Source organism: Tauraco erythrolophus, chromosome Z, assembly GCF_009769465.1.
Source record: "Tauraco erythrolophus isolate bTauEry1 chromosome Z, bTauEry1.pri, whole genome shotgun sequence".
Lineage (NCBI taxonomy): Eukaryota > Metazoa > Chordata > Aves > Musophagiformes > Musophagidae > Tauraco > Tauraco erythrolophus.
The window spans coordinates 10,828,676-11,400,598 of NC_141496.1; the positions used below are offsets into that span (position 1 = coordinate 10,828,676).

The 571,923-nt window shown below is 48.3% G+C and overlaps 14 protein-coding genes across 20 annotated transcripts; 4 read left to right on the forward strand and 10 right to left on the reverse strand.

The window, feature by feature from the left end:
- Nucleotides 1–270: 270 nt before the first annotated feature.
- KIF24 (kinesin family member 24) lies at nucleotides 271–25,315 on the reverse strand. Its single transcript, XM_086629709.1, has 12 exons — nucleotides 24,702–25,315; nucleotides 21,112–21,301; nucleotides 19,136–19,233; nucleotides 16,846–17,061; nucleotides 15,077–15,164; nucleotides 13,275–13,396; nucleotides 11,693–11,798; nucleotides 7,796–7,867; nucleotides 7,027–7,136; nucleotides 3,672–6,110; nucleotides 2,678–2,771; nucleotides 271–411 (listed from the first exon to the last, which is right to left on the reverse strand). The coding sequence occupies exons 1-12, from the start codon at nucleotides 25,313–25,315 to the stop codon at nucleotides 271–273; spliced, it is 4,290 nt and encodes a 1,429-aa protein (XP_086485835.1).
- Nucleotides 25,316–33,183: 7,868 nt separating this feature from the next.
- Nucleotides 33,184–37,444, forward strand: NUDT2 (nudix hydrolase 2). Its single transcript, XM_009988282.2, has 2 exons — nucleotides 33,184–33,319; nucleotides 36,974–37,444. Exons 1-2 carry the CDS (start codon nucleotides 33,187–33,189, stop codon nucleotides 37,285–37,287), a joined length of 447 nt encoding a protein of 148 aa, XP_009986584.1. The 5' UTR covers nucleotides 33,184–33,186; the 3' UTR covers nucleotides 37,288–37,444.
- Nucleotides 37,445–41,293: 3,849 nt separating this feature from the next.
- LOC147526318 (uncharacterized) lies at nucleotides 41,294–57,064 on the reverse strand. Its single transcript, XM_086629948.1, has 6 exons — nucleotides 57,010–57,064; nucleotides 45,822–46,292; nucleotides 42,998–43,138; nucleotides 42,508–42,576; nucleotides 41,862–41,952; nucleotides 41,294–41,501 (listed from the first exon to the last, which is right to left on the reverse strand). Exons 1-6 carry the CDS (start codon nucleotides 57,062–57,064, stop codon nucleotides 41,294–41,296), a joined length of 1,035 nt encoding a protein of 344 aa, XP_086486074.1.
- A 10,477-nt stretch (nucleotides 57,065–67,541) lies between these two features.
- On the forward strand, nucleotides 67,542–69,709 carry LOC104372374 (alpha-galactosidase MYORG). Its single transcript, XM_086629789.1, has one exon. It carries the CDS (start codon nucleotides 67,613–67,615, stop codon nucleotides 69,707–69,709), a length of 2,097 nt encoding a protein of 698 aa, XP_086485915.1. The 5' UTR covers nucleotides 67,542–67,612.
- Nucleotides 69,710–78,706: 8,997 nt separating this feature from the next.
- Nucleotides 78,707–80,743, reverse strand: LOC147526319 (alpha-galactosidase MYORG-like). Its single transcript, XM_086629791.1, has one exon. The coding sequence runs from the start codon at nucleotides 80,741–80,743 to the stop codon at nucleotides 78,707–78,709; it is 2,037 nt and encodes a 678-aa protein (XP_086485917.1).
- An 8,742-nt stretch (nucleotides 80,744–89,485) lies between these two features.
- SPMIP6 (sperm microtubule inner protein 6) lies at nucleotides 89,486–94,101 on the reverse strand. The gene is made up of 7 exons (XM_086629224.1): nucleotides 93,967–94,101; nucleotides 92,635–92,779; nucleotides 92,050–92,162; nucleotides 91,864–91,948; nucleotides 91,565–91,751; nucleotides 90,777–90,866; nucleotides 89,486–89,588 (listed from the first exon to the last, which is right to left on the reverse strand). Exons 1-7 carry the CDS (start codon nucleotides 94,099–94,101, stop codon nucleotides 89,486–89,488), a joined length of 858 nt encoding a protein of 285 aa, XP_086485350.1.
- A 10,244-nt stretch (nucleotides 94,102–104,345) lies between these two features.
- On the reverse strand, nucleotides 104,346–209,135 carry FAM219A (family with sequence similarity 219 member A). Of its 4 annotated transcripts, none has more exons than XM_086629263.1 (6): nucleotides 209,011–209,135; nucleotides 142,596–142,652; nucleotides 110,622–110,719; nucleotides 106,670–106,750; nucleotides 106,295–106,349; nucleotides 104,346–105,101 (listed from the first exon to the last, which is right to left on the reverse strand). In XM_086629263.1, exons 1-6 carry the CDS (start codon nucleotides 209,068–209,070, stop codon nucleotides 104,946–104,948), a joined length of 507 nt encoding a protein of 168 aa, XP_086485389.1. In that variant the 5' UTR covers nucleotides 209,071–209,135; the 3' UTR covers nucleotides 104,346–104,945. The 4 variants fall into 4 exon arrangements, with proteins under 4 accessions (XP_086485389.1, XP_086485388.1, XP_086485387.1 ...); XM_086629262.1 differs by having other exon boundaries at nucleotides 104,346–105,104; XM_086629261.1 differs by having other exon boundaries at nucleotides 110,622–110,724; nucleotides 142,553–142,652.
- Nucleotides 209,136–209,606: 471 nt separating this feature from the next.
- DNAI1 (dynein axonemal intermediate chain 1) lies at nucleotides 209,607–384,143 on the forward strand. The gene is made up of 21 exons (XM_086629225.1): nucleotides 209,607–209,639; nucleotides 227,240–227,308; nucleotides 229,352–229,450; nucleotides 230,381–230,461; nucleotides 232,049–232,175; nucleotides 233,871–233,950; nucleotides 234,786–234,935; nucleotides 237,962–238,021; nucleotides 240,372–240,506; nucleotides 241,377–241,379; nucleotides 250,915–250,999; nucleotides 251,952–252,069; nucleotides 254,158–254,201; nucleotides 290,691–290,938; nucleotides 311,762–311,851; nucleotides 317,812–317,899; nucleotides 320,225–320,304; nucleotides 329,261–329,409; nucleotides 330,280–330,379; nucleotides 348,802–348,987; nucleotides 384,039–384,143. The coding sequence occupies exons 1-21, from the start codon at nucleotides 209,607–209,609 to the stop codon at nucleotides 384,141–384,143; spliced, it is 2,130 nt and encodes a 709-aa protein (XP_086485351.1).
- Nucleotides 384,144–386,673: 2,530 nt separating this feature from the next.
- ENHO (energy homeostasis associated) lies at nucleotides 386,674–386,859 on the reverse strand. Its single transcript, XM_009989002.1, has one exon. It carries the CDS (start codon nucleotides 386,857–386,859, stop codon nucleotides 386,674–386,676), a length of 186 nt encoding a protein of 61 aa, XP_009987304.1.
- A 4,032-nt stretch (nucleotides 386,860–390,891) lies between these two features.
- RPP25L (ribonuclease P/MRP subunit p25 like) lies at nucleotides 390,892–393,751 on the reverse strand. Its single transcript, XM_086629521.1, has 2 exons — nucleotides 393,712–393,751; nucleotides 390,892–392,264 (listed from the first exon to the last, which is right to left on the reverse strand). The coding sequence occupies exon 2, from the start codon at nucleotides 392,261–392,263 to the stop codon at nucleotides 391,703–391,705; it is 561 nt and encodes a 186-aa protein (XP_086485647.1). The 5' UTR covers nucleotide 392,264; nucleotides 393,712–393,751; the 3' UTR covers nucleotides 390,892–391,702.
- A 1,052-nt stretch (nucleotides 393,752–394,803) lies between these two features.
- DCTN3 (dynactin subunit 3) lies at nucleotides 394,804–400,788 on the reverse strand. Of its 3 annotated transcripts, none has more exons than XM_086629460.1 (7): nucleotides 400,690–400,788; nucleotides 400,485–400,569; nucleotides 399,449–399,535; nucleotides 397,406–397,489; nucleotides 396,671–396,729; nucleotides 395,863–395,921; nucleotides 394,804–395,188 (listed from the first exon to the last, which is right to left on the reverse strand). In XM_086629460.1, the coding sequence occupies exons 1-7, from the start codon at nucleotides 400,786–400,788 to the stop codon at nucleotides 395,089–395,091; spliced, it is 573 nt and encodes a 190-aa protein (XP_086485586.1). In that variant the 3' UTR covers nucleotides 394,804–395,088. The 3 variants fall into 3 exon arrangements, with proteins under 3 accessions (XP_086485586.1, XP_086485587.1, XP_086485588.1); XM_086629461.1 differs by lacking the exon at nucleotides 395,863–395,921 and adding an exon at nucleotides 395,256–395,270 and having other exon boundaries at nucleotides 396,666–396,729; XM_086629462.1 differs by lacking the exon at nucleotides 397,406–397,489.
- A 5,495-nt stretch (nucleotides 400,789–406,283) lies between these two features.
- Nucleotides 406,284–425,243, reverse strand: ARID3C (AT-rich interaction domain 3C). 2 transcript variants are annotated; one of them, XM_086629678.1, is made up of 8 exons: nucleotides 425,205–425,243; nucleotides 424,132–424,487; nucleotides 412,495–412,567; nucleotides 408,546–408,729; nucleotides 408,077–408,321; nucleotides 407,493–407,762; nucleotides 407,226–407,315; nucleotides 406,284–406,426 (listed from the first exon to the last, which is right to left on the reverse strand). In XM_086629678.1, the coding sequence occupies exons 2-8, from the start codon at nucleotides 424,429–424,431 to the stop codon at nucleotides 406,284–406,286; spliced, it is 1,305 nt and encodes a 434-aa protein (XP_086485804.1). In that variant the 5' UTR covers nucleotides 424,432–424,487; nucleotides 425,205–425,243. The 2 variants fall into 2 exon arrangements, with proteins under 2 accessions (XP_086485804.1, XP_086485805.1); XM_086629679.1 differs by lacking the exon at nucleotides 425,205–425,243 and having other exon boundaries at nucleotides 424,132–424,242; nucleotides 424,294–424,431.
- A 7,461-nt stretch (nucleotides 425,244–432,704) lies between these two features.
- Nucleotides 432,705–435,137, reverse strand: SIGMAR1 (sigma non-opioid intracellular receptor 1). Its single transcript, XM_086629592.1, has 4 exons — nucleotides 434,990–435,137; nucleotides 433,962–434,162; nucleotides 433,350–433,442; nucleotides 432,705–433,044 (listed from the first exon to the last, which is right to left on the reverse strand). The coding sequence occupies exons 1-4, from the start codon at nucleotides 435,135–435,137 to the stop codon at nucleotides 432,818–432,820; spliced, it is 669 nt and encodes a 222-aa protein (XP_086485718.1). The 3' UTR covers nucleotides 432,705–432,817.
- A 198-nt stretch (nucleotides 435,138–435,335) lies between these two features.
- On the forward strand, nucleotides 435,336–438,556 carry GALT (galactose-1-phosphate uridylyltransferase). The gene is made up of 11 exons (XM_086629393.1): nucleotides 435,336–435,393; nucleotides 435,671–435,840; nucleotides 435,918–435,993; nucleotides 436,124–436,172; nucleotides 436,407–436,536; nucleotides 436,814–436,870; nucleotides 437,171–437,293; nucleotides 437,447–437,579; nucleotides 438,070–438,153; nucleotides 438,245–438,399; nucleotides 438,479–438,556. The coding sequence occupies exons 1-11, from the start codon at nucleotides 435,336–435,338 to the stop codon at nucleotides 438,542–438,544; spliced, it is 1,101 nt and encodes a 366-aa protein (XP_086485519.1). The 3' UTR covers nucleotides 438,545–438,556.
- Nucleotides 438,557–571,923: the final 133,367 nt, after the last annotated feature.

Below are 571,923 nucleotides of genomic sequence, written 5' to 3' on the forward strand. Positions count from 1 at the left end.
TGCTGTGAATACCGTGGACAGGACTGCCTGCTTCTTGGTGAGATGTTTAAAGGCTGCTGAATTGTTACTCTTAAGAATGTGCCTTGCTGGTGTTAAGGAAATACAAAAGCTTGTGGTGCCAAGTAGTCGTCTTGTTTACTCTGAGTTCTCTCCATCCGTAGCTAAAATACACACTAACCACAAACATCAAACCAAAAGCTATCCCCTAACAACTGGCAAAACGCTGGCTGCTTCCGCAGCTGTTCTTGCGCACATGTAAGCGAAGAAGGTCTAAACTGGTGGAGGTGTTTGCAGAGATGTGTCAGTGCCAGGAGGGGCTAAATAGAGCTGAAGCTGGGCTCGCATTGTTTGGATACACTTCGACTTCAGTGCCAAGACTTCATCCAGCTTGGTCACAAAATTCTGAAAATCCTGGTGAGGAAGGCAAAAGGAAAGTTTAGGGAACAACAGTAGCAGCAGGTTGGAGAAAAATCAGCAAACTTTGCGTTACAGCAGTACATAAAAGCATGTTTTCCATTCTGCAGTGTAGCAGATTAAATTAGTATTTCCTTATTCAAGTCGTGACCCTCACAGACAAAGGTCAGTGCCTCTCAGTACTGAGGTTAACTTACTCCAGAAGTTTTATCTGTCGATGAAATCACAGTTAACACAATGGTTTAAAAATAAAAATGTACAAAGCTCCTGTTACCACCCTTCTACATCAGTTAGCTTTTCAGAGATTTGGTATATGGACTGGTTATCCGATGTGCAGTTTCGCAATGTGTTCCTGACACCTCTTGTGTTAGATCTAGCAATCAGGAAAACAGTGAGTTGGGCCGCTCCTTGATCAGGCGTAATAGCCCAGTCTTGGGAGATGGAAGGCATTTCCTCACACCAGGTCACAGGGCCAGGCCAGCTCCTGCATGGCTACAGGTCTGCTAGATCTGACATGGGAAGTATCAGCAGTGTGCGTAGCCTCGGGCAAGGGGAACTCTGCTTCCCATAGCATCCTGCCACTCGGGCAGAAATGGTATGAAACTGATCAAAACTGAAACAGAGGCAGCTGTTCTTAAGCAGGGCTCCTATTAATGCAGGAGCACTCGGCCTTGCTCCACTCTCCGGCTGGGAGCAGAGTTTCGTGCCTCTGCTCACCGGTCTAAGAAGCCGGGAGGTGTCAGCCTCCCCAGGGCTGGGGACTTCAGCTGCTGCCGCACGAAAATCAGTCATTCAAAAGCTGATTTGGCAGGACTCCAGCGGTCTCCTGTACTGCATCTTTGTCCTGCAGGGACATTGGGACTGTAACAAAGGTCAGCCCAGCTGCCACGGCATGTTTTTCTTCAGCACTTTAAATACCGCTTGGTTCGGTATGTGGCCAGTCTTGGCAGAAGTCTCTCCTGCAGCCACAGTTTCATGGCTGGAGGAGTTGCAACCATCTGAAAGCAGAAGGAAAGAAACTGATGTGGGAAGCCCAATCTGAGTTCCTTGCCCAAAGAAAGGTCATGCTGTGAAATAACACTCCAGGATGTAAGTTATTCACACACTGCTGTGAGGCCTGGCAAGCTTGTCATAATTCTGCTAGCCAGAAAATGATTGCTTTCTGCAAGGGGCAAATAAATGGGGCTTGGGGGGAGGGCTGGTGTCCAATGACCAACAGACTGAGGAAAAACAATCTCAAAAGATGTAAAAAAAAAAAAAAAAAAAAAAAGAGAGAGAGAGAGATTGCTTTGTATCACTGCGTTCTCTGCCACAAAACTAATACAGTTTATGGCTCCTGTGCTGCTTTCTGAACATGTTATCTGGTAACGCATCACTGGCAGCTGGAAGTCACAGCAAATAAGCAACGTGGTGGCTCCATTCTGGAATCCCTGAGGCAAGAGTCCCAGTAGCTGTACTTCAGATCTGAACCATGATAGGAATTGAATCAGTTTGGTAATATAACACAGTAATGGAGCTTGGCTTTACTGATAACTGGGAAGGCAGGAAGTTCTCACTGTGAAATGTTAATAATATGGGTGAGAGATGAGACTTCTCACACAGCTGTGACATGCATCTGTCTGGACGCAGGAGAAAACAGAAAACTGGGGTTGCCTGGCTAGCCGTGGGACCATGCAGGTGCCAGTCTTCAGGTCTAGCCTACAAGGACAAGCCAAGACACACTTAGTGACAAAAGTCAAGAGCCTGTGAGGCACACGTCACAGGGTCAGAGCATCGGAGTGAGCGGGGCCAGGGGCTGGCAAACCTGCAGCGTGGTGGGCAAGGGACTCCCAGAAGGAAGAGGCAGTGTGGCACTACACCACCACCAGCAACATCCCAGTGTCATGCTGTAGGGGCGTGCCGTTTGCTGTGGTAGTGACTTACTTACTCCAGCCTGTAAGGAGAAGAATGTCCAAGGGAAAGACATCCTGTTTGGTACAGTCTGGTAACCGTGATGCACAGTAAGAGAAAGATGTTTTATCAGAGACAAGTGGTTCAGAGTTGGCCCATCAGCCTCCTTCTCCCCCAGGGACCTGGCAGTGTGGAGACTGGCAAAGACACAACAGGTACTGAAAACGAGCAGCCTCTCCTAGGACACAGGGAGGCATCAGAGAAGGAGAGGAACAACTGACAAGGAATAGCACATCACTAATTTGACTTAATAATCTCTAAAATTAATTATGCAGGTTCAACGGGCACTGAAATCATTGTCTGAAACACTTACTGTTGCTGACATCTGATTTATCAAGCACTCTTCCTTGAAGCACAAGGATGCCATTTCATCCAGCTGCTGCCGATGGGCCCGAATTACAGCCTGTCTGATGAACACAAAATACACCACTGGTTACACAGGCTGTAATTACTGCTGGCCCCAGTAAACCTTTAAGAAGCAGGAATACCCCAGAGGAAGTCTTGCTGTCCTGTGGTCCCTGGCACTCAGAAAGTGCACACCAGTGCTCCTGGGAGAGCAGTGGACTGCACTGGTTTGGGGTTAAAGATGACCCTGATGACTGAGGATTGCTCAGAAAGGAGCAACCGCAGCCTCTCATTAGCATAGGCAGCACGGGGGCTCATACTGCTTTTTACCACAGGGGAATCTAGGAGGAAAAAAATTGTCTAATTAATTGGTGAAATGGCTTTCAACCATGAAATTGTAAGTAATTTTGGTGAAAAACAGGCAGAGTGGGAGGGTGTGCTGCTGTTCATTCTCCTGACCAGAAACATATTTTCAGCCACATGAATGCAGTCTGGCCCTTGGAGCTGAGAGTGGCAGCTCACAGTGCTTTGAAGTTCCACATCTACGTCTTCAGTGAACACTCAGCTGCACCAGCTGTTTTTCTTTCCACAGGGACGGAACAGCTATCACCTGATTCTTGATGGGAGGTTTTGACATATTTTAGGAATATAGGAAGCCAGTTAGTTACTAAGAATTGCACTTTGTATTATAATATTAATTCCTCTAGCCTTATCCTAGGAAGCTCTAATAGAGTAATTGGCTTCCGGTGAGATTTTAAAATATCACTAAATAACAAGCAATCATATGTTTGTAAGAGAATGACTGTAAATTATCATTAATCTTATTAAGTAATTATTTCATAGATTGATTTCCCACCTGTTTTTAAAGTACATATGAGTATGAAATACAGATAAAGGCAAGTGTATCACATGTCTAGAATTTCTAAGCTCCATGACAAACTTCAGTGACAAACAAGACTTACTGGGCTTTTTCTAAGGCTTCCCTCTGCCATTTTCCTGTGTCTGATGAAGCACTTGGAGAGCTGCTGCTGGACACGCCTGAGGGGCTCTTTGTGTTTGCCAATGGCTTGTTATCTTTGGTTGCAAATCCTGAATTTGCAGTAGAACTTTCTTGTGTCCATATACTCTGCATTAACTTGTCTTTTAGCAACCCTCTTTCCTCATTGCTGAACAATGACTTGGCCGGGTCTTCAGAATGACTGAAGTCCTCGTTCCTCAGTCCTGACTTGGGCTGCAATGGCAGGCTGCTTTCTTCAGAGGATGGGACTGTGTAATCCGTGTGTCCCACACTGAGGAAGCATGATGCACCTGAAAAATAGATCTTTTCAGGTATAGCAGCTTTTATTTCCTGAGCCACAGGCTCAACACTGGGGCCTTGATTTAAGTTAGATTTTCCGGAATTACCAGTATCATCTTGAACATCAGCACCACACTGTCTGCCACCTGAGTATTCTTGGCATGTTGAGTTACTGAGGAACAAACCACCCTCCTTTTCTCCTCTGGTGCCCGCGGATTCAGCTGCAGATGCTTCTGTCAGGTCATGTCCAACAAATAAACCATGAACGGCTCCTTGCTGTGATGAAGGCGAGCCCAGGAGGCAGCAGCATGCCTTCACATCACAGCAGGCAGGTGAAAGCCACTTGTCCTCTGTTTGTGGGGAACGCAGCAGGGCGCAGTGTCTTCCACCACGACGTGCTTGCTCCCCTAGCTCCAGCATGCTGTCTGTCAGAGCTCTGCTCCTCGTACACTGCCAGCCCTCTTCCTCAGACCTGTTCTGGGAGCCGTCTGTGTTCCTGCCCGACATCTGCTTCAGACAGGGGTACTTCTCTTGGTCAGAAGACACTTCCTCTGTATCCGTTGTTTCCTCATAGGCAAGAAGGGATACCGTGAGAGGGGCCGTTAGCTCAGAAGTGAATTCTGAGGAGCAACTGGAAGATCCATAATGGTTAACTTCACCTTTTCGAGCTTTCCATTTTACATCTCCTGCAAGGGCAGCCTGTCTATCCAAAGTGGATTCTTCCTTCTCTTCGTGCTGGACGTTGATCTCCTTGCACTCTGCAGCTCCTGGTTTCAGTACAGGAGAAACACTGGAGTTTGAAGCATCCTTTTCTGAAGTAAAGGTGGCGTCACTGGAGTAAACTAGACATCTCGGTTTGGATTTGTACTGTTTGTGATCAGCTAGGAAATCTTTGCCATTTTTCCATTTACAGGCAGGATCTTCCTGCAGGCAGTAAGGTTTTTCTGCAGTATTGCTTGGAGAGGACTCCATGGTTAAGTCATAGCTCCAGTCTGATGGAGTTTTTCGGCAGCTTGCATTTTTAATGGGTTCTTCTGTCTTTGGGCTGCCCTCATGACTATCCCAGCTGTCATCTAGTTCATGTTCTTGCATGGGTGTTGCATATTTGAAAAATAAATCCTGTCGCTTTGGACTTTTTTGATCTTCTTCAGTTCCTTGTTCTCTTTGATGAAGGAAAAATGAATGTTGGCTGCATTTGTTGGTGTTTCTCCTTTTCACGCTCTTTTGACTACAGACAGGTGAGAAAGAATCTTCACTGAAATCACTGTCATCCAGATCTTCCAGCTGCATCCCTTCTTTGCTCTGTACTTCTGTGGGAGCAAGGCTTAGCTCCTGCTTCACTTGAATCTCCTGGGGCTTGTATGGCATTAAAAACCTCTCGAGAGGTTGGTAGTTCAGTTTTTGCTGTAGAATAGGTGGCTGCTGAAACTGCTGGTGATAAAGACGTAAATGCTCTTCCCTTTCCTTCTGAAATGGAGGCAGATTTGTCCAGGTTTCAACACACTGTTTAGCAAAGGTGTTTCCCCATTCCTGTCTGCCATCAGAAGCCAGATTTCCATCTCCAAAGGAAAAATCATCTCTAGAAACAAGCTGTTTCTGAACAGGCGGCACTGTCTGGACTTTCAGGCACTGGACAGGTGGTCTGTCTTGCGTATACTTGTCTCTCTGGCCACTCTCTCTTGTTTCTGCTGTGGCAGCATTTTTGATGATGAAATCCTTCGCAGTGGGGTTCTTTTCGGAATCGGGGGACAGCTCATCAGCTTTCTTCTTCAGGGGATGTGCTATCCGTAGGACTCCCTTAACTGGGCTAGTGTGGTGGAACCACAGTGAGCTGGGAGTTCCTTTGTGGGCATGTCCTTTGCTGGTTCCCCTGGGGGTAGAGGTAAAAGGGACACTCGGTGGCTGGAGTGCTGCAGGACAAGTCTTTGTTTTTGTAGCACTTGAGGGATGCTGGAGGCCTAGCTTCACTTTCTTTGGAGAGCTCTTTTCCCCAGGTGGCAAAGAGGGAGAGTTTTGGACACGTTTTGGAGATACATTTCCAGCTGTCCGATGCCTGCTTGTCACAGGGGTAGAACATTTAATCCCTTTCTTCAGCTCTTTGACCCTGTAAATGAGGCTGGCTTTAGAAGATGTCATGCTTTCAGATAAATTAATAACAGTGTCTTCAGAACAAACTAATGCTTTCATACGTTAAGGCTAAACACTGAATTCGATTTCTGTTTTAATTGTCAGTGATCCACTGAGACATCAAAACCCCTCTGCCAAAAAGCCTGAACTTCTAGAAAGGTCCATGGCAGTATTTTGAAGTCCTTCCTTGAACAATGCGTAACAGGTCAAAGGAGTGAAGACGGCCTTTGTCTCAGTTTAAGGGGGCTGCGTTTCTACACTTTGTAATGCAGCGTGGCACAGTGCCAGCTCAAGACACGCTAATACTCTCCACAGCACATCACGGAGTGCCACAGGACACAAACTCGGGCTTTTGGAGCAGTTGCAGTGGGGCTAATTAGCTCAGGTGATAATCTGTGCAGGGCTACAGTGCTCCTCGATCAGACTCATCAGTGCAGCTGTGAAGAGCTGCTTAACTGGTGTCACCGTCTCCCCTCAACTGTTTCCTCTGGTCCTCTTCACCTTAAGCACCTCCTGTCCTCCTAAGCCAGGCATTGCGCAGCCTGCGTAGGAGGGAGGGTGAAGGACTTGCACACGTTCTGGGCAGAACGACAATACATAACTACACCAAAACTTTTGATTGCTGAGGTTAATAATCCTGCAGTTACAGGGAGCACAGTGGTATTTTCATCCCTGAAAACTGTCATCAGAAAAGATTTACAAGACCCAGAAAATGTGAAGACCTAATATAAGAGTTGGAACAGGGAAGGATTTTAATTGCGTGGTGAAAATTGCATTTCTTGCCTAAATCAACATTTCCAATGCAACCAAAATAAAATGTAACCACCAACATAACACATTACTTTTTCTCTTTGGTTTTTTTCATCTTGACAAGATGGAATTTTATCACCTACCTGTCAGCATATCGTAAAGTGTTCAGGGTGTGTTCTGTAGCTGTATGGCTAGGTGACACATTGGCTATCATGCACGTCTTGGAATTGCCGATGAAAGAATCCTTTAGCACCTGGGGTCAGAAGGAAAAGAATAAGATTCTTAGCAACTCATGCACCTTGCAGTTCCTGTAAATTGGCAATGTGTACTGAGGCGCTTTAGCATGAATTAGGTGATGCACAGTTACTGTCTTTTTTTTTTTTTAAATGTAGTCCTCTTGTCTCAATTTGTCTTGCAATTCTTTTTTTACAATGTAAAATGAATATGAGTGTTAATCAGGGCTCTGAACAAGCCCTTGCACCACATGCCACAAGGCCACCCATATGTTGTAGGAATAAAGCATATGTTACAATAGTGAGTGAAGAAAGGTTGATGAAAACTCCCAGGACTGTTACTGCACAAAAGATGCAACACTGGTTGCAGACAGGGTGGAGATGGATGGTAACTCTGAATGAGCCTGGAAGATAGTGTTTGGGGTTTTTGTTTGGTTTTTGTTTTTGGCTTATTTGGTTTTTACCATGTCAGTCCCCTGGATTGACTGGGGGAACTGGCAGTTGGCCTTAATTCTGTGATTATCTTTAAAATTAACATTTGCAAAAGTTATACATTTCTCTTTTCTTCAAGAGTTTAATAGCAGTTGTCAAATTATGCCCTTTTTAAATGTTTGGGGTTTTTTTAATTATTTTTTCCTTATCAGGAAAACCTCTACCATTGCCTTTCTGCCTGTTTTACCTGAGTTAGTTTGCTTTGCCGGAAAGGAGTATGCACGTGTTCCTGATCCAACGCCCGAATGCATTCCTTCAGCTACCAAAAGAAAAAAAAATAAAAACAAAGGGGAGAAAAAACATATTGATCACCTCAAGGAATGGAATTGCATCGAACCCGACTTATGAATGTGCTCGTTCCCTCCTGCACCTTTGACTCCTGCTGCGTGACATCCCTCGCTGCTGCCACGGCTGCCAGCAGCCAGCTTGCGCTAGTTCAGCCATCAGCAGCAGTTTGGCTGCGCTCAGAGAGGGCACGGCTGCGGCTGCGGCTGCGGCACGGAGCGCAGCCAGCCCTGCCTGACGGCTCCGTGTGCGAAGCAGCTGGGTCAATACGTGCGTTTAACACACACAGAGTTCCTTACCACTGTGGACCTTCTGCTGCCTGCACCATAGCTAACTACGCTGAAGCCCGGTGGGGTGTACCCCAGACTATGCTGCAGCTTTCGGGGCAAGTCTACCCTAAGAACAGGGCTTTTTGAGCTCCATCTCTTACAAATGTCTTTCTTCTAACAGAAGCTCTTCTCCTTCTGAAAATACCCCAATGCTTTGGACAACAGCAGCGCACATTTCTCATGCCACTCTGGCAATATTTTCATACCTTAGTCAGAGACGCATGAGCTAGTAAGCAGATATTCGTCCCCGTACTGACTATAATGTGCAGTCTAGATGTCCCATCTATGCAGGGTACACTGGGCTGTGATAGAACGCAGCTGGTCTCCAGCCATTTCTTCTTCACAACACTGCAACACGCCAAACCCAACCAAAGGGGAGGGCATGGACAGGCACCAAACAATTAGCTGTGAGGAGAGCTGAGTTCAAGCACAGGTTCAAGCCCACGCTCCGAAGGTAGTATAGATACTGTCCTTCTACCTGAACATGTCACTGTGACCTTCGACAGGCTAAGGAGAGCTATACACAAAACACTGAGAATGGAACAGCAGACTACCCAGGGAGAGGAGATACAGCTACAGAACTCCCATTAAAACTAATGGAACATGAGCAGTTCCTACACCCATGCCTTTCACAGAACTCGTTAGATATTCTTTTTGTTAATAACCATCAACAGAGGTAGCCTGTAGTCTTGAAGAAACATCCCTTGATTTATGACCAGCCTTGGAAGAAGATCATAGAATCATAGAATGGCCTAGGCTGGAAGGGACCTTAGAGATCATCTAATCTGACCTCCCTGTCATGGACAGGGACGCCTCTCAACTAGATCAGGCTACTCAAGGCTCCGTCCAACCTGGCCTTGAACACCTCCAGGGAGGGGGCATCCACAACCTCTCTGGGCAATTTATTCCAAAGTCTTACCACCCTCATACTGAAGAATTTCTTCCTAAGATCTAATCTAAATCTGTTCTCCTTCACCTTAAACCCATTTCCCCTTGTCCTATCAGTGGACACTCTTGTAAAAAGTCCCTCTTCAGCCTTCCTGTAGGTTCCCTTCAGGTATCGGAAGGCAGCTATTAGGTGCCCCCCAAAGTCTTCTCTTTTCAAGGCTGAACAATCCCAGCTCCCACAACCTGTCCTCATAGCAGAGGTGCTCCAGCCCCTGGATCATCTTTGTGGCCCTCCTCTGAACACGCTCCAACAGATCTATGTCTCTCTTATGGTGGGGACACCAGAACTGGACGCAGTATTCAAGGTGTGGTCTCACAAGAGCAGAGTAAAGGGGGAGAATCACCTCTCTTGACCTGCTGACCACGCTTCTCTTGATACATGCCAGGATGAGGCTGGCCTTCTGGGCCGCATGAGCGCACTGCCGGCTCATGTTGAGCTTCTCATCTATAAACACCCCCAAATCCTTCTCTTCAGGGCTACTCTCAACCCACTCTGTGCCCAGTTTGTATTTGTGCCTAGGATTGGCCTGACCCAGGTGAAGGACCTTGCATTTTGACTTGTTGAAGCTCATGCAGTTTGCACTGGCCCATTTCTCAAGCCTATCAAGGTCCCTCTGGATGGCATCTCTTCCCTCAAGTGAGTCCACAGCACCACGCAGCTTGGTGTCATCGGCAAACTTACTGAGGGTGCACTCAATGCCGTCATCCATGTCACTGACAAAATGTTGAACAGCACTGGACCCAGAACAGACCCCTGAGGAACAACGCTCGACACTGGTCTCCATGTAGACATTGAACCATTGACCACAACTCTTTGAGTGCGACCATCCAGCCAGTTCTTTATCCACTGAGTGGTCCATCTGTCAAATCCGTGTCTCTCCATTTTAGAGACAAGGATGTCATGTGGGACAGTGTCAAACGATCATGTTCAAACTCAAAGATATGCACTTTTTTGCCATGTTTCCACTGGAATAAGAATAGCATCACACTCCATATGAAGCCTAGATGCTCTCTAAAACTGGCAGAAATGGACTGTATAGCCATGAGAGAAGTCATTTAGAGCAAATATCAAAGGAACAATAAGCAGATTACAGTATTGTCATGGTGATACCAGCATGAAGCAGCCTTTCTACATTTAAAAGCCTTACCACATTCTACATACACCCACTTACAATGACACTTATTTCTCACTTTTACTGCATTTTATTAAAAATCACACCTCTAACAAGTAAGAGATCAAACTATTCTGATTTTTTATTCCTTTTCTCATAATTGCAGTAGCTAAATATCTTCTACTTGAAATCAACATGAATATTCAAACCAGCAACAAAATTCAAACTTAATATGTTTTTTAAGGCCTGAAGAAAGCGTTATGATCATTGAGGGCAGAGCTAGGTTTTACAGGCTGCAGGTCATGTAGACTTACCCAAAGATGTCTTTTATAGCTAATTCAGTCATTACTTGTAGACTGCCTAGGTATTCACTCAGCTTCACACCACATCAAAAATTCTGTGATTTCAAAGTTCCTTTTAAAGGAGTTTCACGAGCTTACATTAAGCCTCACTTCTCAGGAATTGTTTCTATTCAGGCCCTGACTCCTCATGCCACTCAGTTATTCACCAGCAAGTACTTAAGAAGGCATAAAGTACAGAAACACATTTATTTTACAGGCTGTCTCCCAGTATGAGTGCTAATATTCCACAGCAGGAAAGCCTCTGTGCAAAAGAATATTCTACATTCTCCAAACAGAGAAGTGACCTCCCCTCCTATTTACAGCACACTACAGGGTGCAGTTGTGTGCATGAACTTCTGCACTGTTGACTCACACTCACTGATTGCAAAACACCTTCAGCCTCTCTCAGAGAAGCCCTAGGTCATCAGTGAGCTTTGTTCATTTGAATTAAAGGAGGTGCAAAGCCTTCTGCACAATTTATCCTTAGAAGCACTTCCGCTTTATCTTAGATGGCATTTCTCTGCTCCTTGTCCCTCTTCACTTAACTCTGTACGCTTACAAAAGACAGTTTGCATTAAGAGTGCATTTCTTCCTGTTCTTTCCTCCCCACACACGAATTGCTAGTTTCTATGCTCTCGAGTATTTATGTCCTTTACTCCCGATTTGAAAGAGAAGTCTGAGTTCAAGTGCTGAAAATAACCAGCAGGGACAGATGCGCTTTTATGAAACAAATACGGCAATCCCGAACCAATATTCTCTGAAAGTAAAAGGGACAAATCTTTCTATATAAAATATGGAACATTTAGTATACTATACCTAACATTCTCCATGCTGGACTTACATGCCTGGCCATAAGAGTTGATTTAAATAGAGTTTATTTTCATCAGAAAAACTTTTCCCTCTTAAATTGTCTTTCAGGCATGAGACAAATTAAACTGGACACATTTAGTACTTTGGTTATTTTTTCCCCTCCGTATGGGGAGGGGGATTATTCTGTGGTTAGTTTTTATCCTAAAGCACATGCTAATAATTAAACACAAAACCTTCCCCAGACGTGCTAGTAGCTTACTGCTAAAAGACTTTGGTTTATTTCTGCTCCTTCCATTTTTGTTTGTCGATCTGAGTCTCTGGCATCAGCTGCCCTCTCACTGCCAGCCAAGTCAATGAATGATATCCTAGAAAAAACAAAGTTGCATTTATCTTAGGGGCACTTTTTTTAGCTTTTTCCTTTTTTTTTTTTTCTTTTTTAAATCAGAGGGCTGTAACACATGACATGAGAAGAATGATTAGAAACAACTACTTCTGAACAAAGAGAAACACCCACTGGGAATACCTGAGGTACTAAAATAAGCATAGCACCAGAAACAGTATCAGAGCACCCTGGCACTAACACAATCTTAACAGAAAGTGTAATTGCGTGTGATGAGAGTGCCCCACAGTTTAATGGATAAGCTGTTTAAAGTGCAGTACATTAATCTCTCCAGATAATCACTACGCTTGTAGCTTCCTAAAAACACAAAGAAATTCTCCCTTCCCTCCACAAAACTCCACTACTCCCTCTCACATTCCCCAGCTCTGGGTGCCAGCTGCGGTACTGAATGTTGCAGTGTATCTTCGTCTTTGTTCTTTTTCTAGAACATCCCTGACTTCTCTTTTAGGCATGTCTTGGGATCCTTTCCCCACTCCAGCTCCACCTCCCTTTCAGTAGCAAGAAAAATGGCACACATGCCACATCTACATAACCACATACACTTCTATTTCTAAGCCTTCCTGTTCTGCCTTTTCCTCTCTCCACTATTTGTGGCTCTTCCATTTTGTCTTGTATCTAAAACAAGATCCTGGGAAGCAAGACTGCACAGTAGTTGCTGGAAGGGTGTGTCAGCATGGTTTTTTGACACTCAGCAGTAGTATAGATATCTAGACTTCTTTCCTCAGACCTATTTCTTGGGGTTATTTAGACTAGAGAAAAGATGACTGAGAAGAGGCACAGTTACAGTCTTTAAATACATAAAATGGCTGCTACTAGAGGAAGAAACTGCTCCTTTTGTCTGCTGCAGATAGCATCAGAGTCACACTTTCAAATTATCAGGGAGGTTTAGGTGAGGTACTGTGACTCCTCTGACCAAAGGCAAACATCTCTGATAGAATCATCTCCACCTGAGCTAGTCATCCCTGGCTCCCTTTGTAGTCAATTACAGGACAGAGGTGCTTTGAGGGGAAAACCCATCTGACCTAATTTATCTGACTCTGCAGAATGGCATGAATTTGATCCCAGAAATGACTGTTTCTTTCTACTGACTTCACCGGTGATGAGCTCACATGTGGACATGCCCATTGCAGGCATCTACCTTTAGCCAGATTAATGCTAGACAGGAAAAGCTTTCTAACACTGAAGATGAAGGGATGGATTTGATTGCCAAACTACTTCACTGGAAATTTTTATGAACGTTTGACAAAGCTGTCACAGGTGTGGCTTAAACGCTCTCCCCAGGAACAGAGAAAGGATTGTGAAACTGCTCAAAGACCCTTTGAACCCTGTCTTCTGATTTAACTCACAGCTGTCCACTCAACATCTCCTCTTTGCTTGTCTCCTGGCTGTCCATGGGCTTGACTTCCTCAACAGGCCAGAGTGCTCCCACTTCTAGTCTTACCTTCCAAATGTCCTGTTGGCTGTGTCTTTAATTTGGATTTGGATAATAGCATGAGATCGAGAGGAATCTGAGTTGACTCCAGTAGCTCCTGTGCTACGTTCTTTTCCCCCCTTCAAAATCACCTGCAAAATAAGGGGGACAAAATCCAAGCAAACTGTAAAAATCCCCACAATTTCTCACAAAGAGATCTTGTCCTCCTAAGATGAGGAAACTTTAGGAGGAATGGTTCATTACAGCCTTAAAATTTGGTGCAAGGCAGATGTTAAGTTAGACTGGATCCCTTCCAACGTTTCTTACGGAACTTTGTATATGGACTTGCTTGCATTGACACTACAGAGCTTAGAGAGCACACTGCAGGTGAGAAGCTGTTGCATCTCACATTCACTTGGATTTGCAAAATATCCAAACTATAAAATTAAAACCAAAATATGGCAGCAATTAAAGAAATAAGACTGAAGATATAACCTAAAAGACTCATGAGATTGGCTATCTGTTGTGTTCTTTTGAAATGTCACTTTCTCATGTAATAGATCGGTACTGTTATCCAGAAAGTTACACACAAAATACAAGTGCCAAAACTTTTCTCCATTTCTTTACATAAAAGAAATTGTACCAGAGTAAGGAACAAAGTTAAAAGATCAGTTACACTTAATACAATAATAAAATAAGAAAACAAGGAAGAGAGGCACGGCAGAAGGACAAAGGCTCCTTCAGGATATAAATCTGGATAATTCCCTTTCGAAAACTTGTAAGGACTATCGCAGAAAGTCTAGAAGCAACTGCAGCAGGGCATTCATAAAATAGTCATTAATTTTGTTTCTAGTTATAAGAACAAATTAAAATATTATCTAGCAAAATCAATACGGTCTTGGTTGACAGATATGCCTCTTTCATGCCTTTCAGTGTCCAGATCTCAACCAGCAACCTAACCAACTGCCACAGCTCCTGAGTGTTATATTAGTGCTAAATGCAGATAATTTCTGAACCAAAGCCATCATCAATGAATAGTGAATAACTAGGAATGTCTTCAAGACTCTTCCCATCTATCTGTTGCAGACTATTCAGAAGCTCTGAGTCAAGCCAGTGACATTTCTGTGTTGAAAAGGGCCTGATGACAAAATCAAATTATTTTTTCACCAAGATACCTGTAAGAATAAAGTCATTTAATAGCTCTTCTGTGTGTCGAATGTGATAATACAGAGGACTGTGTTAAGGGAAGGAAAACGAAGCCTTGCTTGTACTGAATGTCAGCTACCGTTTAAAGATCCTAATTTTACTTGGCTGTTATCACCCGTCATTATCTAAGCAGTGTCTTAATCCTAATTCAGATGAATACCTCAATCTTAAGTATTTTCTGACTTCTAATTCTTTAAATTTTCAAATTTATATCTTTTGTCCCACATCCACATACCTGTAATACAGAAAATTTAAGTTCATATAAGCCAAAGAGACCACACTGGGAAAAATACTCATCCAGCTTTCAGAGTTCCTTGCTGGGACACTATTTAATTTCTGGAACAGTGATAGCACTCCATTTCTTGGCAAAGATCTTTCCATAAGGAGTGGCAGAAGAAGCGACAGCTGTAAATCAACAGCTTGCATGTCTCTAACACAAGTCACAGCGACCCAAGAAGCTTACTGAATAAAGGCACTCAATGCTCTGCTGGGGTTGCCAATTTCAGAATCTTAAACAGGAACATGCAAACGTACAACACAAATAACAATCTCTGTAAATTACACATCCCACAAATCAGCAAATCAGGCCCTAGAAGACAAAAAATAATCGCAAACATAGAGGTTACCTCCAGCAGTAGATCTACAGAGTCCACCTGAACCTCCCGCAGTCCAACTATTTGAACGACATGCTTGCTGTCTTCTCTTGCAAAAAGTCTGGAAATGAAACCGTGCAGAAAGGAGATTTCTGAAACCTCAAAACATGTCAGTGCTATGACACTGTGCAAAAGCAATCAAGGCTGCTGACTGGGGAGAGACACCGCTGCCATTCGTTTGTTTTCAGAGCTGAAGAGGTATTTAGTTTATAACACATACCACTGACATTTCACTGTTAAAGAGACATTAGCAATGCATTTCTGCTCATTCAGGAATATGATAAAGCAGGGAATTAAATCATCACGTTCACATTTTGTCTCTAAGTTCTCGTCTCTCTTTAAACTGCATCTCAGCCTCCTCTAGGAAGTTCAGACTGTAAGTCACACTCTGTTCGAGTTCTCAAGATTCTTGCACAATATTTTAAAGCAGCACCCATACCCAGACAGTCAGATTTCAGAGCACCTCTGCTCTGAATCACACAGAAGCGTTACAGTACGCAGGAAGAACACAGACATGATGCACGCAGGAGGAAGTTTAATCTTCTCCTTCAATGACATGGAAGATAGCTGATGGACATGCAGAGAATATAAGGACACTCTTTCTTCCTTAGTAAATCAACTCTCTACATAGCAGATTACACTACCTGCTCCTGAAAGACTGTTTTGGAGACAGGGAACACACATGTAAAGAAATAGGTTCTTCCTTTGTGAGCAGACGCTCACTTCCCCAGGTAGAAAGCCCCCCTCTTGAGCCCTCCAGTGTGCTCTAAGGATAGTGCTCTCAAGGCTGCTAAAGGCCTCCGGCTGACAGGCAGCGTTCCTTCAATCATAGAATGGTTAGGGTTGGGAGGGACCTCAAAGATCATCTAGTTCCGACCCCCCTGCCATGGCCAGGGAAACCCTCCACTATACCAAGTTGCCCAAAGCCTCATCTAACCTGGCCTTGAACACTTCCAGGGATGGGGCATCTACAACTTCAAGATCACTCTGAAAAGATTTCACTGCTGAGATCTTAACGGACTGTTATTTTATTTAGAGATTTCAGATCACAGTGATTTTTTTGTACCAAGTATGTACCAAGTTGCCTCAATTTCCATTCCGGATGGAGCTCCGTAGGAGCATACATCCATCCAAATGATTCTGGGGCTGAGATGCTACTACTGAGGGTGATGGCAGCATGACCTGCAGAGGCTTGCTCCAGCTCTGACATGTAAAGGCACGCAGGGAGAAGTTCAGCAGACTCTGCAGTGTCAAGCATGACAAGTGGGAGATCAATGGGATCTTCAGAGCCTAGAGTGGCAAGAGCCACAGCCCCACTGGCACAGCAGGACGACAGCCACAGGTTATGTTTGAGCAGGGAAAGACAGAGACTCCACAATGGCTCGCATAAAAACTTCTGGCCACAAGAAGGTTTCTTCTCTACCAATGGATGTTCAGCTATTATATTATTACAGTGTAAGCAAAAGAGCATGAGGTCACATCTCAACCATAGGTCCTTATTCTGACTTATTTCCTCTCCTCAAAATAGTAAAAACAAGGAGCCCCTGTCAATGCCACAGTATTTAGTGTCAGACTCTGCCCTCCTCTCTAAGTAGCTCCTAGGAACAACCCTTATTAAATACATAACATCTGCTATAAATGGTAATATAATAAATGTAATTGCATGAAACAGTAACTGACTTATAAACAGAAACCGACTGATTCATAATAGGTTTATAATAAACATATTTTGATTTAAATACCTCTTCCTTCCATTTAGCAGGTCATAAAGCTGTCCACAGTAGATCTCATAAAAACTGATCAAAACAAGGAGATCTTTCCTTGACTGCGATGCTTCCAAGTGTCTAAAGATGTCCTTGGCAGCCAAGGCATAGAGTCCTGGGTTCCGGTGAGTTCCTATCATAGTGTAAGTCTTGCCAGCACCAGTCTGTCCATATGCAAAGCAGGTTGCATTGCCTCTGTGAAGACAACTTATATTTTTAGTGTCACATTTGGTTTATTCACGTTTATTAAAAAAGATTCTGCAATGTCGATATCTATCTGTAGCGGCCTCTTTGCAGTGAGGTTTGGTTTGCTATCCTATCCGGGAAACTGCAAAACACTCATCAGTGATTCCCAAGCATGTCCTACGGAGATCTGCTGTGTTAGAGTGCTGGCCCTCTTCCTTTCTTCCAGATGCCGTAAGTGCATTTAAGGAAACTAAAAATTCATTATTATTCTTCCAGCTGTTTAGATGCTGCAGAAGTATCGTGGGATTATGAATGGGAATCCTACTGATTATGAATCACAGAGAAAAATTACTGTGATGTGAAATGCAGAACAGCCACAAGTCAGGTTCTGTATTAACACGTGTCCTTGATGAAAATTAACACCCCACCACTATAATTTACTGGGCGAGGTGACTTTGTCTCAGGCTGCAGTCCTGCATGAAGCTACGTCAATCTAAAGAGTTGCTGTTGTTGCCTAGGGGAAGGTCTTGCTCTTCATTTCCTCTGCTCCCAGCTGTGTGACCTCCCCACTGACCCACCCCTGCCTGTGCTGGCTCTCATGTTTGACTTTATTCCCACTTTTTTGCAAGCTGACTTTCCGCTGCTTCAGTGAATTAAAGCACCTCACAGAGGATCACAAAATATGCCCAAACTGGCTTCATGTAACCTGTGAGAATGTGTCTCGTAGAGGGTAAGGAAGAGGATCATCCCCGTTCAGTGGCAGACAGCTGTGTGTTTCACTCACTCCAGGTAGTGAAACCACAGTCTTGGCTTATTCCAGATTGCTCCAGCTTTATCATCATATTACCTTAAGTTATAATGGTGATGCACATAAAATGCCAAGGAAGTCTCAGGAGACAGCTCTTCTGCCCTTTAAGCCCATCTAAGCTGAGATTACTGCATGCCTACTTCTCCTTCCCCATCTCTTATTCAAGCATTGAACCCACAAGTATGATGTGAACAGATTCAGGGAACTGAATCAACCGAAAAAGAAATACTACAGAAGAAATTATTTATTCCCCCCTCTACTTTAAAAAAAAGACTTTTAGCTGGCTCAGAACCCTGGCAGAGAAATGAGTAAAAACGTAGGGCTGCAGTAAGCACGATGAACAGCTTCTCACCAGCTTAGCTTGCAGAATTACTTCACCATGATGTCAGATTAGATCAATGCCAGAGAAGGGGATGCAGCAGGAGGGACAGAAAAGTTAGGGAAAGCTGAGAATAAAACAGTGGCATCTCTTCTGGTGGCATTACTGGATTAGCTGTAATGTGAATTGTGCCTTTATTGATTACTACACAGCAGGCTACAAGCCCCATTCTCCTTTTTGACTTTCCTTTTCTCAAGGGCGTGATACTTTCTGTCTCTGATGATGATACTTGGAGATTTTCAGTAACAGAATGCTCTGTTTTGTTAATTTTCAGCATGGATACATAATCCTTTCCTTCAAAGACTTAAAAATGTAATTATATTCAAGCTCGTTACTTTGTGTGGAAATAAGATCACTCATGTAAAGCCACCATCAGTTCCCTGCTAATCAGGAAGTATGTAATTATGGTTAAACCTCTAGGCAAATATAAATCAATAAAATAAACTAAAAGGTTTATTAATAATTTCTGTTGTCCTGTGAACTGTACCAATACATGCAAAAATATCTCTCAGTGGTTCCATGAAGGAGGTAATATTATTCCACTACAGATGCGTGTGCTCTACCACACAGAAGCCTTTCTTAGTATGGAGATGAGACTTCAGAAATCCTGGCACACATGTTTTCGTGCTGAGCCAGCCATGGCATCTCATTTGTTGCACCTGAGGTCCAACTTTTACATCCTCTGTGATTTAGATTTCTCACCAATTGTGAAGAACGTTTGCTCTGATTTATTTTGTCAAAATTGCAAAGACATTCTAAAAGGGGGAAAGGTATGTGGCAAAGGTGAAATGGACGTCTTTTTCAAAAGATGAAAAGCAGAAAGGAAAATTAAAGCAGTATATGAAATTGGAAAACAAAAAGGCAAAAAACGACAAATGTAAGCACTGATGCCCTACCCGTTAAAAATGTGCTGAATGAGAGGATGAGCAGTCTTCATATACACATCCTGATTGGTACATGACTCCCCAAAGACTTCATCAAAATAAAAAACATGCTGAAAAATAAATATGATCTTTGTATGAAAATGAGTATGTTTCACTTCCCCTTTGACCCCATTCAAACATGAAGTTAAACAACAGAAGCCTTTGCAGTGACTTCATATGGCCTTGGATTAGGTACAAAGTGATCCAGCACATTTACCATACAGCATGACACATGCAGGAACACATCAGTGCAACTAATGAAGAGACTGAGGGCAGGGAAGAAAAAAACAAACACAAAGGGAAGCAAAGATGCCTGAATTTCCCATCATTCTGAAGCAGAACACACCACAGCCTGCTGACAAGAGGAAAAAAAAGAAAAAGCTAATTAAAGAAAAGCTATTCTTGCAATGAATCAGCCTACAGATGTACAGTAAGACTGTAACAGTAAAAAGAACTGAGAGCCAACACTTGACTCTCTCAAAATTAGTCTTCAGTTGTGATTTGTTGTCTCTGTTCTGCAGACTCGGAAAATTTTTGTGGCAGAGAAAACAGAAGCTATTCCTAAGCATGGCTGGGTTGTATTATCTCAGAAGGGGGCAAGAAAATCCAAAACTTCCCACACTCCAGATCTGGCCCAAAGCAGCAGGGTCTCTGACAACACTGCAACGGACCTCATTATGGGCTGCTTCTAGGTTAAGAATAGTGTTTGCAGGGACTGTCACAAACATTGCATTTTCAAAGAGCCTTCACGGACTGGTGTCTAACTTTGCACTCCAATAAAGTTGCTGCAGTGTAAATTAAGGTGGTAGATCTCTAGGACTGAGAATTGTTTTGACGGTGCACAAACCAACCACACCACTGCACGGGCAGATTAAACTAGGGAGTCTCAGCAGCTACATGCAGCTCAGAGGGCAGATGTGCTGCTCTGTGGTGGGCCTGGCCATGGAGCTGGAATATGCTCCACCACCTCCCGTTTGCTCTGTGCCTCTTGCTGTCCTTTCTACAGGAACCAGAGAGAGAGGCAGGGTGAGCACCCAGACTTGGAAGCAGAGAAGTTTGCCTGGGTCCTACAGCATAGGCACAGCTTTTGCCACAGTGTACTTTTGTTTAGACTATGGATTGATAGCAAGATATCATTTGTCTGTACTAACATAGCAAAATCAGCTGTTATTTCAGCACCGAGATACCGAGGTGACAGGCGCTGCACAAATGCCAAATATAGGTGGTCAGATGGAGGGAGTGGGGTGGAGTGGCTGCATGTGTCACACCGTAAAAGGTGGTACATGAACCAGGCCCACAAGAGCTGCAAACTGAATTTTTACTGGATACTCCAAACAGTTGTTCCTGGGACCCAGCCTGTAAAAATAACACCCAGTAGAGTGAGAGGGGCTTGCTGAAATCAGTTCTGTTCTGGTGCTGTCAGTCAAAAGTGAAAATTTGAACTATGACAGCGTAAGGTATTTGGGATTAAGAAACAAAGACCAAAAGGGAACTTAATTTTCAAAAGCATTTGAGAACAAAGGGAGGGAGGGGATGAGCGTGTGTGTGATTCATTGAAACAGACCTACAGCGCCAAAATAGTGAAAAGGAAACTCCTCACTGAAGCACCCTGGAAAGCTATCAGGAGAGTGCAGCAGGCAATTGTCCTGCAGCAACGGCACGTGGCAGAGGATTTTTTTTTTTTGCCATGTGCAAAGAAAGCTGCAACACACGTGTTTCTGAGGCTTAAAATTCTGGGCTCAGGTTTTCTGCCGCAGCCTCGCATAAGTCAGAAGCAATTCAAATATAGTTATGCTGAGCTCACAGAAGAGCCCACCACCTATTTCAGTGCAAGAAATGCAGACAGCCCTTTTCTGTTTCCCCTTACGGAAACTCCAAGCACAATATGCTTTATCCGATCCATGCAAGGGACTGGCCCATAAACACAACTTTCAAGTAGAGTATGTTACCTGTAAAATATATTGGGTGAGATCAACTGCCTCCTTCTTCTCATGAAGCAGTAGGGTTTCTTTGTCTTTCACTGTGATGATATTAACCTCCCCACGTCGCTCCTCTCTCAGGCCTAGAGGACGTTTTCGGACACACACTCTGATTTTTTCACTGTCTGTCCATGGAGTCTCTTTCTCAGAAGTGTTGGATCTACAACAATAGCGTAGGTTTATATTTTAAATTAGGTCACTACAGAATCTAGAATATGCATAAATTTGTTAGCTTTATCAGATAAATGTTTCTGTCTTTAATGGGTTATAAAAAAAACCCCAAAACACTCCTCATTGTTACACGGTGACATTTCTGCTGTTCTTTCCTAAACAGACTAATGCCTTTTGGGTACTTCTGTTAGAAGAATAGCTGTGTTTACACAGCCACATTCCTGAACTTGTTGCTGGACTAGCATATTTTCAGTCGTTCACAATCATGCGACTGAAGCTGGCATAATATTCAAGTTAACGTCATGAAATTTAATCTTGCTGAAATTATTTGCAGTCATGATTAGTCACTCAATAGTGTTCAGGTAAAAGTAAGAACAGGTCTTGAAAAGGAGAGGGTATAATATTTAGTTGCTTTTCGTCTTACGCTGCCTTTCATTCTTCCTATTATAGGTTGCCAAACAGGTTACAAGTAAATTACTTAAACTGGGAAACAAGAAATTATCACCATGTTCCTATTCAGCTCAAAGAAAATTTGAAATACTGATCTTGCTATTGTCTCCCCTTTGGTCTTTTTTCATTAAAAATTATGTGGTTTCGGACCACAGGCAAAGTTGTGCCCTTGTATTTTGGCAACTTCACTTCAGTTCCCTTCCAGACATCTCAGAAACGAGGTTGTTTGGTGTTTAATTGATTAACCTGCTATGCAAAACATTTTGTGATGCAGCACACAGAATATGCTTGAATTCAACCGAAATGCATTAATTCCACCTTTTTCTTTTCCAAGCTGTCTTCAGCCAGATAAGTGATGATTTTCAGCCTGGATTTGAATGTCAATTTGTGAGAAAAAAGTAATTTTAATCAAGCCCTGATTTGCCCCGAAGTAGTGCTTCTGAGCCCTGAGGCCCCTGCTTGAGGCCCTGAGCAACCTGATCTAGTTGGAGATGTCCCTGTTCCTTGCAGGGGGGTTGGACTAGATGACCTTTGAGGGTCCCTTCCAGCCCTAACCATTCTATGATTCTATGATTCTGCCACACTGTCCAAACGCCCTTCTGAAATACCTGAATGTAGCAACTGAAAACCCACATATACCAGTTGTCTCACAGATTAAAACCAAATCGACAGTTACCCAGTATCTCACTACAACTACAGGTTTGTGGTGTCACTGGTGTTGTGCTGCACCATTCCCCAGAAGCGTACAACATGCAGACAAGAATCTTAAGGCACGCTCTTTGAAGACCGCACACAAGCAATCTTTAGTTGTAACTGAAGTCTCTTTAATTTCAGTACAGCTTTCCCATGCAGGCCAGGATCAGGCCCTGCATTTAGCTGGAAAATTCTTTCCTCTGAAAAGAAAGGCAATGATATTGAAATAAGATGCTTCATAAGCTGGTGTGAGCTTATGGGTATCACCAGGCACCAAATGTTGTCCAACAAATGATCAGAGGCTCTGAAATTTAATTCTCACGTCAGAGAGAGACGGATTTGGTGGATTTGGTGACCTACAGAAAGAGCCTGTTGTGCTCTCTGAGCTTGAAGGAGGAAGGACTGATTGCAAGATTTGGAGAAAGGAAAAACTGAAGCCTTAGAGGCTCTGTTTATGAGAGAAAAGGCATTAATTCTCTCTAATGCAGAGGCACATTTAGTTGAGTATATGTTGTACGAGAACAGAATGCTTTTTAGTTCTATATGCTGAACCTGAAGTTTAGATTTTCTATTAACCTTTCTTAAATAGGAATTGTATTTTATAACAAAGTATATTTTTTATTACTAGAAAAAACAAAAGTCTTGACACAGATAATTAGAAACCTGATTAGACAATAGGTCAGAAGAATCACTATGCCCTGTCAAAATCAAGCCATCTGCTGTGGGCAAGAGCAAAATACATTTAAACATTTTAAAACAGCTCTTTATCTTCCTGCCATCTGAAATCATGCCAGTGTTTTCCAATATTTCTCACAGATACGACTAGAATAGCCTTCGCAGTGGTCAAACCACAAGGTGACATAGGAATGGATGGATTCAGTGAAGAGAGTTAGGCATTTGCAAAACAGGAATCACAAACCCAAGTGTCAGCAGACTGGCTCAAGCCTGGAATGCACAACACATACTCTGTGGTCAAAACAGGAGAAGGAGGAACTCTGGCATATGAGGAGGAGGATGCAGAAAGCCCACAAGATGAACCATAATGCTAGGCACAAAAGAATATGCTTGGGAAAAAGAGAACAAGGAATGAAAGTGAGAACAATGGAGAACATGGCTTTATCACAAGACTGAAAATCCTGAACTCCTTTAGCTAAGCCATGAGGTTGTATTTTATGACTTTTTTCTAGAGGGGATGGAGAATACACTACGATGACAATATATGTAGGAGATTAGTGCACTTCTCTGGAAGGTGGGAATGATTTTTTTCCAGCAAAGGGGAGTTCTAAACCTCTGTCTTGCATTTCACAGTTTAAGTGCTCTAACAAGTATGTCACCTTAGTACTTCTGCACTGTTGCAACAGCATCTGTCCCTCCAGACTACAAGCATGTTCAATGGGAGTTGTAACTGACACCCCCACTTCACAGATCCTCCCATATGCCAAATCTTTCCCCACCGCCTTCCCAGACCAAGCCCGAACTTCACATAGCTACCTCTTTTCACTCCACTTCAAAACAAAACGTCCACGACTGCATTGCAATGAGCTGGATGCTGGTAGTATGTGTGCAGAGGGGTACACGGTCTGCAGCTCAATCAGGAAAAAATATTTTGTGCTTTAAAAATGTCACCAGGGTAGACTTACCAGTGGTTCAGGATAACCACAGCCCCTCTGTTACCAAACACTGGGAAAAGTACAAAAGTTACAGACCATGTTCTTGCAGAGCAGCTGCAAAGCATCCCTCTCACCACCACGTCTATATCCCATCTCAGTTGTATTCATTCTGCTTCTTTTTAAAGCTCCAGTTCAGAAATTTCTTTATAAACAAATAACAGCCATCACAGTGTGCACCGCTTTTACTGAGAAAAAAATGACAAACTCATCAACAAAGCATGCCATATTTTGGGAAAATAGTGTTTTGCAAGATAGTCTCATGGAAAGAAAAAGAGAAAGAAAGATTGGCTAAAACACCAAGAAAACAAAGCCTGATATCCTGAAAGACAATAAAGACTATTCTTGGACAACCTTGGTGTGTAGCAGCTGGTGGAATTCAGCTGATTCCTTCTACCAGACTTGGGGAGTCGCAAGTGCTTATTAATATCGCTCTTCTCTGTAAGATTTTTCATTGCTCTGTAGTGGTAAGATTGCTTATTTGGAGGTGATGAAGAAACATTCTCCTCCATAATGAAGAAAGAATTAGTTACGACTGACTTGAAATACAGCAAAATAAATGTGATGACTGATTATTACCTGACACAGGAATGAGGTAGTCCATAATTATACCCTGAAGTATGAGTTATTCTTTGTACGATTGGAGTTTCAGAATCCCCCAGGAGAGGAGCAATATCATCAGAAACTGCTGGACAGCTCAGGCCCTTTTTTGTGCATATTCCAGGAGTATTTATGTCTCTTCTAGCTAATCTGATCAGCTCTGAATCATGCAGCTGAATGTGTCCCAACATTTCCCCTACACTGTTCTTCCCTTCGTTGGCACTGAGATCAGATGAACCATACGATTCAGATTCAGAGTCTTTAACTGTTCCATCACTTTCTCCAAACAGGGACTCAAAACGCAGCTGTCTACGGGCACCTGATCTGGTCACCTGAGGCTGAATAAAAAGGCCTCTTGGTTGAAAATCTTGCTTGCTTAAGTCTGCAATGTCTTCCTCTTGCATAATTTTGATTATTCTAATGAGCTGAAAGAGTCGTTTGCGGTCATTCATGTCGTGGACCCCCAGTTTGGTACAATCTTTCATGGAAACTTTGGCGAGCTCATCAATCTTCTGAAGACCAAAGGCAGCAAAATGAGGATAGTATTTTTCAAGTTCTGCCTCGCAAAGGCATTCATAAAGGCATGATGCCATCTTCAAGCTGAAGTCTACAAGAAATCAAACAAAATAAATATTAGAATCATATGAAACATCATATCTGACAAAGCTTCTAATGAAGAAACCACACATTCCCTGATGCCGTTAGCTGAGGTTAGGCTAGAAGCTTGTTTAATTCCAAGTTTACAATACGCTAGACTGCCAAACACTACAGCACATACCAAAACCAACATTAAACTAAACATGAAACAAATACCTATGAAACTGTATTTTAAAATCATAGACATTATACAACAATGTGTAAGAAATGCAGAATGCAGAGTTACTTACTGCTGCAGAGTTCCTACACGCCTGATGTCTACTTGATGAATGCCTCAGCTACTGAAACCCTGTCCTCAAGCTACAGAATGTAAAATGCCTAATTTTAGACACTCAGTTTAATATCAGGGCATATGGTCTAACATGGTTCAGCTAGCTCTCGTTAACTAACCCAAAGGAGAAGAAATTGCATTTGTCCTCACCTCAAGCTGAATAATTAAGACCGTTCATCTTATAGAAGAACTACAGTGAAGTTGTAGTTTCGTTGCATAACTTTCTCTTGTGTGTCATGAATCTTGTGAGCATTTCTAAGTGTCCTTGACAGAATAACCAAAACATTCTACGAAATCAGAAACAAAGAATTTCTTGAAATCTATATATGTTACCAGAACGCCATCCTTGCGTTCCTGAGAAACCCAGAAAAGCAACATGCATCACTGAAAGGTATGCCAAAAAACCCTCGACTTCTTCACTCGTGTCTCCCTAGCAATGCATTGTGCAGCTGTCTGTATCCAGATGGATTAATATCTGCAGATATTTTTACTTGTTCCGTAAAATGGAAAATGATAGCACTTCAAATATCTGTTGCTCACCACCTTCTTTTATCTCTGTTCAGTCTAGAATCTTAGCAAATACAGCTCTTACTCGTGTTTGGAGATTACAATAACATTGAAAAAAACCAAGTTATTTAAGTTCTCCCCCCCCCGTAACTGAGGGTTAGTTACTTGGCAGGACTTTCAAGCATCTCTACAATAACATTATATAAGAAAATAAGGTCACCAAATATCACCTCCAAATTTGATTCATTATCATTAATTAACATATTATGTGGAAATAATAATAATGACAAAACGCTAAAGATTAAAGTGCTGATTGTATAAGATTTTATGAAGGCCAAAAGGTGCAGTAGAAGACATCTAAAATGACTTAGAAGCTAGAGCCTAAGCTGTAGATAGTAGATAGCCATAATAAAATTATGAGATTGAGCAGTAAGGAGCTTCAAGACAAAAACATTGGTGTGTAGGAGGACTTTTTTAATGCGTAAGAAACGTGGTTCTGAACCTTGAGGCACAGTCACCACTGCTGAGATGGTTAGATCCTGTGAGGGGGAAGTCAAAAACAACAGAGAGGATAGCAAACCCGAAGATCAGAGAGGCTAACTATGACACGTGTGCAAGGTTTTTCACAAGCATCTGCAATTTGCCAAATTCTCTAACAGATAAAATTCCACAGGCACTTCAGACTTCATTTAAATAAGGGTTATGTTTTTAAAATATGCCTATCTTACACAAGGTAGCTTAAAATAAAAAACCAGTACAGGTCCTGTGTTACTGTCCGTATATACTGCCATGGGAAACTTCTTTTGTTTGATGAAAGGAGCAGCTAGAACACAAAGCCAAGACACCAATCTCAAAGTAACAAGAATCTGCTAAATTTGAAAACAATCCAGCGAATTTATTTCGTCTATTCCCACTGAGAATACTAGATTACACCTGCAAGTTTTTATGTGCTTGAGTCAAGTATAGAGCAGCCAAAGACAAGTGCAAGAACTAATTTGGTGTTAATCTGTTTGAATTAAAATGTTGAACACAGGAGATGGAGGATAAAAAGGAAAAAAAAATAATAAAAATTGAGACAGTTACCAAAACAAGAGCAACAGACAAGAGGAGAGAACTAGGAATGTTAAGGTCAAGGTTCTAATTAAACAAAATATGTTTAAGTAGCTAGAAATTACTGTACAGACAGGTTTCTATTATCTGGGCTAGCACGGGACTAGGATTCTCAAAATATGGAAAACCCAAGTGATACGGGTGCTGCAGAACATACGGGAAGGTTGGTATTGAGACCTGTAAGCAGCTCTGCGTGGCTTATTGGCTAAGGCCGTGCGCCACGTGAAAGCAGCTAAACGGCTTCTTCATGAGACCTGGCCTGGGAAGCAATACAGAGGCTTCTGCTTCCCCAGGCATAACAAATCTTACAGGATCTAAGTGGTTTCAGGAGATAACACCAGTGTCTTTCCATCCATGGAACAGCAACTTCACAACCTAGGAAAACAGAACACTGACTAATGAAGGAGCAACAAATTAATTAACCGTGGAAAAAAGTTAAGCAGTCGTCATGGTGATGGGTTCCAGTATTTCTGATTACTTTAGAACTCAAGAGAAGGCAATTTTCTAAAAGATTTGGTCTGGTTCATACATGAGAGAATCCAGGGGAAATGGCAGTTGTCAGTGAAATCCTTCTGGCCTTTTAATTGGCAATGCTCTAAAAGAAAAGAGCACCTTTCTTCTAATTAAAAAAATATTTTAATTCGTCCAAGGCTGCAGAGTTCTTTGTGCCTGAAGACACTGTTTCTAAAACAGATACATAATTCTTCAAAATACATTTGCTTTGCAAAGAAATAAAGGAGTATCGGTAGGTTTTCAAGAATCCCAAATGGTTAATGATAATGCCATCTTCTGGCAAAAAAAGGGAAGAGTCTTACTTTTTGACAATAAATAACAGCCAGCATTCCCTCAGTCTTTTTCAGGATCTAATTTTGTTTGCTCACCTGATAGAACATTGTGTGCTGGGGCAAAAAAAAACACATCATCTTCAGTGTGGTAGTTTCATATCAAAGCCCAGGACTTGTTCCTCGCAAAGCTGTGGGTGACTTCGTTGAAAACAGATTAAGACTTCTTAAAATAGTTGGATATAACACATTTTGAGAAAGAAGTGAGTCAGTATGGAAGCGTAATTCTCCATGATCACCCAGCTATCAGGTCGGATAGTCTCAGGCCTCAGAAAAACTTTTCACTCCATCTGTATCACAACATCATTTGCAATTCTTCGCTGTTCAGCGGTTACCCTTCTCATTTTAGCTGGCAGAAAGACTTGGCTTCACTTTGAAATTTTCACCTTCTTCTCACACAAGGGACCTGCTTTGCCACTGACAAAAAGATGCTGGAACTGGTCAGTGAAATCTGAAGCATCTTTACTAACCCACAAGCTAGCAGCAAGGGAGAAACAGTTCCTGGTGATACATTCCACTGCTGGAACATGAGAGATGTCTGAACAAGGAACCAGTCAGCCTGTCATCTTTATGTGGCCAACCTGAGTTCTCTGCTGGTAATGGGTAAGTACTGACTGTAAAAAAGCATCAGAATTTTATACAAAGGGACCAACTCAAAGCACAGAATCAGATCACAGCTTGTTGGTCATCAGAGAACTCCTCCTCTGTTTAAGTAGTAGAGGTTTTTTAAAGGTCATACAGGTGGGGAAAAAAAGAAGGCGGGTGTGAATAGTAGAAAGCAGTGTTACATTTTACGTATTCTGAAGGAAATAACTTACCGCAAAACTATGCTCTAGGACCTGATTCTCCATTTTAAAATGCTTCTAATGATTAATTAGCGCTTACACAGACCTTTTCATTCTCAGTGCACTTTCTAAAATGGAGGAAAAGCAGCTGGCCTCCAAAGGTGCTCACTGAGTGTCAGTCACTGTGCATAAAGAAAATCACGTAAAATCTCTACACAGACAGTTTCAAGGATAAAGCAGCCTCAGACCACTACATCTTGATCCTTATTAACCTCAGATATATCAAAGATCTCAACGCACCTTTGACTTGAATACCACCCACGTGCCCCGTTATCCCACTGCAGCTCACTCATATTTGCCCAACAATTTTGGCTTACTTCCACCAGTATTCCAGAGCATCACCATCGAGACATGACACAAGTACTGCTATATCCATATTTTCAACTGGGGAAACTAGGTCATGGCAAAGTGAAGGAATCTCACGTGGCACTCCTAAAAACGCAAACTAATGCAACTACACATTTAATCCTGCAAATGATCTAAGATAATCTTTCTGAATCATAAACTCTGGTCTGATCATTACATAATTTTATTAGGCACAATTTTCAAGGGCATTTGATAGACATACTAATTGTTAATCAGTCTACAAAACCTAAACAGCACCGTGTTTTCCTGCTTATCACTTTGTATTATGTAAATTATTTCACTTTACAAGTACTTTATACAAACAAGAGCTTAAAAAATTTGCAAACGCATCTGGCAAGTAGGTTTTTCCTCTCCTGATCACAACTATAGCAGTGTATTGTACCCATTACTTGTAACCACATTACTCCAGAACAAGTCTTCAGCACAGGCTCTGTCTATGCCAAAGCATTTGCTGGTTTCTGAATTATAGAAGCAGAAGACCAGAACAAAGCCAATCTGGCAACTATACAGTAGAGAAAGTGGAGACTTGTTAACTTACATCACCAGTCATCTGTATTTCTTATTCACCTGAACACTAAGCCCTTTTCTAACTGTGATCCAAAGCCAAACCTGGCTCAGCCCTCCAGAAGTGAACAGCTCATTTGCTTTTCCAGAGCACCACACAAACTGCTTTACCTTGAATCATTCTGACCCCATTCCTTGGAAACTATGGTATTCCTGTGAAGAACGGGGTCAGGGTTGTGGTAGCACTTTTATAAACACAAACTCCATAATAAGAGATAATCTGTACTCTGATACGAGTTCATCATTTCAGTTTAATGAAGTAGGGTGGGGATCTGTGAAACAGTCAGTGTTTGATGTTGCAGCAGATCCCTTTGTAAAATCATAGGATTTTACTCCCTGTGCACCAGTACGTTCTGATACTAAACATTCCGTTGCTCATTGGAACAAGTGTTGTAGCAGCCTGTTTGGAAGATATGAGAAACAAAGCTGAATACTAGCAATAGAGAACTACTTATAGTTTCAGCACAGTGAAAGTAATTGGAGAAAAGGGAATACTTTTAACATTAAATGACAACTATTTTACAGATGGACCAAGATGCAGGCCTCCTCCCTGCAGCAACACTCCTACTTCCTACTGACACACCTAACAATGAGTTGGTTACTCTAAAACTACAATTCATTTCATCGCTCTTTGAAACAGACTTAATAACTAAATGTAAGTTGTTTTTTTTTTTGTTTTCCAACAGAGCATTTTCAATTGGCAAGAGAATGCTATCTGGTATAATCTTCCCTTCATACTAAGTATAGTCTGGTGACCTCAGCAGAAGATACTCCATCCTACAGCTGATCCCTGACAACTGCTTAAAACAACAGCTGCATGGAAACTGGAAGTGTCTAATATTCAACCACATGCTAAGAAAATAATCTACGAGTTAAATTGGGATGCTGATTATTTGAAAATCGTGCCTGAGCTTCTCCTGCCAGTAAGATTTACCAAATGGCTTTCGATATTTATTTTATAGTTGTATCAAAACAAACCGCTGCGCGTCTGGAACGACACTGCATGACTGAGAGGGAACTTGGTCACTGAATTTAGCCCCAGAGGGATTTACAGCCTCCCTCACTGAATTTAGCCCCAGACTGAGCCCTTCACGGCCTCAGCCGCTGGGAGCAGGGGCACGGGGCTGAGGCAGGGGTCTCACACTCGGCCAGCGGCCGGGCCCCCCCGCAGCGGCCACCTCGCCCTTGCACCCCACCGTGTGCGGACTCTCGTCTCACCCTTCCCTGGGCTTTTCCACTTCGTTTTTCCCTTCTCTTCCCCGCACACCGTAGCGTCGGGCGGGGTCCGAAGGAGGGGGCGGCCCAGCAGACCGCACCGCAGACCGGGACGGGGCTGAGGGGGGCTGAGGCAAGCCGCAGCACTGCCCCACCGCCCGGGGAGGGTGACGGCCCCCAGGACGACTCCCTCCCCCTCCCTGGGCCGGGCCGCTCCGTTCACCCCCCCGGCGCCCCACTCGCTCGCGGCCCCTGCAGCCACTCACCGGCCGCGGCGCCGCGCGGCAGCAGCAACTAGGCCGCGTCTCCATAGCAACAACTCTTTTCCCGCTTCAAACGCTCGCGCGCAGCCTCTCGCCCGCAGCCGACGAATGGCGCGAGGGAGTGGGGCGGATGGGGCGTGTCCCAGCGGGGAGAAGCCAATCCGAAGCCATGGCGGCCGGAGGGGGCGGAGCAGACAGAAGGGAGGGCGGGCGGACGGGCGGAACGAGAGGGGAGGAGCTACCGTCAGCACCTGTGCCGCTAGGATTGGTTGAGGCTGCCTTCAGTCTTGCGCCGCGCCCCGCCTACTATCCGGCCCGGAAGCGACGGTGAGGGCCGAGGTGCAGGGCGTCGGCCGTGGGGGCCGTTTAGGCTCCGAGCCGCCGTATCGCGCTCCCCCAGTATCGCGATATGCGTGGGGCCGCCCCGCCGCTATGGCGACAGCCGGAGGGCTCTCCCCTGGCCCGCCAGGCCCGGGCCCGCCGCTTCGGCCCGGCGCCGGGGGGGTCCGCGCCCGCTGGGAACCGCCCAGCATCCCGTGGGGGCGCGGCGGGAGGCTGCTGGGCGGCGGCGGGGGTCCTGGGGGGTCTGTCCGTCCCGGCTCTGCGCTCCCGCCTCGGGCGGCCGCGGGCACCCGGGTCGGCGGGGCTCGGCCCCTGCGCTGCCCCGGGGGCTGGGCCGGGGCGGGGGGGGGAGGGTCGGTCTTTGCCGTGGCCGATCGGAAACGGACCGAGGCGGTTCGAGAGGGCGAGCTGAGAGCGCCGAGCGCAGTCCCGGGGCTCGGTGGGTGGTGAAGGGCCGCGTGCGGTGCCGCTCTGGAAGCGGGAGCTGTCAGGATGCCTCGCTGGGCGTCCCAGGGAAGAGCAGTGTTGTGTAAATTTATTGCTTGTTGAAACGTGCCGTCCTGTTAAAATGCAAGGCTTTGCCTGGAGCTGCAGATTGCTGGGTTTTAAAAAACGGATTTGTCATGTTTCCATCCTTTTTTTCCTGCATAGGACCAGTTGTCCTGGCTGCGTAGCTTATTGATTACAGTGTTTGTCACTTAAGAGGTGTGTTCCTTTCTGTTTGCATCAAAGTAGTGCTTAACGTGCATAGAATCTTAGAATCATAGAATGGTTTGGGTTGGAAGGGACCTCAAAGATCATCTAGTTCCAACCCCCCTCCCATGGGCAGGGAAACCTTCCACTACACCAGGTTGCTCAAAGCCTCATCCAGCCTGGCCTTGAACACTTCCAGGGATGGGGCAGCCACAACTTCTCTGGGCAACCTGTTCCAGTACCTCACCACCCTCTGAGTGAAAACTTTCTTCCTTATATCTAATCAAAATCCCCCCTCTTTCAGTTAAAAGCCATTGGCCCTTGTCCTATCACTACACGCCCTTGTAAAAAGTCCCTCTCCAGCTTTCCTGTAGGCCCCCTTTAAGTACTGGAAAGCTGCTATAAGATCACCCTGGAGCCTTCTCTTCTCCAGGTTGAGCAGCCCCAACTCTCTCAGCCTGTCTTCATAGGAGAGATGTTCCTGCCCTCGGATCACCTTTGTGGGCCTCCTCTGGACCCACTCCAACAGCTCCATGTCCTTCTTGTGCTGGGGACTTCCAGAGCTGAACGCAGTATTCCAGGTGGAGTCTCATGAGAGCAGAGCAAAGGGTCAGAATCCCCTCCGTCAACCTTCTGGCCACACTTCTTTGGGTGCAGCCCAGGATACGGTTGGCTTTCTGGGCTGCCAGCACACATTGCCAACTAGTCTGTTTGAGCTCCATGTTGTATGTTATTCCTGCTTGATCCTCTGTGCTCTTCCACAGCGCTCTGTGCAGTTAACAGAGGGGCATGGCCGTGAGAGCTTGTGGCCTGATCATCTACAGGAGGCTGCAGTCAGCACCATCTTCTAAGATCGCTGACGGTATTGAATACCTCCTCCTTCAGACATCCTATGGGACCCACCACTGGACCCCACCCAAAGGTAATGTTTGTTCTGATAATGCACTTCAGAGTCGTTTATGTCAGGAGTGAATGACATTACAAACTGAACTCTGGCTGAACGATGCTAGGGTCAGCTCTGGGGAGCAGTTAATCAGTTAAGAGCAGGCTTCAAGGGGTGGTCACCCAATCCTGCTCCTCAGATGTTGGATGTTTCTGGCAGACGTTGAGCAGACAACTGAAATTAGGTAGAGAAATTTTTACCTTCTTGCTTGGGTCTGACCCTCTGCCGGATGCCACTGTTGCCAATGCATGGTGTGACCATGGGTCACAGTTTGCAGTGCAACGTTAGAAGGTAAACTGAAATTGATGATGATTTACTTTAAAATGCCTTTCTTAGAAGTTGTAGGAGTTTAAGTTCAGGAAATCATTTATGAAGAGCACATGCCTAAGGCAGCAGAGATGCGAGGGACAGCTAGGAAAGGTAACCTTAACAGCCATCTTCACCTAAGTCATCCTCACTTGTCAGTGAGGTCCCAAAGGAGAAGACGAGCCCAGGGAGACCCAAGACGCACAGCAACGCCTTGTCTGTAAAGACATCTGGCAGAGCCAGTGTTTGGTGGCACGTAGTTGCAGCACTAGTACCAGGAAAAGTGCAGCACAGACATACTCCAGGTTCCTTTTAACCCTCCGAGATTTCTTCCTGCTAGTTTTTACTTCTTGTTTTGTAAAATGCAGTGCTCTTAAAGCATAGTGCGGGAGCAGTTTGTCAACAGGAATTTGCAAATTGGAAAAAAAGCTTGTAACGGTATCAACTATGCTCTCCTATTAAGGGAAATAACAAAACTTTCCAAACCTCCACCTTTGTCCACTTTACCAAAAGCCTGAGGGAGTAGAGTTTGCAGCCTACTGGAAAGCTAAAAAACGTGCTGGGATGTGCTTGGTTGTGAGAGTAGAGAGCCGTGTGGAGAAACTCACTGGAAACACAGTAATTCTGGACAAGCGATTGAAATGACCTGTAGGCATTTGGGTAGGAAGTGAAATGACTCATAGGCATACATCTCCTGCACTCAGAGTCGTAGAATCATCAAATGGTTTGGGCTGAGAGGAACCTTTAAAGGTCCTCTGATCCAGCCCCCCCTGCAATGAGCAGGGACATCTTCAACTACATCAGGTTGTTCAGAGCCCCATCCAACCTGACCTTCAGTGTTTCTGGGGATGGGGCACCTACCAGCTCTCTGGGCAACCTGTTCCAGTGTTTCACCAGCCTCGTGGTAGAAAATGTCTTCCTTGAGTCTAGCGTGAATTTACCATCTTTCAGTTTAAAACCATTACCCCTTGTTCTGTCACAACGGGCTCTACTAAAAAGTGTGTCCCCATCTTTCTTATGAGCCCCCTTTAAGTACTGGAAGGCTGTGTTAAGGTCTCCGTGGAGTCTTCTCTCCTCCAGGCTAAAGAACCCCAGCTCTCTCAGCCTTTCCTTATAGGAGAGGTGTTCCACCCCGTGATGGTGTTTGTGGCCCTCCTCTGGACCTACTCCCGCAGGTCCATGTGTTCCTTGTACTGAGGACTCCGGAGCTGGATGCAGTACTCCAGGTGGGATCTCACTAGAGTGGAGTAGAGGGACAGAATCACCTCCCTTGACATATTGTTTAAGGCTTTATAGATCAGAAGCCACAGTCTGATGACAGCCTTTGGTAGTAGCTTGGTGCAGATTTGGGGACAATAAACAAAGGGGAGCTATTACATTATATATTCTCTGTGATGTGAGTGGTCTTCAAAGTCAGCCTCAGGTTGCGTGGTGCAGTAACATAACTTGTATATGATGCAGACATAGATTTAATGTGGCAGGAGCTAGAATTGGAAGTTGTAGTCATCTCTCCAAGAGACACAAAAGGCAATTTACGGCTACAGCTGGACGCTGATATTCTAAAAGTTCTCAAAGCAGCTGCAATCCTTGTGGGATTAAACTGGACTTGCTTGGATATCCCCAGTGTGAGCTTCCTCACCCTCATCTCGACTCCTGCAACTATGACTTTGCACTAGCTGAAGCAGAAGGGGATGTGGGGTTCATTTTCCTACCCAGCATATTGGAAACGTGTTAGTGCAGGAGGATCGGGAAGCCATGGTGTGAGGTGCTGCCAGTGGTCCTTTTTCCTCCCAGTAGGTAGAATGTATTGCAGAAAGGTGGAAACTTACTGAGCTTAGACTTGGGGTTATCACCAGCAGGGTGAGATGTTGCCTTTTGCTCTGCTGGAGATCAGGAGGCTGCACTTGCATCCTTTGAGTTGAAACTGAATCTCAGCCCTCCAGCTTTATTGCTGTCTCATTGCACGTTTGGTGACTACGGATCATGACTATCATAAAAAATAGTGGTTACTTACTGTTGATGGATGTTCTGTGGGCATTTTCTCTGGGTACTATAAAAGTAATCCAGCTGTGCAAGGCCAAGTGTGTTGTGTTTCTCAACTATTAGCAAAAGTCCCAGCTATGGAAACACAGACTTTGTCAAAAGGAAGGAGACAGCTTGACTTGCAGCGCTGAGAATCAGGGGGAAAATATTTTGACTTAAAGCCTCAGTGTAGTTGATCTCAAATATCCAAGACGTAAAACGTAACATCAGATGCTCTTTTCTGCATAGTTGCCGCTTGAAATAGAAGCGTATCTTACATTTGAGATGGTGTCACGTTGTCAGAGGTGGTTAAGCTTCTGATAAACAGACAAAAGGAGTGAGTGATACCGCTTGGGAAAGCAAAATGAGCTTCTCACATACTCCACTTCCAGTAATAAAGGATGGATACCTGGGGCCTGATAAAAGATTCCCCTCTGTGATGAAATTATGGCTATTTGTAGCCCGCTACATAGAAAATAGTGACACCAGGGGCAAAATAAAGCTTAACTTTTTTTTCCTCTTGAAGCCTCCCAACTCCTGCTATGTTGCTTTTTTGAGATCTTGCTTGGCTTGTTCTATTTATGGTCAGGTCTGCTGCTTTTCATGAGAAAACCAAATCGGACATTTCTCAACGAAAGTACAAACAGCTGGGGATGTGTTATATTTGTCTGTTGTTTGTAATGGCACCTCTCATTCTGAGCAACTTAAAATAAATGGTGTGTCCTAGCAGAACGACACAGCTGGTGAAAGGACTGGCTTTTAGGCTTACTGCTTTTCAGAGGGGAATATGGGAGGGAAATAAAAACACCCCTAACTGAAACCCACCTTTTAAATGGCATTTGTTGGTGCCTGGTCCCGCTGTTTCTGGGCTGTTAGCATGAGTAAGCATTTTGCAGAATTGAGCCTATGCTTCTGTGGGAGGGAAGGGTTGAGAGACAGCTAAGAGTCTTGCAGATGAGCAGTCTCCCCTCTAACTGGCATCGTGAGGCCCTCAGCGTGGTCTGAGGTGGAACATTGTGAGTGCAGAGTGCTCCAGAAGAGGAGAGGAGGACTTGGAAGAAAAGATGTCTAGTGCTGTCAGGCCACTGGGAGTTTCAGAAGATGTGCGATAAACAGCGATGCTAAAAGCTGAGAGAGAAAGACAAATCAAGACATTTAAGAGCCGGAAAAGCAATCTCAGTTCTCCAATTTCCGTTTGATTCTGTATCAGCTACAGTGTGCCCTCATCTGTCTCCCGGTGCTTCCTCGTTGTCAACAAAATCTGAGTTTCCTTCTCAGAGACTTACTTTTTCGCCTTCTTGACAGGCCACGTGGATCCAGGAGAGGATGACCTGCAGACAGCCTTCCGGGAAACGCAGGAAGAGGCTGGTCTTCAGGCCAGTCAGCTCACCCTCATAGAGGGGTACAAGAAAGAACTGCACTATCCTGTCCGTGGCAAACCTAAGACTGTCGTTTACTGGCTGGCAGAAATGAAGGACTGTGACACAGAAATCAAGCTTTCAGAGGAGCACCAAGCTTTCCAATGGCTGAAGCTGGAAGATGCTTGCAAATTGGCAGAATATGAGGACATGCAAGCGATGCTGAAAGAAGTGCACCAGTTTATCTGCTCCAAAGAATAAATGTTTTTGTGAAGGATAAGGGGAATTTTTGAAGAAACATGACCTGATTTTTTTCTTTTCTTTTTTTTTTCTAACCAGGGGAAGAACTACATAGCTGCAGAAATGTAGATTTCTTTTTTTAAATCTATACAAATTCAGTTAAGGTACTTGGAGCTTTTAAAGAGCTTGTGCTTTTTTCTCCCCTACCTAACACAAAAAAGCATGGTCTGATTGAACTTTGAGCCAAAGATATCAGAATTGAAACCCAGAGCTAACAAAGAGTTCCTGTACCCATCTGCTTTTCTTTTTACCTTTCCGCCCCCCCGCCTCAAGGTACTGCACAACCACAAGTCTTTTTTAAAAATTAGACATTTGTTATTTCTTGACTTGCTAATGTAGAACTACAGAATTCAGAAAATGAGCATATGGAGATTTTTATTAGCAAAATGTTTACTGCAGAAGTTGCACTTTGCGTTTCAAATGGGGAAGTGTTCTGTTCCCAACTCCCCCACTGTTATGCTGTGATAACTTGTCAAATCATTTCAGGTCTTGTTTGTTCATATCATGAATTTATGTACATCTCTAATGTACTGTTATGAAAACATTTTCCATCCAAAGAATCTTAGTAAATGGTTGACATAAGTAGTTAAATGGTAAACTTGAAGTTCTTTTGTCTCTTTTCCTTTTTGCTCTTTAACAGACCCCGTGGCCATACTTTATTCAGAGGGTTGGGAGTTTTCTGCACGGAGTATCTAAGCTGATGTGCAATCTTGTGTCCGTTTGATAGCACCTGTGTTTCTGTGGCTGCAGCCTGCACCCACGTGTGGGCAGCGGGGCCAGATGTGCTGCCGGGACTGTGCTGTGGATGCTCATGCTGGATGATTGCAGTAGCCTGCGATGGTACCGATGCGCTCGCCTGCATTAGCTTTCCTGTGGACCTCTCTCTTGTCACTGACACTGGGAACTGAGGTTGTTAGCCCTCTGTATGATTGTGCATGGTCAGTTAGTTCGTAATCTTTTGGATGTTTTGGTACGTAAGCATGATGGCATTATTAAAATTTTTAGGTGAGGAATGAGTTTTTCTGAATCCCAGGGAACTCTGGGGGAGAAGAAATGTCCTTTCTTCCCTAAGTCCCCTCCAGCCTTTACTGCTTAGGCACTTGGACCTTGTAAGGCAAATAAGTGTATGAGAAAGTGGACTCTACTTCCACTTGTCATGCTCCTTGCTGCAGGAGTGAAACGGGTCATCCGCATCACAGCAGTCCTGGAGAAAACCCACGATACCCGAGATGCAGAATAACTCAGCTGAGAAGTATGGGTGGCAGTTCGTTACTGTGTCACTCTCCAGTTAGGCAGCACTCATCCTTTGGTGCAGACTGTATTAATAATCTTAGTGCCATTGTGACAAGTGTATCTTGCTCATCACTTTGTTTTCCTCCTGTAGAGTGACTTATAAAAGCTCCCTTAGGGTGCACCTTTTTCGCGTGTGTATATATGTACACAAAAATAGGGTGCACTCTAAGGGGGCTTTTCATGTATATATACACATGTATACACCCCCATAAACAATTTCAGTGCTTCTCCACTTTACAGTCAGGTTTTATTTTGATTAACACTGTTTACAAGCATTGGATTCAGGTGATGGCAGAGAGTGAACAGCACACAGGTGATGCAATTGCTCTGAGTGTTTCTCAGCTAGCTTTAGGAGCAGAGGATGGAAAGTGTCTCCCACTGTCACCCGGTCCAACCCCAAGGCAGAATCAGCTATTTTGAAGTCTTTCCTGGTGGGTGTTTGGCTAACAAGCTTCATCTCACGATGAAGACTCACATCTTCAGCTCCTCTGTCCATACCTTGGAAAATTTGGTCTCCAGCATCTAATGTAGGTAAGCCAGCGAGAAATAACTAAAAGATAACCATTAAAAGGGGGGGGGGGATAATTAAAAGCCTGTGCTGCTTCACAGTCTTATTTTTTCATTATTGTTTGAGCTGCTGTTTAGTCAGTGCCATGTAAACAATGGTGTTGCTGCTTTCATGTTTATGAGCAAGATTAGTGTATTAAGTGTGAATTATAGAGAGTCATTAACAAGTCATCTGTTCTGCCCATTCAGCACTAATGAACATAAGCACTTGTTGCTTTGGAAAGCACAACATTAGCTGAACTCCAAGTAAATATTTCCATTTTAATGGCACCGCATAAATCATGTTCCCAAAGTGCATCGAGGTTTTGGAGGGTAACAAGTGCTATGCACTGTAAGGTGACGTGTTCTTGGACAAAATTTCAAAGTCTGTCATCTGAGGCGTGGTAGGAGGCACTGCCTGTGCATTTTGAGCAATTTATGTACAGAGTGTATTCCCACAAATTTTGTGTGCGAAGTGATGCTTACGCATTTAGAAACTTGACCCAAAAGTCTTTAGATTTGTTTTAAAGTGGAAACATTGGAAAATCGGAATTTGATTCTGACTCTTGTGTTCACTGCTCACTGGTAAAGAAAGAGTTCTTTCTCTGCCCACGTCTACTAGTAAAATATTTTCCCAAGGAGCATGTGGGAAACCCTCCAGTAAACAGTTATGGAATAATCTGACTGGGGAAGACATTTATTTCCAACCTCTGTGATTTTTATGCACTGAACTCATAAGGTTTGTATTTTCTTTCTTGAGGCCAGCTAAGTTTTGGGTCGTAATAATGTCTCGTGGCAGTTAACTTTTTACCAGCTGTGGATCTGTGTTTAAATAGAAAAAAAAAAATTTAAAATTTAAAAATCAGAGACTTTAAATTCCCTAGAGAACTTACGTCTGCCTTAGGTTAAATAAAATCAGACTCTAGAGAAGTCCAAGCTCCACTGAAGTAGCGCAACAACTTAGTTTAGATAAAGTGAAAAGTATTGTCTGAGAAACAGCTTAAGATATGGTTTCCCTGGCTCTACTGAACAAATATACTGATGCAGCTCATACTTGTAATTTCCTGGTGTTAGTGTTTCCTTCTCCAAATAATTCTTGATTCATAGCTGTGATTACGATTTACATCATCATAAGATTAGAGAGAAGGAAAGCACTAAGGCGAGTCAAGTTTCACTGAAAAAAGATCAGGATTGAGTGGGATGGTCACAGGTAATTATGCGCAAACAAGAACTGTAAAGGCTGAAAACAGTGCTTTACTCTTTTCTAGAAAAAAAAAAGAGTATTACTACTCTAGATGGGAGCAATATATCTGTGCATCGACTATTCCATAGGACTACAGGAAATCAGAGACTGAAGCTGGTATGAAACGGCTGGGTAGTGTAATATCCCCGACAAGCATCACCATTGTTACTTGTCATTCCACGTAAAGAAAGAGGTTGTGCGTTACAATAAAGTCTAATACATTCTACATATGGAAATGTTTTGAGAGGCACATACTCTCTCAGCAGGACTCTTGCAGTGATGCAGAGAGGACAATGGAATGCTAACTTTTAAGTTAGAAAAATGACTTGCTGTTACTTAATTGATAACTTAGTGGGGGGAGTGTTTTGGCAGATATCTGGAGGAGAATCTTTAGAGTCCTGAAGGCAGTGCTTGCTAGTTACATTCTCACATTGACAAAGTAACTGACAGCCTTCTGTGTCTGTTGGCAGCTAGTTTTACTTTAAAAAGGATTTAAGGATCATCAGGACTTCTGTTTTTCACCTTGCACCTTGTCTCCAAGGACTTACTTTCTCATGTTCTCAGTAACTCTAGAGTTTCAGGGCAATGGACAGTTGCATCTGGCAAGAGTCTCAGCATCTTTTAGCTAAATCTGGGTTTCGTTACAGGTTAAATCAGCTCTGAAAGAGCTAAGCAGCGTGTGCCTATACAAACCAAACAGTCTGCTTTGCTGGCTTCAACCTTGTGCTGTGCAAGGAGATTGTTCTCAAGTGTTAAAAAAAAAACAAAACAGCGCTCACAACTCCCTGTCAAAACATCAAGGCTAGGGAGGAGATTGGCTACGGTGGCACTCTTCCTGGTGGGAAGAGTGATGCAGGATGGAACAACAGCTCCATTGTTTCGGAGCTAGTCCATTTGATAATTGGCATTATCAAAAAGAGGAGTGACAGTCCCATCTTTCCATTCAATGAGGATCTCTCCGTGCCTCAAGGAAGGGGAGCGAGATGGTGGAAGGTACAACTGGGGACCTCTTCGTAAGGGAGACGGCTCCCGTAAGTCAGCTCTGCTGCTGTTGGCTGGGGAGTTTTTCAGAGCAGAGAGGATTTTCTTCTTCCTAGGAGGAGAGAGAAGAGGGAATGTAACTACTTCTGCCTGCTGCTTGGTTGCTGCTCCATGTCAACTGTTTCAGCAACTGTCGTGCCCACGTTCCCTAAACCTTCAGGGATGGCACGAGATGTGCAGGAGAGGAGGACGCAACATTGGCGGCTGCATTTGGATGGGATAGTGAGTGGGAGGGAGAAACAGGGTGGAAGAGAGGAGAAATCATCAAAGGCAACATCAGGAGTGATCAGACTCATCTACTCAGAGCCAGATCCTTCAGGTGTGGGATAGGGAAGGGTGCCAAGATCAAGACTTTTGTTTTTAAATACTAGACAGGGAAGTGGCAAACTGAACAAACCTGAACCTCACTTACTTGTTGTAATGAACATTGAGTGTCAGTATTATTAATCCCAGTATGAATGCCAAGGGGCTGAGGACCAGCATGGCCGTTTTCCAGTTGGTGCCTAAAAGAATATCACAGTAAACAATCATGCATTTCCTGTACCTGTCCCAGTTCTTGTCCAATAGCCACAATTGCCACAAAAAACGCCTGAAATGTCTCTGAAAACTAGCAGGTGACAGGAAAAATGCTTTGTCCATAAGATCAACATCTTACAGCTGCTTTACACTGCACAGCACCCGTCTGCTGAAAATGGCCACAAAAAAGTTTTCTTTCTTCCTAGGAGGACAATAACTATTCTGCCTCTCAGCTATGCAGCTCTCCAATACGAAATAAGAAGGTCTGGGGGAAGGCACCAGTGCTCTTGGTTATCTGTTTCTCCTGGTTTGTTGAGACAAACTATTTGCATGTTTTTACTCACTTTTGTACTGCAGGCTTGGGAGATTCATTTAATCCTAAAAGGAGTTTTTCTGACAGGTAATTTGGTGCCCTTGTTCCCTACTGAGCATCCTCAGCAGGACCCAGGGGGTTGTAACTCTGTGTTCATGAGAAGGTCAGGGAAACTGGTGAAAATTCATCCACCTCATCTCTTTCTCCTCTGGCTGATCCCTGGACCTACCTGCAAGCCTGGCCCCAGCATTTTTCCCTCGATTTCCATGGTGCTTTTTAGAATGATTGTGGGATGCATCTGGGGGAAGAAGCAGAGAGATGCAGATTAGCAGCTTCCACTGTTGGACCCGAGGAAGGTCCAACTTCCTGCTGGGGCTGCACTATAACCACAAATACCCTTAGTGTGGAGATGGAAGGGAAAATAAAACGTTCTTGTTCTTCAGCATTCCCCAGCCACAGATATTTTTTCTCCTAGAACATCTGGTGGCTGAGCCTGCAGGTTAAGACTATGGCCTTATCACTGAACCACTTGCCAAGGCAAACATCTCAACCTGTTGCATGGGAGCAAAGCCTTGAACCACTCAGTGGTACACATGGAAGTTCTTCAGAAGTACTCAGGTACTTACCACCACTAACAATACTTGAGCAATCTCTAGATGCCACCTCCACTTTCCTTCCTGCTGTTCTCACATATGCATTGAGAAAAGAAAAGTGCTCACCCTCATTTGCCGGGAGATATGCCTGTTTGGTCTTTGCTGGAGATACTGTGCTGTTAAATTTGTTAGCCAGAGGTGGGTCAGTCAGTCTCACAGAAGATTCTCTGTCCACAGAATCCGTCTTTGATGAATCAATGCTTTTCGCTGAGAAGGAAATAAAGCAAAGATGTGTGTGATTATCGTTTACTTTTTGTACAGAAACATGGAAACGCGCAGTGCACGGCACGGGAAGGGAACCCAGCCCTGCCATGTTAATCCTCTACCCTGCAAGGCGAGCAGGACGTGGTGCAATAGCGATCACCTCCTCCTGTGCATCAAGGGCCTTCAGTTCTCACAGATTTCAAAGATTAAATGAACTTTTCAAGACTGTATCCATTGCCAAAGCAGAGCTTGTTTTCTGTGGTAAGTAAAGTCATTGGTCTAAAACTATGAATGCAACACCAGCTGTTAAACGATGAGGTGGAAAGAAAAGGGTGGATGAACTACTTAAGGATTTGGTTTAATGGGAGATTAGGGACGGTTGGACTGGATGATCTCGAAGGTCTTTTCCAACCTAGAAATTTATGAATCTATGAGGTGTGAGGAAGAGGCAAGTGGAAGCATCACAGGTATTACCAACATAGCAGATGAAGAAATGTGATCAAAGAGTGGTAAATAGTCCATATCTCTTGCAAAGCTCAACGGCATCTTCTGCCTTGCTAGTCTTACTGCAGAAGTAGGGTGTGTGGGGTAGCAACTACTGCTAGAGGGGAGACTGGGAAATCTTGTGGCAGCAATAGTCACTCCTCTCCTGCACTGATGCATGTGGCAAGATCAAGAAACCCCACTGCTTACCCCAACCTCCTCCCTTCCTGTGGCACACGCATCCGTGGCTACAGAGCTGTCATTTATTGAGCAAATAACCCTCCGAAGTAAAAGTTGTCTGTCGATGGTCAACTGAAACTTGGGTAGAAAGACCTAAACAAACACGTAGGACTCTGATGTTGTTACTGAGTAGTCAGAGGTTCCCGCCAGTAGACTCTGAACCGTGGGGCTGATAGGGATATTATCAGTTTGCACAAGACACCCTAACTGGCACAACCTGATTCAAAGCCTGCTTTGTGTTTACCCTTGCAGCCTTATTTGGGGAGCCTGGCTCGCAGGCAGCCCTGGGCTGCCAGGAACATTGCCTTGGGGAATGCAAACTCCCTTTTCACATGCCTTTTTCCCATATCTTAAATGTCCCACGCATTTCCTAGCCTATATTTAACTACCTTATTATGGTATCTCATTTGTATTGGCTGTATTTACCTTCATGTTAAACAAACACTAACACTTGTGACTACTGTGGTAATTACATGTTAACCTTCTAGTTGGCTAATTAAAAACCTCAGTAAAAAGGCCATCTTATCTGCACATGACAGCCAAAAAAGCTATCATATCTCTTTTTATTTCAAGTTAGATATAGCCTATTTGTGTCAAAAGGTTGTACTCATAATTCCTTTGCTTATGCCAGCCAGGTTCATCCCATATTTTCTTTACTCAATTCTGCAACGCTAAAAATCTCATTGGGGCCATCAAGCCTTACGGTAATGAACAGCCTTATGTAAGAGAAATAATTTGCCCTGAGGAAGGCTGGGAACCTTATCACCTACAGAGTGGACAAACACAGAAAAGTCATTATGAATGCCAGCTTTTTTCTGGTCCCTGGAGTGGAAGAAGGGAGAGGAGGAGAGGATGAGGGGAGGAACTGAGTGTGATTTTCAGGACTCAGTTCTGCACACAACTTCACAAGAAAAGTCCTGAAACCACCTTTCTTTGCATAAGGGTCTAATTGAAAGAGGGAAACAGATGGGACCATGAATTATCAGTGGTCTGCAATGGGCGTCACTGGCCATCTGACAAATGATGACAGTTATATCTTGGTGCAATGACCATGCCCAATGTTTTTCAGCCTAGTGTCCAACATCTAAACCTATGACAGGACCAGGGTTTCTGCCCTTTTTGTGTCCAGTCTAGGCAGAGGATAGTGAACACTCATAAAGGCAGAGATTAGGTTATTTTTAACAGAGGCCAAGGCTATGAAACTGATAATATAAAACTGATTTTTATAATTTTTGGTGTCATATTCTATGTTTTCTTAATGCAAAGGGACAGAGATCAGAACTTTAACCACTTCCCAGTACTTCTGTGTTGTCTAGTCTCTTTATGGTTATATCAGACACCAGGAATGAGGTTCACTTTTTTGAAGATCATGAGAGCATAGGGTGAAGGTTAGAACCGTGGTTTCATTAGTGATAGGTGCCTGTTGTGGTCTGGCAGGAGATAACTGCAATGTGTTCTTAGAACTGAAGCAGCAATTTCTCATTTAAAATGTAGCTGCTTCTCAATAACTCATACAAATTTAAAAGAGGTTTTCAACTGTTTTCAGCTTTCTTATTACCAAAAATGACATCCCAAAGTACCAAATGCCTCTTTGAAGTCTCAAGCGCCTGACTTTATGGGACTTCCTTGGTTGTTTTTGGACAAGCAATTCCAACTATTCTTAGCTCCGGGCACCAATTCAGATGAACTTTCCAAAATACTTGACTTTTGCCTGTCATCAGAAATACAACTGGGGTTTAGAGACCTGATCTTGTAAGGTGTTGTGTGCTTTCTGGAAAACACTGAACAGCAATTACTGGAAACCGGTGGTACCAAGTGGCTGAGCTGACTTGGAGTCGTTTGGTCTCACCAGATGGGGCCGAAGTGAACATGAGTTAGAATGATGAATGCAAGCCTGGTGTTAGGTGGCTTGGATGACATGTAATGTTAGATGTTACCTGATGCTAAATCGACCTCATCTTACTTTCATAGATCCACACACGTGTGTCTACAGGTTGTTGAGTTGGTTTGCTGGATCTCAGAACTGCTCTCCGGGCAGCAGCACAGATGGTTTCATCTGCTAAAGTCTTCCACCTGCTGAATTTGTCCTTCTCCCTTGAGACAAAGACCTTGTGGCCTCCTTCCTTGGTGTTGAGGTAGAAGCCCAAGCTCTGCAGAGTCAAGTGTCCCTTCTTGCTGCAGGACCACGCTTGGCGTTCCTGGTCCCCGCAGGGCTCCAGCTTGACCAGGGCGTACTCTCGGGTCTTGCGGGCCGACAAGCACAGCTTTGTTTGAAAGCTGATGATGGTCTTGGTGGTGGGGTCCCAGCTCCACTGCTGATGCTGGGAGTACACGTTGCAGTCAGCCAGGTTGATGTCGTTGGTCTCGTGGTGGGAGATGCGAATGCACTTTTCCAACCGGGTGTTCCTTATGAGGAAGCCTTGTCCCTCTGCTACTGCGGTACAATCAGAGCACGCTTTAGTACTGTGCATGTCTGAGGCAAACGTGTCTTCTGAGCACCAGACATTGTAAACGCCCTGGGGAAGCGGAGATGTAACCCACCAATCTTTTCCTGGGTGGGCATGCCTAGGTAAACAGTTCTCCCAGCTTCCTAATTCCCCAGAGTGACATTTCTTTAAAATACAGGGTGTGCAAATAGCCAGGAGCAATACTAGAGAGAAACAGCGATGACATAAGTAACCCATGTAAGTAATGGGGAAAAAAATCACCATCTTTGACAAGCTGTTCTATTATGAAACATTGGCCTGTATATATGTAATTCAACATTTCAACTGGTTATAGCTTTAAAGAGGTACCCATCCTTCTCTCCCTCCAAAATAACTTGATAGTTTGGGGTTTTTTTGCCCCTATCTGGATCAAATCTTTTGTATGAAAAAAAGCAATTGAAACCCCTGAATTCCCCAGATGCTATTCATCTGGGGCAAATTAGGCCACCTTGAGCTACTGTTTCCATTAAGTGGCTTCTGGTGATACTACAGTGTTGTAACCCCAGCCAAAATGAAGCATAATGCAGCTGCTTGCTCACTCCCTGCCCCCAGCAATGGGATGGGGAGGAGAATCAGAAAAAAAACCTCGTAGATTGAGGAAAAGACAGTTTAATAGGACAGGGGAAAAAAAAAAGAGGTGTACAAAACAAGTGATGCACAGTACAATTGCTCCCCACCTGCTGACCGATGTCCAGCCTGTTCCCGAGCAGCAATTGCACTGCCGCCAGCCAGCTCCCCAGTTTATATGCTGAGCATGACATTATAAGGTACAGAATATCCCTTTGGCCAGTTTGGGTCGGCTGTAATGGCTATACTTCTTCCCATCTTCTTGTGCACCTGGCAGAGCATGGGAAGCTCAAAGTCCTGACTGCTCAGCAACAACTGAAAACATCAGTATAGTATCAGTATTGTTCTCATACTAAATCCAAAAACATAGCACTATACCAGCTACCAAGAAGAACGTTGGCTCTATCCGAGCTGAAACCAGGACAAACAGCCACGCTGGGCTAAAACTATACCCCATGAGAAGTCTGGAAGCACTTGGCTGACACAGCTCGTGTAAGTACTGAAATAAATTTCCATTTAGCACACTTGGTGTTGTTCTTTGCTCCTCAGGCATCAAGGTACCATTTTTAAGGATCCCTTTGTAAGAGGGAGCCATTACAGCCACCCCACAACAGACACACAATTTGAAGCAATTTCTGTAATTGCTTGTTGCTTTAATAGCAACAGGTCTCAACATCTCTGGTAACTTGGGATGGATATCATCCTGTTAGCTGCACAATTGCCCTGATTTTCAGTACAAAATCATCAGGTGTGGCCTGTGAACATCCTGAGCAAAATGTTAAATGCTAAACCATCTGTCACTGATGGGGGTGTACCTTCTGCTGTGTATTTTATGCCTAAGACAGAGGGGTAGAAATAAAAGTTTCAAGCTTCTGCACATTCTGAGAGATCTTTTAATTTTAATTACAACTAACGCATGGTAATTCCCAGCTTTTGCGGTGACTTTGTTTCCCTCTTTTCCCCAGTAGTTGGAGTTATAAAATCCCCATCAGCATACAGTATTGAGCATAAAAGTAAGAGGAGACTGAAAGGTGATGTTACACAAGAACACTGATGTTTATCTCAACAGCTATTCCTGCAGAGTTTCTCCTCCCAAAGCAAAGAACAATACTTTTCCCTGGCAGCAAGTATTTGGCTCAGTACCTGAAAAAACTAATGACGATGTAAACAGAAGCCGGTACACAATACCAAGGGTATGAACAATAGCTTAAAAGAGCTCTCATGTTTTCGCTCAGGAAATTCTAGAGATCTGCTAGATTAATAGTGTCTGGGGCTTCTTAAACCAGAAGCGGCTCGGTCGGCTCAGCCTGAATGTGTGGGGCGAGACAGCCAGAAACCCCAGTACGACTCCTGTGCTGGCTCTGAGATGAGGATGGATGTGTGCATGCTGGGATATTGAGTTTCATGGACCTGTGATAGCCATCGATCCAGAAAATTCCTGCCAAGCCCATGTGCCCAAATGGAAATTTAATTTCTGGGGATCTGTGGACAGCTCGCTAGTCCTGTCCTCTTTACCCCGCATTGGAGGCCAGACAGAGGGAAGATGTTTACTGCACCTTAGACTTGAGTTTCTGCCAGCTTCCAAAAGCAGAAGAAATGTCTCATATATAATCTCCCATAATCTTTAGAAAATCCAAAGAGATTAATACGATCCCCGCAACGTGTTTTTTTCTAGGCCCTGAAATTCAGGTTTCTCACCTCTTTGCTTCATCTTAACTGGCAGAAAACCATTTCCAAAGTAATGATGTGAGAGCCACACAAAAATGTAACAGGGGAACATGAGGACTGTGCTGGGTCAGATAAAATGTCAGCTGAGCCCAGTTCCTATCTCCAGCACTGGGCATTAGCATTTGCTAATAGCGGAAGAGGGTGAGGATCAGACAAGGTGAAGATCAGAGGAACCAACAAGGAGACGTGCTTTGCTCCACCTTGTTCTCACTAACAATGAAGGGCTGTTGGGGAACATGACACTCAAGGACAGCCTTGGCTGCAGAGATCATGAAACGATAGAATTCAAGATACTTAGAGAAGCAAGGAGGGTGCATAGCAGGCTCACTACCCTGGATTTCAGGAGAGCAGACTTTAGCCTCTTCAGGGATCTCCTCGCTAGAGTACAACGGGATGAAGCCCTGGAGGGAAGAGGGGCCAAAGAAAGCTGGTTAATATTCAAGGATCACCTCCTCCAAGCTCAGGAGCGGTGCATGCCAACAAAGAGAAAGTCAGGTAGGAACACCAGGAGGCCCGCATGGATGAACAAGGAGCTCCTGGACCAACTCGGACACAAAAAGAAGGCCTATAGGGGGTGGAAGCAAGGACAGGTAGCCTGGGAAGAATACAGAGCGATTGTCCAAGCAACCAGAGATCAGGTTAGGAAAGCCAAAGCTCTGATAGAATTAAATCTGGCCAGGGACATCAAGGACAACAAGAAAAACTTCTATAGATATGTCAGTGATAAAAAGAGATCTAGGGAAAATGTAGGCCCTCTCCGGAAGGAAACGGGAGACCTGGCCACCCGGGATATGGAGAAGGCTGAGGTACTCAATGACTTCTTTGCCTCAGTCTTCACTGGCAAGAGCTCCAGCGGCACAGCCCAAGTCCCAGAAGGCAAAGGCAGGGACTGGGAGAATGAAGAACAGCCCGCTGTAGGAGAAGATCAGGTCCGAGACCATCTAAAGAACCTGAAGGTGGACAAGTCCATGGGGCCAGACAAGGTGCAGCCGCGGGTCCTGAGGGAACTGGCAGATGAAGTTGCTAAGCCACTATCCATCATATTTCAGAAGTCGTGGCAATCTGGTGAAGTTCCCAGTGACTGGAAAAGGGGAAATGTAGCCCCCATCTTTAAAAAGGGGAAAAAAGAAGACCCAGGCAACTACAGGCCAGTCAGTCTCACTTCTGTGCCCGGCAAGATCATGGAGCAGATCCTCCTGGCGACTATGCTGAGGCACATAGAAAATAAGGAGGTGATTGGTGACAGCCAACATGGCTTCACTAAGGCCAAATCCTGCCTGACTAATTTGGTGGCCTTCTATGATGAGGTTGCAGCATTGATGGATAGGGGAAGAACAACTGACATCATCTACCTGGACTTATCCAAAGCATTTGATACTGTCCCACACGACATCCTTGTCTCTGAACTGGAGAGACATGATTTTGATGGATGGACCACTCAGTGGATAAGGAATTGGCTGGATAGTTGCACTCAAAGTGTTGTGGTCAACGGTTGAATGTCCACGTGAAGGCCAGTGACAAGTGGTGTTCCTCAGGGATCAGTACTGGGGTCAGTGCTATTTAACATCTTTGTTGGAGACATGGAGAGTGGAATCGAGTGCACCCTCAGCAAGTTTGCAGATGACACCAAGTTGTGTGGTGTTGTGGACATGCTGGAGGGAAGGGATGCCATCCAGAGGGACCTTGAGAGGCTGGAGAGGTGGGCCTGTGAGAACCTCATGAAGTTCAACAAGGCCAAGTGCAAGGTCCTGCACGTGGGTCGGGGCAATGCCAAGCACAAGTACAGGCTGGGCGGAGAATGGATTGAGAGCAGCCCTGAGGAAAAGGACTTGGGAGTGCTGGTGGATGAGAAGCTCAACAGGAGCCGGCAATGTGCACTGGCAGCCCAGAAAGCCAGCTGTATCCTGGGCTGCATCCAAAGAAGTGTGGCCAGCAGGTCAAGGGAGGTGATTCTGCCCCTCTACTCTGCTCTCGTGAGACTCCACCTGCAGTACTGTGTTCAGCTCTAGAGTCCCCAGCACAAGAAGGACATGGAGCTGCTGGAGCGGGTCCAGAGGAGGGCCACAAAGATGATCTGAGGGCTGGAGCACCTCTGCTATGAAGACAGGCTGAGAGAGTTGGGGCTGCTCAGCCTGGAGAAGAGAAGGCTCCAGGGTGATCTTATAGCAGCTTTCCAGTACCTAAAGGGGGCCTACAGGAAAGCTGGAGAGGGACTTTTTACAAAGGCATGTAGTGATAGGACAAGGGACAATGGATTTAAACTGAAAGAGGGCAGATTTAGATTAGATATAAGGAAGAAATTTTTCACTCAGAGGGTGGTGAGGCAGTGGAACAGGTTGCCCAGACAAGTTGTAAATGCCCCATCCCTGGAAGTGTTCGAGGCCAGGCTGGATGAGGCTTTGAGCAACCTGGTGTAGTGGAAGGTTTCCCTGCCCATGGGAGGGGGGTTGGAACTAGATGATCCCTTCCAATTCTAACTATTCTATGATTCTATGATTTTATGATTCTATTATTTATGCTCTCTCTAGGTTGCTCCTCTAAATCTTTTTGGTTTTTTTTTTTTTTCCTTTTTCTTGCTTGGAAATGACTGTGCATTTGAAGGTTTTAATTTTTTTAAGAGATTTTGAAGAGCATTGCAGTTTAACTCAGCCAGCAGATTTGTGTTTTGTTCTCTGTGTACAGTCTTTGATGGTATACGTTCCCCTCTAAAGAATTGTTGTGTTGCCTATATGTTAACAGCAAGCATTGTGTCTTCCCATGTTGTCTACTGGCCTTTTGCACTTTTTGGCTGCCCCTCTCTACCAGCGTCCTTGGTTTTATGCAAGTCTCAGTTTTCAGAGACTCACCTCACCAAAGGTCCTGCTACTGAAGTGCCTTCCTTTGAGATTTGTATAGCTCGTCAGGAGCGTATGACACCAAGTTATTAATAGATTTTTATCTTCACACTGTATCTCAGGTCCAAAAGAATAACCACCATTTTAGAGCTTGGGAACAGAAGTCTAGCTAAACTTTGCTTGGTTCAACATTACATGGGAGGGTGGCAGCAGAGCTGGGGCCATAATCCTCTTTTGAGCGTCTTCCCTATCAACAGTACTGCCTTGCATGACACTGAGCTCTCAGTAAGGCTGGCCATCAACAGCAGGATTTTCCTTGAGATGTTTTGTGCAATCCTTGCCAAGATGTGAGCCTGTGTCCATCATGCAGATTCACCACCCACTACCCATATATTACTGCTTTCCTGATATGAGATGTTGGCTATCTAAGTGAGCAATTTACCATTAGATATATGTAACTGGCAGCAATCATTGCATATGCCCCATATGGTTATAAGGGGTAGACCCACAAATAAAGCTGGAGTATATTTACGTTGGGATACACATCAGGCACTGAGAATCCTTACTCAGGAGGCAAAAGGACTTTTTTACCCAGCGCTGCCAAGTCCCACTCTCCAGCAACTCTGCAAATAAGGCCATCAGCCCTAACATTTCAGGAATGTTAACCTGGAGCAAGCAGAGCATCCAGTGTACTCCCTGGAGGTAGGATTCAGTGTCTCTGGAAAATGCCAGCCTTGCCCTCAGAGCCTGAGTAGATGCCAGCTTTGATTTGCTCATACTTGAACATTTTGACCTCTTCATATTTTTAGGAACAAACTAAACAATTTCTAAAGGCGCTTGATGCCAGCTTGTTTGTCCTATGATACTGCCACTCTGTCTGTTACAAGAAGGAAAAATAAGCAAATATAGTCCCCTGCCTCTCTGCAGCATGGCCACCCTTGGGACATACTGTTCCTTGTAGGATTAGGGGAAAAAACTGCAATGCTCCTAATTTAGGTAATGCCTATTAGGATGCGTATTGGGTAAGAGCTCTGTGTTATGGGCGCTTAGTTACTAACATCTTGCTAGCTAGTTAGAATCATCACTAATAAGTTTTGATTTTGCAGTCAGTACCTATCACCGGCTGTCTTTGAATCTGTATCCTGTCACGAGCACATGTAATAAAATTTGTCATCTGTACACATAAGTTTCCGGAAACTTCAACGATTGATGCAGGGAACATAAGGGATTTGGCCCGGTGTCGCTGCTCATGAGGGTCCCTGAATAGGTCAGGTGATCACCCTCCGACTTAGTGGGGTGTCCAGAGGGATTTGTCCCAGTGACACTGTCAGCGTAAGCCTGACAGACTGGTCATATTGTAAAGGGTTTGAGGTAACCCCCCTTCTCCTTAAACGGGGTGTGGCAGGTGGATCAGGTACAAGGGTCTTGTTTTTCTTGGGAAGCTGGTAGAATGGTCAAATTGAAAAGGGCTCCAGGTGGTTCCCCCGGCTCTGTCCTCTTACGGACCTAACATTGTGTCTTAATGTGACAGGATCCCTCACCAGGATTCAAATTCAGGACTAAATGTTCAGTGGGGCTCCTGTAGCACATCTACAAAACCAGGCGGTATAGAAAGACATTGAATGAAGACAGGAGAGACTTTCATGTGACTAGCTACAGCAGCAGGCGCAATTCGCTACGATGGCCTGAGGTTATCGTATCGTGCCATGATGCCTCTTCTGAACAGGAGGGGAAGCTGTTTCTGAGCTGCCCTGGGCCCTGGGTCCCAGCAGGCTGTTTCCACCTTCTGCAGAGGGTCAGGACCAGATAGCAAAGAGAAGATGCAGTAGCAGAAGAGGGAAACTCTCAGTTAAGGCAGGAGGGTTCCCTATGCAGATGTAGCTCAGTGCAAGATGTTGCCCTGTAAGATCACTTGTAGGAACATTACATTGAATCTAATTGAAGCAAGCAGCTTGAGATGCCATCATGTATGGACAAACAAGGCCCCAAATAAGTGACCAGAAGCAGACTTGAATACAGCCCAGCAATAATTGCTTCTCATTAAAAGATCTCCCTCCATTGAAGGGAGCAAGCCCCTCTCTGCTGCTCACACGGGAGACCAGCCCAGGGCCATGGGATGAGGAAGTCAAAAATATCTGGAAGACACTTTCTGTTCTAAGAGGGGTGTGGTGATCCAGATGTATTTGGTCAAAGGCAGGAAATCCCGATGTGCACAGGGAAGCAGTGAGACTGGCACTCTATTGTCTATTTTGCCTGAATTTACACCCAAGATGAGCATGGCAGGAGGTGAGATTAGGTATTTTTTTGAAAAACAGGCTGTTGACTAGAACCAATATTAGCTTTATTTTGCCCTGGTCCTCCCTCAGCCTATGACTGTGCTTAGTTGGATGTAAAGTATAGAGATGGAGCCAGATGGAGCCCAGTGAGTCCCTGTTGGTGAGCAAACAGGCGTCTGCCTGTCGGGCCCAGCAGAACAGGCAGAACTGGAGCTGGGTGAGCAGCTACCTGGCAACTGGGAGCTCTGGGTTTATGGGAGCACAATTTCCATCACTTCAGCCAGCACATCAGCTCTTATCAAGCTGTGTCATTTTTATAGAGAAGTCAACAAAGCCTACTGGTAACTGCCAGTAATTAGCTGCCAAACAGCTTGTCCATGCAAGTACTCAATTGCAAATACTTCTTGGTCTGCACTCAGATTATTTTCCAGTAACATCTCTCCGAGAGTAGTTCCCAGCTGTTGCTTCTGGGAACCACACCGGCCTGCGTTTTTTCCCAACTGTTGCTACTTTCTTAAGAGTATCTTGCTTTTGATTCACTAACAAGGCTTTGTATCTTTCCACATTACTGCAAGGTCCACTTGCACCAAGTGTCTCAGCAAAGGCCTCCAAGGGAGCAGAGGAGCCATAGGAAAAGAAGTAAGGGTTTGGCATGGAAAAACACATGGATTAATGATGGGAAGCAAGGGAGGTTGGTGAAGTCAACACAGAGTGGATACATGTAGGGAAAACCAGTCCCTGGGAGGATATGATAGAGGTCTATAAAATCCAGAGAGGATGGGCAGGGACTGACGGGTCAGGGACTGGTCCCAGATGGACAAGGGGAATCAAGGGAAGGCTCACAGCTTGCAAGAGGTGGTTCTGCACCCAGCAGCTGTGCATCCTTGCTGCCAAAGAGAGTCTGCACAAGCCAAGGGAGGAGATCTGATAGCTACTGAAGAGTTAAACACACCAGGGTCAGGAAACCGCCGGGCAGAAAATAGTTGGAGGCTGGAAAAATATATGGAGGAGAAGTATCTGATAAGCTTGGCCTTTCTGCATCTTCGATGCGAGATGCTTAGGGCTGCCTTAGGAGAGCAAGGCATGAGGGATCAGGGAAGAGACAGCACTGCACGTGGGCACGGTGGGAAGGAGAGCAGCCCGCAGGTTATGGGAGTGGGCCAGGATGCTAAGCAGAGCCACCACCAGCCTCACACTCAGTACATGAGTTTCAAGAGTCAGTGTTAAAATGCGGCATTATTTCAGCAGTTTTCTTTCTGCTTGTGTATGCACAGATCCTGCTGGTGCCCAGCTTCCCACCACCCATCGTACCTCACCGCATTACTGTTAGGCTTGTCTTCTTAGAAAACACTTGAGCTCCTTCCCTGCTTGCAGGGACTTTCCAAAGAAACCACCGTCAGAACCAGCTTAGGCAATTCCAGGATTTCCAGTTTCCAGCAGGAAACTGAACCCTCTAAGATCTGTCGAGAGCAAGCACATCTGTTCTGCCAGCAGTTTTAAACTCAGCAGCCCAGACGTGATGGGATGGGGAGAGGCTACTGTTTGCTCTCTACTCTTTGAGCTTGCTTTGGGCATTGCCAGCTATTGGGAAGATAAATTCCTTTCTTGCAAAACAGTTGTGGTTTTATTAGTGGTCTGGCTGAAATGCATTGGCTGATCGTGTGGTTGCAACAGAAGTATCTCTCTGGAAAGGAAAAGAAATGTCTGGTGGAAATGTAATAATAAAATAAATACTAATAAATAATTACTAATAAAACATAACCACGGGGCTCCTGTTGTGTGGCAGCAGTAAAGAAACACTTTCTTCTAACACTGGACAAGATCTGTATTAGAGCAAGAGAAAAAGCAAGACCCTGAGGGCTGTTCTGCTCTCTTGACATCCCACCATGTTGTCACCAGCAAGTCCTAACCAGATCTCATGTTAACTTTTAAAAGATGCACATGTATCCTCACCCCTTAGTAGTAGAGTGACATACCCTCAGCCTAGGGCTTTTTAAAAAAAAAAAAAAGAAGAGAGATTCAATTCACTGGGTTTACTTTAACTGGCAAGATTTGAGGTGCAAAAACCAGCAGTAAATAGAGCAAAAGTCAAACCTGTAGGAGCACAAACCTCTCCTTTGACCTGGCTGCAGAGCAAACTGAGTGCTCAAAGCAGCCCATGGGACACGCACTTAGAGGTTGTGGAGCAGGGAATGGAAAGTACCTGGCTAGAGCTGCCAGTCTGAGGTTTGTCTGTAAGGAATAAACATCCCAGCTGTGCAGTCTCAATAGTTGTAGTACTCTGGTCTAGGGAGCTTGAAAATCTCTGGGCAGGTAACCTGTAAAACTTCAGGGCTGTCCTTGTAGCTTCAGAGGCCAAATGAGCCTTGAAGCACTTCAGGGATTTATTTCAATGAGTCCTTTCAACCTGGCGTCTCAGGCATAATGGCAAAATAAAAAGGGAATTACTAGCTCAAGGACTTCACCCGTTTTTAAAGAAAATAGATGCTGTACACTGCCCATGATGGGCAAGACCGTGCGTAGCGCTGCTCCCAGGTAGTTGTTCCTGGCTAGCACTGCTCTGGCTCTGCAGGATGATGCTCAACAGGACTTCTGCCTTCCTCTTCTACCCATGCATGCCAAAACCAAGGCTGCTTAGATTGAAAATACTTGTGTGTATGGGCACAACATAGGATTCGAGCAACCTCAGTGAGCAGCTGAATGTTAACATGAGCCACTACAAAGTTTGCTCCGTGGAGATGAGCCGAGCAGACTCTGCAGCTCCCCAGCACATCCCACTCCCAGCCGATCACCACAGGAGCAGACTAACGCAATGAGGTCCTGCTCCTCTTCCCACCATCCTCTCCCATCCTGCCAGCAGGCTCTGAGCCCACTCATCTCTGCTGGGAAGGAGCAGTTGGGACAGAGAACAAACGGAGTGCTTGGGAGGTCACTTGGTGCCTGCCTCATTCCCAGAGCAGGTTTATTCATCTGCTACTCTTAGCAGTTTAAGAGCATTTTATAAAAGCGACCAGCATGATGCCACAGTGTCCTTGGGCAAACCATCCCAGCACCTTGCCAGCTTGTCCTTCACTCTGCTGTACCCCTCCATTTAATCCCATTTTAAATGCTGCCTTAAAATGTGCCCTTAAACACTTATTTTACAGCTGGTGGGTTCAAAGCTTTGCAGCCCAAGCAACACTTCAGCAGGAAAGCAGGTTAAAACCTGTGAGGCAGCTCACTTCCCACTTTCCAGCTACCCCAAAGGAGGAGAAACTTACCCTCAAGCCAAGGAAGGAGGCAAATACAGCCCAGGCTCAGCCTGAAAAGCTCCATGGTCTGCCAGCACAGTGAGGGAGAAGGAGCCCCCGAAGCCTCTCGCTCACGAAGAGTGCCAGGCGGCTCTCTTTCCCCCCTTCTTCTGTCATTCACAGCAGAAAAACCTGCCGGGAAGAGAAAAACTCTTTTATCTTAGTGCTGGAGACTTGGCAGCCGGCTTATCAGCAAAGGATCAGCTTGGAGACGCAGTCCCGCTCAGCGGTTATCCCTTAGGAGAAATCATATGACGAGCCAGGATGGGGGGGACACCGGACCAAGATGCTCGCAGCCGCTGAGCTCGCTCCTTAGCAGCTGCGGTTGCTCCCAGCAGTGAGAGCTGAATGCTAAGCAGGCTGGCAGGCTGCCCTCACCAGGGCTGGGAGAGGAGGAGGATGCAGGGCTGGCCTGGCAAGAAGAGGCAAAGGGCAGCAGGAGTGCCCAGAGGGGCGTGGGATGTCTCTGCTCAAACCCTGCGCTTGGCCATGCTGTCACCGGGTTGTTTTCTCTTTAGGGAGAATTATCACTGACAAGATGAGTTTAAGCACCATCATAGGTCACAGTGGAGATAAAACCTCACAAACCAGCTGCGGGGGTCCTGGAGCCCAAGGGCAATGGAAGGGGGACCTGAGCTCCTGGCCAGGGAGCAGGGTCCCACTGTGGGTCTGCCCTGATGCTTGCCCTGAGGGTTGCTCGGGTCAAGTTTGGCTTTTAGTGCATCAGTTTGGGCTCTGCACAGGGGGAAAACCACTGATGCCTCCCCGAGGGACAGCAGCAAAGGCTGTCCGGTGGAACAGCAGCAGTGGAAGCCAGAGTCATAATTTTGCTAGTGAGATGCTCCCATTCAGCTACATCCTCTCCGTACTTGGCTGTCCCACCTGCTCGTTGGGGTCATTCTCACCCCGATATATCATTAACCCTTTTGCATAAAAATGCCTAAAAGCGATGGCTTCACTTTTACTTTTGGGCTCGGTCCTGGATGGAACCAATGTCGCAGCTCCTAGCTCTGCCCATGAGACCAGGAGTCACTTGGAGATCTGGAGCTGTTTCATTTAGTGGCCAAGCTGTCAAATGAAAACAGCACAGCATCGGCATCCGTGCAAGGGCATGGGCTCAGGTCAGAGCCTTGCAAAGGTGCAGTTCCCTCTGTGCCCAGCCCTTGGGTGATAGCTCCCAGCCTTCCTCCTCTCAGAGGGCTTCAAAACAGACTGGCTCCAGCCCAGGCAGGTGTAGACATGGTAAGGAATATCTTACCATCAAAAAAAGGGAAGGCTGGGGAAAGTTCTTGCCCTGGCGAGGTTGCTCCTGCCTGGCTGTAGCACTGCGCTCAAGAAAAATACCACAGAATTGGCTTCTTTGTGATCCTCAGTTTCTTTTCACCATGGGAATGTGTCAAGTTGCACTAAATACTAGGCATTTTTAATTTAAAAATCACAGATGTTAGTCCTCTCCACATGACTAGGGTTGAAAATGTAAACACTCTCCACCAGGTTTGCCAAGCGAGCGTGTCTGTCCTGCAGGAGGAGGAGGAAAGGGAACAGCTCGGGCTGGAGGTTTCTCCCCATCAGACAGAGAGCATCACGGTGAATATCCTGGTGAAGATGTCACTGTGCTTTTCTACCATGGATCCTGCTATTGATCTGACTCTGGGAGCTGGTACATGTCCTGTGTTTCTTCTCCTGGCCCTTCCATCCATCTTACACAAGGAAAACTGAGACATGGAGAGGCTGTGAGTTTCCCAAAGTCATGAAGGCTGTCTCTGAGCTCCTAAATCCCAGATTTCTCTCAATCCGCTGGATCACAACTGCTTCCACACCTAGAAAGCCTTCCCCTGTACATAGAATCATAGATTCATAGAATGGTTTGGGTTGGAAGGGACCTCAAAGATCATCTAGTTCCAACCCCCCTGCCATGGGCAGGGACACCCTCCCCTACACCAGGTTGCCCAAAGCCTCATCCAACCTGGCCTTGAACACTTCCAGGGATGGGGCACCCACAACTTGTCTGGGCAACCTGTTCCAGTGCCTCACCACCCTCTGAGTGAAACATTTCTTCCTTATATCTAGTCTAAATCTCCCCTCTTTCAGTTTAAAGCCATTGGCCCTTGTCCTATCACTACACGCCCTTGTAAAAAGTCCCTCTCCAGCCTTCCTGTAGGCCCCCTTTAAGTACTGGAAAGCTGCTATAAGATCACCCTGGAGCCTTCTCTTCTCCAGGCTGAACAGCCCCAACTCTCTCAGCCTGTCTTCATAGCAGAGGTGCTCTAGCCCTCAGATCATCTTTGTGGCCCTCCTCTGGACCTGCTCCAACAGCTCCATGTCCTTCTTGTGTTGGAGACTCCAAAGCTGAACGCAGTATTCCAGGTGGGGTCTCACGAGAGCAGAGCAGAGGGTCAGAATCACCTCCCTCGACCTGCTGGCCACACTGCTTTGGATGCAGCCGAGGATACAGTTGGCTTTCTGGGCTGCCAGCGAACATTGTCGGCTCATGTTGAGCTTCTAATGCAAGGAAGGTGTCCTCTTTCTGCCAGGGAAGTCTGTCAGGGGGTCTGAGGGTCTGTCAGTCTGTCAAGAAGACAGGCCATGGGTCTGTCAGGGATCTTTGCTGTGGCTTTAGCATGGGAAGGAACATGCAAGATCAAGCTGCAGGTCTACCCCCAGGTCTGAATCCAGCAGGGACCCACAGAGGATGCCAAGAGAAAACTAAGAATATAGTAAGTGTGTCTCCTACTCTTTTCCTGCTATTTTCAGCTCAGGATTTCCCACTCCAGTGTGTTTCGCAGATCTCCTGCCTCTGTGTGATGATGGGCAGCTCAGATTTTGCACTGGGCAAGCTCCTGTCACTTCCCTGAGGAGAATGCTCATGTCCTCATTCCCACCACTTCCCTTCTTTCTGCAGCCATTTAACCTTGTCAGGACCTTCCCCTCTTATTCTGCATCTCCTGTATTCCTGCTGAGTCCTTTTAAACTCTGTGCAAAGCCTTTAGGAAATCCAGATGTTTTCGTCTCCGGGGTGTGATTCCAGCTTTTTGAAGGGTATCTTCTTGCTTCAAATAATCTCTCCCCTCTACCGTTAAGCCATGTTCACTTACTTGCCTGAAGGAAAGGAAGGAAAAGTCTCCAACTTTTCTTCTAGAGGGCACATGCTGGTGCTCCTCTTCCAATGTGATGTCTTGAAGCATCTCTGCTCAGCTGTCCCCTGGGTCTGGTGCCATCACCACTGGCTGGTATCAAGGCTGATAGTGGTCAAGCTGTCAAATGAAAACAGCACAGGGTCAGCATCCGTGCCACAGAATGCCACAGAACAGAACCCAGCTGCTCTCGTAGCTGTCCAGTGCCCTGCCCTGGGGCACTGGACCAGAGGTCTGCTCCATCTGAAGATCTGCTTCATCTGGAGATCTGCTCCGTCCAGAGATGCAACTTAGCACCACATCCAAAGGCAAATCCTTTTTTTCTGGCTTTGGAAATCTCTTAATGAGATACAGGATGTTCTCTGCCACTGAACCTCTCACTAGCACTGAATTGAGGAAAGCCTACCCTAGAAACCAATGCCATTATTAAGCCCCGGAGAAAAGTGGTCAGTCTAAAAGTGACATGCCAACACACAAAAATGAATTAGTTGAACATCAGCCACTGAGATTTTTAGGGTTTCAAAACACCACTTTGGCCTTATTTCTTATACATGAAAGAAAGTATTTGCATATAAAATTGGTCTGTAGCCTTAGAGCACGTTCTTCACAGCGCATTGGTCTGCTTACAGCTTGGGGTAGCCTCATGTGTAGGGATGGTTTCTCCAAATCGTTTCCACAGCTTTTCCCTGGCTGCCTCTAGGAGAGAGCAAGCTACTTTCCAGCTGTGGTCTCTCCCACATGGAGCAGGATGTCCCATAATTGCTGACCTCGGTCACACAGTTTCAGATTCAATTAGTCCTTGCCCACCTGAGTCCAATGGAGCAGCCTTGTTCTTGGCTCCATCGTCAGTTTGATGGGGGCACTGGTTTTTCTTACCATTTTGCAGGTCATGGTGAATTTAATCAGAGTGAAGTGATGATCAAGTGAAGTCTCCTGACGGGGACATGGTATTACCATATCTTCAAACACAGAGTTCACTCACCAGGCACCCAAATGCAGCCCTGTCTGCTGTGGGACAGGCACTGCTTTCCAGCACACAGCGTCTGGGAGAGTAAGCAGAGACAAATATTTTGCTAGCCTAAAACCCATGGGATGCTCAGGAACAGCACAGCCATCCATTAGGCTTTCAGCCCAGCCTTGGAGCCAGCAAGACTCTGTATGACACTGGAGACATCAGCAAGTGGCTTAAAATCTGAGCTCAATTCTGTACCCTCAGCATCATCCCAGGACAGGGATGGTAAAACTCACACCGGGTCCTCGGGATGAGGAGGGCTGGGGCTCTGGGGGCTCTCCAGTTGCTCAGTATTTTAGAGATGGAATCTTCCTCTCACCCTGGCTCTCTTCCTTTGGGCCAAGGTGCAAATGCTCATTAGCTTTCTTTTCAGCTCTCTGGCGTTTTGCAGGTTTTTCTGTCTGGGTACCTTGTTCAAAGTGCTTGTGAAAGGATCAGCTTCAGCCATGCTGGATAATTTCTGACAAACCCAGGGAAGTCTCTCTTGCTTTCAACCAGGCTGAGTTTCGGTGGTGAAACCCCTATCACATCCCTCTGGTTGCTATCTGGCACTAATCACGATTCATTCCTTCATCTACACTCACTTTGAAGATGGGCTTTCACTGCTCTGGCTGAAGCTGTGTAAGTGCCAAGGCAAGCTGAGTGGTATGGCCATCATGGTGGTGTCTCTGCAGTGAAACCTTTGGTCACAGAGAAGCACTTGGCATCAGATGTATAGGAAAATAACCACAGTAAAGATCCTGCGTATCCGAGAAGGGATGCAGAAGGAAAAAGAGATTTTTACATACCAAAACTCTCCCATGGCCAAGAACTGGAGCTGATTTGGGATAAAGCAGCATCTCCAGAGATGCCTGGGTGAGATGTGGCTCCCATATGAGCAGCAGGCTGAGGCTGTGGGGAGCCTGGAGGTGATGCTCTCAGCCTCCCCAAGAGCCTCATCTCCCACTGTGGGTGCATCAATGTCACAAGAAGTCCCACAGGGGCAGGTAGGAGATAAATTGGCCAGGACTTCTTGCCCTGTCAGACAGTTGGCTTAATCCATGCTGAGCTTGAAGCATCCCTCAAGGCCCTACTAGAGCTCATGGTAGATCTCTGGCTCATTCTCACAAGAAAATAGCAATGGAGAGTGGTTCGTCTCCTAGGTGAAAGCCTTCAAGCTATTGAGCCTCTTTTCCTTGCTGCTGTTGCAGGCATCTCCCAAGGGCTCCCTCTCCAAGCAGAGCCTCCAACTGAGCCTGGGTCTAACTGGGAGAAAGCCCAGCTCTGAGCCAGGTCCCTACCTGTCTTGTTCCTTCAGCTGGCATAAGCCTAGCTCATTAACTTCATTCAGAGCAGCCTAAGAAGAGGAGCACCCTTTCCCCTCCCTGTTTTTCATATATTTTCACTGTTACCCAGCCTGCTCACATGGTTGCAGCTGCGGCACACAATGACTTTTTTTTCCCCCTCTCTCCTGTGCTTTGCTTACGGCTCGCTGCTCAGTTTGCTTCTTCATCAGGGGGAGGCACCTCAAAAACTCCCTGGAGCGCCCCACAAGCACTGATCCTGATGCAACAGGGTTTGACGGGCTCAGTGCTGCCCAGGGGATGCCCGATGTCCGGTCACCCCACAGCCCTGGGTTGAGCCTGGAATAACTCTTTGGGTTTCAGCCTGGGCCACTAGCTCAGCAGATGGAGCTCCTTCCCAAGGATGCGAGCGGAGCAGTGCTCAGCGTGCAATGGGATGCTATGGCCACTGCTTGCAGCTTGGAGCAGCACGTGGGTACTGTGTGCAAGCTCAAGAGTCAGAGCAAGCCCTGAAATGGGGATAAAGTTGATTTTGCAGTTTTTTTCTGCCAGCTTTTGAGGGAGGAGTTTGTTCAGATAAGAGGACAGGAGCGGGACTTTCCACTGCCTGCTCCTATAGGAATTAGGACTGAAAGACTTGTGCAAGAAACTCTGCTTTATTCCCAATAGTGAGGGACTGGGATGCTCTGGATAAGGAAAAACCCCTGGTAATATTTCTGCTGTAGGCCTGAGATGGATTTGCAAGGATACAGGGGGCTTATAGCACTGTCAGGTTTGTGTGTGGTTACCAGCTTTGCAGCAGCACTTTGTACATGCACATGCCAGCAGGGTCTGTGCAGCGATCTTCATGCTGAGATGAGCTACAAACCCTCCAGGCATCAGGAGTCGTGGGGTGCAGTGCAGAAACCCCCAAATCAGCATGGCTGCCTGCTCACAGTAGTCTGGTGGGTGTGAGCTGGTGCAGGTCTCCCCATGCTGCTGGTGCATCCCTGCAGGATACAGCCACAGCCTCCCAGCAGGTCGGACTCTGCTGCTGATACAGGGTTAATATGAACCAAACTACTGCTTCAGCCCAAGGACCTGGGTGATATTCCCACGGCCAAGGTTCTGAGGCAGTGAGGCCAGCCATCACTGTTGCCGTCTCTGAAGCTATCAGGAATTGCCTAAAGGCCAGAGTTGGGGTGAGGGCCACATGCAGCACTGTGACTAATATCCTCCCAGATTAGGGCCACAAGTGAGCTTTTCTTCCAGGAGGAGCAGGATCTCACATCACTCCACAGGAGGGACTCAGGCTGCGTCCCTCCTCGGCCACCTCCTTGGGTTGCTCCGCGTGCTCCCTAAGCACTGCGTGCTGCTGGCAGAGAAGTTGGTGCCCCTGCCTGCACCACACGGATGGCAGAGTGTCTTGGCAATGTCACCTCACCCTCTGCATCCATCCCCCAGCCACTTCCCCGTTGTGTTAAGCCTTGTTGGCTTTGTAGCTAATCTGTGGCAGCTCATGCGATAACCTTGGATCTCCCTCGCTCCCCTTTCTTGGCTGCAGCAATAGCAGATGATAACTCTTCTCACGTCATCTGTACACGCAGAAAAAGTGGTGAGCAAACCACCCCTGGGCCTCTTTTAGCAATAAATCCCCCATGTAACACCTGCTTGCGCCAGACTGCTATGGGAAATGAGAGCCGAGGGGAACTGCTTTCTGCTTTGGGTGTGTTTTCTGTTAAAAAGGTCCTGTCTGAAACAGTCTAAAAGGGGTCGATAAATGATTAATCAGTTCTTGCAGAGTTTGACAGGGCAATAGTTTGTTTATGACCATGGCTTATAGCTACCTATGGCATTTTCTGCTAGAACATGTTGTATACTCTCCCTACAAGCACCCGATAGTGACTCCTAAGTGTTTGATAACCTGCTATAAAAGGAATCTTAATATAGAAAACAATCCCTTTATTTAAAGACAGAATTGTTTCCTGATGGGTTGTTTGACGAGTGATGCTCTCCCTGCACCAGCAGGCAGGTAAACGCATTGGAAAGACAAAAGTCTGAAGATTCAGGGATCACATAGCTGGGAACCTGAACCGAGGCCTGGCAAACTTGTGCCGAATGTGCCAAGAGATATGGGGGGTTGCTGGGGATAGATTTGGTCTGGAGGAAGGAGGCTTTGAGGGGAGGTGCAGAGAGGGGTTTAGGCATGTAGCTGCCCTTCGAGCTGGCCGACGTGTGTTTCATCGCTTGAAACCTTTACTTAGCTCCTGTTTAAGAGGGTCTAAAGTCCCAGCGGATTTTCTGCATGTCACGATGGTGGTTATGTCAATGTTTAATATGTGCATGCTAAGGGCTGCTTAGATCCTCGGGGTCAGGAATCCTGGCTCCTTTCAGAGGAAGGCCTGGAGGACTGATGGGGTCAGACCCATATCATATCAGCCTATGGTAAACCATCCCAAATAAAATACAACTGTTCCCGCATCCCTGGGTCATCTGGCTTTGGGGGGCACTCTGAGCATTTGACCCATCCTTGCTTGGAAGCAGTTGTACTCTGCGTGGGTTAACTAAATATTCACCGGAGCAGAGAGGCTTTGCAAGGACTGGTTAAATATTCCTGGAGAAGGGATGCTGTGATGCCATAGCCTCATGGACGGAGCGAGGAAAAGGCTGGGTCTGGACTCTGGGTCACCGATGTGTAACCCTTGGTGAGACTCCTTCTCATTGCCCCCGGGCAGCACTCAGGCTGCTGTCTTGGCCAGCAGATGTTTAACACTTTCATGAGACATAAGCCTTGAAGGGCAGGAGTTGGCAGCTTCAGAGACTTCCACTCCTGGGTAAGATCTATCCTGGGAATCCCAATATCATCCTGCCCTGCCTCCAGATGTGCCAGCACCTGCTCTTCCCACCTACTGACCACATCTCCCTGGCAGTACCTCTCCTCCATGAGGGGCAGGGCTGGGGTACCCATGCAGCATCCCACCACATCATAGGAGGGAGGAAAACCCAAAAGGCCCTGGGGACAGGACAGCTCGGCCAGGAGCCCTGACTCTCTTGTATACAGTCTTTCTGCTGATGATCTTCTGCCCTCAAGGTAAACAGAGGGATTTAAAGTGATTGCCTGAGAAAGAAATCACTGCATAGAAAACAGGGAAACTTCCCACATGTCCTTTATTATTCTAGGGCTTTTGGAGTCCTGATGTCTCTGTCAGTTTTTTTTAACATGTTGTTGTTTAATATAAAAAAAAAAAAAAAGCAGAACTCCTGAAAACTTGCTTCCTTCTTCCTTTCCCTTCCTTGTTTTTTCACCCTGGAAAATGGTGGGGCTTATCTTAAAGGAGAGTCCTGTTTCCAGGCTGGCTGGGAGGGCAAAAGGTGGAGGGAAGAAGAGGAGAAAAGCTCCCAGGGTGGCAACCGAGGACTAACCCAGCACATGAAAACATCTTCAAAGCAAAGAGGTTGTTTTGAAAAAAACAACAGGGTTTCTCACTGGAAACCTCCCAAGCTGGAGTCACAAAGCCGTGTCAGGAACTGGGAGGCTGCCAGGTTGGAGCACTTTGGGGCTGACAGAGTGCGCCAAGCGCGTGTGTAACCCAACCTGCTCCCCAAAACCGTCTCTGTCCTGGCTCACCATCTCTTTGGGACAGTAGGGACCTTCTCTCTCTCACCCCCACCTCTTGACAGGGCTTGCCTGGGAACACTTTTATCCCCTCCGGCTCCTTTTCTCAGCAAAGCCTCACTCACCTAGAAAATGCATTACAAAAACTAACCGAGCAGCTCACTCAGGTGCTCGGGATCCCCGCTGCTGCGATCGATCCCAAATGTGGTGACCTCTGGTATTTTTAATGGCTCCCTTGGCAGCTTATCATCTCTGTATACTTAGATACTGATGTCATGGTGGCACGGGTAAACGCGCCTGGCACGTATTGCCGGGCGCGGCTGGGATAAGCAAGCTGGCTCTTTTTCCTTCTCTCCATAAAGGCTGCTCCTGCAAATTTTCATCCTGTCAGATCACACAGAGCCCAGGACGGGGCCAGGGAAGCCAGGATCTAGGCTGCACAGAGTGCGTTGCCTCGAGCCACCTGCCTCAGTTTTCCCCACCTGTCATTTCTGTTGGCAGCGGAGGCTCTTCCCAACGCTGGGAGCTGCGCGGCACCGGCTGGCTTGGTGACACTTGATGCAGCTGGGACGTGTGCTGTTTTCTCGTGCATTGCTCAGCAGAACAAGGTTTTGGCATAGTCCTGGTCTTGCAACAACTTCAGTTTAACACCCTCATCCCCAAACTCTGTGCCTAGATATCTTCCACCCCCACTGCCCTGGAGCATTTTGCCCAGTGTAAGCGTGGGAGTTACAGAAACTGAATTAGGATAAAAAATGGAGACACGGATGATGGGAAACATCCTCTTTTTCCCCTGCCCAGGAAAGACGGACTGTCCTGGGGTGACGTCTCCGGGATGGGCAGCAGGGCAGGCAGCTGAAGGACTCTGCCCAGCCATGCAGCACCGTCTACAAAGCATGCGTGTCCCCGTGCAGCTCAGGGAAGGGGCAAAGTGCAGGGAGATAACACATCACTCGCTGGCCGTGTCCCCGGCGGGTGGTGGGGAAAGGCAGGCAGAGGCTGGACACTTCAGTGCAGCATTTCTCTGCTGGCATTTGACTCAAAGAAGTGCTGGATAGGTGGTAAAAATCCGGCACTGCATAATTAGTGTAAAAACAGATCAGCTTCTGTTGTCCAGCTTGCACGCTCATGTACCAGCCCCTTTCCTGGCCCCATTCTCCTCCAGGATCTGCTCTGACTTTCATCCCATTGCCCTTGCTCTGCGGGACACAGCGAGGCTGCAGCCAAGACAGAGTCATGGGAATCCTGGCACAGCCCCCCTCCAAAAAAGCTCAGCCGTGCTGCCAGTGAACAGGCTGCTGCCGCACAGAGCGAAGCAAGCCAGAGCCACAGAGCAAGGGAGGCTGCTGGGCTGCAACCGGGAGGAGACAGGCTATGACTGTTACCAAGATCTAATCGCTTTTTTAACCCTCTGTTTCATGAAATAGCACTGCAGGTGTGAGTGACCAGGCTTTGGAAAGGAGGCTCTGACCGTCTTCATGCAGCATCTTGGATTTTATGTCCACCAATTGGAAAAAAATTGAGCAGCAAAGTTTCCAACCAAGGAGTCATGGACAGTCTGATTACCCACCGCACGGGAAAACACAGAAACGCTCAAAAGAAGGATGACAAAGAAACGTGTTTGCCCGAGAACTTCACGCCGGTGAAGCAGAAGCCCTCCAAGGAGCTGAGGCCCATGCTCGGGGCCATCTTGCTGGGCCTCATCCTCTTCATTGCTGCAGTGGTGGCCTGGTGCTACTACACAGTGTCCCTGCGGAAGGCAGAGCGGCTCAAGACGGAGCTGATGGACTTGCGGGCGGATGGTTTTGTCATCAGGAACCAGCACGGGGAGGTGGTCTTCCGACTGGCCTTCCGCTCAGGCAGCCTGGACCTGGAGTCGTGCTCCAAGGAGGGAGAAATTTTGAGCTGCACGCGGTCGGGCAGGGGGCCGCTCAACTTCTTCATCCAGACGGTGAAGCCCAAGGACACGGTGATGTGCTACCGTGTGCGCTGGGAGGAGCTGGCGGACGGCCCGGCGGTGGAGCACACCATGTTCTGGGAGGACGCCCACTGGTACGGGGGCTCAGAGATGAGCACCCAGCACTGGCCCATCCGCCTGGCCGGCTACCAGGAGCCCGTGCCCTACGTGACGAGTGACGTCTACTCCTTCCGCGACAGCTTTGGTGGCATCCTCGAGCGCTACTGGCTGTCCTCCAAAGCGGCGGCCATCAAGATCAACGACTCCGTGCCCTTCCACCTGGGCTTCAACGCCACCGAGCGCACCCTCTTCTTCCAGGCCCGCTACAAAGACTCGCCCTACAAGCCCCCGCCGGGGCAGCAGCCCTTCCCCGAGCTCAGCTACCGGGTCTGCGTGGGCTCCGATGTCACCTCCATCCACAAGTACATGGTGCGCAGGTACTTCAACAAGCCTTCCAAGATCCCTGCAGAGAACGCCTTCCGATACCCCATCTGGTCCACCTGGGCCCTCTACAAAAAATGTATAAATCAGGATAAAGTTCTGCATTTTGCAAGAAACATTAAGAAGTACCGTTTTAACTGCAGCCACATTGAAATTGATGACATGTACACACAAGCCTATGGGGACTTTGACTTTGACCCCATCAAATTCCCCAACGTGACAGAGATGTTTGCAAAGCTGAGGGAGGATGGGTTTAAGGTCACCCTGTGGATTCATCCCTTCGTACACACAGATTCCTCCAATTTTGAGGTGGGGATCAAGCATCAGCTGTTCATCAAGGAGCCGTCGGGGCAGCTGCCAGCCATGGTGGAGTGGTGGAATGGCATTGGGGCCATCCTGGACTTCACCAACCCGGCAGCCCGGGACTGGTTCCAGAGCCACCTGCGCCAGCTCCGACACAAGTATGGCATCTCGTCCTTCAAGTTCGATGCGGGTGAGACCAGCTACCTGCCCAAGCAGTTCAGCACCTTCCGCCCACTCTCAGATCCCAGTATCTGGTCCCGACGCTACACGGAGATGGCCATCCCCTTCTATGAGCTGGCCGAGGTGCGAGTGGGCTACCAGTCACAGAACATCTCCTGCTTCTTCCGGATCATTGATCGCGACTCCATCTGGGGCTATGAGCTTGGCCTCAAGTCCCTCATCCCCACAGTGCTCACCATCAGCATGCTGGGGTACCCCTTTGTACTGCCAGATATGATTGGAGGAAACTTCCTTCCCAACAAGACAGATGGGGCAGTGGAGATCCCCGACCGGGAGCTGTACGTGCGGTGGCTGGAGCTGTCAGCCTTCATGCCCTCTATGCAGTTCTCCATCCCGCCCTGGCTCTACGACAAGGAGGTGGTGGAGATTGCACAGAAGTTCACAGAGCTCCACGAGTCGCTGGTGGCCCCGCTGCTGCTGGAGCTGGCCGGGGAGGTCACCGACACGGGTGACCCCATCATCCGTCCCATCTGGTGGATCTCACCCCACGACGAAGCCACTCACAGGATCGACTCCCAGTTCCTCATTGGTGACACTCTCATGGTGGCCCCCGTCCTGGAGATGGGCAAGCAGGAGCGTGACATCTACCTGCCGGCGGGCAAGTGGCGCAGCTACAAGGGGGAGTTGTTTGAGAAGACCCCGGTTCTGCTCACGGACTATCCCGTCGACCTGGACGAAGTTGCCTATTTCCTCTGGGTTTCCTAATAGGCTCCTCCATCAGCCATGCAGTGGTCTCAGGGATGAATAAACCAATGACTTTAATGACTTGGGAATTTTAATAGTTTTTAAGTTAGAAATACTTCAGTATGACATTGTGTGACCTCTGTTTTGTGTGGCAAGTGCTGTAGTATAACTCACTTACTAAAATATATTGGATGGCAATGTACAGAAACACCGTCTCTGCTTGTAATTGTTTCCCAGCTAGAAATGCCATGCATGCTTCTGGTTTATAGAGGAAATTACATGGACTCCTCTGTTACCCAGTTTCACAGCTGATCCCTTGAGATATTTACAATTTCATTTACTTAGTGAAGGAGGCAGCTGCAGCAGATTACTTTTTTTACAAATAGTGGTCTGAAGAGGAAGCCATCCAATTTTCGGCCTCCACATCAGATAGGTGCTAATGCAACAGCATGGGGAGTTTGCATTTCCCATGGCCTGAGCTATCTGAGCAAGGAGAATGAAGGTATAGCACTTGGCAATGTTGTGGCAACCATTTCCCCCCTTTCATTGGAAGAAATTATTGAGAACCATGTCTGCGGTGTGGTTTCAGCGACGCCTGTAAGCATGTGGTGAAATGTCATGGCAGCCAAGATTAGAACCTAGCACCAAGTCATGCAGGGATAGGACCTAATAGGATCCATGTGTATTTTGGGACTGCATTTAGAGCCAAGGGGTGCAATCCATGAGGTCCCAGGAGAGAACTCAGCTGTCATTCTCCTGAGAAAACTCAGACAATTAACAAACCAGCCCAAGTGCCCTTCTGCCTCCATTTGCCCATGGAAAATATTATCCCATGCCACTAGCTATATTGATAGAGATCCCTGTCCGTGAGCCGGCACCCTTCTGCCAGTGGAGGTGACTTGTCCTGGGTGAAGGTCTCTCAGCAGCACCTGCAGGCTTGCGGGGTGGGCAGGCTGGCTCTGAAATGCTCCCCACTCTTGGTCCAATCTTCCCTGAAAACATTCTTCCCAGCAAAGAGAAATTTAAGCAACACGACCGAGCAGTTTAGGAGAGTCCTGAGGTCTCTGGGCTGCAAAGCCCCTTCCCAAAGCAAGAGACTGATTCCTTTGCTGACCCCAGTGCACTTCTAGTAGGCACCTGGGATTTAAAGCTCTGTGTGGCCCCAAAGCAGGAGAAAGTTCCTTTCTTAGGGGTTTGCCTCAGAGCTGGTCCATATAAAAAGTAAAGGGGGTGGAGAACGTCGCACTCACTTCAGATCTAGTTTGGCACTCAGGTGAAAAAGCCCCAAAACTAGCTCAGACCCCCGTCGCCCATGAGTGGGTCCATTATGCCACAAGGACCCTGCATAGTCATAGAATCATAGAATCATAGAATGGTTGGGGTTGGAAGGGACCTCAAAGATCATCTAGTTTCAACACCCCTGCCATGGGCAGGGAAAACCTCCACTACACCAGGTTCCCCAAAGCCTCATCCAACCTGGCCTTGAACACTTCCATGGATGGGCCATCCACAGCTTCTCTGGGCAACCCGTTCCAGTGCCTCACCACCCTCTGAGTGAAACATTTCTTCCTTTTATCTAATCTAAATCTCCCCTCTTTCAGTTTAAAGCCATTGCCCCTTGTCCTATCACTACACGCCCTTGTAAAAAGTCCCTCTCCAGCTTTCCTGTAGGCCCCCTTTAAGTACTGGAAGGCTGCGATAAGATCACCCCGGAGCCTTCTCTTCTCCAGGCTGAACAGCCCCAACTCTCTCAGCCTGTCTTCATAGCAGAGGTGCTCCAGCCCTCAGATCATCTTTGTGGCCCTCCTCTGGACTCGCTCCAGTAGCTCCATGTCCTTCTTGTGTTGGGGTCTCACGAGAGCTGAACGCAGTACTGCAGGTGGGGTCTTACAAGAGCAGAGTAGAGGGGCAGAATCACCTCCCTCGACCTGCTGGCCACACTTCTTTGGATGCAGCCCGGGATACAGTTGGCTTTCTGGGCTGCCAGCGCACATTGCCAGCTCATGTTGAGCTTCTCATCCACCAGCACTCCCAATTCCTTTTCCTCAGGGCTGCTCTCAATCCATTCTCCGCCCAGCCTCTACTTGTGCTTGGCATTGCCCCGACCCACGTGCAGGACCTTGTACTTGGCCTTGTTGAACTTCATGAGGTTCTCACAGGCCCATCTCTCCAGCCTCTCAAGGTCCCTCTGGATGGCATCCCTTCCCTCCAGCGTGTCCACAACACCACACAACTTGGTGTCATCTGCAAACTTGCTGAGGGTGCACTCGATTCCACTCTCCATGTCACCAACAAAGATGTTAAATAGCACTGGCCCCAGTACTGACCCCTGAGGAACACCACTCGTCACAGGCCTCCACTTGGACATTGAACCGTTGACCACAACTCTTGGAGTGCGACCATCCAGCCAATTCCTTATCCACCGAGTGGTCCATCCATCAAAACCATGTCTTTCCAGTTTAGAGACAAGGATGTCGTGTGGGACAGTATCAAATGCTTTGGATAAGTCCAGGTAGATGACGTCAGTTGCTCTTCCCCTGTCCATCAATGCTGTAACCTCATCATAGAAGGCCACCAAATTAGTCAGGCAGGATTTGCCCTTAGTGAAGCCATGTTGGCTGTCACCAATCACCTCCTTATTTTCTATGTGCCTTAGCATAGTCGCCAAGAGGATCTGCTCCATGATCTTGCCGGCCACAGAGGTGAGACTGACTGGCCTGTCAGTTTGATTCGCCCTTCGAATCTAGTTTAAAGCCCTGTCAATGAGCCCTGCTAGCTGTTGTCACTGTGTAGTCACTGTGGCACAAAGGCAGTCCCAAGTGGGATGAGCCAGAACATCTTCTAGATGCTTCTGAAAGTAGCTTGAGCTGCAGTAATGCTGTCACTGGTGTGGTGACGGGGAAGGAAAAGCCCCTTTCAATCTAGGAACGTGAAAGTGAAAGCAATGCTTAGTCTGGCAGTGGTGTTCAAGGTGAATCCCCTCAGGACCCATGGACTTATGGATGGCCAGGTTGCTTAACTGGTCCCTAACCAAGTCCTCATCAACCAGGGTAGACTACTCCTCTATCCTGACTACCTCAGGAGCCTCAGGGTTCCGGGTCTCATCAGGGTAGCCTCCAGCAGTATAGACTGAGGCAAAGAAGGCATTCAGTAACTCTGCCGCCTTCTTATCCTCTGTCACCAGGGCACTCTCCTCATTCACCAGTGGGCCTACATGGCCTCTAGTGTTAGTTTTATCTGCAATGTATTTGAAGAAGCCTTTTCTGTTGTCCTTGACCTTTCTTGCAAGTTTTAATTCCAAGGAGGTCTTAGCTTTCCTAGTTGCCTCCCTACATCCTCTGACAGCAGACCTATATTCCTCCCAAGTGGCCTGCCCCTCCTTCCATGATCTGTACACTCTCTTTTTCCACTTGAGTTTGCCCAACAGTTCCCTATTTAACCATGCAAGTCTCTTGGTGCCCTTTCTTGACTTCCTACCTGTTGAGATGCACCGATCTTGAGCTCGGAAGAAGAGGTCCTTGAAGGCTAACCAACTATCTTGGGCCCCTTTACCTTCCAGTACTCTGTCCCATGGGATTTCTCCTAGCAATTGTTTGAAAAAAATCAAAGTTGGCCCTACTGCAGTCCAGGGTTCTAGTTTTTCCCAGTGCCTTTCCCTGCTGCCCAGCCGAGCCACAGGGAGCCACAAGGGACCAGTGCTGGAGGCAACCTGCAAGCAGGTGGCACTGCGGCCATCTCTCCACACCCTCCCACCACCTCTCCGCACCCTCCTGCCGTGCCGGGGCTGTGTGCTGCTGGAGGGACATCTTGTTTGCCTTGCTAAGCTTCATTCCTGGTTGTTCTTTGCACTCCCAGTGCTGAGCAGGAGCCGTTTGCTGGAGGTGCTGGTGAAGCAGGACTCTCTCCCAGTCCATCGCTCACCCCAGGCTGTCTGTTTTTCGGAGGGAGAGTTTATTGCCTTTAATCTTTGATGATTGCTGAGCTAAAAACCACCCAGCCCTACTGGCAAAAAACAATAATAAAATAAATAAAAATCCCTGCTTTTCTCTGCTTGGCCTCTGGGATTTTGAATCAGCCCAGACCATCTTTATGGCTCTCCCAGCACAAGAGATCTGCAGGCTGGGAGCTCCCGCCCAGCTCGTGACGAGCTGTGATTGAGGAGGTTGTTTTTTTCCTGAGGCTGCCAGCCTGGCCACTTGCCCAAAGGGACTCTGCTGCTGTCAGCTTGTCCTTTCACCATGGTCCTCCCTCAGCCTTGGGCTCTGGTTGCCCACCTGTTGCTTTTTTCTTACTTTAATAATTAAAAGCTGTGATTTCAGGCAAGGATGGACACACTCCTGGCCAGGATCTCATGGGTCAGCAGTCACTACTCTGCTGTCACCCATAGGCAGCTCCTTGAAATCCAGTTTCAAACAAACTGGGCTTCGTCTGGACTTTGCCATTAGCATTCCTCCCTGCGCCGTACACAGCCATGGACATGTTTTCAAGCACTGTCACTTAGCTGGGACCCAGCACAGAGCAGACCCCGCTTGCTCTCCCCATGTCCCCAGTGAGCCTCACAGACCCTCCCTGCACACAGTGCCAGCTTTCAGAAGGATGCAAACCAAACCCAAGCCCATACCTATCGATTCCAGGCATTTTTGAGGATTTGCTGTAAGGCTGTAAGTGCTGCAAGCTGCCAGCCTGCCCCCAGGTCTCCAGCCAGCACCAGCTTCACCTCCCCATGTGAGCATCAGCCAAGTGTATGGACACCGCTCGCACCCACGGGAGAAGGCAAAGAGAAGCATTGGGAAAACGCCTTTTATTGCAAAAGGAGCAAATCGAAGTCCCTCTCATTCCTGAAGCCAAGCCACACGTGTTGGCCAGTGCTAGTGATGCCTGGGTGGCACAAGGCAGGCTGTGGTTTGTACAGTAACAAAGGAAAGGGCAGGAAAAACATTCTGTGGGGCAAAGGAGGTGGCATGGGGCAAGACAGGCTCCTAAACAAGTTTCCAGCGCTCCATTTCTGGCACTCCCATAGTCACAAACGTCTACTCTGTCCCTGTTCTGGCCATCAGCACCATGTGGAAAGGGGGACCCCAGGGGCAGTGGGGACAGCCAGGGCCCAGACAGACCTTCTGGAGTGCCTAAGGGAAGCCAAGAGCCAGCTCCTCTTCTTCAGTGTCTGCAAACAGTCTCAAAACACGTGTCCTCTGAGAGCAGCACAGACCAGCAAATCCCCCAGAGTTGGTGTTGAGGGGCTTTTTTTGGGTGGATGTCAGCAGAAATAGGGAGTGATGGTCTGGTCCCCACCCCTGGGGGCAGACACAACGTTGGGGATTGCCGGGACATGGTTTTCTCCAGGTCAGCCCTAAGGCACAGCTATTCCCTCTGCTGTCAGGACCTAAGGGAGGGTGATCCGTGATCCAGCTGGTCATCTCCCTATCCCCGTCTCCTGCCATCACTGCAAACACAACGGTGGGGTGTTTGCCAGCTCTTCCTTTTAAAACATATGTCAAAGCTGCAGGCTGCAAGCTTTAAATAAACCAACAATCTCAACTCTAATTTCAGTGAAGTCCAAGGTGAAAAAAAACCCAAATTTGCCTGAACCATCAGCCCCACATATTTGGCACAGACAGGCATAGTTAAACTTCTTTTTGTTTTCCAAAATTTTATATCAATCAAGGTGATTCATGTTACAGTTCTGTCTTCATAACAATTAAGAATTAGAAAAGTGGTTAAAAACAAACCCACCAGCATTACAGTCCGACATAGAACGGCATATGCAAACACAAACATCCAGAAAACCCAACACACGACAGTACAAGCTTCAAAATTCAATCACACGGGCATCATGTGGACCTGCTGCTCACCCACGATCTGCTGTGGGCTGGGGTAGAAAAGGTTGAACCCGACCCTGAAACCTCTTTCGGTGCTTTTCCTTGGCTGAGTCAAACTAAACCCTGTTTTGGCCAGTCACCCATGGTGTAAATCAGAGAAATATCCCCGGTTAGCAGTTCCCAAGGTGTCTGTGCAGAAAGCGCTTGTCGCCTGCGAGGTCCTACAGGTCCTCAAGTCCTGCAGGGCCACAGCATAGTGTTAGAAATAGTGTTTTTGGTAAAAAGCTGGATGGAAAGGGCACCTAGAATCCTTAGAGATAACTAGAGGAAGCACTGCTGAGCCTGTCCCCGACAAGCAAGGAAGGCTGGGTGCCATGGACCCACAGAGAGCTACCCATATAGATCTGCTCTTCAGCATCAACCCTTATGTCCTCCCAAAAAGCTTAACTTTCTCCTAGCTGGAGCGCTGAATAGCCATGGCCACTTATGCCTTCTCTACAGCATTTATAAAAATAAGGGCACGCTATAATCTTACCCATTTATTCATATAGTTAAATAAAAAGAAAATTAAAACTTTGATAATTAAATCCTTTCTTCTGAGGGGAGGGGAAGGAGAACGGTGTGTCCAACAGGGAATTTCCCCCCTGACCTTCCTGACAGTGCCTGAAACCATCATGAGAGGATTGAAGGTACTCATCTGGCTGATCCCACCATTTTCATAATAAAGGAATACTAAAAGGAACACTGGGTTGCTCTTCCTGTAGCCTCACCTCTTACTAGTGAGGGCTGTGGAGAGTGGTAGAGCGGAGACAGGGAGGAGAAGACATGCAACATCCCCAGTGACGCTGGGATCCTTCCCATGAAGTCCTGTGCCGAAGATTCCACATCTTCACTGGCAGCTGAGCTGTGCAGCAACGTCTCCTCCACCCAATGATTTCCATGCCAAGGGAGGACAAGTATTTCACAAGCAAAGGTTGAAAGGGAAGAACTGGAGTCCCTCAAAGTGTGGCCTTTATGGATTTCTGGGACTGGAGAAGCCCTTCTCTGCACCCTGTCCTCCTTGCAGACTGTGATCAGACTCATATCCAGCAGCTCCTCACCTTCACCTTCCCTCTCCAGTCCAAGGGCCAAATCCTGCCAGTGCCCTGATGACCGATGCTGGGGCTCCTGGATTAACTCCTTGCCAAAAGTGCTATTTGCACTGATGGTAGGGAACAAACCTGAGTCCTTTATATCTAAAAGCCACAAGCTTTGGGACATGCTTATTCTCCCAATGGGCAGGGACCTATAGGGCTCCCCTGCATCTCCTTTTGAGGCTGAAACATCAAATTATGCAGGGCAGATTCAGACCGCAAGGGATGCTCCAAAGAGTCCATCAAACTGGACTTCCTCACTTCTTAACAACAAAAGCACTTCTGATTTTGCCCCAAACAACTGATTTTCTGCTCCCGGACCCCATCACAACCCCCAGGTTTAATACATCTCCCTTTCTGCCTCCTGCAATACCCCGTGCAGGAGCTGGGCTTTGAGAAAGATCCTCACTGGTCCCTAACCCTACCCAAAACACAGCTTCATCTCTCCAGGTGACAGACTCATGTCAGACCCACACTCAGCTCAGACACAATCCCATAAGAAACCTCGCAGATGCAGAGCTCTCCTTGGCTGGCCGTAGCCTGGGCAGGGTGCCCCCAACCTCCTCAGCCAATGCAGCTCAATTCTGCAGAGGCTCATTAAAAATTCAGGGGCTGAAACACGCTCCCACTCAGGGCATAGCCGGGAACATCCCGCCCTGGGGAGGAGGGCTGCCAGACTTCAATCCTGCTTGCTCCGTCTCGGAGCGCAGATCGCCCATAACTCTGTAAATGCATTTTCCCATACAAAACCAAATGGGAATGCTGGGAAAGACGCACTCTGCAGCTCTATCCCAGCTGCTGGGGACTTGGGGTGCAAAGAGGTGTCCCCTCCTGAAGCCTCTGACAGCAACCCCACCTCCAGCACCACAAACACTGCCTGAGGAAGGCCCCGAATTCTCCCAGAGAGAGAGAGAGGAGGGCCGCTTCAGAAAAACCCTGAAGAAAATCATCACCTCTAACTGTGACCTGAGACAGAGATGGATATTAGCTTAATATCATGGTAAGTGAGAACATTCCCGCGGGTGCGGTGAGAACACCCGCTGGCACAGGCCCATCAGTGCAAAAGTCGGTGTTTTCCACCCACCAGCAAGCCGGCTAGCAGCAAACGTGACTATCAATCCAAGACACGTGTCGCTCACGGGAACCGGCTGTTCCCGGGGAAGCGCTGCACGTACTTTCTCAGAACGGCTTTGCTCCAGGCAGTCCTTCTGCCAGCAACAAACCTGAAAGCTCATCTGTCCTTAAAAACCAAAAAGGATGATACTGGCAGGATAATCATGTAACCAAGTTGTGCCATAAACACTTTTAAAAGACTGATGGGGCATGCTGCTATGGACGGCACTGCTCTAGGAAAGGCAATGTTGACACCCGAGGCAAAACACACAGGCAAGTGCCTTGCAGCAGGTGTTAGCAAGGCGAGGAGGTGGGATGCAGATGTCCCAGCAAGCGACACACAGCCCACAGAGTTAAAATACCTGGATGCCACTTGAGTAACCTGGCCTGCCTGAAAAGTGGAAACACAGGGGCAAATGTTAGTCCAGTGCCACACTGGACTAAAGTGGGGGAAAAAAAAAGTGTGTGTGTATATATATATATCTATCTTACTAGTTTGTTTTCTGCTCTTAAAAAAGTCCTTTTAAATATATTTGCCATATTATAAAACTTAAGGCAGGCTGTGCTGTAGCAACCCTCCCACGTCACATACCCCATTCCCAGCACTGTGTGCTCCCACAAGACCAGACATACTCTCACTGGCACTGACCAACCTCCACATCTTGAAATCCTTGGGAACTGAAAAGGTACTGGGTTTACTATGTGTCTGCAGACAGACTGACAACTCCTTCCTGACCTATACAGAGAAAATTCTGGAGTCTCCTACCTGCCCCAAATTGAAAAAAAAGATCACCTGTCCTCCAAATAAAAAAAAAATTACCCTAAGTAGAATGAAGTCTGTTTAATTCCCTTCCTCAAAACCAGTCTTAAATGAAATGTGTGCAATTAGAATCATTATTTGTTACAAAGTCCTAGGTAAGGCATGGTTATCCCAAAGCTGATGGAGGAGCCTGTTAGGAAACCCAGAGGAAATAGGCAACTTCATCCAGGTCAACAGGATAGTCCGTGAGCAGAACCGGGGTCTTCTCAAACAACTCCCCCTTGTAGCTGCGCCACTTGCCCGCCGGCAGGTAGACGTCACGCTCCTGCTTGCCCATCTCCAGGACGGGGGCCACCATGAGAGTGTCACCAATGAGGAACTGGGAGTCGATCCTGTGAGTGGCCTCGTCACGGGGTGAGATCCACCAGATGGGACGGATGATGGGGTCACCCGTGTCGGTGACCTCCCCGGCCAGCTCCAGCAGCAGCGGGGCCACCAGTGACTCGTGGAGCTCTGTGAACTTCTGTGCAATCTCCACTACCTCCTTGTCGTAGAGCCAGGGCGGGATGGAGAACTGCATAGAGGGCATGAAGGCTGACAGCTCCAGCCACCGCACGTACAGCTCTCGGTCGGGGATCTCCACTGCCCCATCTGTCTTGTTGGGGAAAAAATTCCCCCCAATCATGTCAGCAGATATAAACGGGTACCCCAGCATGCTGATGGTGAGCACTGTGGGGATGAGGGACTTGAGGCCAAGCTCATAGCCCCAGACGGAGTCGCGATCAATGATCCGGAAGAAGCAGGAGATGTTCTGTGACTGGTAGCCCACCCGCACCTCGGCCAGCTCATAGAAGGGGATGGCCATCTCCGTGTAGCGCCGGGACCAGATACTGGGATCTGAGAGTGGGCGGAAGGTGCTGAACTGCTTGGGCAGGTAGCTGGTCTCGCCCGCATCGAACTTGAAGGACGAGATGCCATACTTGTGTCGGAGCTGGCGCAGGTGGCTCTGGAACCAGTCCCGGGCTGCCGGGTTGGTGAAGTCCAGAATGGCCCCAATGCCGTTCCACCACTCCACCATGGCTGGCAGCCGCCCCGACGGCTCCTTGATGAACAGTTGACGCTCGATTCCCACCCCAAAATTGGAGGAATTGTAGTTTATGAAAGGATGAGTCCACAGGGTGACCTTAAACCCATCCTCCCTCAGCTTTGCAAACATCTCTGTCACGTTGGGGAACTTGATGGGGTCAAAGTCAAAGTCCCCATAGGCTTGTGTGTACATGTCATCAATTTCAATGTGGCTGCAGTTAAAACGGTACTTCTTGATCTTTTCAGCAAATCGCAAGAGTTTATCCTGGTCGATATCATTCTTGTAGAGGGCCCAGGTGGACCAGATGGGGTATCGGAAGGCGTTCTCTGCAGGGATCTTGGAAGGCTTGTTGAAGTACCTGCGCACCATGTACTTGTGGATGGAGGTGACATCGGAGCCCACACAGACCCGGTAGCTGAGCTCGGGGAAGGGCTGCTGCCCCGGCGGGGGCTTGTAGGGCGAGTCTTTGTAGCGGGCCTGGAAGAAGAGGGTGCGCTCGGTGGCGTTGAAGCCCAGGTGGAAGGGCACGGAGTCGTTGATCTTGATGGCCGCCGCTTTGGAGGACAGCCAGTAGCGCTCGAGGATGCCACCAAAGCTGTCGCGGAAGGAGTAGACGTCGCTCGTCACGTAGGGCACGGGCTCCTGGTAGCCGGCCAGGCGGATGGGCCAGTGCTGGGTGCTCATCTCTGAGCCCCCGTACCAGTGGGCGTCCTCCCAGAACATGGTGTGCTCCACCGCCGGGCCGTCCGCCAGCTCCTCCCAGCGCACACGGTAGCACATCACCGTGTCCTTGGGCTTCACCGTCTGGATGAAGAAGTTGAGCGGCCCCCTGCCCGACCGCGTGCAGCTCAAAATTTCTCCCTCCTTGGAGCACGACTCCAGGTCCAGGCTGCCTGAGCGGAAGGCCAGTCGGAAGACCACCTCCCCGTGCTGGTTCCTGATGACAAAACCATCCGCCCGCAAGTCCATCAGCTCCGTCTTGAGCCGCTCTGCCTTCCGCAGGGACACTGTGTAGTAGCACCAGGCCACCACTGCAGCAATGAAGAGGATGAGGCCCAGCAAGATGGCCCCGAGCATGGGCCTCAGCTCCTTGGAGGGCTTCTGCTTCACCGGCGTGAAGTTCTCGGGCAGGAAAGTGTACATGGTGCTCTGATTTCTCTAGTGCTTTTTGCAGAGGAGTGGGAAAGAAGACGTCTTTGGAGCAAGCCTGGGGGTCTCAGCAGAAGACAACGGACTGTTAGGAGAGTTCCCACCTCCACTGAGTCCCAGAGCACCCGTCTCTGAAAAAAGAAGAGGATATAAATAGTCCCAGAAGAACCTCTGAATCAAGGGATTGCTTGTCATCCATTTGCCGTCTCAGTTTCAGCAGCTCCCCCCTGGCCCCCGCTGCTGGGCTGCGACATGCCAGGTGCTGTACACCCAGTACCAGACACCATCTCCAATTACCCTGGGCCGCCAACACGTGCGGAGAATTGCCTGAGCCCCACGAGGAGAACAAACCCAGGGCAATCACGGCCAAATCACTGCCATAATTCATTTTTTTTTGGGGGGAAGAGCTTCAGTGAGGCAGGAACAGAGACTGGAAGGGGGCAGGAGGAGGCTGAGCAGGAGATGGATCAGCCCACTGACAGTGTCTTTAAGGGACAGGGCTAATTAAGAGCCATAAAAGACACCACATAACGAATTCCAGGCAGCCACTCCTAATTTTAATCAAATTGCTTCCCTGGCAGATTTAACTTGGCTCATACGCAGCACTGTCCCCTCCTCGTCCCCCACATGCCCCAGCTGCTCCAGTCCTGGGATGCTTCACAGCAAAGGTGGGTAAATCCCAGCTTCTCCGCAGCCCCCGGATGGCCAAATGGGGCTGAAGTACCGGCAGCTCAGGGCTGGTTTTGGGGGGGCATGCAGGGGATGGACTGTGCAGCAAAGCGGGGCTGCGGGAGGTACCGCGCCCACAGCCTCGGGCAGGAGGAGAGCAGCTCGCTCCTGCCATGCACGCAGACCCCTGCGATGGCTCTGGGTGGCAGAACGGCTAATTTTCTTGGGAGCAAGTGGTGTAGGACCTCCGAAGGGCTCCTCCTCCAGCTGGCACTGCTCTGGGCTGCATTTCGGCTCCATCATCTCCCCCCTGCACGGCCCCGGGGAAGCGGGCTGCGCCAAGAGCCTAATGGCTTTCCGTTGGCCACAGGCTGGCTGGGCTCAGCCAAGCACAGAGCTGGGGATCCGGAGGGGAAAAGTGAAGTAAGGACACAGGAAGGCGAGAAGCAAACCCGGTTGCAGGAGGAGGAGGAGAAGGAGAGGAGCTGCAGAGCCGCAGAGCAGCTGGTCAGTACCTGCCCAGCGCCAGCAAACACCCCCTCCCCAAGCCCTGGGGATGTAAGCCTGCCGGCTCTGGGCAAACCGGTGGGAAAAAAACTCTTCTGGCACAAATGAAGCTGGTTGCAGTGACTTCCTCTAAAGGGGGTGATTCGTTTTGGTTTTTTTCAAAAAAAAAAAGGAAGAAAAGGATCCAAAATGAAATACTGAACCCTCTCCCTGCCAGAGCATATTTTTCCTCTGCACCTCGGACAGATCTTTCTCCCCCAAAAAGGACAGGCAAAGCAGAAAGGGGAGGCCTGAGCATCACCTAAACCCTGCTGCTCCACTATGGGGATGCCCAGGTGTAAACCCAGAGCAGCATCTGGGCACGGGCTCCACAAAACATACAGCATCTTACATTCATCTTGAAGCCTGTATTGGACCAGACCCTGCAGCTGCGGGAACCTTTTCACTGCTGGCCAGGTCATTTTAATCTTCCCCTGGGAGCTGGTAACTTTCTAGGCTGCCAGTTGCTTTAAATGGGATTACGGCAGCATTAGGAAGCAATTAGCCTGAACGGGCAATAGGTTTAGCTAAACGACTTGTCCGGTGGCCAAGTCCCACGGAGCCCTCGCTTGTTGGCTGGGAGCTCTGGGACGGGATGGGGCCAGCTCCGACCACCCCGACCATGTCACCCAGGGCTGGATCCTGCACCCCAGGAACCTCAGCCACCAGCACGTATGATGGCTGGCTGCGCCCACCAAAAATGGGGCAATAAAGGTAGAGATGAGACAGTGGCGGGAAGTTGGTGTGCTTGGGATAAACATTCATCCCCTTTATCAACCCCTCCTTGGCTTTAGGGTGAACCAGCGGCAGCTCAGGATTGTACCGGGGATGGGAGGGAGGAAGGTTTGCTAAAGGCTCTTGGCCAAAACCAGTACAGCTGAGCAAAGCCACAAGTGGCAGGATGCTTCTGGAAGTAGAGACACTTACGTTGAGCCCAAACGAGCTCCCTCCCGCTCAGCACTGGGAATTTTTGGGATGCCAGTGAGGGAGACACAAATATCTGTCACTACCAGACACACGCCTGTGTCTCACGTGTGACTTATCTGTACACTGTACAACTCAAGTGGGGGAAAAAATAATATGTAGCCTCCACCAAGCAGGACTTGCAAATTTTTGGGGAAAATAATTTTTTTAAGCTTTCACATTTTCTGAAAAAAAGAGGAAATAAACTATATTTTATTTCCCAGCTCTTATTTAGGGTTTTAAGCTCAAGAAATGGCCAATACTGCTGCAGCAGGGACAGCCACATCCTCATTCCGTGTACAACTGACAGCAGCTCCCAAGGCTTTAGGGAGTTTCTGGATTTTCACCTCCCTTTCAGGAGGCTGGTTTATTATTTATGAACTACTTGGAAGCTGCTCTATTTTTAGGCCGTTTCTTTCTTTTCCCCCCATGGGCTGGAGCTCATGACATACACGAAGGAGCCATCACTACCGCTGCCAGTAGAGAAATACTGTGGTTTTTAAGAAAGGTTTTGCAGCCTTTTGTGGCCCTTGGACACTGATCTGCCTCGGAAGGATGTGCAAGCCGGGTGTTCGAGATGGTAGATTTAATCCTGCTCTGGTCGCTTTGGCTGGGCCAGGATCAAACCCCTGTGGCTGCCCTGGTGTGATCGACATGGCCCGCTTGGGTACCACTCCAACAAAGATGCTGAGAAGGGTGTTTGCAGTGCACCAATGGGCCAGGGAGGTCTCCAGAAACAGAATCTCGCTCTCTGCTTGTCCAGCAACTCTATTTTTTTGCCTTGTTAACAAAATGTAGGTTCTCCAGTCCATGATTTGGCTCCATCCCAGGAGAGAGGTAAGTCTCCCAAGCTCCCCAGAGATGCCTGCCGCCTCGCACTTGCGAGCTGCAGCCTGCAGAAGTGCCTGTTCATGCAAAGACTGTTTCAACATTTTTTTTGGAAAGCAAACTTGTTATTTTGCTCCAAGATGACATTGCGGTGACCTTTAACTCCTCAAAAAAAAAAAAGAAAAAAAGAAAACGGGAAGGGAGGGTGCCAAAGCTGAACAGCATGTTTGCAGCTTGCTGTGCTGGAGCTTCCCAGCTGACCCAAAACAAAGCCTTTTCTTCCTGTTCTGTGGAAGCAGCGAGTTGTCTTGCCTCAACTCGAGATGAAAGCAAAACATCTGAGCAGGACACACTTTACGGAGTAAAAATAAAAACCCATTTTTTGGCCGCTTCTATTTTTACCAACACCACCGCTAACCGCGGGCTGCGAGACCCACAGCGCCACTAACCCCAGCAACTTTGCAACTAGGGCATTTGTTCAAAGAGGGTCAATAACATTTAACTGGTCCCTGTTGCCCCGGCAGGGTCAGGTCTGAACCGCGCTGGGGGCCAAGCTCGTGCCGGGCACACGCACCCATTTCCCACACCTGGATGCTGGGAAACCATCCCCCGCCCGCTCCTCCCCCCCCCCCCCCAACCCCGCAGGGTGAGGTGCTGCCACCTCCTCCCCAAACATCTTGGCAAGAGCTGAGCCAAGGAAACACTGCAGATTTCACCGGGAGGCATCTCCAACCTCATAAAAGAGCAGGGAATTGGGATGGCAAACTAAGGGGGAAATTACTTCTCTGCGAAACAGCTGCAGGGGTGAAAAAAGCCCCCACACGCTGACTCTGCAGCCCCCCGCCGGGGACCAGCCCTGTCGAAAGGACTTCGCAAACCTGAGATGGAAGACGAGCAAATCCTTCCCGGGGGTTTCGTTTCCCTCGGAGGGGTCTGCGGCAGCACTGGAGTCCTCTGTATGGCTTTTTGGAGTCATAGAGGGTGAAATCAGGATTCCCGCCGCTTGGCGCTGAGGGGAGCAGGTGGGACAGGCGGGGACACCGGGCGGCAGCACCGGCACGGAGCGCAGGGCTCCACCCGGGCCCCCCCGGACCGGAGGCACCGATTCCTCCCCCAGCCCTGCAGAGCCGCCCGCAAGGATCCCCCTCCCCCCCCCCCCCCGGTCCCCCCCACCGGACCACCCCGGCGCCCTGGGCTTATCCCCGCGGCGCACAAGCCACCCTGGGGATAAACAGACCCCCGGCCCCGAGCCGGGGCAGCCGCTCCGCCTTGGCGGGACGGGCACGGCGGGGAGACTGGGACACGCCGCCCCCTTCCCCGCCTTCCCCGTCCTCGCCGCGCGGGGACTGACCCGCCGCCCGGCCTGAGGGTCTTGGGTGGGGGGGAAGGCTGCGGCGGGGGCGGGTCTCTGCACCTCCTGCACCGGGACAGACGCGGGATGCTGGGGCTGCCGCCCCGCCGCCGCCCGTAGCGCCCGTCCGCCGGGCACGGAGAGCCCCGGCCAGGAGAGGCAGCTCGTCCCGCCGGGGACTCGGTGCCGGTACTCACCCGTCCATCGCCTCCCGGGGATCCCCGCCCGCGGATCAAAAAAAAAACCATAAAAAAAAAAAACAAGCGCTGTGACGTCGCGGCGTCCCCGGCAGCTTCGTCCCCTCCGTCTCTCGGGGGGTGTTCGGGGGCCACGAGCCGGCGGGCGGGAGGCGGGGACCCAGCGCGTCACCGGCGTGTTTTCTCGGGAACCGTGACGGATGCGTGAGCAGCCAACCCTCCGGCCGGGGCGGGACGAGGCGGCGGCGCCGGGCCAAGAGGCGGCTGCCGCAGGCATCGCGGCGGCGGCGGCGGCGGCGGCGGCAGGGGCGCGCGGGGCCGCGCTTCGCCGGGCGGCGGCTCCCGGAGTCGCGGGATTCGGGCTGGCATCTCGCCTCCCCGCCGCGTGAGCGGGATAGGGCTGGCGAAGGCTCGCCCCCTCCTGCATTCGCAGGCTCTCCAGAACCAGAAAGCAAAATAAACACCCAGCCAGGGTCGGGTGGTGGTTGTTGTTGTTGTTGTTGTGTCTTTTTTTTTTTTCTCTTCCCCAAGTCTAGTGATTTTAAGCAGAGTCATGATTCAGCACAGTAACGAGGCTGCCTTCAATAAAAAGAAACAAGCAGCCCCGCTGCTGCTGGCTGGTTTCTAAGCCAGGATTAAACAGCACTGGGCACCCAGAGGATAAACCCCAAATCCAAGGGGGCTACAAGAATGCAGAGCTCATCTGCAAAGTGCAGACATGCTCCCAGCACCTTGCTCTGTCTGCAAGAGCAGACGGGAGATTTGAATCTGTGGCATAGCTCGGCCCAGCCTTAAATACTTTCACCTAAATTGTAGGAACTGTCACTTCACAGCCCAGTTATATCCCTTAAAGCTAGCAGTGTCAAGTGATGCTCCTAACTGATTTAGACACCTCATCCAGTGTCCGTGAATACAAAAAAGCCACTGGGAGTCAATTCTGGAAGCAGATGATTTAAGATCTAACAGCCCTGACAATTCCCCCTTTACAACATCCTCCTGTTTTGTTCTTCACCCTGTGCTGACTAGCAAGATGAAGTTTTAATAAGCTGGGTTTTCACTTTAACCCTGCACACTGCTTGCAGTGCTGCCGGCTCATGACTAAACCATGACTGAGTGCTCTCACTTTCCCCTACCTAGAGGCACATCACAGTGCCTGAATTTGTCAGAGCCATAAAGATTTGTGGAGACTTTAAAACTAAGTGACCTCTCCTGGTCCACTCGTATCCAAGTGCATTGGACACGTGGGAGAGAAAACTCTGGTGGTCTCGCTTTGAGGTCATCTCAATGTCCACATTGGAGATGTCTTACAGCCCCTGGGGGAGCAGGAGGCAGCCTGGCCTGGAAGCCACAGTTCATAGAGTAACTCAGAGCCTGGAAGCCACCCCCTCGGCACCTGTGGGGCAAGCAGCTCTTGGACAGGCATCCATTAAAAACACCCAGCTTGTGCCCAATGGTAGCAAAAGCAAAACACCAAACACAAGGAATTCCATGCACCAGCATGCTGGGATGTTACAAATCTCTGACCAAAAAAGAAATGGGAGTGATAACCGTAATAATTTCATCGCTCCCACTGAAGGAGCCAGCAGCACCAGGAGGGGACATGGCCAAATGGGCTGGCCCCGTGAGCAGGCGTACGGACACCCCAGTGTGAGGCATCAGTCCGCTATTAGCTTATTTCATTTGCCAGATGTGCCGTATAGGATACACAGCTATAAAGATTTCGGTGTCTTTGCTGCTGTCTTTTGGCCCCCAGCCCAATTCCTGCTGGTACAAGATGTGCTTCATCTACCACCCTGTCGCTCCAACGGTCTCTCTCCCCAGTGCTGCCATGGGTGTTAATCTCACTCCTGCTCATCTCCATCCTCCAAGACAAACCACCCCACAGCGGCACCCAGTGACCTGTTTTGCCCCTCCAGACCCTTTCTTAAAAGTGCTGGTTCAGCACTTTTGGAGCGCTCAGCATTTCGGATGCTGAGGCAGGCTGAAACCCGAGCCCACCCCAACACCCAAGCGCTACAAAGCGATACGAGGAAGAAATGGAAACCTAAGTGCATCCCTCTGGCACAGCCCCTGTGACTTTCCACACATTGAGTGTTGAAAACTCCAGGCACTGGCAGCTCCAGAGAGTGGCAGACAGCTCAGGACCCCAAATTTTGATCTGTATCCAACAGCCAATGATGCTGGACAACCTTGGGCCAAATGCAACCATCAATCTCTTAAAGTGTTCCCTGGCAGATCCTCCACATGTGGATCTGGCCATGCAGACACAACCCTCCAATGCTTACTTCCCACTGGGCTGCAGATGTCTGCTGTGCTGGGCACTTGCCTTTTGGCCATCACGAGTTTCCCAAGAGGGAGAGAGAGAAGAGAAAGAAGGATTGGTGTTTTCTGCCTACAGAATCATAGAATGAGTTGGGATCATCTAGTTCCAATCTCCCTGCCATGGGCAGGGACACCTTCCACTAGATCAGGTTGCTCAAAGCCTCATCCAACCAGTCTTTAAGCACTTCCAGGGATGGGGCAGCCACAGCTTCTCTGGGCAACCTGTTCCAGTGCCTCACCGCCCTCAGAGTGAAGAAGTTCTTCCTTATAGCTAAGGAAGAATCTTATCTTGAATCTTGTTTCTCAACCAGCTTTGGCCAATCATCACGCCGGCGGCACTTAAGGAGAGGCAGTCCCAGAAACCACTCCAAACCCAACCCCGCATGTTGTACGGCGAGCTACGTAAACCCATCTGCTGAAGTTTTCACTGCCAAACATCTGTCTCACAGCAAAAGCTGAAGCTGCACCTTGCAAGCGGAGCCGCGGACGTGTCTCTGGGCTCCGCTAATCTTCTCTGGGCGGCAAGACCCCCACCCATCACAAGAAAAACTTGCGGGCAGAGCGTGCAAGGCTCGCACCCCAAGGTCAGAGTGCAGGTTCGCACGGACACCCCGCTCCCTGCGGGCCTTTCCCGAGCACGCCGGCAGCTGCCTGCCCCCGCTGCCGGCTGCAGCCTGGGGTCTGCAGGACGGGGCAAGCCCTCCTGCCCGCCTCCAGCCCCCCCACCCCGCACCCGGTCATCCCCTCCACGCCGGGGACGCGCACCCCAAACCTGCCCCGGCGGCTGCTGCATCCCTCCCTCCCCGGCGGGCAGCCTCGGGAGCCGGCAAACTCACCGGCGGCGCCGGGCCATGGCTGGGCTCTGCGCGGCACCGGGCACGGGACGGAGGGCACCGGGCACGGGACGGAGGGCACCGGGCACGGGACGGAGGGCACCGCGGCGGTTCCGGGGTTGGGCGCTCCCCGCCGCCCCGCCCCGGCTCCAGCCGCCGCCCGGCGCGGCCCGGCGCGGCGTTTCCCGCTGGGAGATGTAGTTCGGCCCCCGCCCGCCCACGCCGCTCCCCCGGCGGCGGCAGCGCCAGCGCCGGCGCTGGGCCGCTCCGGGCGGTGCCGGGGGTCGGAGCGGCTGGGGATGCCCGGGGACACTTGGGGGTGGGGGCAGTCCTGAGGGTGCTTGGGTTTTGGCACTGGCAGGGGGCTGCTGTGCCGTGGGGCTCTGGGTCATCCAGCTGCCGCAGGTGGGGTTTTCCCTGCCCCCAGCGGGGTTGGGGTGCTGCTTGGGGTGTGCATGGCGTGGCCGCGGTGCTGCCCCATGGGAGCGTGGCGTTCCAGAGGGCGCCACGCTGGAGCATCCCTCGCGTGGGGACGGCAGCCCCGTGGGTTTATGATCTGCAGCATGCATGGAAGGCCCGGAGCGGTGTTCCCTGCTGATGCTGCACTCCCAGATCTTAGTCAGAGAAGGGCATTTCATGCCTTCATTAATTATCCACTGCTTTCAAATCGTCCTCCTTATTTAGCCCATGTCCGTGCTTGGCATCCCAGATGGATGGCAGCCCTTCCTGGGTATCTTGGCAAAAGCAAGCGCGTCCTGGGCAGCCCGGTGCGAAGCGGGTATCAACAACTGCTTCTATTTCTGGCTGTGCTACTAGGGTCTGAGAGCTTTCCCTTGCATGCTTCCTTGGTCTCCAGCTGGTGGGTGGTGGCAGGGTACCAGCCTCTGAGGGCTGTTAAAGTGCCCACCAAGCCAGCAGCCCTTGAAGTTTATCCTCCCTCCCTGGGGACTTCCCCAGCCTGTAGGAAAGAGCCTGAGGGGAATGGTTGCCCAAGCCAGCTTTAATGAAAGTCCATCCTCGTTCTTCATCAGTGCCACTGGGTAGGGTAAGCCTCTGAGGTAAACTCAGGGTGGATGGTGTAGCTGCCTCTCTGGACTCCTCCTGTCATCTGGAAGTGGCTTGTCTTCCACCTAGGAGACAAGATAAAGTTATCGGCCATGGGAAGAGAAAACTCCAGTGAGGAAGAAAACTTGCTCCTGGCTGCCAGCATTACTCAGGTCGAGCAGTGGACATGCAGCTGCCCTTAACCATTTTGGTGTGTCTTTGGGCACTGAGGCCAAAGCAAAGCCCAGGCAGAAGAGCTGAAGATCCTCAGCACTGCCATCTCAGCCAGCTGGTTCCACCAGATCTCTCACCCTGCAAACACCCACTCTGTCTTGCACTGTCGTTTTCCTAAAACCTTCATTCCCAATGCCATGTCAGTCCAGGAAAATCTGCCTGTTTCTTAGTGGAGAAGACCTGCAGAAACACCTTGCTGAGGCTCAGGCATAGGGACATCTATGGGGAACCCAGTGCACCCTGTTTGTCCTTGTTCTCGTTTGGTTCTAGTTTCTGGGCTCAGGAATTTAAAGCCAATCACACATTTTCTGCAAAGCCTGACTCCTAATTTTTCCCACAGGGGGGTTGATGCAGGAGCAGAGTGATGACTAAGCTGGTTGAACAGCCTCCCCTCTCCTCTTGCTGCTTCCCCAGGGCTGAAAAAAGCTGCCTCAGCAATGGAAACATCCTAAAGGTAAACATGGGGATTAAAAGGTGCTGCTGGACCTGCAGTGGGTGAAGGACAGGGCTGATTACCATGTAACGAACAGCGTGACAGGGGAACAGGTTCTTGGATAAGAAGAGCAAATGATAACAACAGAAAACACATGAGCAGCACAAGAAATACTGATGTGGCCCCCAAAATCAGGGAGATGCTAAGCTACAGGCAGCCATGCTCAGGGGTGCAAGCAAGATTTCAGCTGCCCTACAGTCCCAAGGACTGCTGGATGAGACCAAGCATGGAAACACCTGTACTGGGTGTAAATTTGGCAACTGCTTCTCCACTGGTAGCAGCAACATGCTCCACAGCCCTCCTGTCCTACCCTCCCTGGTCACATCTTCTTAGCCTGAAAGATGAAGGTGCAGTGGCTGCATTGCTGCCTGCATGGGCACCGTGATGGGGACCCCTCAGGGTCTGCAGTTTGCACCATTATCCCTAGAATAACCTTCTGAGCGATTTTGCATGAAACCCTAATGAAAAGAGAGCTAGTGGCTGGCTGGTGTTACGAAAAAATAATAGGTTTTTCCCCCAGGGCAACCAGCTTGGAGTGTTCCTGCACCTAGGGCTTCTGTACGGGAAAGATGGCTGGGGGCGATGTGTAGATGTACAGAACATCGCTCTGGGGCTGTAACTGCAGCACGGGATACTCCTGCAAGAGACAGAGAAGGTAGGGTGAGCAATGGCCATCAGGACAAGAGAGGTCATGTGCATCTCAACTCTAGGCAACCCATCCTCACCCAACCCAAGGCATCCCATCCCATCCCATCCCATCCCATCCCATCCCATCCCATCCCATCCCATCCCATCCCATCGCATCCCGTCCCATTGCATCCCATCCCGTCTCGTCCCATCCCGTCCCATCCTGTTGTATCCCATCCCGTCCCATCCCGTCCCATCCCATCCCATCCCGTCCCATCCCATCCCATCCCATCCCATCCCATCCCGTCTCATCTTATCCCGTCCCATCCCATCCCATCCCATCCTGTTCTGTCCTGTCCCATCCCATCGCATCCCGTCCCATCGCATTCCATCCCATCCCGTCCCATCCCATTGTATCCCATCCCATCCCATCCCATCCTATCCTGTCCTGTCCCATCTCATCCCATCCCATCCCGTCCCATTCCACCCCGTCCCATCCCGTTCCATCCCATCCCATCCCATCCCATCCCATCCCATCCCGTCCCGTCCCGTCCCGTCCCGTCCTGTCCCTTCCCGTCCCATCTCGTTCCATCCTGTCCCATCCTGTACCATCCCATTCCCTCCCATCCTGTTTCATCCCATCCCATCCCATCCCATCCCGTCCCGTCCCGTCCCGTCTCGTCCCATCCCGTCCCGTCCCATCCCAACCTTACAGCACTCTCTTCTAGTGTGTGGAGGTGTCTTCTGATGGCATGGGCCCCATCAATGTAGTAGTCTGTCCCTGGCAAGCAGTAGTAGCACCCAGAGGAGGGGCTGTAGTAGCCCTGGCAGGGTCCCCTCCCTGTCACAGTGTACACGGGCATCCTGTGCAGCGTGTTGGTGACCATCTCCCTCTCTGCAAGCAGAGTAAGGGTGAGGAGGAGCAGCCAACCTGTCACCTGGATGAATGCCAGCATGGCACAAGCACGGCTACAGCCAGAGCACAGGAACAGGGCAAGGGTAGTTACCATATCGATTGAGGCAGATGGGTTTCAGGGGGTACGGCACGGGTATGCTGTGCAAGAAGGTCTCCTGCAAGGAGCAACGGTGGCCCTTACAGGATTGCCACCCTTTCGCTGCAGAGCCTGAGGTGCTGGTGGCACCTGAGGCAACTTTAGTTTTGGGAGGGGGTGAGCAGGGGGTCTGGACTCTACCTTGGGTAAGAGAGAGAGGTAAGAGGAATGCTTATTCCAGGCTGCACTGCTGTAGGAACCTGTTCTCCAGGTGATGCATTTGTCCTCGTTGACAGAAACTGGGTTGTACGTCTCTGCAATGCAAAAGAGACAGGTGGGGTGTCCTGTTGTGCTTGGAACATGGGGGGATGACCAGAGAGTCCTGATTGTTTCCCCTCTCCCCAAAATGCAATGCCACAGGGACAGGGAGCTGACACCCACCACTTCCAGCTCACTGGTCACTCATCTATGCTCATGCAGCCTTGGTCCCTGGGTGTCACCCAGGCAGCAGCTCCTACCAGGGACTATTTAGGGGCCACGGAGGAGAGAATCCTGAGGACTTCTAGACATACCTGGGGCAGGGACAATCTCAGTGAAGGGATGGGGATGGGCAGCTGTGGCAAAGCCACAAGTGCAGATGGCAAGGGAGGGTCCCTTCACCACTGTGGGGGGATGCGGGATGCAAAAAAGGGGATGAATAGAGCCACTACTGGCACCCTCAGCCCCCCGACCCCATGGGGATGTGCCCTGTGTGACACAGGGGGACTGCTGGGACCTCGGTGGTACCTTTGAACCTGGTCCGCCAGTACTTCTCAGGCTGGTAGGCAATGGTGTCGACGGTGTTCCTGTAGTACTCCTGTGTTACTGTCTTAGTCAGCCGCTCAGGCTGACCTCGGCTCGCTGGATTCTGCTCTGGGGGCATCGTTAATCCCTACAGACAGCGGGGAGAGGGGTGAGACACCCGGGCCACGTGGCAGTGTCTGCTTTTGCAGCCGTTGGGGCACACGATGAAGCCGATTACCAGGCAGGGTCTAAAGCTTGAGACGCAGCTGGAGATCTGAGCACCAAGCCTCCCTTCGCAGTGGGTGGGTATGGGGGTTGTAGCTGCAGCATGATCCTCCCTCAAGCTTCCCACTCACCCAAAACTGGGGGACCGAAGATGGGTGGGTGTCCCTGGTTCCTCTCCCCCTGCACCCAGGGTGTCTGTAGGCAACCAGGCACTTCGCAGAGTGGGAGATGGCATGGGTGCACTGGGAGTGTCAGGTATAGGGCCAGCAGAGGTTGGGAAGGGAGTTATAGGACCAAACCAGTGTCCTAGAGCTGGCGAAGCCCAAGAGGGCTGGGGTCTTGCAGGGGGGAAGGCTGGGGGGGGGGGGCAGCAGGTGCCCTGGTTGCCTGAGCCACTTCTGTCTCTGCATAGTGGAGACATCCCTCTCCATGCCCTCTGCTGGCTCCCTCGTTATAATGCACGTGCTAACGAGGCTGCAAGAGACGAGCCAGTTCGTAGCATGCTTTGTATTAGAGCCTGCATGCTTGTTAGCCCGTGTGGGGAAAGCTGCGTGTTCCATGGACACTGCCTGCAGCAAGGCCATGGCTCAGGGATCCGTCCTCCTCCAGGACCAGGGCTGGAAGGGGTTTCTTGGTGCACAGATCTTCCCCTGCCCTTCGCATGGTCCCCCTGGCATGGAAGGCCCCTCAGTCAGAACTGAGCTCAGCCTGGGGGCTGTGTGCTGGAGCTGCTCTTGGAACCACTCGATCTGTCTCACCATCACCACTGTGTCACATAGAAGCCTTGGCTTGAGCCCTGCTACTGCCTGTTTCTCCTTTCTCAGCAGATCCTGCCCTCTGCCCACTCTGAAACCTACTGAGGGCTGACATGCAAGAGCTTGTGCTGGTGACCACCAGCCCTGAGAACCTGAAGCCACTGTCGGAGGCAGCTCCAGGGGACAAGAATCCAGCGAGCACAGGCTGTGGGGTACCAAATGCTCTCCTAACTAGGGAGCACACATGCAGCAAGGCACCCCATGAGTCCCTGTGCCACCCCCCCTGCCCAGCACCGAGCATCCGTAGTTGGGTAGCAGTAGAAACCCTGAGGTTTCCTCCTCCTGCAGCATTTACCTGTGTCACAAACTTGTTTTCTTTCCAGAGCTTTGGTGGAGCCTGTTCCGGCATCTTTTTGACAGAGCATGGCGGGCGGTAAGAGTCAGTGTAAGTGCTGACGGGGGTCTTGTGTTTTTTGGAGAAGAGGAACATGGTGCAGCAGTCTGTTGGGATGGAGTGCCAGAGGTTGCCAGGGATGCTGCGCTGGATGAGCAGCACTGTGTGGGGCTGGGGGCTTGCAGCCCACACAGGAAAAGGAACGGAGCTGGTGTCACTGCTCTGCCAGCTTAGGGTGGTGCTTATTTCCCTGGTGATGTCATAATGTGGGAGCAAGGGAACTTGGTGTCTTTCTGTCCATCCCATAGCTACACTCTGGTTCTAGCCTAGCGCACAGCAATTGCTGCCTGCATCCCTCCATGGGCTGCTCCCTCCTGGCTTTGCCCTGGCATGAGGCTTCTGCCCCTCCTGCAGGCAATTACCTTAACAACAGTAGGAAACAGTTTCAGCTGGTCCTAGTCGAGATAATTTTATTTTGGGAGGTGAATCTCTCCCATATTTCTTTGGAAACCCTTCAGCAACCCACACAGCACCAACACCCATACAGCCAATGTCCAGGCCATAGCACCAGGCACCGCTGTCCCAGCCTGCTGGAGTAGCCAGGGGAATTATCACCTGGTCTGTCTCACTTTTTGAATTAAAAAGATGGATTTAGGTGATCCCATGTGGCTTGTTTGCTCTTCTGTCCTGAGTGATGGGCTCTGCAGTCAGACTGAGTGATTCTCATCCGTCTCAGTGCAGAGAGGCAGCTGGGTTACGCCAGGGAGGGATTCGCATGAACCAGGTTTGCTTTTCCTCGAGCTAGGGAGTCAAGCAGAAATCCTTGTCCCTGCAGAAACCCTGCTCTGCTCCTGGCTCCAGCCCCTCTGCTGCTACATTCTTGGAGATGACGGGTGAAGACCCACGTCCACCTTGGCAGGGTGGATGCCAGCCCAGCCCCTGGGAGGGCTGCAGAGCCCTGCTCTGTTTGCTGCGGGCGACGTTGCGGCTGGGCAGCCGGGGGCAGCCGAATGCCTCCAGGCAAACATAATTAATATGGCGCAAGAGATGAAATGAAGAAACCCAGCTGCTCTTGATTTTCACACCCCGCTGGTCTCTGTTGAGCCAGGTTTGGGCTCTCCATCAGCCCCATCCCCTTCTGGGAGCCAGTGGGAGGCTGGGAGGGAAGAGTGGTCACGGGGGTGCCTACCCCAGATCCATGGTGCCGGAGCACCCCAGGGCACAGATGTGGGGAGCACTGCTCTGCAGAAGTGGAGACCAAGCCTCTCAGTTGGAGGGGGGACTAATCCTGCACTGACCGGCTGCCAGCACGGCAAGGCAGGGCTGTCCCCTGTCCCTGAGGTTTCCAGTGGCTGATGTTGGACTTTAAAATCAGCACTGGCTCTCGTGCCAACAGCTTTGAGGGGCAGAAATGGCTCCAATGCCAGAGAAAAGGTTATTTGACCCATCAGTGTTGTACAGATGCAACACTTCTGCTTCCGTTGTAGCCCGGATGCAGGGGCTGGGTCCAGCCTACGTGCCTTCCTGCTGCCCTGGGGAGATGTTTCCCAAAGCATGGCTAGGGGCTCACTGGCCCCAGCAGGTTTTCATGTACCATATGGCACAGCTCCACACCAGCTGCTTCTACTGGCCCCAAGCAGGCTGCTAGTAGCCACAGAGTGAAGGCTGGCATTCCCTGACTTCAGTATCCATGGTTGCTGGGTGCTCAGAGGAGATGGTGCAGTTCCTACCCTCTCACCCTGCTTCGCTCCAATGACAAAGGCGGGCAGGCTGGTTTTCATATGTATGCTTTTAATATCATTAATTGTTACACTACACACAACCAGTAACAATGATAAATACTGCAATGGAAATGTTAAAAAAAATATTATAAATGTTTCATGTTTTTGAAAAAAAAAACACCCCACATTTTTAAATAAATTAATGCATAGAACTGATGGTAGAAAAAAGAAAACCCAAAACAAACCACAACACAACTGATCTGTTTAAGGCAATACTCTACGCAGACGGGAACAGAAGTACAACAGTGTGCTACGTGTTCTGAATGGGAAAAAAAGAAAGAAAAGAAAACCCATACAAGATGCAGATTGATGCTTCGGGAGTGAAAAAACTCCCCAAACCAGGTAATAAAACCAATGGCCAAGTTAAGTGCAGCATTAATACACTCTGCATGTCAAATGATTAGCAGGTTCCTAACATGGACTAAGGTCAAGCTACAACAAATTTATCTTCCTAATTAAAAGGTTATTCAGGTCAAACCCTACATTTAACTCTACTTCGCATTTGGCTGTTTCAGCTATGTTTCACTATATGCAAGGACAGCCGGAAATTAATCTCCTGCTCTTGAAATTAATGCAAAGGTCAGGAGGTCTCTCCTCCTGAAAGGTATTTCCATTAAATACACCCAAAAAGGATCTCACTTTTGGTGATCCTGAAATGCCTCCCACCACCCCCTCCCCTGGGGCACCAGGCACCGCAAGGGCAAAGGAGACCTGGGAAGCATTTGCTTGGGCTGAGTTTTTTTCCAAGCTGAGGACACGAAATGGAAGTGCAGATTTGATCTGGAATCGGAGGAGTGCTGTCTCCATGTCTGCCAGAAATGTCTGGAGCCTGCTGAAAGCACTTTGCCAGCATGGGAGAAACCGAGCCTGTATCCAGGCTCTGGATACAGCCACGACGTTTGTTATTAATGTTGGTGTAAAGCTTCACACCTGCCTGGACAGCCAATGAATCCCAATTATTAATGCAGCCCAGAACTTGGCCACTGGAAGGTGGACAATAATCATAATGTCAGAAAAATCCCCCTCTCTCTCAAAAAAGAACAGAAAACGGACAGTAGCCACTTTCTGCCAGCTTCCCCCGGTGGATCCCCATCAGCTGCCACTTACACAAGATCGGCAGTGCCAGATCTCACCAGCACTGACCCAGTATGTTCCCAGTAAGGTGCCTGTCTGCAAGTTGCTGCCAGGGGGCAAAGCAGCTTCTTGGGACACTGTTGGAACCTCCTGTACTGCCCTGCTAGAGCGCATGCGGAGGAAGCTGTGGTACATGAGAAAAGAAACCCAAGCAGGGTTACCAAAAATTAAGACCTGTGATGGCCAACAACCTTCCGGACTGCCTTGGGTTTGGATGGGAGAGGGTGATGCAGAACTGGGCTGAGAGTCACTTTGGTTGCAACTGCCTCTGGTGCTCATCACTAGTGCATGAGGTTGGGGGGGAGGAAAGATGATGGCTGCTTTGAGAAAAGAGGAGTGGAAAGAGGACGTGTGCCATATAACAAGGCTTGTAATTCTAGGACTAACCACCGGACACGGATACTGAAGATAACCTGTGACAACTAGCTATCCTACCGTCGCTGCTCCTTACCCCTCCTTCCTGGTCTGATTCTTCTTCGGTTTGGGAAGCCGTGGCTGTTTGACATGATGTTCAGTGCTGACTCTCCCGCCCCAGTCCTTGCACAGTGCGCAGGGTGACTCGGCTATGGCATGTACAACAAGGTCTGGAAGCCTCCTGTTAGGCACAGCCAGCTCAGCATGCAAGTGGCGTTTGCTTTCAGACCCTTCAGAAAGTTATTTAAAGGTGGCCCATTTCCTTCTTAATTAAACTGAAGGTTCAATAACCTCTGTGGAAGGAGTAAAAATGGTTAAAAACGTGCAAAAAGCTGAGAGAACCCCATAACTTTCTGAATTTTCTCCCCCGCAAAGGCTTCATCCTCTGCAAGAGTCTTTCTCCCTGCGGAGCTACAGCCCTACCAGCGTGTCGCACAGCGCCCTGCCCCAGCGCAGCAAGAGCACAGCCGGCCGGCGCTCCACCCGTGCCTCTGCTGCAGGTCTCCAGCCCGCACCAGGAGCACACAGACTGGCAGGCCTGGGACTGGGAGCTCGGGTCCCAGACTTCCCACAGTGCTGAGACCCATAGGGTGAAGGAGGCTGGCTCAGCTTGCTGCATCACACCAAGATTTTACACTAGCTTGGCGAATCCTCAGCCTCATAGCCTTCAGGGAGGTGAAGAGAAATCCCAGCCTGCTCTCTGGCTCACCCACCATCACATTTGTTGGATCTCCCACTGTTCTGACGTTTGCCTTGAGTTTGTCTCAGGACAGAGGCAGCTACAGCCGAACACCACTGCCAACACAGCTTTTCCGCGCAAAGAATCACAGAATCATCATAGAGTGGTTTGGGTTGGAAGATGATGGATGGACCTTAAAGATCATCTAGTTCCAATCCCCCTGCCATAAGCAGGGACACCTTCTACTAGATCAGGTTGCTCAAAGCCCCATCCAACCTGGCCCTGAACAACTCCAGGGATGAGGCATCCAAGAAACTGAGCAAAGAAATCTGCAAGCTGGGGATAGAGATGAAGGTGACAAAAATCAGAACGCCTGTTTTGAAGAGAACTTGTCCAAGTCTTCCAGCTCTCTCCATGTGTCTATATTACATCTCGCAACAAACTTTGCATCTCCCAAACCATGCAGGCTCAAGGAAGGTGAGTAACGAATGGAGTCACAGCTTTTTTTAGGGCGCAGAAGCAAGAAGGCAGCCTGGGCAGAGAGCAGTGCTTCCTGGTGAACTCACCTGGGGCAGCTGGATGGGCAACTATGGGAGAAATGCTGCTGTGGGAGGGTAAATGTCTTGGCAGGTTACAGGACTTATCTCAGCACAGCCTTTTGGTGGCCTTTTCTTTTCCTGGTGCCTACTGTGCTGGTTTCCAGTGACACGTCTGAGACAGACAGTTATGTTTTAATGAGGCTTCTTCAGTACCTTCCATTCCTTGATGCAATCCCATCACCTGTATCACTATTTGTTACTATGGAATGGTTCCACAGACCAGGCATGACCAGTGAGGCGGGCTCCTTCCAGGAGCCAATCCATCTTTTGCTGAAGTAGCTTTTTAGAGAAATGCTCGGAGCCAGCACCAGTGCAAATAGGTCTGGGAAGCAATGGAAAGAGCTGCTCTCCACAGGCACCAGCGAAAGCTGCAACCTGCCCTGCCAGTGTCCGTGCTGCTCTGCGGCATGGCTTGCTGCATGGTTGCATAGGCCAAGGTGCTCTGCTCCATGTAGTCTCAATTAGTCCTCAGCCTTTGCCTCCCCAGCAAGCTGTCAAAGCAGTGCTCAGCCAGGCAGCATTTAGCTGCTGTGATCCTGGAATTGTCACCAATGCCAAGAGGGACAAAGGGCGGGACGTAGCTGTAGTTTTCTGGAAGAAATGCAGCAGCTCAGCTGCATAATACAGAGAGATAAAATACAGATGCCAGCCCCTGTGAGAAACCTGTGTTAATCTTCTGTAGATAATCCCAGGTCATAACCTCTTCCTCCATGCTAAGCTGCTGTCCCTTCTGCTTCAGGGCTTGTGTGTGGCTCTGTAAGAGAGGTGGGTTTGTCTGATGAGATGCAGTTCAAGGTTTGGAGCAATCCTTCTCACAGGAAAGCCCTGAAAGGAAGTGGCAAGGATGCACTGTTCTCCTAGAGGTGAAAAAGCCCCTTAAAATGAAGACCTTCCGATGCTTTCCTGTTAGGCTTAACCTAGCCTGGCTTGCCCTGTGGCACCGCCTGTCTATGCAGATGTTTCTTTTGAACATGCAGCCTGTGCGTGCTGAGCCAAGCAGCAGCCAGGTGACAAAGCCTACTGCATTCTAGGTAAGAGTGACCACACCTCATGTGAGCTTGAAGGGAGAATGGAAAAGGAAGAGCCCAGGCAAAACTGTCAGTTTATACCCTCTGATGATTACACGGATGCTAAAAGTAAGAGCATGAAACTGCCATGGGAATATCCCAAATGAGTCCTTCAATGTTGTCTTCCCTCCCATCAGCATTTGCTACTCCAGTTGCAGTTCTATGTTCCTTAATTCCTAGCAGGGGATGGTGCTGTTGGGCCACCAATTCTTCTTACTTGTTCCCTGTGGCAGCATGCGGATTGAGATGCCAGTTGTACGAGAGCCAGCTGCCAAATAACTGAGGAACACATCCTTGCCAAACATCTTTCCCCAAAGCTGTTTAATCTTTCTACTAACCTCCACCCCCGCAGCCTTCTGGCACATGCAAGCAACATCAGAAGCTGGTAAACAGAGGGAAAGCAGAGTAGTACTTTGAAAATATGCATAAAATTTCTATAGCATGCTTTTTGCATCTTACTTGCAGAACTATCCTATCAGTGTTGCCTGTCACACACTTGGCAACATCCATGCAGGCTGGTGGTAGCATCTTGGGAAGGCAGGTTTCTCCCCTGCACTGCAGAAAGGAATGGACATCAAGGGGGATGCGACTTGCTCGAGGTCAGGGCAAATGTGTACATGTGCCAACAGCAGCAAGGGACCCCAGATCTCACTTCTCTGCTCTAACAGTCCAGCAGTCTCTCTACGGTAGTATTTGGTTGCAGTGCCAGCTGAGGTACACGGTGTTTCTGGTGTGTGCATCTGAAAGCGAGCTTTGCTCCCTGCCGGTCTCAGCACTGCGCTGAGACAGATTAACTCGGACAACTGGGATCTGCCCTAGGCCAAGACAGCACTTGGCAACCTTTCTAGTTACTGCTTGTTTTCCTTTTCCTGTTGTTCCATCTGGTGCCCAGCTGGGTCCTTCCTTTCTTCAAAAGCATCTTCATTTTTCTGTTGAGTCACATACAGGGCACTGTACTTTTCAAGTCTCCTGCATGCTGTTGTACAGCTTGCAGGCCAGCCCGAGGACAGACTCTGCATGGAGAGAAAAGGATTCTGCTCAGGATTGCAGGCAAATTTGTCAGCCAGCACACAGCTGAGCACAGCAAGTGCCTCCTTTTGGGAAAGGAGCTCGAGAGACAAACCAGAAGCAGCTGAGTCCATCCTGTCCATGAGGGAGCATCCTGAAGTCCCTTTCGAAGTCCATGCAGCGGGCTTGGTCACCTGCTTTTGCAGTCGTAAGGCATCCGCAGGCAAGACAGCCAGAACAGCATAGCAGACCCAACGGCCAAGAGTACATGTTGGGGGTGACATACAGCAACATCTGATATCATCCAGTGGCTCTTCCAAGGGTTGGCTTCAAGATACGATGTCCGATAAGACATCAAATGAGCCTTTGAGATGGCTGTCTGGACATCAGTCTCCTTTCAGACGAAGTTTATTTACAATCATCAGAAAAGCGGACTAGACTACGCTATCTAAAGACCTTCCTCAACCCTAGGAGTATGTTCCTTCCCACACAGACATCTGGAAATGGGGTGTTTGCAGACCAGAGAGACAGAGTTGAGTGCTGAGACCCTGGTGTTCAAAGCCAGCTCATACTAAAGGGCAAAATTAACATCTCATAAAAGGAACGGACTTACAGAATCATAGATTCGTTTAGGTTGGAAAAGACCTACTTAAACTCCTGTAGTTTGGTGACTGAAATGACATAAAATTCTAACAAAAAGCTAGTCTGGCTTTAGGAGGCATCAAATGCAAATTCCTTTGTGGAGTCACCAGCATCAATATCCCTAAATCCTGTTTGCATGGTAATTTAGATGGACAGCGATGCAGCCTTTCATACTGCATGGTGCTCCTCTCCTTGGTATTCTGTACAGCTTTGGACTGAAAATAGGGCCTGAGAAGACCATCTGGTTTGGTGCAAAGACTGGAACAAGGAATGATTTGTGTTCTTGCATGCAATCTGCATTTAGAATGCCCAGCAGCTCTGCAGATTTTAGGGCTTTATAATGCTGTGACAGAGAGTCAGGGTCCGTGCTCTTTGCTTTTGCCTTCTCCAGACCACTGCGGCAGAGACTGGTCGAAGGAGAGCAGTGCCAGAACAGTCATGTATCTATACACTTTCCTGGGAAGTCACCACGGTGTAACCTCCAATGAGGGCACAGCATGAGACCAGACAGGGGGATCCAGAGCAATCTGTGGTTAACACAAACTGACAGGCTGTCCATCATATTCCATAACGAGCCAACAAACATGCCTCATGGTCATAAGCTACTTAAGGGGCTGTGGTTCAGAAGAGTTAGTGTTCAATTTTCTATGATAGCCACATGTGCCTTGCCTTAATCCGTTCAGCCTCCCTGATAACGACCCTACACAGGTAACTACTTTTCCCCACCCTTTCTACTTTATTCCCCTAATAAAATATATGAACACAAAGCATAGAGAGGAGAAGCCAAAAAATTGCCATTTTATGGTCCTGTACTGTCACGCCAAACCAGCTATTTGTGCAACCAACTCCTTCTGTGTGCAGGGAAAAATGCTTGGCTTGTGCTTCAGTCCGTATTTGGAGGAAGCACTGGGTATAACATTTAAATTCATCTCCCTCTCTCCCTAAAGGGTTGTGCTAGAAGCAGATGCATATCACACAATGCAAAGGGCTGAGGGCAGTGACAGGGTTGCAGGGTTAAGGAACGCCTCAGGGCACATGGCAGGCAAAAAACAGCAACAGGGGCAATAAAAGGACCTGGTTGTGGTGCCATGGGGCAGTGGCTATCTGGGAAGGTCTGTATGTCAGAGGGGAGTCATTAACCCTGGGAGATACAGTGTCAGCAAGCCTCATTCTGTCTTAGACTGAACATGATGGCAGCATGGTGGAGACTTGTGGGACCTGCAGTCCTCCACGGCTGACCCATGTAAACAGAGGCCTCGTTGCTCTAGCAGGCACACTGAAATGCTTTGAGCTCCTGAGCAAGAGCCGTGGGAAAGGCTGAGTGTGTGCAGCCCGGCTGGAAGGCACAGAGAATGACCCAGGAGGATAAACGCAATGAAGATGCGAAGACGTTGCATCGTACCAATGCTGAACTGCAAAGTCCCTCTTCAGAAGAAAGAAGATTTAAAGAGACTCAGTCATGTCCTATAGGATTTGGTTTGATCATGGCATTTCTGTTAGGTTTTGACTACATTCCCCATTAAAAAAAAAGACTCCTTAAGGAATCTTTTTTCCCTTTTATCTTTTCTCTCTACACAGCGTTGTTAAAGCTCTTCGCCCACCTCCAGACAACTTGCTAACCTCAACCTGAGCTAGCACTGGAGAGGAAAGCAGACATGCGATGGAAGAAACAAAGAACTGGAGACCCAATGCTTTGTCCTTCTTCAGAAACATTTTAGAAATACTCCTCCTCAGTATTACCCAGTGGTGAGAAAGGGAGAAGAATTCACTTGAGGAACACTGTTCCTAAAGGGGCTGTCAAGTTAATGAGCACTTCTGCATGAGGAGGCAGGGATGCTGAGTAAAGAGAACCACTGGTTCTCTTTCAGTGGCCTGGCGTGCTGTTTTAGGGAGGTGGGGCAAACATAGCTTTAACAGTTGCCCATACCAGCTAGGAATAATAAAGCCCAGGAATCTTTCGTGCCTGCGATTTCACTCATGCTGTGGATGGTATCATGCTTTGCACTGGGTAGAGTGAAACCCCAGGATGTTACATAAATCTCCTTCCAATCATGAAGAGGACTTTTCAAAGACTCAGCTCACTTCATGCAGATTTCAGGTGGGGATCTGTCTGTTGAGGTGGAGCTCAGAGTCTATCTTGTGATTCAGGAATTCTGAGGGGAAGCTCAGAATTGCCCTCACTTTTTCCCTTCCCTAGGCTATAAAGCAAGTGATGACCCAAGGCAGGCAGTCCTTCCTCCTGGCAGGGCAGGAAAACACACAGTCGTGCTTGTGGCAAAAGATTTCAACACCGAGAAAAATGCCAGCCCATCCCTCACCTGATCCCCATATATGCTGAAGCCAGCAGTGTAAAACAAGACAGGGAGAGGACATGGTTCCTAATTCCAGAAATGGTTTTGCATTCAAAACAACCTGCTGGTGAACTGGCAATTCAGTCCAGCAACTGTAATGCCATGTTTCCTGATTATTCCAGCATGAAATAAACACAATTGCTCCCGACATGGGACAGCTCTAATACAGACTAAGCCTGGTTCACAAATGGGCAGAGATGGGATAAGCAGCAGTTTCCTCTCATGTTTTTTTATTCAGCTGAGGCTGTTCATAATCCTGCAGTTGCTGAAAACTCCCCTAAAGTCTGACACCACCACACAGATGCCTTCAGCGTTAACAGGCGCCAAGAGACGCAGTGTCAAGAGAGTATCAACAGTCAAGCACTGTAAAAACGTGCTTTCTTCAACTAGCTTTTCCAGCACTGACCTTCAGACTGTACAGCTCTGAGTCCAGTCTCATGCAGGACTCATTTTTTGTTAGTCAAACAAAGTTTAAGATTTTTGGAAGCAGGTGGGACTCCTGGGAATTAAGTATAGGCTGAAAGCAGTACATGTGACTGGACTGAACTCAGAAGTACGGTATTCTTGGGCAAGGACTGAATCCCTGAAGAGCATGGCTGGATTGCAGATGGTGATAATTTGATGTGGAGCTAAGGGTAGATTGCATTGGATATGCGACGCGACAGCTTTAGCTAGTACTAGTGAAATGCTACTTATTTGTCCTCTTCGCAAGTGAATGAATTGTGTCATGCTAGTCCTGGCTAGCCTTGCCATAAGAAAGGATGCCCTGCTCCCTTCCCATTCCCGTGCCCCAGTTACAGTATCATTTTGGTTATGCAAATGAGACAGGTTTAGTGAATGAATTAGGAACTGACCTCCTCCGACTGGTAAAACCCCCTGACACCTCAGACTCATCCTTGATCTCACAGACGGATTGGTTTCAGTGGGCAGGATTACCTGCAGCCCCACCTGACCCTTCTCATTCTGGAACAGACACATTAAAAAATATCCCCAGTGCCTACACAAATCAAGGAGGTATCTCTGGAACCCTCCGCATTCGCTCTCCAGACCAGTCAGTTCTGCCAGGCACTGCCTGGCACTTAGAGCAACTTCTCTTTTGTTTAACCATAGTTTAAAATAACTTATCAACCAATCATAAAATGAATTTTTTGGTTTCTCCTGGCTCCATGAACACAAAGAGGTGCACGTCCTACCATAGGAGGAAGCAATGGCTGTTAAGTTTTACAGTTATAGTGGAAAGCACTGATCACAGCCTGCTGGCCTCACTACTGGATGTGACAGGCGGTGGAGGAGGTGGCTTGGCAACACATGCAGGTAGGGTTGACCGATTTAGGGGGGATTAGGTCGAGGTCTTCGTCATCTGGGATCTCATCTAACCGGTACCCATCCTTTAGCAGCTGGATGTTCAAGTCTTGGTTGATCTGCTACAGACAAAGAGACAAACAGTCAAACACTTGACACTTCTTTCTGATGGTCAGAAGATGACGTAGGTCCCTTATTTTGGAATATATTTGTCCATCCACCCTACCAATGAAAAAGTCCCAGTTTTGATCACAGGTGAGAGCTGCCTTCCGTTGTTCTAGCTTCTTCCAGAATAGGAATATCTAGAGTGAGATATTCCAGAGTAGCAAGTCAATACACTCTTTTATTCTGGAATAATCTTTCCATTAAGACAAGCCCTCCTTTAAAGTCATGTAATAATGATAATAAACCACTGGCATCTGGGCAGTCCCTCCTCTCAGTCTGGAGCACACTATAGCAGTTAAAAGGTGGTAAAGCCTCTTGACTCTTTGCAATCTCAGGTTCAAGTGCTGTCTAACCAGATCTGGGTGAACAACACTTCATCAGCGCCCAGAGGCGGCCCAGATAATTTGATCTGGTCCCTGCCCTTGGCCATTCCTCTGTGCTTCAGAGGTATTTTGCCCAAGGAAACGAGAGGAAAGAGTTCCCAGCACCTTGTGTGCAGAATGACTGCTCAACACCCTGGATGTAAAATCAGATCCCATAGAAGCAGTTGCCCAAGGCTGAGCAACGAATTCATGAGAGCCTGGGAATATATTCAGAAACAAAGCAGAGAGATTAACAAGCCTGAGTTTCCTGCCTTTTCTCTTTGAAAGGGCATGATTTTGCATCTGCAAGTCCTTCCTGGAATTTCTGCCTGCTGCAAGCAAACATGCACCGAGTGACCCTGACCCGCCCCAAGAACTGGAAATCACAGCACATCCTCAGATCCTTTCTTTGTGTCCTTGGCAAGCACACAGTTGCTGAGCTGATGTGACAGACAAGTTGATGCTTTTGCACCACATGGGCCAACACTGCAGGACTAAGCAGAACTAGGAAAAGCCTCAGTGAAACCAAAGGTAGCTGTGAAAACAGCCGATGGGCAGATCTGTGTTTGTGCCACAGTAGTGTGTGGACGGAGCCAACCGGATCACCAGGGAAGAAAGAAACATGACGCAGTTTCTGCCATGGCCCCTTCCAGACTCACAGAGACTACACCTCTGGTAAATTCCTTGTGTAGCCATTGTTGGCGGAACAAGGCCATTCTAAGCCTTTTCTGGCTGCTCTACTATTAGCATCCATGGCAAGGGTGGCAGGAAAGAGTATAACTCACCTCAGCTGATGAGTATCCCGAGGAGGAATATCTGGACATGTCAAAGTCATCATCACTGCAGGGAAGGACAAGATACAGAAAAGAAGGAAACGGTCAGAGAGATCTGTATTCCCTGGTTAGCCCTATCTTGTGCCACGAAGCTGTCTTTTGGGCACAGAGAAGTTACATCAAGGGAGCCTGCAGAGCAACTTTCATCTGTGACCCTCAGACCTTTCCATCAAAGTGCTCTTTACTCACATCTCTTCCTACTTGTCACAGGAAGGAAGAGTACGAGTGCCTGCAAGAGCGGTTTCAGCAGGAGTTAGCTTCAGTGCTGCACTCTGGCATGAAAACTTGCTTGCACTGTAATGTATATCTTATTAACATTTTGCATACCTGTCCGTATCCAGGGCTACCAGTGGCTTTTCATCTGGACTCTGGTCTAATGACGAATAGCCCTTATTCGGAACGACGAGCCTGGAATAATTAAATGTTCGTTAACCACACGGCAAAGCTCAGTACCACACACAGGCTAGGGCAAAGCTATACGGTAGCCAAGCTTTCCCCGTTTCACTTCCTTGCAAGTCCTCCCTTATGGGTGAAGACATTTAAATGACTGCAATTCAGAGGAAGCAAGCTGTGTCTCTGGGGAGCTTAGAGCAGTTTTACAGGGATGAACACTTGGGAACACGCTCCTCCCTGGAAGAAAAAACGGTTGGGACACTCCGCATTTCATTCTGGTGAACCCGTTCGGCTAGCACTGCTTGCCACGTCAGACTGCTCATTTTTGTGTTATTTCTTTTTCCCTAACAACGCATACATGACACTAGCAATAAGTAAACAGGAGAAGGAGGCTAGGGGAAGGCAGAGGCTCAGTGCTCCTACTATTCTACTATCGGAAATCAGGTATGCAGTCCTTCTGCCTGAGTCCCCACCCAGCCCACCTCAACATAACACTTCTGATGTCTCAGTCCTAAATTTAGTAACATGAGAAGTATGAGCTGGTGGGTGAAGTGTAAGAGCCCCGTCAGACTGGCGCTTTTTAAATCCCATTATTTTATAATGACTTCCACTTCATCAGAAGTGTTACAAAGGCTGATGATGACTTTGCGCCTCTAATTGCCTGAGAGAGTTTGCGAAATGCAATATGGGCATCAGAGCGTCTCGGATGAGGAAGACGCATTAATACAACGGTATCTAGTTCACAACAGAGTTCTTTCATCCACAAAACTGCACAAAGACTTGAGTTCGGATTTAAAATAAGATCAACCAAACTGAGCAAATGGAGTAAGATTCTATGTTCAGCAGATGGGTATTATAAGAGTGATGAAAATCTCCTCACTCAGGTTTTCTCCCAAATGAAGAACTGGTCTTCAACAACACACAATGATGCACAATGATGCTTCACTAAGAGCTTGGGAAGTATATATCTAAGGATGATAATCCATCTCATCCATGCTCCAACTGCTTTCTAATGGCCTGAAATATTTTCCTGCTTCTGCTCAGAAAATTTCAGGAAGCCATGACCATTTTAGCAATACAAAGGCCTGCCAGGCACTGAAGACGGGAAGTTCGCTCAAGTAGAATAAAATATATAAATGTTATCACATAGCAGATATTTAGGTTCACAACTAATTGTATTTTCTTATTGTGTCCACTGAAACACAAGAATAAAGAAATTAATTTTAAAACTGATGCAGAATTTCCAACCTGCTGCACCAGGGGACTGAAGAAAATGTGATCCACTTGCAAAATTCAATACCCTTTCCCATAGCACTGGGATGGTCCTTTTGCTTCTAAAGCATGTAGGAAGGAAGTCAAGAAGCAAAGATGCCTGGAACTGAAGCTGTGATCTGGCAGCAGTAGCTTGTCCATACAGATATCAGAGGTACTGATTTCCATGCTTGCTCTCCAGTCACTGCTCTGTACATACTCACTGACAGTTGTTACTATATTTTGAGTAAACAAAACACTAGCAGAGGATCTAGGAGAACCCTCTGTGATGCTATTTACTTGATTAAAAAAAAAAAATCACTACATCTTTTTCTCAAAAAATGTCCTTTTTCTTAATAACACAGAACTTCAATTTTTCTGCCACAGACAACAACTGTGGTAATGCCTCTGTCCCTGATCTAAGTCTTTCCCTTGCATCCTGATGGTCCGTATTTTCTTTTCGCACAGTCCTTAGAACAAAGCCAGGTAGCAGTCATAGCTGCTTTCATCTGCAGCTGTCCCAGTACGAGCTTCTTGTCTTGGTGTTTTTGCTCACTTAATGTGAAACATGTTAAGACACAAATCCGAGTTTAGGTTATCCTCAGAGTGGGCTGCAGTATCTGGCTATGGCCAAGTGGTGTGGATGGTGCTGTGGGCTCTGCCTGTGCTCGTAGCAAGTGTGCCAGCATCACCCCAACCTTGTTCACATTTTATTTGCTCTTAGGGAGGCTGAGCGTGTTATGGATCCAGATTCTTTCACCTCTAAGGCTGGCTGTGCCACTGCCCCAGGAGAAGACCGAATGGTAAAGGCAAGCTGGTACTAGAGGCTGGATGTCAGAAACTCACACAGATAGTACAGAAGAACAGAACCCTTGGGGAAGGAGGAGGAGGTGGAGTAGACACTAGGAGAGGCAATGTGGTTTGCCTGAATGAGGGAAAAAATATTTGATGAGAACAGCAGAACCGTTAAAAAGGGGGAAATGGCTTTTGCTTATTCTCCTCCTGCAGAGACCAGAGGATGCCAAAAGTTTAGGCTTAAACCATAACCTGGACCTTCTGCACTGTAGCCTGCTGGAGTATCTCCCATTATACTGCAACTGTTACACAGTGAAAAGAAGCTGCTCGAACAAGGTTGCAGAATTTCTGCCTTCCTGGGGCTGTCCTGTCTGTGGCAAGACAGACCGAACCATTCTGATATATTACTAGGGCTGTGCTCGTGGCGAAGCTTGGTTCCCAGAAAGCCAAGGGAGCTAAAGCTTGAAGGGGCTTGGGCCAGTGAGACCCTGTGCCAGACACAGCCGTATGGGAACAACAGAGCTTGGCTACACCTGCTACTAAAGCAATGGCTGCAAACCTCTGTTGTGCGGATCCCAAGGGATGCTTCTAAAGGCTGTGTGAAAAGTAACTAAGAAAAGCAAGTCTACTGACAGCAGTTATGTTGGCTGTGGTGGGGTCCACATGTCCTCTGAACAGTGCTCAGATGACCACGAATGGAATAAAACTGAGCTCACTGTTCGGAGGCTTTTGTCAATATGTGTCAGTGCTCTTCTCTTCCCCACTCAAATCACTCTTCTTTCCATCTGCAGCTGGAAAAAACAACCTCTCCCAGCAGAAGTCACTAATTTTACAGGTAGACACCTGTACTTATCCCATCTTCTCTCCCTTACCATCTTCCTCTGCTAATTTCAGTGTTTCTAAATCCCTCAAGCAGCAAATCTGCTACCATTTCTCTCAGGAAGCTAGCATGCAGCTTATTGCCAAAAGAAATCAAGTCTTTCCAACTTGTATTTGGAAGACAAGGAGAAACAGTGTACATGAAAAACCCAGATGAGTGCATTTGCTGAATTTCTTGCCGCCGTGAAGGGCCTTGGTCCTTTACGTGGTCTTGACAACCAAACACAGAGCAGGGAGCAATGCAGTGTATTCCATCAACATTGCAGGGTCTTATAAATAGAACTTTACAAAGTCCTGGCATGATTTATGACTACTGTTTTGGGTTTGGGGAATTAATGTGAACAAGGAACCTCATCTGTTGGATGTGCTGCATACAGAGAGGCTCTGACCTGCAGCTCCTGTTCTACTTAATGTATGGTAATCCATGCAGCTTTCCCATCCATCAGTAAACATCCTGCATTCGCACAGATTCTTCTGTTATTGTAAGAGAGGTTCTCCACTAAAAATGCCACCTCTCTAGCAGCATGCAAAACGTGCAGTCCCGTGGGGTCAGGGGGTTCCTACCTCTTGAGCACAGGTAAGTAATACATTGGTGTACTGAAGCTTGCATGGAAAAAGTAGAAAGTAGAAATACTCTGAAAGAAAGTATTCAGCTAGGAGCGTCTTTGTTTGCAGTGGTTTGTAGCATACTGAATCCCTCATTTTGAGCAGGCTTGGCTGCCTCTGTCTCCTGCAGGCTGCACTGTCACTGGTCCTGGACTCAGCTGTCCCTCCATCTCCCCAGGGGATGGGATGCAACACAGCACAGGGCATTTGGGCCTGCCAGCTCCGGGAAGGACCATCACTGCTCTCTCAGCATGTTTGGCAGTAGGCGAATGGCAATGAACATTGTCCTTGCCCATCCTAAGGCCATCAGGGATTGCAGCTTAGAGCACAGCTGACTGCTTTTCCAGTCCTTTACCTTGTTCGTGCCATCACGTTGTTCTTCTTGGGCTGCTGATTAACTGGGCTTCCCATGTTGCCGTTCTTCAGGGAGCCCTTCCGAGCCAGCTCCCTCTGCTTCTCTGCATATGGGATACAAAGGGGAAAAGCAACATTAGTGCAACAGCCTGGCTGGCGACCATACAGCTGCAAAAACCCAGATTTGATAGTGGCAAAAGGCGTAGCAGAATTAATAGTACAGGACAGGAGCTCTCCATCTCCCAAGAGGGACACTGCAAAGGTCGGATGAGCTGTGTCCCACTGTCTCCAAGGTAACCAGGGGCTAAACTGTACCTCGACTCACAGCAGCTTGTTGACAACACCATACTAAGATGGTCATGGAGCTTCTGGAGGAGACCCAGCTGAGGCAAAGAAAGGGCAGAGACCTGGTCTCTATCTGCACCTGGCTGCTGCACGGACCCTAAGACTGTGTTTTGTGCCGGGCAAGGGAATTTATCCCTCTACCTTTTCTCCTCCTATCAAGGCTGCTGCTGAGGGGCTCAATGGGGATAGAAAAGCGTCTCCATCAAAGCAGCACCATCATTGATTGTTAGTCCAGCCCCGCTTGACACCAGGCCTGAGTTATTACTCTTTCCCTAGATGGCAACTCACCAGACTAACACATCCTACAGCAGATTGTGTTGCTGCCTTCCCTGAGTCTCTTCTGGGCAATCTGCGATGTCCCCCACATGTCTTTCTCTTTTATTGCACGTTGATTCTTGAGAGCATGCTTTCTTTATTTTCAAAAAAGAGAAAAACATTTTGCAGCTGTATTTTTAAACAGCGTATTGTTTGTTTAAATTTTCAGAACATGTTCTACTCGCTGCTGAAATGTACCTTAAAACATGGACAGTATGTCAAGCTTGCTTTATGTATTCAGTGCAAGAGGGGATTTAAATTAGCTTCTCCTTTAGGAGAGACTATTTCTCTTAATGACTTCTCACCGCAGGATCACAACTAGAATTTGGGTTGTAAAGCTAAGCCTGCTGCAGGTATGCAATGTCTGTGCTGTATTAATATGGCCCTGCCTCCAGCAGGGATAGGAACTCATGGATGACAGGTTTTCATATAAACAGATATTTGATTTTCTGATTCAAAGTCCTTCCTTGTTTCCTGTGGGAAACCAGGTGGGCTGAGTTAGCAATTAGCTGCAAAAGTTGAGCTAACTGCCCTGCAATGCCAGGCAAGGCTTGTAAGGAAAAGCTGAGTATGTGGCAATAAGGCAGGAAAGGGACTGGTTAGAAATGTTCTCCAGAGTGTGAGAAAACGTTGGGAACTATTTTTGTGCCATGCCTGAATAACGGGGGTTTACCAGACTGCTTCTTGCTGGGGAACCTGAATAGTGAATTTGTTTTGCTTCTGCCTCCCGTGTGGTGTGTAAAATGTGCTGATAATTTTTTTCTCTGACAGATTTTATTCCCCTTGGAGAGAAAAACACCTTTTCCCATTTGTAATGGAAAAGTGGCATGCCTACCAGGGCGTGTGAGTGCAAGGTGGACCTAATCTTTCCTTTGCACATAGATAAGAGCAGGGGGACACATGTCCAAGGCTGCCTTTTTTGAGGGACAAATACACAGCAGAGATGCCTAGAGATGGTGATGACGACCGTGGCTGAGGAACCTGCAGAGAAGACTACATACTCCTACAAACCATGCCCAGCCCTGCCTCTGCTGACAGCAGAGGTGAATAAATGCTCATTGAACTTGGCAGAAAAAGGATCGGATTAATAACTCTCTCTGGCATGAGCAACAAAGAGACTGATATAGGATTGAAATCAAAACCTTAATAATTTCTCAGGACTGGAACTTGCAAATGCATTGGTTATCTCTGTCTCCAGAACAGAAGGCTGGTATTTTGCAGGCCACGCCAATTTTGCTCTTCAGACACAGAATGATAAAATGGAGTTTTACGGAGGCAAATGTTTACAACCCTAAACACAACCCAGCTTCCACCCATCTACACCAGAAGCTCCAGCACTGATCACAAATGCACAGCAGTGAGACAAAGTGCCAGCGCTTTAAGAGGCTGTATAATTCACAGAAGGCACCTGACTCAGAAACAGGGTGACAGCTTCCATTTTCTGTCAAGGCAGTTAAGGCCAGCCTGAGCCTTTTAGATGGACCAGTGCTCTCTGCTTTCTGCCAGCTGCTCGGTATGAGCACTAATGCTCTTTTCCAACTCGGATTACTCATACAGCTGATGAGTCTGGACTTTTGCTAAGTGTCTTTTTCTTCTCGTAGGTCTCTCCATGACTACTTCTATGCTATTACTGAGTCTTCTTGCCATGTGTGGGTCGGAACAACAAGAGATTTTCTATTTAATCCCTTCTTTCACTTATTTAGTGGCTTGGATGAACAATCTCAGTGCAATGTGAGTGCAGTAGGAACATCCATGCCTGAGTCCCCAGCCAAATTTCTTAAGAAGGAATGAACAGTTCATGTCTTTGTCAGTGACATGGTCAGTGGGATCGAGTGTACCCTCAGCAAGTCTGCTGATGACACCAAGTTGTGTGGTGGTGTGGACACGCTGGAGGGAAGGGATGCCATCCAGAGGGACCTTGACAGGCTGGAGAGATGGGCCTGTGAGAACCTCATGAAGTTCAACAAGGCCAAGTGCAAGGTCCTGCACGTGGGTCGGGGCAACCCCAAGCACAAGTAGAGGCTGGGCGGAGAATGGATTGAGAGCAGCCCTGAGGAAAAGGACTTGGAGGTGTTTATTGACGAGAGAAGCTCAACATGAGTCGGCAATGTGCGCTGGCAGCCCAGAAGGCCAACTGTATCCTGGGCGACATACAAAAAAGCGTGGCCAGCAGGTCAAGGGAGGTGATACTGCCCCTCTACCCTGCTCTTGTGAGAACCCACCTGGAATACTGCATTCAGCTCTGAGGTCCCCAACATAAGAAGGACATGGACCTATGGAAGGCCACAAAGATGATCAGAGGGCTGGAGCACCTGTCTGTCCTGTGAAGACATGCTGAGAAAGTTGGAGCTCTTCAGCCTGGAGAAGAGAAGGCTCCAGGGAGACCTTCTAGCAGCCTTGCAGTACATAAAGGGGGCCTACAGGAAAGCTGGAGAGGGACTTTTGACAAGGGCATGTAGTGATAGGACAAGGGGCAATGGCTTTAAACTGAAAGAGGGGAAATTTAGATTAGATATAAGGAAGAAATTTTTTACATTGAGGGTGGTGAGGCACTGGAACAGGTTGCCCAGAGAAGTCGTGGATGCTGCATCCCTGGAGGTGTTCAAGGCCAGGCTGGATGAGGGTTTGAGCAACTTGGTGTAGTGGAGGATTTCTCTGCCCATGGCAGGGGGGTTGGAACCAGATGATCTTGAAGGTGCCTTCCAACCCAAACCATTCTATGATTCTAAGTCCCTCTTGGATGCTATGCATTCTGAATCTCTGGCAGCCAAAATGCGATGGCTTCCGGAGGAATGGGAGGCTTACTCAACCCTAGTGTGTTAGGACAAGCTCCTGGAATGTGGTGGAGATGTGCATGAGTCACATCATGCTTCGAGGCAAGGAAACCTAGTATTTTAGCCTTACAAATTTTTTGCATTTCTGCTACTTCCACTATCACCCAAGGGACATTTTGGGTACCAATCTCTTGCAGTAATTCTGGGCTCTAAATTTCAGCCTTGCACACCAACAATCAAGTCCATCAGAAAGGGGGAAGGAGGTTTTCAGTGCCTGTTTTCTGCATGGTGCTTCCTCCTGGTGTGGCAGGTGGAGTTTGTGAACCCCATTTCTAGGTAGTAAGCTCTTTGCCTGGCTTCCATCTCATCTGTTTTTTGCCCTCAGATGTTTGCTTGCAGGCCAGGTTGCCAAACACTAAGTACCTGAGATCTTTTTAGAAATGTGACTGATTTAGGTACTTCTGAAGATGTTACTTTCATGGTCGCACATTTTAACAAAACTCTGTAATTTCACAAATTAAAGTAGTTCTCATAGAATCTGAAATCAGACACATAACCAGCATAGTAAAGACAAGGTGAGAGAAGGAACCACAACCTAGCCTTGATAAGTAAATGGTGTTTTTCTTTAAAGTCTGTCCCATATCGGTTGATATTATACCTATATGAGCATGAATCCTAAGATCACAACCCTCCACTGACCTAACTGTGCTAACCTTTGTGTGAAACCTGGCAACTATGCACCTGGGCAATTCTCAGGGAATCAAAAGCTAACATGCTCTTTCCTTCTGAGTCATCCCTGACTCCCCGATATGGTAGTCAAGCATTCCCCACTGGACTTACATGAGACCTGTGTTCTCACAGATCTCCTCCAGCCTTGAGGTGGCTGCTTATCTTGAGACATCGAGGCCATGGTCCCACCAGAGGGGATAGGCATTGGTTGTCCTCAGCACTTGGCAGTTTCTGGTGCTGGCTATGAAAAGGGTTTCCATGTCCATGTCTGCCTGTGCAGTCATCCATGTTCCAGTATGTGCAATGAACTTCCAGGAAGGCAATGCAGTTTGACAGAAAACTGATGCCTACCCTGCAAAACTACCTAACTAGGTAGGTAGGGTTAACAGGCACTCCTGCCAAACACAGAGAAAGCAGGACATACAAGAACAAGTAAAAAAACAGAAGACTGATTTCCAGCCACTGGTTATTTTGTGTCTGATGAGTTTGCTGTTGGACGATCAATGAAAAGCTAATACAGCGGAGATACAAGGTGAAGGACAGAGGCTTGGCGATGGGGAAGCCAGAATGAAACAAGGCTGCTCTCCAGCTACTTCAAAGAAATCACTAATTACTGGCAGTAAAAGAGCACTATAACAGCAGCGCTCCAATGACACCCTTTACAAGGCATTTGCAAGTATTTGAAATAAGTTGTTTAGCTTTCATTTCACTTGGCTGTTCTACTTTTTACCATTGTGATACACTGAAATACTCACACTCATGGTGTGTCATCCTCCTTCCCACAAAATAGTTATGGGTGACTGAGCACACTGTGAGTACAGGTGTGATGGCTTGCAGAGTCAACAGGTGATCATAAGCAACAGCAGCAGAGCTGGCACAGTCTGGGGAGAAAAGCCTTAACCAAATCCCAGTTCCTGTTGGCTTTTCACTAATCTTCCAGACTCTTCCCAGAAGAAGCAGGTTAGAGCAGAGAAGGTTGGGAGGGCATGAAGCAGCCTGCATGTGCCTTTGACATTAAGAAATAGGCTCAATTAGGAGTTTGAAGATCCTGTCTGATCATTAGCAGGCTTGCTGTGTTGGGTAATGTATTACCATAGGGGTTGTGTGGCAAAGTTTTGGTAGTGAGGGGGCTACAGGGATGGCTTCTGTGAGAAGCTGCTAGAAGCTTCCCATATGTCTGATAAAGCCAATGCCAGCTGGCTCCAAGACGGACCCACTGATGGCCAAGGCTGAGCAATGGTGGTAGCACCTCTGGGATAACATAGGTAAGAAGGGGGAAAAAACCTGGCCAACAAACGGCAGCCAGAGGAGAGAGGAGTGAGAATACATGAGAGAAACAACTCTGCAGACACCAAGGTCAGTGAAGGAGGGGGAGGAGGTGCTCCAAGCACCAGAGCTCAGATTTCCCTGCAGCCCATAGAAGTCCATGGCGGATGCCAGCACGCTGTGATGTGGCAAATGGATGTCCAAATGATGCTGTGACCTCATGGGGGCCCACACTGGACCAGGCTCCTGGCAGAACCTGTGGAGAGAGGAGCCCAGGATGGAGCAGGTTTGCTGGCAGGACTTGTGACCCCATGGGGCACCCACGCTGGAGCAGTCTGTTGGTGAGAGACTGCATCCTGTGGGAGGGACTCACGTTGGAGCAGTTTGTGAAGAATTGCAGCCTGTGGGAAGGACTCACGTGAGACAACTTTGTGAAGAACTGTCTCTCATGGAAAGGGACCCTATGCTGCAGCAGAGGAAGAGTGTAAGGTATTCTCCTCCTGAGGATGAAGGAGCAGCAGAGGCAACGTGTGATAAACTGACCACAACCTCCGTTCCTCGTCCCCCTGCACTTCTGGGGAAAGAGGCCACAGAGAAATTGGGTGTGAAGTTGAGCCCAGGAAGAAGGGAAGTGTGGGGTGGAGGTGTTTTAAGATTTGGTTTTAGTTCTCTACCCTACTCTGATTTGATTGGTAATAAATTAAATTCATTTTCCCCAAGTCAAATCTGTTTTGCCCATGATGGTAACTGCTGAACGATCTCCCCTTGTCCTTATCTTGGCCCATAAGCCTTTTGTTACATTTTCTCTCCCCTGTCCAGCTGAGGAGGGACAGTGATAGAGCGGCTTTGGCAGGCGCCTGGCATCCAGCCAGGGTCAACCCACCAGAGGTAATCTACCTGGCTCCATGCCTGAGTCGAGCAAAGCAGCACTTGCTTCTGTTTGAGTCGAGAGCTCGGAGAACGCAGACAGCTTTGCTGTCAACCTGACGCGCTGGGGAATTTGGCTGCACCAGTTCTACTTGAGCTAATCCTGGACGTTGTGTCAGAGGAGGAACACATGGAGCGGAACATATGTGCATTTGTGTGTGTGTGTGTCTGTGTGAGGAGGAGGTCCAGGATTCTTTTGACACCACTATGCTGCGCTGAACAGTGTGCAGGACAGCCTTTCATCTGGACCTACTGATTGTATCACATCTTGCTCACCCCTTCTCGTCCACCTTGCCACTTCATCTTTTAAATCACTCTGTCCCCTTATGATGCTAAAATAATTTAAAGAAAGAAGATGAGTCTTGTCAACTAGCAAGCTGCTACCTTTGTGCTGGTCTCACACTAGCCTGTTCTGCTCGCTGACCCCATCTGAGACATTCAGCATCTGCTCCAAGTGCTGCTTCAAGGTAAGCTCTACTGGTGACAAGACAACAGCTAAAAAAGCCCACATAGCTTTCAGTAAGGCAGGGATAACACCTAAGTATAAAGGAGCAAAGGAAATGCATGCTGCAGACACAATCAGGACCATAATTGGCCCTGTCTCGTGTCCTGTCTGGCTATGGTCTCATGTTATAGCTGCACGCAGAGGTCCTCAATAAGATGGTGCCCCAGCATGCTAAGCACTCAGCACACCGTCCCTGCCCTGGTGTGCTCCCACCTGCCTGATTTAGGATGTGCCAGAGGATGGGGAAATAACCACATGCTGACAAATGACGCACACTCCCACAGAGAACCTCCGTTAGAGAAAGTCGTGTCTAAGTCAAGAGGGGCTGAATTCTCCCATTATCACTGGGAACAGCTAGAGCCCTAATAATGATTTCAAGCACTGCTGTTATTACTTAGTGCAATTTAAAATGGTTACCTGTTCAGCTGGCTCGATGTGTCTAGCTGCTTTATGATGAAGGAAAATAGTAATGGAGCAGGTGAAGCAAAGTGGACCTAACATTAATGTGTCTATGTTAAAAATTAGACTTTAATAAATACTATTACTCCTCTGGTTTCAGTGTTTCAATAAAATCATAACCAGTTTTAATAACGTTTTCCTGCCTTTAAAAAGCGAAACACCGAACAGCTTCTTTGGAACATGTTGCTATATAGGAGGGCATTGGTTTTGCCTACGCTCTGCCCCAAACCAGAAGTGGCAAAAGCAGCCACATGCTTCAGTCTCCTGCAGAATTGTTCCTTTTGCAATACCAGGCAAAGCAGACAACACAGGAATTGGGTGAACATCACCCTGTACTATGCTGAAGAGCTATTTGGAGGGTCAGACCCCCTGCAAATCCATGGTTCCCATTTGTCTCAAGACAGTGAGTGACTCTGGCTATAGTCCGACAGCGGTGGGTGGAGAGTGGTTTAGGATGCCATTGCCTCTCATTGCCACCATGATTGACCACGTCCATCTCCCTCAACTGAGGCAGCCTGATCAGTCCAAACACCGTTCAGTGGCAGAAGAGGCTGATTTGCCTCCTGTGCACTGTGGGTTGGAAGTACGCAGATGCTGACTGCTCCTGTCTCTTAGCTGAGAGCTGCTGGCTGAACCTCGCTAACTCAATTGCTTGTGAACGTGCCTGACCAGGGAGGACAGAGCTTCCTGCCACGGGGACAGTGCAGTGTGGGTCCATGGGCTTTGCTGCAGTGGGAAGACAAAGACAAATTAATCTGATGTGACAGAGTTGTATTTTTCCATCTTCAAAGTCTACAAGACAAGATTCTGGGATGTATTTGCCTCTCTGTGTCCCTGGTCAGCCGAACCGTTTCAGAAGTTGAGGACTGCAGCAATTCCCTGCTGAATTCTACCTTCTCAAGCAAGCCAAGAATTTAAATTAGACAGTAAATAAAATTAATCTGTCTGTTCGGATCCCGCTGAATGATGAACAGAGTCGTGAACAAATGGAGGGAGAAAGAACAAAGTGCTGACTTCAACGTCCACTTCAAGCCCAAGTCCTGATCATTTAGCTCTGGGACATTAGCATGCATCTAGCTAACAATGAAAACTTCACTACCTTTCACCTCTGACAGAGTATTTGTCATCAAGGACTGTGTCACTTCTTGGAGAGATTTCAGGGTACGTACATCAATAAGGGCTTTGCCTGCAGGCTGTATAGAAAGGGAGGTATAAGAAAGCTGTGTGCCAGGGCCATGCTGATCCCAGGGAGGGCTGTGCTCCCTGGGGAGATTTGGAGAGTGTAAGTTCAATCACATGGGTGGCATTAGTGCAGCTGATGGCTGTGCCTCTCTGCATTGCAAACAAAGGCAAAAGAAAAGCGATTTTTACTAAACAGGGGTAGCAGAAACAAAAAGGATCTGTCTGTGGCCAGCCCCCTGCTCTGAATACAGGCAATGTGGTTTCAAGCTGATACACACTGGGCGTCAGCATTGGTTATTCAGGACAGGCCATCTGAATCAGAATTGTTTCACCCAGCTTTAGAAACAGACTGTTCAGATAAGCCAGGGTCAAATCACTAAGTCATCCAACCACCCACTTGGGCAAGACACAGTATTTTCAGCTGAAGTATGTTATTTTTGCTGATGCAGCTAAACTTGGGGAAATTACTGAATTACGTCTAATTGTGAGAACCAGCTAGCAAGAGCAGGCATATAAATCTGTCTTCCACAGTCCCTCTTGGACCAGTTTTAAACATCCAAGTAGCTGCATTTCCTTATGTTTTATTGATATGCCCGCTGCTCTGTCCCTTTGGCAGGGCTGAGAGCTGGCACAAATACCAATGGGCTTTGAGTGGTTTTAAGCTCCCTTCAGGTTCCAAGACGGCCTGACCAGACAAAGAACTGGTAAATGACCTAGGGAGTACAAAGAACATGTTTGCATCTCATATTCAAGGATACAGCTCTTAACCTCTCATTACAGGAGTTACTAAAACAAGCACTCAGTGCATTGCACGCACAGCAACGCAGGGCTCACTGGGGTAACCCTCACCTACAGCGCTGCCTGCACAAGTTACAGAGAAGTTTCTGATGGCCTGGCTGATGTTATTTTTTGTTTTTCTCTTCAGAAAACACATGCTAAATGGAAGCACCACACTATTCCTTAGCACAGAGGAGGACAGGTAGATGAGTGCTCCAGTCCCAACGAAGGCCATCATATTCTTACACCACAAGCATCTCCAAAAGTGGCTTTATGTTCCAGCAGCATGCACCTGTCCCCTAGCCACACCACCCCAGTCCCAAACCTCATTTATCTGGCCCTCATGTGATTAGACTTCTCTGTTTATATCCACTATTGGGCTTTGACACATAGGAGAGCAGGGCATCCAGTGCAGTTAGCTGTCTAGCAAGGAAAACCTTACGGCTGTACATTTTCAGGAAAAAATTACTATTTTGAACACAGGGCATTTTACCTCTTCACAGCACGACATAATTGCGAATCATCTTTATAAAACATTAAGTTGTATTTTGCTGCCGGGGGAAACTATTTAGCTGGTTTACCTTAACGTCACACCGAGCATCTGCGGCAGCAGGGGAGCAGAGAACCGGGATTCCTGGCTGACAGTCCTCTGCCTGAGCTGTCTCTGCAGCCATTTTATTTAGACAGGTTGCCACTACGCAGCAGCAGGCAGCAATTCGTCTCTCTTCTTCTTTGAACATCTTTCTGTACTGATTTCAAAGGCATTTACTGCCGCAGCTCCCAGCTCAAAAGGGCATTTTGTTGTGATTCAGCCTGTGCTTTCTCAAGTTTTAGGGACTGAGACTTTTATTCCTAATGGCTGCAAAATACTCCATATAAAGATTTCATTTACCACTGTCAAAACTGAAACATATGAACAGCATCAGCTTTATTTAAATGTTTGGGTTTGGTTTTGGTTTTTTTTTTTTTTTTAGTTTTCCACATTTACCTTCAGAAAGAGTTTTATTTGGTATTTTCATGTACTTTTCAAAGAATATTCTTCCTGCCAACCAGTTTCAGTTTATAAACTGATCTCTACAAAATATAATCCATAAAACTGAGCTATTCCCTCTCTTAACATATTTTAAAAGGACAGAGACATTTAAGTTACTTCACCTGGTAAGAACTTCTGCAAATGCCCCCTCACTGCTTCTACTCAACTGAATACAGGTTTAAGTCAAAGCATTTGCTTGACCCTGCTGTATGGTGTAGAAGACTGAAAAAAAAAAAACCAAAAGGAAGGAGTCTATTAAGTGCATTTAAGTAGTGCTCTTAATTGTAAAGCATCACTTATGCTAAAGGCATAATCTACTAGATCAATAGATTTAATATTAGTGTTCACTTCACATTTGTTATGGGTCCTGATGTTCTGTGAAGAGGCCCTGAGGTCACTGATGCGTGTAGTAAGTGTGATGTGCATTTAGGAGAGAAACACTGGAAACTTGCTTACCTGAATACTCACAGCCTTTGGTTACACAGGAAATCACTATACAGTGCATATTTGTAGAAAAAACACTTCAACAGAGTCTGACATAAGTAGGCTTGAACTGCATACACACTTAGCCAAATATCCTGCTTGCATGAGTTTAAAATGCACACTAAATGATTGGTGCATGGCAGAGAGCATGTGTTTTATAGTCTATATAACCTACAGATTTAATTTATTTTTAATATGTCGTAACTGGGAAAGCTTTCACTGGCTGGCAGATACCACTGCTTGGAACGACATGTTGAGTTCCCATCTAGTAGCCAAAACAAATAGGGACAGAGCCACAGGCAGCACATGAGCTTAGATGGGACTCGCAGCTTGCCAACCCCAGCATCCTGCTTGGAAAGGACCCTTGGACTTTCCTTGTTCCCAGGACTGGATTGCAGCTGACAGTCCAGCCATGTTTCTGGCTTTGGCTTAGAAGCAAAATGTCATAATTTGATCAATTCTGTTTTATCATCTGCTGTATTGGATTTCCACAATCCTATGCATTTCCAACAAAATTCTGTATTTTCTCTCTAAAAAAGTGAAAGCAGATGGAGAAGGGTAACCAGGCTGGTTACTGAATGGATGGATACTCCTCACTCCTCCATGCTTTCAGAAATCCCTGCTCAGCAGTATGATACCTACTGTTTTCTTCCCTGGAAAAGGGAAAGAATGAGTCTTACTAAGGTAGCGTGTTACCCTCCAAATACTCTGCTCCCCAGAAGAGGACTTTCAGGCATTGTCTCACTAGATGAATTGCCTGTTTACTATGAATACCTATTGCAGAACAGGATGTATACAGCCCAGGCTGCCTCTTCCTGCTATTCAGTTTATCAGCCCCAGTCCTGGGTACTTGGATCGGCAGTGGCTCAGCCAGAGAGCCATCCCGCATAGCAAACCTGCTCCCTTAATAGGATTACTGACCTGATCCCTCCCTTAGTGAGACTGCCATTGTCTGGAAATTTGAGAAACAGCCTTAGAGCTAAATTAGTTATTTAATACATTTATGATTAACCAATCTGCTGATTAAGCTTTCATTAATTAGGTTTGCAGGAATTCTATTTCAGAGACATAGTTTAATTTAATACATTTCCTCTTGGAGCAGGGTCGGGGATCTCTGTGAGCCCTTGTATGTAGCATGTCCTGACACTTCTCTCTCCTGCTGCAGAAGTACCTGCAAAAGCTGTTTGGGTGGCACCTGGGGCTGCTGCCAGATCATCAGGGCATGGTGGCCCCTGGGGACAGCTCGGCATTGCAGCCTGGTTGTTATACCTGGTGCAGCTCAAAGAGTCCTGCTCCTTCCTGTCTTCTGAAGTCTTGCCAGACAGTATATAGAGAGGCAGGCAGGGTTTATCTAGGGCAGTCACAGACCTCACAAGCACAGTTTCAAAGAGCCTAGCTTGTCATTTTGATATCCACACTGCACTCATCTGAATTCGGGTGGGTGTCCCACCCCAGGGAGGAGCAGGAACTCCTTTCCTCTTTCTCTCTGCAAAGGGTTTAGAGAAAGCTCATGGCTTCATCTCTGGCTTTGTCCTTTGCTGCACGCTCGGAAGGACGGGGCTCATCAGGTGCTGCAATCTGTTCCTTGTAGCGGGAACAGAGGGGGCTGCCACCTTACTCCTCCAGCTCAGACCCTGCTTTGGTAAAGAAATCAGAACTGGGCTCAGGCACTAGTTCCAAACTATCACAAACGATTAAACTTTTTCCTGTCCTTGAGGGATCCCATCTCCTTTCTCAGGTAGGACTGCTACCTGTCAATTTCAGTCAGTAGAAGATGGCAGTGGGGATAGCAGGATGCCATTGCCAGCTATTTTATATTCCTTAACGTCCTCCTCTTTCCAGGTGTAGGGCTGCAGGTCTGGCAGCTGTCTTTTCCTTCCACCTCTCAAAGGGACTGGTGGCAAAACACAGCCATGCCTTGAATGGCAGAGGGAAACAGGACTGGCCAGAGAAAGCTTATCTCCCTGCTGAAACCTCTGAAAAAATGGCTTGAAAGACAAGATGAAAGACAAGGTTGCTGGCTGCAGCTGCTTTGAGTGCTGCAGGTGAGGAGGGGAAGCAGGGCTGGGGGACGAGAGATGTCACCCCGACCTGCAGAGCCCCGCAGCTGGGGATGGGATGTGTGCACTGCTGAGCTGAAGCCTCCGTCAAAGGACCGGCAGTTCCGGCGGCAGGGAGAGCTCAACGGGACTCGGGGAAAGCCTGACTCACGCGGAAGACAGCAGTAACGTACCGGTAAAGATGATGACAGTTCTTAATATAGAACCCTGATGTCAATGAAAAATGGTTTAGTATTTTAATCCTCGTGTGTTTTACATCTTTGCTACCCTTTGTCAGGACAGCGCGCGGGCGGTTGGCTAACACAAGCTGTCAGGTCCCGGCGTGCCCATTCAGGGCTGTGGTTATGGCACCGCCACCCTGGCACCGCGCACTGCCGGACCACAGGCAGCCCCGAAGGAGAGAGGATGGGTGCCAAAGCACTGCTGGCCTGAGCAAGGTCTAACACCGCTTTTGGGAGGACTGGAAAAGGGAGTCTAGAATCATAGAATCATAGAATCATAGAATGGTTAGGGCTGGAAGGGACCTTCAAAGGTCATCTAGTCCAACCCCCCTGCAAGGAACAGGGATATCTCCAACTAGATCAGGTTGCTCAGGGCCTTGTCCAACCTGGCCTTGAACGTCTCCAGGGATGGAGCATCCACCACCTCTCTGGGCAACCTGTTCCAGTGTTCTACCACTCTCATAGTAAAAATTTTTTCCTAATATCCAACCTGAACCTACCTCCCTCTATTTTAAAACCATTACCCCTTGTCCTATCATAACTGGCCCTCCTGAACAGCCTCTCCCCATCTTTCCTGTAGGCCCCCTTGAGGTACTGGAAGACCGCTATAAGGTCACCCCGGAGCCTCCTATTCTCCAGGCTGAACAGCCCCAACTCTTTAAGCCTGTCCTCATAGGAAAGGTGCTCCAGCCCTCTTATCATCTTCGTGGCCCTCCTCTGGACCCTCTCCAACTGGTCCATGTCCTTCTTACGTTGGGGACTCCAGAACTGGACGCAGTACTCCAAGTGAGGTCTCACGAGGGCAGAGTAGAGGGGGAGAATCACCTCCCTCGACCTGCTGGCCACGCTCCTCTTGATGCAGCCCAGGACGCAGTTGGCCTTCTGGGCCGCAAGAGCACATTGCCGGCTCATATTGAGCTTCTCGTCCACCAGTACTCCCAAGTCCTTCTCCTCAGGACTGCTCTCGATCCAATCACCACCCAGTCTGTATTTATGCCTGGGATTGCCACGACCCAGATGTAGGACCTTGCATTTGGCCTGGTTAAACTTCATGAGGTTGGTACGGGCCCACCTCTCCAGCCTGTCGAGGTCCCTCTGGATGGCATCCCTCCCTTCCAGCGTGTCGACGGCACCACACAGCTTGGTGTCATCGGCGAACTTGCTGAGGGTGCACTCCATGCCACTGTCCACGTCACCGACAAAGATGTTGAAGAGGGCCGGGCCCAACACGGACCCCTGAGGGACGCCACTTGTGACCGGTCTCCACTTGGACATTGAGCCGTTGACCACTACTCTCTGAGTGCGGCCATTGAGCCAATTCCTTATCCACCGAGTGGTCCATCCATCAAACCCATGACTCTCTAATTTAGAGAGAAGAATGTCGTGCGGGACAGTGTCAAAAGCTTTGCACAAGTCCAGGTAGATGACATCCATTGGTCGACCCTTGTCCACCGATGCTGTCACCCCATCGTAAAAGGCCACCAAGTTGGTCAGGCACGATCTGCCTGATCAACTCATTATACCTGGAGGGAAGGCAGGTATAATGCAGACACTGAATGTCTCACTCCACAAGTTACTAATCTCGCCAAGACTCACGTTTTTCTGTCTTGCTGCAGCTAAAGGCCTAATGAGATCCCACTGATTGGCAAATGAGCCCACCTCTCTCCCAGACAGCAGGCAGGGGTGGTTTCCGACTGCCTCCCAGCTGCCTGCTCTCAACACCATAGCCCTAAATGAGATTGCTGGCAATGCTGCAGCTGCCCAGCTCCCGCTCTCTGACCCACTCTCCTAAATGACCCAGTGAGGCAGAAATTCTGACAGATTAACATTTTTACCTCTCTCCTCGATGGGCAGCTGTATGCATTGAAGGGAGGAAAAGTCCCAGTTTGGATTTGCTTATCAAAAGACCATTAGCTAAGGATTTTCTATAAAATTTCTAAGAGAAAAGGGAGGAGACAAGCAAAAGCAATACAAGAATTGTCATAATTTCTGTGCCCCTTGCATGCCTAGGTCAGGTCTGCGTTGGGCCACAGTGCATGCACGCTCAGCCTCACTTGGCACATAGGTATTTGTGAGCTAAAATCATCACCTGGATACAAACATAAGGCTTATTTTTGTACAGTTACCTTTTGGCTGCCCGACTGGAGTTGGAGGTGAGATAAGAGGAACAGAGGAGTTCTAAGTGTAGAAAAAAAGAGGAGAGAAACAGCCTGAGGGTCCCAGCAAGCAAGGCTTTATTGCAGTAGTGCTAAGGGACTAGTGAGTGTGTATGGAAGACATGAAGTTCCTTGCCTGAGGAAATTAAGACAGAAAACAGACTGTGCAAAAGGAGGACAGGCAGCTAAAATGGTAGGTGTTTCAGTGATGTACAGTTCCTCCTGCTTCCAACTTCAGTTAGAATTATTGTTCAACAACTAAGATTTACAACAGGCTTTAGCTTTTATACACAGCTACTTAAGCACAGCGAAAGCAGGTTGGACTTAATTATGAAAAAGTAGAGTGAGGAGGGTCAGCTTGTATTTCCCTGATAAAAACTTTGCCAGGGTCTGTGCTAATTCCAATCCCTTTTAAAAGACTTTATAAGAAATGACCTGTCTGCCCTTCAGCCAGGTGGTGCTGCCAGGTGGACAGGCAGAGGTGAAGGGGAGGGAAGAGGAGACAGCAGTGGGGAGATGCCGGCTGGGTACTGCACATCTGCCAAGGGAGCAGGCAGCTGGATGTGCAAGGAGCAAAACCCTACAGACTCCAATTTAGAGCACAAGATGTGAAGAGTGGAGGGTAGTTATCTCAAGGCATGGTGAGATTTCAGAGAGCCTTTGCAGAGATACAAGCTGGCTTTGGTTTTGGTTTTGCTATGCATTTTTGTAAAGTAACTTTGCTGTTCCTAATCTGTTTTGAATCAAGAACAAAGATCTCCATCGCCACCAAACTGCATGCAGGGCTAGTGGTATTAACTGTTGTCTTTTATGCCTCATTATTTCTCACCACACAAACATCAGCAACTTTTAAGTCATACTATATCTCAAATTACCCTGGGGACAGAAAAGGGTAACAGGATTATCTGTCCTGAAGGCAACTTCAGAAACTCTCTCTGAAGACACAGACTGGGGTGTCTGCAGGAGACAGGGAGTGGGAATGAGATACTTGTTCCTCTGAGGCAAGAAGTTCAGGCAAGTGCAGGGAGGATGAAGGAGCTGTGGTGTGTGTACACACACACACACGTTCAGTGACTCTCTCAAGCCTAGAATCTCTTTCTCATGCACAATATGAAGGAAACAGCATGGCTTTTGTCAAGATCCCACCAGAAATAGCTTTAACACTCAGATTTCCTGACAGTCTTTCCACCCTACCAATGCTGGCACACTCAGTGCTCAAAAAGGACCAAGAAGAGCTGTGCACAGGGCAAAAGGGTGGCAGAAAATACTCTATTTTCAACAGGCCTTTGTGGCTGCTAACAGCTGCACTTGCGAGGTGAACAGAAGGGCAACGACAAGCTTCAGGGAATAAAACTCCTTTAACTTCTCTCCAGGTCTGCACCAGTAGAGACGTGGAAGAAGCCCAGGGACTGATAGCCTTGTCCTTTCCAGGGATGGTACTTAAGCCAAAATTTCAGGGCACTGGGATCTGCTAAGCTGTCTCCAACAGAGTTGTTTCCTGGGCAGTGTGTACACTGGGGGAATGAGAGGAAGAATCATCATTTTTCGATCATCCAATACACAACCCAGCAAAGCCATCTGATTGAGGGGTGGTGTCCTGACTTGGAGCTCACAGGGATAAAAAATGAGAAGAGACAGAAAAACAACTGAAGCTGGCATTTTTGTGTCCCTGGATCTGTTCCCCAGGCACCTTGAGTCACATCAGCTCAGCCCGATGACAGAAACGACGTTTCTTCCTACCAGATCTCCAGAGTCCAGTAAAATATAAAGGAAAGCAAGCTGCATCTTGCCTCCTGACCACACTGTGACAAAGCTGTCAGAGCAGCTCTGATGGTGTCACCTCTGCAGCAAAGCCATTGCTCTTACACATCCCTCTAGAGAGGACAGTATTGGAAACCAGAGGCAGAAAGTCCTTTCTCCTGTAAATTGCATCAATTTGATGCTTAAAAGCAGTGAATTGGAATAAATGAGAACTCCAACCAAGTGCCTCTGCTGTGCCTGTGCTGGTGAGGATGCTTTGCAACAGCAAATTTACCTCTCTAAGGTAAATTTAGGGGTTAAATCTACCACATTTTGCCCACTGGAAAAGCCTTGGTGGCTGAAACAGTTACCGTATGGTTTTCTTCCTTTTTTTTCAGTGTTAAATGCACTCTGCTTACTTTGGTTGACCTTGTGAAAAACTATACTTGGGATTCACCACTGGTTCCATAATCTGATCATGTGCAACATACTTCTGGAAGGTCAACCAACAGCTACCAACAGCAGTGCAAGCTGCTGAGGACCTGGCAAGGCATCGCCCTCAGAGAACTTGTGATTACCAGGTACCTCTGACAGTCTCCAAGTGAAGCCAAAAGTCTCCAAGTGAAGGAACAAAGCAAAAGTCAGTGCCTCGGCAGATGGTCCCCATAGGGCCCTCTCCTTCTGGAAATCTCTGAGGACCAGGGTCACCACTTGAAGACACTTGAGTGACTTCAATACTGCTGGCCTGGCACAGGGATCTGTATGTAGCAAACCCCAGAGGCTTTGAAGGTCTGGCCCAAAGAACAGGTTTTACAGTGGTATCTGTTTACAAACCATGACATGCCACTATTTACCCTTTCCTTTCACCTAACAAAACCCCGTTTCCTCCACAGAGCACAGCTCAGCCTTTCAACAGCCCTGTTTGTTAACAGGCCCTCTTGTGCACTAACTACATGATGAGCAGAGTAGATTTACTCATGAAGACAGAGTAAATAATTTGTTGAGGCGAAGGACTGGGAGAAATGTACTCACAATCTTCATTTTTAGAACCTCAAATATTCTTTGCTTAATTTTTCACAATTCTGTGATTCTGCCTCTGGATTACAGAGCTGGTCTATGAGGTTCAACAAGTTTTTTGTTTTATCCCACCTTTGAAAAGTTTTAGTATTGTTCCGTAACCTTGTTAGATGTAACAATCAGCTTTTCCTACGCATCTCTTTGTTCCAAACTCCAAGACCATGAAAGAGAACTTATTTCTTCTGGGCTACGGGCAACACATCAGTTTGCTCCAGACTAGCATTCAATTTTTTCCCAAGGCAACCTCCACACCTTTAACAGTCTTGAACATCTGCCCACTGCCTCCACTCTTGCCCTAAAATCCTCATAAGAAGATCAAACCAGTGTTTTTCCAGTTATTAAAATAGTAGACCTCATTCTCCAGAATGGATTTTAACTTTCTCTGCTTAAAATCCATCTCCCCATGCTACAGAAAAAATGCATGAGATGCAAATGGAAAAAAATATAGGATGGGAGGATTCATTCACTTTTTTAAAATTCTATTCTTTCTTATAATTATTGGCAGTCTGCAGCAGGTAGGGATTGGTATATCACAGCCAGCCCTTGGGTCATGATCTTTTCCTGCAAAGTCCCCTTAAAAATCCAAATTACAGCAGAAAAAAAATTTTTCTGCCCATCTAAGATTTAAGTGCCTTTTCCTATGGCTGGCTGAGACACCACCAATGCCAAGAAGAGCTCAAATCAGTCTATGAAATGGAGGTGTTGTACAGTCACCTTAGCAGCTGCTTGATTGTCACTTGTGCTGCACCTCACATGAACAAGTGCACAACCACCTTGAATTTAGTTCTGCTTTGTAATATTCCATCGCTACACTCTCTGAATGCCCTTGTTTTTCTAGCACATAGTGGATACAAGAAGTCAGCTGCTTGCTGGTATTAAAAGATCACTCAGCATTGAGAACCATGGATGAAATGCAAGTCAGGAAACACATCTGTAAAAGAACAAATTTCCCTGTCTGTGCACTGGAGTCAGTAAGAGATACAAGGAAAGGAGAAAATTAGTTTTAATATGTTCTTAAATTCAATCGAGGAGGTTTGGTGAATTAAAGAGAAAGAACAGAGAACAATAATTAAAATTTAAAAAGAAGAACATTTGTAATGGAGTGAAGATAAGTAGCAACTGGGTTTCTCTTGTTTACCAGTGGACACACCAGTGCTTATGGAAGAGGACTGCTTTGTGTCAGTGCACGCAAGTTACAGAAGTCTGCCTTTGTAAATCCCACTATGTTTGTGTTGGGATCCAAGATAATAACTAGATAGGACTTAAATAAGCTTTTTCAGTAGCGAGTAGAAAGTATATGACATATAAAAAAATAACTGGAGTCCTAACTAGGAACAGGATCACAGAATACCTCAAATTGGAAGGGACCTCAGGAGCTTTCTAGCCCAATGTCCTGCTCAAAGCAGGATCAGCTACAGGATCAGACTGAGATGCTCAGAGCTTTATTCAGTCAGATTTCCAAACCTTTAAGGATGGACATGACGCTACCTCTCTGGGAAAAGCTTTCCAGTGCTTGACTGTCCTTATGGTGAAAAAAGATTTCCTTAAAGTGACTAAGGTGAGAAAACAAACAGGTTGGAAGTGAAGTACCCACTAGATCCTACAGGGAATCTACTGCCAACTCAAGCATGTTGATATCATTCCTCCCAACACAGAAGCTGTTTCACATGAAGACTTTCCACTCTTCTTACAACTCTGAAGATTATCCTGGTCATCTCTCATCTGATGGTCATTACCAGGAAAAAGCAGACAGCTTGCATTGTCTTTTCCCCCTTTATTCCTGCCCTTTTTGCTTTCTCTCTCTGCCCTGCAAAGGAGAGAGAAAGCTTCTCCTCTGAAGCAGAGGAGATTATAGCCTGGTTCTAGGTCAGATGAGTGACCTGTAGACCCCCTGGAAATGCTTCAATTCAACCTAGTCAATGAGACTTAAAGCAGCCATAGCCTTTTCTAATGTGGTCCTGACACTACTTTCTAGGGAGGTGGAAGCTCTAGGGTATCCATGAATGTTTAATTGCAGATGGAAAGAAGAGCACTGGCAACAAAGGAGCTAGGATCACCTCCTTGTGTTACTGATCATCCCCTTTCAATGAAGGACAGCAAAACCCAAAGGACTGTCCAAAGGACCCAAAGCCAAATTTATGGACTGTCGTGTATGGCGGCTCTTCTGCACACAGGCAGAAGTGAGTAGGCTATGTGAGCTGAGAGGAACTGAAAACATAACATCTGCCTGCACAGAAAAGTGTCACAATAATACTAAAGTGTTTTACTTTGAAACTTTGCTGCACCCCTGCCCCACAGATCAGAGGCTACATAAAGCCACATTTCAGCCCAGTAGTTAAAGCATTCAGGCAGAAAAAGGAATTGAACTTGACTCTTCCATGTTCTGGCTGAAAGTCTGTAGCTAAAAAAGGCACAGCTGTTATGTGACTTCAGCTCCCCAAATTTTTGTAGCCAAAAATACCTTGCAAAATAGACATGAATTTGTAAACAGTTTTGGAACAACCAATTACATATTCTTTTAGTGAACTTACAAGAAAAAGTAGTGCTAGGGTTTACGAGGGAGTTTAAGCCTAAGATACTTGTTTTTTCTTTAAAAATTTTAAACAAATACTGAAAATCTTAATTTTAAAAGCAACCTCCAATCTGGACTCAAACTACCCATGCCTAACAGCATCGCTTTAAATATTAAATACGCTAGCCTTGTTCAAGACATATTTTTAGCACAGTGTCATTTAATATGTCCCACACGGTTTCTCAGATGAACTTATACAAAGTACAATTGTCTCGCTTTTAGTATTCACCTCAAGTTCCTAGTCCTAAAACCGGTATTTAAAATAAATCATGGCAAATCTTTCTTTTGAAAATCTGCTCTTACTTTTGGGCCAAGTAGTGACAGGAAACCGAGAGGGACTGTTTTCTGGCACGGAGCAGCTCGTGTTACTTGGGAGCTCTGTTGCAGCGAAGGGGCTGCCAGCAGCCTGCAGCCCTGAAACACCTGGACTGATTAAACTTTCTCCTCATAGCCAGCTCATCGTTTACTCATGGCAGAAAGCATTTTTAAGCTTATGAGCTTCAGACTACTGAAACAGACAGAAGAACTGCATCATTCCTCCAAAAGATACCAACACCTGCTGATTTGATTGTATCAATTTCATAGCAGTAAGCAAAAAAGAGAGTATGTAGGTTGTTTGGAAAAAGTGAACAGGAAAAAGTGTCTCGCATTTGGAGCAGAAGGTAGAAAAAAAAATCAAAGTTATTGCAAACAACATGATGGTTTTGGGTTTACAGTAGAATTGCCTTAAAACCCTGTAGAGGATTTATTTTATTGTGCCATAAACAGCAGTCCTTTACAAGACAGAGAGTTGAAACAGTTTCCCATTCACAAAGGCTTAGGCTGAAGCAATTCAAGCTCTTCTCAAGGTAAGCAGTGAGACAGAAAAAAGAGGCACAAAGTTAAGAAAAGAAAAAGGAGAAGAAAAAGATTTGGGCAGAGTTCACAGGTGAAAGGGACATGAAGAGGAAGGCAGGAGTCAGCCACAGCTCTGCTATGCAGTCTCAAAAAGTGAGGATGGATGATTTCACTGATACAGAAAGGAGGAAGCCTGGGAGAGAAGGAGTTTGCAAAGCAGAGTGTAGAGAACAGGGTCTACTAGTCATATCTACTAGTCATACTGCACTGAGGCTGGAGACAGAGGTGAACAGATCGCAAAGGTAACACAGGAGAAGCTGGAGATGATTCTTTGAGCAAATACATGAAGACTTGGATCTATCTGCCAAGAACGGACTCGTTACCCCACCTCTCCCCTTGTAACTGGACCTGGAGAAAGGATGTAAATGTTGTCTGTGGGACATGCTTTTTCTATATGTTATTTTAGAAAGAGGGTTTGGGGAATGCTCAAATGTTTTAATACCTGATGAACAGTTCCTCGTTTTCCTTCTGGAATAAGTTTCAAAAAGGAGATTACATCTATTTTGCACAGTACTAGACTGTGATGTCTCATTTCCATGAATGATGCAATAAACGCATACCCTCACCACAAGCTGTTCAGCCATGATTCAGGCAGTAATTAAAGCTTTTTGAACAATAGTTGTGTTTAACAACTGGAGAAATGGGATCAGACTGTCCAATTACTGCTGTGACTTTACAACTTCTTAAATAAAATCTTATATTGGTAAATATGTGTCATCTATAAAAACAGCTTTATTTTTCTTCAGTGAGACCTGCTTTATAGAGAATGACTGCCAAGCAGAGTGAGAAAATCGCTGTGCCAAAAGCTTGAGGTTTGAAAGGAAAGGAGGAGAGGTGCCTGAAGGCTTTTTGCACATAGCAGAGGAGCAAGGCTGTGACTGGTGTGGGCTGTGGTCTTTCCTGGAGAGGCCACTGCCTTGTTACTGCCAAGGGTGAAATGACTGTCAGGGAACAGGTAAAGCTCCCTCTTAGTCCCAGCCAGGGCTTGCAAGATCCTAAAAGAAGGATCCAAAAATAAGCTTCTTTGCACAGCTAGTCCCACCATCTTCACTGTAGCTTAATTCCTGTTCCTAAAAATTCTCCATAATGCAGTGGTGTTGATTGGCGTAAGATGCTGGTGGTACCTCTGACCCCAAGATGAGATGCTGACAATACCTGAAGCTGCAGTAGAGCTGCTTCTGCCAATCTGCTAACCTAGGCAATGGCCTCTTCTGCGTGTGCACAGCATAGGCCCATATTGCTCCATGACCTGCTTCAGTCAGCCCTCCCTCCATGAAGAACCGCATGTGCTGCCTCCTGCTTTTGGGAATTGCTCCTCCCCAGACCTCTGAACCAAAACTGATGGACATGATGAAGTCTGACTGTTTCTAACTAGGCAAAAGTTGCGCTTAGTTTGTAGATGCTGCTTCCACCCTACCTCTTCTCCACCATTTCATGTGGTACATCTCCCTAACTGCCACCTTAAGAGCTTGGCCATGCAGGTGGTGCTTTAGCTGTGTCACTTGCTGGGCCTGGCACACTGGGGCTCTGCTGTGCACAGCTGAGTGTAACACTGTCTGCTGTACTCAGAGCCAAGACTGTCCCAGGTTCAGAGGAGAAGAGCTCCTTGGATGCTTCTCTGTTCACGCTCAGTTGAGGTCTGCATCCAAGATCACCTCACGTAACAAGGACCCTGCTACTGACAGGCACACAGTATTGATGACATCCTCATCTGTTCTGCTCTCCTGCTGTGGCACACCAAACTTTCTGTGGTTTTCTCAGCTCTGAGTCCCCAAAGGATCCTTTAAGATCTCAGAGAGGCAACATAAAGTTTTCAGGGTGCTATGAGCTTCCTCTGTGCCTAAGAACAGCAGTTAAATACAAGAATTGCAGCGAACTTTCTGTAACAGCACAAATCCCTTCCCTTTGAGAGGTGTGTGTTATTTCTACTTAATAGAGCCTGATCTGCTGACAGAGCATTTTAGCCCCAACGCTCAAAAAGCAGACAGTAACCTTTGCTGGCTAAGAGCTGAGTGTGCAGCACAGAGAAGACAAGGGTGGAGCCCACCCCACTGAATAGTCAGAGCAAATTCGGTTAACCATCAGGTACAGGTTAAGGGTCATCATTAATAAATCAAACACATTAAAAAAAAAATCTTGTAATACAGTCCGCAGATGCTGTGGTCTGTTCTGGAGTCAGTTTACATTAATTACACTAGGCTCTACTTGCTTCCTTGAGTGCGATGCAGAAACTCATCTACCTGTGGAGACATCAGAAGGAATTACAGAAATAGTAACACCTGGGTCATTCAGAATTGGGGAAATGTTCCCCTGTGGTGGACCAGAGGATCAGGCGGAACCCACATTTAAGGCCACGGAGCTTTGAGAAGCCAGAAAACAGTACTATTGCCCTTTTCTGTGTTGATTTTGACAAAGACCCCAACATCTGAGCAGGTAGCCTTGTCAACTCAGCTAGTGTTAGTCTTTTTAAGGTCAGGAACAAGGTACAAATCACCTTTGGGGACAACACTCTCTTTCAAACCAGCTCTCTACATATTTCATAGAAAACAGTGATGAGAGTAATATGTACTGTGTAACCACCAGCCTATCACTGCTGTGGTGCTGCCTGCTGGGGTTAAGCTTTGCTAGACCAGGTAGTTTTTATTCTCATCACTACTTCAATTACTGAATCCTTCCTTCCTTTGGAAGAAGAGAATCTCAATAATTTGCTTGATTTGTTTTGTCTCACAACATTCTGAGCTGCTTCTCATATTTGAGGTGACAGATTATGGTGGGTCAGGGCAAAGTGGAGAACTTGTAATTTGCAGCTCTGGGCTTCTGCTTCAGGCACAAAACCCCCATTCAGACTCCAGATGCTTTGGCCCATTCTCATTACAAAGTAAAATGATTCGTGTAGAAGCAGATCTTCAGGCTTAGTTCTCCTTCCTAGACTACCAGACCTGTAGGTACTGCACAAATTTGGAGTGCCTAAAGGATGCCCAGAAAATGCCCAACAAAATGATTCAGCTACCTTACAGTCTCCTCCTTCGAGACTTTTTATCTGAAGGTATATCAGCAAAGAGCGATGTGTGCAACACAAGATGTGAATGTGTGTGTGTCTATGCGGTTCAGAGGTGCGTGGGTACCCAGTAACTTGTCACGGGAGAAGTACACAATATGATGGTGGAGGGCTGGGAAAGGCCAGTAAAGCCCTGGTGGGGTGGCATAACAAACCAACCAAACAGCAGTGACAGCAAGATTGGCTTCATCTGGTGAACATGGTGCCACATCATGCTCATATTCATGTGCTCATGCTTTGCTCCTGCGATTTTGCTGACTGGTATCTCCCTTCCCTCCATCTCACCCCCTTACACACTCCCTCCTGCCCAGACCTCTCTGCTGAACTCCAGTGAATTGCTCTGTTCCATTTTCTCTTAAGGACTTTACTGTTTACCTAAGCTACAGTGTCTCACACACCTCTTCCTTTCCGCCCTTCTATTTCTTCTCTAACTAATCTGCAATAATATGTCTGTCACAACTGTTTTTCTGCCCTCATCTTTGCTGCTGTCTGCGGACAGCCCAACTGCCCTTAACGTGATGCAGCTGTTCACTCTCTCATCCGCTCCAAAAAGAGCCTGGAGATATCCTACAGGAAGGATGCTGCAATAAATCTGTGTACGCAATTTCTCTTATAAATGGAAAGAGTAATAACACATGAAATAATGTTTAAATAAATTCCTCCCAAGCCCCAGGACACCTCCGAGTGGTAGGCTGCCCTTCTATCTTCATGAAGAAAATCAATAGCAGTGCTATATTGCCACTACACTCTGGCTTCCATATTATTCATTCCCTCTGCACAAAGCACAGACTGTGTTCAAGGAAATGGGTGCTCCCAGGGGAGGAAAATGGCTTTGTGCACTTAAGGTAATGATGTCACTTGAGGTCGCCATGCAAACAGTTACGGATACGGAAATCTGCAGTTTTGTCAATAGAGCTGGAACCTGGGGACCTAGCTTAAGAGTTACAGCTTTTTTATAAAATGTTTCCCTAATTTACCTACAGAGCTTCTTCCCAGAAACAACAGCTGCCGTACCTAATTAGCATTAATCGCCTTGTTACAGAAGAGCAACTGGGAATAGTACAGTACTTGAGACACTGACAAAAGGATACATTAATGGCATTGATTTGTCCAGTCTGCTACAACCTTCCCTTATTACTCTGTTTTCTGGATGAAAAGCTTAGAAGTCACGAGCTATAAAGCAGACTGGGAACAGATAACGCAGCAAAGGAGCCATGGATGCAGTCAGGTACTGAGCCACTCAGCCCACGCAAGACACTTGCTGCCTGCTCTGTTTGGGACTGCAGCTCCCAGTGCCAGGTTTTCATCTTGACCTGCGGCAAGAGCAGCCCTGAAGGGGATCTCTGAGCGAGGCATCCTTTTGAACAGCACTGGGATAGGATGCTCTGCTGTGCACTTTCTGGCTCTTCGACAGAGATGCTTTAGAACAAGTTCTGAACCCACAACCAACACTAGAAGAAGGGGGTTAAATAACTACAACAATTGTAAGATCGGTCTCAGGAGCCACATGGGAAGATAAAGCCAGTCTGCCCTTTACCAGGATTAGAGACCATCTGTAAAGTTTCAACCAGAAATGCACCAATTTTGTCATGTTGAACCCTGAGGGCTTTGTAGTTCTCAGCTCATTGACTGATATTCCCAGTACTACTCCTCCCTAATTGTACAGCAATTCATTATCTGCCATGAATGCACAGCAGCAGGCTGGAAGGCAGCAGCTATCACCACAGCTTGTGTCTTCAGCCTCTGTCCCCAAATGGATTATCTCTGCTGCTCACTTCAGACTCCGCCAAGATGAGACCCAGTCATAAATTAGACCCTCAGTTCTATCCCAGTCAATCACACCAGGGAACAACATACTGTATTTCCTTGAAATGGGAATTCTGCCGCTGTTTTACTCCTACCAGAGTTGCTTGCTCTAAGTGACCATCATTCCGGTTACTTGCTTGAGGTTTTTGAGAATCTTGTTTGTCAACAAGCAAGAATTAACCCAATAGCACAACTAAAATAATGCAGTACTTAGAAATGGATGAGCCTAATTGGTGTCTTCATGAAGAATTCTGATCCCCAGATAAAGACTGTGGAGGACAGGTATGAACTCCTCTGCTGTCACCGAGTAAAATCTTAGGATGTTTATACTTTCTGAGATGGAGAGGTGGGACTGACACAGGAAGACACAGAAGCAAACAAGAAGCCTTGGTGATCTCATCTGAGATCCCTCCTTGGAGGATGGGCACTATGGTTATTTATCAGAGAATGACTTTTTCTACCAAGACTTCCTTCACCTCTCTCTGAGCTATCTGCTTGGCTCCGGCCCCACTATGGCTGTTCACTTGCTCTCTTCTCCTTCTTGTCATACAGAAAGACAAAAGGCCAGGCTGGAGTGACTCAAGAGACTTTTATGCTCATCCTATCTATAGGTCCAGGCACCTGGTGAGCCGAACTTCCTTCCCAGCAGTTCCTGGGCTGTGGCTGACCTGCTCTAAGAGGCATCTGCACTGTCTCCTAGAGAAAAAAAGCAACATCCTACAACGTAGCTGGCAGGAGGAAAGTGTTCCTATCCTATTAATTAAAGACATAGCTCTGCTCCCTTAGTGTTACAACAGCTTCCTGCCTCTTGAAGGAAGGAAAGTTTCTGGTTAGGCTGGTGGATTATATATAATTGAGCTACAGCAGCTTACACCAAAGGCAACTTTGTGACATTTGCTTCTCCTTATGGGGCCAACTAGTATCAGCTACTGTGCTTTTGGTATCAAGATAAATACCAGCATGAGATCTAAGCTGGGAGGGGAACAAAACAGTAGCAAGGAAAGTGGGAATATTATCTGCCACATTTGCAATTCGGATCATTTTTTTACAAGAAGCTTTGCAGAGAAAATCAAAAATAAAAACTGTAAACGCTTTAAAGCCCGCATCAATATGAACTCGGCTTCTTCTTGGTCATATGTCAGGAGACCTCATCTGCATGTAGCTCACTCAGTCTTGAGGTGGGACTCAGTTTGCCTAGCTTAGACGCTCATTTTTCACATACTTTTAAGCGCCTCACTGCACAATCTTCCAGGAACAGTGCCTCACTCTCTATCTAGTCCAAGGAGAAGAGGTGCTTACATCCAAGTCAACAGGTATCTCAGACAGATGAAGGCTGCTATGAGTGCCTGCCTGTCTGAGAGACCCACATACTCATCTGCAGACGGCGATGTGGGAGATTTACTGTCAAGCTCCTGGTGTGGTGGATGTGCTCATGAAGATGCCACTGCCACAATCCCTCATCACCACTGTGGCCTGTTCTGCAGCACTCCTAACAATTGCCACGTTGCCCATTCTGTTTGAACACAAACTGTCACATCATTGACTGCTAGGTAAGACAGACAGACTGTCTGGATGGGGATTTCAGCACAGAGAAGGGAAATTAAAAATGCAAAAGTAGAAAAACAGATGGCATAAGCTTCATTAAAATAATATCTCGTCTCCTGGGGATCCCACGAGGATCTGTTGCCTTCCAGTGGATACAGAGCCCCTGAGATTTACACTTTGGGATTACTCTGTTCCTCCCTCTCTCCTTATCACAACTCTCTTCTGTTTTCAAAAGGCTTGTGGTATGTGCTCCATCTGGATATGCCTCCTAATAAGGATGTGCTGGAGACATCTCCTAAGCACTAATGTACACCCAGTGCTCCCCCCGGCAGTGCTGTCGGGAGCCTCCTTATCAAGTGATTTGAAAGAAATAAAGAAGCACGGCTGAGCCTTACAGTTCCTGACAGAAAGACAAAGCGAGAGTGTTAGAAATACATAATTAATATGGATATAATGTCAATAAGGTTTTAAGAGGATAAACTACATGAACTGGGAGATGTTATTTCCCCTTGGTGTGAGGCTCTCCTCTTTTTTGCTGTGACCTCAGCAGCAAACTAAATGTTTTACTCTTCCACTTATAAATCAGGTGTAGCCTTTAGGAAGTCACTAGAAATATAAGCCACCTGTGAAGTTTTCCTTGTATCCAACTGACCCTCCAAGCAAACACATGGCCAAATGTATTTATTCCGAGGAGGAGAAACAACCAAGGAAAAAACTGTTCAAGCAACAGGATAAATCTGTGTTCAGTGCGTGTGGCACAGCACACTCTTTCTGTCACACTTCAATCACTGTGGCCTCTGGAAGCAGAAGTTGTATTCATGCTGGGTTGGTATTTAATTGAGCTCACTTGAACCAAGCTTCCAGCAAGCACATATGACAGATTTATATATGAATCTTCACAGAGTGAAAAATGACATTTATCAACCTTCCATCGGAGCATTTGACATTTGAACAATTGATTCTCGTTTAACAGTGAAAAATGCCACTATCCATATGGAAAACCTGCAATAGGATTAAAACCCTAGTCACTACCATCCCCAACAATGGCTCTGCCAGCTGAGCTATTGAGCATTTATGTACTACCTTAACTTTGTCTAGCCTTAAAGAGATGAGAAAAACCAACCTAAATCCTGAAAAGTTTAATGCAGAAGAGACCAAAAAAATCTACTTCGAGGAACAGAGGCCAGGCCTGGGAGATGTGAGCCATTAAACTGCTTGAAAATGGTAAAGGCTGGGCAGATTTTAAGAAAAACAGCCGCAGGAGCTGCTGCGGATTAAAGGCATGTTACACTGGCTATCTCGTTTTGGCCCAAGTAACCTAGAGCTCATCTGGGTATGGCTAAGAGTGGAGGGTCAATTCAAACGCCACTAGATATATGTTCACCTCATTAAAGAGGCACGTTGTTTCCACAGGCAGAGAGAGAGGTGTCTGAGCTGACTTCTCTCTAGAGACAAGGCAGGAAGATGTTCATCAGCCTTCCAAGACAATTTCTCTTAAGCAGGTAGGTTTCACCCACTAGTACCTTCATAAGCATATTGTGGTCAGCACTGAGTATTCATTGGGCAACAGCAGTGGCTGGAAAGGAGGTCCTGGCAATGGCACACCTCTGTCTAATGCAAAAACTGTTCAGACTTCCAATTCCTCCCTTTGCCTCTTTACTGATGGGTAATACCATTCAGCAGTGGCTGAATGAAATACAATTTTCCCTATGTGCAAAAGCAGAAGTTCTGACAGAAAGACTAATCATTCCATTGTATCTGATCCTTGGAAAAAACCTGGTAAGCTCTGAAGAACTGTGACTATGGCGTATTGTCATGTACTAGTTCGTTGTAATAGTTACTTTACAATCAACTAACGTAACAGCCTTCCTCTTCCTTAGTCACCTCCAGTTGGCAAATTCCAGTTGTCAGCAGATTGAGTTTCTTCTGTCCTATTTTTCTCATTTCTATTTTTTTTTCTCTGTGGTACTTCTGAGACTTTGTTGCACTGATGTCTCCCAAATACGCTATGTTTAAATTTTCTTCGCCGACTCCTGCTTTTTGTATCAAAGTCATTAATGAACATATAAATTAAATGACTGTTGGAGAAATCCATTAGCAACGTCCTTTCTTCTGATACTTTCTCCTTCAACACTACCTGACGTGGTTTTAGTTCCTGGGTTTCTAAATCTACCGGCTTTGCTTAAGCACTTAAGTTTATAAAACCGAGGTTTGTTACAGATCTATCTTAAATTATCTTTTTGTTTAATTTGAATGAATTGAACTCGTTATCCCTGAATCCAAGTCTATTTCCTATGATCAGATCTCCTATAACGTCCTCATGACTTACCAAAGCCAAGTCTAAAATAGCACCATTTCCTGTCATGTTAGCGAATCTTTGGAGAATATTTTTATTGCCTAGAAATGCAAGAATATCTCAGACTTATCAATAACAGTATTAATTGCTGTCCAACCTGATTCCTGATGTTAAACTATCCAAAACAACTATTGTAGTAGTTATTGTCTCTCTAATAACATTACAGAACTCTCTTGGCAGTGAAGAAGGATCCTAGTGGCATATGGCATGCTGGCAGTGATCATCTTTTACCAAACTGTGAGTTGTGCTGTCATTGACACATATTGCTGCTCCCTGCCTTTTCCTGAAAAGCAGCCACTGGTTTTAGAGTATTCATGACTGCAATTGCAGGACAGATCTACTATCCTAATGCGCTTGTTCACATCCTGTATCAGTAGCTCAAGGTCCTCCACATTGCTGCATAATCTTGCTGTGTTTGCATATGCAACTTTCTGTCTTCTCTTTCCTAGTTGTTCTTTCAGCAACATCTTGCTTATTCAATGACACTCTTTTCCTTTGCCGTCTCCGGGTCTACTCTGTGACATTCCTTTCTGCACTGCTATGACCACATTTGTGTGATTATTCAATTTACCACATACTCAAGCGGAAACTTGAGAGACTTTACAAGCATTCCCCAGCCTTTTCCTTGTGTTTCTTTAAGCCTCCTCTTATAAATGAGGTCAACACTAGCATTTGCAGTACTGCAGGTCCTTGGGTAGAACCTACCTATCAAGATAATCTCTTTGTAATAACACACCAATGCCCAAACTTTCCCAAATCTTCTTCAAACCTTAGCTGTCTGCTGACCTATCCTGTCACTTATTTGGTAGGGGCCAGAGCTATTCCACTGAACATCTAAGCACCCACTTCTCTCAGTGCCTTCTCCAACATGGCACAGTCACCCCCAACCAGCTCTAGCAGCATCCTCTCAATGTCATTTGAGGGGGGACTGCTTCCTGCTCCCATCGGGAAATTTTCCAGATTTAAATTCCCATTTTTTATCCACGCTCTGCGCAAAAAGCACATTGTTCCTTTGACTTGTCAGGTTGTTGAGGCTGTGTGGCGCAATAGAGGCTCAGGTTTTGAAGGCACGACAGCCATGTATGGATTGCTGTCTTCTGTAAGCAACAGCCTTGTGAGGAAGCAGTGTATTGTGCTAATTGGATGATTCTGCTTCCAGAACTTCAAAAATATTGCTCAGAAATAGCACAAGTATTTTTATATGAACCTTTACAAACCTACAAGCCCTCCATCTCACAGTAACACAGCTCTGTCTTTTCCTGGTAGTGGCCCAAGTCTCTGATCCTTTCCCTTTTGTTTCCAGCTATTCTATCTTCCCTTCTTTTTACAGTCCCTCTATATCATCTTCATTCTTTATCTGGCCATGCCTTGATCTTAGCTTGATAAAAATCTGTAGGTTTAAAAAGCTATACCTCCCTTTCAAGGCACAGCTTCCTTCCTCTACCACAGCCCAAGATACAGGGTCCTTTCATGTTTATATGACAGTCCCCTGAGCAGCAGAATTACAGACAAAACTGCTCTCTGAGTTGTTTGAGCCAAGCCAGCATGGCCAGCCACACGCATGGAGATCTGCATATGATCCCACAAGCACTTCACTGTACTTCAGATTTTGGGTTCAGTCTTTTCACTCTCCATCAGCAAAGACTCACCTAATTTCACTTGAAGCGGGGATGGCTTATAGTTCATGGCTACAGTCTCTCCCTCTCTGGTATCACAGTCTCTGTCCGAAATAGATGCAGCTGTTGGGTCCTGTTAAGAAAGAAAAAGAAACAAAACAGAACAGTTTAGCTAAAAGTTATGCAGTTTCTTCTCTAACTGGCTGTTAGGCGAGTCCATCCCCACCTGCATTTAGAGGGAGCAGAGAACATGCCAGTGTTTTGAATGGCTGAAACCCAGGAGCAGAAGCAGAAATATGCTTCCAGAACTTTGGAAGCATATTTAGTATGCTGAAAGTACCTCTGAAAACGCCAGATTTCAACATCAGACTTAGATGATGGATGATACTGGGAATATAATGTGGAGGGTGGGTCACCAGTTCAAATTCAGCCTGGCTTGGCAGTAGTCCCAAACCATTTTCATGTGATGACTCTTCGGAGTGCATGAAACGCATTTACAGTTTCAGCCGAGTTCCAAGTGGACCATTCAACCTCATGATTAAAACTAAAAAGCTCATGACTAGCTCTGTGTGAAAGGCCAGCTGAGAAGGTAGGAGGCTTGAATGAGTGGGAGAATTAAATCTCCGGTCCCTCTTGGGAGAGGAAAGAAGCAGCCTGAACTTCCGATACAGAACCTATTTTGTGGCTAGCTGGAAAGATTTGATTTCAGTATCTGTCAGAACAGCACCTTTCCCTGTCACTGAAATCCCCCTGAAAAACAAAGCCCCCCAAACACGGAATCCACTCCATCACGCCTGCTTGCAGACAACCTAATCCAGGTAGTGTCGTCCTCTATGGTACAGCGCATCAAAGGATTCAGAGAGAGATAAAACACCAATTTAGGCAGTTCTACCACTGCTAAAAATATTTAGAGTCCTTTCACAGCAAACTCCAAACCTGTTGGAACTATCTCTACTTAGCACCATAGTGAAAATTAGAATTGGTTTTCAAACATGTTCACTTTTTCCCACCTAGAAGCTAGAAACTAAGTTGAACACACATATACATGTTTGGGCCCCTCGCTTTAAGAGAGATATTGAGCTCCTGGAACGGGTCCAGAGAAGGGCGACTAAACTGGTCAAGGGGCTGGAAAATAAAACTTATGGGGAGCGGCTGAGGGAGTTGGGGCTGTTTAGCCTGGAGAAGAGGAGGCTGAGGGGAGACCTGATTACAGCCTACAAATACTTGAGAAGGGATGGTGGGGAGGTGAGGGAAGGGCTCTTTACATTAGTGTTGGGTGACAGAACAAGAGGAAATGGGTATAAGCTTAGTCAGGGGAGATTCAGGTGGGATGTTAGAAAGAATTTCTTCTCTGAAATGGTTGTCAGCCACTGGAATAGGCTGCCCAGGGAGGTGGTTGAGTCCCCATCCCTGGATGTGTTTAAGAAAAGGGTGGATGAAGTACTTAAGGATATGGTTTAATGGGAGATTAGGGACGGTTGGACTGGATGATCTCTAAGGTCTTTTCCAACCTAGAAATCTATGAAATCTATGTATATTAATTTGGATTTATAATAGGTAGAGCTGCACAGGGAGAAAAAACATCCAACATTAGGTCCAATATCTGAAGAAACCACCACTTTGCAAGAAAGGGAACAACGCATCAGAAACTAAATACTAGAAAATACCATTCCAAACTGGTGAATTGATTGTCCATCTCTCAGTTTCTGGAGTTTGTATTTTGTACACAATTTATTATAAAAATGCAACTCATTATTTGGCACTGACACCTGTATGCAAGGCAGAGCCACTGAGTTTCAAAGCAAGGTACCATTGCTCTTCATTCTCAGTAAAAAAAAACACTTGGTGAGAAATTATCCTTTCCTCCCCAGTGCCTGCCTTCTCTCTGCAGTGCACAGTAGCTCTTTTTAATACACTGTGCTTGTGAGATAAAATGTGATTCTTCAATTACGCTCTATCTTCATTGAAACTGGTCAAATAACATACGTAGGGTTATAATGTTTCATTAAAATTCTGCTCCTTTGCACTACCCAGTAGACTTTGACAGTACTTAAAATAGATAGTGCTTACAAGACCTTGCATTCAATGACATTAAATAGATAATGCTGAACCATATGCAATTTCTTCTGCTTTCCTCTAATGCAGTCACTGCTGCACTTTTCCTCTAATGCAGTTTAATCACTGGTTAAAAAGGTTAGTGCAGGTTGCAAACAAACAAGTCTGTCTCCAGGAGAACATAGGCATAAATGACAAATCACATGCACTTTAGGTTAAAAATCCTGCTTTAATAACCACGCTAAATGACAAAATACAGCAGTTGAATGGCAAAAATACAGCCGCTGAAATTAAACGAAGCTAAAAGTGAAGTGGCACATAGAAGAAAAAGAATTCCAACTTTATAAATGAAAATTATGAGCTGTAGCTAGCTACTGTCACTCAAGGAAGAGATCTCGAATGACAGGTTCCATCAGATGACCAGCTAGAGAGGGACTCTTCAGCTAGGAAGCAACAATGGATGAGGGCTCTGGGAGAAGTCTAAATAATCCTGAGAGGGGTGAGAGGGTCAATAGGGATCAGCTAGCCCTTATTTTCTACAAGCATGAGATACCAAGTGGCATTTAACACGCAGCAGCTGGAAACAAACCCAGTACTTTTATACACAGCAGATGATGTGCTGCTATGGATGCTAAAAGGGACTCAGGAAAGGGTGAGAAAAATTAATGGAAGGAATATCCACAAAATCCAAAAGCACTGCTTCTGGTTCAGGCAGCCTCCAGGCACAGATCACAGAGGGGGCGGAACCAGGGAGGCATCACTGCAGGCTCAACCTGTTCTTATCCTCCTGGGGACACAACACAGGGCTAGGTGAGACCTTTAATCTGACTTGAAACAGCCATCCTTATTTTCTGCGTCAGAACCTATTCTAAGATCTCAGCTGAAGACAAGTTCTTGCGGTATCCTTGTAACATGGGATTGGTCTTCAGCACACCCAGCTGAAAAGGCCAGACCAGAGTTCAGGCTGTAGGAAAGGATACTCATGGGAATAGCCAGATAATACAAAGGACCCATCTGTCTCCCAGATGTGCTAGAATCTCTCCAAGAGGGACAAGTAAGGTGGTAAGGGGCACCACCCGAGTCCAGGCTTCCCGGATGAAAATCTTTTCTCTGACAGTCTGGGAAAAGGCAGGATGCAGCCATTTTTAAGGAGCATGACTCCAAAAGCTGGATGCTTCCTAGTGCTACTGAACACAAACAAGTCCTTGGAGCCCCAATCTGTTGGCTGCAGGAAGGCACGGGAGTAGGCACATTACGGTAAAGGACACAGTGCGATGGCCACATACTGCCTCCTGTGCTGGTGCAGTCCAGCATAGAGTCATGTGAGCTCACAGCTGAAGTTCACATGGTAGATGAAGGGTCTGGCCACCCGGCCTAGCTCAGGTTCACACTGTTAAAATTACACTTAAACTCTTTAAATCAAAACCAGCCCTTACTTTTCTCAGAAGCTGATGTGCTGACAGTAGCTTCTCCTTGCGGGTAACCTGCCAGTGATGTTAGACATCCATTTGTATGAACAGAGGGAGGGGGGAAATATTCTGAGGTGTCTTTGAGGATTCAGACTCTGGTCCTGAACTGGAAGACCCAGCTGGAACAATTTAAAAGCTGGGCTCTAGACCAAACAAACAGAAAAGGCTTCCTGGACCTCCATAGAAAACAAAGATGATTTTCAAAGAGCAATTAATTCCATCCTGTCTTCGATATCCCTCTTAAAAGGAGATGAATCCATCCCTGGAGCTGTGTCTCCCTCTCCCCACTGACTACAGAGGATGCCTGGAAACTGGTGGAGACTGCATCCCTGCCTCTGATACTGGAGGTGAGAACGATGAAGGATACAGCAGCAGAGTCCATGATAATGCCAGTCCACACCAGGAATTATCTCCAAGGTTTGGAACGGCACTTCCTGACCTTTTTTACAAGCCTTCCTAAATCAATGCATTCAGCTCTGACTCCAATGTCTAAATCTCAGCTACATGGTGTGACCAGTCTCAGGCCAGATGATGTAATTGCTCTCTGCTCACTGTGAGGAGCACAACACTCCCAATCAAAAGGCAAGTGCTGAGATGTGGCTACAGGGGGTCTAAATGGGTATGGGAATTTAATACGTTTAAGGGATTTTTTGTTCCTGAAGCCTCCTTATGTCTTCATTCCTTGGGTAAAAAATACATTCCATCAGGCCACCGTATGAACATTTGGCTGGGGCCAGAGTTTAACCAAAGTTTTCTCCTTGCATGCTCAGAGCTTAATTGGGCAGGCACAACCACAGCATTTGAACAGTGGGATGGTTCCTTACTAGCTTGTCAAAACTGCCCTCCTGCTAAGTACAGTCATGTCCTACGGTGTGTACCTTGTGTCATTTCTGAACATCAGAAATTAGTTCCAGTGAACCTTCATGGAGCAGGAGTGCTGTGAATCCTTGGTATGCAGGGGCACAGAGAGAAGCCGAAAACACTTCAAACTGAAATCAGGGGTTTAAGGAAGACAGCATGCTCAGCAGAGCTTTTATTCTTTCTCTTTTTTTAAATTCCCCCTTTCCTTTTTGCAGCACTTAGCAAGAAACACAACATCTGCCATAATGCACCAAGTCAACAGCCTTTTTACTTATTGTCTACCTCTCTCAGTAACCCACACTGACTATGGACAGGAAACAGCCCCAAACAGCCAGCAAACTGTTCAGTTACACTCTGAGCAATGGAGCTGGGTACAAACACATCCTTCTAGCACCTTGGAAAATTCAACTTCCTTGGCCTTCCTTCACAGTCAACACTTCTGACATCTTGCAAGCCTAATAGGCCTCTGCTTTCCACCCTGCAAATCCTCTGGGACCCCAGTGCACGTAATAGAGAACAGGCACATGCAGCTTCTGTGGCCATCAGCTGCCCCTTAAAAACACAGCTGGAAACCAACATGTCTTTGTCTGCCCGCCCTTCCCAATCCTAAAAGTCATACATTTTTACAGCCCTAAGAAAATGCTCTGCACTCTGCCGTCTGTGAAATTCTATGATCCTTAAAGCAGCTCTACTTTTTGGTAAAAGCAGAGGGGTATGATTGCCCTTACTCGCTAATCTCAAGGAAAGACCCAATATATGAGGCTTTACCCGCCACTTGTCTCCACAGTTCAGAGGCTTTGGTTTGATCACCAACAGCTGAATCAGTATGAGCTGACGGCTCAGGAGCATCATCCAGCTACCCCTCTCTCTCTCCCATACCAACTGATGATACACTTGCTGTCTTCTGCCCAACTCAAAGATGCTAGGAGTCTTGGTACCACCATGCGTGTGACAGCCTACAGCAAGTGCTAGCAGCTCAGCAGACTCCTGCTTTCCGAAGCTGCCCGTGCAGATCACATACTGCAAACAAACGCTAACAAAAAAGGACAAGCACAAGTGTTTTGCTTCTTTTCCACATCAAACATTGAGTCTGGAAAATTTGATAGATGTTCTGTGCATGAGAGACCGACTTAGAGAGCAGAAGAACAAGTGAGAAACTGCAGGCACCCCAAACACAGGGAGTACCTTTGGGTCACTGAGAAGTTTCTATCATTCACATGTTGTCATCTCAGACTGTCAGGCTAGAACATTGCTCCTGCTAATAAGTATTTATGCCTTCGGTCTCTCTGCCCTGGGAACAGAAAATCCCGTTTGCAGATTCACTCTGCCTCAAGCTCTACCACACTAGGTTATTCTGAGAAATGCAGCTGTAGGCAGTGGGCTTCTGGGGAGGGGACTCTGATGTGCACAGGTGGGTAGGTAAAAGCACGATCCCACAGTGTTTTGGACAACAGACCTCTGCAGCCTCTAGGTATCACTACAATAGAGACATGAAATATCTATGAACATAAAGTGCTTAAAAAAACCCCACTGGGAACCAAGATGAGCATAGTCTATGTGAGAAATGGCATAAAAGGAGGGGCTCAAAGGCTGCAAGATTTATAGCGGATCAAGATGAACCCGCCATATAGATTAAAAATGGTTAGTAAGAGCATGTTCAGCAAGAGAAAGGAAAGTGTCATAGAGGATGTATGGCAAGAACGGAACCTGCAAACCTCACAAAAGACTCTCTCATGCTCTTCTCCGCATCCCATACAGTTTTGGAGCCCATTATTTCAAGGAAGAGATAATCCCCTCAGCAGTCTTGCAGATAAAAGCTAGAAGATACAACCATCCAGGAACACTGGAAGAATGGGTTTGTTCAGAGAAGAAAGGGGAATATTAAGAAGGGATACAATAGCTGTCTTCAGATACAGAAAGGGCTGCCACAGAGAAAAAAAGAGGGTTTTTTTTTCATGTTTCTGATCACCAGAATAAGAAACTATTACCTTAAATTGCAGCAGGGTTGCAAGGAAATGTCAGAGAAAACTGTAGAGGTAAGGCTAAAGAGCTGTACATTTGCCTGATGAAGCCGTGGAATTGCTGTTGCAAGCCCAGATTAGAAACTCAATTTGTCATACAGAAAGTCAACAGAGCTGATCTGGTTTCAGGGCAGCCTGATCTGGATTTGGTGCAAGCTGACAAGATCTGCCATCTTTTTAGGTCCCTTTTCCCTATCTGTCTTAAGAAGAGAGGAGCCTGCTTCTAAGCCAGACTCATTCAGGCAGAACACTAGTTTATCCCAGGAACAAGAGGTTCTCCAAATTCCCCTACCCACTGCCAAGGACCATGGCTGGGCTTCACCTTCTCTCTGTGTGAGCTGAAGAAAACCATCTTTCTTCGAAGTCTCACATGTTGAAGGAACTCAGGAATCACATGGTGACTAGAGCAGAAGGCTCCCAGGAAGACGTGATTGTCACTTTTCATCAACATGTGCACACTGATGGATCCAGAGTGCTAATCGCTCATCTCAGCATCACCACTCCATATCAAAGTGAAAATAAATGGCATTTTGGTGACACAGTGAATGATGCACTGAAATACATCCTGACAGCTACTGACTCAGTTTCAACAAAGCAATAAACAACAACAGTTTATTGACTTTCTACTAATTCTGCCAATGCACCAGTTACAACACTGCTGTTTTTCTCTTCTGAATAACTGCTGAACAGATCTTATTTAACAGTAACAAATTAGGCCTGTAATATCCACTACAAGATCCAGACTTTGAACCTGATTCATTTGTAACTGTAAGACAAACTGGTATATGAAGCCATTTTTTTCAGCAATTGAGAAGCCAGCAGTGTTAATACCGCTGCATGATTAAAACCTCAAGTCATATGAATTAAACTGAGCCAGAACATCACTGAAATAGTTTTTTCTGTGTACACCTGCAGTCAGGGTAGCTCAACTCACTGGCAGGTAACGAGGAGTTTGGATCTTTGCTCTGTTTCCAAAGGGGGCAGAAGCAAAGTGCCAGTCTGCCTGTGCATGCTGCAGTGCTTGTGCTGAAACGCTTCCTTGGAGCCCCAGACACGAGGGGTCTGCCGAACTGCCACATTCCAGCTGAACAAAATGGAGCAAACAGAAAGGCGTAAGCTGTGGAAACGGAACAAGACATTTCAGAGGTCTTTTTTTCCTAATCAAAAATGACATTTGCAGCACAGGGAGAAAGTCTCTTTTTTTAGATGGTGATGTATGACTAATTCTGGAAGTCTACGGTAACAGAGGAAGCACCAGCTCAGCAAGCAGACCAAATACTTTGGGAAAGCAACTAAGGGACAAGGAAGAAAAATGGGAGTAATTACATGATTTGTGTTAGATTTCTCTCTGAGAAACCAGCAGCACAAGCAGCCCCCAGTCCTTTCCTTTCAATCATGATGGATACATATTTAACACCATGTTTCCCTCCAGGCTCTTCTCACGCACATAAGCCATCACTATTATCACATGCGTTTATAGGTTCGGTATCTTCTGCTAACTTTACGTGACTTAAATTGGATCATTAACATTGCAAATTAGAGAAATGCCACACTGCACTCCCCGTTGCCTGCAGCACTTGCCAAGTGGCTGGCATTCAATAATTATTTAAAACCAGCTATTAACTGTGGTATTTTTTCACAATCCTTCAGTATCAAACATTTCCTTCCTTGTAAAGGACACATACATGAGGACATTACACCTTTCCTTTTGTACCTCTGATTATCCAGCCACAGGTCTGAGGTGCAATATGAGACTTATGACTGTTTAAGGCAATAAAGCATCACAAATTCCTTGGTAGCTACTGTAGGGGTCAGTTTAGCAACCCACATCTGGCCAAATCAGGACCTCAAAAACCCTCAAATCACTTTACAACTGCTCTTCAAACCTCTACTCATGAGGGAGGATACCCTTAAAATGATTAAAAATTGAGACACGTGTCAGAGGCAAGGTCACAATGTGTTTGGTGGAGAGGCAGGAACAGGAGCCCAGGCTCTTGGCTACATGGTGTAGCCAAATCCTATAGAAAATCGCAGCCCTAGTGTTTCCCATAAGGGAACACAGCAGGATCTTGTAGTGACTGAATTCACGCTCACTGGTTACTGTTCAGAGCTTCTTTCAAAGGCGTGTCCTACCTTCGCTCCTTCAGTGCTTTAAAGGAGCCTCGGTAAGAGGAAAAGTCTAGTTTCAAGGAGAGTTGAGTTTTCCACCTGAAATGAAGACGACCAGAGACTCTCCCTCATGGCAGAGAGAAACTGTGGTTCCTTCCCATGGACAACCCCAACACCCGGAGAAACTGGCTGAGATAGTGCAAGACAGGCGGTGCCATCACTGTTGAAATGCCATGGTTGTGGGCATATTCAGAACGTTTTACAGACCCTCTCCGCACGCAGCTAGGCTATTCCAGCTGTACATGAAAGACGAGATCAAAGTTTGCCTGAAGGAAACACTAAAATGTTGGCTGGTTCTGGCAGAGATGATATATTCTGACAAAAATGTCTCGGCATAACACAAATGACAGTAGAAGAGTCCTGTTCCAGTGATTTAAGTTCCCTCCAACATCCTAGAAACTGGATAATGGCTTTCATAGGCCATGGACTGGATCCAGTGTGGCAAACACAATGTTACTAAGCTTTCAGAGCCTCTGGCTGTAAGAAAATAGCAGGAAAAGGTGGGATGGCTCCACATCCATACCTTTCAACAGACCAAGGGCTCCAATCAGTGGTTCAATGTCATAGCTATTATTAGCATACCTGTGGTGCCACTCACTCTTTTCCAGTTAGCAGCCAGGACTCTTTTTAAAGAAAGGTGGCTGATTTTCATGTGTTCAACTCCCACACATTTCAGATGAATGAGGCCTTGCTTTTTGCTCCTGGAATACTACTGGCACCGTTAATCCAATCTCTCAGATCCCTTTCTGAGCTGTTTGATTGCTTCTCCTGTTCACTCCTTCTCCAATGACCATTCTTCATCTTGCCTTACTCCTGCAGCTAGTAAATCCCGCTTTTCCCAGAAGCCAGGGTGTCTGGCTCTGCAGGCTCTCTGAGAGAGGTCTCAAGTCAACAGCAAGACCCGTACCATGGACAATGCTGCCTGCCAAGTGTCAGCTCGATGTCAGACATTTCTGGAATGAAAATGAGATGTGTGCAGGCTGCAGAACTTTTTTTCAGCCTCTGGATTCATGTTGAAACCACAGGACGCCCTCTCCACTGCACACCTACTTTGTGTTTGCCTTCAACTCAAGACACCCTGGGCAGGCTGTATGCTGTCTATACAAGCTGAGTTAGTACACCTGCACTTTGCTCAGCCTGCATTCACAATCAAGGGCATGGATGGATCCTACAGGTGCTTTCAGCAGAGAACCACTGCATTTCTATTCAGGTACTCAGCTAAAACCGGCTCAAGAAAGAGTTAAAAGTCACCAGCATGGAAATCTCAGCACCTTGCTTTCTAGGGAAGCTGAAGCTCTGGGAATGCTGCATAGCAAGTGCAAACAGTCTTCTGAGGGAAGAGCAAATATCTGTGCATTTGTCCAAGATCAAAGCTACCTCTTGGACGCAGGAAGGAGGCATGGTAAGAAAACTGAGGAAAGGAGACAGGCTGTAAGAGTGATCTAAACAAAGCCCTGAAGAAGCACTGTGGCAGTGCACCACTCTGGGATGAAGGTTTCAAGAGACTTCTCAGGAATAATAATGGATGCCCAGTGGCATTCAAAGCTCTTTAACAAATCTGAAAACATACTCTTCCAACACATTCTGTCCTCTCCTACAAAGACAGGCTGAGAGAGTTGGAGCTGTTCAACCTGGAGAAGAGAAGGCTCCGGGGTGATCTTACAGCAGCCTTCCAGTACTCAAAGGGGGCCTACTAGAAAGATGGAGAAGGACTTTTCAGAAGGGCGTGTAGTGATAGGACAAGGGGCAATGGCTTTAAACTGAATGAGAACAGACTTTGATTAGATACAAAGAAGAAATTTTTTACATTGAGGGTGGTGAGGCACTGGAACAGGTTGTCCAGAGAAGCTGTGGATGCCCCATCCCTGGAAGTGTTCAAGGCCAGGCTGGATAAGGCTTTGAGCAACCTGGTGTAGTGGAAAGTGTCCCTGCCCATGGCAGGGGGGTTGGAACTAGATGATCTTTGAGGACCCTTCCAACCCAAACCTCTCTATGATTCTATAACACAACCCAAAAGATAAGCAGCTGCCCATGGCTCACGCACCAAGTGTATTTGTCCCACTGCAGACAAGTGATGATCTCAGTGGTGGACTCCAGCTCAGCCTGGATGGAGCAGGAGACTCTGCCTCAGCCCATGCTTTCATACCCACCCTGTGCTGCCTCCTGACCCCACAACCCAGGCTGATGGGTTCAGCCAGGATCTTGGTGGATAACACTTAACAGCTTTGAGAAGGCAGCACTAGACAGGCAGGACTGCTCTTGATCTCACCTCACCAGGCTCAGCGTGGCCACCAGTTCAAAGTCTTCAGCACATTGCCCTGCGCACGGCCTGAGAAATCATTTGCCTGTCTGGCAAAGGTGGATCCCAGCATTAAAACCTTCCTGGTTTCCCTCCACTAATAGAGAAAACAAAGTCCCCAAGCTGAGTGCTCAGTAGCCCTTTTCTCTTTAGCACAACACTTCCAACTTGTCCCAAGAGACGGAGAGCTCAGTCATCAGATTTCCATATTTATGAGCAGAGAGTTTCTGTTTAGCCAAGCTTGTGACAGAAACAGCCCTGCAAACAGCAGCAGCAGCACTGCAAACATGTCTGAGGGGTGGGGATGTGAAAGCCGAGGGAGATCTCAAGTCACTCTCTACTTTGGCACAGCTTTCCAGCCCTGCGTGAGAAATTGTGAGGGCACAAATCATTCCGGCTTCTAAAATAAGAGCTCGCCTCACCCCCGCCCCCCACGCCTGTGTCTCCGTGACTAATTAGCATCCAGGGGGATACAGATTCTCAGCTGATAAAGAAAGTACTGTTTGGTTCCTTTCTCTCCTGACACATCTGTATTAGAAATATCCTCATTACGTGACTAATCAGGGAAGCCGAGACAAAGGCGCAGGAGCCGACTTAAAGGGAAATCACTGATTTTTATAAACATGGCTTAGAAATTACTCTGTCTCCAAAGGGCAGGGACTTTTCTTCCCCTCCTGATCCTGAAGTACAAAATTGAGCTTCCCTGAAGAAAAAACTATTTTTATTTCCAGAAGTGGTGGCTCTTATCGTCTCCCCCATCCACTAAAGCTTGCTCCCGATTCCCTCGCTTATTGCAGGGTTGTGGTTTATGAGCTGCAAAGGTCCTGGAGAGCCTTCCAGTCCCACGCTGCCTGCTGGGGCTGGGCTCAGCAAGGTGCTCGACAGCCCCAGTGCTGCCAGACACTGTGGATGGGAAGCGACAAACCTGGTTAGCGTTTTACCACATTGAGCTTACAAGTCAGCGGCACAGAAAACGCCAGCCGCATTCCCGGCTGTCCCTCGGGAGCGTCTGACGATATTTAGCGCTGTTATCTTCCACGTAGCATGGCAGGCTGAGCAAATACCAGAGCCTACCTTAAATATCGAGGTAAACCGGGCTTGGCAGGAGCTGCCTGAAATAAAGGCAGGCGGGCACCGTTTAGCAGCACAAGGAGAGCATTTTTAAAGGAGGATTTGTTTCCCCTCTGTGTTCCCTGCAATGGAGCTGGTCTCTATCCAGCTCCAGCTTGTCTCCTCGGCCTCCCGTTGACAGCACCAGAAAGAGATATCAGGCCAGACGGCTTCCGCCTCGCTTCTCCTTTGAAGGCAGCCCCTTTATCAGCCGAAACCAAGCCATCTGTCCCTGGCCCCCTTCGAGGAGGCACAGCAGATTGCGGAGCACGGGAGGAAGCACCACACAAGGTGGGAACAGGAGGTTGGAGGGAGCTCACTGCATGCACAGAAAGCCAAACCAGATCACTGGTTGAGCTGGGAAGGGAGATGAAAGGGTAACTGCAGCATCAGCGCTCCTTGGGACAGGCTCAGGCACATGCACACTGGCTCTTGCTCTTTATTCAGCTCCCTCTGGGCTGCTGCTCCTTCTGCTGTGGAGACACAGACCAGCCCCAAGGCCCTGTGCTGGAGCACCCAAAGGCCTTGCTGGAATGCAGACTCCTGTGAGCCACAGAGGGTTCTGCCTGCTTCGCTCGCTGAGTGCGACTGCCAAATAGCTACTCTTTGCGGTGAAGTTCTGCACTCTGGATGTTTCTCTCAGCCTAATTTGAAATATATATATTTATATAGTTTTATATGTATATATTTAAAAAATACTATTTTTTGTTGGGGTGGGGTGCTGGGAACACATTTTGTCATCCTGAGCCCACCCTCTGAGTGATAACCCTCTCAGCACCTGCAGTTGAAGTATGATGAGGGCAGGGGACTGGCAAAGCATAAGCAGGGAAAAGAAGGCAGTGACTGCCAGGAGGACTATAGCTGACTGCAGAAGGGGATGTGGAAAACAGACTGGATGAGTAGCCAGGAGGGGAAACGGGAATGGTTGAATGATGCTCCTAGAAGAGTAAGTCCAAGAAGATAAGGAAGACATAGGACAGGGATCACAGAATCACAGAATGTTAGGGATTGGAAGGGACCTCAAAGGATCATCTAGTCCAATCCCCCTGCCGGAGCAGGACCACCTAGATCAGATCACACAAGAACACATCCAGGCAGGTTTGGAACATCTCCAGAGAAGGAGAATCCACAACCTCTCTGGGCAGCCTGTTCCAGTGTTCTGTTACCCTTACTGGGAAGAAATTCTTCCTCATGTTTAAGCGGAACCTCCTATGTGCCAGCTTATATCCATTTCCCCTTGTCCTATCATTGGATGCCACTGAGAAGAGCCTGGCTCCATCCTCATGACAGTCACCCTTTACATATTTATAAACATTAATGAGGTCCCCCCTCAGTCTCCTCTTCTCCAAGCTAAAGAGACCCAGCTCCCTCAGCCTTTCCTCATAAGGGAGATGCTCCACACCCTTCATCATCTTTGTGGCCCTGCGCTGGACTCTCTCAAGCAGTTCCTTGTCCTTCTTGAACTGAGGGGCCCAAAACTGGACACAATATTCCAGATGCGGCCTCACTAGGGCAGAGTAGAGGGGGAGCACAAACCCTCTCGATCTACTAACCATACCCCTTCTAATACACCCAGGGATACCATTGGCCTTCTTGGCTACAAGGGCACATTGCTGGATAGTGAAAGGCAGCCAGGCTTAAAAGCACTAGAGGACACAGCTGTCAGACATCTGCCATATGATGCACTTCCATGCTCTGCCAGGGCTTGCACACGTGAAGGACAACAACTGACCATTGCTGTTACTTCCCCAGCTGGTCCCAGACTACCTTTGACTGAAGCTCTAGAAGCCTTCTTGCAATGAAGGAATTTAGAGACCTAACTGGCTCTGTGACCTGAACTCAGCTAGCTAAGGCTGGTGGCATGGAGCAACATAATCACATGGCCCAGAGCCATGCATGTACTGCTGTGCCAGGCCATGCTGGGGTTTCCTTATAGTCCATTTTCTTCTGTTAAAACTGCAGAGAACTGACATTAGAAAAAAACAACAGGGCTGGTTTGCCAAGCTCTCAAACACAGCTACTGCAGCCTCCTCTGAGTTCCTGCAACCTTTTGTTACAAAACAGTCTTTGTTGACATGTTCACGTAAATCCTTTCCCTTGGCAATTCGGGAATCAGCACGGACCTATGCTGGAGATGAATCAGGGTTACACAAGGAAGGATGAGAAGCCCAAATACATGATTTCTTGCAGAAGTTGCAAGTCACATAGGGAACTGATACTGTCCCACACGACATCCTTTGATACTGTCTCACACGACAATTGATACTGTCCCACATGACATCCTTGTCACTAAACTGGAAAGACATGGTTTTGATGGATGGACCACTCGGTGGATAAGGAATTGGCTGGATGGCCACACTCAAAGAGTTGTGATCAATGGTTCAATGTCCACGTGGAGGCCTGTGATGAGTGGTGTTCCTCAGGGATCAGTATTGGGACCAGTGCTATTTAACATCTTTGTTGGAGACATGGACAGTGGGATCGAGTGCACCCTCAGCAAGTTTGCAGATGACACCAAGCTGTGTGGTGTTGTGGACACGCTGGACGGAAGGGATGCCATCCAGAGGGACCTTGAGAGGCTGGAGAGGTGGGCCTGTGAGAACCTCATGAAGTTCAACAAGGCCAAGTGCAAGGTCCTGCACATGGGTCAGGGCAATCCCAAGCACAAGTAGACGCTGGGCAGAGAACGGATTGAGAGCAGCCCTGAGGAAAAGGACTTGGGAGTGCTGGTGGACGAGAAGCTGAACATGAGCCGGCAATGTGCACTGGCAGCCCAGAAAGCCAACTGTATCCTGGGCTGTATCAAAAGAAGTGTGGCCAGCAGGTCGAGGGAAGTGATTCTGCCCCTCTACTCAGCTCTTGTGAGACCCCTCCTAGAATACTGTGTTCAGCTCTGGAGTCCCCAACACAAGAAGGACACGGAGCTACTGGAACGAGTTCAGAGGAGGGCCACAAAGATGATCAGAGGGCTGAAGCACCTCTGCTATGAAGACAGGCTGAGAGAGTTGGGGCTGTTCAGCCTGGAGAAGAGAAGGCTCCAGGGTGATCTTATAGCAGCTTTCCAGTACCTAAAGGGGGCCTAAAGGAAAGCTGGAGAGGGACTTTTTACAAGGGCGTGTAGTGATAGGACAAGGGGCAATGGATTTAAACGGAAAGAGGGGAGATTTAGATTAGATATAAGGAAGAAATTTTTTACATTGAGGGTGGTGAGGCAGTGGAACAGGTTGCCCAGAGAAGTTGTGGATGCCCCATCCCTGGAAGTGTTCAACGCCGGGCTGAATGAGGCTTTGGGCAAAGTGGTGTAGTGGAGGATTTCTCTGCCCATGGCAGGGAGGTTGGAACTAGATGATCTTTAAGGTCCCTTCCAACCCTAACCATTCTATGATTCTATGATTCTATGAACAGGGGAGCAGCGTGCACAGGAGGAAAGATGATCTTGTAGTTTTACAACATGGGGCTGTCCTAGAGAACTGGGACCTTTATGGTCTTATGTGAAATGTGCCAAGTTTCTAAAACCATGCTTCCCACACAGGGTCACTAATAAGGTCTCCCTCCTCTGCTGGGCTCCTGGATCACAGCCCTGCAGCGTCATATGCTGAGTGCTTACAAATGCTACCAAAGTGAGTGACAGTTGTGCTTTGAGTAGGTAAAAACACAGGAATCAGGAGAGGGCGAAAATAATCAGGCAATAGACATGTTGCACTGAAAACACCAAATGATCTTCTGGCCTTAATCAGTCCCTGTCTCAAGCCCTTATCCATCCAGCCACAAGATCATGAAAGAGCAGAAAGGGATTTTGAAAAGACTAGAGGATGTGGTAAGGTTTTCTAATGCACACCCTCACCTAGCAGTAGGGCTGCAGAGATGAACAAGGACTTTGTGAAGTGCTCAGACACTACCTGTTGTACCAGACGCCACGAAACAGCCCACAAAATTACTTACTTGGCTGTCAGTGGAATTACATTTTTACGCCTCTCTTCATCTTATGTGTGCATGGCTCTGCCATGTCTTTCTGTACCCAGTAAACCTATCGTTCCCCCTGATGCACTGGTGTGTTTTCCAACCCTCCCAGTTTCCTTGCCAGATCACCCCACTGCCTGTACAGCCATTCTCCATCAAGAGCTGGCAGAATGGGAGCACCCGGTGAAGTAAGAGATAGGGAACTATTACAACAAATCAGAGTAGCAGCCCCGATCTTTACCTTGATCTTACCAAACACCTGTGCTCATTCATCTCAAACGAGCTAAGAAATCTCTTTCAGGATGACCTGATGCTTGGGAAAGTTCCCTTTCAAGCCCAGTAATTAGAGGGCTGTCAGAGGTGCTGAAGAAAGAATACTCACACTTCTTATTTTTACTTTGATGTAGATCCCTGCATCCTCCTTAACTGGTATTTTGTGCCAGTGGGTCCATAAGCTGTAGGAATGGATTCGCATCCCAGCCTCTTCCCCTCACCCCACTGACTCTGCTTTAGGATCAGTGTCTTCCAGTCCCACTAAGTTCTTAATATTTTGTGTTTTGGAGTAGGAGTTCAAGTATCTGCTAAACCCTTATCTCTTTTTTCTACCTCCTGATTATTCTCCTCCTCTTAGCATGTCTCCTACTATTTGATTCTTCAAGAAGAAACAATCTCAGTATTCTCACTGTTTCTTTCTTTCTTGTTACAGATCCCGAAACTCTTCCTGATTCCATGATGCCCTTTTTAGATTGGGTGATCAGAAACACACATCATGTCCCAAGCAACTTACTACTGATCTAGAATGGCTTTACAGTTTTTCGTCTGTATTTTAATCTCCCTCAACTTTTGTTTGTCTCTGTCACCACACTGCACAGATGGCTTCATTCGTGTTCTCTGTAGTGATGCTAAGTTCTTTTCCCTGTGCCTCAGCTTATCTACCCTCCTTTTCATCTTTCAAAGTGTTTTTTCAGAAGTGGTCTGAATTGTTATCACCTGTTTTATATTTGGGAAAACTGAGATCCAGAGAAGTGAAGCTGTTCAACAAAGAGCAGGAGAGCTGGGTCCTCCTCCAGGGTTCTGTCCCCTGCAACAAGAGCATCTTCATAAATGCATTTCTACTGAATACATTTGATAGCATGCACCAGGAAGCAATAAGTACTGATATTACACTTCTGACTACACTGCAGGGAAAAAAAAAAAGTGGTCAGGAGTTGCAATTTCAGAACTATATTACAGTCCTGAAAAGTGGTCCCTTCCTGCAAGCATTTGATATTAAGCAGAAAATTACATAAACAAATCACAAGTCTCACAGGCCAGGCCATTCCCCAGACACTTTAAAGGTTGGTCTCAGTACACAGGCTTGTTTCTTCATCCTATCATCTTCCTTTTCCAGCAAAATGCTTTTCCAGAATTGCCTTATGAATGGCTTTGTGCTCTGTGCAGAGTTAATTTTCTCAGGAACTCACTCCCTTCTCATTATCATCCAAACTACTGTAATTCAGACAGAGCTCCCCAGTGTTTCAATTATGCCACACATTCCTGATCAATGTAAAGAGTCACCTCTCTACCAATGCGTCACATCTGACAATTTCTTCTCCCTATGAGCCTCATTCATATAAGGGGCTTGCAATTAAAAGGGAAAGAGCAACAAAGAGCAACACATGATCTTAAAAAGCAAATTAAAAATGCACAACTTCTCTCCTAAGGTACCTCCACAGTTGTAAATTTGGAAGCTAGGTCCACGTTTGTTTCTGTTTCTTCTGCTGTGTACAGTGTATATAGACAAATGGAGACTAGGGAAGAGTCAATAAAACGTAAGAACGGAATCTTCTGCAAGGATTTTGATTTGGTTTGAAGTTGCCTACAGAATTAATACAAGGGAAAGCATTAAGTAGACCTCTCATTACCACTGAAGCCTTTTAGCTTAATGAAGATGGCTCAGACAACACATTCAGAAGCAGGAAAAATGGTACACATAAAGTTTCTGTAAGAAAGATCCCTTGAGCCTGGTTCTACCTCCTTGTCTTCAAAGCTTTCAATTAACAGTGTGGGTGGGCACAGAAACAATTTCAGCTCATTATTCTCTTTTCAAATACTGGTGGACATAAGATATTTAGCTGAAACAGCTCTTTGTAGATCTTTTAAATTCCATTATCATTAAGAAGATAGGCATGGGAAACAGATACTGTTTTCCTTACCTATTAGTTCCATATTCTGCAGGGTAGAAGCAGCTTTGTGCATTAATTTAAGGTCTGCAGCATCAGTGCTGCTGGAAAAAGCTATCTGAAATGTAAATCTTCAGAGCAATGATAGATTGAAGCTGAACTCTGGCACGTGACTTACAGAGGCACAAATCAGGAACATTTCTGGCTCAAATATCTAGAAGCCTCCCAATGAAATAAAAAATGGTAAATAAATTGAAGTCTCTCTGGGTGATCATTCTCATTATCTGACTATACAAGATAATGAGATAATCACTGAAGAAAGCTTGTCATTAGCTGTTAATCGAAGGCACTTTCCAAAAGCGCTGCTTAAACCTTGAAAGATGGACTGTCTTTCCAAACACTACCTAATGTGTATGTTAGAGCTGTACTGAAGCAGTCTTACTAGGTCCCTGCCCCCAGCACCACAGCTCAGAGAGAGCTTCTGATGCTTTAGATGAAATTCACATTTTAGAAAGCTCATTACAAATAGCCTAACCCCTGGGCATACCTTCAGCATCCTTTGCTGCATCTAGATCTATCTAAGCTGATGCTCACGTTGTACAACACCAGATACCTAACTGTGCTGTAATGACCTTCAAAAGAGACAGCAGAGTCCTGGCCCATTACGACGAATAATCACATAATGTACCGACAACACGAATCATAACGATTAGCCTCTAAGCTAAGTGCGGCTATCTCAGGACACGATTTTAGGTTTGCTTGCTCTTCACTGCTCTTTCGCATACCTTCTTTTGCTCTGAGCATCTTCCTCTCCTTGTTCCCAGACTTTTTATTTTCACTTACTAATGGGAGCCCACTAGTTTCAAAGAGGGTCTTCTGTCGAGATAGTAATTCCTAGGTGAGACACCTCCCTTCCTATGAAGCAGTCAGCCTGTACCCTACCTGTAACCTGTGCCCTAACCTGACAAAACTCGGAGGCTTTCAACGTACTTTAAAATGGTTATATTTCCATTTAAACTCTTCTCTGTCTCTACAATTGTTGAAGTAAAAATCCGTCTTGTACCTGCTTTACCTCTAAAGCAATATTTTCAATCTAAGTTACAGGACCATCTATCGTATCTGGAAATCTGGCATCATGACAAGAGCTTGTGTTAAGCGACCACAGAACCATAGCTCAATTTAATCCCAATACAGCACACAGAGGTGGCCTGAGCCCAACAGAACAGGGTCCCCGAAACAGAAATAGGGTCACGGCCAGAAAACACCCAAAACAACTCAAGTGGTTCATCTATGCCAGAGAGATCAGCAGTTTAATTATAACCTGTGTTTCACTCAGTCTGCATAGCCAGGAGGATAAATATCACACGCGAAGAATGACGTTAAGACTGCATTATGTTTAATCACAGGATAGCTGCTGCACATCTACCCTGTCTCTGTTTTTTATGTTTGAACTTCTGCAGTATTTGCAAACATCTGAAGCAGTGCAATAGTCAACACTGAGTACACACCTGTGCTTACACAGGGAAATATAATTCACTCAAATTTCCCACCTCACTCATTTCAGAGTTATGAAGAATCTATGAACTATTTCCTGTTTGCAGGAGAGCTAATAGACTTCAACATAGCAAAATTAAATTATTCTGTTCTTACACTATGTAAAATCCCTGCAGAATTGCTTTGAGTAGAAATGGATATTAAATTGCACAAACAGTACAGTTTAGGGCCATTTACTCCAACTGCTCCAAGGGCTTCTCAGATATAGAACTACTCACCCAGCTACAATGGAGCAGGGTTCAGGGAATTTGTGACTGCTTTTGAAGTTTCCAAAACCATCTGTATGGCTGAACTCTAGTCTGAGCTGCTAGTTCAGGTTCAGCTTTTACATCAAGCAAATTACAGAGGTAGCTGCCTCCTGCCATCATGCCCACGATAATCCTGAGGTGCTGACAATGAACCATGCACAAAGAGACAACGTGTGGCATCTTAATTATACAGGAGCCATGCCAAACAGATTTTCATTTACAACAATGCTCAGCACCTTGAACTCAAGACACTGCTGCTCATCCTGCATAAACATTTCAGTAATTTTTCTATATTTCCATCGCACCAGTGGGTATCCAATTGCATTAACATGCCATGTTTTAAATCCGGACATGAAAAGTACACCAAGAGGAACAGGAGCTAGTACTGTGGTTCATACAGAGCCAAGACGTATCTCACAAAAGCATGGCCATGTGGAGAACACAGATGCTGAAGTTGCATTCTCACCCCACTTCAGTTTAACTACTTACTGTCTCTACTACCTGCCACATCCAGCAACAGCTGTACTGTACAGCTTCTTCTGAAGAACATGATCTCCCAAAGGCCTCCAGAAGTAGCCTAGGTCTCGTACCATCAATACAATTTACAGAAAGTAATTACCACAGTGAAGGTGTTTTCTTACAGGAGAAGAACCCAGCCCACTAACAATCAGCAAAGAGGGTTTCTTACTGAGCCCCTGAAAAGAGGACCTCCTGCTCCTTCTGTCAGTATGACTCCTTGAGATTTCTACCTGCAGATGATCAATAACAAGAAAAGTTTGGCCAACCACTTTCCAGTCACATCCCCATAGTGAGCACAAACTAAAAGAGGCAGGTGACCACAAAACGTTCTACAGTAACGACTTGAATCAAGACCTGAGCTATTCAGATGAGCCTCTGACTACAAACGCAACACATTCCCCCTTCAGCTGCAACCAACTACCAGGCTGACAAGTCATTCACCCACAAATTGTGACATTTACTAGCAGTACGTTTTAGTATTTCTTCCACCACTTACAACAGCACAGTTCAGCTGGCAGCTCAGGCTGGCATGCTGCTTTTTCCTTGAAAGACGGCGGGTATGGCTCTTCTGGTAGCACAGGCTGCCTTATCATCTGATTGTCTCCTCAAAGCTGTGGTGCTGAACAGCCCAGAGAGCTGGTGCAGCTGCTGCAGGTCCTGGAGGGACACAGTGAGGTTGGGATCACACCACTCCTCGCACACACATGCAGCCCAACGCTTACTGCTGGAGCCACCACTGCATCAACTGGCCCTCAAAGGCAGGATCCAGCTCTGTGAAGTCAATGCAGCTGGGCTACGCCGATTCACAGATTCTGTTGGCACAGCAAAGGGAGGGGGTTGGTGCCTCTCATGTCATACTCAAGACGACTGTCACAAAAACACCACAGGTGAAAAAAATAGACTCTCTAAGCATGAGGCTCCTACATCTGTTTAAGTCTGCGAGGTGAGTAAGCATCCGTGCTTCTCTGCCATGTGAAGACTCATCCCTGCTTCAGAAACAGGAGATTAAATGTTACCTGAGCAAGCTTAGTATTTTATATGCAAACTATTACATACAACAGCTTCTCTTCTTCTTAATAAACTTTCCTCAGTTGAGGCAACAAAGGGAAGAAAGTCTCTAAGTCTAAAACAAGTATCTTTGACATACAGTACTCAGTATCTCCCCTGTAAAACGATTTCCAGCTGGAGGAACTTTACATTTCCATTTAGATCTCTCTAGCTGAAAGTGTTGTACTAGTGCTGAGATTTAGGGAAAAAAGTTGATATTTTTGTTCTCTTGTTTTAAAAGAAAAATTTTAAAGGGGAGAGGGGTAAGACTTCAATGCAGAAATTACTGAAGTGACTCTATACTTACACTGCAATGACAACAGCAAAGTCTTACTCAAGCCCCGTCAAGATATCAGGATTTAAGAACAACAAACAAGCCACACCAGGATGGAAGAGGCTTCTACCACAGCCAGTGAGAGAGCCATCTGTTAAGAGATTCACTTATGTTGTTGGAATAACAATTCCACAGCTGTTCTCCATGAACTAAAAAGAAAGTACAAATCTAAAAGAATCATGTGAGTTTCAGAAGATGGTTACAGAGACTATTTCTTTTTGCTGCATTTAAAAAAATACAGGAAGGGAGATGTCACTAGCAAACTCATTTCTCAAGAGAAAACAGGAACTCACATTACTTTAATCCAAAACACATCAGTGGTCTTCTACATCTCATAAACCAAGGATTTCATTTAGCACATATTATATCCTGTAACAGAACCTTTGAGAACAGTAATAGAGTATTGATTCCTCTCTGCTAAGTATACCTCCCAAGCAAACTACAGATATATTCAGAATTGAAGACCCTGAATATTGTTACCCGCAAACAGGGATAGAAGTAAGTGAAACAAATCATAAGGACCTCCAACCTCTCCCCTAGCAAAAGAACCAGCTTACCTAGGGCTCTTCTTTTTAGTCAAGTGAAAGGTCCTCTGCTGCTTCTGTTTATTGTAATGACTAGGGCAAGCCTCATGAAGACTGGCACCTATTCAAATCCTGTAGGAGGACAAGATGTCAGATTTTATGGCCTGTGCCCAAGCCAACTACTGTCGTTACTGAAGACCCTACTCAAACCATCTCTGAGGGCATGTGAAGTGCCCTTGGCTCCCAGTGCAGCAAGCAGACAAAGAGTCTCTATTCAGAATGCTGGCTCCAGATGTCAGTCCCAGCCAGTGTGATGACTTCTTTTCAGGAGCCAAGACATGACAGCTTTAGACAGCGATTACCCTGAATTGCTCTACTGCTCTCTTGAACCTAGATGCACGTGGTCCCAACCTCTTCCTGCTCCTGTGTAGCTTTAGCTCATTTCTTCCGGAGACAGCTGTGACGTTGCCACTCTTGCTTCTCTGTGAACATCATGACCAGTCAGTGACGGCTGAAGGTGTGCACCACTGCCTTTAATTATACAGTCAGCAAAGCATTTTCATAAAGCAGCAAACCTGGACCATCAGGATGCAGCTCTGCATAAGGAAAGGGATTAAAATCCAAGCACAACAGTGGAACATACAAACTCTAAATTACAATTGCTATTATTCTTCCCTGTACAGAAATCTACATATAAATTTTTTTTACCCTGCAGGTACCAAACTCATGATGGAAATTAATTAAATGTAGCCCTTTCAGGAACATTGCTAATAAATCTTAATAAGGCAAAGAGAAATTACTTTCCATTTAAACCAGACTAATGTGGAAAAGCCTGGGAACGTTAAAAAAACAAACATAAAAGAACGCAACAATGACTTTATTTTTTTTTTTTAAATTAAACTGTTCTGCTTTTAAGAGACTGTCCTCTCATCTCTATGGACTTACAGAACATTAATGGATGTGTAGGCTGTGCAGCACCATAAACTGTAAAGATCAAGACTACTGCTCCAGGCTAATAGTGTAATTTTCCACTGGATGGTTTTCGGTTACAATTCACCTAATGTACCTGGAAGTCTAATTGTAGCCAAGTACATTTTCGGGTTGTTCAAGGTATAATAAAGAACCAAATAGCTTATAAAGGCAGCTTTAACTTTATAATTAGAAACATTAGCTATTTCAGGTGGCTTCTCCATAGCATGTTTATAAGTTCACTATTATACCTTTCAGTGTGTTGTAAAAATAAATTATGACAAGCTGCAAAGTGATTCACAGATGCAATTAGGAACTAGGAAGAGAGAAACTGCGCAGGAGGAATCTGTATAAAACGGAGACAGCAGAGTATCTGGATGTTTATAAGCAAAGTGTTTTCCCGTAGGAGTGAGAGTGGGTAGATTCCCAGGAGGCTCATTAAACACAATAAACCACAAAAGGTGACAATGGAAATCAGCTCCCTTCTCCACACATATGAGATGTGAATAGGTTTATCAGTAGCTTTCAGAGGCACACACAAATGCTGTGCATCGGTAGCCATCAGTGCAGTGTAACCTGGCAGCTACTACCCGCTGGAACAGCTATAGAAGCTCCTCCAACCACTCCACAGCCCCAGTTAATCTCAACACTCCAGATCCTTCAGTGTTGCTGGCAGCAACTCAGCCTCTCCTAGGAAAAGAGATTGATATCAGCCTGCAGTGCTGGGGGCAAGGCAGGCAGTCCTGAAGAGCTATGCCGTCCCTCCAAGCTAAACATTAACATATGAAAACGGATCTATTGCTAGTTAAGGAACAGCAAGTTCACCATCCTGGGGGATGGCCAACACTGCTTTCCTTTGCAGCTAGTCTGGTGAGATGAAGAGCGAGATTAGTAGAAGGTGTGTTTCATAAGCAGTTTTTTATATGGGCTCTGGTAAAGCAGAATTTGATCTTCATGAAAATCTGTGGTTTTCTATCCAAATAGCTTTGTAATGACTCTTAGTTACTGTCTTTGCTGGACTGGAACTGGCAGTTCAAAAAGGTCTTCTACCATCTCATCAGTTCTCCAATTCCGTAATTTGCCTCCTCGAGGAAGACTATGAAAACCATGCTAGCGAAGACACAGAAAACAGAAGCTTGAATTTAGAAGGTCAGTTGTTCCAAGATTAGTGGAAGGGTCATAAATAGGTGGTTGAATGAAAAGACAAGTTTTCTTTAACTTTATGGAATTTAAGACTTAACCCCTTTCCACTGTTGCCCCTAAACTGGATGTTAAGGAGCAGACCCGAGCAGCAGGCAGTTCGATTGCTGTATTTTCTACCCTGTATCAATGCAAGTTATTTTCTCTTTAAAATGCATGAGGCTATGATTGCCATTGCAGAACATTCAAGCAAGCACCACACATCAACTATTCTAAAGACTCACTCTCTCTTCCTCTGCTAGCATGGTTTGGATGTTGCTACGAGCATCCTGAATGACATGGGTGATGCAGATGAAAGGTCCTTAAGGTCATGTGTCACAAATATCCTGTGAACAGTCATGAAAAGGAGGTTAGGAACCTACTAGAAAAGGAAAGCAGAGCTAGGCAAGATAGGACACCACCTGTTCCGAGAAGTTCTGCGCGGCTGCCAAGTCCTCCTGCTGCGTCACTACAAGCCATACCAACAACCAACGTCCTCCCGTCCACCCCACGGATAGGCAGCCTCCAGCCAGCCACGGCTGGTAGTGTGCCTCCGGGTGCTGGCAGTACACAGGCCACCCTGAGCAGGTTGCACAAAAGTTCAGTAAGCATAAGGACATGGCTTAGGAGTTTTTCCTTCCTTTTTGCTGCGCGTTTTTGGGTGTTCAGTATAAGCAGACACATTGCTGATGGCTGGTTTTTCTGTTTTGTAGTTCTTACCAACAGAGACTTCCATGCTTAAGATGCAGCAAGATTGCAGACCACACTCTGCGCACAGTTCACCAAGGAAACCTGAAGAAAAGCCTTTTCTTTTAATTACATAGCTTGAGTTTTACATTAGTGTGACAGTATGCTTCTGCAGCCCCTACTGCCTTGTTATGCACCCTCATCACTGTCAAAACAAAATTACAAGAGAGAAGAGAATGTAACATATAAGATGAAGTTCTCTTCTTTCGGTATATAAGAACATGAATGGCTCTATACAATCAACATTTAAAAGGTATGTTTACATTTAATATCTTTTGTATTAAATTCCCATTAAGATGCTTAACCAGGTGACCTGTTTAAATGTGCAGAATATTGAAGAGACGGACGGCAGGAGCCAGTTATCTTGGCTTTTATGCCTAAAAGTGAGAAATCCTGAATCCTAAAACTTTATTTACCTTTATTACAGAGAAGAAACGAAAATTCGGACTTTGCAACTCAAGGAAACACTAGCTGTAAGCTAAGGAAGCAAGCTAGGAATTAGACAATTTGATAAATTCTGTGACTGCTGATTAGGAATGTTTAACAAGATATTAAAATTAAAACCCTCACAAGCTTCAACATAAACAAGGGAATCAGAAAAGCTATTAAACATATTACTGCCTGTCCTATGAAACAGGCTGCAGTGGACGGACAGGCTGGAGAAAAAGCAAAGATGCCTGGGGCTTTTGCACAGAATGGCATTGTCAGCTCTCCCTCCTGTGGTGTCCGCATCCACAGTGCTCCCTAGATGCAAGGAGTTCCAGATTATATTCTCCCAATGTCCTGGTTTCAGCTGGGACAGAGTTAGCTCTTCTTTTTAACAGCTATAAGAGCCCTGTGTTTTGGTTTTAGTCTACAAGGGCTTAAAACAATGAGGCTTTTATCTATTATGAAATACTCTCTCGGTATAACATGACCAGCTGTGTGATGAAACAATGTCCCATATGCACTGCTGTGTTCATACCAGCTTTAATACAGCTATGCCCAGAGCAGTACTGGTAGCAGCATGTGCAGAGCAGTGAGATCCCCCTACAGAACAGAGGTGCCTCGGTCTCACTTTGGCCTTAGATACACAACACTCTAACAGCAACTGAGTGGCCATCTGTTCATTGGCCATGACGTGTGTCAGACTAACCAGCATCTCCTCAGCTATCTTTTGCAGAGAGAGGGATTTGGTTTATTATATTCAGACAGCATAATTGGCTTTTAGTGCTTAAACTCACTTGAAGGTGACAAGTTCCTCCTATGTTATCGGCTGGCCACAGTCTTTCTAAGGATCACCTCCTCTCTGCCATACAAGATGCCTCTGCAGGCAAAGGATCAGCTATGTGTCCCAAGACAGGTGTTTCTGCTCTGAAGTAGTTTATTTTATACACCTGTCTGGTTAACACCTTTCTGCGAGATCTCCTAAAGCAGGAGCAGGTGCTCTCGGGAGTTACTTTCTTCAGGAGTCAGCATTGCCTTGCATGTCAGCTAACATAGGGGCAGCTTTATACCTCTAGTGCTGCTGTTCTCCTTTCCATCCAAGGCTCCGACAATTTTCTCACCTCCGGTCTGGCCATGGTGCTGCATTATCACACCAGCGGTTCCCAGCTCATCAGCAAAAAGAAATTGAGGGTTTTCTGAGGCCATTATTCAAGTTCTCCCTGAACTTATCACTGCACCCAAGAGATAAAAGAGAAGACCTTAAAAAAAGTCAGAGTAAAATGGTTGCAGATACACAGTTGTGCTAGCAGACTTCAGCTGACGGGGTGGAAAGGATAACTAAAGCCATTTCAGAGTTAAAAACATGTCACTGAGCCTAGGGAAAGTGTTTTAGGGCCATAACAATACCCTGGCCATAATGATAGGCCACAGACACTTAGTTATCTCAACTGCAGCAGTTTACAGAAGTTTACAGAGAAGAAAAAAAAATAAACAACCAAAGAATTTTCTTTCAAGCTTGCAGTATGTGTAATAGGATTCTCGTGCCTAAGGTAGAGAACAAGAAATGCAGAGAAGAGAAATGGAAATGCTAGAGATTAACTCATTTTAGAGTCAAACACATGCTGTTTGCTTGCAGCTGGTGAGTAACCTTTGCATTATTCTCAGCTAGCAGGAAATTCCAATCTACATTAATAAGCAGAATATTGTTCACTCTTCCAACAGGGCTTGCTTTAAAGGTTTTCTTGCACACAGACTCCTCGGTCATTTTCTACCCACTTCTTCACACTGCCTGCTCACCTCAATGCATCTGAATTAGTGCAGTGATTTGCAACAGTGGTAACTGCCTTGTGGCTGCTCTCTCAGACAAAACACTCTACTTAAAGAGTTTTATACGGGAATGGAGAAGGAGGGGTTCTTCACCTTTCATAGCTATGCTACATCAGGCATTTCCAGATGGCCACTACTACAAGATGGTTACTCTCAACCAGGGATTCACCCCAATTTTTCTGAGATTATTTTAGCAGTGGAGGACTTAACGGATGATTAGATTGAAGACAAGTGGGTCTCCATTTGTTGCAGTTATACAGTTCTCATTAAACTCAATAATGACTTTACACAGACATGACTGGGTTTCCAGATTTTGGCAGCAACCTGCTGAAATATGAATTCAAGCTTCAGACTGTTTTCAGCCACAACCAAGTTCATCTCTGGAGTCTCTGCACCAATGGTCTTTCCGTCCGCGCCTCGGTAGCACGGACGGTAAGTTCTGCGGCCGGGGGGTGGACCGAGGTGGAAAAAGCGAGTGTCCAGTGAGTGAAAAGCCATGCGGGAGCCAGGATCTCCTGTGTCCCGATTCCGGCAGTGCCAACATGACTGCTGACGCAGGGGGGTGGCCCTGGAAACAGGCGCGGGAGATTTAAAGGGCCCTGAAGAGCGCTGCGAACAGGAGCCCGGTCGGAAGTCCCTGACTATCATGGTGGTCACTAGGCATAAAGCGAAGGCTGCCCCCAGCCCAGTGCGAGCCATGGCCGACGCAGCCTCCCAGACGGTCCCCCGCTGGGTGCACGCTGCCACCCAGGGAAGCTGTAGGACTTGTCCCCCAAGTGTATCGACTCAGGTCGCCACCAGGGAAGTCACTTGTGGGAGCTGTGCCAGGGTGGAGGAACTCCTCTGCCTGGTGATGGAGCTCAGAGAGGAGGTGAACAGGTTGAGGGCCATCAGGGAGTGCAAGAGGGAGATTGACCAATAGACCAGCACCCTGTGCTCCCTCCCGCAGACCCAACAGGCTACCACAGCTGCTCACACTGAGGAGCTCCCACCCTCTCCCCGCCCGCCCGGGAAGAGGAATTCAGGTGGGAATGAGGAACGGCAGCAGGTCCCTGCCCGGCGCAGCAAGCCTGCCCCCTCTGCTCCCACATCTACCTCCCAGGTTCCGTTGCATAACAGCTATGAAGCTCTGCAAGTGGAACCTAACCCCAGGGAGGATGACAACACACACATAGAATCATAGAACCATAGAATCGTTAGGGCTGGAAGGGACCTTCAAAGGTCATCTAGTCCAACCCCCCTGCAAGGAACAGGGACATCTCCAACTAGATCAGGTTGCTCAGGGCCTCGTCCAACCTGGCCTTGAACGTCTCCAGGGATGGAACATCCACCACCTCTCTGGGCAACCTGTTCCAGTGTTCTACCACTCTCATGGTAAAAAATTTTTTCCTAATATCCAATCTGAATCTACCTCCCTCTATTTTAAAACCATTACCCCTTGTCCTATCACAACAGGCCCTCCTGAACAGCCTCTCCCCATCTTTCTTGTAGGCCCCCTTGAGGTACTGGAAGACCGCTATAAGGTCACCCCGGAGCCTCCTCTTTTCCAGGCTGAACAGCCCCAACTCTTTCAGCCTGTCCTCATAGGAAAGATGCTCCAGCCCTCTTATCATCTTTGTGGCCCTCCTCTGGACCCTCTCCAACTGGTCCATGTCCTTCTTACGTTGGGGACTCCAGAACTGGACGCAATACTCCAAGTGAGGTCTCACGAGGGCAGAGTAGAGGGGGAGAATCACATGCTAGTATCCTTCCCAAGGTCCACACATACCATTAAGACATCCTCAGTTAAGAAGAAAAGGTGGGTGATTGTTTTAGGCGACTCCCTTTTGAGGGGTGTGGAGGGCCAGATTTGTAGACCGGACCCTTTACATAGGGAGGTCTGCTCCCTTCCTGGGGCAACAATTGGGGATGTGATAAAAAAACTCCCGTCTACAGTCAGGCCCACGGATTACTATCCCCTTCTTATTTTCCAAGTTGGTAATGATGACTTTAGGAAAAGAAACATTCGGGCAATTAAGAGAAATCTCAGGGTTTTGGGAAGAATGGTGAAGGGATCGGAGGCCCAAGTGATATTCTCCTCTATCATACCGACTTCGGGACATGACACGGGATGGAAAACAAAGATCGAGGATTTAAATAATTGGCTACATAAGTGGTGTGAGGAACAAAACCTAGGGTTCTTTAACCACGGGCTGACCTTCTCAAGGCCAGGCCTTCTATCCAGGGACGGGGTGGATTTGTCTCCATGGGGGAAAAGGCTTCTTGCTGCAGAACTAGCTGGGATCGTCAATAGGACTTTAAACTAGATGTGAAGGGGGTGAGGGGCATTGCCAGACTTGGAGGAATAAATAACAGCTGAGGACGGCCCTCCAGTGTCTGACGAGAGGAGTGTAGGCAGGTACCTTCAGCCTGCCACCTCAGTGATAGTAGGGGGTGATATGTGTAGTAATGGGCAACACACAAGTTGCCTTGAGGTAAAAGAAAATCCCATAAATAACGGCTCAGGAATTAAAGCTACCCCCCCTAGGGGTGCGGTGGGGTCGAGAGCCCAAATTACGTGCTTCTATACGAACGCACGCAGTATGGGCAATAAACAAGAAGAACTGGAAGCCCTTGTTAACCGGGGAAACTATCATAGAATCATAGAATGGTTAGGGCTGGAAGGGACCTTCAAAGGTCATCTAGTCCAACCCCCCTGCAAGGAACAGGGATATCTCCAACTAGATCAGGTTGCTCAGGGCCTTGTCCAACCTGGCCTTGAACGTCTCCAGGGATGGAGCATCCACCACCTCTCTGGGCAACCTGTTCCAGTGTTCTACCACTCTCATAGTAAAAAATTTTTTCCTAATATCCAACCTGAACCTACCTCCCTCTATTTTAAAACCATTACCCCTTGTCCTATCATAACTGGCCCTCCTGAACAGCCTCTCCCCATCTTTCCTGTAGGCCCCCTTGAGGTACTGGAAGACTGCTATAAGGTCACCCCAGAGCCTCCTCTTCTCCAGGCTGAACAGTCCCAACTCTTTCAGCCTGTCCTCATAAGAAAGGTGCTCCAGCCCTCTTATCATCTTCGTGGCCCTCCTCTGGACCCTCTCCAACTGGTCCATGTCCTTCTTATGTTGGGGACTCCAGAACTGGACGCAGTACTCCAAGTGAGGTCTCACGAGGGCAGAGTAGAGGGGGAGAATCACCTCTCTCGACCTGCTGGCCACGCTCCTCTTGATGCAGCCCAGGACGCGGTTGGCCTTCTGGGCCGCAAGAGCACATTGCCGGCTCATATTGAGCTTCTCGTCCACCAGTATTCCCAAGTCCTTCTCCTCAGGACTGCTCTCGATCCAATCACCACCCAGTCTGTATTTATGCCTGGGATTGCCACAACCCAGATGTAGGACCTTGCATTTGGCCTGGTTAAACTTCATGAGGTTGGTACGGGCCCACCTCTCCAGCCTGTCAAGGTCCCTCTGGATGGCATCCCTCCCTTCCAGCGTGTCGACGGCACCACACAGCTTGGTGTCATCGGCGAACTTGCTGAGGGTGCACTCCATGCCACTGTCCACGTCACCGACAAAGATGTTGAAGAGGGCCGGGCCCAACACGGACCCCTGAGGGACGCCACTCGTGACCGGTCTCCACTTGGACATCGAGCCGTTGACCACTACTCTCTGAGTGCGGCCATTGAGCCAATCCCTTATCCACTGAGTGGTCCATCCATCAAACCCATGACTCTCTAATTTAGAGAGAAGAATGTCGTGCGGGACAGTGTCAAAAGCTTTGCACAAGTCCAGGTAGATGACATCCATTGGTCGACCCTTGTCCACCGATGCTGTCACCCCATCGTAAAAGGCCACCAAGTTGGTCAGGCACGATCTGCCTTTGGTGAAGCCATGTTGGCTGTCACCCACCATCTCCTTGCTCTCCATGTGCCTTAGCATGGTTCCCAGGAGAATCTGCTCCATGACCTTGGACTATGACATAGTTGCCATCACAGAAACATGGTGGGATGACTCGTATGATTGGAGCACTACCATGGATGGCTACAAGCTCTTCAGGAGGGATAGGAGAGGTAAGGAGGGGTGGCAGGGTTGCCCTTTCTGTAAGGGAAGGTCTAAACTGCTTAGAGTTAAATGTTGGGAATGACTTGGTGGAGTGTCTGTGGGTGAAAATCAAAGGGGAGCCTATGAAGGCGGATATTGTAGTGGGAATCTGCTACAGGCCACTCTATCAGGACGGTGAGGCTGATGAACTATTCTTTAAACAACTGGGGGAAGTCTCGCGCTCACTAGCCCTTGTCCTTGTGGGTGACTTCAACCTACCTGATGTCTCTTGCAAGTATAACACGGCAGTCAGGAAACAGTCTAGGAGATTCCTGCAGTGTGTGGAGGACAACTTCCTATCACAACTGGTCAGTGAACCGACTAAAGAAGGTGCTCCCCTAGACCTGCTGTTTGTGAAAAGAGAAGGTCTCGTGGGAGACGTGATGGTTGGAGGACACCTGGGGCATAGTGACCATGAGATAACAGAATTCTCAATTCTAGGAGAAGTTAGGAGGGGGAGCACTAAAATGGCCAAGCTGGACTTTGGGAGAGCTGACTTTGGGCTGTTTAGAAGTCTGGTTAATAAAGTCCAGTGGGAGACAGCTCTCAAGGGTAAGGGAGCGCAGGAGGGCTGGTTACTACTCAAAAAGGAAATTCTGGAGGCACAGGAGCGAGCTGTCCCTGTGTGCTGGAAATCGAGCTGCCGGGGTAGAAAACCAGCTTGGATGACAAAGGAGATTTGGGAACACCTCAAAAGAAAAAGGGAAGTCTGTAAGTCTTGGAAGAATGGGCAGACATCCAGGGAGGAATACAGGGACGAAGTTAGGGCATGTAGGGAGATAATCAGGGGGGCAAAAGCCCAACTGGAACTTAGACTAGCCTGCTCCATAAAGGACAACAAAAAGTTGTCACACCTTTGTTGTCATAACAACAAAAGGAGGGCTAAAGATTACCTTCAGCCCCTACTGGACAGAGGGGGTACGTTAGTCACTAGGGATGAGGACAAGGCTGAGGTCCTTAATGCCTTCTTTGCCTCAGTCTTTAATAATAAGATTAGTAGTTCCCAGGTGAGACGGCCTATGGTGTCTGAGAGCAGGGAGGGAGAGCAAATCAAAGCTCCTGTGATCCAAGAGGAACAGGTCAAGGATTTGCTTCGCCAGCTGGATGCCCACAAGTCTATGGGGCCTGATGGTATCCACCCGAGAGTCCTGAGAGAGCTGGCAAATGTCATTGCCAAACCCCTGTCCATTATCTTTGGGCAGTCTTGGCTCACTGGGGAAGTTCCGCTGGACTGGAGGCTGGCGGATGTTACCCCCATTTACAAAAAAGGGCGGAAGGAGGATCCGGGGAACTACAGGCCTGTCAGTCTGACCTCGGTGACAGGCAAAGTCATGGAACAGGTTATCTTGAGTGCTATTAATGAGCACATACAGGTTAACCGGGTGACCAGGCCCAGTCAACATGGGTTTATGAAAGGCAGGTCTTGCCAATCAAACCTGATCACCTTCTATGATGGGGTGACCCGCCTGGTTGACGAGGGAAGGGCTGTGGATGTAGTTTTCCTAGACCTCAGTAAAGCCTTTGATACAGTTTCTCATAGTGCTCTGGTTGAGAAACTGATAACTGCTGGCCTGGATAGGCACACCCTCCTTTGGGTTAAAAACTGGCTGGATGGCCGGGCCCAAAGAGTGGTGGTAAATGGGGCTAAATCCGGCTGGAGGCCGGTCACCAGTGGGGTTCCCCAGGGCTCAGTGCTGGGTCTGGTTCTGTTTAACATCTTTATCAATGACCTGGCTGAGGGCATTGAATGTACCCTCAGTAAATCTACAGACAACACCAAGCTGGGAGGCTGTGTCGATCTGCTCGAGGGTAGGGAGGCCCTTCAGAGGGATTTGAACAGACTGGATCGTTGGGCTGAGGCCAATGGCATGAGCTTTAATAAGGCCAAGTGCAGAGTCCTTTACTTGGGGTGTAAAAACCCCAAGCATCGCTACAGGCTCGGGGAAGAGTGGCTGGAGAGCTGCCTGGCGGAGAAGGACCTGGGGGTGTTGGTTGACTACCGGCTTGATATGAGCCAGCAGTGTGCCCAGGTGGCCAAAAAGGCCAATGGGATACTGGTGTGTATCAAGAATAGTGTAACCAGCAGGAACAGGGAAGTGATCCTGCCCCTGTACTCGGCACTGGTGAGGCCGCACCTGGAATATTGTGTCCAGTTTTGGGCCCCTCGCTTTAAGAGAGATATTGAGCTCCTGGAGCGAGTCCAAAGAAGGGCGACCAAACTGGTCAAGGGGCTGGAAAATAAAACTTATGGTGAGCGGCTGAGAGAGTTGGGGCTGTTTAGCCTGGAGAAGAGGAGGCTGAGGGGAGACCTGATTATGGCCTATAAATACTTGGAGAAGGAATGGTGGGGAGGTGGGGGAAGGGCTCTTTACATTAGTGATGGGTGATAGAACAAGAGGAAATGGGTATAAGCTTAGTCAGGGGAGATTCAGGTTGGATGTTAGGAAGTATTTCTTCTCTGAAAGGGTTGTCAGCCACTGGAATAGGCTGCCCAGGGAGGTGGTTGAGTCCCCATCCCTGGATGTGTTTAAGAAAAGGGTGGATGAACTACTTAAGGATATGGGAGATTAGGGACGGTTGGACTGGATGATCTCTAAGGTCTTTTCCAACCTAGAAATCTATGAATCTATGAAGTATTCAAAAATGAAGCTGCAGTGCAGTGACAAATCACTGTCTTCAAAATGTATTTGGACAAAGGTTCTAAATTACTTCTATAAAAATATTCTTCTGGTCTTCTTCCGTACTGCAGAAGCATGTCTGTGCAAGGTACTAAAGCGTTCTTCACTTGAGGAGGAAAGCCCTGTCCCAAATAACAGTGATGGTAATGATCCTGCCCACGCAGTGCCTTCTCCCCAAACACCCAAGGCGTACCACTGTCTTCAGTAGCGGCTGCATTTCTGCATCAGGGAAAGCAGGTGTCAATGCAAGAAGCATCAAATGAGTTTACAGTTTCTCCAGACTATATAACCAAAGTTTTATGGGTAATTAACTACAAACAAACAAGCGGAATTTAGCATAGCATGAAGTGATTCAATGCACTTTCTAGCAGATAGTGGAATCATAGAATGGTTTGGGTTGGAAGGGACCTCAAAGATCATCTCCTTCCAACCCCCTGCCAAGGGCAGAGAAATCCTCCAATATACCAGGTTGCCCAAAGCCTCATCCAACCTGGCCCTGAACACTTCCAGGGATAGGGCACCCGAAACTTCTCTGGGAAACCTGTTCCACTGTCTCACCACCCTCTGAGTGAAAAATGTCTTCCTTATATCTAACCTAAATCTCCCCTCTTTCAGTTTAAAGCCATTTCCCCTTATGCCATCACTACATGTCCTTGCAAAAAGTCCCTCTCCAGCTTTCCTGTAGGCCCCCTTTAGGTACTGGAAGGCTGCAATAAGATCACCCTGGAGCCTTCTCTTCTCCAGGCTGAACAGCCCCAACTCTCTCAGCCTGTCTTCATAGCAGAGGTGTTCCAGTCCTCGGAACATCTTCGTGGACCTCCTCTGGACCCGCTCCAGCAGCTCCATGTCCTTCTTGCGTTGGAGACTCCAGAGCTGAACACAGTATTCTAGGTGGGGTCTCGCGAGAGCTGAGTAGAGGGGCAGAACCACTCCTTTGACCTGCTGGCCACACTTATTTGGATGCAGCCCAGGACACGGTTGGCTTTCTGGGTTGCCAGTGCACATTGCCGGCTCATGTTGAGCTTCTCATCCACCAGCACTCCCAAGTCCTTTTCCTCAGGGCTGCTCTCAATTCATTCTCCGCCCAGCCTCTACTTGTGCTTGGCATTGCCCTGACCCATGTGCAGGACCTTGCACTTGGCCTTGTTGAACTTCATGAGGTTCTCACAGGCCCACCTCTCCAGCCTCTCAAGGTCCCTCTGGATGGCATCCCTTTCCTCCAGCGTGTCCACAACACCACACGACTTGGTGTCATCTGCAAACTTGCTGAGGGTGCACTCCATCGCACTGTCCATGTCACCGACAAAGATGTTAAACAGCACTGACCCCAGTACTAACCCCTGAGGAACACCACTCGTCACTGGCCTCCACTTGGACATTGAACCGTTGACCCAAACTCTTTGAGTGCGACCATCCAACCATTTCCTTATCCACCGAGTGGTCCATCCACCAAAACCATGTCTTTCCAGTTTAGAGACAAGGATGTTGTGACAAGGAGAACATGGTTTGGATGCTGGAAAGCCAAACCAGGTTCCATGTAGGCATTCCCATTTGACAACGGAGCCAGGCCCACGTTTTGGTTCCATGCACAATCTCTAGTCACTCTCATCTCATTTGAGAACATCACACATCACCTTTCATGCCTTGGCCATTCCTCTTCCAAACACAGGCTGGTGGCTGCAAATGCCCCCCGCTCCTCTCTGGCCTGTTGCACCTCTACTGGCTGCTGACTCACAGCATGCCTTACTGCGACAGTGAGGGTGCATCCCTTCCTCCCTGTTTTGCTGGCTGAGAACCACCACAGGCTGGCCGAGGCTTGTAGGGACCCCTGGAGGTCATCTGGTCCAACCCCTCCCAACCCAAACAGATGCCCAGGACCATGACAAGACGGTTTTTGAATATCCCCAGGGATGGAGACTCCACCTCTATTGGAAACCTGTGTCCATGCTCTATCGAAGAAGAGTATGTTTGTTGCCTGCCACTGCCTGCATTCGTCTCCGAGGAAGGAGCAAACCAGGGCAAACAAGCAAGTGATTGCTCTGCTGTGCTGAAGTGGAGTGTTGCCTTGCAGAGGTCACCAGTTAAAATTTCTGCAGCAGTCTTAAGCACTGGAATCCCGGCTTACACTAGGTCTGAGGCATTCAAATCCCATAAGAATACACTCTTCTTCTTTTCTAGTAAGGAGACATTTAACCAGCTAGGGAAAACAGCCAATTAAACATTTCCCTGCAGGTCATAACCATAGCTAGAAATTCTTAATTAACAAGTTAAAACTCATTTACAAGCGGCTTATTAACATCTTTAGGACCAGTATATTCTGCTTGCCCATCAGAAAATAGCCTGAAACACTGCACGGGAATCACCAGATTAGAAGGCGGCCAGCAGATTTATCTCTTTTACATTTGACTCCTTTTCTTTTTGTATTCGTCTCAGCTTACACATAGCAAGTTTCAGAAGGAAACACCTAACCTGTTGAAGGTGTATTTATCTCAGGGATTATTTTTTTTTTAGTAATTAAAAGAGCTTTTAAAGCTGTAGTTTATCAATGAGTTTGGAAACTACGTCAAGGTGTTTACTGTCCAAGACAGTGATTTGAAGATTTGGACTCATTTAAGGGTCAGTGGCTACAACTGATCACCAAAATGCAAGGGCAACTAGATTAAAAAAAATCTGACTTGTCAATTTGTCAATTCCTTTCATAAGATTAACCCTGGTGCCCTAATGTTGCAAGGCACTGATGAAGGACAACAGAGTTTTTCACCTCAGTGCCCTGGCTGAAACTGTAGATTTTATTGGCAGTCGTTTACGTAGGCCGATACAAAAAGAAACAGCAGCCCCGGACTGAGTCCCTAACAGACTGATGACCGCACCTGCTAGAAAAGCAAACTTCCTACGTGAAAGCTGTAAAGCCCTGACCCCTCTGCTCTTGCACGTAAGGCAATGCAATCCTGTCCTCCCTCTGCACGCAGACAGGACTTCTGCGGCTGCACAGCCAGAACAGACATTCTGGGGACTTCTGTTAGGGTGGAGAAAAGGATCATGAGCAGTAAAACTTAACCAAACTAGCTCTCTTTTGGAAGAGCCTGATTAGCAGGTATCAGTTATTGAAAAAGATAAAAAAAGAACAGGGGAAAAGACAATGGAAAATCTCTCTTGTTCATGACCCAAACAATATGGCTTCAAAGATGCAACACTCCTTTTTCAGCAATGAAATCAATTGGAAGATCCAACTCGGATATCTTCTTTTCTGCAGGTACTGACTAAATGAGGCTCCAGTACCCTAACGAGCAGGAATCCTGACATCTTTTAATTCCAGCAGCAGCCGTGGCAGACAACATAATGCCTCTCCCTACCTTTTGTCTCAGCTCTGAGATACCAGGGTCATAAGTCTGTTTCTTGAGCCCTATATGAGCTCCAGAACAGCTGTACTACTCCATCTATCCAGCACTCTGCCACAGGTAAAACCTATGTCTGATTTTCCCAAAGCTTGTGCCCTTTCTTGATGGTCAGACAGGTGTGTAATCTTGGAGAAGGGGGGAAAGAGGTTTCTGGGAGAATGAACCTGCTCTGTTGTCCTCAAGCACTGTGTGCCCTCTCCTCTCCCTTTCCCACCATATTCGGCCACCTCAGAGGACACTGCCTTGCTCTGGCTATGCACAGCCAGCAAGAAGGACCCCAGGAGGATGAGGGTTTACATCACAACAACTTACATTTCATAGCTCCAACTGAACAGAACAAGATAAGCCTCCTCTGCACTGCAGCATTACAGAGAGCAGCTCTGAAATCTAAGATAATGGGAGAAAAGCCACATCCACCAAGACTTTTCATTCCCTGTTTGAATGAAACAAGCAGTTGGTGGTTAGCAAAACCATGCCTAGAGCTGAAGGCTGGTGGCAGAATCAGGATAAGCCTGGGAGAGGTGCCCTGGGCTGTGCTAAGAGACCAGCTTGTCTCCGCAGGGAGGGACAAGTGCAGCACAGTGAACTGCCTTCCCTGTAGAAGTGCCTGAGCAGGCGAAGCTGAGCATGCCAGGGATCAATCTGTCAGTGCCGTGTGTGGTGGAGTGACCCTTTTTAGTCCACGGCATCATCATCTCTGCTGACCATCAGCATCTGACCCACCTTGCTGCTTTCACAGCCTCTCTGCGGGCTGGAAAGGTTTAGGACTTCCTTGTCATCCTCCAAATGAGAATGTGTTTGCACCAAGTTCCCAGGGCGTGAAACACGCTGAGATCATTACCCAGCACTGCTGTGAGAAGCAGATGGTTTGCACTGAATCTGGCTGGTAGGCTGCTGGTCACACCCATCCCTGTCCATGTCAGGTGAGGGGCCCGAGGAGGGACTGCTCTCAAAGCCAGGCTGCCAAGGTACCACTCTCCTGTGGGACACGCACACACTAGCAAAATCGGGTGACAGATGACTCTGTGCAAGGGCACAGTCATTACATTTTGCCTCGCAACGTCAGAGCTGCAGAGAGGAATGAATTTTTATTTTGACTGAGATTTGGAAATGAATCCGTACAAGCAAAAGAAGGAACCCTGCTAATGCAAAGGGAGCACAGCAGGACCTGAGTGGCTGTACTCTGTTATGTGATGGACAGTTAATTCATTTAAAGAGTTTGACACACTAGTGCAGGCATGTCCAATATGGTTCTTCTCCCAAACACATCTTCCATTCAATCTAAGTATGTGTGGGAGAAGGAAAAGCCAGAATTATTGCAACTGAGGCTTTCACATAGCACTTTAATCTGTTGCTTAGATTTATTTATTCTTTTTCATCTTCTGCCTGAAGAAAGTCACAATCTATCATTTAAACAAAAAACAAAAAAACCCAGAACCAACTAATATACAGAGGAACATTGGGCTACCAGGGACAATAGGAGATGCGTCAGAGAACCAGGAACAAAGAAGCCTAAGCACAGGGTAGAAGGAATAAGCTTACAGCCTCAAGAACAAAATGAAAGAAAACATGATGCTCAGAGGGGCCTTTCTGAATGATCTCATACAGTCCTGACCTCAAGTACTGTGCTACCATGTAGTCAAAGTTTATCTTTCCATAACATGCTTTGTACTTTATAAGTTGCAACTCTGCTGGTTGGTTGTTAGATTACACTGATCCATTTTTTTTCTCTAAAAAATCATAGAATCATAGAATGGTTAGGGCTGGAAGGGACCTTCAAAGGTCATCTAGTCCAACCCCCCTGCAGGGAACAGGGATATCTCCAACTAGATCAGGTTGCTCAGGGCCTCGTCCAACCTGGCCTTGAACGTCTCCAGGGATGGAGCATCCACCACCTCTCTGGGCAACCTGTTCCAGTGTTCTACCACTCTCATGGTAAAAAATTTTTTCCTAATATCCAATCTGAATCTACCTCCCTCTATTTTAAAACCATTACCCCTTGTCCTATCACAACAGGCCCTCCTGAACAGCCTCTCCCCATCTTTCTTGTAGGCCCCCTTGAGGTACTGGAAGACCGCTATAAGGTCACCCCAGAGCCTCCTCTTTTCCAGGCTGAACAGCCCCAACTCTTTCAGCCTGTCCTCATAGGAAAGGTGCTCCAGCCCTCTTATCATCTTCGTGGCCCTCCTCTGGACCCTCTCCAACAGCTCCATGTCCTTCTTGTGTTGGGGGCTCCAGAACTGGACGCAGTACTCCAGGTGAGGTCTCACGAGGGCAGAGTAGAGGGGGAGAATCACCTCTCTCGACCTGCTGGCCACACTCCTCTTGATGCAGCCCAAGATGCGGTTGGCCTTCTGGGCCGCAAGAGCACATTGCCGGCTCATATTGAGCTTCTCGACCAGTACTCCCAAGTCCTTCTCCTCAGGGCTGCTCTCGATCCATTCTCTGCCCAGTCTGTATTTGTGCCTGTGATTGCCACGATCCAGATGTAGGACCTTGCACTTGGCCTGGTTGAACTTCATGAGGTTGGCATGGGCCCACCTCTCCAGCCTGTTGAGGTCCCTCTGGATGGCAGAAATCAACTGCCATCTGGATGGAAATCAACCCTTCTGATTTCCTTCTAAGAAACTAACAGCCCTGTCCTTACCAGGACAACTAATGAATCTTGGTTACACAGAGATTTGTTTATTTTGCCCTTTAACCATCTCTCTCCAGCTCCCTGCAATATCCTCTCCTAGATCACCATTGTCAGGATGCAGGAACTATCAGTTGGACCAGTCAAGACCCAGGACTGCACAGCCCAGCTTGCAGGCAGCTGCCACACAGGCCCCAGTGGGACACTCATTTAGGTCTCTTCTACCCTACTGCTGTTTTTCAAACTCAAATATGGCATCCAGTTATCTGTGGAAAAGAGGTTTAAAATTGGCTTGTATCAGCCAATAAAAATACCTGCCACAGGAAAATGGACAGACTCACTGTTGCACAAGCCTCCTGTCCTTCTGCAACTAAACTACATTATAGAGGCAGGCTCTGCACTTTAGTAATTATCTCATGACACACAGCCATGTCTCCATATGCTGCTGAAAATATGCTGCCATTTTCCTGTGTGCCACAGAAGTGCTTCAAAGCAGCACTTACGACAGCTAAGAAGTGGGGCAAGTCAATGGCATTCTGGGCATTCACTTGCATTTTAACCAAGATGACTAAATGCATAATAGCATTTACCTCTAGAGATCTGAACAACATTTAAAGATTGAAACATAGTGGGTGCTTTCGTGTACATGCCTCAAACTGGAAGAAATTAGTGAGAGGTTTCCCAGGGTCAGCTTTCTTCTCCCCCCCTCATCATGCACACATCAAGACCCAGCCTCTGTATTAAAATCCTTTTATACTTGCCCGAAGCTATAAAAATGTAACTTTTTCATTTCTAATTAGACTCATTAGACACAGACGTGCTTCTTCCAAATCCATTGAAGCGTTTTTAAGAGTCAGCCAACATGGTATCCTGGTCCTGCACAGAAATTAGAGCATAGCTCCACATTTGGAAACCAATTCTAAAAATATCATTGCAGGGTTCAAAGTTAGCAAATCTCAATGGCCCAGATCAAACACGCTCCACTGAAGTTCTCCAGGAACATTTTTCTGGTGAGCAGTGTGCAATGTAACCCTACGGCAGGATCCCTTCCCTCACCTAGAACTGAAGTGTTGAATGCTTTTAACGACTCTCAACTGTATTCTGCCAAAATGAGAACTGGTAGTGTCTGAGACTGCATGATTTGGCCTTCACCACCTCCATCACAAGTGATGCTGCATGAAGCAGCATAGCGATCATATGTGGCCATCTAGTTTTGGACTGAGCTGCTCTTACAAAATGAGAGCAGGGGAGACCTAACTCAGCCAGCAATCATGGAAGAATAACATCACTACAAGTCAGGACCACTCTCTGGTTGAAGCTTTGGGAAGCCAAAGTCATCCTTTCTAGTTCAGGGTTCCATCTCTTTATGCCCAATTCTTTTCCTTATTTGCTCTGTACCCTACCTCATTTCAAAGTTTTTCAGTCTTACAGAGCACAAAACCCAGCAAGACCTCACCTCCTCACATAAACCAGTCTTTGAATCAGAAGTATTGGTGGTAAAACTTTGTTGACCCACTAAAGCCAGAAAGAGGTGGGAGGCTTCTTGGAAAAATGTGCTTGCCCTATGCACAACTGTGGCCCTTTTCCCCCAGTTCCACACAGCACACTGTATTGTGTCCATGGTGATGATGTTTCCCTGCCCATGGCAGGGGGGTTGGAACTAGATGATCTTTAAGGTCCCTTCCAACCCTAACGATTCTATGATTCTATGTTAAGGGAAGGACTTTCAGTCCCCAGCCTCCCCAGAAAATCCAGCCTATCCTCCCAGCACTGCAGTAAGCTAGGACTGATGAACTTTATGCCTCGAGATTAGGACCAAAGCTATTGAATGAAGACAGTGTCTAACACAACAATTTTTAGACTATGGGCAGCTATTTCTAGGAGGAAAGTTTATTCTCCTTTTTGCAGTGATTTCACAAGAAGACATTCTTCTATAGGGAGAGAAAACAATTGTATTAGAACTGCTGAGTCTCTAGCAATAGGCTTTATGAAACAGGAAGTAGCGCAAATAAACATTTACTAATGAGAAGAACAGAAATTCAACCAACAGAACATGTTGAAACAAGGCTCCATAAATTTTTACGGAACATTAGAGTGGAGACCCGACTGTGCTGTACTGATCACAAGAGCATGAAGGCACAGGGCTTCACCAGGTTAGAATGACCTGTTACACAGAACCGGCAAGGAAAAACACATCTTTGCTCCTGGCAGCACATCCTTTGCAGCACTCGTCGTTTTCATTGCCTTGAATTGCAAGGTAAAGAGAGCAGGATGAGTGTGATTTATATCCTTATTAACACCAGTGACTTAAAAAAAAATAAATCAGTAAGCATGGAACACAAATTTAAATCATTGACTAACTTTCCATTTATGCATTACTTTTTACTCTGATGACTGGTCTCTTCATTTTTAGACAAGGTTAACTTTCAGTTTGCCACTAAATCTAGTTTTACATCATAATTACTATTTTTGCTACTGGCAACGGTCTGTATACAAAAGTAATCACCCAGCATTACGTTTATCCAGTCTCTGGTGTCGTGATAAATTAATCTGACTTCCCTTCCCCAAAATTCCTACTCTTCTGCTGAAACTACATTTGAATAGAAATTTGACGTCAAGTGCACAAATCCAACTTTTAAAAAGTAATAAGAAGTCTTAAAAGCATGGCACATCTAAGATGATAAATGCACATTTTGAAGCAATATGTTGCAAAATTGATCAAATTTCTGACTACAGGTTCAACAAGATCTCAAAACAAACAGGTTTCTGCCTCAGACCTCTTTCACAGCTTGAGGAAAAGTAAGTATTCTTCTCTTTTTCCAACTCCCAATTGATTTCTCAACCGTGAAATTATTATTCAACTAGTTCAGCTTAATAACCTGAAAACCTTTCTCATGCCCCTGAAGAGATGATTACCAAAGAAGCTGGGGCTTTGCACATCAAACCTAAACACCGAGTGTTCAGATAGTGACTTTTCCAGTTTGCTAGTTTGACTCTGAAGTGTTGATATCATGCGTTCTTCTGAATGTTTTATTTATATAGTTCCAAGTTTCTTTCACACAGGTTGATCCTGAAATAAACATTTGTCTTGAATCTTTAAAATAATCAACTACATATTTAAAATAAAATTCAATTACGCTAGCCAGTGAAATGCCTGGCAATTTCCATATGATTACCTGTAACCACCTGACAAACATCACTAGGTTGAGACTGCAACAATGAGTAATAAATATTACCTGAATTTCTCCAGCAAAGCAATTTCTGCATGTCTCTTCACAATTTCCCTTCCACCACACCCTCAAGCATCTCCCCTATCTCTATCTTTTCATTATGTATTGTCAAGTTCCAGACAATCTCCTGTCACACAATCCCTGCCATGGGTATTTTGCAGCTGTCCAGAGCTTTACAGCTCTTGTAGCCTGCGACTTCCAGGAAAGCAGCTAAAACTCAAAAAGTGCATGTAGTAATCACTACGTTCCCTACTTTTGCAGTGACATTTCAAGAAACTCTCTTTAAACTTGGATAGAAGAGTGCTTCTCTGCTTAACTCTCTCTCTCACACAGGACGTCTGTAAGGGCTTGCTGGGAAGAAGGCAGCGAGTCCAACAGTACCAGAGAACAGGCTGACAACTAACCAGACATCTCTGAAGCCTCGCTACTTGTCTCCAAGGTGCAGAAATGTGTCTTGCTCAGATTGGTACAGGATATGCATATATACCTAAACAGATGCTGCTGTCTTCCAGCAGCAGAAAGCAGTACTGCTTATTCACGGAGGCGATAAAAACAATGTGTATCCTCTATTATTTGTAAGAAAAACAACCCTCTCCACTTTTGAATTCTGTTCTGCTAACAAGCAGATGTTGAGAAGTGCACCACAAAATAAGCAGGTATCCTAAAAACAGTCATTAATGCTTTAAGTGATTTGAGTGACTTACCTCCTCATGAATGTAGTGACAGGAATTTCTCAGTGACATTTAAAGTAAGGTGATCAAAAAAGCTGGACATTGCTCAAACTTAAAGGTATTTTTTTATGCTGCAATTGCTTTTGATCTGACATGTTGATTCCTATAACTGTACTGTGAAGGGGCTGGCCTTGGCTGTGCAACCCACTCTAAGGAGGCAGAAAAAGAGGGGTCTAGCAGAAGGCAGAGGCCTCTTCCTCTGTAAATTCTGAGAAGGGAGGTAAATTTATGCTGATTTATTTAGAAAAAAGAGCTGGTGCCAAGAGGACCACTGCAGTCAGCCACAGCTAAAAATGTATCTTCAGTGCATATACCAAGATGTTATATTTAATATTCCCTGGGAAAGCTCCCTCCATCCCACCAGGTGCTGGTAGCAGGTTTGTGTCCACCAAGGTTTCAGAAATTCTGATCTCGGAAATGGTTTGACTTTCGAGGGCTGTGCCTTGCCATTAGAAGCCTCGTTAGAGGTCACTGGCCCCCGGCACTACTTCATTAGCTCTACTGCTGCCTAATTACAGCTTAATTGCTGCTTTCATGGCAGAAATCCCATCCCACTGAACACCAGACAAGCCTGTGGCTCCCTCTTCTGTGTGTGGGGCTGATGGATGGGCTGTTGCTTTGAAGTTCTCCAGAGGCTCTTCCTTTCTTCTGCTACAACTTGTCACAGATATGACGGACTGTGCCACATCTCAGGTGGTCTCATGACCTGTGCGCTAGTGCCTGCTGTCACCCCCTTGCCAACAGCTGCACCTTGTCACACAAAACCACCCCTCACAAACCCCTGCTGGGAAATTGCAAGCCATCTTTCCTCAGCTGCTTCATCTGCAGTCTCTCGCAGGTGCACACAAGTTTCAGTGGCTTTCACACCAAGGATAGAACCTGCGATTGCACACAAACATGCCTGGCTGTGCCCCAGCATGTAAAGTAGGATCTGACCCCATGACGATCTGAAGGAATGTGACAGGACAGCAGCGGGAAGGCTGGCAGCAAGGAAGACTGCTTAGGAAACGCATGTTTAGGGGTATCTTTGAAAGCAAACCAGCTGATCTGCAGAACTGTGTCATGCAAAATACTGACGTCTTAATCATGAAAAAGTCTCAACCAAAACAATTCTCTGGGCAGGAAAGCCTCAAATCTCTGCTGAGCACAATGGTGTGGATGTTTGTGAATAAAAGGGCTGCGTCAGGAGCTGAGCGTCTTACAGACTGGCCAGGAAATAACATCTCATGTTCAGTCCTGTGGGGCCACTCACCCTTGAGAGACAAAACCCAGCACAGCAGCCCGAAGCCAGAACCAAGGCATAGCAACACTACAATCAATTGGCACCAACTTTTTACACCATTTTTTTTCCACATAACACATTGACCTAGCAACGGTCTAGCAGGAGCTTCTATTTTAGCTCACACATTTACTACATTTGATGTGACTGTTCTGAGACAAATACTTACTCGAAATAAAGTCCCGTGTAGTTGTTCCTTTAAACATGGCCCTCCAAAAGCATCTGGAGGAATCTTCAGATAAGGCTGCATCTGCCTACCCATTCATTTACTTGTTTTATAGACACAGCCAAGGCATACAGGTAATTTAAAACTCTTATCTGATCGCTTTCGCAGGAGCACTCTAGAGGTCTTCCATTGGTTTCCCATTGCCTAGTGCACCACAGCAGCACAGGAGTCACCTACAGAAATCACCAAAACTATTTGAAAAAGGGTTACTGAGCGAAATTCTTTCAAGCAAGAACAGAACAGACACCAGAGGCCAATCCACACAGCTTGCCCTGTTCTGAAACAATTTTCCAACAGCTGCAGGATGCAAAAAAATCCTCCTCCTGGATTATCTTCGAGACAGTTTTTTAGGAGGGAACATGGCAGCATTGCTGATGATCTCCTGTTACTATCCAAAGCTCTGGAGATTGCTACCAGTAATGACCACCTTGCACAAGCCAGAAAGATATACAACTCTATGCAATATTCTGTAGCACACAGAGGTTGCTTGGAAATTCAATTACAGTTTAGTTCAGCAAGTGGCTGCTAAAAGAAATCAAGTTTTCCTCCCTACTTTTTAAGCAGACACTTGTGCCCAACTTTCTACGCTGCCACCCCTGCAGAGTTACCTACAAAATACATCCTTTAGAACACATAAAACGGAAGTCAAACAAGTGAACATCAAAAAATCTCCCTCCAGACTCTCTCTCCACAAGTAACCTCACTGGAAGCAGCTTGAATATGTTAGTAAGTGAGGACATGTAACCAAGAGACAATGCAACCTCTGCATGACTGGCACGCACTCTTGCATAGCTTAGAGGCAAATCTCTTCCAAGCAGCTAAAAAAATTCAGTCTGAGTGAACTCTGAGGGACTCGCTACTATCTAAGTTACTGCAATGCAGCTGAACATTTGCAATGCAGGACAACTCCACTTAGCTTTAAATAAGTTACCTGAGGTATATTTCATTAGAAAAGCACAAAGCTCACTGAAGGCTAAATTACCTGCCTTCTGGGACAGACTGTGCAGGCCTGCTGGGCACCATACTGGGATGCCTGGACAGAGACACTTAATACTCATTCAGGCATCACGTTGTTGATGCGTTTATGGCACAGACGCACCCTCAGATGTTCCTGGAAATGGAGAACTGCACCACATAAAACCACATGGGAAAAAGAATGGGTAACAGTCACCACCACCGTGAAGCCAAGGTCTGCCTACATAATATCCTATCCTATACTGGACAGGAGGATCCTTCCATGAAAGAGACTTACGAAACCCATTAGAAGAAAATGATGCATAGCTCATAGTGAAAGAGTTACATCCCATGTGAGTTCCCTGAAAGATATTGCCAAATTATTAAGTAAAAGAGAAAAATTGTTACAGAATTTTTTTTTTCCTGGTAAAGGTACATTCATATATTTGTCTACATAAAAGTGAAACCATTTCAGAGTTGTAGGTCTTGTATTGAGCCAGCTTGTAACATCTTGTCTGTAAGAATAAGAAGAGTGGTGGCGATTCAAGGAGAACAGGGGATGAGGATGTCACACTCATCGCAAAAGGATGTTTCTAGCCTACAACGGCTCCTGACTACCATTTGACTTCAGGAAGAACAACCAGAGAGCAATAAAGACAAAAATCAATGCTGCAAGATCACATTAGAGATCACCTGTGGAACACAAGTGTCTAGCACACAGGAGTCGTAAGATTCCCTACACTGTTTCATTGCAAGGACAGAATTAATTTTTCTTTGCACTGTTTTTGTTGGGCGAATTCCCACCGCTTTCAGGAGAGCCATGAGCTGCTGAGCTCCAAAGAAAAGTTGATGCAAACAGTCTATTCATTTAGTCTTGTTTCACCCTCACCTGCCTTGTCAGTTTCTTAGGAAGGTGGCTGGTACCTCCACAGGGAGACCTGCCAGAATCTCAAAGGCATTGCTGAAGTACAAACTCAAAATTCATTTTTAACCTTAGATATGCAGGGCAAGTGTTGTGTGGTTCCAATGTGTTTGCCTCTGACCACCCAGGAAGGAAAGACAGACTTAAATGGAAAACCTGTTCCACAGTGGAAAGACATGTAAAAAATAATCAATTGAGAACAGACATCTAAATCCCTGATCTTGTTAGCATTGCTTCTGTGTACTCCCAGGGCTGTCAAAACTCTCTTCATCTATGGGAGGAAACTTTGTTTGTACCAAAAAGACCATGGAAACATTAAATATAAATCTAATATTCAGTAAGTTTACAACGTGTTTGTTGCCTATAGCAACACAAGGGCACTATCACCAGACTCTACTTAACTGACACTGCAATTTTAATCAATACTATCTGAGCGCGCATCCAATCTGAGGTTTTGTCTTGACACAGAGCTGACACTTAAGTACAACTGTCTGGCTCAAGAGCTAATTTTAACACCCAGACCTGGTTATTTATGAGAATAAACATACAGTGTTACAGTACCACAAAATTATCATGTTCTTTATCAACATTGCATATAGAAAATTTAAACCTTACGAAGAACAATTATTTATTCTAGAGAAAAGACTTTAAATTTGAGGTTTCTACTGTCTGCCACCTCTTCCTCCGGAAAGCAGAAGTCACTACCTAGTTTCTTACCTATAGCTCTTTTGAGAGCCAGAAGGGCCCACAGAAGCCCAGCATGCCACCGAAGAGGGCTACAGCAGGGCTTTCACAATATATAGAATCATAGAATGGTTAGGGCTGAAAGGGACCTCAAAGATCATCTCGTTCCAACCCCACTGCCATGGGCAGGGAAATCCTCTACTACACCAGGTTGCCCAAAGCCTCATCCAACCTGGCCTTGAACACTGCCAGGGATGGGGCATCCACAACTTCTCTGGGCAACCTGTTCCAGTACCTCACCACTCTCAATGCAAAGAATTTCTTTCGTATATCTAATCTAAATCTGCCCTCTTTCAGTTTAAATCCATTGCCCCTTGTCCTATCACTACACACCCTTGTAAAAAGTCCCTCTCCAGCTTTCCTGTAGGCCCCCTTTAGGTACTGGAAAGCTGCTATAAGATCACCCTGGAGCCTTCTCTTCTCCAGGCTGAACAGCCCCAACTTTCTCAGCCTGTCTTCATAGCAGAAGAATTATATATTTGAATAGGATAGATTCAAACAATTTGAAGAAGAGAAGAAAGATTTTGCTTTGTTTTTAAAGCACATCCCTCAGCAGACCACAGTGGATAGAGCTTGGGTGCAATTCTTAACCAGAGAAGAACCTTTCCTCAGCGCAAGGCCCGATAGGTGGAAACAACTTGCCAGCTGCAAACAGCAATGCAGGCAAAAAGGTTATAGTAGATGATATGAGCAGGTATGATAATTTTAGCTGGTAGCCACAGATCAGACATACACTGCCTACACCCCAAGTCCTGTACATGTAGTTTTGGAGTGGCCCACAATTTTTTGATTTCTTTATACAGCTAAGCATCCACCTGCTACACCAAAACAGCAAAACAAGTTTACAGCAAGGGTTTACCTTGCAAGCCCTGAAGTACTCCAGCTTACCCAAACTTGTCAGAGGACTGCAGATAGCAAAGGACTTGCCACACACGCCTCCCCCCATCCACTGGATAATTAGCCAGATGGCAAGCCTGCAACAAGGCCACCATAAGGCAGTTCATATTCCTGTTCACTGAACCCTGTAACACAGCTTAATTCTCCAATCTAAATACCAAGCCCTGAGAGCTGCTATTTCTCTTGCCTATTTTCTAGATAACATTAGGATTCCAGAAGGCAGTTGTTTGCATTAAAAATAGAATATGTCACATTAAGCCATCGGTGTGTTCTATAAAAGCTGGGGAAGAGCTTTTTAAGAAAGCATTCCAAATAATACCAGCTTTTCATAGATTTTCTACTTGCTACTACCCGGCCTTTGCATCCAAGTGGCATTTAGCATAGCAAAGACTACCTACTATTACCACTGCAGTTGAGCTTTAGTTAGGAAAGTCCTGACCTAACACCACAAACATTGCTAAATCTGTAGAAACCCTTCTCTGAGCTATGCAAGAGAGATATGGACTTCAAAGAGAAACTCCTCCAGAGATCAGAAAGAATCCCTGCTAGTTGCATTACCAGCAACTTTTAACCCAGCATCCTGGATTTGCTTTCAAAAGCTTTAGCACAAGAGTGTCTCAATATGTAGCACAAGGAACAGCCTGACACTGGGGCTGGTTGGTGTCCTGTGATGTTTCCTGGCCACATACATGGCCACAAACTCATCTGTGGCTATCACATCCAAGACAGCAACCATTTAGCTTGCTGTGAAACAAGTGACAGAAGCACACAGCAACATCGCATCAGGTGCAAGGCAGCTAAGCTTACACATACATCTAAACGGAGCTTAACCAAGTGCTGAGGATGTTATCGAAGACTAGCCACTGCACTGCAAGTACAAAACTTGGTTTTCCTTAAAGCAAAATGTGTGCATGCTACTACTGCTAGCCAATGTACTATGAAACCCTCTCTGCTTAATCAGAGCAATGCCATGCAATCATTTCTTTTAGGTGCTTGCACTGACACAGTTCTAGTATTTCACCCACTACAGTTACTGCTGGAAGAGAAACACCTAGTAGCCAACAATAGCTTGGTGCAGTGCCAAAGCCAGCACCTAGTACCTGAGACTGAGTAAAAACTGCAGCGATGCTCAGCATCTCCAGGAGAACTAATCACAGGAACATCCTTCTTACCAGGGCAAGTCACTGGGCTTCAACACCCTAAAGGAACATGTAAGATTAATTTTCTCTCCACCTGCACCTTTAAGAATCTCAGTCATTCCGTCATACCAATCTGGTAATAATGCAGATTCCAAGGAAAGATGCTGCTCATTCCATAAACCTACCAACTGAGGTTTGGAACAAAACCAAAAGGTAAAGGTTTCATCTTTACTTCTTATTTCTCAGTTTGATTTCAGGGGCAGGAGTGGAAGAAACCAGAGAGAGAAGTTGAAAGAAAAAATTCCATTAACAGCAGGTCATGACAGCTAGCAGTAGAATTATATGAACATCAGAGAAGAAAGATCTTTATTAAAAAAAGTGATAAAAGCAAAAGGGTTCTTTGGAATAACATAAAATGACACCAAAGCTAGGACAGTTGGTGAAAGTACCAAGACACCATGGCTTGCAACAGCAGAACAAACTAGTGTAGACGGTTCACAAACACAACTCTGTACAACTGGTAGGAACTCCCCTGCAACGGCGAGTACCTAAGAGACTGGCACAGTGTGTTACCTTGCATATGCACAGCAACTTTCCCAGAGTTCACCAAATTTGGTGAGAACCCTTGGAGGTGTTGCAGGTTCCAGCATCCAACTGTACCATGTTTTATTTACATATGGGCTCTGCCTACTAATGACATGCAATTATGTCTGAAGCTAGAACTATGACAAGGTAAGACAGAAAGACTAATATTGATACAGATTAATTTTAATTGCACAGCAGCATTTACACTACCATAGCAATCCGGTAAGAACCACAGAACTCAATTTCAAAGTAAAGTCTGATTTTGACCCATCATCTCTACAGAGCTCCTGGGGAACAGACCTAAGCTGTCACTTCCTTTGCTCGATTTCAGTAAGAGAAGGTGGCATACAGAGTTGTGATGTTTAACCAGCACTCTTCACTCAGATCTCAAAGCTACAAGGTTGCCTATTTTCAAAAAGGGCTTTTTTTTTTTTCAATTGCCATTATTGAAGGTAACTGTGCATGGTAATACTAATTTGCTCCTGTGAGAAAGTACGCCTTAAAACACAGCTAGAGTAACTGGTTTATTTCCAATAGTGTATTCGGAAACGAAAAGACGCATCAGCACGACACTGATGGTGCATCACTTTTTAAAAATGCCTCTTTTTAAAGGCTGAAAACAGGACTTAGGACCTGGACGACACTTGCACTCGGCATGTTACAGATTCAGGCATGTTAAGCCCTCTGCCTTGCCTCACGCTACACTAACCACTTACTGTTGCAGCAGTCTTCTTCCAGGAGGACTGCACCTGCATCCTCCTTCAAATCCATTCTCCCCTTACATCTCCTTTCAGTTCCTCCCCTTTGCCTGGAGCACTCCCCTGCCCCAGTCTCACCATGCTCATATCACCCTACTCATGACTCTTAAAAAATCTGCCACTTGTAGGTTTGTTGGGTCATCCTTCATGGTTTTAAGAGAGATTTCTAACAGCTGCTTTATCCCTTAGGCTTCAGTCACCCCGATGGCCTCCCTTGTTACTCAATTTTTTAAGCTCCTCACAGAGCACAATTCACTGATGCAAGACAGGAGAGAGACCAACCTCAGCAACAAGTAAAAATGCTTCCCACCTACTGACTCAGAGATATGACATCCTTAAGCATGTAGCCCTTTTAAATGGCTTAGGTGTTTTTTTGTTTGGTTTGGGGCTTTTTTAAGGTATATAAGGAGACTAAAATAGATCTTCTAAATACTGGGGGACACAGGCAGGGTCTATCAAGAGTCCACTAACCATGCTGCATTTCAGCAGGTCTGAAGACAGCCCAACATCTGCAGCAGAGCAGAGCAACACCAAGGCATCCAAGTGTAGTAGGCACACCATGAGGTAACAGCTCCTTAAGATGTTATTTTCTCTCTCCACCCATCATTGGTGCCAAGATCTCAGGGATCAACCTTTCTCTCCCAGAAGACACCTTTGCTTTCAATTCAGAGCTTTTTGATGTACACCCATCAGTCAGCACACCTCTCTGCCCTAAAAAAAAGTTTTTGCTCTTTTCTGGTACAAACGCAGGTGAGCTTCACAGCAGCAATCCATGTCAGGAAACAGTAATCAGGCTGAAACATTCACTAGACACAGCTGGTAGTTTTCCGGGTGCTCTGCCAAAGTGAAAGAAGGCCAGATTTACAGAACCACTTACTACACTTCAACAAGCAGTAAAACATTTTTTAACAAACCTCAGTGGTTTATTAGCCCTTTCTCCATCCTACTGTAAGGGAATTACCAAGACATCTCTATATACTTGCAGGTATAAACAGGACAAATTCAGACAGAATAGCTAAATAAACTAGTAAAATACAGCAACAATTCTTCTTTTTAAGATATTGTATTTCCAGTTTTTTTAAAAAAAAGTTTCTGAAAGACAAAAGTGAGTAGTTTTAAAATAACTTCAGAAGACATCCTTTTGATCGCTCTAGCCTTTAAGTAATCTGTAACTTGAGCTGTTGACACTATTTAGGAGAGGGTTAATCTAAATTCCAGCCATAAATAGTTTTTACTTCATCTTAGCCATGTCTGTTAGGCACCCTGTGAAAGGGACTGTGCATCCCATCAGCACTTGAAGTGACCACAGCACAATCCCCTCATCTAAACTGTAAAGATGCATACACGACTTGGCTGGAGCACATATATGCAAGACCTTGCTGAAAACGAACCAAGTAGCTCTGCTTTAGAGTGCTACACATGCTCACCACCTGAGCACTGCTTGCACTAGTTGATGCAGAGTGAAACTCGAGCTCAGACAGTGTTTGCTTACAAGAGACTTTGGCTGTGGGCAGGTGCTTGAGGTACTAATCGAAGGTCATACTGACAAATACAGCAAAACTTACCCGGAAACTCAGGAAAGACAATAGCTAGCTTTTGGAAAATCTGACCTAGCAATACAAAATGGCAATTGACACTGCTATTGGCAGACTGCTCGAGTAAACGATGGTATTTCCACATGCGTAACACTATTTTGAAGTTTGAGAGGATTCTGGTGGCAGTGACAGATCCATAACAGCATTCACTAGTCACTGCAATATGGGATGCGTAGCACTACAACCTGCCAGGGAAGCAGCCCTGTCTTTGAAGAGCAGGCATATGTCCATCTAAAAACTACTATTTAGACACACTGTGGTAGTTATTCCAAAAGAAAAAGCAGAATGAGGACTACTGCGATTACCAATATACTCACTTGGAAGTGATAACCATTAAATTTGGTGTGATTTACTAGTTAAGTTGAAGAGTTTTTTATCATTGGCAAACAACAGAATTAAGTCCCATGCCCTAGTAAAGACCAAGGATAAAAACGATGAACCAACTTCAACCTTGAAAAATTAAAGGATTTCTCATGTTTATCAATTAAGATCACAGCCTGAAGTACAGTTTCAGTTTATTAAGAGCAACTTCTTCAGCCCCACTAATCCAAAAGAACAAGCCTGCAATATCAAGGAAATAAAATCTCAGCAAGGGTCTAATACACTTCATAAGGTCAAGCCTGGGGCCATATTTAATAGGCTTGCCTCAACCATGCCTCCTGGCTCTCTGTGTGTCAGCATGAAAACATTATCACCATTGCAACTAACTGCTGACGATTCCCTGTGATGTTAATGAGTTTTGAATTTATGTAAAGTCTCACGGCAGGTTCTTCCGCAGTATCTACCAACCACCATACCAACGGAGGATACCTGTGGTAAAGCATCTAGCTTTCTCCCAGTTATTAATTAATATAGCAAGCCAGACATCAGTGGCCATTTGAAATTCTTTCAAAACCCAAAGCCAACTGGCCTGGAAAGAAGGAAACAAGAAAAATGCATCAAGACTTAGTTTTGAGTTCCTGCTTATCTATTAAAACTGTAATTCTGACTAATCTTCCACAACAGATAAGTCCGAAACCAAAAATGAAATGTTTAATCTTCTAACCAAGTAAACTTTGCAAGAGCTGTCTAAACCTTGTGCAGTCAAATGAATCTGCAACACTAGAACAACCTCATGGCCAGATCTGCATTTGGAAGTCGAGAAGTCTGAAGACTTAACATCAAACTTTTTACAAAATTATCAATGGTCATTCAGCATCAGAGGCACTGTCAAACTGCCACGACTTACTAAAAAAAGTAAAATTTCTTGCTCATAACACAGAATCATAAAACAGATGAGGAAATTGCATAAGCCAGCATCAAACACATCCCTCTTATGGCAGTAAGAGCACCTCATGCCTCTCCAGCCAGGTGCTAGGATATTAGCCATCAGCTCCTCAAATCACCACTGCTATACAGGCACACAGTATTAAACATTGCTTCAAGGGTTAATCATTTGGACAAGCAAGGGAAAACTTTGGCACTATTAGAGTCTACATCACGGACTACTAGTTTCCAGATCAGAGCTGAAAAGAGAGTTGGTGTCTTGGCAACACACACACATACTTTCTCCATCTCACCCAGAGTGAACAACCAGGGTCCCAGTCAGTGAAAAGAGGTTGAGAGTGCCCCAAAGTCATGCGTCTCCATTTGTCAAATCGACCACAGGCTATGGCTACAAACCAAGCAGCAAGCACTGCAAACTTCACACCTCTGAAAGTCAATACAGAAGCACCTCCAAATTTGCTGTGTGCTACCAGTTAACCTCACGGGACAAACTTTTTTTGCTGGGTTGGTCTCTCCCTGAAGAAATTTTCCCCCTAAATTCAGACATTAATCTTTAATTTTTGCAATGTTGCAAATACAGAACCTCAGAGTTAATAAAAGCTTATATCTGACATTTCCTACTGCAGCACAAAGAAACTTTTTTCTGCAGAAAGCATGGATTATGAATTCTATGTAGCTACATAATCCAACTGAAACATTCTCTCATAACCAGATAATCTCTTTGTAATAATTCTTACACGCACAGCATGAGTCATCTCAGTTATTCTCACAATCGCGTTGCCTGAATTTTTGCAAGAAGTACAAGAAATTCTTTTCAGGGAGAAGTGCTTTTGTGATACGCTATCTAAAGTACATTCACTGAAGGGTTTGACTGCTGAAACAGACGAAGACAAGAAGCAGTATGACTTTTTACTCCATTGGAATGGCAGAGGAATCGCTAGTGCTTTGCAGAATTCTAGACTACATGTTCACTGGCAATTCCTTCCACTTAAACCTCAGTACAGATGTGTTACAACATGTTTACAAGAAGAGTTGGACTTCCTCTAACTCCTTTACCATATGCATTCCCGCTAATCCTAGCGCAATGATCAAAACTGGAATCTAAATCCAACTTTTGACACACACACATTTACAATAATGGAATCACTAGCTAGCAATTTCTCCTAGGCTTAACAACTGCCAACAACCCAATGTCAAGTGCAGCTTTTACATGCTCCAGTGGGCTAGGTGACCTCCATCTTCAAAGCCTGTGAACATGCTGTTCCTATAACTATTCTCAGGACTGCTATTCTCAATTTTATTTCTTATATAAAGGGAAATTAAGATTAGAGATCTAGACAGACTCACCGACCCAAAAAAGTTTGGTAGAGGGAGAGAGGAGAAAGTCTTTCTCTGGACTGCAACACAAATTTTGTCACAATATTTTTTTGAAGTTTAAGAATCCTAAGCTTAGGAAAACAGTTTTTCCTGCTGCTTCCATATCACACGGATCCTGTGAAAGCTCTGTTACAGATTCCCATCCCCATCCTGTTCACATATCCCCCCAGCTTGTCTCAAGGGATATTGTGCTCGATTTTCTCTTACTCCATATGTATTTCAAAGTCAGATGCTACAAGAACCAAGGCTCAAGTATTGTGTGTTCCCTTGTGCTTTCATACTAAATCCATGTTTGCAACCAGTAGGGCTCAATGATACAACTCAAAATCACTACGGCATTTCAGCAACACAGGCTGTACTTACACTAAATCTGTTCTGCCCACTATCTCACAGAAGCATGGGACTGGAAGTGTTGCTGCAGAGGGGAGGCTATGCCAACAGAGCTGGTCCCTGTATGGACACAGGAGCGCTGAACATTTTCTTGTACGCCTGAGACTCCCTACCCCAAACTACAAAAGCCAAGGGAACCTTCACTAGTTTTGTTCCACTAGTGCGATCGCCCCTTTCCATGCCTCAACTGACAAAGCAGTGCCTACAGAATGTGTACAGGTTCAACTGGAGGGTCTGCTCAGGCCATCGGAGACGTTATTTTCCATTCGCATCACATGCATACGGCGGGGAAGAAAATCATCCCTTCATACAAAGGAGTGTATTGTTTTTAGAAGCACCAGTCACAAGATCCTGCCAGACAAAAGCTTTACAATACCATCGCTAGCCAGGAACACTCCTATTTGTTCTTTCTTTTCAATCAACAACATGCACCCCACCCAATGCAGACCCCTCTCCTCCCTCTCCTACTTCTCAGAACGTCAGTTTGCTCAGACAGCAACTTAGATGTTCAGGTTCTGCAAACTCCAGAAATTTTCAAATCGGTCTTTTACTACATCTCAAGCTATATGCAATAACTGACCACAAAACAAGTTTTAGATTAAAAGTTAAGTTCCACAATCAAGTCACTACCAATGAGGACAAACCCCATGAGTATTAAAATAGTAAGTACATTCCTCTTCTGTAACTACTGCAGGCGAAAGCCTTCATACTCAGAGATGTCTAACCATGGCCACAAACATTAGCACTTGACTTATGGAACTGCTCTACTCATACAGCATTCAAAGATTTTCTGAATAAACGAGCATCGCCACTATGGTTCCAATCCATTTTGCTTGTTTGACAGTCTCTCAATATAAAGAACACTCAAAGGATCAGACTGGGTTTAATGCACTCTGGTACCTCTCTCAGTGACATATATATACATGAATTATTTTTATTTTAAAAGATATGGTGACCTCAAAAACATCTCACACCACTGCAGAGCAGGAATAATTTCAGTTAGGAACTCAGCTAGCTATTCAGCAGAACTGAGAGGCTGAGTAAGAGCAGGTTTGAATCCCCTTACCTCCTCATCTATAATAGATACTAGACCCGCGTGCTCTGACATGCTCTAAGAAGTTGCTTTCCTCGAACTAGCTTGGCTTAAAACACGGGGAGTCTCATCTGCTTCCCTTATCCCATTATTAGTCTGCTGTAAGGCTGGTACATCAGCCAAAGAGCCAAACCAACACAGTTCACAGTCTGGGAACATGACTTAAGCAATATTAACAAAAGAGCTTAGGCAAGCATCAATTAATCTTTTCCGATTTTACAAACATGAGTCTAACCAACAAATCCTTTTAAATGCTGCAATACACTGCCAGCATGCTCTTCCACAAGGACTGCAGTACCTTCTTACTTTGAGGGGAAAAAAGGACACAACAGTACCTTAAGTCTGAGAATACTATCGCAGAGGCACACACAGAAACACAAAAAAATCTCATGTTATCTTAGGCAACTGTGCACAGGAGTGAAATGAAGAACTGATGAAGACACAAAAATAATTACATTTAAAGAAGCTAATGCTACTTGGTCCACCAGGAAAAAAGACTGTCTACTGGCCAACTGTAAGAGATCTGTTTGAATGCAAGATGCAAGAGAGGCTACCACCAAAGCAGGGTGTCTCATCCCAGCTCAGAAGCTCTTCCAACACCTGTGGCAAACCTGCAGCCCCAGATTCACTGCGGGGCTGGGAGGGAAACAATAATCAGGTCAGCATAAGCAGCTCTGACATTGAGACAGGAACGAAGATTTGTTTTCACCTGAGGCCAGATACAAACAAAAACCTGAAACAAGACATAACCTAAGTAAGCAGTTTATCTGAATATGGGTGTACTCAATCACTAACCTACATTCCCATGCAATCACTAAACACAGAAGACAGAGAGAAATGATGATCATTAGAATATCACTGCTGTGCTAGGCTTAGGAAAAGAGACTGTCTACAGGATTTGTTAACTTGAATGCTGCAGAGTCCAAAAGGTCGGCTGCTTATATTAATGGACCTTAGTTCAGGAAGGACACTTAAAAGAAACTGAGAAAAACAGCGTCAGAAAAGCATGAGACAGGACACTGTACCATGCCCAAGGAGGAACAATTCACGTCTGATGGTCCTGGACAATGAGAAAAACAGAAGCTCAACGGAAGAGCTCTAACACAGTTATTATGGAAGCAAGCTTTGGGAAGTGTGTGGGGAAAGAGACTGCAGATCATTGATGAGGTCAGTGCTACCTGCTTCAGCACTGCATGCAGAGTCTAAACGATGTGCTCTGGCAGGCAGATGGTGCTGGGTTACAGGGGCTACTTGGTGGCTAGTTATTTGATAGCGTGACCTCTACTATGGCTTTGTTGACATGTTTTCTCCACTAACTCTAGACAGACAACTTGTCGGCAGCTGTAACAATGCCGCCGCTACGCAGCAGAAGTTACTAAGCTCAGAAAGAATTCAAATATGTTCTAGCAAAAATAACTTGTTCACAGGCAGAGGCTCTATCTCCGCTAAACAGCTTGCCAGTACAGCTGGAATTGCTTTTACAGATATAACAAATAACAGTCTTCATTCTCCCTTCTGTATGGGAAATAAGGTCTTGCCCATCTTCAGAGAGCCAAAGCTCTCCTCAACAGAAGCAGCATGTGCTACCTTCAGCTTTACTACTGAAAATAACAAACTTTTCTCAGTCCACAACTCAGGTGCGATTCGCTTAGTAAAAGCAGTTGAGATATGGCCAGTGCACTCCGCATGTATTTAAGAAAGCATTTCTTCCCAAAGAAGCTTCCCAAAGAGATAAACCTTGCTATCCTGTGAATCAGTGATGGCTATGTCCAAATGCCGAGCAGATTCCCTAGCAAGTACTCTTCAAAATGAAGAAAGTTTCCACCTACAGTTTCATTCATTCCAATCACTATCCTCAGAGTCAAATCAGTGAAGCAAATTCTTGCTTTCTATTTCATACCACAAAATGGACACCAATCCACTGCACAAGATTACACTTTAACCCTCAAAAAGAATAACAGCCAGGGAGACTATACATGGTTCGAGCCAGAACTGATGGGTTTACTAGTTGCTGCATCACTATGATGTCATTTTTATAGCAACAGATACAGAATAACCTCAGAGGGATCTTACATTCAAAACAGCACAAGACCACCCAAGACGCATGGCAAGTGGAAGTGTGCGGGGAAAGTGTAGACACATTTCTGCAAACTATCTGTGGAAAGTGACAGGTAATTGATCTGCGTAGATGCCAAAAAACAACTACTTCAGCCAAGGTCTTAAAACATCTGGAAAAACAAGGCACACCATCATGACTGACCAATTCCCAGTCCTGCCATTAGTCAGCTCCACTCAATCCCCTGCCCCACAGATCAAATCAGTGATGATGGGGTCTCCTCCTCTTCTTACCAAGTTCAGTTTTCAATTTCACAGCGAATGTGATGTCACTCCAGAAAGGCCACAGATGCCCCATTGGTAAGCTGAGGTTTTCCTTGAATGAGGGCTTGCAGAATTAAAGGTATGCATTGTTCCCCTCTCTCATCCTGGCATTTTGTTCATCTCATCTGACTCTTTACAGACTTGCCACTGCCTACTGGCAGAGAGAGCATACAGCTGTATCAGTCTCAGAAATTGGTGTCTCAGTAGATATGAAAATCAAGCTACAGATAACAAGCTCTTGGGAGGTATGGAAGAATCTCAAGAGGGGACTGTGCAGGTTTAACTCTTCGTAGAGTTCAGTGCCCCATTTTAAACACATTTTGTCACTCAAGAAGGGATTTCCAAACATGACCGATAGAACAACCATAGCCAGAGCTTGTACAACAAAGTGGAGAAGAAATAGTGTGCCTGCAGAGACAGTGCCAGACAGAACATGCTCTTGTGTGCTGACAAGTCATCCTCTAGCTAGAGCAGCTGCATCCCTCTCCACAGCCATTCGGGAGCCTGTGCTGGATCGCTGCTGGAGTTTCAGCCTGGCCTGGGGTGGTAATAAAAACGCACCTGTACCTCTGCACCAAAGGCCTGATGCAGGGAAGGGAGGTGACAGGACAGAAACCCAATGAACTGAAGTATTCAGGGAGGTAATCTTCAGACCACTGCTACAGATGACACCACAGCACATCAGAACAGGCTGTATGACTAACAGCAGCACTATCTGAAATAGTTCTGTTTCAGGGCCCATAGTACTGCGACATTACAAGTCTCATGTACTGTAAGCATTTACAAAACATACAGCTGTGTAACCCCTGGGCTACATTACCATGAATATAAAGATGACGTTTTCATTTTAGAAGCTTTTTCCTTCTAGAAAGATGAATTTCTTGCGTAGCTGTACTACAGACCTAATGTTATACTAACGTACTATTTCCAAGCCTACAGGTATAATGTTTCTTTTTTGCTTTTTAGTTACTTTTGATTTTCTCTTTTTAGTTTATTTCCCATTTTAGAGATGCATCAGACAAAACAAGATCTTAACACACAGCACAACTTTCCTAGGACAAGACAGTCAGTATTTTCCAAAAATAAAGGCAGCAGATTTTGTAAGCATGCAGAGCATTGATACTGTCCACTGACTAAAATTCCAGTTCATTTTTTAAAAATTAAGTATCCTGTAGACATTCTAATTTTTTCTTTTCTGTTTTTCTCTTCTAACGTTCAAAAAAAGCTGTATAGAAATTCACTTTCTGAATCTTCAAAGTTTCTGGAAATTTTACACCTCCAGGACCAGTGCAGATTTGGCATCTCAGCTAAAAAGCCAACAGCATCACTGCCGGATGTGGCTAAGCAAAATTCTTAGGTTGGCTGTCCTCACAACTAGAGCTATCAGCCTGAGGTCCCACAGCCTGGCAAATATCTGCAAGGAGCCAGTCTGGTCACAATGCTTCAGAACAAGATATAGGAACCATCAGCTCAATTTCTCTGGAAAGAGCTCCCATTTTTCACACAGGCCAAGAACTGGGGAACTGAAATACTGCATTCCAGCTGCTGGTTTTAGAAAACGAGTCAAAGTCTCAGGAGTCCGTGTCAAAGCTCCTCTGAAGTTGCTGCACTTTGACAGGTGCTTTTTCTTAGGCGAAGTCATACTGGTGTCATGTGGACAAGAGCACTTCTACTCTACTTCCATTTTTGTGCTAAGAACAGAAACTGGCTGCATCAGTGTACAGAAGTAATGTGTGATCCAACGCTGTCATCTGTCAGTTTGCCATCATGTGCTAGCCAGTGCTTGGTGTATGCTAGAGACATGGGCTCAGGAGGGTTTCATGTATCAGCAGAGTGGTAATCATGTAATTACAGGCTCCTCCATTCCTAGTTCAAAGAGTATTTTAATTCTTTTTCTCCGCAGCATCCTCACTGTACAGGTGTCCCTTCACCTAGCTCTCCCTTTAATATCTACCTCTGTAATGAGAATTTTATGTTAGGAAACCTTTCTGACAAAAAACTTGAGAAAACAAACACCAATCATCACAACAATGCACCACCAACAACAGACTGAGAAAAATTGTCTAGTTGGAAGTTAACATGTCAAACACCAACCCCATCAGCCAAGATAGCTACGTACCAAGTATAAGTGTCCCAGAAATAACGAATTTCAGGCCTCATCAAACCACGCATCTCTACAACGCTGGGAACTGACTTTATCTGAAACTAACCCACTACCCAGCACCTAACGAAGAGAGGTCTTTTTGTGAGTGCAGAAGGATCGTGACAAGTCGAGTCGGAGATCAAACAGAAACTGAGCAGAACAGTTATCACAGTTGAGCTTGCATCGCATTGATAGGGAAGACAGGAAGCTAAGCATTAGGAATAAACAAAACCTCTTGTAAACTAGTTCATATTAACTTGAAGAAAATGGGTATTTTGGGGTTGGAAGAGCCACCAGTATCCAAGATCAGAACAGACCATCCCGCTTTCATGGAAAGGCATCACATGAACATGACCAAGTGCCAGGTACCAGTCTTTCTTCCCTTCCATGACGAATTTGTACAAAATTGTGCCACAATATCGTAATATGCAGAGTAACATGTCTCGCAAAGATGTGAAACACTGGGACTCATCCCATCCTACAACCTGCCAATGTTTAACCAGGGTCTTTATGCCATCCTGTCCATCTGCTCACAGCAACTCCTTATTAAGTCCTGAGCTGAACCTCTCCTTGAGCCTGCATTAGTACCAGCAGTTCTCACAACACATGTTTGTAAAAGTCGAGCAGAGTCAAGACAGCTTGCTTGACTCTGCAATGCTTACCAAACAGGCTGGAAAGAGGAGGAAATGATTGCCCACCATCTGAACTTCACATTGCTGCATCCGATGCGAAGGGTAGGAGGTCACATATGACAGAGCTGGCCAACAGGCAGCCTGCAGAACAAATGCTTCTCGGCTCTGCAATGCAACCCTTATCCGACTTGTTACTAGCAGACAGAAACTTGCAGCAACCAGGTAGGCTTTGTCAGAGCAAGCAGTACTCCACACAGCTCCGGTCTGTACTAGTTAGGTGCTGCCCTCAGCCTTTGCAGTGAGACATCAACGCAGCCCTCGGTTGGACAAGGCTGTCAAAGAGAGAAGGTTCCCCCACCAGACACATTAGAGCTGTAAAGAAGTTACTTTTGCAAAAAGCCATGGACGTGTCAGGTTCTCTGTCCCTGTGCAGTAAATACAACACTGGTTATTGTCAGGATTATACTCAACAGGCACCAGGCATTAGTGTACTATCACCTCTTACAGACAGTTGATCAATAGTGCCAGTATCAGTGGCAGATTCGGAGGCTGAGTGGCTCAGAAAAGCGTCAGACTACCTTCCAAGAATGGCTTCCCTTCAGCATTTAATATCCATACCTATCTCAATTAATTTTGAACATTAGCAGATCAGCAGGCCTGTCTGTCAGATGGTTTCTAGGCAGATCACCAGCGGTTATCCTGGAGTTCAGCATAAAGACATCAAAAGCTAAAATCACGTTTTATCTAAGCAGATGAACAAGACATCCAAAAGCACACATGCAGGTCAACAACACAAAGTTTTTAAGGATTCTGAGCAAAGTCTACCTTCACAATCAGCACTTTGGGACCCTTCTCATACTGCCAGGTACTGGCTAGACTCAGAGGGAACTGGGCTCTCCTAGGACACCCTCCAGCCTGAATAGGATGAAAAAGTATATCATGTAGTGTATGCACTTCAAATCAAGCAGCAGACCTTCTCTTCTCTATTTGCTTTCAGCAGGGGATCATGTTTCAAAACCCTTTTTGGTAGCTTCAGCAACAGTACACAATGGCTCTTAGGTCCCACCTGGAAAACCAAACTGTACCTCAGTGCTTTGGATGTGGAAAAGACTGCTAGTCTCATCCCTCTCTGAGACCGTGTGGAACTGAAAGCTTTTACACTGGGAAGAAGACACAAAAAGTCCCAAGATGCTAAGGTTATTCTGTACTTTAAAGTGTAGGATGGGAGGGAGAGGGAAGGGACTGTAACATGGGGCAGAATTGTGTTACCCAAGCATGCTACAATAAACCCCCGTTTGGCTTCTCAATTGCAAGAATTCTTAAAAGCATCCAGTCCCTACTGGCAAGGTACAGACCAGGAGCTACAAAGCAGAGGAAGCCACTGGAAATGCTGTACCAGACTTGTTCTGTCCCACTTCTGAGATCCATGCCAGCATTTCCAGGCACATGCAAGAAACCCACACATCCACTCAGAGCAACAGCCCCTCACATATACAAGGTTTCACTATGAGCTCCATTAGTTAAAAATCAACTGAAACCCTGAAGCACAGGTTCAGATTATTCTTTTAATGCAAGTGTTAAAGCCCTTTGTGAGAATTTCCTAATTCTTGGCTGCTGAAGAAGGCAAGGAAATCTGCTTCCTAAGCTTACTATCACTGCTGCACAATATATCATCCTATCCTGAGACAGCAGGGCTGGACCAGACGATGTTATTCAGGTTCTGCTTGCTCCATACCCATGCAAGCAGGTGCCAATTCCATTATCATGGAGTTTCTAGAAAATACTTGGGAGCATTTTTTATCTGCCAACAGCTTTTCCGGACTTGTTAGTCTCACTATTTGCCCACTGCCCTCAACAACATGAATAAAGAGAGCCAGCCTTATCAAATCTGTTGCTTCTGCTTGACAAAAACACACACAGCAAGTAGCACATGCAACAAGTCCACATCAGCTTGTATGGACAGTTTTCTTCCTCATCACAAAGGTTACAAGCCGAAGAACCAAACAAAAACAAAAAAAACAAGCTAAAAGTATTTTCACAGTTTGTCACTCTCACCATAAGAAAAGCACTTTTCTTGCCACCGAGGGGTAATTTGAGCCTGTAGACTCTCTGTGAAGGTCTTTCTGTTCACAATAAAATTATTTTTTTCTGAACTTTTTACAAACACTAGCTCCGACAAGAAACTGAGGATTGATACATCAACTCTAAATAACGATATACTGAAAATCTCAGTATCTTCAGTGCCTACATGAACCCGCCAATAACCTATCCTCACCTGCTGTCAAAAGGGTCTACACAAGTATTTCATTCAAGTTCTTTCCACCTCTCCAAACATTTCATATTCTCATCTCACACAATCAGATGCTGAGATGGAATTTGTTTACTCCAGATGCCACAGGGAATCAACAACTCAAGTGAGTCAGCCCATTACCTAGCTTTCACTTTAACGCCAAGGTGAACTGTATTTCAACAAGTCCCAGGTTACGCATAACAACACACCTTCAAGCAGAGAGCAAGGCAGACAGGAGTAAGGGAAGAGGAACACACAAGGGAGTCTCTCTCAGCTGGGAAACAGAAATGGACAAACACATTCCAGCGGTCTGCAGCATGCAGCTGGGGCACAACACGTACACAAGCAAGCCCGCAGCATTAAAGCAAAGCTGTTACATGGTCGTAAGAAGTCTTGGACTACTTGGATCTAGCGTCTCCCGTGGCTGCCAGCCAGCTGGCCTTCCTTCATAAGTGTCATTTCAGAAGCTACCAAAAGCCCGAGACCACTCTACCTGCCCATTTATGCGGCCACAAAGTCCCACAAGCCTGTATACTTCCCTTTCTGCAAAGGTTCCCCAGGGTCTCATGTAGTCGTGTAAACCATTATGTCAACCTCTTCAGAGCCCACTAATTGTGTCTATGAAGTGAAAAAGCATCCTGAAATGAGAAACACATACCCTGGCACGAGGAGGAAAAAAAAAAAAAAACAAGAACCAAACCCTCACAGACTACTTTGTCTATGTAAAAAATTTTATGTGAGCAAAACTAATTTGACAGAGATGTTTCTTCGCAAAACACCTGGACTTTTCACACGATGAACGTCTTAACAGCAGGTTTGCACTGACAGCAATGGTTATAAAACCAGCCATGGAGAAGCTTCACGCCACAGCTCGCACTACGCGCATTTCACACCCATCCCGTGCCGTTATCCCGTCCCCGGGGAGCATCGATCGCTCCCTGCAGCTCCCAGGCCAGACTGCAAACAAACGCTGCCTAATTCTGCCCAGATCTCACGTATTTTGCAAAAGCCAACCAAAACGCCACCAGTCCTCCGTGTCTCCGGCTGCCCGTCCTTCACCGGCCGGGATTCCCGGTTCCCCGCCCCCGCCCGCCGTACTCCCGCGCCCGGCGCAGGAGCCCACTGGCCAAGGCGGCGGGAAACACCCGCCCCATGCGCCAGACAGGCCGGGATGCTTCGGGCCGCCGCTGCGCTTGGAGAAGCGACGTTCCCACCGAGGCAGAAACGGAGCCGCTGCCGCCCGCCCGCCCCCGCCCTCCCCGCGGGCGGCTTCTCCGTTGCTTCCTACGGTGCCCGGGGAGGAGGAGGAGGAGGAGGAGGAGGAAGGGGGCAAGAGGGAAGGGCCGGGCGGGCAGCTGCCACCACGGGCCCCCCGAGATGACACAGCAGCCGCCGCTGGGCATGGCCCCGAGGCTGGCGGGGGCGCCGAGGGGACAGCCGTTACATAACGGTGGCGGCGCGCCGGCCCGACCTCCGCCCCGGCGCCCTCGCAGCACCGACACCCGCCAGCCCCCGAACCCCCCAGGTGAGGCGGCGGCTCCCGGGGACGGCGCGGCCCCGCCCGCCCGCCCCTCACCAGCGGCTGCATCTCGGCGCGCACGGCGGGCACCTGGAACCGGTCTATCTCCTCCATCATGGTGGCGGCGGGGCTGGGGCGCGGCAGGCAGGAGAAAGGGAGGGAAGGAGGGAGGGAGGGAGGGAAGAAGGACGGGAGGGCGGGCGGGCGCGGGGAGGCTCCTCAGGCGCCGAAGGACGACGACACCGCCGCCCGCCGCGGCTGCTGCCTCATCGCCGCCGCCGCTCGCCGCCGGGGTGACTCAGCCGCGCCGCTTCCGGGTCCGGCGGCCTCCGCCCCGCCCTTCGTTTGCATATTCATGAGCGGGCGGGGCCGGTGCGATCATTCCGGGGCCCGGATGCTCCGTTCCCGGCCGTCCCCGCCCCGCCGCCGCCGGGACGTACCATTCCGTCCCTCGGGGGGAGCGAGGGCACCTCGCCGCGGGGGGGGGGGACGAATAGCCGGGGCCGACGGCGTTCTGCGGCCGCATTGGCTGCACGCCGCTTCCGTTGCGTTGCCATGGTTGCCGCTATCAACTTCCGGCCGGTGGTTGGCCGGGAGGCCGCGGGGCAGTCCTGAGGAGCGGCTGGTGGCGGGGAGCCGCAGCGGCAGCCGCCATGCCAGCCAAGGCAGGCGACAGGCACCGGCAGGTAAGGGCCTGTCCCCAGTGGGCATCGGAGCAAGGCGGCGCCGCGCTGCCGTGTTATTGTGCCGTAGTGACGTCACGTGATGTCACCCCCTCCCCGCCCGAATGACGGCACTGCGGTGGGAGACGGCAGTTCACACAAGCGAACGTAGCTCTGCGGCCCCACTCTGGCTCCGCCACCCTCAGCTCCCGCTCTGAGCCGGTGCCACAGCGTCACTGGCGTGACGCCAGGCACACGATGGCGTTACCGTTCCCAGAGCCGCCACACATGACATCACCATGCGCATCCCGGCTCGTTTCCCGCCAGGGTGACCTGCACGGCTGTAACCCCACCGGGCAGGGTGAGGCACCGGGGCTTCAGCACAGCCCTCCTCGGCACTGCTCGCTGCGTCGTTACGTCATGCCGCGTCACTCCGTCCCTGCGCTGAGGCACGTCATCACCCTGCCGGTGACGCCCTGCGTGTTCTGTGGCGTTGCTGCACCACCCCGTTCAGGGCAAACCAGTGCACGCCAAAGCCACGGCACCCCACGGTACTGCGTCACGGTGCAGCCCTGTGAGTTCACAAAGTCCTCTTACCTCATCGTCATGCCACTTCAACGCTGTCACAGCGTATCACGCGTCCCTGCCAGAGTGTGTTTTAATGCACCCGAGGTGCCCCCGTCTGCCAGAGAATCTTTCAGGGACACTAAGCGGCAGGCTGAAATCCACGTTTTTAAAGTTTTTAGAAAATTATTTCAATTACATCTAGCTATAGATTTCATCACTTTCCTTTTGTTTTGCTATCCGGTCTTCTCTCAGTTCAGACAATGAAGTGAGGTCATCCGCTAACCGTTGTGGCCCTAACACTCCTCTGGGAGCAGCGGTGCGTGTGGATGTTTGTCTGCGAGACCTCGCTCTCTGCCTTTGGGCTCTGCGTGGGCATGTCTGCCTGCATCCCCTCGCAGGGTGAAGGGCTCAGCCACGTTCGTTCCCGGATCTCCTCTACCAGTGCAGTATCAGTGTGTTTGATTTGAAAGCAGAAGCTGGCCTGTCTGATAAAACCTTTTTCATAACAGGTTTAGGTCAATCCCAATGTGTTTTATCTTTGAGGTGGACGGAAGAGGGTTAGCATAGGTGGCCCAGAAGTGACCAAGAACAAGCAGCCTGCTTCCCGAGTCCAGAACATGTGCCAGAAAGCCATAAGCGATCAAGGAAAGCAGAAGGAAAAAAAGAGAGACCAACGTGATGGTTCAGAGCTGTGAAGTGGTATCTGAGATCCCTGGACAATCTCCACTAGTCTGTGAGGGGGTCCAGAGAGCAGGAGCTCTTCCAGTGAGGGAACAGCAACCCTTGCTGATCATCTCACCCCCCTCTGGTTACCCAGTGGTGATTGTGGTTTATCCACAGTAGGGCTGTATAGAATCATAGAATGGTTAGTGTTGGAAGGGACTCAAAGATTGTCTAGTTCCAACCCCCCTGCCATGGGCAGGGAAACCCTCCACTTCACCAGGTTGCCCAAAGCCTCATCCAACCTGCCGTTGAATGCTTCCAGGGATGGGGCAGCCACAACTTCTCTGGGCAACCTGTTCCAGGGCCTCACCACCCTCTGAGTGAAAAATTTCTTCCTTAGATCTAATCTAAATCTGCCCTCTTTCAGTTTAAAGCCATTGCCCCTTGTCCTATCACTACATACCCTTGTATAGACTCTGTACTGTATGCTTTCTGAAGCCAGTGCTGATAAACCTGGCCAAGTGTGAGCTGGCTCTGCAGAGCCCAGTCAGATCTCCCTGCTGCTGCAGCTGAGGGCTGGAGCCCACAACCCGAAAATACTGAAATGGTTCCTCATGGACCTGTTGTCTCTGGAAATCATCTGGGGGTTTCTGCACGCATGGTAGGAGGGCTTCTGGTCTATAGAGTAGGCAAGAGTAAGAGAGAAGATCACTATGACATTACTAATCCTTCTACTAAGAAGTACTAGTAATTATTAAGTTACAAAGGGCTTTATAAAGTTTGCAAAGGGCACAAATTCAGAACCAAAAACCACATCCAGTCCTAGATAATGAAGATCACAGAATCATAGAATGGTTAGGGTTGGAAGGGACCTCAAAGATCATCTAGTTCCAACCCCTCTGCCATGGGCAGGGAAACCTCCACTACATCAGGTTGCCCAAAGCCCCATCCAACCTGGCCTTGAACTCTTCCAGGGATGGGGCAGCCACAACTTCTCTGGGCAACCTGTTCCAGTGCCTCACCACCCTCTGAGTGAAAAATTTCTTCCTTGTATCCAATCTAAATCTGCCCTCTTTCAGTTTAAAGCCATTGCCCCTTGTCCTATCACTACACACCCTTGTCAAAAGTCCCTCTCCAGCTTTCCTGTAGGCCCCCTTTAGGTACTGGAAAGCTGCTATGAGATCACTCCGGAGCCTTCTCTTCTCCAGGCTGAACAGCCCCAACTCTCTCAGCCTGTCTTCATAGCAGAGGTGCTCCAGCCCTCTGATCATCTTCATGGCCCTCCTCTGGACTCATTCCAGTAGCTCCATGTCCTTCTTGTGTTGGGGACTCCAGAGCTGAACACAGTATTCCAGGTGGGGTCTTACGAGAGCAGAGCAGAGGGGCAGAATCACCTCCTTCCACCTGCTGGCCACACTGCTTTGGATGCAGCCAGGATACGGTTGGCTTTCTGGGTTGCCAGTGCACATTGCCGGCTCATGTTGAGCTTCTCAAGATGTTTATGCTAAAATTATAAACCCCATTAATAATAATGGTAGAAACTAAACCGAAGATAAAATGCTTGCTCTGAATTTCAGTTTCTTTTTTTTTTTAGAATTTCCACATAAATATTTTTAATCATTTTCAGTAGCCATTATCTCATATATGCTGAAACAGAGAGGCTTCAATTTACAAGTTATTTTAAAAACTTAGTTAATGTGCTGTAAAGGCATTTGTTTCATTTCAAAGCTTTTGGAACATCTTAGGATTTTTGGCTTTTCACATAACTTTCGTTACTGTAACTTAAAAGACAATAATTTTGACTTGCCTTGTATTCCCTTTCCTATATTTGCCTTGAGCTTGTTAAATCTGATTGTTGTTTCATGTCCTTTTATCTACTATAATATTCTAGTGGAAGAATTGTGTGCATCTGGAGTCTAGAGGCTTATTTTCCTTTATTTTCCCTGACTCAAAATATTGCCCATATCTTGGTGGCTTTGGGAGTCCAGGGGGTGGGTGGCCGTGCCTTTGCACTACTCACCACCGGATCAGAGCCTGATGGTTAGTATTTGCTGAGCCATGATGGCCACTGTAAAATAATTGGTGAGTCACGGTCTGGATCCCAGTTCTTGGTAAGAAAATCTCATTTGAAAATAAGTGAGTAAGCTCCTGCACTTTTCCCCATACACGTTTCTCCTCTCTGCTAGTGTTTGTAGTGAGGCAGGAAACAAGCCTGCTACGTGCTGGTGAGGCTGGTTTTTCTGCTGAGCACCGTTTCTCTTCTCTTTCTACCCTTGTCCCTTTCATTGCAAATTCTCCTCTAGCACTACGCTCTTTTCACGTGTCCCTGTGCCTTTCATTCCTCTGTTTCCTCTGTGTTGCTTTGTTCTGCTCTGCCTCCTAAGTTTTTCATTGCTCACTGCCCTTTTGAATTTTCTTCCTGAGATTTTTCTCAAAGCCAAGATAGTTAACTGAACGGTATTAGGTCCTTCCCTTTTACTGTGTGTCACTTCAAGGCCCTCCTCTGCTTTCATGGATGTGTTTTCTTCAAGTGCTCTGTGATCAACTCTTTTTCTTCTTCTTTTCCCTTACAGGTGGTGGTTGCCTGCCCTTCTTTGCCTGTCTTTTGTCTGCCTTCCCCTCCAACATAAATTTCTTTCCTTTCTTTCACTCTTTTTTTCTTTATCTGGATGACTTCAGCCTCCACTTCAATTTCCAGTCACCCGATGTCTTTTTCTTTTTCTTTGAAAGAAATCTCCTGTATTCCTGGGTGAAAATATGTCAAAAGCCAGCTGGCCATCAGAGAGAAAGTCCGTGGCCTTCCAGATGAATCATTCGACTTGATCTGAGCCTTAAATAGAAGCATTTTTAGGCTTTTGTATGTTTGTGTACACTAATAAGAAAACCGTTTCAGTGTTCAAAGTCTGTTAAAACAATTGGGTGTGCCTATATCTTTGTGTTCCTGATGCAGCTTTGCAAATAATAGTACTTACATATGCTCTGTACTTCAGAAACATCCACGCTTACGGGTCTGAAATGTGTTATGCACAACTGAGCTCCACAGCATTTTGGGAAGATGTAGAATTACGGAAAGGCATAAGCCAACATCCCTGGATCAGACTGAAGTGAATGGAAGAATTAGATTCTCAGCTCCCCTGAAAATGAGGTATTGAGCATGACAAACAAGACGCTCAGAAGTGTAGTATTGCTTAAATGCATTGACCTGTGTGGTGTGTACACGGACATGCGGGAAGTTGTTGATAAGACAGGGAACAACATCCCATTAGACTGGTGTCGGTCTCATGCATGGTCCTGGATGGTGAGACAAAGTGTCCACAATTTAAGTGGACAAATTGTCCAAATTTTAAACATGGCTATCAGGTATGCTGTTGGAAGTGTTCATTCCAGATTTCCATGTCTTTGCTTTGTGGCTCAAGCAAAAGCCTAGTGTGAGCAGTGGAGAGCACACTGTGCTGCCGTGTATCTCTGGCTGAACTCACCCCAAGGAGAAGCAAGATTTGGTTATTGCTTCTTAACTGACATTGCATATACTTCTTCACGTTTACAGTGTGCAAAACCAGACTGGTTGGTCTCATCACTTAGGATCAACCCCACTGTCAGCGACAGGTCACTTGTGCAGCGTTAAGAAAGCATCTGAATTTGGACAGCGAGGCATTTCTTCTTATACTTGGCTTGTGGTCTGGCACCCACTGACACATAAGCAGCTTCTTTGCTGTTCAGCAAGTTGTCAAAGAGAAACAAAGAGACTTCTTCCTCAAACACAGTTGACAGTGAGACACATTTTACTTTTTTTGCTTTTAAGGTGCTTAGTGGCTCTTAAACATGCATTAAACCACCCATGGAATATAAAATAAATGCTCAGTTTAGTGTCTCTCAGAAAACGTTATAAAATGTATTGGCAAATAGCTCTTAAACTGGCATCCCTAGTGTGTGTAAATGGATGTCTGCTGCAGGGCAAGCTAGAAGTCATTTTGCTTCTTTTGGCTTTGTTTCCATTCTGTGCTTTTGTGCTCCTTGTGCAAAGCAGAGGTTTACTATGGAGATTACTGATAGTCAAAACAAGAATATAAAGCTCACAGGAAATTATTAAATGGTTTTACAGAAATGTCGGGCTTAGCTCTTAAAATGACTCTTCCTCTCCCCTTAGAATCCTGCAAGCAGCTGTGTTCTCTTTTTTTTTTTCAGATTACATGTTAACCTCTGTGCTGTGCTCCAGAGGGAGCGGGAATGGTAATGTCTCTGCTCAGGAAAATGAAGTAAACTTAGCAGGAGCGTTCTGTGATTGCTCAGCCTTGCAGTCTGATTGTCTTGCGATGACAGCTAGCATGGGGAGCAGAAAGGCTGCAGGAATGTGTCTTTAATGATCTTAAAAAAATATAGTCTGGGCTTGTCGTTGCCCTGATGAGTGTTTCATTAATATGTAATTGGTTTTCAGCACTTGGAAAATTTGCTTAATATGAACTGACAGTTCAGCTTTGCAGAATAATCAACCTGCATCATCCGTGCCTTTGAGTTTTCTGATATTTTAGGCTGGACCTGCAAATCCAGATTTGCAAGTCCAGATCTGCTCAGCCCACCTTGTGCTTTAAGTGTAGCGAGAAATTTCGCATTACTCAAGGAGTTATTTTATAGTGGTGTGTCTGGCTCCTGACCTTTCTGTGACCAGTTGCAAAAGCTAGTTTAGTCTAGCAGAATAGGAGAAGGATGTGCCACCCAGCAAAGATGATAGTGAGGAACCTCATCCTGACCGACAGCACAGCACTCGTGGTAGCAAAATTGCGTCTCTTACATGATTAGTCAGGACAGACCTTGGATCTGAAAATGAGAGATGGACACATTTCTTCCTGAAGGATATTTGCAGTCACAAATTCAGGATTTAACCCAGTTTTTAAATAAATGCTTGCTTTTGAAAGTAAATCTCTGCTTCCTGGGACACCAAGGTGATTTGTTTACCATTGGCACTGCCACTGACAAGTCAGAGATTTCCTGCAGCAGATACTAAAATGGTTGAAAAGTAGAGCCATAGAAAATAGCTATAAAAAAAAAATCAGGCATGATTGTTCTAGGACTTGGAAAAAGCTTCAGAGCTTTTGCTATTCAGTCAAGAGGGCAAGTACTGATAGTCCTATCTGTTTTGTGTAAATTCAGTTAATGAGTCTCAGATCATCAATTAATGGCTGACACATTGCCAACAAAAAAAATAGAGTAATAGTCACTGTGGTCAGAGTAAGCAAGAAGGACACGATTTGAATGAATGGTTGAATATGATTCTTTATTTTCCTCATTTCAGGCCAAGCTGGAAACATGTTACTAGGGCACGGAGGGCAAAACTTCCACTAGACAGTGCATCTCTTTGATGCTTGCCCCCCCATTACATGTTTCTGGGATGCAGAGATAAGATAGCTATTCCTAAATACCAGCCTGGTAGTGCGTTTTTCGTTTACAACAATATCCTTTGGAAATAAGCCAGTAGCTCCTTCTTATTTTAATTTTGCTGTTCTATAACTAAAAAGAAAAAATAAATATTTAGAGGAATTTAATTTGAGAATGAAATCCTACCTAAAAATACAATTAGACATGCTTGTTGAATGGGTCAGCAACAGGAAAACTTCCTGCTGAAAGACTTGGTTTTGCAGCTATTTGCATCTCCTGATGGCTTGTCTGCATTAGTGGGAGCTGTGGTAAGGGAAAGGAAAATTAAATGGCATTTAAAACATCACTTTTCAGCTGTTTCCTCTCTTTATATGTATCATCCTGTTGGATTACTGTAGCTGAATGTAGTCAATAGTCGATTTGTCTTGTAGCATAGTCGATGTCTGGCCCATGGAGGAATTTCTAGGTGCTGCTATCATAAACACATCCTGGAAGAAAGGTCCAGAAAAGAACAGTCACTTGAGTTTTCTGTATCCTTAATTTAAGTGTTACGACTGTTATGGGCTTCTGATGTCTTTTCACTGTGGGAAATCACTACGATAATCTGTTCATTTATTTAATGTAAGACGGTCATCAGAATAAAACATGTTCAGCATGCACAAGTTCTCACTCTGGCATTTTTCGCTGTAGCAGTGGAGCATCTCCCAGGGTGGTCAGAGTTACGACAGTGACCTGGAGGTGAGAAACTCCTTATAACTCTTTAATGCCTCCTACCCATTCCTTAGTTCCCTAGCAACAATGTCTCTTTCTTCATAACATAAATTCCTCATAATTATTCACACTTCTCTTTTTGCTAATTGTTGTTAAAGGCAGGGATAGTAGCACCATTTAGCAGGAAGATTTAGGAAGATTGCTGATTCTTTCTGTAGCAAGGCCATCTTCAGCTTATGTAGAACTTGCTAAAATATAACTGTGTGAATTGAAACGTTCTTTGCTGGGTGTCTGATTTAGGCTATACATTTAAGAAAAAAAGACTCTAAATGCTGAACAACATAAACCAAAGTACTAGTAGCAACTTACCGTCTGAGCACTGTCCATGCCTGTAAGCTTGGGAGAGCTGAAGTGAGGCAGGGAACATACAAAAACCAGTATGTCATTAAGGAATTAAGCTGTGTATCATAATGCCTGTGCCCAATGGGATGAATTGAAGGTTGCCCCAGCAACCTTAATTCTTGCATTTTCTACTTCTGAATGCTTCTCTTTGAGATGCTAATAATAGTCTGTTAACTTTTTTTTTTTCTTCTTCTTCAGCTAATTATGTAACAGCAAAAATACTCTTGAATTTTAGACATGCATGTGATGGCCAGTAGTCGTTGTGAGCATCTTGCTAGTGAACATACAATCATTATGTTGATTGACAGTTATAGTTTATTTTTTATTCATATTGTGGATGCATTTGTGAACTCTTCGCTGTTGTACAAACACGTTGTGATGTGGAACAAAGAAATAGCTGTCAGGGCAAAAGGATTACATCTTAAATAGCAGTTCATGGATAACACATTGATAGAGTAAAAAGAAGAATGAGGAAGCAATGGCCATCATTCTGAGCCATGATGACAGGACACCAACTACCTAGGTTCTACTGAGGACTCTTTATAGCTAATGTGGCGGAGAGGAATTTTAAGAAAAAAACATGAAGAAGAACAGTGTCCCGGCTTTGGAAAGATTTACAGAAAGCAGGAGCTTGCAAAAGAAATAGCAAAAGGACAAAGCACAGATACACCAATAAAAGGAATGTCAAGACTGCCTTTTTCAGCAAGTGGCACAGCAGTAGACTTTGTGCTCTTATCTGAATTTGGAGGCGATGTAAAAGATTTTGTATTTTTGACTGACTCATGTTTGCTCCCCACCTTGCTTCTTGTAATAGAATCATAGAATGGTTTGGGCTGGAAGGGACCTTAAAGATTATCTAGTTCCAACCCCCTGCCATGGGCAGGGAAACCCTCCACTAGGTCAGCTTGCCCAAAGCCTCATCCAGCCTGGCCTTGAACACTTCCAGGAATGGGACATCCACAACTTCTCTGGGCAACCTGTTCCAGTGCCTCACCAACCTCAGAGTGAAGAAGTTCTTTCTTACATCTCATCAAAATCCCCCCTCTTTCACTTTAAAGCCATTTCCCCTTATCCCATCACTACATGTCCTTGCAAAAAGTCCCTCTCCAGCTTTCTCACAGGCCCCCTTTAAGTACTGGAAAGCTGCAACAAGATCACCCCGGAGCCTTCTCTTCTCCAGGCTGAACAACTTCAACTCTCTCAGCCTGTCTTCATAGCAGAGGTGCTCCAGCCCTTGGATCATCTTCGTGGCTGTCCTCTGAAAGTATTGCAACAGGTCCAAGTCCTTCTTATGTTGAGGGCCCCAGAGCTGGAGTCAGTACTGCAGGCAGGGTCTCATGAGAGCAGAGCAGAGGGGCAGAATCACCTCCCTTGACCTGCTGGCCACTCTTCTTTGGATGCAGCCCAGGATACAGTTGGCTTTCTGGGCTGCCAGTGCACATTGCCGGCTCTTGTTGAGCTTCTCTTCCACCAGCACTTCCAAGTCCTTCTCCTCCAGGCTGCTCTCAATCCATCCTCTGCCCAGTCTGTACTTATGCTTGAAATTGACCGGACTCATGTGCAGGACCTTGCACTTGGCCTTGTTGAACTTCATGAGGTTCTCACAGGCCCACCTCTCCAGCCTTTCAAGGTCCTCTGGATGGCATCCCTTCCCTCCAGCGTGTCCACAACACCACACAAGTTGGTGTCATCTGCAGACTTGCTGAGGGTGCACTCAATCCCACAGTCCATGTCACCAACAAAGACACTAAACGGCACTGGAGCCAATACCAGCCTCTGAGGAATGCTGCTGGTCACTGGCCTCCATTTGGACATCGAGCCGTTGACCCCAACTCTTTGAGTGTGACCATCCAGCCAATTCCTTATCCACCAAGTGGTCCATCTGTTAAATCCATGTCTCTCCAATTTAGAGACAAGGATATTGTGCAGGACAGTGTCAAATGTTTTGGACAAGTCGAGGTAGATGATGTCAGTTGCTCTTCCTTCATCCACTAATGAGGTTATCCCCGTTGTAGAGGGCCACCAAATTTGTGAGGCATGATTTTCCCTTAGTGAAGCCGTGTTGGCTGTCACAAATCACCTCATTTTCCATGTGCCTGTCGTGGTTTTAGGCTGATCCAGCAACTAAAACGCACACAGTCTCTCCTTCTCCAGTAAAGTGGAGAGGAGAAAAATATAATGAAGGGACTGAGGGTTGAGACAAGAACAGAGGGAGCCCCCAGTAACCATGGTCCTGGGCAAAACAGACTTGACTTTCTTAAAAGCAAAACAATTTATTGATGGTTACTTAAAAGAATGAAGGGAAACAAAACTGGTTACGTGAGAGGATAAAAAGAAACAAAGCCAGATCTTAAAACTGATGCCTTCCTCCCCCCACGCCACCCCCCCCCTTTCCTTTTCCTCTCAGCTCTACCTCCTCCCCCCAGCAGCGCGGGGGGACAAGGACTGGGGAAGTGCAGGTCAGTTCATTCCGTGCTCTTACTGCTGCTTCTTTCTTAAAGGAGGAGGGATCTTTACACCCTTTTCCCCTGCTCCAGTGGATCCCCTACTCTCAAGGAAAAATCCACAAACTTCTCCAGCGTGAGTCCAGCTCACTTGAAAGAATCCTTCCCCATGGATTGCCCCAGTGTGGGCTTTACCACAGGCTCGGATACTTAGGGACCTGTAACCACTTGCTCCAGTGTGGATCGTCACGCAGTCTCCAGGTGTCTCTTTGCCTTGCCGTGCACCCCAACACGACCGTCCTCAGGCTCAGGCATCTTCTCTCCACGAGCTGTGAGTGGGTCTCTGCTCCACCGAGGCCGTCCTGGTTGCAGGGGGGCCGCCTGCTATCTCACCATCAGCCGCAGGGGAAACTCGGCTCCGGCACACCTCCTCCCGCTCCATCCTCACTGACCTGCTGTCGATGTGGCTGTTTCTCTCAGATCTCAGTCCTCTCCGGGTGAATTCAGCCCAGTGGGCACCCTGGGAGTGGGGTGCCCCTGAGTTCCCCAGCTGGCTCCGCCGCCGCCATCCTCCGTGGGTGGCGCCGGCCCAACGCAGGCAGCTGCCCGGCCGGGAGCCAGGGAGTGGGGGCAGTGCCCTCCTCCCTTCTCTCCTCGATCCTGGGCAAAGCACCTTTTCCGGTTCCTTTGTCCCGACTTAAATAGGGCAATTCGCAGAGGCGCTGATTGACTCGACCCCGAGGGGGATGGGAGTCCGATCTGGTGGCCAGAACCAGGTCTGACCCAGTTCCAAAACCGGGGAGGTCACAGGGAGCAAAGCCCCTCTCCTGCCACCAGAACCCCCACCCCCCCACACATGAAACCATGACAGTGCCTTAGCATAGTTTCCAGGAGTACCTGCTCAGATCTGCTAGTTTCAATGAATGTTGCTTAGTGCCAGTATTGCCAAAATACTAGGATCTCATCTCATGTCTTCATGTTTATGTCACCTTCTAGCTGGATTCCAGCAGTTTTAAGTACGTTGGGATGAACATTCCACAGCATATGCTGAGATAGCAAATCCCTACAGGAAAGATGCTTGATGCCAAAGGCTGCCTTCTGCTTTTTATACTGACTTCTGTAGAGTATTGAGTCAAGCAGAGTTGCAGTCCTTACCTTCACTGGCTAGAGTCCAGGATATCCACAAATAAAATATTCAACTTTTGTTGTTTTTGAAGTAGGTCTCTTTGCTGTGAGGGATGATTTGTCTAGGCAGCAGACGAGTTTTGCTGTAGAACCCTGGAATGAGCTAAGGACTGACAACTTCCTAGTCCCTACTACCACCTGCCAGACAAACCTGTGCTCACCTGCTCCAGGTATGGCTATCCTGTCCTTGTGGAACAGGTATGGAAGAAAGCCCAGGGCCTACACTGGTCAGTGTGTGCTGACTCCCGTCTCCCCTCTTCAGGTTTAGCACACTTTTGGAGCGAGCTAACTATGTCCATACTATGCAACACTTGGCCAAGGATCTATGTGATAGTGGGGTAGCCCTAAGGCATAATTGTTCAGATTGGAGGTGTGGTTGGAGTTTTTCAGTTCAAAATACCAGAGATAATAAATGCAATTTTGTAACTGTCCTGCCAGTCATGTTCTTGCTTCCTGCTGTGGGGAACTGCTTCGCTTAGTTCGCAGGGAGCCCCAGAGCAAGCTGCCACAGTCAGGAAGTGAGGTCTGGCAGTAAAGTAGGAATGAGGTGAACCAAGCAGGGCAGTAAATCCCACCAACTGATGTGATATGACCCCTCCCTTAAACACCTTCTCCCAGTTGTACACAACTGGATATGGTACTCTCAGCTACCCTTTGATAAAGAGTTAAAGTTAAGATTTTCAGAGCCTGGTCCTTTTTTTAAATAGTCTGTAAACTTTGACACACTCGAAATCTTGTTTATGGACAAAGAGGAGGCACACCTTATATATATAAAGCTAAGAATTTAATTTTAGTGTGACTGAAATCTTAGTCTTAACATTGTCATCAGTCCAGGTGTTATTACGGAAAATTAGAAGTACGTCTGTGGAAAAAAATATCAATAATAATGCAGTTAAAATTGTTGCATGCAAGCTTCTCACTTTCTATGCCTTTTCTGGTATTGTGCTCACCTGTCTTGCAATGCTCTGGTTCCCAAGGTTGACGGTTTCATTTTGCTGTCGGTGGTGGTGTTGGTGTGGATGTTAAAGCAAGCTGTCAGCATGTGGGATCCTTCACTGGGAAGGCGAACATGTCCCTGTTGATGGTTGCTTCTTCACTCTAGGAGCTACTTGAAGTTTCTTTTATGTGTTAGCTGACACACTTTCACACCTTTCTTTCTTTATTGGTCTGGTCTTTGATATTATACCTGATGTTACTGTACATTATAGAATCATAGAATGGTTAGGGTTGGAAGGGACCTCAAAGATCATCTAGTACCAACACCCTGCCATGGGCAGGGACACCCTCCACTACACCAGGTTGCCCAGAGCCTCATCCAACCTGGCCTTGAACACTTCCAGGGATGGGGCACCCACAACTTCTCTGGGCAACCTGTTCCAGTACCTCACCACCCTCAATGTAAAGAATTTTTCTTATATCTAACCTAAATCTGCCCTCTTTCAGTTTAAATCCATTGCCCCTTGTCCTATCACTACACACCCTTGTAAAAAGTCCCTCTCCAGCTTTCCTGTAGGCCCCCTTTAGGTGCTGGAAAGCTGCAATAAGATCACCCCGGAGCCTTCTCTTCTCCAGGCTGAACAGCCCCAACTCTCTCAGCCTGTCTTCATAGCAGAGGTGCTCCAGCCCTTGGATCATCTTCGTGGCCCTCCTCTGGACTCGTTCCAATAGCTCCATGTCCTTCTTGTGTTGGGGACTCCAGAGCTGAACACAGTATTCCAGGTGGGGTCTTACGAGAGCAGAGTAGAGGGGCAGAATCACCTCCCTCGACCTGCTGGCCACGCTCCTTTTGATACAGCCCAGGATACAGTTGGCTTTCTGGGCTGCCAGTGCACATTGCCGGCTCTTGTTGAGCTTCTCATCCACCAGCACTCCCAAGTCCTTTTCCTCAGGGCTGCTCTCAATCCATTCTCCGCCCAGCCTGTACTTGTGTTTGGGATTGCCCCGACCCACGTGCAGGACCTTGCACTTGGCCTTGTTGAACTTCATGAGGTTCTCACAGGCCCATCTCTCCAGCCTCTCAAGGTCCCTCTGGATGGCATCCCTTCCCTCCAGCATGTCCACAACACCACACAAGTTGGTGGCATCTGCAGACTTGCTGAGGGTGCACTTGATCCCACTGTCCGTGTCTCCAGCAAAGATGTTAAATAGCACTGGTCCCAGCACTGATCCCTGAGGAACACCACTCGTCACTGGCCTCCACATGGACATTGAACCGTTGAACACAACTCTTTGAGAGCTACCATCCAGCCAATTCTTTATCCACTGATTGGTCCATACATCAAAACCACGTCTTTCCAGTTTAGAGATAAGGATGTCGTGTGGGACAGTACCAAATGCTTTGAATAAGTCCAGGTAGATGATGATAGTTGCTCTTCCCCTGTCCATCAATGCTGTAACCTCATCATAGAAGGCCACCAAATTAGTCAGGCAGGATTTGCCCTTAGTGAAGCCATGTTGGCTGTCACCAATCACCTCCTTGTTTTCTATGTGCCTCAGCATAGTCACCAGGAGGATCTGCTCCATGATCTTGCCGGGCACAGAGGTGAGACTGACTGGCCTGTAGTTCCCTGGGTCTTCTTTTTTCCCCTTTTTAAAGATGGGGGCTATGTTACCCCTTTTCCAGTCATTGGGAACTTCACCAGATTGCCACGACTTCTGAAATATGATGGATAGTGGCTTAGCAACTTCATCTGCCAGTTCCCTCAGGACCCGCTGATGTACCTCATCAGGTCCCATGGACTTGTCCACCTTCATGTTCTTTAGATGGTCTCAAACCTGATCTTCTCCTACAGTGGACGCTTCTTCATTCTCCCAGTCCCTGCCTTTGGCTTCCATGACTTGGGCCATGCTGCTAGAGCTCTTGCCAGTGAAGACTGAGGCAAAGAAGTCATTGAGAACCTCAGCCTTCTCCATATCCTGGGTGGCCAGGTCCCCCGTTTCCTTCCGGAGAGGGCCTACATTTTCCCTAGATCTCTTTTTATCACTGACATATCTACAGAAGCCTTTTTTGTTGCCCTTGATGTCCCTGGCCAGATTTAACTCTATCAGCGCTTTGGCTTTCCTAACCTGATCTCTGGTTACTTGGACAATTTCTCTGTATTCTTCCCAGGCTACCTGTCCTTGCTTCCACCCCCTATAGGCCTTCATTTTGTGCCCAAGTTGGGCCAGGAGCTCCTTATTCATCCATGTGGGCTTCCTGGTGTTTCTACGTGACTTTCTCTTTGTTGGCATGCACCACTCCTGAGCTTGGAGGAGGTGATCCTTGAATATTAACCAGCTTTCTTTGGCCCCTCTTCCCTCCAGGGCCTCATCCCGTTGTACTCTAGCGAGGAGATCCTTGAAGAGGCCAAAGTCTGCTTTCCTGAAATCCAGGGTAGTGAGCCTGATATGCACCCTCCTTGTTTCTCTAAGTATCTTGAATTCTACCATTTCATGATCGCTGCAGCCAAGGCTGTCCTTGAGCGTCACGTTCCCCACCAGCCCTGCATTGTTAGTGAGAACAAGGTCCAGCGTAGCACCTCTCCTCATTGGTTCCTCTACCACTTGGAGAAGGAAGTTATCATCCATGCATTCCAGGAACCTCCTGGATTGCCTGTGCCTTGCTGTGTTGTCCTTCCAACAGATATCAGGGTGGTTGAAGTTATTATGCTTTTTAAGTGTGCTAGATACTATTATTTTGTTTTCTTTTTTACCTGTAAACCCAACTTTGTCCAGTTTCCCTGTCTGCAAGTCTGCATTTCTCCAAGTGGCCAGTGATAAGATATTTACAGCTGTGGGGTCTCTGATGTCAAACCTGTGTTCCATCTCTTATCATCCCCTGTCTATACCCCTGGATGCCACATCCTGCGTCTCCTTAGGGTCTCCCTATTATACCAGGCCTGTACTATATCATTAAGTTATAGTTGTAAAACCATGATGGTACTGTACAAAGATGAAATATATACAGCAAATTAGCCATAGGCCCCTGGTTGATTAGAAAATTGCTTGTGGTCTACCCTACAAACTCTTTATGGTGTGGGGAGTAGGGCAGAGTTTGTTCTGCCTCCTTCCAGCACTCTCTAACTTTAGCTTTTCTTTATTATCCCTTTTGGATTTTAATACAGTTGCAGATATTAATTCACAGGTGGATTATGTTAATTGAAATGTGTGCAACTGCCAAAACCGATTACCCTCAGATTGCCTTGTCAATGCCTTTGCTGCTGGATAAATGCTTTTATAGACTTACTTACAACGGGTAATAGTCAGTAGGCTTTGTTTCATGTTTAAGATTAAGAGTTTGGTTTTGATTTGGATCTGAAGAAAATTCTGCTCTGAAAATCTGTTTTAAATTTTGTTGTTTAAATCACATCTAATTCACATGTAGCACAGTCATTATAGGATAGGGTTGCCTGTTGCCAAGTAATCACGTGGGGGAGACAGGCCAGCTGTGTAACCCAGAGTCTCAGTAGGGGTTGTGACACCGGGGCTCCTAGGCTTTCTGCTCTGCTTTGCTACCAGCCCACTGTGGGATTATAAAGGAAATGTCATACCTTTTGCTTTCTTCACTTCAGTCATAATAATTTGTATTTCAAAGCGTGGCATATTTTCTAAGCATAGAAATGTATCAGTCTGCTCATTTTTCATCACTTTTAATGCATATCTTCTGGAATAAAAATAATCCCTGACGCCTTGTTAGTAACAGCAGTTTTACATGGCTTAGTTTGTAGAAAAAGAAACAACAGTGAAACTCACAGCCTCACATCTCTGCTACAGTTTGTTCTCCTCCGAAAATATTTCTTTTCTGAATACTTATTGTCAAGTCTTAATAACTAATGGGGCTTTAGAAAAAAGACTTGGGGATGATGGGTCGAAGTCATTATAGCTGCTTAATTGTTTAATACATAGGAAGCAGATGGTAGAAGTTAATATTTAATTTTCATAATGAGGAGGAATCATGAGAGGAGTCTAGAAATCTCTGTAGAGACTGGTGCTCCTGCAGGTGTTCATAAGAGGTATGGGAAAGGGGATGAACAACAGATAATGTGATAAACATGGGCTTTCTGGTAGAACTAGGAAAACCAGATGAAAACAGCAAGTGGCAGACTTAAAAAGCAAGCAGCAGTTCTTTGCATTAGCATGTAGTCGTACCATGGGAGTCCTTGCTGTGGAAGTTGTACATGCCAAAAATGCACGTGGATTCCAAAATGACTGAATAAATTTGTGGAGAAAAAGATTCACTGATGTGAAATAAAAAGGATGGCATTTCTGGTTCAAGTCCCTTTGGCAAGCTGAGAAGGTATCCTGGAAAAAGCTCCATAGATACCTGCTTTTGAATACTGTTGGAGAAAGATACCTGGCTAGGTGGACCTTTCGTCTGAGCTGAAAGGCATACTCTAATATTCTTCTGAAGAAAATCAATAAACTCATAGGAGCTTGCTACCCCAGCCCTTCATTCTCCTTCCCCCTTCTCTAGTATCCCCTTCTTTCTTGTCACAAAATCAAACACTTCTTCAAGTAACTCCACTGCTTTCCCATCCGATGTTATCTGGGAATCCATGCTGAAGCTGTTCTTGCCAAGGTTTCTAATGTTGTCTCTTTTGTTTGATTTATCAGCTCTCTCTCCCTCTTACTTCTTGGTTCTTGGTCCTGTCTGTCCCTCAGCATCTTCTCAAAAGGATCCTCTTCATTTCCTCTCCCACTTTCTGCAAAGTTTTCATAAGGCTTTGTCACTGTTGCCCTTCTGTTATTCCTTTACCTCTGGGTAATCTTCCTCAGAAATACTCCATAAAGCTTCCTGTAAACAACTATTTCAATGTTTTCCTTAAAGGCTGTCATAAAAAGTTTTCTGTGTTGTGATGTGCTCGGGGAGGTTGACTGTGGTTAACTTCCCAGCTGCTCATCAGTGTTCTCCATGATTTTTCAGCGCTCATGGCTTTGTAGGTGTGGATCTGCTGTCTTCAGGATCACTATGACATGCAAGCATTTGGGGCAAGAGCAGCCTTTCTGTGTGCTTGAGTAAGACACTAGAACCCCGTGTGTGTGTGACATTTAGGTGTATCACACACAGGCAATGACAAGGACAGAGCCTAGCATTTCTTCATGCTAACAAACTGCTGTCTTATGTTATGAAAGTGACGGCCTTTCATTCAAATGATTTATAGACAAAATACTGGTATATTCAGCTTTTGAAACATACCATCGGACCAAACATTAATAAGCATATTAAACTTTTATTCTGCTTCAGATAAATTAGGAATCAAGGATCTTTGAAGGTTTACATTGGATTTGTTCTCATTTCAGGGCCAAACTGGGCCTTCAGGAGGAAAGGCAGTACCACCAAGGCCTGGTAAAGCTGTTTCTAAAAAACGGGTAAGATCCCAAAATCCACAAGTCTTAAAAATGTTTTTTCCTTGTGTATCTATGAGATGCAAACTAGATTCAGTCTGAACAGTGGCTTGTTTGATGGAACTGGTAACATTTCGATTGATTTAGCAGTAAGGGGTTGCTTGCTCTAGGTTTCCACTGAGAAGAGAATTACACTAGCAAGTTAGAATGAAAATGACAGCTAAAATAAAGGCATGATTTAGGTAAAATGCAGTATGAAAAGATTAAATTAAAATGTTTGGGATGTAAGCTCCAAAATATAAACTGACATAGACTGTGAGAAAACTGCCTGCTCAGTTTAGAAAATTCAAACCAGCCCATATTCACTTAGTTAACATAGAAATACAAGCATTAGAGAAAATAATGTTAACTTTTTGACTGTACGCTGCCTGATAATGTTTGTACTGTTGGGCAAATAAATGCTTAGAATACACTTATTTAATCTACCTTCCTCATACTTAACTCCATTGGCATGGATCGAAAAAGGACAGTTTACATGCCTTTACACAGGCATGGTGATAAACAGCTTTTCCCTTTCTTAGGACAAATCACAGTCTTATTAAATGTTCCTCTTTTGACCCTTTAAAAATGAAAAGTTACTTACTTTTAAATCAAAAACATAAATAAAAATGTTAAACCCACACCACTTTTTATCTGATTCACTAGGGAAAACAGCCACTGAACTAACTGACACAGAATTGTGTGTGATGCATGTCCTACAAGCAGGTGTTCATGTGGGAAGCGTTAACAACGCTACAAATTTGTTAACAACGTTAACAAATCATAAACAACTGTTCTGTCATCATAGTTTGTGGTGTACCAGAGTGCTTGACTTTCCTTACAGCTTGCCTCATTTCAGCTCCCCTGGGGAAAAAAACAGGCTACAGCCTGTGACTTTCCCTGGGTGCCTGGCGTATGCAGAATTCTCTGTTACTTTCAGCCGCTGCAGGTTTTCACACAGCATTGTGCTTTTTATCTTTGTGGCATTTTGCAGACATCATAGAATCATAGAATCATAGAATCATAGAACGGTTAGGGCTGGAAGGGACCTTCAAAGGTCATCTAGTCAGAATACAAAGGTCATCAGAATCCAGTCTCTGTACCTGCAAACAGCCTTCACTTACACCCTGGACTCATCGGCAGCTCCATATGCTTATACAGTTGAGCAGACCTGAGAGAACTGTATTTAAGAGGATGATTGATTGATTGATTTTAAATCAACCCATTACACATTCAAACTAAGGGAGAAATTTTGCCTGGAGCAGTTAAACACTTTAATCAGCAACTTTGTGTTCTGGCAGTTTATCTGTAATGACAATTAATTGAAATTCACCTCTGCAGTGATTCATTTCCCATTAATCTAATCATATCATACCATATCATATCATATCATATCATATCATATCATATCATATCATATCATATCATATCATATCATATCATATCATTTCATATCATATCATGACATCAGCACAAGCTCGGCCCAAGGAGAGCAGCTCTCTGTGTTGGGAAAATGCAAACCCTCTGGCTTTTGCAAGAAAATCGTTAACATTCCCCCAGGAGCTGCATCCCTGCAGCTTTGTGTCTTAAACTAATTTCTAAGTGTACCTTATAGAATAGCACTTCAGAAGTAATTGCAGGTCCTTGACTTGTGCCCTTGAGTAGTCCTAAAGTATGGCTCATTTGAGTATCATATGATCAAAATCAGAACTGTCAACTTTTAAACTGAAATTGAGGTGGGGTTACTTGACTTTTGTTATTGCAGTTATTCCGGTTTTGTTACAGGCCAGGAATTATCTTCAGACAGCAGCTCATCCAGCCCACTCAACTCTTGCTGGCAGGTGTAGCTGTTCAACAGCCCTCGGATTTGGGCTTGCCGTTTGGGGTTATCTGCTCTGCTCAGAGCATGGATGGATTGGGAAATGCTGTTTTGGCCTCCTTGCTCCATGCTCCGAGAAGTGCTGCTTTGGGAGGGAGCAAAACAATCACACTCTTAGTGCACTCATGGGCTTGTCGATCCTGTCCTAGGATGAAGATGGCTCCACTGAAGCGGGAGAGGGAGCAGATGAATGGGCGGGAGCAAAGGCTCTAGTCAAACCCCCAGATCAACTGGAGCTGACTGAAGCTGTGAGTAAAACAGTGCCTGTAGTTGTAATGAGATGTGTACGAAACTCCGTGAGCCGAAGCCTGCCTCTTACCCACTTGTTTGGAGGAAATTCTGTGAGAGTAAAACTCCAGTACTTGCTAAAGTACAATATCCGCAGCATAAACTGAAATGGCTTCCAGCAGCAAAACAGGGAGAATGCGCTTTGAAACACAATTCTGAGCTTAAGACAATGTAACTGCGTGGAGTTGATCCAAGAGGAGAATGGGACTGGGGCTTCCCTTGGATAAGGAGGACCCCAGAGCCAGCCCTGAGCTTTTCAGATGCCTGTGTCTGGTACACAGGACAGGGAGGTGTCCTACAGTTTTACGCCCATTTCTTCTCAGCTTGGTTCAGTAGGATTGCGGTTGGTCACCCTTCTAACTGCAGTTGTCTCTCTCTTCTCACTGTCATGTAAAACTCTAGCATTGCTCCCTGCTCTCCAGGTAGCTCTCAAAGGGAAGGCGTGTGTACTTCCCCCGACTCATGTAGTGAGAACAGTTAACACCTGTAATTTTTCTTCACAGTGCTCGATCCTGCAAGCACTGCTACTGAGCTTACTGTTTATTTTGGACAGTGTATGCTTCAAGACACAGGTTGTCTTTCCTCTCCTATAGAATGCAGTTAGCATTTTTCAAGTGCTACCATAGCTGAAATAAGAATTAACATGACAGCTAAAGAATTCAAGAAAGCCCACTGAAGCACTATGGTAGGAAGCAGGATGATTGTGCTGGATTCCATTCTGAGCTAGCCTGGCTCCAAGCGTTGTTCTTGGGGAGGCATCAGCTGCACATGATGTATCTTCAGTGAACTGAACATCATAGAACTAAGCGTAAATCTGGTGATTTTTTATGCTGTACGTTGTATTAATAGTGGAGTATTATTTGTGATATTATTTTATTTCCATTCCAAAGGAATTAAAAGAGGAATTTACACGCATCCTGACAGCTAATAATCCCCATGCTCCCCAGAATATCGTCAGATACAGCTTTAAAGTAAGTGTGGCATGACCTGTAAAGTCAGAAAGAGATTTTTCGCAGTTAACTGGTTTTGTGTTTTCCTTTGATTTATAACCGAGTAAATTTCCTTTTAATGTGGCTTAATCTTGTTACATATTTACTGCCAATGGTTCCTAAAGGGTTTTTGCAGAGGGTAAAAATCTAAAAGCATTGGCATATGTATTCAAAAGCAGTATATAACTATTGTTCAACAAGGTCTGGCAGCAAACATAATTAGTGTAGTAACTAATTTTTAACTAACTAAAAGTTACTAAGACAGTAACTTTTTCCATTCTGAGGTGGTTAGAAGACAAAAGGCAATGCTTTACTCAGTCTTTAAGACAGTTCTGCCTCAGTATCCTCACATCAAGATTCAGTTGTCTGAATTATAGGAGAGCTCAGAAATGTGCTTTGTGAAATCGTTGACAAGAGCTCTATTCATGATCAGTAGGAGTGAGCAGGGGAGGGTGCATCAAAGATTGCCAGGAGACTCCAAGAGTCACACCTTCACATTTGCACATGCAGAGCATATGCTGCATTACCCTGGTGCAGCCTTCTCCTGCTAGCATGTACAGATAGCAACACAGTCTCCTGCAGGGAAGAATAGAATGATAGCTTTGCCTCCGACTCCTCCCTTGGAAGGGTTACACCCCCTGAAAGAAAGGACACAGGGATATTTCTCTGAATCTGGCATTGGATTATCCCCAGCCTTAGGCAGGGAACAGACAACCAGGTGATATATTCCCAAACCTGTCTCATCTCTGTGTCACTGTAACTAGTTTGACCAACCGTTACATGAGATCACCAGAGAAAGGAAAACAGTATTGTGCAAGCAAAAAGCTCGCTTTCTCTTCTATTTGGTGCTTATGTTTTCTGTATTTATGAGATAGAAACAGGTGATGAATGGTCTGTACCTTTGAATCCACCATAGTGGCTTAAGTGGGCTAGGTGCTATGCTGTGATTGGTACAGACAGTTGTATTTTTAAGAAGAAACTATTGAAGCATCTGTGGTCTGATGCTTCTGATTGCTTTTAGGTGCAGCTCAAAATCTTGATGCACATTTGGAGCCTAGGTGTATGCCTGCACTGCGCAGTGGTCCACAAGCAAGTGCCAGTCAAGTCAGCTTCAAGCAGCTGCCTTAGTACAGTGCTTATAACCTGGGCATGGTGCTGAGAGCCTGAACAGACTCCAGATCAGAGCTGCTCTTTATGTATGGTGCTGCGCTTGTCTAGGTACAACAACTCATTCAGGGGTCTCACCACAACAGGACCTAAGTGTCTGTTAGGGAGTGCAGCGTAGTAGAGGTCCACTAGAGCTGTACCTGAACTCATTTGCTGTGGTAGCAGTGGAGAACTAGAGGTTTCATGTTCTTGTTTCTTTTCATTGTATTTTTAATTTATGGCTCTCAGTGTCCTGAGATATAAATAGCTGCTGGAAGATATTCAGTGTAAATATGCCAATAACAAACATGTATTTATCAGCATGGATATTCTTAGCTTTAGCAATTTAGGCTACAAAGCATTTCTGCTTTGAAAAACTTTTTTCGCATGCTGACTTTGTTGGGTTTATTTCACTCTCTGTAGGAACGAACATACAAGCCAATAAACTATGTGGATCAAATGGCCATTCACTTCTCTTTGAATGGAAACATGATACTCAAAGATTCAGATGAAGGCAGACGACAGAGTATCAGGTTAAACGCTGTAGCAGGTAGGTTTATGGTCTGAAACCACAATCATTTTCAGCTAGGCACTGGACCGCTTACTCAACATGAGGGAGTGGTCACACTTCCTCGCCGTAGAATAGAACAGCTCCTGTTTTGGCTTGCCTTCTTCTCCAGGAACAAATGCAGAAAAAACAATCAGCTAGATGTTTGCCATAGTGTAGAGAAAGGTTTATGCTTTTTGAGCTATTTGAACAATAGTGCTGAAATTTTCAGAGCTATGTAGTGCCTTTTAAACATCTTCCACTACCGTTAGTTGGACACACATGTCTAAACTCCTTAGCCTGCTTCGAAATGGGGAGGATGGGGAAGGTGGGAGAAGGGCTCTTTACGTTAGTGATGGGTGATAGAACAAGAGGAAATGGGTATACACTTAGTCAGGGGAGATTCAGGTTGGATGTTAGGAAGTATTTCTTCTCTGAAAGGGTTGTCAGCCACTGGAATAGGCTGCCCAGGGAGGTGGTTGAGTCCCCATCCCTGGATGTGTTTAAGAATAGGGTGGATGATCTACTTAGGAATATGGTTTAATGGGGATTAGGGACAGTTGGACTCGATGATCTCTAAGGTCTTTTCCAACCTAGAAATCTATGAATCTATGAAAGTTTCAGCCATGGTTTAAAGTATTAAAGCAGAAATGTTTGGAGGCTAAGTGGGCATTCAGGGAATTATAATATACCTGACCAATTCTTAGACTCTTACCAGGGTATCTACTTCTGGACAATGTGAGATACAAACTTTTGAGCTATTTGAATCTTTGATCTGAGCTACTATCACCGTACTTAGGTTTTCAGTCAAAAAGACACCTTAATCAGAGGCTAAAAAGCTCTATTGTTATTAAAGAGTTCTAGGTTCGAATTTTCAGCTGGGAAGGAGGTACTGCCTAGTGATTTTCTTATATTTCTGCTCTTTGTGAAAGGAGAAGCTGTGTCGCAAAGTGTCCTTTTAAGGTGGTAACTGTCAGGCATGATGATACCACTAGATAAGCTCCTGAAAATAGTTGTTACTTACAGCTTCTGAGGGTCAGTGCCTCTTTTATTTCACACTTAACAGAATGTGCATGATGGTTTGAAGTAGGACAAAGTGCTAAATGGGATTTTCAATGCTGTGAAAGCATGGATTGTTGTTGGCAGTACTTTTCATAGATTACAAACCAGCTAGTTTGAAGCAGCTTGATGCTAGCATGACTACACACTTAAGGCTATGACTGGAATGTAGGCAGCCATCATTCTCTAACAAGACAGGTATATTCATTTTTATCCATATAAACAAGAATAAGCCATGTTATAACTCTTATGTGCCTTGAAAGCATTCTTTGTGGTTGTACATAATTGCAGGCATTTCTGGAGGGCAGAAAGGTCCAGAGCTGAAGAGGTACACAGAAACAAAGCTACTCAGATCAGAATTGGATTTCAGAAGCTTTATTTGAGTCGGAAACAGATTTTTGATTTCAGTCCAGCCAAAATTACTGAGATTTCATTCTAGTAATAACATTGTCTCCCTTTGTGGCTTTGAGCAAACAATCACCCTCCAAATTGGGGATTAGTTACTGTGTTGTCTAATGAGATAGTATTAAAAAAGGATGCATCTGTATAGTAATGCTCGCGAAGATAGAAGGATCTGTAGAATGTGGAATAATATGTGCTATTATCCTAGGCTTATTCATTTGTCTTTTCTACCTTCAGAAAAGACTCCTGTTGAGACTTCTGCAGTAACGTCTGAAGATGTAGAGATTAAAGATGAAGAAAACACGGAAGATACTCAGGTAATTCTCCATAGTCAGCTGAGAGCTGTCCATTTTATTTTTAATATTAGACTTGAAATTCATTTTTTATAAAATGGGCTTGCTGAGAAGCTTCTGTGATTGATTGTTTTATGCCTGAGATGTCTCTGCTGTATGTAGGTCCTGCAGATTCTACTGAAGAGCTGTAATCCTGCCATTTTTTGGTTTGGAGAAGCTGTATAGGGGGATGACAGGTCTCTACGCACCAGATCTGTCTTTATCCAGATATTGTATCAAGATAGAGTATAATTTGCTGGGATCTGGAATCTTCCTGGACAGCATGTCCATTCCTTAAAGAGAAATTGGTGAAAAACAAAATGTAGAGAGGTGAAAGCAACAGACTGAAAAAGCAGTGACCTGATTTAAAGGCAATTGGCTGATCAGGAAAGGAGTGTTCTGTGAGAAGTTTGTTTGTATCCCTACAGTGTCAGGCCCTGGAATCAGGTTCAGACTAGTTTCAGATATAGCTGACTGTCTAGCAAGGAAATGATAATACAGGGTAGTGGGACTCTGAGTCTTCTGGTTCCTGAGTCAATTTTATCAAAGGCAGTCGTGCTGTATTATCCCACTCATGTCAAGCTCTGTTTTAAAGTAACTTCAGTTCCTAATTTTCCATATTTCTATTTAGTTACTGTTCCAGAATCTCCTTGTTCTTAGAGCTAGAAGTCTTCTAATTTCCATCTTACATATTGAATCTTCAATTCCAGTCTCCTTCACTAGGCAGCAGAAATCCAGCAGTCTGAGAAGAAGTGCTTCTGAAGAAGGAAAGAGATGTCTAGCTCTTTCAGGATGGAGTCACTGCTCTATTTTCTTTCAGGCTGCAGAAGAAGAGGCAGAGGGAACAGCAGATGTAGCTGAGGCAGCAGAGGCAGAAGAGCCTCCTCTCCCAAGAGTGAAGGAGCAGAAGCTTGCAAACCAGTTCAACTTCATTGAGAGAGCTTCAACAACACTCAACAACCCTATGCGGGTATGCTGCCATTTCCTTTGGTGACTTGGAGGAACTTTTGGAGGGCATACAGATTATCTGTATTTGTGTTACATCCTGTGATCTCTGTAGATACTCTTAGGAGAAAAAAAACAGTGGTTTACTATGATAAAACATTTGAGGTTATGAAAATGGTGACAGAAACATTCTTGCCCCGAGGGCTCTTGGATAGCCTACAAGAAGTTTTGGTGCTACTGTAAATCCTAAACCTCTACTTGGATATAACATTTTTCATGTCTATCTTCTCATCTGAAAAAGTTTAGAGCGATGGTTAGGGTAGTAGCTGAGGGCTTGGAATCCATGAATCCCATTTCCTTTTGCCACAGAGTCCCTTTATGACATAGTACTTTGATTCTTACCCATGGAGCAGGGATGTAAGTGCCCCCATATTACAGGGATAAAGATGTGTACACTTGTGTTAAACACAGGTACTACAGTAACAGACTGTCGTGGTTTAGGCCGATCTGGCAACTGAACTCCACACAGCCGCTCTCTCACTCCTTCCCCAGTGAAATGGAGAGGAGAAAAATATAATAAAAGGACTGAGGGTCGAGACAAGAACAGAGAAGGAGCACCCACCAACCATGGTCCCGGGCAAAACAGACTCGGCTTTCTTAAAGCAAAGCAATTTATTAAGAGTTACTTAAAAGGACAAAGGGAAACAAAACCAATTACTTGAGAGGATAAAAAGAAACAAAGCCAGATCTTAAAAACAACACCTTCCCCCCCCACCCCTTTCCTTTTCTTCCCGGCTCTACCTCCTCCCCCAGCAGCGCGGGGGGACAGGGAATGGAGGAATGCAGGTCAGTTCATCCCATGTTGTTACTGCTGCTCCTCTCTTAAAGGAGGAGGAGTCCTTACATCCTTTTTACCTTGCTCCAGTGGATCCCCTACTCACAAGGAAAAATCCACAGACTTCTCCAGAGTGCGTCCTACCCGCAGGATGCAATCCTTCCGCATAGATTGCTCCAGTGCGGGCTTTACCACAGTCTTGGATTCTTAGGGAGTTGTTGCCACTCCATCCGATGTTCTAGATGCCTCTCTACCTTGTCACGCATCCCATGCTCCACGACTGTCCTCAGGCTCAGGCATCTCTTCTTCAACGTGGCTTCTCCACGGGCTGCAAGCAGGTGTCTGTCCCACCAGGACCACCTGGCTGCAGGGGGGCTGCTGCCATCTCGCCACCGGTTGCAGGGGAAACTCAGCTCCGGCACACCTCGTCCCATTCATCTTCACTGACCCGGTGTTGGTGTGGCTGTTTCTCTCAGATCTCAGTCCTCTTTGGGTGAACTTGGCCCAGTGGGCACCCCAGGAGTGGGGCGGGCACCCTGGGAGTGGGGCGCTCCCCAGGTTCCCCTGGCGGATCCGCCACTGCCATCCTCAGCGGGTGATGCCGGCCTGGCACCGGCACCCGCCCGGCTGGGAGCGGGGGAGTGGGGGCAGTGCCCCCCTCCCCTCTCCTTGCTCCTGGGCAAAGCACATTTCCGGTTCCTTTGTCCCAACTTAAATAGGGCAATTCGCAGAGGCACTGATTGGCTCAACCCCAAGGGGCATGGGGGTCCGATCTGGTGGCCAGAACCGGGTCTGACCAGTTTCCAAAACCAGGGAAGCCACAGGGAGCAAATCCCCTCTCCTGCCACCAGAACTCTTTTACATCAACCCATCGCACAGACCGTGTAAGTATGACAAATCTTTACTGCTGCTACATCACACATCTCCCTCCCGCTCTGTGCATGCACTTTCTGGTCAGCACAGACCCAAGACCTTATGTTCATTCCCTAAACTTTTTGCTGAGCCTGCAGCCATTCCCATTGAGTGTGTCTTCACAGGGCCTCCTGACTGAGCAGTACTGGTGATGCTGGCCCTCAGTTGAGTGCTCAAAAAGGAGCTTTCTGAGTTGGAGATACAAGTTCCAGAGATAAAATTCTCTTGTTTTCCTTGCTGCCTGGAATCAGAGATTCTCCAGAGAACCTGCCTGCCTTCTTGCAGCCATTACACCTAAAGTGAGATAGATTCCTTTACATCTGATGGGCCTGGGGAGATCTAAGAGTTACTGTATTGCTGAAGCTACTGCCTCCTAGAAGGAATACCGTCTCTGCCTTCTAGTAGGGAAGGAGGACCTCAGGAGAGTTTATCCAGCAATGGGGTGCTTACTGCAAAGCCTGAGCTAAGATTCTGCATCTTTCAAAAATCCCTGTGGAGGCCATCGAATTTATTTTTCTGTGTCCAGATCTGCGCATTCACTTCCCATTGATTTTACTGTGAAAGGCTTGTGTGCCTCTGTGTGATTCTGCCTTTGAAAGTAGAATATAGACCTTAAATAGCTGTGAAGTACTGCTGTGTGCTGTACAGGACGTGCAGCTTCCACCTCTGAGACTGCTTCATTTCAGAGGTCGGTGAAATGCTACCGGCAGCTTCTTAAAAATGTCCTGACACAACAGTTTTTTGAAAGAGAATGATGTTCCATGAAATGAAAGTTTCACAGAAATGCATTAATTTCTTTCAGATTGATGATGAAGGGTGGTAAAAAATATTATTTCAGTAACATCAAATGAATTGTTTATAGGTCATCATTCTGTTCAACTCTTCTGTTTTGGCTGCTGTACCCAAGTGGATTCTTAATATATAGGTCAAAACTTTTCAAATTTGGCAGGATATAATAACTGGTGCCACAAAGCATAGGAGAATGTTTCAAATGGTAGAGATGGAACAAACCATTTCGATTCCTTCAAAATGCAATGCTGAAATTAAATATTTTCAGTATGTTAGAAAAAAAGCAGAAAGTCTTGTGAACCTTCTTTTGGTCCACAAGAAAATCTCTTTGTAGTTGCATGATCACCTATAATGTTTGTACAGTGCTCTAGGAGTCATTTGGATGTTGAATTAATCTTAAATCAATGTTATTTTAACTACCTGCTATGAGAAGGCTGTTTCCACAGCTGGACTATGAAACTGCAAAGAGTTTCAATGCAAGGATTACAATTCTTTGTCCTTTTTTCTTTATTCAGGAAAGAGCATGTCAATCAGAGCCTACACCTTGTAAAAATTTCTCAGCCACTGCTAACCAGGTATATCCTTTTTGCTTTTAAAGTTTTTTTAGAGTATGTTTAGGAAACTGAGATATAAGAAAGAAAAAACCAAATTGCTATGTTTGCATTCGTTCTAGTGGAATGAACTCCGATACTATAGTTTTGATTTCTGGTTTAAATCTGAGAGAAACTAGTGTGGCCCTCTTTTCTTCCTTAATGGGTGATCTCGCTAGTGGTTTATATTTCTACGGTCAAGTGTCTCGGTTTAGCTGCTTTTAATTGACCTATGGCTTGCCAGCCGCCCTGGCCAGTCTGCTTTAGAGAGTCTTAAATGAGTGGAAACGAGGAAACCAAAGTGTGAGAATGGTTCTAGACTCAGTAAGATGTGCAGGAACAGAGACACAACCGCAACTTGCAGGCACTGACTCCTCTGGGCACACTGCACTCTTTGGAGTGGGGACTGTCCTGTTGCTGAAGATCTTCCATCACTGTGTGGTGGGTGAGCTGGTTATTTGGGAGGAGCTGTGATCCAGCATTAATACCCGGTCAGCTACAGGACACCGCCATCAGCTGATCCCGTCAGAGGCAGGTTCAATGGGGTCCGAAGATGCAGAAATGAAACAATAAAAAACACTTACCACACATCTGCATGGTAGCTCCACTTTGAGTGCTGTGTTTAGAGCATGGAGACCCCTGAAGATTTCATACAGCAGGGAATTTACAAGGGTTCATAGAGTTTTTGAGAGTGTTATTAAGAATTTGATATATGCAACACTGTGGTTTTCACTTTGTCTAAGTTTAGTTGTATGTGAAAGGGGGTTTCTAAAGCCTGAAGCTGAACCCGGTGAGAACTACAGAATAAGGAACATGGAAGGCCCACTCTAAGCCTGTTGCAATAGACTCAGCGCTCTTCTACGTAGTGGGAACGTGCTTATTTATTCATGATGAAGAACTATACAGTGTTTTCTCTGTCTCTTAAAAATGTAGATAAAAATATTTTGCATGACGTTTTACATGTGAAATATGCTATAGCTTTCATTGGAAAGGAAATCCAGCCAATTCCGCTCATTAATTCTCACAGATATTTACAAAATGTATTTGTCACTGATGCCAATATTGCTTCAAATCAGTGTACCAAACTTGTGTTGAAAATATTATTTCATTACCAGTGTGCCATAGGAAAACTCAGGAGAAAGTATAATAGCAGCAACTTAAAAAACGCTTTTATAGGAAAATGATATGAAGGGAAGCAAAGGTGTTACTCTGTCAAGCTGGAAACTGTAATCCAGTCTATTCCTGAACTTGAAATCACACAGTAATTGGCCTGAGATCTTCCCTCCTTCCAGATGGAGTTTCCTTTCATTTTTTCTGGCAGTGAGATGACCTGAGAGTTAAGAGAGAACAGAACTATTTAAGATAATCAATCTGTTGCTAAAATTTTGCATGAAATATTTGAAAACTAAGAGGAAAAGTTTTCTGTTGTTTTCTTTTTGTTCTGTTGAAAATTTGAGTGAATATAAAATAATATTTTAACATAGCTCTTTTTCCTCAACTCTTTTTCCTCTTGTTCTTCCTTATGCTCACAATTTCCTATTTCAAAGTTTTTTGTTCTGCTTCTTCTCCTGCTCTTCTCATCACATTTTTTCATCCGTTCTCAGATGTTTGGAACATCTTTCCATTTAATTTCTGCCTGCAAATTTACAACTCAATACAGTTGGGTTTTTTTGCTAAAGATTTCTGCTGCCTTTCTTTATTTGAATGTTCTAGTCTACTCTCTCTCTAAGCTGATGTGTCAGAATTAGATTGTCTTTTGTTTTGTCCTGAAAGAATTTTCCTGCTTCAGATACAGTACTAGCACTCCAATATTAATGAATAATTCTTAAGTAGAAAAATTACTTTCGGACCTACTCAAGTAAGACATTAGTGTCATGTGGCATAGCAGAAGATGTAAAACTGCTCTCTGTCTCCATTCGATCATATGCTGCAGAATTAGAGTCCAAGATTTAAATCAATTTAATTCTCCAACAACACATGAGAAATGTCATAAAGCAGATGTTCGATGTATGTTTCCTATTGAACACTGGTAAATTAGCCAAATAAAAAGTCCTACAAAAAAGATACGGAGTCAAAGGACCAAGAAGAGCATTGGGGGAAGGAAATTGTTATGAATGCAATAATGTCTTCTTAAAGAGTAAGACATGCCTCATCAAGCTTTAAAAATCCTAGGCTTCAATCCTTCACTTTTTTGTGCAGCAGGCCACGTGTCTTCAGCTAATTCCAGTGGCAGTGCTACTTTTGTGGGGACTATCATATTTTTGTGATGGTGTAAATGGCTGTTTTCTGGAGTATAATCAAGTCCTGATAAATCCTCCCTCTGTCTGTCTCTCAGTGGAAGATCTATGATGCCTATGTGGAGGAGCTTCAGAAGATGGAAAAGTCAAAAGAGAAAGAAAAAACAAAAGTTCAGATAGCAAAGAGAGAAGAGAAGAAGAAAGGAAGAAAGTTAACTTCTCTGGAGTCACAGGTATGTTTCATAGTTCTGGAGGAAGCGTGCTCAAAGTGGTGGTGGAGGTGTAAGTAATACAAGTTACGTGAAATTTAGCAACTCATGCTGGCTGAGTAGCTAGTTGTCTCAGCTGGCAAGTAACAACTCTAAGAAATGGAAAAATTATATTTTACTGGGGCCTGTATTTCTAAAACAGGATTTCCATTTTGCTGTACTTTTTATGGGAATACAAAACAATGGGAAGCTGTAATCTTGTCTTCAAACCTGATTTCCAAGTGAGATTTGTGGCTTTCTTATTTGTGCAGTCATGTTTTTGTCTCATTTTTTATTAGCATGTGAGGGATGAAAGAATTAAATAAGCTGAAACACTGTGTGACTTTTCAAATAATTCCAAGTGATGCAGAGTTTTTAGGTACAATCTTCCAATCTGAAAGGCAAATAAATTTAGAATTCTTTCAAAGTGTTACTAAAGCACTGTGGTGAAACATATGATTTTTTATTATTCTAATGATAATATTGTATAATTATAGTTTTTATATATTCTAGTTATATACATATAAATGGTATATTATACATAATTTGTATAAAAATACTAATGGTTAATTGAAATCGAAGCCTACATACTTAAAATCGAATAATGATTCTGGGAGGCTTGACGTAATTTGCAGGGAGATCATTGAGGCATCGTTTATTCATTTAATTGGAAAGTGACACCAGTGTCTTGTTCCAGTGTTTGAAGTGCTATGCCACGGTCAGTAATAACATGGCATGGTGATACCTCAGTCATGGCGATTTGATCATCCCAAGAGGACGTCAGCCACACAGCAGAACGAATGGCAAGGGCTGCTGAACTGAAGCAGCCTCCATTAGTCTGGCTTCTCAGAGTAGCAGGTATCATAATTCCTGCCACTCTCTGAGCTGGTGTTGTGATCTTGCTGTGAGGGTGACACTAGCTCCTAATCCAGGCTCCTCTGTGAGGAGCAGGCAAGGAATGCCTTGCAGGGATGCCACAGTCCGTTATGCTAAAGTGACAGTATCCCCATCTTAAAAATGTCATCCCACTTTAAGCACTGAGAATACCGTATGGCAACCCTGAAAGACTTTTTTCATGTTCTAGAACATTTTCAGGGAGTTTTGGAAGTTTCTATTAGGGTTTAACAGTGTTTCAGCTATACATAATTGTGAGTGGTTCTTTTCCCCCTCGGTGTAAGTTAAACTATTTAGAAGGCAAACTGAAATAGTTTCTATAATGACTGGAGCAAAATTCACTGAGAACTATAATACAGAAACATGGAAGTCAATTCTTAGGTTGCCCCTACAATGGATGTACATAGATATCAACACAATGAAGATGTATCTATGTAGTAGAAGCTGCTAGCTCTTGAAGCTGGCTTTAGCACTTTCGTACCGTATGACTGATTCGGTTGTAGAGAATTTGACTGGTTTAGGTACCCCAGCAGCACTGTGCCATCATAGAATCATAGAATGGTTTGGATTGGAGAGGATCTCAAAGATCATCTACTTCCAACCCACCTGCCATGGGTGGGAACACCTTCCATTACACCACGTTGCTCAAAGACTCATCCAACCTGGCCTTGAACTCTTCCAGGGATGGGGCAGCCACAACTTCTCTGGGAAACCTGTTCCAGTGCCTCACCACCCTCTGAGTGAAAAATTTCTTCCTTATATCTCATCTAAATCTGCCCTCTTTCAGTTTGAAGCTATTGTCCCTTGTCCTATCACTACATGCCCTTGTAAAAAGTCCTTCTCCAGCTTTCCTGTAGGCCCCCTTTAGGTACTGGAAGGCTGCTATAAGATCACCCTGGAGCCTTCTCTTCTCCAGGCTGAACAGCCCCAACTCTCTCAGCCTGTGTATACTATAACTCAAAAGCTTTCTAGTATAATCAGACCAGGAATATGTTCTGACAGGCTTCTTCCTGTGAATTGTGCTATTGAAATTCACAGTTCTTTCTAAAACTAATAAATGTTTCACCTGAGTACATTTTTGAGAATTAAACCTGAAGTCAATGATACAATTATGGGATGGACTGCTAACAGCTGAAAATAAAAATGAGATAAGAATTCTATCAATGAAACCATGTTGTAAAAAACCTGCTGCATGCTCCACTGACAACAGTGGGAAGATGAAATCCAGGCACCCGTGATCCCTCCCTTTGATCCTTTGCTTTTCACTCTTAGCAGTTTCCAGGGGGATTGCAGGGAAGACAGAAATTCAGTACACTGAAAAAGTGAAAGGGAAAGTATCTTCATGCAGAGTCAGTCTCCCAAATTGAGACCCACTGTGATGCTGGTGGGTCAGCTTCAAGTGTATGAAAAACCTGGTGAATTTTCCAGTCGTTAACTGGAAACATGCAGCCTGAAGTAATCCAAGGCTAGAATCAGATTTATATCAAGCATTACATCTGGTCATGTGTAGGTCTGTGGAAATTAAAGTTTGATGACATCAGAATCTGTACCTCTGGTCTCAAGTCAGCAATGGAGAAGTGGGTTTTGAGGAGCTTCCAACTCACAGATCACATATATGATAATTGAAACAGAGCTTTTCCGCTTTCTGAGGGCATCCTGCCTTGATCATTGCTGTAGGGGAACTGTGGAACGATCAGGAGATGTGGCTGTTCAAGGTCAAGGATGCAAGGGCTAGAAGCAGCAATTGATTTCCACCATTGTTTCTGTCAGGCTAGGTACTAGGAAGAAAAAGACTGTGATAGCTACTGAAATAGCACTGGATTCAACCCAAAGGGAAGAACAGGAGAAAATTAGTGGATATTACTGTAGATGGATCTCTGGTGGAAGCTCTCGCTATGGTAGGAGGCCATGAAAGAGAAGATGCAAAACTAGAGCTGCAGCTGGAGATGATGGTAGGGATCGGATGAGGATTTGGAAACATAATAGATGAAAAGAAGGAGAAAACAGTACTCGTACTGAATAAGAGGTCAGAGAACAGATGACTGGGAGAGGAAGAACATATTCCATGGAAGAATGTCACCAAGACAAGAGAAAAGAGAAGAGAAGAGAAGAGAAGAGAAGAGAAGGGAAGAGAAGAGAAGAGAAGAGAAGAGAAGAGAAGAGAAGAGAAGAGAAGAGAAGAGAAGAGAAGAGAAGAGAAGAGAAGAGAAAGAAGAGAAGAGAAGAGGAAGAGAAGAGAAGAGAAGAGAAGAGAAGAGAAGAGAAGAGAAGAGAAGAGAAGAGAAGAGAAGAAGAGAAGAGAAGAGAAGAGAAGAGAAGAGAAGAGAAGAGAAGAGAAGAGAAGAGAAGAGGAGCTTTGACAGTGGAGTAGACGATCCTTACTACTGGAAAAGAAGTAGAATGAAACCATGCACTGCGCTGAAGAATGAGGAGAAGCAAGGAAGATGTGGTTTGGAAAAGCAGAAGAGAAAGGCAACCAACAGACAAAGGAAAGGAGGTAACCAGGAATTCCAGCAGAAGGAAGGGTGAGAATGATATAAAGAAGAATATGAGTGAAAAAAGACATGCTAATAGAAAGTATTTGACTGGAAACTGTGATGAGATACTCTGAGACATCTCTCAATATGTCTGTCACTTGAATGGATCTAGGGAGATGAGGATGTGCTACGTTCAAGAGCAGTGATACAACATTTGAAACTTTTCCTCAGTTTCCAATAAAGGCAGCAAACAGAACATGGTAAACATGGAATACAAGAGGAATGTTACAACATTTTAGAAGCTGAAAATAGTGGGAAGCAAAGAGAACTAGACAGAAGTGTTGTATCTGCTTGTCCTGTTCTTACTGTTCCTGAGCCATCTGCTTATGGCTCTGATTATGGAGAGAATCCTGGCCCAGACATGCTCTTGATCTGATCCAGTATGACCCTTCTCATATTGTTGCGTGAGTGTAGAAATGAGTGTCTGATGTAGAAGAAAATGCAAAGAACCTAATGCAGTGAAGCTGATGCAAGCTAGCTGCTCTCACTCTGAGATGACAAGGCATGAAATCACAAGTTTGATAGTAAGGATTTTTAATGACTATCAAAAGAGGGGTGGAACTATGGAATTGTAGTATAAGAAGGATATATTATGTATCATTCTTCCAGTACCTGAAGGGGGCCTACAGGAAAGCTGGAGAGGGACTTTTGACAAGGGCATGTAGTGACAGGACAAGGGGTAATGGCTTTAAACTGAAAGAGGACAGATTTCGATTAGAGCTAAGGAAGAAATTTTTTACATTGAGGGTGGTGAGGTACTGGAACAGGTTGCCCAGAGAAGTTGTGGCTGCCCCATCCCTGGAGGTGTTCAAGGCCAGGTTGGATGAGGCTTTGAGCAACATGATGTAGTGGAGAGTGTCCCTGCCCGTGGCAGGGGGGTTGGAACTAGATGATCTTTGAGGTCACTTCCAACTCAAACCATTTTATGATTCTATGATTCTGTATGTAAGAAGGGTAGAAATAGTTCTGTTAGTCTCACCTTTAACACTATATGAGGCAATAGAATTAATATGGAGAGAAAGAATAGAGAATTGGGAGTAAATATGAAATGGAATAAAATAGCACATGTTTACCAAAGGTAGCCTGTGTCCAAATAATCTCATCTCTTTCTTTGATAAAAGAAAAGTTGTGGTTTCCTTTAAAAAAGAAAGCATAATAAAGGTAATCTAGCTGAAATTCTGTAAAGAGTAGTGCCTTTGGGAAATGATTAGATAAACCAAAAAAGTTGTTATTAGCACAGATTAGGAGGGGCCAGTGGACAGGAAGACTGCATTTTGGAGTATTAAAAAAATGTTTGATAAGGTGAGAGCTTAGAGTTTGGAATGACAGGGAGAAACATGAATGTAGCAGCTGGTGAGTTGTGATGTAGCTGTGAGAAGACAGGTATGTTGCTGGAATATATTGTGTAAGGGATAGCAGAGAAATACTATTTCTGTTATATAAAGTGGGGAGATACCTTATCTGGAGTAGTACAGGGATGTATGATCTTGATGACCCCTTTTCAGAGATGATATATTGCCAACCTGCATAGATAGGGAAATGAATACAAGAAATGGAAGGCTTGAATACAAGAAGAGACTAGAAAAAAATCTTGGCATATTTAGCTGGTAATGCAAAGATATGGAGGGAATCTGAAGTAGATAACACAGAGGGAGAAGAATTACTAAGGAAAGCAAAGGATAACATCAACAGAAATACAGATGGATGTGAACCAGTTAGGAATATGTTAGAGCTGGGACTTAACTGCACTGGAACAGTCTCTAATGTCCTCCAAAGCAGAAGTGGCTGAACAATTTCTTAAAAAGTCCGAACAAAATTTATAATTAACAGAGAAATTTGCCTTCCTGAATCATGTGAAGTCTTCTCTGACTTGTCTATCCCATTATAGCATTACTGCTTTCTGAGATATGACCAGTGAGATAGCCCAGTCCACAGGGTCGTAATTATCATTTGGAAGCTCTTGGCTGACCACAGTTATTTTTTAAGTAACAGCTGAAATTCAATTACAACAAACCTTCACAGTTTTGTTCACCTGTTCCTGGCCATCCCTGGAAGTGGATGAGTTGTTACAGGCTTCCCTTGTCTTCAGTCTACTGTTTACAGTGCATCAGAATGAAAAGCAAATGGTGAAAATAAACAGATGAGTACAATTCTGGAAATTAATGACTACTTGACAGGATTCAACTTGGAGGACTTTATTTGGGATTTGCAGTGGACGTTTGCAGTGTATGGAGGTGTTGGCTGGGCAACGGATGACAACACCCCTGTACAGTGCTTTTTTCTTTCCAAGCCAGGAGTTCTTCTAGTCACACTATATGTATTGCCAGAGGTATTAGCAGTTACTGCGCTGGTTTTAGGGTGGAGTTTGTCTTCTGGATATGCAGTTATACACCAGCAGAAGCCTTTTTCCATGGAGTTTACTGGAGTTAAACGTTGCAACTGGCCAGCTGCTGAGAAGCAAATGTGAAGCAATTAGTGTTAATGAATAGCAGAGCAAGACCAAGATGTGTATTTTCAAAGTACTAGCCCATTATCCATCTTACATATGATTCAATTAACATTGCTGCTGTTTTAAAAATAATTTATGTACAGAAAACGGAACAAATTTGTTCGCTAAAGAACTCTCATTACATTTAGATAGCTAGCCCAGAGTTGGCCTAAACCAAAAAATGAGTTTCAAACAGATCTTTTTAAAAACAAGATAAATTAGGCCTATCACTTCCTCTGAAGATTTATTTCAGGAACATATAGAATAAATCAAACCTGAAGTAGGACGGGATCCAATGAGAAAATAACTTACTCTGATCTAGTTTAATGCCAAAAATGTAGTTATTCATGGCTGCAGTGCTAACGGGATAGCTACCTAACAAGAAAGCTGACTTCAGCTCTTCTGATTCATCTGGAGAGTTTCCTGCATTGCAGGAAAAATTCCATTGAATACTACATTGTTCCTGTATTTACAGGGTTTTTTTTTTTTATTGAAAGAAATTTACTTTCCACTGACAAAAAAGAATAAATTTATAGAATCATAGTATAGAATCTGAGAATGGTTTGGATTGGAAGAGACCACAAAGATCATCTAGTTCCAAACCTTCCACTAGATCAGGTTGATCAACTTGGCCTTGAGCACTTCGAGGGATGGGGCATCCACATCTTCTCTGAGCAACCTATTCCAGTGTCTCACCACTCTCACAGTAAAGAATTTGTTCCTAATATCTAATCTAAATCTACTCTTTTTCAGTTTAAAACGATTACCTCTCGTCCTATCGCTAGGCTCCCTGATAAAGAGTTCCTCCTCGTCTTTCCTGTAGGCCTCCATTAAGTACTGGAAGGCTGCTCTTCCTGGAGCCTTCTCTTCTCCAGGCTGAACAGCCCCAACTCTCTCAGCCTGTCTTCAGATGAGAGGTGCTCCTGCCCTCAGGTCATCTTTGTGGCCCTCATCTGTCTCTGGACTCACTCCAATAGATCTATGTCTTTCTTATGCTGAGGGCCTCAGAGCTGGATGCAGTACTGCAGGTGGGATCTCATGACAGCAGAGTAGAGAAGACAGAATCACCTCCCTTGAGCTGCTGACCACACTTCTTTTGATGGAGCCCAGGATGCATCGGCTTTCTGGGCTGCCAGCGCACATTGCTGGCTCATATTAAGTTTTTCATCCACCAGTTCCTCCAATTCATTCTCCTCAGGACTGCTGTCAATCCACTTCATTGCCCAGCCTGTATCCATGTTTGGGATTGCTCCAACCCCTGTTCAGGACATTGCGCTTGGCCTTGTTGAACTTCATGAGGTTCTCATGGGCCCACCTTTCTGGCTGGCATCCCTTCTCTCTAGAATATCAACTGCAACACTCAGGTTGATGTCATCATAGATGAGGCAGGATCTAGTACTCATCTTTGAGAACACATAAAGTAAGCCTTACGTGCTGATCTTCAGTCCAGAATGATGTCTCAGGTTGGAAATTCAGAGTGCTTGCAGTGCAAGCGCAGTGCAAGTGTAAGAGAACAAGTGCCATGATCCTGCTGATGTCTGTAAGGTACAGCACTGCCATTCTTCCCCAGCTCCTTCCAGTAGCAGGTGAATGTTAGAACAGAAGAGAAATTTTTGCCTGCGTAGTAGGTGAATGGAAGCTAACACACCCGGTGAACCAGCAGAACTCCAGCAGATCTGCTCTTTATACCTCGTAACTATGACTTTTACAATGTTGAGGAGAAAAATTTTTATTGAGCTTCCCTTTTTCTGAATCAAATTGTAACCTGTTCAACATTTAACCTCTGCCAATTAAGCTTACTCAGAGCAGTATACTGGTGGCAGCCAATGAGACGTTTTTATAGTCATGGTCCCAATATTGCTGGATAAGTGTTAGCAAAGGCGAATCGCTTTTTTTTAGGAAGTGTTTTAGAGAAAGACGTGTCTTATTGTGGCAGAAGCAATAACAGCAACTTAAAGCGAAAAGAGAGAAATCACAGCAATTGAGAGTATTGATTTCTACTTGAGATGTTTCAAGCATCCTCTTTCTCTCCCACTTTAATTTCTTTTAATGCTTATGAATTCCTAATGTCTGGGGAATATCATACATGTTAAAATTTGAAAACATATTTTCCTGCACTTTCTTAAATTCCGAACCTGACAATAAATTGTCTGTGCCGTTCTCAAGAAGTCCTCCCACAGACCCAGGGAAAACCTGAACATGAGAGTGGCCACATTGATTCAGATCAAGGCTCTAACCACAAGTGAATGTGTAAGGAATGGTAAGAACACAGCAAGAGTATATCCCAGTCCCAAATATTCTTCCAGCCTTCAACTATTTTCAGCTATTTCCTAAGCTTGATGTGCTTTGGCGTATAGATGGAAGCATTTGTTCAGTCTTCCTTGAAACCATGTAAAATTCTTGCACCTACAACACCCTTTGACAAGGAGTTCCTCAGATGTGTCATCCTTCTGTAAGAGTCACATCCTTTAGTTTATTTTGAACTTGACTTCCACTAGCTTCACTTTACACCCCTACTTTTTGTGTCAGAAGAGACAGTGAACAGTCAGTCTCTGTCCATCCTCTCTGGGCCCTTTAGGATTTCATAGATGTGTCTCATGTCTTCCCAAGCCATCTCTTCTCCAGACTGGCAAGTCCCAGCCTACTCAGTTTTTCCCGGTATAGAAACCATTCCAGAATTGGACCATCCTTGTTGCTCTTCTCTGAACTTGGTTCCAAGTTCTACTTTATCCTTTCTGAGATGGGAGGAGATGACCGCACACATTACTGAAGGTGTAGACAAAATATTGATTTATAAAAAGTGTTGCAGATTATATAATTGCTATTTTTTTCCTCCTTTGTCCTGTCATCTTTATGTCATCCATTGAGTTTCACGAGTTTTGAAGCAAGACTCTCAGTCTCCCTTGAGTCTGTGCAGAGCCCAGGAAAGAAGCAGAGGGCTGGGGTGCACATAAGTTCTTTTTTCCGACTGTGACTGTGAGGTGTAGTTTTGGCAAGTCACTTCACTTTTTGTTTTTATGTTCAGGGCACTCTCTGAGCTGTGTCAAAGATTACAAACTTCTTTTCAGTGTCGTCACTGTGCAGGAAATCATGCTGTGCTGGCAGCCATCAGTCTCTAGCAGGGGTTCGAAGATGAAAGGCTTTGAAACACTGATGGGGCTTCGGGGCAGTGGTAGTAGATGGAGATTCAGATCCTTGGAGCAGCATGCTCTTAGTGCATTTTACATATGCCTTGGCATTCTCACATCATTGCTCAGAGCTGTGCTGGCATCATCCTCATGGCCCAGCACAGTCTTAAGCTCTGTCCTTCCAGTTGCTGGCACCCAGGCTTTTCTCCTACTTGCTAGTTAATCCAGTTTGCACATACACACACAGAGAATAGAGGGCATACTCACACAAAAAGTAGGTAGGAATAAAGTTTAGTAAGAAGATTGTTGTAAGACTGTGGTGATCAGGCATGGGAATCTGTCAGACAAGCATACCCACCAGCCACCTGATGACAGTTAAACAGCTTCTGTTATGCTCTTCTTCTCCAAGCTCCTTCTCCTCCCATCCACCTGGATAGTTCCCTTTCTCCACCTTTGGCTCCTTCCATATCAACAACCTGCCTCTAATTACTTTTTCCCCATTGGTCACGTTTTTGCTATGTCCATACCCAAGTTTGCTATTTCTAGCGTAGTTTCTTAGGCAATCCTAGCTGTACATGATATTACTGATACAGTTACCAAGAGACTGCTGGCCTTGCAAGATGCCACTCCCCAAAAGGTTTCCAATACTTGCATATGTGGAGGTATATCTGTATACCTTCACCTATGCAAGCTTGCCCACTTGTGTTGTTCCCTGGCCAGGAGGGTGGGGTTTTCCACAGTATCAAAACAATTTCCACAAGAGCTGGATGGGAAATCGCCCTTTGCATGTTAGTTATATACTGTATGAGCTTATGGATCTGTGAATGCATCAAGTTGGAATTACCCAGCGATTGACTGAAGGACTCCTATATCCTGTGATCTTTACTTAACACGTAAGATGTTAAAGTTCTCCAGGTAGAGAAGAGAGGATCCTCATGCATGATGAAGCATCAGTGATTTCATTACTGAAGCTAGTGAAGTATTATCAAGTGAGACAAAGGAAGGGTCATGTGTGTGCTTTTAGCTCATCCCATCATGAGGTTGCTTGAATGAGTCAAGGAAAACGAAACTCTAACTGCCTTCACAGATAAATACCTTCCAATTGAGCTAAGTCAGGAACAAATACTGAAGTTACTGCAGCTCAGCTATGAGTGGCATCTTCCTAAACTTATAGTGAAGTCATTGCCTTAATTCAAGTGCCCTTATCATTAGGTGCTGATGTGAGGAGCTTCAAATTATCCTGTATTCAAGATCAAAGGACTCAAGTTTTTCAGTCACACAAGGCCTGAAAGACTTGTAACCAGATAGGAAACACATCTTCTCTTCCTTGTTTTTCTTTTCAACAGAGTGATGATATAACCAAGATCTCAAAGGCTGCTAAAATAATGGAGAGGATGGTGAATCAGAACATATTTGATGACATTGCACAAGGTATGGCCCTGCTGAGAGATGCTTTTAACTCAAGCCAGAAGTCCTGCAGATGAATGGCCACAACTGTAGCAAGAATAGAATAGAATAGAATAGAATAGAATAGAATAGAATCATAGAATCGTAGAATCGTAGAATCGTAGTATCATAGAATCATAGAATCATAGAATGGTTAGGGCTGGAAGGGACCTTCAAAGGTCATCTAGTCCAACCCCCCTGCAAGGAACAGGGATATCTCCAACTAGATCAGGTTGCTCAGGGCCTCGTCCAACCTGGCCTTGAACGAATAGAATAGAATAGAATAGAATAGAATAGAATAGAATAGAATAGAATAGAATAGAATAGAAAACCAGCTAAAACTAACAGGGCTAGAAACCTGCTGACTTACACAAGGCAAACCGCGCAGCAGAACATGGGCATGTGAAGGTCTTGCCACGTCAGCCCTGCTCTGAGCTGGCTGGGGGCAACAGATCTGGTCAGCATTGCCCTATCTGTGGCACCTCCCTCCCTCAGCAGATACTTCCTTCCTGGATGGGGATGCTGGTGACAGCAGCCAGTGCCCTGCAGCTCTCTGCTTGGTGTGCAGGTCCTCACCACAGCGACATACTCAGTCTTGATGTTATTTTGCAAGAGTTTTGCAGTTTTTGCTCAGCTCCCTCCTGAAAGGCCACATCTGGCTCTGAGAGTGGCCTGAGGTCACTCGCTCCAGGCTTCTGCTTTCTCGTTCATTCTTTGTCTGCTTTTAGATCATCGGCTTTTTTTTTTTTTTTTTTTTTTTTGTGCAAGCACGTTGAGACTTAAGGACTGAGACAATTTTTATACCAACAATCTAGTTGTGCAGAGACTGTGAGGATAACAGAGTGTTTTTTAAAGCTACTCTGGCACTGCACTGTGCTAATTTATTTCCAATTTATACACTGAGACTTTTTCCTTGATTTTATTTTTTTTTGTTTAGATTTTAAATATTTTGAGGATGCCTCGGACGAATTCAGAGACCAGCAAGGAACCCTCCTCCCACTCTGGAAGTTCCAGTATGACAAAACCGAGAGACTTGCAGTTACTGCCATCTCCTGGTTAGTCTATTACAAAGTGTTTCTCTGGAAAGTGGAATTGGGTGTTCACGGCGCCTTACAAGGCAGGGCTGGTTTCTCTGGGAGCAATGTTTTGCATAATTACAGTCAGCTGCTTTGGCAGCGCCCAGACATACCTGGTGCTTCTGGATGCAAAGCACCTTGTGTAAAGCTGAATGTGCCAGGCTTGGGGCATTCAGCAGCAGATGAAGGCACAGCAGACTCTGTGCAGCACAGGGGCAAAATGAGTGCAGTTAACAGAGCAAAAAAGAGTCCCTTCTTGGGAAAGCTGGGATAGACGTGTCGTATCTTGGGACAATATGCTGTAGGACTCAATCCTGAAAAGCCCAAGGAGGAGAAGAGATTGCAGCTATGTTTTTGACAAGTATTAACACAGAAGAATTAAAGCAGAAGAAAGGGAAATGCAAACATTGCATGCACCAGACAGGCAGCACCATAGACTGTAAGATGCTCAGGCACTGATACCAGACAAGACCTTTATGCATGGCACATATTCTGTTGCTGCCCAGACAACAGTGGTATTTGTGTACTGGAATCTTACAGGGTTCAGTTCAGTAGACATTTGCCCCGCAGTCCACTTTTGCATATTTATTCCTGGTCAGTCCAAAACCGAGCACTGATACTTTCAAATCAACTCTCTTTTTCTGAGATGTTATCGCCATGGTTATTGCCATGAAAAAAACCACTCATCACCAGCCTGACTGAGCCCTTTTACTTTTTAACATACTTGATCCTCCCCAAAATGCTTGGTTTGTGCACTGAGCATGAGACATACACAGTCAGCTCCTGCTTTGTGCTCCCCTGCAGCTAGGCCTCCTCTCACTTATTTGTCGGGCAGTGTGAATACATCTATGTCTTTCCAAGGAGGATCTATGGAGAGACAGAGCAGGATTTCAGGCTTCTGTCCTTTCAAGCCACTGCAGTAATTATACTTCAGTAAAATATCAAGGATGTAGTTGTGTGAGAATTACAAAATAACTGTAAAATGAAATGTCCAACAGGCATAAAAGGCATCTTTAAAAGGTAGTTTGTTCTGCTGTTATTCTTGTCTCCAGGAAAGAAATGGTAACAGAAGGATGGCCCTGAAATTGGAAGAATGACTCCAAATTGCCTTATGTAATAAGGTTTTCTAATTTAATTTTTATTCTCACATTGTTAGCAGTGAAGGTGCATTTAATGGATAGAGCAAGAGCATTAGGATGCCTAGGAATTAGCCCAAGTGAGAACAGAGAAATGGAAAGAGAAGTGGTTTCATTTTATATATTCATAATAGCAAGTCAGAAAAAAACATTCATTGGATAATTTTCACATACATTCATTTTGCAGAATTGTTACCCACTGGTTGTGCTGTGAGAGCTCAGCAACAGCAAACAGTACTGACCTATGTCCTGTGTAAACCTGACAGTAACTGTCTGCACATGGCACAAGTTGTAAAGAAGGTAGATGTTTTTCAAATAAAAAGGCTTTAGAAGACCTAGTAGATGGCTAATTGCTCATAGTTAGTATGCCTCAGCAAATACACTGTTCAACAACTGAGTCAGAAGGGAATTTCCCTTTCTGGTCTGCGGGAATGGTCATGAATTCATGAACTGATAGCTGTTTCTTGAAGCATCCCTCATAATTTAATAACAGGTAGGGAAAGTAAGTTTATTGGGTATTATTCTGTTGCGGTTTAGAAATTCCTTTATTCTTGCCCCTGAAAGATGGAAAGCGACACATTCCTGCCTTTTTCTTTTCCTCAAAGAGCTCATTTTTAAAAGTAAACTTTCCGTGATTATGAAGTGGATAAGCCAAGAAGTGCTGGAGATTGACATCATGTCTGCCTGTGCCCTTTTTATCCTTTTCATCTGCTGCTGTGATCTTCTGATGTTCTGTTTTTCCGTGCGTCTCGAGTCTGGAAGAATTACTCATACGCGAACTTTGCTGGTGCGTGTGTTCAAAGGGTCAAGCCCTCAGACTGTACGCAGACCTGTGAGAATGGACTCTGATATTAGCGTGTGGAACTCTGCATTTCTGTGCAACTACATGGTTAATAACGAATGCAATCTTATATATGTTTTCTCATTACAGGAATCCAAAGTACAAGGACTTATTTGCAGTGGGGTATGGCTCTTGTAAGTACAAAAGCGAAAGAATCATTGAGAGATTTGAAATATTAAACAGGTGCACTAGGGTCAAATCGTGTAATACTATGGGGCTTGGATTACATCTCATAGCAATGACTCACCTAATTTCGAAGCAGTAAATTGAGATTTAACTCGAGATAGGGATTAGACCTTTACATTCCAAGACATAAACATTCAGAAATACATAAGCATAGGCAGCATTAGCCAGGGCTTTTGGCTTATGACAGTGCTGGCTCTCCCTTCGGTCAAGGACTTGCCTCTGAAAGCACCACTTAATCATTTTTATCTTACTTGATGGACTCTGATTTTTTTGTTCCTGCCATTCTAATTGCTGAAAGCCCACATATGTTATGTTTTGCCAGAAGCTAATCATAAGAGACTTCTCTAAGTGTAAACTCATTGCTTTCATGTTAGGAGATGCCTTCCAGGAGTGTCTCAGAGGATAAGCTCTCCATTAGGGCACATCAGGCCTGGATATTGCAAAAATATCCCTGTCTAGAATTGGACATCAGATAATTTTGAGTAGCAATGAACATAAGGTTCAGGGGCTGCTGTGTTACTCTGTATGAATCTCTATCCAGTGTTACTACTTACACGTTCAGGAAATGGAAAAGAATTCTAACAAGTTGATGTTTCCTCACCTTTTTTGTTGTTGTTTTGCTGTATGCATTACATCTACCTGCTCAGTTTATATATATATATATTTTTTTTTTTTTCAACAGCATGGGAATCCATATCAACAACCTTGCATTTCCTCCTATTCAGAATTTCTTGTTGCTTACAGACACACTGACTGCTGTATTCTGAATTCTTTTCGTCACATCTTCCCCGTTACTCCTGGGTAGATGGGATAGTAATGTCACTGAATAAACATTCTTCTGTTCTTTCACTCTCTTCTAATTTCTAGCTCTACCTAAAATGCTGACTATCATGAATAGCATCTTAGGCAGGGGGCAGCATTCTGGGAGCTCCCCCCAGGGACCACTCCTTCCCAGGGAAATTCTCAAAGGGAGGAGACCAGCTGTGAGACAAGTTTTCCTGGGGTCTTTCTCACCCAGGTAGTGTTGGCTTCTCAACGTTATCTTCTCAGCAGACTACTTAATACATTTTTCAGGTCACCTGAAAGTGCTTCTGGGACTCGCCAGGTCTCTACTCTTCTCCACTGTTAACAGGTGCTGTAGAGTCATACTGCTGGCATTCTCATGAAGTGAACAGTGACCTTAAAGCCTCAGGTTTACATCAGATGAGTGTTGTTAATTAACAAGAGAATACAGACGAACGACCAAAATCCCAAACTATTTTCACAGGCTTGTGAAGATCACAGCAGTACACCACCTGCACATATCCAGGGCATCTGCTCCTTGCAAAGGTATCCACCCAGGTCTTACCGTTAACTCTGACACAAAGCAGAGAGGGGCTGAGAAAAGAACAGTACAGCAAAGGCAGCAGAGCCTTTTCCTTGCTGCAAGAAGAGTACAGACTACAGAACAGTCAGACTACAGTCATGAGATTTGTGAGAAGGACTCAGTATTTTGACCTAGTCAGTCTCCCCACTGTCTCTAGCAGGAGCGTTGTCCTTCTTCTCTAGGTATTAGTATTTTATTTATTTAAGTAAAAGCTGACTTTTCTGTAGGGCACTAATAATTCTCCGTCTGGCTCGAAATAAAGGTCAGTCATGGTGCTACAGGTAAGCAGTGGCTGAGAATTTCAGATAGCATGATTAGGCACTAAAATTTTTACCCTGAATACCCCAACCCTAGGAATTCTTTGTGGAGGACAGATAGTGGGGGAGCCAAAGGGAGGACCTTACCAATAGCTGCATCTTTGCCCACCGACCATTTCAGTTAATCTATATGTGCTTGCAAATTACAAGTGGACATTTTTGCTGGTGTTCTTTGTGCTGAGAAAGTTAGAATCTGTTGTGAATATTATAAACTACCAAGGCAAGTCATGGTTTATTTTAAGGGAACACCTTTTTTTGAATGAACACTGAAGGCTCTCAGCTGTGATAAAATGACTAATAAAATTCATTGTTGAGAAGTGTAGTGTGTGTGGGATAAACAGCTCAGCACTTGCCTCCAAGGAGATTGCTGTTATTCAGGAAAGTGATCTTGAACTCATTCAAGTACGTGTTTCTTTTCAAACACTTGGTAGTGCTCAGCAATAGTCAAAAAGGCAAGACAAAGATTGATGGGAATTGCTATGAAAGAGAAAGAAAACAAAACTTCTGGATACAGTGGAAACAAAATAGAAAACTACATATAAAGCAGCAGTAGGAACAACAATGGAGAACTAAAAAGAGAACAAAACAAGATTCGTGATAAACTGACATCTTGATTACTGTGTACAGCTCTAGCTGTGAACGCCAAAGAATAATACGTTAGGCTGTAGAAGGATTGGAAAAAGCCCTGAAAAGGGCAGCAAGGATAAACAGAAGTATATGTAAAGACTTTCAGTAAGAGAGCATAAACAGACTAGGACTCTTAGACAAGGGAGAGGGACTTGGTAAGGGTCTATAGAATCCTGAGTGGCATGGGTAAAGTGAAAAGGGATCAAATGTTTATTATTGTCTATAACACAAGAATGAGGGACACCTTATGAAACTTGAGCAGCAGGACTAAGACAAATTTAAAACAGATTAATATGATACATAATGAGATTGTGAAACTCTTCTTCCTTCTGTTGTCATCTGGAAGACAGATCCACATGGATTCAAAAGAGATTAGAAAAATTCATGGAGGGCCAGTTTGCTGCTGGAAGGACAAACCATCTGATTCAGTAGGTTCATAACTGCAAGTTACTGGAAGCTCTTGAGTGCATAGAAGAGGATGGACCTATATTTGCTGAGATTCTCACAGTATTTAAGGAGTTGCTACTCAGTACTCTTGGAGATAGGATACTTGGCTACAGGGGCCTTTGATGTGGTCCCAAATAGTCAATCTTACGTGTTTCTCTGTGCTCTGACAAAGAAACCAGATGGGTTGTCTTCATTTATACTAGTAAGGATAGTGTTCTGCTTGCAACACTGCAACATTTTATTTTCCTCTCAAGATGACATTTTCTCTTGAAGTTCACTACATCTGAGCCCTGGAAATGTTCCTATTAGTTTGCCTAGAAGCCTAAATTGGCCTGACAATCTCTCTAACTCAGCAGGCAGCAGCTGTTCTAAAGAGCAGATTAGGATCAGCCTTTGCAAAAGAAAGCATAGTGAGAAGTGCTCGCCGTATTCCTTGCTTTGTACAGGACAACAAAATCTTACCGTGCTCACAGCCCCTGTGCTCAGAGAGTGTAGGAAGTGGGCAGTGCCCTGCCACCCAGGTGCAGGAGGAGACATAACAAGCTCAAGGATGGTAGCCTCCCCTCTTAACCTGTGCAGATAGTTGTTCTAACTTGTTACACTAAGCAAGACTCTGATGTGTGCTTTCTGGGTTGTGCAGAAGTATTTGTTGTTTGTGTTAGTTCTGCCAGGGTCCATTGTGCCAAAAGCAATATATAGATGCAGAGGCGGGCAGATCCTAAGTCAGTAGCTTGCCATCTAAGTGGGCAGAAGATCCAGAAAATACCTTACCACATTTTTATAGCAGACACAGAGGACGTAGTTCATCTCAACCAGCTGTAGCCATCTAACAGCTAGGAGCTGAGTCTCTGCCCTGAGCTTCCCCTTTAGTCAGCAGTGAGAGATCAGCACATCCAGAGGCTGTTCATCCTGCTGTAAGCCTGATGTCCAAGAGAGGAGCTAAGTAGCCCTCTGGAAGGGGGTGGTCTCTCCCCATGGACTGTAGAGTGGGCCAAGGCAAAGCATCTAGCCTAGATGCCTGTCTCTTAGATGGCTAAAGTGCGACGAGATGAATCCTGGCCAAAGGAAACAATCCTGAAGCCACACAGGGGCTGGGGTGGAGCCAGGAGCAGAACTCAGATCTTTGGGTCTGTGGTGGCCATAATTACATCACCAGTCTTTTGTGCAGCACACATTTGGGAGCACTGCCAAAGTACAAGTAACACATTTGTCCTACTGCCCAAAGAATACTTTTTGAAACAAAAGGTCCCTTGTTTGCTGTGGGTTCATTTCACTCCAGCATGGCGAGTTCTTTACAAAGAGGGCCCTAGCCTCTCTCTTGCTTTCGTATCCCATTTCTGAAGTTTTCACCAGTGATTTATTTGGATGGGGTTTCCTGTGCTAATGGCATTTCTTTGGCATGAGACAGTCTCTTCTGAACAAGGAAATACTGTCATCGTGATTTGCAATTCAGGATCTATGCTGCTTGGCTGGAATTAATTTTTATTCCCATCAGGAGGAGCTGTCCTTCTGGTTTTGTTTTTGCATAAATGAGATTGCTGGGTTTCTGGCTAGACTGACAGCCTGCAGTGCAGGGTTCAAAGAGGCTGTGATGAGTGTTGGGCTTGTGTTCTGCCTTGCTGATGGCAGCACTATGAATACAAGCTCAGGTCTTAGCAATCACCTCAGTTCATGTTCCAGAAGCAGGTGTGCCTCTGACAGCCTTCAGAGATGACCTTTTATGTGCAGCTTCATCTGTCAGCACACGAGTTGAGAAGGGAAAAACAGTATCTGTATGACCAATGTATTTTATCTTACTGTTTCTTTGCATTTGGTGGATGTAACTTGTTGGTCACAAGGATGCGTGAGGAATATGGACTCACACCCAAAGCACTGGCATTCTGAGCTATTTGGCAGAGGTATCTGCTTGGTTCTTCACAGTGCTTGGTCTGAAACGGGGCCTCATGTAGACAGAAGTAGGCCACTTAAGGATGCCTATACTGCTCTAGCTTTCTTGTGTAAAATCAGCATGAGCAATGCTAGTACAGGGTCCTCATACTGGTGTGAGCATCCAAAATAAGAATTGCTATGACTCTGTGACTGAACTAAATTAATGTAAAATCTAGGCCAGAGCTTCCACAGAGACGCTCTGGTACTTAGTAGATGTCTTGAGGCTCGCTGGTCCTAAGAAGTCATGGTTGAACACTGAGGTCACGGGACAGGTCTTGTTGCACTCTCCTACAATGAAGTGACAGGTAAACACAGGAGGCTGGGTGCACTTACTGGACAGTCTTGTATTTTCTCATTTCTCAAGTGTACTGCCCAATGAACATGGACAGTCTTTTATTTAGCCGCCCACTGTAGGAGAAGATCAAGTTCAAGACAATCTAAAGAACCTGAAGGTGCACGAGTCCATGGGACCTGACGAGATGCATCCGCGGATCCTGAGGGAACTGGCAGATGAAGTTGCTAAGCCGCTATCCATCATATTTCAGAAATCGTGGCAGTCTGGTGAAGTTCCCACTGATTGGAAAAGGGGAAACACAGCCTCCATCTTTAAAAAGGGAAAAAAAGAAGACCCAGGGAACTACAGGCCAGTCAGTCTCACCTCTGTGCCCGGCAAGATCATGGAGCAGATCCTCCTGGTGACTATGCTAAGGCACATAGGAAATAAGGAGGTGATTGGTGACAGCCAACATGGCTTCACTAAGGGCAAATCCTGCCTGACTAATTTGGTGGCCTTCTATGATGAGGTTACAGCATTGATGGATAGGGGAAGAGTAACTGACATCATCTGCTTGGACTTGTGCAAAGCATTTGATACTGTCCCACATGACATCCTTGTCTCTAAACTGGAAAGACGTGGTTTTGATGGATGGACCACTCGGTGGATAAGGAATTGGCTGAATGGTCGCATTCCAAGAGTTGCGATCAATGGTTCAATGTCCAAGCGGAGGCCAGTAACGAGTGGTGTTCCTCAGGGATGGGTTTTGGGGCTGGTGCTATTTAACATCTTCATCGGCAACATGGAGAGTGGGATCCAGTGCACCCTCAGCAAGTTTGCAGATGACACCAAACTGTGTGGTGTTGTGAACACGCTGGAGGGAAGGGATGCAACCGTATCCTGGGCTGCATCAAAAGGAGCATGGCCAGCAGGTCGAGGGAGGTGATTCTGCCCCTCTACTCTGCTCTCTTGAGACCCCACCCGGAATACTGTGTTCAGCTCTGGAGTCCACAACGTGAGAAGGACATGGAGCTGCTGGAGCGGGTCCAGAGGAGGGCCATGAAATGATCCGAGGGCTGGAGCACCTCTGCTATGAAGACAGGCTGAGAGAGTTGGGGCTGTTCAGCCTGGAGAAGAGAAGGCTCCGGAGTAATCTTATTGCAGCCTTCCAGTACCTAAAGAGGGCCTACAGGAAAGCTGGAGAGGGACTTTTTAAAAGGGTGTGTAGTGATAGGACAAGGGGCAACGGCTTTAAACTGAAAGAGGGCAGATTTATATTGGATATAAGAAAGAAATTTTTCACTCAGAGGGTGGTGAGGCACTGGAACAGGTTTCCCAGAGAAGTTGTGGCTGCCCCATCCCTGGAAGCATTCAAGGCCAGGTTGGATGAGACTGAGCAACCTGGTGTAGTGGAGGGTTTCCCTGCCCATGGCAGGGGGTTTGGAAGTCGATGATCTTTGAGGTCCCTTCCAACCCAAAACATTCTCTGATTCTATGATTCTATGATTTACTGCCCTCCACTGACTGAGGCTGATGGATGGTCATCCCAGTAGGATATTCCCAAATGAGACACACTCAGGGTGCTTCAGAGGGAACAGGAAGAGGGGAAAATGAGCCAAGTGGCTTTAAACAGCAAGATACTGCAGCTTCCTGCACACCTCTGTGCTTCATAGGCATTGCTTACTCTGCTGGAGGTCTGATCACTCAGCAGTTCTGCCACTCTTCAAGGCAATTGAATCTGTTCTTCCTCAGTACTCCTAGAGCACTTAGCACTAAAGGATGAAGTACAGCCCCTCAAGGAGCTAGCTCCTCAGTAACACTAAGAAACGTTCTCTCCAGGAAGGGTAGTGAAGACAAGATTGTAAGATGAATGTCAAATAAAATTGGCATCGTCAAGGAATATGCTTCTCTTACCTTGCAAACAGCTTCTCAGCCATGATCTGATCCTTCACAGGCAGCTGAAGAAGATTCATTGATGCACACCAAAACTGGTAATGAGTATTTGCAGAATCAGGCATGTAAATTAGAGATCAGAATAAAGAAAATGACTGGTGACAAAACTAGATCAGAGAGGGGAAAAGTCATCCTGCAGGGACTGAGGGAGTATGTTTGGAGGTATGTCATTTTCTTCTCCCTCCTTTTGTGCAAGAAGCCTGGGTCTCCTCTGTCTAGAAACTAAATAATGGAAAAAAAATAGTAGAGAATTCCCAATCCACTATTCACTCTAAAGATAAAATGAAAATTAAGATCAGCTCCATATCACATACCACTTGGGTTTGTACACAGGCTGTTCCAAGCCCCAAACACTTCTGCTAGGCCAAATACTTTGTTTTCCAGCAAAATATTTCTCTTTCAAATATCAATTTGAGAGGCACAAGTAAGGAATCATAGAATGATAGAATGATTTTGGTTAGAAAGGACCTTAAAGATCAGGTAGTTCCAACACCCCTAACACAGGCAGGGACACCTTCCAATAGTCCTGGTTGCTCAAAACCTCATCCAACCTGGCCTTGAACTCCTCCAGAGATGGGGCATCTACAGCTTCTCTGGGCAACCTGTTCCAATGCCTCACCACCCTCAGAGTGAAGAAATCCTTCCTTAGATCTCACAGAAATCTGCCCTCTTTCAGTTTAAAGACATTGCCTCTTATCCCATCACTACTTACCCTTGTAAAAAGTCCCTCTCCAGCTTTCTTGTAGCCCCTTTATGTACTGGAAGCCTGCTAGAAGATCTCCCTGGAGCCTCCTCTTCTCCAGGCTGAACAGCCAACTCTCTCAGCCTGTCTTCATAGGACAGGTGCTCCAGCCCTCAGATCATCTTTGTGGCCCTCCTCTGGACTCACTCCAATAGGTCTATGTCTTTCTCACGCTGAGGGCCCCAGAGCTGAATGCAGTTCTGCAGGTGGGATCTCATGAGAGCAAAGCAGAGAAGGCGGAATCACCTCCCTTGACCTGCTGACCACACTTCTTTTGATGGAGCCCAAGATACAGCTGGCTTTCTGGGCTGTTAGTGCACATTGCTCGTTCATATTCGTTTTTTCATCCACCAGTTCCTCCAAGTTGTTCTCAGGACTGCTGTCAACCCATTCGTCACCCATCAGTCTAAACATGTATCCGTATTTGGGATTGCCTCAGCCAAGGTGCAGGACCTTGCGCTTGGCCTTGTTGAACTTTATGAGGTTTGCATGGGCCCACCTCTCTGGCTTGTCAAGGTCTGTCTGGATGGCATCCCTTCCCTCTAGAGTATCAACTGCAACACTCAGCTTGGTGCCATCCACAAACTTGCTGAGGGTGCACTTAATCTCACTGTTCACGATCCCTGCAAAGATGTGAAATAATACTGGTTCCAATACGGACCCCTGAGGGACACCACTCATCACTGGTCTCCACTTGGGCATCGAGTAGTTGACTACAACATGGAGTGCGACCATCCAGCTAATTCCTTATCCACCAAGTGGTCCATCATCTAAATCCATATCTCTCTCATTTAAAAGACAAAGATGACATGCAGGACAGTGTCAAGTCCTTTGCACAAATCCAGGTGATGATGTCAATTGCCCTTTCCTTATCTACCAATGCTGTACCTTCGTCACAGAAGGCCACCAAATTAGTCAGGCAGGATTTGGCCTTAGTGAAGCCATGCTGGCTGTCACCAATCACGTCTTTTTTTGCCGTGTGTCTTAGCATGGTTTCCAGGAGGATCTGCTCCATGATCTTGCCAGGCACAGAGGTGAGACTGACTGGCCTGTAGTCCCCTAGGTCATCTTTTTTTTTCCTTTTTTAAAAATGGGGGTTATTTTTCTCCTTTTTCAATCAATGGGAACTTCACCGGACTGCCATGACTTCTGAAATATGATGGATAGCGGCTTAGCAACTTCATCTGTCAGTTCCCTCAGGATCCACGGATGCACCTCATCAGGTCCCATGGACTTGTCCACCTTCAGGTTCTTTAGATGGTCTCAAACTTGGTCTTCTCCTATGATGGACAGTACTTCATTCTCCCAGTCCCTGCCTTTGGATTCTGTGGGTTGGGTGGCATGGCTAGAGCACTTGCAGGTGAAGACTGAGGCAAAAAAGTTATTGAGTACCTTGGCTTTCTCCATTATCTTGGTTATAGCCAGGTCTCTTGTTTTGCTTATCAGGAGGAGTACAGTTTCTTTCATCTTCCTTTGTTGATTTATGTACCCGAATAAACCCTTCTTGTTATTTGTTATATCCCTAGCCAAGTTCAGCTCCAGAGTGCCTTGACTTTCCTGACCCCTCCCTACACTCTCGGGTCATGTGCCTATAATCGTCCCAGGACGTATATCCCTGCCTCCGCTGCCTATGCATTTTGGTTTTGTGTTTTAGTTTGACTAACAGGTCTTGACTTAGCCAGGCTGGCCTCCTACTTCTCCTGCCTGACTTCTTGTAAGTTGAGATTTAGAGCTCTTGTTCCCTAAGAAAAATATCCTTAATATCTCCCAGCTCTTATTTGCTTCTTTATCTCTGAATGCATTTTCCCAAGGGATCACACATGCTAGCACCCTATACAGCTGAAAGTTTGCCTTTCTGAGGTTTAGCATCCTGACTCTACTTTTTACCTGTCCTGTACCCCTCAAGATTGAGAATTCTATCTGGTAATGATTGCCGCAGCCCAGGATACCTCCAAGCTTGACCTCTCTAATAAATTCTTTCATGCTAGTGAACAACAGGTCCGATAGTGCCTCTCATCTGATTAGGCTTTCCATCACCTGTACTAGGAAGTTTCCTTAGCACACTTCAGTAGTTTCGTGACTGCTTGCCATTTTTCCATCAGATATCTGGCCACCCTATCAGGACAGTGAGACTGATGAGCTATTCTTTAAACAACTGGGGGAAGTCTCGCGCTCACTAGCCCTTGTCCTTATGGGTGACTTTAACCTACCTGATGTCTGTTGGAAGTATAACATGGCAGTCAGGAAACAGTCTAGGCGGTTCCTGCAGAGTGTGGAGGACAACTTCCTATCACAACTGGTCAGTGAACCGACTAGAGAAGGTGCTCCCCTAGACCTGCTGTTTGTGAACAGAGAAGGTCTTGTGGGAGATGTGAAGGTTGGAGGACGCCTGGGGCATAGTGACCACGAGATAATAGAATTCTCAATTCTAGGGGAAGTTAGGAGGGGGAACACTAAAACGGCCAAGCTGGACTTTGGGAGAGCTGACTTTGGGCTGTTTAGAAGTCTGGTTAACAAAGTCCAATGGGAGACAGCTCTCAAGGGTAAGGGGGCGCAAGAGGGATGGTTACTATTCAAAAAGGAAATTCTGGAGGCACAGGAGCGAGCTGTCCCTGTGTGCCGGAAGTCGAGCCGCCGGGGTAGAAAACCAGCTTGGATGACAAAGGAGACTTGGGAACATCTCAAAAGAAAAAGGGATGTCTATAAGTCTTGGAAGAATGGGCAGGCATCCAGGAATCAATACAGGGAGGAAGTTAGGACATGTAGGGAGATAATCAGGGGGGCAAAAGCCCAATTGGAACTTAGACTAGCCTGCTCCGTAAGGGACAACAAAAAGTCTTTCTATAAATATATTAATAACAAAAGGAGGGCTAAAGATCACCTCCAGCCCCTACTGAACTCAGGGGGTACGTTAGTCACTAGGGATGAGGACAAGGCTGAGGTCCTTAATGCCTTCTTTGCCTCAGTCTTTAATAATAAGGTCAGCAGTTCCCAGGTGAGCTGGCCTTCGGTGTCTGAGTGCAGTGAGGGAGAGCAAATCGAAGCTCCTGTGATCCAAGAGGAACAGGTCAAGGATCTGCTCCTTCGGCTGGATGCCCACAAGTCTATGGGGCCTGATGGTATCCACCTGAGAGTCCTGAGAGAGCTGGCGGATGTCATTGCCAAACCCCTGTCCATTATCTTTGGACAGTCTTGGCTCACTGGGGAAGTTCCGCTGGACTGGGGGCTCGCGGATGTTACCCCCATTTACAAAAAAGGGCGGAAGGAGGATCCGGGGAACTACAGGCCTGTCAGTCTGACCTCGGTGACGGGCAAAGTCATGGAACACGTTATCTTGAGTGCTATTAATGAGCACATACAGGTTAACCGGGTGATCAGGCCCAGTCAACATGGGTTTATGAAAGGCAGGTCTTGCCAATCAAACCTGATCACCTTCTATGATGGGGTGACCCGCCTGGTTGACGAGGGAAGGGCTGTGGATGTAGTTTTCCTTGACCTCAGTAAAGCCTTTGATACAGTTTCTCATAGTGTTCTGGTGGAGAAACTGGTAACTGCTGGCCTGGATAGGCACACCCTCCTTTGGGTTAAAAACTGGCTGGATGGCCGGGCCCAAAGAGTGGTGGTAAATGGGGCTAAATCCGGCTGGAGGCCGGTCACCAGTGGGGTTCCCCAGGGCTCAGTGCTGGGTCCAGTTCTGTTTAACATCTTTATCAATGACCTGGATGAGGGAATTGAATGTACGCTCAGTAAATTTGCGGACGACACCAAGCTGGGAGGCTGTGTCGATCTGCTCGAGGGTAGGGAGGCCCTTCCGAGGGATTTGAACAGACTGGATCGTTGGGCTGAGGCCAATGGCATGAGCTTTAATAAGGCCAAGTGCAGAGTCCTTCACTTGGGGTATAAAAACCCCAAGCATCGCTATAGGCTCGGGGAAGAGTGGCTGGAGAGCTGCCTGGCGGAGAAGGACCTGGGGGTGTTGGTTGACTACCGGCTTGATATGAGCCAGCAGTGTGCCCAGGTGGCCAAAAAGGCCAATGGGATACTGGCGTGTATCAAGAATAGTGTAACCAGCAGGAACAGGGAAGTGATCCTGCCCCTGTACTCGGCACTGGTGAGGCCGCACCTGGAATATTGTGTCCAGTTTTGGGCCCCTCGCTTTAAGAGAGATATTGAGCTCCTGGAGCGGGTCCAAAGAAGGGCGACTAAACTGGTCAAGGGGCTGGAAGATAAAACTTATGGGGAGCGGCTGAGGGAGTTGGGGCTGTTTAGCCTGGAGAAGAGGAGGCTGAGGGGAGACCTGATTACAGCCTACAAATACTTGAGAAAAGATGGTGGGGAGGTGGGGGAAGGGCTCTTTACATTAGTGATGGGTGACAGAACAAGAGGAAATGGGTATAAGCTTAGTCAGGGGAGATTCAGGTTGGATGTTAGGAAGTATTTCTTCTCTGAAAGGGTTGTCAGCCACTGGAATCGGCTGCCCAGGGAGGTGGTTGAGTCCCCATCCCTGGATGTGTTTAAGAATAGGATGGATGATCTACTTGAGAATATGGTTTAATGGGGATTAGGGATGGTTGGACTGGATGATCTCTAAGGTCTTTTCCAACCTAGAAATCTGTGAATCTGAGTAGTTGAAGTCTTCTATCAGGATCAGGAGCCCTCTCCTGATAGGAGAGGCCAAGGTACCCCATATCCAGGTTCTTCTAAGAGAAGGAAATTTATTAGCCACTGTGTACCCTGATGATTTTCAAGCATGGTTCTTACCTCATGGTGCTGTAGAGAGACATTGAAACATTAAAGTCTTGGCAATCTGAGTTAGGGCAGATACTCTCTGACATAGAGTGTAGGATCCTGAGCATGTAAGAAAGATGCTTGTGCCAGGCATCAGAAGGGACTTACTGTATCACTGTAGAATTGTGCCCTGCCCTGGCAAGTATCTTCTTTTCAGCTATGGACAGTCTGTTGATTAAGATAAACATGCATACATTTCAAATCTGTGAGCCGAGTGACATACTAGGAAAACATTCCTTCCTGATCCCAATAGAACAGCAATCAAAGCATTGAAGCGTAAGCTGTGATCATAACTTTCCTAAGGCAAGCTTATAGGTGTTCTGAGCATGGGGAGACTGATCATCTTCTTGAATTCAAGAAAGAAAGTAATGGAGGACAGGGCTGGATCCCATCCTACCTTCCATGAGCTGGCTGGAGGATTTTTCTTGAAAGCTGAGTCAAAGCATATCCTTTAGAATGATGCTCAGTTTCCATGTCAAAACTCCATCGCATGATGAGTCCTTCACCTCCCTGCTATAGTGTTCCAATTTTGAATCGGTCTGCCCCCTGGTAAAAGATATCTCATTTCAGTTTGAATTTGTCTAACTTAAATTTTCAGCCATTGAAACTCCTTGTTCTCTTGGCAGCAAGCTTAAGAAGCTTTTCCAGCAGGTCCCTTCTCCATAAGTGGTGTAAGTGCCCATATGCATCGATGAAGACATCTCTCATTTTTCTCTTCTTTAGGCTGAACTCATCAAGCTGTACTCAAGGCTTGTTTTCCATCTGCTGTGTTATTTCAGTGGACTTTCTCTAACCTTTCTTCAACATGCTGATATTCTTCTTGAGTGCAAATGCCATAACCAGGCACACTCACCTAGTATCTCTCTTACACATGCCACCCACTGTTGTGTCATCTTCAGGCTCTCTCAGCAAACATTTTGTATCGTTATGTAGATCAAACTAAAAATATTAACCAGTGCTGGACTAAGAACTAATGCCTGAGAATCTGCCCTAGAAACCATCTCTGTTCATTTCTCTTTCTGTTTACAGCTCTACTTCAGGCTCTGGCAGCGAACCAGTTTTTAATCCAGCTAGTATGTACTCTGCTAATTGCACGTCTTGTAAGTTTTTAAATCAAATATTATGATGTACTTAACTGAGTGCTGAATGAATACACAGAAATATTCTTGTTAGCACAGTTATTTCATCAGTCATCCTGACAAGAGAGGTGGTGGCTTTGACAAGACATTTACCCTCTCCATAGGTCTGGGGATCTAAGTAATAAGGGAGATAATTGAGTAGGACTGAGGTCCTCACACTGAAAGAATCTCACTGTGTACAGATAAGGTCTGTGATCATTAATTCGTGTTAACTGCTTGTTAGATCGTATAATACTGTATCTGATCTTGACATGTAGATAAATCTTTCAAGTTTTCTAGGAGATGTCAGTCAAATTATAGAAACAACTTAAGGAGCCCAGCTCTCCAAAACTCACAGATACACTAGAAAGTCCTAAAAAATAGAACTGAAAAGAATTTTAAAGCATTATTAGTCCATCTCCATGCAACATAGTAACATTACTTAAAACATGGGTTTGAGGACTAAACTTAGTTCACTTAATGAAGATTGCATGCACTGTAATTCCTGGCAAGGTTGAGAGCAAAGCCCTGTAGATGATAGACAATCCTTGTGACAAGGACAGAAGTGTGTGTTTGGGAAGGAGAAGCCTAAAAGCCTGAAAACTCTGATTTAACAATGTAGGCTGTAGGCTTAAGGAGAGTCAGTGTTAGAAACTGTACCAGGTGGCTTTTTGTGGATAATTTTCTTCTCTGCAGTGGTAGACTTAAAGGTTATGATGCAGCACGTGGAAGAGAGTCTGGACTGGATTTACATAACAAGCTGGTATTAAATTTGGTATTTTCTGATGAATGACTGAAGAGCTTTAAGTAAAAGCAGTAAGTGGATTGAACGCTGCTTGACAAATTCTGATCTCTGAACCAGCTCACAGAAGTCTCTTCCAGGTGGCTTTGGAGATGTTTATATATTTAAATTATGTTCCCAGAACAGGCAGAGAAGACTTCTGGGAGCAGAGATCCCTGCTAATCTTTCTCTAAGCTACATGAGTTTTATATTGGGAATAGAGATTGAAGACCTTGTCGGAGAGAGAAAAAGCGTTTCAGATTGTTTAGATGAAATTCCTTGTCTTGTATGAGGCTGTGTGCACATGCAGTTCATGGGAGGGGGACTGTGGTGGAGAGAGGGGTCTGGCAGCAACCCAGTCACATAATGGCCTGTGTACTGGACCAGGTCCAGCAGCAAGCTTCAGCCTTTGGGGACCCCACAGTAAAGCTACTGAAGTTTTCTGAATTCAATAGCACAAAAGACAGATAGAGATTCATGTGGCCCACACACCTCAAAGAGAAGTTCATATTGCAGTCTGGATTCAATTTGGTGTTTGGCTTACGTTTGTATCAAACATTAAAATGCTATAACAGATCCCAGCTTTAGGAAAATGTCTCCGAGTCTGTTCAGAGGTATGTGCCCAGCACGGATCTGAAGTTGATAAAATTAAACGTGTCTTGAGTAGTAAAAGACCCAGGAGGTTCATTCAAATTTTTTGGTAACAGGTTTGAGAACTGTGTTGTGCCAGCATGGTGGCTGAGTGTTTTCTTTTGGCTGTGAATGTATTGTTTATTGATGTTTTGGGTATTTGTACTGCAAGTTGAAAGACTGTCACTTTTTGTGAATGCTGGGATGCCAGTTATTAATGGTAGTTGTTATAATAGTTAGTGATATTAGCAAGTTATAATAGTTAGTGATAACAGCAAGTTTGCTGATGACACTAAACTGGGAGGAGAGGCTGACACACCAGAGGGCTGTGCTGCCATTCAGAGAGACCTGGACAGGCTGGAGAGTTGGGCGGGGAGAAATTTAATGAAATACAACAAGGGCAAGTGTAGAGTCTTGCATCTGGGTAAGAACAGCCCCATGTACCAGTACAAGTTGGGGACTGAACTGTTGGGGAACAGCACAGGGGAAAGGGACCTGGGGGTACCCTGGTGGACAGCAGGATGACCATGAGCCAGCAATGTGCCCTTGTGGCCAAGAAGGCCAATGGCATCCTGGGGTGTATTAGAAGGGGTGTGGTTAGCAGGTCGAGAGAGGTTCTCCTCCCCCTCTACTCTGCCCTGGTGAGGCCGCATCTGCAGTATTGAGTCCAGTTCTGGGCCCCTCAGTTCAAGAAGGACAAGGAACTGCTTGAGAGAGTCCAGCGCAGGGCCACAAAGATGATGAAGGGAGTGGAGCATCTCCCTTATGAGGAAAGGCTGAGGGAGCTGGGTCTCTTTAGCTTGGAGAAGAGGAGACTGAGGGGGGACCTCATTAATGTTTATAAATATGTAAAGGGTGACTGTCATGAGGATGGAGCCAATCAAAAAAGGAAGACCCTAGAGGACATGGGCCTTCTCTGTATTAGTTTAGGAGTGCTGTTTGTGCTATGTGACTTCTTAATAGCTGTAAGGAGTTTTCCATGACTACATTGTATTAATTAAAAGAGGGGGAAAAAAAGGCAGGAAATAAAACATAGCAATCAGATGCCTCTGAGGCAAGCATATCAAAAGTCATTAATAACTAGGCCTAGTGCTAATCTATGTTTTCATCCATGAAGAAGAAATAAACAGAAAATCACTGCTGATAAATGTTTTGATGAGACAGATATCTGGGAGGTGGTAAGAAATTGAACAATTTGATCAAAGAGCGGTTTAGATCCCTTTGTAGCTAAGTATAAGGCATCACTCCACATTAGTGTCCAAGTGTACATTCAAAAAAATTCGAGCCTTGCAACCATACAGGGGGGAGTGCTATCTTGAGGAGCAATGATATTAAAAAAGCTTCAGAACTGCAATGATGAAACCCCAATGTTGCACTGCATCAGAGATTTTTGGCTCTATACAGAGGAGGGTTTCCAAAGGAGCCGAGAGGCTAAAAGAGCCTTTTTTTTTAGTGCCAGAATGACCACCCTGGAAAGGCATTCTTACTGCTGGTGACATACCCAGGAGAAGGATGATAAACTAGGAAGAGTTCAAAAAAGAATGAAAGCATGATCTAAGAACAGGACAACTGACCTGGGAAACAAATTCAAGGAATTTGGTTTGTTCAGCTTGTCAAAGAAAAGCTTATTAAGTAGTTGGATTGTGGTCTGTTAACTCCCTATTTTGGAAAGACAGATCATGTAACAAAAGGATCTTTAATCTGCCAGACGAATGATGTAACAAGATCAAAGAAAAACTGGAGCTACATGAATTCAGGCCAGACGAAGTGTAGCTTTGTAATAGCAGATGGGTAATTGAGAACAATTCGTTTTGGCATGTGGTAAATTCCCAACCTCTGGAAATTTTAAAATGTGGAAATTTTAAAGATATGATATTTGTCTCTAAGTTTTGGTCTGGTTCAGCCATGATTTTTTCATTGAAAACAAGATTTAATGTAGAAAAACCTTATGTTCCTCATATCTGATATTCTTCAGAACTCTGATTTATTCACTCTTCTAACCTTTTTAGAGGCTGCTCTCTGCACTGTCTCATGTTGGAGGCTTTAAAGTTCATTTGCAAAACATCTGTATCCTCCTCCATGGTCTAATGGTCTTTGAAAACCCTCCCTAGAGTAGAACGGATGTTAGAAATTTAAGCCATCATACATCCGGTTTATTGAGATAACTAATTGTGGTCAATTAAACATAATTACACTGAAAATTACAGCCCTTTAAAATCTGTTTTCCAAATACCAAATATCTCTTACCACACATACAGGCTCTGGGAGTGTAAAATTGACAGTACCTATTATACTGTCAGCTCTGTTAGTAAATATAACCTAGTAAGTATAATACATTAAGTGAATCATATGAAAGATTAATTGCAGTTGATGACTTAATTACTGATTTGTAATTCAAATTCTGTAAGCTTTGCCTATTTTTCCTAGCCTTAACCTTTTAATTTGTTTAATTTTAAATCAACTCATAATGCCATCTTTTGCTGTAGCATTTTGTTGAGCATGAAATAGTGAAGAGCTCTGTTGATGTGTTTGGGGAAAAAAGATGTATTAACAGATTTTATAGAGCCTGGGGATCAAAGGAGCTGCTCAGCCATCCTATTGTGTCTCCGGTGCGTTGCAGGCCACTAACTTCCATCCACTTACCTCTCTGTCTAGCCCAGTTAGTTTGATTAGTGCATTTTTATCCACAGGACACTAAACATTTGTATGCCATAGAGTCTTACCTGTTTGATAAAGCCAGCCTGATGCCTTCCTTTTCTTGGCTTTGTCCCTGGAAACAGCTACGTTTAAGTTACTGTGGGAATTCTTTTTATAGTACTTGCGCAACAGAAGCCAAGCAGAGATGGGTTAACTCTCTTTGTTACCGATGTCAAGGTGATGGCCTCATACAGAAAATCTGTTGAAAGACTTTCCTCCCTCTATACTGAGAGACCCCATTGACCCGATCGAGGAGATGATCGACAGATACTAAGGACAGGCAAAACAGCTCTATACATTCTGTCTTAAAAGCATAATTTTATGCTCCATTTTAAAACTTCATTTTCTGAAATACAGATGTTCTTATGCCCATATTCTATAAGCCAAACACAATTTGTTTGGTTTTCTATTTCTTGTTCCCTCCAAATACTAAGGTTACATTATCATCATAGCTTGACTTTTCCGTAGCACATGCCCTGGAGTCAAATCTATTTCTCACACTGTAGTCTAAGTAGCAAAAGTGTTGTCAGGCCCTGAGGGCAGTAACAGGCTTTAGTGGCCCCGACTGCCCTCACCACCATCCCTTCTCAAGAGTGGTGGGATGAGCCCCAGCTGCTGAAGCCTCTGCACTGCTGGCTGCGTTATCATGGTTGGGTATCAGCTCCCCATCTCTTCAGCAGCAGCCAGCGATTCCTGCAGCCAGCCCCGACACATATTCTGTTCCCCTGATGACCCAATGTTTAGGTAGATAAACAGCAATGTAAAATCTGGATAAAACGTAAGCCGAAATTACCTAGCTATAATGTATTTACTTATGCCAGATAATTAATTACTTTTCCATATAAACTTGTACTTTGAAGGACTTTTTTTTCTTCTGCTTGTTTTATTTTTCATTGCTAAAACCTTGATATGGGCTACGTAGCAAATTTCCTCATCTGAGTGCTTTGAGTCCTATCTGAGAGATAACAGTAGCAAGATCGAAGATCCAGCCTTCATTTTACTCTTTGCATTAGGCCTTCAAGGAAAAAGTTCAATAACATGGGTAGATTCGCAAGGGATGGGAATTTTGTAAAATTCTTTTACCTGACAATAATCCAGATTTATATGGCACTTTCTTTAGAGGAATTCCAGAGCCTCCGTGCATTGGAAAACTAAATGAATTTGTTTGTTTAGCCTCCATAATGCTCCATAAGTATATCAGGGCTGGTAAATGCCAAGGAGGCATAACAGCTGTTTAAGGCTACTGCAGGCACACATATCAGTTTAAGGGCGAGTTTGGTATACTATGGATTCACTCTGGTTGCCTGCCAGGAACAGGCTCTGGGATCCAGTGGCCTGATTCTCACATGCAACTGCAGTTGTGAAATCAGCCGCCCAGATAAGGAACGCTGCTGACTCCATAAATTTTATTTATTCCCTAATGCGTAGCTTACTGTGGTTAATCAGCTCAATACTATTAAAGCTCAAAAGTTTAAAAATCCTTGGTAAGAAGACAGAGCTGTTGTTAATCTGTCATGACTACAGGAATGCATCCTCTGCAGTGAAGAATTGCTGTTGAAAAACTCAATGATCGTACAAATAATTTGTACGGAATTCTGTTATGATTTTTTTTAAAGTTAACTGTTGCAGGCTTAGATATGGTTGGGTGATCTGCATTTTTCAGTTGAATTCAGAGTCTTTCAAACTAAGGAGGCACTTCAATGGTGAATCCCCTGTGTGAGTCTGTAATTTGGCAAGCGGTTCTCTGGAAGTAAAAGATGGGGATTTTGTGCGTGGAGAGGGTTGCTATAGAAAACATCTTTGTTTCTGCCCTGTGATGCGGAAGGTGCTGCAGGAATTCTTAATGAGCATGTTGCTGTGTGGCTGAGATGTAGTGGATATACTGGCTTGAAATAAGTTTTGGTGTCTTTCAGCTGTAATGCTTAAGTACCGTCAAACATGCTGCTCCAATCAGTTTGTTTGGGTTAGATTACCTTATATTGTGACAGCGCTTTTGTGTCTGTGCTCTGAGATGAAATTACCTGTCTCCTTTAACTCAGATGAGGAAAAGATAAATCACTGTACGTCAGGTCTGCAGAGCTCGTGATCAGACCTTCTGTACAGACATTATTAGCAGTGGTGTGACTGTCAGTACCATGCTGGCCAGGTGAGCTAGTTAGTAACCCAACTTCCACTTTCATTGATGTATTTCTGAGCTTGGTTACTCCCACACCAAAATACTGGGCGCTGTAGAAGAACCTATGCAGAGAATGTATGTTATACAGCACTGCTGTACGGATCAGCGTGAGCAGCGTGCATGTCAGTCAAACCTTGGAGTCACGCTACGGTGCAGAAAGCTATCAACACCAACATGTACCATAAAGCATGCAAAACTTCCTCACTGGAATTTCTGTCTGTGACGTGATCTGCCCCTTGCTACGTGTATGCCATAGTCACCCTTAAAGGCAAGGCCTTGTATGTAAATAACTCTTGTTACAATCCACTTTAGGCAAAATATCTCTCTGTTTTTATGTAGTAACTTAACAAGTATATTAACTAATAGTTGTTTCTTCTGATAGATAACCTTAAAGCAAAATAAGCTGAATTAATAAGCAGCCTGTGGGACAGAATTTAAGGAGACAGGGAGTGGTGGAATATATATGTCTTTGTCTACGGTAAAAATAATGTATTTTAAATTGTTTTGGATGCAACATAAAGATTTATGATGTCTTCAGCAGAAAGTTATTTGACATACGAAAGTGAGAAAACAGGAAGAACTAGAAGCAGAAAAGGTAATACTAGTAAGCATTGGGAGTTCATGTTTCAGGGAATAGGGAAAACTTCTCTGGTAGTTAGGAAGTTTTTCCCTGAGGGTAGTACGGTATTGCTAAGTCTGATCATTCAGAGATCACAAGGCAGGCTCTCAAAATCATGAGATTATTACAAATGATAAGGCTTGACTTATGTTTATTTGCTTCCTGTGCTTTCAGGGTGGAATCTGTTTGGTATTTTAAAACTTTCCTTTATTGCCATGAGGGCTAGAAATGTTTTGTTTTGAAACAAAGCAGAAGCAGAACTTGTGTTTAAATAATGAGGCTGAGGCTTGGAAAAAACCCCTCCTGCTGTTGCAGCACTCCTGATAAACTTTCTGGAATTGGCAGCCGTGTTGTAGCTCCTATCTGTAGGATGCCTTGCACAACTCTGTGAGCAGTATCCTCACTTGAAGGTAGAGGCAGTTATTCCCTAATAAACGGACTTCTGTGACCTGAGAAAAATCCCAGTGGGTTCATGGCTATGCAAATCTGATGACTTGCAACTTTTGCCGTTTCACATGTCTTGTGAGACCAGCTCGCAGCTCCACTCTGATCCCTGAAATACAATAGGAAATAATTGTTAAGTCACAGCTCTGGTCCAGCTTTGCTAGTTTGATGCTCCTTGCTGTTCATTTTCTTCATTTAAAGCATTTTAGTTTATCTGTAATGATTAAATTGCTTTTGCGGCAGAACTATTTATGATTTTTTAATGTAATTTTCCAAATTTGTATTCCCACTGAGAAGAATGAATCTAGTTTTGCAAAGGAAAGTTTGAAATACATTTTCAGGTTTGCAAAAGGGTTTTCAAGATTTCCAGCCAAACCCCAAGCCCCACTGGAATCTCCTATACCTTAAAGACATCAGAGCTTAGCTTCTTCCTATATGCCTCTTGTACTGCAGGATCTCTGACAGCCTCTAATCCTTCCAGACTTCACAGCATGCTCTGAAAATTGCAATTTCCTTTTCTTCTTTGAAACAAATTCTTATCATTTCTTGCATATGGTATTACAGCTGACAGCATGTAGTCCCAGCCTGAATACTAAGGCTGTTTCTTGAGTTGTGCTACAGCGTATAAATGACTTCAGCTGGATTCTTAAGGTAGGTGCCACCAAAATGAAATCTCAATTAATTTACAAATGACAGTCAGTTGGGACCATATTCTGTGTTGGCTACCGGCTGATTCACATTTTAACAAGGTATTTTTTTCCCAATTTGAATTCTATTATTTCTTGAATCATCAGCTTTCTCTAAGCCTCACTGGGTGCCGTTTGCACTATTAATCACGCATTTTGTCTTTTACTTAGGGCATGCATTTACGTAACTGCAGAACTAGTTAAGAGAAAGGAGGGAATGTGACTTCCAGCTGAAGTGGAAAAAGAAACTTGTGTCAGTTTGGACTAACAGCTGTGGAGCAGGAGTTCTGAAAATCACATGTAATGATCGAGATAACTGAGCAGTGAAAGATTACTATCAATTGGGATGATTACCACACCTTACTGGTATTTTCTGTGTTGAGTAGGAGAGGGCAATCAGGCAATATCTAAATGCCGCTAGGCTGTATACTGATGTCAAGCCTAGGTTTACCAGCGTGTCTGGCAATGGAATTATCTCCAATTTCTGTTTGCATAAACAAGATCAGAATCAGCCCACTGTTTTCATTGGGAAGGTATTTGATGATGTCTGCCTTCTGCATTATAACATGAGGTTTTGCCTTGTTTGTTGGAAGGAACTGTAAATTAGCATAGTGGTTTGAATTTAATCTTTAGCTATTGCAGTGTTGGTTTCACGCAAAAGTCAAAGAATGAAGTTAGAGAATGATATAAAATCAGGGCGGAGTTTGCCTCCGGAAATAATTTCTCTATATCAGGACAGGCTTAATTCTGCCTAATGGCTTCTGACAAATGTGTGGCAATTTTAAGACCAGTGTCTTAAACCTCAAGAGGATCTGGGCTCTTATCTCCTCTTAAGCAGCTGTCCCAGCATTATCAGACTCACTTGCTGGAGGAAAAATCTGCAAGAGTGTACCTGACACCCCTTGCCAGAGGGTTTATTACATCTCCAAAACTGAAATTCAGGTGAAATAACGGAACAGAGCTTGGACTGGAATCCAGATGAGGGATTTCCCACTTCAGCCAGGTGGGCAAGCAAGGACACATCCTTCCTGGAGGAAAGCCTCCTTTCCTGTGGCCATGCTGCCTTATGACAGCAGTGATCTTTCAATTCCTTGTGCAGATGTGCATGCAGAAGACCTTGAAGCTCATCACAGACTATGCCCTCCTGATGTTCCTTTCTTTGGGGAGAGGGACTCCTGCAAGGGAACAAATCCCCAAAATAGGGCTCTGTTGCATGAAAACATCCACAGAGAAACATGCATGGGTTAATGACTGGTCATCTATTTTGCTCCTTGTTGGTGGATTTCAAAGGACACTGAGTACCAAGGAAACAGCGCTCATTCCTGCCCAGAGCCTTGTCCTCTGTTTTGATTGACAAAGAGAGGGCTGAGGGCATACACCAAAGGGTCTGAGTATGCTCCAGCACTCTCCCTTTTGTATGCTGTGTAGAGACAGAGCAGAACAGAACACCCAATGTATTCCCTGGAAACTACATCAGCTTCTGTCAGTCAGCTGTTTACGGACTGGATGTGTGGGAATGCTGGCTTTGTACAGGCAGAGTCACAGGTGAAGACATTTGGTGTAGTACCACATGTGTTAATGTTGGCTGGCATCACCTCTGTGTTATAAACATCCCAATAGGATAGTGGCACAGCATTAATTCTTGCATGTTTTCATGCCAATTTTACTTGCTTTTTCTAATCAAATATTTACAAACAGTCCTGCCGTGCTCTCTGGCATCATGAGGCGGCTCTATGAAGGGAACCATTAATTTTCTGCTGTACAGCATCAGCTGATTAGATGCTTTGTGAAGGAAGAACAGATATGAAAGCACAGAAATTAAACCAGCATTACTCCTGCCAAGCACTGTAGCCTGTTGCTACATGTTGCTTTCATTCATCAACTGGTTTTATTCATTTGTCTGAAGCGATGCTAGTGAGTGAATCTGATCAGAGAACTAGACAAACTGTGAAGCAGTGCTAGGGAGCACAGGGGCTTGCTTTTCTTGCTGTCTTCTCTCTATACCCCTGCTCCCAACACCAGAGGTCAGCTTTCTACTGTTCATTTGAAACTCTTTCTGCTCCAGCTATGGCATCTAGCTGTTACAAAATATAAAGATACCAATAAAAAGTCCCGACCCTCCTCCAGGCCAAACATGGCTTGCAGGAGGGGTTAAAGTAGAAATACTTATGGAATGAGTGACCTGTATTGCACTTCTCTTAGCAGAGATAATTTTTAGTTGCTCTTGTCCTCCAGCCTGGTGTTCCGGTTATCTGTTTGTTGTTTAGACAGACTTTAGAGCCAATGGATGAGACAGCTTCTCCACAGAGATCTGGAATTGCAGAGGGGGCAGGATCTCTGCCTGCCCGTTTTAGTTACTTAAACAGTCTCCATTGCTGTGGTGTCTGAGTTCCTTTCTGCCTTGTCTGTGTATTCCCTGATGAGATCAGGCAATACTGTTTCTATTCTTATAGATGAAAAAGCCAAGCCAAGGGACCCACAGAAGACAGTATATATCCATAGCTGTGTTCATCTCAGATCCCATAGGGCAGTCCTAGAAACAAAAGGCTCTTTTCCAGCAATTCCCATAGATGGGCAGTGACTCTAGAGGTACTTTTTTCCAAGAGGTCATTCCACCTGAAGCACTGCTTCTCCAGACTTGTGCCATCACACCATGATTCTGTTTTGGAGAGCCCCTAACTTGTTCCAACCATCCCCTGCTCCCGCAGAGCTTGTTGAGTCAGATGTCTGTCTTTGCTGGATAGTACCCAGTCAGAGAGCTGGGTCACCAGGCAGCTTTAAAGACCTAGTTCTCCTTAGATTTCATTTAAGAACTGCTAATTATGTAGACTGAGTGTTACATGCATGCAGTATCACCACCAGTACCCTAAGATGACAGTGCCATTTAAAATGATTAGTCTTTCAGCCAGATCAGCAAGAACAGGGTAACTGGGGTTGGAACACAGGAGGGAAGAAAAAACGAGAGAGAGCATTTTTAGCAGCATGATTAGATTGTTTTGTGTCAGTCACTAAACTGGACTTGAAAATATTCTCTCATCTTGATGTACGCTCTGAGAAAGAAAGCTTCTGGCTAAATCTAGAAAAGCATTTGCAGAAATGCATCTTAGGAGGTCTGATATGGGATGCTGTATGTATTCGTGTACTAGAGAGTGGCAGGATGGAGAAGGTCCTACTTCTATGTATGATGCTGGTGAGACCTTCACTGGAATGTTGTATCCAGTTTAGTCTTCAAAATGGATGTTAAAATTGAAAAAGGTTCGGAGATGAGCCACAATATTACTTACATTTGGAAACTCTGCCTTACAGTGAAATACTTAAACAGCTCATCTTAGCTTATTAAGGACAAGTTTAAGTAGTGATTTGGTTACTGTCTTTTAGTTACTTGCAGGGAAAGGAAGGCGTTATCTTACAGAACAGAACCCTTTCATCTTACTTTTTAATCTAGGACAGAATCTAGTGACTGGAAGTAGAATTCAGAGATCTCAGAAAGCTGGAAATAAATTGAATTTTTAATGGTGGAAGTAATTAAGCGTAGGAACAAATACAGGATTTACTCATCGCAACGATCTCCTTTGGCCATAGAATTTATAAATCTGTGTTGGACTCATTCCATCATTAATTCTAGCAATACGTAAGTTACTTTGTAAGGTCCTGAAGTTAGATGGCTTGTCATTATTCCTAGGGCAGAATGGTACAAAGAAATTGTATAAGGCCCCATTAAAGGCTTCTTCTTCAAAGACTTTTCTCTTCTGTCTTTTATTTTGTACATGACTGAGCATAATTTTTCAACAGAGCAGATCAGTAAAAACTCGAAAGAAATCTATCTCATTTAATGTTTTCATTAGAGTTGAAACTTGTGAGACATCAAAATTCTTCTTAGCTTACCTTTATTTTTTTGCTTCTACAAAACAAAATCACATATTCCTCAGAAGCACATTTTTTCTCTGCTGATCCTCACTTAAGGAACTCAGTCATAGCTTCCAATTCTCCACTTCATGCTTGGTAATATTTGCTAGGCTACCAGACTGTCAGAATATACTCAGGAATATCTGGACGTTAACCTCCACTGACTCATATTATAGGCCACTTCAGGTGAAGATTCTGTCAGGAATGTGTTAAAAATTATAGACGTTGAAGAATCGAGGGAGGTGATTCTGCCCCTCTACTCTGCTCTCGTGAGACCCCACCTGGAATACTGTGTTCAGCTCTGGAGTCCCCAACACAAGAAGGACATAGAGCTACTGGAACGAGTCCAGAGGAGGGCCACGAAGATGATCCGAGGGCTGGAGCACCTCTGCTATGAAGACAGGCTGAGAGAGTTGGGGCTGTTCAGCCTGGAGAAGAGAAGGCTCCGGGGTGATCTTATAGCAGCTTTCCAGTACTTAAAGCGGGCCTACAGGAAAGCTGGAGAGGGACTTTTTACAAGGGCGTGTAGTGATAGGACAAGGGGCAATGGCTTTAAACTGAAAGAGGGCAGATTTAGGTTAGATATAAGAAAGAAATTTTTCACTCTGAGGGTGGTGAGGCAGTGGAACTGGTTGCCCAGAGAAGTTGTGGCTGCCCCATCCCTGGCAGTGTTCAAGGCCAGGTTGGATGAGGCTTTGAGCAACCTGATCTAGTGGAAAGTGTCTCTGCCCATGGCAGGGAGGTTGGAACTAGATGATCTTTAAGGTCCCTTCCAACCCAAACCATTCTATGATTCTATGATTCTATGATTCTAAGCATAAGACAAAACTTCTTTACTATGAGGGAGGTTGAGCAATGAAACAGTATCTCTACAGCCTAGACAGGTTGTGGAAATATATCCTTAGAGATATTAAAATCCTGACTCAGCACAGTCCTGGGCATCGTTCTCTAGCTGACCCTGCTGACCCTGCAGGAGGAATTAGGACTAGATGATCTCCAGAGGTACCTTCCAACCTCAGATTCTGTGATTCTTTTCTTTCTTTTTCATCCTTTTTCCATCATGTCTAAGTGTGAGCCAAAATTTGGCCCATGGCTTGCATAAAAACTTGATGCCTTTTGGACCAGCTCCATTCTCTCATAATATCTAGTTGCTGTTTGGAAATTTCACTCTGAAGAATCCTCTCTCTTCTTGCCATATCTGCCTTTTTTTCCCCTGCCTTTGTTACCTGATCAAAGGACTGGACACTATTGCTTTGTTGTCATATACAACAAACTGGCTTCACTTGAGACTAGCAAATATAAAAATTACTTTCGTTTTCATTCAGTGTTTTTGGCAAATTAATAGTTTTTCTGTGAAATCTACTTTTAGAAGCTCTTAAAAACCACTTATACTAACCACCAATCATATGCTTCACATATTTGCTTAAGACGCACAACATTTCATGTACCAAAAATAAAAGCAAGCCAAAAAAACCCCAAATTACTGTGAGAAGAGCTGAATATCTGGTGTGTATTCCAGCCTTATACAAAGAGGAATACTGAAATATACTGTCCAGATTTAATGATCGGTAGCTGGCTGCACAGGTGAATGGGAAGAGGACCATTAGGGACTTGGGAGATGCTTAACAACAAGTTAGTAGTGGCTTAGATAGTATTCTAAAAAAAATATCACTATTTTTATGCCCTTTTTTTTAGACACTTCCCTAAGCATCTGATGCCAACCTCTACTGAAAACGGGATGGGGCAGGTGTCTGTGCTGTAATGGCTGCTCTTAGTATTCGTTGTTTCTTGAAGTACATGCCTGTGCAAAATTGACTGCAGGTTGGCCTGTGTGTATAACTCTGCTTCTTTGCTCTCCAATCAAATCTGGGTCTTCTGCCAAATGTCTTCAGAATAGTTCTCTGAGCTGCAGTATGATTTCTAATTGCCTCCTCCACGGTCTGGGCCGTACATGTCCGTCCCATCAGGCGTCTGCCTGCTTTGAAGAGGCCGCAGCACCATAGTAAAACTCTAACGTTCCTGTCTTTTAATTATGGAATACATAGGCATCTCCTGCAGTGCGTGCATCCCCCTCAGAGCTCTTCAGGTCAGGAATGCTGAGATGCTGGCAGCCTGGCTTGTTTGCAGTAACAGCAGGCTCGTGTGATTATCCAAAGGCAGCACATTTATTGATGTCCATTTGTTGCATGGTCCTGGGGATTTCTGAATTGACGTGTGCCTCCTGGAAGCCCCCCACTTGGCCACTTGATGGCACTCTTAAATATTTAGTTAGTTGCAAATGCTCTCAAGTATGTCAGTTTTTTAGAGGGAGGATAGAGGAAATAGAGCCTCAGGTATTAAATGGTGAAACACTATCAAGATTGCAGCTTAAGCTGACCAAAACAAGAAGGGCAGGAGCGAGAGCTCCGCTGTTTGTGCTGAATGCTGCCAGACATGTAATGGGAGGATTAGCACTCCAGCTTCCCAGCTCCAGGGTGCTCTGCCGAGACAAGTGCTTCACCCTGGGTGTTGGAGCTGGGAAGTTTCCTCCACTCCCTAGTTTCTGAGGAGCTACGGGAGTGACTTAAGCGAGACTGTTAGTCTGTCTACCTGAAGGTCAAAACATAAATGCATTCTTAGAACAACAGGAGTGTTGCTTTTGACATTGATATATGGAACTTTTATGGCCCACAAGAAGAGAAGAAAGGACCTAGACCACATTAGCTGGTCTTGGCACAGCAGGGTCTGGAATACAAATCTCCTAATTGCTAGTCTGGTGCCTTTATCGTACTAGATAAAGGTAGAGACTCTCACTCCATTTCGTTTGAGTATCTTCAGAGTGTAAGTTAGCATTCATAACATATGGGCAGTTGCACAATTACTGTTTTCATTGTAAAACCAAGCCCTTATGAATATTTTATTTAAAGAAGAAAATTGAAAAAGAATTGTAGTGCTTGCTAGACCTATCATGCAAAACCCTTGAGAAAACTCTGGTTTTACCTACAGCATTGCAAACTCAGCCCAGCCACATACTCCTCTTTTTGCAGAGCTCACCTTTATGAGAACGAGGGGAGAGCTGAGCTGCAAGCCAGGTCCTCTTGCTGTTTACAGGAATCCTCTTGCTGTTTACAGGAAGGCAAAGGCGCTATATCTTTTTATCCTCTTTTTCCCTGTTCATGTCTGCTTCTGAGCCTCTGCCCTCAGATGCACTGACAAACAGTGCATTGTTCCAGGCATTTCCTAAATCTCTTGGTTTTATTGGCCCAGTTGACTGTGGCCTCTCTTGTATTACTTTGCCAGACTATATTTTAGAGTGAGATGCAAACGTACCTGACAGCTCATTTCTTAAAGGCTGATTGTATCTATCCGTCTGCATTCTGAGGTGTGTGTCTTGCCCCTGACACTTGCAGAGCCCACAGCATTTAGCAGGACTGTGACACAGCCTCAGGACATGCATAAATTACAACTTGCCTTGTCACCTGTCAATTTTGTCTTTTCTAAAGTGTCAAAAGACATCGTCATTCTGGTTTTTTTCCCTCTCCTATCCAAACTGCAAGTTCCGTGCTTCCTAAACAGAGCCCCAGCTAATAATGTTAATTTGATTAGGAGTGCCAGGAATTAGTCCTGCAGCTGGTGAAAGGTGTCAAGCAGAATGTTAAATTTGACTTTCAAACATCTGAATCAGCATAAACCAAAATTATCTACCAGTTTGCCTCCACTGCACTGATGGTCTTGCTCAGAGCCTGCATATCTTGCAGTATCAACACTGCTAACCACAGGGTACGTATTTCACTGAGGTGGGAAGTGTCCAGGCTCGCTGAGTTCAGCCCAGCACAGGTGGTCTCAACAGGAGGAGTTCAAATTCCACTGACAAATGTCAGAAAATAAATAACGGTGGAGTTATCATCTTAGACAGTGTCTCAGAAGGGGTGCTGTTGGGATCTGTGGTGGCCCCGGAGCTAGGCATTGTTTTCATTGGTCCTCTGAATGGAAATATAAACTCACAGCAGATGAAATGTGTGACTGATGAAAAGGCAGGTGGAGTTGTAAATCATACTGGGAACAGGGCTGTCCTATAGAGTGATTAATCTTGTGGTAAAATGGAATTATTCAAGCCAAACGCATTTTAATGCAGCCAAATATAACATCATACCTCTCTAAACAAGGAGGAGTGCTGTGTTTTGGAAGGCAGCAACTCTAAAAAAAAGAAAAGAAAAAAAAAAGACTTTTGTGGACAAGCAATAAATTTGAGTTCCCAGTGTGATATCTTGGCAAGGATGGTGAACATGATCCTGGGGTGCGAACAGGGAGTCCTGAATGGCAGCGGAGATATGATTTAAACATTAGTGAGACTGATACTGGAATATTATGTTTGGTCTCGGAGCCAACATTTTTCAAAGCACACAGAAAAATTGTAGATAGTTCAGTAAAGAGACCCAAGTTGATTTGAGAGTTGGAGAAGATGTCCTAAAGGTAGAGAGGGGACAATATCCAGTGGAAATTTGGACTGCAAGTGAGTTTTGTCTGGCCCTAGCAGAACTCCTAGTCGTATTATGTCCTCCACATATCTGTGGAAAGTTTTTTAATATTTTACTCTTCTCCACGTCTGTTGAGAAGCAGCTTTCTCCTTGCAGCTGTGACGGCTGCGCCTTTGATTGGTGTGGCATGTTGGCTCCCAGCTTTTTACTGAGCAGGCCTCCCTGTGCAGTGCTGGTGAAAATAAATGGTATTTTGGGGTTCAGGCTGTGAAGGTTACCGAAAGTATACTGAAAAGTGACTAGTGTCCAGTTTTAAAGTATCTTAAAGATACTTTAAAGAAGAGAAAGCACCAGATAAAAAAGAAGTCCATCCAATCAAGATAGGCATGGTAAGAATTAACAGTGGGAAGCCAGATAAGTCAAATAAGGAATTAGGTGCAGCTTTTTAATCGCCTGAAGCAGTTAAACGTTGAAACAAACTGCAAAATGAAACAGTGGCTTCTCTGTCTTTTGAGATCTTTGAATGAAGTATGCATATACTAGCCAAAAACAAGTTATCAGGCTCAAAACAGGATATACCAGTAACATTTGTGAGCTGTAAAATAGAGGCTTTCTGGCCTTGAGCTATGAAGTAAGGAATTGTCAAAACATTTTCTTTTCTGGGAAGGGACTGTTTTGAAAGTTCAATGTTAGTCTTTTCCCTGCGCACAGTGTGGTTCACAGCCAGATCCATAGTGATCAGGGCTTGTATCAGCACAGCAGTGTACTCAAGTACTTCTGGACATTTTAGGGAATAGGAACAGAATGGGTATCAGTGATCCCAGTTTAAATTTCTCAGGGATCCTGGGATGAGGCTTCTTTGAGCAAAGCTTTGTAAAGTCCCAGTTCTTCTCCCCGTTCTTCCAGCTTGCTGTAGTGTCTTTGGCAGTCCCCTCCACTGCCCTTTGTCATTCCCTCGGCTGTAGAAAGGAATGCTGTGGATACAGGCTTAAAGCACTCTGAAGTGCTATAAAACTTCCAGTTATTATTGTTACTCCTCAAGAGCCTTTGAAAACACACTCAGCACATGCCCAAACTCTCTGACCTCCTTGGAAAGATTTGTTCTTTCCTGATTTTTCTGAGCTATTGGCATACAGTTAAGCTCTAAGTGCCAGCCATTTCCTTTCTTTCAGCACGCCCATTCTGGGACCGAAGCGAAGTGTAGAGTTGGCAGAGCTATTTAAATAAGCCAGCAGAGAGTCTTGCTGAAGCAGCGCAAGCTCACCCAGCATGTTTCACAGCGGGTTAGATTAGCCTGTGCTCAGTGCCATGCTGCACAGGTTTTGCTCACTGATAGAAAAAAAAAAAAACCTGAGAGTTCATTAATTTGTTACTTGCTCAATCATCTGTCTATGCCATGCAGGCTGTAGCACAGGCAAGTTCTTAGGCTGTGCTCGGGGTTTTGTAGACCTGGATAATAATAATAATTTGCTTGGAGACATTTACTGGCCTGCAGATAACCTTTTTTTGTCCTCTACACTTTAAATATCTGAAAGGCAAGTAAACAGCTAAGCTGTTTCTTTGGGTACCAACATTTTTCGTTTTGAAACTGATCTCTTCTCCCCAGAGGACATCACCTAACTGAGTGTAAAGCACAGCCAGACTCTTCCCTAGGCTTCTCAGAAATCTAAGCCTAAAGGATAGAGCCCCATCCAGCAAGCTCGTCAAAGTGTGGACATATCTAGGAAAGGAGACTAGACGTGCTTGTTCAGCTGTGATGCTCAGAAACAAGCAGCTGTTCACAACCATGCTTCTCTACTTTGCTTCTTTTTTAGGTGGGCTTTTGGAGGAGAAAGGACAGATTTTAATCAGCAGTGGTTCCTTTTAGCATGGTGACTTCTTGGTCCAAGCCATATCAGCGAGACAGCTGGCAGACTTGGCTTATAGAAAGCCATGTGTCACAAAGTATAAGATGTAAGGCTTCCGTGTTTTGGGTTTTAAATCCTCCGAAGAGAAGGTAATTTGCCAGTCTATCACACAAGAAACTGTAGCACTGGGTTCTTGTGTAGTAGAAATATTTACTTTGACTCAGGACCGTGGAGTATCCCCACATTGAGATTTACTATGTGAATGCAGAATTTACCCCAAGCATTGTAGTTTCTGACTTGAGGATACTGTTGCGTTGAGCGTACTGCTTCAGCTGCTGAGCATTTTGGAGGAAATAAAGGAAAATCGGGCATGTCTCATGGCTCTTTTGGTGAACCAAAAGGGAAAGATGCAAAGAATTGGGGTTGTTCAACCTGGACAAGGCTCTGGGGAGACCTTCTAGCAGCCTTTTAGTGCTTAACGGGGGACTACAGGAAAGCTGGAGAGGGACTTTTGGCAAGGGCGTGTAGTGATAGGACAAGGGGCAATGGCTTTAAACTGAAAGAGGGCAGATTTCGGTTAGATCTAAGGAAGAAATTCTTCACTCAGAGGGTGGTGAGGCACTGGAACAGGTTGCCCAGAGAAGTTGTGGCTGTCCCATTCCTGGAAGTGTTCAAGGCCAGGTTGAATGAGGCTTTGAGCAACCAGATCTAGTGGGAGGTGTCCCTCCCCGTGGCAGGGAAGTTGGAACTAGATATTCTTGAAGGTCCTTTCCAACCCAACCCATTCTGTGATTCTATGATTCTTTGAAATTAAAAAAAAAATCTGTCTGGCAAGAAAATATTTTGATCTGATACTGCACATTTGTTGATGCTTTTAAATTCAGCTAAGGAAAAATATAAATGAAAAAATCTGTTAAAATATACACTTAGTAAGCATCAGAATGAAAGATTTAGATGCTTTTCGGATTTTTGTTTTGGATGAACTCTTTGGTAATACCACAACAATATTCTGAAGTACTTTGCTACCACTAAACTGGTATTTTTCTGAAAAGGGTTTGTGTTTAATCTGTCCAGCTTTAAATGCAGATGCAGAAGAATATTTTTGACAGTGGTAATAGTTGATTGGAAATCTATTTTTGATTGCATGTGATGCTTGCAGGCTCAGATCTCCAGTTTGAGACCAGTAATCATGCTATCTGCATATTTCATTAGCAAAACTTCTCTTCCCACATACACTTGCTTCATGTCAGGGTCTGAAATTTAATCTCTGCTCAGGTGAACATTGAGGATCCTCATGACATGCAGCTCTTCCTCATTACAGCAAGAGTCCGTTCACGCTCCCCTTCTTGCTGCACTGCCTTGTGTCCTCCTGTAAAGTAGAAGAGCAACAGCTGCTGACACTGATTGACAGAATAACTGTCTGATATCTCTAGTACCTCCAGCCTTCGTATCTCAGAAAAAGAGCCAGTCTGCACTCTATGGATCTGCATGGGGCAGATACTCTCTGCTCCTCCAGTGGATGCTGGTGCATCCATGCAGTGCAGAACAGCACAGTGCAGAGAAGCTGTCTCAGATCTGAAGCTGCTGCTTTCATCTCCAGCAGTGCTGCAGCCGTTGTCTGCTCTTGGGTCTGCACTCTCTGCTTTGCTGGGTGCTCTATGGTCTTCTCACATTGTTTCAGTAAGTTACTTGCATCCTGAGAGACTGACTACACAGAATTTGGGGCACACTGCTGTGCTTTGCTGTTTTTTACAGAAGAACATAAACCTTTCTTTTGAAAAGGCCATGCTTCAAAGCTATACCACAGATACACTGCTGTGGGTATGGGCTGTCCCTGCCATTCTGGAACACTGAATAAGGCTGATAAAATAAACCATAAGTTTTTTTATTAAAGAACATGTTGGTATGTCACAGTTTAGTACTCTGGGTGAGAATTTACCCTTCATTGAAATGGATTTATATGCCTTCTCTCAGGAGGTTATTGTTTTACTGGGATTTGTGTGCCGCGCTTCTGTGTTAATTGTGGATTATTCTCATCACTTTGCCTTTCATCAGAAATAGGCTGTACTTCAGCAATCGTATTATCCAGACTTATGTGTAGTATTCAGACATCTGTGATTTAACCCACATCCGCAATATTTCATAACATGAAGGAGACAATGAGTAGCATTCGGCTCCTGGATTAAGATGGGTTTGACAGTCAGTAGAAGGCTGGCTGTTACATCCAGTGGAGCCCAGAGAGTAAAACAGAAGACCAAATATAGGGATCTTCTTTAAGGTGAGTTTTCTGCACTTGGTGAAGTGGATTGATTGATCTCTACTGATGGTAGCAGGAGCCTAGACTCTGAGTGCACAGACAACCACAGGTAGACCTGCATTTAGAGGTCTTAATCTTTGAACTGAATCCCATGTTTCACTCTGCCAGAGCTTGTTTTCAAGAAGAAGGAAGAAATTTTTTACAATGAGGGTGGTGAGGCAGTGGAACAGGTTGCCCAGAGAAGTTGTGGCTGCCCCAACCCCTGTGGTGTTCAGGCCAGGTTGGATGAGGCTTTGGGCAACCTGGTGTAGTGGAGGGTTTCCCTGCCCATGGCAGGGGGGTTGGAACTAGATTATCTTTGACGTCCTTTCCAACCCAAACCGTTCTGTGATTCTATGATTCTTAGACTTTGCTTTTCCCCTGTCAGACTAACCTCCAGGTGGACTTGCTGAAGCTGCTGAGTTATTTTACCCAATAAAGACCTGCTCCGTCATCTCTAATTGAAGGATGTGGTGGTCTATGATACAGCCCAATTTGCAGAGAAATAAGCACCTCCAAAACCCAGTTCAGATCTTTGGTGGCTGAATCACCCTCTGAAGGAGTGTCTCCTCTGCTGTTTGTGCAGGGACCATGAGGAACAGCTGTCTGAGGCCCCTCAGCATGGTGCCAACAGATAGGAAATGAATGTGCACCACAGACTTTTTGGAAATATGCCTGGCTGGTCAGCACACTCCAGGAGAAATAAGAGCATTAAACAGGTCGAATTCAAAGGTTGTCTAATAGTCCATACTGCTATGAGTCTCTTGTGGTGGGTAATTTCCACAGCCTTCCCAAGTTTTTTAGCTCCTGAGGAGAGGCGGGATTCATCCTTATCATGACTGGACCTCAACTTAATGCCAGTTCAATGACATTACTTGGCTAAGAACAAAGACAATTCTGTGAATTCAAAGAACAGGGCAAATCTCTGATGGAGAAAGCAAGTTCATTTCCTTTTCAGCTAGAATTCTAGGAATAAACTTCCCCCTTTTCAAAAAAAAAAAAATTAAAAATAGTCTTTGGGTTCAGATATGTTTAAAGTAATACCAGTATTGGAATCTCACCTTTCTGCAAAGTAAGGATCCCATTCACCCTGCCTGGCTCCAAGGTACAGAGAGACCTGTGAAAATAGAGCTATTTTCAGTAATAGTTTTGTTGATGTGTGGTTTTCTTTACTGGTTCCTTGCATGTTCTCTATGTGGCCCTGATAAATTTGAGGTAAGCAATGTCTGTACCTGCATGCTGATTTGAGATCTGCTTGCCACCAAGTAGAGTTCTCTGAAGTTAGTGTTATCACTGGGATACACATTTACCAAGTCCTTATCCTGCAGGCTGGTCAAAATGTTAGGAAAGGTAGGAAGCACTGTTAAAAGGAGATGACAGTTCTGGAAATAGGACGTATAGTGGGTGCTTGAAGCACAGAAAGCAATAAATGTGTTTCCCATATACTGTGTGCCCGCAGGCATGTAACAGTAAGAAAATGCACTTGGAGAGATTGCTAGGATACTCTCAGAGAGAGCATTGTTTTCATAGATTAGGAAAGCTCCTTCTTTGCTTCTGTAGACCTTATCTACATCAGCAGCCTTTCTTCCCCTTTAAAAGGATTTGGAAATTGTTTTTCAGATAAGCAAAAAAACCTGATAATTGCAGAGACAGTCAGGACACGATTAAAAAAAAACACAAAAGAAAAACGGTTCTATTGAGAATAGGGAGAGCTAATTTCAGGCAGTGCAAAGGAAAGGTGAAAGTAAATAGAAAATAAAATGAAAAATCCTGGCAAAAAAGAGCTTCCATGCCAAGGAAGGAGGAGATGTTGGACATAAGCAGAAAATAAAACTGTAGTGACTTGTGCATTGTGCAATTATGTGTCATGGCAGTGAATGTGATGCTTTATAGATACTTCAATGAAATGCTTTTCTGTGAAGAAACAGTGGAGGCTGTGATGTCAAATACTGCCAACACAAAAATTGGAATGCCTCTATCCTTGGTTCAGTCTGCATTTCTGTTAGAGAAATCCTAGCCCAGAGAAAGAGGTGTCCATAAGATTCTTCTTTCCTCTGCGCTTTTCCTCCATGGCTTCTCAACTCTCTCTCCTGGCAAAACAGTAGTTTCTCTGCATAAGCACGTTGTCGGCTTGTACTGGGGATGACATATCAATGGAGGAAAGGATGTTCAGATGTAGGCACACTAATATGACCATTTGATCCTGTGACTGATGTCCTTCCCACATGACTTTGCATTCAGGTTGGTTTTAGGCATTGGTGAGTGCTGTTAGATTGTATGTCTCAGTAGCAGAGGGTCTTGGAAACCGATTTAACAGCAAAGCTCTTCCTTGTTTAGATGACTTCATGAAGCAGGGCCGGGGCATGCTTCTGCTCTACACCCTGAAGAACCCCTCCTTCCCAGAGTATGTCTTCAGCAGTGAGAGTGGCGTCATGTGCCTGGACTTCCATAATGACTACCCCTACCTTGTGGCAGTGGGCTTCTATGATGGCAACGTGGCCATCTACAACCTGAAGAAGGCAACTTCCCAGCCCAGTTACAAGAGTAGTGCTAAGTCAGGAAAGCACACGGAGCCAGTGTGGCAGGTAAGGGTGCTTTTCCATTCCTCTAATAGGGCTTTTAATTGGGAGTTTGGGCACAGTGCAAAAAGTGCTGTATGGGAAAGATGTTGGTTTAATATCTGCATTGGCAATTGATTATGAAATTGTATTTCAGGCTAATTTTGAAATATGCAGAAAGGCAAAGCATTTATATGAATCCTTGATTCTCAACAGAAACTAAACATGTCAGCAAAAGTTTCCTATAAACAATTATTTCTCCTTAGTTTTCATTATAATAAAGGACTTCTGTTTGGGGAGGAACTGGTCCCCTCTCTATATACCATCATGCAAAGCTCTTTATGTTTCAAATATACAAAATCACAGGGCATCAAGTGGTGAGCAGTGTGTAAAACACATGTATCAGCCCTAAAAGAGAGCGCTGTTGGGCACAATAAATCCAGCACCAACTGCCTGTGGAATGGGCTGCCACTGGGATTCAAGACACACTACCTTGTAGCTGACGTTGGCGTATTCTAGTGAATTAAGAATTGTGATGTGCAGGTAGTGCTCTTAAAGTAACACCACTCTGGCATCTGTCACAAAGAGTCACCAGATGGATGGTGTTGTGAAGGACTGGGGTCAATACGCTGCTACATCCAGCTAACGTTATAGTTATGTCTAGAGCACAGTATGAGTTAAGATTGGAGCACTGGAAGGTGTATGAGCTTCTGATCTCATTTATAGCAGTAAAAGTGTGGCAGCACATATTTCAACATGGTCTGTATGAGCTTGTTGAGGTGCAGGGGCATATATTTGGTTTGCTAGCCTGGACTACAGGTGTTGCTGCCATTAACTATTGCTGTCACGTGATTTAGGCTGCCTAATTGTCATGGTTTGGTGTGGGGGGGACGTTCTGGTGGCAGAAGCTGCCCATCAGATCGGACTCCCATCCCCCTCGGAGCTTGAGCCAATCAGCGCCTTTGTGAATTGCCCTATTTAAGTTGGGACAAAGGAACCGGAAAGGTGTGCCTTTGCCCAGGAGTGAGGAGAAGGGAGGGGGGCGCTGCCCTCGCTCCCCGGTGCCCGGCCGGGTGGCGGCCTGGGCCGGTCCGATGCCGCCCACTGAGGACGGTGGCAGCAGAGCCGCCAGGGGAACTCAGGGAGCACCCCGCTTCCGGGGTGCCCACCGGGCCAAGTTCACCCACAGAAGACTGAGATCTGAGAGAAACAGCCACACCAACACTGGGTCAGTTAAGATGGAACGGGACGAGGTGTCCCGGAACTGAGTTTTCCCCTGCAACCAGTGGCAAGACAGCAAGCGGCCCCCTTGCAGCAAGGTGGTCCCGGGGCAGCAGAGACCCACTCGCAGCCCATGGAAAACCCACGTTGAGAAGAGATGCCAGAGCCTGAGGACAGTACGCATCTGAAGTCTGTGGGACAACCCCTGTTGATGGGGAGGTGCTTTGTTCAGAGGACATGTCTGAGCCTGAGACTATTGTGAATCATGGGCACAGGTCGAGATGCATTGACACATTTACGCATTTAAAGTGTGTATGGAAACGCATTTAAAGTCTATATGACGACCCACACCAGAGCGAGTGGCAACAACTCCCTAAGAATCTGAGACTGTGGTAAAGCCTGCGCCAGAGCAATCCGATGGGGTAAAGATTGCATCCTGCGGGTAGGACTCACGCTGGAGAAGTTTGTGGATTTTCCTCGTGAGTAGGGGATCCACTGGAGCAAGGGACAATGGTGTAAGGACTCCTTCTCCTTTAAGAGAGGAGCAGCGGTAACAACATGGGATGAACTGACTTGCACTCCCCCATTCCCTGCTCCCCTGTGCTGCTGGGGGGAGGAGGTAGAGCCAGGAAGAAAAGGAAAGCGGGGTGGAGAGGTGTTGATTTTAAGATCTGGCCTTGTTTTCTTTTTATCCTTTTAAGTAACTGGTTTTGCCTGTCTTTATTCTTTAAGTAACTCTTAATAAATTGGCTTGCTTTCAGAAAGCTGAGTCTGTTTTGCCCGGGACCATGGTTGGAGGGTGCTCCCTCTGTTCTTGTCTCGACCCTCAGTCCTTCTATTATATTTCTCTCCTCTCCACTTTACTGGAGTGAGAGAGCGGCTGCGTGGAGTTTAGTTGCCGGATCGGCCTAAAACCACGACACTAATGCAGTCATACCTCTAGGCACACTGTCAATGTTCCTTGTACTTTGGCACATGCCGTGCATTGATTGTTCCCCAGCCATGGCTCCTTGTTCTTGCATCTTCTGATAAAAGTCCAAGAAATCAAGGGATTCTGATGGAACTGCAGATAAATATGGAATATGCCGAGAGCAAGATTGGTGCTTGATATAAACAGAGAGGTTATGCAAATGTAACATTTCAGAGAAGACTTGAATTTTATATTTGCTGCTTGTCCTCTAGCAAACATTTTTAGCTCTTCTTACAGGTTAACATAGTACCCCAGCCACGGGTTTTTATCACAATACGACGCGTCAAGCACACACACATACACGCGCACAGAGAACTCCGAGCTTCAAGCTCCTTCCGTTGCCATTTAGGCTTCCAGTAAAAAAGCCTGACCAAGTCATAAGTCCTATGTGCACGTATTCATGGCCTTGCTGCAGCATGCTAAGGGAGGTCAACAGTTGTTACTGCACACTATAGATGCCAGAATCCCATATCATTTGTGCCCCAAATAATATTGGGAAGGACAGAGTATACTTTAGGGGTATTATTAGTGGCCTCATCCCTACAGACCAGAAGCAGGTGTGTTCAGCAGTAAAAGCAGTCTGTGTGGGGTTTTTAGAGGTAGATATGTGTACCACTTGGCAGCAACGTGGGTCAGAGGTGGAAAAAAACATTAGGTACTCTAGGGAGACAGCTCTGAAGAGGAGAGGAACTACCTCATGGATATGGATAGATATAGGTATGAGTAGCCTACAGCAAGTAGGCTGGTAGTTCCTGCTTGTTTGTTTTATTTCCAAAGGTTGAGTGCTGAGAATCATTATTCTAAGTTTTCTTCTGCAATAAAGTACCAATATTTTAAGTAAACTTTACAGTTTTTGACTTACTACGAAAATAGGGAGCAAGGGTAGTAGTAAGGTGGTACACAGCAATCAGGAGAACAGCTCGTACCTCTCTTGGAAAGATCTGAACTGTAGGCATTTGTCAATAGCAGCCAAAAAGTTTGGAAAAGGTTTTCTCTTCATTTGATGGGAGAAGAAGCGACATGAAGGACTATCTGTTAGGTTGAGACATTGGGTTGTTACTCCTCATTCAGCATTAAATTATTCTAGTTCAAAGATGCTCTATTCTCCCCCACCAACACTCCAACTACTCTGAAGCCTGGTCTTCAGATCTAGACCACGCTGCGCAGTCCTCACTTTTGTAGAGACTTTGAGCTCCTGACTTTGAAGACCAATTAGAAAAGTAACAAAGTTCTCCTGAACAATTAGGAACCTTTGTTCTCAGGACTGCCTGGCTCCTTCCTTTTGAAACAATACAGCCCTTTCACAATGGAAGCAAAATGGGGAGTGAGTAAAGCAGTCTGACAGCTCTTTTTTTGTGCCATTTCATCTTCAGTGACTTAGTGATATCTCAGTAAGTTTGCATAAAACAAAGCTGATGTGACATAGCCCATTCTTAAGAGCGAAATAGAATAATACAAATTTTCTAATTCTGTTACCTAAGAATGAGTTTGTCTGCCTGACACCACTCCCCATATTTTTAAAGAGCATAGCAATGGCTTCTGATAGATTTGGCCTTTGTCTTCCGTGTGTTAAGTGCTACTGCATTGTAAATAATTGAAAACTCTGACTTGTTTTAAATTACACATTTCTAATTCCTTACTGCCAATTGATTAAGATCCAAAGCCAGAAAGGAATAAACACATACATAGACATGTATATGCATGCAGTGCAATGTGGCTAATTCACCCTTGAAACCTTAGGCCTTACAGGAACACAGAAGTAGAAACGGTCTCCTAGGTCAGTGAATTCCGGCCTCTGCTTTTGGCTGTGAACACTAGCTTAAAATGAGTCAATTCCTGGGAAACTGTGTCAAACTGGGAAACTGTCATGTTCTGCTAGGCAAAAGCTTATGTGGAATTAAGCTAAGTCCCACTTTAATCAAAATAATGCTCCAAATAGTCAGCAGAATCCTCACACTCCCATCATGATTCTATGATTCTATGATCTTCTCCATCACCAAGTACTTCTAGAAAGCAAGTCCCTGGGCAAGGAGTCTGTTGAAGCCAGTGGCTCAATCCCACGGCTTACCTCTAGATTGTTAATGAGGGTGGCCAAAGTGAGACAATTTGACCAAGCTATGCCACTCAGAGACCATGAGAGCAGTCTCTTCTGGGGAGAGGTGACACCCTTCTGGGAAGGGGCTCTAAGTATAGAGCTTCTCCCTTTACCAGCCTTTAAACTTTATTCTTTCTTTCTCCCTATTTTTTAAAAAAGGTGATGATTAGGGTATTTACAGCTGAGAAAAATGCTTTTTTTCTTACCTTTCATCACTAGGATATACTAAATATTTTAGATTTGAAGCATTTGGAAGCTAGAGCAGTTTAGAAACTGGGATTGATAACTGAAACTATCTGCTGTGTCAACATTTGTTTCTGCTGTTCAATCTTCTTCCTAAAACACATCTTATTCAACAGATTTGTTTCCACTGTGTGCTTCTAGTGCACTTTCACATCAAACCAGAAGGATTGCTGCTGGGTCTAGTACAGAGCCAATACTAATGCAGAGGGTTGGAAATAATTTTTTTTTTTCTACTTGCCCACCATCAGAATCACTGACTAAATTCCCACTGAAGAGTTTTGACCCTAAGATCTGCAAAGGGAACATTTCTTCTGGCTGTGCTTAGAGCAAATCTCAGCTGTGGCAGGCTTGCCCATGTGCTCAGCGTGGTTTGGAATTGCTATGGAGAGATCACTGGTTAGAAAAGCAACTTGCTTCATTGGTAATTTACTGAAGCTGATCTGGCCTCCCTGAGGAGCTGATACCATGGAGCTTCAGATGGCATCCTGAAAGAATTATTTTCTGATTTATATTCATGCATGGAAGGATAAAGGGCTGTCCACTGCTTGCTAATTCTTCACCAAATGCCATTCAGGTTAAATGTGCCGCTTATGGTTAGGACAAAAAGGACAAGGCAGGATGGTAATAGGCTGCAAACTGCCAAAGGAAACTAGAAGGAATGTCAGTTTGCAGAATAATTTCCCAGTAGAATTTGTGGAAGTTCCATCTCAAATGTAAACCAGATAAAACATACCTGAGACTTGCTTGCAGGAGTTTGCCCCGTAATTGTGTGATTCCTTCTCCATCTCTACTTTCTGTGTTCTAATCTAAGTTCTTAAATAAGTCTACAGCGAATCTCAGCAGTTCATAAAGCCACTCCAGACCGACTGAGGTCTTATTTTGCTGATGGAAGTAAATGAGTTCAGTCACAGAATCCCTTTAAAGTCAGCATGACCTGCTCTTCTCCACCCCACTCCATGCTGCTGGGCACAGCTCCACTAAAAAGGGCCTTTCCAGGAAGCTGGTTGTATTCACTGCATTTAGGAGAAGAAAAAACATTTTGTTCATAATCTACTGTCACACCAGCACATTGTTTTATTTCTGATGACGGGCAGCCTCCTAAATCTGTCATCTGCAGTCAGACAAACAGATTTTGCAGCTTGCATTGCCTCTGAGATGTTAGTGCTTCACATAATATTTTGTTCCTTTGGCTTCAGGCAAACAAAGAGTTTGATGCAAAGGAAATAAAAGGAAAAGAAAAGACAGAAGGTTGCTATCAAGGTCAGAATAAGGATCAGCTAAATGCCCTTCCTGTTGCCTTTACTGTTAATGAGCACAAAATAGGTGTTTGCTGGGGGTAGTTCAGCGATAAAACCTCATTCAACTCTGTGACGATACTGTTAGGGCATAACTCTAGAGGAGAAACAGAAATTTGGAGAAAAAAGAACAGCAACAGACACCTGAAACGAAGAAGGCTGGACCCAAGATAGATATGAGGAGCATCAGGATGAGAGCTGGCAAATGGGAGAATATATCCTGAAGGGATAACGGGACAGAAACTTGATTGTGAGGATCATTTAGCACAAAACCTCTATATGGCATCCAATTATTATTACCCAGCTGGCTTGAATTGAATTAAATGTAATTAACTAATTAACTAAGGTTTAGACCCTGCCTACAAAAGGCAGGCTGTTTCCTCCTGGCTGTGGAAGATGCAATGGCATCCTTGGAGCTGTAGCCCAGGCTGGTGAGCAACACCTCTAGGGTAACACAGGCAAACCGCATCTCTCCTACTCAGCCAGTGCAATGTCTGCACGGAGGACCTTCCTCTCCAGCCCCATCTTTCTCCTACTTTTTTCTCACTACCAGCTCTGCCTTGCATACCTGGCCCAATGCAAACACAGCAAAAAGTCTAATTAACCTCTGATGTCCCGGAAGTAAAGGAGTCCACTGTATCCTCACCAGAGAGGCCACTTCAGTCATTTGACACGTGCACAGAAGCACAGAGGAGTGGGATGAGCATCCATGGGCCAGCTAGCCTGCATTTGGGATCCAGATACCTCAATCCATCAGAGGCATCCTTGTTAGAACAGTCCTTAGCTGCAATCCTGCTCCATGCACTGAACTCTGAGTCCAGTAACAGGCTGTTGCAGGAGCAGCTGCAACGGTGTGTTGAGGACCTGACACTGCACTCCTTGCCGCAGTACTGTGAGGCGTGTAGTAACCAACAAACATCTGTCAGGTGTTTGCTCCCTTGTCCTCTCCTGGAGGGAAGTGTGGGCATGAAGGGCTATGCTTGGGAAGGGTTGCCATATTCTTGCTGTAGAAAACAGGGTCAAGATCAGCAGCTTTCTGGTTGTCCTTAGTTGCTGGCAGAGCTCACTGCAGTGTCATAGCCCAGCTGGAAGAAATCCTGTCTCTCACATAGTCAAGTTTCACCGTTTTGGGAAAGGCACTGCTAAGCCACGGATGTCCATCCGGAATCTTTGGGCTCCTTTACACGTGGTGGAGGTGGCGGAAAGTGCAAGACACAGCTCTGGCGGAAACACTGGTTAAAATTTTTTGCAGCATGTTTGTATCTTGTTCAAAATCATTTGGACACTTCGAGCCACTTTGAGGCCAGGCAAGGTAAGCATCCAAATGCTTCTTCCTAAGTGTCTTTGACAATAATGAACGAAATCCCTGATCTTCTAACTTCAATGTTGTATTTTTTGAGATGGTATCAGACTGGTACCTTATGGAGATTCGGTTTCTGTAGCTGGTTATTTTTAAATTGTGCCTTGGGTATGGATCCTTGTGGGTTAGAAATTCTCTTGCAAAGCATCCCTTGCAGATTATGTAACGTTTGTCTGAAAAGAAGGTTTTTCTACTTTGATGCTGTTTTTCCTTCTGTACTTCATACAAATGCTGAACCTACTTTCTGTCTTCTGCTCCCACTTCAGCTTGCTAAATAGATTCTTCTCTAGTACTATATTGTTCTTGTCTCTCCTCTTCCTTTTACTTAAGATCCAAACCATCTTATTGTGGCTTTTCAGATTGTTTTTTTTTTTTATTTTCTGGTGTCTGCAAGCAAAGTATAAGTAATTTTCTTTCCCTGTTAGTTGCATTGTTGCTACTTTGCGGAGAAAACTTCACTTACAAAATTTAAGAGACCCTGAAGGTCTTGGGAGTTTGGAAAATGTTAGTCTGAAGTTTGAAAGGCAGAGAAGTTTTAATACGTTTGTTTGGTTGCTTGGATCTTAGAATCCTATTCTACTGCTTTATAGCAGTCACAAAAGTTAACTAAACATTTAATAGGAATCAGGAAACTATGTTGGATCTTAGTGGAAAAAAAGTATTTCTTTGCTGGCCTATGAAATGTGATCGCTGATTGCTGGATCTTCAAAACAAGAGTAGAAAGCGTATGGACCAGATGGGTCTTAATGGCACTGATGCTGCCTGTGAAACAGCAGAGTGCTTCTCTGAAGAGGATGGAATAGAGATGAAAGAGCGATAAGGGCAGAGCTAGAGGCAGGCTGGGCAGGGACGGTGCAAGCAAGGTTGTACAGATAAACAGTGAGATATGGGGAGCCGGGGCTGGCCCCAGCTCCCACCCTGCTCCCGCCCCTGAGGCCACAGCGAGCTGCCACAGCTTGGTGCAGTATCTGGGACCCTCAGCACCCGGCAGGCCCAGAGGCTGGCTCTCCCCGTCCCTGCTGCAAGCCCGCTCGAGCCTGTGATGACGGGAACCTTCCGTCAGGCACATTACAGATGCTATAATGCTCTGATTTAGCAGCATCAGACAGCTTGGGGATTTGGATGCCAGCCTGCCTGCCGTGTGTGTCTGCTTTCCCTGCACACAGAGCGGAGAACTTCATATTTTGTCCGTAAATTGGAAATCCTGCTCCATGAGCACAGTCAGAATTGAAACCAAGAGCTGTGAATTGCGATTGGTTAAATACCCCTGAGCTTTACTGGCCTCTGGCCCCCATCGCTGAGCTGCATGCTGTGTCTGACATGGGAACACAGCCACTGACAGGACAAACAGGTGAGAGTCTAATGTCTGGTTCCTCCCTCCTCGACTGTTAACATACCAGCCTAATAAATACCGTGCGAAGTGCTGTGAGGGCAATAAACAAGCAGATTCCTGATGAAACACTGTACAAAGCAGAGCATCTGAATCCCAGCAGGAAGAAAACAAACTGAAAGTAGGACCAGCCATATCCAGTGCTATTTATAACTGAGCTCTGCTTCCTCCAGATAATCTGAGTCTCTGAAGCATGAGTGATGCACAAGCCCCAGGCTGGGCCTTTACCCTGCATCAGTGATGCTCCCATGGCCGTGCTCTCTGCTCAGCTCAATGCTGAGTCCCTTCCAGGATCACTGAATGTGCTCTCTGGTAGGAGAGGTTTTGCTGCCCTTTTTCTACACCCCACATTCTTGAGCTGTGTATGAATGCGTTGATGCGGTGGGCCTGATTCTCTGCTCCTGTCTGCTGATCTTGAGCCCTTGAGTTCATTGGTGCTCAAGAGATGGTGCCTAGGGCTGTGAATCCCGGGAAGATGCCATCAAGGTGAGGGGCGCTTGATCTAGCTGTGGGAGAGAAGTGATTTTCAAATGAGGAGTGTTGTGTCCTCATTGCTGGTGAACACATCTAACTGTTTTCTCTCAGCTATCAGGAAGCTTTGAAGAACTTTCGAGGAGAAAACCCCAGGAAGGCTCGTAGTAAAGCTTGCAAGTAGCAATATACTACTAGAATGAGAGAAGGCATTTGTAAATTTTTTAGATGGGAAATTCCTGCTGCTGCCTGTAGCAGGAGAAACCGTCTTCCACTGGATAAGCCTGATATTTGCTGGTACCCGTGAATAAAGCCAACAGTCAGTCTCATGCCCATAAGGCAGGTGACTGATGGCCTGTGGTCAAGGGCTGTTTCAGCAGAACCCAGGCTTTGCTGTGCTTTATCTTCTGTTCCAGGGTGTTTTGAGATGCTTTTGGTTGTCATAGCTGTAGACTGAGGAGTTCTACCTCCTGGATCCTTGCTTGGTAAGATATGCTTCTGCCAAGCTGACTGCCTTGAATGCTCCTTAACTTCTTTGTAGATGAAGCAGCTGCCTTCATTTCAGTACCTATCTACTGTTACCAAGCCTGTCAGCCACACTGACTGTCCTAACTGGCATGTTGATTATCGGGAAAGCTGTGTTACACAAAAAGAGGGTAGGTAAAGTCAGGAGACATTTGAGTAAGTCCCTACTTCTGCCTCAGATATGATGACAAGGAGTACCTTAGGTCAGAGTTGCCCGTTAACGATATAAGAGAGATGAAGGAAGCCCAAACTGACTGGAAGGAATTGAGGTCTTTGAACATTTTGACATTCATCAGTTGTCTAAACCATTTCCTCTCTAATGCAAACAGTACAGACAAGTACTTAAATATTGCTGGCTCACCTTTAGGAAGACTTAGTCCTTGCAGACCTTATCTCTTTGATGATTTTTGTCATGGGGACAAGTTTACTTCCTAAGCACATTGAGCTGATGCATTCTGTCTTGTTGCATGACTTTACAGTAAAACGTCAACAAATTTTTCTACAAAGGACAGAATAGCACTGAGAACCCTCCTTTACTTAGCAGCTCTCTTATTTGCAGATTACTGTCATAGAGGAAACATTTGGATGTGAAAGAAAACCTAGATTTTAAATAGGAATATTTTTCAATGAATTTATTTTTAAGGTTTTATATACGTATGTAAATGAAAGTAATTTTTACTTATATCTCTTCAGCTTTTACTCACACTCAAAACATTTGTCTGCTATACAAAGCAGTCTCATCTATTGCAGTGAATGAAGCAGTCAGACTGTGGTTGAACATGACGTGCAGTAAACTCGTGAGAGGTGAGACTGAATTTAAAATCAGACTGAACCTTCCTTTCTGGAACTGGGAAATTGTTCGTCAATCACAGAAATAAGAACTGGCAGAGGCCTTTAGAGTGTCCTCTTCTTCCCATCTGCCATCACAGATGTTGTGATATCATTCCTGAAGTGCTTTCTTCAAAATGAGATTGTGCAGTCTAGCTGTCTTCACCAGTACTGACAGACTGGAGTTGTTACCTACTGTGTCTTACATGGTACACACCTCTTAATGCGTGTGAAAAGGATTTCTGTAATTCCTCCACTCCCCTAGCAGTATCACTTTGCATCAACCTTTGATCCTTTTCTGCACTACCGCCACTTAGCCAGAAATTCCCTAATTTCTGCTTGTTTATATACTTTCCTCTTCCTGTCTGTGTCCCTCTCACATTTCACCTTATTGTTCTCAGACCATGTCTCCAGTTTGTCAAGATAACTTTGGGTCTTGATCGTAACAGAATCTTCTGCATCTAAACTGTGTCATCTGTGAATATTCTGTGTATTTTGCAATCCACTATGCATCTTACTAATGAAAATATTGAATAGAGCTGAACTGAGAACAGTCCCTTGTGGAAACCATCTATAGATGTTCTCCCAAGTGGTCAGGAAATCACTGATTGTAACTCTTGAAAATTCAATTTCAAGCACTCATCCAGTTCATAGTAATTCCATCTAGACCTTATTTTCTTAGCTTGCTTCTGAAAACATCACAGGGAGCATGCCAAAAGCATTACAAAATTAAAGGCAAATTACATCTACTCCTTCCCTCTAATCCTTTAGACCCATTACCCTGCCAAGGAAGGAGATAAATTTTGTTTGACAAGATCTTTTTTTGACAAGCCCATATTCACTGTTCCTTATCTTCTGATCCTGTACATATGTATGGATGACTAATACTTTGTTCCAGCTCTCAAAGTTCAGCGTTAGGCTGGCTGGTCCTTTAACCTAACCTTCAAAACAGGTTTTGGTTTGAGTTTCCTGGGGGCATTTTTGCCCTGTTCCTATCCTCCAGGACCTCTCCCATCTTCTAGTTTTCCTAGGTAATTGCTAATGCAGAAATTGCTTCAGATGCTCCCTTAAGCACCCTGGTTTGAATTTCATCAGGCCTTGCAGAGTTGGGTTTATCTGTCCTATCTCAGCATTGTGGCCGGTGCTCCTTAAAGTTAATTTTGCTAAACGTCTAGTTACAATTTATCTTTTTGTATAGAACTGAAACAAGGAAGGCCTTAATATACCTGTAGTTTGTTGTGGGACCTGCCTTCCTCTTTGTAGACGATAAACAGAGTCTAAGAGACAGAAGGTCAGATGAACCTTTCCAGGATATCTGATTTTGGCTTTAGGCAGGCACTGGCTTCCTGGTTCAAAAAGTCACGTTCCCCTCAAAAGAGAGTCTCCAACTTCTTCCCCATGCAAGTGTCTCAGGCAGTGGCAGAAAGGTTTAGTGTCCCCTGACTTGTGAGCGTTGCTTTTCTGGATGTGCATGACTCTCGAGTCTGACAGTGGCAGCCCAGCTCTCCCCATATGACAGGCTTAATTATCCCTCTCCGAGGTGGCTGCTTCTCTTTACTTGTGGCTGGATTCATCCGTCTGCTGTGTTTTTACCAGCATTATGTCTAGAGCTCAGGAAAGTGGATGAAGAAAAGGACTAGGCTTTCACAGCAAGGCTTCTGAGAACAAACCGAAATGTTCTTGTATGGCAACGTTGACCAAAACTCTTGTTTTGTCGGAGTCTGTCATTCTTGGTAGATGTTCCGCAGCATAAAGGCTGTCTGCTTCCCAGTCTAATAGACAGGTATGGTAAAAAGCCCTGATACAACTCAGCAATCCTCTTTTGCTGGGAATGCGCCACAGGGATGGAGCCCTAAATGCTATACCCTTCCATCCTGGCTCCAAGATGGGCATGCTGGCCACCCCATAGTTCTGGTTCCCCTCACTGAAGAACCGATTGGGGTTCGCCATGGCTCCTCCCTGCCTGCCTTCTCAGCTTTACCTTTGGAAGGAAGCCCGGTTCCACAGGTACCCAGGACACAGCCAAATCTTCTCCTGCCACAGTGGTATCATATGATCAAAGTGCAATCAGGGCCCAGGAACACCTATCACCCAAGTACAGACTTAGCCAAAGAGGCTGACTGGGCTGCTTTGATCTAAATCTTGGAGTAAGCAGTCTGCGCTCAGTTATCACAGCTCTTTAAAGTCTTCATTATTGCCTTGAGTCAAAGTGAGTCATCTGTATCCCAGCTAACCTCCTTTATCCTGACTAACCATGGAGAGGAGTGAAGCTTTGTCTTCCTTCATCCCACCTCCACAGAGGACAACTGGTACTGCTGTCCAAGCTAGCACTGGAGACTCCAGACACTGCCCTGCTCCTCACCTGTAAAACTTGCTCTACCTGTCTCTTGCTGCATAAAGACTAATGCTGGAGTTACTTTTCATATGAGTGAACTAGCCTGTACTTTCTAGATGACCTAGTGAGTCATTCTGGGGCGATCTCTTGTAACTGATTGCAGGGGAGCAGCCTTGCTTTTTGCATTTACTTCTCCAGGTACCTGGCCTTGGCTTCACTTCTGGTAGCTGTCTGAGGATCCTCAGCGAGGTGGCAAGGCTCACTTATGGTGCCAGGCTGGGGCGTGTGATAAGCAGCAAGCAAAGAAGAGCTGGCTATATGCTTGATGGAGGGCATCCGGGGACTGTTGTAGAAGTACTACTTCATCTCAGCAGCGAGAAGGGACAAACTATTTGCTCCAGCAAAACAAAAAGCCAGTGGATTCAGGATCAACTGACTGTCTTAGGAGACTTTCACCACGGCGGATCCCTTGAGCAAACAGCAGAGGCAAGTGACACAGGGAGGGGAATAAACAAAAAATTAGCTATTTGTCATTGTCAGGAAGAGAATGTGAAAGATTTCTTCTCTGCTGGTAATGACTTGATGTTTCTGGATGTCATTCTGCTGAGAGTCACTGTCAGGAACCAACAAGAAACACCTTTGGAGGTGACAGAGGGAAGAAGTGAGAACTGCCTCTTAGCTCAAATCAGAGACTGCTATCGGGGAGACCAGGAGAAATTAACTCCAGAGCACTAGAGTGATCAGCCTGGCTCCAGAAAGTGTGACCTATGGAGCAATTTATCATAGATCAGCACTTCAGCATGAGCCCTCAGCATGATGCTAAGGCAGACGAAAAAACAGGATAGCAGCAAAATCGAGAAATTATCCTCTACACAGACCAAAGGTGCCCACTGTTGGACTAACACATCCAGGTTTGGATGGGTACTCTTGGTGGAGTTTGGTCTGTCTGCCTCTGCAAGCATCCACACTGTTCGTCTGTCAGCTGGTGACCTAGGCCATTGTGTAATGGATGCAGCCAACCTACAACCATGAGAGCTTGTGCCCTTGGTAAATCACAACATGTGTTCAGCTCTTGGACCTTGAGAGAGCCCCAGAGCTCTGCTGGTGCTTTGCTTTGGCCTAGGCTTGTGCATAAAGACACTGGGGAAATGCAGTTTTGACAGTGGGTTTGTGTCTGTCCTTTGCTGGCAGGGCAGACACAGCTAGAGAGAGCTGAGGGCTGATTCCCTTGCTGTGTTCACATGCTTACTCAAGGAGCAGGTGTTTGCCAGTGAGAAGCCTTGAGTAAAAGTCTTCAGACACTGTAAGGAGAAGTGTCAAAATCTCTCTGCTTAGCCCTGTGTGCTCAAGGTATAGGGGAAACAGGGTGGCTGGGAGAGCCCAGAGGGTCTGAGAAGCGCTTATGCTCCCGTGATGCAAAGCTAGATTCCTGCAAGAGACTGTGTTCCATAGCACCCAGCTATGGAACCAGATGAGTGAACTCCCTGAGCTACTGGGCTGGGCGGAATGGCAAACTCTCCAAGGAGCCCATAGAGCTGCATCTAGAGCTTGGCAGTGAATTACGAAGAAGCTCTTGAAGCACAGAAACAACAACATGTATCTGAAGCGGAGTATTGCAGAAAAGCACAAAGACAAATTAATACAGAGAAAGTGAAGGTGCAAAATGAGCTGTGATCATTCTGGGACGTAAAAGGGACGGGGGAAATATTTGGGAAGTATATTAGGAGTTAATAGAATGAAGAATATAGGCTCATTACTAAAGCAAGTTTTCAGCTAATACTGAGCGGTATGGAGAAGGATGAAATATTTGATGCTGTATTATTTAATCTTACAATAAGTGTCTGAGACTGGCTGCTTAGTGTGATTCATGTAACAAGAGAATGAAAGCACAGGTCAGAATAGGGAAAGAACATGTTAAAGAATATTTAGATGAGACAGGTTCTCACTCATCAGCAAGATTGGTTTAAACATATCCTGGAGTACTTAGAGAACTAGCCAGAGCAATTTCAGATCATTAGCAAGCATTTTAGGGAGTTTTTGGGCTACATCCACCCTGTATTTTAAGCAGAGGCTGGTGTTTATGTGCAAACCCATTTACAGTATCCGAGCTGGTTGAGTACCTTGACTCAGAGGCAGGGTTGGGATGTGCTCTGGGGCATGGAGGAAGTGAAGCATCACTCTACTGTTGCCTATGGACTTGTGCACATTCACATATATGTGACAGAGGCAGATTGGAATAGTGATACATATGAAGTCTGCAGTAATCAATCCCAAAACACTTTTAAGTGATGTTGTAGAGCTGATGCTGGCAAAAGAGGTTTCTGCAGGTGCTTTTCCTCAAAGGGATTGTCCTTGCATGCAGGAGAGACAGCAGCATGGATAGGGTACCAGAGCCCAGAATCTGATGCTAGCACACCAGTGCATCAGGCTGCACTCTGGCCTGTAGGACAAGCATGGCCACGAAGAGGTGGAAAGGTCTCAAAGGGATGGAAGAAGTGAAAAAATAGCTGAAGGAAAATGGTAGAATTGGACCCAGGGAATTACTGACCAGCCAGACCAATTTTGATAATTGGAAAAGCACTAGAACAAAAGGCAAAACCATTTGTAAATGTCTAGATAATAAGGTGATTCAGAAAAGCCGACATGGATTTGTCCAGAATAAATTGTCAAGCCAGTATAATATCTTTTCTTTCTTTTGTTTCAGAGAAATAGGCCTCATGAAGAAGGGGAGGGCAGTCAAGGTTATCACCTCTATCCATCTTGACTTGACTAGAGCTTTTGATACAAGCTCACACAGTGACATTCTTATAACCAAAGTAGAGAAATATGAATTAGGTAAAATCACCATAAAGAAGCTGCTTGGGTGGCCCAGACAGTGTGCTCAAAGAGCAGTTATACAGAGCTTGCTGTCATACTCTGAAGATGCTTCAAGTGAGACCCTCCAGCTGTCGGTCCTGATCTTCTTTTGGTCAATACTTTCATTAACAACTCCGATTACAGAATAGGGGAGTCCCCTTGGGAGGACAAGGCACTTTGCAGGACATGATTATGTTCAAAATTATCTTGATAAATTGGAAGAAAGGCCCAAAATCAATGTGATGAAATCCAATAAAGACATGGGCAAATACTATGTTTAGAAAGGGGAAATGAAGTGCACAGATACGAAACAGAGGATGACCGGTTAGACAGCAGGGTGCCAGAAGGGGAGAGTATAGCAGATCACCACCAATGATCAGCAGCGCAATACTGTTGCACAAAGACATGTGTCATTCTGATTTATTAGCAGGAATATAAGATAGAGGAGGTTGTAACTCCTGTCTGCTAGTTCCCAGGGGTGGCCTTGTACCCTGTGTTTGCAGCTGCATAGAAGGGCTGAAGGGGAAGAAAAGGAATGGTGTAGGCTTGGAGAGCAGGAGTTGGAAGCAACGGTTGAAGCAATTTGTTTTATTTGGTTGGGAAAAAAGAGAGAGAAGCAATGACACAGCAACCTTTTCTTGCCCATTTGAAGACTGTTATAAAAAGAAAAATGAACTATTGCTCTCTGTGTCCACTGAGGAGATGGTAAGAAATAATTGGTATGACTTGTGGCAAAGAAAATTTCCTCTATAAGACCAACTTAGTACTGAGGTACCTACAAGAAGGCTGTTGAGTGCCTGTTGTCGGAGGCTTGTGAGAACAGCCTCTGTGAATTATCACCAATGGTAGGGATGTGTCTGATCCTGCCTCAGAGCAGAACAGATATTCTTTTCAGTCCCTCCGAACTCTACATTGCCCTCGTGGCTTTGCTTAGGACTGTTCTGAATGCCAGGTTGGCACTGGAAGGAATTTGTTCCCAGGTCGTATTAGCAGGGACTTTCCTCAGCAGCCCAGGGAGTTGTTTGCTTTCTACAGTCATCTGAGCATCTTACTGGGCCAGTTTTTGTAAGGTTGACCTGAGGATTTGATAATTCCTTTGTCTTTCCTCTTCTTTACCTGTGGCAGGTAAACCTATTTGTTTTTTTAGGCGCTGAATGACCAAAATACTCTTATTTTGCTTAGGGCAGGTGTCAGCAGGGCCGTGGTATTTCAGTGTTGGCAAAGGGCTCCTCGAAGGATAATTAATAGAAAGGGAAGGAATTGCTCATCAGTCAGTGTGCGTGTGTCACGTCACCGCTGAGCTTTGGCAAGCTGAGGGCCAGCTGGAGGGGTTTGTGTTTGCAGGAGTAGATGTCACCTTTCAAGAAAGGCAGGCAGATCCTGCCTGTGGCTGCCTGCAAAATGCTCGAGTCAGACCCGTGGCCAGGATGATTTTGACCAATTGTATTTTGTCAGTGTGAGTGACTAACAGCCTCCGTGCCATGAAAACTGATCAAGCATTATTTCTTTTGTAAGAATGACATCAGAAACATGAGAATTTTCAAATCAGATTGGATAAATGGTCTAATCTCCTCCTGGACAGGAGCTATTACCAGCTGCCATAGACAAAGATGATACTATTGCCTGAATGAATGGATTATTGCCCTACTAACCTGCTGTACGTAGCAGTGAACACACAGGTTTTAATCTTTATTTCTCTGTGAAAAAATAGGCGTTTGAATAGCCTCAACCTTATAAATAAACAGCCTTTAAGAAATAAAAATTAAAAGTGGTAGGCTCTTCTAAGAGCTATGAGTTTCACATGCTAATTTTGCACCGCAAAAATAGTCAGATTAAAGATTACACTGGAAAAATAGCATCAGATCCTTGATTGTGTTACAATACCCATCATGATTAGGTACAGCAAATGACTTGCTGCTCTGTGTTTACTTGTCTCCTTTCTGCTGTTTACACACACTTTCCTTTCTCAAATGGTTCTTTATTTTTACTGTATCATAATTGAACTTTTGCTGTAAATCATCTCATGCAGCCAAAATCCTGGGTTGATTATCACATGCTTCAGGAAAGAATTAACTTCTTGACACTACGCGCACAATTGCTTGATTCTTTCGTCAAATGCTCCAACCCACAAAGCACTGACAGGAGGTTGTGCCACATTCATGGGCTTCTGGGAGCACAGAAAAGGCCAGTTCTGAGCAGATGCCCAATTTGATTGTGGTATCATGAAGGCTAATTAGTCTAATAAGCGTTTAAGGGATTCAGAGATCAGGAGAAAAAAGATCACAAACACTATTAAGGTGTCAGAGGTGTTGAAGGAAAAATGGAAGTATTAAGTGCCAATGTCTGTTTTCTGAAATTCAAGGTAACGTCACTGAGAGCTGCTGACAGTCATCCAAGGGCAGATCCTGATGCCCTCGAGGGACTGTATTCAAGCTGTCTGCAATATGTACCTAACTCAGGTACTGTTGCCTTCTTTTAATGTAGGAGGAAGAGTACCCAAGCAAATTGACCTACTTGCTTCTTGGGACTGATGACTCCACCTGTCTGTGTACCAGATGAAGAGAAGTAGTTGTGACACCTAACTGACTACCTATAATAGAAAACTTGAACAGATCTCCATCAGGGAGAGGGTATTTAGAGTGGGCAAACCCTGGGGAAAAGCTCTTCACTTGAGAGTGCTGAAAGGAATTGGCTTGGGGAAAAAAAACCATGAGCTTATGATAGCATTTACGTTGTTGGTCACCTCCAGATGAGATTCCTGCAACATGTGTTAGTGTAGACATGAGGACTCAGGAGTTGTGTGTGCACAGGGTGATCGGGATAGACTCCAGCTGCTGAGCCTTCATCCATGTATTTTCCACCGGTTTGATGGGCTCTAGCATAGGGGCAAAATGTCTACACTGTACTTGGCAAGAGCAGAGCTGGGAACTCAGCTGCAGCTGCCCCTGCACAGCTCGAGCAGAGCTCACTGAATAAACGCCTGGACATACACTCTTATAGGGGCCAAGCTGGGACTCTGCCTTCAGAGAGGGTCTGAATCAGCTCTGGTCCCACCAACCTGGATGGTGGCTCTAGGCTTCAGGATGACTCAGACTCACACTGACTGCAGCACAGGAATGTGTTATCCATGGTTGTCTTCCACGTACATCTCAGGGCATTGCTGGCTTCAGGCTGCAGGTTTCACATACTGGAGAGCCCCTGTTCTTGCAGTGCAGTCCCGTCCCAGTAGAGGATACCTGAGCCATTTGTGCTAACTGCTGCCGGGTTTAAATGGAAAAAACTTTGCACAGTGTTTTCATAGGAGATACTGTCTTGAGAAATAGCTTCCCCTACCTCAAACGAAGTCAGTTTGCCTTAGAGGAAGGGTGAGAATTGTGAGTGTTTTTCCCAAATATTTGGGAAAGTAGACTAAAGAGGAAGAACACAAGTTAAAGGAGAGCTGTGTTGGACATAAAAATATCTCATTGCCAGATGGTTTTAGAGTAACATCTTAAAAAGCTCTGATTTGAAACATGACTCTTTTTCTGTGCACAGCGTGAGACACGTTGGGCATGTGTTTGTAACCTGTTCCCCTAAACTCCGCGTTTCTCACTTTGAATTAAAACTCCTCACTACACCAGCCCCTTCATCTGAAGCAGCTGCTGGTGACCGTCATTGTCAGCAGTAGCTCATGATTCCAGGAAGATGTTCCTGGAATAGATAAAACCCAGCACACTTTGTGCATGATGGCCAGCCTTGGAAATCGTTATTCTCTAGATGTGCCACTGAACCTGTCTTTTTATCGTTAGCCATTTTGTTCTGGGCCATGTTGAATTATGCCAGGTAGCACAAGTGGTTCCACTTTGAGACTTCCAATTTCTCCTGTGCAAGGATGTTCAAAGATATATGCCACTTGAGAGTCTTGAGTTGTACCTTATTGACATGAAACTGGCATTTTGATGTATTCTCAGATGAATTCCTTTTATGTTTCATTTTTTCTTCCTCAGAATAGTGTGTTCTAGGTAGGAAACCTGTTCACTACAGGATTAATTACTCTTTGCTGAGTGTCTTGCTGAATTTTCATGCTCCGTAGAACTTCACAATATAAACAGTTTTACAAAACAAAATTAACACTGCTTTTCCCAAGCAAGTATCATCAGAATACCCAATCTGTGTAATTAAAGTATGGAGAATGCTGCTTGTTTTCTAGAATAGGTACCAGACAGATAGCTGGTCATAGATAGAGTATTTGGTAAGCTCTAGGATAATCATGCCATTTATCATGTTTATGGGATGATGTTTAGGGAAATGTATCTACTGCACTGCTTGGACAGGAACAGATATATATACCTTTGAAAACCTCAGCAGAACCTGCTGAAGTGCTTGTCCTCATCCTGAACTAACAGATGCCCACAGGAGTGTGTGCTGACAGGCCCAGTGACAAGTCATCTTTTTCCCTTCAGTCTGATTGAATTCCCAGATCTGAAAATCGAGCGTTCTTAATGCTTTTGGTCTAACTGAAATGTCTCTTCTAAACTGTAAGCCATTTATCTGAGTTCTAATCTCTCCTGCTGAGCTGTCACATTCAAAAGGCAAATCTCCTTACCAGGCAGACAGATGCTCTGAAGGTGTAGGGAGGATTTTAGTTTTAATGGAGATGTTTTCATCTCCCTGAAACAGAAGTGCCCCAAGGACCCATGTCACACGTTGCCTGCAAGGGCTCATCTGCACCCCGCATAGGGACAGAAAGCTAATTTGAGGTTGTCTGGCTGAAGGGTAGCCATATGGCACTGCACTTGGAGTAATTAGCCAAGTGGGAAGGGATTAGTTTGTGCAGGGTCAGTGATGTACTCAGGTGTCTTAGGGACCTTTCTGTGGTACTGCTGATATTGTTCAGAGATGTCTCAGGGATCTCTGGAATGGTGTCATGCTGTAGTGCAGAGTGCTGCGGAGCTCAGACATCTCACAAGACCCATCCTTGATGGCGATGCTCCTGTCGCTGCTGGGGAGATGGCCATGGGTAGGTGCAGAGTCCCAGGGAGAGAGGCTTTGCCCACTCTCTGGAGCATCTCTGCAGGAAAATGAGTGATAGAAGTGCTGGGGACACTTCTGAAACTGCCTGTGGAGGTAAGAGTGTTCATACATGCTATGCACCAGCAGACCTCTGGGGTGGAAACCAGCCGCTCTTCAGGAAGGATTTCAGAAGACTGGTGAGAGTGTGGGACTCTGACCTGCTGGTGCTGAGTGCCCTGTGCTGACTGGGACTCTCTTCTTGTTTTAAGGTTAAGTGGCAGAAGGATGACATGGACAACAATTTGAACTTCTTCTCCGTCTCCTCGGATGGGCGTATTGTTTCATGGACCTTGGTTAAGGTAAACAGTAGGTGGCAATTTCTTTGCCCAGCCAAATGATTACCAATTGCCTCCAAAGTTCAATGATGCATTATTTTCGTTTTTATTTATAACGAGCCAGGTTTGAAAAGAGGTGGCAGCAAAAGATTGCAGGTGCAGTCACGGCTGGATCTGGGGCTCCACGTTAAACTCTGAAATGAGTAGAACCAGCCTACTCCTTGCTCAGCACCTAAGCTTCATCCTGCCTGCACCTATAGCACTGCGTGGGCCTGAGTATGAGAGATGATTTTCCTGCTTCGCAGCCGCAGGAATTCAAGACTACTCCTTGCTCTGAAACTTTCATTGTCCCAGGAGGGTCACCCAGAGACAGAGCAGACTAACCTGCTTTTTTTTCCCAGCTTCAAGACTCTCACCCCCAAAATGCTTCCCTATAGATTGCAATTCAGAATGGGAGAGGGAGGGTGCAAATTTCTCCCTCTGTGGTCAAGGCAGCACAGAGTAGTCTCGCATTTGCAGTGGGATGGCAACATGCAATCAGACTGGCAAAAGGTTTCCTCCTGCCATGAGATTGCCAGCTCACACTCAAGACAACCTCTGTTGACTCATTTGCATTCCCTGCCTTTGATCACTTTTTCTTTTGGAGTACTTAGAAGTTCTACTTCATAGAACCTTAGCGTTAGTGTCCCTAAATGACCCTTAGATTTATGTCTCTGAATCTCAACACGTGTTTTTTCTGTTAAATATCTGATTTTACATTTTGAAGATTTCAAAATCTCTTACTTAAAAAAATAATTGAATTTCCCTAAATAAGAGGTTGAAGCAGCTGTCTCGTTATGAGTTTGAAGCAGCTGTCTCGTTATTCTCCAGGAAGCAAAGAAATTTCTTTACATCATAGATTCATAGATTCATAGATTTCTAGGTTGGAAAAGACCTTAGAGATCATCCAGTCCAACCGTCCCTAATCCCCATTAAACCGTATCCCTAAGTAGTTCATCCACCCTATTCTTAAACACATCCAGGGATGGGGACTCAGCCACCTCCCTGGGCAGCCTATTCCAGTGGCTGACAACCCTTTCAGAGAAGAAATACTTCCTAACATCCAACCTGAATCTCCCCTGACTAAGCTTATACCCATTTCCTCTTGTCCTATCACCCATCACTAATGTAAAGAGCCCTTCCCTCACCTCCCCACCATCCCTTCTCAAGTATTTGTAGGCTGTAATCAGATCTCCCCTCAGCCTCCTCTTCTCCAGGCTAAACAGCCCCAACTCCCTCAGCCGCTCCTCATAAGTTTTATTTTCCAGCCCCTTGACCAGTTTAGTCGCCCTTCTCTGGACCCGCTCCAGGAGCTCAATATCTCTCTTCAAGCGAGGGGCCCAAAACTGGACACAATATTCCAGGTGCGGCCTCACCAGTGCCGAGTACAGGGGCAGGATCACTTCCCTGCTCCTGCTGGTCACACTATTCTTGATACACGCCAGTATCCCATTGGCCTTTTTGGCCACCTGGGCACACTGCTGGCTCATATCAAGCCGGTAGTCAACCAACACCCCCAGGTCCTTCTCCGCCAGGCAGCTCTCCAGCTACTCTTTCCCGAGCCTATAGCGATGCTTGGGGTTTTTATACCCCAAGTGAAGGACTCTGCACTTGGCCTTATTAAAGCTCATGCCATTGGCCTCAGCCCAACGATCCAGTCTGTTCAAATCCCTCGGAAGGGCCTCCCTACCCTCGAGCAGATCGACACAGCCTCCCAGCTTGGTGTTGTCTGCAGATTTACTGAGGGTACATTCAATCCCCTCATCCAGGTCGTTGATAATGATGTTAAACAGAACCGGACCCAGCACTGAGCCCTGGGGAACCCCACTGGTGACCGGCCTCCAGCCAGATTTAGCCCCATTTACCACCACTCTTTGGGCCCGGCCATCCAGCCAGTTTTTAACCCAAAGGAGGGTGTGCCTATCCAGGCCAGCAGTTAGCAGTTTCTCAACCAGAACACTGTGAGAAACTGTATCAAAGGCTTTACTGAGGTCAAGGAAAACTACATCCACAGCCCTTCTCTCGTCAACCAGGCAGGTCACCCCATCATAGAAGGTGATCAGGTTTGATTGGCAAGACCTGCCTTTCATAAACCCATGTTGACTGGGCCCGATCACCTGGTTAACCTGTATATCCTTGGATGTTCATTTTTTCGACTTGTTATACTAAGCTATTAAGCTTGTTTGTTCTGAAAATCTTAGGCCTTGCTGCCATGGGCAGGGATTCATGTCTAACATTACATGCAAGTTTTAGTTTCATGTTCACTTCGGGAATGGGAGCCTCTTCTAATGAACACGGTAGGTGCATCAAATGGCATTGATTACTAAGTTCTTTTTATAACCTCCTCCAGGTTCTTACATGCAGCTTTAGATACAAAAATCCCTCCTGCAAGTGTGTCCCAAGTCTTTCTCCCAAACAGCTCTCAGAGCTCCCTAGACAGGGACAGGCTGACGTGGTCGCAGCACTCAGCTGCTGTTTTATCCCCTGTATAGAAACGCCCAAAAGATTTGTGTTGAAGTGCGTAATACACCTCTGCAGTTAAACGTATCCTGTTGAGGTGACTTGGCAGGTTACACCTATCTGCTGAGCTGTAGTACCTGAGTGCTCTCAGCCTGCTCCGCTTAGGAAGTGAGAAACACTGGGTTAAGCCTCTTGCTTCAGAGAAGTGCCACAACTGGGACAACCTAAGAATCTGCAGATGGACTCTGATGGCAAGCCATCTGGTAGAGGGTCTTTTGCAACATTTCTGTGATTCATCTGTGCTTAACTATCTTCCCACATTGCAAGTTGGTATTCTTCTGTCCCTTCAGCATGTAGATATACCTACTTAAGCATCCTTGATATGACTTTTAAGACCTGCATCTGCTTAGCACAATGTCATTTCTACTTATTCCTTGCACTACTGTTGTAAACTTGACCATACCCATGTGGAAAGCACTGTTTTAAGATCCTTTTGAGGTGGTTACCTCTGAAATTACCAGAGCTGGTTATGTACTTAGCAGGCAGGAGTGGAGAACAGTAAAGTTTTAGGTGCTGTCTGATTTCTTTTTTTGGACAGACATTCAACTGGGAAAGCAAGAAACAGAATGGAAAGGATATTTCATTACAATCTGTGGTTTTGTACCCAGCAAGGAGAAAGGGACAATCTGCTTGAATTCCAGTTTTACAAAAGAGCTATTTCTAGGTTTTATTTAGAATAAAATTGAAGAGACTCCAGAGGTCTTCTATTCTGCAAATCCATAGTGCAAATAGGGAATAAAAGAAAGAGAGCTTCGTTAATCTTTTTGACAGGACTATCCAGAAGTAAAGCTTCTTCAAACACTGATAGCTGTTTGATGATTCCAAAGCTGGGAGCAGAAAGTGAATAAATTCATTCTTGCTTCCAGTTGGATATTTGGCAAACCACACTCTAGATTTAGGTAGAAGAGTAGTCGAATGTTAGCTAGAGACAGTTGATCTCCGTTCACCATAGTGGTTGTCTCTGTTGGAAATGTCACAATCACTTTGGACAAACTTCATGAGACAGCATGTGAGCTGTGTGTGCTTAGGCTATCGCCTTGGCTTGGGTTTGGGTCATCATGAAGGTGTGAAACGGCGAGGAAGGATGCAGGACTTCTGCAGCTGGATGACTCTACTCTCCCACCTTGAGTGCACACGTTACCTATCAAAGAGGAGAGCTGTCAGAGCCATGGAATCGGAATCGGTTGAGATGCAGCCTGGCACTGCTTCTCAGGCTGATCCTCAGCAATCCCAGGTTTGATTAGTAGCCATAGTTCACCCTTCCTACATGACCTAGAGCTAAATTACTGAACAGCTCTGGGCCTGCTTCATCACTTAAGGCTAATAACAACTAAAAGGAAATAGGCAGTTGCAAGGCCTAATTCACTAATGTTTACAAAGTGCTTTACAATTGTTAGGCAGAAGCAACATGTTATTGTTCAGTATTCCTGGAAGGCCAAACAGTCTGTTTACCCAGAGGAATATGCGAATGGCTCTGGTGACAAACAGCCCCAGGAACAGATGGATTTTCCAAACTCTGAAGCTGGGTACAAAATAAAAGCGGCACAACAGGGAAATCTGCACAAATAAGATCCTTTGTGAAGGCTAGAAGCTACAGAAGCTAGAGAAGCTGTCTGTCCACAGAGGCCTTGGCCAGGTGGAGGTTCTGGGAGGCATCTTCAGAGAAAGGCTGCAGAAAGGTGTGTGCTTAGAGAAAAGGTCTCGTGTGGTTTGCCTTTCTACCAGAACAGAGAGTAAGTGTTCCAGCACATCTCTGGACCTGTCCAGATCATGCATCTGACCTCTGTTAGATAAACCAGGTAAATCAACATGATCAGCTGTGAGCAGCTCCAAAGCTGCTTTTCAGACTCATGTGGCCACCAGCCATGGATTGCACAGGGCAAATGTTCTCTGGAGAACAGGCAGACCTGGGAGACTGAGCAGAGGCCTCTGCCTGCTCAGCATGTCCTGACTGTAGTCCCAGTAGCCCACCAGCACTCCTATTTGGGTGGGCAGCATTTGGCATGTGGAATATGCTCTGCTCCTGGATGCTCTGGGCACTACTCTTTCCAATTCTTGCACACATACACCAGCACATGTGGCCTCTTTCTCAGCATCACTCCTGCCTTTACCAACCGAATCTGGCTTGATGTAACCCACGTGCTGCAAGAAGAGTCACTAACAGAAGGCAGGACTCTGCAGGCTGCAGGAGTTGGTCCTGCTTCTTGCTGCTCCCTGAGAGAACAGTTACTGCCATCAACAGGCCATGGCACGTGGATGTGCAGCAGTGGAAATTAGTGAGAAGGAAGTACCTTATTTTATGGGTTTCGACCTTTCTTGATCCTTCTGTAAATTTGTACCCCCAAAATATGATAAAAATGTCTTAAAGAACACTGCTCCGTCTGAATTGTAGTACTGAACAGACGCTCGCAAGGTCTTCTCCCACCTTCCCTAACATGCAGTTCCCTGGGATTGACTTTGTCCTGCTCTGGGCTTAGAGAAGCTCCAGCTGAGCTAAGAAGTTATGTTTTGTTCTCACAGTGCTCCAGTAGGAAATCTGCAGATTCATGAAAACATCCAGTCCTCAGCCCACACTGCTTACTAATTTAATCTTTAGTTTTTTGTTCTTTTTATGAGCCCCAGGGTATTCTTATATTTACAACCGACTCCATTCTGCAGTGGTATTTTAATTCCCAAAGCTAGTCTAAGAATGGATCTTTGCCCTCCTGTCGTTTCCTCATGCTCACCCACATTGTGCCTATTTTCTTCTGACTTTTGTCTCCCACCTTGACTGTAAACTCTTTGGGACACAGCCTTTTTGCCCTCTGTTCACACAGAACCTAGCACAGCAGTGTCATGGCCTGCGATGAGAGCTCTTCAGAGCTCTGCTGATAACAGCAACATTGGGCGCTTTTCCCTTGGGGGAGCTGCTTTCTAGATGTTGTTATTTGAATCTCAGAGCCGGTGAGGTTGTGAGTGTTGGGAACTGAGGCTTCTCTCGGGTAACAGGGAGATGGTAAAAAGCAAAGACTGGCAGGGTGGTAAGTTACTACCCATTAGCGTGGGTTTTAGTTAGCTCCAGGATAATAAGCAATACTCATCTTAAACCATGCAGGGTGATTTCACTTAACATGATAATTTAAGCTGACAGTGTCAGTCTCCACTGGAAAACGTTGACCCTGAAGCCCAAAGCTTTCCAGGTTAGCTGTATGTGCCTGGGTGATGTACCAGTTGCTCTCAGTACCAGTGCACAAAAGCATCAATTTCCTGAATGTTTTATGTAAAACAGCATGTTAGCAAGTTGCCAACTGCGAGCATGAAACATTAAGCAACTTTTGGACAGCTTCTTAAAATTCCTCCATAAAATTTGCCGTTTCCAAGTACTAACTGTCTCCGTATTGTTGCTGTAAAGCCTGTTATTCATGTGGAATCTCCTCTGCCTGCAGAATGAGCTGGTTCATACGGATGTCATCAAGCTGTCAGTAGAGGGAACAACGATGCAGGGGCCAGAGGGGCTGCAGCTGCAAACGCTTGGTAGGAGCCCAAGTCCTTGCCATGCTGATTAATTACTGACACAAAGCCTCTAATCAGTTATTCTGGGAAATTAAACTGGGAGTGGGGTGTTGAGATGGAAAGGAGCAAAAGAAGGGTTATACCTCCTTGCTTTCGTCATGTAGTAGTCTGTCTTGAGCAATGGCCTTTAATTGAGTCAAGTTTTGCTGATTACACCTTGCCTTTATTTGCAGAAAAAAGATGAACGTTAATTTAAAAAAAAAAGTCTGGTTTACTGAGATATCCCAATGTGGACAAGACACGGGCATTACCTGTATTTGTCAAAACTAAGTCAGTACCAGACATTGATATGGACTGGCCAAATCACAATGAAAAGCCACTTTTGTCCTCTTTTGGGTTCACAGCTCATCCAGCCAGTGGTGGGATGTGCCTCATCAGATTTTGGCTCTCTAAAAGCACAGCATCTATTCTGAGCTACTATGTTAGGCTCCCTCCGTAAGAGGTGGGTACAGTGTAGTCCTTCTAGGCTCAGTGCCCTCATCCTGACTATCCTGTGTTTAAGATAGGATAGGATGAGTCAGCTCTAGAGGTGCTGGACTACTACACAGGTAGCCTTGAGGAATCCCTAATCATCCTACTGCATCTGCTTTTGGCTGTGAAGCTGTGCCCTGGCTTTGGAGAAGGCACTTGCTCTGCATTTAAGGATTGCTTTTTTGCTAGGCTAGTGACCACTGAACAATTTGTTTGTGAGGTTTACATTGCCACATAGGTTGCAAGAGACCAGCTAAAGAAGTACATAGCAGAACTCCCAGGGGCTTTGGGATTATTTGCCAGTGTTACTGGGAAATGGATTTTCAAAGGCTTGTCTTTAATATTTAACAATCTATTTAAATGTTAAAAATGCAGACAGTATTACAGGGTTGAAACGACCTTAACAATTCCTTTGAGGACTACATTTTGTTAACGTTTAAGACATAATGTTTAAGACAGCTGCCTTTGCAGAAGTTCTCTATAACTATGTGCTCCTGAGCCTTATCTGCTTGTTCTGTTTCTCATCTGATGACTGCTGTGGGTGTCCCTGCTGGTCAACAGCCCCAGGTTGCTCTGGCACTCAGCAGACATTCCATCTTCTGCTTGAGAACCCTGCTGAAATTTTCCTTCACCACCATGCAATTTGGTTTTCTTGGATGATGTTGTTTGTTGGAGCATGTTCAGAGGAGGGCCACAAAGATGATCCAGGGGCTGGAGCACCTCTGCTATGAGGACAGGTTGCAGGAGCTGGGATTGTTCAGCTTTGAAAAGAGAAGACTTCGGGGGGACCTAATAGCTGCCTTCCAATACCTGAAGGGAACTTACAGGAAGGCTGGGGAGGGACTTTTTACAAGAGTGTCCACTGATAGGACAAGGGGAAATGGGTTTAAATTGAAGGAGAACAGATTTAGGTTAGATCTTAGGAAGAAATTCTTCAGTATGAGGGTGGTAAGACTTTGGAATGAATTGCCCAGAGAAGTTGTGGATGCGCCTCTCTGGAGGTGTTCAAGGCCAGGTTGGACGGAGCCTTGAGTAGCCTGATCTAGTTGAGAGGCGTCCCTGCCCATGACAGGGAGGTTGGATTAGATGATCTCTGAGGTCCCTTCCAGCCTAGGCCATTCTATGGTTCTATGATTCTGTGATTCTATGATCTGTCTCAGGAACAGAAGCCAGAAAATCTCCAGGAGTCACATCCTGTTGTGTTTGACACCTGTTTTAAACACAGGTCACAATATGGCTTGATTCAGGGCTATTGAAGTCAAAAGGGCATCTCTGTGCCCGGCAGAAGATTTCTTCCCAAATGGCATCCTTTTCCATCAGCTTTACTGAAGTGAGCCTGCTAAACAGCTTTTGAGCTAAAGATGAAAAGGGCATAGGGAGGTATGATGTGGTGTTTCCTCTCTGACCCCTTTTATGCGTGGGAAACCCTTTATGTTTTTGTGAATACTAAACAAACAGAAAAGATCTTTTCTTCCCCAATAGAAGGCAGGCCTGGGCCTCATGGCTCTTACATTTGCACCAGGCATTTTCAATTCTTACCAAGGTGAATCCCAGGCCAATCTGTTCTTCCAGTTCTTTTCCAGTTCTTCCAGTTCCCTTTCCCCTTTCTCTATGTTGACTACTCAAATTGTGAGTCTGGGGGACACGCACAGCTTGGAAAGTGTTTGCAGAAGGGGTGGCTCTAATTCTTTTGGGAGCTTCTGGCTAATAAATCATTCCCAAAAACACTGGCACTGTGGGTCTACCATAGGCAGGGAGTGTGTGCTGGCCAGATGAACCAATTCTCTGTTTGGCAGACCTTTCTTCTGTTAACAGGCTGTGGGACATCGTTTGATTTTCACAAAAAGATAGACTATTTGTTTCTCGTGGGTACTGAAGAGGGAAAGATCTATAAGGTAAGAATAGTTTCTTTGTCCATTGTTGTACGTCCCCTGGCCTTTGCTTGTCTTTCAGGTTCATCATCTTAACTGTCTGCTCAGGCAACAACAAAGCACAACTTCAGAGCCTGGTCCTGCCCTCAGATCCCCGTGGTGAGCCTGAGACCAACACAGAGCCATGGAGGGTCGCAGGAAGCCCTCTGCACAGACCCAATTAAGACCTTATTTTGCAGAAACGTTTTTCATGCAAACTGCATCCCAGAATGCTTTGCAGTTTGCAGCTGTGTAAGTGAGGCGCTAACTATGATCAGAGCAGAAGTTAAAAGGCATTGATCCTCTGTCCTCATGGCTATGGGGAAATGGCAGGAAAAATATAATCTCTTTTCCTTTTTAGACCTGTTATCCCATGAGTAGTGAGGCTAATGAAGCTTTCTTTCCTACGGGTTGATGTCCCACAGCTCTTTCCTTCCACGATTACATATCCCAGATCCTTTCCCCAGTCCCACTTTCTTCTTGCCCTCCTATCTCCAGTTCCTCACTATCTTCTTTAATTGTTCCTCCCTCTGATTACCCTCACGCTCTCCCGGGTGCTCTCCCCATGCTCAGTGATCCCATCTCCATGCTATAACCCTTGATTCCTGCAGGCAGTGCTGGATAACTCCCATCCAGTGCCCTCCTGCAGCCTGACGCCTTGGTGCCCAGCACCAGCTGGGACCTGTTGGACAGCCAGCTGCCGACATGTGGTGAGGGCAGCAGCCAAGCTTTGCTTGCCCTTTCCGAGGTGAAGGCAGTGCCCAGAACTTTGCACTCTATGTCCATCCCTTTTTACAGAATAGAAGGAAGACCTTATAGAAGGAAGACCTTAATATTGCCAAGTCCCACACGCAGCTGGTTTTGGCTGAAATTGCCAGTGAAGTCAAAAGTTGTTTCAGAGGAGAGACAAGCAGACAGCAGGACACAGACATTGTGTTTTCTTAAGAAATCAAGCTAAAAATAGGAAGTTTTGAGCTCTGCTGTATTTAGCCTTGAAAATAAAGCCAGTAGCTGCTTACTCATACAACTTTTGTTTTCACAGCATTCCTCTGAGCTGGCTTTAGGGTTTCATTAATGCTGTAGCCACAGCCCTTCAGTGTGGAGGGTGGACCATCAGCAGGAGGCTGACGTGCAGAGCAGATCCATCCAGCTGTCCCTAGAGGATACTGTAAACGCCATCCCCGTGTCCTGCCTGCAAAAGGGAAACAAAATAGAGAAAAAGAACTCAAAGGAAATGGTATTCTGAAATCAATATAAATCATTTAGGCAAGACAGTCTTAACAAATATGTATTTCTTCCAGAGGGATGATGCTGATTGAAATTTCTCCCTCTGCCAGGCAGTATCTAGAGAGGATTTCTAAGTAGTGCTCACTTGCATTGGACAAGACAGGTTCAGAAGGGGAATGGGAGAAGTGAGGGGGCTGGGCTGATACATGATGGGCAGTGAGGTACGTGCAATGGCTTTTTGTTGGTGCTTTCAGGATACAGAGCATCTGTTCAGTCATGGGCAGGTGTTCTGAATTGGCTGGTCTCCCACAGGAGTTGGTACACTAGGTATTGTACTCCAGATTGTTTGGGTACTGTTGTGTCTGGTCCTGATCAAAAGGCAGTAAGGAACCACATGTTTTAACTTCCTCTATGCTTAGATGGGTGATGGATGTCAGTGAGTGTGACAGTGGATGTCAGGGGTAGGTGGGGGCCACCAGTTACCCTTCAGGAGAAATGTTCAGGCTGGTGTCCTGGCTGAGTTACATAGCAAAGGAAGTCCTTCATGAAGGAGGACTGAACAGAAACAGAATTTGGCAGCATTTGTATTGACAAAGCTGTAGGTGTTCCTGCCTTCAATGATCTTCAGTGAAACTAGAACTAGGATGGGGTTTAACATAAGGAGTGATCCCAGCAATGAAGACACACGTATTTTAACGACTTCTTGGGTGGACAAATGTGGAGAGAAACTGTTATACGAGATTTTCTCTTTTATTGATGCTAAAGCTGATTTCAGCGTTACTGGTAAACAACAAAACATTCCTGCATTCGTGAGCCTTTGCAAACAGTGGGACCACTCTCACATTGTGCAACACTGCCCTGTAAAACTCAGGTGTTCCCATGGGCAGGAAAAGGCAATGTTCCATCAGATTGTATGGGCTAAACCAGGGAAAAGAAATCTCTTATCTAGCACAAGCAAGCCTCCATAGTATCCACAAAAACAGAGGGAAGACTGCTTGCACCCTTAGTGTCCCCTGGGAGTTTGCTACAAGCAGTTTCAAAAGTCTGGTTATCAGCTGCTGCTCCAGATTTTTCTCAAGGACTACCACACACTTTCATCACACCCGTTACTGAAACACAGCACTCCTGAACCCATTACTGGAGCTACTTGTGGACTCTCTCCCAGAGGCTTGCTCCAATCGGGTGTTGAGTACTGTGACAATCCCACAGCTGTTTGAGCAGCTCGCAGGTCCTGTGGCTGCACTGAGCAGGAGTGAGCTGCTTGGGTCCCCGTGCTGCGCTTGTCCTTGCCACTGCACATTGAGTGAGAGGGACAGAGTCCTTAAATGCTGTGTGTGTCAGGGATCAAACATGGGCTGCTCTCCACATGGGCCAAATTTTAGATTATTTGTTAAATAAACTGAAAAGCTAATTTCATAGAGGTGATCTTTTTCAGAGATCAGTCATGCCCACAAATAGCACGATAATACGTTAATTCTTTAGCTGCAGAACAATTATGGTGAATTTTTTAAAATGGCTTAGTTAATAGTGTTTCTGAAGCCAATAAATCATTATCTTAATTACACACAGACCTATCTATTGGCCTTTTACAGAGAGGACGAACTGTTTCTGCATTAATATGATTCTGTAATGCAAAACTACCTCTTTGCATATTTTATTTGCTGTTTAGGAATCGTTCAGCTTTGGTATCAAAAAGTATGGTCTCTGAGGTTCATATTGAAACATTGTTGTGGCTTCCACTCTTTGGCCAGAATTACTTCTTAATAAACACAGCTTCAAGAGAAAAATTGTGATGAGATTTGAACATATTCATTTATATAAATATAAAGGGGCTGTTTTTCAGTCTTAGGCAGTTTGCTTGAGAGTGTAACAAATTAATATAATAAAACTCAGGGCAAGACTGTATAGAAGGAAAAGGTGATTCTGATTTTAAACAAAACTAATTTCACTCATGCTCATTCTCTCATACTAAGCACCAGGACATTTATACCTGTGTGATCAGGACGGTATTTCTTGTGGTTACAGAAAGGACAAAGGATGCTGGCTGTTGAGTCCTTATGACATCTCTTGGGTTTTCCTTAAATGATGATGACAAACTGGTTTCTGGACAGTCTCTGACTTCCAGTGACCCGTTAGTAATGGAGACATCATTTGCCTCAGTGTCTAGTCTTGCTTTGTCTTAAGAAAAGTTGTTTTCCCTGACTGGATATTTTATGGCTTGAGTTCTGGTCCTCATCTTCTTGCCACCTTGTCTTTGGGGCTTCTATTTGTTCTGTCCAGTTTTCTTGTCGCTTGACTTACTGCATTTGCCATCAACTGACACAGGTTCTTTCTTTTACCATTTCTTGTTGTTTCTCCCAGTGTATTCACATGCCTCTATTTTCATTCGTAAACCTTTCTATAAATCTTAGCATTTCTGCTACAGATCTCTACCAGACGGCACTGAGCAAAAAACCAAGGAGACCCGCTGGTCTAACTCATAACAGCTGTCCACAACATGGGACACATTTATGTCAGTGGTTTCCGAAGAGCCGCTGGGTGTCCTGGTCTGCCTGGGAGTGCCAGTGTTGACAGTACTCTTTCTGTTGCCTGATAGAAACCTCCTTTGAAAAAGACTTTTTTTTTATATATTGCCAATAGTCTCAATGTTTCTGTTAGGGAATTAAAGAAACCCTCTATATTATGAGGACACGAATGACCATCCATTCACTGTGGATGCGGAGGAGTTTTGCGTCAGACTAATGTCTTGCGCAAACTGAAGTGTGGTTAATGAAAATTATTCATAAGTTTTCTGTCCTTGGAGTTCTTTCCTCTCAATATTCCTCCCCTATGTTTTGTAGCCCTGTCACCAGTCGTCTTTGTACTGGTTTCCTGTATTGCCATAAACACATTCTTGCTTTCCTGTCCTATCATGAAAATACCATTTACTATTCACACACACCTACCACCATTTAAATAGGAGAAAAACACTCTCAGCAAATTGAGGCAGTGCTCTAGAAGATCAGACAGGCTGCACAAATGCCTGCACCCTGAATCTACTCATTGTCTTCAAAGCTGCCTTGTCAGGAGTTAGGCGTCACATTTTTCAATGGTTTTGTTTTCATCCTGACATGTGTCTAATAACTCTAGGGGCTTAAAAGTGAATAGTAGAGGAAGACTTTGCCAGCAGTTCTAGCTAGCTCAGAAACTTTATTCGTTGAAGTCATACTTCTTTCTGAGATTTTTCTCAAGTTTGGGAAGAACATGGCCCTGTGTCATGGTTTCAGCTGGGACAGAGTTAGTTCTTCTTTTCAGCAGCCAGAAGAACTCCGTGTTTTGGTTTTAGTCTGGGACTCATTATGAGAAGAACGCTGACAGCACACTGATGTTTATAGTTGGCACTGAGACCTCAAGGACCTTTCATCTTGCTGTGCCCTTTGCCGGTGTGCAGGAGCACAACAGGATAGGGGGGAGCATGACCAGGACAGAGGGTCCACAATTCCCCTTGTGATTTGAATTTAGACATAGGATTGAAGGGCCAAACTGGCCAATGAAGTGTTCCGTGTCATGCAGTGTCATGCCGGTATATAAATGAGGGTTGACCAAAAAGAAGGGCTTTTGCGCTTCCAGGGGCTCTCATTCTCGAACTCTCAAAGTGCTGTTTCGCTCTCACTCTCTTTTCGAGCCTCTTACTTGTCCGGGATTGCGGTGTCAGGACTTATCTGTTTTGGGATCATTACTCCGAGACGAGGCCTGGGTCACCGAGTGGTGAGCAATTACACTGCGCATCGCTTGTTTACAAATATTATTATCATTATATATATATTTTCATATATTATTAGTAGTAGCATTAAATTGTTCTTATCTCAACCCACGGTCTCTTTCCCTTTTCTCCTTTAATTCTCTTCCCTGTCCCTGGGGGTGGGGGAGGGTCAGCGAGCAGCTGTGTGGCACTTGGTTGCTGGCCATGCTAAACCACAACACTCCGTCTCGCACATCAGAGACAATACCAAAGTCTGGGGTGAACACGGTGTGGGGCTGGCAGGCACTGCCAGAGCATGGTATATGTCTTTAGGCTAGAGCAGGCATGCAGGGTTTATTTCTTCCAAGGACACAGCTGGGCATCTGCCCTGCAGAACCCTTTTTGCTGATGATTTAATGGAAAAACCGCAGATCCTTTTCCTGTTGGGCCCTGGACCTCAGACTTGCAAACTGTAAAGCCAGTGCTGTGGATCAGCACATCCCAGAGCATGACGTGCCTCTCATACCAGTGCCCAGACAGCTGCACTGATCAGGGGCTCAGCCCCAACAAGGCTTTGAAAACACGGCACTGAGCATTACCATTCTGTTGGATGCAGACAGATCTGGTTAGGATCTCACTCTTCAAAGGCTTCAGGTATTAGGGGCCTTCAATCCGCATGCTTGGAAGGCTAGATGGATAAAGCTGTTTCTCCCTTACGTTAGTTACTCGCAACCCGTTCTGTCTGTTCCCAGCAAAGTGGCTTTCAAAACAAGCCAAGTACCAATTTTCCTGGTGGCTGAACATTAAGAATTACAAAGTAAAGTTATGAAACATGCCATTAAAGGAGATTTCAGTCCCATAATTACACACAGGGACAGTAACCAAGAGACAGAGTACGCAGCAAACTATCAGCAAGCTATAGACAGTGTTGGTAAATCTCAATGGGACATGAGCCACTTTCTTGTTTCCAAGCCTCCCAGGGATGCAGGAGGTGCATCTGTGTGAATAGTTTAGCACCCTCAATCCAGTACCTGCACCAGTACACAAAAGCCTCAGAAGAAAACAGTTCTGAGTACCCAGACAGTGAGTGTCATGTGTAATAAACAGTTAAGCCTTATGATTAGTTAGAGCTTTGGTTTGCAAGAGTTAAGGTCGTGTAACATTTCAGCGGTCCTAGTGCTCGGGCAGATGACGTGTTGCTGCATTCATTACGGAGTAATGAAAGGTGCTGAAAAGTCCCTGTAGTGACAGCACGGAGGCAGACCAACAGAAAATCCTGAAACCAACCCCAACCTGCTGTGTGGTTACAGCTTGTGTGTGAGAACACAACCAAGAAGACACTACTTGTGAGACACGTCCTTGTTGCTAGCAAAGTAAGCCTCCACTCCCCTTGGAGGGAAGGAGGTTTGGGGAGGATAACCTCATTTTCCTGTGTACAAAGAACTGATAGGATCTGGATCGAGTCCCATGTTCTACTCATGAAAACAAACAGGTTGTAATTTCTCCTTCCCTTCATGAGCTCACACAGAAAGTGACTTTTCCAAGGCTCCCGAGTGTTTTCTAGCTCTTGCACACATCCTACATTTTGCCATTCAGTAGCAGCCACAGCTGTGCTGTTGCTGTCCTGACCCTTCTATGAATGTGCAGGATTTGCCCAGTTCACAGGCTTCTTATGGCTTGGGTACGGGGTGGCCCACTTGCCTGTTGGAGACATGCCTGACTGCTGGCCAACCTCTTGTGGTTCATAGATTTCATAGATTTCATAGATTTCATAGATTTCATAGATTTCTAGATTGGAAAAGACCTTAGAGATCATCCAGTCCAACCGTCCCTAATCCCCATTAAACCATATCCCTAAGTAGTTCATCCACCCTTTTCTTAAACACATCCAGGGATGGGGACTCAACCACCTCCCTGGGCAGCCGATTCCAGTGGCTGACAACCCTTTCAGAGAAGAAATACTTCCTAACATCCAACCTGAATCTCCCCTGACTAAGCTTATACCCATTTCCTCTTGTCCTATCACCCATCACTAATGTAAAGAGCCCTTCCCCCACCTCCCCACCATCCCTTCTCAAGTATTTGTAGGCCGTAATCAGGTCTCCCCTCAGCCTCCTCTTCTCCAGGCTAAACAGCCCCAACTCCCTCAGCCACTCCCCATAAGTTTTATTTTCCAGCCCCTTGACCAGTTTAGTCGCCCTTCTCTGGACTCGCTCCAGGAGCTCAATATCTCTCTTCAAGCGAGGGGCCCAAAACTGGACACAATATTCCAGGTGCGGCCTCACCAGTGCCGAGTACAGGGGCAGGATCACTTCCCTGTTCCTGCTGGTCACACTATTCTTGATACACGCCAGTATCCCATTGGCCTTTTTGGCCACCTGGGCACACTGCTGGCTCATATCAAGCCGGTAGTCAGCCAACACCCCCAGGTCCTTCTCCGCCAGGCAGCTCTCCAGCCACTCTTCCCCGAGCCTATAGCGATGCTTGGGGTTTTTATACCCCAAGTGAAGGACTCTGCACTTGGCCTTATTAAAGCTCATGCCATTGGCCTCAGCCCAACGATCCAGTCTGTTCAAATCCCTCGGAAGGGCCTCCCTACCCTCGAGCAGATCGACACAGCCTCCCAGCTTGGTGTCGTCCACAAATTTACTGAGGGTACATTCAATTCCCTCATCCAGGTCATTGATAAAGATGTTAAACAGAACCGGACCCAGCACTGAGCCCTGGGGAACCCCACTGGTGACCGGCCTCCAGCCGGATTTAGCCCCATTTACCACCACTCTTTGGGCCCGGCCATCCAGCCAGTTTTTAACCCAAAGGAGGGTGTGCCTATCCAGGCCAGCAGTTACCAGTTTCTCAACCAGAACACTATGAGAAACTGTATCAAAGGCTTTACTGAGGTCAAGGAAAACTACATCCACAGCCCTTCCCTCGTCAACCAGGCGGGTCACCCCATCATAGAAGGTGATCAGGTTTGATTGGCAAGACCTGCCTTTCATAAACCCATGTTGACTGGGCCTGATCACCCGGTTAACCTGTATGTGCTCATTAATAGCACTCAAGATAACGTGTTCCATGACTTTGCCCATCACCGAGGTCAAACTGACAGGCCTGTAGTTCCCCGGATCCTCCTTCCGCCCTTTTTTGTAAATGGGGGTAACATCCGCCAGCCTCCAGTCCAGCAGAACCTCCCCAGTGAGCCAAGACTGCCCAAAGATAATGGACAGGGGTTTGGCAATGACATCCGCCAGCTCTCTCAGGACTCTCGGGTGGATACCATCAGGCCCCATAGACTTGTGGGCATCCAGCCGATGAAGCAGATCCTTGACCCGTTCCTCTTGGATCACAGGAGCTTCGATTTGCTCTCCCTCCCTGCTCTCAGACACCATAGGCCAGCTCACATCCCTCTGGGAAGTCATGAGTGGCACAAGAGAAAGAGCTGCAGAGCCATGTGATGAGGCAGGTTCTCAGAGCAGGCTGTTGCAGGGTGATGACATAGAAGGGACTTTTGGCCAAAGAATCTGATAGGTCATTCTTGTGCTGAGAGCACCGTTACTGGAGGTTTGAATTGTGACACTTCAAATGCCCACAGTCCTGTGTGCTCCTGAGCAACACAAGAGCTATTTCCCCCTGCCTTTCCCAAGAGCCTCTTGCAGAGACACAGCAGGAGCCTGGACTGGCAGGAAGGTGATGGATCTCCTGCAGTGGGGAGTGGGCTCTGGAGTCTGACTCTGGCTGTAAATCCAACCAGACAACTTCAGTTCCTACCTTTGTGTATTGCAGAGGGAAGCTCAGTGTTGCCTGCAAATGGGGTGAAACAGCATGCACTAAATTATTTAGTTTCTGTAAGACCTCTGGGTACCAGCCACCTCTTCCCAGCCAGCCCAGAAGAGCTGGGAAGGCCATACAAGTATTCAGAGGCATCTTTCTGCAGGAATATGAGCTCCAGAAGAAGGTCTAGCTCTGATTACTGACAAGTTCTTTCCACCGCAGTGTTCAAAATGCTATTCAAGCCAGTTTCTGGATGTGTTTGAAGCCCATCACATGGCCGTGGACTCAGTCAGCTGGAATCCTTACCACTTGAAAGTCTTCATTTCCTGCAGCTCTGACTGGACAGTCAAGATCTGGGATCACACCATCAAGTAGGTCCTCCTGGGTCCTGGCATGAGTGGGGAGGTCCAGCCTGACGTGCCAGCTGCACATGTTGACTGTGCATACCTCAGTCTCAGTTTCCCTCTTAGGTGTTAATATTGATAATTGCTCTATTATCTCTGGTTTTGGGGCTGATAACACAGACTTGTACTCCCCAGGTATAAGGTATAAGATTTAGCATTGACTGCCCCGGGAACTTGCCAAGCAGTGCAGCTCAGCTTTGGACCTGTCGTTCCTCAGGCAGGACCTTCTGTGGCAGGGTTATTCTTCTGCAGCTATGCTATAGAGAAATGCCAGGGGCTGGCTGATGACCTCAGAGGCCAGACACTTCTTAAGAGCCAGAAAGGCAAAAAAAAAATTGGAACATTTAAAAATACATAATGAAGTTCAGGGTTAGTGGTTGAGGAATGTCTGGTTTCAATCAGGAAATTGATTTTGTTGTAAATCAGTCACAGTCAAATGTTTCCAGTTGCCAATACTGCTCTAATATTCAATGTTGTTGTTAGAGGTCCAGAGAGGGAAAATCACTTTTTTCCATGTGATTATTAACCAGAGAGACTCCATCTTGCGGTGTGTGTTGGAGTAAAGCTTTCAAAATGCTTTCAGAGAGAAAGAAACATGCTACCTTTCTTCTCATTGCAGCAGGACCAATCCTGACCCCTTTGGGTTGATGCTGAGCTTTGCTTGCCTTTGGCTCAAACCCTGGCTGTTATCTGGCGTAGAGAAGTACCCCATCTCCCACTTCTGCAGCTGGCCTTGAACTGCACAGGCTGCAGCATCAAAGTGTTTACAGCTCAGTGTTTCCCTTCCAGAGGCGCATGTGTTTAAATGAGTTCTTCTCCTTGGTTTCTTTTTTACAGGACTCCCATGTTTGTTTATGACCTGAATTCTGCTGTGGGGGACGTCGCATGGTCCCCTTACTCCTCCACGGTCTTCGCTGCAGTCACCACTGATGGCAAGGTGAGAGGCTGGGAGCAACACTGCTCTGATTTGAGCTGAGAGAAAGTCAAGGGGGATTAGGGTTGAGTGTGGGGATTAGGGTTGAGTGTGGGGATGGGTCAACCCAATCCTGGCTAAGCATGTCGGGGAGCTGCAGCTCCCCCACCAGCAGGAATCTGCCACAGCGATGGGCTGAGTTGGCTACAGCTTGCCTGAGCTGCTAGCCTCAGGATGACGGGGTCATTTTGGTAGCTCAAGGCCCTAGAACTAGTAATTCCTTTTTGCTCAGTCTGATCACATAGGACACAGAAGTCATAAAGCAACAGAGATGAGGAAACGTAGGCAGCAGCATTTCTTAATCCTTCTCTCCTGAAGGTCTATCATACCTTTACAAGCAACAGGGCCAGAAATCTCTCAGCTGCAGCCCAATTATGCAAACAGCTGATGTTAAATCACAAATTAGAGGGCTTTCAGCAGATGCTGAGGATCAGCTGCACATCTCACCGCAGCCTTGACAAGCACAGGTGCTTCTTGGGGGACAAGCATCCCCAGCCTCTAGCATAAGCAAGCCAAACCTTTCTGCAGTCCTGGTTTGCTCCTCTTACTGCGGGGAGGGTACTCAGAAGACGGAGAGGAAAGCAAGGTTCAGGGGTACAGGCGGCTTTTTCCTATGCTTTCCTGCCCTTGGTATGCATATTGCTGGGCTTGAATTGCTCGCTCCTTCTCAGTACTGCTCCTGCTATGTTAAAGAAGGTGTTGCAAATGCATGCAAGTCCCTTCTTGCTCTTGTGTTGACCATATGAGTGCAGATGTGCAGCTTGCACATGCTAGGAGAAAAACACGTAACTCATTCATAGATTTCTAGGTTGGAAAAGACCTTAGAGATCATCGAGTCCAACCATCCCTAATCCCCATTAAACCATATCCTCAAGTAGCTCATCCACCCTATTCTTAAACACATCCAGGGATGGGGACTCAACCACTTCCCTGGGCAGCCTATTCCAGTGGCTGACAACCCTTTCAGAGAAGAAATACTTCCTAACATCCAACCTGAATCTCCCCTGACTAAGCTTATGCCCATTTCCTCTTGTTCTATCTCCCATCACTAATGTAAAGAGCCCTTCCCCTAACTCCCCACCATCTTTTCTCAAGTATTTATAGGCCGTAATCAGGTCTCCCCTCAGCCTCCTCTTCTCCAGGCTAAACAGCCCCAACTCCCTCAGCCGCTCCTCATAAGTTTTATTTTCCAGCCCCTTGACCAGTTTGGTCGCCCTTCTTTGGACTCGCTCCAGGAGCTCAATATCTCTCTTAAAGCGAGGGGCCCAAAACTGGACACAATATTCCAGGTGCGGCCTCGCCAGTGCCGAGTACAGGGGCAGGATCACCTCCCTGCTCCTGCTGGTCACACTATTCTTGATACATGCCAGTATCCCATTGGCCTTTTTGGCCACCTGGGCACACTGCTGGCTCATATCAAGCCGGTAGTCAACCAACACCCCCAGGTCCTTTTCCGCCAGGCAGCTCTCCAGCCACTCCTCCCCAAGCCTATAGCGATGCTTGGGGTTTTTATACCCCAAGTGAAGGACTCTGCACTTGGCCTTATTAAAGCTCATGCCATTGGCCTCAGCCCAACGATCCAGTCTGTTCAAATCCCTCTGAAGGGCCTCCCTACCCTCAAGCAGATCGACACAGCCTCCCAGCTTGGTGTCGTCCGCAAATTTACTGAGGGTACATTCAATCCCCTCATCCAGGTCATTGATAAAGATGTTAAACAGAACTGGACCCAGCACTGAGCCCTGGGGAACCCCACTGGTGACCGGCCTCCAGCCGGATTTAGCCCCATTTACCACCACTCTTTGGGCCCGGCCATCCAGCCAGTTTTTAACCCAAAGGAGGGTGTGCCTATCCAGGCCAGCAGTTACCAGTTTCTCCACCAGAACACTATGAGAAACTGTATCAAAGGCTTTACTGAGGTCCAGGAAAACTACATCCACAGCCCTTCCCTCGTCAACCAGGCGGGTCACCCTGTCATAGAAGGTGATCAGGTTTGATTGGCAAGACCTGCCTTTCATAAACCCATGTTGACTGGGCCTGATCACCCGGTTAACCTGTATGTGCTCATTAATAGCACTCAAGATAACGTGTTCCATGACTTTGCCCATCACCGAGGTCAGACTGACAGGCCTGTAGTTCCCCGGATCCTCCTTCCGCCCTTTTTTGTAAATGGGGGTAACATCCGCCAGCCTCCAGTCCAGCGGAACTTCCCCAGTGAGCCAAGACTGCCCAAAGATAATGGACAGGGGTTTGGCAATGACATCCGCCAGCTCTCTCAGGACTCTCGGGTGGATACCATCAGGCCCCATAGACTTGTGGGCATCCAGCCGAAGGAGCAGATCCTTGACCCGTTCCTCTTGGATCACAGGAGCTTCGATCTGCTCTCCCTCCCTGCACTCAGACACCGAAGGCCAGCTCACCTGGGAACTGCTGACCTTATTATTAAAGACTGAGGCAAAGAAGGCATTAAGGACCTCAGCCTTGTCTTCATCCCTAGTGACTAACGTACCCCCTGAGTCCAGTAGGGGCTGGAGGTGATCTTTAGCCCTCCTTTTGTTATTAATATATTTATAGAAAGACTTTTTGTTGTCCCTTACGGAGCAGGCTAGTCTAAGTTCCAATTGGGCTTTTGCCTCCCTGATTATCTCCCTACATGTCCTAACTTCCTCCCTGTATTGATTCCTGGATGCCTGCCCATTCTTCCAAGACTTGTAGACATCCCTTTTTCTTTTGAGATGTTCCCAAATCTCCTTTGTTATCCAAGCTGGTTTTCTACCCCGGCGGCTCGACTTCCGGCACACAGGGACAGCTCGCTCCTGTGCCTCCAGAATTTCCTTTTTGAATAGTAACCATCCCTCCTGCGCCCCCTTACCCTTGAGAGCTGTCTCCCATTGGACTTTGTTAACCAGACTTCTAAACAGCCCAAAGTCAGCTCGCCCAAAGTCCAGCTTGGCCGTTTTAGTGTTCCCTCTCCTAACTTCCCCTAGAATTGAGAATTCTATTATCTCGTGGTCACTAAGCCCCAGGCGTCCTCCAACCTTCACATCTCCCACAAGACCTTCTCTGTTCACAAACAGCAGGTCTAGGGGAGCTCCTTCTCTAGTCGGTTCACTAACCAGTTGTGAGAGGAAGTTGTCCTCCACACTCTGCAGGAACCGCCTAGACTGTTTCCTGACTGCCATGTTATACTTCCAACAGACATCAGGCAGGTTAAAGTCACCCATAAGGACAAGGGCTAGTGAGCGCGAGACTTCCCCCAGTTGTTTAAAGAATAGCTCATCAGTCTCACTGTCCTGATAGGGTGGCCTATAGCAGATACCCACTACAATATCCGCCTTCATAGGCCCCTCTTTGATTTTCACCCACAGACATTCTACTAGGTCATCCCCAACATTTAACTCTAAACAGTTTAGATCTTCCCTTACATACAGGGCAACCCCACCACCCCTTCTACCTCTCCTATCCCTCCTGAAGAGTTTGTAGCCATCCATGGTAGCACTCCAGTTATACGAGTCATCCCACCATGTTTCAGTGATGGCAACTATGTCGTAGTTTCCCCGGATAACTCCCTCTATATGAAATCAGTTTATTAATCAGTGCATCCCTGCGAATGGAGAGGTGACACTCTGGATCAGAGCACCCTTAGTAGGAGCTGACGTCAGGGCATTGGTTCTGAACCTCCAAGGTATAGAGAAGCAATAGAATAAAGTGGTTATATACTTATATTGATATTAAAAAATCAATTATAGTAATATGCCCAGGGTCAGCCAGTAGAACTTTGTTCCAATTGAATAAAATCAACGTTTTCCCACTGTGTGAGGCTCTCTCCAAGACTAATGATTTGGTAATGAAGTATTTAGACCAGTCCTAATATTCAGATGATGGCAGTAATATTTTTGCCCCTAGCCATCCATCCTAGCAGCTCAGATGGTTAATTTGGGCCTGGCAAGTAGCCAGGGCACATAGCTATCCATCAACATGGTTTTGTACTGTAAGACCACATTGCTCTGTCACCATGGGCTGTATGTTTTGCTGGTATAAATTGGAAAGTCTCTGCAGTTTGGCCAAATTACTGTAGCAAAAAGATGGCCTTTATATATCTCTATCACTGAATTGACGCCTTGGCAACTTTATTGCAGTTTAACCTTTATTTTATAGCAAAAAATTCGTTTCACTGATACACTGGCTCAGGCTGTGAATTTATCTTTCCCAGCCTAAGCAACAGAAATCTCTTCTCTGGGGCACCTGCTCTCTCCTGGGAAGCTCAGGGCGCCACAGCCTACAGAAAGCAGTGTTGATGCTTTTCCGTCGCAGGCAGAGTCAGGACTGGGCACCTTGTCCATGGATCTGTCTGTCCCCATTCTCCCAGATATCAAAGGGCTTGCGTGAATGAAATGAGTGCACTCAGTGTTACACATCCTCTGACTTGTTTTCCACAAGTGAAGTTGTGTGCACCCCCAAACCTGGCAAGGGTACTGCTGACTTCACGTCTTCGATTGAGTGCTGGGGTGATCAGCACAGAGAACTGTGAGTACCCCAGCTGTGTCCTGGCGCCTAGCTGTGGGGGAGAGGATGGAGATGTCTGCAGGCAGTGATACACCCTGGGCAGCTGTCGTGGCTTAGCCTGGCCGGCAGCTAAGTGCAACACAGCCACTCTCTCACTCTCCCCCACCCCTAGGGGATGGGGAAGAGAATTAAAGGGGAAAAGGGAAAGAGACCCATGGGTTGAGATAAGAATTATTATTATTATTGTTGTCGTTATTGTTAAATAATAATAATAATAATAATAATAATAATAATAATAATAATAATTGTGTATAGTAATTGGTAATATGTATACAAACAAATGATACACACTGTAATTACTCACCAGTCAGTGACTAATGCCTGTCCCATCCTGATAAACAATTCCAAAAGAGATAAATCCCAACACTGCAATCCTGGACAACTGAGAGGCCCGAAAAGAAAGTGAGAGAGAGAGCACTCCAGGAGTCCAAGAGCGAGAGTCCCTGGAAGACCAAAAGCCCTTTTTTCTGACCAACCCTCACTATATACTGGGCATGACGTTGCATGATATGGAATATTCCGTTGGCCAATTTGGCCCTCAATCCTAAGTCTAAGTTCAAATCACAAGGAGAGTTGTGGACCCTTTGTCCCAGCCATGCTCCCCCCAGCCTGTTGTGCTCCTGCACACTGGCGAAAACGTGGCAAGATGAAAAGTCCTTCCTATCTCAGTGCCAACTATAAACATCAGTGCACAATCAACGTTCTTCTCATAATGAATCCCAGACTAAAACCAAAACGCAGAGCTCTTCTAGCTGCTAAAAAGAACTAACTCTGTCCCAGATGAAGCCAGGACAGCAGCATAAGCAGATGGAGGGTAAACACTTGGGATTTCTTACTCATGTGATCAAGTTTCTGCAGTGATAGCTCATCTCTAGGGAGGCTTCATGCTGCTCGCTTTGGCCAGGTTCTTTGTCAGAGCTTTACCTGTGGTGGGGAAGCTCCTATGGACTTGGCAAGAGTTTGTGCAATGAGATCTTTCCATCCCACCCCTAGCTTGTCCTAGCCACTGCTGCAGTGACTCTAGCTGCGCTGTCATAGAGTCACGTTAGCTGCAGCATCCATGGGCCTGGAGTACGAGGCTATGGATAAGACAGAAGACTGTCTGACTTGGCAGCAGTGCACCCAGGGTATCTCACTTTGACTATCCTACTTTAGATCTAATTCTGTAATCCCGATTAAATCCTAATCTAGTAGGATCTAATTCTGTTTCATGCCTTTAATCTCAAACTCTGAGAAGAGTGGCCAACAGCCAGGAGCAGCCCAGAATTGGACTGCCTAGCAGGAAAAGTCCAGGCAAGAGCTGCCTTCCCATTGCAGTAGGCTGACCAGGACTGATGCTGATAGAAATCCTGGGCCACTGTGTTAGCCACTAACCACACTGGTTGCAGCAGGGTGTGTCTGAGACATGGTTTAGTTTCTGTTTTGAACAGAACCTTCTATATCTGCAGTGGAAGTGGAATAAATAGTTGTTTACAGCCTTTTCGTTCCTGGACATATTCCACTTTGTAGCAGAGTGCACTTCTTGGGAGCAACTCAGTGCATTGCAAAGGGCAGTCTCCATTAATGCTGGGAAAAAAGATGTACTTTAACAGGATACAGAAAACTAGAGGATGTGCAGCCGGAAAATAAAACATTAAAGGCCTCCTGTTCATAAACAGACTCTAGCTTTGCATCCACACATTATTATGCCTGCGAAACTTGAAGATTGCCTGGAGGTGGTTTTAAAATCAGGCTTTAATTGAAGTCTTAAAGGGATACCTGGCATATTTTGAAAAACACATTTCCTTTTTCAAGCTGATGCTCTGTGTCCAAAATGTGTGTATCAATCAGCCCCCTAACTCCTAATATAACTTGGAAATTCGGGCATTTTAGAATCTAAAAATTTCTCAATGCCCATGAATCCAGGAGGTGGGGATTTAAGAAAAGATGTAAATAGCAGGGGTATTACGATAAAATGTGTGTGTTGGCAGCGGGGCATCTGCTTCAGACAGCATCACCTCTTCATAAATAACCTGAGTGCGCACATTCTGCTGCTGGTGCAGTGGATATTAACTGCTACTATCACTCTTTATCATGTTCTGGGTAATTTCCTTAGTCTCCTGCTCTGCCTGATAGCCATTTTATTTCAGAATGAACATAAATGATTTGCAATGAAAATTGAAATAAAATAAAATTATCACTGAGATGTGCAAATCCGTGCCAACTCTGCCTGGAAAAAACTCCCAATTTTATAACTAAGTGCCTAAATAAGTGGCCTGATTTTAAAAGGACTGGACAGCCAGCTGCTTTTGTGGAAGCTAGCCTCTGCTGGATGTGCTTAGAGTGGTTGCTATAGACCATTCAGCTTTGGTTTCAATCAGTGTGCTAAGTCCACTGCAGTTGTGCTCTGTGATTGCATTTCAGATGACACTTACGTTCCTTGAAGATTCCACAGTGGTTCCTAAAGCAGACAGGTGCAGAGATCTGTTATTTCTAAACATGAGTCCTGCAGCTCAGTTGGCTGGCAGCAGCTCTGTGTTCCCTCTAGGCCATCTCCGACAGGGACCTCCGTGCAGATACTGATGTGATTAGCACTGAAATAAAATGAGGTTAGAGAACACCTAGTTTAGTTTAGGTTGTAGATGGTAAAGGCCTGGCATGAAGAGAAAAGCTGGCTGGGATGAGAGACCTGCTTTGGAAATAAATAAAAATGTGAAGATGGATTTAGATGCCTGGACTCCTACATTTAGGGTGCAGGACATTGGGGGATGTTGGTCAGCTTATCGAAAGGACAGAGGGCAGAGAAACAGGGAGAGGTGGAATTCAATCCCTGTGGCATTCAGTAGGATTTGTCTTTGGGAGTTTGCTTTAAGCTCATCTCAAACTTATGCTTAAAGCAGAAAAAAAAAAATTGAAACATGTAAAAGCAGGGATCGTACCTGAAATTTCCTTCTTGGCCTTCTTTTCCTTATTTAAGGAAAGTAGATGCTGTGGCAGGTTGTGCTGTACAGGGGCAATGCCACAAACCTCCACGAACGGCTCACTCTGGGTGTTCAGATGCTTTCTTGTGCTGAATTCATTCATGAATTGTTACCCCTTTTAAACAAGCCAGACACCCACACCACAAGTGTCCCCAGATGGCTGGATCCCAGACTGTCAGCCACAGCTGCCCCATGCAGTGTCTGTAATGGAGTGGTCAAGCTGGGCTTGTTCAGTCTGGAGAAGGAGTCCAGCAGCAGCCTGCCAGTGCCTACAAGGAGGTCATCAAGAAGTTAGAGCCAAGCTCTTCACAGCACAGCAACAGCTGAAATGAGTTGCAACTAGAGGTTTGGCATGGATATAAGGAAAATCTTTCATCAGGAAGGCACTTAAGTTATGGAACAACTTGCCCAGAGAGGTTGTGCCATCTCTGTCCATGGAGGTTTTTCAAGACTAGATTGGGTAGAGCCCTGAGTAACCACATCTGACCTCAGAGTTGAGCCCGCTTTGGACAGGAGATTGGAGTAGAGACTTCTGGATGTCTCTTCCAACCTGAATTATCATCTAACCTTGTGACTCTATGAAATGTCCTTATGTGAGATGGAGGATCCCAGGGCTTTTACAACAGTCTTGGCATCATGCACCAAGTACAAGTCCATTTGCTGTCATGTGTTTATGGTCTGTGTCCTTCGTGACTAATGAAGCCAGAGCAAGGCGATGTTGTAGCCATCTTTAGTAAGTATTGATAGCCTTAAGATAAATGCCATCCAAGTGCACACTGGACAGAGAAAGCTGCTCAGACATATGCTCCAGGGCTTTTCCCCATTATTGAAGCTGTTGACCTTTCAAGATCTGAAATACTTGAAATGACTTCCAGGAAATTAGATTATGCTTTGTGCTTTTCAGGAAGTGAGTGTACCCTCCCCTGCTTATATAAACGTATTTTACTGGACAACTGTTTTGCATGAGAAGTCTTGAAGACCAGATTCCTGTGCCATCTCACTTACAGGAAAAGATGCTGAAGAAATGCCTGTTGTCTTGATACCCATCCTTTCCCAGCTAGGAGGGAAACATTTGTTTAGTGCTGGCATGTGTATGTGTTCAGAGAGCAATTTGCAGAGACTTGCTGCCCGTTTAGCATTGCCTGCAGCAAAAGCCAATCTCTGTCTTTAAAAGCATGAATGATTTTGCAGATAAGAGGCTTGCTAAACCTTCCAGGTTTGCAAATATTTCACTGGGTATTTTGGACCTGATCCTGCTTCTCCTTGTAGACCATGAATCAGAGGTGCCATCAGAACTCTCAGCATCAGTCCATGATTTGGCCAGGGGAGTCAGGACTGTGAACCCCTCACAGCTGCAGATGTCCCTGCTGCATCCGAGTCTTTCTTCCTACCTTTCTGCAGTAGCCCATGGGGTTTGTCCATGCTTTATCGGGCCACCGCTAGCTCTGCAGGGCTGGGACAAGGCATCTCCTGGCGCTGCACCATGGCTGGGCAATTGCTGGGGTATGAAAACACTAAATGAATGTAGGTCCCTTTGCTATCACCCAGAAGGACCTTTGAGTAGGCTGGAGTGGGCAGAGGCTTTCTTAAAATGGCTTTGAAATTGCATTCACAATATAAGTGGTTGTTTTCCGGTAAAACTGTTCATTTTCTTCTGCCACAAAACCTAAAACGCTCTTTCTTATTCCCTGCTGAATCTTTGAGATTGATGTGGACTGCTGGGCAGACTTATGTCTGATTTAAAACAAGGGTTGGTGGCATGTCAAAGCTCAATGAGGTAGATGGGCAGCGTCCCTGGGATTAATGGTGCCTCCACTTTGTGCCAGTCGGCTTGTCCTCCCTTCTCCTCCTTCAGCCACTAGGCTCTCTATGCACTGGCATTTCTCTCCCCTGGCAGCTGCTTTTAGGGAATAAAGCTGGGCTGGAAGACTTTGGTCTGTCCCTGCAGGGTCTGAGCCCTCACTTCTATCCTGCTGCAGTTCCCATCCCATCGAAGGGTGCTCTGGTAGGCTCCAAGCCTGAAGGTGTGCATCAGGCACCTTGGAACTCTACTGCTCTCTCACATCCCTTAGCTACTGAGTCACAGATGAGGTGACTTTGTCAGCACAGCATGTGGTTTCAGTGCAAAGGCAAACTGATAAATTTAAACCCCTTTTGTCAGGGGCTTTGCAGAGATTGTTTCTTACACAGATGCTCACAGGCCGGTTTTTCGTTACTAGACCTATTGGTCTTTCAGGTTATGAAATATAGCATTTTGACAAAACCCATCTGCTGAAATTAACTAGTTCATGCAGCCACACAGGAATCAAGTTTTTCTTTTTCTGCTTGTCTGGAGTATGTGAGTGAAAAAATTACTTGGGCAGCATCTCCGAAGATTTCATTGATTCTCCTTTTAGACTTTGCATAAAAACCTACTGGGGGCACAGAGCCCATCAGGACTATTTGAGTTTGGAAAGCAGCTCCAAGGTGCCTCTCTGCTCTTTGTTATCGGCTGCGGCTAAGAATGGTGGCTGCTCACTTAGATTTGAATTTGCAAGTGGAGACAATTGGCATTAGGGCCACTAAGAGCCTGCAGCTGTCTGCCCCATCCTGCTGTGCAGAAACTGCAGCTCCTGAAACTTAATATTTATTTGCTTAACATTTTATAATGCCCTGAAATCGTGCTGGTTCATTATAAATGCCATGACAGTTTGATATCTGCCTTATGAACAGCTTTGCTCGCCTGTCGCAGGGCTGCAGGTGGCACAGAGCAGTGGATGCTTCTCCGGTCAGTCGGTCCTGCCCTTGCTTGTGCAACCACCTGCCTTCACCCATGCCCCAGCCTCCAGTGCTGACTCTCTGCAGTGGGACATAGCCAGGACCTTGCCAGCATGTGAAGAAATGGAGCTTGGTCCTAGTCTTTGAGGGCATAGTTTCAGCCTGGCATCAGGAGCTGGCCTGTGGGTCACAGTAGGGAGAGTGCAGGAGGACTGGCTGGGATGTATTCACGTGCCCTGGGAGGCTGGCCCCAAGGCACAAAAGGGACTGATTGAAACAGTCTCCTAGTTCTTCACCAGGTACTTGGAATGGGATGGCAGCATAGGGAAGTGTCAGAAGACTGCAGGAAAGACTATTTGCACGATATTCAGGAGCATGACAGTGCAGGAGAGATTGGGCAGCCTAAATATGCTATCCAGAAAGATTCTAGGACAAGTCATTCAATGTAAGCACTGATAAATCACAGATCAGCCAGTCTAGTAAGGCTTTAATGAGGCCATATCACATAAAACTGATCTAGTACTGTTCCTGAGAGTAACAGGCCTAGTGGATCAGAGGAAGGAGATGTAATACATGCTTACAGCTTTGGGAACACAGTTGGCACAAGCCCTTAAACAAACTACAAGGCAGGTGAGAAGGTGGATATGGCACGATAGAAGTCTTTCTCAGCAGAGTGTGCAGTGCAGCTAGGGATGCTTCAGGGACGGGCTAGCACAGAAATCCAGCAGTAATTGTGGGCGGACTAAGCGGACAGGAATTACAAGTGCTTTGGTGCCAGAACTAAAATTGTAAATGAGCTCAACAACCTCAGCAGCAATTTGCAATCGGTGAGATGAAACTCAGTAAAGACACAAACCAAACGCGCAATATGAAATGAGCACTAATTGAGGAAGCAGCAGGACTGTGAGAGAGGCTGGGACCGGGGACTGCCGGTGCTGCCGTGCTCTTGCCAATGCTGTGCTGCTGAGTCAAACCCTGGGAGGGGCAGGGGAGTCACCCCATGAGCACCACCAGGGATGAGGCTGGACTTTGGATGCTGGTCTGTAAGGAAGGGTCATCTCTGCTGTTGCAGGAGGGATTACAGCATAGTATAGAGGTACCGGCTGCTATCATCAGTCTAGCTATTGCACAAGTTCAGCACAGATTAGTTTCTCTGCTTGACTTTCATCTTCCAGAAGTTGTTTGGAAAGTAACATTAAATTCAGTACAAAAGTGAAGAGCAGAAGGAGGCTTTGTGATTTATTCCAAAGCATGCTATTAATGTTAAAGAGGAGGGGGAAAAAAAGTCATAGGCAACATGAGAGGATTGTATTAGACCAGACTGAAGTGTAACCAGCTCAGGGGTAGGATGTATCAGCTATTTAGCACCAGATAACAGCATTCGGAAGTGTACAGGACCAAGACATGAAGGAGATTATCCTAATCACCGAGACTCTCGGAGCGGAGCCAGGCTGGCAGAAGCAGTGACTGACAGGGAAGTTAGCTCAGATAAACAAGCGCTTCCTTGTAAAACAATGTAACAGGGTTTTCAGAAGAGGTCAGGTGGTCCTCGGCCTGTGGGAATGAATAGCAGCTCTTCTACATGCTGAGGCTTTGATTTCTTGCTGACTTGTGGGAGCTGAGTGAAATCAGCTGAGGCTGATGCTGTTTTCTTACCATGTCAAATTGGGAGCGACCCAGTTCTTACTGAATGAGGAAAAGCTGAGAGATGCAGTCCTACAGTGAAGCAGCTCCTACGGTTAAGCCAGGCGACACAGACCTTCTCTTCCCCGCTGTGTCATGTACCCTGGGATGCTGCAGGGCTTAGCCTGCTGGATGTGCTTAGCCTTCTCCTGTACACTGGGATATACAGTTTGCTCCTGGCTGGCAAAGCTCACCTGGCTCAGCCCAAAAAGCAGCTTTCAAAGACGCCTGCTCATCCTCCTGAGCTCAAAGGTACCTCTGAACATACCTGTAACAGATCTGGAGTCTATCCTTTCACCGGCAGCATGATGGCGCTATGAAAACCTGTGAATTTTAGGATCTGTCTGATGCTGATGGTGGGGCAGCCGAGGACCAGCATTCCTGTGTCATCATCGCAGAAGCGGGAAGGCAATGAATATTTTCTGAGTCGGATCTCCTTTCCTCCTGCCAAGACCCTAACTGCCTCTGGGTGTCAGAGGGACCAAGGACAATCTTGCAATCCTTATTTGTAGCTCAAAAATGTCGTCCTAGAGAAGATTAACTGTATTGGAGGCTGTCCTGGCTGCAGTGGGAGTACAGAAATCATGCAAAGTAAGGCCTCCACCTCATGGCAGCTTGGCTTTGATGCAAGCTGGGGCTGCCCTGCCTGCCCAAAGCCTTTAGGATGCTACAGCAGCTGTCTTGGTGCTAGACAGGGGCTGGGGGTGGCCTGCCCAATTGTTAAATATATTACCTGAGAGTTTGAAACAAATCATCTGTGGAGTTTACGAATGGATGAGGTATCACGATTCAGTCAAGAAAGTAAAGGAAATCCATCACAGGGACAGTGAAAGCCAATCAGTGAAAGAGATGTCAACTGGTAAAGGGCAGCGTGATATTATGTTGTCCCTCACCCTTTGCTCTTGCACTGATTTTGTTCTTTGTTGCCAAGTTACAAGGTACCTCTGCCTTGTCCTCACACGCATATATATTTCCCCCCAAGCCTTGGTTCTAGTTGCTGTCAGTTTTTGAGCATGCTAGCATTGCCGAGACCATGGCTGGGGAATGAAGGCTTGTAAGCCTGGAAGAAAAGGATAGCAAAGGCTGCAGCTGATGCAGATCCAGCATGTGTTCGAGGCATGCAATAAAGGCAGTGCAGGTCAAAGTAGCTCTTGAGCTCCCTTCTTCATGGGCCACAAAAGTCAAGTAGTTTGTTCTGTGGGCAGAGAGGTTGCTTGTTTGCAGTTGGTGTGTTTGTAGGGTCCAGCTCTCTTCCAGATCCCCAGGCATTTCTCTCCCTGGGCTTGCCAGGCTGCATTGCTGCAGGATAGGGAGTGACAGCAGAGTATAAGGACAGAGGGATCCAAGTCACTTCAGAGCAGCTGAGCAGGTGAGACCCTGGGCTAACTTTCAGGTTGTAAGTGCAGTTTGTAGAGCAGGTAGGGAGAAATGAGATGTTCAAAACTCTGAATGTGTTTTGATGCTGGAGCTACGGTAATAGCCTTGGACGTGCACTCTGCTGTGCTTACAGAGCAGCCGTGCAGAGCCTCAGTGGGGAACCGCTGGATTTTGGGAGGTGGAATATATTTGCATGATTCATAGACAGAGGAACTGTTGGTCTTGATGCCACTGAGCTGGATTTCTTCTCTGGTTGTTTGAGAGTCAGGCATCAAAGCAGCTCATTTATGTCAAATATTTTCTGCAACTATTACACAGCAGAGCTAGAGCTATTATTGCCTGTACATCAAGCATGGAGGCTCTGCTGTTACCCTGATGGTAATTTAAAAATGTTCTTATTGAATAACAAGCATCAGACAGAGACTGCAGGATTCACCTGATCCCATCTCAGAGATAACTGAGCATCTACTTAAATTCACTACTCCTTTTCAGGAGCTACTGACTTACCAGACTTTCTGTCCTTCCATCAAGGAGAAGTTTGCTTCGAAAATCTGCCTGGCATTTGGGATTGTGAGTCTAGGTTTATTCTGAAGGTCGCCAGCTCATAAATCCCCATGCTGTAAGGAACTGCTTAGTTCAACAGCTTGGGCTTCATTTGGGGGGTGGTACATGTCCTCCTGCACTTCCTTGGGGTGGGCGAGCAGGTTCACAGGGACCATAAATAAAATAACTGTTGGAGTCATTGATTACTGCCCAGTGCTTTACTCTCCATGGAGATCTGCAGCTAAGCTGGAGGAAGCAGAGGAGTGTTCTTGCACTTCCCTGTTTCCCACATTTTCAGATTTCTTTTACTTCTCTCTCAGTGCTTCTCTCCAGGTCTCCTGTTCTTGGAGTCTGATTTATGTCCCACTAAGGAAGCGGCCATGTATTGTTCCTAAGGACTGTAACAAAATAACTGAAATGTCCTTTCCCATTATCTGAATGCTTATTAGCAGAAAGAACGAACGTGCCTTCCGTGGTCTGCAAGCAGCAGGGCTGCAGACCCTCTGAGTCTCTGGTTTGCTTCTGCTGAATCTGCAGAAGGTATGTGGTAAGCACGCATTTATTGTCAGGAGGCTCCAGCTCCCTCTCTGGGCACATGCACCATGGTGGAAATGCTTCTTGAGGACTGAAAGTCTTCAGGGTTCAACACCTCCACTTTGTAGTTTCTAAACTGCTCCTGGATGTGTGTGTGTGAGTGAGCGTGGTGGCCACAGGTCTCAGTGCCTGCAGGAACAGAAGTGCTGGGACCAGCCTAGGTAGCATGAGAAGAAGTGGCATGCAGAGCTGGCAGGAAAGAGGGGGCTGTTCACAGGCAGACCCTCACTGGTTTGTAAGTTCTGAGAAGGATACTGCTTTGGCACGCTTTTTGATCCTACACAGTTCTCGATACAATTAAAACTCAGCCTGGTGTCCCAGCACAGGGCACTGCACTGCCAGGTTACTATTTGCTGTCTTCCCATCGCAGTTCCGCTTTCTGCTTTAGGGACCCTGAGGAAGTTACTGTGTTTCCCAAGGATTCATTGAACTGTGAAGTGTCACGTTCTGACATCCCTGCCTTGCTGTGTTGCTCCATATAAAAGTCTAGGTGATGCTGTGGTCCTGAGTGAGGCACCAGGGGCCAGATAGGTGGAAGCAGGCCTGCCCTGTGAGCTGTAGGAGTCCAGGATGACATGGCACATTGTATGTCAGTGAATATGTAAATATGCCATATGTGGAAAGTTACACAAAAGTCAGCCCTCATAAAAAATACCAGTTTGCACCAGCTGCCTGACAGTGTCTGGGTGGCAGCTCTCGTCTGGGCACTGCTGGTTGAGTGCCCACCCTGAAGAGAATGGTGCCCTGTGGAGGCTCCTGTTCTCCAAGGAGAGGGATCAGATGTGACCCTGCCTTTGGCTATCCTGGCACTCGTATCGAGTCTGAGACACTCAAGTCACACATGGGGTTGGGTGGCACTTCTGTGGGTCATGGTTGCACTTCTCTGGGTCATATACTCAGAGAGGGCTCATCTTGCAAGACCTGAGAGGCTGTCTTTGCATGTAGGCAGTGTCTGTTCAGTAGACTGGAGGGACAGGGGCCACTGGGGCAGTGGGATGGAGAGAAGCTGTGCATTGTTGGTGAGTCTCTGGGGTGGGAGACTCAGCTGGAGCCTACTCCATAATCCTTAATTCCAGGACATGAGCCAGGAGGGCAGCTCAAGGGACTTGGAACCTCAAGGAGAGCTGTAGGATTTCAGCCTGCAGTTCTTTGGGCAGAAAGCCCTGCCCTAAGGCCCAGGCAGATCTGTAGATGGTGCTGGTCACATGCAGCTCTGTTAAGCTGCCTCAAGTGTTGTGGGAAGCCTCGTGCCTTTCATGTTACTCCCAAAGCACCAATAACAGTGTTGGTCTGACCCCATTTCACTCTCTCCGGAGAGTGCCTGTAAGCCTCTAAATCAAAGCCTCTGAAGTCCATCCTAATGCCTGTGGCCCACCCCTCCATCTGGAGCATCTGACAGCTGATATGAGGCTGATGTTTCCAGCTGAAGAACTGAAATAGTTTGTTCTTTTCCATGATTCCCTTGGCAAAGGAAAACAAGCCCGTTTGTTTAGAAGCTCATAAAAGAGGAGCTTTATAGTAGGAACATTCATAAACTTGTTTGCTTTTGACCTTCTCCACATTGCTGATGGTTTCAAGTTCTTGTCCCAGGCATTGTGTTTGTCTGGGCTGTCAGTGGCATTTTTGAAAAACAGCCTCAAACCAGAGTAATTTGCATTGCTCGGCACTCCAACACTGAGCCTTCAGACATGCCATCTTTCTCCGCTGCAGTGCTGGGTAGGGTGTGCAGGTATGATACGCTGACAGCCTTGTAGAACAGCAGTGCAGACCTGACTGCTGAAAAGAAAACGGGCTGCTAATTCCATGTTGCTTTTTTTTCTAGGTTAAGTGATGCTACTCAAGCAACGGGCGTTTCCCAGGCTCTTAGGTTCTAAGCATTGAGCTTGTGGCATTGCGAGGGAAGGCTGAATCATGCCCTTAAATTAATAAAAATGTATTCTGTGATGGCAAGCAATTAAACCTTGGCTCATGGGGCATGAAAAGAGGCTTAAAAGAGAGCTTGTTCCTTTTCAGAGATAGTAAAATAGCAGGCATAAAGTACAAGCCAGGTCAGCCACCTTTATTTGTGCCTAGAGGTAGGAAATTGGGATTATCTTGGCTGGACCTTGGGAACTCAAAGTGTCAGATCTAGATTCAGAATTTAATGCTTGCATCTGGTATTTTGAGCAGATAAAAATGAAATCTTTTTTTCCGCCCATGCTTCTGCTGCCTGGAGAAAGGCTCTCCAAACTGCAGATCCTCATCTGTGGATGATGCTTTGGATTCACGTCTTGTGTTATAAACTGCCATGGATTTCTTCAAAATATTTCTGAGAACCCTGTCCACTTCCAACCTCTCCCCCATCTGGAAAGGTCTTATTTTACTTCAGTCTGGAGGGAGTCTTCCTCATCTTGTTTTCTGCATCTGTAAAACCTTTGCATAGTTCTCCTGCCCAGAGCAAGGACATCATAAATTGCTAGATGTTGAGTTCTACAAAGACACAGAAGCTCATGAGACTGCCTGGGACTTGTGCTTGCAGATTCCCCAGCTCTTTGCTATACATGGATTCAGATAAAATTCACCAACTCATTGATGTGTGATGGGAAAGTACATGTACGGATTTGATACAAAACCTTCCACACTCTTTGGAATAAGCATTTATAGGGTAACACTGTCAGATTTCAGGCAATTCCTAGACTCAAATTGTGAGCATGGCACAATGTTGGAATAATATGCCTCATCTCTCTCCTAAGTGCTAGTAAACAAGACACAGCTGGCAGGAGATGTACAAGTAGTTCAGTCCTAATTTCCCCCATATACCCACTGCAGTTGTTAGCATAAGATATTCCCTTCCTTAGTTTTTCTGAAGACAGAAAAGGGGAAAAAAAACGCAAGGCTGAAAGTCTCCGTGGTGGATTCAAAGTGGGAGTCCAGCATGCTGGAGAATGCTTGCTGCAGCACTGGGGGAGAGAGGGACGTTATGTTTTATTAGCCTCTGCAGGCGGTAACAATGACAGGAGCTAATTGCAATTATTGGGAGATAATGTTAACACATTCTCTTGAGTAAGTACCACTTTTCCCACTGGAATCATGATGAAATGCGCATTATCGTGCAGTTGGTGATGTGGCAGGTCTCTGTCACTGCCATAGGTCTGAGGTCCATGCCAGTGGGAATCCCGCCTGAGCAGGGCCTCGGGTCTATCTTCCTCCATCTTCACCTGACCTGTTTGGCCAGTCTTTACCTGGCACTTCTCTCGATGCTGTGGGAGAAGGACGTGTGTGCAGGCACAGCATCTGAAACAGCTAGACTGGAGTGGACTGCCAGCACCAAGCTGTTCTGTGCTGTGCATTTGCCTGTGCTTCCCTGGCTTTACCCCAGGGTACACCCTTAATCATACTGTCCATGTTCCCATCACTTCCCTATTAATTACTGGTTTGAGTCTTTAATGTTATTATTAAACTGGAAATGTAGGAAAGCTCTGCAATAAGGGGTAATAAGTATTTCTGACAGCATTCCCAGCTTTGTGCATCAATCTGTGTTAGACTCTGATTTAACACCTGGTTGTCTCATTACTTGCAGCACTGGGAAGGGACCTGAGGGGTTAGCAATGCTGGCTCTGAGCCTTCTCCAGTCCAGATCACCAGCAGTCTTGCCAAGGGTCTTGGAAAGAGCTTGCACCCACAGCAGGGAACTGGTCCTCACTCCATGAGTCCCTGCAGGAGGGGAACAGTCCCTCAAAAGCAGCAGGCAGCTTCTGCACAGTTGTTACTTAAAAGAGGACAAAGGCCCTGACTGCAGGTGGTAATTGTTTGCTGAGGCTGCCTTTCTGTTGGACTTTTTATTTCTGATTTCTCCAGCCATCATTCTGTCACTGAGGAGTGTTCTTGCCTGATTAATCCCGTTTGTATTCTTTTCGTTTTGTTCCCCAGGCCCATGTGTTTGATCTGAGCATTAATAAGTATGAAGCGCTCTGCACCCAGCTAGTGGTGTCCAGGAAGAAAAATAAAATAACCCATGTCCAGTTTAATCCGGTCTACCCTGTCATCATCGTTGGAGATGAACGAGGCCATGTTACCTCCTTGAAGCTCTCTCCCAATCTGCGCAGGATGCCCAAGGTAAGGATGACCTGCATTCCCATAGTGGAGGCACCAAAGCACAGTAGTTCTCTTTCCACCTTATCACTGTCCCCTCTCCTTCTGTGCAATGATGTTGGCAAAGCTGCTCTCTCTAGCAAGGTGCTTCAGATTACCCCAAGCCTTTTGGGTAGGATGTCTGGGATGTTGGATCCCTACCTCTCTTCCTGTATGTGTAAGAAGGCTCAGTTTGCTCCTGGGCAGGAGCAGGGAGTGGTGGGAAGGGGGTTTGCTGTCTGTGGGCACTTTGTCACCATGGTCCAGACAAGCCCAGAAGCTCTGTAGTGGTTCATTTGTTTCCCAAAGCTCACATCTTTTCTGAGCTTTGGGTTTTATTTGCAAAACTCATTGAAACCAAGTCAAGGAGGTCCCAACTTCTTCCCGAGTCCTCCCACAGAGCCCATGCTGCCTGTCTTCTTGCGCTCCTGGATCATAAGAGCCTGTCCCCTGACCATCATGTCATCTGTCCTATAAATATGCAAGCACTATCTTTAATTTGTAAGAAGACTTGAGATCTTTGTCTCAAGTGACAGCAAAGAGATGCATGTGCCTCTGAGTTGGTGAAGATCCTTTCCCCCCTAGCCATGAGGGCCAGTCGTGGAGGATGATGACCTCTCCCACACAGATCCTTTACTAGATGTTCTGGGTTTTGTCCAGCCATGAGATGAATGGCTGTAAATGCAGTGTCCTTTCTCAGCCCATGTAATTCTCATATCCGGTTGTCTTTTGTTTAGTGAAGCTTTTTCAGTTTCAGGCTTTTTAGAACTGATCCAAGAAAGCAATCTCTTAAGATGATCATCTTTTATTTATATACCTCTAAAGGTTTTATGTACTCTAGCAACCCACTATATTAGACAGGGTCTTTGGCCAGGAACTAATCACCCTCCAGATTTTTCTGAGTGATTCTTAAAACGTTCCTTCAGCCAGACACCTCTGCAAATGTGAATCTTCCCTGTGCTGAAGGAGCATAGAAAACACAGTAGTGTGGCAGTCTGTTTGAGGCTGTATGAGGGAGCTGTGGAGGAGAATGTCTCATGTGCTTCACCGTTTTCTGTTTCCACTGAAACCACAGCCTGAGGCCATCTGAGCTCTCAGGGCTGTCATCAGCTTGGCTCAGGACAAGTTTCTTGAGTGCTTTATAAGTGTCATGGTTTTTTTAGACTGAGGGTCGAGACAAGAACCGAGAGGGAGCACCCACCAACCATGGTCCCGGGCAAAACATGACTCAGGCTTTCTTCACAAAACAAAACAATTTATTAACAGTTACTTAACAGGAGACATAAGGGAACGAAACCGGTTACTTGAGAGGAGAAAAGAGAAAACAAGGCCAGATCTTAAAACGACACCTCCCCACCCCGTTTCCTTTCATTCCTGGCTCAACCTCCCCCCCGGCGGCGCAGGGGGACAGGGAATGGGGAGTGCAGGTCAGTTCATCCATGTTGTTAACTGCCGCTCCTTTCTTAAAGGAGGAGGAGCCTTTACACCGTTTTTTCCCTTGCTTCGGTGGATCCCCTACTCATGAAGAAAAAAAGCCCCCAAACTTTTCCAACGTGAGTCCTGCCCGCAGGATTGCAATCCTTCCCCATGGGTTGCACCAGTTCGGGCTTTACCAGTCTCGGCCTCTTAGGGAGCTGCTGCCACTCGCGTCGGCGTGGGTCGTCCCACGGATTCCAGATGCCTCCACGACCTCGTCATGCATTCCATGCCCATTATTAACAGTACCTTGTCGTGCATCCCCTGCTCCACGACCTCTCCTCGGCTCAGGCATCTCTTCCCCAACGTGGGTTTCTCCACGGGCCACGAGTGGGTCTCTGCTCCGCCGAGTACACCCTGGCTGCAGGGGGGCCACCCGCCATCTTCACACCGATTGCAAGGGAAAACTTCAGCTCCAGCACACCTCCTCCTGCTCCATCTTGACTGACCTGGTCGTTGTGGTTGTTTTCTCTTAGATCTTAATCCTCTCTGGAGGAGCTCGGCCCGGCGGGCACCCCGGGAGCGAGGCGCTTCCCGAGCCCCCCATGCGGCTCCCCCAGCGCCATCTTGAGCACGTGGCGCCGGCCCGGGCCCGGGCAGTCACCCGGCCGGGAGCCGGGAGCGAGGGCAGCGCCCTCCTGCTCTCTCCTTGTTCCTGAGCAAAAGACAGACCTTTCCCGCCCCTTTGTCCCAACTTAAATAGGGCAATTCGCAGAGGCACCAATTTGGCTCAACCCCCCGAGGGGGGATGGGACTCAGATCTGGTGGCACAGGGAGCAAATCCCCTCTCCTGCCACCAGAACACCCACCCACACATCAAACTATCACAATAAGTCCTTTTGGGGTGTGTGCAAGCATCGTGTCTGCCGAGGACCCTGATTGCACAAGGGTTCAGCAGTGGAGATAGGTCACACACATAAATGTGGCTGTTCTCCTCTGCACCCCAGCTGTGGGGTGAGCGGCACCCAGCAACATTGTGGTGTGGATCAGAATGAATTTGAATGTCTCCTTTCACTCCTGGTGTCCAGCATCAGCCCTCCATGCGGGTATGAATGTCGTCATCTCCCTTTGCCAGCTTGATTCAGAGGCAAATTGCAGGTTATTGACCAAACAGTTTAAACTGTGAGCTCAGGAGTGGCTCAATCACTTATTGTCAACCTTAAACCAATAGGTACCATGTCCCAGGCAACGTAGAAATGGGATGGAAATGGACTCTGCTGCTCTGATGTTATTAAGCTATCTGTCTTCTGCTTGCTTGGCTAGGTTTGAAGGGACACTAAACACTGAACTAAATGTTTTCTGAACATGCGGAGGAGAAGGGATCTTCAGGAATGGCTGGTGATGTGTGCAGGTCCGCTGGCTACAGCCAGCTCTTCTCTGAAAGAGATGAGAATTTAAAACAGATGACATGCAGTGTGGTGGCAAAGTGGTGGATCTGGCCTAGCCCGCTCAGCTGCCTTTCCGTGCTGCAAGGGGACAAGTGAGCCTCATCAATGAGCCCATCTCTCATGGCTGATGTGGCATTTGCTGCACCAAATGCCTGTGTCCAGGACTCTGTGGTGGGGAGGTTTAGCTGCTGTGAGAGAGTGTTTTTACAGAGGGGAGTCAAGCCCTGGCAGAACAGGCAGTGACATCCACTGCGTCCTCCTGTCCACCTCCTTGTTGTGCCAGTGCCAGCCTTCATGTCCTTAACTAGCAGCAGGCCTTCAGCCATGTTTGCAAGAGTGTCATCTCACTGTGGGGAGTCAGATGTACTCCCAGAGTATTGATCCTGGCTTCTCTGAAGATCAAGCCAGCAAGCTCTTTAAACCTTTACCCTGTGCAGCCAGCTTTCCTCTGTAAAATGTCTTAACTTCTCCCTTTTTTTGGGTGGTCTCCAGAGCCGAGTTAACAGTTGGATAACATCCATAGATTTTCGTAAATGGAGAGGGTCCAAAACCATGCAAAGGAGTACTGGCATCCCAGCTGTCTCCTTGCAGATAGAGAAACCTGTCTGTGCCTGACTCAGTACCTGGGTATCCCAGTCTGTTCTTTCCAGCACTTCACCCTTGCAGAGCCCAGTGGGGAAACCTGGCCGACACCCAGGAGGAGAAGCTGTGGCCAGTGCTTCTGGAGATTGGAGCCTTCACACCAGCCCCAGCATCTGCAAGCTCAGTGGCCTGGTCTTGTTTCCGTCAACTCCTCTGGAGATGGGAAGGTGCCTTTTACTGAGGTCTGGCAGAACTCAGAGTGCCAATGGAACAGGGCAGCCAGGGGCTCATCCACGTCCCACTGCCCCTCTGTTTCACACCAGTGTCACAAGAATTTGCCTGTGAAGCTTCTCCACTAACTTCCCACACAGCTGGGACAGCTGCTTCTGACAGATATGACTAGCAGAATAATCGCCTTTTTTTGAACAAGGTCTTAATAGCCACATGCAATTTCAAACCCTCTTTCTTCCCCTAAAAATAGGCACGGTGCTGTCTGCTCCATGTTCTGTGGATTCCTTGGCTGTCACTGGGCTTCCAAAATAGGGATCACCAAGAGAGGCTGAGCAAACTTCATCCCAGTGGGATTTCAGCTGTTCTGAATTTATTCTGTTTTGCCTGTTATTTAATGGGGGTGCAGTGGATAAGTGGAAATAGGGAGAGTAAGGACTCCTGTGTTCTCAGCAGACCTTGGTTCATTCCTCTCTTCATGTCCTTGAGCAAGGAGAGGAGGTTCAACGGCTCTTTAAATAATTCACAGGGTTGATCTGCAGCTTAATTAATTTGTGTTTGTAAAACACTTCGGTATCTTGAAGAAGTGTTATTTAATACTCCGAGTTTTGCTGTCAGCAGTGTTAGCGCAGCCTCGTTTACAAACACTTGGCAGAACAGATGTGCCAAGGGGTGAACTTCTTGAAAGTGCTCAGGTGGTGTTTTCAGAAGTGACTTTCATCACGTGTGGTGAGTTGACCTTGGCTGGATGCCAGGCTGCTCTATGACTCCCCTCCTCAGCGGGATGGGGAGAGGGCAGAAAATAAGATGGAAAAAAACACCTCATAGGTCCAGATAAAGGCAGTCTAATAAAGCAAAAGCAAAGGCTGCACATGGAAGCAAAGGAAAACAAAGTATGCATAGCAGTTGCTCCAGAAGACAAATGTCATAATAACGAATGCCCCCTACCCCCATCCTCCTTTCTTTTAGTTTTATTGCTGAGGAGACATCGTATAGTATGGAATATCTCTTTGGTCAGTTTGGGTCAGCTATCCTGGCTGTGTCCCCTCCTAAGATCTGGCCCACCCCCAGCCTACTGGTGAGGGGGGAATGTTGGAGAGACAGCCTTGATGCTGTGGAACGCTCCTCAGAAGTAGTCAAAACACTGGTTCGTTGTCAACACCTTTCTAGCTACCAGTACAAAACGCAGCACTGTGAGGGCTGCAATGGAGACAATTAACTCCATCTCAGCCAGACCCAATACACCAAGGCAGACGGTAAAAGCTTCAAAAAATGCCTAAAACTCCCTGTGAGTTTTGACTTCCTAAATCATTTAGTAGCACATGGGAAAAGGTGCGTTTGTTGCTGAGAGGAAGCTGGGGACAGGGACTCTGCCACCTACCAGGCACTTGTGTTGAGGGCATGTCTGTGGGCACAGCGGGTACACAGATCCCTGTGCTCGTGCCAAGCACAGCAGGCATCTTTGGGTTTTTGCCTTGGTGATTTGGGTCCTGCAGCCCTCCCTAACCCCACAGGCTGAAGTCTCTGGGGCAGGACAGAGACATTCCCTTGCCCCAAGGCAGTGAGCTGTATTTATTTCCATGAAGTGTGATCCTGGTAGAGGTTTTTTCTGCCTTTTGCTGTGGTTTCTAGATTGTGTGAGTCCTCTGGGAGTCCTGAGAGTCCTCTGGGAACGCACTACCCAACCGCTAAGCACCAGCTCCAATAGCCTGGGGAGCGCGGAGGTTTGGAGGGGCAAAGGCAGCTGAACACAAACCTTGTGGGAAGAGCAACCATGAGGCAGAGAGCAGAGCTTGCTGAAGATGGGTGTGCAATTAGACTACCACCAGCACAGTCCTGTGTTGGCCATGCCGAACACCCGTCTTCCTGAGCACCCAGCCCTGCTTGGGCAGAAAGCTCTTGCCAACAGATACTGTCCTGTGCAAGGAGACCTGGTGAAACTAGTTTGGGTCTTTCTGCTCAGAGGTGGGGCAGAAATGCTTGCAGTATTTTAAGATGCAGCAGTAGGAACAAGTGGCTCTCTGCTGTCGTCCAAGCCACTTTCGGACTCCAAGTGCTCCTTAAATATTGCAGTGGTTGTCAGGCAGGAATTGTTTAACTAATAAAGTATCGTTCCTAATTTGTAACAACCTTGGTGGCTGAGTTCACCCCAGGGAAGCATTGCTGTAAGAAGAATCAGTTTGGGGCAGAGCTGTTTAATTAGTAAGCCTTTTGGGTTTCATTCGAGGGTTGGAAGAAATTAAAGCATTTTGTCATTATAGTCAGAAGAATGTAGCTGCTCATGGGCTTTGGCTTGTTTTTAAAAACTGCTAAAATGGCCTGGCACAACCCCTGCCAGTGCTGAAAGTAAGCAGGACATGGTAAAAGAAAGTGTGAAGAGTTTTTAGAAATGTTGGGAGACCACAGCAGAGTGGGAGAAGAAAGCAGGTCAAAGAAAGGTTACAATACAGCATTTGCTGAGGCTAAGGCAAATTTTTAGGCCATTACCCAGACTGACAGCCAGGGAGGCAGCCAGCTTCTTGGCCTGACGCTTGTCTTGGATTGTCTAGGATGATTATCTCAGTCTCTGTTCCTGCTACTGGTTTGTTGACATGCAAATCACCTCTTTCCCTGTCCCTGGGGAACAACTGAGTAACTTCCCAGGCAGCAAATCCTGGCTGACGGGGTCTAGCTGGACATGGGTGGAGTGGGAAGGGGAACATGGCTGCTCGCCCATCCCAGGACAGGGCGGCAGGGCTGCACGTAGGTCAGGAGCTGCAGGCACACACTTGTGAGTCCAGCGCTGGTGTCTGTGAGTAGCTCATGGTATGTGGACAAGTGAGGGGTCATGGGATGGCTCTGAGCCTTCCTGTTCTGTGTGCACATGTGGGGCAGCTGCTCTGCTCTCTCTGTGCCTTATCACATCAGCCAGTGTCACCTCCATTCCCTGCTGCCTCTCTGCAGCCCTGATGATTTTGACCTTGGAGAGACCCGGCCCAAGGCTGCTCAGCCAAGGTGGAGGCCACTGAGTTTTGCTGCCTGAAGCACGTCGGCTCTTTGACCATAGCTGATCGCAGGGTCTGAGAGGGATCAGTTGGGATTTGGGAGACTCTGATGAACAATAAATAGGAGGATGCTGGAGTTTTCAGGAGGTGAAGAAGGGAAGAGGATTTGGGGAAGATAGATGAAAGTGTGCAAGATTTTAGAGGGACAGTAGAAGAGTGGCTGAAATCTCTTCTTCAGCCTGTCCCTCTCCCCAGCTCTGCCTCCTTTGCTCTCTGCTGGGGCTTGAGGTTGCTCCCTCCTCATGCTCCTCAGCAGCACTGACAGCACACAGTGCCTTCTCAACAAGGGACCCTGGTTTTGTCTCTATACCTAGCCTGGGCGGGATGCAGGTCATGTCCAGAGCTGATACTGAGCTAGGACAGTGTGAAAGGACGGTGGGATGCTTGATCCTGAAGGTTGCTGCTTTGTAGCCTTGCATTGCCATGACCTAGGATGATGGAGAGCAACTTGAAGGAGTTAAGGAACAGGAGATTGTTTCTGTTCTTAGTGTTTTCCTATAGCTGTGGGAAGTGTTTCATTAGCTGTGAGGGGTGAACTGACCAGCACAGTAAGACAAACCTGAACTCCCTACTTCTGTCTCAGGAGGTGGTATAGTCCATCTGCACGTGGGACTGTGTTTTTAAAGGAGGAAGCTATAGATTAGATACACTCTCTGAGGTCACATCTGTCCTGGACTGGGGAGTGGTTTAGCATTGAGGGAAGTACATTTTTTCCCCAAACTTTCTATTTCAACAGCTCTGATGTTCTATCATTCTCTGTCTGAGAGAAAAGCACTCGCCTCATCTCTCCTCTCCAAACGACTAGAGTCTTGCTCTTCTAGTGGTGTAATTCCAGTGCCTCAGTTTTCATGCAAATGCTCCTCTCTCATTGAGATTCCCACAGTCACTTCTGTACTGTTTGAGCAGTGGCCAATTTCCTTGTGTCTCTCCAGGGCTGGCTAATTGTGCAGTGACCCAAAAGCACAGAACACAAGCAGTGCTGGAGGAGTTTGGTGTCTAGTGCTGCTGTGCCTTGCCTACATCAGGACTGCCTCCTCCAGATGCAGCTTGGCCCCCTAATAAGGAGGCACACACAAATAAGATTGAGTCTCATAAAAACTGCCCTGCAGCTTGATGGCTTTGCTTCCTCTGAGCTTTTCAAAGGCTTTTTGATTTCCTTTCAGTCCCTCCCCTGTTATTTAGGCTACTTGCAGATAGGTGCTGTCTGTACTGTTAGGGGAAGAGCTGAGCACCGTAAGGTGGATCCAGGGACTCGTGAAACCTCATTTCTGTCCATTCGCAGCTTTCTGTGTCACTTGTGTAGGCCATGTAAGGACATTGTACTTAAAGGGGGCCTACAGGAAAGCTGGAGAGGGACTTTTTACAAGGGTATGTAGTGATAGGACAAGGGGCAATGGCTTTAAACTGAAATAGGGCAGATTTAGATTAGATATAAAGAAGAACTTTTTCACTCTGAGGGTGGTGAGGCACTGGAACTGGTTGCCCAGAGGAGTTGTGGATGCCCCATCCCTGGAAGTGTTCAAGGCCAGGTTGGATGAGGGTTTGAGCAACCTGATGTAGTGGAGGGTGTCCCTGCCTGTGGCAGGACGGTTGGAACTAGATGATCTTTGAAGTCCCTTCCAACCCAAACCATTCTATGATTCTATGGTTCTATGTGCACTGGCATTGACTGCTTGGTATGGGAAGGAAAGCCAGTGCTGGAGGCCTTCAGAAAGAGTAGGTTAGAGACACGTGTGTAGGGACTGGTTGCTCTAAAGTTGTCTTGGAGCAGGAAGGGCTGGAGGTGGTTGCTCTGACAGTCCTTGCTGCCTGCACCTGCGGATCCCAGCACATGCTGAGGCCAGTAAGAGGCCACACTGCTCGTGTGCAGTTCACCAGTGCGTGAGCAGCATTGCTTGCGACCTGCAGCCATTTTGCTGTGCAGATCTGTGACTCATAACTGTAAATCAACATCTAGCGAAGAGTATACTGACATGCACTGACAAAAACAGGCTCCCCCACCCCTTCTTTCTGCTCATTTCCTGCCACTCTTTCCTGCCCTGCTACTGTGCTGGGAAACTCGTTAGCAGGAAGACCTTCACAGCCTCCCAGGATTCTTTCTTCCTCCACTGTCCCACATCAGCATATCTCCCAATCTAGCACAGCTTGACATAAAATGAGGGGACTTTTTAGTCCCAGAAAGCTATTTCTTAGGAAAGGAGATGGTCCATGTACCAGCAGGCTCCAGTTCTTCTTGGGCAGAACTCAAGCCTTTGGATATTTACCTGGAGACCCTGGCCATATCCACTGTGCACCGGAGAGTGGCTCTACAGCACAAATCCAGATGTCTAAGAGCGTCACACCACAGATACAACGAGTTCTGGATCCCGGACTGAGATATGGCAACCTTGGACACTAGCTTTGTTTGGAGAGCTAACCCAAACAAACCAGCAGTATATCTAAAAGACTTGAATATTTTCTCATTAAATCAGTTTTCTTTGTTTTTGGAGAAATAACATTTGAGTTGCATCATGCTATGTGAATGGAGAAGAGAGCTCTGTGTAACTATGGGATTGCTGAACCCCAAGGTCAAACAGCTGGGGTTTTTCTTTTCACTGTTTCTGGCCATGTGTCTTCAACCTTGTTTTTGTTATGTAATGTTACTTTCTGTGACCTCTCTGTTTGGCACTTGGTGGAGAGACAACATCAGCGTATTTACAAGTTATTTTAAGCTGGAGTCAATTCTCAGTGGTCAGGATGAAGTGTGTTTAGTACGTTAAATGGAAACATTGGCAACTGGAGCAAGAAAAGATCCCATTTTAAGAAAATTCAATAGTACTTATAAATTATTTCTAAAGTGCAAGTCTCATCCTGTGAGGTGCTGCATGCTGTCAGGGGGGACAGTGACAAAGCCAGGACTGACTTTGACTTTGTAATTTCCTATTCGAAGATCTGTGTAACAAAAAGTGATGCCCATGTTTGAGAATGATGCAAGACCACTCCATTTTGCAGTACTATGGGTTTTGAGAAAAATGCTAGGAGGATTTGGCTTTGTGATCAATAATAGTCAAGTCACTGAGCTAAGTGCCCCTCTCTAGACATAAGTCTGGTGTGCATCCATTGGATTTGCTGTCCTCCAGGTGTTCAAGAGTAACTGAAATCTGAATTTCACCAAGGAAAATTCTTTTTGTTGGGTTACTTTACTCCTTCCCTTGTATTTCTCCATGCTGGCATAGTTATGTTGCTAGAAGAACTGTTTTGTCTGCAAACTTTGCGTCCTCTTCCTTGTGAACAGATTGTGTCTGCAGCTTGATGCCCACCATCCTGCAGCTCCCCAGGCCCCAGAAGCCTGGGCTTTGCTCCCCTGCAGCCTGATGTGCCCATTGCTGCCTGTCCTGGGAAATGCCTAATGATGAGAAGGAGCCCTGCTTCACATCTTCAAAAGACTTGCATTTTGGTTAGATCTGTGATTGCCAGAATATGCCTGTTCAGCTTGCACAGCTCCTCTTTGAGCCGGAGACTCCGCTTCCTCCGGCAACTTGGCAGAAAGCCTTGGCAGCAGAGGAGCGGGCACAGCATAACGTTATGGCAAGAGAGGTGCTGCCCAGCCTCGTGGGCCGCTTGGCTCACCTGTCCTTCCTGTTTCTTTCTTTATTTGTTCTCTGTGAATTCATTTCTATGCACATGACCTAAATCTCCTCCAAGAAATTGAGGGATCCTGAAAAATCACCAGTTCTTTTCCTGAGTAGCAGCCCAGGTACAAAGGCAGAGGGACCTCCGGGGGAACATGCTGTTTTCAAACGTACCCTTGGCACAGCCAGTGAGGGAGACTTTTTGAGAGACTCCCATTCTCCCAGCAATGGCTGGGTGTGAGAGCAGCCTGCAGCCTCTTCTGCAGATGCTATTCAGTGTTCAGCCCCTCGCCATAACTGTTTATGGCTGTCCACCGTAGATGCTTATCCTACACATCATCTGAAGGTGAGCTGCTTTTTTACCAGAGAGCCCCAAGCAGCTCTCAGGAGCACAGCTATTCCTGAGCACTGGCTCTGCCGCAGCAGTGTGGAGGAGGAAAGCTTGTTAGCTCAGACCCTGAGCCACAGAGTGCATTTGGAGGGCAAGGTGACAGCTCATCATGAGGACATGGTGCAAAGCAGTGGCTGGGACCTGAGAGACCCAGCCCTGGTCCTGGACTTGGACTTTGTATCTCCTTGGATGAGATGCAGTTCCTCTCCATGTTGAAGTGGGATGAGGACATCCATCTCCTTGACAGATTCAGCAGCCAAGTGAGAGATGTCCGTAGACACCATGGATCTACTCTCCTACAGCCTTTTTTCTCTGTCCATCCCTGTGGAGAAGTCCTCTGGTTGCTACACAAGTTAAATGAGAAACACCTGTGGCTTGTTGAACAGGTGTCACTCTGGGAGGTGGATGGTCAAGTGGCCAATGGCCTTGACCCATCTGGCAGACCACGTGATTTGTGGTTGATTAAAGCGAGGCACTTCCTCTCAGAGGTGGGACATTTCCCTCCTGGATGTTGGAGTGAGAGTAGCAGTCTGAAGCTTTCTCGCAATGACATCCAAAGACCTTCTGATTACAATACATCGTGATTGCAACAACCTTTTGGTTGCGACTCATTACGACAAGATACCTTCAGTTCGTGGCACATCACTCCTGCCGAGTGCTTTTGTCACATGTCTAATACAGTCATAACTCAGGAGAGGAGCCAATGTTGGGATGCACTGATGGACAACTCTGTCCCATCAGGGCCCAGTGTCTGGCAGACTCTCCTGCCTCTCTCTTTTGTCCATTACAGGAAGACAGTTGGATGTCACAGGCTATTAAGCCCAAAATTTCAAGCTGGGACAGCCAGGTCCCTGAGTAACTGGTGAAAATTAGGAAGCAGAACGGGGCACCAAGAGATGCTTGCCCACAACCAGCAGAGACATCAGTGATGTGCACACTGTTATGACTCCAGCTCAGCAATCCTGTCTTGGCCCTGCATGGTCCTTCAGCTGTCTGTCCTGGTAGGCAGAGGGACAAGAAGGGGAGGATGAGAGAGCAGGTCCTGGAGTAGTGCAAGGGGAAGAGATGACAGAAGTATGAATGAAAGGATGAGGAACTGGATCATGCTACCAGCCAGGAAGAGTAGGCATCCGACGAGTGTCCTAACCAGCAAAGCACACAAAACCCTGGGACACAGGTGATCAGCTCCTTGTTGGCACTGCACCTCTGTAGGGGTTGGTTTGGCCTCCATTTGTGCCGTTCATGAAATTCAGGTGGGAAAATGTAACAAACTCTCTCCAACTCATGGCTGTGTGGTGTCCTGGACATCTGAGAACTCACTTAGCAGGGATGGCAAATAGGTCACTGGTCTTCATTTGCAAGGCCCATCTCATTCATGTTTTTGTATTGCCCCACTGACCCCGGCAATGTCCCAGAGCTCAGAGAAAGTGGCCTTTTACTCTTCTTCGAGCTCTTCAGCTTTTCCTTGCTTGGACCTTGTCTCTGGGCATTGTCTGGGCATCCTGGGGCAGTGTCCCTCATTGCAGAGCCTGGTGGCATTTGCTGCAGTGACAAAGGTGAGAAATTTGGCATGACCTGGAGCAGGAAGACCTGCAGCTACTGGGGCCAGAGGAACAGCTTGAGATTTGGCACATCCCTGTAACTCCTCCTGAGCCACCGCCAGAGCCTGACACAGCCTTCCCCAAACAGCTGGCCTGGGTTGGAAAGGACTGAGGCTGCCAGTGGAGGCACAGAGGGCAGCTCCCTGCATGGGAAAGTGTGTCTGTGCCTCTGTAAAACACATCCCAAATATACTGCTGTAAAAAGCCCTGCGCTTGCAGACCTCACCTCTGTGTTTCCTGACGCTGTGTGCATCGATCTACAGACCTCCGTGTCCCTGCACGCCCTGGTGAAACCATCGCGCAGCTCCCAGCCCTTGCCAAGCCTCTCCCCAACTCGTGCTCGTGCCATCTACCAGCCTCCTCCAAAAGAAAAAAAAGGGAGACACCTGTGCCAGCAGGCAGGCCAAATAAATGGCCGTTGCTCAAATTAATTTGATGGGCTCCATGGGAAATTGTTTAAATGAGAGGAGGGAAGGAATCGCCGATGAATAAAATGTCTCGCTGCTCACGGCGATGGAGCTGACGCAAAAGGATTATTTTTATCCTGTGGAGAAAAGGAAGAGAAGAACCCTGGAAGGCAGAGAAGAGGGGCTGCCTTACAGTCCTGCTGGCTGTGGGAGATGCAGCAGCAGCTGCAATCAAAGCAGCTCCAAGGTTCTCATGGAGGGAAACTTTTACGCTCCGATTCACGGACTGTTTCTGTGAGATGGGATGCCAGGCACCAGCCATGTGAGGCCGTCTTAGGGCAAACATCCCCTGCTCTCCCCTACTCCCACGTCTCATCAGAGAGCTACCTGTGATCCCATTGCTCCCAGTGTGGGGGATGTCTGAGCTCCTCACCCTTCACAGGATCCTGGTCTGTACAGAGACCTGTCCTGCCTGGGCAGTGTTATGTTTCCCACCTCCAGTCCCTTGGGCTAAAATCCCCTTCTTGTTATCCCCTAGACCACAAGTTGTGCCCTTGCTGCATGCTGTCCTATGGGTGCAGCTCTCCCACAGCCCTCCCCAGGGCAGAGGAATCCTTTCACGTGCCTGGCCGTGATGCTCCTGTTTCTCTGCGGTGGGATAGCTCTGATTGTTTCATAACAGCACAGGAGTGCCAGGTCCCATCCAGGTGATTATCCCTCTATCCTATCCCTGATGGCAGAACCTCCCCACAGTCCTGTATTTGTGCAGGGAGTTACCCCTGCTCACGCACGATTTTTTCCTGTTAAATCTCATTCCTTGCATTTGTTCCTGTTAAATTGCATACAGGTTTTCCAGGCCACATCTCTGGTCCAGAAAAGTAATTTCAAATTCCAGTCCTGCCCTCCTGGACACCTGCAGCTTTCCCATCTGTCCCAGTGTCCAAGCACTAACAGAAATGCTGACCACATCCTCTCCAGACCACGGAGCTGAGCGCGATGCACACAACTCACCTCCCTGTCCTGACAGCTCTGGGTATAGCTGTTCATCTGGGTCTTAACAGCTTTTACTCACTTTACATAGGTCTTTTGCCTCACTTGAGGATCAGAATGTCAAGGTAGGGAACGGCAAAGTCTTCCTGAGGTCTCTATTAATGACTTCTGTGTCTTTCATGTCCACAGGGTCTGTTACCTTGTTGCAAAAAGAAATCAGATTAGTTCAGTGCAACTTCTTTGCTACAAACCTGTGTTAGCTGTGATACATCTCCTCGCAGGCACGCAATGGTTGTTGGCTTGTGCCACTCGTCTTCTGATAATTGAGTTTAAATCAAAGGGTCTGTGATTCTCTGGGTTTTTTTAGGATAGTTACTGCATTTACCTTTTTTTGGCGGATGTCATTGCCAAACCCCTGTCCATTATCTTTGGGCAGTCTTGGCTCACTGGGGAAGTTCCGCTGGACTGGGGGCTGGCGGATGTTACCCCCATTTACAAAAAAGGGCGGAAGGAGGATCCGGGGAACTACAGGCCTGTCAGTCTGACCTCGGTGACGGGCAAAGTCATGGAACAGGTTATCTTGAGTGCTATTAATGAGCACATACAGGTTAACCGGGTGATCAGGCCCAGTCAACATGGGTTTATGAAAGGCAGGTCTTGCCAATCAAACCTGATCACCTTCTATGACAGGGTGACCCGCCTGGTTGACGAGGGAAGGGCTGTGCATGTAGTTTTCCTGGACCTCAGTAAAGCCTTTGATACAGTTTCTCATAGTGTTCTGGTGGAGAAACTGGTAACTGCTGGCCTGGATAGGCACACCCTCCTTTGGGTTAAAAACTGGCTGGGCGGCCGGGCCCAAAGAGTGGTGGTAAATGGGGCTAAATCCGGCTGGAGGCCGGTCACCAGTGGGGTTCCCCAGGGCTCAGTGCTGGGTCCAGTTCTGTTTAACATCTTTATCAATGACCTGGATGAGGGGATTGAATGTACCCTCAGTAAATTTGCGGACGACACCAAGCTGGGAGGCTGTGTCGATCTGCTCGAGGGTAGGGAGGCCCTTCCGAGGGATTTGAACAGACTGGATCGTTGGGCTGAGGCCAATGGCATGAGCTTTAATAAGGCCAAGTGCAGAGTCCTTCACTTGGGGTATAAAAACCCCAAGCATCGCTACAGGCTCGGGGAAGAGTGGCTGGAGAGCTGCCTGGCGGAGAAGGACCTGGGGGTCTTGGTTGACTACCGGCTTGATATGAGCCAGCAGTGTGCCCAGGTGGCCAAAAAGGCCAATGGGATACTGGCGTGTATCAAGAATAGTGTGACCAGCAGGAACAGGGAAGTCATCCTGCCCCTGTACTCGGCACTGGTGAGGCCGCACCTGGAATATTGTGTCCAGTTTTGGGCCCCTCGCTTGAAGAGAGATATTGAGCTCCTGGAGCGAGTCCAAAGAAGGGCAACTAAACTGGTCAAGGGGCTGGAAAATAAAACTTATGAGGAGCGGCTGAGGGAGTTGGGGCTGTTTAGCCTGGAGAAGAGGAGGCTGAGGGGAGACCTGATTACGGCCTATAAATACTTGAGAAAAGATGGTGGGGAGTTAGGGGAAGGGCTCTTTACATTAGTGATGGGTGATAGAACAAGAGGAAATGGGCATAAGCTTAGTCAGGGGAGATTCAGGTTGGATGTTAGGAAGTATTTCTTCTCTGAAAGGGTTGTCAGCCACTGGAATCGGCTGCCCAGGGAGGTGGTTGAGTCCCCATCCCTGGATGTGTTTAAGAATAGGGTGGATGAGCTACTTGAGGATATGGTTTAATGGGGATTAGGGATGGTTGGACTCGATGATCTCTAAGGTCTTTTCCAACCTAGAAATCTATGAAATCTATGAAATCTATGAAATCATCCTCTGAAATTCCCCAAGATAAATGCTTCAGATTAAGGCGGTTAGGTCAAGCCGACGCGAAGACAGCTTCCTTCCCAAGGGACTGGGGCTCTTGTGGCCAGGGTGGTCTAAAACACCATAAGCAAGACAAAATGTGTGGGCACAGATAACACCCTTTATCAGGCAAACAAATACACCTGGGAAGAAAAGAGAAGTTCATCTGCCCTAAAGCTTGTCTGCTATTCTCCAGATATGTAATAGTTGAGCTAATGAAAGACATTGTGTCTCCCTGGCAGCCTGTGCTGCCTGGGTACACACTAACCCATGCCTTGCTCAGCCAGAGTGGTTGTCTCCCCACTTGGTTGCTGGTATTGGCTGTGATATCCTGAGGGCTGGAGATTGCAGGAAAGGGGAAAGTTGCCTTCCTGGGAGTGTAGAGGGAGCACGATGTGAGGACTGCTTGATCTCTGCTTTCTTATTTGTTTGCCTCCTCTGACTTTCTGCTGATTATATTGACTTGCTGTCTAAAGTCAGGCACCGAAACCAGAATGACCAGGAACTGCTTTTGCAAATGCAGCAGTGAGACTGGAGGATGCTTATCCCTCTCCAGGATTAGGCCTCCTGCTTTCATCTGCACTGAAGGAACCTGCTAAGCCAGGAAAAGGAACTCAAAGGCTCTCATTTTATCTGGCCTGGGCAACCAAAGGACATCCAGTGGGAGTGCAGAAAATGAATTATTTATTGTCTTTCATGTCACATAAAAATAAAAAAAAAAAAAGTGCCAGGCTTTCCTGCACGGTTAGAGTTTGTAATAGAGCAGAGCAAAAGACTGATGGATTGGGTTTCAATTACAACTGCTTGTTCAAGAAGAAAAGCTGTGCTGTGAAAACACTGCAGCCCAAATGTCTCCTGCAACCTGGGGGCTGGGAAGCTCAGGCTGCAGAAGGAAAGAGAAGCCCAGCCTGAGAAACCTTTGCTTATCCACTGCTACGAGGTCAAAAGCAGTGCTGTGGAGGTGCCATCTCACTCAGTCCAGCCTCACAGGGTTTCCCAGCCTACAGCACCAGTGAAGGAGAGAGGTCTGAATTCTACTCCCGCAATGGCGAGAGCCAGGGGTAGCTCAGGCCTGAAGTGCACTTCCTGAGCATGGAAATCCTGGGGTGGCTGTAGGGGACAAAGACTTGCAGAGCGATCTGTCATCCCTTCTATAGCAGCAGGGCAAACTCTAAGTCATTTCCCTCTCGCCTGTGTAGGGAAATTTGGTTTGTCAGGGTGTTTCTACCCTGCTCATAGCCAGGGATGTGCGGCCAGGCATGATTTTCAGAGGCTAGTGCTGTAGGCAAAGTCTTCTGCAATCAGTCAGATCTTCGTTTTGAGTCAAGGTTAGTCTGAGCTTTAACTCAGAAAAGCAACAAGGAAATAGGACACAACCATTGTGACTACCTGCAAAGGAACAAAGAGAGAGGACTTGGCAGAGAAAGCTCCAGCCCCCAGTTCCCTGATCTCTGAAACAGTCGTAACAGTTTGGTCACAGGCTGAGCAGGGTTTCCCAAGAGCAAGACAATTGGCTTCTCCCCTCCTCTCTATCCCTGTCCGTTACCCAGCTTGGATTCACTGGCAGGAGCTCGTTGGAGAAGATACAGCCTGTGTCCCCATGCTTCACAGTGCTTCACAGTGACAGTTTTGGTTTCTGCAGGCTGCAGTGAAACCACTGACTAGAGCTTGTCCCTCTTCCTCCCTGTGAATGAGTAAGCCTCAAGTTAGTAAAAGGCTTGGGCGGGCTGAGTTGAAAGGTGGTACGGAAGTGCCACACATTATGTGATGTGGTTGAGGGAATTAGAGGAGACTTAAACATTGCAATCAATCGAGCTGTTTCCTCTGCTTCGGAAAGAATTGCTTGTCTATCAACGTGAGACCTCTTAAACACCACCACGCTCCCTGTGCACTTACTGCTCACTCCGTGGGCTTTCAGTCTTGCTTGACAAATGCTGTTTGACTCAAGCCTGTGAAAAACCTGTTGCAAGGTATTATTTATAGCCTGAAAGAATGGTTCAACATGGACTTTATCTTAAAAACAAACACCCTGTTTAAAAGAAAAAGCACCACACAAAACCTGCATGCGTTCAGCTGAAGGGAGCTGGAACCAGCAGATCTTTAGAGTTAACCGTAGGCAGGGGTCTCTGCTTGCTGGAGATGAGTTTGGCAAGGTTCAGCAGGGTGTTTTCATGTCTCAGCTCCTGTTGATAGTGCTGCCAGTGTCAGATGTGAATGTTGCTGCTTAGTAAATAGTGCCAGTAGCAAGATGGTCTCAGAGACCAACCCAGATGACTCGGTGCCACGGTGTTGTTTTAGCAATGCCCATCAGTGCACAGCCGGAGGCAAACTTGCATGGAGTAGATGCAAATGCCGTGCAAACCACCCTCACAGCTCTGGGACTGCATCCTGGAGGTGGAGATCATAGAATCATAGAATGGTTTGGGTTGGAAGGGACCTTAAAGATCATCTAGTTCCAACCCCCCTGCCACAGGCAGGGACAGATGCTCAAACAAGCTCGAGGGTTTTTGTAAAGGAAAACGTGAACTCTCAGTGTGACACTGAAACACCAAACCAAACAGAGAGTCTGGCTGCCTCACTGGGGTAATTCAGAGCAGGAGAGAAACCAGGGCCCCGTGTTTGAGAGTGACGTTAGTAAATCCATTGCCAGCTACGGTGCACACATCCAGGGTTGACACTTCAGCGGAGGTGATTGATTGATTGATTGATTGATCGACAAAAAATGAAAACTAAGTCTAGAAAGAGCAAGAGGGTTAATCTAATGTCTGGGAAACATAACTTCAATGAGCTTTACAAAGCCTTACGAATAAATTAAGCAATAAATTTATCTCAGCCTAAAACCACCTGCATGGGAAGGGATTCGCAATGGTTGAAGGCTCTTTTAATTAGCAGAAAGGGATATAATGGAATTTGGCAGCTGACCAAACTCAAGCAAGGGCCAGAGCACACACATTTAGCGTGGCGCTAGCTTGTCTGCATCCCTCAAACTCCTCCAGGTCAAAATTCCTAGTCTTTTACCAAAAGATGTGCTTTAGCTCCAAGAAGAGTCATTGGTGTGAGAAGTTTACTGACTGAGGCTGTGTGAATCATAACAGTTCCTTCTGGGCTTAAAATCTAGTAAATCTACTTTTGCTTTTGATCTTCTTGAAATGATATTGATGGGCAGCATTATAGAGAAATATTCATAGCTTTTATAAAGAGATAGTGTCATGGCTTGGACTTCATATACAGGTAGCTGTATATGAAGAGATTTACAGACTCCTGAACTTTTCAATTCTCTTGATTCTGGCTTACTTATTAGCTCATATGTTAAACAATCAAACTGTAAGCACTCAGGGGCAGCAAGGTGTTACAATAACAGCAAGCATGGGTCGATGTTAGATCAATGTTATCCCTTTTCTGCCATTGAAATAAGCCTAGTGGGAAAAGATATACTTGCCCCATATGCCTGGGATCACATAAGCTCCTCTCTTATGTCAGATTGGAGTTTTCCCACTTGTCAGTAAGCATGGCGAAACAGCCCTCACTTTTTAATTGCCTTGGTGCCAGCTCTCATGGACTCTTAGTTCAACTTCCTTCTTGGTCCTCTAGCTGTCTGCCTCAGGCTCTCGCTCTCTGTGGGTTTTCTACAGTGCTTCCTGGTTGTCATTTTTTCCCTGGGAGACCTTCTTCCTCTCTTTACCCCTCTAATACCAACATTCAAACCGGCCTGCACAGCTTCCTTGACCTTTGGATACCCTGGGAGGAGGGAGGGTGCTGGGGAGCTTGTCCCCTCTTACAGTGTGCCAGCATTCCCCAGGGACTAGGAATTGCCCCATTGAGAGCCTCTGCACCAGTCCTGATGCTATGTCCGATATACGGTTAAGAGAACATTTGCTTAGAAATGCTGTCTGCAATAAAAATACAGCAACAGAGTAGGGTAGAGCTGCAAAATTCATCCTTCCGTTTATGTTTGGTGGTGAAGAGCATCCTATGATCACAGAGCTGTAAGCACATTCAGGTTGAAAGGGATGTTGGGAGGTTTTAGTCCAACCTCCAGCTCAAAGCAGGGTCAGCCCTGAGATCAGACATGGTTACTTGGGACTTAGGCTTGTCTTGAAAACTTCCCAGGCTGGAAGTCCCACCACCTCTCTAGAGCCTTGTTCCAGTGGCTGACTGTCACTGTGGAGAAAAATTTCCTTATGTCACGTTGGAGGATTCCCAGTTTCAGTTTATGGCTGTTGTGTCTCATTCTCCTGCTGCATGCCCTGTAAAGAGGCTGGCTCTGTCTTCTTCATATCCTCCTCTTCATTGCTAGCAGGTTCCTGTTAGGCCACCCAAAAATATCTCTTGTCCAGGCTGAACAAGCCCAGTTTCCTTAGAGTCTCCCTTAGTTCTCCAGCTCCCAGCCATCTTGGTAGCAGGCTCTGCTGGATGTGACCTGTGGACATCTGAGTTCAGTGCTTGAACTACCTTCTGCCTCTCTTTTCACAGATGAAATTAGAACCCTCCTCTCCATTAGCTGAAAGTGAAGACTTTTTGAAGTCTGTTTTTCATCACGAGGGGCAGAGAACAGAAGCACTGAGCCAGCACAGCTGTCATCTCCTTATTTCTTTCCTCCCTGGAAAGTGCCTTTCCTTTTTTTCCAGTCACTGAGGATGTGGCACCACATAGCATCAGGGACGGGAGGTGAGAGAGGTTCACTCTCTTCACTTCCTCCCACCTCCCAAAGCTTCTGTCATTAGCACTCACCTAGTGTTTCTTAATTAGCACTTTCTGGCTTGGAGCTGCCTGCCTGCATTGCAGCCTTCTGGAGAAAATCTGCTGAAGCTTTATCTATTGTATAATAGGAAATATTGAATGCTTGGTCTTCTTACTAGACTGATGGCCATTCTTATGCCATAGCATTACACAGGGCTTGAGCGTGGTTCTCACCCTCAGCCTCTGCAGCCATCCTTGGCTTTACCTCTCTCTCCTGAGGGAACCTTCTCCTGTAGTTGCCTTTCTTCAGACTGTTGATGCCAATGCACATGACAAGTGCATGGCTGAGTTAAGCCAGGAGATTACAAAGGTTACACCAGAAGTGGGAAGTGTACCAGGCTGAAAAATCACCTGAAAACAACAGTTATCAGCGGGACAAGTGGGATGATATCTCAAAACAGTCTGCAGATTTATTTGAGGGGGTTGGTTGGTGTCCTCACTGGCCTTTCAAGTTTCCCATTCATTTCTTGGATGATCTAGCAGAGAGTCCATTTATAAAGTCTTGAGAGGGCCTGGTAGCACGGAGGGTCACAAGGACTTTGACTGTGCATCAGATCTCCAAATGACATTGGTGAGATGGACTGAAATCAAGGAGGTGAATTCAGTGAAGACCTTTACAAAGGACCAAAAACATTTGCCAGGGCTGGCCTCAGCTGTACTTGATCCTGCTTCCATGCAGAGCCCAGACCAAGTTCCTACAGGCCAAGGACTCAGAATTACAGTGGTCAGCTCAATGCGGTTGGTAATCTCATGCCTGCAAAGTGGTGTGATTTCAAGGAGGAGCGAGGTGAGAGTTTGGCTCGTGTTGTGTTCACCACAATAACATCCGAGCCGCAGATGGTCACGTAGGAGATGTTGCGTTTGTCTATGGTTAAATCAGAGGTTGCTGGAATAAATCAGCTCTGTTATAGGTTCTCTGCTGCTCTTGCTGGATTTCTGGCTCATTTGCAGATGGTTGCTGGGGAAGTTAAATTACGAACAATAACCATTCACAATGATCCAGGCTTTTTAAGGATTTCACAGGCTAGGAAGAGGCTGACGCTATTTCCCCAGTTACTTTGTTCTCACCTTTGGAGCAATTGCAGCCCTCACTTAGGGATTTTATGCATCTTTATGGCAAATAGCGTGTTAATGAAAGTATAATTACTAGAATTAAATTTGGATTTAATTTTCTGAGCACAAGTACTCCTTTCTGTCTTCCTTTTGTTTCCTGCTTGGTTGCCGGCTGTGAAAACATCTCCTTTCAGGATTGTTATTGATGCTGAGGCACTTGCACAGTGCCAAGCATGCAGTGGCACCATGGGTTCATTCCCTGCTGGGCTGCATTTCAGCCAGCTCTCAAATGATGCTGAGCACTCCCTCGCAGTGAGGAGGAAGAGCATGATCAGCAAAGTGCCTGGAAAAACCACCATGTCTTGGTGTTTGTGATGGCTGCATCTCACAGCTCTACTCGCAGGATCCATATGGTTAACTGTTTTGTGGGATATAGGTGGGTGCTGTGACTTTATTTCTACAAAGCAATTGCATCCACCATTACTCTAGGTTGGTTTAGGCATCTCCTCAGCACTGGTAGATAAGAATAGCTTTAGTTATCGTCTTGAGGCCTCTCAAAACATCACCAGGTTCTTGTTCAGCCTTTATTGCTTCCTCACAGACCTGAAGCCTGGCAACACATCTGGGCCTCAGGGAGCTCCACACCCTGGCGTGATACCAGGAAAATCCATGGTATCATAGATCAGAACAGAAATAGGAGAGCCTGGGAAGACGTGACCCTTCCTGAGATGATGATATGGCTATGCTGGGGGAATCTACAGCCAGAACTGGTATCCAGATGTTGCAAGATCTCTGCCACCTCCACCCAATAGATATCTCCTCCAAGGGCCCTCTAGGACAAATGCTGGCTGTTTGGCTGGCAGCATTCCCCCAGCATTTCCCTCTGTCCCAGCTCCAGCCACACAAAGAGCAAGGTGAGGATTGGGCCATGTTTGCTGATGTGTTGAGGCTTTCAGCCTCAGTGAGGTCACAGGCTTTGTATCACTGTTCTTTTAATGTGGTGGATCTGTCCACTTAGTGCATCAGCTTCAGTTAACCTCTGATAACAGGATCCTTCTAGACCTTAAATCTGGCAGTTAATTGTCAGATAGTTGCTGCTGCCAGCTTGGCCGCTCTCTTGCTGAAGCTGTCGGCTGCTGTTTAACCTTGTTCTATCTTTGGTACTAGTGAGACTTGCCGAGCAATGGAGAAATTACCTTGGGAAGTGCTTACCTTAAGGACCTTAATGACTTTTACATTATTTTCTTCACAGCCTGCCTCTGTTTTGCAATATTCTGTTGCAAAGAAGCTCCATTAGTTTCAGCAGCCAGCTGAGCAGATGGGTTTAACTGGTCTATGGCACTGAAGTAATTACATTTTGGTACAACAGAGGCACAGCAGTGAACTTGTAAAATTAATTCAGGTGCAGCATCCTGGTCAGTGACTCAAAGCAAAGAGCAGTTTAGGACGGCCATCCTGTCCACACTGTCACTGTGCTGTTGGCAGCGTGAACAATCCTAGTGTGATGGGTTGATGTAAAGGAGTTCTGGTGGCAGGAGAGGAGATTTGCTCCCTGTGACTTCCCTGGTTTTGGAACTGGGTCAGACCCGGTCTGGCCACCAGATCAGACTCCCATCCCCCTTGGGGTTGAGCCAATCGGCGCCTCTGCGAATTGCCTTTTTTAAGTTGGGACAAAGGAACCAGAAAAGGTGCTTTGCCAGGAGTGAGGAGAGAAAGGAGGAGGGCACTGCCCCCGCTCCCTGGCTGCCAGGGTGCCCACTGGGCCGAGTTCACCCAGAGAGGACTGAGATCTGAGAGAAGCGGCCACACAGACACCAGGTCAGTGAAGATGGAACGGGACGAGGTGTGCCGGAGCTGAGTTTCCCCTGCAACCGGTGGTGAGACAGCAGCGGCCCCCTGTAGCCAGGATGGATTTGGTGGGGCAGAGACCCACTCGCAGCCTGTGGAGAAGCCACGTCGGAGAAGAGATGCCTGGTCCTGAGGATGGTCATGGAGCATGGGACGCACAACAAGGTAGAGAGGCATCTAAAGTCTGTGTGACGACCAACGCCAGAGCGAGTGGCAACAGCTCCCTAAGAATCCAAGACTGTGGTAAAGCCCACACTGGAGCAATCCGATGGGGAAGGATTGCATCCTGCAAGTAGGACTCACGCTGGAGAAGTCTGTGGATTTTCCTTGTGAGTAGGAGATCCACTGGAGCAAGGGAAAAAGGGTGTAAGGACTCCTTCTCCTTTAAGGAAAGGAGCAACACTAATGACGTGGGATGAACTGACCTGCACTCCCCCATTCCCTGTGCCCCTGTGCTGCCGGGGGACGAGGTAGAGCCGGGAAGAAAAGGAAAGGTGGGGGGGTGTGTTTTTTAAGATCTGGCTTTGTTTCTTTTTATCCTTTCAAGTAACTGTTAATAAATTGTTTTGCTTTATTCCCAAGCCAAGTCTGTTTTGCCCGGGACCATGGTTGGTGGGTGCTCCTTCTCTGTTCTTGTCTCAACCCGCAGTCCTTTTATTACATTTTTCCCCTCTCCACTTCAGTGGGGAAGAAGTGAGAGAGCGGCTGTGTGGAATTTAGTTGCCGGATCAGCCTAAACCACAATAACTAGGAATATGTCCCTCTGGTGTCCATAGATGATGTTGGATGGCCTTTTTCCATGGCCAGTTCCTTCTTCAGATACATATTAGCATCAGAGAGATTGATTACTGCTCGCATCTCTCTTCTGCTTCTGTTATAGTTAAAACAGCAATATATGCACGAAGCAATTAGATTTTAGTAATGCTTTTTTCTAAACAGGATGTCAAGGAGCTTAGTACAAAGACTTGGGCTGGAGCCAGATCAGCATCCTAAGACTGAATTGTCATTAAAATTACTGCCTCCTGCCTGGACAGCTTACCCGAACACAGGCTCTAGATCTGCTTTTCAGCTGGGGTTCACCCCATCTTTGTCTGCAGACAGGACCCAGGAGAACTCGTGTTTCTGGGTGGCAGGGCCAGAGCGAGACATTGGTAGGGACAGGTCACTGGTGCATGTAGAATCTGGCTCCGCTAGTGGGACAGGAGAATACCAACCCCAGCCTCGCCACTGTCCTTGTCACTGCATGATGAGCAGCTAATATTCATGTCTGTCCTGGGCTGCTTCCAACAGAGCAGTTGTTGGTCAGGTCAGGGTTTTCTTCAGGGCAGATCTCATCTCTGGAAGTGTCTCCTAGAAGGAAGCAAGATGCCTCACTGGTGCCCATGCCTCCAGGGAGAACTCCCTGAGCTGCCTCCCAGCACATCACTGACTTTCTCCTGCATTATTTTATCCTGTCTGCTTCTGGCTGATAGGCAGTCCTTGGGAGCTGCATTTGCAGTTAAGCGAGAATGAATCCCATTCTTCTCTGTACAGCTCTCACTCAGACCCTTATGGGCAGTCCAGTGTCGTTGGGTCGCTGTGAACATGAGCAGGGAGTGTGTAATACAACCTTGACATCACTGTGGGCTGTGTGAGCTCAGAGAGATGTCCCAGCAGGCAGCTACAAGCATCCTCCACCAAGCAGCACTGTGTCAAGCCCATCTTCTGGAGAGGACTGGCACCAGCAAAGCTGCTAACCAGGAGCTCCCAGGGCAAAGAAACACTGCAGTGGTCTACCACTGAGCCTTGTCTGTCTCTGGGGCAGGAAGGGATTTCTCAGCTGCAGTAACAGAGTTGAATCCTGGGGAAGAGCAACAGCTTTAGCTGCAGCATTTCCCATGCTCATCCTGTGTCCAGCTTCTGGCTGACCCCTTTTAAGCCCTGATTTGCATGCTGCAGCATAACTGAGTCCTGGCTGATGCGATTTAGCGTGACGTCCCACATAGTCCAGACTAATAGTGTATCTGGTTTCCAGGCCTGGAAGTGTTTGTGCGGCATTTATCATTTTCCTGGCCATTTCCTGTGCAGGAGGTGGACAGAAACTGTGCAAGTCATTTAATTTGTGACACGATCTGAAATAGACAGGATGCACTTCAATGAGGGTAGGGGCAAAACAGGAGGAGAGGGAAAGGAGATGGGAATAATCAACCAAGGAGGTGAAGAGAAGAAGATCTCACTTGCCAGCAGTGCCCTGCCATAGCAGAGGTGTTGTACTGGAGTTCATGGGCAAAAGAACGGTGAGCAGGACACGTGAGCTGATCCTGCTGCACTGCTTAGCAGTACAAAGGCCTCAGCTCCAGTTTGGGATATTGGACTTGAAGGATGTGAGAAGCAGAAAAGCAGCAAGGACAATGTGGCCAGTCACAAGGCTAGAAGCAGGGAGATGCAGAGATGTGCACCTCTGAAGAGGTTCTGGGCTGGCAGAGTGAGGAAGGCAACACTCTGAGATTACAAGATGGCAGCAAAAGGCTTAGCGAAAGGGTTTCAGTGGGTGCGAGAGGGACTTGCTGGCAGTCCTCACCACGGCATGGGTTGGCAGCATTGTCCCTGGGGGTTTTCAAAAGAAATGGCCATGCAGGTGATGGGAGCAGAGTGTGACAATCCACCGCTCGGGGCACATTGTGCTGGGCACCCCAAGGACTGGGTCAAGTGCTGGACAAGCATCTGTCAGAAGAAATTTAAAAGTAGCTGCTCCCACCATGGACTGGGAGTGACTAGTGAACTAACCTCTCCTAGCTGTGCTCCAGGTGATCCTGTGATTTAAATGAAACCTACACACGAGAATGTCTTGTCGAGACGATACAATTGTTCACGCAGTTGAAATATCTAGTGCTATTTCTGGAGCGTCCATGAGTTAAAGTGCAGTCATGGAGAGCAGGAGAGAGGGAGACAGCACTACGACCTGACGTTGAATTGCAGACTGAGCTCCTTCAGTAGGCAGAACAGTATCAATTTTAATACATCTTTCATGCCATTGGCATTTAATGTTATTAAATATGGGGCATCTGAGAGTGAAGACATTTATTTTCACTTCTATTTATAGCAAAACTCAGTTTCCAGTGTACTTGTATTTCTCCAGAGTGAAGTATGTTCACACACTCTCATGTTAGTAGAAGATAAAAATATACTTCCTATGTAAACATTTTTATGAGTTGTATTAAAAACCTGGCATGACAAAAGCTTTAAAGAAAGTGCAGTGTTAAGAGAGAAACAGTAGCTGGACCTTCTTAAGACAGTTTTAAAGGTGATCGCAGGGGACAGGTATGGTAACGCTGGTGGCCAGAGAAAGAGGTATTGGAAAAAACGCATCTTTTTACAATGTACTGTTCTTAAAACTGCAAATGATGTCTCACGAGATGCTATGCTCTGTGAGATAACAGCAGTACCAAAGTATTGCAGGAGCTGCGTATTCACATACATATTTGGTTGCTTTTATTAAACTCTGATCCGTAACAGCTTACTGAGTTGTCATGCAAGAAAGCTAAAGAAAAGCTGAAGTAAGAGATGGTGAGTGATAAAGAAATGTTGCCGGGTGGCTGATGGTGCTACCTGCCAGCTGGCATCAAGGGCTGTGACTTAAGACTGCCAGGGTCCCTGTGCCCTGCAGGGCATCTCCTTGATTTTGTCCCTTTGGATGGGTTTGACGTACGTGCCCAGGGGTGCTGGGTCTGCCCGAGCCTCTTGCTGCAGTTGTGGCTTCTTGTGGTAGGAACAAGAGCTAGGGAAGCCTGGACATCTTTAGGGTTGATTAGGTTACATGTGGTTTAGTGTCTGGGTTTCACTGGAACCACAGCAATGTTTGGAGTCGAGCTAGAAGCCAAGGTATCACCTGTCTAGTGATTTGTATGGACAATCTCAACTAAAACCTGCTTCTCACTTCCTTCCTCTCCCACCGCTTGGGTTTAAGGGATCCCGCAGCTAAAACACTGGGCACTAATGCCCCCATCAACCTTTCCATCCGATGTCGTTGTAACACACGGCACGTGGGCAGGCTTTGGGTAACAGAGCTTCCCAGTGAGCAGTGCTAAGAGCTAATTAAAGTAATCCATCTCATCCAGGAGAGCTGGACAGAACTGCAGAAGGTCTGAACGCAGCAGGACTGGATCCAGGGTTTGAGGGCGATGTGGGATGCACTGCCTGACCCCGGGGAAGTCAAGGAAAGGACATCTCATCCCTCTGTCCTTATCCCAACGGTGGTTTGCACCACCAGGACACGCTGAGCTGGAGGCAAAAGCTTTTCGGCTTTTTACTCCACTCCAACACTTTTACGAAGCCTCTATGGGTCAGGGGAGGGTAATTATCTTGCACACTGAGCACGCAATGATTTTTCTCAGTGGTTAGCACTGTGAACTGAAAATATGACTGAAAATCTTTTCCATGCACCTTGTGAGGAGTTTTATCATCTCACCAGGTTGCTCCGTTCGAGGCAACTGCTATTGGCTTGTCTCAGTGACTGAAGGTAACGATGCCCGAAAGCAAAGCTGTTCTTCATCACACACACTGCTCAGCAAAATTATGCAACCAAATTGTCCTAAGGGCTGCCAAAAGCCAGTGTGACCTCCTGAAGGAGCAGAAGCCCTATTGCTGAGGGCAGAGTTAAGGATATTTGCTCATTTGGCCTGTTTCAGACCATAATGTCTTTGGATGACTTTAAAATTTATCCTTCAATTTAAAGATTTTTTTTTTGGTGATATGTGAACTGAGGATCATGAGCACATCCCTGTTTTGAATCTCTAAGAGTCAGATACAGAAAAGGCAGAAGACCAACTGTTTTAGATGGTTTTGGTGGGTTTCTGCAGCTGATGCTGGAGTAAGTTCAGAAGGAGTTCATCAGTCATTGTAATGCCCGGTTCAGAGGAGCTGTGAGGACTGCCACGGGCCCTGTCTGTGCTCAGCTTGGCCTTGCTCACTGAAGTTTTCATGCATGGTTGCAAAATGTGGTCTTCTTATGGCTATATTTAGGTGCCTAAATTAGTGGTGTGTAAGAGATGTTGCTTGTGGCTCTGGAGTTAGCAAGAACAGGGAACGTTCATCGTGGCTGGGAGCCAAATCACTTTGTCAGTGGCCCAAGCAGAAGAGCCTGGTGCTGAGCCTTTCTTAGCCCTCAGATGAGCCTGGTCTTGCCTATCCTGCACCCTGCAGTGCCCATCAGCACCCTTCTCATGCTCCCCTGCACCCAGGGCCAGTGAGGCCAGGCTCCACACCGTGGTCGCTCTGAGGTGGGCTAAGCAGTTTGACAGCTTCCTGTGCTCAGCCAGGGTATACAGCTGGATTAGGCCAGCTAGCAAGTGCTTCCAGAGGGCACTGCCGATGCTTCATTAAATCCTGTTAGCACAACTTGCCACAACATGCTTTGAAGGCTCGCTGTTTAGTATTTCCTGAGCTCCTTGCTGAGGGTCAGTAGAGATCACACCATGGCTCTGATCAGCAGGAAAGCAAAAGCCAAACTCCTCCAGGTTTTGCCAGAGGCTGCTGAAACCCATGGGGAAGGGTTTGGCTCCTTCTGTATGCACGTCTTCTGCTTGGCCAGAGAACACTGCGAGGGGCTAGGGCAAGGGTGTGAGGTCCCAGACAACCTCTGGCAGAGCACACGCCGAGCTGTGGTGACGGCTGTCATCCCTGATGGCCACGGATGAGGGTCTGACCTTGCTATTAGCTCTCAGCTGCTGTGGAGCCCATCCTTTCCATCAAATGCGTTCATCTCTGAGACCCCCAACACAAGAAGGACATGGAGCTGTTGGAGTGGGTCCAGAGGAGGGCCACAAAGATGATCCGAGGGCTGGAGCACCTCTCCTCTGAGGTGAGGCTGAGAGAGTTGGGGTTGTTCAGCCTGGAGAAGAGAAGGCTCCAGGGAGACCTTCCAGCAGCCTTCCAGTACCTAAAGGAAGCCTAAAAGAAAGCTGGAGAGGGACTTTTTACAAGGGCGTGTAGTGATAGGACAAGGGGCAATGGCTTTAAACTGAAAGAGGGGAGATTTAGATTAGATCTAAGAAAGAAATTCTTCGCTCTGAGGGTGGTGAGGCACTGGGACAGGTCGCCCAGAGAACCTGTGAATGCCCCATCCCTGGAAGTGTTCAGGGCCAGGCTGGATGAGGGTTTGAGCAACCAGCACTATTGGAAGGTGTCCCTGCCTGTGGCAGGGGAGTTGGAACTTGGATCTTGAAGGTCCCTTCCAACCCAAACCATTCTATGATTCTATAAATGATCTCTTCCCTCTCTCATGGTTCTTTGTAAACCAGCCAGCCCTGTGCCATGCTGCAGGTGAGTACCCACCATTTAGATACAGGTGACCCCTGCTCACATCCCTGAGTGTCACCCAATTCCTTCTGGGTTATTCCCAGTGATAATCCAAGCCCCTTCAAGGTCTGATCCAGTTTTGTTTGCACCTCCTGCCTGGCAGGTATCGCTGATCTTTGCTCCCACACCTTTACTAGCAGATGTGTGCTGCTGAGCCACAGGCTGGTTCCAGCACTGTGTCTGTGCCAGTTCCAGTGGCTTCACTGGGGTCTTCCAGCAAGCAAGAGCAGGTCATCTGGGGCCACAAGACCTGTCTTCCCTGCTGTGCCTTGGCACGGTCTCGTGCAGATGCTAGCAGAAATCTCTGAGTCAAATATGTGAGCTGGAGCGTAGAGAGTGCTTGCCCTGAACAGAACAGGTTTTAGTTGAAGCTGGAGGGACGAACATCTTTGGGGCAGGTGATCCTGCATGGTTGCTGATGCCTGAACAACCGAGCCATCCCCTGGGCTTTTCTGCTGGTTTCATTCCCTGCAAGCAGAACATTTCCTGCGTCATTTATTTCCAAACAGTAGCAAAATAAACCTAAATCCTTATCTCCAGTCTGTCAGCTAATCCTTCTGTGGGCCAGGAGCAATGCTGTCAGATCGGGCTGCGAGCGTGACTCGAGGCTCTCCGTGGTTGTAAGCACGTTGCTGCTGTGTGTAAATGGACTTCTTGCAAGCCCAAAAGTCATCCTGGCACAGCTCAGCGTAACTCCAGCTTCACCTGCTATACAACAGCATCGGGGTTGCCATAGGACCATGACAGTGTAGGTTTTTGAAGGCTTCAGGACTGCAGGTCGTATCACGCTCCCATTGACGCGTGTTTGGTTGGTGGCCCAGAGAGCCAACGATGAAAATCTTGCTGTGTTCATGAAGGAGTTTGGATTTCCTTGGTCTTCCCAACAGAAATGCTCCAGAGAAGTCTTTTATTTGCTTTCACTGATTGATTTCACTGGACCCATCTCTGGCATGTTGTGCAGATGGAGGAGCCCTTACCCTGGTGGTGTCACCTTGACCTACCTCTCAGTCTCCTCCAGAAGCGGCGTACCTCCGAAGTCCTTGTAGGCTGTGTTCCCCTTCCCACTGAGGGTAATAAGGATAGGAGTTTTGGGCAGCCCCATTGGTGGCTTGGATCTTCTCACCACCTTCAAAATCATTCTGTAAAAGCTTAAACTCTTTACGCATAGGAAGCTGGTGTCCTAGTTCACTGGGCTGCTTTGTAAAGTGGCCTGATCCTGTCCCAGCATGGTTATGCCCAGAATCCCATCCTGTCAGGAATGTCAGAGGCTGGGACTATCAGTGTCATGACAACAGCAGGGCAGAGCCAGGCTTGTGCGCCTTGGCCAGGACTCAGCAGCGGGAAGAGTCTCCTCTGCTCCCGGGGAAGTTATGGGGACTTTTCTATTTATGTTCGTGGCAGCATGGTTAACTTCCTGACTACTTTAAAACATAAACATGTTTTGCTTTGTTTAATCAGAACCTTACAGCAGATGTTTTACGATTATTCCACCAATGGGAAAAAAAAAATGATGCTGAAAAGTGTCAGCATCGTGGCTTTTATGGGAGAGTTTTATTGGCAGTTTACTGTTCAGCAAGGGAATGAAGGCATCAGCCAAGACGCAGGGAATCCAGTTTAAATGACTCCCATATACTGGATGTAGAGTTCAGTATGTGCCAGCGTGGGAAGGGCTGGGGCTGGGGATCCCAGGGTGATGGATCTGGGGTCTTCAAATAGCCAGTCTTTGTCCTCATCCTCATATTCATCCTTGTCCTCATCCTTGTCCTCGCCCTGCCCTCACCCCCGGCACTACACTTCAGTCATCTTCACCTACCTCTTTCTTTGCTTCTGAGGTCAATACTCCCCTTTGGGCCTGAGAGGACCAACAAGGGTCCTGCAGCAGTTGTGCCTGCACTGCCAATAAAGCCAGGAGCCCAGTGCCTCATTTTCCCTGCCTGGAGAGCCAGAGCGGAGCCCAGGCACAAGGCAAAGGGAGGGTGAGGGCAATGGTGGACTTGGCAATGAACATAGCAGCATGGAGACATGTAGGGGGTCTCCTCCCCATCTCACCTCCCAGGAGTCAAGCCCCGTCAGTGGGCCAGAGTCCATGCCCATGCCCACGCCCAGCCTTTTCTGCCCCTGCAATGAGCTCTCCTGACATATCCTTCATCACCGTTTCACCCAAGACATTTGCTCTCCTGCTGGGAACCGTTAATGATAAAATCAATGCAAACGCTTCTGTGAGCAGCTCTGGTACCCGTTCAATGAGCTCCTTGGGGACAGACCTCCCATATAAGCTCAGCTCTGCATCTGTCAGCTTCACGGGGAGAAATGCTCTGCCCTGGCTCCCTTTCAACTCCTGATGAGCCCCATGGATCCAATCTAAGCAGGGATGCAGGCAGAGGATGGGCTCAGCTACATGCCCAGTGGCAGAGGCCCATGAATGCCCTTTCCACCTGTCCTCAGCATTCATTGGAAGGGAGTGCCCGTCAGCAGCCGCACGTGGACGTGGTGCTTCCTCACCTCACACGAGTGCACGCTCCAGGAAATTGCAACAGCTCTGCTCCAAGAAGGGCTGCTCCTGGGAGACCTGATGCAGGTGAAGCTCCTGGATTTGTAGGAAGCTGCCATGTGCATCCAAGCGGATGCCTTGGTGCCACGGTGGTTCCATCAGCCAGTCTGCAGTGGCCCAGCCAGCTCAAATGCACAGCCGCCCCAGGAAAAGCAGATGGAGCAATAAAGGGAAACTTTCCATTCCAGTGCCCCCGAAAGGACATTATAATTTTCCTTCCCTGTGTCATCCTGCTTGCCTGGTTATGTGGCGTTAAATTAGGGCTCTGGTTCGGTTACGGCTCATTACAGGCTTACGTGTGGCTTTGTTGCAGCTTGCTCAGAAGCACCAAAGGAGCTGAGCTAGTGTGAAAGTCAAGGTTTTAGGGACAGCCTGGTGACTAGGAGCTGAGCCTTGCCTGTGGCTGGTGACTTCAGCAAGGCTCAGACACGGTCCCATGGACCTGGAAGACATCTGTCAGGTACTCTCCCTGACTCTTCCAGTGGGGAGAACAAAGGGCTTGGGATGGAGGTAGGTCAATGGCAGATGGCTTCAGCATCTCCTTTTCCTGGATGATGAAAGCAGTTGCCCCTTTAGCCTGTCCCAAGGATCTGTGTATTGTGCTGCGTGTGACGCAGGGTGCCAAAGGGAGTGTTTTGAATGCCGTCAGACAGCAAAGCAGCTTTTCTGCAGAAATAGCTAAGTCCCGAAATACCCTGAGCAGCTGTGTTTATCCCAACGCTCTTGCTCAGAGAGATGCTCGGCTGTGACACGGACCGTTAGTACAAACATCGCTCCCAGTGCCTGCCCGGACCGGAGCCATGAAGGGCGTTGCTCACTTAGCAGCAGTAATACAAACCAGCACCATCCTGGCATGCAATCCATGGACTCTGTAAATAAAAACAACCCTGGCTCATCCCAGTGCTCAGGCAAGGAGCAGGGCTGTCTTCTCAGGAGAAGAGGTGTTTCCGTATGTCCCCTTTCGCAGCCCGCAGAGCTGCTTTCATCCCAGCCATGCCCTCCGGCAGCCAAGGAAACCCCTACTCTGTCGGAGTTGTGCTGGGCTGGGACAGGGAGCAGCTCAGGGATCCCCTGGGACTTCTTTCCCGGCAATCGCTGCCTTCAGTCACGCCCACATTTGCTAGAGAAATGTAGCAAGATCCCTGCAGCCCTTCAACTTTCTCTTTTGTGTCCCAGCGTTTTTTTCCAGCGCCAAAGGAAAGGTGCATGTTTGTAATTGCTGAACCCGGGTCCATTAGAGGAGCTGATTCAGCAGAAGAATTGATCTTTTCTAAGTGGGGAGAGAGGAAAGCAAGTGGCCTCTCTGCCCAAACCCCATGAGCTGTGCTGTCTTGGCCTCCCAAGAGTATTCCCATGCAGAGGCCACGCTTTGAAGATGCTAGGTGGAGCTGGCACACCAGTTCTCCATGGGCTGCCTCCAAGCCTGGTTGGTGATGTTCCCCCTTGCTGTGCCACTGTGTTGGGGACCTGCTGGCACCTCTCCTGAGCCTGCCTGTCAGACTGGGTACCAGCCCTCCTGCTTGCCCGTGGTTGCCATCTGCTTTCTGGGGTGCCCAGAGCCATGCTGGGCACAGAGGAGCTTCCCAGCCCAGAAGCAGGGACCTACCCCAAATCTAGAGGCAAGGCAAAAGCTGGCAGGCTGTTGAAGGGGAAGGCTGTGAACAGAAGGCAGCACTGAGCGACAGGATGCAGCAACTGGGGGGATGCTGCTTTGGAGGAACCCCACAGGGTAGATGACCAATTGCAGAAGGGCTTAGCGGGCTGAATGCAGGTTGGAAAATTCCTCTGCTGTAGTTGTGTCTGCCATGGTGCGTACCTGGAGATCCCAAACCTGGTTATCACTTTCCCAAAGCTCCCGAGTTCCAACAAGAGCAACCACTGATGCTGTAGCCCCACAGCGTGGGGTACACACTCTGCCTAAAGCATTGGGTGCCACTGGTACCCTTAGCAGGGACATCTCTCCCACCAGACCTGGAAGCTCCTGCTACTCCCAAGCAAGTGAGGACTGAACCAGACAGGCCTATTTCCCATGTGCTATGTGATTTCTCCCAAGATGCTGGAAGTTTGCTCTAGCACCCAGCGACGAAGTTGCTGGAGGGGTTGGGACAGGTGCTGGGGGACTGTGGGAAGGGCTTGTCCTCCTTGCCCATGCTGGGGCATGCATTGCGGGTGGCACAGCGGTGTGCAATGAGGCATAGGGCTGTCCCATGGGATGCTCAGGGTGTGCCCAGGGGCAGGAGAGCCTCAGTGAGGAGCTAACAGCCCACCTGGGAGACCTGACTCACTTCTCCTCCCAGGTTAGGGGCTCTCAGCACCCACCTGCCCTCCTGAAAAAAGCCATTTGGGTGCAAAAGGGCCAATACCCACTCCTGATGCTGCCTCTGCCCAGGAGCACTGGCATGGGACAGGCATGGTGGGACCATTCTGGAGAGCTTTGGATATCTGCATTGTGGTCACTGCCCTTGGAGTCATGCACGCCTGGACCTCCCTGGGATCTGCGAGAGAAGTGGGAAGGCTTAGAGGGCGGTTCAATCCCATGAGTCTGAGAAGGGCTGGGAAGAGAGAGGCAGAAAAGGGCTGGTGTTGCTGTGGATCAACAGATCCACTCCCAACCCCTTCCTTACCACCCTTCTCCAGCCCATGGAGTCTTTTACACATCTCATGGCACCTTTAGCTTAAAATACAGGGACAGGTAGATGTGTCCCCCTGTGGATCAGCCCTTGGCCAGGGCTGAGAGCTGGAACACAGCATCCCCAGCATCTCACTCTGTGCCAGATCTCACCCCCACCCAGCATCCCTCCGGCACTGGACTCCCCTGTCCCCACTGTCCTCCCTGCTCACAGCTCTGCCTCACTTGGTCTCTTTGCAGGAGAAGAAAGGCCAGGAGGTTAAGAAGGGCCCCGAGGTGGAAATCGCAAAGCTGGACAAGCTGCTTAACCTGGTGAGAGAGCCGGAGAGCAAGGCAGGGAAGTGAGCGGGGGGAACGATGGCTCTGCCAGGGCCCGCCAGCCGAACAAGCCCGGCTTTGATTAGCGGCTGCTTGGCATGCAGGGCACGGGCCCCGTGCCACCTGCTCTTTGCATAGCGGGAGCACTTCGCCTTCGTGCCCGGACAAATAAACAGAGATGCTGGGAAGGCTGCGGTGTGCAGTTGTCTCTGGGGTCAGGCAGACCTCACTGTGCTCGGTCTCACAGAGCCACACAGCCCTCAGCTCTTGCCCACCCTTGGCTGGGCTTGCACTGGGTAGAAGCCCCATGGAGGCCAGGTGAGGGCTGGTCCCACCAGCCCTAGGGAAACCTCAGGGCTGCAGCTTGATGATCCAGCCCATGTCACCTTAGCCGTACTGGCACTATCCCCAAGCCCAGCCAGTCCCACCGTGAGTAGTGGCCAGAGAGACTAATCCCCGAGCTGCAGCCCCACAGCCATTTGTGGAGTCAGACACGCATGGAGCCCTGGGTTTTGGGATGGCAACCTAAGCCAGAAGGTGGCTGGGGACCTGGCCTGAACCCCCATGGCTGTGGGAGAGGGATGTGCCATCACTCCAGACAGCACATCACAGCAGCTGCCAGCCACCAGCTTTGAGATGCTCACAGCTCTCGTCTCCCAGGGAGGTTTGGCATGGGACTCGGCCACCTCTGTCCAGCCAGCAGCTATGGGAATGGCTGGATGCTGGGGTTTGCAGAGCCTTCCCACCGCTCTAGTGCTTTGCGGCAGAGAGATTAGCTGCTACGTGGCTGCGGTGGCAGCAGGAGCCGTGGTGGCCTTGCCGCATGCTGATGAGCAGGGACGGGCTCTCACCGCTGGAGCCTTGTGCACAGCTGCCAGGACTGGGGACCAGAAGCACTTGTTCCACCAGGCAGGGGTGCTGACAAGTCTCCTCCATCTGCTCAGCTGGTCTGCATCCCTTGCAAGCGTCCCTGTAACTTAAGCCACAGCTTGCAAACTCCCTGGTGCCTCTAGCACTGGAGTTGGGGTCTGCTCTCTGCTGACAGCCACATGCTCCCAGCCCAGGCAGACATGCTGCAGGTATGAAACAGCCAGCCAGGTTTCTCACCCAGCTTTTAAAAGCCACAGATGGATGCAGACATGAGCCTTTCCTTGTCACCATCACCCAGTAAACCACCAGCAGTCCTGCAGGGACATCAGCCACCAGCCCTGGGGCAGCCGCTTCTCAGCCTTGTGGCCTCCCCCAGATTTTCCAGGCGCTGGGCAGAGCTCAGAGACACCACCTGGGTCCTACAATCAGTTTATTAGTCTAGTAAAAACACTGCTGCAAAGGGATGCATTAGCTACACCTGACATGGGGAAGAACCACGGGCTCTGCCAAGCCTGGCCAAGCCTGCGCAGGGACCCTTGCCAGCGTCCCTCCTGGCGCAGCCCAGCCCTCTGCCCCTTTATTGCAGCCGCAGTGCCAGCAGGGACCTTGGCTATTGCTCGGCTCTAGGATGCGTAGGGCAGAGCCCTCCAAAACCCACAGCACCTGCAGGCAGGGCGGGGAAGGATAGCTGCCAGGCTTGGGGACAAGCCAGACCACCAGCATCCCTCCCCACAGAGCTGCTGTGGTCCACAGGGAGCGACAGGGCTGGGAGACCCTTCACTGCTGTTCGGCCAAGCACCCTCATCTCTGTCCATGTCTCCCACCTACCCAGCAAAAAGCCATCTGAGGCTGCTCTCAGTGGGGATGGAGATGCCAACGAGGGCACGTCTGCTGCCTGTGGGTGGGTCAGACCCCACCGGCTGGCCTTGGCTGAGAGCAGGCATGAGGGCAGGCAGGGACACAAGCCCAGCGAGGAGGAGCACTGTTTGCCTGGCAGTGTTGGTGCCAATGCTGGAAAGGGTTGACAAACAGACCGGGGACAAACAGACAGACCATGCAGACCCTCTCATGGCTCATTAAACTGGCTGCTGGGGCAGACAGGTGCCAAATGCCTTCCTGAGGCTGGGCACACAGGAGACCTCAGGGCCACCCCCAAAGACACCCGGACCAGTAACATCCCACTCTGTTGATGGGTCCAGGGCTGCTGCAATTCCCCTGGGCGTATCCCACCATGGGACAGACAGCCTGCTGGGGAACAGGCACCTGTGCCAGCCCTGCTGCCTCTCCTCTCCAAGCCCCCGACTGTCCCTCTCAGGTCTGCGACATGGTAGCCACTGGCCAGGGCCCACAGCACCAGGGAGGAGCCCACAGGCTGTTCCCGAACATGGGGTGCGCTCGAGGGCAGGGGTTTCTCTGTGCTCGCTGGTCACCGAGACAGGCAGGATTGTCCCCACAGCACGTCCCTGGCTGCTGTCTCTCCATTCCCACTGCCACTGTGGGCATCCGCAGAGACTTCACACACCAAAACAACACAGGCAAAGGGCTGTGCACCGTATCACAGCCCCTGCGAGCAGCTCAGCATCCCCTCTGTTGTCTTCCTGCCCAGTCCAGCACCCCAGTCCAAGTGTGGTCATCCAGGCTGGTGCAATTCCTTCGGCACAGCCTAGTACCTGAATCCCCAAGCAGCTCAGGGCTGCAGCAGGTACTTCTCTTCATTCCTTGCTTCATCTGCGTCAGAAGCTGGGCTCTTCTTGGGGCACGAGGGGGTCCTGCAGGCCTTACAGAGGATGAGGAAGAGGACGAGGATGAGCAATGCAATGATACAGTTAAAAGAAATTGCCACAACTGCTCCGGTGGAGAGAGCAGCCCCCATCACCCCTATCCTGTGGGAAAAAGTGGGTCCCGCAGCTCGGCCCCACGCTTGGGATGCCAGTGCAGCGATCGAGCGCGCAGCCTTCACCCGCCGGCATTGGCAGGGGACAAAGGGGATGGCGGTGGTGCTGGTAGCGGGATGGGGCTGGGGCCAAGCAGGCAGCGGGATGGTGTTGCCCCGTCACAGTTTGGCTGCTCCCGGCTGCATCCTGGGCTTCACCACGCCACTGGGAAGGATCGATCAGTTTTCCCTAGGCTTCCCCTCCTCCGGCAGGGCAGTGAGGACACAGGGACCCCTCTCCTCCCTCCTGCACCTGGAAGTGAGAAAGTCAGCATCACCACCGGCATGAGGGGACAGGCTGCCCGAGCCCCTCAGGGCGGGCTGTGCAGGTCCTCATGAGCAGCGACCTCAGAGCCCAAGGGGCTCTGCTGGGATTTGGAGACTGCAGCAGCTCCCAGGTCAGCCGCTGTTTGGGGGTAACTTTCCAGTGCCCCACACCCCAGCTGTGCCCTCCATCCCCTGCAAGGGCCACCAAGCTGGAGGTGTCCCCAGCGTGAGACCCATTGCCTTACCCTGGCCCAAACCCCTACTCCCCGGGGCATCCCTGGGTGACTGGGTGCCCTTGTCCCAGCTCTCGTCTCCTCTTCCAACTTCCACCGGCTTTTCCTGCTGCCTGGACCCCACTGCGAGGTCTCGCAGCCCAAAATGGAAGGAGTGGCTGGGCGGGCAACAGGTGGGGGGCCGAGGCAGACCCTGCTTGGGAGGCCGGGCGGAGCCCCGGTTTCGGAAGTCCCGGTGCCTCTAATCTCCCGCCCCGCCGAGGAGCGGGACACGCGCGGAGCCCCCGGCCCGCAGCGAGGCACTGGGCAGCAACAGGTCCCGCCAGATCGGCCCTCCCGCCGTGGGACCCCGGCGTTACCTACCTGTCTCCGCTCCGCCCCGGCAACCGCCGGGACTCCGCTGGCGGCCGGGCGGCGCTGCCGGGGCCGGGTCCCGGTGCGGAGCGGGGTCCCGGCGCGGCGTCTCGGAGCGGAGTGGTGTGCCGGTGTGAGGCCGCGGTGCAGCGATCGCGGTGCGGAGCGGGGTGCCGGTGCGGAGCGGGGCCGCGGTGCCGGTGCGGACCCCGGGCGCGGTCCCGCCGCGGGCCGCCCGGTGGGTGCCGCAGCCCCGCGCGCTGCCCGCTCCCTCCCGCCGGCACCGGGGGGCGGGCCCAGGTGGCGCCCCGCCCCCGCCCCGCTCATTGGTGGCCGCTCCCCACTGGTCGTTCGCCATTGGGCGAGTTCTCGGCTCGGGGCCCGCCCCCTCGGCCGGCGCCCACGTGAGCAGCGCGAGGCGCCGCCAGGCAGCGCGCGCTCTGCCGGCCCAGCCTGGCCCTGCCGGTGCTGCCCGTGTTATCGGGCATCGCTGCCCGCCCTGCCCGTGTTACCGGGCACCCTGCCCGCCCGGCACGTCCTGCCCGTGTTACCGGGCACCCCTGACCTGACCCGCCCTGTCCACCCTGCCCGTGTTACCGGGCACCCCTGACCTGACCCGCCCTGCCCACCCTGCCCGTGTTACCGGGCACCCCTGACCTGACCCGCCCTGCCCGTCCTGCCCGCCCTGCCGGTGTTACCGGGCACGCCTGACCCGCCCTGCCCGTCCTGCCCGCGTTACCATGCACCCCTGCCCGGCCCGGCACGTCCTGACCGCCCTGCCCGTGTTACCGGGCACCCCTGCCCGCCCGGCACGTCCTGCCCACCCTGCCCGTGCTGTCGCTCCGTCCTGCCCGCCCTGCCGATCGGTCCTGCCCGCCCTGCCCGTGCTGCTGTGCTCGTCCGCCAGGGTGGCCCTGCCCTGCCCGTACTGCCTCTCCTGCCCCTGACGGTACTTCCCTGCCCGTGTGGCTCACGCTTGCCCCTGCCTGCCTAGCCCAGCCTGGTCCTGCCCGGACTAGCCCTGGGGCCACTGCCGGGCTCTCCCTGGTGCTGTCTTGTCCTGCCCTCAGCCACCTGCTGCTGCCTGCCCTGCGCTGCTCCTGTACACGTGTGCACACACATCTGTGCACACGCACACCCCCTGGCCCCGTGCACACGGGTGCACACGTGTGAGGATGCTGAGGACGGAGTGGCCGGGGCTGGGCTGGGGGTCCCTGCCGGAACACGCGGGCCACAGGCAGGCAGGGGGGTACAGGTACCACCGCAGTCCGTGGGGAGGGCAGACTGGGACATTCAGTGCCTCGGGAATCTGGGCAGCAGCACTCTCGCAGGCACAGCCAGCTCCTCCTTGCCCTGTGCAGGGGGAAGCTGAGGCGCAGGGCAGCCTGTCCCCAGGTGCAGGCATGGCACACCCCTGCTGAGCTGTAACTGCCAGCCTCCTTACGGAGCTGGAGCCAGAGATGTCCTGGTGTGGGCTGTCACCCCAAAGGGGAATTGCTCCTGGTGAAGGACACAGACATGACACCCAGAGGAGGTGGCTGGGAGGCACGCGCAGGGCTCTCCCCACGGCTGTGGGGGTTCCTGGAGACCCTCACAGACCAGGTCCCAGCACCTGCTCAGAAAAGCGATGGCCAGGCCACATGTCTGCCTGGTGGCTGCAGCCTCTCGGAGCGCAGGGGGCCTGTCCGGCTGGGCAGCCCCTGCACTGAGTGTCACATCGGGTGAAAGAGGCACTTGGATGGAGAAGGGATGAAAACCAGACCCGTAAGAGAGCTGGGGACCTCTCCTGGCTGACCCGACTGGCTGCTCAGGGCTCACAGGTTCGAGATGGGCAGCTGCTGCCTTTTCTGATCCCGGGGAAGGGAAGGTCCGCTTCCCCCAGCGCTGCCAGGGGCTGAGCACCCAGAAGGGAGAGTGGCTGCAGTCAGCAGAGGGTAACTTTCTAAGGGTGAAGCAAAAATAAACACCCCTTTGCAGCTTTGACGGAAAGGCCTTAAGCCCGCCACCACCACAAGGGCAGAATACACCAGCCATCTGAGGATGTGGTTCTCTGCTAAGAGGGTGTTTTTAACAGCAAACACACACATGGCTTGTTGCAATGTCAGAAGTCATCTTCCGGCACCCTTCCTCAGCATTTACCACAAATCTGCTAATTAGTCAAGAAAAGCAGTCCCCTCCTTAGAACTAAGGAAGCAGCAGCCGGAAACATCACAAAGATAAATCAGCAGAACTCCGCCCTGTCCCCCCGTTTCCCCTGCACTGGCACAGCAGAGAGGTCCAAGCATTTCCCCGCATACATCATTAGCTCCAGGGACAACAGTGGGGCAGAGCACAATGGGACCACGAGGACCTGGCACTGTCCTGGCTCATGCCAGGTGCTCAGCCTGTGAGAAAGACCATGCTGATGCAAGGCAAGCGTCTGCACACTGCACAAGAGGGTGCTGAAGTTGTCTTTGAAGGCATCGAGTTGCATGGGTAACGCACCACTTCCCTCCCGCTCCCTGGATTTAGGAAAAATCCCTCCTCTAAATGCTTTTATTGTTTCCTGTTGACTTCACAAAACAGAGCATCAGGTCCAGCTGGAGTTCACCTACACAGGCAGTGACCCGGGAAAAGCAGGTGAGACAGCCCGCACTCAGGACACCGCGTGAGCCGGGGTTGTTCTGGAAAAAGCTGTCTGTCACAGAGAACAGCACTTTCCTCCTGCCCAGCGTTACTTACCAGGGCAGCTCCAGAAGGAAAACTACTGAGCAAGGAAAGACACTCTGTTCTGTGCCTCACTCGGCGGAGTTTGGGCTGAGTCTTTCCAAGACTGCCGTTCTAGTGGGTTTAAAAGAAAAAGAAAGAATACCAAAAATCTTCCTGGGAAAAAAAGCGACCTTGACCTTTCTTGGATATTAAAGGTGAACAGTGAAGGCAGGAAGAAAACCTTCCCCCTGTGTCAACGTGCTTTTAGTCATGAGAGGGGAAAAAAAGCAGAGCAGTAGCTCTCCTCTTCCTCAAGGAGAGCTCAAAGTGCAAAGCTTCAGCCGGCAGCTGCAGCCCCACCAGCAACGCTTACAGGGTGACCTCCAGTGGGATGAGGAAAACATGACAAATTTCACGTTACACGAAGAGGAAACTTTATTTTAAACCCATCTCTGTGCACTAAAAAGGAGCAGAAAGGGGAAAGAACAGGGTCCTTTGGAGCTTACCATTACCACCACCCCAGGGCACTCGCACAGCTACAGGACTTCAGGCTGGTTACGACACGAGTCGACTCCTGCCACTTTGGCAGAGGGAGGTGTAACCATCAGCTCCACCGAGGTGAAAGGAGGACAGAAAGGGTGCTACATGCACACAGCCGCAGACAGAGTTGTATCCCTGCGGTCCTACGTTCGAGCCGCCCGACAGGCTCAGCAGCAAACGGGACTTTCAGGCACGGAACAAGCGGCCAACCCAGCCCTGCGTCCCACTGTCCACTCACAACCTCCAGCAACGCAGGTGGCAGCCGGGGGAATCCATGCTGGGTCCCATCACTCCTTTGTATGGCAGCAAGAGCCACCTCCAGCTGCCACAGGAGCAGTGCACAGCACGCACGCCTGCTGTCTCGGCTGCCGCGCCACCCCGAGCAGCTGAAACCCCGTGCACTGAGCCGCCACTCGCCAAAGCTCACGGGCAACACACCAACAGTCCTTGCTCCAGCAGAGGCAGCTCTGGTCTTCCCAGAACCGCACGCTAAGGAGTACAGCCCGGCAGCCTTCGGCAAGGGAACTTGTCAAAACACAGTTTCAGACAGCTTCAGTCACATCCATTTTGAAGCAGTGAATTTCTCCTGCCCTCCCCCAACAACTCTGCAAGCCCCCGTGTTCAGCAGCAGCTTTCCAGCTACAGCAGCTGGCTTCTTTCCGTAACTCCCCCAAACTACACCCAAAGACAGCGTTCTCCTCTCAGGACTTTGCGCCAGACTCCCCAGGTGCTCCTCCAGTGGACCGAGGGTGCTTTCCTGTGCTGCCAGCTCCCCTGCCTCCACCCTGCTTCCTCTTCATTTGGCCCTGCGACTCTGCTTTAAGAGTCTTGATCCAGAAGGCATCAAAAGAGCCTGGAGCCTGGTATCCCGGCTCCTGAGGGTCGAGGGCGTCTTTGCTGAGTAGAACACATATGGCAGGAATGTTTCTCTTCACTGTCAAGGCATCGAGGCCTGCCTCGGGCACAATAGGTTCCCAGATCTCTTCGATCTGTTTGAAGAGCACTTTGGTGATCTGGTGCAGCTCCTTGAGCCTTCGTTTCATGATTTCCACACAGGTAATGGTCTTGCTGACGGCCTTGCCTGAGCCAGTGAAAAGGATCTGCCTCACCGAGTCCAGCTCCATCTTGCCGATGGCATAGCCCATCAGATTTCTGATTTTGCTCCCATCCTTCACTTTCATTTCAATAATATCAGGGGGCAGGTCAGTGAAAGGAAGAGGACAAGGTTTCTCCACAATTTTGGTCTTCTTATAGTTCTCCATTCTGCAGTGTTGAAAAGGAAAATGGATCCATTAACACAAATTCCCACTATAACTGCTGTGCAAAGGAACTCTCACCACAATTAACTACAACCTTTCCTCTAAAGGGCACTCCAAGCTATAAGAGTTGGGGATCCTGAAAAGGGACATCCAAAAGATCAGCAACAATGCCCTACTCATGCTGAGGGAGTCACTTGTCCCCCAGTCTTTCTCCACATGTACCTACAGCCTGAATACTGCCACAGGGCAGCCTGCGCCCTGACAAGCCAGCAATGAAAGCAACAGGGCTGGTGTTAAGGCAGGGTGAAGCGAAAAATACAGGCAGCATCCCAGGGAAAAGCAGAGAACAAATGGGTGAGCTGAGGTTACCGGGAACTGAAGCCACAGCTGCAGCCTGTGAGCTGCACCAGAACGTGCACATGATGAACCCGGGCACAGCTCACTTGCAGCAGCTCAAGTATATTACAGAAACAGAGCCGTGGGGCTCCAAGCCCCACAAGTGGCCAGCCTAGGTTAAAGGCCAGTGACTGGATACATGGTGAAACAGTGCAGGTCACAGGGGAGACAGCAAGTCAGGGGCTGCAGGCAGGAGGGATGCTGCCAGCAAGAAGCAGAAAAGAAAGGCACACGACCAACAAAAAAGGGTCTCTCTGAGGGAAACGAAGACAGGTTAAGTTCAGTCTCCTAGCTCATCCCTCTACTACACCTTCCTTACCAATGCCTGCCTAGTCTGTGAAGGCCACTCCCCTCCCCACCACAAAAAGGCCAAGGCGCCCGAGCATGCAGCACTAAAGCTTTGTTATCTGTAGGCTTGTGAGCCCTGTCTCACCCACAGCCAGCCCCTCCTACCCCATCCCCTGTGGAGACAGGCCAGGGCAATGCTCCCTCGCTGCACCTAGGAAGCACGTTCCTCCCACGAGGCCCTCACCCCAGCACGGCAGCAGGCCGGTATCAGTGCCAGGGGGCCCGGAACGCCCTCTGCTCGGCCGGTGAAGAGCAGCGCCAGGCCTGCGGTAGGGGCCGGGGACACGGCTGGTATGGGGATGCGGGCTGCCAGAGGGTGACAGGGAAGGTCGCGCTCCCTGCCGTACGGGTCGGGAAGGCCAAGCCACTGCTGGGGGGCTGCGACCGGGCGGCTGACGGGGCTCGGCGAAGCCGCTGCTCGCTCTTGGGACGAGAGGGCCGACGGGGCCGGTGTCACGGGGCCCTGGGAAAAGCCAAGCCGCCGCGACAGGGAACACAGGGCGGAGAGGCCGAGTGCCGGCTGCTGCGGAAGGACGGACGCCAAGAGGCTTCCACAGGGGCCTGAGGGGAGGCCAGGCCGCTGCTGGGGGGGATGAGGAGGGCGCGGAGTGCGGCAGGGCCCACGGGGAGGCCGGGTGCCGGTGCGGGGCCCCGGCAGGAGGCCGGGCCGCGCTACAGCGGGGACGGTACTCGCGAACGCCTCTCACCTGCCGCCGCCTCCGCACACGCCTCGCTACAAGATGGCGGCGGGCGCGCAGGCGCAGGGCGGGCGGAAGGAGGAAGGCGGGGCGCCGCGGCCCGGCCCCGCCCGCGCGTGGCGTCATGGCGCCGAGACGGCGTGGCGGGCGGGGCGCCGCGCTGCTATGGCGGCCCTGCTGCCTCCGGGGGTGCGGGGGTTTCGCGGCACGGACGGCGGCGGCGGCTGCCGGCCCGGGGCCCGGTGAGTGTCCCGCCCGCCCGCCCCGGCCTGCGGGAGGCGGCGCGGCAGCTCCGCCGGACGGTGCCCGTCGTGCCCCCAGGATGGGCACCCCGCGCACCGTCCGTGCCCGGTGTCTCCGTGCGCACCGCGCACACCCGCGGAGAGTTTGACTCCCAGGACGTTGCTGAAGCAGCGTCAGAGATATCCCACCCCAGTCCCAGCAGAGCTCCAGGGGGCTGTCCGCAGGGTCGCAGCCCCGCCGCGGTGTGCCCGGGGCTGAGCTGCTGACCAGGCGGGAGCCCAGGGATAGCCAAGCTCCTCCAGACTTCCCTGCGGGGCTCCCAGGTCACGCGCAGCCGGTCAGCGTCTCACCAAGCAGAAGCGCTTAGGACCCTCCCAAAAGCATGACCTCAAACTCAGGAACGCCATTGTGCCAGGAGAAACAGCAGGCTATGGCCGGACCAGGCAAGGCGCAGGGCTCTGCAAAAGGGAAAATGCCAGCCACGGGCTCTGGCTTGCAGCTGCCACTTGGGTGAGCAGAGGTACCGTGAAGGCAAGAGCAGGTGCCTCCTCCCAGCACAAGAATGAGATAACAGCCTGGGGGAAAAGCCCTGTCAGACCAGATTCCCCTGAGCACAGAGGGCTCACATGAATGGGAAGAAACAGCAGGAATACCACGTGCCACAGCCCAGGGAAGGCTGTGGGACTGGAGGCAATTGACCTGCTCTTGGCCCAAGGCTGAAGCCACCAGCTGCACCTCCTGCAGGCTGCCATGAGGCCTCCAGAGTTCACTGGCTGGGGGAAACCACACAGGGAGGGACAGTCTGTGCCGTGGCTGCACCCAGGGGAGGAAGAGACAACCCAGTGCACATTTCAGGACTTTTACTACAGTCCACAGTAAGAGCAGAAGGGTATTTTTAAATGTTATTTCAGGGAAGTGCAAGATTCACAAACAGTGGCATATTAAAGAGTAGTGTGGCTTCGATTCAGGGCAGAGACAGGGCAGCCAGGGTGCCCCCCCAAGAGCCCCTGTTGTCACTAGCATTATGTTCACGCTGAGTGGTAAGATGCCAAAATGACAGGGCGCAAGCTTGTGCTGCAGCCTCTCCAGAGCAATCCAAGGCCAGCAGGGTGCCCGGTGTTCTCTGCGCTCCTGGCTCCACCATCACTCCACTGCTGGTTTCACTTCCCTGGCTGTTTCCAGCTGCGTCAGTATCTCATTCCACTGGACAAACTGCTTGGAGAGAAGCAGGGTCTGGATGTGACTTTTAAGGAAAGAGGTATGGAAACTGCAGAGAAGGAGGCAAAGTCAGAGCATCTTGACAGCCCAACAGCACCATTAAAATTCTGATTCCTTGGCAGAGGAAGAGGCTGAGGGCACCAGGCTATAGAAAGCCTGCACGGGCTCAAACCATCCAGGCACTGAGCCACTGCACAGCACCAAACACCGATGGGAGTCCAGGAGGTGCTTCTGAACACTGTGGAGCACTGCATTTCAGGAAAGAGCAGAGCTTCCCTACCTGCTGTGGTTTTAGCACGTGTCTCAGCACTGAGATCCTACACGGCCAGGATGAGCCGCTGTGTGGCTCAGGCAGTTCACCTGACAGAGATACCAACATCCAGCTGGCCAGCACGAGCTCTGCACCAGCACACAGGCTGCGCTGCTCCTTCGTGCCGAGCCACACTGTGAGTGGCTCCAGCTCAGAGGCTCTGGCTCACGGCTGGCACCCTGCCCTTCCCTTCTCAGAGAGACAGGCAGTTCTGGCCCTTGGCACGGCTCCTGAGAGGAGTATGACAGGGACACAGGCATAATCACAACAGAAAGGGAACTAGCCATTAAACCCAGGGCTGGGGATCACCTGCTTCCACCAACATCTAAGGGAGAGAGGCAGCGCAGGAGGCAGGTGGGCAGTTCAGCTGTGTCAGGCTCAAAGGATACCGTTTGTTGTAGTCCTCGAGAAGCGTCTTGACGCTGTCAGTGAGACCTTTACGCTGTTTCTGCGAAGAGGGGAGCCACAGTGAGCAAGCAATAAATCAGCTGAAGGATATCTGTCCTAGTCTCTGATAGCACAGGGTGAAACTCATCCAAGGCCAGTACTGAGATTACAGTGAGAACGTTGCTGTGGCCACTCATTGCAGCTGGAAGTGTTTCAACAGTCAAGAGAAGGGTTACAAAAACCCCTGCTCAATGAAGCGCCAAAGCCCCTGGCCTTGCACTATCGCCTGGCTCTCCTCAGGATCCATGCTCTTCTTGCCCCAGAACGGAAACTCACAGCAAAATGCTGAAAGGAGGCATTAGGCACCGCTTAGGCCACTCATCACCAGCTCCAGGAATGCTCAACAGGGGAGGAAAGAGTGGACAGACAAGATGGCAGTATCAACAGTCTTCCACAGACTGGGATACTGGAAGAATGCAATGCTTTTCCTCAGTGTCCCAGTGACAGGGAGAATGCCAGCCGGTTAAACCCACTGCTGCTTATTAAGTGTCACTCAAACCTCTGTTTCCAACAGTATTAGGGTAGGCAAAGCACTTTTCCAACTCAGAAATCCCAGCTAGTCCTGCACCACCTCCCCAAAGTGCTTATACATCTTTAAAACTGCAGCATGAGTGTCCTGGACAAGATGCAAAAATAAACCTGCTATAAACGAGCAATTCAAAGGATTGCAAATACAGGGGTGTCCGTACAGCCACTAACAAACGGCTCATTCTCCCTGCTAGTCAAGGCTGTCAAGAACATGGACGCTACCTGCTGCTGTATGTGGATTTGAGAGAGCCGCTGCAGTTTGGCTGCATGGTCAGGAACCGCTGAAAACACAGAAGAGAAATCCATGTTATTTCTTCTACATCACCCAGGATTAGTTACCAAAATTGAGACCATTCCTTCTCCACAAGCACGTCCCAGTAGAACCCGCTCTCTGAAGGCAAGCACCACATGACACAAACACACCTTTTATACCATACAAAACCCCCAGCTACTCTGTCCACTAAACACCAAGTTTATTTGCTCACTGCTTCTGAATGGGTTGAGTTAGGGGTTGCCTGCACCAAGAACAACATCAGAGTAAACTACCTGGATGAACGTTAGGGCAAGCAATAAAAAAGGCATCTCTGCCTACACCAGGAGCAGGGATATTCTGGTTACAGAAGAGCTCATAGACAGGAGTGGCTCCACAGCCCAGTGACTGTACACAGTGCTCAGCCACTGGTCCCCACCTTCTCTGCCAAGCCACTGTCTCCAACCTGCTTCCCGACCTACTCTATCCCCTCATCGACCTTGCATGGGACATTACAGCAGCATGAAGGAGGAGCACGCATACCACTATGTTTGCACCTACTTTACCAACACCGAGTTGTATGCTTAGCTGTCCTCTCCTCTAGTCTGAGGCTCAAGAGAGGGGGGAAAAAAAAAAAAGGAAAACAGGATAGGCAACAGTTTGGAGGGTGGCATCTGCAGCTCAAATTTGCAGAACAACATGCATACCTTGGATACTGGCACTGTCCAAGATGGGCTGGAGGTTTTTCACCTGCTCCAGAAGGTCTGCTCGAAGAGGAATAGCCTGCTGCTCTGGTTGGGGAGGGACAAGAAGCAACGTCGGTAAACACAAGACACAGCTTTGGCTTTTCACAAATACTGGTGAGGTACCTTTTCCAGCTGATCTAGCTATACAGAAAGAAGTTTGTTTATTATTCTATTTAAGACTCTTGTGTTGCTCATCCCTGATCTTGGTTCACACCGATTTAAGACTGGAGAATCGTAGAATGGTTTCGGTTGGAAGGGATCTTAAAAATCATCTAGTTCCAACTCTGCTGCCACAGACAGGGACACCTTCCAATAGACCAGATTGCTCAAAGCCTCATCCAACGTGACCTCAAACACTTCCAGGGATGGGGCATCCACAACTTCTCTGGGCAACCTGTTCCAGTGCCTCACCACCCTCAGAGTGAAGAATTTCTTCCTTAGATCTCACAGAAATCTCCCCTCTTTCAGTTTAAAGCCATTGCCTCTTGTCCTATCGCTACATGCCCTTGTCAAAAGTCCCTCTCCAGCTCTCTTGTAGGCCCCCGTTAAGTACTGAAAGGGTACTAGAAGGTCTCCCCAGAGCCTTGTCCAGGTTGAACAACCCCAATTCTTGGCATCTTTCCCTTTTGGTTCACCAAAAGAGCCATGAGACATGCACGGTTTTCCTCTATTTCCTCCAAAATGCTCAGCAGCTGAAGCAGTACACTCAATGCAACAGTATCCTCAAGTTAGAAACTACAATTCTTGGCGTAAATTCTGCATTCACATAGCAAATCAACACATTCCAGGAACCTCTTGGATTGCTTATGCCCTGCTGTGTTGTCTCTCCAACAGATACCAGGGTGGCTGAAGTCCATGACGACCAGGGCTCATGAACATGAGGCTGCTCCTATCTGTCTATAGAGGGCCTCATCTTCTGGGTCCTCCTGGTCAGGTGACCTGTAGCAGACTATTGTGTCACCTGTCTCTGCCCACTCTTTAATCCTGACCCATAAACTGTCGGTCACCTCCTCATCCATCCCCAGGTGGAGCTCTATGCATTCCAGTTGGTCACTGTCATAGAGGGTGACACCTCCTGTGTCCCCTGCCTGTCCTTCCCAAAGAGCCTGTATCCTTCCATTCCAATACTCCAGTCATAGGATACATCCCATCACGTCTCCATGATGCCAATAACATCACTGCCGTGCAGGTGTGCACACATCTCTAACTCCTCTTGTTTATTCCCCATGCTATGTGCAATTGCACAGAGGCATTTAAGCCAGGCCCCTGATGAAGCTGACTTCTGGAGTGGCTGGAATTCCCTTCTGCTGCTCTTCAGGTGCTCTCAGCTTGTCGCAGGCGAGCCTGACATTATCCCCCACCCCCTTCATATCTAGTTTAAAACCCTGTCAATGAGCCCTGCCAGCTGATGTACAAAGACCCTCATACCGCTTTGAGAAAGGTGAATTCCATCCGGTACCAGTAAGCCTGGTGCCATGTAGGCCATCCCATTATTGAAAAACCCAAAATTGTGGGGGTTACACCAGCCACAGACCATATCTTAACAGACTGGGCACATCTGAATCTCCACCAGGTTTCATTCGCAGACTATACCAACAGAAGTCTGAACCAAATTCTTTGGGGCAAAAGAGGACAAGGCTAGACGGTGTTTAAAATCCATCCAAAAATCCTCGGGTTTTGTCACAGCCTAGAGAGTACTGTAAGTGGAATGAGGAAAACCATTTTAGCTCTAGTTTTTCTTTTCAATCTTCTATTAATTCAGGGTTAAACTGACCAATATGAAAGAGATCAGAACCAAAGAAACTGCAGCATGGACACGCACAAAGGAGCGCTAAGGGTGACAAACATTCTTGACAAACCATTTCTCCATGAGCTGAGGAGGGTGACTTTCCAGATCTTTACAACTAAAGAAAAGAAATCCATCCCAATCCAGTTTAGGTAAAAGACAACTTTTGCAGTGCTAAAAAAAACCCCAAATCCTGTCTCCTCTCATTCATGCCATACCTGCCAAGATGAACTGCAACTTCATGGCATCTGGAACAGCCAGTCTATCAATGTACTGAGGATCAAGGTATTTTATTACATCTTCAACTAGAGTGAAAAATAGGTTTGGAGACAAAAAGTAGGAGAGACGTTATTGCAATTATAAGTGGAATTTTACCCCGTGCTACACATTAGGTCACTCCGTGAGCACTGCCCACTTAGCGTCTTTTTTCAGGTTCATGAACTTCTGTAGCACTTGAAAACATGTGACTTTGGAGCACTGTGACCAGGAAATGGCAAATAGCTCAAGCCAAATAACTGCTTCATTACAGACACCCACAACACTTGTTTTTTATTTGGATAACAATATTAAAGGCGAGTGAAATCTGCTTCTTCCTGCCCTTGAAACAAAACCAGCCAATAACCTTCACCCTCGTCCTTGAAGTCATCCACAGATACATGGTTTATATTTTTACACTGAACAGCCACCGCAGCCTTGGACCACAACGACCCTTCCTATACAGCCTGCTCCTTCTGTGGTACCACAAAACCTGCTCAAGAGGCAGCTTTGCAGGACAAAGCACCACTCTGGTGTCCACTCCTGACATCCCCCAGTTCAGGGGCAGCTCCCTAGATCCATCCATCAGTGACCGTGTGTGATCCACCACATTGCTCCCATCATACACACACACAGAGGAGAGAACTGCTCTAGCCTGCCTGAGAGGCCCAAGCGTGCAAGAACTTATTTCAGGAGCTCTTGCTCCAGCAACCCCCAAGGGCTGTACTTCAGCAGCGCAAATGGCCGCACCACACATGGACATCAAGCAAATAACAGGTTTCAGCAGCCTGTTTCCCACTCCGACAGCTGAGCGGGAGAATCACGAGCAGAAAAGTGCTCCACGCAGTTAATTATTTTTCTGCCAAACACGCCAAACGAACGGCTAAAATCCGACGGGCTCGCACGCAGCGTGGGGGGAAGAGATTTTTGTTCAGAGGGGCGAAACGCCACACGGGTTTCACGCTCACCCAGCCCCCCCGCCCCCCTGCGGCCACTCACTTTTCTTAAACAAGATTTTGATCCTTTCCCTCTTGCCGGCGATATTGCTCAGCGCCATCTGCACCTTCGCCACCTCGTCCGCGACCTGCAAGGGCACAGAAGGAGGGGCCAGGCCGGGCCGGTCACACCCCGCCGGGCCGGGGCACCCCGACCGAGCCGAGCCCGGCCTGGCCCCCGCACCGGCAGAGCCACCCCCCGGCGGCACCTTGCGCGGCCCGCAGGCCCCGTCGCCTCCCGCGACGCGCTGCTCCAGCTCCTCCAGCCGCCACTGCAGCTGCAGCAGCTCCGCCGCACGCGCCGACATCTTGCCGCCGGCCGGAAGAAGCCGCGCGCCGCTTCCGCCCCGCCCCGCCCCGTTGCCATGGCGGCGCCGTTGCCGCGGGGTCGGAGCTGGCCGGGCCGGGAAGGGACGGGGGAGCCGGGAGGGTGGGATGGGGGGAGCCGGCTGCCGAAGAGCGGGGCGGGGGGCGCGGGGCCCCGCTTGGCGGCGGGGAGGAGAGGGGAGGGGAGGCTGCGGCCGGTCGATGGTGATTTGCACTGCAGAGGGGGGCGCGCAGGCCTCCCGCGGCCCGGGCGGTCGATCGGCGCTTCGTTCCGGCACGGCACGGTCCTCCAGGAACGAGGCGCTCGGATGTATCAAAAGAAATTGATATCGCGGTCTATGGGCAGCGTGGAGGTAGGGCCTTTGAAATGCAGGAGGCTGCCGCAGGCTTTCCCCCAGGCCTCGGCCTGCCGGGGTTCACCTTTCTCCTATCGACCGGCGCAGGTGACACTCACTAATGAGGCGCTAATGAATGCGGCAGACAGCCCCAGCCTCACCGCTGCCTGCAGCTGGCACCCGCCGTTACATGGATGAATTCATGGCAGCAGCATTCACCACACAGAAAAGTCCAGAGATATTCCAAACTGCAAAGGGAGAAGTTCAGGAGGCTCTGAAGCACGTTGCGGTGCTCCCTGCGCCCCCGGGCTCAGTGTGCTGCTGCCCCATCCTGTCCATGCAGCCTCAGCGATGCCAGAGCTGCCCCAGCGGGAGGGCAGTCCTGGGCCCTCTCCGGCTGCGAGCAGGAGGCTGCGTGCTGCACTGCCATGCCCCAGGCTACCGGGAACCCTCGTCAGGGTCCCAGACTAGGCTCTTAAGCCAAAACCTAAGTGCTAATAATGAGTACTTCATTAGTGCGGCTGACAATGCAGGCTGCATGGCTTTGGGGATGCTCCGAGTGCCCATTGCTGGAAGCAAAACCCACTGTGCCCTGAAAAAGCTTTGGCCTTCTAGATGTGTTCCCACAGGGAGTGGTACGGGGCTGCTAGGTTGTAGGAGTGAGCTGTGGGGTGGCCCAGGGCACCAGCAACCCCTACAGCCCCCCAAATCTCCCTGTAGGAGCTGTGCAGAGCACTCGGGCAGCAGAGGCAGGCTGAGGCCCCGCATGCTCTGCCTTTTTTCCCAGAGATCAATAGCTGGGCTGCGGAAGAGGCACCTTCAGAGGGAAAGAGCTGCGCTTTGTTCCACAAAGGCGACAATTAGAAATGGCTTCATTAGCAGAAGTGGCCGGGGGCTGCAGCAGGGGCCGGGGACTGTGCACACAGTGGTGCTCTGTGTTTAGAAGGTAAGAAGTCTACTGTGGCTTTTGCCCAGCGTGATGGGCAATGCCCACGAAGACACAAATCCTGGTGCTAGAGGGTGACAGATAACCCACCCCACTGTGGTGAGAAATTCAGGCAGTCCTGGGACTCAGGGTTGGAGGACATTGGTCTTTTAAGGTCCTACCCAGCCTGCAAGCCTAGAGTAGTAGTCACAGCACTGGCTGTCTGCAGCCCAGCACAGTGCGTGGTTGTCCTGATTTTGGCTGGGACAGAGTTAGTATTTCTTTATAGCAGCTAGAAAAGCTCTGTGTTTTGGTTTTAGTCTGGGATTCACTATGAGAAGAATGTGGATTGTGCACTGGATTTCCCTGCCCATGGCAGGGGGGTTGGAACTAGATGATCTTTAAGGTCCCTTCCAACCCTAACTGTTCTATGATTCTATGATTCTGTGATGTTTACAGTTGCTACAGAGACTGCAAGGGCCTTTCAGCTGCCGTATTCTTGCCAGTGTGGAGGAGCATACCAAGCTGGGAGCATGGCTGGAACAAAGGGTCTAGAACTCCCCTTATGATTTGAACTTAGACTTAGGATTGAGGGCTGAACTGGCCAACGGAATATTCCATATCATGCAGTGTCATGTCCAGTACATAGGTGAGGGTTGACAGGAAAGGAACAGTTTTTGCTCTTCCGAAGGCTCTCACTTTCGGACTCTTGAATTTCTGTTTCTCTCTTGCTCTGTTTTCAGACCTCTCACTTGTCCAGGATTGTGATGTCGGGACTTACCTGTTTCAGGATTGTTAGCCAGTATGGGACAGATGTTGGTCATCGGGTGGTGAGCAATTACACAGTGCATCACTTGTTTGTATATATTTTTAATTATAATATTTTTTTAAAATATTATTATTGTTGTTATTATTATTATTATTAGATTGTTCTTATCTTGACCCACAAGTCTCCTTATCTTTTCCCCTTTAATTCTCTTCCCCATTCCATGGGCATAGGGGATGGTGAGTGAGTGGCTGCGTGGCATTTAGTTGCCGGCTGGGCTAAACCATGACAGTGATGAATTTTCTTGCCCTTCTCCCTGAGGCTGAGAGGAGGGCTCCAACCCAGTCCCCATCCCTGGAGCCTGCAGTGGCACCCTGATGCCACGGCTGCCTGCCCACAGCCTGGCGCTGAGGCCAGATCCAGCTCCTGCTGCTAGGCTGGATAGTCCCTGCATCTTCCGTCTCCTCCCTCCTGCACAATTACAGTCCCTGCGGGACGCGGGAAGTGGGCATTGATCAGAGCTGGTTACTCAGGTGACAGCAGCTGTGTCCCCACGCTCCCCAGGGAGCGTGGCAGCACACATCATGCCCTGAGCTGTGTAACAAGTGTGGACGCGGGCCCGCGTGTGCCCCCCTGGCTCCCTGGGGCCCTGGTGCTCGATAAGCTGTGGCCAGCGTGGCCCAGCAGTGACAAGGGACACGAGACCGCAGTTAAGGCTTCATCGATCCCCCTCTGGCTCTGCTGGCAGGCTGCCCCGGGCGGTGCTGGGGCTGCAGAAGCTCTGTGCCAGCGCTTAGCTGTCTCACACCAGTACAGCCCTGGCACCCCTACCCCAGGGCAAACACCCCAGGACTGTCTTGCAGCCCGGGGTGTGCGCACACACACACACAGATACACACAGACACAGACACACACAGAGAGGGAAACAAGCATACACACACAAGCACGCGCACTCACACGCATACACGCACACTCATACACACACAGCGGGAACCCCACTGCAGCCTGGTGCACATACTCACACTCACACGTACAGAAAACCCCACCGCAGCCTCGTGCACACACTCACAGAAAACCCCACTGCAGCCTGGCACGCACGCACACGCACACCCCTCCCCCCACGACTCCCACGCTCACAGACCCCCTCACCTTCACACCCACCCACAGGGCCCCTCTGGCCCTGGGCAGCCCCGGGCTCCTCTGCGAGGTCCCGTGTCCCACCTCGCGTCCCCAGCCCGTCCCCGCCGCGTCCCTGCCCCGGGCCGCGCCGCTGCAGCACCCTGGACAGCGCCCGCGCCGCCTGGCCGGGCCCGGGGCCCGGGGGTCCGGGCCGGGGCTGTCTGCGGGGGGCTCGGGGTGTCCCCAGGGGCAACCTCTGAAACAGGAGGGAGGTTCTGCCCCCTTGGGTGCCAGCGACCTGGCTTCACGGGTACCGGGGAGGGGGCCTGTGTCACGGCTGCCGCTAGCGGGGATGTCTGTGCCCATGGGAGCCCCCTGTGCCTCTGCATATGTATGGCTGGCTGCGTGCGTGTGCGAGCATGTGTGTTCTCGTACATCTGTGAGCGTGACTGTGAGTGCACAAGCGCATGCCACTGGGTTTGTGCAGGGGAGCACAAGCGATCTGTGCGTTTGCGTGGCGACTTTGCTGCCTGCACATCTCCATGCTTTCCCATGTGCACCCACACGTGCGCCTGTGAGCACCCATGTGTGTCCCTGTGCCTCCCAGCTCCAGCCAGGTGACCCCTTCCCTCTAGGCCCACGTGCCGGGCTGGACCAGGACGTTGCATCTCACCTGGTGCAGCCTTGTAGCCCCGTGGCCATGGCCTTAGCAGCCCCACAGCTGCGCCCCTTGCCTGGCACAGGCAGCCTGAGTCCCCATCCATGGGTGAGCTGCCATTGGGCAGCTTATGGGGCCAAGCAGCCCCTCAGCCTGGCTGGCCCAGCTGGAGATGGTGTCCAGTCTGATCCAGCCCAGACATGTTTGAGGGCTCTGGTGGGTGTTTGCCCCCAGAAACTGAGGCAGCCCTGGGCTGGAGGCAAGGGTGAGGTGGGTGGTGAAACCTCAGGTGCTATAGCTGCTACCCCAGAGGCTGTGGGGGTGTCCTGTAACTCCAAACTGTCCCTGGCCTGGGCAATAGAGCTCAGTGGGCGACACCATGTCATGTATACCAGTCTCAACACCGGTTTGGTTCAGCAGTTCATTTCCTTTAATAGACACACAGAGTGGTGCAGCCGCCGTGGAAGTGCCGGGGGGAGCCCAGCAGTACCGAGCCCCGGACCCCCGTGCTGAGGTAGAGGTGAGCATTGCTCCACGCTTGCCTGCTTTGGCACCCAGGGGTGTGAGCGGGTGGAGGAGGCGCCCGCCTGGCCCCAACGAGGTAGTTTGGAGTGCCTGGTGTGGTGCCCTCCATCTCCCTGCCCCCGGGCTGGGGACTCTGGTGTCTGGGCTGCAGGGGCACTGATGGGCCTCTCTGCCCTGCCCCCACCCACAAGCTTCTCCTAGTGCACGAGCCCCACCCCAATATTAATCCCCACCCCAGCCCCACCCCAGCAAGCTCCACCCCCACCTAACAACCCATCCCATCTCACCCCCACCAGTCCCACCAATATCCCCAATATCTGCCCCCCAGGGTGATCCCCATGAGTTGAGGACCTGGGGGGCCAAGGTGCTGCCACCCTGGTGTGGACATGGGTCACCCAGGACCCTGGTAGTGTCTCAGGGCAGGTGCAGCGAGCCCAAGCAGTGTGGGAGGACTGTGTCGAGGGGTCTGCACTGGGTAGGGGGTGCAGTATATAGGGGCTACAGTGTATAGGGGCTACAGTGTTTGCACTGAGGATGTGCACAGGTGATGTAACATGGGCACCAAGGGTGTGTATAGGGGATGCAGTGCGTGCACTGGGGGTGTGTATAGGGGATACGGTGTGTAGGGTATGCCGTGTATATGCATCAACAGTGTGTATAAGGAACAGTGTGCATAGAGATGTGTACAGGGGAAAGGGTGGGTAAGAGATGCAGCGTGTGCATTGAGTGCGACAATGTGAAGGACGCAGTGTGTGCATTGAGGTGTGTACACGGGCTGCAGTGCGTGCACCAAGGCGGGTATAGAGGCCACAGTGTACGCATCGAGGTGGGTATAGGGGCTGCAGTGTGTAGGGGATGCAGCATGCAGGACCCAGGGATGCCCCAGGCAGCAGGGCAGGCAGGAGCTGTACGGGGGGGTCACCTGGGAAGGATGGAGGGCATGCGTGGGGAAAGGGTCCCACACATAGAGGTAGGGGACACAAGGGGCCACGTGGGTGCCCACAGCCTTGCACGGACACAGCTCAATATTGCAGCAAGAAGCACCTTTGGGTCCCCTATCCCACCCTGGTGGCCCATCTGGGTTCCACAGCTCAGCCCCCCAGGCCTTGGGGACCTCCAGCTGCTTTCGGGGTGGGGGGGCATCTCTCCTACGGCGAGGCGCTGGCAGGAGTGTGGCTGTGCGAGGGGGCTGGGAGCAGTGGGTTTGGGGCGGGCACGGGGTTCGGCCGGCTCTGGGTGTTCCCTCCACCGGGTGCCGGAGGGGCTGAGGGCCGGCGGGCGAACAGGACCCCTGAGGAATAAGAGCAAGGGGGTTAGGGCAAGCCCAGGGTTGGGGGCTCCGCTCACCTGGTTCCCAGCACCCAGGCCAGGGAGGGTGGGACCAGCACCCCTGGGGGCCCTAGCCCCCCTTATCAACCTTGGTGCCTCCTCTGGCCCAGCCACCCTCACCCACAGGGAGCAGCCCCAAGGTGGCCCAGGACCATTTGGCTGGCAACCTAGTATGCTGATCAGCCCTGACCTTTCCAGTTCATTAAATATTTAAGTCCTGAAGGAAAAGCCACTGATTTTAATTGGGGGTGTCTCAGCAGGGCAGCGGGTGAACTGCTTAGCCAGGTAGGTGCACATCAGCACCTCAAAGAAGCCTCTGCTCCAGCAAAGCACCCCAACATCTTGCCCTGCACCCACCACCGTGCTCTGCAACCAGCCAATCCCTGCACCCAGCCTGAGACCCTCGGGGCCCACCAGCATCAGAGTGACCCTAAATCCAAGACCCACCTGCAGGACCCATAGTAGGGGATGACCCCAGGTGCCTTTTCACACCCAGGTGCATCCCAAGTCCATCCGTCTGTCCATCCGTCTATCCATCCCTCACTTTGGTCTTTCATTGCTAGCCCCTGCTGGGGGCCAATTTCCATCCTCGCCGACCCCCTCCTTCTCCTGCCCCCTCTCCCCAGGCCCTGCCACTTCATTACAATGGATTTTATAGTAAAGACATCAGATTGAAGGAAGGACTTGCTGGCCGGGCAGTGGCTATAAGTTATTGGATTTCCCGGCCGCAATTACACAGGCCAAGCGGCCCTTCTATTTACCTGTGTAGACAACTCCATTTATTTCTATTGACATGTTGATACTGCTAATGCCGTTGGTGGACAGGTTCAATGCGGTCTCCTGTCTGTCATCTGGGGAAAGGAAATACCAATATGAGCATTAAAAGAAACAGAAACAAGAGCCTGCCCAAGAGAGAGAAGCAGGGCTCTGGCCTCTCTGGGCATCCCTGCTCCTCTCCAGCTGCTGCTGCTCCCTCCTGGGGTGCCAAGGGATGGGGTGACCCAAGCCGAGGTGTTGCGTCTCGCTACCTCGGTTGGAGATCTTGACATTCATGGGGAACTGTGAGGCCACGGCCAGGAGGTTGTGCTGCAGCGCGTGTTGCACCAGCCGCTGCTGCTCCTCCGCTGTCAGGGCCAACTTCTTCTCTGGGGGCTCCCCCGTCTCCAGCTTCTCCCGCAGCTGCTCCAGCACCGCTGCCTGCGAGGCAGCTGCTGCTTGAGCCGCTGCGAGGTGGTGCCCGGCCAGTCCCACCGGGATAGCGATGCGCCCTGGCACTGCCGCTGCCAGCACGCCATCCTCTGCAACGACCGGGAGAGCTCAGCAGGTGCCCCTGTCACCACCCCACCTCACCATCCCCAGCTGGTGCCACCTCCATCCCAGTGGCAGAGGGCAAGGTGGGCCACCACCCCCAGCATCTGGGCTTGGTCCTCACCCAAAATCAGGAGAAATAAATCTTTCTCAGTTCCAGAGAGGGACTAAATAAACAAAATTGCTCCTTTTTCCCTCACTAACTACAAAGGGCAAGAGCAACCAGGGAACATCCCTGCTGCCATAGCAGTGTCCATTCCAGGGGAGAGATGCCTGCCACGGGTCAGATGTGGTCCTCACCCACCTTTCTTAACAGCATGCACCTGCCCAAGCTGGCTGCAGCTGTGTGTGGAGATGCTGAGAGCCGGCAGAGGCATTTTGGGGGAGCCCAGCAGGGTTGGGGTGCCAGCTGGGGAGTAGTTGAAGAGCGCCGTGCCGAAAGTCTGCCTCCGCCCCTCCCGCCGGTTGCTGTCGATGGCAGCTTGGAGCTCCACGGGAGAGCTGAGCGCCCGCTTCTCACATTCGTAGGGATACAGGTACTTCATGTATCTGCACAGGGAGAGAGCCACGATGAGACCCAGCACCATGCGCCTCCCAGCCAGCCCTGTGCTGAAAGAGGACTGGGATGAGGATGGCATCTGGGAAGGGGCAGAGCCCTCCACCCCACCTCGGGGCACCTCATGCTGCACCACGGTGGGGGATCAGGGACACCTGAGACAGCGGGTGCCCCAGGGTGGGTGAACCCCCACCCACTGCCACAGCCAGGCACTCACTGCGTGCGGAGCGTGAAGGCAGCGCTGGTGATGGAGGTAGGTAGGTTGAGGCCCTTGGTGATCTCCCGCCAGATTTTCTTGTTGATGACTTCGACCAGGCCACCCTTGTCTGTCACCAGCTGGTAGAGTGTGTACAGGTCCAGCACTTGCTTGGCCATGATGGGGATGCGGTTCACGGGCGTCCCTTCCAGCCATGCGCAAAGGAGAGAAAAGGGTGTGGGGTGAGCCCATGGGGACACTTGCTTCTTGGGGATACAGCCCCTGCCTCGTCCTCACTGCCACTGCAGGTGCTGGCCACCCTCAAAGGGGAGATGCATCTCTCCGCACCCCGGTGAGCACTCACAGGCACAGGGGCTGCAGGCAGGACCCCGGGGTTCCTGAGAGAGCAGCACCGTGCCCATGAGCAGGGCAGATCCTGGCATGCTGGCACAGGGTCCCATCAATGGAGCTGTCAATGGGGCTGAATACGCTTTCAGCTGGGATGTAGGGGCATAGTGGGATGGGCAAAGTACCTCTTCCAGAGCCCCTTAGGAGGGTTGTCCCCCCACAACTCAGAGCTCCCTATAGAGCATCTTCCCTCAAAATCTTTCAGAGCATCCTAGAAGGATTCTCTTTGTAATTCCCTTTCAGAGCCCCAGAAAGAAAGACCCCCTCTAAACTTTAGAAAGGGACTCACCCTATAACCCTCTCTGAAGAGCAAGTCCCCCCATAACCCTTTTGGAGGGACTCATCCTATAACCTCCCAATAGAGAGATTTTGTCTCTTAAAAATCCCCTTCCAGACTCCATAGAGAGGGACTCCCCCAGGAGTCCCCAAAAAGACTCCCCACCCTACAGACCACTCCCAGCAGCCCCTCGGCTGCTTAAAGGTCTTCAGTGCCCCACCTCAAGATACCTGACCCCAAACCCCCTTCAAGCACCCTCAGTAGACACCCTGATCCCTGGTACCCCAGCATCAACCCTCCACTGAGGCCATGGGGCAAGGAGACATGGGGTTGCCAGGTCTCTGTGAGCACTGCATGGTCCTCACAGCCACTGGGTCTGGTTACAACCCCCTCCTCACTTTTCCAGCACCCTCAAATAGCCTCACAGCCTTGCTCTGCCCCATGGAACCTCAGGGCAATGGTCCAGGCAGCGGCTGGGGCTGCAGCAGGGCAGAGGACAGACAAGCATCCCATCCCGTCTGGTCCCGTCCCACCCCATATTTATTCCTCCTGCGGGATGGCGGGGCGCAGGCGGTATCGGAAAGCCATCCATTTGGCCAGGGGAGGCTGTCACGGCTGCGCTTCGCCCCTCAAACGAAGCCGTCACTCACCGCTATCCTCCAGCATCCCTAATTTATGGCCCCGATATTGGCTTGGCTCCTTCACATAAGCCTGAAAAATGAGCTCTTTTTATTCCTTTACTGAGTTCATTTAACTTTTTTTTTTGTGTCTGTGTTGTTCAGCCGGTTGGGAAGGGGGAGAGGAGTTTATCCTCCCGGGAAAACGGCAGAGATATCGACTCGATATCTGCCGGCGGTCCCTCACCAGCCCTGCCTGAGGTCTGCCGACACCGGCTCCCCATTACCCCAAAATGCCAACGAGTTTGTGGGATCTCAGTCCCCGATCAAAGGCCCACGGACTTCTTTTCTCTTCCCTCCTCCCCAGCAGTGGTGGACATTGAAAGCAGCTCGCTGTTAATCTTGGGGCTGTGCGGGGCGCGTGGCGGGTGGCTGGTGCCCGTCTTGCTGACAAAGGGACCTGTCTGCCCCCCCGTCAGAGTGATGGCCTCAGCCCCGGCCAGGGCGAGAGGCACAAAAGCCCAAGGAGGTGATGCGGCCACCGTGGCACTGCAATTAGCTCCTTGACTGATTAACGGCCCCGTGTTATCAGCAGGTCCATCTGTTTGGAGAGGAGATGGTGGGGACCCTGTGGACCCCTGGTGAACAAATGTAGAAACAGGTCCCCTGTGTCCCAGCTTGCCACTTTTGGGGTGCCACAGAGGGTGGGGCATGAGGATGAGGTGTCCCACTGACTGTACCCCAAGTCTGATGAGGGTGATGGTATCGCCCCCACATGTCACTGAGGCTGTGTGAATCTGCCCTGTGCCATGGGTTCCTCGATGTCCCCAGCCCATTTTTCAGTCCCACTAATTTTCCACTCCGCGGACAAAAGCCAGTGCTGAAACTGCTCTGGCAACAGCAGTGGGGATGCAGCCCCTTTCATTAGGGCTTATCTGTGGGCATCATTCCCCCCGGCCCACCGCCACTTTAAAGACACAGTCAAGGGGTCACAGACCCCTGCCCATGCACCCATGGGTGCCCCAGCAGCACCCATGCCAGCTTATGGGCGCTGCTCTTCAGCTAGATCCCGATGACCTCAAGGATGCTGTCCTTGCCCCGCAGCTCCTCTGTCCCCGTTCTCCTTGCTACCCAGCTCCAAAATCTTCCGCTCCTCCAACTGGCAAATGCACACCCGCACCTGCACACCCAAACCTGCACCCACACCCCTCTGCCTGCCCTCCCCAGGGGGATGCCACCCACACGGAGGAGGCATGGGACAGAGGTGACAGGAGCCGGGCAGCCAGATGCAGAGTGATGAAGAGCAGCATTGGCAGGGAAGCATCGGGTTCCCTCCCTCCTCCCCGCACCACCAGGCACTTGCTTAATTAGCCCCGGCCCCAATGGCGAGGGAGTTAATTAGCTCTGGAGAGAAAGATAATGAAGCCTCGGAACAGCCCATGAATCTTGTGGCTGATGGATGCTGGGGGGGCTGAGGCTGCACTGATGCTCCCACTCGCTCCCCATAGCCCTGCACCAGGGCCAGGGGTATCAGGGGGCACCCACAGGGCAGTACCCAGGCCCCCCCCCGCCTCCAGCTGGGAGCTGGTGTGAGCCCCAGGGCTGTGCCAGTGCCCTGCAGCACAGCTCTGAGTGAAATGAGTTTGTGAGGTCTCAGCCCAACCCGAACGTTGATCACTGCCACCCACATGGGTGGGTGGGCCCCTCCACTGCCCTTTCCATGGGCACAACGTGGGGCAACTCCCCCTTTCTGCCCAACCTCACCCTCCACACAGCCCCGCTGCTCCCACACTTCCCCCCCAGCCTTCCCCCGTTAATTAGCTCAGCATTAACCTCTGCCTGGGGTTTACTGGCTATTGAGCGGCATGTTCATTAATCCACACACTGGCAAAAGGCTCTAATTAATACGGCCGGCCACACGCCCGCGCTCGGCAACTTTTAATTGTCGCAGGCCCGGCTGGGGAGGGCGAAGGTTAAAGCATTTATCGAGTCCCCGGGAGCTGGCTTGGCCCCCCATGCCGATAGTAAAGATTTCCGATGCGGATGGGCTGGCTGGCGAGCCCTTAACCCCTGGGCGCCCGGTGCTGCCCAGACCACCAACCCCACTCCTGCGGCATCCAAGACATCGCTAAGAGGTGCCGGTAACGGGCATCCTCATGGGACACGAATAACGGGGAGCACTAAGCAGCATCGCTAATGGGGACTGCTAAGGGCATCCCCACCAGGCATCACTAAAAGGTCCTCCAAACTGACACTCCTAATAGGCATCATTAATAGGCGCTGCTACGGGTTGTCACCAAGGAGTAAGCTAGTGGGCACCTCCACCAGGCATTGCTAGTGGGCATCCCTGCTGGGCATTGCTAATGGGCATCCCTAAAAGGAATCACCGCCAGCCCCATCCTGGGGGGCCCAGGGGAGACCCTCTGGCCAGCAGATACCCCATGGTGGGGGGGGATCCACCTGGGGCAATGGGGGCAAATCTGCTGAGTGTGAGTCTATGCACGTGCATGTGTGTGTAGGAGATGGTGGGGGGAGGCCCCGCAGGACCTGCCTGGGAGGCTTGTAGAGACCCACAGGAGCTCAGTGCCTGAGAGGGCCACACTGTGAGCCCCCCCAGGCAGCCAGGGAGAGGGTGCCAGTGGTGCCCACCCCAGCCACCTGCCTTTACCTCTCTTCTGCATGAAACTGAATAGGTCGTCCAGGAACTCCTTGCGTTTCGGGTCCTCGTCCAGTTCATAGAGCTGGAGGTGAGAGAGAGAGGGGTCAGCGCTGCCAGCGCATGGGGGTGCATGAGGCAGAGAGGGTTAATGCCAGGGTCAGGACCACTGCCTGTGCCAGGACCCAGCATCACCCCGGCCCCAGTCGCCCTCTGTGCCAGTAACAAGAGGCTCTCTCTGCCCCATGGACGGGGCCTCCTAGCACACCCTCCATGCCCGCAGCAGTGGGTCCTCCTCATGCCTGGGGGCTGTTGCAGGCTCCCCACACACCATCAACTGTTTTACAGGCTTTCTGCAGAGACACTGCATCCATGCCTCAGTTTCTCTGCCCCTCTCCTCACTAGATAGAGGGAGGACAGCACTTCAGCCCAGGAAGGTGATCCCACCATAGACAGAGCAGTAGCAAATCCTGGGCTCCTGGGCAGGTCCCTGGAACCGGGATGCTGAGCCCTGCTCTGGCCTAGCAGCCTCCCAGCAGTGCCCAGTGCCAGCGTTCAGCAGGTCTCAGCATGGGATTAGCATCCTCATCGGCAGGGACACGCATCCACCCACGCAGTGGAGATGCCGGTCCCTTCTAGGAGCAGGGAGAGCTGGTAGGGCCACTGTGCTGGGTGCTGGTGAGGGAGCTGCGAGTGCTGGGGCTGCCCCACTAGACCAGGGTGACAGGGCTATCGATGAGCAGATAAGCATGGCCTGAGCCTTGCCACCACGAGACGGGGCGTGATCAATGGCCAAAGGACAGTGCAAGGCTGTCCAAAGGCTCCTCCCTCAACTGGGCATGGCGACCCCAAAGCCATCTCCCCTGGCCAGGCACAGGGACCCCAAATTCCTTGGCTGTGCAGGGGGACCAGTGAGAGAGCACGGCAGTGACACATCCCCGCAAGGCACACGGACTTTCTGCAGTGAGTGCGCATGTGCCACGCCAGACACGTGTGCACCATGCATGAGTACACTAGCACGAAACTGCAACTGCAGTGCCAGGTGCGCACTGACACTGGTGCTCGTGTGTCCCGGAAAGTTTGTGAGTGCACTGACACGTGTGCAAGGCGGTATGAGTGCACATGGTTGTATGGATTCGGCTGTGAGGATACTTATGTGTGTTGGATGGATTCAGGTCTGGACACACGGACACAACCCCCCATCTGATCGTACAGATGGCACCAGGAAGGCGAGCGCAGCCGGTACACCAGGGACACGAAGTGCCAGCTCCGTGCGAAAGCCAGGGCTCGTCTGATTCCAGCACAGCGCCTGGGTGACCGTGACAAATTGGAGCCCGCCAGATCGATGGCCCAGCAGTAAAAGTCAGAGCACATGAAGGAAAAATTAGCACCAATCGAAGGCGCTATAGACACCAATTCCTCCCAGCGAGCCTGGCAAGAATTTAAAGCCATTGAAAAGAAACAAAACTCAGCAGTCCAGAATGGATTTCCAAAACATATACAAAGAAATGCAAGCTGGAAAACAAAGTCAGGCACAAAATAGAGTCGTTTAAAAAACAATTGTGCTGGGAAAGGCCGTTAAAAACCAATAGAAAGGGAGCACCCCCTCCCCTCCACACAGCACATCATTCACCAGACAGATAATGGGAGCTGTGCTGCAGGGATGACAGGCTGTGGGGACACGGAGACATGGTGATATAGGGATGGGGGGACATGGGGACACACAGCGATGCAGGGATGCTGGGATGCTCCTACAGGCACCCCACAGTTCCCATAGCTGGACAGACACATCTAACACAGTCACTCTTCTAACCCATGGGTGCCAGCTGCCTGTCCCTTGTCTAACAGACGGCTGTGAACTGTCTGTCCATAACCCAGTCTATGGGCGCTGCTGCCTGTCTCCCACGACACCCACGGGTGCTGACTGCCTGGCTCCAAGCCACTCCACGGTGCTCCATCCCTGCCCCTTCCTTGCCACCTCTCCATTCCCTCCCTGCAGCAGAGTGCTCTCAGGGTGCCTCGAACCCTGGCTGCCAGCACCCTGTCCCTCTCCTTCACCGCTGTGCTCCCTGCCCCGCTCTGTGCCCCCTCCCCATTGCCTGCCCTTTCCCAGGAGCTCCTCGAGCCATCAGTTATGGGAAAAAGGTCTGGCTTGGAGCAGAGCTCCAGGGGGACTGCTTTAATTTCTGCCCTGGGAAGGCTGAGCTAGCCAGGCTTTGTCTGTGCTTCCCCTCCTGTCCCTGCCTGCAGCGGGGCTCACACCCCAATCGCTCAATACCAAGCCCATTTCTAGACCCTGAGATGTCCTGGCTTGTCAAAGTAGGAGCAAACCCCCCTAAACCAGCAACTGCTCCCCATCCCATGGCAGGGAGAAGCCACCAGCTTCCCGAGGGGTCAAAACCCAGCTCTGCTGAATCCCTGGGTGCTGCTCACATTTCTGCTTCCGCCAAGGCAGGCAGGATCCCACCTGGCATGTACCACCACTGCCTCCAGCCCCCGAAACAGGTGTGACCTCCAAGTGCTGGGATCGCTTTTTCCACCATTTATTAACCTCTAACCTTTTACCTGTGGGGCACTGAGATGCAAAAACACATTACATCAAATGGGGAGCAAAGGTCGGCTTTTAAGTGGAGACGAGTAACAGGGGACGCACCGGGTGTCCCATGAGATTTCAGGATGCTCAGGCAGGAGAGGAGGCGGTTTTGGGGGATTCTTGCTGCTGAGGGGTGGGCTGGGTCCCATCCAAGGCTGGCAATGAGATCTAGGTGCCACAGGTTCACAGGAGTGCCATGGAGTGGCACAGGTGGTGGTCTGCTACAGGCTCCAGGCATGGAGGGACCCCCAGACACCCCCAGGCCTGAGGAAGAAGCCATTTCCATCCTCCCCAGGGCATCCTCTCACAGGATGGGCACCGCAGACCCTTCCCGCCTCACCTGGGGACTGACCATCTAAGTGCCACATCACAGCACCCCAGGTTCACACACAATCCTTGTGGGGACACACATAGCTCACGTGGGTGTACACAACTCCACAGGCACTGACACAACTCCACACGGGTGTGTACAAGCCCACACAAGTATGCACAGCCCTGTATGGGCTCGCACATCCCCACATGAGTGTGCACAACCTTGTGTGGGTACACACGACTCACATGAGTGAGCACAAACCCTCCCGGGCTCACACAACTCCATACAAGCGTGTGCACAACCCTGTACATGCACACGCATCCCCCAGGGCCACACACAAGCTTGCACAGGCACGTACAACCCTGCACAAGCACGCACAACCCTGTGCCGGTGTGCGCAACCCTGCACGGGCACACAGACCATTGCGTGAGTGCGCACAACCCCGTACACCCACACAGAACCTGCAGAGGCACAAACCCCTGCACAGGCACATACAACCCCATGTGGATGTGCACAGCCTGCGTCAGGCACGCACAAGCCCAGGTGGGCAAGCACAGCCTTTCACCGGTGCACACAACTCTGCGCGAGCACGCACAGCCCCATGCGTGCACGCAGAGCCCTGCATGGGCATGCACTGCAGAGGTGCATGCACAACCCCAGGCGGACGTGCACAACCCAGTATATGCACGCACAAGCCTGCACGTGCATGCACAACCCCAGACGGGCACACACTCCCCTCCGGACGGACACCCGCACCCCAAAGGGGCACACGCTGCCCCAAAGCATCCCCCCATCGTGCACCTGGGAGCAGACAGGCAGGCCTTGCCTAGGGGCAGTTGTGCAACACGAGCAGCGGCTCCTGCTTGCGGTGACCTATGAGCAAGGACCCTTTTAATCGTGTTTGTATTGATATAATTAGTAACTCATTTAACGCCATCGATGTAACTATATTCCTCTATAAACAGAAGTATTAAACTGTCAAGCCCGGGGATCGATACCCGCTGGTGCGCAGCGCAGATCCGCTCTGCCGACCTCAGGGACCCCGTCCATGGTGCTTGGACCCCCCCAAAAGCTGTGGCACCCCCAGCACCACTCCACCTCCAGCTGGCATCGCTGCTCGGGTGCTGGTGCAGGGCCAGAGCAGGGTGTCCTCGTCCCCACCCAGCTTCGGGGACCCCACGCCCTCCCATCATCCCATCGCCATGGCGACATCTTTATTCCTTAAGGGATGAGGATAACTGGGCTTGTCGGGCAGGTTAAAGGTCAGCGGGTCGAACACGGTTTATTAAAGGGACGTGAATAGACCTTGTGCCTCCTCCTCCTTCCCATCACAATTAAATAACATTGTTAGCACCTCTCACTCACCCAGGAGATGCCTCTCCTGGAGCTGGGGAGGGGGTTGTAGGGCTAGGGCTGGGGTCCCTGGCACCCCTTAGCTAAGCTGATCCCCTAGGCAGAGGAAGGATGCAGTGAGGTGCTAAGCCACTCCCCAGGCATCTCCAGGCTGCCCTTGCCCCAGCGAGCCCCTCCATCGCCACCCCAGGGCCCTGCTGCCAAGGGAACCGATGGCAGTGGGACCCCCTGCAGCCCCCGCGCAGCTGCCACCTCCTGCTGGCAGCGAGGGCTCAGATCGGCAACCAGGATTTAATCCACTTAATACAAGCTGTATCGATCCTGGACCCCGCTCAGCTCCCCTTGCCTCTCATCCCCCGCCAACCCCGAGCCGCTTAATATGCACCGCATTGATTGGCCACACTGCTAATTTTTCCATCTGGCCACTGTTCACGCAGGGAGCTCAGGTGATGCTCGTCCCCATGCATCCCCCCCCAGCTCCCTGGGGTGCAGCTGCACGCTGCAGGTGGCCGACTGCTCTGACAGGCTAATTTGGGGTCCTTGCCCTTCTCTAGGGCATCACTTTTGCCTCCGAGCTGGGGGTCTCTGGCTCACTCCCCAGGGAGATGGTGCACACTCAGGCACTCAGACACTGGGGTGTCCCCTGCTGTGTTCTGATGGCATGGGGGGACAGGAAAGCCCTCAGCACCCCAGTTTACCCTGCAGGCTTGCAACCCTAGGAACTGGCTTTTTCCAATCGATGCACAGCCCTGAGCACCCCAGGGTGCAGGGACCCCAACAGTGTTCATAGTCAGAGCCCCCCTGCCGTGTCCCCCTGGTCAGAGGGCACACAAAAAGGAGCTGAGGGCTCATGGGTCCCCCTCCCATCGCCACTGCCAGAGCTGGGGGGCAGTTCACTCCCCGCCAGGCACAAACCACCCCCTGACCTTGCGAGCCACCACTCGCCTCCGCCACCAGTCGTTAATAAGTTAATGGTTATGGGATGGCTTTGCGCGGACGTTGGCTGCATTGGAAGGTGTTGCTGGCTCTCAGAGGGGGGCTGCTGCCCTGACCCCACAGCCCCAGTGAGTGTCAGGGTGCTCGCTCACCCCAACATCCCCAGCATCAATAGTCACCCCACCGATGTGGCTAGGCACCCCTGTCCGAAGCCCTTTTCCAGTGCCGCGGCTTCCCCCAAAGCCTTTCATCATGCTTAATATTTAACAGCGCTTTATAGAGCAGCAGGTTTAATCAGCACTGATAATGCGTCGGATCCGGCAGGTCATTAAAACCCCCCTCCCCACTGCGGCGGGCGCCGCTGCTCTCGGGAGAGCTGCCTGCTGCAAACATTAACCCGGCTTCGTGCAAGGTGAGGGACTGTTTGCTGGCAGCGCTGGCCTTGGGACGGCAGCCCCCCACCCACAGCCTGGCTCTGGGGTGATGGCAGGGGCTCACAGGGTTCCCAGCCTCCTCCCCAACCCATTTCACAGGAGGGGAAACTGGCGCAGGGTGCCAGCATGACTCGCCCAAGAGTTAGAACCACAGGAAACACGCAGTGTGGTGCCACTGTGGACACTGTCCGTGGCTTCCTCCTGCTGTCCCACATATGTCTGTCTAGGGACTGCGGCACAGCGAGGACCCTGGCTCCCAGTGAGCATGCATCCCCCACGATCAGCGCCTTGTTACTCGTTCATGGCTGAGCAGGCAGGAGTCAATGAAGGGATTTGTTCAGGTTAACCTCCCTGACCCGCTGGCGCTTGCCGCGCCACCGCCTCCACCTCCGTCCTTGCTTTCCTCTCCATCCCTGCCTCCCCCTCCATCCTTGCCTCCCCCTCGATCCCTCCCAGGATGACCAGAGCCAGGGGACCCCCCTCCAGCAACAGCACCATCCCAGGTGTCCCCCGAGGGACACGCACAGCCATTGTATGTGCATGGGTATGCACATGGGGTGTGTGCTTGCACCACGTGTGGGTCAGTGCATGCACACACCTGCTACAGGGCTGGGTGAGTACGGGGGTGCGCACCTGGGAGGGCTTTCCCTGTGCACATCCACATACCCTGTGCACACTCACACACCCCCTCTACCCTCTCCTTTTGCACACACACCCTGTGCACGTTCACATATACACACCTGCTGTGCATGCTTATGCATCCTCTACACATTCCCCTGTGCACGTATGCACACATCCTGTGCACACTCACACAACCCCTAAACACACTTTCCCTGCACACACACCCTTGTGCATGCTCATGCATTCCCTATACACTCCCTCTATGGGACACGCTCACACCCCCCCTATACACAGTGTCCCCTATGCACACTCACCCTCACACAGGTACAAAACCCCTGTGGGCACCCCGGTGGGACCAGATCGCACCTTCCTGCTGCAGCGCTGCCCAGTCCACTGCCGGCACAGGGGATTTATCTCTATTATTAACTCAATTAGTGGATTAGCGGAGGCCCAAGCCAGCAAGGAGTGCATCCATCCCAAAACCCCCACTCACATCCGATTCCAGGGCAGCAGCTGGGGAGGGAGCAAGGGCAGCCATGGGGTGAGGGCTGCTGCCAGCACTCCTCTCCCACCCACAGCGCCTTTATTCTCACACCCTTGATTAGTTTTTACACCTCCTCTTTGGAGCCCCTAAGCCCAAGCCCTAGGGACTCCCTGGTCAGGAGATGGTGTCGCAGCAGACATAGAGGCTCTCAGCATCCCCCGGACAGCAGCAAGGCTGGGAAGGGTCCTGGGGGGCAGCGAGGGGAGCAGGGGGGCTGGTACCCACTAGGACTGCTCAGCACTGTGGGATAGGGCAAGGGGCACAAGGGTGGTCATGGAGAGGGGCTCAGCCCCCAAACCCTGCCTTCAAAACCCATGAGTCCCTATGGCTCCATACATGGAGACACTAGTCCATGTATGCACAGCAGCGCCCATACACGCTGGGACACTATACGTATCTCTATACATACTCATGGGTGTGTTCAGACACGTGTGGACACGTGGGCATATGCATGTGGGCACACACATGGTCCCAGATGCACCCCTACACTCACACGCATATACACACATATAGGCCACATCCATACACCCCCATAAAGGTCCATATACATACCCCTCATAAAGGTCCATATACACATACCAGCACTCACACAGGTTCGTACACACTTGGGCACTTACATGGATCCATACACACACATAGGGTCTCCCAGGGATCCCTACACATGTGGGCACTCATATGGCTCCATACACATGCATCAGCATTCACATGTGTTCAGACACACACAGGCACACCCCTAAACTTACAGGGGTTATATGGATCCATACACTCATGCTGGTCTATATGCACACACACACAGAACATTTCCATACATCCTCCCAGCCGTACTCCAGCAGCCCCCCTGCTCCTTCCCTGTGCCCCCACACTTGTGCCAGGGCTGCTGGAGCTGCTGCTGCCAGGGATTATCATGCTGACCCTTGCTGCCTCCCTGCTGCAGGTGGTCCCAGCCCCAGGGCAGAGCTCTCCCAGTAGGTTTGCCGGGGGAGAAGCCTCCAAGCAGCCACAGCCAGGAGCAAACACTACGTCCATCCGTCCCCCGCCTGATGCAGTGTAACCAGAGACCCTCTAATTTAGCCCTGGGAGACCCGCAGTTGTTGTTCCTGCACCTGGGTTAAAGATGTGCTGGAGGTGGGGGCTGTGGCAGGGAGACCACCTCCCTCTCCCCAGGGTCCCACTCCTGAGCTGCCTCTGTCTCCCCAGCCCTGCAGGTGAAAGCAATGAGGACAGAGACAGGAGGTTGAGTGCTGCACGACCCTGCCACCCCATTTTGGGATGACCCCAAGGTACAGGAAGGGGAACCGATGGACCAGGTTGTCCACGGTAGGGAGGGCTGCAGCCAACTCGGAGAACTTTCCTCCAGGCCTTGAGATGTGAGCACATCCCTTCATGACCAGTTAGACCCCTGCAAAATCCATGGAAAGGGCAGGCGGGTGCAAGAGGTGACTGCTGGCAGCAAGGACTGACAGGGCAGGAGCAGCACCATGGCAGGAGGAGAAACAGCCACACCAGGGATGGCCAAGGATGACAGCAAACAGCTGCTGGCAAAGCAAGGCACCCCTGATTTAACTGCTGAGGCTACCAGACATCTGAGAGTCTCTAAAGGGCCATCTGGTGCTGACCCCCCAGCTGCTCCCTGGCAGGGAGGAAGGAGCTTCAGGAGGTCCTAATTCCCCCAGCCGTGACCGGATGGGTCTGAACATGCTGGCAAGGCCCCAGCAAGGAGGGCATCCTCCTGCCAGCAAACACTCCCAGCACAAAACCCAGGCATTTGAGTCCCTCCTGCCAGAGGCCTTCCCGCGGTGCCATTTCTAGGAAGAGCTGGTGGATGGAAAGGGAAGTCCCGGGTCCTGGCATTGCTCTTCCATCACTTGGAGGAAACCAAGGAACCCATCTCTGTGTCCGCGCATGACTACTCGGGGGTGAAAGCTGAAGTTGTGGGGCTGAGCTGGCACAGGCAATGCCAGGCTCTTCCCAGTGCCCTCCAAGTCAAACACATGATGCAGCACCTCAGCGTCACAACTTGGTGGCATTCATGGGAGGTTCATAGGTAGCACATGGTCAGACCCGGCTCAATGCCCTGCACCCCGGGGCTGGGGCTGCCTCACAGTGCTGGTTGTGGGAGACCTCTTGGACCTTTGCCCAGGTCTCTACCCAGGTGTCCTTATCAAGTGTACATAGACCGGCGCCGGAGACTGATGCAAGAGGCAGGGGTGAGGGGGTCTCACAACCCCGTAACATCAGAGTGGCCCTCACAGATCAGAGCAAAGGTCCTGACAGCCCCCTCAAACCGGTGCCTCGGGAAACATATAAACCTGGGGAAGAAGCGTTTGCCTATTAACCCTCGATGGGTTTCTCCACCACAACCCCATCCTCTGCTCCCATTTTCAGCACTGCTGCGTTGCATGGAAAATCCCTGTGGCTGATCCTGCACCCGCCTCCCACCTCGTCCCCCTTAGGGTCCCTTCCTTGCTGTGGAGAGCTGAGAAAGTGGCTCACTGCCCACCCTTCACAAACCAGCCTGGATTTGGTGGTCCTCATTCACTTAGCTGTCCCCTCCTTACACAGGAGGATGACAGCAAGGACAGACCCTGAGACCTGTCCTAGATGATGCCAGCAGCGCCATGCTGGCATGGGGCAGCTTCAAGCACGGAGTCCCGGTGGGAAACACAGCCCGTGTGTCCCTCCATGCCCCACAGCATCACAGCCCAGCCCCTGGGAAACCTCTGAAAGGTGGAGAATGGCCACCCTCCCCACTCAGCCCTGCTGAGAGTGGAGAACCTGTTCCCCAAGCTGGGTGAGGCACAGCTCTGCAGCCCGGGGAGGGCCCGAGGGGACACTTCCCTCCCAGGCAGGGGGACATCCCCTCCCACATGATCACAGGGGAGGAACAGGAGTGACAGCCACCCTGCAGATTCCAAGGCAAGCCAGCACCGAAGCCTACCCCAAACTGCCACCCTATCGACGGCAGCACACGCAAAGTCAGGGCAGGGCTGGTCCTGATAACTCCTCTTTCTTGCTGTCCCATCCCATAATAAGCCATCCAGAGGCAATCAGTTTCCTTGTCCCTGTGCACCCAGGGGTACTGAACATAAGGGACATTCCACTGGCCCCTGGGCTGACTGGGACACGCCACCAGGTGGGAAACCCACCCATTGCCTTTCCAATCAGGGTTGGAGAAAAAAGAGAGCAAGCAAGCAAGGAGCCAAATCTCACGCCGGGAAGCAGTGGCAGGATTTATCCCCCCACACTGACCTCCCCTGCCATCCATCTCCCCAGTATTCACACGGAGCTGCCAGCTTTGCTCCAGCCCCACGCAGGGAGCACAGTCATCCCCAACCAGGGGCAGGGCGTGAGGCTGAAGGATGAAAAATGCCGGGGATGCTTTCTCTGTGTAAAGCCTTCCCAGGCCCAGGAGGGAGGAGCTGCTTCCCACCTCCCGGCTGACCCCAGGAACCGGACAGTCAGCCTTTTTCTGTGTAGCGGGGTGTAACGTAACACTTCCCGGACAAGATACGGAGTCTATGCAGTGCGCCCTCCCCAGCTCTCCCCGAGTTGCTTTCCAGGCAGCGTCAGGCACTGGCAGCCACCCTGGGCACGGCCATGGGGCACACGTTGCCTGCGCCCTGCCTGCACCCACACCTGCTGCCTCACAGCTGGGTGCCCAGACGGGTGAGACGTGGCCCCTCTGAATAATGCCACGTTGTGCAATCTCAAAGCAGAGCAGAAAAGGCAGCGGCATGGCCCCAGGGCAACCAAAAGTTGGGTCCCTACTGCTGTCCCCATCCCCTCCTACCAGAGCCACTGTGGATGAGCCAGTAAGTCTCCCCATCCCACCGTGCCCCGAACAGTGCCATCCTAAAAAGCCACATACCAGCTGCACAGGGACATCTCTGCCTGCTCTGTCCCCTCACTGCATCCTCCCTGCCACCCACTCTGCTGCCAGTATCACCCCTCTCTCCCCTCGAGCAAGGAAGCTGAGCACACAGGGAGTTACAAACCCGACCCAGCACTGTGCACTCACACTCATACTCACGCCCGTGCACTAAGCAGCACCTGCCAGATCTCTGTGGTACGGGGGTCTCTCCTGTGCCCACCAGGAGCGAGGCGACAGGGTTGACAATGCTGCTCCCTCCAGCCACCGTAGATCGTCAATCGGACACATTGATCAGCTATAATATGCCCCAGACCTTGCAGAGACTTGGGGGAGCTTGGCTCCGTGACCCACCAGCTCCTTGGGGTGACCATGCACCACAGTCCTCGCCATTGTCTGTCTCCACAAAACCTCCACCAACAGCAGACATCACATTTTGCCCGTCATGGAAAGCACCAGGGAGGGAGCCTGCATGGGTCAGGGTGGGCACAGGGAGGTGCCTGGACGCTGGGCACCCTGACATGCTGCAGGGCCTGGAGACATGCATAGGAAACATGGGGGAGTTGGGGAACACGAGGCAGGGGTGGGATGGAGCTTGGTGGCATGGAGATGGGGAGCACACGAGGATGCCCGCTGGGGTGTGGCAGGGGCAGTAGGGGGTGTTGGGTTGCACTGACTGTGATTGCCTGGAATGCAGTTTGGCATCAGTGGAGGGGGACTGGGAGGTTCTCATTTAGGGTGGCATGGCCATAATGTCGAGGTAATGGGGGATGTCAGCTTGGGGTGGGACTGCGATGGGGCTTGGGGCAGTGCGGTTGCTCATTTAGGATGAGACGCAGACAGGGTTTCAGGGCAGTGAGGGCCATAAGCGGTTTCCATTCAGAGAGGGCTAAACCCCGAGTTTGCAGGCCATAGGGGTCATCGGAGATGCCTGCCTGGAGCAGCCGGTGCTGGTGCCGGTGCGCTGGGTCGGCGGATGCCTCCTACCTGCTTAAACTGCTCCTCGTAGGTCCACTCGTGGTGCAGGGGGGGCGGCGGCTCGTGGGGATCCCCTTCTTCCTCCTCCTCCTCCTCCTCCTCCTCTTCTTCCTCCTCCTCCTCCTCCTCCTCCTCCCCCGCGGCGGAAGGCGGCGGGCGCGGGCCGGGGGCCGGGCGGCGGCGGGGAGCGACGGGCGGCGGCCCGAGGCCGGTGCCGTGGCCGGGGCCAGGCTCGACCGGAGGCCGTCGGGGAGCGCCGTCGGGGCCGCGGGCCAGGCGGGCCGCCTGCTGCCGCTGCAAGCTCTCCATCACCGCCGCCAAGCGCAGCCCCCCGCCGCCCCCGGCCCCCGCGGCGGGGCGGCCGGCTGCGGGTACAGGGCACGGCCTCAGCGCTGCCGCCGGAGGAGAAGGAGGAGGGAAGGGAGGAAGCACCCCTCACCCCACCCGCTCTCCCCTCCGCTCCCGGGAGCCCTGCCCAAAAGTTGGCCGCGGAGCCGCCGCCGCACCGGGCGCGGCACCCGCTGCCGGAGGGGCTGCCTCCCCCGCCGGGACCACCCGGCACCGTCCCCGCTCCCACCCGGTACCCGGCCCTACTGGGCACCCGGCTCTCCGGGACCTCATCCTTGCTCCTCGGAGGGACGCTCTCCCTGCTCCCACTGGGGACAGGTCCGACCCGGGACCGCTGTCGCTGTCTTGCGGGGACCCCCCCTCCCCGGACCATGTCTGCCTGGGACCCGTCGCCTCGGTCCCACCGAGGACCGCGTCTTACCGGGGACCGCCTCCCTGGTCTCACTGGAGACCCCCGTCCCAACGGTCCCACCAGAGACTGTCTCCTACCGAGCCCTCCCCGCCCCGGCCCCGCCGAGGACCCCGTCCCGGTCCCACTGGACATCTCCCCTCGGTCCCACCGGGCGTCCCGTCCTCCCGGGACTTTCCTCCCGCTCCCACCGGAGACCCCCATCCCGCTCCCTCTCCGATCCTGTCCCACCTGGGGTGCTCCCACCCCGCTCCCACCGCGCACCCCGGCGCTACCGGGGCCCCTCCGTTCCGTCCCGTCGCCATGCGGCCGCGCCGGCCCTCACCAGGGCGGGTTTGGCCGCCAGGCTGGGGTTTTCCACCATGCCGCTGGCTCCGAGCGCCGCCCGGGGCTCGCCCCGCCGTCCCGGGGGGCACGGCCGGCTGCTCCGCCCGGTCCCGGCCCGCCGCTCACATGGCGCCGCGCCTGCCGATATTTCTTTTATTCCGCAGCAGATGAGGGTGGGTGGGATTTTTTCCCTCTTTTCTTTCTTTCTCTCTTTCTTTCTTTTTTTTTTCCTTTTTTTTTTTTTTTTTTTTTTTTTGCAACAAGTGGCAGGCAGGCAGCAACACCCCTCCCCGCTCCCATTTGCTAGCGCACGTCAAGGGAGTCAACCGGGGAGGGCCGGGCTTGCAGCAGCCCCGGGGGAGCGCTCCGGGACCGGCCGCCGAGAGCCGGTCCGGGGCCGCCCTGCGCGGGGCCGCGGGAGGGGATGGGGCCGGGGGCCCAAGGGGCTGGGCGGGCCGCAGTGTGTGGGGGGGGGGGGGTTGTGGGGGGGGTGTGGGTGGGCAGGGCGTGCATGCATAGGGGTGCTGGGAGAGGGGAGTGCATAGGGGTGTGTGCGGAGGTCCAGGTATGCATACGTATGTGTGTGGGAAGAGGGGAGTGTACAGGAGGGGCGTGCAAGGGGTCCGTGCAGGCATATGTAAGAGGGTGCTGAACCCGTTTGCACACATATACAGAGGATGTATGTACAGATACCAGTGTGTGCTGGGTGAAGGCAGCGCATTGCATGAGTGTGTGTGTTCGTGCAGTCGATCTGTACGAGTGTGCACACTCGCTGAGCTGAGCGTGCACCGCGTGTGTGCATGCAGAATGTTGGAGCACACATGCGTCTGTGCACACTGGGAGAGGTGAGTGCACTGCATGTGTGCTTGCAGGGGAGCCTGTGCACAAGCACTTCGGAGCGTGCCATGCGCGTGTGTCTGCACACACTGCGTTTAAGGCATGTGTACACCCTGGGGAAGTGGAGGATGCGCGTACATTGCATGGAACTGTTTGCATGCACGTGCATCCGTGCAGCTGTGTGCATTGTCAGAGGGGCTGAGTGTGTGCAGTGTGTGTGCACACGTGCATACGCTGTCGTGGATAAGTGCTTATCCGTGTACACCAGGAGCTGGGCATGCACATTTTGCATGATCACCTGTATGTGTGTGCGATCTGCCTTGGCAGAGGTGGGGGTGTGCGCTGTGTGCATGGGCAGGCGTGTGCATGCCCGTGTGTTTGGGGGAAGTGGGTGTGTGTACCCGCACTGTCAGTCCGTGTGCAGGCACCAAGGGGCATTTTGGGCCAGCTGCAAGTGCTGAGCCCTGACCTCCAACCGCAAGAGCTGAAGGGTCACCACAATGCACACCAAGCTGGGGCCTGAGACCTCCCCGCAGTCTGGGGCCATGGAGGCCAAGCACCTGAGGGGTGCTGTGTGTGCCCAGACCCTGGTCAAAGAAGACAGACTACAACGTGGACTGGACCCCCTAAACAGGCTCCCGGAGCCCCAGCCCCTGCCTGGCATGGTGAGGATGAGGCCACACATCTCCTCTGTCACTGGAGGGACTCGGTGCTGCTGGCTTGCCCTGTGTCCCTGCTTGCAGGGACTAACCCAGGCACTAGAGTGACATCTCTGGGTATCAGTGTCCTGGTTTTGACTGGGACAGTTAGTTTTTCTTTTTAGCAGTGAGAAGAGCTCTGTGTTTTGGATTTAGTCTGGGAGAAGAACGTTGATAGTGCACTGACACTCATAGTTGTTACTGGGACAGCAAGAACTTTTCAGCTTGCTGTGTTTTTGCCAGTGTGCAGGAGCACAGCAGGCTGGGGGGGAGCATGGCTTGGACAAAGGATCCACAACTCCCCTTGTGATTTGAACTTAAGACTTAGGATTGAAGGGCCAAACTGGCCAATGGAGTGTTCAATATCATGCAGCACCATGCCCAGATGAGAGTTGACCAGGAAGTTTGGAATTCTCTTTCACAGGCCATCTCTCAGACTCTTGGTCTCTCAAAGTTCTCTCTCTGTCTTGCCCTCTTTTCGAGCCTCTCACTCATCTGGGATTGCAGTTATCGGGACTTAACTGTTTCAGAATCATTTGCCGGGACAGGACAGGTGTTGGTCATTGAGTGGTGAGCAATTACACTGTGCCTCATTTGTTTGTATATTTATTATCATTATATAGAATATATATTTTCATAAATTATTTTATCATTAGTACTTTTAATTTTATATTATTATTATTGAATTGTTCTTATCTCAACCCACGAGTCTCCTTCTCTTTTTCCCCTTTCATTCTCTTCCCCATTCCCCAGGGGTGGGGGAGGGTGAGCGAGCAGCTGTGTGGCATTTATTTGCCGGCTGGGCTGAACCATGACAGTCAGACAAGGGTGTAAGCCAGGGTGAGCATACAGCACCCTGACCCTGTGCCTACAGCACCTCACTGCCCCGGGTGGCGAAGCACAGGGCTTCCCCTGCCAGCAGCAACCCCACACTGTCCCCACACTCCCCCTCCGCCTGCCTGACAGTTTTTTCCTGATCCCTCTTTTCTACGGAGGCAGCTTTGGCAGGAGGCAAAGGAGGTGCCTGCTCTTACCTGGGCATTTTTGGCCAGGACAGATGCAGAACTTGTGCGAGTTCCTGGGGGATAAGCAGCAGCACCAGCAGCATCCTGTAACACCAGCACACAAGGGACAGTGGCTTTGGCCCCATTCCATAGCCAGGGCAGCTTGTCACCGAGATCTCATGCTGTTGCACTTGCTGTTGGTGGCTCGGGGTGACAGGAGCTCTGGGTGCCAAGTGCTGCTGGCTCTGTCCCCTCCAGGGCCACCTGTGTGCCACTGGGACCAGGGGCAGCCGCCTTTAACAGCCTAGCACGAGCTGATTCCTGCCCTTCTCCCCAAGTGTCTTGCAGAAACAGGCGCTGATCACGTCTGCAGCGGCAGCTGCATTTGCTCTCGGGATCTGCAGTCTGGGCTGAGCCTCTGCCCTCTTTGACACGACCTTTTGCGGGGAAAAGCCGCCAGTTCTGGCTCTCCGGCTTCCCCGCATGCATCTCCAGAGAAACTGCCCCTCGTCCTTCCACAGCGCTGGGGACTGTCGAGGCTCCTGGAGCTCCTGGCAGCCCAGCGGTGCTCAGCACTGCACGGCATCTTCGCTGGAGAGGCTGTCCTGGAAAAATGAGCCCCTTCTCTGGGAAACCAGGGCAGCTCCTGACCCCGTGGGGCCCCCGGGCACTGTTTATCTTTGCGCAGGAGATAAAGCAGCTGTCAGCCATCCCATTTCAGGGCTGGACAGCTGTAGCTCGCCCTGGCCCATCCCATCCCATCCCACCGAGGCAGGGGTAGGGACCTCCCAGTGCTTGCCAGCCCCCCCTGAGCATCACTTTGTAGACAGCTAGCCGACGATCCTGCTGAGTTGCCCTGTTTCAGGGGGACCCACAAGGGCCAGACACCCCCCAGGACTTGTTCCACAGGTCCCCATCACACAGGGCTCCAGCCTCCCCTCCTGGTACTGATACATTGTACTCCAGGGTGCTGGCACCCTCTGCACTGGGCTGTACCCCACCCCCTACCCACCGGGCCGAGGAGGGAGCTGGGGCTGAAGGCTGGGTGGGATGAGTCAGATGTGGTGATGCTGACAGGACTTCTCCATGGCCTAGCAGGAACCCAGGCATTTGGGGAAGTTCACCTCCTTCCATGCAGATGGGTTGGGGTGCTCTCGTCAACATGGCACCCAAGATTGGGGGACGCAGCCAGGCTTGCTAGTGGCAGCACCGAGGTCTTCATGCGGTGCAGCGTGTCCCATCGCCCTGGGCATGGCCACCAAGGGACCTGGCCCAGCTGAACAAGCTGGCTCAGTTCTTTCCTAGACCTCCACAGTGGCAACAGCAGCTCTGGGACTCTGCATGTGTGTCAGTCCTCAGGTTCTTCCTGGGGCAGCAAGCAGGACCATGTCCCCTCCACCCTCCTGCTCAGCATCTTTGCACTGCTGGAGTCTGGTGATGCTCCTCGCTGGAGAGAGAGAAATCCCCCAGACAAATGGCTATCGACGGCTGCGGTGGAGGCGGCACAGATAGATACGGGAGGTATAGACGGGCACAGCAGACGGCGGAGCAGATTGAGAGATACTCGGAGCAGAGAGATACCGCAGGAGGAATCAGGAGATAGATCCTGCGGGCTGATCAATAACCACTGCATGCAGAGGGACAGCAAGATAGAGTGAGCTGCAGGGAGAAGGCGTTTGGTGGGCAGTGATGTGCATTTGTCCTGGTGACGGCTTTGGGGAGATGCTGCTTGTGATCGCTTCATCTGGGGCTGGGACAGAGTCGGGCCCACAATGCAGGCTTGCCCATCTCCGGCCACCCCACAGGGGTTTGGTGCCATTTCAGGTGCCCTGGGGTCCCACCTGGCCTCTGGGTTCCAAAGGGTGCATATTTCCCATGTGTCCTGGTCACATCCTTTGGCCCTGCAGGAATGTCCCTGCCACCTGTGGGTATCTCGGAGGATGCTGGGTGCCTGTGTGTGGGCAGCCAAAAGGGAGAGGGCCAGCTTGAGTGCAAGCCCTGACCCTGGCACAGGGACTGTGCTGGAGATGGGTGACTGCGGACGAGTTCCCAACTCGTGCCTCAGTTTCTCCATCTGAACCAAAGGATGGCAAGCCACAGGGAGCTGGGTCAGTCCAGCATGACTTGGGCATGGATGAAGAGGAGTGGGGAGGAAGGGGCAGAGGCAGCAAAAGCCTGTAGGACACGCTGTGTCCAGGACCCACCACTCATCTGCTGGTCACTGGTGACACTCACCTGCTCCTTAACAGGCTGCAAACACCTGACCTGAAGGGAGGTCCTGGTTTTTGGGACCCTTGAATGCCTGGTATTGTCCCTGCTTAGTGCTAGGATTGGGACAACCCTTCCTGCCGCAGCAAAGCAGCCAGGGCTCATGAATCCCAGCCAGCCCAACTTCGTCCCAGTGCCACTTGCCCGAGCCACGCCGTGCTGCCTGGTTTCCCTGCTGGGCACATCCCAGTTTAGCTAGGGGTGGTGAGGAAGGTACTGCCGGAGCAGCCCTTCACCTGGACAGGGCTGCTGGCCCTGCAGCCAGGCTGGGGGGGATCCCCCGCCCGTGATGGAGTTATTGACACGGGTGCTACGGAAAACACTGCCGAGATTGTTCACACTAATGTTATTTAGCAGCAATATTTCCGTAATAAAAGAAATCAATGGGCAAGAGAAAAGACCTGTCCAGAGCTTTGATTTTCTCATTTTAATGGCATACTTATTTACTCCCACCAGCGTGCCCATTGGATTTTCATTACATGGCCTTCGCTGTAAGTGGAGCAGTATTGATACGAGCTGCTGAGTTAGCGCCTTCTTGCACAGGCCGGCATGGGATTGCTTGTGTTCCTCAACAGGACCTTGCGAAACCCCAGGGAATGGGCATGGCATGGGGCCAAGGTGGCCTCGCAACCCGCAAGAACTCACAAACACAGCCTGCCCACACATGTGTGCACACGCATGGTCTGCCCATGCGCACACAGGCGTGCACACACGTATATCTGGTTGTCCTTCTGGTCTGTATACACACGTGCACTTGCTGTGCACACATACGCGTGCACACACTCGTCTCACCTGCAGAGGCACACACATGTGCACGACTTCTGCCTACACACATGCACGTACACAAATGTCCTACCCGTATGTGCCTGAGCACTCACATGTGTGCAATTGCTCTGATCATATGGACAGATGCCCTATTGTTCTACCTACACACACACGTGCAAGCACGCGTGGAACACTCACCTGTTCCACCTACACCCAGCTGCAAACTGTTCTACCTACATGCACGCACGCACCTGTGCACACCCAACTGCCCTGCCAAGACACATGCACACAGAACCATCCTGCTTCCACCTATACACACATGTGCGTACGACCCGTCTACCAGCACGTGCACACATGCACAACATACGTACAGCCAACATACCTTGCGATTCCCTCCTGTGCCCTTCTCACACCGGGGTGTGTGTCTCTGTAAACTTCTCAGGACCACCAACCCCCTGTTCACCCCCAGGACCACCTGTCCAGCATCAGCACTGTCCTCCAAAAGGATGGAGCCCGCCAGACTCATGTCCTCCACGGAAGCAGGGCCCTGGCATCAGCCCAGGCTTTTGGTCCCCAGCAACTGCAGCAGACAGAGGAGTAACAGCACCATCTCCTGCCAGTCCCCGGGAGCTGAGACGATCCTGATCCTGCCCAGCACTGCATCTCCCAGCTCCCGGCACCCCAGGCACAATGCTGCCAGCTGGCCATGGACACCCAGCTGTCCCCAGTTGCCAGCAAGACCCCCACTCAGCCTGGAGCTGAACGGATCCAGCACCATTCCCCGTGGCAGGGGCTCAGCAGACTCCAGAGACTCTCCCAGGGACTCGAGTGGGTGGGATGAACAACTTTATTACTGGTGTCTCTTTTCAGGTGGCAAATTAAGAAGCAGCCCATGTGCAGGGCTGCCAGTCAGCACGACGGGGACAGTCCAGGAGCAGGAGGAGCGACATGCTACAGGCCTGGTGGCCAGGGACACACACGTTATTCTGGCAGCAGCGCAGAGGTGAACGCCCTCCACCAAGCAGCGAGCCCACACGCGTCCAGCCGTAGGGCGGCAAGCAGGGGCCGCAGCCAGGCTCTGTCGGGCAACTGTGGTGCTCCCTCGGCAGCTGGGACCCCACGCTGGTGGTCCCCAGAGGGTCTCACAGCCAGGGGAAGCGTTTTGAGGGGCGAGATCCCATCCTGAGCTAGTACAGAGGTTCGTGCACCCGCAGACACCAGGTATGTGCATAGCCCAGAGGCCACACAGAACGGGCTCTCGGTTAAGGCGACAGACGGTGGCTCTCCCCCTTGGGGGGGAATGCAGGGAGGGGGACTGTGGGGAAAAGGACCCTCTTCCAGGCCCGACTGTCCCCTGGGGCAGATGACATACAGGGGACCAAAAAAGACCTTCAGCACAGAGGCTGGGCATCCCATCACTGCTGGGAGGGTCCCAGCACAGATCCTGCCCTGTGCCAGGAGGACGTCGTGTGCTGCCAACCCACACCAGTGGGGACAGAGCCATGGGAGATGCTGCCAGCTGGACCCAGCGCCCTGCGCTGCCCGCAGCCCCAGCAGCCTGCCAGGGAGACAGGGAACCTCTCAGCCAACCTTTACAGTGGATGCTCTGGCCCAGCTCACCCCGTGCACCCTGTTCCAAGGGTGGCATCCTCCTCCTGATGTCTCAGGAGCTGCAGAAATTTTGCGGAGCCTGGGGACAGCACTCCAACTCGTCTCCTGCTGAAGGACACACAGAGGTGTTCGTACCCTGCAAGGCCACTCCAGCCCTGAGGGATGGAAAAGCAGGACACGGCTCTGACCAAAATGGGGGAGAGGCAGACAGTAAAGAGAATTGGCAGTCTGTATTGCTGTGACTGCCATGGTCCCTCCGTCCTGGCACCCAGCTGGCCCATGGGGAAGAACAGAGCTATTTGGGGGAGGCACGGGCGGGGGTCTCCTGCCATCTCTGCTAGAGCCTGGGCTCGGGGAAGAGGAGGAGGAAGGAAGGCTGGGAGAAGAGGAGACAGCTGTGCCCAGCAAGGTGCCCTGGCGAGCTGGGCTCAGCAGCCCAAGGTGCTGAAGAAGGCACTGGCTTCCAGGAGCAGGCCCTTGGCGTAGACGCGCAGGGTGTAAAAGAAGGTGACGAAGTCCTGAGTGCTGAAGAGGGTGTCAGCCAGGGCGAAGGCGAGCGTGGAGGGGATGAAGCCCCGGCCATACTCCACCATCCAGGTGCCCGCGCTCCACTGCACTGATGTGGCCTCTCCTGCCTGATGCACAATGGTGTCCCCTGCCAACACACAAAACCAGCACAGCTCCCAGTGGCTACCCCACATCATGCCTAAAGTGGAGATACGTGGGGTCACGACCTGCAGGGCTGAGCACCCCAATCCCTCTCCAGTCTTGCTCACTTTTCTCTTACTGGCACCGAGATGCTGGCATGTGCCCGTGGGGACACAATCCACCCCGCTCTAAGCGACTGGATTCTGCCACCTGGAAGGGAGAGGCTCTGCGATAGCAGAGGACTAGTCCACAGAGGGGCTGTGCCCCTGGATGTAGACACAGCCTACAGGGTGCCACAGCTGCTGCACTTACCTGGATAGTAGATCTCACTTCTGGTGGTCCCCTCCTTCCACTGCCGGAAGGTCCCCGAGATGACAGTGTCGGAAATATCTGCCCAGTACCGACCTGGGGGAGGACAGACAGTACCGGCTCAGCGCATCCCTGCTGAGGACAGCTCAAGAGCCCAGGTTTGAGCCATGGAGCAGCCCTCTGGGTGACAGGATGCCAGCACCAGGGCCTCAACATACTGAGGAACGCAGCTAGGTCTGGTACCCAGGCTGCCTCTGTAACCGGCTGTATACCACCAGCCTGGACTGCTCCCTGTCCTTAAGCTAAGTTGTTTCCAGCATGTCTGGCATTCACTCCTGGCTGAAGCACTGGGAGACGTGATGCTCGCCACCGCCTGCCAGCTGGATGCGGAGAGTCCTGGCCACATGGCATGGCACGCACAGGGACCTGCGGGTGCTGCAGGACACCAGGGCGCTGGTCCCCACGCAAAGGGCGTTTTCCTGCACCCCACAAAAGAAGTGGAGCAGTGGGCTCCCTGCCCTGGCACACCATGACCAGGGCAGTCAGACTCAAACAAACGGAGTGGAAAGAGCTCAGAGAACCACCCCCACCCGCCAGCCCCATCCCCCTGCTTACCTGAGTGGCCGCCGGTGTCGACGGCTGTCCCAAAGAGCAGCACGTACTCAGTGAGCGAGGCATGCAGGAGGCACATGGAACCCATCCACCCGCCTGCGTTCACGAACACCCACTGCAGGTCCTCATCCGGTAGGATATGGCCTGGGTGCTTCTTTCGCAGCTCCACGATGATCTTGGAGAAAGCTAGCTCATGGTCCAGCCCTGCAGCAGCCACGGTTGTTGTGAGTCCCTGTACAGAGCAAGCTCTGCTGGACTCCCCTTGAATCCCCTCCACACCCACAGGGTCCCAGCACATCCTTAGAGGGGTCTGCTTAGGGAAGATGTCCCCTCTCTCCAGCCCTCAGCCTCTGTGGCTGCTGATCCGACCCCACTGCCTACGCAGATGTGATGGAGGACGTGCAGCACCGAGCACTCCAACCCTACAGCCCACCCCAGGCGCTGGGCTATATGGTGGACCCAAGCAAGGTGACAGTGACCCTGCCCTGGTTGACATGCAGCCCCTCTGCTCTGACCACACACCCTGTGGCCTGTGGGGCCAGAGATGGGAGCTCAGTTCTGCCCCTGACCCACCTGAGGTTTGGTCCCCCAACCTCCCAACCTGGCCCAGTCCCAGCACCGAGTGAGATGCCTTAACCTCGGGTTCAGCTCCAGCTGGGCTGAGTGATGCTGCTGCCCCAGTCCCCATCCCTGCTTCGCTCCAGTCCCATTACCCCACCCCAGGGCTCCCACGCTCCCTGTCCCAGTTCCACAGTACTGACCGCTTCCCGGTACCGATCCTGCTGCCCCGTCTCCAGACCCTCCGGCTTCTCCCTGACCCCAGTCCCATTCCCTCCGTGAACCCAGCCTCCCCGAACCGAAACCTCCTCGATCCCGCGTCCCGGCTATGGGTCCCTTCCCCAGGCCAGCCCAGGCTGCTGCTCCCCGCGCCGTCCTCGTTCCGCTTCCCGTTCCCCGTCCCCATCCTTCCTCGGTCCCGCTCCCCCCAGCCCCCACGGCCGGAAGGCCCCGTCCCTTCGGGCGGCGCGTACCCGCGTGGTGCCGGGCGAGCTGGGCGATCTCGGCGGCGGTGAACTCGTACCGTTTGGAAGCCAGCCACCCCCGCAGCCCCTGCAGCACCAGCGCCAGCGCGCCCAGCGCCAGCCCGGCCCGCAGCGCCCGCCGCCCCGCCGCCCCCATGCCGCCCGCGACCGCCGCTCCGCCCCGCCGCCCCCGGGACGGGGAGCGGGACCGCCCCCGCCGCGGCCACGCCATGGCCGGCCGCGGGCGGCCCTGCGCCGGCGCGGCGGGGCGGGGCGGAGGCGGAGGCGGCCACAAGGGGCCGGGTCGGCGGGGCGGTGCCGTTGTTGTCGCCGGGGCCGCCGGGAGCGTCGCGTGATGGAGCCGTTGGCGGCCGGGAAGGAAGAGGAGGGGGGTGGCAGCTTCCGTGCCAGCGGTACGACCGGAGCTGCCTTCCCCCCGGCGGAGCCCCGGGGAGCGGGGACTGCGGAGACCCTCCCTGCCCGCGGGAGCAGTAGAGGGACCACCACCCCCCCCCCCCCCCCCCCCCGGACTGAGACAGGGCGGAAGGGGTGAAGCTGAGGGGGGCGGTGGAGGGTGCAAACCTTCCTGCAGGATTACCCGCGGAGGGGGCATGGTGGGTGGCGGGGTGCCCGGCCCGCGGGGGGTCTGCACCCCGCGTCCCTCGCTCCCTGACGCCTTGCACCCCGCAGAGCACCAGCACGCTCGTTACAACCCGCTGCGGGACGACTGGGTGCTGGTGTCGGCCCACCGGGTGAAGCGCCCCTGGCAGGGGCAGCTGGAGAAGCCGCCCCCCGACGACGTGCCCCGCTGGGACCCCAACAACCCCCTCTGCCCCGGGGCCACCCGGGCCAACGGCGAGGTACCACCAAGGACTCAAATGTCTGGGCTCCCTCCAGCGCCCTGTCCACCCCCTGATCCTGTGTCTTGCCCTGGCAGGTGAACCCCCAGTACGAAGGCACCTTCGTCTTCCCAAATGACTTTCCTGCACTGCAGCCTGATGCTCCTGAGCCTGGTAACATCTGGGGGGACAGCAGGTTGCCAGGGAACCCCAGGCTCAGGTCCTGGGGGGCTGCAGGGTGGACTGGAGAGACATGGGTGCTGCCCTAGCACCTTCTCCCTCCCCACTCTCTGTCCTTCCCCAGGTGACAGCGATCACCCCTTGTTTCGAGCGGCAGCAGCCCGTGGTGTGTGGTGAGTACCTCCATGGCTCTTGAGGGTCCAGGCTGCAATGTCAGCCAGGACCTGTGAGGTGAAGCCAGACTGAGCCTGCCCTGCTCCTGATACTGCCTGTTCTGTGGATGCCTGCTCTGTTTTGAGAGCATTTGGGGCAGATCTCATCCTTGTCCCCTGTTCCACTACTACCCGGTGAGGCCGTGGAGGTCTCCGTCTGCCCAGCAGTCCCAGACACGTGTATGTCCTCCACAGCAAGGTCATGTGCTTCCACCCCTGGTCAGACCTGACGCTGCCCCTCATGTCCCTGGCAGAGATCCGGGCCGTCATCGATGCGTGGGCAGAGCTGGCCGCTGAGCTGGGTGCCTCCTACCCCTGGGTGCAGGTCTGGGGCTGGTGGGGGCTGCCTCTTTTCTCCCTGCCCCAGGGTCTTGGGTGGAGGGAGGGGCCAGGGCTGGGTGCTCTGGCATCACCTGAGATTGGGACCATCCCAGTTACATGTGGGTCCCCTGTCTCCACCTCATGCCCCTCTGAGCCTTTCCAGGCAGTTGCGAGGCTCTACTCTGCTGTGGGATGCTTTCCTGGTGTACCGGGGACCCCATGGCGGCCCGCAGCAGGGACGCTGCTGCTGGGACCTGCTGGCTGCACCTTTTCCTCTGCAGATCTTCGAGAACAAGGGAGTGATGATGGGCTGCTCCAACCCACATCCACACTGCCAGGTGAGGCTGTCCTGCCTGTGACATGGCTTAACCGTAAGTCCCAGGGGGCGACCCTACAGCAAACCCAGGTAGAAGGTATGAATGGGAATCCTTTTGCCCTGGTACCAAAGCTTTCTGCAACGAGGATACCGCCGTGCCTGTTCTGTCACCTCCCTTCTGGCTAACTGTCCCTTGAGGCTGCCACACGTCGGACTCTCCACCTGGTGGCAGCATGGACCTGCAGATGGGCAGTGTGGTTGGGGCACACCTGCAAATGCAGGGTACAGGTTACCCAGCCCTGCACCCCGATGTCCTTCCCAGGTCTGGGCCAGCAGCTTCCTCCCCAACGAGGCACGGCTGGAGGACCGGACCCAGCGACAGCACCTGAGCCAGCATGGTGTGCCCATGCTGCTGGAGTATGCTGAGCAGGAGGCTCGCCGGAAGGTGAGGGCATGGCCTGTTGTCCATATCCCCTCCCTGAGAGCTGGATGTGTGCTGGGGCAGGCCCCCCAGCCCCCAAGAGCAGAGCTCCCAGGAATGCCCATCCCCAGGGCATCAGGATGTTGAGCTGTCACTGTTGAGCACCATGTCCCGCAGGAGCGGCTGGTGGTGGAGAACACTGACTGGCTGGTTGTGGTGCCATACTGGGCCACTTGGCCCTTCCAGACCCTGCTGCTCCCCCGCCGTCACGTCTGCCGCCTCCAGGACCTCCATGACAGCGAGAGGGACAGTGAGTGGCTCTGCACCTCGTTATGCCCTGTACCATGTCCTCTGGGCTCGGCCTTCGTTAGGAGGCAGCTCTGTGGCAGCCTCACTGGTGCAAGAGGGTTGTGTCCCCCTGTGGTGTGGGGCTGCTGGGCTTTTTTTGAGGGGAGAGAGGCACCCCTGTTATGCTGGGGCGGGAGCCAGGCATCCAAGCACAGGCTGCACTGGTGAGGGGATTGTCATCCTTTTTGGGGTGATGAAGCACGTGGTGCCCCATGCTCTTGGGATGCTGGCTGATTAGGAACGAGGGTTCCTGCTGCTGCTTTGCTTGGGCTGTCTGCATGGGTTGGGCAGGGGGAATCTGGCCAGCATGTCCCTCCTGCCTGTCACCAATGTCTACCAAGGGAAGGGTGCTGAGGGTGACCCATCTCCCATCTGTCAAAGTCAGGTATGCTGCCTGCCCTTAGCAGGGGGCTGGCCAGTTTCAGCTGCGACCCTCTGGTCCTCTCCTGCAGGCCTGGCCTCCATCATGCAGAGGCTGCTCATCAAGTACGACAATCTCTTCGAAGTCTCCTTCCCCTACTCCATGGGCTGGCACGGTGAGTGGTGCAGTCAGGAGACCCCCATGACCCTCTCATCTATGTTCCCGTTTCCTCCCCGGGGCTCACGCAGCAGTTGCACCCCTGGCAGGAGCCCCCACAGGCCCCTACCTGGAGGAGGACTGTGGGCACTGGCAGCTCCATGCCCACTACTACCCTCCGCTGCTCCGCTCTGCCACCATCCGCAAGTTCATGGTGGGCTACGAGATGCTGGCGCAGGTGCAGCGGGACCTCACCCCAGAGCAGGTGAGCATAGTGCAGGGGGGGGGATTGTGGGGAGCCAGGGAGTCCCATGCTGCGGCCGTCCATGTGCTGTGCCCTGCAGGCGGCTGAGCGCCTGAGGAGCCTCCCTGAGGTGCACTACAAGCAGAGGACCAAGGAGTCGTCGTGATGGGGAGCAGCAGCAGAGCCAGCCTCGGCTGTGCGCGGTGAGTCCAGGGAGAGGAGGCAGCTGGGGCTGGTGAGGCGGGAGTCTGGGAACTCATGTCCGTTGCGAGCCCTCCATCTCCCAGCTTTTCATGAGCCTTGTTGCAGCTTGGCCTGGCTTGGGGACTGGTTTTGCCTGTTCGGGTACCCCAGTCCTAACCCTGCAGCATCCTTGTGCAGGTGGTGCAGTTCCTTCTCTCTCTTTCCTCATCCCAGGCTGTATCTTCCAGCTCTGCAGCATGGTCTTACCACCACTAAAGGGCTTGCCCTCCTTACCAGTCCAGTCTTCCTGATGGAACTGGGAGTGTTGTCTGCCCTGTGGAGGGGCACAACCCCTGTGGCCAATAAAACATGGAAACAAAGTGCCTCTGCCTGTGCCCTCTTGGCTTTTGGCCCTGGGTGGGAGGTTCGAGGCCTCTGGTAGGGACCCCCAGCTGGTGAGAGGGGATAACTCTGGGGGCTGTAGGGGGTGTGCCGGCAGCCCTACGCCTCTTGCTGCTGTCCCTGTCTCTGTGTTGCCTCCTCCTCCTCCCTGGGGGGAGCTCTGAGCCTGTCTCTGAGCTTGGGAGGGGTGGGAGACAGGGAGGAATTGATGCTGCTCAAGGCTTAGCCAGCTCCTGGGAGAGGGCTGTGGCCTGGCAAACTCACTGCACGGAGGTAGCTGGCTGGGATGCTCAAACCTGGAGCATCATCCAGGAGCTTCATCCTCCTCACTGCCTGGGGCTGTTGGGCTGCAGCTCATCCTGCCTGCTGCGGGTACTGGGACTGCTGGGGTGCAGCAAGGGGCTGGTTCATCACTAGCCCAGGGGCTACCAGGGCGTCCAGCGCTGCTCATGGTGCTGCTGCTCTCTTTCCCCTTCCCTGTGCCCACCCATGGTGCGGGGCAGCAGCAGCCCGGTGCCTGGGCTGAGCTGAGGGATGCTGTAACCAGCTGTGTGCTCCCTCCTTGTGGCGCTTTCCCCGAGGGAAGCCATGAGACTGTGCAGGGGTAGGTCCTGGACAGTGATGTCCCACAGTTGATGTAGGGGGTTGCTGGGTGCCATCTGCCATTGTGTTTTCACACAAATAGATTTTATTTGTCACTAAAGAGCCATTCTAGTAACTCCTTAATGAGGCCCCTATCCCTGTCAAGCGTGTGAGTGAGCTCATGGGGGCTAGAAATATCTTGTAAGGAGAGAAATGCTTTCCTCCTACCTACAAGATGACAATCTGTGGGGAGGGCTGTGCCCCCCTGTGGAGAAATAACCAAAAATGGGGGAATGGAAGATGGCTGTTTCCCAAAGTTCAGCTCACAAGCTGTAATATTAAAGCAGCTTTGAGGAGAGACACAGTTGCTGCTCCCAGGAACAGAATGCGGTTGGCACGGACAAGGCCTACCCTGGCTGAATAGAATGTACAATGTCCTTGAAATGGGGAGTAGGGTGGTACAAAGGTACCACGGCTCATCCCTGTTACCAGGGATAGGGAATGGCTGCCAAAAGGAACCACACAGCTGGCAAGGAAGCTGGATCATGGCTGTTGCCTCAGTGATGGTGGTGGACAGGGCTGGGCCAGGCATTTACCGAGACAGGTTGGTCGTGTTAATGTTTAATGAAGTTGCAAAATTCTTGTCCTTTAGGCAAACTTTCATTACAATACCGAAACACACCTCCATCCCAAAAGCTACCTGCCTCTGGGCTGTGACAACCCCTCATTGAGCAGGCGCCCTGAAATTCTTCTAGTCTATACCTTTAAATTGACGTGAGGAAAATTTACACCAATCCTGCCGAAGTGAGTGGCTAGAGTCACTCAAGCCTCATCAAAAAGTATAAAAATTGCTTAAGAGAAGAGGGTGTTGGGTGAAGACCTCCATCGGAATGTCTGGGATCAGTTGACAGGCTGGACCCCTCTTCTTCCCCCACAGGGACACCTGTTGGGTAAGAGCTCTGTGTTATGGGCGCTTAGTTACTAACATCTTGCTAGCTAGTTAGAATCATCGCTAATAAGTTTTGATTTTGCAGTCAGTACCTATCACCGGCTGTCTTTGAATCTGTATCCTGTCACGAGCACACGTAATAAAATTTGTCATCTGTACACATAAGCTTCCAGAAACTTCAACGATTGATGCAGGGGACATAAGGGATTTGGCCCGGTGTCGCTGCTCATGAGGGTCCCTGAATAGGTCAGGTGATCACCCTCTGACTTAGTGGGGTGTCCAGAGGGATTTGTCCCAGTGACGCTGTCAGCATAAGCCTGACAGACTGGTCAAATTGTAAAGGGTTTGAGGTAATCCCTCTCTCTGTCCTCTATCAACCTAACGTCATTTCTTAACGTGACACTCCCCATTCCATCTGTGCATCTCTTCCCCCATCCCTACCCAGGGGGTTGGGGCAGAGAGAACGGCTCAGCCAGCGTGAGGCTCAGAGCCAGGCTGGATGTGACCCTCCTGCATGCTGGCCCCATCCTGCTCCCCCATCACCTCATCCCAGAGCCCACAAGCCATCCCACCACCTGTCCTCAGGGCTCCCTAGGTGCCCAAGGGTTTTGGGGTGACCCTTGAGCTTAGAGCCATCATTGTACAGAGCATCCCCCTGCATGGCATAGGGGATGCCCAGCTCAGAGTATGGTCTCTTACAAGTGGATTTCTTCCCTCCCAGGACAAGCAGTGTCTGTCCGGGCTCTGTGACCGTCCCCATCGCAGCCCCCATCCCTTCTGAAACCAACAAGTGCTTTCATGCCAACCTCCAAACTTCCCGCTCTTCCCCAGGGCCCTGGAAAAGTGTTACGGAATTGGTTTAAATGTGGGAATGCAGACTGGGGTAATTAGCTACTGAACTGGTTGTAACGAAGCTAGTCATCTCCCTGCATGCGCAGTTAGCTCTGATTTAATAGCCCACCGGCTCCCAGCCTGGGCTGCGGTGCCTCGGCCCAGGGCCGTAAACGAAACTCGCAGTAAGTCAAGCGGTATTAAACTTTACAGTCGCTGTCTTTAAAAACGAGACTCTCTCTCTAATAAATCAGAGCAAGTGGGATTGTAAATATCGAGGCAGGATCCATATTGCTTAATTAAACAGCGCCTAATGAACAGCCTGTTTGTTGTGTTGTGATTTAGGACGGAGGCTGGGGAGGCGGCACGTGCCGAGGAGTGCTGGTGCCCATGCTGGGATGCCCTCTCTGACAGGTAGCAGCTGCTGGAGTTTAGCTGCTGCTAAAATAGCTCAGAGGCTGCCTGAGAGTTAATTTTATATTTTTTTTTTTAAATTAAAAAGTAGTTTCTCCCCCCCCCCAAAAATATCTGAAACATTCAGGGTGGAAGTCAGCAGCAGGTGGAGGAGGAGAGGGGGTGCAGCTAGGTGGGAGAGCTGGACCCTGGCTACACTGAGCCCCTCCTTCCTCATGACAGATCTACCTCCTCTTGTGCTGGTATTTTTAGCTTGTGTCAGGGGGTGTGAAAGGCTGGGAGGCAGCAACAGACCTTTCCCGTGGCACGAGAAGGCATCGGACTGGTGTGAATGCTGCTGCTAGGGTTGCAAAGGCATTGGAATTCACAGGAACCATCACTGCCATGCTGTAAAGCCCTGAAGCCTGTTATATTTTGGTAGTTACACTCCAGTTGTAATCAAAAAGTGATTTATGGCAAGGAGATTAAAAGCACCTAGCTGGGTGCGGGATGGTGGAGCGGAGGGTCTCTGGGGCAGCTGGCTGTTGCTGCTGACCTTGAAGCATCAAAGGGAAACTGAGGCCTGTTGGGATGCCCTGTAGGGATGTGCCTCAGTGCCGTTTCACTTCTGCAGGGAAGCTGTTGGAGATCATCCTGGCAAAAGTGTCCATGCCTTGGTGTCAGCCTCATCCTGAGCCCCTGTCCCCCAGCATCAGGGCCAGTACATCCTCCACAATCCCTGCCCTGAGCTGCTCTGGAAGTACAAGCAGAGCAGGTGATGGGTGGAGAGAGAGGGAAGCTGAAACTAAGCTGAAGCGTGGAGTTAATGCGTTAAAAACACATTGAGGTTCCACGGAGGCGTTTGCTCCCTCTGTGGCCTGTTAATAGGGCTGTGAGGCATTAGTAAGGGGCCACGGTGCTTCTGTGCTGGGCCAGCACGTCCTGTGCTCTGCAAGGAGCAAGGAATAAGCCCAGGAGGGGATGCAGAGATGTAGAGACGCTTGAATCATAGAATCATAGAATGGTTAGGGCTGGAAGGGACCTTCAAAGGTCATCTAGTCCAACCCCCCTGCAAGGAACAGGGATATCTCCAACTAGATCAGGTTGTTCAGGGCCTCATCCAACCTGGCCTTGAACGTCTCCAGGGATGGAGCATCCACCACCTCTCTGGGCAACCTGTTCCAGTGTTGTACAACTCTCATGGTAAAAAATTGAGGGGGAATGGCCAGGAATTTAGTCCTGTTTCCATCCCATTTTCTGATGCCACTGAAACAAATCGTTTGGGCTACTAAGGGACATGGTTTCCCCAGATCTGCTGGGGCTTTGGCTCGACTGAGACCAACTGACGTGCTCACCCAGGTTGTTGCACTGCCTGTCTCCATTGTCATCCCTGTCCTGACTGTCTGAGAGACCCAGGGTATCCCCAGCTCTGATACTGACTCATTCTGCGACCATGGGTAACTCCTGGGATGCTACTCCTGGATGCCACCCTGGTGCACAGAGACCCTTTGGCATGAGCTCTCAATGATGGATCGTAACTGCTGGAGGCACTTTTGCCACCTTTAGTTATGTGTTGATGTCCTAGGCAGCTGCTGAAGGCTGCAGAGCTGCACACCTGCTGCAGATCCTGAATCCCAAACCCTGCCCACCCCTCTTTCACTCCTCCCTGCCTTATAGCACAGGTGAGACGATAAATATTGGGCAAAGGAAGTTAATCTGTGACCAGAGTGTTTTAATCAGAAAAAAAAGGTATTAGTGCAGGCCTGCTGGCTCCTGCCAAACTACAGTTTTACTGTCCCTCCCGGTACTGGGTTTATGGCTGTCATTTCATTCCAGTTTTACTGTTGTTTTTGCCCTTATTGTTGAGTTTCTCCTTGCCTGCTGCTGCCTATGACTGAAGGGGGCTTTTAGGAACATAATAAGGAAGAAATTAGTAAATTTTTAGGGAGGAATAAGGAAAGGAAGGGAGGAAGAGAGAAAGGATGAAAAGAAGGAAGAAACAGAGGGAGGAAGAGAGGGAGAGAAGAAGGAAGGAGGGGAGGGAGGGAAGTAGGGAGGAAGGGAAGGCTAAATCCCTCCTGTTTCTATATAAAAAACACCATCAGGCAGTTAAAATGAAAACAATTAAAAATTTTAAGCAGATGCTAAACACCCTGGTGCCCTGCAGCAGGCGGCTCCGTGCTGCGGGGAGAGCTGCTATGCCAGGAGAATGAAAAGCAAAACTGAAATCCCTTTTAGATCTTGGCTTAGACAGACACATGGGAGCATGTTATCAGCCTCTGGGGCAGCAGACAGCACCCAGCTTGGCTGGGCTGCCTGGAGCATCTCCCCTGGGCTTGGCAGCTGCCTTGGCAGCAACTTTGCGAAGGGCTGAGACCAGCAGGAAATAATTTTGGAGGTGACTTGCCCATGCCTCAGCCAGCTGGTGTTTTTTCCTCTGCTGATGGTCACTGAGACCTCCCTACAAGGCATTTTCAGAGCCCTTGGGGACCATGTGTTGTGGGAGGGCTGCTGGTCCCATGTGGACACAACAGGGTGTCTGGATGCTGGCTGCCAGCAGCAGAGAGCCACAGGCTCTGCATGGGCTTTAGGACAGCAGCCCCAGGGCTGGAATTTAATTTGTTAATTATCTGAGACATGCAGTTAATTAGATACCATCACTCTGCAGCATCTATGTGGTCACTTAGCAGTGGATTCCCCCATCTGCCCCTCGAATTTCCTGCACACCTGGGCTTGGGGAGGCACCTCAGGGCTTGGCTCTCAGCAATGGGGACCTGCCATCATATGTGGTTTTGAGCCTCTTTCTCATCCTGAGAACCCATCCCAGGGTCAGAGAGCTCAATTTAGAGCAAGGGGAACCCCAGGAGGGTTCAGATTCTTGCTGGATTAACCCCAGACATAACGAGGTAGGGAGGGAGGGGAGCAGATGTGGATGGGAGGGCAGGGGGCTGATCTGAGCTATAGGTAGCTGAAACACTTGACTGCAAAAGGGTGTTATCCACCAGTGGGGGAGATGCTGGGAGAAGGCAGGAGCCTTCACAGTGTCCAGGACTGGTGTGAAATGCAGCTGGCTCCTGGCATGGCTGAGATAGGGCACTCCATCCATGCCTGGCACTCTCCTGCTGCCCGAGCCAGCTGTGAGAACTCACAAACATCTGTGCCTGCCCTGTGGCCACCAGAAAGGAGGGATCCCCCTTCGTCCTGATGTTCCAGAGGAGGAAGCTGTACATTACTGCTAATTATGTTAAGCCATGCTGAGGAGTCAGTAAAAAAGCCCTGGGAGCTGGGACATATCACAACGCTGGGATGGATCCGGGACAGAAAGTCACCCCTGGGGTTCGTCTGGGCATGGGGAGACTCCGGACAGAAAGAGAGCAGAGAAGGTGGAGACATTCTATTTAGATGGCTATGAGAAAGTAATTAGGAGATTTCCAGCCTGCCTGCTGCCCTCAGGCTCCCTTGCCCAGGTCCAAGCCAAACCACCTGCTTCAGTGCGCCCAGGGTGGTTTAAGCCCAGCAGGGCACGGCCGGAGCTGGGATGAGCCAGCTGCTGCTCCCAACGGATACTGCTATGTTCGATTGCAATAAAACACTCACATGAATTACCCCCGTGAAACAAAACGTGACAGATAAAAGCCAAGAGTGCATTTGCAGCCTATTTGCTTTTGGTGTTTAATCCCTCACTTATTTTGATTGCAATTGTCTGTAATTCATGGCAGCTTGCCTGCTCCCTCCTGGTTACATGTTTGGGCTGGGAAGCAGGACTCCTGGGCTGCTTGTGTTGTCCCCATAGGCAAGTTGCTGCCGTTCTTTGTGCCTCAGTTTCCCCATGGCTTGACCAGGATCAGTAACACAGAGGCCAGACGCTGCCCACCTTGGCTGACCGGGCAGTAGAAGCTCCCTGTGCCAGCCCTGCAGATGCTCCTGGGCTGCACAAGGACTGGTGTGATATCTTCTGTGTGACACATTCATGGGTGTGTGACATCCTCTGGCTTGGACCTGGCACCGTCCCAGCCAGCATGGATCTTGCAGATACAAGGAAAATCTTTTTGTGCCCTGGGGCTGGCTGCTGCCCTGAAACAATGCTGCCCACTGGGTTTGTGCACCCAAACTGCCAGTGCAATACTTAATTCACACAATTTAAAAAAAAAGTTTGAGTTAAATTAATTTTAAAAATTAAAAATTGAATTCTCACATGGGTGAGAAACAGAGTGAGAGACAAACCAGGATGGGTACCCAGCATGCCAGCTTGCTTTTTAACCCTTCCTATCCCACTTTCAAATTCCCCTGGGGATCAGAGATGCTCAAAAAGCATCCAACTGGTTCCAGCTGCTTCCACCACATTTTGGTAACAGCAGGACCCTGCTCCATCACAGTCTGACAGGCCCCCTCAGAAATTGCCAATACATTGGCACGGGAGAAAAGAAATGACCCCCAGCCCCTGTCGGGGTCTAAAATTCCACCCCCCCTCCCCCCTGAGGACTAGCCAACGCATCAGGGACTTGGAATGATTATGATAAAACCTACGGGACACCAAGGGCATCACTATGATTTGTGCTGTCTAAATGTTAATCAGAATAATAATGCCTATTGAGACAGCTGTTTTAAAAGGCTGTGATGTTGGAGTAAAAATTCCAATAAAACTCTATTAGCCCTTCCTCGTTACACTAATGGTGCCTGCTGCTAAAAGCCCCCTGCTATAGACACCCGTATTAATGGGCTTATTACAGGAAATAAAATTCGAGGCTGAACATTACAGTGAAGCCTGATTAATTCAGCAAGGTAATCTTTTTTTTCTTCCCTGTCCTCTCTCCCTTTTCTTTTTCTCCCCCCCTTTATTTAATGAATGTGCTCCTTGAAGTGCCAACTTTTGAGCTTCACTTGAGTTTGGCGATGGTTTTAAACTTATTTTGTTCACAAAGAGATGAATTTTTGCATCAGCTTCCAGCGCAAACAAGGAAAGGCTTCTCAGACAACTCCCTCGAATCAGGGAAGAGAGGAGAAGCACCCAGGTCAGGAGCGAAGATGCTGGGGAGGAGGGACAACGAATATCCCGTGGATCGTCCTGGTGAGGTGGCTCTTGGTATGGGCCAGCACCTTGTTTGTCCTTATGCAGGTGCATGGTGACGTTGGCCAAGGCAAAGCAGAAGAAGGGTGAGCAGCTGCCCTTCACTGCTCCTTCCCATCCTTTTTCCTCTTGATTTCTCCTCTTTTGATGCCACTCTTGTTGGTGCAGGAAGGGCTGGCCAGGGTACAGCGTCGTATCCAGTTTTACCAGTGCCATCCCAAACCCAGGACAGTGGCACCACGTGGCACCCGGTGAGGCTGACACCCCTTGCCCAGCTGGACCTCAGCCCATGCTGAGAGGCAGAAACCCACCGACAGACACACCGCTATTCATCCAGGCTATAAATAACTCCCATAAAAATCCTCTTCCCAGCCTTTTTGTGCTCAGCCAAACCCTGCCAATGGGAAAGGAGACGGCATCTATTTTATGGGCGGCTGGAAGCCGGCTTTGCATTTTTCTGGCTTGCGTAATCCCACAGGTACCCTCGTTCCTTTTCTTTTTTAACAGCCTTTTGATTCACATTCCTCCCAGCCAAGTTTAATTACCGCTTCGGCTCCTGTTGCCCAGGGATGGGAAGGGGAGAAGCCAGCTCTGCCCATCCACGGCAGGGGCACGGGGCGAGAGGGACAGAGGGAGGGAGGGAGGGAGGGAGGGAGGGAAGGAGAAAAGAGAGAAGGAGGGAAGGCAGGAAGGAGCAGGCAGGCAGGCAATAGGGAAGGAAGGAAGGAAGGAAAAGAAAAAGAAAGGAAAAGTGCAGCACAGGTCGGTGCTCATCCTGGGAAGCCCAGAGTAATGCCCAGGTCCCAGGCTGGGTAATGACTGTGTTTACCAGTCTAACTAACGTCTTTTTTTTTTTTTTCCTCCAATTAATCACAGCAAGAAGCTGTGAAGTGTGAGCTGTTGGAGTGGTTGGGGATGCTCAGCAATGGGCTAGCAATGTCTGGTCTTCCTTGGTCTTGACCGGTTGCAGTCATAGCCTTCAAGTCAAGCACCAGTGCCTGGGACCAACGTGCTATGGGCTGGTAACAATTTAATTATAATGTAGGGAAATGGGCTTGCACTGGAAAGAAAAGGATGATGGGATTGCACAGACCCTGCCAAGCAATCCTCAGGGGACTGGAGATGGAGTTTCCTTCTGGGGACCTGTGGCCTTGTTGCTTTAGGAAATGGGATGTCTTTGGATGGGGATGGCTGAAGCTTCCTGTCCCACCTGTGCCCACCATGCCTGCCAAGGCGAACATCCCGTACACATCAGGGATCTCTTCTCCCTCATACAATGGACATAGCCAACGCTCACTTGCTTACCTATCCTCTCCCAGAAAAGGTATCTTCAGCGTCATTAGTTCCTCGGATCTCCCTGACTATGTTCTAGCCATGATCACCTCCCCATCACACCCTTACTGGCACTGTCGGACAGCGAAGGTGAGGGTCTCCACGGGAAATGCTGCGATGAGGGAGGACAGACTGGTGAGTGGGAAGAGGGGAAAAAAGTATGGAAGGAAGCAAAAAAACCGCTAAGAAATCAATTTAGTTACAATAAAGCCTCTTACTGTATTAACAGCTAATCCACAAATATACAAACACACAGAGAGACTCCCTGGAATAAAGGCGTTTAATTAACCTATTTGCTCGAAGCTGGCTCTGAAGGATCTGGCACAACAGAGGGATGGGCACAACGGGCCTCTGGGGAGATGCTTACTGGGGCCACCGGTAACTTTCCGCCTCGGTTCAAGACCACGGAGCAATGCTGTCCCCTCTGTGGGGACACAGGCCACCCCACCGACCACATCTGCATCTCTCTGAGATTCCCTTCACCAGGTGGGGGGGGATATCTCCTGGCCCTCCATGGACGCCTGAAAGTGGCCCGGGTGCCCCCCAGCTGGGATGGGAACTGTTGACATCACGGGGCCATTTACTCTTTCCTCCTTTCCTTTTCCTTGCGGGGAGGGTGCCGCAGCGGGGGGGGTTATAACTCTTCTCTCCTTTCATTTGATCTGCCAGCGGGCTCAGCAGGGGGAAGACCCTGTCTCGGCAGGCTGCCCACAAGATAAAAGGCAGAGAGGGCCCAGCCAAGACATTTTTTCCACTGTTCCCCCCACCCCCTCACCCCTTCCTCCATCCCCCCGGTTTTCTTGGCAAAGGACGAAACGGGAAAATGAGTGTACTCCTTTCAGAGCCCTTCTTCTTTCAAAATTGAGCCGGGCCTGGATTCCCTTCTGGATGCCTGATTGCTGGCATTCCCGCTCCCCATGCAGCCTAAACTGTAACAGCTGGGGGCTGGGGACATTGTTGGGGGGCTGCAAGCACATGCCGGGAGGCTGGAACAGAAACAGCAGCCCCCTGCTTGCCCCTCCAGTGTCTGTCTGCTCTGCACCCCCCCTCCGAGACCCATTCCCCCAGGGGTCCTTCGGCCCCATCATCACCTTTGGATGATGAAGCTCTGCTGCTCTGCCATGTCATGAGTTGTGGGGTCTCTGCTCCCAGCAAGAGGATGGGTTGAAAGGTTTTTGGCCGTGTCCCTGTGTCCTGCAAACCCATGCTGGGACGGGCCGTGGGAATCAGCTCCGCTGTCCCAGGATGCTTGTCAAGACTTGAGAGTCCTGTCTTGCCCTGAGCTGGGATGAAAGCCGCCCTGGAGAACCTGGCAGAGTGCAGCCTGGCTCCCACGTGCTGAGTGTTTCACTTTAACGTTTTCCAGAGATTTTCTTTTGATTTCACCCTTTTCTATTTGATTTTTTTTGAAGATGATAACGATCTTCCATTTCCAAATGAAAAGTCATTTGGCACCTGTGGGGGGGAAAAAAAAAGATTTATTTTTCATTTAAAGCTGTTGAAACAGGATAGTTGAACCATTGCACTTCTTTTTTTTTTTTTTTTTCCCCAGAAGGTTTTTGGAAAGAGAAATTCCTCTGAAGTGACCTTTTCTTAGGAAGTGTTTTGATGAACTGGCATTTTCTGGATGAAAAAGCATTTCTGTCCAAAGTGCCTGGCCATTTCCAAGGGAACAGGCAGGAGCAGAGGGGCTGCGGGAGCTGTGGAGGGAGGGAGCCTGAATTTGGGATTTCTGTGGCGGTCTGGATGGGATGCTTGGGCTGGTGCAGTGAATTCAGTGCCAGGACCTGGAGGCCACTGACAGAGGTAGTGGGGACAGCTCCGGTGTGGTGGATGTCTGAGGGTGCCTATGGGAAGCAGCAAAGGAGAGAGGTGAGATGGGGTAGCACATATCTCCATCGCAGTGCTCCCCAGTTCCTCTTTCTGAACCCTTTTGCTTTTCTCATGCCTTTATCACACTGTGTGCAACAGTTTGAGGAAAGAGAGCAGCCCACTGGTGAGGCCTCAGTGGAGACCTTCAATGGCAGCCATTTCTAATTACTGCTTGGGATCTTCGGATGCAGGAGGATTTAGGTTTGCAATGGGGCAGTGGGTACACAGGGCTGCTGGTTGTGCTCCACCATGCTCTTCCTGGTAGGGTGTCCTCTTGGTACATGCTCCAAACCCCAGTGCTGGCAATGCAGTCTTAATTGGTAAGGAGAAGGACAGCCCGCCTGTGCTCTGGCTCAATCCTGCCTTATGTCCAGGGTTGCAAGAAGCTCTTCTGCTCCAACAGCCCAAGGGCTGAGCTGAACATCCCCTGGGGCGGCAGCATCCAGATGCTCTGCAGAGCTGCTGCCCCTGGCCGGGGTGCCTGCCCTGTCGGTGCAGCCCAATCCGTCCCCACTCGCAGGAGGATTACATCCTTCTTGCTCGCGTTCCACGTGCACACATGATGGACGAGAGCCGAACACACCCTGGGAAATGCTATCTCAGAGGTGGCTCCCCTTCTTTAATCCCATTTGGATGCCCTCATTTGCCGCTTTTCTGCACATCTCGTGTGCCATGTCAATTCGCTGTCACTCTGGTTTATTAATCAGAGTGTCAGGCAGGGGCAGATCAAATGGCTTAAAAGAGCCTAAGTACATTACAGCAACGCTATTATCTCTCTCGACCAAATTTGTAATCTCCACGAAAAATTAAAACAAGATGCTCTGACAAGCCTCATTCTCCATATGCCCCACGAGCAAGACCCTAATTATTTTACCTTTCTTTAACTCTTTATTAATCCCATCCTCCACCAGCTGGCTGTTATTTTTCCTGGGACTGATGTGGTGACAAAACAGATTGGCTTCACGCGTGCTTTTAAAATCCCAGTGCTTGCAGGATTTCGATGGGTGACCACTCTCCCTGCATTGCGATACCTACCGGAGACGTAGGCAGCTGCTTTTGGCAGGGGGGTCTTGCACACTTTTTGGGGTGACCTTGCCTGGCAGGGTGGCAGTGGCTGGCGATCCTTCCTGCGGTACCCAGCAGGTGGTGGTGATGTATAACTAATTCCTCCTAGCCTTTTCTTATCGGAGGCTTTTAATATTTTATTTGGCTGCGGGTTGGCATTACCCACCACTCAGGGTTTTGATGGGGGCTCGCCCCATCATAAGACCTTTCCTTTCATGTTTGCCGAGCTGGGCGCAGGCAGGGCTGGCACCGTTTGGGGCTCATTTCCCTTCTCCTGCTCTACAGGCCATGCCATGTCCAGACTATCATATGGAGGGAAAACAGGCAAAACTTCTTATTGCTCTTGCAAGTCTACTCCACACAGACTTTCCACTCTTCAATTGTATTTAATACCTTTCATTTCACATCTTTCAGCACTTTACAATAGGACCAAAAAATATCTATAACGATGCCTGTTTTGATGGAATAAGCTGATGTGACAGTGTTCAAAGGGAGAAGGCAGGGAAAGACAAGGCAGGGGGAGGCTGGACATGAGGTACGGGGAATGCCGGGGAGAACAGTGGTGGCAGAGCGCTCACTGCCTGGGAGGGAGTTGGCTTGCCCCTGCCAGGGGTTGCCATTTCTGGGCAACGGGAACTTGAGGTTCAGCTGAGACTTTGCTCTCAAGGACGCTGACACAACCCTCCGGGACTTTGGTGTGGCTAATGGGGCTGGGCTTGCTGCGTCCCCACTGCTGACCTGGCACCTGGGGACACGAGTGGAGACAGTGAGGGTGCAAAGAAGAGGTGAGAAGGACCAAAGATGAGGATATAGACAACACCTTCTCTGCCAGCTGCTGGTATGACTTTGGGATGCACTCGGTGCTTGGGAGACCAAAAAGTTAGCTGAGGCAGAGGTGGTGCTGTGGGCATACATGGCAGAGAGAACCATACACTGGGGAGCTGGCGTGCCCCTTCACCACCCTTGGGGGTGACAAACAGCCCCATAGCTCTTACCCCGTGCCTTCTGGGTGCCTACTGGACCAGCTATTGGCCACTGGGGAAGAGACTGGGACGAACTCTGTGAAAACTCATTATTTCTCCCCACAAGAGCTGTGGCCGAGCTGAACAGTAAAGAAACCAGAGGGACATGCTAGGGCTGGAGGTGAAGAAATAAGGAGTGTGGCTGCCAGAGTCTTTGGCTTCAAGTAGCCTTGGTGGCCAGAGGAGGGGCAGATGGGAGCTGAGGGCCACAGGCTGGCTGTGCTGGGCTGGACTCAGCACATGGCCAGAGTGTGGCTGGGGGCTGACGAAGGGCTGGGGACTGCAAGGGCTGGATTCAGCTCAACACTGCCGGGTTTGCAGCCGGCAACCCCATTTCATCCCAGGGATGCTCAGCCTCCCAGCTGCACCCCATGGCCATCAGTACAGACACAGCTGTGGGGCACAGCGCTCCATTCCACTGCCCTTTCACTGTGGAAAAACCCACAGATACCAAGGGGATTTTTATTTCCATGAGCCACCTACTTCCCTAGAGAGGCCAGAGGAGTTGCCAAAATCAGCATCCCGAATGCCATTCTTTGCATGGGAAGTAACTGATCCCTCTTTGCTTTTTACTCCTTGCATTTATGTCCAGGTGTTTAACTCTGACCTTGGATCAGTTTAAAGTTATCCTTTTTTCCATGACCAGGGCCTCTGAGATGATGAAAAATTGACATGGTGTAATAGCAGAGAAGTGCCTCTGGATCTGCAGCCAATCTCTCCTGCGGCGTGGAAATAAAGCCCTCCAAACACTGCAGAATATCTGAGCAAATCCAACAGTGTCTCATTTTTATATAGATATATATATGGGTATGTACATGTGCGTAGCTTTATACACACACGTATTAATATTCTCCATCCATTTCATTGCAGCATCTGGCCGTCAGAAATGCAACTCCTAATGCTGAGTGCTAATGGGATATGTTTTTATTTGTCCTTGTTATAAAATAGGTATCTCCGTATTAACTTTGCAGGGCATTATATTGATGTAGGGCAGTAAACTTTACGGCAGATTTCACAACCCTGTTAAGTGTATCGTCTTAGACTGTAATATCTAGCTGGGAAGACAAGTGAAACCCTTGCAAGCAATACATGCCTGGGATGGGGGTATGGAGGAGGAGAGGAGAAGCGAGGCTGATACCTGCAGGATCCTGGGGTGTGCAAAAAACTACCCACATCCCAGGGAAAGGGGTTTTCTCCCTGTTCTTTAGCTGCTTCCGAAGTCTCCCAGAGTCTTGTCTGTGCCAGCAGTGATTGCATCCCTTGGGTTTCTGGCCAGCTGCTCTGGAGGCTGTTTGGTCTCCTGTCCCTCTGCCTTCCATGTCCCCAGTAAATCTAACATGATGCACACTGTGGCCGTTGGTCACAGAAAACTGCTTAGCTTAAATCCTGTTTGAATTCCCTTGGCTTATCTCCTAAATGGGATCTCAGTTATAAATAGAGTCCTGCGGACACGGAGGCCTATTTGAGAAGGGACTTGTTTGGCAAGGAGTTTTACAGAAGTTTGAGCAAATTGCTGGGGAGAAGCTGAGAGATAATAACAAGGAAAATGATATTAAACTGACTTCTCTGCTTCCTCCTCATCTCTCGGCTGTTAGCAACCCATCAGGAGAGTGCAGCTCTCAAGAAGACAAGACGACATGGGTCTCCGCAGCTCCAGTCCGGTGACTGCAGTGGTGAAATGCCACCTCGGAGCTGGGATAAAGAGGGGTAGGTGTCCCCGTGTGCATTCCCAGGGCTGCCGTCCGCAGTGGGCAGACAGGTACAGGTCCAGGCAGGATGAGGGCAGCTGCGTGCCTGCAGAGGCACTGATGCTGCGGGGATGCCAGCTCTCCTCCATTGGCTCCCGGTGGCTGGCTGCCACTGCTGCCGGCTAATTGGAATGCTGATAATTATTAGTGTTTCATGATTTAATTTCCTTCTCATTACACCCTCTGCCTCAGCCTCAGTGGGGCTGAGCACATCTCTGCAAAGAACTTAGGAGATGGAAGGGCTGATCCACACCTCCACAGGTCACTGGTGAAACCAGACTGGATGCAAACTGTGGCTGGAGAGACCGGATCAGAACCCCATTGCTTTGGAAGCGTTTGAAGCTGCCACAAGGACCAGGCTGGGCGGTGGGTTAGCAAGGCCGGGTCTGCAACAGGTCAGGAGGTTTAGCGAAAAGGCTCTGAGTTATGAGTTCAGCATTTGCAAAAAACCACCAGCCAGAGGGGCTGTGTGGGACCATGGGCGCGTGGAGGAGAAAAGCGCTGTTGATGCTGTGTCTCTCAACCCTTGCACAGACAATCACTCAGAGTACTAAAGGAGAAAAACAACCCAACAAACGAATTCACTTGGATAGTGGCATAGGATAAACCTTGCATGGGGAAATCAATCCACTGGAGGAGAGCTGTTCACTGGCTGGTGGTGACAGGAGACTGCATCACAAAGGTTCTTGCTGTTGTGTCTGCGAGACTCTGCAAAACGTCTTGCTCAGTTCTTACAAACCAGCTCACCACAATCCTACCTAAGCCCCCAACACATGCATAATTCAATGCCATTGACACCTCAAATACACGAAAAACATTTCTTAAATATCTTGACTACACACAGAAGACCATCCTACACGACCATTCCTATTGAGGACTAACAAATGTCTTGTCTCTGCACAGGGCAGCCACTGCTGCAGCAGGGATGCTTTGAAACTTGCCACCCAGGATGAAGATCAGCACATTCAGGCACACAGATAGGATAGGACCATCTGAAGTTCCCACCTGGAAGGTTCACATAACAATTAGTCAGATACTTAATTGTGAGGCTGCCACAGAGGCATTTGCAGCCAGTGTGGGTTGTAGGGTCTTCCTCCAATCGTTTGCTTGTAAAGCTTTTTCTTTCTTTCCCCTGTCTGGTGACGAGACCCCAGCAGGTAAGAGGCAGGATTTCCTGGAGATGTGGAGCTTCGGGGTGCTGCAGGGAAAGGACATTTGAGCAGACATTGCCTACTGGAAGTTGGCACCAAAACCCTTTCCTGCTGATCAACTCACGGTCCGGGGCTAGGTTGCCAAATGAGCTTTGGCTTGGGCTCGACTTTTCCCAAGGTCAGAGGGGACGGATAGGAGAGTGACCTGGTGGCAGGGAGCCTGGGCTGGTGCTTCGGAGGAACCTGCTGGCTGGGCAAGTGTGAGCCCAGGTTGGTGCCAGCACTGCCTGATGTCACCTCGGCCCCGGGCTTGTCCTGGGGACATGGCATGGTGCAAATGGGAAGTGCAGGAGGCAGCTTGACAGAGGTAAATTTGGGTAAAACAGCATCAGGAGTGTCAAAGTAGATTTGTTCCCACTATGGAAAAGACCTCTGCTGGGAACATGAGGGAGACTTAGGAGTTGTTACTTTTGGATGCGAGAGGCAGTGAATTTGATCTGCGAACAAACGGGAACTGGCAAAGCTGTCAGCTTTTGCTCTGATTGCTTTGTTTCCTCTGTGCAGGGCTATGTCTTCTTTTTTTTTCTCCTTTAATTTTTTTTTTTTTCCTTTTAATTTATTGAAATGCTCTGGATCTCAATTTACTTTCTTTTCTCTTTATTTCTTATTGCTTTGGCTGAAACTTTAAATCCCCAGTATGACTGGGATCAGGGCAAGAATAAAAATAGCCCATGGAAAAACAAACCAGCCCAAGGACATGAAAACAAGCTGCAGAGTTTCTGATGTTTGTTTTTGGTAGTAGAGAGTGAGTGAGTCCTGGGAGCAGGATGGGCACACAGATATGACAGCCTGTGACATGAAAGGTTGTTACCAATTCCTGCACGATAGGGTGGCTGAAATGAATTGGTGGGCTATCTTCTGGTTCCTAAGGAGTAGGGTCTCTGCTAAAATTGTCTGCCTGACGTGATGGGCAGGATAAGGGAGAAATCTGCCTGCCAAGGGGTGAGGCTGGAGGTTTTTCCTGCAGCTAAAAAAGTGCCAAGAAGGAAGCCTTGCCTTGTGAAATGTCCTCGGAGAGCTGGAGGGGCACGGAGAAGTGGCTGCCAAGTCGCCTCCTCACCTGATGCTGCTTTTCCAAAAATGAGCATCTTTTGTCACAGGGGGAAACTGAGACCCAGGGCAATGACACATCATCAGTAGGTGGGGAAAGCTCAGAGCAGCACCCTGCATTCCTGGGCACAAGCCTCTTTCCCTGTGTACAGACAGCTTGTGTAGTCAATGTGTCACGTTAGTCCCCTTTCATCAGCCTGAAATTACCATTTGTAAAGACGGGTAAAGAAATCCAAATCTTCAAGAAGCCACTCAGGCTGTTGTCTGAGGCTTGTTTTTTAAAAGAAATCAGAGAAACACACGTTTCTTTTTGATATTAAAAGCGCTGCAGGGCTGAATCCTGCTCTCGCTTCCAGCGCTGTGAATCCAGAGCGAGGTGTTGGTCCCTGCTGCGGGGAGAGGCACTCCTCCGCACTGCAGGCAGCACTTGGCTGCCCGAAGTTTTGGGAAAGGAGTTTTCCCCTTTTTGTGGCACCATGCTATTAATGAGATTAGTAATAGATGCATGTGCAGCCTGCCTGCTCTGGTGCTGCTCTGGGAATATTTCTCCTTCCTGATTGCTGTCGTGTCTACCTGGAAACGGGACATACTGCTGCCTTGATAACTGAATTGAAAGGATGCTCGAGTTTCGCTGCAACCTCACTATGTGTCTTTGGCTCAGCTTCTGATTCAGTGGTGCTTTTCTAGCACTCCTCATAGTTGCCCCTCAAAGAGATTCAGGGTGGACTACGGCAGATCATCTCATGGATTTCCTGGGGAAAACCATTTCCCAATGGGATCCTGCAGCCCTGCTCAATCCTAGCCCTTCTCTCAACATTGTCAGGTGTATATCAGCTTCCTGCAGCACCCTGTGTACAGCGGCTGGTTTGGAGGATGCTTTTCAGTGGCAGATGGGCCATTGTCTTGTGCCATGATCCTTTTTCCATTTCAACTGCAAAGTTGCTGATGAGCAGCTATTTGCCCTGCTGATGACCTTGAAGCTTGGGACCAAGAGCTTGTGTTCAGGTGAAACCTCCTGCGCACCCCGCATGGACACGGTCTGCTGTCAAGGTCTGATTCTGCCAGCTGTGATCTCTGATCTGTGCCAAAGTCGGATTTGGCTCCTGGTAAACAAACTAGGAAAGCTGGAGCTTGAGCAATGTGGAAAGCTACAGTTTGTTACTGCTCTCCCAAAACCAGATCATTGCCCTACAGATCATAACAGCTACTGGCATCTGCTCACAAGGTATCCAAGCTGAGACCAAGGAAGGAGCTCAACAACACACAGGACTGAACCTGAGCAGCAGGATAGCAGTGGGGCTCAGCAAGGCCAGGAGCCATCTGGAGACATGTCTGGTGGGGGCAACTCCTGACTCGCCAGGAGCCTCTGGTCTGCGAGCAGGTAGGTATACCCCAGAAATGTCTCATCCTGGACCTAAGATAGTGCCAATCAGCAGCATCCTGCTTCTTTGAGAAGCAACATCTCAGGGGTGGCTGCTGGTGTTCGACCACCACCTAATCTGGGAGAGAAGAACCCTAATTTGGGAGTGATGTGCTGCCCAGGAAAGTGGGTGAGTGCTGCGCCTGGTCATACTGCAAACAAAGCTCTCTACCCCTCCAGCACCACAGACATCCTGACAAAGCCCAAGCTACAATGTGAGGATGCCAGGCACTTTTCAATATATGTTCTGCATTCCTTGATCAATGCCTGAAGCCTCTCACTGCTCCACATGAGGGCTGAGGTATGGGGACCATAGCTGATTAGGTGCAGTAGAAAGCTCTGGGCTGGATCAGAGACATCCAAGACGTCAGATCCTCTTTACTCATCAAAATACAAAAGCAAGAATCTCATCTGGCTGCTTGGCTGTGCTGAAATAATAGCTCATTCAGGAGGTGGAATTTAAGCCTAAAAGCTAACATTTGTGGTGTGTATTTATAACAGTCAGGCACAGAGAACCTACCCGTACTGCATTTAATTTCTTTCACAAGCTCCTTTGATCCAGGCATTACTGTCCAGGCAAAACTGGCACAGATTTCATCACAGACATCACCAACTGTGCTGCTACGAGCTGCCCAGCATTGGGGCTGAGCGTAGCTGCATTATCATTCATTTTAATTGAGTGTTGGGGCTAGCCACACTGGCCAGCAATCTTGCTCCAGCTCATCACCATGAGATCATTACCTCTAAAACCTGAAGGCTCTCCTGCCTTGTAAATGGGAGGTGAAAAAAACGGGGCACTTGCCAGGTGCTTGCAGCAGGTCTTGGTTACAGTGCGTTGGGTGATGCACGGGCTGATAATGGGAGGGAGGGGGCACCCAGTTTGGCTGGGATGGAGCCAGTGGGGTATTTATGGAGACTGCTGTATTCCCATAGGATGTGTGAGGTGAAATCCCTCCAGAGAAGGGTATGGATTCTGGGTTTCCAGGATGTTATCACTCTGCCTGCCCTGGGGCAAACAGGAGGACCATGAGCCCTGGGGAAGTCAGGCATCGCCTTTTCTTTGAAGTCAGGGAAGTGACCGATGGAGTCACTGGTCCTGCTCCAATCTTCAGCAGCCTGTTGCCCTCAGGATACAGTTATTCTTGCAAGGCAAGGAAAGGCACTGCTGTCGGCTGACTGACACTCATTCTGAACACATCAGAGGCAAGCTGGACCAGAGATCCAGCTGGGAGAGGAGACAAACCCACTACCTGGGCTGTTCCACTAGTCCATGCCTAGCGCATGCCGAGCAAAGCCTGCTCCCTCTCCCAAATAATATTTCAGCCTGCCACAAACACTGAGCTTGCTGGAACATGGCAAGTTCACCTGCTGACCTCCCCTTCTTGTACTAACAGACAGTGAAGAATATATTTATTTTCTCCACGCCTTCTCCGTGACTTTATGGACTGTTACTCTCCCTGGCCCTGCACAATCTGTTTCAGGCACCTGGCTGAGTTTCTTCTGGTGCAGAAGCTGTCCCAGACCTTGGGTTGTCTCCATTTCTGAGCAGGGGTGGGAGAATCGCACACACTGTCCAAGGGGTGCAGATTTACACTGCAGCATGGTGATCTTTGCTGTTTCACTGTCATTTCCTGACAACTGCTACCACTTCTGTGCTGCTCCCCGTTACACGGAGCAGCAGCACCCAGCTCACAAGCCTGACTGTGACCCAGTTGGTCTATTTCCATTATATTAATTGACCCCATATTTCATTTGTCATTTCATTGCTGAGCAGTTTTGCCAGATCTTTTGGCAGCTCTTAAAAATCATGTCATTCTTAACATGTGATGCTGGCAGAAGATGTCACCTCTCTGTGCACCTCCTTCCCTGGCTCATTCATGAAATGGCCAAGCAGTGCAGGTCCCCATGCTCCCACCTTGCAGGGCTCTGCCCCTCCACTGAGAAACCAGCAGCACGTCCCAGCCTTTTTGCCCATTCCTAACCAGGGAGGAAACCTTCCTGCTCTTTTTCTGCCTCCTCAGTTCCTTTAAGAGTCGTTTTGCTGTTTGTCTTCAGGTTTGTTTTGAGATGGGCCATACGAAAGCTTCCAGGGTGCGGAACTTTCCAAACCTGCTTGCAGTGTGTTTGAAGAAAAACAGTCTTCTGCTTTGTCCTGCTGTGGGCTTGTCCTCATCTGATCATCTCATGGTCCTGCAGACTCTGTGGCTCCTGTGGCTGAAAGAGGGACTGTTCATTTTTATGGCCATGGCAAATTAATCTTAACCCTTCTCTGGATGCCTTATTGTATATTTACATTTAATCTTCCAGAGGCTGTGCTCTCTTTTAATTCCTCAGTTGGACAAGCCTTCAACGTGTGAAGACTGTCCCCTTTCCTCCCTTACCTTGCTGTTTAACCCAGATGGCCCTTCAAATGTCTCTTTCTGTGAGGAGGAACGTGCCTGGGCTGATGTTCCGAAAGGGCATCTTTAAACAGTACCCGTGCTGCCTGCACACGTTTCAGCTCTTTGGCTCTTTATCTTGTTTAGATTCTTTTTAATGAGTGTCCTCATTGCAATGTCATTCCCTTTTCTCAAGTAAACACTGACAGAGCGGACTTTTGCCATCCCTGCACATATGTGATGATCACATTACATGTGAGTTTTGGGTACCGTTGGCCTGGAGGACACAGCAAAGTGTTATGGCTCTTTTGTGGGCTCAAAGACCAAGTGCTCTGTGCAAAATTCTCTCTGGTGCCGAAAACCTCATCTCAGCATCACACAAGGAAATGGTCTGTAAACACTAATTTGGTTTCAAAGAGCCCTTGGAGCCATGGTAGGAAGAGAGCCTGGAGGTGTCCTTCAAGCTAGAAATTGGCAGCATTGTTGTTCTCACCATCCCCACCCCTCCTCCTCCTCCAGAAGTTTCTTACTCTCCAAAACCACAGCTCTGAGGGTTGGCTGGTCCCGTACCGCAACAGAGCACAGCAGACACCCCTGCCTTGAATGTATCCATCTGGATCCATGAGATCCCTTTCCATGGTCATTTTGGAGAGAAATGACTCTCCAGCTGGCAAAAATAGGTAGTGAGCTGGGGAGGAAACATATGTCAGGCGATCTTTTAATTTTCTTGCGATCAGCCTTCCCTTGTGCAGCAGCCGAGTTGTCTTCATTACTAACTTCGCAGCTCATGATGCTTGAGCCTTTTTGCTTGATCTGGGCAGGCCCCCATGACCAACCATGCTGTACCAGGAGTTGTTTCCCAACACTGATTTGCTCTTTTACGCTTGCAGCAGGCCCAGAGCACAAAAGGAAGATGTTTTCATGGCAAGCTGCACCATGGTTAGCAGGATTAACAGGCTGTTCTGCAGGGACAGCATGAGTTTGCCCTATGGAGATGTTTCCCACACGCTATTGGTCCTCTCGGCTCCTTTGGAAACCAAACCAAGTGTGGCAAGTGGCGACGGGACAGGAATCTCCCAAGGATCCTGCAGTGGTTCCCTTTGGGTCTGCGTGTTGAGGTTCGTGTCTCACTGCTCCCTGGCAGGCAGAGATATTGGTCACCCAGATCAGGCAGGAGGAGAAAGGCCAGCAGGAAGAGCTCCAACCCCAGCAGCTCACTGACTGCCCCCACCCCATTGCAGAGCTGAGCCAAGGCTGAGCCGGGAAGCCTTTTGCACTGGGATCAGCCAGACGAGCAGGAGTCTTACAGTATTAATTAAACATCTGGAGAATCTGGAGGGAAGCCTACTTCATTATCCCTGGTGCTCAAGGATGTTTTCAGGAGTCCTTCCCCTCCTGTTTCTGCTCTCGGAGATTCTTCCTTCCAGCAAGTCACCCAGGAGAAACCTTTGCTCTTGGTCCAGATGAAAAAACAGGTCTTCCAGACTCTGAGGGTCCAGGATTGTCCTTCAATCACCAGACACACTGTGGGCACCATGAGATGGTGGGGAGGGCAAAGTGAGTCAGGAAAAGCAGCTGAGGAGCATTGCTCTTTTTGTTGAGGCTATGCTGCATTGCCTGGAGCTGCATTTCAGAGTGTCCCAGAGGCAAGTTGCATGTCTCTGGCTAAATGCAGTGTTTGCAGTGCTTTTTCCTTGGTGTGGGGCACAGCATGCTTAGCTGGGTGAAATATCTCCAGGGTTTCTCTTCTAGCAACCACCCATGCTCAGAAAGCAGCTGTTTCTCTGCTCTGGGCTGCATTTCCAGCCCTGTGCCCCCAGGCTGCACCCAAACCTCGAGCACACATCTCTGCACAGGGCACAGAGTTCAGATGCCTTGTCCTTCCCTGTCACCATGGCTATGTGCTGCAGTTGGACAGGGAGGTCCTCGCTGACTGCACTGATGACTGCATGGTGGCTGCTTGTTGTCTGGAGCCCCTTAGATCTTTCACCAGCCCCTAGAGCCTGGCTTTGCAGCCATGCCCCTCCATCCACCAAAGGGACATGGGCAACGTCATAGAATCATAGAATGGTTAGGGTTGGAAGGGACCTTAAAGATCATCCAGTTCCAACCCCCCTGCCATGGGCAGAGAAATCCTCCACTACACCAGGTTGCTCAAAGCCTCATCCAACCTGACCTTGAACGCTTCCAGGGATGGGCAGCCACAACTTCTCTGGGCAACCTGTTCCACTGCCTCACCACCCTCAATGTAAAAAATTTCTTCCTTATATCTAATCTAAATCTCCCCTCTTTCAGTTTAAAGCCATTGCCCCTTGTCCTATCACTACATGCCCTTGTAAAAAGTCCCTCTCCAGTTTTCCTGTAGGCCCCCTTAAGGTACTGGAAAGCTGCTATAACATCACCCCAGAGCCTTCTCTTCTCCAGGCTGAACAGCCCCAACTCTCTCAGCCTGTCTTCATAGCAGAGGTGCTCCAGCCCTTGAATCATCTTCATGGCCCTCCTCTGGACTCGTTCCAGTAGCTCCATGTCCTTCTTGTGTTGGGGACTCCAGAGCTGAACACAGTATTCCAGGTGAGGTCTCACGAGAGCTGAGTAGAGGGGCAGAATCACTTCCCTCGACCTGCTGGCCACGCTGCTCTGGATGCAGCCCAGGACATGGTTGGCTTTCTGGGCTGCCAGCGCACATTGCCGGCTCATGTTGAGCTTCCCATCCACCAGCACTTCCAAGTCCTTTTCCTCAGGGCTGCTCTCAATCCATCCTCTGCCCAGCCTGTACTTGTGCTTGGGATTGCCCCGACCCACATGCAGGACCTTGCACTTGGCCTTGTTGAACTTCACGAGGTTCACACAGGCCCACCTCTCCAGCCTGTCAAGGTCCCTCTGGATGGCAACATCCCCTAACCCTCTGATGAAGCTGAGCGGGCAAAAGGGCCATGGTATGAATACCGCAAGCTCCTCTCAGAATCACTAGTGCCATTAACAAAAATGGGGAAGGACAGATCCTCAACAGTGCCATTGCAACTCCGAGGGTATGTACAGAAGCATGAAAAGCACTGGAAAAACATGTCTGCTGCCTGGATCCTTCCTAAAGTTTAAATGATACTGGTAGGCTATGGGAAACAGTTAGTTTGCAATTAGTACATGGGAGGCACAATGAGATAATTAGCCACCAGTTAACAGGATGAATGTGACGACCACATTCCCTGCTTACTGATGTTTGGCTAATTCGCCATCAGCGGCCTTGTTAAAGCGGTTATGAATTACACAGGAGCAGGCAACGAGCTGGAACTTGCTAACAAGGGCGCAATGACGCCTGGCTTGCACCGGCGACATTTATTGCTCCCAGGATGACTGCCCTCATCGCACATGGTTATCACATCTCCTAGCTGCTCCCTTTCCCCAGCTGCTGCAATGGTCCTGCCAGGGCTGTCTGCTGGCCTTGACCCTGTGAGGAGGGAAAGCAGGGAGCCTGGCTTGGCAATGGCCCCTGGACCTTGGTGTCCTCCTGGACAACCATGCCCAACTTGGCAAGACCACTTGCCTGTCCTCTCCTCTGTTTGACTGGGAGCAGTCACAGGGCAGGGAAGATGTTAGGGCATATGGTCCTCTACATGGATGCGATGAGGAGGTCTGTGCTTGCTTGGGACATGCCAAGTACAAGAGGCTGGCCTTTGCAGACCAAGAAGCAACCTAATGAGGGATAAGCAAGTACTCTGGTGGGTAGTGTTAAGGAGAGGCTGGATAGCATCAAGTTGGGGCCAAAGGAGGAAAGAGAGGAAGGGAGACTTTTGCAATTGCCCATAGGGAGCCTGCAGGATGTGATTTGTGAGGCAGGGAAGTTGTAAGCTCCTTCGTGGCCCCAAGGGACTCTTTGACATGTCACTTCTGTCCTAGGTGGAGGATGGCCAAGAGACATCAAGAATGCCCTTGAAAACTGGGATGTTTTGGGGCTCTGCCTGGGCACTACAGCCTCTATGCCAAGAAAGGTGAAGTCTTGGTCTGGGCAGGTGCCCATTCTGCAGCAGTTGTTTTGCTACTCCCACATCTGGGCACAGCAAGGAGCTGAGGAGGGGAGAGAAGCAGGCAATGCTCAGTTGGAGTCTGCCCAGGCTTTGAGACAAACAGGTACAGATGTGCCCATGGAGGCAGCCGTGTGGCTGGGTCAGCACTGTGCCAGACTGAGCCAACTGTCCTGCTGGGAAGTGGAGATGATTAGCTTGGGCCCAGCGTGATGCTGATGGTACTTTTGGAAGATGCTGCCTGAGATATTTCAAGGGCATACGGCTAAGCAACCTGTTAAATGCTTTTACAAATCTAACAAGATAACCAGTCCCCGGAGAAGCTGAACAAACAGTTGTATTTCCACTTGGAGGAGGTGAGCAACCTCTGCAAACGTCAAGACATTTGCTAGGAGGCTTGGGGGCAGCGCGGGAAGAACCCCCAGAGGCCACAAAATGGGAACAGTAACTCTTGTAAAGCAGCTTGTCTTCAGCAATTTGTCTCTTTTCTCCCTGGCTCAAATGAGAAGCTGCAGAGACAGCATGAAAATGAAATATAACCAGGAGGAATACCCCATTTCAGCTCTCCTGCATCTCTTACTGCTCCCTCCAGTCTCTGCTATTTGTTTGCAGAAGTCCCAGGCAAAGTGTTATTGAGCTGCTGGATCTGATTGAATTTTTTTCATATCCCTGAACGGCCACAGTGTCTTCAGCACTGCTTTGAACAAGAAAGGACATCATTAATCAGTTGGCAGGACTGGTCCTCGTGAGACCCATGCAATACCTGGCCTGGGATACTGAATGACTGGGCAGTGGCCAGCTTTCTGCTGCCATGTGTGAAGTGATGTAGATATTTGTAGGAAGGATGGAGACTCTTGTTGAACCTGCCTTGATAACACACTCAGATAATAGCCATATCCCCCACAATGTGTCTGTGAAGGGGAGCTCTCTGCTGCCCTGTTGCTGTGATCCCCCCGATGGGATTTGGGCTCTAGATGCACCCTTGGGATTAAACTGTGTTGAGAAATGGACCTTCCCATCCCTGGATTGAATGTTTGGCTTGGGATCCCCTAGGCTTTGACTTGGCTCAGAGCTGCTGACCTGCTGGCAATCCCTGGGGGCCTACCAGCCTCTCAGAGTGGGGAAGAGAGAAGGAACTCATGGCTTTAAAGAGGGTTTTGAGCCCCTCAAGTCCCATAGCAAATCAATGAGTGAGCATGGACTCAGAGACATCTTCAAGGATACAGAATTGTCCTTCCTCTGCAGGCTATAGTGTGAGGATGCAGTGGACAACCACTGCCGGCTCCATCACACAGTCATGAAATGAGGAAGACAACATCCCAAAGTCTTTAAGAACACCCCTCTCCTGAAAACCCTGGTCTGTAGATGGCCACCATACTGGCTGGGGAAGCTCATCTGGGGACGTAAGGCTATACTGGGCTTCAGGAGGTGAGGATGAAGACGCTGTTGGTCTCCACTGTCTCTCATTAGAGGCTGTTGTCTTGCAGCACTTCTGGGGAGCAGGGTTAATCAGCCCTGCTTATCAGGGTGTGCTCCACCACCTCTTCAAGCTGCTGAGCTTGACCCAGTGAGCTCTGTGCGGTGCAGCTTGGGAAGTGAGAGCGCAATTGCTTCCCTGGCTGCATTGCAGGCAGGAAGCATGAGGTCTCCCAAAACTTTGGGATGGGGGGAGAAATGTTGTTAGCTTTCGCAGCTGTTTGCTGCAGGTCCGTCCATGCAGGGATCTCTGTCATGCTCAAGAAACTTGCTGAGCTGTGGTCCTCATCTTCCTCCATGTCAAGGAGGCCCCAACTGTGCCTCTACGGCTTTTGGATGGAGGGTGCTGCCCAGTGGTCCGTGCACGGATGTGACGTCCAAACAGGCTGTGCATTTGCTCCCAAGCCAACACTGCTCCAACCTGGCATGGAGAGGGCTCCCCTGCTGCCTTTGGTGACAGCAGGCTGAGCTGTTAGCGGAGCTGGCTAAGGAGCATGTGTATTTGCTGTCCAACTGGCCCCACCAAAGGCAGGAGCAGAGACCTGGCTGCGGTACCTGTTTCCACCTCCCCAGTGCAGTCGACAGGGAAAAGCAAGCCTGGCCCAGCACGGCAGCGGGTACGATGGATGAATTGAGATGAGGTGAGATGGGCAAGGAGGCTGGCGGTGGGGCTGGACAGAGCACGCGGGAGCTGGACCACAATGAAACCTGCCAAAGGCCAGTGGCAACTTGTACATTCTCCTCCCCGTTTCTTGGGAGTGGAGAGAGACCTCGGCTCCGCATTTCTGTGGTTTCTTTGCTCATTATAGGAAAAACGAAGGGTGAAGACAGGTCAATGAATCATTACTGTTTGGTTTGGCTGCGCCGCCGTGCTGTGTTTAGGAATGGCTGATTCTTTTTATTCTGTGAGTTGTTCTCTCTTCCCCTGCTCCTTCGAGTTTTGGGGTTGTTTTGTGTTTTTTTTTTTTCCCTCAATTATCCTGAATTATTGCAAGATGGTGAAACGAAAGACCTCTTCCTTTCCTTGAGATGGCTTCCCTTACAGCAGATGTCAAATAAAAGAGTCCGGCTTTTGGATAACTCGTCCCAAAAGGGGATTGGTGCATCCTGGATCTTTCACCCATCTCATGCTGAGACATTGCAGGGAGCCAGTGGAGTAGCCTTCAGGCTCATGACTGCACTTTCCAGGGAAAAACACAAAGTAAAAAGGAACAGGATTCCTCTATCTATTTCTTAATCATGTACTTTTTCGGGTTCTTGCTGGAACATCTGTTCTGCATTTGTGCAAGACACGTTGATATCTCTAGATTTGTCTGTTCCTTTGCTGCTGGGACGCTGGGGTCTCATGATAAGAGGGGTGCACACACCACCATGCACATGTTCCTGGGCAGCATGTCTCTCGCGGCAAGGGCATGGCGAAGGGCATATCAGCAGGAGGCCCCACTGCCCTCTCCCCACTGTGCACCATAGGCTGTGCTGGAAGTCAGGGCTGCTCCCTTCCCATCACATCCCATCAGGGATGGCCGTGCCACACGCTTCTGGCACGCTCATGCTCAGTCCTGAGCTCATATCATGTGGAGGGATACGTACCTGGGGGCTGTGCTGGAGAAGGTATTTGTGGATCTGTCTCCCTTCTGCTGTACACATCAAGGCTCAGAGGTATCACGGTTTAGCCCAGATGGCAGCTAAGCTACTGCCCAGCTGCACAGTTGCTCCTTCCCCACGCTCCTGGTGGGGTGCAGAGGAGAAGAAGATCTAACAAAAAGGCCTGAGGGTCGAGATAAGAACAAAGAGGGATCACCCATGAACCATGGCCCCAGGTAAAACAGACTTGGCCTGGGGACAAATCCATTTAATTTGTTATCAGTTACTTCAGAAAGGATAATGAGAAGCAAAGCCAGATCTTATAAACATCTTCCTCCCACTCCTCTCTTCTTCTCAGATCTACCTCCTTCCTCCCAGCAGCACAGAGTTATGGGGAATGGGGGAGTTGCAGGTCAGTTCATCACACGTTGTTTCTGCCACTTCTTCTTTAAAGGGGGAGGACTCCTTACACTCTTCCTCTGCTCCAATGTGGGACCCCTCCTCACAGGAGACAGTTCTCCATGAACTTCTCTGACGTGAGTCTTCCCTGTGGAGTCACGGCTTTGTAGAGTACAGCCACCCACTCTGGTGTGGAGTCCCTTCCCACAGACTGCAGATGTGTCTCTGCTCCACCGTCAGTCTCCCAGCCATGCTGCTGCGGCCATCTCCAGTTGAGCACAGCGTGGACAGCCGCCCGCCCGGGAGGCCAGGGTTGCCAGCCCTCCACCTGCCCCCTTCCTTCACTGCAGGTCCCGCTTGGTTTGGGCTCCTTTGTCCGCATCTTAAAAAGGGCATTCGCAGAGGCGCTGAGTGGCTCAGCCCTGGCCTGAGGGGATCAGGGGTTCGACCTGGCCAGAGACCAGTCCAGCCTGTTTTGGAGCTGGGGAAGCTTCTTGTACCCCCTTACAGGGGCCATCTCTGCAGCCCCTCCCCTGCTACTAAGCCCCAACGCTCAAACCCAGCTCAGGAGGGGAGGTGGCACTTTTGCGCTTGCAGTGATGAGGGTCCTGGAAAGACGGGCGGCAATTTTCTCATTTGAATCTCTGCTGGGTTATAATTTTCCCTAATTCCTCACCTGTCATGACACAGGAGCAAGGGATGAGGGCTCCCTCTTACATATCGTTGCCTGATTACACGGTGTCAAAAGAGGCTTCCGAAAATTATTCCATGTAAGCAGCACAGTCTGGAAGGGGACTTGGCAGAGAGCCACGCACAGAGCCTACAGCCTTCGCAGCTTTCGCGGTGCTGAGGAGGCCAAGAGGTGGAGATCCTGCTCCTTCTGGTAGCCCGACACTCCCAGGAGTCAAAAATCAATTTTAAGTGGAGATGGATGGAATAAGGCAAATATCCCCTGGAAACTGGAGTGCGGCTGTCTTCCTGATTACATTGTCCCTTTGCAAGGCATGTTTCTACCCCTTCTGCCCTCCCAGACTGGGTAGGGGTGGTTATGAAGCGAACGGAGGTACCGGTGGCAGTCAGGCTGGAGAGCTGTCAACTGCCCGCGACTCTGCAACAGGATCGTCCTGGGGATTGTGGCAGGTACCTGGAGGGCTGATCAGGTGGCAAACTGCTGGGGTGTAACCAAATCAGGGAGAGGCTAGCTGTGAGAATCGGAGGTGACATTGCAAAGGAGGAGGGGTGTTTGCAAAACGAGGCGCATGCCTCCCAAAGGAGGGCAAACAAGTGGCCAAGGAACAACGGCGAGTCGTATATCGGAGCCCAGCTCAAAGGCACGCGTTGTGGGTGGGGTTGAAGACTTTTCTTCCAAATTTTTCTGCCCTAGTAAACATTTTCACGGTCTCTTAGGAAAAGCAGGTTTGTGTTCTTAGATGTCGTTAATGACAGAGTCCTTCAGGGACAGTGAGGGGGCTCAGCTTCATTGAAAGACCATGCCAAGGATGACTGTAGGAAGCAATGGCACAGCAGCATAAATTGAGTGAAGGTTGTCAGGTGCTGCCCTCCTGCCAGACATAATCCCACTCCAGTGCATCCTCCATTGCCAGTGCTCTTATGACTGCGTGGTGAGCCAGCTAACAGCAGTGATCTGGCTGAAAAAACATGTTTTGTGGGACGTGGGGCACACCATTCTCATTTCAGCCAGATCAGCCCCATGAATGGACTCACTGTGCTGTGATATGGCTAGTGATGCCCAAGCAGGGACATGTGAAGGCTGCAGGGTAAGATCGTGACTGGGCCTGGGCTGCTGTTCAGGGAATAGCTTCAGCATTTGGATGGGCGGCAAAGCCAAACCTGAGACCATCTGCATCACCTCATGGGCTCCCCGAGGGTCTCAGCTCTCCAGCAGAGAGCTGTTATCCGCAGCGGCACAAGCAGTAGAGGGCCTGAGCTGCTGAACCCATACCACTATGCTTCCGCACAAGAAGAGCTTGGCTCAAGCATCCACGCTCTCGTGGGCTTGAATTCCGCCCCTCCATCTCTTATGCGTGGGTTTTCCTGACCCAGCCTGAAGCAAAGGCTGGCTGTGGAGACCTTGGTGTGAGCTAGCTTGGGTCTGCAGAGAGCTGAGGCTTGCTCAGCAGAGGCCTCTGGTCCACATGCTGGCCATGCCCAGCCACAGGCTGTGCCCAGGAAAGCTGCGGGATGAGACTTGACATGAGGGATCCCAGGAGAAGGAGGTGGTCCAGATCATGGTGAGTGAGTGACAGCTGCCAGTACCTATCCCGTTGCTTGAAGTGAGGTGGTGCCTTCAGCATAATTATGAGAAACAAGTGCCCAACTCCAATCCCAAGGGTGCGTGGCCCTTTTCTTCTTGCCCCTGTGAAGTCTTTATGACCTTTTATTGACTGTGGTCTAGGGATGTGGGGGTTGCCCGAATTGCGTCTGCCCTGTGGCTCATCTGCTTGCATGTGCCGTAGTGACTCTGCCTGAAGCACTGCTGGCCATCTCACAAGGGTTGGCAGCACACACCCTGCTTTGACATGGGAAGCACAGGGCTGCCTGAAGCTGCCAAGGAGATTTAGCTGGTCTTGAAGCTGGCAGAGGGGCGTTTAATGATCCCTGATCCATGCTGTTCACGGAGGCCCCCTTCCATGTTCACAAGGACCAGAAAGAGTCAGATGATGGATGTGGTAGGAAAGCATGAATAGATAACACAACAGATCAGGAATAAATTAGCAATGGGCAGTGCCTCACTTGGCTCCCTCTAGTCCAACTCTCCTGCGGCGCATATCTGTTCCCCGCCTGCATCTCCGGATTCACTGTTTAATCTGGTTTCAAATGTCCCAGGTTTTCCTTGAGAGAAACTTCTCCACAGTCTCATTAATCTTCTTGTCAGGAAGCTTTTTTCTTGCTAGGGACCTGAAAATTTCCCTTTCTTAATTTCATGCTGCTTATCCTCCCTTCTGTGTGCCAAGCCATCCCCTGGATAGGAGCTGAAGCACGACAGGAGCAATACTCTCAGCAGTGGCTTTCTCTCATCTCGCTCTCTTAAGGGGCTATTTCTTGCTCCGTGCTAGCTCTCTTCCTCCTGCCTGGTCCTACCTGCTCCAAGGCAATGCTGTGAAAGCCCTGGCCTGTGCTGGTGGTGGTGGGAAAAGCATAGGATGAACCTGATAGCGAGGCAGAGAGGTTGGAGGGGCTCCCTGGAGCCTCTGAGCCCAGAATCAGCTCTCTTCAGCCCACCTTGCATCTAACCTCTTCCTAAAATCCTCCTCACCCTGCCAGTCAGGAATAATCCTTTGCTCTGCTCTTTTCTGATTTCCAGCTTGAATTTTCTTCGCTGCAGTTTCAGTCCCTCCCTGTTTCACTTTGCCTAGCATGGCCATGGAGAAGAGCTTATTGCCTTGTCCTTTGCTGCAACCTTCCCTGCACAGGAAGCCTGCGAAGTTCCTATCTTCCGCAACAGTGCTTGAGGTGACAAGACGTGCTGGGTCTGAAAGTCCTTTGGGCTCTCCTGGGAAAGGGCTGCAGGCTGCTGCCTTTGCTGCCCATGTACTGCAAACAGATGAGCCCAGAGGAGCACCTTGCAGGTTAATCTCAAGACTCTAAATGTGGCCAGGTTGGGTTGCAGATGTTGATGCCAGAGTGTATTTATTCATTTCACAGTTTTGCTTATTTATCAGATCCTGTGATCATTAAATTGTGCATTACCATTTGGCATGTGGCAGGTTTTAATTCCTATGGCTGGTTTATGCCCTCTGCAGGTATTAGCCTAAATGCGTTTCCTGACAAGTGATGGATGCTCCGAAAAGCCGTGGCAACATATTTATTGATCAGAGCTCTCCGTAACCCCAGCTCACTAATGTAAGCTCTCGCAGCGCCAGGAACTATTGTCTCCTCAGACTGTTTCATTAACTCAGATGTGAGGGTTTGGACTTTCCTTCCATGCAGGATGAAGTAAATCTTGAGCGGTGTCAGCTCTGACAACAGCTCCGGCTCACTAAGTAGGGTAGATTTGGCCTGTGCTTGCCAAGGGGACCTCTGAGGAGTATTTAGGAATACAGAAGCCCTTCAAGGACTTTCCATCAAACGTGGGGGCAAGCTCAGACCTCCCAGGTATATTTGGAATCGGAAGGTAGCTCTGCAGTTACCTCTCTTGCAGGTATGCCTGACCTGGCTCTGCACTTGGTCCTGCAGCTGCAAAGGCTGGGATGCAGCGTCTGTGTGCTGCTGAAGCTTTTCCCTAGCACAGATGAAGTTTGCTAGTGAAGTACCAGCTTGAGGCTTCCTGCAGGGTCTGCAGTGCAGAGCCACTTTAGTGCTGCGGGGAGTGGGATGCATGTGCTGCCGGCAAGGCTATGCTTGGAAAAATCTGGTAGGAAAAGTTCTGCTTAGAACTTTTTCTAGGGGAAAGTTTCTGTTAACCCTTGAAGAGACAGAGGAGCATGGAGGTACCCTGAGTTACCTTGTGTTTCATGGAGATGTATGTGGATTCTGATGGGCTCGGAAAGCTAAGGGCTACCATAGCAAGAAGAGATGAGGAGTAGTTAACGGTATGGCCGAGCTGGTTAGAAAATGGTCAGGAAACAAATTCAGCCAAGAGGTGAGTTACGGAGGCTTGAAGGAGTGACAGGTCACCTGTGTGGTGGTAACAGGGCTGTGGTGTGCTCCCTGCTTGCTCATGCACATGGCTAAGTATGTCATTGAAACCCTTTCCCTCTTTGTGGTTGCAAAGCACTGCTCATGCCTGCTCTCCCCAGCCCAGACAGAATGAGTCTAACTTCTTCACGGACAAAGACCAGAAGCCTTGAAAATTTCTGCATACTTCTGGGATAGAGTAAGATAGACAAATGCAGGACATCCTGCTCCATCCGGGTCCTGCTAGAGCTGGGGCTTCATGAGGTGAAATGGCCTTGCAAGCAGATCATGCCCAGAACTGTGGAGGTGGCACCGCTGTCCTACGTGATCTGCAAACCTCTTCTCCCACCGGAAACCTGTCAATTTTTTAATCCCTGAAGCAAGGCAGGCAGCTTCTTGGAACCTCCACATTGCAAGATCCTGCGGATGAAGGCATGTTGCTTGGGGCTGGCTGCTAATGACCACTGCCAATGCCTTCCTTTTGCCCTGTGCTTTGCTCCAATGATGAGTGAGGTTCTTTACGCCCCAGAAGTAAAAGTCAGAAATGCAAGTGGCTGCTATAGTAGACAGACCATCCCGTCTGCTTCCCCAGACATGTTCTTAGACTCATTTCCCAGAGTGTGCGTCTTGGGTCCAGCCATCCCACTGTACTCCCCTGGGACCATGACACAGCATCCCAAAACCTCAGCCTTGCACCGTCATCTCGCCCTCTTTGAGAGCAGCGTGGTGGGATGGTGTTGCCTGGGGTCTTGCTGCAGCCCAGTGCCAAGCAGGGCAAAGCAAGGGGTTCAGGCTACGTGACAGCAGCTTTGCAGAGCCACAGCTGTGGGGCACTGGGGTATGGAGCAGACAGAGGTGAAGCTGCCAAGCCCATAGCTGGGAGGGAGAAGGTGAGTGGTCTTGAAGAGCCGGTGGGAGGGTGGTGTGGGATCCCGTCAGCTCCTCAGTTACGGGAAACTCCAGCTGATTCAAACCTGCTGGCGAGGCTGTTGTTGGCTGCTGGAACAGCTGCTCTGTTCTCACACTGGAGAGGAGCGACAGCCCACATGTGCAAACATTTCCTTAAACCAGCTCCTCGCCCCTTCTCCTGCGGTTTTCATGGCCTGAACACCCACGGTAAGAATAGATGAGGCTGTCAGGAGAGAGAAATCTGGTCTCATGGTGACACTGGAGCACTCCACAAGGTTCTCCAGTGATGATCCCTATGGCTGGCACTGGCTGCAGCTCTGCCTCTCCTCGCCTGGGCGTAGGTTACTTGATGTGCCTGCTTGGCGCAGGATGCTGACTCCTCTCCTCCGACCTCTCATTTGCACAGCCCCTGCTCTGGGGCTGGAAACTGGAAAGGAAACCCTGAGGTCAGCAGGTAGAAACCCAAGAGACACACTGGGCACCAACACCTCACTCATACCAACGCTCACAGCTGCCCAGTGTGAGCGTCTTTGGGGCTGAACTGGCCACCAAGGTGGCAAATCCATGACCCCACCAAACTCTGTGGTGAAACTGGAATAGTTTCCCCCCAGTCCTATGCAATCCTCCCCAAACACTGCAGAGGGCAGGGGGTGTTCATCCAGGTGCCCATCACTTGGAGAGAGACACCCTCTGGTTGAGAGGTTGAGAGATGAGCATCTCTCCTCAGCCAAAGGTCACTGTGCCTGATAGTAGCCACTCATTAGGTTTTAAAGCCTTCAGTTGTCCCCATCACTTGAACACAAATGTTAATGAAGGGTGTCTTCAGGGGGCTGTGGCAGGGTAGCAAGCAGGAGCCAGGGACCCCTTGGTGAGGGTATCTGGCAGAAGTGAGTGGAAAAGACCTTTGGGAAGAGTAGGGTCAGCCCGCCTAACATCTCATGTGCTGGCAAACGCCTGGGCAACAGAGTAGGACAAGGATGTTTTCACCTGGGACAGCACAGATGAAAAGACTTTTTCCACCTTCACCTTCCTCTGCTGCAGACTGGAGAAGAGAAAGAGTTATTTTATAGAAAGAAACTGGATCTTACACTAATAGAGAGAGGTTACAGCTTAATGTGAGAAAAAAAGAAGCTAAAAGAAGTGCTGATGCAGTGAGGGGGGATCTTTATTGTTAAGTAGAGTCTTAACAAGGCATAATGTTGTGCTCGTCTTTCGGTAACTTTATTCTACTATTGTAAATCTGGTTTTACCGATTGCATTATTTCAGCCTTAACTCTTGTTTAGAGCTGGCCTGGTGGAGCCATCTGCCAGCCAAGAGAAACTCTCCCCTCCGTCTCCTCCTCCCAAACACTGTGAAATGCCCTGCTCCCCTAGATACTCCTCCCAGATACCCCGGGGGCAGCTCTGTGTCCAGAACAGAAACCACACAGCCCGTTTGGCGCAGACGCACCTCCCAGGCACCATGATGGGAAGGAAAAATCTCTGGCATCCAGCAAGAAAGCAGAAATCAGGTGAGGAGAAGTCCTGGTGGGAACGGAGGTACAATCAAAGAGGAAAACTCTTGATAACACCAATTCAGTGCATGCAGTTGGAGGCTCCATCCCTTTCACTTAGGCTCTCCAAACAATTTCAAAAATGCTCTCATCCGAGAAAAAAAACAACAGCCAAACAAATAATATATGATTTGCTTTGGAAATCACCAGAACAGTATGGAAGCCGGCAGGTTTCCTCCTGTGTCCTGTTAGAGCCTGTGTCCCTTTGCTGCTTCTGCGAGGCTGGAGACAAAGTTTGGTAGCTGCTCTCCGGACGGCTGGGCTGCAGCACCCCGAGCTCAGCTTTAATTAACCGAAAGTGGCAGCCATTCTGCTCAGCACAGCAATCTCAGACTTCAATTGCTGATTGAGGCGAGAGCCATTTCTCTCCAGGTAGAGGAAATAAGGCTTGCATCAGAACATAAAAGATTGTTTTAATTAAACCTGGTATTTCTAAGTCCACTGCTGGCTGCAGCCAAATGGAAGAGGCAGCTGGAGCTGCTCAGAAAATTCCCAGGAAAAAAAAAGGCACTTTTTTTACTTTGTAGGCTAGAAATGGAGCAGGATAGAGCTGAAATGAGGTTTTTCTTTTGTTCAGAGGTGTATTTGCCTCCTGGCAGTGCGGGCTGGAGGCATCAGGTTGGGCATCACAGAAATGCAGCTGCCTGTGGGGTGTCACGGAGGAGGAAGACTTCAACGTGTAGCTCCAGGGGCTGTGTTTGCCCCAGGACTAACTACAGGCTGGGATGGCCCGATGATGCCGAACATCAGCACCATCCATCACCCTGTGTTATGTCTGTGCACCATGGTCCTTCTCTTCCTTCTCCAGGTAACCCCTAGCTCCGCAGTGCCCTTTGAAGGAAGGTTGGTATCCAGATGAATTTCTGTCTCAGCACTGTAAAAGTCTTGAAGTGCTCTTCACCCAACTCTGAGGCTTTTTTTGCCCAGCAGCTATGTGTTGAGCCTATGTCTCTCCCCACCGGCAGCCAGGTCCATTTTCCTGTAGTTTTAGCTAGTTTAGTCCTGTAGCACAGGATCAAAACCAAGTGGTCAACAAGCCCCAAGCTCATCAAACCTGATGAGGAGGTTATGGAATAAGACCCCAGCCTCAGTTCTCAGCTCCGTTTTATAAATCTGTCATGATTTTGAAACCCTCAGTTGGAGGAGTAAATCTCTCAAGCTGTTCCCCATGTGCTCACCCAGCCTGAGCACAGCTTACACTGGTTGTTGAACACCTTCTCCAGAACTGCAGTGCTCAGCTCCCTGGGCAGAAGCAGCAATTCCAGAGAAGTTGTGGATGCCCCATCCCTAGAAGTGCTCAAGGCCAGGTTGAATGAGGCTTTGAGCAACCTGGTGTAGTGGAAGCTGTCCCTGCCCATGGCAGGGGGCCTGGAACTGGATGATCTTTAGGTCCCTTCCAACCTAAACCATTCTATGATTCTATGATCCAGGCAAAAGCACATTTTAAAGTGCATGTCAGCTCTGGGCTTTTCCTGCTTAACTAAGTAAAAATTTGAGCTCCCAAAAAGTATGACTAGCCCAGGAATCAAGCTGGATTTAGGCTTCAGTTTCACAAAACAGTCAGGCAAGGGACCACCAGAGCCAAATAAACTCAAATAGACCCAATGTGATGGCATGAATGTCCCAGATGGGGCCCATGAAGTGGACCCAAGGTACATATATGTTCTTCTGTATCCACAGGCCCTCTCTCACCCATGCACCTGAGCAGGATGAAGAACATCTCCAGATGGGCCTGCTCAGGCTCTGCTCTGTGTCAAGCGCAGCTCCTTTTCTCCACCTGTTTTGCTGTTTTTTTTGACTGGCCAAGGGGCTGGTTCTCCAGGAGCCCCATGCCGGCCATGTCTGGGTGATGTGACCAGGGGACTGGACTTCAGCTGGGAAAATCTGCTCCTACCGAGCCCTTTGGAGGTGAGCAGGGCCTCCAGAACCTCCCAAACCATGACTGTGAGCCAGGGGAAAGGCTGAACCACAACGACAAGAGCGTGGGACACTTAGCAGCACCATCAGGCCATAACGTCCAAAACAGAAAATTCCCAGCGTCTTTTGTGCAACTAGTGGATATTAAATCCTCACTTTCTTGTCTAAAGTAAACACGATTGAGCAAAGACATAGAAATATGCCTCTATCCACAGACAGAAATACACTTACACGCCACGTATCTGGAGTTTCAAAAGTTGCGTTTGCCCAGAATGCTGCTTCAGCAAAACCAAAACTATTTGCAGAACAGATTCAGTCACAAAAAAAACCAACTTTCCCAGCTCAGAAATTTTTGGTGGCAAAAGCAACAACGGCTATTAGAGTGAAACTGCCTGCCAAGGTATTTTTCAAACCAGAGAGCTGCAGATGAATCCAAATAAGCCTGTCTCAAATTTGGAGTAAATTTAGACAAACAAACAAATAAATTGAGACTAGCATGAAACTACTTGAAATGATCAAACTAATCTACATCAGTGGCCTTCCTTCTGACCTGGAAGAACCAGCTTGTAAGAAGATAAAAGATCTTGCATTTTTGTCTCGGCACAAGACAGGAAACATTCCTGAAATCTCAAATATTTCCATAGATCAAAACTTTTTAAATTTTATTATTTGTTTACAGTGTCTCATGGTGCTTCTGAAATATCTCCTCCCAATGAGTGATCTAAAATAACTTCGCCTGATTGAGCAGAGGAACCAAGACATTTTCGTGGAGCATCAGCGAGGTTTGTCAGCTGCCTGGGTCCTGTTGGCAGCTGCAGCCAGCTGATTTAAACTGCATATGCAAATCTTAATTAATTAGCAATTAGAAATGGCAGCTTGTCAGGCTGCAAAACCCAGCATAGAAAGATGTAGACTCTGGCCATGTACATTTAGAGTGTCAGCCCTTAAGCAGGGCATCGTTAAAGCCTTTGTGATAGGGATGCACCACTAAACCACAGGCTTTGGGAACATCCAGCTCAATTTCAAGGAGTCGAAAACTGATGGCAACGTGTTGGAGAGGGTCTGCCCCAAACTGCCCTGCATGGGAAGAGAAGGGGAATGTGCGGTTGCAGGTTATTATCTCTCCTGGCAGGCCAGGTCTGCTTCTGTGGCTCTCCAGCCAGATGTCCTCTGAGGTGGTCCGAGCATGCCAGGCAGACATCCCAGCTTGCAGAGGCAGAGGTTTGTCTCACTGGAGGTCTCATCAGCTCAAACCAGAACCCAGCTCTCATCCGCGTTGCTTCTGGGACTAGCTTAATCCATGCCAACAGAGGGATTTGGCTGAAGCCAAATTTCACTTGGACCATGTTGGCTGAAGCCCTTGGGTGTTCACGTGGATGTGTGCGCTGGGACAGGGTGTTGGGCAGCTGAGCTGGGGCTGTGGTGATACAACACATCGGTGGGTACCAAGAGGGTAGGGCATGTTTCCCATCACAGCCCCTTCACCTCACGGGAGGAAATGGTCCCCTGCACTGCTGTAGGCGCCGCCCACATCCAGCTGTTCTGCACCTGGGGCTGGTTTCATGGCTTCACAATTTCCAGCATCCCAGTATGTGTAGGAGGTGCTGGGCAGAAGAGATGGGACAGCAAGACATCCAGGGCCTGGATACCCCTGGGAAAGCCACATCTGCTGGAAGCCCTCTCCAAGGTTTTTTTTCTCTAAGCTTGCAGCTCATGTTTTGCATCCTGCCACTGCCGTTAGCCAGCCTGGACAGATCAAGTCATTTCCCACAAAGCCTGAAAAAACACATTTCAAATCAATTTGTTTTGGAGATTTCTCACATTTTCCAATACATTTTCCAGCAGAGAAGTAGACCTCTGGTTCATTAAAGACCACCGGCCATCACCTTGGTCCTTCCTGCAGAGCCCATGAGCTGCCCACATGTCCCTCAAACCACCGGGACAACATGATGAAAGATACTGACCTACATTTCCCTATGAGATGTTTGAAGTGCCATGCGGGAGTGATACTACAGCTTTGACCCAAATGATAAGAATGGATATCCATGTTCACCTGTGCTTAAAGCCTTCACCATGAAAATGGGTCTAGGAGCAATGGTGAGAGCCAAGCAGGGTACATTAGAGACGCCCACAGGGAAATTATTATGCTGCTGTGATTTTAATATACTTAGGCAGGAGATAACCCATCTCCACCGGTAAGAACAGGAACCCAACATGAAAAATGCAGCCATTATCCAACCAGGCACAGTTTCCTTAGCTCTGGAAAGCTCTGAGTGGAGGTGAATGCACACAGGATTGAAATTTCAGTCTGCTCCAACTTTCTCCTGGGGCCAGAGCTGTGTGGAAGAGAAAGAAAAAGATTTACTTCTTTCAGAAGAGGCTTAAAGCTCTTTACATATCACTAGGTGTCTGGTGCGGCATGCTGACCGGGTCTATGCATTTCATCTCATTTCATCTCATTTCGTTAGAGCTTTAATCATATTAATGACAGTCCTAACATTTCAGGATGGCTCTGGATCAGCGGCTGAGCTCTGAGCATTTTACTGCAAAGGAGAGGATGCCAGAAGTTAGACACCGCTCTCGAGTGTCCTGGCTTCCCCTCGGCTCTGCACCAGCATGTGGGGAACATCTCTGGAGATGAAGAGGTGTCATCCACTGGAAATCATCCTCTCGGCTCCCTTCTGCCACATTTTCTCCTCCGGCTCTGCACATCAAGCGGGACCAAGCAGAAGGATCCTTTCTGGGAGGAGCATGCCTTGAGCAAGACTTGCAAAAAAGATTGCAAAAATAAAGGCAGTTTAATCTAGAGCAGAGGGATACAGAAGGGTGACAAGAAAGGTCTCCAGCCACATAAAAGGGAGGTGCAAAGAGAACTGGAACAGGCAGAGCTCACCTCCACTGGGCACAGACAAAAACAATTGCAGGCACTCAGCAGGGAAGGTTTAGGTAAGACATTAGGGGACATTTTCCAATGCCACGGGCAGCGTAGCCCAGGAATCCGCTGCTGAGAGGAGGTAGGAGCTCTCATCAGCTGTTTTAAAGATGCAGTTAGCCCCATGCCCAGCCAGGCAGCGCTAGGCTCAGCCTGGGGCAGAAGCATGCAGCTGCTGGCTGCCCACCATCACTCCCAGCATGATGACTTCCACAAAGCAACATGTGCCCAAAGTGCACAGCAGAGAGGAGATGGCCCCGTTAGCCCTGCTTCAGCACCCGCGGCCCAGAGCGGGCAGGGAGCAGGTGATGTTGTGTCTGCAGAAGCATCCTGCAGGTCCTGTTAATCACAGAGTCATAGAATCGCAGAATCATAGAATGGTTAGGGTTGGAAGGGACCTCAAAGATCATCTAATCACACTGAAATAATCAATCCCGGGGAGTCAAATGCATTAAGTGCTAATTACAGGCGTCGCTAACCCCGCAGGCGCTCTGTGTCTCCGTCACCGGGCTCAGCCCAAAGGCAGGGAGCCTGCCACCGTGAAAGGGATGTGACAGCCCTGAGCGTGACGTGCTGACCTCCCTCCATACTCCATTGCTGACACCCTTCTCACAGCCTCTCGGACACATGCACAAGGCACTAATTGAAGGATGTACTAATATTGCTGAATTAGCCTCCTTGTTGGCTCCTTTCATGACCTTGGACAACTTTCTCAATTCCCCCTCGCAGGGAGGATGGTGCTTGGCCGGAGCCTGGCACGAGGCAGGGGGGGAGGCTGAGAGCCAGACCTGCAGTGCTCTGATCCGACATGGCATCGCATGTCCATGTGGTGGAAATGCGTGAAAAGCTTGAATCCTGCTGACATTTCTCTTCTGCCTGCCTGTTTCAGCTCTGCCCGTCTCCTCCCAGAACTCAGCACCACAACAGATGTGGAGCAATCTTGGAATGATGGAAGAGCTTTCAGCACAACTGGAAGCTCTAATGAGATGAGGTGAAATGCTGAAAATCAGCCCTTTGAGCTACCCCAAACACCTTCTGAAATGCGAAGAGCTCTTCATAAGGAGAAGCAAATCTTTGACATTTTTTCCCCATGGTCTCAGCTCCACGCTGGCACCAGAGCAGGTTTCCAATTCAAACCTGTTTCCTCTCAGCAGAAAAGGGCCTAGCCTGGCACACAAAACTGGCAGCACAGAGCTAGGAATATGAAATCGTGCATCAAAGCAGTGACCATGCCCGTGTGTCTCATCGCTGCATCCAGGCACTCAACTCCTGGGCAGTCACTGACCCCAGCTCACAACTCACAATCACCACATAGCCCTCATTTCAACCAGCATGCCTCAAACCACTTATTTAATTGCCTGATATTTGTCTCTTTATGAATTGCTAATTACTATGATCTTATTTGTGTTTTCACTAAAGAGATGCCCAGACAGCATCATTCTGCCACGCCGCTTGCCAGGCCTTTTACTGAGCAGTGGCTGCAAATCTCCTGTTCCGAGTGAATTTTGTCCCTTGCATTACCTTGGCTTTACAGACAAGGCTTTGCGTATGGAATAAATTAAGTTATTAGCCTCAAATAATCCAGTGGCCGAAACAGGCCATGTTTCATGGATTGTTTTCCAGCCCATACTGTCCTGGCAGCAACTGCAATCAAGAGGGTGGGATATTTTCTCAGTGACTACCCTGGGGATCTTCGTGCACAGGCACCAGCTTTAGCCTGCAGGAAAAGAGCCAGCAAGTTTAGATTGAAAGTTGGGCCCATGTTTCTCCAGCAAAATCTCTCTGATGGAAAAGCAAAACATTTTCACAAGAAAAAGAACAACTGGAAGCAAAACACTACAGTTCAGGCCAGGCAAAAGGGGTCTGCCTGTAGTTTATAAGAAGGAATTTCTGAGTGTTTGTGCGTGTGACGTGGGGTCGGACCCAGCACCTGTGACTCATTTTATCCCCTCCTGCAGGTCACCTACCCCAAAGTGACAGGGGAGACCCCTGACTGAGGCCATCTCCCAAGACTTTTTTAGGTTTCTTGCCAATGAAGCCCCATGGGTCTCCGCAACGTTTCTCCTCTTTTACAGTCAGCTCTAAAGCAAGCTATTTGTTTGCAGGCTGGCAAGGGCAGGAACTCAGCCTGTGGCCAGCCAGCTCCCAGCCTGACCCCCAGCCAGGGCTCCATATCAATTGCTCTGCACAGGCTTTTATGGTGCTTTCAGCTGCACTCAGCTTTGATTGTGCCTGATCAAAATGCACACGGCCAGCTTTGATAATCACTGATGATCAGGAGCTTTTAGGAGGCAAGTGACGGGGCCAGTGCTAGCTTGATGGATTTGATCATTAGGAGCAGCTGTTTCCCTCCTTGACTTGATTTTTAAAGGGAAGTTGCTTTTTTTCCCCTCCTTGCTCTGCTGGGAAGATGTGTGAGGGTATTTTGGGGGTCCCTGGCTATTGCACCCTCTTAAAAGCATAAGGGTGTTGGTGAGTACAAGAAGGGTGGTTCAGCACAGTCCTGCTGTGTCCTTGATAGCATGCACAGCAGTAGTTTGAACGGTAATTTCTGCATAAATCAGCTGCTGGCCCTGCTGGTTCTTGAACATCTCTCCTGGCTGTGAGTGGAGCATCTTTATCATCACAGCCCCCTGTGGAGAGGGCAGAGGCGCAGAGGGATTAGAGACTGTTTCCAATGTAGTGTTCATGCTCCTGAGCTCTGCCTGCTCAGCTGAGTGAGCTGGAGGCATGAAGGGCTCTTCTGTAGTGGCCCAGATGTGAGCAACATCTGGGCAATTGGGAGTGTGGGGCTGCCACAAGACAGGCACCACCCTGCTTGGTGGCAACTGTGGTGGGATGACATGCCAGATCACTTGCCTTCCTCAAGGAAGAGCTGTAGTTTTCCAGATGAGATTTCAGCCCCTCCAGGATGAAGAAGTGCCTGTAATCACCACCCACCAATGCAAAATAACATAAACACGATGGTCCTAGATACCCCCTTGCCCTGGAGGAACCAAGCTGCTGCCAGCAATTAGTGAGTTGCTTACAAACCCCAGAATGTGATTCCAGTCCATCTCACGCTGCCTTTCCCTGGACTCCTTGGCATCCCAGAGCTGTGACTTGGGAAGCCCACGTACCCCAGGGAGGTGATACAAACCTTGGCATCGCTGTCAGCGCAGCTGTCCTCAGCCTTGCAGGCTGTCTTCAACAGCACCCATGGCTGAAAGCTTTGCCTTGTGCCAGGACCTGCTGCTGTGAGGGGAGCAGCCTGTGTGTCTCCAGCTGTCATTGTCCTCTCCAGAGCATGTTCCTACCCTAAAGATAGAGCTAAGGACTTGCTGCAGAAGCTGAACCTGGGAAAGGACGGTGCGAACCAGCCTCCAGACCTTGTTGGGCTGCAAAACCCCATGGGAAAGCCAGATAAGGAAAAGCGAAGCTGTATTTAGAGGAACTCATCAGAGATCCTATGACAGCTTGCTCTGCCTGTAGATATTTGTTGGACCTGGGCTAGAAGTGAGCTGAACTGCTTTGTACAGGCACAGTAGGTACCTCTGCCGTGGTAGGGCTGAATGCATCTGTGGAGTGGTTCATCCTTAGATGTCCCACGGGTCTCTGGGAATGGGTGTGCAGACAAGGTTAATCATAGGTGCTAAGTACCTGCCTCCCTGAGGACACCTTGTTCAGCCCCTCCTGCTCTGCTGAGACACCATCAGCTTAGGAATTAATTATAAATGTGAGTTGGGGAAAAAAAAATCATTTTGTTTAATAAAAAAAAAAAAGAGGAGGGAGAGGAGGGAGAGAAAATTTGCCAGAGCCGTACATTAAAAACAAATTATGCTCAGCAGGCAGGTGAGCCGAGGCCCACCAGGCAATTGGGAAGGCAGCGTGCAGGCGGTAATTGAAAAAAGTGAGACGCAAATGAACCGCTTATGTGCCGGCATAATAACTCCCGACGCACACGTGCAATCACACCAAGTTAACAACCGGCAGCGGTGGCCAGAGCAGAGACAGGAGCTGCCCTACGCCATGTCCTGGGGTCCCTGCTGCCCCTCGGCTGCTGGGCTGAGGTCTGCATGCCTGGGACTGGGGCAGGCATCTCAGCAGCGATTCCTCACTGTGCTTCTGTCTTGGCCCTGGTGAACCTCGGATCACTCCCAGGGTTTGTTGAATGCCTGCGAGTTAGTGCCAGGGCTCCCTTAATAGTCCAAATTATGGGTTATTGCAGAGTGTGAGTGTTAAACACCTGATGCAGGAGGGATGCTCTCGTCCCTTTGCAATCGGCTACTTCTCTTTCCAGCTCGTGCCTCAGGGAAAGCCCTGGCATCTCATCCCACTCTGCTCCTCCCGATGTCCCTGCTGGGTCCAGCCAAAGGCAATGCTCAAGAGAGATTTTGCTCCCCAGGGAAAGCCACAGAGCTGTCCACAGCCCCCTGGGCGTCGGGGGCAGCCTTGGCCAAGGCTTTCCCTAAGGCTGACAATCCTGGCTAGCAGCCGAACTGCATGTGTGCACCCACGCAGCCCCTTTCCTGGGCTGTCATGGCAGGGACGCTCTTCTCCTCCTCTAATGTGAGGGATTTCCTTACTGTGTGAGCTTATGAAGCGTGACGAGGATCACGAGCCAGGGTCCCTCTCTGCAAGCAGAGCAGACCGTCTTGCCCGCTGCAGGGAGGGCAAGAGTCTTGCTGTGGAGCTGAGCCCATCCGGGCTTCTATGCCTGGATGTTCCTGGGGGGAGGGCTGGGGATGCAGAGGAGCCTTTTGGCCTCCTCTTCACCTAATCTCCCAGCAACCTTGAGAAACAATGAAGGGCTGGGGATTGAGCAGGGGTCTGGGAGTGATTTCCATCTCAGTGCTTTGGTTAGGTCATGTCTATACATTGGCAATGGACACTCAGTCGAAGCCCCGGGTTTGCACCAGTACCTGCAGAGCACCTGCATCACAAGGAGGGTGGCAGCTCCCACACTTCATGGCTGGTCCGGCCCAGTTCCCACCCTAGCCCCTCTCGCCAGGACTCTTGCCCACAGGAGAGGTTATGTTTACCCCCAGCTGCTGCTGGTAATCCCTTATCTAACCCCATTCCCATCTTTTCCCATCCCTCCCTCTCCCACAGTTTCTCTGTGACCATCTCACAGCTCGTTTATGTTTTGGGCTCTGTTGCTTTGATTGCTTCACATTCAGTGGGTCAGCCAGGATCTGGACTCGTTTATGAGAGATGCTGTACATGCAGAGATCATCCGTGCCCTGGTAGCCTGCAGCTAGCTCGACAAGCCAGATTTATCCTGGGGTGGGGGGGAGCAGAGACCTGGAGAGGGGCAGCAACTTGTCCCATGAGGCACAGAGGACTCTGCGTGAGGAGCAATCCCAGCCCGGGTGCGACCATGGCCCCGTGTAAGGCATGTGGAGTGCTAAAAACAAGACAAACTAAGCGCAGCTGGCATAAAATCCATGCAGTACATTGAACTGTAATGATTCTGACAATAAAGCAACCCAATAAATATTATGAAATGAAAACAGCCCTCCGGGAGCGTTTGCTATCGATTGCTGAGAGCTGGCATTTGTGCAGCAGATTACGTGCAAGATAGGTTCGCTCTGCCTTTTCTTCTTTCCCTTTTAAAAGCAGAATGAAAAGAGCTCTCTGGAGTGCATGCAGGAGGGAGACCCCCTCCCTCCTGTGCTTGGGCACTGTCAGAAAGGGAGAAAAAGAGGCGAGCGAGTTGGGGAAGGCTGTGCAGCAAGTGAGAGAGGAGTGTGGGGATGCAACTCCTGTCCTTGGAAGCGGTGGTGGCTCTGTTGGTGTCCCACCACCCCAGCCTGTGGAATTAGGGATCCCTCTCAATCTCTGATACATTCATACCCCCGTGGCTGTTGCATGATGTGGGTCTCCTGCCCCAGCATGGGGTGAGGGGAGCTGGCTGGTGTGTGGGGCTGAGCAATGGGATCTGGATTGGGTTTGTCTACTCTGGGAGGGACTTGGCACGGGGAGAGGAGGATACTTGACATTGGCAACTTGCAAAGCTACAGCTCTGGCCTTCCTGCCTCCCTGCCCCTTGCTCGAGCACAGGTGACCATAAATGCTCCTTGGCTGGCTTGGCACATGGACCAGCTCTCAGCTGGGTCCCATTGGGTTGGTGCTGTGAAGACGGGAGTGCTGATGTACTCCGGGTCTCTACTTGACACCTCATCCAGTTCCCCTGCTCTTTGACTGCTGTGGCTCTGGTCATGGTTTCCATACTTCACCATCACCACCACCTGGATTTTCCTTTCCCATTTTCCCTATCTTCCTTTTCTCTTGGTGCCCCATGGGATGTTCAGCTGAGCCAGCTCTCCTCTCCCTGGATTGATTAGCTGATGCTGTATGAGGGTACGAGCTGGGGACCATGTGGTGCAGTGGGGTCTCTGCTCTTACTCCTTAGCCAGTGCCAACCATGAACCTGAGGATCCTGGGCAACCAAGCCAGGTTCCGGCCTCCCTCACATACAGTCCTGTGCTCCAGGGCATGCACTCCCCTTGGTTTCGCCGGGTTCTACCTGCTGCTTCTTGAATCATAGAATTATAGACTCATAGAATGGTTTGGGTTGGAAAGGATCTTAAAGATCATCTAGTTCCAAATCTTTTGCTATGGTCAGGGACACCTTCCACTACACCAGGTTTCTCAAAGCCTCATCCAACCTGGCCTTGAACACTTCAGGGATGGAGCAGCCATAACTTCTCTGGGAAACCTGTACCAGTGTTTCACCACCCTCATTGCAAAAAATGTTTCACCACCCTTATCTTCTTCCTTAGATCTAATTGAAATCTACCCTCTACTATCTAGTTTAAAGCCATTGCCCCTGTCCAATCACTACATGCCCTTGTCAAAGGTCCCTCTCCAGCTTTCTCGTAGGTCCACTTTAGGTGCTAGAAGGCTGCGAGAAGTTCTTCCCGGAGCCTTCTCTTCTCCAGGCTGAATCCTCTCCACTTGGCTAATTAACCCTGTTTGCAGGGAGAGCCTTTCCACGGCCCCTTAATTACAGGAACACCAGCCTGTGAGATGAGTGTGATGGACTGGTCCCTACCTGTAGTTTCTAACAAGCATGGGCAACTCACAGGGCGTCAGAGGGAGTATGGGAATTCCTCGTAAATTTGAGACATGAATCAGGTGGGCAAGGTGTCTTTTCCGATATGAGTACAGTCCATTGGATGAAGCTATGTGGAGACAAGTTTCAAATTACAAAAGTAGTCCTTCCAGCAACAGGCAATGGATGTTCAGCATCCTTATCAAGAATATTAAAAGCTTACTTGAACTGCAGGGAAGACTGGACAATTTTATAGAAAAAAGAGGTTCACAGTTGCACGGGAATTACATCTTGCTCAGGAAGCCCCTGAGCTGAGTGGCTGCCGCACCTTCATCAAACACCCAAACACTGGCAGAAGAGACCCAATGTCAGCAAACGTCGGGGCTCCTCCAGAGCACAAACCCTCCGTACCACTTCTCGGCTGGGCCTTCTTCCTCTCTGCCTTCAGCTATCACCATTTCAACTAAATCTTCTCTTCTGCAGACTCGAGGCAAGGCACCAAACACTGAGAGCCATTGCTCGGGCACTGCTGGTATGTTTGCCATGAATAGCTCTGTATTAAAAGAAATACGTTTAAAAGCTGTTGCAACATAGTAAGAAATGTCCTGGAGCGTATGTTATCTCATCAAGTGCACCCTGACTGAGCTGGGCTTTTTCACCAGCCTCTTTTTTCCCAGCAGCAGCCAACTGCGATTTCCAAAGTGACATCTCCAGACCTCTGTGTTCTTTTTTTTTTTTCTTTTATTTTATTCTGTTTTGTTGTTGTTGTTGTTTTTCATTTCAGAGAGCTCCTGCAAACAGCTTGGACAGGAATGAAAAAGAAAAAAGAAAGAATACTTATCCCTCATTGGAAAGAGAGGATAAAATAGCTCCATCTATTGCGGGCATTTTGTAGACAGATGTTATGACCGACCAGTGGGTGCATAACAAGAATGAGCCCGACTCTGCTCTCAGATATTTACCAGAATAAACATGAAGTATCTGTGCTAGAGTCAATAGTTATTACGCTGGATTTTTTTCAGTGCGAGTGACAGCAATTGAAGGTTTTTCTAAGGCATTTTAGAGAAACATTCCTGCTGGCTAAAGAGATACACTTCTTTGCTAACTGGAAATAATCATATGCATTTTGATATCAGCATCTGCTAAATAAGTCCAGGGCTGTGTATTAATGAGGGCGCTGCAAGAACTTTGGAGGACAGGCTCAGAATTCGAAGTGATGGGGATGGATCAGAGCGAGTGTCTGGAATCAGCCAGACAAAATTTAGTACAGAGAGCACAGGGTGCCACGTTTGGGAGGGATAAATGAATGCATGAATGCGTAGACAGGAGAGCCTGGAGAGGCAGCAGGATGGCAGGAAAGGATCAAAGGATTGAGACGGATCACTAACTTAGCATGAGTCAATAGTGTGATGGTTTAGCAAAAAGGGCAGCTTACCTCCTGGGATGCATTAATGTTAAATGTTGGATGTGAGCCATGGAAAGCTGCAATTCTGCTTTGTCTAAGCCATGTCCAGGTCTGGGCACTGCAGCTGAGGGCACCTGCAGATGAACCGGAGAAAAACAGGAGTGTGTTTGAACAGAGAGATGCTAAAGTGGGCTAGAAATCAATGCTTCCTTCCTGTGAAAACACCCGTTTTTCAGGGACAGAAAACTAAGGGCATTGGTTTCTAAAGGTCTCAGCTGACTTCTGAAAATGGTCCTCAGGCTTCTCTGAATTTGACTCTATGGGATAACGTCCCTCACTTCTTGCTATTTCTGTTCCTCAGACCCTTCTCTCAGGTCATTAGACCCTGCTCCGATGGGATCTCACTCTTTGACATACCTGATTTCTTTTGGGGATGCCTTACGATGGAGAGGAAACCATCCTCACCCCCTTTTTTTGCAGGGTATCTCCATTCCCACTTGCGTTCCTTGGATGCCCGATGAGAAACAGTCTCCTTGACTGACTTCTGGACAGGGAGCCTGCTTTAGTGTTCATGCTCCAGGCTTCCCCTCTGCTTTATTCTGTTTAAAAACTAAAAGACTTATAAAAGGGGCCTCTGGGCCAACAACATGGCTCCTTTTCTAGACTCTAATTCTGAGCAATGTTTGGGAAAAGGGTAACCTTGGCAGCGGGCACCACCTCTCTCCTACTGCCCCTGAGACCTGTGTTCATCATTCCAAGGACAAATAAAACAGAAAACAACAATTTATGTAAGGAATAGGAACTGCTTTGGGGCTGACTCTTTCCCACCGGAGAACGACTGACTCCTTAGTTGCAGAAAAACCTGTGAAGTCGCTGAGAGTCTGCACAAACAGTTCATTATCCGCCGCTTGACGGAAGCGAGAGGCAGACTTTTCCGCACCGACTCCTTCCTCTTTGCAATGCGCTGTGCATACCGGCTTCTGGGTGACATTAGCGTTTAGATGGGTGTGCGTACACTGGAGGAATACGGGAAAGCCAAGTGTATCCCGGAGTGGCAACACAGCCTATAGATTAAGCTCTTCTTTCGGTGATGTTAGGACAAACCTGCAGGAGGTCTCTTGAAATCAGAGGGGCAGATTATCTTGATAATAAAAGCAATCAGAATCGGTCCTGCCCAGGATATTTAAATGACACCACTGCCTGCATGAGTTTCGGGGATGTGCAGTCAGGGATGTGACTGGGAATGGTATGGGCCGGGCTTTTCGCGGGACTGTGGCAGGGAATACGACCCTGCAGAAGGAGGGAGGGTGGGCAGGACACCCTGTGCCTCTGCTCACCCCGACCAAGTGGCGTGGGCAGGGAAACATGGTGGCAGGGCTGTATGAGACTGAACATCTGCCTTGGGAAAAGAGCAGTCTAGAGCGAGATTCGTCTCCACCAGCAGTGGCTAGAACAGGTCAGATGAACCACTCCTCCAAAGGTCTTTATTTTCCCTTCCCTCAATTGTACCCATCTCACAGCTCATCCTCAGCACCTGGCTGTGGTGCTGTGCCTGCACTCCTGGCCATGCTTTCAAATCAAAGTGGGGACCAAGGCATCTCTGTGGTCACCAGAGTGCACCAGCCCTCACCTTACTGTGTGGATGTTGGATGCAGAATAGTTCACGGTGCTCTCCACCAGCTCGATGACACCCCCTCAGCCCCTAGACTGCAGCTGTGTTATTTATCTGCCTCTCCAGCAGCATTTTGGGCTTTGCTGGGTTTTACCGGGATAACTGCCTGGATGGGCTGAGGAGAGGAGTCTGATGTGGGGGCACAGAGCCGATAAACCCTGACTAGTCAGTAACACCTGCCCTGTCCTGCCAGCCCCAGTTGAACAGGCTTGCAGGGCGAAGAGCTCACTCTCTGGCGCCTGATGGGAGCTGTTACAAATCAGCTCTCGCAGAAGCAGAAGCCAAAGTGCTCAGGTGCCTGGTGCTTAACCGGGCTCGCAAGCAATATCTGAAGTTCTCTTGTTTGGATGGGACACCTTCTCTCCAGAGACTGCACTCCCCTGTCTGCTTCTGCTTTTTATTCCTCCTGGACTTTTTTCTGTCTTTTTTTTTTCACAGGGGCTTAGAAACAAGGCCAGTGCTGGAGTATGACATGCCATTTATTTTTAAGGAATAAGGGACAGGACACCCCATTCAGCATTTGAGCAGTGATGCCTCTGGAATGCCCCATCCTGTCTGCCGGTGAGGGCCATGTGGAATAATGTCAGCCCCACGTGTCGCTGGAGGGGTGCGCAGGCACAGCTGCTGCACAGACATGCACACACACACGCAGAGGCATGCACAGGCACCTGACAAAAGCCTTGCACACCACCTCCCACACCAACCCACTCGTGCAAAAGCTGTCACCCACATTCCCTGCCATGTAGCCGTTACTGACTGAATGCATTGCCAGAGCATCGTTTTGCACCCAAACATACATCTCCAGCCTGTGCAGACTGTTGCTTGAACATTTTGCTCTACTTATCGCACACACATGCATCACCTCTCTCACGCATTTCTCCAAACAAACAGAAGAGCACATACAGAGACATGGTCTCCAGTACAGCGTTACCTAGGCACAGTAATCCTCCCCAACGCTGCCTTGCAGACAGCTGTTGCTCTGCACGCACACACTCTTACATCCATCACAGCCATCCATCCGAGTGCAGCCCATACAGCTGTCACCATCGTGCAACCCATCACCCCCAGGCACACACACCCTGACTCACGGACATGCTTGTGTGTCCAACCCACAGGCTGTCGTTTGCTCTCCGGCATCCCCACCTGCTGCGCGGCTGCTGCGAGGAATCGCTGCTCCGTTCCTTATTAGCAAAGGAAAGCGAAACTGATCAGGAGCAGCAACTGCCACACATCCTGCCTGGGCAAACAGGAGGGCTGAGCGAGCCCCCAGCACTGCACACAGACGGGTCTCCTGGGGCCCGGGGTGCCACTTTCACGGTCACAGTGAGAATTGCTGCAGACTTGAGTTTCATTTTGTCTCGTAGACTGCACACGAGAGGGTGGCAAAGGCCTGGCTGGGAGCAAAGTGCAAGGCTGAGATAAGCCCCCTGTTTATTTACTAACAGAAAGATAGTAGATCTCGCTCTTCTCCTCTGAAAAAAATGACCTGGTGAATTCAAACAGCCCAGGCTGCCTGGGGAGGACATGCTTCAAGGGACAGGCTCGGATTCTGAGCATCCGGCTATGAGTCCTACTGTGGCTGACTTGGCATTTTGGGGACAGGATTTCCTCCGAAAGACACCCCAAGCAACTTTGTCCAGCCTTTCCTCTCTGACATGCCAACTGGAGTTGCAACAGGTTGCTGCTGCTTATCACCAGCGCTCCGCCAGCCCCAGCAGCGCCCGAGCGTTGCTGATGTCTCTGTCTCCTGCACTGGCGTTCCTAACGCACCTTGTCCCCACCTTGCAGCAGCTCTGCCTCATTCCCTCCCCTCTCAGCTCTGCTGAAACCTTTTGGCACCTCTGTCTCCCTGCAGCTCCCCATCTCTCGCGCTCCTAGCCATGGGCACAGAAGTGGGGATGGCAGAGCATTAGACGCTACGTGCTGCAAGGAAGGGAGCCCTGCAATCAAGTGAAGCATAAACGGGGCTTCCGAGTGATCTGATTCTTGCTGTTTCCTTTTGTCCCCTCTTTTTCTCCCAGCAAAAGGACCCCTGACCTCACACTGTGTTATTTATCAGGCACTGCCTTTGATTCCCTGTACTAGGGATTCAGTCAGCTCCGCACCCAGGTCTGCTGGTAGACAGGTTTCTGGGACCACGTGTGCTTGAGGCTTGATCTCCTTTGCTTTGTGCCTCTGTGACAAAAAAAAAAAAAAAAAAGCAAAAACCCCTGATCTATGCTGCGAGGAATTCCTCAAAAGAAAGGAGGGGAAGCATTGCCTGGGCAGCTCAGCCGGAGCTACTGTACCATGCCCAGGGGCTCCGAGCAAAGCTGGGGACCTGTTGTCTTTCGGACAGAAGGATCTAAAGGGCGGGAAATCAGTATGGAAAGAGAAACTGGGTGTAGGACAAGGCATTGAAACTGGAGCTCCTGCCCCAACCTGAGGATGTTCTTCTTGCCCCTGGGACCACTCTGCATGGGATGTGCGTGGTGCAGTGTAACCTACCTGCTACGAGAGAGCCCTGGGCACAATGTGGGGTGATACAATCCCCTCGAGGGTGGAGAGGTTTCAGGGTCTGCTCTGGATACCATGTACAAGCCCTGGGTTTCAGGACACAGTGTCCGCAGACCCCAGCTGGGATTGAGGTGGGGAAACTTGGCAAACTGAGTCAGGAGGAGGAAGCAATGTGGTGCTGAGTCCCCCCAGCATGGCATACGGAGTTAATGCCCCTCCACCCACTCTCTCCTTGGGGAAACTGGGTCCCAGGGCCCTCAGTGCTGTGCTTCAGCTGCTCAGCCCCCAGCTCTCCTCCAGCCGGGACGGAGCATTTGATGCCAAGCACAGGCGCGTGCTGCAGCCAGCTCCCTGAGCACATCCTGGCAGGCTGACGTGCTGCGTGCCGCCTCGCTCGTGTGCGCAAGATGCTGTTTTCCACGGTTTCATGTGTCTATGAGACAGGTGTTCTCCAGCAGCGAGGAGAGATTTACAACAGCTTATCTCTCTTTCTAGATGTGTGAAGCAGCTCTGATGCTGTTTGGGCATTGTTCCTCCCACCAGCAAGCAGAGAAAGCAGAGTCAGGATGTCTGCGCTCCCCACTGGGACGTGACAGTGCTGCCAAGAGAGAGGTCTGGGCCTAGGGAATTGCAAAAAGATGTCTCCAAAGTCCATGGGTACGCCCCTAGGTGGGAAGCTGCTGAGACCTCACATGGTTGGCTTCAGCCTGAATGTATGCAGGCGCGGTTAAGCTGCACAAAAGGCCTGAGGCTGATTCTGGTCCCAGGCACCATCTGCTGCCAGGAAGGACAAAGTTCACTGGCACAACATCTCATTTGGTTGCAGCCACTTCTGGGGTGAAGCAGAGTGGTTGGCATGGCAGCTGCAACAGCCATGGGGGGTTAGGCAGGAGGAGACAGACAGGGCAGGCGGGGGGAGGAAGGGATGGGAAAGGAGAACCGGCAGGCCCACCGGAGAGGGGAGAGAAAGCCAGGGCACCAGTGAGAAATGGAAAAGGCAATTAAGACACATAGAAAGAAGGAAGCAAGACCTAAAAGGTAACTGACTAGAAAATTAAAACCATTCAGCTACAGAAAATAGATCTAATGACTTCGATGCAACGTAGACCCTGGCAGATGAGCACAAACAGCACATGAAGGGGAGTTTTCTTAAAGGTGTCAGGGACAGAGAGGAGCCCGAAGTCCTCTGGGATCTCCAGAAACCACTTTCCTCCCTGCTTGCAAGAGCAGGCTGCCTCCAGGCTCCTGCCCATGTCCTGGTTTCCTGCTGCAGCCCTCCCTTTGTCCTGGCTGCTAAACTGCTCTCCCCAGGGTGGGCCAGGCACACTTGTTCCCGTGCCACAGCCGGTGGCTTCAGCACACAAGGGCCAGGCAAAATGCCTCCCCCACGGTTTGTGGGGTTAGTTACTCCAGCCTCGTGCTGTACCTTGCTTCTGTTCTTTCTGAGTTGCAGCCCGTCTTTTTTTTGATGGTTCCTCCAATTTGCTGGTATTGTTTCAAGTTCTAGTCCTTAACGATCCCTCCCAGCTTGCTGGTGCCTATGGATGGAAGACCTACCCTCTGCTTCGCACCACCTGACCGTCTCCAAAAGTGTTAGCTGAGCGGGACGGTCCGTGCTCTCCCCATTCCCTGGGCTCATCATCAGACTGATGGGAAAGAATGACAAGCATCCCTACTGAAAGGGAGAGGTGGTGGGGACCGGGGCTGCGGACACCAGGAGGGCAGGGACCCCAAGCACTGGTGCAATACAAAGGCTCTGCCAAGGGCTGATGCCAAGGCTGAGTCAGGCTGTGCATGCTGCTGGAAGGATCAAAGTTGTGTAGAGGGGGAATGCAAAGGTGCACCCTCGATCTGAAGGAGCTGGTTCAGCCTCCTACTGATGAATCCCGCTCTCAAGAGGACCCAGGCTGGTCCTGCGTGGAGGGCACAGCCCAGCTGCAGGGTGAGGGAAGCCTAAACCATGTCCAGGGAATTGTAAAGGGACAAGAGACAGTCCCAGAGGGTGGAAGAGGAAACGGCCTGGACATCCCACACCATTGCTCCTGCTGTCTCTGCTAAAAGGGAGATGAGTTGTGTTCACCAGCAGGCATCACCAGTGCCAACTGCCCTGGTGCCCTGGATAGTAGCCACTCTAAGGATGGATATGAGGACAGCCTTTCTTCCTGTTAGGGTAAACATCACAGGATGCTATGTGATGGCTGCAGGGTGTCACCTTACTCCCCCCTTCCCCAGCATTTCTTGCCTAACACCTTGTTCTGTCTCTCTTTTCATCCAGTCTGGGCTCCCAGCTGCTTGTCTCCTGAAGGCACGCTGAGAAAACATTGCATATTATAGGATGAGAAACGGTAAACATAGGTTTCTTGCTAGTTTTCCACTTGTTTTTATTCTGTGAGCATCAGCTAGAGCCACAGGGATAGGGTACTTAATTAGAGTATTGTCTTTCACCTGCCTTTAGTCTCTGCAGGGTCTTTTCAGGGAAATCTCATTCCAGTGAGGTTCAGGAGTGGCTTTACTGGGGAAGCAAAGGGGACACATCGCTACAGTGTCTTGACCCCACCTAGCACAGCTTGTGCCTTGGGCTTATCACTCAGCAGGAGGTGGGATGCCAGGTGGAGAACAGACAAGTCCCAAATCCATCCCAGGACTGTTTCTGGGCAGGATTTAGATCCTGGGACAGATCCTGCTGGAGTACATCAGATACTATAACAAGGCCAAGTGCAGAGTCCTTCACTTGGGCTATAAAAACCCCAAGCATCACTATAGGCTTGGGGAAGAGTGGCTGGAGAGCTGCCTGGTGGAGAAGGACCTGGGGGTGTTGGCTGACTACCGGCTTGATATGAGCCAGCAGTGTGCCCAGGTGGCCAAAAAGGCCAATGGGATACTGGCGTGTATCAAGAATAGTGTGACCAGCAGGAGCAGGGAAGTGATCCTGCCCCTGTACTCGGCACTGGTGAGGCCGCACCTGGAATATTGTGTCCAGTTTTGGGCCCCTCGCTTGAAGAGAGATATTGAGCTCCTGGAGCGAGTCCAAAGAAGGGCGACTAAACTGGTCAAGGGGCTGGAAAATAAAACTCATGGGGAGCGGCTGAGGGAGTTGGGGCTGTTTAGCCTGGAGAAGAGGAGGCTGAGGGGAGACCTGATTACAGCCCCCAAATACTTGAGAAGGGATGGTGGGAAGGTAGGGGAAGGGCTCTTTACATTAGTGATGGGTGATAGAACAAGAGGAAATGGGTATACACTTAGTCAGGGGAGATTCAGGTTGGATGTTAGAAAGTATTTCTTCTCTGAAAGGGTTGTCAGCCTCTGGAATAGGCTGCCCAGGGAGGTGGTTGAGTCCCCATCCCTGGATGTGTTTAAGAAAAGGGTGGATGAACTACTTAAGGATATGGTTTAATGGGAGATTAGGGACGATTGGACTGGATGATCTCTAAGGTCTTTTCCAACCTAGAAATCTATGAAATCCCAGTGGATTCTTTCTCTGAGACTATACTGCCACATAACTCCATTCATTTTAATATCATGTCCCTGAAAATAATGCCTATAATTTGCACCCAAGGCACTGCAGCATCTTCCCCTGGAGGTTTCTCAGGCACTTTATGCACTCTAATAAATAATGCTCTCCCTTACCATCACAGTAATCTGTTTTTTCGGCACCAAGGGGCAGGTCTGCTTGGCAGACAAAAGTACCCCACATCTTTTCAATGGTGCTGGTGGAAGCTGGAAGTCTTGCTTTGAAACCAAAATCATGGCCCAGAGTCTGAGCAAGGAGACCAGCTTGTGCTGAGGCTGCAGCCAAGGGTCTCATCCTGCAGCTGGGCTGTGCAGGGCTGAGCAGAGTTGGTCCTAAACGCCTTTGCAGCCTGGTACTCTGCCCCTGCTTTGCATGAGCTCAGGGAAGTTGTGTCAAGATGCCCCAGGGATGACATGGGATTTTGCCTGGAGTCTACAGGCTGATGGGACCAGGGCTGTGCCACCCAGCCTCTCTGCCAGGGCTTCAGCCAGTGATACCAGGCACATCCCACCTTTTGGATGGATGGATAGCGGCCTAAAAATTAGATGAGCTTAATCCCAACCCAGGCTTGCACAAGGCATCATTTGTGAATCCACCCGAGGCTCTGCAACACCCTTTCCCTTACCATGCATGGAAGCAGGCAGCCATACCTGAGGAGGGGTGGTGGACACACATGCACCTCAAAGGTGGTCTGGGTCTGATGTGGGGGCAAGTCCTGCCTAAAAAACAAACACTTTGGTTGCAACCCAGTTCCTGCAGCTTGTCCCTCCATGCAACCCTTCTTCAGGAGAGGAGGGAAGATGCTGCATGACTACCCATCAGTCTGCAGAGGGGGAAGTGCCCCGGTGCTTTTAACCCCTCCATGCCACTGGCAGAGATGATACTGCCCAGCTCTAGGTTGAACATGGCTGCAAAGCAGCAGCTTAACCCTTCCAGGCTATTTGGAAACAGAGAGATGGGAGGAGGGCAGCTGATAAGCCGAGAGGTACAGGATGCCCGGTAAGATTTATTGTGTTGTGTTTTCAATTTGCACATCGACACAAGACAAACAGATGAGGTTTCAGTACAGCAAGCTCAATTAATCAGGGCTTTGACAGCTGTGAAGCTGGACATTATTAATCCCTTTTGCAGACAGGCCGAAGGGGTAATAATTACACTTTCCCCAAAATAATAAGAACGGACATTCCTCCTGCTGCCCCCCTCTCCCTGCAAGAACATTTTTTAATTGCAGTCCCTAATATTGTTATACTAGTTTCAAAAACACTTCAGCTCACCCATTGCTTGCAAAATGGGAAACAAACCACACAAACATCAAATCCTGAGAGTGGGTGTCTTGGGTGTGTGAGATTGGTAGGGATGGGGGAACCCAAAACCAGGCCCCTGGGAAGTGAGAGCTGAAACATTTCCCTGTGCACCTGCAGCTGTGAAAAGTGGATGCTGCAGTATGGGACATCCTGGATCCGTCTCCATCTTGGTGTGCAGTGTAACGAGGAGGCTGCGTGTTTGGGATCCATGGCAGGGAGCCGTGGGATGGATCCACAATCTCTGTGGGCACAGAGGCTTGTGAAAGTCAGCTGCTGACCTGACCACAGCATCTGTATGACCTGGAGATGCTGGCAGCTGAGCTCATCCTCGTCCTAATGGGATGCTTCAGCCTATGCAGGGCTGGAGAGCTCCAAACCTCATGATTTACCCTTCCCTATCCCCTGCTCTGAGGTACAGGGATGCAGCCAAGGCATCCACAGCCTCCAGGAACCGAGAGGAGGGACTTCTCCAAAGGCTGGAGGAGAGAGATGTCCTCACTTGCAGCTTGAACCCAGCTTTCTACGTCCATCCTGCAAAAGCCACCCAGCGCCAACCCTGCCCACACGGCCAGGGAAGTCAGACCCGCAGAGCACCCCATTGCTTTCCTGCAGAGCTCTGTGCAGACACCACCCCGATCCATCTGCCTCCAGACAATGTCATCTTTCAAGCGGGAGACATTTAAACAGTGAAATGCCAAAGGAGCAGCGTGGTATTTAAAGGCAAAGATGCAATTACTAAAGTTCTCGGGAGAGCAAGCACACAAATGAGGGAGGTTCGGAGACAGGTTGTTTATCCCGCTTCTAAATCCACGGCGGTGCCACGTGTTGGCTAGGAAGGGGATGTGCAAACACGAGGCTGAGCGGAGCGTCTCCGGAGGGCCGGGTTTGTTTGACAGTTTGCCATTAGAGCATCTGAGAAACCTGACATTGCCTGCAGCCACGGGGAAGGTGACAAGCTGCGCTTCTCGCAATATTGCGCCTGGCTGAAGCCTCGTTACACTCATTAGTGGCAGAGGGAGCATCAAGGGCTCGGTTTGTGTCCGCACCCAGCAGGTGAGAGATGAAGCCGGAGAGGGAAAATAGTCTAGCAAAAAGCATTAGTTGTAGGGTAAATTCTGAGCTGGGGACGGGATCTGGTCCTAAATCCTCTGCCTGCTGCTCCTTCCTTTCCCTAGGTCTTTTCCCATCATATTTTGCATCCTCATCATTCCCTTCATCACTGACAATAGCAGCTAATAACTCAAAGCTGCCAGGGATATCTACTTTGGAATGGAGATGGAGGCGTCTGTATGCTGCTGCTGATGTTCCAGGCGGCTGGGAAGTGCAGCAATGGATGGGGAAATAGATGCTGGAGTAACACTGTCAGGGAAAGCCACAGTCCACCCGCAGCTTCTGATGCCACAAGAAACACCCATTTGCTTTTCTGATAAAGCTGGTGAATCCCCCACAGGGAAAGGCCAGCAGAGATACAGGACTGAAGGTGTGGACAGCCTGGCTGTGGCCATGCAGTGCCCTAGGGAAGGACAGCCCAGCCTCTGCCTGCTTGCCTCTTCCCATGTTTTGGCGTTAGAAAGCTTTCTTCCAACATCCAGCCCAAATCTTTGTTCTTCTGTGTCTGTCAAGTGCCTTTGATGCTTGGTAATGCTAAATAATGCTAATTTTATTCCAGCTGCCTTGCTTGTGCTTAAAAACACTGTTGCAGAGAAAGAAAAATCAACATCAGCTGGAAGTGCTGTCTTTGAGAGAGAAATGTCAGAGGAGCAGTGGGAGGCAGGATTGAAAAGCTAAGCGGGGTTAGGAGCTGAGAAGGAGACAGTGAAAGCATCTGGGTGAGGCTGGATGAGGACAGAGGATGTCGGGACTCGCACCCTCTGCAGCACCCAGCGCTCAGCATCTCCCAGTGAAATAGAAAATCAGCTTCTTGCTGGTCCTGGTGAGGCTTCCCGTGATGGGAGGTTGTGGTATGGCAGCCGGCAAAACCCAGCCATCGGGCATCTACTGTGGCCACACAGTGTCCATAAGCTTTACCTCTTTGTTCAGAGATGCTGAAGCACTTTCATGGGTTCCCTTTTTCACCTCCAGCTTCCTGCAAACCTCAGACAACTGGCCATGGCAGCCATCCGGCTTCACAGCTGGTTTAAGACACCACCAGCTCCACCAAAAAAAAATATCTAAGGATTTGTTGCTGCCTGTTGAGGGACAGATGTTTTGTTGTGTTTCTGTGGTGATGAGAGTGGCTTCAGAGGGACGATGGCTGCCTGGGGAAACCAGCCTGACTTTGCACAGGAGCGGAGCAGGGACCATCCCCAAGCAGACACGGGGACACGGTGGCAGCTTCTTCTGCTGCAGTGAGGTGGAAGATATCAGCCATCACAGGGCTGTCTGGGGACAAGGTGTGGTGAAACGAGCCCCTGGCACCCACCACAGTGCAGATCCTGCTGAGCCTGGGCTCCTCTCCTGGGGCCTTTGCCTTTGGCTCCCCATCCCAAGCGGCAAGACAGGGTTTTACTCCCTTTCCCAAACACCTCTGGATGCTGGCAGGGAATTTCCCCCCTGGCTCTAGGTCAGCCCAGGGCGTTATTTTATTTGACCCTAATTTCTTTTTAAGAGCTAAGCTAAATGGAGGGGAAGGTAAAAGCATTTCCCCTCTGCCCTGCCCTCCCTGATGGAAGGTTAACCCACCGGCCATTTCCTGCCTGCGCAGATGGAGCACGCCTGGAGTTTGTCAACTCAAATTCAAATTAACTCAAAATTCAGTGGCTTCGTGTGAGGCCTCGGGGGCAGGTGGGGTGAGCAGCAGCTACAGATGTGGGAGGCAGGGAGAAAGGCAAGGGGCAGAGCGGAGCTGCCAGCTGGCCCTGGGTAACTCGTCCTGTAAACCTCAGGGTTTACAGGAAAAGAAAGAGCAAAGAAGGCAAAGAAAGCAAAAAACAAGGAAAGAAAGGGAAGGGAAGGGAAGGGAAGGGAAGGGAAGGGAAGGGAAGGGAAGGGAAGGGAAGGGAAGGGAAGGGAAGGGAAGGGAAGGGAAGGGAAGGGAAGGGAAGGGAAGGGAAGGGAAGGGAAGGGAAGGGAAGGGAAGGGAAGGGAAGGGAAGGGAAGGGAAGGGAAGGGAAGGGAAGGGAAGGGAAGGGGAAGGGAAGGAGAGGGGAAGGGGAGGGGAAGGGAAAGGGAAAGGGAAAGGGAAGGGAAGGGGAAGGGAAGGGGAAGGGAAGGGGAAGGGAAGGGAAGGGATAAAAGAATGAAAACCCAGGCTTTCCAGGCTGAAATGAGCTCCTCTGAGGAGCAAATCTGACCTCACACGTGCTCTAAATCATTGAAATAGAAATGAGCAAACACAGGTGAAAAAGAGTCCCCTGAATATTTGCTGGTCTAGAAGAATGAATTTGCTTGGTCTGGGCTGTACCCTCTCTTGTGTTTGCTTTCTGCAAATACCCAGCCCTCGAGTTTTACCTGTGCAGACATTGGGGGAGAGCCAGTCGCAGTCTTGTGCACACAAATTAGTGCAGAGATGAATCGGCTGTTTCCAAACGCCAGGCGGGGAGCGGGACCCGGCAAACCACCCCGAGCAGCCATCCTGCCACCACGGGTTGCTGGGGACCAGCCTCACAGTGATTGTTTTTAGAAAAATCACAGATTTTAACAGCATGTTAAATAATTGTTACTTGCCGTCCTCATCTGAGGAGTTTGCAATCCACTTACAGACATGCCCTAGGCAGAAAAACGAGAGGATAGGTTTTCTTTGTGTGAAGTTTTGACTGCGCTCCTCCACACAGAGGTGTGAAAAGTGGCTGATGTAGGGATGTGTGCTTGTGTACAGGTGTGTTTGGAGGGGGACACATAGAGCTCTGTGTGTTCACAGGACTTGTACATGTGGCTATGACCTGGTGCATGCTTTTATAAGGTCAGCAGGATCCTTTGTAGCTCTCCAGGCTGCTCTAGAGGGAAACTTCTACCCAGCTGTGGCCAGATGTGGGGGCCAGGTTGTGTTTGCTTCTGCTCAGGCCTTCTGCTCTACTCCGCTCCTGAAATGCTCTTACTGATTCTGTTTGCACACTCGTGACTCTCCAAAATTCCTGCCCAGTTGGCCCAGTCAGCCCAATCGGTCTCCTGTCTCAATCCCAGCCCTGTGGCTTTGTGCGGATGCTGTACTGTGGCACTGGGAAAAACAGGAACTGTCGTTCAGTCCTGCATGGCTGGCACTGTCCTGCTGGGACATGGGACATGTTCCTGGTGACCCTGAACAGCTTTGAGGGCTAAGGGGGGGGATGTCTCCCTCCAAGCCGTACTTCTTCCAGTTCCCCGTAGATGGGAGCAGAGGTCTCCTTTTCCTCCAGCTCCAGTTTGGTGGGACAGAGCAGACCCTCTCCAAGCAGGGAATTTCTGTCCGGAGGACAGGACATGACACATCGCAGTCCCTTTTTCACTCTCTGGTTTTGAGGTCTGTGAAGAAACCAAAAATATCTGGTCTGGACGGCCAGCCCTGCTGCGGTGGTGGATGCTGTGGATGCATGGGGCTGTGCTGGGGGGTGCTGCCTTGGAGCAGCCCCACACTGGCATAGTAGAAAGGATGTTGAGCAGCTTTGTGATCTCTCCCCAGAGCAAAGGGAGCCCACAGGGAGTGGAAACCATCACCTCTGAGTATGGGACAACCAGCACGGCTTGTCCAGTGGGTCTCCAAGCTGCATCTGCAGGGCAGGTTGATATATGCCCACTTAAGCTGGCAGTGCAAAAAGCAGGGACTGTCCCTGCCCCCAGTCAATGTCAGCAGTAGTGCTGTGCGGTCAGGATGACCTATGCCCACCTCCTGTGCACCCCATCCCCACCAAACCCACAGGGTGATTTATTTCTTCCCCTCACCACCCCCTCATATTTTCTGCAATTCTTCTATGTAAATAGTGACGCTGATTAATAACGCTTAGCACTTTCCAGCTCAGAAGCACATTGCAAGTATTCCCTAATTAATCCTCGCAACACCGCCGTCAGGGAAGGCAGTTGTGCCACTGTCCTGACTTCCCAGGCTGGCAGCCTTCCGGTGGACAGAGGTGGAAGTGTTCATCTGCTCATCGTTAGCCCCACGCTGCTGCCACTTAATGAGTTTCCTTGCAGCAGAAGGGAACGTCGCACAGTGCGATTCAGAGCAGATGGAGCTCGCTTGCATATCACTCCGAGAGGATGGAGAGCAGTGCAGTTTCCCGGTTTACTGTCTCTTTGCAGTGCTCGCGGCCAGGGGCAGGAGGAGGGTGCCTGTGGGGTGCTCTCCCACCCCTGGTGCAGGGGTCCTGCAGCTCCCATGTGGCTGCAAACCTGCGAATGCAGCTGCGGCTTCGGGGGACTTGAAGAACCGACTCTGCCTTCAACCTGGGAGCAGTCTGCAAGCATGAGGTGGAAACCGCACAGGTATGAAGAGTCAGTCAGGAGAGGGTTAACAGCCTTCTCATGGAGACGTGCTTTGAGTTGTCACCTCCTGGTAATAGTGCAATGACCCAAGCCATAGGTGCTGTTGTGTCTCCCGGAAGATAGAGCCTGGGATGGGGTTAAAAGGGAGAGTTTTGAGGCTGCAAACTACGACCAAGAAATAGATCATTTTTACCCGAAGCAATTTCCCTGCTAGATCATTTTCCCACCTCCCCACCGCTATTATGGCAGGTAATTGAGGCTGAATGACAAGTTCACTGCTCCTTTCTAGGTCCTGCCTTTCCTCCTGCTCTATCTTGCAGCCAAGTCTTGCAGCAGTTGCTGAAGATGTCAAGTCCCAAGGTACAGCCCTTGGTCTCCTTGCAGAGCGCGGCAGCAGAAGGCAGCGAGGACAACTCTATGGGACATTGGCCTGGGTGCCGATGTACCTGATGGCTCCTTGTATCTCCTGCACCAAGCCTGTAAGCTTTACACCTGCCTCCTGCAGCCTCAGCTCCTGGCAAGGGCTATTTATCTCCATTTTTTGGGGAAAAGCAGGGCTGGGTGTTGGCTGTTCTCACTGTGCAGGGTAGCTGGGAGGGATGTGGCACCCGTCTGCCCTGCCGCCACCTCTCTTGTCGCAGTGCATCACTCCCCGTGCTGATCCCTTTACTCTGCACTTTCGCCTCGGCAGCCCCAGCTCAGCATTTCCCTCCAGCGCTTCCCAGAGAGGTGAAGCAGCCCCCCCGGCCCCTGCCCCTCGGGCTCATTAAAGAGGCTCGCACGGTGCCCTCTTGACACTTGTAACACGGGAGCACATGTATTCAAAAAGCCAGGCCCTGGCCATATCCCCTGGGCCTGCCGCTGGTTTTCCTTTCCCTGCTCTCACAGCCCTCCCCGGGAGGGCTGTAAATTTGGCAGGAGCTGCATAATTTCCAGACAAACCCCGTCTCACATTTCCCCTGTCGCTAGCTTCAGTGTCACCCCTTCTCGCTGGCCCCATAGCCTCCCCCGGCCCCACCTGCCCCTCTTGCTGCCTTCTGTCCACTCTGCCACTCCTTCCAGGCAGAGCCGGGACCCTCAGCTGGCACGGGCACATCTGACAACAGATTTGCAGGTACCCCTGTGTGCACTCACGGTCCTCTGTGCACACACACACACACACACACACACACACTCACATATGAATGCAGAGATGTGCATGCACAGATATGTGCATCCCCCATGTCCTCCTTGCAAGCCATCTGGGTGTCTGGAGTCTCTTCCCAGTGTATCTGAGAATTTCGGATGCTTCAGCTTTCTGACCCCTCTTGAGGGTGGAAACCTGCTCACAAGCACCATCGGTGTGAGACTCGGACCTGACCTGTGAGCTGGGACCCCGGCTTCTTGTGGCCATGCATCGGGTTGGGACCCTCTGAGACCTTTGTGCCGTGGTGCCTCATCTCTTCCCCTGCCATCATGGAGGCTTGGGGGCTGCTCCATGTGCAGGGTCTGTATGGCAGAGAGAGGTGTAGCAGGGCTCGTGTCATCTTCTCTCTCCCCGCAAAAGTGGCCAGAAAAAATCACTGCAGCTCACTGCCTGGAGCGTGACTCAAACTGGAGTGTCTCCTTCCAGAAGGTTCTGTGGCATCCTTCTCTGTGTCACCCGGAGCCGCAGGTCAGGTGTCCCAGGGTGCCAAGTCCCCTGGATCCACTCCTGAATACCCTGTCCTCCCCATCGCTGCGTGGGAATCAGCTTCGCGGGGCCTTTCCTGCAGGCGAAGGTGGTGCGAGCAGTGCTCTTTTAATCTCATTCCTTTTTGGAAAGCTTTTTGGAAGCTTTTTGGCAGAAAGCAAAGATTTGCTTCCTCCTTGCACCCACCGGGTCCTGGATGTCGCAGTAACGGTACCTTTGTTTGGAGGATCTCAAAGGCTCGTTATTCGTTAACCCCACCAGAGAGTTTCCTGGCAATTAATTTTTAATGGGTTGAAAAATTCTCTGCCTAACCCCGCTTTCTTCAGAAAAAGCCTCCAAAGCCGTTGCTCACCCTCTTGATGTTTCTAATCATTATCTCCTACACTCCTTTAGCTGTTTTAGAAACTAAAGCCGGGAAAGAAATTGGAAAGTGTTATTATTTCATTTGGGTTAAACTGTATCGCTCCGAGTTTCGCTCCCCCTGGGCACGATCATCAGCATATCTGATCAGCAAACATCTGCCTGAGCCACCCGCTCGCGCCTCCCGGGAAACTCGGGGGAGAAAAAAAAAAAACCAAACAAAACCACCACCAGACGAAGCCACTGACGTCACCTCCCGCTTTTTGCTCTTTCCCCCCTGAGTTTTATTTCTAAGGGACATTTGCATCGAAAGAGCATCTTTGTTTCTGAAGGTTATGCCAGCTCCCGCTGCCGATTCCCCCCATCCGGAGGTTTAATCCCGTCCCTGCGGTCACTGCGGAAATTGGAGCCGGTCCCGGCGCGGCCCCTGCCTCCCCCGGCCCCATCCCACCACCCGGAGGTCCAGCAGCCACGCGGGTGCGCCGTATCACCCTCAAAATCAGGCAGTGAAGGGGTTTGGGGCACCAGTTTGGGATGCCCGCGGTGGAAGCGTGTGCAGGCGCTGCAGCCTCGCCGTGCCTCAGTTTCGCCGAGCAGGGCTGTGCGGGTGCCTAACAGCTTCAGAGAACGCTTCTGGGGTTTAATTACCACCCGTAAAGTTCCTTTAACACGTGAAGAGTGACACTGATGCATAAACAACGAGAGTAATTTGTAGAGTGCTCAAAGGGAATGAGGTGCTAAATTAGTCATACAGCAAACGCGGCCATAACAATACATCAAGCACTGCTGGCGAGGAGGGGGAGGCAGATAGAGCACATTGCAGCCCACCTCCCTCGCAGCCTGGAAAGCCCCTGGACACTCGGCCACCTTCTCCCACTGCCTCTGCTGCCAGTCCTCCGACAGACCTGCTGACTTTACTGGCTAAAAGGGGATTTTTGCAATTCAGCTGGTTAAAACATGTCGGTGTTGTGTTTTTGGTTTTGTTTTTTATTTTTTTCTTTTTTTCGTGGGCGTTTCCTCCTTTTCCCAAATTATGTATGAATTTATTCTACTTTTTTTTTTTTTTTTCTCAAGATGAAAAAGAAGGAGATGGGGGACAGACTTTCAAAGAACACTCTTCGGTAAAAAATACCCATTTGTTCCATTAAAAAAATAAGGCATTTTTACGTCTCCTCCGATGGAAATTTTTAAACAAAACAAAATTTTCCCAGGGAAATAATCTCTTTTTCTCGGTTGTCAGAAAGGCGTATTTTATCCCCTCAGCTCCTAAAAATAATATTGAGATGAAAACCATCTTGTGGAGTTGCAAGAGCTCTCAACTTCTGCGGTCAGTGCCATGTGGAGGGAGGGAAGCAACAAGAGCATCTTCCCTTGAGGAAGTGAACACTGCTGTAAGGGAGATAAATGCAAGGACAAATCCTAAGGGATGGCTTTTTTTTTTTTTTTTTTTTTTTTTAGTATATCTGGGCCTCCAGCATCACCTCCTTTAAATCAGCATGGGCAGAGGGTGCTGAGCTGGGGACTGTGTGTTGGGTTGTATTTCGTCAGCCAGGTAAGGGCTCAGATCAAAACCTGCCCTGCCATACAAAAGGCACAGGCAGGGCAACACCTTGGGATGCACCATCCAAACCCGTGCCACCACCTCTAAAACCCATGCTCTGGAAATCAGGAAGGATGTTCTGGCTCCTGGCATTTGCAGAAATACCTAGGGAGGAAAACCACCTCTGGTCTTGGCCCGTGGGCAAGCCTCCAGAGCAGGAGACTCAGAAGAGCAATGCAATTCCTTTACAGAGTTTTATAATTGATCTGAAGTCACGGGGAAGCAATTAATGTGGAGCCCCATGGTATTGCTTCAAAGCAAGGCTGGATTTTCAACCTCATAACAGCTAAAACCAAGAAAAGGGATTCAGTGGAAATTGCGTATTGAATGAACGAAGCTCCTCCCACAGCATTTGCAAGTGCAGCTGGTTTTCAGGCAGATTTTTTTTTTCCTTCTTTCTGTTGAAAATGCCAAACTGTTGAAAGCAAAACAGCTTGTGAAAATGCGTGGATTGTGAGGAAACTTCATTCTCACAGAAAGAAAAAGGGAGGAAGTGGTCAAAACATCAAAATGCTTGTGCATAATACACTGTAATGTATATAAAATAATTTAATAGTAATGGGTAATTAAAATCAGGACAAAACATTTTTATTTTATCCAACTGTGCTATGTTGAGTGACTCAAAACGATTAAATTCCAGTTCACAGGGAAAACTCTGCCTTTGTTTTGTTCCGTTTTGGAACGAGGGCTGTTTTGAAACACTGGACTCTACTGAGGAACAAAATCTGAATTTCCTCCCAGCAACAGCTGCTGGGGGAGATGGGCTGGTCTGATGGAGGAGAGGAACAGGGGTTCCAGGTGTGGGACTGACCCACAGCACAGCGCAAGCCCATCCTGGGGGAAAGGTGAGGAGGAGCCTCTGGGGACCACTTCAGAGGCGTATGCTGAAAATGCAACCTCCAAGGACCTGTGTGAGTCGTCTGGGCCAGTGACACCTCAATGAGCAGTGGTTCCCAGTGGGAAACCAGCTGGTTGAAAGCACATGTGCAGTTCAGGGACAGCGACACACACCAGGGTCTTCTATCAGGGCAAAACCACCTCCTTCCGCTGCTCATCTGAGCATCACCTCCACTCCTCGGGTGCTCTGCTCCTCACCGACTGCCTGTCGCCAGTCCGGAGGTCACGACTCTGGCTCATCACTGACCTCCATACAGCACCTGTTTTTCACTGGCTGTTTTATGACAGCAAAACCAATTTGCAGTGCTGGTGACACAAGCAAGGATGGGGAATTAAAACAATGTTCATCTCTAGCCTCCCTTCTCATGTGCTGCTGGCAAGTCACGAGCAAATGGAAGTAGTGAGTGACTGTCTTTCCCTGAGCACAGTCAAGGGAAGATAGGTCTGCTTCTTATGATTAATTAATCATTAATTCATTTTACATTAAAAGAAGCGCTACTTTCTGTTTCCTCATTGTGGGTTTTTTTTTCTGTTTGTTGTTTGAGAGCAGCAATGAATAAACTTAGGCAAATCGGTTTCAAAGTGTCATTGTGAAATGGAAACTTGAGCCTTGCAAATGTGACTTTCATTTTGGTTGGTGTTTTTTTTTTTGCTTTTCCCTCAACCTCGATTAAACTATTTGCCATCCTTGGCACGAATTCATTAATAGTTTCAGTTGTCTGAAAACTGCATTTTTGGCCAGTAAACTCTCCATCTTAAAAGACTCACTTCACATGGTCCTGTAAATAATGTCACCTGCCCTTGGGCTGGCTGCCTCGAGGGTGTGCTGCAACAGGTTATCAAGAAGAGGGATGTGGACACGGAAACATTGATGCTCCTGGGCTGCTTCATGAACGGGGTGCAGGGAGCTGCGTCCATGCCTTCCTGTCATGCTGCCTGGGGACATTTTGTTATCACACACTGGATGATATGGGGGGGGGTCTGTTACTTGGGAAAAAGACTTCTTCCACCCTTTTTAAGAGCACTTTGAGATTCTTACATCCTAAAAGGACTCTTCAGCCACTGAAAAGAGGGTAGTCTTCTCTTCACGAGGCAGCTGGAAACGTCTGCAAATTCTTGAAATCACAATCTCTTTTGCAATAGCTAAACAATCATCTAAGGGGTGAAAATTCTTTCAGGGGAAAGAGTGGGTTTGGCTGGTACTCCCTTTGCCAACCCTCTTATGATAAAATGCCTTCCTAAGCTTTCCTCCATCAGTGTTTTCACTTACAGGGCCAGTTTGGACCAGTTTGCCTCTGATGGTAAAAGGATGGGATCTGCATGTCCAAATTCAGAAGTCTCCAGCCCAGCTGCCTGCACCTGATCTGGAGATTATGGATTTCCCTTATTTCTAGTGAGACAAAATTGATTTGTTGTTTTTGTTTTGTTTTGGTTTTTTTTTTTTCCAGGGCAGGGTTTCTCTCCTGCTCCATCTCCAAAACACATGGTCCATGCATGGTCCAGGGGAAGCCAGAGTCTCCTCAGGGCTTGCTGTGTATGATGGCAGGACTGCCCTGGAGAAAGTGGGGGCATGAAGCGAGCTGGTGGCAGCTCCAGGATGAAGGCAGGACTGCTCCTGTCTCTGTCTCCTCCCTCCCAGCCTCTCCATGCCCCACTCACACCTTGTGCTTCCCCCTCCACGTCCAGCAGTGCCCACCCCTGGTCCCCCTTTGTTTGGCTCTCCTGTTACTTTTTATTGCTTTTCACATCCACTGAAATTTATTTGGGTCTGAATGTGATAAACTCCACATTTGGGTTTTTTTTAAAAGCCAAATATTTGTGGAAAGTAATACTTAGCCAGACTCATATTCCATCCTTAACACAAATCTAATCCAGATACAAGCCAAACAGCAGGACAACAACTGCTCTTAATACTCACCGTGTTTCTAGCATCATAGCTTTCATTCAAGAGAGACAATATCAGCTTTTTAATTGCTTCAGGATTCCCCATACCTGCTTTCAGGCGCACCCTGGGCTCCGCAGTCTGCCTTACCCCTTCCAGGGGTAACTCTGACCCTTACAACCCTCATCTTTCCCTGTCACCACTCCAGCTGGCCTTTCTTAACCCAGGCTGTCGAGGAAGCCAAACTGTCTTCGTGGGAGTGTGCAAAGATGGTCAGTGATTGAGGTGACCACATTTTCAAAGAAGATTTAGTCTATTAATTGAATTTAGTCTATTAATTAATTTTGATTTGGTTTATTAATTTTCAGGCTTGGTTCTGATAATCTCTGTGTTATCCCCCTTGTTCTCTCTAAAGGTTTCCTTTTACATCTGCCTACCAAGCTCCAATGATGCTCCTGGGCTAAGCGGTGCAAATGCAATTTGTGATTTCAAATGCTTCTTTGTGGAGCTTGTAAACCGGTGCTAATCCATGGAGATAATTAACAAAACGGCTCTGCTTCAGCAGGGGAGTTAGAAGGGCATTGATGGAGGGGTGGCTGCTGGGTCTTGCCTTTGTGTCTGAACCGTTCCTGGATCACTCCAGTCCAAACCAAACCACTGAGAGAGGACAGAGTTAGAGCAGATGGGTTAACCCAGCAACCTTATCAGATAAGAATGACACAGGGTCTCCTGTGCTCCAGCAAAGGACAGTGGGAGAGATTACAGAGGTAACCAAGATAGTTCCCCCACACCCCTCCACAAACCTTTCTGTCTCCACCACGCGAGTAAGTCTTGGTTTTGACTGGAAACTATCTCCAGCTCCTTTCCTTGCTGGTCACTCTCTGGTCTCCTCCCGAGCTTGAGCTGAGCTCAGGTCAAGAAACATCCCTGTGAAACCTGTTGTTCATTCACCTTTTCAGTACTGCACATAGAGCTGATCCTTCATCTCAAGGGGGTATTGCAGAATTGCAAAGGATTATCAAAAGCGTGGAACAGTCCCCTCCTGACAAATGCATGAGTAACTTTGCCTGCTTACAGTCCAGAAAGAGGTGACTGAAGAGTACATGGTAGAAGGCATGGGAAGGTGTCAGGAAGCAATGTGAGAAGCAGAGGACGCAACAGATCGTAGCAGGTGTTAAGGTACAAGGTGTGTGATAGAACTGTGGAACCAGCTGCTGTGTGATGGCATGGATCCTAAAAGTTTGCACAGGTCTAAGGAGAGACTAGAGAAATCCACAGAAGAAACAGCTCTTCAGGGTCTGTAACTAAATACACAGAAGCAACTTACTGCTCAGGATAGTTCCTAGCTAAGTCGAGTGGGAGGATTTATTATGATACTCTTGCTTCGATCTTACAGGCTTTCTAGGACACTGGGGAAATAGGTGTTTGGTTCTACCCAGCATGCCCCCCCGCCCCACTTTCTTTTAAGGCTACATCCCCTCTACTGAAGTGGCTGGCTGGAGCCATGGTAGTGTTGACACATTGTGGGGTTGAGGCTGAGCTGACATCCACCAAGCACTGATTCTTTCTGCATGCACTGCTGCATATCAGAGCCGTACTTAGGGGGACTGGGTTGGAATATCTGCTGATTCTGGGCTCCAGCACTGTGATCCCTCCCATACCTGATCCCTTCAGGCTGCATGAACAGTATCCGGACCTTTGTTAACTCACAGGACTCTGCAGGAACTTCCCTTGTGAAAGTCCTCCTAAACGGGGTCTGAAGGGTCCCAGCATGGGCAGAGAGTGCAGCCTGCTGTGGGCTCATGTGCAGATGTGGATTCAGTGCTGCAATGGGACCCGTTCTCACTAGAGCCTATCTGGTTTGGATCTGCTCTGGAGTGTCTGTCCATGGGCGGCAGACTGGCACTCAACTGCCAGGGATGAGGACAGGCAAACTCACCTGACTGTTTCCTGTGCGACTTTCCCAGACTGGTTCAATGGATCATAGCCTCTCCTGAGATCACCTCCTCTCACACCTTCTCCCTGAAAACATTTTCCTCTCACTCCCGTGCTTTCCAGGCAGCACCTCGCAACCCTTCCTGCCTCGCTATCCCTCATCTTCCTTCATTACCAGCCTCTTGAATGATCCAATTCAGCCACCACCAAACACTTGAACATTGATGTGCTCTGTGATTTACAAAGCATGCTGCCTCCAGTGAATTCCTTGCCTGCTGTTTTCAGAGACATTTTGGGTAGCAAAGCAGCTATACATCACAGAGCAGTTGCTTTCTTCTCCTCCTTTTTAGATTTCAGAGGACTTAGGGATTTCTGAGAGCTCCTTGAACCAGCTACAAGTGTTTTGAGCTGGGAAGATCAGCTGGACTCAGAGCCTTGAACATGAGGTCTCTGAGTATTCATAAGAGAAGTAAAACCCTGGCTCCAGGCACCTTTTTCATCTTTCTTGGGGCTGTAAGCAGTGAGCTAACACAGAAGGACAACAGGATCTAATGCTCTGTGCAGGAGGAAAACAGGCTCTCCTCTGTGTGTACCCAGAAACTCACTGGGGATCACGTGGACTTGGTGCTGGGAGTCTCTAAGAACGAGAGCTGAGCTCTTCCTCAGCTTGTGAGGATCCAGCTGCAGTTGTGCAGCCCCTTCTCTCCCTCTCTGTGGCATGTGTGACTTGCAGCAAACAGATGCTTGGTGTTTGCTTGGAGACAACCATCCTACAGCAGCTCTTTGGCTGAGACCGGGCACGCTCATTTCACCAGGAGCACAAGCAGCTCACCCGCTGCCGTCCCTGCGGGTCATGGCTGGGGTGGGAGTGGTGCTGCACAGCAGTAACATGGCAGTTGAGCAATGGCCTGTCTGCTCTCAGGGGTTTTCATCTCCCCGTCACTTTGGCCGCAGCACAGTTGGGCTCTGACTGCAGGGAGATCCTGCAGCCGGAGAGGCTGCAGCCTAGAAGGGATCTCAGCATCAGGCTTTGGCTACTCTTTTCCCCTAGGACAATTGGCTTGCTGGTCTCTCCCTGAGCTTGGAGGAGGACAGGAAGAGCATTTTCCTGTTTTCCCAGGGTTTGGAGAGGGAGATTTGGGAGCACAGCTCTCTGCCGTGTAGGAAGCTCATGTGTTGGGCTGTGGAGGGGAAGGAGGCTGGCTTTTATCCAGATGGGTCTCTGTCTCTTCCTTGCACAAGAAGGGAAAAACAGAGATTTCGCTCTGCACCACAGCTCTGCCCTCCCTCACACCCTCTCCCCAGAGCTGGCTGTGGGGCGAATGCATGGGCAGGGGTGACAGCCAGGCTGGCTGGTGCGAGGGCATTGTAGGACCAGGCAGAGCCTCACCAGTGGCCAAAATGTCAGCGTACACTCCAAGCCTTGAGAAGGAGAACTACGCAGGCAGCTCACGCTTTAGCCAACCAGGATTTGCATGGCAGGAAGCATCATGCACCTCTCTGGGGTGGTGAGCTGAAGGTTTGGCAGCTGGGGTTCCCAGGGAGATGCTGGGAGATGCTATGTCTCTGGTCCTCCCACGGCCGGACTGAGATGCCTCAGTGCCTGGCTGCATCCCTCCTGCAGGGTTGCCCTCAGGGAAGCCATCCTCTCCTCGGTTTCCCCTGCAGCTCTGCCCAGGTGTGTCTGACACTCAGTGCAGCCCTGAGCTGTCTGTCTGAGAGGCAGAGATTCTGTCGAGGAGCAAAGAGACTGGAAGGATGTGTGCATCATTTCCTCAGACCTGTTCAGCTAAGTGCAAGTCCAGGTGCCACAAAACATCATATCTGGGTGTCTAAACCCTCTCAGTGGCTGGAGATGTTCAGGAGCCAGAGGCTGGAGGCACCCTGGGGTTGATGCTGTGAGAGCAAGAGGGAGCATGTCACGCCAAAGAGGACTGGTGACAATTAGTTCCAACCACAGCAAACTGTAATCACCGAATTGTTCAGGAACAATTATGCCTTGATAACAACATTACACTTTCTATTTCCTTTATTGCTGTTCTTGTTAAATATAATTACCATGCAAATTGCACAGCATAAGCAAGCCCAGGTGATTAACAGGGCCATGGGGGCCTTGGGAGCAGACTGAGGTGACTGCAAGTACATATCTTTCTGCTTGCTTAGTTGTCTGTCCAGATTTGCACTCGGAAGATCATAGAATTATAGAATCACACAATCATTTAGGTTGGAAAAGACCTTTAAGATCATCAAGTCCAACCATTAACCTAGCACTGCCAAGTCCACCACTCAACCATGTCACTAAGCGCCACATCTACACAACTTTTAAACACCTCCAGGGATGGTGACTCAACCACTTCCCTGGGCAGCCTGTTCCAAGTCTCGACAACCCTTTCAGTGAAGAAATTTTTCCTAATATCCAATCTAAACCTCCTCTGGTGCAACTGGAGGCCATTTCCTCTTGTCCTGTCGCATGTTACATGGGAGAAGAGACCGACGTCCGTGTCGCTACAACCTCCTTTCAGGTAGTTCTAGAGAGCAAGAAGGTGTCCCCTGAGCCTTCTTTTCTCCAGACTAAACAACCCCAGTTCCTTCAGCCACTCCTCACAAGACTTGTGCTCCAGACCCTTCACCAGCTTTGTTGCCTTTCTCTGGACACGCCCCAGCACCTCAATGTCTTTCGTGTGGTGAGTGGCCTAAAACTGAACACAGTGTTCAAGGTGCAGCCTCACCAGTGCTGTGTAGAGGGGGACAATCACTTCCCTAGTCCTGCTGGCCGCACTATTTCTGATACCAGCCGGGGTGCCATCGGCCTTCTGAGCCACCTGGGCACACTGCTGGCTCATATTTAGCTGGCTATTGACCAATATCCCCAGGTCCTTTTCCACTAGGCAACTTTCCAGCCACTCTCCCCCAAGCCTGTAGTGTTGCACAGGGCTGCTGTGACCCAAGTGTAGGACCCAGCACTTGGCCTTGTTGCACCTCAAACAATTGGCCTCACCACTTGTGATTCGCCATCAACTGGATTTGATTCCATTCACCACAACTCTTTGGGCCTGGCCATCCACATAGGTTTTCACTCAGTGAAGAGTACACTCACACAAGCCGTGAGCAGCAAGTTTCTCTGCGAGAAAGCTGTGGGAAATAGTGTCCTCGTGTGATCAGGGACTGTAAAGTGAACTCAGATCAGAGAAGTGAAGAAGAACTGAGAGACACAGCTCCAAGCTGACCAGATATCTGCCAGCAGGTCCAGGGTGGACTCTGCTGTGAAGACTTCTAGATGCAGTGTGTGACAAATTGGGTTCTGACTTCTTGTAGCTGACATTCAGGAACTTCCCTGCATGTGAGTGCCCTGGAGTGAGGGGTTCCCCCTCCATCCAGTATCCCTGGCCAACCCAGTGCCCACCCCATAACATTCATCATGGTGTCTGGGCACCTGCTAAGCTTTGCATGTTCCTACGGCTTGTGGTTCATCAGTGTTGTTGTTCCCGCTCTCACTGTGCAACTAGATGCACAGATAGGAACTAGAAGATGCTCTTTTTTTTCTTCCTTCCTCTCTCATCAGCACATAGGTATCTGAAGGACTTGAAAGGGAAGGCAGAGGAGGATCTGTTAAGCATAGTGGAGGAGTATGACGGAAACTGCTGAACAGAGTTCCCTGGGGAGGGCTGGGAGTGTTATCACCTGAGTCAGTGAAAAAGCTGCCAAACAAGCCGACAGTATGGAAGGACAATCTCACAGACACCCTATGGGACAAGGATGGCTGCTCACTGCAAGGTTTGGGAGCTGGGTTGCTCACCCTCAGGGACCTGTGTGGGGGTTAGACCTCCGCACAGTCTCCTACCACCTCCTCGTCCGCCCTCTTGTGAGATCAGTGCGCATGGTGTCTCCCCTACGCCTTTCCTTTCTGATTGACCCCAGGGCCTCTAACCCACACCAGTGGGTCTCAGTACCTCACTTTTGTCTCATGGCTGCAAAACAGCCTCCTGATCTACTGGACTAGGGGCAGTGGCTTGCTGTCACAGGTTTTCTTGACTCCACTGCAAAGCTAGGGTTGAAAATCAGAGCCCCCGCTCAGCAGTCTTCCCATGGCTGCAAAGGGGGCAAGGATGGAGTGGGAGGCAACCTGCTTTTCCCCTTCTCCTTTGGGCCACCTCTTTTCTCAATACCTGCCTTTACTGAGCTGAAAACAGCAGGTCAAGAGCACTTACCTGCTGCTCTTCCAGGTGTGGCCAGGAGACCAGGCTAATTACAGGGCACAAAGCTCCTCAGATGAAACTCTCTTTCTATGCCTACATGCATATGTGCACTGAGTTTATTATTATTACCATGCCAGACAATCCTTCTTCATTAGGGCTTGGAATTTGCTTTCGATGCTTTCAGTCAGATCTTTAACATTATTTAAACACAGTGGGTTTGGGAGAGTTTTTGTTATTTTTAATGCAGACCAGATTTTGTTGGGATAAGAGAATGGAATTGCTCTCCATCCAGACAAATGAGCTGCCTCCCTGGCCACAGGAACCAGGAGGGTCCTCATCACTGGATTCAGCCCACAGTGCCTTTGAAATCACATCCAGGTTTCCAAGGAAGAGGAAAGGGAGGATGAAACCCTCTTTTCCACCTGTGCCATGCCTCGAGGGTCACGTGGACCATGGTGGCATGCTGAAGGCTCTCTTGAATTCTGAGTGAGTATCAAGCGGGTGCCTGCAGCTCCCTCGTCTTCCCTATGCGTCACAGCACTGGAGGACGTCAGGAGCACATCTGGAGCTCCCGGGCGCGTGACGGGGAAGGAGTCCCTGTGCTCGGCACAGCTGGGGCTGTGTGTCTGCTCACAGGCACCTTTGAACGCCCAACTCTGCTACACGGTACTGTCCCCAGCTGCATCACTGCGCTGGGACCACTGCCTCTCCAGGATCCCATATGTCAGAGGCAATGCGCCTCATCTCAGATCCCCCACCCAGCTGGGTCTGGTACGTGGGTCCTGGAGGAGGGAGAGGCCACAGCCCTTCACTGGGAATGCGTGAGATCCAGGCGAAGGAGGGAGGGAGTTGTCTGAGATTCACATGCTGCAGGGATGGGGCTGTGTCCAAGAGGTCCCAGCTGTGCAATTGTGGGAAAGACAGGCACAGACTGCTTTTGTGAGCAGTCCTGGTGCACCTAAATGAGTTTTGTGGAAAAAAACAAATTCTGATCAAGGCAGAAGGTCCTCTGGGTGATGTTTCTTTTAAATGTCCCTTTTGGAGGACTGGAAGGAAAGGAGGAAAGAAAGAAAGAAATAGAATCATAGAATCATAGAATGGTTAGAGTTGGAAGGGACCTCAAAGATCATCTAGTTCCAACCCCCCTGCCGTGGGCAGGGAAACCCTCCACTACAACAGGTTGCCCAAAGCCTCATCGAACATTGCCTCAAACACTTCCAAGGATGCGGCATCTACAACTTCTCTGGGCAACCTGTTCCACTGCCTCGCCACCCTCTGAGTGAAAAATTTCTTCCTGGTATCCAATCTAAATCTCCCCTTTCAGTTTAAATCCATTGTCCCTTGTCCTATCACTACATGCCCTTGTAAAAAGTCCCTCTCCAGCTTTCCTGTAGGCCCCCTTTAGGTACTGGAAAGCTGCTATAAGATCACCCCAGAGCCTTCTCTTCTCCAGGCTGAACAGCCCCAACTCTCTCAGCCTGTCTTCATAGCAGAGGTGCTCCAGCCCTCGGATCATCTTCGTGGCCCTCCTCTGGACCCACTCCAGCAGCTCCATGTCCTTCTTGTGTTGGGGACTCTAGAGCTGAACACAGTATTCCAGGTGGGGTCTCAGGAGAGCAGAGTAGAGGGGCAGAATCACCTCCCTGACCTGCTGGCCATGCTGCTCTGGATGCAGCCCAGGATACGGTTGGCTTTCTGGGCTGCCAGAGCACATTGCCGGCTCATGTTGAGCTTCTCATCCACTAGCACTCCCAAGTCCTTTTCCTCTGGGCTGCTTTTGATCCAATCTCTGCACAGCCTGTGCTTGTGCTTGGGATTGCCCCGACCCACATGCAGGACCTTGTACTTGGCCTTGTTGAACTTCATGAGGTTCTCACAGGCCCACCTCTCCAGCCTGTCAAGGTCCCCCTGGATGGCATCCCTTCCCTCCAGCGTGTCCACAACACCACACTAGTTGGTGTCATCTGCAAACTTGCTGAGCGTGCACTCGATCCCACTGTCCTTGTCACCAACAAAGATGTTAAATAGCACTGGTCCCAGTACCGACCCCTGAGGAACACCACTTGTCACTGGCCTCCACGTGGACATTGAACCGTTGACCACAACTCTTTGAGTGTGACCATCCAGCCAATTCCTTATCCACCAAGTGGTCCATCCATCAAAACCATGTCTCTCCAGTTTAGAGACAAGGATGTCGTGTGGGACAGTATCAAATGATTTGGATAAGTCCAGGTAGATGATGTTAGTTGCTCTTCCCCTATCCATCAATGCTGTAACCTCATCATAGAAGGCCACCAAATTAGTTAGGCAGGATTTGCCCTTAGTGAAGCCACGCTGGCTGTCACCAATCACCTCCTTATTTTCTATGTGCCTTAGCATAGTCGCCAGGAAGATCTGCTCCATGATCTTGCTGGGCACAGAGGTGAGACTGACTGGCTTGTAGTTCCCTGGGTCTTCTTTTTTCCCTTTTTAAAAATGGGAGTTATGTTTCCTCTTTTCCAATCATTGGGAACTTCACCAGATTGCCACGACTAGAAGAAGAGAGAGAAAGAGAGAAAAAGAGATATTCTTCAAATTCTCTTCGGGAGCAAAAAAACAGATACAAGTTGAGTATTAGAAGAGCATTTCTTCCACGAAGTGAAAAAAATAACTGCTTATGAGATCTCTCCGGTGTAGAAACACTTGGTGGAAGAGATGGGAGCAAACCACCATCTTGCAGAAATGCTCAGGTGGAAGGGAGAGTGACTGAAGCTGAAATAAAATACTGGCACTAGAACAAACCTGCATAAATGGGCCATGAATAAGTATAAGCTGGAGATGAGAAGAAACTACCCAACCAACAAGAGTCCTGGAACAACCTTCTGCAAAGCAGTGATGAGAAGAGAGAGATTAAAGAAAGCACAGAGAGGGCCTCAAGACTAAACGAGCACTTTGCCTCATTTTTTGATAAGACCAGCACTGCTGCTCATGGGAGCAAAGGCATGAAGTGTAATTAGAAATGAGGGTATGGAAATTATCACAGCCAGTCTGGAAGCACAGCTTGATGAGCCAGACACTCTGAGCTTGGCGGAACAGGGCAACCTCCATCCCTGCGAACTGGCAGGTCAGCTAGCCACAATTTGAGCATCTCCCGGAGCACAACGTGGTGTGATGGGATTAAACTGCCAAGGGGTAATGGTTTTAAAATAGAGGGAGGTAGATTCAGGTTGGATATTAGGAGAAAATTTTTTACCATGAGAGTTGTAGAACACTGGAACAGGTTGCCCAGAGAGGTGGTGGATGCTCCATCCCTGGAGATGTTCAAGGCCAGGTTGGATGAGGCCCTGAACAACCTGATCTAGTTGGAGATATCCCTGTTCCTTGCAGGGGGGTTGGACTAGATGACCTTTGAAGGTCCCTTCCAGCCCTAACCATTCTATGATTCTATGATTCTATGATAACCGGGCTGAGGCTGGAAGCTCAAAGTCTTTTCGTGCCCATGAGTGTAGGAGGCTCTGAGGGGCTGCTGTCACTGTGGGCCAGGAAGGAGATGCTGGTAGGGCTGGAGATGCAGCCCTGGAAATCTGGTAAGACTCCCATCGGGATTTTTTTGCGGCATAACCAGACCCATCTTAGACTCTGGAGTTTGCAGAGTGAGAGGTGTCCTCAGTGGTCCCCCATGGCGCAGTGAAGGGGGAGCAGCTCCTCCACCTTTTCTTTCCAAACCACTGCCTCCCTTGGCATCATCAGTCGAGAGAGCTGCCATCCACTTGAGGCTCTTTCCTTCTTCTTGTCCTGATTATTATGATCATTACTGTCTCATTTTGAGCTGTAAATCAGAAATATTGTGCCTCGTATTTTTCCTCCCTGGGGAACGCATAACTAGAGGTGAGATTGGCTCTGAAGTTCAGTGCTGTTCTGTTGAAAAACTGCCTCGACAAATCGAAACTGTCTCACTTTTTAGAAGAAGTTTTGATTGGAATCAATCTTTCTTTTTTTTATGAGCATAAAAAGGGAGTAGTTAAAAGTAAGATTTATTCCAAATTCATCTTATCAGCTCTGAGACATTCAATTTTGTAATCAATTCCCACAGGGGCTCCACCAAGAAACCCATATTCAGAATCAATCTTGTATTTCATTAGGTTATTTCTGGTGTTAAAAAATAAGATTGATTCTTACTTTATGTTATAGCGCTACAGCAATTTATTTTTTAATGATATGAGGTAAGAATCAATCTCTGGCTTCTTCTTCCTTTTTCCTTTTTTTTTTTTTTCCTGCTTTTCCTGCATCGGTTTTGTTAGAGCCAAGAGAATTTAGCAAGTTCTGAAGGATTTTCAAATTATTCTTGTGCAAATTTAGACCCTGTTGGTGCCAGTCTGCTGTTCACGGGGTTCACAGAGCACCAAGAGGCCTGATGAAAGGCACAATCTGCCCTATCCTGGGATTTCGGTAGACCCCTCCAGAAAACTGCCACAGGCATCACCTCCCACCAGCCCAAAGCCACTTGTACCAGAGTGCAAAGTGCTGATTTTGCACTTGTTTTGCTGCAGTGTGAACTCTCCAGGCATCACCCTTTGTGTGGGTGGAGTTTTGCTGAGATCTCCAAATGTTCCCTTTCCAGCTCATCCCTGTTTTAGCAGACAGGACACGCAGACGACCTAACTGCCTTCTTGCCCATATGCTGCTCTCTAGCCCCTGGTAGTTGGCATACTGACCCCCCCTGGACTCCCACACTATTCCAGCATTCCCAGGAACTGGTTTCTTACCTTTCTTCCCCAAAGAGTTCCCTGCTGCTCTCCTGGATGTACATCCCCGCCCACTCTCTGATGTTGACCTGATGCTCCCACTGCTGTCTTCTGTGAGAGGAGCTGGAAGAGGTCTTCTGGCTGGCACAGACTTTCAGCAGGGCTGTGCCACTCACCTTGCACCCTGGACAGCATCTTTTGGAGGCATTTTGAGTCCCATCTGCTTCCAGAACCCTGCTCTTTGCCCAGTGGCATCGGTTGTTAGCCATTCCTGTGATCACAATGACAATAATTATCCACGACTAAATTAATCCTTAACAACTTATAGTGAGTTGTAATTCATTATGAGTGATTCAGAAGTTACTCAAGCAAGCACAGGTGCTTTTCACAGGTAGCTGGGAAATTACCTTGCTCATGGCACTTGGACTTAGCTGTCACTGTGCTGGCATTTGCCTGGTTATTCTTGAGATATTTTGGTTCAGGCAGTGGGACTCTTTGAAGGGTCAGCCTTCTCCCTTTTTTCTTCTGTTTCCCTTTGTGCCTAGAAACAAAGCACAGGTTTCCATAAATGACAGCAATTAACTGCTGGAGCAACTGACTCAGGAGGTGGCCCCAGAAAATTGTCCTCATGGAGACTCGCTGTCCCTGATGTGTTGAGGCACCCAGGTCAGCCAGCCTTCACCCTCCAGGAGTGCACAGTCTGCCTCTGTGTCCTGCAGGTAGAATTCACAGAGAATAAAGGCCAGGCTCTCTCCTTCGCTATGCGGGAGTTACTGGGTAAGGTCTCCGAATTTCGCTCATGGTAGTGGGATCCTAGATGCTCTTTAATGTACCACTGGCGAACTGGGCTTGGAAGAATGATTTTCCCCAGGGCTCAGCCCTGTGCTTGCAACTTGGCCACCCCAGACAGTACAAAGTTTGGAGGAGAAGCTAATCAGTGACAGCCAGAGCAACAAACCTTCTCCTGCCCCACCGTCACTGGAGCTCTCTGAAATTCCTGCCAGAGCTCTCATTAACAAGACATGACCCAAATCTCAGCACCCAGCAAAACTGAAAAGTTGTCTTGAGGTTTATCTTACAGCCAGCAGTAGAATAGCTGCCACTCCTCAACCCCAGGTCCACACCTCAAACTGGGCAAGTGGGGTGTCTAGGGTTGGCTGTCTTTCGCATCCCAGGCTCAATGTTGACCTCAGTGGAGGGCTGAACTCTTTTTCCTTCAAGCAGGTGACTGGGAAGCAGCAGAGTATACTGGGACCTTTCCCCCTTCCTCTGTCCCAGGGTGACCAGCCCCCGTGTCAGCTCATGCAGTGGGCACACACTTCCGATGTTTTGAGCACCACGGCTTGGTTGCACTGGGAAGGATGAAGGCACAAGGCTGTAGACTGGAAAGAGTCCTTTCCAACATGCAAAATGCTGTCAGGTTTTCACACATCCTTTGGGCTTCTGAAGCAGCATGGCAGGACTGGGAGATGTGGGGGAAACTGACAGCAGGAGCTTCCCGCGAGCTGCACTCTCCAGATGTATGGCTTGAGGGGTCTGTGTGAAGCAGAGGCCCCTCCAGGCTCACTCACATGCTGTGTCCTGGTGGACTTTGTGGGTGCAAATCTCCAATTTCATCTCTCTCCATCGGCCTGCTACACTGGCTGTCTCCTCATGCATGTCTCTCACTTGTCTCTATCTTTGTCACTGTGTACATATCTGTCTGTCTGTAGCTCTGTTAGTCTTCAAAGGCCCTGAGTTCATTTGATTTCATTATCATTTCCTATCTCTTGAGCTCTATCTCTTTGTTTTTTCCCCTTTTCTCATTATAATTTACATGCAGCTTGGGTGCATGCTGGAAATGAAATGCGAATTTGATAAAGCAGCCACGACTCTCGCTCCGAGCCATGGCCTGAAAGCCTTGAACCCCTTGGAGAAAAGCAGGCTCTTCTTTTTTTTTTTTTCCATAAAGGGGGAAAAAAATTGATTTTTTTCCATTGCACTGGCACAGAATGAAATTCTTCCAGCAATTACCAGGAGATAATGGCCTGAAATTAAACAGTCCTATCTCACTCTCTAACTATAGGACTTTTTATTTTTTCAAACTATTGAATACCAAGTGAATAATAATCAGGCAGGAATTAGGCATTCACACTCAGGCTACCTGGGACATGGAAGTACATACACATGGCAGAGCTGCCTTTATTGATTGTTATTAACAGCAAACCGTCAAGATACGCAGAGCTGTATGCAAATGGAGAGAGACATCAGCCTTGTGCCCAGCGGTGCATCCATAAATCAGTTATAGATATCAGTGTTGCCTTGCTGATGGGAACATCTGATTGATGGATAGCCTGCACTGCACCAAGTAGGTCATAGGAACAACCTTCCCCGTAGAGATACCCAGCAGCAAGCACACCTCTCCTCTTGCCCATATGTGCCATCAACATTTACTGTGGTGTAAAGGCTTGCACTCATGTCCTCACTTTGCAACGCGGTGCCTGGAAGATGCGAATGTAGAGAAAGTGTTTGAAGGAAGATTGAGATCAGGTCAGGTCCTGGTGCATTGCACGGAAATTTTCTGGACTTCACAGCCCCAGATACTCCTGCGGGTGATCACACCCTTTTTTTTCCAACACTTTTGATTTCTGAGGGGGCAGTTGCAGAGCTCTGTCAAGGCCATGGAGGTGGCACACAGTGTCTGAGCAGCCTGGCAGAGCCAGAGCCAGCACATCACTTCCTGCTGAGCAAATCTCGCCGAAATTACTCAGGAGATCTCAGCAAAAAGGTAACTGAGCTGCTCTGATTTAGACGCAGCTTGATGTACAAGGGGAAGGGAAGAAATCTAGGAGGATGGAGAAGACTCCTAAAACTGGCAAGAGGTAAAAAGAGATGAGGAGATGGCTGAGACTGAGTGTCCTGCTGCCTGGGATGTTAAATACCCCATGCATGACCTCTACAAAAGGTTCTCAGAGACAAAGCATGGGGGAGTAGGCAGGCAGCCTCCTGCAGCGACAGGGATGTATATCTGAGGGGAGCCTGAGACTTGCAGGAGCTTCCTGCACTTCTCGTCAATCTGCAAGAGGCGTTTTGAAACAAGGTATGGAATTTCAGGAAAAGCAGAGGGCAGGGACACATCTTGTTGAGAAGGTGTGCTTCCCACCATGGCTCACCCAAGAGGATACCTGGAGAAGGTGGTAAGTCTGGAGATGGTCTGCTCCAAATTGCACATAGCAATGACCTGCCACCTGCCACCATCCTACAGCCACTCGAGGGCAGCCACTCACTCACCTCCCCCCTCAGTGGGATGGGGGATAGAATTGGAGAAAAAAGGTAAGAAAACTCATGGATTGAGATACGAACAGTTTATTGATTGAAATAAAGTAAAATACTTCTACTACTACTACTACTACCACTACTACTACTACTACCACTACTACTAAATTGTAGTGAAAAGGAAAGCAACAAAAGACAGAGAGACAAAACTCAAGAAAATACCCAAGTGATGCAACCACTCACCACCTGCCAACTGATACCCAGTCAGTCCCTGAGCAGAGATCGCCACCCCCAGCCAACTCGCCATAGCTTATATACTGGGCATGATGTCTTATGGTATGGAACAGCACTTTGGGCAGTTTGTGTCAGCTGTCCTGGCTGTGTCACCTCCCAGCTTTTTGTGGAGAAGAAGCTGGGAGGACAGGGGCAGTATGAGAAGCTTGGCTTATTGTAAGCATTGCTTGGCAGCAACTGAAACATCAGCGCGTTATCAATATTATTTCAGCACAAATCCAAACTACAGCACTATACCAGCTACTAGGAAGAAAAATTAACTCTATTCCAGCTGAAACCAGGACAGATCACTACCTCAGGGCATCACCCACTGCCTGCTCTCATCTGGTGGCAAGGATGTCCCGTTCATGTGTGCCTTGGGTTGAGCTGAAGCTCAATTGGCAGGAATAGGCCAAGGATCTGGGGGAAGACCGTTACCTTCCATATTCCTGAAAGGGCTTTTCCACCAGAAACTTAGATTCATCTCATGTAGACTCCTTCTGTTTCAAAATTATTTCTAAGAAGACCTTTTAAAAATCATTGACATGCTGTTTTTCAATACCTGTGTGTCACAGGACCTTTTCTTTGCTTAGAAATACTTCCACTGTGTGATACTTGTCAATTTACAGTCATGACTGTAAATCAAAATTCAAAGGGAAATCATATCAAATACTCCTGAATTCATGAAACTGCATGATATATTTTTGAGTGAGAGGGATTGATGGGCAGCTCTTTCTTCTGGGTGGAACTGGAATATGTTCCAGCATCTCAGTGAGTCCCCTTGGGCCAGGAGGGACACCTGGGTGAGCCCCAGCAGCTTTCTACAGAGCTGACCACTCACCCACGTAGGCAGGCAGGGGCTCTACCTCTCTAACCCAAGCTGAGAATCCTCCAGAAGGGTTAACAAGATAACAGGGAATGGTGGAGCCGTGCCTATAATTTATTTAAGCTTTCAAAAGGCTTTTGATAAAGTCCCTCATAGGAGGCTATTAAGGAAACTTGGTAACCGCAGGATGAGAGGAAAAGCCAAAGCATGGATTAAAACTGAGATAGGAAGGGGAGGGAAGGGAAGGAGTAAACGGCCAATTCTCACCAGGCAGAAAGGTTAATAGTGGAGAGCCCTGAGGTCACCCGAGGCCCTGAGTGGCTGAATATATTTATTAACACTAGCACGGAGGGGAAGGGAACAGCGTAGCTGTGGAGTTCACTGAGGGCTACTGCAGCAGGTCACGGTGAAGGCAGATGGGGCTGAGATGCAGCAGGAGTCCTGCGGTGGGGTGAGATGAGGTGGGTGGTGGGTGATGCTGCACTGGGGCTGTGATTGGGGATGGTGTGGGAGCTGGAGCAGCCCAGTGGGTTGAACTTGCCCATGGGATGCCCGGAGGAAGTCGTGAAAGGCACTGCCCTGGGCTCTTCCAGAGGAACCAGGTCAAAGTGAGCCAGCTCACATCCAAAGCAGAAGCACAACAATAAGGTTCAGGTGGTAACACTGGCAAAACAGAGGAAACAGGCACCCGTTTACATCAATGGGACTAATATACACCAGCTGAAGAAGTGCTCCAAAGGCCATATTTCAAAGACCCAGCGACACGCCCCAAAACGGGTAGCATTTGTCACTTTTCATATTGGAAACATAGATGACATCTCCTTCTCTCCAGTGAGGGAGGACCACAGCCCTCTGGACTGTCATGCAGAAGACAACTTCATGAATTTAATTAATCTAAGGGATGAACAGGGTCCAAAAGAGAGGTCTGAAAACACTACCTGATGAGCGTAGAAAGAAATATTGGCTATTGACTCAGTGAATATTATCCACCCTGTGCAAACAGCCCTGTGGAGCAAACAGTCTGTGGACACCTGATTAAATACTGTTTATGATATCTGGTTGTGAATGTCTTTTTAATTACTTTCGTGGGAGGGAATGCAGATTTGTGTAAGAAGCTTTTTTTGTTTTGTTTTTCTGGGCACAACCAGCTTGAAAAACTACCTAACTTGAGAAATGGTTGCAGAGAAGACTTTGGAACTTGGGAGGAAACTTTTGGTCTTTTCCAAGAGAGAAATAAAAGATTACAAGGTTCACAATGACTCCTCATTTTGAAGAGTGAAATAATTGGAGGTTAAAAGAAACTAGAAAAGAAAAGCCCCAAATGACAGAAACCATTTTGAAACTATGCAAGTATTACACTTCCAAAATGATTAACATGAGGTATTTCCAAATATTTCCATGAACTCAAACCATTTTTTTTTTTGTTAATTTTCTATTCACAATTTAGATTTTTTTCTTTAGAAAAGTAAAATTTAGAAGAGTGGTGAAACTTTTGGTGAGAGCGTCTTGGAGAGAAAATTGCTCCTATCTCAAATCCATGTAGAGATGAGCTGCGTAAGAAGGAATTAGATCTCAGCAGTAATCTCAGTCATGGAGTTTCCTAATTGCGTGCTCCATGTTTTGAACATCCGCACCCTTTTAATGGATTTTCCTAGGTTGATTATACCATTATTTCACTGTGCTTGTATAAAACTGGCTGTTCAAAGTCAACTGTAAATGAAAATTGCAGTTGTTAAATCACTGGGGTGGCTAACTTGCTGGCTGCAAAACAAAACCGGCACCCACTAATTGGCCTTTAAACAAGGATGGGGGGGGAAAATGCTGAGATACATCTCTGGCATCCATCGGGCACTATCCAACAGCGAACTGAGCATCAGGAAAGTGAAAGTCACTTGAAAGACCCTTCGGCTGCCAAGGTCAGCAAACTGCCTGAGCTGCTGCTGTGGCCCAGGGGGACAATCTGGGAGGCTGAGCTGTGTGCACACTTTCTCTCCTCTCCCAGGTCACTTGCTGCCTGCAATGTTAATTATCCATTAAGAAAACAAACAAGCAAACCCGTTTCCCTGCCCAAGGTGACTCCAGAGAGTATGAGGAGGCTGGGACAGCCCTTCTCCCTGCTCTACTGGCAGAGAGAAGAAGACATACACCTGATCCATGTCCACACCACTGCTGACAGCAGTCACACAATAAAATCAAATATAAGAGCAAAAATTATCCAAGGGACAAACTTTCCAGCTCTGCTGTTAGTCAGCTTCAGATGAGACAGTCTAAGGCTTTTCAGCTTTCCTTAATCTTTCTTGTTTCCCTTTCTTTTACCCTCTTCTTCGTCCTCACCCTCATGAGAGACAGATAGGAAAATAAGATGCTAACGAAAAATCCCTCAGCTGTATTTGCCACCTTGTGGATGTTGCAGAGTTTTGCAGAGATGCCTCTGTGGTGGCAGAGAGAAGCAGGAGGTAGAATGTGCCTGTCAGGACCTCCATGGTTTTCCCACCCATGCCCCCGGGCTGCCCCCACCTCTCTCTGGGCAGTCATGGGCCATGGACGTGCAGCCTGGGCAGATAATGTCACTTCAGACTCCCACGGCTGCCAGGAACTCATGGGCTGCCAGGGCAGAACACCAAACAAGTTGCTCCAGGGCGCATCTCCTCTCTTGGAGCATCCTCAAATAGTTGTGTTTTTTTCTGAACCAGAATAAGGTCAAAGTAGCCATGTCTGCCATTGAGCAGAGTTACCATCTTCCACCAAGCGAGTGTTATGCTAAGTGGAAACCAGTGTTGCAGCTATGTTCAGTTATATCTTTGTAACTTATGACGGCAGTCCCCGAGAAACATGATTAGATAACAGAGGTCTTTGTCCTCAGGGTCCAGCTAGCAGTCCCTCCAGCCTCCCTGCAGCAGGAGAAGCAAAGGCAAAGGCAAAGGCAAAGGCAAAGGCAAAGGCAAAGGCAAAGGCAAAGGCAAAGGCAAAGGCAAAGGCAAAGGCAAAGGCAAAGGCAAAGGCAAATCCATGAAGCTGGAATAAAAGCAAGTAACACTGATTGCAGCTCTCTTGGCTGATCTTGGAAAGACTGTTTGTGGACATCATGTAATCAGGGAAGGCACCATCAGGGGCTTTTTAGGCTGTTCCCTGCCTTGGGGCAGAAGCAGCTCTAGTGAAACCAAGCAAGTGCTTCTCTCTCCATCCTTACAAACCTCAGGCAACAGAGCCTTAACTTTGCAGAAAGCTGTTTTATTTATGCCTCGCCAAAATCTCCCCTGCTGGCATAGGCAAGTGTTAGACAGAAATTTAAAAGGCAGAAAAGAAATCAAGTTTACCAAAGAACTGTCTTTTAACCTGTCTGTCTTGAGATCCTGTTTGCTGTAGCACCTCTTCTGTGCTAAACATATTTCCCAGCTCACTGGCAAGGAAACACTTACCTGTATTAGTGATATTAAAGTTTGGGACATAAGCTATTCAAGAACAGCACTAGAGACTGGTGGTACTTTGAGGTCCTGTGGATGGCACATTACAATGGCACTCCATGAATGGGATATTAGTCCTTTTGTGAGACACAGGTCCTGTGTCACACTAAAGTGACTCAGACAACATATCTCCTTCAGCTTTGGTGTGTCATCATCAGGTTCACCAGAGCTGATGTGAAGGGGTGAGCATGCACCAGGTTAAGGGGAAACCATTTCAGTTTAGCTGCAGGTTTGGAAGGGAATTTGCTCTGGAGGTGCCTCACTGGCACTGACATGGTTTGAAAAGAGTACCAAGTTAAAAATCAAGCTACGTGCCTCATGTGGTTTTTGCATCACTCGGCAAGGTAGCAGTCTTGTTTAACATATTTATTAATGATCTGGAAGGAGAGGTAAACAGCTTGTTAATTACATTCTCCTGCATCAGTTGGGAGGCATTGCGAATGCCAGCGCAGATTGGGTAATAATAGAAAGAGACACAGGAGATGTTAGAAAGACAGGAAGGAAAGAAAATGAAATCCCTCTTGGGCTCAGGCAAATTGCAAAATAATCCAGGACTGGGGTTTTTAGCAGGAACAGTGAGCCAGTTTGGGGAAAGACCAGTGGCCAGCAAAGAAGAGAGAGGTTTTAAAGCAGCCAAATGTGCTCTTAGGAGGGGCGGCACGGGAGAGAGCTGAGCGTGAGAGTGGGAAATGATCCTCCCCCATCTCCCCACCTGTGTGCTAGGGCTGCCATGCTCCTCGCTGTATTATCAGAGCAGCAATGACGAACCGATGCTGTCTCAAGGAAGAGTTACAAATATGATCAGAGGCCCTGGGAAGGGGGGAATTGCTTCATGAGGAAAGATTAAAAGTGCTTACATACGTCAAGCTCAGCTAAATGATGTGCTGGGGAGGTGGGATAACAGCTGACAAATATTTGAAAGGCATAAATCTAGCAGTGACAGTGGGCTATAAATACAAGATAGGAGCCCTTGTGGGGTGCAGGTGTCATTTTGGGTATATTTAACATCTGTCATGTTGCAAGTCGGGGAAGTGGTAGTGCCTGTATGGCTGCTCCTCAGCACCAGGGTTTGAGATACGGAAGGGAAGAGTGGAAGGTGAAATATCCACATTTATCACTATGACTTACCACTCTAAGGCAATAGCACAACCAGCTGCTGCGAGAACTGTGAGCACAGGGGTTCCAGCCTGCTCCTTATCAGAGACTGAACTGGCTGCTTGTGAAGTAACAAGGAGGGGGGAAAGTTTCTGAGTCCCTTTTGGCTGCTGGGGTATGGGAACGGAGCTGGGAAAAAGGGAGGTGCTGTGGATGGTCTCAGCAGGCTGGGACCTCTGCCGTGGGTATGCCTTAGTGTGCCTCTTGATGCCCTGAGGAACTGAGATTGTGGAGGCCAATGCATGGCTGCAAACACAGCCCCAACCAAGAAAACGGCTGCACAGACCTGGTTGGTGCCTCTGTCTGTCAAATACAGGTTTTTAATCATAGAACCATAGAATGGCATAGGCTGGGAGGGACCTTAGAGATCATCTAGTCCAACCTCCCTGTTATGGGCAGGGACGCCTCTCAACTAGATCAGGCTACTCAAGGCTCCGTCCAACCTGGCCTTGAACACTTCCAGGGAGGGGGCATCCACAACTTCTCTGGGCAATTTATTCCAAAGTCTTACCACCCTCGTACTGAAGAGTTTCTTCCTAAGATCTAATCTAAATCTGTTCTCCTTCAACTTAAACCCATTTCCCTTTGTCCTATCAGTGGACACTCTTGTAAAAAGTCCCTCCCCAGCCTTCCTGTAAGTTCCCTTCAGGTATTGGAAGGCAGCTATTAGGTCCACCCGAAGTCTTCTCTTTTCAAGGCTGAACAATCCCAGCTCCTGCAACCTGGCCTCGTAGCAGAGGTGCTCCAGTCCCTGGATCATCTTTAATGTTGAGGTTCGTGCTGGATTTGAGCAGTGGGGCTTGGTAGCAGGGGAGGGGCTGCAAAGATGGCCCCTGTAAGGAGATGTGAGAAGCTTCCCCAGCTCCAAAACCGGTTGGACGACATAGAGCTGCATCTGAAGTCCATGGAAAACCCCACCTGGAGGGGATGGCAGCTCCCTAAGAAGCCGTGACTCTGCGGAAAAAGCCAGCAGTGGAGCAATCTGATGGGTAAGGATTGCATCCTGCAGGAAGGACTCACGTTGGAGAAGTTTGTGGAAAACTGTCTCCTGTGGGAAGGGACCCCATGTTGTGTTTTGTCAGACAGAGAGGCAAGTAATAGTGAAATGAGAACATGCCTGCTATTGGGGGACAGGGTTATATGCCATTAATATCTGTCCACAACCTCAGCTGGCCCTTGGGTCTTTCTGCTTTGACAAAGGTGGCTCAGAAAGCTCCTCAGGGTTGTCAGAGGGGATGTTGCAGATCTATTTATGGATTCACTGGAAAAAATACTCTTGGCTGTAGTCCATCAACCAGCATAGGTGAAGGAGGGCTCTGGAGTTGGGATTGTAGCGAAGTGAAGAGGAGCTTCATCTTGGCTCTGTTTTGGAGTCACTGCCTTGCTGAAGCAATGGCATCAAAAACAAAACATCTGAAACCAAAATCCTGGCTGCTCTGAGCCCTGGAAGTAGCTCACTGTCAGCTAGAAACCACATAAACTCGTCTGGTGCAGGTCTAAGTGCAGAAGTGACGAGTCTACCAGAGGATCTCCAATATTCTTTTCCTTACCCTCCCCTGATCAGGATCTTCCCTCCACTGCAGAAATTCTGTGAACAATGCAGAGGAAGTCACTTGTCCAAGAGTCTTCTCAAGAAAAGTTAGCTAAAGAGTATGCTTGCAGAGAGTATTCCTGTGCCAGCTCCAGAGAAACAGACCAGCAAATCTGATGGCTTTTTCCCGTACTAAAAATCCTAAGTGGCTTCTTTTTTTGATGCATGACACAGTAGCCTCCCTTGCACCCTGCAGGGTTCTTATGCCCTCCTCATACCGGCTTTTGAACAACTCATCTGCCACTTCAGACTGCATCTGACTGCAGGATGCTCTCAAAAAAGCAAGCTCTCCGTGCACTGATAATCGAGAAGTGTCCTTTCAGACTTAAGTTCCTCTTCTACGGCTTCTACTAAATACAGCACTTAGAGCTTTTATGGTGCTTTTCATTTTCAAAGTGCTTTACAAACATTAATAATACAACACACATGAACTCCACGACCACAGTAATACCCTAATCTTTTCTCTTATCTCCTCTTCAGTCTCAGAGCTTCCAGCCCAACAGAAGCCCACAAGCTCTGGAGTTCTCTGACAAATAAACATCATTGAAAATAATCTCTAGTCTTTCTCTTCTTCCTCTTTTAAAAGCATCTCTCAGCAGCCCTTCATAGCAATAATCCATTAACCCTGTCAGCTGCAGGGTTATGAACCTCATATGGTAATTGGCTTGAAGAGCACTGCATTTCTGAGTTAGAGCTCTCTGGACTACCTTTTGCAGCAGCTTTATAGAAGGACTCTGCACAAGGACCACATCTTTGTGATCCTGAGGCTCAGTGTAGGAACTTGGAGCTAAATCCAGCTGTAGCAGGAGACTGGAGCCCAAGAGCCAGCAAGCCCTTCTTTGCCAACCCTAAATGGTGTGACTTGTCCTCGTGCATCTCATACAAAACGGTGAGCTTGTGATCCCTAATCTTGCTGCCTACTCCGTGCATGCCATTCAGAGCAGGCAGCAGCTCAGTGAGCAGGGCTGAGCCAATACAAAGAGATCCCATCATGTATTATGGAAAAATTAAATTGAAGGTGACTTGCCCACATACGACAGGCTGCAAACTGCAGCAGTTTGGTGGCTGTGTCATGAGCGCCCTGAAGATCCCAGCAGCGTAGCTGGGAACCTCCAGGAACTGTGTGGGACAGGGCTCAATGATTTTGTTCATCCCGAGGTACAAGGTCCCTGAGTCAGAGGCACCAGCCATACAGTTGTGTGTCGTGGTAGGATTTCACTCTTGTTCCTGTAAGACAGGGGTTTGACTTGGCTTGTGTTCCCTACAACATCCCTGTCTGTTGCTCTAGATGCTGTATGGTTACACATTGAATCCACAAAACAGACAGCAGAAGAAGTGTCAGCCACAATTTTCAATCAAAGCTTGACAAGGCTAAGGAGTCAGTCTTGGGCTGTCTCTCCTTTGATTATGTTGGGTTCATGGCCCTTGTGACTCTCCCAGAAACAAAACCAGGTCATTGCTAAGTGCTTTGAAGAAGCTGTGGGTCAAGTAGGAGGTTGGTGGCAGGAACATGGCTTGATGCCATCTCAGCACTGGTCCAGCATCCTCATCACAAAGCTATCCTTTTCTGGCTCATGCCTTGCTTTCAACTTGCTGTAGTTAGCAATGATCCTTGCAGATGCCTCCACGGCATCTGTCTCTAATGCTTGCCCGTACATTTCCTTTCTCTTTGTCCCCGCTTCAGATTCCACCAACCTTAAAACACAATTTCAATTTCTTCTCTTGATTTTGTAGTCAGATTTAGCAACCTGCATCTCAAATTTATGCTTAATAATTCTCCTTATCAAGCCATCAAGTAATTTTCCACCCTCAAATTACTGCCTCCCCCACTCTCTCTGCAACTCCTCCTCCTCTTTCTCCATCTCTCCTTTGTATCTGGCAATATTTCAGACTCCTTCTGTAATTTGCTTGACTGTGTAATTGATCAGAATAACTCAGTTTTACTACAAATTGCTTGAAATCCCTTTGTTAGCAATTAGAACACTTTGTTTAAAGACAAATAAGATTTAATGCGACTCCCTCTCTTCCTTGGCAGCCTCCCAGTCTGGTCTTTCCATGCCTCCTTGTGGCTGTCTGCTCCCTGCTACCCTACTCAACAGCTGGCAACAAATCCTCCCTCTCTTGCCTCTGGGATTCTGCCCTCTGCCTCTCACCTCACTGCCTCTGCCACTGCCTGGTCCACCTTACTCACTGATTTGCCAGGGTTTATTGCATTGGCATGGAGCACGTGGCGTGCCTTCGTGCCCTCCGCTGCGCACTCTTTTCCTGGAGATGCTCAGGCTTCGACTGCAGTAGCAAATGGGTCTGAACCCGTCATCAGAACATTTAAGTGATTTTAGACCGAGTGAGGAGCAGTCTCAAGTGCTGTTATAAGAGTGCACAGAGGATTATGGAAGGGGTGCAAGAGTGAGTAGATGATATGCATGCTTCTTTATATAAAGTCTTGTCCATAGGTACCTGTGATAGCAGTGCCTTGAAGGTGTCTTGGGTATCTTTTCCTGAATGCCTTGAGCATCCTCAGCACACTGGAAACCAACCCCGTGTGCTAAATCTCAGAGATTAGCTGTCACTCCCGTTGGGAAATGGCTCTCCAGCTGTCTGGACTACTGCAGCCCTGATGCTACCAAAGTCCAAGGCCGCCCCAGTGCTCCCGTGGCTCTTTGTCTGTGACTGGCTCTGAAGGTGACAGTCAGCAGCAAACTACTGTCAGAGGGGCTGTTCCTTCACCCTGCCCAGCATGGAGAGTAAAGTAACAGCTGTTGCTGCTGCACATGGGTTTTTATTTGAGACCCTTGCCATGGTCTTAGCTTCTCTTGGCCCTGGTCTTGTTATAGAGTAGACTAGGTGGACGTGGAGTTGGATATGCAAGTGGCACCAGCTGGCAGGTAACACATGGTGTGTAGAGTAGATGAGACAATGACAAGGAGACAGGACCCAAGTCTAGACAATCAGCTGAATCTCTCCTGATTTGTGCTCAATGCTGATCCTTTTCTCTAGGCAATCCTGCAGCATCCTCCTGCCCTTAAGCAGAGCCTCATCTTCCCAGTTCACATGCTGCGTCCTCATGTCATGGCAGGTGACAGAGTATGGCAGGTCCCAGCACAGGAGATGTATCTGGAACAGAGGCTTCCCTCCAGGGAGTTCTCTCCCATCACATGGAAGCTTTCTCCTGACGTGGCTGGCCAGCTGAGAGGCAGTCAGGCTACTCACTGCATCTCACATGTGGGGACTCAGCACTGAGAGAGTCTTCCCTGCTGTACTCCTGGTGCCTGAGATCCTGGCCCGGCAGGAGGCACCACCTGTGACCTGAGAGCTCCTGGTCTGGCAGTGCATCCTTAACCTGCAGCAACACCAGTACCTTGAGACAGATGGTGGTGAGCCAAGTGATGCCAAGAGCAGAGGAAAACTGTCTTGTCCCTCTGGAAAAGCCTCATCAGAAACATCGTATTCAGCGTCTGCCTTGCCTTGTGAAATTGCATATGCATCTGTCTGGGAGCACACAGCCGTGCAGGCTCCAGAACGGTGGTTATTTCTCCCAGGGGATTTTGGATCTAGCAACATACTTTCAATAGGCTGATGCTTTGCGTGCTGGCAGGGGGGAGTCAGGGGGAAGGGCTCATCCAGACACTCTTTTCTGCCTGAGCAGGTAGTGGTGTCCGTCAAAGCAATGGAGGAAATCCGTGCGGTTAACGCGTTGTGTCATGGAATATCAAAACATGCCACAGGATTTCCGACCAAAACGTCAAGTAGGGTCTCATGAAAATATCTGACACCGGAATTACCCTCTGCCAAAGCTCAGTGGAACTGCTCTGCGGCTGGACGGTGAGAGCCTGTTATTTGCAATCGACTCAGAACGGCTCTGTTGGCGCTGGGATTTGGGCCGCTGAGCTCCTTCCAAGTACGTTTCATAAACCTGGGGTTAGCTTCTTGCTCTGAGAGCATTTTCTGCAGAGCGTTTTGGATTCTGCAGCCGGCACCATGCCCTTTGGCACTTCACATTCTGAACAAAGAAATGCAATGTTTTAAATATTTCAAAATGTGCTCAGAAGGCGCCGCACATAGCAAATGTAGGCGACCAGGGGCGCAAAGCCTTCAGCTTTGTGGGAGCTGTGACCAGCTGATTTAAAAACCCTTAGCTGGTTTTAAAACCTCAGTCTAAATCAATACGAGCTTTGGAGTTAAACACTTAAGGAGAGAAAAGTGATATTGAATGACAGCTTGCAGAACAGCTTGCTACAAGCTGACCGTAACAGGAGTAGCCCATTTGGATTGGAAATAACTTCTTGTATACCAGCATTTGCAAACTGACATTTCTGGTCTGAACTGTTACCTGGGCTCACCCAGGACTTGAAAACAGAAAGGAAGGGAAGGAGGGCACAGTGTAGGCATGGTGCCAGCCCGACAGAACAGGCAGCAAAACACACCCTGGTACCACAACTACTGCTGTGCTCAGCCAGAGGGTCTGTTGGAACCCAGAAGGGGTAGGAGCCAGAGTAGGGACCTGGCCACTGAGATGGGTCTGGGGCTGCTGCTGCTGGAGGCAGCTGTGCTTCACAAAAGGCAAATGTTTATTTACATCTTATCTGGGTTTAATTCCTAATTCCTACTAGCTGAGCTGGGTTTTGAAAGGAACCTGTTGCTTTTGTTTATCTGTTTCTGAGCTTTTGAAAAACAAATACATGAAAGAGATATAATTAGTGGTGCAGTGGAGAGAAAAAAATGTAGGTTACTTGTTTCAGGGAATATCTCAGAATTACTTATTTTCCCTCATATTGCTGCTGCTGTCCTTCACCACCACCAGCAGCCACAAGTAATAGTTTTTTTCCCAAAATGGCTGTTAAAGAAAAATACTTACTGTCAGGGTATGAAATCCAGATATTGAAGAATCAGTTTACTCCTTGGGCTGCAAGAGGGTTAAGTTGAGACAGTCAGAAGACAGTCAGCAGCTTTGTCTGTCAGTTCTCTACAATGGCCCGGGCCCAGGCGGCTAACACCAGACCCAGAGGGACACAGTGCCACTTACTGTTGCCCTGGGGCTCTTGGGCTGGAGACATCTCAGTGCTGTTGGCTGAGATCCTGGCACAACCAGCTTGCAATGATAATCCTCTCAGAGGGCAGCAATGTGGTATGCAGGGCAGAACTACATTCCATATTTGAGCAGCTCTAGTTCTCCATGGTAAAATGCATCCCTGGAAAGCAAGCAAGTTGCAAATGCTGGTGGAGACTAACTGGGGGCAGATGTTGTAAGGTAGATCTTCCTGTGTCATCTCAATCCCTGTGAGCTTTCTGGAGTGGATCTCTCTGGGAGTCTAGGAGCAGAGCTAAGGAGATTTAGCCCCTTCCCATAGTGAAGTTGGTTAGTTTGATACTCATATTTCTTTGTACCAGTGGAGGTCAATGCCACGTGGCACCTCTTGCTCCCAATCTGATGAAACAAATCCTTTGGTAAAACAAGGATGGCCATCATAGTCCATTGCCGAGGATGGCGAATCCTAAGCCTAGCTGTCAGTGAGCTAAGCCAACTATATGTCTATTTCTCCATATGAATTTTCCTAGTGTGTCATCTGGTGTGAACGGCAATGTCTCTCAGCTTATGTTAGACTTCTACAGTCTGACCTTGGCAAATCTGACCTTCAGACTCCTCTTGCAAGGTGGAAACCCGTTTGGCCTCCATCTCCCTCTTTCTTCAGCCCTGCCGGGCTGCAAGGTGACGGGGAGAGGCACTAAGACGCTTCAATTTGTTGTACACTTCCCTACAGATCCTTGAGACCCTGCAGCATGAATCTTGCCCCATGTGTTACATCTCCGCAGCAGAACTCCTTACTGGTCAGGACAGCCCTGATGCAAACTTGGCCAGAGGAGACAAGAGAGCAAGAGTCAAAGGAGCAGAGCAAGCAGTTTACACTGTAAATCCCAGTCCTTGCAAAACATGCAGATGAGATTCAAACTTGCCCCCCTTCGCAATACGAGTAGTCATCACTCACGCTCTTCTTCCTTCCCTCTGCTCCTTACCCGGGTCCAGAGGCCAGTTATAAAATGTTCCTGTCCCTGATCCCATCCCAATGGCTCCCAATGCAACACCACATTCCTTCTGCCCGCGGCCCAAGTTCCTCTGGCTCGGGGGACGGGAATCCGGAAGGCTGATGCGTGCCTGTGTTTATTTTTTACACACTCTTGCTGTTTTATGGTGTTTTTTGTGGTCAAGGGGTCAGCTGGGAGCAGAAATAATTTGCCTGCCTTGGGAAAAGAAATGTATCCATTAGCTTTCTTGGCTCCAGTTGGAAACGCTCTGCTCCTCCCTCCTCCCTGCTGGAGAGACAGAGCATCTCCAAACAGCCCCAGGGACAGCGGAGCGCTCGTTGCATCCAAGCTGTGTCTGGCAGAATCAGACACAACCTCTGGGTTATGCCATCAGAGCAGCTCTTGATGGGTCACCAGCAGCCACAAGCCTGTGAACCCCAGGCCTGGAAATTGCCAGAAAAAGATGCTTCTACCCCAGTAGCAAAGGGTTCTGTCCCCAAACTGTTGTGGTCGGTTTTCCAGGAGCTGAGTTCAGAGAGGTTCTCATGTTTCCCATGCTTGTCCTCTGGAAATGGAGCCGGCAGTCACTACGCTCCATCTCTGAAGGCTTCACTCATTTCCTCTCTCTGCTGTGCCTGGTGTTGTTGGTCATGCCTCACACTGTGCTGGGCACAGATCACCAGATAGGCTTCACTCATTTCCTCTCTCTGCTGTGCCTGGTGTTGTTGGTCATGCCTCACACTGTGCTGGGCACAGATCACCAGATGACCACCTGAAGCTCCTCTCTGTTTTTGGTGAAGACATTTCCAGGTAGTCCTTCCAAACCATTTCAGCCTCTCCCTCCCTCTTGCCAGCATGACCGGTACCCATCCCTATGGTTTTGCATGGAGACAACACGTGGACAACAGCCCAGAGGAGACACCAGCACCTGCTCCACTGGGTTCAGCACCCAACAGAGTAAATACAAAGGAAATGTGCCCCATAGAGGTCTCTCCAGCTCCTCTGTCATCTTTTACAAGCTGCAGAGCACCCCATGACCTTGTATTTTGAAAGGGACCTCCCAACCCCACAAGAAGCCTGAGTCCTACACAAGGACTTGGCTTTGGTACTTCACAGGCCCTGAGAATCAGTGTCTATGTCTGCCAAGGTCCCTCTGCAATGTCACCGTGAAGCAGAGGAGATCTACTTCTGAGCTGAGCCCTGAAGGGAAGTCACTGTAGGCCAGCTGCTTCTGTCCAAGGGTGTCTTTCTGATCTGCTGCTTACATGTGGTACCACCTCTCCAGTCCTCTACCTTAAAGATGACGTGGCTGATCACCAGGTAGAGGAGAGGAGCTGATCAGCTGAAAAACTGCAGGGGATGGAGAGACAAGCTGCATGAAGAAGTCAGAGCAGAGATGAAAGATTTATCCTCCCCATGACATGACATAGGTTTTTCTCTGTGGCTTCAAGCAATGTGCTGACAGCTGCTTTACCGTCATCACCTTTCTTTCCCCATCAGAGTCAATTTTATGTCAGTGGATGGTCCCAGTTTCACAATCCAGGAGAGTGAAATCCCCTGTCTTGCCCTGTGGAGGAGGAGGATGGACAACAGCTTCCCATACAAAGATTCTTCAGCTGTGCCCAGGAAGGGGGAAAGAGGCATGTGAGGGCTGTGGATCAGAGCCCAGACTGTGTTCAACACTGAGAAGATGTGCAGGGCCTGCTGCAACCTGGTGTTTTTTTGCAGAGCCATGGTCTCTTCTGTGGGAGCAAAACTCACCCTAACAGCTCTCCCACAGGTCTGAGGACAGTTTCTAGTGTGCGGTCCTGCGTGACAGCTGAGGGGTCAGGGCTGCCAATGCTATAAAGAGACAGGGATGGGACTCACACTGTGGGACCGGGAACCAGTGGATCACCATGGGTCATCTTCCCAAAACTGAGGTGTTTCACTGCTGCCAGATTGCTAACACACCCTGCCCAGCAAGGCAGAAGTTTGACTATGCATCTCTTAGCACTGCAAGGAGGATATCTGAGCAGCCACATGTGCCTCTGTCAGCAGCGATGTTCACAGAGATGATGGATGTGACACTGAACACCTTGAGTGTACTTCTGATTCAAGAAGTTTGGGGATTTCCATGTATCGTAGAGAGGAAATGATCCTTCAGTAATTAATCAAGGTAGTGATTAATGCATTTTTACCTCAACTGAGATTTAGCAACATTATTTCTCAGTCACAGCTGGAGGGAAGGAAGATAATAAATCCTGAGTGGCAGAGGGAGTGAGCATAGGAAAAAGTCGTTCCTTGTCCTTTCCAACACAAGTACTGGAGGGAGATTCAAAACAAGCACCTAACGCAGTTGCAGACTTCTTGTCGTGAGATGTCATGGGTGCTAAAGGCTTTAATGGGTTCAAAAAAGCTGCTGGAGACATCAGTGGAAGCCACATTTATGGCAGAAAGTCCCAAGACGCAAGTAGCAAGGCAGGGAGAAATATTGATTAGGTATGCTGGTTCATGCTCCTGCTCCTCTCTTGGCATCTGCTGTTGGCTACTCTTGGCTGCTGAGCTAAGGAGACCTTTGGGATGATCAGACAAAGCTGCTTTCATGCAGCAGTTGATTGCAAGATTGGTTAAATTCCAATTGTCCTGTTACCTTCTCCCCAACATGAGCTGTGCCAGCAGCTCACACAGCTCCAGCTCTGATGCAGGCACTGAGCAGCTCCCAGCTCTCTGCATCCCTTGGGTGTCTCTGTGTGATCATCTGCTGTAGCACAGGCTGCAGCAAAGGCAATCTTGTTTGTTAAATGAAACGAGTCCAAGAAGATATGTCATTTGCATCACTGAGACTAAACAATACCCTTTATTTAAGAAAATAATAAAATGAAATGAAATCATTACTAGCACTGTTTCTTCAAACTTGTAGTGATAAACACCCAGGCAGAGCTTTGCTAAATAATCTTGCAGCCTCCCTTCTGCAGCAAGTGATAAAGCAGAAATAACAAACTACCTGGAACTGGCTACACACCAGCCACCACTCCGTCAGCACAGATAGGAGTTAATTGTTTTCTATCGGCCGACTAGGTCTGGGAAATAAGGGGCAATGATTTCAAGGCTCTTCTTGTTAAGCAACAGTGACAAAAAAGGGAGGATATTAGGATAATTGTCTGCCTCTTTCATGAAGAGTAACAAGGATGGTTGGAGCAGAGCAATTAAGGAAGAAGGGATTTCATCTCCAGCAACTGAGTTAAAGAAAGAAGAGATATGTCTATGAGAGGGATCCTTGAAAATGCTGAGGATAATGTAGTTTATCACGGGAAGGATGTTTGAATAACAAAGATTTCAGTCCCTTATTGTAGTGCAATGGTGGAGATGCACCGTAGTGAGAAAAACGCATGCTCAAGCCTTGAGCTGAGCGTATCCTGCAGGAAATTATTCCACCATGGGTGCCATCACCACCTTTTCCCTTCGTGTCTTTCCCATCACACGCTGCCCTGTCCCTCCAATGTCAGTGGCCTTTCTAGGAGCCCTGGAAGCTTCCTCTTCTTCTTGGAAGTTTTATCACAAGAGACAATCTTCAGACTACTCAGGATTTCCTGTGTGGAGATGGAGTGGGAAATGCATTGGGATTCAGCTTCAGGCAGCTATGCCCTGAGCCAGACATGGGGAACCTGGTCCCAAGCCCTTCTCTGTCCATGCTGATACCCCAGCACTGGGGGCGAATAGGTCCATTTTCCTTTGCTGCCCCAGGACTCAGTCCTGAGGCAGAACGTCTTCTCCGTACTTGGTTCATTTTGATGACCAAAGCAGACCAGTATACCCCAGTATAATACTGATGCAGGACTGCAGACAGGAATCCTAAAACTCTTCTCCTACACAAACAGCTGCTACACCAGGAATTTCTCTCTCTAGACCAAGATTTCTCTCCCTATTTCAGCCATGTCTCCATTAGCAATGTGATTTTTGCCAGTTAAAGCTATGCCACTAAAAGCCTTGATTTATAGTTTGGGAGTTATTCCTCTTCACACATGGAAATAGTTACACAGGCATAAGGCACCTTTATCCTGAGATAACCAAGTCCATGCAAAGGCAGGTTGTACCGCTTTTAACAATACCAGCACTGTTAGAGAGCCAGCTATCACTTGTGAAAGGCAGAAAAGCCCCATGTTAGAAACTTCTTTTAAGACTGCTGGTTTTTATAAAAATGGTGCTCCATTCTTCTTTAAGACTAATGAAATACGATACAGGAAATCAACATGGCATCGGATATTTATTAGAAATGTAACCTAAACCTGAGAAACATGTCAATGTAATAAAAATACAGGTTTGCAAAGACAACAGAACATGACCAAATGCATCACGAGAAATAAATCAGAGACTACCTTCAGCGTATATTCGGAAAGATGACTGTTCTTGATTCACTTTAATCATAAATTCCTCAGAATAGGACCTCATTTTTACCAGGAACATGCTGCCAAGGGTTATATTACATTAACCTTCTAGGGTTTTCTTAAGATAGGATGGGCTAGGTCTCTTGGCTGAGCACAAACTGCCAGACTCAGTACAGGGTGTCTGGACAGGTTGCAGAGAGGGGTTATGATGTCTGAACTATCCCCTGCCCCTTCTGGCCACGCAATCCAAGACACCATGAGTGCAGGAGACCAAAAGCTTTTGTCCTGGTGATGGTGGTGCTGCAAAAAGAAATACAGACATGTCCAGCTAATTATTTACAATGCAGTTCACAAAGGTCTTGGTGTCAGACGTGAATTTATGGGAAGTCACGCATATACATACTCACAGATGTGTTACATCTGCCCTGGGACTGTGCCAATCCCACATTACCTATTAAGCAGCCATCGATGGTGTTTATCATCTAAGACTGCAGAGCTTTATCATCCCCCACTAATATCACTGTTTTGCAGCTTCATTTGTGTGATTCTGTGTGATAGATTAGATCTTAGGAAGAAATTCTTCAGTACGAGGGTGGTAAGACTTTGGAATAAATTGCCCAGAGAAGTTGTGGATGTCCCCTCCCTGGAGGTGTTCAAGGCCAAGTTGGACAGAGCCTTGAGTAGCCTAATCTAGTTGAGAGGCGTCCCTGCCCATGACAGGGAGGTTGGATTAGATGATCTCTAAGGTCCCTTCCAGCCTATGCCATTCTATGATTCTGTGATTCTCACTCTGTGTGTGTACCTCTGAACACCATTGTTGCGGACTGGGACACTCTTGTCCAAGGGGTTTTATGTGCACATCACACACTGGGATCATCCTGAGGGTCTTCTTTGCTCCCACTGGGAAACTGGGATAACCAAATGCAATCCATGGGCGCTGTTTGCTCTTTCTTGATGAGCAGTTGTGTCTATTGATTGTCTCCTGCCGGGTGCAAGGGCAAGTCATGCTCGTGGTTAGCATAGGCTGCTGGAGGACAGGCATTTGCACAGAGAGGTCATAGGAGACACTGTAAACCCAGGGACCAGTGTCCTTTGGGATAAGTAAGGGCTATAGGACAGCTTCAGCTGCTGATGTCTGGTTGGACTCATTGACTTTCCACAGGCCTTTGTGCTTGATGGATCAGTACTCCATTGAAGAACTTGGCTGGGGATCTACATATGAGGAGAATGAGGGAAGTCCCTTGCCAGGCAAGGGGAAACCTGTGTGACTCAAATGAGCTGTCAGCCTCAGGCAAAGAGAACATCCCTGGGGCTCAGCAGAGGCCTCAAGATGTTGAAAAACGTCTTCAGTGCTCCGATCTGTCCCCACCAACAGCCTCACAACGGTACACAGACCGTGCCAACCTCCCCACTGATCCAGCACACTCCCCAGAGCAGATAAATGCTACCGAGCAGCTGAAGGAGCCCACGGAGCAGCAAGTCTCTGCTCAGCCCTTGCAGCACAGATGCTGTTCCAGCTCATTAGGGCACTGCTGGAGCCAAGGTTGTAGAAGCAAGGATGAGGTAAGCAGGCAGCCCCCGAGCGTGACAATGTGATCAGGACTGTGCAAATTGTCTCTTAGAGGTACTGGAGTGCTAACAGAGCATTTACCATTGGTCTGACTTCATGTCTGCTGCCACCCTTGACCAGCCTCTCCAGAGGCCCTGTGGGAGTAGAGACAGGTATGTGGTTCCATGAAGAACTAGTTCATGTCAGAAACCCTTGCTCACCTGATGTTCTGCGATTCCCAGGACCAATGAAGCATGAGGGCAGCTCTTGCTTTGGGAAAGCTGAGTGCTGAGCTTAGAGGGACCCATCCTTTGAAGAGCTCCATTGTGAAAATAACTCCCTGGCAGACTTTGGCCACAACAGGAAAGAGCAGAACTAGTACCTAAACCAAGTCCTGAGCTGGACACAGTGGAGGAAATGCAGCACTCTTCTCTGGGCTCCCATATGCAGCTTTCAATGCTCTCAAGAGGCTGCTGTGCCTGTACCAGGGTGTCATGGTTTGATGTGGAGGGGGGGGTGGTTCTGGTGGCAGGAGAGGGATTTTGCTCCCTGCGACCTCCCCGGTTTTGGAACCGGGTTAGGCTTAGTTCTGGCCACCGGATCAGACTGCCATCCCCCTCGGGGTTGAGCCAATAGGGCGCCTCTGCGAATTGCCCTATTTAAGTCAGGACAAGGGAACCGGAAAAGGTGCTTCGCCCAGGATCGAGCAGAGAAGGGAGGAGGGCACTGCCTCTGGCTCCGGCCGGGCGGCTGCCTGCGTCGGGCCGGCGCCGCCCACGGAGAATGGCGGCGGCGGAGCCAGCTGGGGAACTCGGGGGCACCCCACTCCCGGGGTGCCCACTGGGCTGAGTTCACCTGGAGAGGACTGAGATCTGAGAGAAACAGCTGCATCGACAGCAGGTCAGTGAGGATGGAGCGGGAGGAGGTGTGCCGGAGCCGAGTTTCCCCTGCGGCTGATGGTGAGATAGCAGGCGGCCCCCCTGCAACCAGGACGGCCTCGGTGGAGCAGCAACCCACTCGCAGCCCGTGGGGAGAAGAAGCCTGAGCCCAAGGATGGTCGTGTTGGGGGCACGGCAAGGCAGAAAGGCATCTGGAGTCTGCGTGACGACCCACGCCGGAGCGAGTGGCTACAGCTCCCTAAGTACCCGAGACTGTGGTAAAGCCCACACCGGAGCAATCTGTGGGGAGGATTGTTTCCAGTGGGCTGGACTCACGTTGGAGAAATTTGTGGATTTTTCCTCGTGGGTAGGGGATCCATTGGAGCAGGGGAAAAGGGTGTAAGGACTCCTTCTCCTTTAAGAAAGAAGCAGCAGTAACAGCACAGAATGAACTGACCTGCACTCCCCCAGTCCCTGCCCCCTGTGCTGCTGGGGGGAGGAGGTAGAGCCGGGAGGAAAAGGAAGGTGTGGGGGGGAAGGTGTCGGTTTTAAGATCTGGTTTTGTTTCTTTCTGTCCTCTCAAGTAATCGGTTTTTATTTCCCTTTGTCCTTCTAAGTAATCATTAATAAACTGTTTTGCTTTGAGAAAAGCGCTGCCTGTTTTGCCCAGGACCATGGTTGGTGGGTGCTCCCTCTGTTCTTGTCTCAACCCTCAGTCCTTTTGTTTTTTTTTTCTCTCCTCTCTACTTTATTGGAGAAGGAGAGACTGTGTGAGTTTTAGTTGCTGGATCAGCCTAAAACCACGACACAGGGCCAGCCACCCATGCATTCGTATCTTCAAGAGGGTTTGGGAAATCGGCTCCCATCAGCTCCAGTATCAAAATCATTCAGGGGCCTTGTCCTCTCACTTCGTTTTTGGGCTCTGTGACCTCCCCAGCAATCGTTAGTTTAGCTTCCCATCAGAAACTGGCTGCAATCGATGGTTCTCCTGGGCTGCAGTGTAAATGCCTTCAGCATGGCGGGCTTTGGTGTTGTTCCTGGTATCGTGGTTTCTCTTCTAAGCACGTCAGGTTTTCCATCCTGGGTACCATGTCTGTGAAAAACAATGTGAAGTCTCTTATTCTCCAGCAGGTTAAGGGTCTCCTGAGCACTCTGTCTGCTATATAATCTCTGCTCCACAGCGACTGCTCCTTATCTGTCTCAGTTATTTGTGCTTGGCACGTGGACTGATTGATCCAGCTGGGAGTGCTCAGATATGCACCTGTAAGCTTAGCTTGCTATTATGTTTTTCTGTGAATAATACATATAGATTTACTTTTTTTTATTTATTTTCTAAAAACTGGTAGGCTCAAAAGCACCCTGTTAAAAAAAACCTGTATTGTGGCTGTTGTTTGTACACAGAATGCTTGATAACTCTTACTTCACACAACTGTCAGGCGGTATAGATGAGACAGACTAAGCGTGGAGAAAAACAGCAGAGAGAGAAAGACCCTCACAGCAGGGACCTGCCAAGAGAGTGGAGTTCCCTGCATTCCACTTAGCAGTGAGATAACACTGAGGTTATGCTTCTTTCTAGCCCATCTCTGTGAGGTGGTCTGCCTTGAGATACCTCTGCTTGTAGAGCAATACAGATAGTGCTTGAGTAGGACCCTGTTGTGCATGGGATTGCAGCTTATAGAGGAAAACCCCTCAGCTTTTTCCTGAAAGCTCCTCCAGCATCAATCCCCAGCAACCTAAGCTCTAGCAGAGGCTGTAAACATGCTCCAGCAGAGGAGAAGGGGACAGCAGTTTTGGTCTTCCTTATCAGAACTACACCTGCTCACCCTCACTGGCAGAATGTGGACAAGTGTATCTGGCCTTTAGGTCTACTTCCCTGCCTTGTCTTGCATGTACTTAGCTTGTACTTAGCTTTGATGAACCTGAACACATTTAAACAGCCTTATCACTTCTTAACTCTTGTACTGTTTAACAGGAGCAGACATGCACATCACACCTCTTTTGCTGTCCACAGTCACTCGGGTTCATCTCATGTTGGCTTCTTCCTTCCCGGACAACCCAGCCCACCTTTCTGCAAAGTTGCACAGAAACTTGGAAGCAGCTTCCTTCTGCGAATCAGCTCTGTTTTTCTACCCAGAAGATTTATTTAGGCTTGTTCCTTCATGTCGCAGACCAGTTATTTGTATGTCAGAGTGCTATACGGCTGTATTGAACCGTGATGTCTGTTTTGTACCTGTATTGAAAGATTGGCACTGTAGAAGCATTTGTTTGAACTTGCCTGCAGGCAGCCTGTTGTGCTGGAAGATGGTAAGGCTGCATTCTGGGGCTGTTGGCTTTGATTTGGCTCTGAATTGCTGGCTCATCTCCAGTCACTTAGTGGTCTTCCTGCAAAGGTACCAAAGCAAGCAGAAGGGGCAGGGAACAGAGGATCTATTTACCAGTTGGGCTCTGATCCGTGCAAGGACTGAATGTCTGCAAAATAAGAGCTCACAGACAGGCCAGCCTTAGGCAATGCTGACCCCAAGCAAGATTTCAGCTTGGACCAGAATAACGACGATTTTGTTACAAAGCAAGATTCACATGCAGAGTGCAGCATTGCTCCTCAGATTACATATATGTAAAAGGAATTTCCCGTAGGAAAGTGCTGGTTAGAGGTCAGCCCTCACCACAACCACATCAACACATCCACAGTGGCAGAAGTTTGCGGACTATACTTAGCACTTGCTTTTAAGGCCTCGACTGGAAGCTCAGCCTATACAAGGTCATTCAGGGTCTCTGATGCCTCTTTGAAAGAAGGATGGGGTGTATCACCTGCATCATGGGAAATAAGTCTTGGCACAGAGCTGCTGCAGAAAAGCTGCTGCATGATGGGGACAGTAGGATGTCCCTGGAGTATGGGTACTGTCAACTGTGGCGTAGAGCAAATACTGTGCATGGCTTGCTGCCATGACAAGAAACCTAGCCCCAGGGAAGTGATGTGAGACCTGCTGAGACTCATGACTGAGACCACTCGGTGCATGCTTTTGGGTAAATGTGTGACCCTGGTGTGCTGTGCCTGATGACTCCGCTCAGGGACACGCAGCTTCCGGGTCACTGAAGCTGACTGCACATGTAGGTGAGTGCAAATGAGAGGCAAACTGTAATAGCAGTGTCCTCGGTCATCGCGCGTTGGGTAATTCGCTCAGGGAGGAGAGCTCTTGCAGCATGTCTGAGCCCTTGGAGGATTAGCGTGTGCTGGCGCGTTCTTCCAAACGCAGACAGAGTGGTGAACTTCATTCTTGTTTTAGTATACCCCCTTTCAAACAAAGCTCCACATCTTCACTCCTCAGGACAGTAACTAATGGCACAGCTGATCATCCTCTGAGTCTGCATGTCAGACCCGACTGGCATCCCAGTGCAGGGAACATTTTGCAAAGGAGACATATCTGCCAAATACCAGCCTTTCAAGAGTATTTATTCTCTGCTTATTTTTCATAAAGCTTCCGGTATCTTGTGACACCATTTTAGAAAGTGGAAATCAATATTGTGCTGCTCAGCTTTTCTCCCTTTCAGCAGACGCTGGTTGTTTTTGTTGGTTTTCTCGTGTCTTGGCAGGTTTATTTTGCATGCGTGTTTGTGATTGACTAGTACCGGTGAGAGAAGCCAGACTGACAGCCGGCCCAGGGGAATCACAGTCTCTTGCTCTGCAGAAGACACAGCAGCAAAGGCGCACCCTTTTCTTTCACGTACTGCATCCCACCTGGGCCTGAATGCTCATTCTTGAAACAAAAGTACCAATGCCTGGTGCTTGTATGGAGCCACGAAGAACAAACCTTAAAAAAAAAAAAACCCAAATAGATAAACATGATAAAGCATAAAACAAAGGTCTCTTCGAGCAAGGGAGTAGGTCGGCTTACACCAGCTCTGCATCCCATCCCCAGCCAGGCTGCATTAGCGACTAATCCTCAAAAAGCCCCAGGTAGGGGTCGATAAGCAAACATTATTCTCTGGGACTGCGGCAGTGAAATTGAGCCTTTGTGACTCATTCAGCCCTCGGCCTCGCTGCTGAGACTGCAGGTTGTGGAGATTTCTGTGATGGAAATGCTTCAGCAGAGCATCGTGAGCAGGCGCTTCTTGAGGTGAGGCACTTAAACGTGGGCTTTGGCCGCCAGGTAAATGGTCTATTTGGAAGCCAAGGGGAGCCGCAGTGGCAAATTGCTGTTCGGCTCTGCCTCGTGCGGGCTGGGTGTTGCGCAGCTAACGAAGCAGAACTTGCATCGGCAACAATAAAATCTGACTTTGCGGCAGTTGTCCCCTCCACAGCGCACCCCCGGGCGGCCTGACCCCATCCATAGGACTGTCCCCTCTCAGCACGGCCAGAAGTTGTGACGCTGGTACCCAGTGAGGACATGGGACTGTGTGTGTAGTCCTTCTGATGCAGCTGTGTCCGCTGGGTTGTTGGAGACAGCGTCATGCCGCCAAAATAAATGATGCTCATGTCAATACAAAAAACTTCCAGCTGAGCTGGGGAGCCTCAGGAGGGAATCGAGTTGCTCAGCAATGTTAGAGCTTTGGCAACCTCCATCCCGTTCGCCCTCTCACATGGGACTCGCGCGCGGGTAGAGTTCAAGCTGTCCCATGCAGCATTTGTCTGGGAATTTCCTGACTATTCAGCTGCAACTTTTATCTGAATGACACATTATGATTTTTTAGAAGTTGTTAAAGCTACAGGAAATACACTACTGTATCAGGCTACCAACCACAGGCTCTAAATCCATGTGGGCATTTTGCTGGTCTTACAGAAGATGTCATTTGGTCAAGTGGGACATGTCACTGAGGCTATCTGTGCCAGGCACTGCAGAGGTTTGCCTGCGTTGATGGTGTGTGAGGGCCTTGCAAAAATGGCCAAAAAGTGCAGGGCAGGTGGAAAACTTCTTTGTGTACATGGCAATGGTGTCTGCAAATGAGTAATATGCCCTGCACCGGAGCTGCATTCCTGAACCAGGGAAAGTGGAGATGTTTTGTGCATCCATTGGACACACATGGTTACAGTGCATATGTGCGTTTACTTGGATGTACTCATATGCATAATAATCCCGTGGTGTATTTATTGTAAGTCTGCAAGGTATTGAATGTGCTTATACTGGTTATGAGAGTGCTTGTGTGTGTGCAGCTACAGCCTGCCTGCAAGTATACCAGCTGCGATGATGGATACAACTTGTGTGCACTCACGGTCAGTGCACAGGCGTTGCATCTGTGTGTACAAGTGTAATGACTGTTTCTTTACGGCTGGGGTGAGTATGTGTGTGTTTGTGTGTATTCCTGGGGTGTGCAGGCATTCTGCCTGTGGGCGCCTGCTGCCCCGGTAAATTAGTGTTTGCATGTGTAATGCTCTGTTTGTGCGCTCGAGCAGATCGACCTCCCTCTCCCTGCATGGCGTGTGTTTCCCTGTGGGCTGTTCATGCCTCCTCCTGCCTCCCTCTCAATTCCGACCACCGCTGCTCTGTGCCTAAGTGGGAAATACTAAATGGTGTAAGAGCCCAGCATTTTACTGGCGTATTTGTCACTGGAAGAGCCTTGCCTGGCTTTTTTGCATTTTGCTAGCTGCAGTGTCAGCAGCCGCCTGCTGAGCAGGATGCAACCCAGAGCAGCTGGGGCTCAGAGAGAGGCTCCAGCACACAGCTGGAGAGCAGCACCCAGCACACCTCTTGGCCTCATCAATTGCAAAGATTTCTGTCTCTACTGCGTGCAAAGGAGAAAGACAACTCAGGCAGGCATGCGTCTGTAATGTCCCAGCTTTGGGTTAATTAATTGCCCTCCATAATGAAAACACAGACCTGATTCTGCTTGCACTTGTTGCTGGTTTAAGTCCCACCGCAGGTTGTCGGTGTCTTCTGCAAGACTGGAAACAGGTGGCTGTAAGCAATCAGGATCTTGATGCTTCCAGGAGTTATTTCTATGAGCTAAGCCATGGTGGGATTCCCTCTTAGGGCTGGCCCTCGGACCAGGTCAGCCTGGGCACTTGCCTACAGAAGGAGCCAGTCCTGTGCACGAGAGTAGTTACTGTGTCAAAATCATCTGAGGGAAAGGACGGCCAATAATACCACTGCTCCATGGCCAAGGGCATATCTTTGGGGAAGGCACGCTTTCTCAGTCCATTGCAGAAGTCATATGTCAAGAGGAGACAGAGTTAGGAGAGAACAAGTGTTAATCCCTACCACAAGGCAGGATTTTCTCCATCCTAGGCAGTTATTTGTTTAACCTCTTTGCAGATGCCTCAAGAAACGAAGCGTTCACCTATTCCCCACACAACTTGTCCTAGTGTTTCAATATTCCTAGTGTTAGAGGTTTCCTAACATTCAGTTTGAACCTCTCTCCTAGACCAGGACTTCTTGTCCCATCCCCAGTGTCCACAGAGAATTCCTTTCTGCTTCGCAAGAGTTTTTTAAACATACAAAAACTATGCTCATGTCTTGGGTTTCTCTGTTCAAGATTAAAAAGCCCCAATGTCTTTGATCTTTTCTTACATTGTTTTCACTGCCTTCCTCTGGACAGCTGCCAAAAGGTCCATCTGTCTCTTGAAATACCCCACACACCTTGGACATAATTTTGCCCATATCTGGAAGTATCTGGTTTCTGGACCATTGCATCTGTTTCAAATTCAGGTCACGTTCACAGCAGTTGAGGTTTGCAGAAATGACTGGTAGAGGTGAGCGGAGGAATGTCCTGTGAGAAATCCCAAGTCTGTGGTACCTGGGTGCTTTTCTCCTCCCAGCACAGGTTGAGAGCTCAATAGATGGGAACTATTCATGAGGTGCACTGTTGGTTCCCAAGCATATGGACCTGCTCTGAGTGCTGCTGAATTTCATTTCCCACTCACCGTTATGATCTGGGCAAGCTCAGCACACTGAGCATTCTGTCTGGGATGTCCCCAGCCTCTCCCTCGGATGGAGGGTCACAGCCCTTCTCCATCTCCAGGTAACTGCATGGTGGAGCTACGTGTGGCCTCATGATGCTCCAGGACTGAGTGCCAAGCTGGCAATCAGTTGGCAAACTCAGTGAGGGTGAAATCCCGTTATCCAGTGGGTATTCTGAAACTATCTGCTCTGGGGAAGGGATCTGACATGCCACGACAAGAAGTTAGGGATGTGATTTTCAAGGGATGAACACTCACGGTTTCTTGTGAGACCCATTTTTATACCACATCCCGAGCAGGAGAATCCAGAAGCCACAAAATGCTTGTTAAATATAAAGATATGCTGTCTGTACTGTTTTCTTTTCAAGTATGAATGTGAAGCCTCTGGTTCACAAACTTCAGCCAGACCAGAAAAGCAACAGTAATGGCACAGCCCGTGCCTTCCTGGTACATTGCTTACCCATGGGGTGGACCTTCTCCATGGGAAGTGGGGTGACCTTGCTACAGCATCTCTGGGAGCTCTTGCCCACCCGCTAGCAGGTGCTTCAATGATAATTATCTTTCAATGAGAGGAAACCAACTCCACTGGGCAAAGCCAGTAATTTTGCTTTTTTTCCTTTTCTTTCTTCTGAGGTTTTTTTTTGTTGTTCCCCTCATTCATGGATATTTAAAAAAAAAAAAAAAAAAAGTGAGAGGGAGAGAAAGTGAATGAATGAAAATCCATTAAATCTAACCGGTAGCTTAAATGTTTATGCCATGTCTAACTGCCTGATCCTGCCATTACTTTCCTCTGCATCCTGCTGTACCTGCAATTCAAGAAAATTGCCTCCCAAATTGCCATCTTTAGTTTGAGATCCACGTACAACTTGGCTGTAAGCAGCGGATGAAAATGAAATGGACTAAAAATTTAATCCAGCCAGGATTTCCTTGTGTTTTTCAATAGTCCTTGCTGTCAAACTGAAAGTCCTGCTTATTAAAGGTCGTGTATATTAGAGAATGAGGCAGACAGAATTACAGAAACTGACGTATTTAGCAGTGCAACTAAATTAAAAAAAAATTGATCTTTGCTTGCATCTACACATTTGCCTCTGTATACAGGCAGGGAGACCTATACAAAATTGTGTTTGTTACAGTGACACGTACATGCAGAAATATTTGGCAGAAAGCTTCAACATTCGAGCTGCACTGAGATTTGCTCTTAGAATGGGCTAAAATCACTCTGCTTCACACTTTAGTGATCGGATTTCATCTCCTAATTTGACCTAACAGCCTCCAGAGATTAATGACAATTTCCATGAATTTTCTTTTTTCCCCCAAGTGAAGTACTCTTCCATCCACCCTTCCCTAAGGAGGTTGTTAGAAAACACCCTTTTTGGAAATATGGTCCTAGTTATTCCTCCTTTATTAGGGATTTTCTAGCTAAACCACCACTGTCCTAGTTTCCAGTAAACTCTCAACTTTACACACAAATGCACACACTAATATCTTGGCTGTTAAACTGGTCCTCAGATCATCTGCGCTGAGTTCTCCAGTTCCCAAAAGGCAACCTCTTGTGTCTAACTCTCTTTCTCTTTCTTTCTTCCATTCTCTCCTTTTCTCAGCCTCCGTTCAGTAATCACTTATTTTAATCACTTATTTTTAGGACCATTAATTTGAAGGTTCCAAAACTCAAAGGCATAAAAAATAAATGTGAAAAAAAGAAAACTCCTCATTGCTTTGGAGAGTGGTGCTGAGCCTGGGGAGAGATGAAGGATGGGTATGAAACAGAAGGAAGGAGCAAATTTGTGGAAGAATGGTTCTGTGGAGAATCATTAACCACCAATATATCATCAGTGGTTCAGGATGTTCCTGGTTCACAAATTGCTGATGACTGGGAGAGTAGGATTCCCTTATTCTTTGAATTTCGTCCCAGTATCTACTGTTGGCTATCTTTGAGAATGCGACATGGTGTCTTTGGTCTGACCCAGGTGTGACAAGCTGGAGTCAGGGTGTCGAGCTCTGTAGGGATGCTTATGCCTGGAGTCATGGCATCTACCTGCGGTCTCCTAGCTGAGGAGACCACACCAGGGCTGTGCTTGATCTCAGCATGACCCTAGGAATATGCCTCTGGATCCACAGTCCTCTGAGACCACTACCCTCTGAGGGTAGCGAGGACTGTCAGTTTCCTAGGAGTAAGCAGGATGCTCCACCGTTTTGGGGATGACCTGCACAGCTGATGGAGATTTTGGCACACCAGCTCTCACTCGCTGACACCAACAACAATCGCCCTACGGACAAGGGCATGCATTGCTGAATGATCTTGCCCACCGCCTTGTCCTGCTTCTGCTCGCCACCTCATCGTGTCCCCACTGAAAGGACGGGCGCCATAAATATTCATAGTGCACTTACGGGTCTATTAAAAGCTAAGTTTTTTTTTTTCTCCAAGGTAGGTTCATCTATTCTGATTATGCTGAGGGCCTACCAAATCACTCTCTCTAAATATGCCGTCGCCCTAGTGATAAATGCAGCTGCTGGAGTGGGTCCTTTCTGGCGTTAATCGAATGCTTTAATGAAGTCAGCGTGCTGTTCATATGCATTAATACGCTCAGTCCCAGCATGAAGAGGTGCAGCAGCTCTGGCTCTTGTGCCTCTGCACCAGAGGTAAATAAAGCACTTCAGGCCTGTGCTGGGGAGGGATGAATATCTATAGATTGCTGCTCATCCTATTAGGCACAACTTCCCCTCCCCCTTTTTTTTTTAAAGCATGAATGATCTTTAGTACCTCCCCTCCCAGAATTACAAGGGAAAATGGCACGCACAGGCTCTGATAGCTGTTTGTTCTCTCTCATTCCTGTTATGTGTGGCAACTTGGTGCATCAACTCCAGCTCCAGGCTCTCTTTACAGACCATTGTCTTCCTGGTGACTAAAGGACACTGGCCATGACCAAGGAGCCAGGAGGGAGCCGTCTGAGCAAGCAGGGAGGCAGGGTGACCTAGTGAGAAGGTGGCACCATGCACACACGGGTTCTTGACTCGTGTCCACAAGGATGGTGGTGGGCTTGCAGGGGTGCAGGCAGGAGAGAAGCTTTCCCTGGGGTGGGATGAAACTTGGCTTCAGAAGGCCTTTAAGATCCCTGGTGAGGCCACTGGTGTGGTCAGTGGTTTGCACATGTGACTAAAGAAGCCAGCAACAAGGGAGATGAAGTTGACCAGTCCATGAAGTGTGCTATCCAGGGAGCCTACAAACCATGGGCAATATAAGGGGTAAATGAAACTCCAAGTTGAGACTCCTAAGTCTCTGACGTACAGAGGAACTGGGTATCCAGACTCCTGTAGGAGTCCAGAGAGATATTTCTCCTACCCTGACTTAGGAACTGACATTTGGTCAGATGAATGACTCTCTACTGGTTGCCTAAACATAAATGTCTGCTGTGTGGATGCCTGTGCATGAGCTGGGTGCATACACACCCATTGTGGGATTTAAGCTCCCACTGCACCCCCAGTCACATTGACAGTACTGTCTAGTACTGTCTAGATACATCGCAGCCTAGACCTACTTGGGACCTGTGGGATCCCTTCAGGCTTCCTGCTGGCCCACAAAGGAGGGTATCCTATAGGTCCTGCACTGCATTTGCAAGCCCTGTAGGGATGTCCTGGATATCCTGAGGTATCTTAGACGGCACTGAATGTCTGTGGGTAGGCAACTGAAATGAGCTGTAGTTCCCAGAGAGCTCAAATTGCCAAGGTATGGCTGCGTGCAGACACCTGAATTCAGGTGACTGACATCCACCCGAGGTATTTTTCATCCCTGACCATGAATCTCCATGTGAAGAGCTGGAAGGGCAGTTGAAGCTCTTTGGTACCTTCAGGCTTGCCATTATCAACACAACCTGCATTTTGTGGACTCTGGGTAAGGATCTTTGTGTGTGGGATACAGACAAACCCCTCCCTAGGACCAAAACAAGGCCCACCAACAAATTTCACACGGGCTACAAAATAATGGCTGCAAGCATCGCTACCAAGTAGAGCCCAAAACAAATACTCAAGGGAAGCAGTGAGACTGTAAACACTTCCCAAGCCCTAAGCGTCTTGCATTTACTTATTTCACATCCATTCTGGAAAAGGAAGACACAGTCCTTAGCTGGGGGAGCTGAGCCACATGGTAAACTGTGTCTTGAACCACATCGCAAGTGAATATGGTGCAACTGAGCATGGACAACTTAAAGGACACTGACTGCTCTCCTGCTTTTTCTCATATCTGATCTTTTTTAAAAAATTATAATCTGTTCTTTGAGCCACTACATCTCTCCTGCCACTGGTCCTGCTTACTTTTCTTTCTTCTTTTTTCCTTCCTCCCTGTTCACCCTCATGGATGGGAACCTCATTCACTGTTGCTGAAACATGCAGTCAGCTGAAAAATTGACGCTGCAAAAGGAGTGGTGAGCTGAGTGTATCCCCATTGTAAGAGTCCAGGAATCTTCTCCTGGACAAACAGACTCCAAAATATACAGTGTTTAAGGAGTTCTCTGTCAAGAACCATTTAATTTTATATATTCATTCTGAGTTTATGTCAGTAACTTGTGCTTGGTTAAAATATGTTTTCTGAGATAGTATCTCATGACCTGAGGACATGAGAAGACAGAAGCCTATACGTTTACGTTCAGAGTTTTCTCTAATTGTATTTGGAATTAAAAATCGGGATGTATTTTCAAACTTGAGTTTGACTTCAGGTTCTTGACACTGGTCCCTCTTATGCCTTTCTCACCGTGTTGAACAGCTCCTGCACATCTTTACTAACATGTAACTAACACTAAGATGCATATGTACTGTTGCAGCATGCGTCTTGATCTTGTTTTCAGTAGTCTAAGGAGGTTGAGGGCAAGACTCAGACCACCTGCTTTGTTAGGTAAGGAAAGTAAATCAAATTCATGTCCTTAAACTGGAGCCAGCAATTCAGAAAACTTGCACTCCCACTTCAGCCACCCTTGGAGAGAAATTCAGCTAGCTGGGTGCCAAAGTAGGCATTCAATGCTCATCTTCTGCATCCTACCCTAAGCTGCCAAGAAAGGGTCAATTTCCACCCTGGGGTGATTTTCATGTGCAGCCCATTCCCAAAGTTAAAACACTTTCCTTACTCCTATTATCCCTTCTACTTTTGTTATACCTTGCATCTTGTTTGTCTATCTAAGTGTCGCACACTGAGTCTGCCACCAAGAAGAGGGAATTGTTGATGAGTTGCTTGCCCTTTACAAACTCACAGTTTTCCCCAAATCTCTGCTTTGGGGGGCACATTATGCTGTAACTACTTCCTACATACCCTAGCCCAAGGTATCCAACTTTGTTTCTTCCTGAAGGAGAACACTCTGTTAAAACAGGCCCAGCTCCCCAGCTCTGAATAAGAGTCCTGTCCTTGTAAGCGCTGACCACCTTTCTAATCTTTGTGTCAACCAACAGCTTCATTAACAGCAAATTTATTTTTCCTCCCAGATTATGGATGATGAGACACAGTCATGCCAGACTTCCTACCAACTCCTACAGACCTTGTCTCCTCAGGTACACCCCCATCTGCCCTTGATGCCTCATAAACAACTAATTTTTAGGAAATCGCTTAGCAGTTTCTAATCCATTTAAGGAGTGTTTCATGGACATTGCATCACACTAATTTTTTAATCAAACTGTCATGAGCTGCTAAGTCAAAGCTTTATAAAAGTCTATATATATTATATCTGGGTAGCCACCTTTATCATCCCAACTTTTTACCTCATCGAAGAGTGTTTGACAACTCCTATTTTCTATTAGTCTGTGTTAACCAGCCCTAATTATGTTCCCATGTATTAATTTTGCATTGATTTATTCCTGTATTAGTTTTTTCATTATTGTGATAAGATTACATCAGACTTGCCACCCTAGAGCTGCTTGGGTTAGACTACTTTCTCTTTTCTCATGCTGGCACATAATGAGAGCTATCCGACTCCTCTGGAATTTCCCTAGTGCTCCAGGAGTTATCCAAGACTAATGTCAAGGGGTCAGAAATTTCCTCAGCCAGTTCTAGGAAGACTCTTGGCTGCAAGTTTGCAGATCCTGTTCGTATAAAATGTGTTTATCCCTAGAAAAAGTTGCTTAACTTCCTTCTTGGTTGCTAGTAGAGTGGAAAGTATTTCGACATCTTTGTATGATATAAACACATCCTCTTCTTTCTTTCCAAACTCACAGCAAACATATTTATTGAGCCTTTCTGCTGTCTCTAAATCATTATTCACATTTTTTCTGTCTCCACGTGGTTGGCCCATGACATCGCTGGCATTTCTCTTTTTCCTAATTAGTCTAGAAAGCTCCTTCCTCTTCAATAATTTGTATATTTCTTTGCCATCTTTATCTTCTCCTTTCTATTATCTGTACTTTCTATCTTAAAATTTATACTGATTTGCATTTCTGCTTCATGTCCTTGTTTCGCTTTGCTATTCTAGGGCGAATTGCTACCTTCATGTCAATGCTGAACTAAAATGTGTGTTTGGCCAGAATTGTCCCGTTCTTTTTCTTATGAAATCATAGGTTTTAGACGCTTGTAAACCTCATTAAAGCTCTCCTGATACATATACTTACATACATACGTATACATATATGTGTGTATACACGTTTTCCCCCTGCTCACTTAAGCTCGTACTTTCACTCAGCTTTGGAAAACTGTTTTCTGAAGTCACAGCACACATCTTTCAGAGAGAAATTGTTTTTATTAGGTGTCATGTACAAGAGTTCAAGGAACAGAACACCCTGGCTAGTTGAGGCACCCAAGCAGGTGCTTTGCTGTACCCTCCGAGGGATTTTACACTTCATAGAGATGAATGTGGCTGAACATGACCGGTCAGGAGCAGGAAAAGTTGTCCACACAGGCTAATCGGACATGTAGATCCTCATGTTTTCTTGCTTTTCCCACCTTCCTCAAAGTGACCTCCAGGCTTGCAGTAAGTCTTGAGTCTAAGGCTGTTAGAACAGGATCATATATATTTTACAGCAGCTTTCAGGACAGTTCTGCTGATATGTAACATTGCTGTTGACTGAACACATCCATTTCATAAGATTCATTTAGAACCCAGATCTGTGTGACCAGGAACTCCAGAAGTTTGAATATCATTGCAAGGAGAGGAGACGGCCTAGGCAGCTGCAGGGAGAAGCTCTTTTACATTAGAAACATAGGAAACACGAGATGGATTTTTTCAGTCTAAATCCTGCTAGAAGGTTGCTTGACTCAATTTGTTGAATGATTCAAAATGACCCCAGGTGTTGATAATCCTGGCTCCTATGAGATTGGCTGTGAATTCAAACTTTGTACAGCTAATATGACTTCACCCCAGCAGCGAGTCGGAGGACTATTCAATAATGACAGTCGGTTTGGTTTGTTTGTAATCTCTGTATGTTCTCTAAGGTCCGTAAGGATGCCGGAAGATGCTTTATCAGGCTTCAAGCTGAAGGACTATGAGAAACCTTTGGCAAAGTAAGATGAAATTGTAGGTGAAATAACTGGTGTAAAGCAGATAGTGGCTCTCAGACACACTTTCAGAATTGTTACAGGCAAAGTTCAGTACATGGAAAGAATAAACCCCAGTCAGCTTAGCAGTAGTCAATGAGTCTGAAATGGATGATTCAAGTCATGGTTAATTTATTTGAATTGGCTTTCCGTCTTGGTGTGATAGACAGGTACGATATGCCTATCCCCCTTCGACATTTTAAATAGTTCTCACAATAATGTGTCACTAGTAATAATGCAGAACATTGACCTGTGACATTTGAAAATAAATGACGGGTGCACAAATGCACTCCTTCCCAAGCAATCACGCTTTTCACACAGGTGGAATATTTTTGTTCCAACAACCATTTTGTTCCAGCCATAGCTCCCGACTTCTGTCAATCACACTGAAGATTCAAAGAGCTTCACTTGTTCAGAACAAACAGAAGGGATCAATTCCTCTCACAACATATAATTAAGCCGCCGAACTCTTTGCCTCAGGATGCTCTGGATGATAAGAGTTTACGTGAGTTTAGAAGGTGAATGGGCAAATTCATGGAGGAGTACGCTACCACTGGCTATTAAGCACAACGTCCTCACCTGCCTCAGGACGTCTGTATGATTGAAATTGCTGGAGCCTGGCAGAGTCCTCAGGAGAGATATAACTATATCCTCACCACGTTTTATACTTTCCATGTAGGCATCTGCTGCTGGCCACTGCCAGAGATAGGACAGTGTTATGGTGGACCTTTAGTCTGACTGAGTGCACCCATCCTTATATTCTTAATCAAATCCAATGCAAATGCCTGCCCGTGCTTAAAACAGGCTTGGGAATGTGCTGAAGGATACCTAAAAGTTTGGCATGGCAGTTGTTCATCCAAGGGCGTGTCACAGGAGCTGATGTATAGCTCGGTGCAGTACCACATCAACAACAAAACAAATGTCCTTCTTGGTCTGGGATTTCATAGCTGAGCTTGCACTCTCCTCGGCAGACACAATCTTAATGGTGAACAAACTTCAGGGTAGACTGCATTTGATGCAAGATAGCAGTCATTATTCAAGCTGACATTGACAAAATGACAGAGTGGTAAAATAATGGCACATTCTTTGATATTGCCTTCAGGGTCAGGGTACTTACTGTTATAGGATGGCTTATCGATTGGGCTTGCTGTTTTTAGAGTCCAGACAAGATGTCAGGAGGAAGTTGCAACTGGAGAATAACAAGAATTAGAGGATTTAGCATTGGTTTGTGACCTTCATGGAGCGTGGACACACAGGTTTCTTATGGTCTCTGAACAAATGATCTGAAGGTTGTGTACCTCCCAAGTGATGATGCCATAGATAGAAGGTACTTTGAAAGCCAGCAACTTTCTTTGTTGCTGATCTCATAATTTTATTCCTGTGAGCTTCCAAGAATACCACATACAGGGATGGATTTCATTTTGGGGCCCACAGTGACACAAAAGAGGAGCTCTGATTTCATAGCTGCATGCATTCCTCAGAAGAATGAAGGTTTATGCAACGTCTTGGTGCACAAGGAAAGATGCCAAGCCAAATGTATTTTTAGCTGTTCAGCCAGCTGGGTTTCTTGTGTCTGTACGAATTCACTGCGTTTCCCCACAAGGATGATCAGAAACATCACTCTTGCAAAAGTTCTCAGTAAAATATCTGTAAAAATTGGTGAACCCAAAGGTGCTGTGAAGCTCCCAGACTTTCTCTGGAGCCTATCCAGCAATGGCAGAAATGCTTTAGTTTTATGGTTATTCCCTCTGAGGAGATGACGTATCCAAGGAGTTGCACTTCAGTAAACTTTTCACATTTTATGTAGGGTTTGTTTTCTCAAGCACCAGCTAGAGAGGACCAGCACTGTCCATGCAGCCAGCCAGGACTGAGCCTGATACATCCATGCAGACATTACTGATGTAAGGCAACAACGGGAACAGGCTGAGCGGCATTGCTAAATATTCAAAGAAAATGTGTTCTGCATAGACTAAAACCTTCTAGTCAACACCTTCATAAATACACACCAAGCTGCAAGCTCTATTTAAGCCCAACTCCATAAACATCCTGGCACTCTGTGTCCTTTTCAACAGTTCATTAATTAAAGACAGATGACATTTGGTTTTGATCATTATTTATTTTTCACGATTTGATGCAGTCAACAACACGGCATCAAGAGCAGTCCTTTTTTAACAAACATGATGGAGGTACCGGAGGGAGATATATGAGTGAATGAAATTCTTTGTTAGGCTTTTTTTAAGGTATTCCTTCGGGGCTTGAAATCTAGTCTGGAGAAGCAGTAAATTATTTCAACTGAGGTGCTGGCTCCAAAATTCAGACTGTTTAGGTAGCAAAAAGCTGAATTAAAGTACCAAGCAGCTTTCATCCAGGTATTTTTCAGAGGTCTGGAGGAGAGGTTCATTTAGGCTTGCTGGACACAGGTGTGGTCAGCATGACCAACTTGTTTCCAGGATGTCACCATGTACAAAACAGCCGGCTACTTTGGACAAACTGTGTCTGTACTGATGAGATTTCTGGAAAATGCAGAGGTGATGCACTGCAAGCAAGAGATGCTGAATAGCAGGGATACGTGTCATGCCGATCTGATAAAACCGTGCGCTCACAAGGTGACTTGAGGAGCTCACTCCAACACAACAGCCACCAGATCCAGAAAGGGTAAGAGGGGCCCTGGCTCCACTGGACCAGAAAATCAAGCTTCAGGGTAGCCATGAGGTTCCCAGATGTGACAAAAAGTCGCTCAAAGAAACCGTGAGGCACAGCAAGCAGAGCTGACTTTCTGTGCGCATGGAAACGCCATCTTTTTCAACTCTTTTTCAGAGCTATTGACTTTCAGCTCTCACTGAGCCTGGGTGTTTTGCACATTTCCCTGGCTGGGCAACCAGTAAGAAAACAGATTTTTCAAGCGTGATATAAACAAAGCCCAAAGAAAACTGTCCTGAATAGTCCATCTGGTGGTGTCTTTGTTGGTACCTCAACATTGTATCAGCCGCACTGGTACGAATACAGGTTCTGCGTGGGGAAAGTAAGGATGATCCAGAAAGGAAAAGCTTTATTTTCCCTTGATTTTGCACACTTTGCAGGCTTGTCTGCAGAGTTCAAGCAGGAATGTGTACAGGTCTGGAGCGTTGACCCCAGCCAAACTTAATCCTTCTTTTTATTGTATCGGCTTTGGCAGAAAAGAACTATCTGAGGCACTTCAGCCTACTCCCGGTCAAAAACCATGCACAGCAGATCAAAGCCGGACAGACACTGTCTGTTGCTTGCCAAGAAGGCCAGGTGGCAGAAAGCTTGTCAGCAGGCACTAGGAGAAGTTCGGGAAACATTTACAGGCAGCTGACATCTTCGTGGAGATCTCAGAGTTCGTGGAGATTTCAAGAGTTCACCCACCTTTGAGCACAGCTGCCGAGGAGCGGGGTGCACGGAGCTGGGTGGGACACAGGGCTGAGCAGTGGTGCACGTGTCCTCCCGGAGTGGGTCAATGCAGAGATGACAACCAAGGGCTGATTAGGAACAGAGGCAGACGGTAAGACAGAAATACCAGTCTTTGTACCCATAATAATCAGCTTTGTCTTTCTTCAAATCACAAACAAGTGTTTTAAAGAGAAGCTTGTCCTCTTCTCTGGGTTGCTTTGGTGGTCTGGAATAGGCTCCAGGAACTGCATCCAGTCAGCTGTCTGTTCCTATGCTCAGCTTGCAAGTAGATGATGCCCCAAATCTTAGTGGAATTTAAATGGAAAAAGGGCAAAAAGGCTAATCCAGGGAGGGAGCCAGGAAGACATTTAGAAGTGGGAACACGTTAATGCAAAATTACGCTTCCCAACAGCACTTTCTGTCTCCTCTCTAGGACCAAGGATTAAATGGGACAGAGAGCTGCTGTGATTTGGCTTCTGCTCTTCATATGTTGAATTTTATTTTCCTATTTCATTTTTTTATTGTCTTTTTTTCTTTTTCAGTTGGGAAGTGACCCAAGAAACTCTGTTTCCCACATAGCCATTTCAAAGGAAATTTGATGCTGCAACAAGGGCCCTGGGGGAAAACACTTTGGGAAAACAGCACCAGCTCTGTCCTTCCTCTCTTTTTTTTTTTTTTCTTTCTCTTAGGAAGGAAAAAAAAAAAAGAAGGGGAAAGGGAGAGGAGAGGAGCCCTCAGTGTGGGGACACGTGAAGCTAGAGAAGATTGGGTTTCATAAAAGCCGGCGTCGTGGCTGCTCCATCCTGTTTCTTAAGCCAAGGGCTCTCAGCCTCTGCTTAGCCACAGAAATACTTCAGTCTTCAAAGCAAATACTTTTATGTTCCCTTTTTTTGTCCCCTTACCTTCCTGTCCCCACTGGAAGATTTCATAAAACCTCTTCCGACTGGATGCAGCCTGCCATAAAGATTTCTGGACATTTCAAGATGGAGACACGATCCCTGCTAGCCTTCCCTAGGAGATGAGCACTTTGGTGGGGAGAAGCTCTTGGTCCATACTGTGGTTGGGCAACCTTTGGCAGCCTCCTGGGGGTCCAGAGACTGGGCTGTTCGTGCCAGGGGCTGACAATGGCAGGCTAAGTAACCTCATGCAGCCCACACCTCTAACTTCTGCCCCCAGAGCAAAGATCTAAGTGTTTTCCAGGGTCGCAGAGTGATTGCCCAACACAGCAGCAACGAAGACCGCGAAGATACTTCGGGGACTGATCTAAACCTTCACTGTCCTGAACACAAGGATCTCCATCCTCAAAGATCCTCAGTTGCAAAATGATCTCTCCCAGCCATGCTGGAGTTAGCCGTGCTTGGAGAAAGGAGGAAAGAGCCTTTCCCCAGCAGGAGCGTGTCCAGCTGTTTCCCTTGCCTTGGATAACTAAACAAGGGCTTTGATCAAAGCCACTTGGCACGAGCATGCATCCCTGCCTCTGAAATGCAGCTTTGCCTTGCTGGCTCGGAGAGATAAAACGCTGGAGGCTGGAAGGAGTCAGCGCAGCGTGTGAGGCATATCCTGCCCTCGTGCTGGCTGGATGAGCAGAGGGGCAGGCACCCACCAGGTGTTTGCACCTGAGCTCCTCGGGCTGCTGCAGCCCCACAGGCACGCTGGGCTCCGGCAGCTCTGGGGCCACCAGCTCCAGCCGTGCTGGGGGTGCAGTGGGTACCGACCTCTGGAGGCTGCAGGGGCAGACCTGTCTTACACCCTGCGAGGGGCTCTGACCCGGCGGGTCAAGCAGAACTGGAGAAATGCTGATATTTCCCCAGCCATCTCTGTGCCATTCTGCGTTGTGGCATGGGGATGGGAACAGTGGCACTGCTGCCCTGGGTCATATGCGAATGCCATGAAGTATCCAACAGTTGCCAAAATATTCATCTTCAGATTCCTCTCCCCCTATGTTTCACACTCAGAGTGACCCGCAGAGCACTGCTGACTGATGCTGTGAGCCTGGGTGGATGTGGTGCCACCAGGCAATGAAGATAGAAGCCCATTTGACCTATCCCCATGCCACTAAATGCATTTGCCACCCACCTATCTCTGCGCTCCTTCCCAAGGGCTGGGATCAGCCTGGCAGCAGCCAGCTGGAATCAGCCCCCAGCTCAGTACAGCTCCTGTCCTCGCCCTCTTGCACAACGTCAACTGGGAAGCCTTGCAACAAGAACTCCCGTGTCTCACAAGTCTCCTGCTGTAGCAGCCTTGGGTCCCAGGGGGTCACCGGGCAGGAAGGACTCCAGGTGCATGTTCCCAGATGTCCCTCAACATGCCATCATGATGTGACACCCAAGGATGTCCAGATCCACCACTCACACAGCCCTGCAGGTTACAGGAACATCAGAGGAGGTGAGCAGCTGAGCCCTGATCCTGTGGGAAGGACGTGCCGATGAAGTCACTAGTAAGACAGGCAAAACAGTTCTTCCCCATCACCTCTCCTCTTGTCCTCCTGGCATCACTTCACACAGCTGTAAAGGGCTGGTGTAACCCCTCATAAGCCACTCAAGGTCTGTTTAGACTCTGAAATTCCCCCAGGCTGCTATTCTACCCCTGTGTACGGCAGAGCACTGAAAGGCTGTACCCGCTCTCCTCTAGCTAAGCAGCCTGCTTGTCTCCCATGGTGAGGCACACTTCCTGGGGGAAAGGGGCTGCAGGGAAAGGCTGCTGCGTTAGCGAGGCCAGTGCTAAAGCCCTAGCCCTCTCTTCCACTACCCGCGTTGGTGCCCAGAAGATTTGACTGTGCATTTCTGTGCTTCCACTGATCTCCTCACATTGAGCCTGGATGAGCATCCCACAGCATGTGCAGGAGGCTGGAGCTGGCAGAGCAGGGAGCTGCAGGGACCATGCTTATGGCCACAGAGACATGGAATGTTTCCTCCGTTGGCATGACGTTGTTCTGGGTGTGCACACACATGTGCATGTGCGCAGGGGGAAATCCATTGTTTATGCCGGGAGACATCTCAGCCACACCAAGCGGTGCAGCCCGACAAGCTCCATCTGCTTCCCCTCCTGCCACCCGGATGGCTAACTCCAGCTCTGTCCCGGAGCAAGGGACATCCTTCAAAGCAGGAGAAGACTCATCAGAGTCCAGCACACTCTCGAGCCCTCAAGGAGGACCCCAGTCAAAGGATTTTAGATAAGATCAGCATTTTTTTTTGCCATGCAGAGGTTTGTTCATCGAGGATGGAGAGAAAGCCACGAGATTCACTTCATGAGTGGCTCCATATAGCTGTGACACAGAACCAACTTTCAAGTGCTCTCAGCCTGGCTGCATCTGAGCAAGTGTCCTGGAGGCCTGATTTACTTTCTAATCCATCTCCCCAGGTGTTTCAAACTCATTGCCACTGCAGCATCTCGGTCTCAGTTTATTTCCATACTCTACTGCATATTCCCAAACGATGTTGAATAATATCCGATATTACTTTTTAAGTAACCTTAATTGTCTGATTTTGATTTGTGTTTAAATTGCACTTTTTCCTGCAACCTGAGCGGCATCCGAATTACACATGGAGCATTTCAGTGGAAAGTATTTTTGTGTGCTTGCCTGGTGAGCACCCCTCTTGCAGGGCATATGCACGAGGGGACAGAGTTAAAGTTTCTGGGAGAAGATCAACTTCTGAATTTCCTGAGGTTTATGAGATTAAAACCTCACATTTAATGCTGCTTTAAAAGAGAGCTGTCAGGTTCTATTTCACAGAAGTTGTTGTTTTTATGAAAAGTGCTTTTTACAAAACATATGACCAAAGTAATTGTTTGGGTTTGGGGGGGTGGGGGAGGAAGAGAGAGTTATTCCAGGGAAAGTGTGTCTTGAACAGCTCTGGCCTGAAGAATTTGGAGCCCTCAGTTAATGCATGAAAATAAAGCCGACTTCACAGAGCAGCAATATTGACTCTCCTGTTTTCTTTGCCAGGAAGGAAGGATGCAAAGGGAAGCAGACTACTAGGAGCGGAGCCTGATGCACTACCTTGGTGTGGGCTTAGATACCTCTCGTCAGTCCAGACTCACCTGAAGCTAGGCTGAAATGCCACAACCCAACTGGCGAAGGCCTGTTTGCACACGGGTGAGTCCAACTAGCAACACACTTTGTTCATTACATGCCTTCGTTTGGAATCGTAACAGATTTCATGAAGGCTTTTCCTTTCCAAACATATGTAGACTGGTTGCTCCCCTTTAAGGTGGCTTTTGTGTTCACAGCAGAGAGAAATGCTCAGCCCGTCTGAAGCTCAGGGCTGACATCAGTGGGAGCTTTCATTAATTGAATTACTGTTTTGTGGCAGAATGTTTTAAAAATAAGCGGAAATGTCCCACATACTTTTTTGGCTGAGAGATCAAATGTATCCAAAGGAATTCAATAATATTCCTACATCTGTGAGCCCTGCCTGTCCCTGGAGAAAAAAAGGCAAATTCAGTCTCCACCATTGTTTGTGTTCATTATATTCCCTTATCATCTTTTTGGCTCGTGGGCAGTGGGGAGGGGGGGAACTCTCAGGCCTCAAATGGAAACATATAGAGTCATATACATATCACAAGAGCAGGAAGGACAGTATCAGAAAACAGGCTCCTCCACTCTTCATCTGAATAAGAGCCGTGATTCGCTTTGAAGTCATTCACCTCCCCCATTGCCTGCTTTTCTCGTGATAACTTATTGCAGCAGAATCCAGGCTGAAAAGGTGTAGGTAAAAAAGGAAAGAGTGAGGTGAGGTTCTTTGAACCTGCATTCGCATGCAGAGCCGCATGTGGTTATGAATTTTCAGGCAAGTGTATCTTCAGATACGTATTGGCAGGCAAATCCCAAAGCAAGTACTTGCACTTATATGAACTGATGAGGATTTATCTAAGAATTTGCTGGCAAAAGAATACTCATGTGAGCACTTATTCAGAGATACCCTAGCAGGGAAATGCTTGTTCACAGGATTGTCCACAAATGCATTAGCTGCAAACTCGTGTGTAAATACTGATGCTACAATCCCTCCATGTATGCCTGGGTAGGGGAGTGTGTGTGCACGTATCAATGAGCAAGGCGAGCAACAAGCAAATAAGAACGCAAATATGAAGCGAGAGGATAATGGTGTTTGATACTCATGCAAACAAAGTTGGGCAGTCATGCGACTGTTGTGTGAGTCTGCAACCTGGGACGCTGGTGTGATGTCACATGCAAACGTATTTGAACCGGGATGTCCTGTGACAGATGCTCATGCATACTGGTGACGCAGTCAGACGCTAACGCTTATCCATTTTCTTGGCCAGTGTTCAGACAATCAGGTATTAACTGGTGATTTTATGGTGGCTCAGGAAAGCAAGGGGTGGAAGGGTTAGGGTGACCAAACCTTGACTGGCTGCTTGGGGAGTCTTTGAGGAGTCCTCCTGGAGGAAAGGTGGAGCAAAGTCACACAACTCACACCCAGAAGAGGAGTAGCCTTACCTCAGATCTACACTAAACTCGTGGAGAAGGAACCTAGGTGCAACAGGCTTGCTGAGCCCTGACGAGGTGTCGAAGCAGAAAACAGGAATGACATTGGGTCCCTCTAGATACACTTGATCTTCTCCACCAGAAAAATAGTGTTGGGATATTTCAGCTTATTTTTAAAACATTCTGCCATGAAACAGTAATTTGAAGAGCTAAATCTCCCTCTGACATCAGATCTCAGCTTCAGCGTCAGGTCAAGTTTTATTTAAGCTGCCTTAAATGGACATTGCCAAGCTGGAAAGAAAAATAATTCTATGGAACATCTGATACTTAAAAAAACAATGAGTTATTTCTGACTGAGGCAGTGCTCACTCCATCCCCCAATAGCAGACTCTCCTACACCACTGTCTTACAGGATGGGATTTACCAAGGGAAATAAGGAGGTGAATCCCCTCTGTCAGAAGGCTCTGTTGCAGGAAGACCACACTAGCCAGTGCCAGGCTTTCAGAGACAATGGACTTCCGGCAGCTACAAATAGTTCAACGCTGGGCACTATTTGTTGCTGGTGTAAAGCGTATTGCATCCTGTGTACCTGCAGAGGGAAGTGAGCCATATAGCTGCAGAAGAAACAGCACGGCTCTGAGACACATCCTCCATGATGTCTCCATGCTCCTGCCGCAAAGCCCACGGAAAATAGTGCAATCACCACTCTGAAATAGCGTGTTTGAAAAGTACATTTGATTACACATGTGCTCTGACAGACTGAGTTTGTGTAACTCTGGCTGTGTGCTCTCCTCTCCCTTGCCTGTGCTCCCTCATTAACAAGCGCCATGGTCTACCAGATTAATGATCTACTGATAGGCACTGGAGAGATGCTTTAGCTTAGATTTATCCCACTTAAGCTACAGAGATGTCACCGAGGCAGATAAATGGGGAGCAGAATTGCCGGTGCAATGAGACTAACACCTCCAGGTGGGCAGCAGATCTTGGCGAGGCTGTGTCCCCCGGGAGAGTGCCGAACTCAGGCTGCAGAAGGAGCTTTTGGGGTTAGCTTCTAGCAGAGGTGCATAAAAGCAGGTAATGGAGGGTTTGGCTGCAAGTACCTCATTCCAGCTGTATTTCTGCACCTGAATCTCCCAGAGATGAGATCCCCACTATTGTCCACACCGCTGCTGGAAGATCCCCTCGTCAACTGCTAATTCCTGTTAAGACGGGTGCTGTCTCATGGCTCTCTGTGAGCCGGTGAGCTGGCTCACTGCTGTGTGCGGGCTCCCTGGTTTCTTTCCAGCTGCCTTTTTCTCTTCAAGAAGAGTCTCAGACAGGAAAGAGAGGGAGTCCCTGTGCTGTGGGGGGGTACTGAAATAGCAGAGTGTGAATTGCCCCTGTTACCCTGCTTTCATCAAACAATTCTTCTTTCTGTACCTGCGCTTGGGCTCATCCCCGTGATCCTGGTCATCTGAGCGGTCCTTATGCATTTCTTATTCTCTAAGTAAGACCTCTGGGGTGGGTAAGAAAATGAGACTCTGACGTGGACCCAAAGGTAATGATCCATCACCTGTGTTACAACAGCAGCATCTTTTACAGTGTGTTTTTAACATCCCAAACCCCAGCTTTCTTTGCAAAGGAGCCATTGATTCCAGTATCCTAATTTTAAAAGTAGGGAAAACAGGACACAAAGGCAGAAAGAAAAGCTTTTGTTCAGCGCAGCGCAGCAAGTCAGCAGCGGAGAGAGGGAGAGGCACGGCTCTCCCATCACCAAGTGCTGCTCCCACTTTGTGTTTGCTAGGTGTATGTGGCTAATGCCAAAAGAGTTTAACGGGGGGTCATGGCTGCCTTGTCCCATATGCTGTGCAGGCTCGAGAAAGGCATTTGCTCTGCCCGTGGTAGCTACCAGCTTCGCTGCTTTCATGTTGCTGCTAGCATGGGGGAAAGCCAGCCTCTGGAAATGGGAAAGAACAAAGGTTAGCACAGGGAGGACAGAGGGATTTGCTCTTACATTTTTGCAGAGAGCTGTGCATTGTTTGTGCCACGGAACAACTCACGCTGCTCATCAGAAGAGCCTCTAGACTTGATCAGAGATCATAGCAAGCATCGGCAGTGTCCTGCTGCCGTGCAGCCATTAAACCCCCAGCAGGTCTCTGGATGGCAGGTCTCTTGGTGCCAAGTCCCCTGTGGCTCTTTCGTGTGAGGGTTCTCCACTGCCTTAAGATGTGGTTCATGAAGCAATTTCTCACCCATCTAGGAGAGCAATATGTGCTGCTCCTCCTTACGCAGTCACCTATTGCCAATAACCCTGTAGGAATCCAACATTTCTGAGAGCCTTATACCTGTGCCTGATTTGGATAAAATCAGCCAAAGCATTTGAGAGACAGGCAAACAGACCCTGCCTTGTTTCCTTAGGAAATCAGCCTAAAAGGCCCATGCTAAACATATGTTTCTTTGACGAATAGTTCCCTCTCTCCTCATACACACAGCCCATTTGCACATTGTCGGCCCTTATCATGCTTCAGGTTCACCAGGGATTCAGTTGTGCAAATAGGAGCTGAAGAGAGCAAAGGCAAAGCAAGGAAGGAGCATGGAGAGCTTGTCTGAATGACTATCTACTCCATCTAAGCTGCCTTACATCTACAGACACCCCATTTGTTAATTAGGGCTCCCAAAGCAGGGTAGATTTAGGATCCGAGTAGGATCCACTGTGCAGCGTGCCCTCTGCAAAACAAGCACCCTCTTGCTCCTGACTTAATCCTGGGAACATCTATCCGGGCATGTGCTGGAGACTCTCATGGGTGGAGGATCCACCTTTCACCTCACCAGCATCTAATAGATCACTTTCTTTCTTCTGCGAATTCATCTGGCTTCAACTTCCAACAGAGCTGCTTTCTTGTAGCTTTCAGTGGTAGATTAAAGATCTCTTTGGTACTCGTAGCTGCTTCTGAAAATGCTCAGACACTATTATCCAGTCACCTCTTCATCTTCTATTTGATCCGCTGAATAGGTTTGGTGATTTAAATCTCTCTCTCTGAGACATCTTTGTCCGTTGCTCAAATTATTCTTCACTTTTGTCTGCTCTCTTTCAAATTTTCCCTGTCCTTTTTAAAATGTGGGCACCAGAACTGGGATTTAGAGGCTCAATTACAAATGGATACAAACCCTTTTCCCTATCTTGGGAAAACTGTCGAGATTTTTTCATGTTTTCCTGTCTGCTCTGAGGAGAGATGTCAAAACTTTGATAAATGCAGTGACACTGTGACCCTAGAAAAAAAATTGATGGAGCAAAGTAAATATTTCATATTGACCTTTTTTACAACATTTTAGGAAACATTCTGGTTTTCAATCTCATATTTTAAAATTTTCCTCTTGCTTGCTCAATTTCTTAGACAACAAAGTAATTTTGAAGAAAAAAGAGTTCCTAGCCCTGAAAAGGTGTTGGAAACAAACTGTTTTGACAATGCGGATTTTTACCTCCCCAATTTTTTTGTTTTGTTCAAAATGACAAACACACTGCCTCACTGTTCTCCTGCCTAATATTTTGCTTTTAATTAACCACCATTCAGGAAATTACTCTCTTTTCTCTGGTTTCTGACATTTCCCTCATCAATACAGAGATGAACTGCTCTAGCTGACCCTGCCCTGATCCCAGAGTTTGGACTCGGTGATCTCCAGAGATCTCTTCCAACCTCAAAGGTTCAGAGTTAGCAGGTCACTTAGCAACCTAGAGCAAATCTCTTTTAATTATGGCCAATTATGTTCACATTTCACGGGAACAGGCACAGGGGAGATCAGGTCTCACTTCAGTTTAGCCTAAGTCTGTTCCCAAACTGTGGAAGAGAAGGTGAACCATGAGGGGGTTTGGACTGGTTTGCAACGTGGGGGTGTATAGTATGCCCAGGCTCATTTTGGATGGGGAAGGGTAAACTGGTGCTTACTTGCTCAGTTGGTGAGCAGAGACTGATTAAACTGCGATACGCGAGCCTATGACCTTGTATTTCCCCCATCCGCAGGCTCTTGCTCCTGATGGAGGCACTGTCAGGAATCGTTGGATCAGTGAGTCGGAGGGGACCCTGGCCCTGGGGACGGCATTAACACTAAAGAGGAAAGGGGTAAAAGAGATTTGATGCTATACACACCAGTTTGATAGCCTTTTCTCCAGCGTATGTGCAGCACATGCATTGATCAAGCGGGAGCTTTCAGAGAAAACTAGCGGGATGGTTTGTGTTCTCCTTTTCCCCACGTCTCACTAGGCTTCAAGTGCTTTATCGCTATCTTTGAAAGGGATCATAAAAGTAGAAGGATTAGACCCCAGCCATCCGCTCTCATGCCAATAGCCTTGTTGAAGTCAAAGGGGCTGTTGGGTGATGGGGTCTCAGTGCAGACTGCTGGCTTGGTCTCTGTGTCATGGAAAACTTCCAGCTGGATAATTGCATCCTGCCTCAATAAATTCTCCCTGGAAATCCACTTGGATGCAGCATCTTCTCTCCCGGCCTCTCTTCTGCAACGGTGAGGAACGATCTCGGCAGTGAAGCAGCTGCTTCGTGCTATCTCCGGAGGTGGCCACATTCCAGTTGCAGGCAAATGATCTCTGTGCTCGTCAGGTTCGCCAAATTGCTAGGAGGGCTGCAGCGGGGAGGGATGTGAAAATGAGCGCTACTGGGCAGAAAGGCTCCGAGATGACACAGAACTGCTCTGCTCTGCGCTGTTGCCCCGTTGCAGCCCTAAAGCTGGATTGCTCTGCCCTGGGACACCAGCTTTAAGTGCAAACAGGGAAGTGCAACGGGTTGACATTTGCATTCCTCTCATCTGAGCCTTTCAGCACAAGGCAAATATTTGCTGGTGATATTGATATAATCTTAGAACCACAGAAATGAGGCCTGGCAAACGTGTATTACAACATGTGCTCCCAGTGCTGGGGCAGGATGTTTCCCTACAGGACCATTTCTCCAGGCTTTATCCAGTCCTATTTCAAGAATCCAGAGGACCGTTCACCACAGGGAAGAGTAGATATGCTGATGGTTTGAGTGTCCAGGAGACAGCCCAGCTGGAACACCTCTTGGAATAAAGGCTCAATCTAATACGCAGTTGATGCCCAAAGTATAAGATAATAATAGACCAATTTCTCTTATGTCTTTTATCACTTATTTTTACTTTGAGCATGGTTTCTCAGGGCAATGCGATTTGGTGTCATAACAGGGCAAGGAGAAGAGCAGTGCCTGAAGACAGACAGGTGGGTTATGTGGGGGACCGAGCAACCCACATCCCCATGAGCACCGAGTCCTGCTGCAGTGCTGTGCAGCAGGCTGCGCCCACGCCAGTACTGCTTGCAGGGAAAACCTGCGTGTGGTGGGACTGGCTGGAAGAGGGAAAGGATGGTGGGGACAGGAATGGGTGCTTCCTTGGTCTGGCTTTGGAATAATCCTCCTCCTCACATGTTGTCTTCATCTATCTCCCTCCCTTTGTGCAGCTCTGCTTTCCATCTCTTTCCAGCACAAGCATGCACATTGTAAAACAGCCCCTGAACCCATCTCTCCTTTCCCCACATGCCTGCGGGAGTGCAGGCTGCAAACACACCTTTCCTATCATCAAACGGGGACGCACACCCCCTCTGCACACCCCATGCGAAAACCGCCAGCCAGGCTCCCCGAATGCGAGCTCGGGGAGTTATAAAAAGGTAGATGTGTTTTTCAGGAACACGAGCAGCCCAGCTGAGCAGAACTTCAAGGGGGCCACTTCTCGCTCCCTTTCGTTTCCACTCCAAAGAGCGCGTGAATGATGTCCGGTGGGAATGAGCTCGCCAAGAAAAATGCAGCTGAACTGCCGTCGTAAGGGCTGTGTGCTTCACGCCATAAAACCGGAGTGGAGGAGCCGTGTGAGAAGCTAAGACCCTCACGCACAGGCCATA

Coding starts and splice junctions, on each gene's coding strand:
- NUDT2 (XM_009988282.2), top strand. CDS start 33,187: ATGGCCGTGAGAGCTTGTGGCCTGATCATCTACAGGAGGCTGCAGTCA. Junction 33,320..36,973: donor CCACTGGACCCCACCCAAAG/GTAATGTTTGTT, acceptor CCTTCTTGACAG/GCCACGTGGATCCAGGAGAG.
- SIGMAR1 (XM_086629592.1), bottom strand. CDS start 435,137: ATGGGGGCGGCGGGGCGGCGGGCGCTGCGGGCCGGGCTGGCGCTGGGC. Junction 434,163..434,989: donor GCTCGCCCGGCACCACGCGG/GTACGCGCCGCC, acceptor TGGCTGCTGCAG/GGCTGGACCATGAGCTAGCT. Junction 433,045..433,349: donor AAGTGAGATCTACTATCCAG/GTAAGTGCAGCA, acceptor GTGTGTTGGCAG/GGGACACCATTGTGCATCAG.
- GALT (XM_086629393.1), top strand. CDS start 435,336: ATGGAGCCGTTGGCGGCCGGGAAGGAAGAGGAGGGGGGTGGCAGCTTC. Junction 438,154..438,244: donor CTACTCCATGGGCTGGCACG/GTGAGTGGTGCA, acceptor CACCCCTGGCAG/GAGCCCCCACAGGCCCCTAC. Junction 438,400..438,478: donor GGGACCTCACCCCAGAGCAG/GTGAGCATAGTG, acceptor TGTGCCCTGCAG/GCGGCTGAGCGCCTGAGGAG.
- DCTN3 (XM_086629460.1), bottom strand. CDS start 400,788: ATGTCGGCGCGTGCGGCGGAGCTGCTGCAGCTGCAGTGGCGGCTGGAG. Junction 399,536..400,484: donor CAAAATCTTGTTTAAGAAAA/GTGAGTGGCCGC, acceptor TTTTCACTCTAG/TTGAAGATGTAATAAAATAC. Junction 395,189..395,862: donor CTCGAGGACTACAACAAACG/GTATCCTTTGAG, acceptor TTTCCTTAAAAG/TCACATCCAGACCCTGCTTC.
- ENHO (XM_009989002.1), bottom strand. CDS start 386,859: ATGGGGGCTGCTCTCTCCACCGGAGCAGTTGTGGCAATTTCTTTTAAC.
- DNAI1 (XM_086629225.1), top strand. CDS start 209,607: ATGCCAGCCAAGGCAGGCGACAGGCACCGGCAG. Junction 232,176..233,870: donor CAGGTTAAACGCTGTAGCAG/GTAGGTTTATGG, acceptor TTCTACCTTCAG/AAAAGACTCCTGTTGAGACT. Junction 290,939..311,761: donor ACACGGAGCCAGTGTGGCAG/GTAAGGGTGCTT, acceptor TCTTGTTTTAAG/GTTAAGTGGCAGAAGGATGA.
- FAM219A (XM_086629260.1), bottom strand. CDS start 209,070: ATGATGGAGGAGATAGACCGGTTCCAGGTGCCCGCCGTGCGCGCCGAG. Junction 110,725..142,552: donor CCCGCTTCAAGTGAAATTAG/GTGAGTCTTTGC, acceptor TCCCATATGCAG/AGAAGCAGAGGGAGCTGGCT. Junction 106,751..110,621: donor AACGTGATGGCACGAACAAG/GTAAAGGACTGG, acceptor TAATTATTCCAG/GCTCGTCGTTCCGAATAAGG.
- LOC147526318 (XM_086629948.1), bottom strand. CDS start 57,064: ATGGAGCTTTTCAGGCTGAGCCTGGGCTGTATTTGCCTCCTTCCTTGG. Junction 41,953..42,507: donor TGCTGGGGCCAGGCTTGCAG/GTAGGTCCAGGG, acceptor ATATTCTTTTAG/GCACCAACTGGAAAACGGCC. Junction 41,502..41,861: donor CTCAATGTTCATTACAACAA/GTAAGTGAGGTT, acceptor CTCTCCTCCTAG/GAAGAAGAAAATCCTCTCTG.
- ARID3C (XM_086629678.1), bottom strand. CDS start 424,431: ATGGAGAGCTTGCAGCGGCAGCAGGCGGCCCGCCTGGCCCGCGGCCCC. Junction 408,322..408,545: donor GCCTTCACGCTCCGCACGCA/GTGAGTGCCTGG, acceptor CTCCCTGTGCAG/ATACATGAAGTACCTGTATC. Junction 406,427..407,225: donor AAATGGAGTTGTCTACACAG/GTAAATAGAAGG, acceptor CTTATTCCTCAG/GGGTCCTGTTCGCCCGCCGG.
- LOC104372374 (XM_086629789.1), top strand. CDS start 67,613: ATGGACAGTCTGATTACCCACCGCACGGGAAAACACAGAAACGCTCAA.
- KIF24 (XM_086629709.1), bottom strand. CDS start 25,315: ATGGCATCATGCCTTTATGAATGCCTTTGCGAGGCAGAACTTGAAAAA. Junction 13,397..15,076: donor CTGTAGATCTACTGCTGGAG/GTAACCTCTATG, acceptor CTTATTTTGCAG/GTGATTTTGAAGGGGGGAAA. Junction 7,868..11,692: donor TAAACCAAAGTCTTTTAGCA/GTAAGCTACTAG, acceptor TTCTTTTGGTAG/CTGAAGGAATGCATTCGGGC.
- RPP25L (XM_086629521.1), bottom strand. CDS start 392,263: ATGGAGAACTATAAGAAGACCAAAATTGTGGAGAAACCTTGTCCTCTT.
- LOC147526319 (XM_086629791.1), bottom strand. CDS start 80,743: ATGTACACTTTCCTGCCCGAGAACTTCACGCCGGTGAAGCAGAAGCCC.
- SPMIP6 (XM_086629224.1), bottom strand. CDS start 94,101: ATGTTCCTCTTCTCCAAAAAACACAAGACCCCCGTCAGCACTTACACT. Junction 92,163..92,634: donor CTGGCGGACCAGGTTCAAAG/GTACCACCGAGG, acceptor TTTGCATTGCAG/AGACGTACAACCCAGTTTCT. Junction 89,589..90,776: donor TTCCCGTACAGAAGCCCTAG/GTGCAGGAACAC, acceptor CTTGTCTCCTAG/GTGGAAGACAAGCCACTTCC.